The 530,968-nt window shown below is 44.2% G+C and overlaps 26 protein-coding genes, 2 long non-coding RNA genes and 8 other non-coding genes across 85 annotated transcripts; 18 read left to right on the plus strand and 18 right to left on the minus strand.

Annotated features, from left to right (window-relative positions):
• Positions 1-23,516: 23,516 nt before the first annotated feature.
• LOC120904320 (arginase, hepatic) lies at positions 23,517-24,919 on the minus strand. Its single transcript, XM_040314233.1, has one exon. It carries the CDS (start codon positions 24,702-24,704, stop codon positions 23,616-23,618), a length of 1,089 nt encoding a protein of 362 aa, XP_040170167.1. The 5' UTR covers positions 24,705-24,919; the 3' UTR covers positions 23,517-23,615.
• Positions 24,920-52,995: 28,076 nt separating this feature from the next.
• Positions 52,996-53,164, plus strand: Trnal-caa. Its single transcript has 2 exons — positions 52,996-53,033; positions 53,120-53,164. It is a non-coding gene; the product is annotated as a tRNA-Leu (tRNA).
• Positions 53,165-72,499: 19,335 nt separating this feature from the next.
• Positions 72,500-75,794, minus strand: LOC120903533 (ras suppressor protein 1). The gene is made up of 6 exons (XM_040313014.1): positions 75,458-75,794; positions 75,159-75,209; positions 73,562-73,801; positions 73,395-73,477; positions 73,077-73,324; positions 72,500-73,001 (listed from the first exon to the last, which is right to left on the minus strand). Exons 1-6 carry the CDS (start codon positions 75,609-75,611, stop codon positions 72,905-72,907), a joined length of 873 nt encoding a protein of 290 aa, XP_040168948.1. The 5' UTR covers positions 75,612-75,794; the 3' UTR covers positions 72,500-72,904.
• Positions 75,795-76,061: 267 nt separating this feature from the next.
• On the minus strand, positions 76,062-76,134 carry Trnak-cuu. Its single transcript has one exon. It is a non-coding gene; the product is annotated as a tRNA-Lys (tRNA).
• Positions 76,135-76,472: 338 nt separating this feature from the next.
• On the plus strand, positions 76,473-76,545 carry Trnaa-agc. Its single transcript has one exon. It is a non-coding gene; the product is annotated as a tRNA-Ala (tRNA).
• A 783-nt stretch (positions 76,546-77,328) lies between these two features.
• Positions 77,329-77,401, minus strand: Trnaa-agc. Its single transcript has one exon. It is a non-coding gene; the product is annotated as a tRNA-Ala (tRNA).
• Positions 77,402-77,739: 338 nt separating this feature from the next.
• Trnak-cuu lies at positions 77,740-77,812 on the plus strand. The gene has a single exon. It is a non-coding gene; the product is annotated as a tRNA-Lys (tRNA).
• A 150-nt stretch (positions 77,813-77,962) lies between these two features.
• On the minus strand, positions 77,963-143,802 carry LOC120899748 (disintegrin and metalloproteinase domain-containing protein 10). 9 transcript variants are annotated; one of them, XR_005739093.1, is made up of 15 exons: positions 143,649-143,798; positions 126,579-127,344; positions 106,437-106,460; positions 91,405-91,598; positions 91,036-91,327; positions 88,146-88,690; positions 86,179-86,328; positions 85,922-86,082; positions 85,571-85,805; positions 84,910-85,432; positions 84,558-84,799; positions 84,201-84,482; positions 83,816-84,122; positions 83,385-83,603; positions 82,743-82,853 (listed from the first exon to the last, which is right to left on the minus strand). XR_005739093.1 is itself a non-coding variant. In XM_040305924.1 (14 exons), the coding sequence occupies exons 2-14, from the start codon at positions 126,640-126,642 to the stop codon at positions 82,738-82,740; spliced, it is 3,135 nt and encodes a 1,044-aa protein (XP_040161858.1). In that variant the 5' UTR covers positions 126,643-127,344; positions 143,700-143,802; the 3' UTR covers positions 77,963-82,737. The 9 variants fall into 9 exon arrangements, 8 of the variants coding, with proteins under 8 accessions (XP_040161858.1, XP_040161859.1, XP_040161865.1 ...); XM_040305924.1 differs by lacking the exon at positions 83,385-83,603 and having other exon boundaries at positions 77,963-82,853; positions 143,700-143,802; XM_040305925.1 differs by lacking the exon at positions 83,385-83,603 and having other exon boundaries at positions 77,963-82,853; positions 126,579-127,303.
• Positions 110,981-111,054, minus strand: Trnan-guu. The gene has a single exon. It is a non-coding gene; the product is annotated as a tRNA-Asn (tRNA).
• Positions 111,201-113,325, plus strand: LOC120899749. The gene is made up of 3 exons (XR_005739094.1): positions 111,201-112,428; positions 112,520-112,703; positions 113,036-113,325. It is a non-coding gene; the product is annotated as an uncharacterized LOC120899749 (long non-coding RNA).
• On the minus strand, positions 115,585-115,657 carry Trnaa-agc. Its single transcript has one exon. It is a non-coding gene; the product is annotated as a tRNA-Ala (tRNA).
• Trnak-cuu lies at positions 117,258-117,330 on the plus strand. The gene has a single exon. It is a non-coding gene; the product is annotated as a tRNA-Lys (tRNA).
• Positions 143,803-144,534: 732 nt separating the features above from the next.
• Positions 144,535-155,130, minus strand: LOC120900229 (serine-rich adhesin for platelets). 3 transcript variants are annotated; one of them, XM_040306944.1, is made up of 6 exons: positions 155,091-155,130; positions 153,475-153,753; positions 153,297-153,394; positions 152,932-153,206; positions 151,127-152,779; positions 144,535-147,435 (listed from the first exon to the last, which is right to left on the minus strand). In XM_040306944.1, the coding sequence occupies exons 2-6, from the start codon at positions 153,475-153,477 to the stop codon at positions 145,367-145,369; spliced, it is 4,098 nt and encodes a 1,365-aa protein (XP_040162878.1). In that variant the 5' UTR covers positions 153,478-153,753; positions 155,091-155,130; the 3' UTR covers positions 144,535-145,366. The 3 variants fall into 3 exon arrangements, with proteins under 3 accessions (XP_040162878.1, XP_040162876.1, XP_040162877.1); XM_040306942.1 differs by having other exon boundaries at positions 154,391-155,125; XM_040306943.1 differs by lacking the exon at positions 155,091-155,130 and adding an exon at positions 153,877-154,365.
• Positions 155,131-155,885: 755 nt separating this feature from the next.
• LOC120905187 lies at positions 155,886-165,008 on the plus strand. Its single transcript, XM_040316050.1, has 6 exons — positions 155,886-156,014; positions 156,086-156,234; positions 156,311-158,125; positions 159,791-159,866; positions 159,947-162,007; positions 162,570-165,008. Exons 1-6 carry the CDS (start codon positions 155,996-155,998, stop codon positions 164,681-164,683), a joined length of 6,234 nt encoding a protein of 2,077 aa, XP_040171984.1. The 5' UTR covers positions 155,886-155,995; the 3' UTR covers positions 164,684-165,008.
• LOC120900676 (immunoglobulin-binding protein 1) lies at positions 158,137-159,768 on the minus strand. The gene is made up of 3 exons (XM_040307996.1): positions 159,480-159,768; positions 159,150-159,358; positions 158,137-159,090 (listed from the first exon to the last, which is right to left on the minus strand). Exons 1-3 carry the CDS (start codon positions 159,603-159,605, stop codon positions 158,331-158,333), a joined length of 1,095 nt encoding a protein of 364 aa, XP_040163930.1. The 5' UTR covers positions 159,606-159,768; the 3' UTR covers positions 158,137-158,330.
• Positions 165,009-165,134: 126 nt separating the features above from the next.
• Positions 165,135-165,906, minus strand: LOC120900677 (guanine nucleotide exchange factor MSS4 homolog). Of its 3 annotated transcripts, none has more exons than XM_040307999.1 (3): positions 165,803-165,906; positions 165,565-165,730; positions 165,135-165,495 (listed from the first exon to the last, which is right to left on the minus strand). In XM_040307999.1, exons 2-3 carry the CDS (start codon positions 165,700-165,702, stop codon positions 165,247-165,249), a joined length of 387 nt encoding a protein of 128 aa, XP_040163933.1. In that variant the 5' UTR covers positions 165,703-165,730; positions 165,803-165,906; the 3' UTR covers positions 165,135-165,246. The 3 variants fall into 3 exon arrangements, with proteins under 3 accessions (XP_040163933.1, XP_040163934.1, XP_040163932.1); XM_040308000.1 differs by having other exon boundaries at positions 165,565-165,733; positions 165,803-165,898; XM_040307998.1 differs by having other exon boundaries at positions 165,565-165,902.
• Positions 165,907-166,610: 704 nt separating this feature from the next.
• On the plus strand, positions 166,611-255,665 carry LOC120903018 (trafficking kinesin-binding protein milt). Of its 11 annotated transcripts, none has more exons than XM_040312195.1 (9): positions 166,611-166,736; positions 167,484-168,440; positions 169,782-169,966; positions 183,320-183,488; positions 185,588-185,797; positions 249,449-249,727; positions 251,958-252,158; positions 252,304-253,875; positions 253,943-255,665. In XM_040312195.1, exons 4-9 carry the CDS (start codon positions 183,437-183,439, stop codon positions 254,926-254,928), a joined length of 3,300 nt encoding a protein of 1,099 aa, XP_040168129.1. In that variant the 5' UTR covers positions 166,611-166,736; positions 167,484-168,440; positions 169,782-169,966; positions 183,320-183,436; the 3' UTR covers positions 254,929-255,665. The 11 variants fall into 11 exon arrangements, with proteins under 11 accessions (XP_040168129.1, XP_040168130.1, XP_040168128.1 ...); XM_040312196.1 differs by lacking the exon at positions 166,611-166,736 and adding an exon at positions 166,774-167,235; XM_040312194.1 differs by lacking the exons at positions 166,611-166,736; positions 167,484-168,440; positions 169,782-169,966 and adding an exon at positions 174,828-174,943.
• A 4,799-nt stretch (positions 255,666-260,464) lies between these two features.
• Positions 260,465-261,080, plus strand: LOC120903021. The gene is made up of 2 exons (XR_005739525.1): positions 260,465-260,612; positions 260,687-261,080. It is a non-coding gene; the product is annotated as an uncharacterized LOC120903021 (long non-coding RNA).
• Positions 261,081-261,084: 4 nt separating this feature from the next.
• On the minus strand, positions 261,085-263,106 carry LOC120903020 (phosphoglycerate kinase). Its single transcript, XM_040312201.1, has 3 exons — positions 262,882-263,106; positions 262,416-262,764; positions 261,085-262,204 (listed from the first exon to the last, which is right to left on the minus strand). Exons 1-3 carry the CDS (start codon positions 262,941-262,943, stop codon positions 261,368-261,370), a joined length of 1,248 nt encoding a protein of 415 aa, XP_040168135.1. The 5' UTR covers positions 262,944-263,106; the 3' UTR covers positions 261,085-261,367.
• A 501-nt stretch (positions 263,107-263,607) lies between these two features.
• LOC120901595 (protein transport protein Sec24D) lies at positions 263,608-269,105 on the minus strand. Of its 2 annotated transcripts, none has more exons than XM_040309660.1 (8): positions 268,872-269,105; positions 268,536-268,716; positions 267,732-268,445; positions 266,271-267,668; positions 266,033-266,201; positions 265,355-265,951; positions 265,082-265,275; positions 263,608-265,013 (listed from the first exon to the last, which is right to left on the minus strand). In XM_040309660.1, the coding sequence occupies exons 2-8, from the start codon at positions 268,662-268,664 to the stop codon at positions 264,870-264,872; spliced, it is 3,345 nt and encodes a 1,114-aa protein (XP_040165594.1). In that variant the 5' UTR covers positions 268,665-268,716; positions 268,872-269,105; the 3' UTR covers positions 263,608-264,869. The 2 variants fall into 2 exon arrangements, with proteins under 2 accessions (XP_040165594.1, XP_040165595.1); XM_040309661.1 differs by having other exon boundaries at positions 268,536-268,719.
• Positions 269,106-269,341: 236 nt separating this feature from the next.
• On the plus strand, positions 269,342-271,216 carry LOC120900510 (peroxisomal biogenesis factor 19). Of its 3 annotated transcripts, none has more exons than XM_040307596.1 (4): positions 269,342-269,498; positions 269,579-269,782; positions 269,920-270,064; positions 270,157-271,216. In XM_040307596.1, exons 2-4 carry the CDS (start codon positions 269,716-269,718, stop codon positions 270,857-270,859), a joined length of 915 nt encoding a protein of 304 aa, XP_040163530.1. In that variant the 5' UTR covers positions 269,342-269,498; positions 269,579-269,715; the 3' UTR covers positions 270,860-271,216. The 3 variants fall into 3 exon arrangements, with proteins under 3 accessions (XP_040163530.1, XP_040163531.1, XP_040163529.1); XM_040307597.1 differs by having other exon boundaries at positions 269,342-269,487; XM_040307595.1 differs by having other exon boundaries at positions 269,342-269,782.
• A 752-nt stretch (positions 271,217-271,968) lies between these two features.
• On the minus strand, positions 271,969-280,053 carry LOC120900509 (ubiquitin carboxyl-terminal hydrolase 3-like). Its single transcript, XM_040307594.1, has 7 exons — positions 278,388-280,053; positions 275,875-276,022; positions 275,224-275,785; positions 274,631-275,125; positions 274,397-274,539; positions 274,186-274,332; positions 271,969-273,854 (listed from the first exon to the last, which is right to left on the minus strand). The coding sequence occupies exons 1-7, from the start codon at positions 278,638-278,640 to the stop codon at positions 273,620-273,622; spliced, it is 1,983 nt and encodes a 660-aa protein (XP_040163528.1). The 5' UTR covers positions 278,641-280,053; the 3' UTR covers positions 271,969-273,619.
• Positions 280,054-281,795: 1,742 nt separating this feature from the next.
• LOC120901802 (galactosylgalactosylxylosylprotein 3-beta-glucuronosyltransferase S) lies at positions 281,796-291,376 on the plus strand. Of its 4 annotated transcripts, none has more exons than XM_040310065.1 (6): positions 281,796-283,420; positions 285,008-285,091; positions 287,561-287,917; positions 288,096-288,358; positions 288,468-288,822; positions 289,196-291,376. In XM_040310065.1, the coding sequence occupies exons 1-6, from the start codon at positions 283,309-283,311 to the stop codon at positions 289,255-289,257; spliced, it is 1,233 nt and encodes a 410-aa protein (XP_040165999.1). In that variant the 5' UTR covers positions 281,796-283,308; the 3' UTR covers positions 289,258-291,376. The 4 variants fall into 4 exon arrangements, with proteins under 4 accessions (XP_040165999.1, XP_040165998.1, XP_040166001.1 ...); XM_040310064.1 differs by having other exon boundaries at positions 281,798-283,420; positions 287,558-287,917; XM_040310067.1 differs by lacking the exon at positions 285,008-285,091 and having other exon boundaries at positions 281,800-283,420.
• A 556-nt stretch (positions 291,377-291,932) lies between these two features.
• Positions 291,933-308,697, plus strand: LOC120899782. The gene is made up of 21 exons (XM_040305998.1): positions 291,933-292,065; positions 293,075-293,246; positions 294,245-294,912; positions 294,986-295,030; positions 295,136-298,021; positions 298,111-298,505; positions 298,581-298,791; positions 298,863-299,227; positions 299,291-301,274; positions 301,363-301,521; positions 301,600-302,552; positions 302,647-303,063; positions 303,146-303,556; positions 303,634-303,745; positions 303,817-304,671; positions 304,744-305,628; positions 305,703-305,844; positions 305,924-306,723; positions 306,792-306,872; positions 306,948-307,507; positions 307,573-308,697. The coding sequence occupies exons 2-21, from the start codon at positions 293,168-293,170 to the stop codon at positions 308,552-308,554; spliced, it is 12,990 nt and encodes a 4,329-aa protein (XP_040161932.1). The 5' UTR covers positions 291,933-292,065; positions 293,075-293,167; the 3' UTR covers positions 308,555-308,697.
• A 2,071-nt stretch (positions 308,698-310,768) lies between these two features.
• On the minus strand, positions 310,769-314,768 carry LOC120905188. Its single transcript, XM_040316051.1, has 5 exons — positions 314,649-314,768; positions 313,726-314,606; positions 312,757-313,656; positions 311,867-312,691; positions 310,769-311,796 (listed from the first exon to the last, which is right to left on the minus strand). Exons 1-5 carry the CDS (start codon positions 314,766-314,768, stop codon positions 311,133-311,135), a joined length of 3,390 nt encoding a protein of 1,129 aa, XP_040171985.1. The 3' UTR covers positions 310,769-311,132.
• A 1,786-nt stretch (positions 314,769-316,554) lies between these two features.
• LOC120899870 lies at positions 316,555-332,351 on the plus strand. Its single transcript, XM_040306159.1, has 21 exons — positions 316,555-316,658; positions 317,566-317,753; positions 318,027-318,694; positions 318,762-318,806; positions 318,879-321,764; positions 321,840-322,210; positions 322,280-322,490; positions 322,573-322,937; positions 323,002-324,985; positions 325,074-325,232; positions 325,312-326,264; positions 326,359-326,775; positions 326,858-327,268; positions 327,346-327,457; positions 327,528-328,382; positions 328,455-329,339; positions 329,416-329,557; positions 329,629-330,428; positions 330,497-330,577; positions 330,653-331,212; positions 331,278-332,351. The coding sequence occupies exons 2-21, from the start codon at positions 317,675-317,677 to the stop codon at positions 332,242-332,244; spliced, it is 12,951 nt and encodes a 4,316-aa protein (XP_040162093.1). The 5' UTR covers positions 316,555-316,658; positions 317,566-317,674; the 3' UTR covers positions 332,245-332,351.
• A 3,719-nt stretch (positions 332,352-336,070) lies between these two features.
• On the minus strand, positions 336,071-344,273 carry LOC120899871 (FERM domain-containing protein 5). 2 transcript variants are annotated; one of them, XM_040306161.1, is made up of 8 exons: positions 343,233-344,273; positions 341,870-341,974; positions 341,376-341,418; positions 340,419-340,592; positions 337,666-338,045; positions 337,507-337,595; positions 337,220-337,437; positions 336,071-336,989 (listed from the first exon to the last, which is right to left on the minus strand). In XM_040306161.1, the coding sequence occupies exons 1-8, from the start codon at positions 343,320-343,322 to the stop codon at positions 336,364-336,366; spliced, it is 1,725 nt and encodes a 574-aa protein (XP_040162095.1). In that variant the 5' UTR covers positions 343,323-344,273; the 3' UTR covers positions 336,071-336,363. The 2 variants fall into 2 exon arrangements, with proteins under 2 accessions (XP_040162095.1, XP_040162094.1); XM_040306160.1 differs by having other exon boundaries at positions 337,211-337,437.
• LOC120899873 lies at positions 338,111-339,170 on the plus strand. Its single transcript, XM_040306162.1, has 2 exons — positions 338,111-338,455; positions 338,527-339,170. The coding sequence occupies exons 1-2, from the start codon at positions 338,216-338,218 to the stop codon at positions 338,869-338,871; spliced, it is 585 nt and encodes a 194-aa protein (XP_040162096.1). The 5' UTR covers positions 338,111-338,215; the 3' UTR covers positions 338,872-339,170.
• On the plus strand, positions 339,539-340,425 carry LOC120899874. Its single transcript, XM_040306163.1, has 3 exons — positions 339,539-339,802; positions 339,869-340,174; positions 340,235-340,425. Exons 1-3 carry the CDS (start codon positions 339,719-339,721, stop codon positions 340,391-340,393), a joined length of 549 nt encoding a protein of 182 aa, XP_040162097.1. The 5' UTR covers positions 339,539-339,718; the 3' UTR covers positions 340,394-340,425.
• A 4,088-nt stretch (positions 344,274-348,361) lies between the features above and the next one.
• On the plus strand, positions 348,362-384,131 carry LOC120905099. Of its 10 annotated transcripts, none has more exons than XM_040315806.1 (14): positions 348,362-349,312; positions 366,175-366,418; positions 366,483-366,975; positions 367,125-368,302; positions 369,540-369,708; positions 369,793-370,114; positions 370,600-370,671; positions 372,144-372,427; positions 372,597-372,725; positions 373,069-373,122; positions 373,195-373,326; positions 374,385-379,063; positions 381,701-382,064; positions 382,754-384,131. In XM_040315806.1, the coding sequence occupies exons 1-12, from the start codon at positions 349,299-349,301 to the stop codon at positions 378,254-378,256; spliced, it is 6,963 nt and encodes a 2,320-aa protein (XP_040171740.1). In that variant the 5' UTR covers positions 348,362-349,298; the 3' UTR covers positions 378,257-379,063; positions 381,701-382,064; positions 382,754-384,131. The 10 variants fall into 10 exon arrangements, with proteins under 10 accessions (XP_040171740.1, XP_040171741.1, XP_040171742.1 ...); XM_040315807.1 differs by lacking the exon at positions 348,362-349,312 and adding an exon at positions 351,065-351,221; XM_040315808.1 differs by lacking the exon at positions 348,362-349,312 and adding an exon at positions 351,238-351,403.
• A 1,108-nt stretch (positions 384,132-385,239) lies between these two features.
• Positions 385,240-414,459, minus strand: LOC120900592 (vascular endothelial growth factor receptor 1). 6 transcript variants are annotated; one of them, XM_040307814.1, is made up of 17 exons: positions 414,310-414,459; positions 399,560-399,818; positions 397,058-397,230; positions 396,623-396,958; positions 395,305-395,449; positions 393,932-393,946; positions 391,571-391,731; positions 390,987-391,494; positions 390,751-390,923; positions 390,271-390,312; positions 389,361-390,093; positions 388,817-389,293; positions 388,579-388,747; positions 387,060-387,190; positions 386,378-386,973; positions 386,141-386,294; positions 385,240-386,080 (listed from the first exon to the last, which is right to left on the minus strand). In XM_040307814.1, exons 2-17 carry the CDS (start codon positions 399,645-399,647, stop codon positions 385,641-385,643), a joined length of 4,341 nt encoding a protein of 1,446 aa, XP_040163748.1. In that variant the 5' UTR covers positions 399,648-399,818; positions 414,310-414,459; the 3' UTR covers positions 385,240-385,640. The 6 variants fall into 6 exon arrangements, with proteins under 6 accessions (XP_040163748.1, XP_040163742.1, XP_040163744.1 ...); XM_040307808.1 differs by having other exon boundaries at positions 387,060-387,292; XM_040307810.1 differs by having other exon boundaries at positions 387,060-387,292; positions 414,109-414,459.
• Positions 414,460-416,357: 1,898 nt separating this feature from the next.
• LOC120902172 lies at positions 416,358-418,101 on the minus strand. The gene is made up of 2 exons (XM_040310714.1): positions 417,889-418,101; positions 416,358-417,815 (listed from the first exon to the last, which is right to left on the minus strand). The coding sequence occupies exons 1-2, from the start codon at positions 417,934-417,936 to the stop codon at positions 416,385-416,387; spliced, it is 1,479 nt and encodes a 492-aa protein (XP_040166648.1). The 5' UTR covers positions 417,937-418,101; the 3' UTR covers positions 416,358-416,384.
• Positions 418,102-420,388: 2,287 nt separating this feature from the next.
• On the plus strand, positions 420,389-489,203 carry LOC120900571 (protein daughterless). Of its 7 annotated transcripts, none has more exons than XM_040307713.1 (12): positions 420,389-421,583; positions 455,409-455,455; positions 479,469-479,795; positions 479,997-480,185; positions 480,617-481,000; positions 482,008-482,079; positions 482,878-483,136; positions 483,238-483,343; positions 483,692-483,811; positions 483,892-484,037; positions 484,127-484,242; positions 484,506-489,203. In XM_040307713.1, exons 1-12 carry the CDS (start codon positions 421,499-421,501, stop codon positions 484,545-484,547), a joined length of 1,893 nt encoding a protein of 630 aa, XP_040163647.1. In that variant the 5' UTR covers positions 420,389-421,498; the 3' UTR covers positions 484,548-489,203. The 7 variants fall into 7 exon arrangements, with proteins under 7 accessions (XP_040163647.1, XP_040163649.1, XP_040163651.1 ...); XM_040307715.1 differs by having other exon boundaries at positions 483,695-483,811; XM_040307717.1 differs by having other exon boundaries at positions 483,710-483,811.
• A 479-nt stretch (positions 489,204-489,682) lies between these two features.
• On the minus strand, positions 489,683-492,245 carry LOC120904241 (protein phosphatase 1 regulatory subunit 42-like). The gene is made up of 4 exons (XM_040314085.1): positions 491,634-492,245; positions 490,790-491,095; positions 490,481-490,718; positions 489,683-490,402 (listed from the first exon to the last, which is right to left on the minus strand). Exons 1-4 carry the CDS (start codon positions 491,715-491,717, stop codon positions 489,882-489,884), a joined length of 1,149 nt encoding a protein of 382 aa, XP_040170019.1. The 5' UTR covers positions 491,718-492,245; the 3' UTR covers positions 489,683-489,881.
• A 664-nt stretch (positions 492,246-492,909) lies between these two features.
• Positions 492,910-494,420, plus strand: LOC120903655 (proteasome subunit alpha type-5). The gene is made up of 4 exons (XM_040313216.1): positions 492,910-493,047; positions 493,208-493,340; positions 493,423-493,835; positions 493,914-494,420. Exons 2-4 carry the CDS (start codon positions 493,208-493,210, stop codon positions 494,094-494,096), a joined length of 729 nt encoding a protein of 242 aa, XP_040169150.1. The 5' UTR covers positions 492,910-493,047; the 3' UTR covers positions 494,097-494,420.
• Positions 494,421-514,594: 20,174 nt separating this feature from the next.
• Positions 514,595-517,262, plus strand: LOC120904039 (skin secretory protein xP2). Its single transcript, XM_040313756.1, has 2 exons — positions 514,595-514,698; positions 515,220-517,262. The coding sequence occupies exons 1-2, from the start codon at positions 514,690-514,692 to the stop codon at positions 516,249-516,251; spliced, it is 1,041 nt and encodes a 346-aa protein (XP_040169690.1). The 5' UTR covers positions 514,595-514,689; the 3' UTR covers positions 516,252-517,262.
• The last annotated feature ends 13,706 nt before the right edge of the window (positions 517,263-530,968 follow it).

The following is a 530,968-nucleotide window of genomic DNA, read 5'->3' on the forward strand; positions in this document are numbered from 1 at the left end:
CGCGTGTGTGCGTGCACATGCACAGATGCATTTCGCACGTACAGTGCGGCTCGTCCTCGCAGGCCATAGCGAAACATTTTACGGATAACCTCGTTATGACTCCCTGTCGACTAATGATCATAAATATTTATGACGCCATCGCTCAAAAACCGACCAGCAGTGACGGGTCGTCCTTATCATACGGCTGTCCTTCCACTTTCCGGCTGAACATTCCCTTGGGAGTTCGGGCGCTTTTAGGCTCATCGCCTTCATTATGTTAGGCGTCGTTTAGGACGTTTTGAAAAACGAAACGAATGGCACGCACGACCCCCATGCTCAGTATAGCAAAGGTGAGAAGTATAACGATTGAAACTATGTACTAACGGGCTACAAAATCAAGCGGTACGCTTTCGACAAGTCCATTGAAACACACACACAGTCACACGCGCAAATGCTCTGCCAAAAACCTCAAATCAGATGCTAACTCAGCAACGGCAACTGATTCCAGCGTTCCGATATCAACTCGGATGAATTAATGCGAAAATCAATTATACGCTTTGCTACATCCCTTTGCCCGAGACCTTTCCGTGCATTGCACGCAGGGCGTAGTTGCAACCAATGGGAAACATTCCCATACCGTCACAGTCAAACACACGCGAAATGCATGCCAGCACATGGGCTGGAGGAGTTATTAAATCATCTGCAATACAATTATCCTACCGACGGTGAACTCACTCGAAACTTTCGAACGGGCGTTTTGCTCTTTGCTTGCAGCTCAGATTAATCGGGCCAGCTTGAACTGATGCTGCCGTACGAATGTGTATCGTTGCAGTATAGTAGCGAGTGCACTGCTGGCGGAAATTAGCACGCAGCATTCGAACGTTTGCTATTTTGGTCGATGCTGGTGAGCAGCTTTTTCGCTGGAAAAACGCTGTAACGCACGGTGAAGCACCATCCGCCTCCATTGTAAGGGGGCGTGCTATGTTAAGGCCACTACTGCTGTGAACCATTTGAAGCCCTAAAATTGTTGTGGGTTTCATATGGTTTTAGTACACATGAAAGCTGTTAGAGACTGTCTACGATTCCATAATAATATTTTCATTTTATTTTATCTTTTTCATATTCTTTCTGATAAAAATCTAACTTTCAGCAACAATAATAGGGTGCATTAAATTTTCTATTATTCTAAACAACATAAATGATTGATAACAAAATAAACGACATTAATAAATTCAATTTTAGTTTGATGTTTATTTTGTTTTATTTTTTATTTTTTGTGAAACTAGGCCTATATACAATAGCCACAAAAATCAGGCCCTGGTTTTACTATAGTCATATGCTAAAAACAATCAATTTTTAAGAGTTTTTCGATATTTACATGATTACATCGTTATATATGAGTTGTAACTTTTCGTTTACACCTGAGACATAACATTCGATTACCAACAGAGATGGTCTGCATAGCATTGGTATCTACAAAGATAATACTAGAAAAAGCAAAGATTGATGCAAAAGATATGCGTACGGACAGACAGAGCGGTTTGAAAATTGAGGAAACAATTGACCCCACTGGTTCTTTAAATTAATGAATTAAGTTCATAAAAAGAAGCCAATTCATTATGAGGTCAAAAACAACAGCTCGGCAAATTGTTAAAGCATCTGAAGGAACACTGATAGCCTCCCATTCGCTTATACTCTTATACTTATTAATCTAAAAAATTGTATAATTTATCAACGAGGTCGATACTCTTGAGAGAGTTCCCGTTATACACGCTAAACAACGGTAATTTTTTTTTATTTAATTTAAAATTTATGTTAATAAAAATTACACAAAATTTTAGTTATATTTTGCCAGGACACCTAAAAATTTGACTTACCCGGAAAAAGAATCATAATCATTAATAATCATTTACACAAAACCTGGCTCAAATAATCATTCCAACATGGGTGTAATTGCAGCTCAGCTTTGAAGCATAACATTGCATTTCATCATTCAAACTTAATTCCACGATCGATCACAATATTGCACCGTTTCCAAGAAAATGGAAAGGTAATAGCTTCGTCTTGTTTACAATACACCGATTTGATAGGGGAGGAAATGCGACATACAACTGTACAGCAGCCTTTTTGCATTTTTTACCAGTCTCCAACTAATGGAGAGATCTTTCAATTGGTTAACCTTGTATCATGGAAGGGGTTGATGTAATGTAAGCCTTCGAAGAGAGTTGATTTTATTCCAGCACCGCATCTCCTCATACTACTTGATAAGCTCTTGGTTCTCCGGCCCGATCTAGAGTGTACCCGTACGAGAGATGGAACGATTGATTAGATTTTCCTTCATAACGACGAGCAACCAACCCGGCCCAGCATCAGGCAGATGGAATCCTTATGCTTGCTGTACCAAATATGCCATGCTTTATAACGTACAAATCTAGAAAAAAAAAGTCCAAGCACTAGAACGGGTCGCAGAGCAAAACCGAGCCGGCAGTAGTACACAGGGCTTGCCGAATATGTTGTTGTTGTTGCCCCTGTTTGCAACAATGAACTAATCAAATATTGAACCCAAGATGGATCGAAGTGAAATGAGAGAAAAATCACCTGCTTCTCACGAGAAACGAGGAAGGGCGTAGATCGGCAGGATGTGTTACCATTGAATGGTGTTTGGATGCCCTTTTCCCTCCAACGACGGCTACCCACGGTACAAAAGACGTTTTCGGGAGGAAAAAAATTCCCCCAAAAAAATGCCGATACTTCTTAAGGCACTCGTTCCACCCTAGAAGGGGTGAGCAATCATCGTTTGCCGAAGCAGGTGAGCAGAAAATAAATCACACGTGCTAGTGAAAAGGAAAAATGTACCTTTCCTTACCAGCCGGCTCTAATGGAGGGCTGGCTGACGAAATGCCCGAGCTGAAAGCACGGGCACGACGGACAGCCAAGGTACGTGCATTAGCCGAGATTGATGATTTTACCACTCAAGAAGATCCATCTGCCCCGGGCAGAGAGCTTTGGCATGTTTTTCCTATTGGCCATGACGCCCTTTGCAGGTCCTATCATCTTCGAATGAATCCTTCCAAACCACCACACAGCGAGACTACGCTTTCTTCGAAGGGTGGATCAATGTTTCCCCTACCACCTCCCCCGCCCAACGTGCAACACACTCACTGTGATGCAAAACAGTATTCCATCAATTCGACACATCCATTCCGAACGGACCCGGGGACGACCAAATCCTTTACGGGCTTTTGTAACACTTGCCCGATGCGAGGAAGGATTCACACCACATTACCATAACAATCCACCGTGTGACTATCGGAGCAACCCGACCGACCGACCGGCCAGGGGGTCGGGGTTTTCGATTGGACACTGTTCGCGTGATCGCTGCGACCACAATTTTTCATCAACTCATTCGATTCATTTTCACCCGCCGAACCGGCCACGGATGGATGATGGATACGGTACGGGGTTTAGTCCGGATGAGATCGATCATTCGAGCGCAAGGTACGGCGTAGGCAGCATTTATTCTACTCTGCCCCCCTGTCGTTCCGTAAACGTATTCGTGTAGTTAATTCATATTCATCGTGGCAGTGCGGTGGATCAAATGTAGCTCATCGTGAGTATGACACCGCATCAATCGTAATCTATCGGTGGGTTAATAAATGGCATTTATTAGCCTGTTGTATTGAAGGTTGCATTGGTTAGGCCGGGTCGTTAGCGTGTGGAAAACATTTTTGAAGCAAAAGCTCACCATCAGTTGGAAATTATGTATTGTAAATGTAGAAGGAATATGAGAATTTATTTTATCTTAAAAACATACTTCCAGGACCTTAATTGCTGACTATCAGGTATGATTTTACTACTTGAAATACTGAGTTCGTCATTGGGCTACATTTAATGCACAATTTAGATGTGTGTCGCCTTAAAGAAGGACTGTCCTAATCACGTTAATTACTTCATGGAGGCATGAAGGTATTTCAAGAACCAATAAAATGAAATAAAATATATTTAAAAACACACAAATATGAAGGGATTTAAAACGATATTTGATATTACAACAACTAGCAGCAAAAAATAAAATAGTAACTATTCGTTGTACCAAAACTGTGATTCTTAATTCATTGAAAGTAAAGTCATTAATTAGTTTAAAAAGGGCATTCGAAAATGGTAAGGCTGCTGAAACTCAACCTGAAAGTATTCATGTAGTCCTCTGATATAACCAAACCCCTTCCAAACAGCTTTCTTCACACTTACCCTTCGCGTGTATGCTACCCCCGGGACGATTCACCGAACATTTTGGCAATAAATAATTCCCTGGGACACACATCAAACGTTCCACTCATCCAAACCTCTATCTTACAGCTTTTAAAACTGCACTCAGATCTGCATCACGCGCTAACAATATTTACGACAGTTTATTAGTATCTCTATTTGAAAGCTTTCATAGCGACGCTCAGCAGAGTCGATGAAGCGAATTAACTTCCAACAAACTCCAAGATGCAAAAATTACGCTCTCCTTACGTCCCAGGAAACAGGGAACAAATGCAACCAGATATTCTGGGCTGGTAGAAATTGCACACGAATGTAGACCTTTTGACCATTTGGCCACAGTATACACGCATATACCATGCTTACCCATACAAAAAAGAAACATTTTTAAATGAATCGATTGCACTTCCGACTTAAAAGTTCAATTTTCATATGCATGCTCTTTTTTTTTTAAAGCATTCAAATAATCCGTTTTGTGTGCCTGAAACACAGCAGCTCTTCACGATGCAGCGGAAGGGACACGATTTCGATCACACATCCTGTACTTTTACGTTAACGCTTCGCATCGCTCAAGAAGACTACGTGCTGAAACAATCGCTGAACAGTAATGCTGCCAGCCCGTACCATGGCAAAAAGCGATCAGCCCCAAAGAAGAATCCCCACCGAAAATGGAAGCTTCTGCCAGGAAAAGTGCACACTGGCACACGGTGTGAAATATAAATTTAAATATTTTCCGCTTCCCTATCAATCATCGTTGATGGCATCGCACTCGAGCGCGGCAGCAATCGTTCCTGTCTTTGTCCCGCTCGTACTCCGATCGTAGCTCGGCTATTTTCCTCCAGCAACTCTGAGTGTGCTTGCATCCGACCGGGATTGTTCTATGGCAAAAGCACAGAGAAATCCTTACCTTACCGGTATCGAGTATGTGTGAGTTTGTGTGTGCGCGTTTTTTTGATATTTTTTCGTAATTTTTTTACACTCTGCATATTAAATGTCCCCTACATTTTCAACACTTTCCCACTGTATTTAGTTCCATCACCGACTCACGGTCGCGCTGCACAAAAGCAGCCGTAAACGTGCAGTTTGCAGCGTTGCTACACAATGCACATTTTCGGGCGATGTTACAACTTCACCGAATAATGCGAGACTTTCGGTCCGTTTGGATCCGTATGTCTTTTTTGTTCTCTCCATCCGCACGGGTTTTGACTGTATTTTGAGTACTATTTTTTACACCTACCTCGCAAAGAGCCACGCGGTTAGATCATGATGGTGCAACGCCAAAGTAACTGTGATTTATGGCGCGAAGGGATTTTTATCACAATAGCAATTTCAAGCCATGATCGGTGGCCATTTTTTGAAAACCCCGGCGCACGGTGCTACTGTTTTCATTCCAACGAAGAGGTGAAACAACGGTAACTTTTGGAAAATTTAGATGAACATGTATGAAGATACTTAACAATGCCTGATAAAAAAAAACTATGTCAGATGCATTTTGCATCAGTGCGATTATTTATCTATGCTTTTTATTATGTATAGTAACCACTTTTTTAAACTTTGTGTATAAGACAATTTGGTATAAAAGTAAACTAAAATACTGTTTAAATAAAGGGTATAAACCTGATATAATTTGTAAGCAACTAAAATTATTCCAAAGGTAACAATGACCTAACTGTCATAGTTTTTTCTGTATTGAATTCAAACATACGATTAACATAATAATTATGAATTCACAATAATGTGATCGAAAAATAATATTAAATTTATCAACTTTATGGAAGATGCAAGAGAAAGAATGTATCAATTATCATTAAGCACGAAATCCGATCCCCTTGGTGATAGGAGTGCAATGGATAATTTGAGTAATCTTTTTCTTTCCCTTCATTTTTTTTTTCTCTGTTTGTGTGCTGATGGAATAAACATGTAGCTTTTTTCAAAGATGATTTTCGAAATATTAAATTAAATTTTAACAAAATTCCCTTTACGCTTTTACTCAAGTTACGCAGCCTTGTGTTTGTATCAAAACCGCTAACGTCAAGTGCACGATCTCCCTCGGTCGAGCCACCGTAATCGAACTTGTAATCATCACCTCCACACCATCCACGCCCCACATTCCATTACAAATCAGGTAAAATCTTCCCATTAGGCCCGACCGACAACGATGTCTCAATTACCAGCAAAGCTTCTCGTTCACTGTCAACCACACAGCAACGCTGGTTCATGATTACCCATAATTTAGCCTCAAAAACCCCCACTGATAAGAACCCGCGAACGTAGAGAACATGGGGGTCAAACACGGCCCCGGCTACAGTGGTCCCGGGCCGTTCCCACCTCTACGCCAACAGATCCTATCGAGCGTTTCGTTCAAATGACAGCCGCTTTTTCTTAAATAATCGCCAACCTCACACGGTCCAAAACGGGCAAGGCAATCAGGAGGCAACGTACAACAAAGGTAACGTTTCACACCAACAACACCGACGAAAATCTTACTTCCCAGTGCAAAGGCCATGTAAAAACGATTACAGCAACGACACACACACAAACACACACACACACTAATGCTGGCCGCTCGGCCGATCGCGAACGATTTGTTTTGTTGCTGCGGCAAAAGCGCCCACCGACCTACTGTGACTCTAAATTTACCCACCAAAACGCAGCCTAACAGCACACGAAGCAAACAACTCCACCGAAAGCTTTCGTCTAATCGTCTCAAACATCTTGCTCGCCACGTTTCTGAGCATTTTCAAATGACATTTAAGGGAACCAGCAGCTTTTCTTTTTTGTTCTGCCCCGTTTCCCCGTTCCATCGCTGGCTCACAGAAAAACGGGACGCCCAAGGGGGGGCGTCAGATTTGGTTGGCGACATGAAAGCATGGCACCACCCGTAGGCTGCTGAACGTTCCGCGGAACGGCCGTGGTTTGAGTGCTGTTTCCTAATTATTTCCTACCTGGGAGGTATGTTTCCATTTCCGCTTAGCCTCTTTCTACCACGTGCTCATTTGTCGTCTTCTCGTATGAGGGGGGCTAGAGGATAGAGGGAAGCTGGAAACTCATCCAACCAACTCGGTACGCGACCGAAAGCGAGGGAAGAAAAGAAAATTGTCCTACCCATCTTGGGCAACTGACAGCATCTTGTTCAGGTTAACAACAGTCCGCGGAAAGCCATCAGGCTCTTGGTGATACGGCCTCAAACGAAACTTTTTTGTGTGTAATGTTGCTGCTGTTGTTGCTTCCCTATTTCGCGATCTGTTGAAGAGTCGTCGGGTGGAAGTCATTCCCTGGGTCGTTGTCGGTGCTTGTCATTAGCAGAAAACTGCCACTTGCACACTCTTGCCAAGGCTTGATACGGTGCGAGGTATTTTATCCTTTTTTCCAGTTTTTGTTAAATGCTACAATTTTGTAACAGTTAACCGCATACAGCACAACCGATAACGATCCGGGGTACACGAATAGAAGACATGTTTGTAAGGATAAAAAAGACTTACAAAATGCCTGTTAATCACGCATATAGAAGAGCTAAGATATTCTTTTTACAAAATAAATATTTTAAAAATTGTATACAATACATACATGGCAATTGTTTTTTAGAGATAAATAATTCTGTATTTCAAATATAATCGTAGTTATTCCATTAGACTGTAATTATTTCAGCTTATTGCATTTACATCCCGATTCTCGTGCAGAAATGATCAGAATCATTCTGTTTCTGATGCAGAAATATTAATAAATAATACAAATGTCAAACATAATAACACGTTGTAGCTGAATGAAGAACTGTGAGACTGTTCAGTTTGTTTCAAATTTTTAAAGTGTTTTCATATGTTTGTAATGGTTCTACTTATTTCTAAATATTTTAAAAATTCATCAGTTCCATTTACATTAAATTGCAATGAGTCAATAAATGAATGAACTAATGCCAGAGCTTTTACGAAAAAGTCATCCATTATTGACAACTTACTTTAAAGTTTTGAACGATCGTTTTACTTTATTTTCGAGTTTTGACTGCCTCATATTCTTATAATATGCTATTCTTAATTTGTAATTTAGCATATTGTGTGTATCAGTTCGTCATTATTCTGTATTGATTGTGCCTTATCAATGAGAGTGATGATTTGTTCGCTATTAATGTTTCCCTCCAAAAATTTCCCTCTTTTTTATAAATTTCTTTGTTTAATTCTCATGCCAACCTTTGTTGTTTTTTAAATAATTTTATGATAATGAGAACATCTCTTTCAATTTCAATTCAACCTTTTGTTTAAACGTTTCAACCTTATTGCATAAAAAAATGAAATATTTTTTATTGTTCTTTCATGTATCGTCAACCGCTTTTGCTCTGTAATGTTTCTCTCTTTTAATTTAACTATTTGCTTCACACAAGCACAGCACTATTCTCTCTTTCTACACACACAAACTACCAGAAACGTAACACGCTCAATTTCATTCGCAATACAACACGCTGGACGTGATAGTTACCATCATCCGTTGTCGGACGGGCGGCCCCGGAAGGGCGGCCCAGATCGCATTTGTACAAATGGACCGGGGTATCACCCGCCCGGCCTCGAGTATCTGATCCGTTTAACTTGATTATGGGGAGGTTATTTTCTGATAAAACAACTAATCGAGCATCATTTAGTGTCGACGCCGCAGAGAAGGGCCCCAAGCACCGCAGTCCGCCACCCGCCGGTACAAAAATATCCTAACGTGACTAAATGGATCGAACTAAATTAAAAATATGTAAATTGAAACCTTCGTGCCAACCTTCGTGACGCCAGCGCTCTCCGTTCTGGATAGACCCACGAGCTTACCTTTCCACACTGAAACTATCAACTTCTAGCACCCCCGATGGGGGCGGTATGGGCAGCAGGAAGCGTAGACCAGACGGATACCATTCTGCCGCCGGCAGGACCATCATCATTCCCATCAGCATGGCGATGATCACCATCGTCATCGCGTAATGTACACAAGTTCACATAAAAAAATCCAATATCGACCAATGCTGGCATCCTCTCCACGGCTTTTCAACCACATCGTTCAGTGTGGCCCATTAAAAAAGTATATGTGCGTGTATGTGGGTGACAAAAAGGATAACGGCACAGGAAACGGCACGAACGCTCGCCATCCTCCGCCCAGTGATAAACCATATTTTCATTATCTCGCCAAGTGTTATCAATCTACTTTTCACCTCACTCAAAGCCGGCAACTAGAAATAACAGTTAGACCATCCGCCACCCGATGCCGGGATGCCCGATAAAGGGTACCCCATCCTAACCGGTCCTGGCTTACCGACTCCAAACAGCCACGCGCACTCAAATGGCTCTCGTTTTAATGCGACCACCCAACACTTCGACCCCGATCAAGCATCCTTCATCGTGCCGGAACACCCCAAGCCCCGGCCCGTGGTTCCGTTGATTATCCCTTCCGGAAACCGGAGTCTTTAACCCGAACCCCTCCCATCCCCATTCACTGGTAGCGCCATCATCCGGAAATGAATATTTCATAAATCGTTCAACCCGCACCGAACACTCGGGTCGTAACCAATCGCATGGCTCTATTCAAAACCCCGTCCTCCCATCCCACAAGCAGTTCCGACCACATCCGGTACCCACGCACACACGCACGTACACTCTACTACAACGCACATAGAGGCGTGCATAGTTCTCAGCAAACCTCCTCTCTCTCTCTCGCTTTCTCGCTTTCAACCCCAAAAGGGGACTTCCCATTCACCTCGACATGGTTAACCGCAGCAACACCCGCAGCGGCGCTCGAGGATCCTTTCGGCCAACCCCCTCCAGGAGTGTCGCCCGCCCTGGTAAGATTTTGGGGCCTCGATTGAATCGCTGCTGCTCGCAGTAGTACGGCGTGTGCCGGGTTTCTTATCGCAAGTACCGACCAAACGCTTTACGGTAAGTGACGGAGCATGGGGACGGAGCGTTTGCTTTATCAAATAATTAATCTGTGTGTTTTTCGGGGATTTTTATTGCCCCTTTCCGATTGTTTGTGGCAGATAGTGTGCTTTTTGCTTGCTGGTGCTTCTCGCACCACTGCTGAATGGAGAATGGTCTCGAGTACGAAAACAAACACTTGTGAACATGGTTCTTTGGTGATTCTTTTTTTTTTTTTTTTTTGAGAGTTCTTTGCAACACGATTCTATGGTAATGTTATACTCTCCTCGTGTAGTTTCATTTAATTAAGAATGGTTTGCTTTATTTTGACAATTTTAAATATAATTCTCATTTTGTGTTATTTTAATTTTAAGTATTTTCTCTATTTTGTCATGTTGATCATCTTTTGATAACACTATGGTGACATTTTCGTTATTTTTATGTTCATTTACTTGTTCCATATTGAAGTACTTGTCGTTGTATTCAAATGCCAATTAATATCAACATCTTCCGTATACATAAATTCACTTTCAACCCTTCTTGCTCTCGTTCAAGCAATGCTCCAAAGGACCCTTCAAACCTGACTTTGCCGTCCCCGACAACCTAACTTTTCCTGTTTGTTCAACCTACGGTGAACAAAGATTAACGTGCAACTAAGTCGATAAACGGTTTTATTAGCACCGGCTGCCGGATATTGTTGAGCATTAGTTGCAACGCTCTGGTTTCATGTTTTTTGGAATGCAGGCCAACGGCAGATCAAGGCGCAGACCAGCGGCTGGATGGCAAGTGAGCTAGACCGATGTTTATTTCGGTGAATGGCAAGATTAATTGTGGTTTTAATTTTCTATGCAAATGTCCCGAAAATACGCACCCCGGGGGCTGAAGGTGCGTATCGACCGGCCGGCGAGACCGCCACTGGTGCTGATCTGTGCTTTATTGTGGGTTTTAGTGCGAGGGACGGATCATTAGCAGCCAAACGGACCACTATTGCTACCGAATAGTGCTAAGAAAGGTTTGCTGTCGTTCGGTAAATAAGCTTTGTGCGACCGATTAAGCTATTAATGGGGTGGAAAATAAGTGACTGCTGTCGGAAGTTGTTTCTCGCCGAGATTGCTTCAATTGAAGAGAAAGGGCAGATAAATACATTAAAAAGATTAAACAATGGTTATTTTATTAATTTCAATTACGATAATATTGAAATTTGATTAAATTGAATTAATACTTTGTCAAAACTATTATTCAAAAGCTTAGTTTAACATAAGTAGCAAAATATCTATCTAGATTGAAAAAGCGTCTTCAAATCTTTAAACCAGCAACTACTGCGGGAAGCAAACCGATACATTAATTACCGAAATATATTAAAGCCCATTGCCCATGTAACGCCATGCACGCTTCACCGGCTTAAACGATCGTCCCCCACGGGCACGGCAAACATCAAAATGTCGTAAATTATATTTTAAATATGCTCGTCCTATTTTCTCACTCGATTTTTTCGCACTTTATTTCCCGCCGACACCTGTACCTTCCGCACGGTTTTTGCTGGCATCGGACCAACAGTTAAATACTCTCGCCAACTCAACAGATTATTTTCCACCACAATACACCCGAGCCGATCGATGCATCGACACGCGGGACCCGGAATGCAATAAATCATACCAATTGCAATTGCAGGGAGGCTTTTTCGGGCAGGTAAATAGGAACGGTGCGCTGTTGGCAGGATGCTCCGAAGCTGAAACAGAAGGGTGTGAGATAAAAATAAAATCCACCCATGCAAGTGCTTTAAGCGTGCGCCAAGCAAAGCCACGCTGGGACACGCCGAATCGAAATAGTGCGATTTTCGTGCACCCATTCCAGCCCAAACAAGGAGAGCAGGGAAGCAAGGGAACGTAGATGACGGTATGGCACGGATGGCATTCCGAAAACTACGGAACATTCAGCGACGCGTTTCGCGTGTAGAACATAAATTCAATTAAGTACATGTGTAATTAATTGCTAATTGAAATAAAATTTAATTTTCAGGTTCATTGCGGTTTTGCATAAATCAAGACCGCATGCAGAAATGACAGTGAGCGGAAAGAGAAAGAAAGTGGAGGAGCAGCAAGCAAAAAAAGCCTGACTCGAAAATAAAAACATTCGCCCAATTGTTGTTCATTGCCAGTGCATCCACAGTCACACATGCCCCAGTGTTTGGAATGATGGGCTTTTTAAGTATCCTTTATGCGCTTCGTTTTCTAACGGTTCACGGTTTTTGGAGTGTCCTGCTTTTCGCGCATGAAATGCGTGGCAGTGAACGTTTTGGCAAGCAGAAACTATATGCCCGAGTGTGGCAAAGATACGGCGCTTCTTTAGGTAAATGGTGCATAAGTGTATGGTATCCCAACGCGGTAGCATCCTTCGCATTTACACAACTCAACCTATCCCAGCCCCGTGTGTGTGTGTTAGCACCGATAAAGGAAGCTTATTTAAAAGCGAAGCAACCACATTAGTCCCATGGGTCGCAACCGTTGGAATGCAACCGAAATGCTAAAATGGAGATCGCATGTATGCTAATGAGAACGTCGGATTCGTTCCAATCCGAGGGCGTCGTTTCGGTGCGGTACGGCGTTTATTCCGCTCAATGGAGCGATAGTTCGTTATCAGGCAGTGTCCCGGCCTCCGTAGGCACCATTAGCACAGGCTCACTAATTTCGGCTGCATCCCTTCTGATGGCTCAACCGGTTTTTGGTGTTGGTTAGGCTGGGACTGAGCCTGTTTAAAGAACGGTTTGACCTAATTTGGCACGACAATAGTTGAATGTTGTGTAGTGGTAAATGATCTTTTACGATACTAGATAATACAAAGGCAATCTGCGATAGTATGTAGGGTTGTACTGCAACATTTCAATTTACCTCTGCCTTTATTGCAACATTCAATTTAGCAAGCCAGTTACATCAACAGGTTTGCGAGAGCAAATGTCCCATTTACAAACGGGAATGTAATTCTTAGAAAGCTTGCGAAATCGAAACTAATGGCATTGTGGAGGTTGTAACTGAGTGCAAATAGATCGGTCAAATACAGCGCATACAATGAGTTAAAATGTGTTCTTAGCTATTCAGTGTAGCAATCAATTAAATCGACGATTTCCAGTTAACATGGTATGACTTGCACCACAGAAATTTAGAACAGTGTAATTAAAACTTCAGTGCAATTGTAAATCAGCAATTGTTTCTACGCTGGGTCCGAATCATTCAGCTAATCCATACACTTGAAATTTCTACGATTTGGAAATCAGTTTTCCACCTCTCACGGGTGCAGAGATACATGATAATAGGACTTCGTTCCATTAGTATAACATCTGCTATGACATCTACAGGATCCAATAGTAGAATATACCGCATCCCAACAGGTCCTGGCGTGCTTAATGCTCGAACAACTTGTGGTTGTAGCCGGCATTTCCATACAAATGGGGCCCAAAATCTTGAGATTTTCCCAGAATCGATGTCTCAGCGGCGTATGTGAGTACTTGTACCATAACAGTACAGTACAGTCCAAGCTTCGTCCACCGCTGCAGATTCTTTTAGATTAACAACAGAGGCAAGTTGTTTTACCGCATTTTCACTATTATATTACCCACAAACTTATGGAATAATGAAAACTCTATGTTTTCGAACTCGAAACAATTTCAATTAATCTCCTGTTAAAACACCAAGGATATATTTAATGTTCTTTTTTATTATACACATCCAGGATTGAACGAAATGTCTAAGAGAACATTGATTTGGAAGTGAGTGGTGGGAGAATAACATATAAGGCTAGGATTCCATTCCTTAGCTATGTATGTAACAGCAGCAAACATTTCGATTCTGCTAGAAAATATTTGTTGAGGTTTTTGTGTCACTTTTGTTTGATCGAATCAGTTTTGAGCCGTTATACACTAAGTTGATAAGGCCATGGCCATGGCTCTTGAAAAACAATGAATTTTTATTTTTTTTATTTTTGAATGATTTCTAAATGCATTCATTAGCACAAAGATCCTGTTTTTCGAAGTGTCCTTATAGTTATGATAGGACCATGATTCTTTTTCGTAATAATTCGTGTAAAAATGTTTTTAAAAATTTGATAAAATAAATACAAGGATGTGACTTAGTATTCTGCACAACTCACACATTCACTGTTTTTATCCATCTCTTAAAGATTTTCCGCAAATCGCGAATTACGACTGTCCATATAGTTGTGGTAGGCACTGTATATAAATGTTAATAAACAAAATTTCAAAAGCTAAATAAAAAATAATTGAAAAAAAATTATTGGTGAAATACTGAAAGTTTGATAAGCTCCTAGTTTTGCTTCATAATTACTTAAATGTTATACAGCAAAAAGTTTGCAAATTTGAAATGTTGGCTAAACAAGTATACCTCAAAATAATGCATGCCAGTCTTGTGCTAAACAGTCTAACAAAATAACAACCATACATTGCAACATTTTTAAAGTTTGAATAAATCACTGCAGTAAGCAGAGCATTACATCACATTTTCACGTCCAAATCTGCACCCAACATCGAGCTTAACGTAATAAATTGTTTATTACTTTCCTTCACTTATCACCTTCAACTTGACTCCTCACAGCCAGGCAGAGTAACTTGTAACCCTAACCTTCTCTCTCTCTCTTTCTCTGCACACAAACACGCCGATCCACACGGATATCATGACCTCCTACAAACGACCCACCCACATCCTGATGTGCTGCTGCCATCCTGCCCGGATGGGTTTTTGAGTAAACATTAAATTTTAAGCGAACTCTCCGGGGTAAATATTTGCACAACTTCTGCTGCAAAACTCCGTCTGCAATCGAACCTTCCGCGCACGTTGGTACGGATCCTTGCAGCGACCTGAATCAGCTCCACCATCACCTTTCAACCCCATTTACAGCGCGAGACCCGTAACCGCACCGTACAGCGGCACTAGGAAGTGGGTTCGTGCTGAACACCTCCTTCGAGAAACATCAATCATCTTTCATCATAAAAATTTCACACCAAAAACACATATTCATCCCCACACACACACACACCCACACACCCTTGTACATAGATCTCGGAAGTCACTCATCGAGTGTTCGTGCTCGGAACCGGCGAGTGTTTCATCGAAAGTGTCAACGATAGCGTCAGTAACGGGACCGGGAAGTGCACCGACATCTTCCGTGTCTGCACCCCCGCGTGTAAAGAGGAAACACCCATTCCCGATTCATGGCCTGCACACGGTCCAACGCGACAGTGCGCTTATAACCGCACAGGAGAATAGCTTCATTTTCTTAACGGCACGGAAGCACATCAATACCACGTGACTGGCACACGCCGGAAGAGTCAAGCGTGACGACGGAGCGCCAAACATTTAACAACGATAAATTACCCTTTTTATTGAGCTTGAAATTTAGTTGTCAAAATTCAGCACATACACCCAAACACACACACCCAGGGTGATACACGTACATCTAATAGGGTGGGCATACTGAAAATGCGGGGAAAAGTGTGCAAGCAAGAAGGGTTAAAGAATTGTTCACTAGTCCACAATATAAGAAGAGCTTCCAGCCACGTTTCCATGGTGATGCGCAACCAGCGGCGAGTGTACGAAACTTTGGCACCGACTCTGTTTCCGCTGCATTTGCAGAATGCATGCCTGAACTGATTGTGGAGTGGCCGGAAACGAGCGACAGAAGTAGTGAGAAAAATGTGCAAAAAAGTAAGAAAATAAAGAAGGAGCAGGAAAGAAAACGAAACAGTTCTAACAAAGCGACCTACAGCAGCAACAGCACACACAAAAAAAAACATTTCCTCTATCCACGGGAATGCGAATGGGATGCATATTTTTCCAATTAGGACAAACTTTTCAGCTTTCCGCTTGCTCTACCTACCCCATCCACGCCACACCATTTCCAGCTACACCACTCATTTAACTTTAACCCTCAACTTTCGCTGGACGGTCGGGAGCGGCGAAAACGATGAAGCCCGCCCGGTTTGAAGTGGGCCGTAATTTATGAACAGATTTTTTCAATTTGTTCCACATCAATGACGACCGACAAGCATCATGTGGCTGGCCATCGCAAACACACCGCAGGAGAACCAGATAGACGCGATTGTAAAAAAAACACAAGCTTTTTCCACCAGATTTAGCATTTTCATACGATTTTTCCCCCTTTTTTTTGTAATGAGAAGACCTCATCAACTCACTTCCCATTATCCGCACCGTCCACCTTGCGGCAATTCATTAGGAAGTCTTCCACCGGCGTACCATTGCCAGTGGGGATGTCCAGCTTCCGGGCTTGGGTTATTAAACATAGCCTCGGATCATGCATTACCAACGGGGATGAGGTAGAGAGATGGAACACAAAAAAAATACCACTCATCGATTCCAGTGGAGTGAAGGACTGTGGAACAAAAACTTCCATTCTTGCCAGGATTTTGTCGTAAATCTTCTTCAGCAAACTTCACCAGAATGGAACGGAATAGGAGCTTTTGCAGTGGCATACGGTGATGGAAATGCGGGAGTAGCCATTCTAAACCAGCGGGGTGTTCCATTGTTTGATTGTTCTGTACGCGAATTCGGTAGTGGCATCCATCTTTTCATTTGTTTTTTTGCAGCTTCTTTAGGCACAGTTTTCAACTGCAACTGTTCATCTCATTAAGTGGAACCGATCGGTCAGTGAAAAGCCGAACGTGTTCATTTTGGCGCAGAAAGAGAAGAAGAAAACCTTGCTATTAAATCGCGAAAAATCTTCAATTTCAATTAATTTTGGCCAAATTGCTGAATAGCTGAGCTTTAAAACGAGTTCAATGGAGAATAGAGTACAATTTGATGAGACTTTTACGTTTAAAAATACATAAAAACACAAAACTATTTTCAAATAATAAAATTTGTGTCGGACAATCAACCAATTCAGTTAAATATATTATTGATGTTGTTTGTCTTTTGGTATGGAAAAGACAAACAACATCAATAATATTTTTAACTGAATTGGTTGATTGTCATTAATAATACTATAATACTAATTTTGGGTTATCAAGGAAAAAGAAAAAAAATAGTAAATTATTGATTGAAAAAATATGCTTTCATCATTATAGCTTTCAGTTCTCTTATTTTATTTACTTATTTTTTATTTGGTTTGGTTTTATTGGTTTATTTTTTATACCAAATAATAGTTAAAATGCAGTGTAGTTCTAAAAACAATCGATTTGCCATTGCAATCAATTATCAAACGCTCTTTAATTTATAACAATTCAATGTTTCATAAAAATTACTGCTAACTGATTATCTTTTACGTCCATTATTATCCAAAAACATATAACTGGATGCTATTGTTATTCACTACTTTTGACCGTTATTCTTTAGTTTATTTTACTAGTAGGAAATAAAAAATCCCTAATGGTTCGCCTAGGGCTTTGGGACCCAATCTATCCAATTTGTTTCAGTAATCCTATTTATATCAGCAGTCAAATTCAAAAGAATGGTATATTAAACCTACGCATTGATAATATTTTTACAATTTCAACATATCTCTGTATCCTCCCACAAAACCGATGATAAATGTTCCGTCAATACAATCGAAAGCACTTATTCGTTCATTTGACACGGTTCAGTTTTTGTGCGGATTTTTGTCAAAGTTTTTCTTTCTCTTTCTCTCTCTCTTTTATTCTTTGGAAAACATTTCAAAATCAAACTTAAAAGCCCCCCACTGACACTGATGGAGGATACCACCAGCTACCTACACACATCTTTTCATTACGAGTGTCACTTTTTTTGAAAACTTTCGTCCAGCTTTTGCTGCAGCGTCCAGTACTCTTCGCTTGGACTTCAAGCACAATCCCTAACAATTTACTGAAGCAACCAGAAGCAAAAGCGCACACACATACATCCATACATGTGGACACACACCAAACCGAATTCGAAGCTCGAATACACTGTTTATCCATATTGAAAGCAAACACGGCTATTCCATTAATCTCCAACAGACCGCTATCAATTATATGATAAATTATTCATAAACAATGAAATGGTGCCTGACATCGGTGGGCAGCTCGGGCAGCTCGAAGCTTTCATCCACCGGTCCAGCTCACACCGAACCACACACGAAGAAAACCACCACCGGTGGGGCAGGAAGGAACAAAAAAAAGCCTTGGGCATGTCTTTTCCAGTTACGGCTACGGTGCACGATTACCAAGAGATTGCCAAAAATACGGACGATAACCGAAGCAACTTCAAGATAATGAGCTCGATTTGTAAACTTGCCCCTAAGCCTCTCGCCCCGGTTATGGTGGCTGTCGGTACGGAAAGACCGCTGCATGGCCGGAAAGGTGCAGAGCCTTGGAAACTGAAATCGAGGACTTTTCCAGGGAAATGTGGGTGAGTGAAAAATAAGAAAGAAAAAGTATATTAGCCATCCACTCCGTCCCGAATGACATTCGATCGTCCTGGCAAGCGATTTCATTTTATTTCGATTTACCTCCAACACGAAACGATATTGGAGAGAGAGAGAGAGAGAGAGAGAGAGAGAAGGAAAAAAGCAACTCGCCTTCCCTTGAGAAGTAGGCATATAATTTCATTCCATCAAATGAAATTCGTTTGCGAAGCACGAGGGAAAACTTTTACCCACCAAGCAGCGGGGGCAAAACCGTGCAACCAGGAATAACCGCATCGAGTTGTGATTGACGAAGAAAAGCACTCGATGAAAGTGAGTTCCACCGAAAGTGGTATGAAAAATTAAACGACCGAAAAACCCCGGTATCGTGCCTTTGTGCTTACGGACTGCTTCGAAACCGTTTTCCTTGGCGTTTTCCCGGAGTGCAGAGAGCACGGAAAAGGTCATTTAGGTCCAACCGCTTAATGGAAGGCATGGCACACGTACGACATCAAATATGCAACGTGCACATTGCAAAATGAAAAGCCGCATTCAAATTTGGTGGATATGCACATCGGGCGTTATTGTTATTGACATTGCCTTATGAAAATCATGCGCTTCAATAATCTTTACTAATATCATCGTGTAATGGCAGCAGCGGAGCGATGTGTATGGTTTAATTGTGCTTTTAAAGAAATGCAATCATAAGATGTTTTGGACCATTGCGTGAAGCTATTGTTTATTCCAAAGTTTGACTTTTCCATAATTTTAGCTAACGACAAAATATCTTTCGAGTGACGACTGGAGCATAACCTTCCGTGATGAACGGCATATTATTTTCAAAAAAGACAAAATAAACATTTTGTTAAAATTAAATTAATTGTTTTGTCTAATTGGTGGATAAACTGGGGTTATAACAATGCGTTAGTTAAATCAGGGTGATCTCGTGGTACAGTCATCAATTCGAACGACTCAATAACATGCCCGTCATGGATTCAAGCCTATAATGTACCGTCCCCCGTAGCAAGGATTGGCTATCCGGCTTGCGTGGTAATGAATTAATCCTCTAAAGTCTGTGTAGGGCAGCATGTCCGCGTCGGACGTTACGCCAAATAGAAGAATAGAAAAATAGAAATTGTCAATAATGTCGATTCAATAAATAACGAATCGAACAAACCAAAAAAAAAACTACAGAAGCTCAATCAATTTATGGTACCGCTGTATAGAAATTTCACATTTCAATACCTTAAGCTGTCTGTAAAATTTATATTGTTTGACCAGACTTATCCTTTTGGCATCAATTATGCTGTCATTGCCTTTGTTAATTGATTTAATGATTCTCTCAATTCGTACAAGGTGTTTAGGCATAAATTTGGCAAAATTTCAGTTTAAACAAAACATGAAAGCAAAATAATGCCGAATTGAAAGCATTAAATGTTGCGTTAAAAAAGGTTACACATTGTGAAAGCGTTACCAAGTCGTTTGTTGAGCGCGAATTTAAAGTATATTATTCGACTAATTTTTCACACTTTTTTACAAATTGTCGCCTGGCACGCAAACTCTGACAGCTTCGAAATTATACAAACTAGGACAAATTACCATAAGATCCTTTTGCCTGAGAAGGCCAGTAATTATCGCTGCTCAATATAACTTAATTATAGCCTCAAATCCGTTTGTTCGTTGACTTCGAATTATGGAGTTTTTGAACCTTTTGACAATAATATCATAAGACAGGCTTATTATGATCATCTTTCACATTAAACACTACGTTGATGCTCTGAATATCCATCGAATGGTATCACAATTTTAAGTCTAGTTGGTAAATTGGCCAAGATGTTGGAAAATGATTGCCAAAATAGTTGGGTGTACTATAAAGCTACTGTATATTGGAACAGTTTCGAAATTCTAGTTAAAAAACTTGACATTGTAAAGCATTCCCTATAACATGCATTATATCAATTTGAGTGCAATGTAATAACTGTTCTCTTCCAAAATTCTACGTGGTCCTTATTGAGAAGTGCTGCTACGACACGCGCTATTATAGACTATGCTGTGAAATAAAAGGAGGACTGTTACTTTTATTACATTTCTTGTACGAAGACTGTCGTCTGTCAAGAATAACATCTACCTCTTCCGATCTAACAGTACGTAGAAACCCAATTCAAACATCAACCAGTACCATGCGTACACTCCGTTGATAAATGGTACACTATAAACAAGTAAATGATATCGCTTGGCGAGATGACATTTCGTTCCCTGTCCCTGCAAACGCAGCCCTTTCATCCCACACAGCACTTCAGCGCTTCCTGTCCATCCCCTTAAAGTGGTCCTTAAATCGAATAAAAACCATGTCCTTCCAGACCAGCAAGATAGCAAACGGTATCATACCTTGACAGCTACCCACAAGAATGCTTCCCAAAATTGACTTCCAAGCATCGTACATTTCCGCCCACGGCCTTCATGCTACCCTTGGCCTTCCCTGAGCGACAGTAGCTTCGTATGTTCTTGGTACCGAGTCTTTTGCTGGTTGCTTCACCTCCTTCTGCGACACTGGTGATACCTCCCGCGTGACTCGAGCACTCCGTTTGCGTGAAGATAATTAATTATTATGACGAGAGATTACACTTGTAATGAGTTTTGTCCTTTTTTTGTGTGTGTTTTGGTTGGTTGGTTGGTTGGAACCTCAACCTCTGCCGGGCGAAAGTTTCTTCCTTCCCACCCCAAACATTGATGACGATAATGTGCTTGTTTTGTGGTCGTCAGTGTCCCTACCGTCACTGCCGAGTACTTGAGCAGTGAGCTCGTTGTAACGGCACACTCAAACCACAACCTTCGTCAGCAGCTGGTACCGTACTGATGGAGGCTTCCTTCGTTGCCATCACCTGTCTAACCTGCGGAAGGTCACACTCATCAACCTTAACCCATCGGTTTGGGCCCTTCCTCCGTTAGTGCCATTGTTCTAGCACTTCCTAATGAAGAGCTATTTGAAGGCATTGAACAAGATGAAAAGCGACCTCCTTCCTTCTCGCCCGTACATTGTGCTCTGCTCAATCCCAACCGGAAACGGCGCCCATTGTTGTGTAAAAGGGCAGCGATTCCAGAAAGCTCTCCTCAGCTGGCCAATGATTGAAAGAAAAAGCCAAGAAAGTGATCACATTAAATTCGTTTCCCTTCGATGTAAAGCTACACTCCTGATGGGCTGCTAAGTATAAGTTATGGTTTCAAAAATTTTGAAACATAAACGGACGGTTCACAAACGCATACCCGAGTGTAGCAGGGCAATGTGAACCTTTATGATACAAAGCAAACTCATCTTAGCAAAAGCAAGAACGAAAACACAAGGAGGATGGAGCGAAACGCGTGCGGTGCAATAATAAATCTTGTACGACCTCTTTCAAATGGTGCAAAATGCTGGCCTGCCCCACCGCTGCTGCCCCGTAAAATTTCACAAAAGAAGTCATCATAAACACATACCGCCATTTTCGTTTCGTTTTCCCAAAAGCTTCCCATTTAACGATTAGTGCGCAAACAAGAAAAACATCTCAGCATGGCAACGGCATCGTGGTCGTCGTTGTACAGCGCTGGTGGTGCAGCCGTAAAACTGCACACACTCAATCTTGCCCACACGCATTAGCATCGGGTCGGTGAAACATTGTCCCCCGCACCAATATGGAGCTTGCATTCAGTCGGAGCATATATTCATTGTGAGCACCGAAAAAAAAAGAAACAACAGCTTTCAATGGAAGCTTTCAAATTGGATTTCATCCATTCCATCCTTACCTCTGTATTGCTCCAAAAATCTGACAAGGAAGTAGTAGGAAAAAAACAAACAAACAAACAAAACATATCATACATCCACTCCGGAGCGTAGCAATAAAAGTCTAAATTCTAATTTGGCAACAACACATATCGTACACTACTTTGCAAAAACCACTGCAAACCAAACGCCACAACCACGGAACGGCAATGGGAGACGGCACCACAGGCATGCATCACCTTCGAAATGGCCATGGCGGGCCTCCCGGGGTGGAAGATCTCCTTCGGAACCCTCACCACAGGAAGGTGGTCCATGTCCGGCGGAGGAAGCACGGGGGAGCGTCCGTTAGGTTTGAGGAAACATTAAATAATGCTCTCAATGTTTTCCGGCCCTTCTTCCTCTGCCGGTAGCGTTGGAGAAGGAAATCATAAATTACCTTTTATCAAGTGCGTCCAGACGAGTGCTGTGGCCCGACACGTACGTGTGTATGAATCGGTTAGGTTACGCTTTGTTTCGCTTTTGGTTTGGGAGGGCCAGGGCAGGGGCGCAAAACAAAACCACAACCGAAGTACTTTAGGTTAGGGCAAGCCCTGCTCGAGAATGGGCCACCCGTACGCCCGAATGTTCCAGTGTGTGTGTGTGTCTTTTTGTTGCTAACCAAACAAGCATTCCCTCTGCAATCTGCAGCTTCTTTGGAGTGTGGAGTCATGCAAAACGCACTCCCTTTTTGCCCCCACCATCTCCGGCAGGTACGCTTTTGAAGTCGAACCCCATATATCGACTGCCAAACCGATTGGAAAAATGGGAAGTACTTCAACGGCAAACCAACGCAAACCAACGTCCCTAACAGTGTGGAATGTTCGATTAATAACACTTTCGTACGGAACGCACTCGTTCCTCTAACCCCCCAAAAACACGATGTTGCTGGCGGTAGTTGAAATTTACGTTCAACAACTCTTACGCCCGAGTCTCGGCCGACCCCAAAGCCAGACTTTTGCGTTACTCTTTTCTGTTTCCCTTTTGAAAACTTTGCCCCGAAAACTCTGCTGCCTTTGAACGATAGACCCAATCACACACACACACGTACAGGAACAAAACCGCACAAATTAATACCCCATGGTAAAGTTTTACGAAACCGCTTGCCTAGTGTGACTCCTGTGCGGGTAGGTGCTTCCGTTGTTTGACGATCCGAACCGCACCAATTAGTTATTTCCAGCCGTGCGTACATGGTCCAGGCGTGCTGTTTCCTCATCCAACGTGGCCGAAGAAAGTACGTGTATACAAGAAGGAAAATTTATTGAGTCACTCGCATTCGGGTAAATACAAACAAGAGCACACGGGGCACCAGCCGATCGATCGGACCTCACTCTTCACTTCTGTATCAAATCCAACGTGTCGGCAATGTCACCCTTGCGGCTGTGACCACAGGCTGCCACCAGTAGATGTATGGCCGCTTCCACCGTACGCCGCACGTCCTCCGGTGTGCCGATGGCCGGGTTCACCTCCACCAGATCGACCGCCGCCAGCCGGCCCGTCCCGTACGCTTCCTCCATAATGTAGATGCCTTCGCGCAGCGTCAGTCCGCCCCGGACGCTTGTGCCCGTGCTCGGTGCTTCCAGCACGTCCAGCGAATCGATGTCGTAGCTCACGTGCAAACTCCGCTCACCGTTGGGATCGATCCGTTCCAGCGCCATGCGCATCACCTCCCGGATGCCGTACTTTTCCACCTCCCGCATGCCGAACGCGTTGATGCCAAACTTCTCGATGATTGCCCGCTCGTACGGATCGACCGACCGCAGCCCGATGTAGGCAAGGTTCTTGATCGAAATGATCGGCTCCTGCCAGTCCATGCCGGGGATGTACGGCCAGTAGTCGCACAGCTCGCGGGCAAGCAACGCCACCGGCATACCGTGAATGTTCCCGGACGGGGAGGTCGAGTTGGTGTTCAGGTCCGCATGTGCATCGACCCAAATCACGGCCACATCCTTGCTGTGGTGCAGATGACCATCGATCGATCCGATCGCGATCGCATGATCTCCGCCGAGCGTTATGCACAACCGATCGTCATCCAGCACCTCCGTCACCTGGTGCGATAAGTTCCTGCTACAGCTGGCCACGTGCTCCAGCTTCTTCATGTTGCCCACCTTACGGCCCTGGAAGTTGAGCGCTTCATACTGGATGTCACCGTAATCTTTAATGTTCAGCTTGGGCGATATCTCCTGGATGTGGTCGATCAGGCCAGCTTCACGGATCGCTTTGGGTCCCAAACCGACACCCTTCTTGCGCTGACCCTTGTCGAACGGTACACCGACGATTCCAATGCGTTCGTAATTGATCTTTTTCGGTTTGATCGTCGCAAACGAGTGATCGGACGTCGAGGTGCAGTAGCTGCTGGTTGACGCTCCAAACGTGACACCGGTGCGGCCTACCAGCCTCGCCAAAGCTATCCGTGGCAACATTGTATTGTAACTGCACTGCGCGACTGAGCGGTTCGAATGTTTTGCACAGAGAGAGTACAACTGCCAGCGATGAGTTTGAGTACTGTGACTGAAGACGGTATTGATGTTTGGCTACGGACAATCGTTCAACCGTCGTAGATCTTGCCTAATCGCTTAAACGGGAGATAACCTTGCCCTTGAACAACAAATCTGGACAGCGCTTATCTCCCGCCCGAAGCGTTGCTGCTCAGTGGGCTTGGTCGTCGTTCGTTTTGTGACTGTCACTTTCATTCCATGTGTACGAGGAAGTGTGATCCAGCAAAAGATCGTCTTGGAAGTTAGGACTCCGTGTGCAATCATTTTTACCCGATCACTGGCGAAACCGCCAGTTTGTTTGGTAGAGCTTGTGCGAATATACGGTCTTTTACAATTGCGTTTCAGAATTCAAGTTCATTGACCACAGTGGGAATAGAATTAGAAGATGTTCTTGGTTATAACCATAACAAATAAATAACAGATCAACTCTAATCATCACAATTCACATATTTCCCTTTAAACACTCTCAGTTACTGTCAATCCTTTGCACCAAACGTCGTCTTTAAAGCGCTTCTCGACTATCCAGACCACCGACTGCCTTACAACAGATGTACCAGTGTCTGAGCTAATGAATCCGCAACCGAGGCGCTTGTTCATTTTGCGCTTTGTTTTATAATTCAACGTACACTGCCATTGCCATGGCAAAACATATCATCGGCTAGAAATATTCCCACCGGTGCTCACAACCACTCACTACGGAATGCTGACGCCTTGTAGATCATTTATATTTCAGCAGAACACGGCCCTGCTCACCGTTCGCTTACTTCCGTTCCGAGACTCACCGTGTGCTAATGCGCTCGGTGTGGATTAATCAGTCGAGCACTCACAACCACATTCAGGTTAGTTGTGAACTGTAGTACAACAGACAACTGCAAAGGATTTGGCGTTGTTGTTCTTCCGGGGAAGGAAGTTTTTGTACCGTCACACAAAACCGCCCAACCGCTCCAGCATACAGTCAATCGCTGACTGTGCCAAATAAGATGCTACCATTAAGCGTCTAATTAAAATTGATTTCCATTATAATTAGTTCTAATTAAGTGGCAAGCGACAGTACAGCACAGCTAACATTTCCTTTGGGGTGAAAAGTCCCAGCAGTGTTTTTTCGGGATGATTTTTCGTACCCACCCACAGGACTGATTGGCGTATTTACGCTTAGAAACTGGTGTACGACAACGGCCCCGGGGGTATTCGGAACGCCTAAAGACTGCAGCCACCATTGACTAAGATACGGTTCGAGCAGTACGTTGACGTGCGCTTCATTGGAATCACTAGAAGAGGGACCAAAAACGCAAGAAAACACACCACCCACAGCTGTCTGAGTTTCGATAGACGATCTGCAAGAAACAAGATATCGATTTAGATCGATTTATTGACAGAGCTCTAAGCGATCGCTTTTCCCACTATTGGCTGTGAATGGCAGTATGTGATGGAAGCAATTCCATGGAATCTCCTCTCCGAAAGGGAAGTGTGCGTCTCAAGCGTTAATGATTGCAATCAGTTCAAGACAACTGGCTGGCAATCCTGGCTGGCGTTGTTACAAATGAGGTGTTAATTCGATCAACTAACCCATCTCAACCAATATCAAGGTGTTTTGAAATCTTTTCAAACATCCACCCGTTTGAATGACTTTCAGAAGCAATTACTAACGTTGAAGTGTATTTTTCATTAGACTTTTAACCACCTTCTTGTTGGGTGGTTGATTCAAAATACCACAAAAGGTTTAACCATTAATTAAAACACTCGATTAGAATACAATTTAATCTCAATGGCTCGCAAAAACACACATCACACTCATGTTATTTTTTTCAACAACATTTGTCCACGGCTGGTTTCAATCGTATTCCAAAAATTGTATTCCCCAAACCCGGTCTCAAGTGTGTTTCCCATTGTCCACGCACGTGATTCTGCCCACAGACATCATGTGCGGTGCAAAATTGTTGATTTTCCCACAGTTTTCGACCTACACGAAGTGGACCGACTTGATGGCGCAACATTACGCGAATGACGAAAATATGATTATCATTTTAATTTAATCTTCCCATTCATATGCACACATACCCGCGCGCCACAAATACAAACGTAAACGCACACGCAGCGCTGAAACGTATTAACCAGATGGGGGCAGGATCAGGGATTCCACAAGCGAGGAATGAAGCGACCAGAAATGTCATATTGTTTTGCTTTTCTTTCGCTGTTATCGTTTTAATTTCAACGATAAAAACCCCCGTTTCGCTCCGTCCCGGCCAGGCATGGTACAAAAATGAGAAAACGCAAAGTTAAATACTCATTTCGTACCGTACCGTTTTGCGCGAAAAACGCGCACGTGGACCGGTGGAACACTCACCTTGCCGCTTACACACGTCGTCGACTCCAACTCGCTTTACCTGCTTTCGAAAGTGATGTGAACTTGATTAAAATTTGTGCTTGCTTCCCAAACCGCTGATTTCAACCGCCCATTGCGCTCGTTCCCTCGATCATTTGGGAAGAAAATCAGGAAAACTCAAACCCGTTGACACATACGCACACACACACACACAAACATACGCGCCCGCCTGCGCGGTACTATTACGCTTTGCCACAGCGAAAGCGAATGCAAATATTTGATTTCACTCACATGTTCGGCAAACAATTCGGTAGGCAGTTAAAATTCACGTACTACGCCCAAATCACGATGTGATTATATTACACATGGCATGCACGCACGCACGCACGCCAGCCGCGGGTAGATCAGATCACACTTTTTGTTTTTAATGATTTGCCTCATAATTAATTAAGGTTTCATTTGACGGTAAGCTGCCTACTTGGGCGGAGCAGTTCGGTCGTTGTTTTCCTTGTAGAGCTCTTTTTTAATTGGTTAAATGACATTCCCGCTGCGAAACGAAACCAAAAGCACGTAGGGAATTTATTATGGACCGCTGGATACACCAAATGGTAATTGTTTCTTTTACTGTGGAGGTTTTTTTTAAAGCACAGGAGATAGATTGTATTTCATGATGAATTTCATTATGATGGTTTTTGTTTCAAACGATTTCATCGCTTAAATAGAGATTAATTAACCTTAATTGTTTAATTAGCTTCTGATTATGTGTATGTATACATTCATGTTGTTCATATCTTTACAAAAAGAAGATAAGACAAGGTCTAAAACGTGAATATAAAAGTATCTCTTTTATTGCTTTGCAATAATTAGCATGTTTAAAAGTAAAACCAACCCAATTGGTGAGGCATGATTAAAGCCATATCTAACCATAACCGGAACATGCAAATTAAAAGTAGTGAATGCATGATTTAAACGAAATTTCAGTTTACGTCAATGCATTTTTTTTTTAATTTTTAATAGTTTAAACACTTTGACTACAAAAAATATAAGAGTTTTTTTTTCTAAAATCTAAACAATTGAGGCGATTGTACATGTAGTCTGTCTTCTGTAAACTGCCTTTTCTGTACGTAGCCCGGTAAACATAAAAAATTATAAAATGTAGGTATTTTTAACTTTTAAATAATTAAATAATTTAAACTCGTATTAAATAATTTATATTTGATAAATATTTAAAAATCATAATGATTGTATTATTTAAAAAATATGTAACATTAAAACTAACAAAAAAAAATAAAAATTAACTTTAAAAAAAATTGACTTCAAAAATAAATTGTCCATTTTGAAATGGCTTTTTTGTATAACTAAATCTGCAGGACATTTTAAATCGTCGACAACTAGCAGTAAATTAAACGAACCTTATCGTTTTTCTTTTCATCTTTTTTTACACCCTCCTATCTTTAATATTGACCTTTACGCCATCTTAAATCGCCAATCTCAAATCCAGCTTACCAAATACAGAAAAAAAGCGTACGCAATGTTTTTGTAGAGTGATATACTTTTTTCTGCATTTTGCATATTATCGGAAAAATATTCACAGCCGCTCGTCCCGAGACACGGGATCAGACTCGTCTAATCCGTCCGAGCAAATATCGATAAGCTTCAGCTTTCCAATATAACGCCCTGCGAGTAAATCCGCTTGCCTGTGTTCGCCCCAACTTCGTGTAACGTGTTTTGCATATTTTCCCCCTTACCCTCCTCACACCACATTCACATCGAACTCATTTCGTTTTTAATAACACAGTTCTTCATCACACTTTTTCCCTACCCGTTGGTGCATTGCGGTACTGACCCTTTCCAACCCCGTTGGCGAGGAAATCTATGATGCTGGTGATGGGAAGATTAGCCGCTGCTGCAGGCAATCAGTAAAAGAACAGACGCTTCCTCGACCATTTACGCCGGCCTGTATCGAACTACCGGGAAGTACACTGACTGACGCGAGAATCGTCCCGTCCACCCGGGAAGGTCACTTACGGTGCCAGCTTGTTGGAAAATGCAACAAGCGCATTCTAATCCCTGCACATAGCACACACACACACAGACATACACTGCTTAATAAAATGCTTGCCCTGTTCATGCCGTAAGGATGAAGGAAATGAAGAGTCCTTGCACCAAACGAGAAGAGTTAGGATTGAGTCTGCTGCGTTTATCCCTTTGGCGTACGATCGCACACGGTATGCACTAACGCCGCTGGTGTACATTAAGCATTGCATTGATTCCTTTGCCCATTAGGATGCACATTCCTCGATACCAGCGGCAAGTGCTTGGGAATGTTACGAACACGCTCCTCACTCGCTCCTCCCGATGGTTGCATGTGATACGAGCTAGTCCAGATTGCGTCGTAAGATGTTGTTCAATCTCGGTACGGGGTGGGTTCGGTTCCGTGCTGACGGTAGACTGCAGGGTAACACATTACCTCAATTAATTTGCACGAGCTCTACTCGCAAGAATGTGCCCCGCAGGTGCTGCCTGGGATTAGATGGGATTCCTAGGTAAAGTCTTCAGTGAGTTTGCACCGGTGGGCCGATAGCGATAGGAATGTCCGAAAGCCAATCAAACTTTTATCATGCAATTCACGCTATGAAACGCTATAAAACAGAGTCAGAGGCTGTGCTGTTTAAAGGAATGTTTCACCTGTTAAGATTGCATCACGAGGGTTAGGTAATGATTGTATTCGCAGACTTTCTTAATCCATAGGTATATCATATTATTTAATTACCTTTATGTTTGTGGTATTATACGGAATTCATCACAACCAAAATCTCCCATTCTTTTATTTCCAGCTTTACAATCCAATTATTGCCAAAAGAGAGCGCTCCAACGATTGTGTAAGGCTGGCAAGCGGCATACTAAGCGGCATACTAACTTGGACCTTCAGACTTAGACAATAAATATTGTAAATCGTTCAACCTCAACTCAGATTCATACGCAAACGATAAGATGAAGCCTTTCAATAATAGGTGGTAAAAAATCATCCTGCAGAAAGGCTGCCCAAAAAAAGGATGTTTGTGATTTTATCTCAAAATCAGTGAATCTACTCTAAAAAATAACTAGTAAAGATAACAAAGAATAATTTCTTACGTTAGTGTTTCATCTCAATATATTGAAAAAGATACATTGAATAGCGCCGTCTATTGGAAAGCTCGTTAAATAACAGTTATTAAGGTACAAGGTACAAACATTTGTAACAATTGAGTTATGAATAATTAAATTTAAACATAAAGAAGATAAAATACACGAGGACTTCAAATGAAAAACGGTAAAATCCGCTTTCAAATTGTTTTTTTTTCAAGAATACATAGAACAAGTTTTTAAAATTAAAATGGAATAATAATTGATAATAAATTTACTTTTATTCCTCACATCATGTCATAGCGTCATAGCGAAGTTAGTTAAGAAATGCGGGATCATCAGTGGGATGAACAAAGAGATACATTTCATTGCAAAAGGTTCTATTCTACAAATTCTATTCAAAAATCTCAGAAATCAAACTCAATTTTAAAGATTAAAGCGTAAAACAAAATAGAGTTTTAAGAAAATTTGGGCTTATATTTTGAAAAATCTACATAAATCTATAGCACGCGAGTGTAAAGTGGACCATGAACATGGGTCCATAGAAAATGATTGAACTTAGTGGCTCCTAATCGGATTCGCTGGTTAAAATTTTTAGATATTATATTATATTATACTCTTGAAAAAATAATTTAAAATAATGTATTATTTTGTATTTGTTTATTGCTTAAGAAAATTTCGTCCTTCTCGAACCTACCAATGGAAAAGGGTGGGACCATAATCATAAATCAGCTTTTCCAACAACATAATTTTAAATTTAAACACAAAAAGATTCTGTTACAAAAATTTATTCATTTTCTAATAGCACTGAGCTAACAACAACAAACCAAGATCACGTTCTTTTATACTAAACGTTCAAATCATAGTTATGCAAATCACACTCTGTCCAGAATACACTCAACAAACAAGCGCTTCGTACCATTGTCTACCATCATCAATCATCGTCGCGCTTTTCCCGCCTGCACGCCTCACAGCGTTTGTTCTCACTTCATCAATACGCTAGATGGTGCACAACTTCACGGAAACTATCCTGACCTTATTGGCTCAGAATTTCCACGGCACCACCTCGTCTCGCATGTACAGCACAGCTCCATTGTATCGCCGGCCGGGTAATCGAGTAAACAGATTTAACCATGATTAAAGGGTCCTGTTTCGCTCCGGATGCCAACGATCTGTACGATTCGACGCCTCTCACTGCAGCGGTTCCGGCCATACGTAGCGGGGCGTACGGCGTATCATTCCACAGCAGCATAAATAAGCTGGAACATCATTAAACTCATTGCACAACCGATGCGAACCGAGCGGAACCACGAACGCTGCTCGTTAGTTATGAGGCGGGTTTTAAAAGCGATTTAATCTTCCAATCTACCCAAAGCCTTGCCCGAAACGCGACTGCCCCAGTCAACCTAAATCGGAGCTCATCTCGTTTAGCGTTTTTCCACCAGCGATCGCAGGAAAGTACACGATACGGCGTAGGTTTGCGCGCGTGCTTTCATTCCACGCCGACCCCGGTGCTACTTAACTGGAAAAGCTCATTTCGACCTGCGCTTTTGAAATTGAGCGTATATTTAATCTCATCTCGAAATCGGTTGGCTGCCGGCTTCAAACAGGCTTCGGCTTTTTTCCCCCATTCACCATAACTCTAAACCGCTTTCGGTCGTGTTCAAGAGCATTTCTAGCAAAGCACTACCTACTACCAGTTTCGAAAGGTCCTTCATAAAAACACACAAACTGACCATTCGATAGCGCGCATAGGAGCACTATACATGGAATACCTTCATTACCTGTCGTGGTGGTGAAAAATGGACGCCCGCGGTATCGGCGGTTGCAAAAATCTGGTGCGTATGTAATACATTTTATTTTCATCCCCTCGCCACGATTAGGGATCGATCAGTGTGTGGTTTTCCGTACAGCCGAAAGGGTCATCATTCATTTACGGCAAATCTGAGCTGATTAGATTTGCTCGCACACACACCGCTTCGCAGTCGCTTTTAAGCGGATTTGCATTCTCTGCCCAGGTGGAAAGTGGTTTTTGGAAAGGGTTTAAATTGTATATTTTACAGAGTAGTGCTTCATTGGAAGGGAAAGGTTTTCCCATTAAAATTAAAGGATTTCGTATTGAAAGCAGATAATACCAAACGGCACCCATGTTAATAATTCTCTTTTGCATGGAAAACCCTGAAACCATGAAAAAATGTTGGAAAGAATTCATTTCGCGTTACCTTGGTGATGTGATAATGCTTAAAATACTTAAATCATTATCACATTATTGCGGCAGCTCGTTAGCTCGTTTGTTGCTATTGTTTTGCATTTATTAAATACCATAAATAATGGGGTTTTATCCTGAAAACACCATTAACCAATTATTGTTTCTCGCATGTACATTCTTTTCATCACCAACAATTTAATTGAAATGATAATTTTCACACAATAAAGCGAACCATGTTTCAATCAACAACAGAATGCCAACATATGAAAAAGGTAGGTTCAAAATCTGTAACTACTGATTGTTTTTCAGCGTTTTTCAGCAAAATAATTAAAGAACGAGCCGTCCTTCCATGCGTTTAATTGATACAACATGGGAAACCTAAACATAGAAAAGCTTATCGAAAGAGATCAACGATTATTGTGAGATGATTCTCAACACATACACAATTAAGCATAATCTCTAAAACAGTATTTATTACACATAACATACTAAAACACATTTATCATTATGACGATACACACCATACTGAATAAGAAAATCATGTAAAATCCAAAACTATTTTGAAACAGTCAAACTTACCTAAATACCATGAAGGTGAAACAGCTCATTTTCCAATCAAAACGATTAAGAAAGTCCCACTCAAAAATAGAACCCTGAATCGATCTCCACCCTCCCAAAGTCCACCCTTTCTGGTATTGCATGCATCCATTCAACTCGTAACCGCACTCGGGCGTACAGAATCGATTCGGAATCAAAATCGCATTATTGTCAATTTACGATTATTATCCCGGAATCTGGCCCATACGTTCGATCTTCCCTTTTCCGGTCCAAAACTACGCCAGCCAACATACGCACGTTTATGGCCGTCGGTTAGCTATATTTTTTCCGACCTTTCTTGCATACCGCATTTTTCACTACCCGGTTGTGTCAATTTTTCACCAGCTCGCAACAACCTTGTCCTGGAACCTTCCCATCTACCTGCGTTAGCGAGACCGGACATAACAACAATCCGGTGGGGGTCTGTTCGAGAAAACGCCTTTGCAAGAAAACCGAGCAAGCGTGGCCCACATACACGCATACACAAACAATTCACCTCATTGCGTTCAGCACCATTCAATCCGATTTCCGACCGTAAATGTAAAAATCCTCCCGTAAGCTTATTACGGTTCCGTCTGATGAAAACGTACGCCGAAACTGGAACGCATCCGTTCATTGCCATATCTTTCGACCCACGCAATACACACACACACACACAAACAGGAAACCCAGTTTCACCTTCGTATAATAGTGCATACAATATGTTTTCCTCCATTTTTTCTGCTCACATGAAAGCTGCGGGTCAAACATTCACCTAAAGTAGTCGTTTCCAAGTGTCACGTTTGGCCAGCCAGTCAGCGCATTCGAACATTTTCATCTTAAATGTTTCATGGCTACAGCTTCCAAAGAACAGCTCCTTCCTACCTTCCACACACCTCCCCGAAGAAAAAAACCCAATACCCACGAAGACATTGAGCACGGTTCAATCACCCATCAGGAAATGGTGGCCGTTTCACGTTTGATCGTTATCCTTTTGCCGGTGTTGAATTATTTAAATCCCGCCAACCTTTTCCAAACGATCCTTGCCGGATCGGAAGAGGAATGGCAAGGTTGCTACCGACGGTAACATGTCCATTCATTCTTCCGGGACCGGGTAGCAAGGGTCACTAGCAGACGGTGAAAACACTTTGCACGAAAGGTGTCGATTTTATGGACACTATTAAATTGGCATTGTTGAATTATTAAGCAAACAAGTAGCCAGCAGACCCGGGAAATCGATCGTTGAAAGTTTCCACCGAACTGATGGGTTGATGTTTTTTTCTCGGACGGATCAGCAGGCGGAATGAGGTGAAGATTATTCGATTAACTGACTTGGCAGGAATTCGTTTTCGCAGGCAAAATGGAGATATAAAGAAATGGCATGAATGAAACTTGTAAGTCAACCTTCCAGAATCAGTAGATTGGATGGTATGATAAATTTAGATGTTTTAGCAAAAATATGGTATTTTAAATGTATGCATTTCATAACTAAATAAAGTATAAATGTTAAATGTAAGTAAGTAATTAAGCACGCAAGACTTTGTACAATATGGTTCTTTTTTCAGATTTTCAGATCAATAAGTTTCATGAATATAAACGCCTTATATCAGTTTGACGCTAAGCAAACCAGACATGAATTCAAGATCTTTCCGCAATTCCGAATTAGAAAGCAGAGCACGTATATTCCTCCGATTAAACTATGTATTGCTTGTATTGATCTATTTATCAACTTACCTATTTTACTGGGTATAAATATTTCAATATATAACTATTTCATGATTTCAGATATTTGATTGTTAACGTATCTTTATTATTAATTTTTAATGTATTTTTGCATTACCATCCTTTAATTTCAGTTTGGTTTTTATCATACAATCGACACGGGTAACATAAACATTTATTCAGCCACAACCATCCAATGGAAATTCCTAAACCCAACGCATCGATCCTTAAAGTTGCACAAAAGCACCATGGAAACGTCCGAACAGCATGGCTGCATTGAACGTAATAATAATAATTCTAACATGGAAGCCCTTCCAAACCACAAGCTATCAGAAATTGCCACACCATCCAGCACACGAGCACTTTATGCGTGCAGTTTGACTAGCATATGAATCTATCAGCTCACCTACCGTCAAACCAAGCCCGACTTACACCCCAACCCGACACCCGTCCTCCACGAACGAAATCCAATTATTTCCTCAACCGAATGATTGGACGGGAGAAGGAATTTTGAGTGATTTATTCGACGAGTACGATTCGCCGAATTTATTACGCGCACACGTGGCGCACCGGATGTCGTACATTATAGTGCATTCAATTCGCTCCTCCTGCTTCAAGCGGGATGTGGAGAGAATTACATCAATACTTCGATTTATTTTTTTGTTTCCAACCTCTAGGTAGCAGAGCTTTTCCATTATTTTTCCAACAGATTACAATAGGGTGGTTCGAGACGGGGTTTGGATTGTGGAGATAGGTCGGCTTTTTTATCTAGCACCTTACCAGCAAAGCTACAGACCGCATACCTCGCGTACGTTCGATCGACCGTAAGTAGCAGGATGCAGATGCATCCCAGCTATCAAACGACCCGCTCGTCATGTGGCATATTTGTGCATGTTTGTGTGTATGTTTGTGATAGCGTTTGTGTTTGGGAGGGTGAAATACTTGACTCGGGGACGCACTCTTTTTGGAAACGACCGAAAACATATGCTCACAACCGGTGAGGTAGAGCTAAATCCCTTTCAAAACCGAACCGACTGTAGTACGCGCTTGATAGGAAGAGGCAGGGATACGACTACAACGGCCACAGAGAGAGTGAGAGAGAGACAGGCTAACAAATTGAGTTATTGTAATGCGGAATTGATATTACACCGATTTGAGGTGCATTTGGCTGGTCGCACAGTTGGATAGGGTTTGGGACTGCCGAAACTCGATCGATTTTGCCATTGGGCTGCACTAACGCAGCTAGCGAATATGCTGCTTCAGGACACTCGCGGTTGAGATATGAAGCAATTTTACAGTTCAGTTAGCTGCGCTAGACACGCTGGATGCACTTGGCGCTGGTAGCTGCTGGCGAACAGTTGTAGAAGCTGAAGGAAAGCTTAGTGTACTATCTTCGGTACGCCAAGACAAAGATTCTAAGAAAAAGACCGTACGATGCTCATTAGATGCAAGCATTGCAATTGATTTACGATCTCGAAATTAAGTTGTCTCATTGCGCACTACTTTTGGGTTGCCACGCGTTGCCATTGCATCCGTTGCGGAAAGCTAAGCTCCCTGCAGGAAGGATCTTACCAACCAACGCAACCAACCAACCAATCGAATGAGATTTTGATGTCGAAAAGCCCGAGCCTGATGTCGAAAACCGTACGCTACCACTGGCAATATAGCAAGCGAACCACAAAATGATATTGACAACAGTGAATGCAATAGAAATTTTCCGTTCGGTTTCGTCTAAATTGAAGCGCCCTGCTTCCTGAGAATGGGATGCCACCGCATTAGAGAGCTTTTATTACGAACAATACAGGAACTAAAGAGAAGCCCGCACACAGTATCCGACAGTGTGACCCGATAGAGTCACATCGGTACCGACAGCAGGACTCAATTACAGCAATTGCATTACGCTGTGTGCGCTGGTACCATCTGCAGGATTCGCCGAGGATGGAAAAGGGGGGCTTAGATCTGATGGGAAAATAATCAAAGAACAAACCACTCATCATTAGTACTGAGCAACTAAGCTAATGATGGGCTTTTTCTTGTTATTTTACAACTTGTTTCTACTAAAGTTTCATAGTTTGAATGTTTGGTTGTCGCTTAGGTTTCCATTCTCTACTTTAACGTTTTTATCCTTAAAAATGCAGCAGAGCCGGAGCAAAGGCTCTGTAAATAAAAGTTCAGCGATCAATTCCCCTGTAATTCGAAACACAAACAAATATTGCTTTCTCAAACCGATTGCTCACCCTCACAGCGTCGTAACACAACTTAAAGTGAAACCTAAAGCTCCATGCCTAAGCTGCCGAATTCATCTTTCAAATAAAACTTTCAAAAGCTGCATCTTCCTTCCCTTCACGATTATGCATTCATTCCATGCTGAAGCACTGCACCAGCTGGTCGAGTTCGATGCTAAAAGAGAAGAAAAAAAAACCTCTCACACCGCCCCTTTGCCCTATAATGCCCCTGGACGCAAGCCCGACACCCGAACGGTTGTTCCTGATGCCCAGTTTGTGCGGTTTGCGATCGAATTGTGGCGAAGGGAATGCCACGCAACGACAGCGGGTATTTACATTTTTGTGGGGAACTTTATTAATATTTGGTCTAGGAATCGCACAACACAAGCAGCACCGGCAAAGCGAGCAGCCAAGCGAATAAACATCAAACAGAACTTTCCCAAAGATTGAAACTTTCCGAATGCGAAAAGACAGGAAGAGGAAAGCGCGGTACGATGCTGAAACTACTGAGGACCGTTTTGCGAGGCGACATAGGCCACCAGGGGAGACACGAGCGCAGGGCCACTTGCGGAGCAGTGCCATTTTTATTCGGATAAGTTACTTCAAACAAATACGTCTCGCTGCAAGCATTTTGACGATGGCCGATTTTCTGCCCGTTGGCCTTTTGCGCTCTTACGCAATCGAAATATGTTTGCATGTACCGAGTCTAATCGTACTTATCGATCAAAGGCAGGCATCTTTGCGGGCAATGAATAACTCAATTGGGGAAAGTTTTGCAACACAGAGGGTGTACCGGAACGGTCGACAAACCGAACTGACATTTCCGCCACAGTGATGCACTGGAGCGTAAAAGCTTTTTTGCATGCTGCTGGGAAAAACTTCAGTGCCATCCTGGCGGAACAGATTGAATTGAGTAATGTTATTAATATCAATTAGAAGGCAGATGTGTTAGAATATTTTACGGAAAACATCAAACGCACATTGCAAGAATTGGTTCATTTTAAATATATTTAGGAATAATACAGTTTTTATACTATAAGCATGTATGTATGCTTTTGATGACATTGATGATATCATTTAACACATACATATCATGCATGTCACGTGGTTCGGATATCATTCAACGAATTCCATTATATACTAATGAGAATAAAAAAATACCAAACCTGGATAAACATACTACCTTATTGTTTTGTAGATATCGAAAAACATCTATTCAGCAAATTTATTAAACTCAATCCAAGAGACGAAAAGTTTCCTCTAGCCTATTTTAAGAGTACTTCTAACAGAGCTCAACGATGCGTGCAATATCGCAAACACTTCGAAGAACATTTAAAAACTGCGATGAATGATTCTTGTTAAATGTTAAACTTTTTCTCGTTCTTTTCGCGAAGTATTATTAGCCTGTTATTCAGTCTGCAAGCCCAATAATGGGCATTGATGTAAAGTAAACTCTATGCAAAAAAAAACATGATTACTTACCATTGACTCAGCTCTCTCCCCCTAAACATGAGCAAATAGTTCATTTGAATAAATTGGCAGATGCTAGAGCCACTCTTGAAATACACTCAGGTCAGTTTTACCCTACAGAACCATAAACAGAATAATGATGTATAATGTTTTGCAGCATTACAAAGAATTCTCAATTACGCACCAATTTGTAAATTTTCAAACTTATTATAAAAAAAATATAATATGCATTATACAAACATTTCAAGCATTTTTTAACCATTACAAACTTGATCTTACGGAAAACGAATTCCACTTCACCCAAACTCAATTAACTGATAAAGCCGCCGACGGCGCGTGTATTTTTCGCAAAACAATGAGCATGTGATAAGAGACGTTCCACACGAAGTCCTCCTGCCAGTGCCGGGCTTCATTCACAACGGGCCACATTTCACTTGACTTATGAACTAACTTACAAATTGCAGCACGAGACATTTACGTAACCCCACAGCGCCCACACGGTAGAAGATGTGCCTTTTCCCTTTCTTTACATCGAGTTTTTCTTTTCTTATTTCTTGGTTTTGTCAAAGACCGAAACATGCGATCTTATTACGTGTAATCGTGCTCCATAAAGAAACTGCGCGCGGTACAAAGCGACCGGCTTCGCAGCAGATTCCGAAATCTGCTCCTCCCGGTCATTATCAAGCTACTTTAGCTCGTTGCCATAAGGGTAAGCCCGTGGTAGAGCGAGCTTTCGAGCGTGCCGGCACACCGTATTCCGATTTCAGGCGGCGGTAAGATGAGCTTGCAAGCAGAAATTCACTTCGACACACACACGCGCACGTACACAAAAAGGCGCAAGAATACATCCTTGCAACCTCTCTCTTTTGTGCCATTCACAGGCAAGGGGTTTGGCCCTTTCTTTTCAGCCTCTGTCTTGCTTGCACGGTACATTCCTTGCCCGCACTTCCTTAAAGAGCAAACCGAGCAAAGCGCAAGCACCCGTGAACGTAAGACCCGCCGGGCCTGTCCTCAAATTAAGGAAGTTTAATTTATAAAGCTTATTTAGAGGGTTTATACTTTTATCTTGTTTATCAAGTTAAGCAACCGTGCGCGGCACAGCCATCCAAGCGTACGGAACGACACACACACACACACAGGGCCAATCGGCAAATGCTACCTTCCTCCAGCATCCTAGGACTTGCCGACCATCAGAGGATCAGAGAGCTTTTTCGCCGGTTTGTGGAAGTGGTTTTAGAAGCGGGATTTGCTGCACGAAGTACCAAGCGTAGCAGCAACGACAAAAATAAGGAACACAACGATCAACAGCGCGAATACACTAACGAAGTAATCCTTCGATTGTCCCTCTTGCCGGGTGAAATGGTCGGTCGTTTGGAAAATACCTTCCTGCAATTGCACAAACTATTTCTCATCGTTTCAAAGTGTAATAAAAAATCACACTGCACAACTCTGTGCTGCAGCAGATGCAGCGCGAACTGCAGCACCATAAAACTCTTGTAGTGGCATCGCATTTGGTCGCTCCAGCGACACGTTCCGCTTTCAATTATAAGTTTCGCCTCGTTGTAACGGTCGAGTACGCTCGCCCAACAAGGGCAGGTGTGCGGTGTGGTAATCCGTGTCGTTTTAGTTTACGTCCCGTGAGATGCAGCTGGTCAGCCTGTACAACGGCACGTAAGCCTCAGCTCCCAGGACAATGATTGATTGATTTCAAGTCAAGTTTAACTCCAAGGGGCCAACTACAATCTTGGCAAAAGGTGTCTGTGTTACGGTAAGAACGATGTTGTTAGGAAGCTTCTAATTTATTTTATAGCTATTGTATAGCTATCACTCCAAAAGTTTTGTTATAATTTCAGCACAATAAGCTGAATAGCTGATCCAGGCTCTCTGTGAAATCATATGCATACTGTTATGCAAAAATTTATTTATATTTTTACGAGTGTTTAAGCTTTCCTATTCATTAAAATCTGTTGCTTTTATTCATTTCAATCATATTTTTTACTTAAGTACTTGTTCATTTTTCCATTAATCAAGCACGGGATTCTATAAAAAATAGCAAAATTTGATATCTATTCTCTAGCTCAATTCAATTGAATACCCTGAGCGTGTCTATCAGCCTATTTAAAAAATACTAGATCATCTGGCACGAGTTCTGCACGATACATGTTAATCATTGAATGTACTTGCTATATAGCAGATATTTGTTGTTTTTCATGCTGAATCGTTTGAAATTATCCACCATCGAATGGATGGTTCTTTGTAATGTAATCACGACTGTCTTCAAACACAATCAGGGGGAGGTCATTGTTTTGCCAATGTGGGCTGAATTGAAAACTTGTAGAAACGGACTGGTCAGGAAGGGCGATTGATTGTCAAGGTGATCTTAGACATCTATTAAAGACTACTCCTTACTGGAAGTGTTGAAGCAAAGAGGCCTTACTATGGGTAGGAGAACACTTCATGACCATGAATGAAGAAGACGAATATATTTGTAGGAAGGATATAATCCTATCCGAACAGTCCGATCGAATTTGATCTGCACAGATCGATTTCGTGGATTAGGTGTTGGGTTATGTGTTTGATCTTAGTGAATTTTATTGCTTTCATTTATTAAGTTCCGTTCATCTTTTGGTGACAAGAATAATAGTTCTTTTATAAGCTGCTGTTTTGGGTTATAATGTATATACTGATCCAAATGGTTGAGTGTTTGTCTATATTTGTCTACGCTGCCCTTTTGGTATTTTTGTAAAAGTGGGATTTCTGTATTGATTGTATGTTCCATTTCTAGGTTCTGTTTCGAAGATATGCTTCTCTACATAACAGCCTTCTTTTAATGCTATGAGTTTAAACACATTCAAGGCACAATGCTATATGAACATAATATTTTACTAAGTTTTGCCCTGTTCTTAAACCATGTTAGATACACCATATCCCTTAACAAAGCTTGTAAAACAAATCGAGCATTACCTCATTAATATTAACAAATTAAAGATACTACTTTTTCATGCAGCTTCTCATAAGAAAACTCGCCACTTACGTTTACATTTGTTTGCTGCAAATAATTTAACAACTCAAACACAGTTCGAAACAGTTTTGTAAACCCTGTAGTCTATCTACGCTATGCCAAACATACAGACAAATTAAAACCTTTTTTCCCTTACATTTAACGCTCTCTATCTACTTAACACTTCCCTAAGTCACTTATCGTAAGTATGGGAGTGACATAAATACCCATCGCACTTGAACGATTTGTTTTCTCCCTGCCTTCCTGTATCGTTCCATCCGCACAGTGTATCGCTCGCATGGTTTCGCATGGAATAAAATCCCTTCAAACACGCAAATAGGCTCCATTCCAAAGCCTAGCAGTCGTGACGGGAATTGCAATCAGATACCGGTTCCACTGTCGCAAGAAATGTCCTCGATGGAAATGCGAAAACACAGCAGGCAAACAAGCAACAACGCTTCATAGATATTCTTGCGATCCAGGTCCCTCTTTTTCCCCTTTAGCGTCACCCGACCCGACCGTCACACATGCAATCGATACAAGTTGCAGGAAACTTTCGACCGGAAGCATTCTCCACAAACGAATTTCCGCAAAAGCTTTTCAACCCCTTACACGGGCAAAACTACAGCCATACTCACTAGGGGGAGCCTCCCGTTTTCGCAGACATAGAACGACTATATACACACACCCTCATACACACTCACAGTGCACAAGACAAATAAACATACTGTTTGGAGGAATTTTCGCACTCAATTACCGACAACTTTCTCCTCGATATTTGTTTGCCACTTCGTCGGTGGAGAACACACAACATGCAAGCGCTGCTAAGGCAAAGGAAGCAAAGGCACGGCGGGAACGGAAAGGGGGGATAGACAGGGGAATGGGGGTGGATATTCTACCGAAAAATGGCGCTACCAGATTTGGCCACAGAATGAACGGTATGATTTTTCACTCCGCACGCAAGTGTGCTGTGGCACGTTTGGCAAATGTTTATGCTTTCTCTTCACTCCCACCCTCTTGGTGTTGTGTGTTTGGTCTCGGAAAAGCGCTGAGAAGGGGGGGTGAGATCGTTGCTGTGCTTTCGTTTCGTTTTAAAAGGCTCGCCGAGATGCAACCGTCGTGGTACGGTGGTGTGAGATGGTACGAAAAACTTTGGCGTCTAATATGCATTAAGCTTCCATTTCCAAGTGAAAGGATACGGTTCCTTCGTGCGATCGTCTGTGGGATGAGGTGGCGGTGCTTTCGCAAAAGAGCAACAAGGGGCAAACCTAGTCTGGGGTGCGTCGGCGGTGTTGAAGCTGAAACGACTGCACCGGCTCCGTATTTCCCACACGATCGGCGTTCGGTTTGGTTTTTGTTTGGCCAGACACGCAAACTCCCAGTGCTTCGCAGTTCGATCGCGCAAAGCCCTGGGTGCTTGGCATGAAGTTGTGTGGTGTGTGTGTTGCTGCAGGTCCCATATAGGCAACAACATATCAATGTTCCGTTAACTAATAGGATTTTGTTCCAAGAAACTTGACAGAATTATAGGTGTTTGTGGTAAGGGCAATGATACCATATCTCCGTAGCGCATCAGGCTATTACTTCGATTGCAACTGCACTGTCTCATTTCATCTAGCAACTTAAAAAAACCCCTTCTCAGTTGTTTTAGCAAGGATGTTTAATTACTACTCGTAGTACAGTCGTCAACTCGTACGACTTAACAACATGCCCGTCATGGGTTCAATCCCCAAATAGACCGCGCCGCCATACGTAGGACTGACTATCCTGCTATGGGGGGGAATCAATTAGTCACTGAAAGCTAAGCCCGCAAGTGGGTACAGGCAGGCCTTGACCGACATCGGTTGTTGAGCCAAAGAAGAAGAAGTTTAATTACTACAATTGCTCATACAATTATTCAACAGCCTAATTAAAATAACCAAACTACTTATTTATACAATTATTTCAATAAATAGGGCAACTATAAAGGAAACTTTGCTGGAAAACTCAATGTTAGTTCGAACAATACACAACAGCAGAATTGCTTGGTAAAATTCCAATAACAGTTATTGTTTTTTTTTCTAATTCACGTTTACATTTTAAACTACGAAAAGCTTTAAAAAAACCAATTTTATTCTTTATTTATTTATTTTTAATTATTTATTTATCGATATCTTTATTTATGTATTCAATTATGTTTGTTTTATTTTATTTTATTTATTCCTTTCGAAAGGAACGTCCAGATCAAATTGACAATAAAATCTTTTTTATTATTTTTATGTTGGAGGAACAGTCCAAAAAGGAGTCATATTAATTTATTGATTTACTTATTAAATCTTATTGATTTTATGTACTTCCACGTTCAGTGCTGTATCAATTCTATGAAAACTTATGTTAAGTTTATTTGATACCATTTTAAAAATATATTACTATTCTGTTTTCACCGATCACCTCTTCCATTTCTACAATCGAATAGAAAACCTGTCACAAACTAATTAAGCGTCATGCGGTGTAGGAAAAAAACCAAAGCCACACCAACTGAATTTATTCTCACCCTTCAGCCAACCACACCACACCGACTACACATCACTCGTCCCGATGGTGTTGTTAAATTTTTATGAGAAAACTTATCCCTTTTCATTATCGAGCCCAAATCGCAGTCGCAGAAAGAAAGTCGTAGGAGCTGGTAAATTTGCATTCCGTGAGAAAACTCGCAAACTCACACCCTTCGAGCACATACCGACCGATCAGGCAGTGGAAACATAATATACTGCAAAGAAATATTTAATTATCGAAAGAATCGAGTGTCGGCTCAGCACTCTCAGCAGGGTGTTACTCAATAATGCTGTACCATTTGCTTGGCAGGTGCGTGTGCTTGCTCAGATCGCTCAGTAGTCTAGCGAGGTATCTTATTAAGGTGCCGTGGAACGGCAATGCATTGCCCCAAACTGACTCGAGCCGGTGAAAAGCTACGGCATCCTGCTGAGCAGCTTTTCCGTCTACAGATTGAAAACTGGCATTCGGGTGTTGAGAAGGGGGTGAACAAAAACACACGAACCACACCAAAAGGGCAAAAGCAAAATCGTGTATAATGTGCTGGCAGCCCTGTCTGCCACCTGTCTGCTACCGTCGAACGTCCTGAATGCAACCAAACCACCGGAACTGGGGTAGAGGGCAAAATGCACATTCGCGGGTGGTAATTCTATCTTTTTCGCGTTGGGTTTTGGTCGTCTCTCCGTCGACGAGGGCAATGTGCAATGATCTTCCTCTTTTTCTTTTACTTGTACATATCCCACAAACACCTTCTTATGCAGTGTGGTGCTTGCACTCCCGTTACTCCCGTGTCTCAAATATTTTTAAGAGAAAAGTTTAAATTGAATTACTTAGAAAATTGACGCTGAAAACTTTCCACCTTCCTTTTCGCTCCTACCGTTCCATCCCCATTGTGGGAAGGGTTTTCCGGATTCGGTTGTAGTTTCACCCCACAAGCAGCCAGCATGAAGGCAGGCAAGCAGTTGCTACCAGCGCGGGCAAGCGAAGAAAGCTACATAATCAAGCGCTACCGCCAGTGTACCGAGTTGAGCTAAATGGGGTTGAGCGAGATGCAAAGAAAAAAGGTAGCAGCTTCATTTTTTTTGCCAATTTTTATAGCTCTTGTGCAACGATCCTCACGAGCAGTGTGAGCAGCGCAGCGTGCGGTAAGAAGCGAGCCAGAAACTTTCGAAATAATCTATTACCGCGCAGAATGTGCTCGATTGCACATCTTCAGCTATTTCGGGCCGGGAGTTGCAGTTTCGATGTGTACCACTTGGTGGCTAAATAAATACCGCCACAAAACTATTGCAACTATCCGCCGATAAGGTCGGAGACCGGTTCCGGAGCAATGGAGTTGGAGTTGGAAAATATATATTTATTTCTATAAAATCCAACTGAAGCCATGAATCTGGCTGATATAATTACACACAAACACCTCACCCACCCCTCGGTAGCATCTTGCACGAGTCTGCTTGGGATACGGGTCCCGGACAACAGTTCCGGAACCAAATTACTGGCTGGGTTTTTTTTTTTTTCTTCTCTGAACCTCTGAATCTGAACCTTAGCTTCCCGTTTAATTTATCACGTCTTAATCCCGGATTGTGTGGCTGTCCTGAGCTTTCCCGCACCCGAAAACCACATACACACACAGCTACAAAAGCTCCATTCCAAATACCGAATTGACCTCCGTACCGACATACCAGAGCGTTCGGCATTAATCATCTCGTTGAACAGTGCTCGAGGGTTAAGCTTGAATCGGGGCGGGAAAAAGGAATGAAAAGAATTGTTTCTCAAATGTGCATCGTCCACTGCCCGATACCAATACCAAAGCCGTACTCGATAAAAATTCTTTTTGGTACGGATCACCACCACCAACGTAAAAAGCGAATTTGTCCCTCGCAATCGTACTACTCGATGCCTCGAATTTCCGTTTCCGTCACTCGCCCAAAGTACAGTGTCTCTTTTATTTGTGTTTACCCTTATAAGACACATCGGACAGAAAGGAAAACATAAAACGAAACCACCAAACCATCCCTTTTATCCTTTGCCTTCGAAGGTGTACTGCTGGGGCTCACTAACTCCGAACGGATTTGTTCCGTACGGATCGCCAGTACACAAATCGTTTCAATTTTGCAGCCCGTACAAAGAAACGAGGCCTTCTTTCTTGCTTGCCAGCAGCTTCAAACGGCAAGCGGGAAGAACGTGTAGAATGTGGGACAGCAACTACACGGCAAACAAATCCCCGGGTTAAATTCTAAAAGCTTTGGAAACGGTTTGGCGAGTGGAGAAAATCTGGAACAATAAAAACAAAACCTAAACGGTGAACCGTACATCCTTTACGGAGTTAGGAACGCAACGGATGCATTGGTGAAGCATAGTCGCTCTTTCAAGGTAACATATTAAGGAAGATAAAATGGATAAAATGAAGCGACATGCAAGCGTAACATAAAAATAAATAAAGTAAGTTAAAAATTAATATAAAAAAACCTAAAACCATCCCACAGTTGACTTGACTGATCAGTTTTTTCAGTTATTTTAAAGTTGATGTGTCCATTACTTTTACATGAAAGGTTTTATTTGTTTTTATTTTATAGTTCTGCTTTGAATATTTTTTTTAAACTATTTTATTATTTAAAAAATTATCATTTGCATATTATTTTAACATCTTATGCCTATGTCATATTATTTGTCTTTGCGAGTCATGTAGTCTTAAACATATTTATTGAATAGTTTTGTCATTTTTTCCATCTTTTGTTCAATTTTATTGCAACATCTAGGACGCCAGACTACTGTTTTCATAACTGTTTAGAACAAAAGTAGTTTATGCATTATTTTGCTTAAAACAAAAAGAAACTTATAAAAGATTCCCCATCTGCAGCTCATTTCATGGAAGAATAAGCTTCATTAAATGCAGTTTTGATATTTCTATTTCTCGTAGTTTCTTCATTGTTCAATATTTTCTATTGCTTAAAATTCATCGGCATTAATCCTTCTCTCCACACGTACACATGCTTTAAAACTATCAGACCACATTCGGCTACAGTCACGTAACAAACGTCGCCCAAAATAAAGCTCCCAACACAATGCACAATCCGTGAGCAACGGGAAAATGGTGCCAAAGCTCGCCTCATCCTAAACACGCTAGAGTATGTGTGTGTGTGTGTGTGTGTTGTTTCATTTGTCCTAAGATTGGTTAGATTTCGACTTACGATTAGCGGGAACAAACAAGAGAAAACCCAACGAGCCACAAGCATGCAGGCACGTCGAGATTTCGACCCCGCTCTTCAATGCCGATGCATCCACAAACAACGCCAAGCCGTTCCATAAATTGTCCTGCAGATCAACCTTCAGACCTTTGGGGACAAAATGCCAAGAACAGGGATGGAAAGAACGGGTTGCAAAGAAAGTTCAATCCTTGGTCTAAAGAAGAGCCCCATTCTTATCCTCTGCACCTGCAATACCTTTACCATTTGCCCCCACTCCTACAAGTTGAACCATTTTTGGGGGCCAAATTTGACCCATGATGTTGGTCAGGATCGGTAAGGCTTAAGCTGTGTTGGTATGATACCCGGTGCTGCTACCACCCCATTCGTCCGTAACCGAAACACCAACGAGCAAACGAGGAACACTGCAATCTCTCCCAAAAGTGGCCATCCTAGTGTACCGGCCTCGGTGTACAGGAACAATGAAAGATTAAGGTATTAGGCAGGAATTGGGTCCGCATTTCGTGCCACGCCGTATCAGTACGACAATGAGTGGAAAGTTCAGGATTACATCCCGAACATTACAGTTTATCGATTCCGTTCGTAGCTCGTTCCTTACTAATGCGATGGGTTTGTGTAGTTGTCTGTTCCGTAGTGTTCTAAACCAACGGATAGTACAAGGAAACGACCATCTGACGGAGCTTCTTATTCCTCCAGCCACACGTGATTCCTCGTGACAAGCGTCCTTCTTCGGTGTGCAGAACACGTGTGCAAAACTTGTAAAATGCTACTGTGTACTAAAGTGTCATCTGTGCGCCCAGTCTTTACCGCGTAAGTGAGAGGGAAAGATGAATACAAAACTTGACAACAAGCTCTCACTCGTAAACAGTGTAAGTTTGCAAATTCCTGAATTGCACAACTAATTGGCACTAACACGGGCACCCGATACTTGGAGCGTGAAAACGTCTTCTCATCTACCACTTCTACTTGCAAGTCGCGGTTGAATAGGGTCGACGCTGCACGTACGACGTTGCAGTGTAATTGTAAAAGGTTTTGAGCTAAGGTTAAATTTAAGTTCTTTGAGCAAACGCATATCTGATATTGAAAAACATTGAGTTCATTTCATTGTTGAACCCCCAATGCATAAGTCCTGTGCGGAAGATGTCTGTGATAGGTTTTTTAAAGCGTTGATTTTATAAGTATTGCGAACAGCACAAGTCAAATGATAAATATGCGAATAAGTATATGTTATCGTATTAATTGTACAAAAGATATACGAATAACCATTTATGAATTAAAGTATAAGAAATAACACGAATAACTACAATTGTTATAATATGTATAATAACAATCTTATAACAGTAGCAATAACAATCTTATTACCATAACAAAAAAAGAAATTACATTCATAAAGCAGCTCTATCATTGAAAAATTTGTATCATAAAACTACAGAAGTTAAAATTTGTTTTAGAGACATTAAAATCAATTTACATAAACGTAAGCAGTAAAATTAATTAACAAGATATGTTTCAAATCAAAGAAGATAATTATTTACTAATCCCAATTACTTTTGTAAATTTCTATGAGCCAATATTTGCGCTAACCACTCGATTATAGTATGGGATATTTTTTTCCACATTTTTCTTTTTTTAGAACGTTAATCAAATTGCAAACTATAATTCACTTTCATCAGTCAACATTTCCCATCAAATAACACTGCTAAAGTTACACACTAAACGTCAATTTCGGTCACAGGAATACCGCAAATGAAAGGGAAAAAGATTTAAAAAATGACCAGCAAAGCAGAACAAATAGTACAGAACACTCGAAAGCATGAGGAAAGGGGAAAAAATACCTTCACATTCACCCTGGACTGGATGGATGATGGTGCTAAAATTCGATAAAATCACACAAAACCCGGAGCTTCCGGTCGTGTGGATGTATGTCTCCTTTTTTTACCAACGAACGCAACAGATTTTCTGCGACCTGCCAGCGCCAAAATGCCGCCGGAGTTTGGAACCAAACTCAATTAACACACTTCACATCATGTCGCGACCATTTGTCGTTGTCTGGCTGGATTGTGTCTTTCGTTGTCGTTTGTTTTTTTTTTCGTCCCAAGTTGGTGAGAGAACCGATCTGTGGACAAATACCAAGGTTCAATCGAAAAACACACATACACACACACACATGGTCATTGATTGTTTCCTCCCAGTGATACTAGTCAGACTGCTGAGTAATGGTTACACACACACAAACAGATACACTGAATCACGGGCCCCTTCAGCCATTGCAAAACATTAGAAACGATGGATTTGCAAACGAACAAATCCGGGATCGGGGATCCATAACAACAGTATTTCAGTGAATTCCGTTCTTGTGTTGTGGAAAAAAAACCGCACTCCCATCGTGGTCCCCACTCAATGCACCAGTATGAAGGTTCCGACAACGGTTCAATATGTTACGAAGGACCAGCTACCAACATTCTCAGCTGCTCGTCCCGACTCGTATCTACCTGAGAGTGGAATCCTTGCCCGAGGCGCTGGGTTTAGAATGCCGGAACATGCCATATGTAGCACTAAACTACTATCGTGCGTTTGCATTGCAGATAGGGGGAACCAATTTGCCGTACTAGTGACCCCATGATATCCATTCATGCAAACGCAACCCAACGGACCAACCGGTGCCGCACCGTTGGATAACATCCAACCCGAAGATGTACAAATTGTCAATAAGTAAATAGAAATATCGGATGGGTTTTGGATTACTCTGCACGTTACGGGTGAGTAGGTTTTTTTCGCTAGTTATTGGCTTCCAGGTATTTAATTTGCCTAACAATTTGTTTTCGTATTTTGAATTTTTAATGACTTCTCCATCATTTTGCATTGAAAATGAAATTGAGATGCTTTTTTGTATTTTTTTTTATTTACGAAAAATCTACTCTCTGTCTTCGTTTTGTGTTTTATATAAATGAAGTTATACATTCTGAATAGGTAAGTTCGTATTAGATTGGTTTTTTAATTAGTATTAAATTTACAAATTATCTTTACTGCTTTCAGTATTCTTCCACTTTTCACTGGTTACAGTAAATTTAAAACACGGCTGTGTATTTTACAACAAAACATTGCATTACGCATTTTCTTATCTTTATTACTCTAATTCGATTCAAATGAATCTATATATTTCTAACTCCGCACTGGTTAGTTATTTAACTGCACTATTATATATACTATTGTTCATTTTCGTAGTTCTATCGAAAGTCTTGCATTTACAAATATAGCGTTGATGTGCGCTGTAAATTTACTTGCAAAGGATGAGTATATTCGGGTTTCGAGATATATGATGGAATTTCATATTTATCTTTATTTTCTCTATTTATTTTTTATTTGAATTGATACTACAGTGGAACCCCTCATAACGAGTTTAATCCGTTCCAATGACTCTCTCGTCATGCGAAAAACTCGTTATGCGGGAGGCTCTTTTGCATACAATTTGTATGAAAAGTGAAATAATTGGTTCCAGCTCAAGAAAAGTGCCGATATTTAGGGACTATATGCATCACAACCATACGGAACACCTCCAAGTGGCCACAGTAATGCATTGATCAATACTTAGAATCGAAATTCTCGCCTTCATGAAAATTAGATCAAGAATGCATGCAAGAACATACCTATCAATTCACCTCAAACTTGTGAAACACACACTTCTTAGGGAGGTACACTATACACTAAAATCCACGTCCTGCCGTCTTCCAAGGCCGAAGCCGAAGAGAGTATCCAATATTGTCAAATAAGAAGGAATGCAAGATTTTACTCGTTAAGAGGGGTATTCGTAGAGCATTTAGATTTGCTCGTTATGCGAAAAATTCATTATAAGGGGTATTCGTTATGAAGAGTTCCACTGTATTACGGTGTCGGTGTTTTATTTTCATTTTTTTCCAATTCATGATATAAAGTATCTATTAGACGATGGAAATTTAAATAATACCAGCAGCTCATTTGTTCATTCTGGTTAAGTATACTAGTCGTTAAATTTGAGTAGTTTCTATCTCAATTCATCGATGGCCAGAGTTCATTGCGTTTGTATGTCCATTCGTACGATGTTTTCACTCTCTAGTTCGCAAAGGTGTAAATTGTACAATAGTTTGCCTTTCGTATCGGTTGCCCAACTCATATGTGATTTTTGTTTTTGCATACCGATTATCTGAACACAAATTACGGGCAATTGTAATTTGAAATCATATTAATTTCATTTATTGTCACTTAAGACGATTACATTCCGTTTCCAACGATACAAAATTCTTTATTTTAATCGGGAAAAGGAAAAACATTCTTTTAATGCAATAATGAGTAATGAAGTATCAAATAGAGCAAAGCAACAAAGCAACTAAGACCAAAGTATCACCAAAGCAACTAAAAAACTCATACTTTTAAATGTACAACAAAACCTAACGCAAACGATTGATGTTCTTCCAGCGTACTAAACTGTCATGTTTACTCATTTTTCACATTCACATATGTAATCCATCTGAACGGTGTTTTGATTAACCAAAACCACAAAATAATGATCCCCATTCAAACCCCTGCTACAATCTATACCAACATGCTCCACCGACAAACGCCGTCAAGTACGATAAATCCAACCAAAATAAAATATAAAAAACACACACCGATCATTTACACTTCCGTCACATCATAAACGCCGGTGTGCCGCACAACTTCAACAACAAGCCACTGCAACAACAACATCAGCACAGCGACAACAACAAAAAGTTCATTACCTTAATCGACATTCCTTTCAGGATTTTTGTACTCGTACACGCCCGGTGAACCTTCCCACAATTTCAACCAAAACCCCACACGGTCACGATTAGGCGCCAGCTGGCTGCGAACATGTCGCCCGACACAAAATCCAGGAACAATCGACTTTAATTTGTCCCCGAGAAAATAAGAAACTTTCGCACCGCGCACCGGGTGGCAAACGTACGGGGCAAAGTCAACCTCCCACCTAATAAAAGCAACAACAAAGGCAGTCAGTGGAATAAAAAATACACTTCAACCATGTGGTGAACCATCTTTTTTTTTCTCCCTTTTCATCCAGTGAAAAATAAAGCACAACAGCAAAAAAAACGCTAAACACTAACAGCTACAACTCCAACACCAACCAGAACCTGCGTCAACATATGTTGCAAATTATGTTAAAATATACACATCCCATTAAGATTGTTATCGTTGATAAACTCTTCCCTTCGGGCAAGGTTGTGTCAGCGGGACGCACCGAAAAAGCGAAAACCACTGAAAATCTTTCTTCCTCCAAAAGGCTTTCCTCTCTGGCATACAGCCATGGATGCTTACGGCAATAGCCGGCCAGACGGGGCGAGACAAACTGTTTTAAACAAAGTTAAGCCGGGAAAAATTGTCTACTTGCAGCATAACTTTGCTCTGCCCTTTTTACCAGTCTCGGCGGATTTTATTTGCGCGATTTTTCTCCCCCAAACGTACTCTCTGCGTAACCTTTAAACAACAGTAGGAAAAAGAACACGTACACCGTGTGACAACGGCGAGTAGAAAAAATCTAAACTTTATCACCAAACAACACACGAACGCACATGATGCTGCCCCGGTTAACCACCTTATCACACAGCTAACCTCCTTACACTGTCACCGAAAGATAGAGGCTAACGTACAACGTGCCATTTTGTTTTCACCCACGCTCGATGGCAATGATTCGACTTGTATTCGCAGCTGTACACACGCACCCCCACAACCGACGATGATGGGAAAAGCAACGATCAGTTTTTGAGCGTGAGCGCGTACCCGGTGTGTTTTAGTCGCCCCGTCTACACAAGTGTCAGGATGGCCGAGCGGTCTAAGGCGCCAGACTCAAGAGATAATCTTGCTCACAAAAGCGGCGCTTCGTCGTTTGGGTGTGAGTTCGCGCGCCTTCACAGACGCGAGAGAAAGAGAGAGAGCGTTCTGGTCCTCTCTGAGGGCGTGGGTTCGAATCCCACTTCTGACAAAGAGACTTATTTTGAACAAAATATTTTTTTCTTTCTTGCATAATTTAGCAACATTGAAGCACAGTTCTGTTACAAGATTAACAGTTTTACAGGTTTTAAAATAATATGCTCCGTTACAACCATTACTTATGATTAGACTTGTTTTATCGATGGATGTATTATTTATTGATAACAAACAATGAAAAATATGGAAAAAATTAAAATTCTTTATGCACTATGTAGCGTAAAAGTGTTTACTTCATATTTATATTTGCTTATTAAAACATTAAACTAAAAATATTGTGTATGTTTTTTGTCTAACGTCTAACAAAGACGATTTGGTTGGGAAAACATGTGATCAATTTTAGGGGGTTGACTGGTTTCAATTTAAACAGTTAACGTCTCATGAACAGTCAATTTTGCTATTCACAGTGCAAAGTGGGTCTATAAATTTGCTAAGTATTTAAATAAATCATTCCCAACAAATGTAGTAGCCCTACTTTGTACCTCTCACCATAACAATATGTTTTTTAGTTTTTATTCCATACTTTCAACAGCAAAACATGTAATAAACAACTAAAAAATAGTTGAAACAAGATTGTTGTTTAAATCTATACCCGAGTTTTATTTACTAATTCACTTTGACACTCCGAAAAAAACATCTTAACTAAAATGTTTGACATCCGAAAAATAACGCTTCTTATTGTAAAGAAACAAAAAATGAATTTTGTTTTTTGTTTTTTTTTTCATTTTTGATGAGAATAACAGGAATACTGATGTTTAAGTTGTATTACTTTATTGTTTTGCACTACCAAAATCGGTCGACCAAAAATGGGGCGTTACAATGCGTTATATTGAATTAGTCAATTGTTCCATTACGGTGATTTTTCGATGTGTTTGCAGTGGCCTAATAGTTACTTTGTGCCTAATGGCATCATTCAACTCTTTAAACATATCGTATTCTCAGTCATATGTTACTTCACCGTTTATTTAATTTCAACACCACATTATTTTCATTTTATACCATTTATTTTGTAAATTTGTAACAACAATAAACTGTTAATAAAGTTTGCTTCTTGAACTTATGGTTGTCATATGGATCAGTGGTCTCCAACCTGTTAACAATCGTGGACCAATTAGCATTGCATATATGCTTTTTGTAGACTTTGTTCAAAGCTTCTTGATGGTGGGCATGTTAGTTAATAATGTAATGTTGATTGTGATTAAAATGGTAAGATATGTATTGGAGAGCATTTATAGAGCATTTATTAGAGAACGGAACATGTTAGTTTAAACCGCAGACCACACATTCGAAACCACTGATATAAATCATCAGCATTAGCCAATCCGTTTGACCTTTATAAAAAGACATTAACAACTAGCTCCCGTTCTACAATTATTGTAGAAGAAAAATCTTAAATATAGCTTTTTTACAACGGAAAAGAATTTTACAAAAAATAGTGTGTTTACCTTGCTTCTCTTTCAATTTTGTAAATTTCGGTATGATCTTCAGCGGATCATAATTGATACGTTACACATCCTATTATCTATTTGTTTTAATTTATTTATTTGGATACCCTTATTTATATATATATATATATATATAAATCTCGTGTCACGGTGTTTGTTGCGAGCAACCTCCGAAACGGCTGGATCATTTTCAACGTAATTTTGCACACATCTTATGGTGGTATAAGAATAGGTTTTAAGACTTAAAAACCGTTCAGATGTTTCACTAAACTTAATTTAATAATGATTTACTAACTCCCATACAAACAACAGGATGGTTGTTGTGTTGTATACAGCACTTTGACACTTGGTGTGAGGTGCCTGGCGGTTTACACTCGATGATCGGATCCTGTGGGGATGCGGGCACAATACAACTATCCCAAGTAACAAAGCAATAAGGGAATATTATAGTTTTTTTCAATAACTCACTTTGTCGGGCCAGCTAGTATTTTATAAAGTTAAAAAATGCATCTTGTAAACTGTCACTAGTAACATACCCCTAAGCCTTCGCGCTTCACTTTAAGCGTAGCGCTTTAATATTTCATCACACAGCAAAAAAACCCAGCCGCGCACACGTTCAACAGTTTCCGTTTATCTTATCTTCACCCTTCTATCTGTTCTCACCGCAACACATCCTGCTACTACTGCTGCTCCATCCTGCTCGTGAGTCCGTTCCGACAGCAACGGGTTATCGTTCAGTCACAGTTTACCAGTTTCCACCAAAACGAACGCCGTACCGTTTCCCGTACCGTTGGCCACCATTGCCCGTACTTTTCGATGAAATGTTTCATCCAGCTCTCTCTCACACATACTCTCAAATCCTTCTGTCTACACATTGCAAACCAGCATGCACAAATTCGGAAGAAAGTTGTCAGCAGATTATGACAAGATTTTCCGTCTCCTCACACCTATAACTGCGACGGTTCACTTTCCCCGTCCGCTTCCCTGATTCTGACGATTGCTCGGTAACATCGTCGTAACCGATGCTTCGCAGTGTAAGCAAGATAGAGCAAAAGGGGGCATACGGTATGAACGAGAGTAAGCGAAAGTCATGCTGCAAAGCGAACGGCAAAATTATAACCCAGTCCGGACCGGTTGCCACCGAAAAAAGACGTTCGGCAATGGCTTCAGAGCGCTTAAAGAAAGCCATTCTCCGCTCCAGCACCCCAACTCAGTGTGCGCACCCGAAGCGTTTCATCACGCTGGCAAAGCGATGAGCAATTTGTCATGTAAAACGATCTAAATAAATATTGTGAAAACCGGCTAAATTAAGTTTTGTCAAAATATTTTCAAATATCCATCCAGCTTGTTTCCGCGCTGCTCGGTACCGTGGCACTGAGTTCGGGAGGGGTGAGAAAATCTGTTTGAGAAAATCTTGTGCGAGCAACGAGTCGCCCGATTCGGGTTACCACCTTGAACGAAAGCAAAAACGGTCTTACATGTGCAGAGCCTGCGGGCTCCAGCGTGTTGGTTTGGGAGGATGTTACTGTTTTTACTTTCCAGCTATCCCGTACTGTGATTCTCGTTTTTTTGTTTACTATAGAATGTATTGCCCTCCCCCGTCGACTAAATCCACACGTTTGGCCCAATGACGTACCAGGTGAAAGTCGACTGGCAAGTAGTACGTATTCGGTTTAGTACGTTTCGTGTTATTCCGCTTCCCTACCGATGTTGCTGAGATAAATCATTTCCAACTTCTTGGTGCCCGTCGGTTGGATTTACGCCTCTGGAAGCCTCAAGTTCTACCGTCTGCTCGCCGGTGAGGTGATGCCTTCAAAATAATTTATTTGTTCTAGCCATTCTTGCTACCTTCTACAGGCACACATGCCATGTAACCATGGTTATGGAATGAAATTTCTCATACATAGAGCGTTCTGCCGCTATCGAGGCGGGCAAGCGAATCCTTGGTTTTGATCATATCCGTGTGCGATTGGTATGGGGTTCTAGGAAGTGATAACAACACCGTAACAAGCTGATAAATACGTATAATCCAGGTTCTTCTTACTTTTAAGAACTGGCACGTTCTTTGATAATGCATTTTGTCTTTTTATGTACGTTTTTATACATTCACCAATGTGCGGTATTCTGTGTAATTAGTGTTGTAACTATATTTATACGATATTGCAAGACAAATTAATGCTCTGACTTGGTAAACACTTTTTACAGAAACTCGTAAACTCGTTTATTAGATACAGGAATGGTCTACTATTGTGTTGTGTGGATTTGAATGCTCGTTTTCCACAAAATACACATTTTTGGTTTTTCTTGTATGAGTATGTTTTTATAACACACGTTGCGAACACATTTATGAAGAAAAAGTAGGACAAAACACAAATATTATTATAATTTTCAGAATTAAAGTAGCAAATCACTTAAAATTACAGATGTCCGAAATTGACTTGCCTGTACTGGATTAACTTGTTTATTTTACAATTTGTCTTGTTGTATTTTCATCATTATAATGCAATATTTCAGTTATAAGAGTAGTTAACTTTTTTATTCTATGTTAAAGCTACCTTTTCAATATTCGATCATGAATCAACCAGAATCATGAATTTTGTAGAATCACATGTTAAACCATATTAAAACTCTTAAATTTCTTAGATACTTTGTAACGTTTGCTGAACTCATAAAATACGTATCAAATGCTCAAAGTCTATTTAATTAAACCAAACAACAACGTACTCATCACACTGATTAAATATAACCTATAAAATACATTTCAAGCTATTAAGCGTTTTCAAAACACAGATTGCGCTCAAATGATCTTCAGAGAGCCGATTCATTATATTTTTGCATCAAATAGATTGCCTAGTTCGGTTCGGGTAATGGGAGAGTTACATATTACCTCGTAGCCACGATATCTACAAACGATATCTCAAATTCCCATAATTGTATTTATTGGAATGGAGTTTCCTTACTCAAATTTAACGAATTGTCCTTTTACCTGTCATTGCTAATAGAAATTCAATCGATTAGTTCAATCAGATCATTCACTAAAATTAAAAACAAGCTTCTATGCTCTTTAATGGTCAATTTTTCAAATCTATATAAAAGCATTTATAAACACTCAAAACCTTTTCAATTAAAACCTATCAGTAAACGAGATCATTAAGGTAATTTTACAGTTGCCCATCAAACATATTATTCCATTGTAATGCAAAGCATTTTTACCATCGCAACATGTTTTCATGTGTCAAAACCGGACGACACCTCAAACCTCATCATAGTCCCGGTCAACACATCCACTTGGATTATGTTAACCCATAGCACATCTCCCACCTACCTATCCCAATTTATATGGCTCATTAGAAGATTGATTACCAACGTCGAGCCTATTACCAGCCCTCCCAAACAAATGCCTCCCCATTGCGTTCAATTGCCACCTCCATTTTCCCGTGCCATTCAGTGTGCTTCAATTGTCACTCACGCCACCTGCCACAAAGGAAGAAAAGGTTTAGGCCTAGCCCCACATTTCCCCACCATACCACCCGTACCGAATGCCCAGATGGAAACCATTTTATGACACCAAATTACGGCGCTCCCGAGAGGCAACAATGAACGACCTACCCTTTTTTTTTTGTTGTTGCCCTCCTCCCAGTAAGGTAGGTTTCGCCTTTGTCGTGCGGGAGAAAAAATCACTACCAGCTGCGCCACGGTGAATCTCTTCCAATGCTAACGATATTGCTGTACGCACATATACGAGGAGATAAATTTTATTTCCAGCCAAAATAGATAACAACCGAGCAAGAAGGAAGCTCTGTAAGACGGAACCAAGCCTTGGAGAGGGGAGAACACACTTCCAATGCTCCCTCCAGAAGCTCAGCCTGAACCTAGGGACGGCAAAACGTTGCTACACCCGCAGAACAAGGGTAGCTACTTCACCCCTCAGCTTGCGAAGCTTTACTAGCAAGCCGTAGATTGTAGCAGAGAGTGTCCAGATTCGCTGTCATAAATTGGCAAAACTACGTGCCAGGAATTGAAATCAACGACCGAAACGTTCGACGCCTAGCCGAATGCTTGGTTTGCCCCTGGCCAAACACTCACACACAAAGACACACGGCAAAACGAAACAAATGGACAACCCATAAGTCAGGACCGAAGAACCGTTTCGGCTTTCGGCTCTCCTCCATATATCCATATCCTCGAGAATCGAACGCAAAAACCGGTGGTTTGTGCCTCACCAACAGCGCTTTACTTACTTTTGTAGCGTTTGTCATTCGCAATTGCCTTCGCTTCGGCTGTCGAACATTTGTAAGCCCAATTATTAGCGCTCTTCAGTGCGATTGCGGACCAACAAAACGGTGTGTTGGTGTGTTTGGTGAGACGCGAAAACGGACCGTTCGATTGCCTTTAGGTGAATGAATTTATTGAATCTCATCGTCAAATGTCGCTGCCTGTGACAGGGTTTTCGAAGATAAACGATGCCTTCCTAGCAATTGCCTGAAGCTTGATGGTTTATGGTAATCATTGTAAATGATTTGAGAAGCTAGGTGATGATCACTAGGCGTTGATAGGGAAATTATTTGTTTTTCACAACCGTTGTCGTTCAAGGCCTGCCTGTACCATTAGTGGGCTTGGCTTTCAGTGACTTATTGATTACCAATAGCTAGATAGTCACAGTCCTACGCATGGAGATACGGTTAATTCGGGGCTTGAACCCATGTCGGACATGTTGTTAAGTCGTACGTGTTGACGACTATACCTCCGGACCTTCCATTTTATTAGCAAAAATAATAAACAATTCAGTATTTCTGGGTTCTATTTTAAGTCAATTTATTGTTATGTGATTGCACATTTTTTAAAGTTTGTAAAATAAATTTTCGATTTCACTGGACTACGAAGTACAATTCCTAGGCGAATCTTAAATTGAAGTTGGAAAACAAGAGCTACTACTGAAGTAATATTGATCCTAATACTAATACTGAACCCTTACTGAATACTGAAAACTATTCCGGAACTTCTCTAGGCAGGGGCGGATAAAGCACTACGAAAATTAAGAATTCCTCATACAACGTCTCGCTCAATACTTCAGAAAGGCCTACAGCCGTGCGACTGCTTAGGGCCTCCACTCATTTTAATCCGTCACAGTATGTAGGGTCTATCTACCTATGTTTTGGAACTAATACTAAACTTGTAACGATGCTGGAATTGATCACGAATCTGTACCGATCATAGTACTGACAATGAACTTGTACGAACCAACCAACTTGGAACCAATCACGTACCTAAGCCAGTACTGGACTTAATCTCAAAACCCATGCCGATCCTATATCTGTCAGTCAAACTACATCGGTCGTGGATTGACAGCGTAGTTTTACTTACTTACTTATCCGGCGCTACAACCGCTTTGCGGTCTTGGCCTGCCTCAGGAGTGTCCGAAACCGCTCACGGTCTCGCGCCTTCGTCTGCCAGTCCGTTATCCCGGCCTTAATGGCGGACGCCTCCACGCCATCTTGCCACCTCAGTTTGGGCCACGCCTCCTCTGTCCTTGTGGACGGCCTCAGAAGACTTTACGGGCTGGGTCGTCCATTTCCATGCGTACCACATGGCCAGCCCACCGGAGCCTGCCGAGCTTGATACGCTGCACGACAGTGAGGTCGCCGTACATCTCGTATAGCTTGTCATTAAAGCGGCTCCTTCCACATTGTCCTTCCACCCATACGGAGCCAAGTATCTTTCTGAGCATCTTCCTCTCTAACGCGGCTAAGAGGGTTTCGTCAGATTTGAACAGTGTCCATATCTCAAATGCGTATGTGAGTACCGGTACTATATAGGTATTATATAGTCCCAGCTTCGTCCGTCGCGACAGGTTCTTTGAGGTGAACTGATTTTTCAATCAGCATCCTTGCGCGCAACTCTGCTTCCATGCTATTGTCGTTGCTGACCTTTGACCTAAGATAGGTGAATTGTGGGACGGCTTCAAAAGCGCCGCTATTGTGGCTATTGTAATTTTATTTTACTTCTTATCAGGATGCAATATAGAGCTACAACGTTCTCATTTTTTATACCACGAAGACGGTATGTAGAAGATGCTTTATTCCCTAATTGCTCCAAGAAGGCAACGGAAAGAAGAAAAAAAATATTTGTGGTTTTTTATGAGTTATTAATTGTGCATGTACTTTTTTGAGACATTTACAACCAAACCCATACTAGTGCGGGGACTGAAGCTAATCCCATATGAGTACTGGAAGTAATCATGTATCCATATCGATCCTGGAGCTGCTTAAAATCGATACCATTGCAAGAACTTCTCTCGAACACATACCAGGAACTGATACTGAACACTTACCTGTACTGGAACTATTAATAAAACCACACAGGTCTTAGTACTGTTCTCTCTCAGTCCTGTAACTCTACCTGATAATGTTGCAAAAACGGAACGAAGGCCATGCCTATAACAAAAAAAAATTAAATTGATATCCACTTTCCAAATCATCTGTGCATATGGGTTGCTTTACTGTTTAATCACACTGCAATCATCGGCAACAACCGAAAGTCACTACAAACATTAAAAAAGGCCATTCATAATAACACTAACATATCGTGGCAAAAGTGGCGCTACTTTATTGAAATTATGTTACGTCTCTTCCGCCCGACTATTCCATCGATTGTATTTTTATTCAAACACCGGACAGACGCACCCGAAAATGTTAAATCTTAAGCCTTCCACCGTCTGACGGGTGTAAATGTTTGTCTCCCCAAACCTCCGCGTGCGTCGGGTCGGAATCGAAGTCGGTACAACACAACACGCACTACACGAGCACGAGCAGACATCGCGGCATCGGAATGGCCCGAAGCCACCGCGCAGCATTTCGCATGTTTATGTCGCTTTGCATTAAACGCGACGCGAAACCTGGTTAGGACGCTCTGGTTGGGAATTCGATTGTGTTTAACGTGATAGCAAAGTGCTGGAAGGGAAATACACGCAATGCCAAATATACAAACCAAAAGAGGAAACACAACCACCGGTGGGTAGGTTCCACCCGGTGTAGTGTGTGTAGAATGTGATCAGCATATATGAACCGAAAGGAAACATTGGCCGATGTTCCTCACACTCTCCTGCAGAGATAATGAGACAGGGAGAGAGAGAGAAAGAGAGAGAGAGAGTGTGAGAAAAGGAACATGAACAAAACTGGAAAAGCAAAAGTAGCAATATTAAATAAATAATAGCATCGGGACGGCATGATTAAAAACAACAAAATCGCTCGCGCACACACCGACAGCGGGTGAACGTGCGTGTATTTCCAATTTTTCCACATCGTCGCCTTCGGCACAAATGGAGTATAAGGGGTATTAAAAACATCCCCTCACACACCTGAAATGGGACAATTTCTAACGAAATAAAAACAGACCCCAGACTGGGAATGGGAATGGAGAGGAGCGTTTTTTTATTTTTATTTTTCGTGGTACATCGGTGGGATGGTTGTTGATATCACCTAGCGCCAGATTAATCGATGATTGAACATACTCTTTCTTTTTTTTATCGCACTTTTTATCTTCACTTCCCTTTACACACTTGACTATGATGTTCCAAATGTAGCAAAAGCCAACCCAACTAGAATAAGAACATCATCAGGTGAAGTAGGGGGAAAAAAGGGGACACAATTGATCACCGGGGAAAGGCTCATTTAAATTAACGTCCCCGTCGGCACATTGCCCTTTGCCATGGCTGCCACCAGATGCCAGGCCAGGCCGGGAAATTGGAAATAAAATATATTAAAATTCATCTGCGACGCAGAACATACAACGACGACGAGTATCGAAACTGGTTCGCCCCAAACAAAAAAACGCATAACAACAGGGTAACACAACTGCATACTCCACTATGCGCAACATTATGCCTGCCGCACATCAAACGGATGCATCCCCTGCAGGCACGATACAAAACAGATTTATGAACACACACACACGCCCACAGGAACAAGCAAAACCAGCAACAACAAAAAAGAAGAAACAAGCGCACCATATACGCCACTTTATTTTCCCTCTGTTTTTGTGCGTCTCCTTTTTTTACTCTTTCCGGATTTTGCCACTCCGTTCCCCTTTTTGTGGGTTGTAGTTTTCATCAAGTTCATGGTGCACATGGTAGAGGTAAAAATCAGATCAGATTTTTAGCACGCACGCACACCCACACACACACACGAACCAACAGTTTGATTCATTGCGTTTCGCGTGCGCCAACTCCATCATCCGGATTGCGCACCACGCAGCGCGTGTGGGCGAGGTGGAGGCGCCCAGCTTCTCATTCCCGGATTGTCCGGCTGCACAGGGTTTAGAGCGGCCAACCCCACCCGTGGTCGTGATAAAAGTTAATTTTCCCGTTTGGTGACCGTGTTAATTCGATTTATGAGCCGGCTGGATTCGGTGAAGCGGCAAAACAGGCACTGTGGACTATATACGGAGAAACAAAAAAAATCACATCCCACTGTCACCTCGATTGGCCCGCTGATACGTCAGTGCAGTGCAGGTTGCAGGCTGGAACGAGGAACAAAAAATGAGACTCAGATCAGATATAATGCTTTTATGTTTCTTTTTAGAGAGAGAGAGAGAGAGTATGTGTGTGCGTGTTTATCCGGAAGTGGCATCAGAAGGTAAAAATCATTATCAGCTTTGGCTAGGATGAAAAGTAGGTGAAAGATGTGATGATACCTCTTTTAACGTTTCGCTTTGAGTTACCTTTGAAGCACATAGCAAAGCTCATTTTAATGTTGTTTCAATTTATTTGCATAGCTTAAGCACCACAGTCTCATCATCCCATGTGTGTTCGGTAAGATTTTTGGAATACTATCAAATTAATTTTTAAAAGTATTCTGTTAGACCACACGTGAGGTCCAGAACAGCCAAAATCATACAAAATCATGAAAAAAAACTGTTCCCTTGCGTTCTGGCGTCCACCCGACGTTTACCGAGCCGAACCGAATAGTTGTGTTCATTAAACATGTGTGCGTAACAGGTAGCAGCAGTTGTACTGCTTACCTGTCGTATGATACCGAGCAAGACGCATAGACAACGCATCTAGAGGAGATGTGTAGCCGTGAGGAAACTTGCCTTGTCCTTGCCTCGTGGTATAAGCCTATCCCTTTTACGTTAATGGTGAAGATATGATCGTATGCTATCGGCTGTACATTCGGGCATAGGCAAACACGTGGGCGTTGTGTGTACACGGGCAATATGATAGGGATAAAGTTTGTACCTATTAGCATATTTTAATGGTCGATGGAACATAATTGACATATTTTCCTTTAATAAGACATTTTTGGAAGTATTTTTTTCTGCTGCACGTATTTTTTTCCGCTGCAAATTTTCCCAGATATTTTTAAACTACCCTTTGGTAATTAATTTACTTTTTGTTTTAAAACTAAGCTTTTTTGCCCAATATTTGGTCCAATTTAACAATTAACATTATAAATTGCAATCAAAGTGACATTTTCAACGACGAATATCAAGCTTTCCCAATTGACATGTTCGAGCTCGAATATCGGGGTTTCAAGCTATTTCCCTTAAACTGGCGCCTTAAACTTCCCTTAAACTCCATCAGTTTAAGGGACTTTTAGAACAAGCTCTTTAAAATCGACTGTGATGTGGCTTTTTCCTTGCTTTCTTCTCTGTACTATGAGAAATAACGTTTCCAATCCTTATCTCTGGTCGTTTAGTCATTTGGGTTGTAAACTATTTCCCTTAATGTGGAGCCTTAAACTTCCCTTAAACTGCACCACTTCCCAAGTGACATTTGCTCGAGATTGTTTTCCCATATCTGCTGGATTAGTACTCAATACGCTTAAAATTGTGTTGCGTTGTGCGCTTAAAGCGTGTTGAAAGCGCCAAGATTTGTTGTGTTCGTAAATTAGACGACTCTATTGATGGACGACGCCGTCGAGCTCGTTTTTCATTCATAGCTATGGTTTTTAGATGAAAAACAAAAGCTAATTTTGTGTGACGTTATTCTATAAAAAATGGGTATTATTTAAATATAAAATGGGATATAAACCAACTATAACGATAGGAAGCATCATTTCCGATGCGAATCTAGAAGAAATTAGCGAAGAAATTAGCGAAAAAGCCGCATCATAGTTGATTTTAAAGGATTTTTTCTGAATTCCCTTAAACTGGTGCAGTTTAAGGGAAGTTTAAGGCTCCAGTTTAAGGGAAATTGCTCGAATTTCCGATTATTCGTGCTCGAAAATGTCAATTGGGCGGTCAAATGTCAAAAAGCGAGTTTTAGAACAAGCTCTTTAAAATCAACTGTGATGTAGCTTCTCTTTCTTCTTGTTTCGTCAGGGAATAACCTTTACCGTAACGTTCCCTTCGAATTTATAGACATAAAAAAGCAAATTTTCAATTAAAAAAAAATGCTCAAAAACACTTCTCTCCACGTCAAATCTTAGAAATAAATGAGTTCAATGTACACATCAATGAAATGTTAACACTTTAAAAATAATTAATCACACACAAATCCACACATTGCTGGTATTTTGAGCACCATTCGATCAGATTATGGATACAAATTTAGAACAAATGTCACTTGGAAACTAGATGGTCAAAATTAGAGCCAATTAGAGAAAAGATCCTTCATGATCTTGGGTCGAGTAAGGTCCAAGTACCACAGTTAATCCCGAATTGGGAAAAAAAGTTTACCAATGCAATCTTTTAAAATAATATCCAAAATAAACATAATTGTAGCCTCAGCTTCCGAAAACAGGTATAAACTTTTTATAAACTTTATGCATCCTGTGATTATATTATTAAAGAATGCATTCATTTGAACGATTATAAATTATTCGGCAATAAGGAACAAAAAGACAGCATTTGACTCATGCAGCCCAAAAGCTCCAATGCACAACTTTTACAGCATCAACCCATTACCTGACTTCCTGGAACTGAAATACACACAAGCGAGTATCTATTATACCACAAGCAATCAACTCAAATGTGATCCACTTCCAGAGAAGAGTCTCCCTGCTCCCCCCCCCCTCCTCTCCTGATTATCTCTTTTGAATTCCCCGAAAGAGGATAAATTGAGCCACTAACCGGTTCAGCTCTATCTCGCAATTCGTCACCCACGATATCCAACGCACGATCAAAGAGCACGATAATCCAATTAACTTCCGCTCCAATTTATTGGCCCTACCCCACGAGTTTTTTTGCGTTATGTCAAATTCCATCGAACACATCAAAATTCACAGTTCAAACCGCACGTACAACAACAAAAAAGAACGTTAATCAGCCCCATAGAACACCAAGCATGAATGGGTTGGGCTGCAGCTTTTTAATTGATATTGTGCATCATTCACTAGTATGCAGCAAGAACAGATCGGATTCATTTTCTGCTTTAGCGCAAACAGAGACCTTTGATTATAGTTCTGTTTCAGCTGTACTATGCGCCCATTCCTCCAAAATTGTATTGCCCCCACCATCATCATCATCGCCCTCCGATACTACTCAGTGGACAACGCCAAAAGTGAAGTGCCATTGAAATGGGACAATTTTCAACGCCGTAACCATACCCTCACGCTTAATGCCCGCTTGCACCACACACACACATATCATTGGCATGGATTTGCAGAAAAAAGCTGCTCGCCAGAAGAAAGGAAAATCCCATACACTGACAGGTGATTGATAAATTTGTACGAATTTTCCACCTCACCCACCGTGCCGCCGTGCCGCCGCGAGCAAAAAAACGAGAACGGAGGAAAACGTAATAAAAATGTTGTTAAATATTTTATGAACCACCAACGAGCGTATCTCACACCCGCGCGTGGTGCTGCGACGGGAGTAAGTAGTGTGTGAGCGAAACATGCAAAATTTGGTCGTACATGCCCGGACGCTTCGATGCACATGCACACGGAAAACACGAGAGATGCACACACGCTCTGGCTCATTCGGTCGGTGGTTATTTTACTTTTAAGGCGATTTATTAAATTTTTCTCACCTACTCAATTGATCCTGTTTCTCTTGTGCAGTGGATACTTTTACATTTTTCTCTGTCCTCATGATGCCTTTTTTTTGGTAAATTATTCGTTTTTTTACTCACTTTTTTATCACTGTAAAAGGCTTTAAATTGAAAAATAAATAAATATTGAACTAGTGGTGACCAGGGCCAAAGTACGGAGACAGCAAAACGCCACTCAATCATTCAAAAATATACACCAGCAAGCAGAGGTGCAAAGTTGCATCGGGGTGCAAACCGTTGATAATGATTAATATTTTATCATTATCACAGTTGGCTGATTTTTGCACGATCGGTTCGCTTGGTTGCTACAGCTATCACCCTCATCATGTTATGCTCGCTTGCTTATCGTACCGTTCGCTGTTGACACCGCCTCTAACTACGGGGAAGTAACTGGTCCATGGTTGTTGTTTGATTGCACGTGCGTAAAGAGCCTTTCAACGCTTTGTGCGAGTAACGGTTATAGTATTAAAAAATGGTATTTTAATGCTACCATTTTATACCATTAAAACTTATCTCTGACCGGTATGTTCTCGGATTGCGCAGTTAATTAGCGTAGACTAGACTATCTGCGAAAGTTGAATAGCGGAAAAACTTTCTTTACATTATTTGTAATATTGTTTAAGGTTGCGTGAAGTTAAGTTAAGGATGATAGCTTAAAATGTTTAGAATTAGTTTAAGTTTAAGATTATAGGGTGCGGGAGTTTAAGGGAAAAAACCGGCCGCTAATGTACTATGCTTGTTAGAGGAAAGAAAATACCAAACTCTATATGATATAGAGGTCGATTTAGGTACAGTCTGTTCCGGGGATACGCGATTTACCCGTTCCAGAGCAATCCACGTAACTCTGCTCAAGTCAAATTTCATGATTTTCTAACAATGCACACAACTAAACTGTTTTTGATGTACAAATGCTAGTTTAAATAAACGATTCCATCTGCTACTGACGTACAAGTAGTCTCCGAGATATGCGGTGAAAAATCGCGAAATCCTTGGGTAGCAAAATTGTTGATCGCAAAATACATTGGGCTTACAAAATGGAAATCGATGCAATCGATGCAAACTTGAGATCGCTGTCGAACACCTTTTCTTGGTGAGGCGGCATGAGTTCGGCATCCTCATGACATACCCCAACCATCGTATCCTGCCAGCCTCGTGGTTCATCCTTCTCGTCCAGGCTCCATATTCGAACACACCGCCAAAGATGGTCCGAAGGATGCGTCGCTCAAACACGCCCGAAGCGTTTGCATCCTCCGCTCGAATGGTCCCGAGTCCCGGTGTCTGTGGAGGACCACCGGGCGAATCAATGTGCGATATATCTCACATTTCGTGCGGACTTGAAGTTTTCTCTAACTCTGCAGTTGGTGAAGCTCATAGTATGCACGATACCCTTGTACAATGCGTCTCCGGATTTCGCTGCTGATTGTCCGAAGTAACGACTGTCCCGAGAGAGCAAAACTGCTTTACTACCTCGAGATTATCGCCGTCAACTAATACACTGCTTTCCAGATGGTCTGAGTCTCCGGCAAGCATCGATGTCATACGCGAAACCAAGAAATTGGAGAGACCAATAGGAGATCGTGCCACGGATATCGTTGTCTAACCCGCGCTTCGAATGACACTTTCCAGGGCGATGTTGAAGAGCAGACAGGAGAGTCCATCACCTTGCCTCATACCCCTGTGAGATTCAAACGATTCCGACATCAAGTTCAATCGTTTAATAAGTCACGTATTACGGTTGAAACGAAGAATGCAACGATAGCAGTTCATCAAAATTTAAATGTCATGAAAAGTACTATGAGAAAATTTCAAGCAATAAATGTTTACTGCGTGAAGATAAAAGAAAAGACCCTCTTATCGTCTTTGAACACGGATGTCCTGTTTTTTTTATTATAAGTACCGTTTTTTCATCTACTCTGATCGACCTTCATATGCTACAAAACCCCTTTTTTATTATTTTATTTATTTTTGTTAAGCGCCTGAAGGTATGCTAGATAGTGTTTTTGTTTGTTTGTTTTTTGTCCTTTCTTATTTCATGTTCACTATTCTTACATTTGTTGTAAGACCAGCAAAGCAATGGGGCATTGATTTTGTTATTCGGTTGTATTTTATCATCTTTTTTTATTTATTTGCTCTAATTATAATTATCCTTTCCCAATTTTGTTGTTGTCTGTTCTTTTTCTAAATTTTACATGTTTTTCTGTTTCTTTGCTCTGTCTTGATTTTTACTTTTACTTTTTTTCATTTCATATTAGTACCTTCTTATTTCTTTCCTGTGTGTGTTAAAAACCGTCTATTCCGGTTTAAAGCTTTTTCAAAATGTTATCATCGATTGTTTTTTAAATAAGTATTTTAAATGGTTCTAATTGAGTGAATATCCGATTTTTGCTCACAAAGTTTGATAATACGTTAAACAAACTTTCATTCACCCAGCTCCATAAGTAAGTCCTTAAGTAAATGCAAGAGAACATTTTAAAATATTTAGAGAAGGATAATTCTTGCACAGCAAAGCAGGAATGTAGCAATCCCCAATAATCAACAGCTTTGTTTTACAACGGACCCAAGTTTAGTGCATATAACCTCACTTAAACACAGCTACAACATTTTAAAGTGATTAACGCTTATAACTTGTGCCTCAATTTACATAACAACATTGCAATTACTCATTCTTGCATTTCCATTCGATTGCATTCACTTCCAACGCCATTCAGTGATGCGTTTACAAAATGAAAGACATTCAGCAACAAGACCATGGACTAAGATGCACGCTTTCGAACCCGCCGTGGGTGCAGCATTTGACGAAATCCGGGCAAAGTTTTTAACGACTTTTACTAATCTCTCTTCTGCTTCTTCTTTTTTTTTGGTTTTCTTACTTTCAAAACCATCTGGCAAGGGTGGTTCGGTTTAAAATGTGCTTCCCACCCCCTGTAACTCATCATCACCGTCAGCGTATCGACAGACACTCATCATCTTGAACCAATGCAAGCGGGGAGGGAAGGCAAGATGCAGCACCATCCACCACCATTGGCGCAAGAATGGCACGTTCTGCCCGATGGAGCAGCGACGCTTTCGATCTGCTTCCATTTTATCTGCGAGCTCGGCTCACCTTTTGCGTAATTAATTTCAATAATCATTTGCTCATTATTTTATTTCCACTTTCCATCACATCACGTCCGGCTTGACTGGCAGGTTTTGCAGAAGGCTTGGCTGTACTATCTCCCCTCATCCTTCGCCCTCCCATTGAATGGTGCAAATTTATTCAAGCTATTATCTTTTCTGCTCGGTGAGAAATGTAAATGTTGTTCATAAAAAGGAGCATTTTGTGCATGAGAAAACAAGGCTGGGTCGTAAAGTATAGGCTTGGTAAGATCGGGCAATCATTCCCGGCCGGCTCTTTAAACGATATATTGTTTGGTTTAAAATTTCCTTTAAACCTGGCGTACAGAAATGAGGTAAGGTTGATTGAATAGATCAGGGGTCTCCAAACTTTTCAATTCGCGGGCCGCATTGCTTCTTAAATAACGTTGTTGAGTGCCATTTGGACGTTACTTTTGGTAATGAGAACGTTTAAATCTCGTTTTGGTCTGAAAATACTTAATGAATATTTTAAAATTCTGCAGTTTTTTTTATAGTAACTTGATTTTTGTCTTGGTTTAGTAAAAATTTAAAAAAAATGATGAAAATTTTCAAACTAATAGGATATTTATATTATCCTTTGCAACATCATCGCGGGCCGCATTATAAGCTCTCAAGGGCCGCATGCGGCCCGCGGGCCGTAGTTTGGAGACCCCTGGAATAGATCATTGAAATTGCAAAAGGAATTATTTTATAAGGATTATCATTCAAACAGCTTTCCACTTTCATTCAAAGTTGTTGAATAAGGATATTTATTTGTTGAGGATATTGCAGAGTTAATCAAACACGAACAACCAAACACAAACACCTTAAAAAACTCATTCAAGACTGAAAAATTGCTTTATACAAGTAAATCCATTTGTAGAAGTAACGAAGGCAGGATACGATGACTGAGCCATATCATGAGGATGCCGGACTCATGCCTCACCAAGAAGGTGTTCGACGGCGATCCCCAGTTCGGCATAAGGCGCAGGGGAGCACAACGAACTCAATGGCTAGACCAGGTTAAGCGAAACCTGTCCAAGATCGGGTGTCTACATGGATGGGAGACTGCAGCCAAGGACCGAGCATCCTGGAGAATGATTGTTGACCGGGCCATGTCACAGCGACGTGCTCTATCGTGAGTAGGCCACCAAGAAAGAGATAGAGAGAGAGAAAGAGAGAGAAAGAAAGAGAGAGAGAGAGAGAGAAAGAGAGAAGGGTTTAGGATCAGTTCCCGGACCGGTATGGATTTCGTTTCAGCACCAAGGCCTGTATGAATTCGGAATTAGTTCAAAAGCTGTCCCAAGACCGGTAAGGATCCATTCAAAGACTGTTGCGATTTTGATAGTAGCTCCAACCTTTTTAGGATCACGGACCACTTGGGTTTGGAAATAGATTAGAGATAGTTGATTTTGTGGTCTTCAACTGGGTTGCAGTACCGATATGAGTCCAGGATCAGTTCTTGCGTTGTGTTAAAGGACTAGTCTCTTGCTAGGACTAGACTCTTGCGTTAAAGGAAGTCAACCGAAGTTATAGGACCAATAAACATCAGCAAACATGAATAAGTTCCAAAAATAATAATAAATAAATAAATATGAGATTGGAATCAATTCCAGGAAAGGATCAGTGTTTTCTTAACATGTCCCTTTGTTTTATTAAATTTTAACCAACAGCAGCAAAACAAAAGTGATTTAACAGCACGACATTTTGGTGCACGACAAAAAAAATTAAACAAGTAAAAAGCATGTTTAAACATTAAAAAACAAAGATGAAAAGAATAAACCATGACTTTCTTAACATTCTTGCAACGAAATGCGATTTTTTGCATTTTTTGTACAAAACATGTATTTAGAACACACATGGACACAATGTAATAAGATTCCAACTAGAATCTTAACTATCCAACTAGATAAGACACAAGACAATTCTAACATTTTTTAAACATCCAAGAAATCGTGGGACCATTTCCAATGCATGTGATCGTAATAAATCGTGAGTGGAATGTGGAATTAAAAAAAAACAGAGAAAACATCCAAACAAACGTTAAAAATAAAACCCTGTAATTTTATCATGCTGTCTGAATGCTTAATGTAATCTGTGGTCAATAGCCTTCTATCAAGAACATTCGAGTGTACTGCAACCGTTCGCCGCTCTTCTCAATAGCTGTTTTCCCCCCTTGGTTCGCCCTAAGCCCTTGTTCCGGAAATTAAACGAACGGTACAAAACCAGCAGCAGTGAACCAATTGAAATTAATAGTGAGCATACCCACCGTGAGGTACAAAACATTCAAATTGCATTACTTACACTAATTAGGTTAGGTGAAAGTTTTTAAAATCCCCTCTCTCTCTCCCTCTCTCCAGCTCCGCTGCATACGGCACGACGCCAAACCAAACCTCAATGCCATACGACAAGCGAGAGTTGGGCACAATTTTTCTTCCCGAAATGTTGTTTTCCCCTCCTAGTTTCGTACGATCGTATTAAGGCATAGCAGACGCACAGATTCGCAACACTCGCAGAGAAATAATTTAAAGTTGCAGCTGCATGAAATTGATTGCACTTGTTTGTCAACACTTCACAATCAATTAAAATCGGTCTTTTCCTTTTTTCTTCTCAAAAGTATTTTACAACCGTTCCCGTTAACACAACATGAAAGAATACACTATACAGGTCTTTTGGAGTTGGTTTAATGGTTGAAAGAATGCAAAACTTTGTCCTTTGCGTATCCCAGAATGAGCATGTGCAATACACAGCACGAGCCAGAAAATAACACAGTGGTGGATATCGTAAATTAGTTTGTGAGAACACATCAATTTTATTACCATTTTTATTGCCATTTTTTTTCTTCTTAGTTATTACACTTTTGTTCACTTTTTGTGAGTGTGTCTGTGTGTTAGCATTGTAAAGGCACTTGCACAAAGAATGGGTGCATTTGTGCTGTCGGTAGTTTAAGTTAATTAAATTAGTTTAACAAACTATCTGCTCCATGTGTTATTACATAGTTAAACAATTAAAAACCCCTTCCAACGAAGGCATCGAACCGGGGGCAGGCACTACGACACAAGGCTTAGTAGCGGGTTAGTTTTGGAACGCTCGAATGAACCCGAATGTTCACTTCCACAACGTCCATACATCCATCAGCCAACTGGCACTGGGATAAAGTTACAAAATCCTTCAACGATTCCGATTACGACCGTGCCCGGGATGCTTTTTTACTTTTGTCCGCTTTCGGTGGTAGATCGCCGGCCGTTTTACCACCCGCCTGCATATGTCGATTGTAGAGGCTGTGTGAAGAAAGTGTGCAAAAAGACCAATAAATACAAAACCCACCAGCAACCACCAGCAGCCGGCAAACTTACATTCTGTACGCCTCCGTCTTGATGTACTCGAGCACATGGCTAATGCCCACGAGGTACTGTTCGGCAATCGCCGTCACCCACGGGTTCTCCTCCATCTTCAGCACCGACTTCGGTCCGGGCATGTCCAGATTAGCGATCTCGGGCGGCAGCACACTTAACCGATTGTTCTGAATGTGCAGCTCGCGGATACGCGTCAGCTCGCCAATCTCGCGTGGCAGCTCCAGCAAATCGTTGTCCCGCAAACCGAGCTGAAAAGGGTCCAAAGAACTCATGAGCAATATTTACACCAAACGCACCATCATCAGTGTGGAATCTTACAATTTGTAGATTTTTCAAGTTTTTAACCTCCTTGGGTAAATACTCAAATTCATTATCGCCAAGGTAGAGCGCGCGAAGGGAGTCTGCAAAACCGAACAAAAGCAGCAAAAAATATTGCAATTTTTAAACATATGCTTGAACACACCGCTCCACACCAAAAAGCGTACCCATCATGAAGAAATTGCCCGGCAGCACATGCTCGTTCAGATTGTTGTAGGAAAGGTCGAGTACCTCCAGCACGGGAAAGGCGCCAAATCCGCGCGGCAGCGTGTTGAGCCGGTTGATTGAGCAGTTCAAAATTCTCAGCTTCGGCATGGACGAAAGCGACAGTGGCAGCTCCTCGAGGTGGTTGTTGGAAAGGTTCAAGATTTCCAAGTTGTTCAAGTTGGCAATACCGGGTGGAACGGCTGTAATACAAAAGGGTTATAAAAAAAATGCAACAGATTGATAATTTTTTACAACGCGCACTGCAATAACGACATTTTTAAATCAAATGTCAAACACACAGCTGATTTTTTGTTTTAACGAATGCGCATTATTCGGGGGGTTTTTAACGAAACGAAGCGCCCGGTTAAGGCGGTGCTCTGGCACCAATCGAACACGACGTCCGACTCGAATAAACCCAAATACAGTCAGAATTCAATAGTTGAACGCTTGTTAGTTGGCATACTTTTAAGTTGAACGCTCGATAGTTGGCTGACAGTTCAATTAAAAGCATTCGTTTGGATGCAAAAACCGGTTTTTGAAAATTTCACAAAAATCTAATGGCCTGTCGAGAAAATTTTCATTTTTTTTTGTATGGAAAAACATGCCAACTAAAAAGCACATCTTCAACAGTTGACAGGGAATCGAAATTCAACCAATGAGTTCAGACTGTAAATCATATGGAGGTCCACTGTCAGACACAAACAAACAAACAAACAAACAAGACAAATATCGAATCACAAATGTCAGTTGATTCTGTCTGTGATGTTCGATATCCACCTGTGGTGTGAGTAACTTGACTGTCGAACACTTCAGAGCTACAGTAGATATAATTCAATTCGGGACATTTTCCAGTATGTATACGTAGTTATTCTCTTTTTTTCTTAAAATTGCGTGTAAAATATTTGAAATAGCTATCAATAATATTTGCAATGCTTCACAATCAATAATAACATCAAATATACAGGTTTGAAGCGTATAAAATTATTACGTGTACATGATGCATGTGTATGCACTGTATGTGTTTTGGCATGGACGTTTGTTTACATTTTTTCAATATTAAATTTGAATTATTTTTATATTATTATTGATGTGAATAGCTAGTAAATTATTTTCTTAATTTTTCCCCTGTTGGTGGATATTCATTTAAACTATGAAAATGCTTCGTTTTCAAAATGAAAAGATAGGCGCATTGCAGTGCATCATGACAGGTCTATAAGACATCGAACAGCTGACAGAGCACCTACCGAACAGAGTCGTGTTTGTTTGTCTCGTTCGATTGGTGCCAGAGCGCCGCCTAATACGGTTCACCGGACAAACGAGGATTCACGGTTTTCTTTATAAACAAACATTACACTTTTGCAAAACACCTACACAAAACTAATTTTGCTATTAACAAAACGAAACACTTATTTACAACACTTTTCGGAAGGTTCTACGTTCTCCACACATTTCTGCCGTAAGTTTAACGTCGCCTTTTGCTCATTAATACACTTCTGGCGATCTGAACGAACAGATGCCATCCGCAGATCCTCCTCCCACCCAGCTGGAATTACTCACTCTTTAGTTTGTTGTGGCTCAGCGTTATTCTGGTCACAAACAGCATATTCACTGTAAAGAAACAGATAAAAAACCAATCAGTTTTAATAGCTCACGGAAATGTTCCTTCTCTCGCACGCATTTCCACAAAGATTCAAAACAAACCACGCGCACACACACACTCACACATCCACCAATATCGCACACTGCCCCGCCCGTACGGGGGACCGACCCATCCCCAGCGAAAAGTAGTTTTTACCAAAAAAGGGCAACTCTGGTTTGGCCGCACGAAATGTGACCCACGTCGACGGAATACTCACGCAGCCCGGGCAGCTCCTCGAAGATGGAAATGTTGCGATCCACCAGGTCAATTTCGCGATTTTTGGTCTCGCGCGCTTCGTCCAGCACCTTCTTCGCTTTCGACATTTTGTTCGCACTGACAGGCAAACAACTGACGACGGGTTGGTTTGACATTTTTGCTTCCTCCGGCGCGCTCGGTCGCTCCTTGCTGTTGCTGTAAATTGATCAAAATGCGCCCACGAAAACGCGCGGCGGGAACCAGTTTCTAAAATGCACCGTTGCGTTGGCTCACGCGAACTAAACTGCCACAGCACGCACCTACGTCGGTGCGCGGTGCGGAGATCGCGAGAAGATCGCGAGTGTGGATAAATCGGTTAGGAAAAAAGAAGAGAAAAAAGGTAATAAACCTGATCTCAGATCTCCTTCTGTGCGTACGTACACACACGGAGATGATGGTGTTTAGTGCTGCGCGCGCGTGCGCCTGCACATATCGAAAGCAACAACAAAATACTGTATGTGTGTGTATCGTAGAATGAGTCATGTGTAAACAGGTGCGGTGGCCAGCAAGATGAGAAAATCTCAGCAAGTACAGTGAAATGAAGCAAAATAGCAAAAGAATCGTTGCGCCCAACGTGGGGCTCGAACCCACGACCCTGAGATTAAGAGTCTCATGCTCTACCGACTGAGCTAGCCGGGCTGTTGGACTGCTCGGGTCCAAGGACACATTAGACCCACACGCCCTTACTCAAAGATCGCCCTTCGCATGAACATCATCCATCACACGGTCGCATCTTCTTTCGCAGTTCATCTTCATTGCCCGAGTGAATCTTCATCCTTGCCGTACCGCATACCCATACACAGGCTCACGCTTGCCTGTGCCTGTTTGCATTTATTTCGTCCTTTCTGAGGGGGATTTCGATGGAATTGAGACCCTCAAAGGTCCTTGGGAGGGGTTGTCAAGTCGATGGGTTGTGTAACCTAGATTTGAAACGCTACAGGTATGAAAACAGTGTGTGAGAGCATGAGTATTCATCAGGGGATGTAGCTCAGATGGTAGAGCGCTCGCTTAGCATGTGAGAGGTACGGGGATCGATACCCCGCATCTCCAGAGAACACTTTTGCTTTTCTTTGAACGATTGTGGACTGGTACTGGAACTATATGGTATGTGATATTTTAGAAAGTATATTTATAGTTGATGAAGTTTTAGTCCGTATTGTTGATAGCCGGTCGCAAGTTGCTGCAAAAAATAGTTTCATTGAAAGTTTTTATTAACTTCTGGCGATGCAGATGATCGTTTGCAGAGTACAGCTGTACTTTGGGTTCTTTTATTAGATATCAATTCTTACCAAAAATTGGACTAGTGGTATAAATTTTATTTTACACATATAATTCACAATTGAAAATGTGAATATTTTACGACGTTAATGGTTTTTAACTTTAAGTATACATGAAAAATAAAAATAAAAAGGATTTATCTTGCTTTAATCCTTAGATATTCAAAGAAAGTATAAACCACTGTTGACACCACAGCACTTACGATATTACGATATCGTACTGTTCAAATCGTCAAAAACTCGTCAACTTGTATTAGATAATTTGATACGGAAATATTTTACCTGTGATGATGAGGAAAACCATTCTTTACGGAATGGATTTTTACTTTTTCCTTTTCAATATGTTTCTGCAGTCAGTCAATTCGATGGTGTAGTTCAAGGACTTCAGGCTGCAGGATCTTCATTAGCAAAATCGATACAAAGCAACAAGTAAATGCTGCCAAGAGCAACATATGGCATACATAAATATTGCAAATCTAAATGAAAATACAATAATTATGTTAAACATAAATCAGTTAGTCTCCGTCGCATACGCTCAAAAAGCAAAAGTGTTCTCTGGAGATGCGGGGCATCGATCCCCGTACCTCTCACATGCTAAGCGAGCGCTCTACCATCTGAGCTACATCCCCTGGTGCTTACTCATGCTCTCACACACTATTTTCATACCTGCAGCATTCCAAATCTAGGTTACACAACCCATCAACTCGACAACCCCTCCCAAGGACCTTTGAGGGTCTCAATTCCATCGAAATCCCCCTCAGAAAGGACGAAATAAATGCAAACAGGCACAGGCAAGCGTGAGCCTGTGTATGGGTATGCGATACTGCAAGGATGAAGATTCACTCGGGCAATGAAGATGAACTGCGCAAGAAGATGCGACCGTGTGATGGATGATGTTCATGCGAAGGGCGATCTTTGAGTAAGGGCGTGTGGGTCTAATGTGTCCTTGGACCCGAGCAGTCCAACAGCCCGGCTAGCTCAGTCGGTAGAGCATGAGACTCTTAATCTCAGGGTCGTGGGTTCGAGCCCCACGTTGGGCGCAACGATTCTTTTTTGGTTTTTGTGATCTCATCATAATCCTACCAAGGATCACACTTTTTTCGTCTAACAAACTATTTCTCTAATACCGTAACGTTAGCATGCACAAGTTCTCAAATAAACAGTATTGATTCAACCACAACAAGTACATATTTTAATTTTTCACCAGGATGTTTTGTTTTGCTTTATTCTCCTTTTATTGTATTATCACTAATCCCATCGTTTCAGACTTTCTGCTCAGATCATCCGGTGTCACAGATCTCCGTTTTAAACTGCCCAATCTTGAAAGATCCATTTACATTTGTCCTAAACTGTGAACGTGAGCTCTCTATCCTCTTTCCTTTTTTTCTCTCGCCAGAGTGTTCCGTAATGCTGCTCTGTATGGTCTTTCGGCTTTATCCACTTTCAAGGGTTTCCTCTTATTATTTGCTTACTTTCATTTTTTCCAGTTTTGCTTACTTCGAACGCTATTTACAAACATTTACAAATAGTTACAATTATAGAAACATGCTATCCATCCTCACCCTTGCGACAACCTTGCGGACTCCTTCTTTCAATAATCATTCATTTCCTTCCGTTTCCTTTTTTCTTGTTCGTTTTCGTCTTTGATTCTCTCAAACTCTAACCCAGTGGGCGTTTTCATATTTTGCGCTTACATTTTGGGAGTTTGGGAGCGCTCTAAGCACACAAAAACACACACACTGCCAAGACTATATGTTTTTGTTGTTGCACATCGCAGCGCTTAGCGTTTGTTGTTTCATTTAATTTGCTACATCCCCCACTTGACACTTTATTCCACATCCATTTTATATTCTCTGTGTTGGGTGTGTATGCTTTGTTTGTTTGGCTTTAATTCTTTTGTTGTTTCGCATTGAAATATGTCCCGCTTTCATTTATGCATAATCTTTTATCCACTTTCTCTCTTTCTCGTTCAATTGGAAGAATTAATTTTAGTGTAAAATGCCGTCAATAAAAACAAGTCACTCTTGCTCTAAACTTTGCTTTCAGGCTTGTTTGTTGTCTCCCTTCTAAAGAACATAACCGCTGCAACATGTCTTCTCTTTGCTTCAATTTAGTAACTACACTTGAGGGAAAGATTACGAACGTAAACAAGCCAACAAAATGTGACGAACGTATTCACTACTTACAGATTGAATCGTTCATAACACTTCTTGCCATCGTTACGTTACAATTTAGATAAACTAATGGAATCGAAACTAAAAGGCTAAAGGAAGTTTTTGTAGCTTTCACTGCACACTTTCACCTTCGCAACAACATAACATTACTGCATTGTATAGTATTTCAATCGCACCCGTATATCGTTCAGCCCTTCCGCAACCGAGAAACGAAAATATGTCGAGATTTGATTTTCAGTACACGCACACACGAGTTTGGAATTGCGATAGTTCTGCTCGTCTTCTTAGTATTTTTTTATTTATTTTGTAATGTTTATAGAAAAGAAAATGCAGGCTAAAATACGATAGAAGAAGAATGATGTAAGAAGATTCATGTTTGTAATACTAATAGAAGATCAAATCGTTTTTAAAGGAGTTTAAGAGGCAGTAGAGAACTTCATACAGATATACTGACGAGTTTAACCAAAAATTGGGTTTGTTTTGCGGGCTTTCAAATTTCAAAGATCTTAATCCCATAATTATATAGTATCCTACATGAGACAAACCAAACGATTCAAGCGTGTGAATTTGATGGTTGTGTTTTGTGTATGTAATTGCACATAAACCTAAAACATTGAACACAAATAATGGCTACAAAGAAGATTACATCTGCACTACGATCGTTAAAACTGAATAATTGGAATAGTGAAAAAATAGTAAATCTATTGCATAGGAGTATAACATTGCTTTCCACTCACAGTTATTGCTAATACAGATGGAGATGGAATTTGAACAATAATGAACAGCATTGAAATGAAGCCCGCCGTCACGTAGTTATAACCAAAACAGCAAGGAGATTTGAGCATATTTTCATTCAGAACATCTTCCTTTTATCAACTAATTTCTATGCTTTGTTCGGAAGGAGGTTTCTTAACGATGGAATCATTTCTTGTGAGTGCGTGAGAGAGTCTAGAAGGTGGAGGGGTGAACTACCAGTTTGGTTTGATTCGACCGACTTTCACGTACAGTTGCACAATTCAAATATGGATAGACTTGTGGTTTTGTGGGTATGTTTTCGCTTTTTTTCTTTCTTCTGTGTTTGTTTGTTTCGCAAACAACAATGTATGTTGTCTAACATTTCTATGTGTGTGTATCATTGTGGGTTTCGTTATAATGAACTCTTCTCGATTGGTGCGCGTTCTATTAGTATTGAGCGTTTTGTTTGCATTCTCCGACAAAGAGAATACTTTCCAGTTGTTTGTTGTGTTTGTTTAAATTTCATTTGCATCTATTGTGCATCATTATTTTGATCTATATTTGCTGCTTGTTATTATTGTTTTACTTTCCCACTCCTTTTCGAGTGCGTTCCGAGTGAAGGGCATTCGTTCACTCGAGCGCTTATCCGTGTGTCTGCTATATATATGGTTGCTTGTTTTCCTTTCCTTTTTGTGTTATTTCTGTTGTCCCCCTCGTTTCAGTGTTTAGTAGGTTGGTTTCATTTTATTAGTTTTAGAAAAATATATATCACATGTATCCGCTTTTAAATATTGTTTTTTCTTCTTTCTTCTCTCTACTGTTTTTACCACACGTTTTCCCCCATTTTGCTCATATCGTTTTACATTATTAAGAGAACCGACATACACTTTCGCGGTTTTAGTTGTTTTTTTTTCTCACACTTTTTAACAACTCAATATTCTTTACTAAACTATCCCACGGCAGTCTCGAGAGTAAAAGTTTCATTGATTTTGATTGTTATGAATGAAAGAGTAAACAATTAAAACAAAGAAAAAGAAGGGGTTTGTTTACACACGTTCATGAAAAAAACAAAAGAAAAAACAACCAGTTATCATTCTTTAAAAAAAATCATATGTGCTGCTTAGTCATAGCAAAACAACGGAAACAGCTTCATTGCCACATAGATAAACAACCTTAACCTTTTTGTGCGATTGCAACATTGTTACCGTTTTGATGGGAAGTACCAAAGATAAAAAAGGAACTTCATAGTAGTTTCCGTTATGCAGGCAGAATGAAACACTATTTAAAAAAAAAACAATACTAATAAACACACGAACTCTCCCGCCTTTCCAGCATCTTTGCAAGTGGAGATAGGGAGACGTAAAGTGATGGCTCATGCAAAGTAAATAAATCTTCCTAAACCTACATATATATGCACACACACGCTTGCACGCACACACACACTCCTTTTTTGTTGCAAACTCTCTTCTTTTTCCACTCAACAAATCACCAAAATTTTGCTAACTTTCACTCCTTCGCACTTCCCTTCCAAAGCTGAGACTCTAACTCAATCAATCCCTCAACGTTTCGCAAGTTACACGGCGGAGGCGAACTTTCGCTTGGCATCGGCTAGATAAATACTCTGTATTTCTTTATATCTGTGCAGAGGGATGTTTCAAGAACATTGCTCTCTATCTCTCTCTCTGCTTAAGCTACAAACGATTCCTAAAAGGTTACTTACAATTTTCCTTCAATTTGCTTCCATATCTTCGACTTTCGGTGAGAGTGTGTGTGTTTATGTGTTTTTTTTCCTCTTTAATACACTGTTTCGCTTTGCTCAACTATCTTAACCATCTTTGTTTCACTGATGTTGTTTTTTTTTACAAACTTTTCCCGTTTTCCATTATTGTATGTTGCGTTTACCCTTTTGTTTTATAACTTTTGTTTTCTGCTATATTGCTGGACCCAGAGATGAATGTGTGTGTATGTGTGTTCTATAGCTGATTTTCTTTGTAAATGTGTGTGTGTTCCACGGATGTACATCATACTATAATGCCAATCTAAGGTCCCATCCGCACATTTATTTGATCCCTTGTACGGCGGGGGACATTGGCGGCATGGAGAGTACAGACGGATCGTGGTTTTGTGTTATTGCAGACTGCAGATGGGAATCATACATTAAACAACAAACAAGTCACTTTCCTCTTTATAATTAAACATAGATAAAAATGCCAAAAAGGTAGAATGTTTAATGTAGCAACAAATACATCAGAGTTTGCAGTTCGCTCTCTCCCTGTCGTGCGTTTTGAAACGAGTATGACGACCGTACAGGGTGGAGGCGTTCCCACTGCTATCAACTGCACTTTTTGTATCACGGTAGCGTATAGTATTCGGTTTTTAAAAATATATGTATGTAAAGAATTCCATCACATAGTGAAAAAGATAAAGTGTCACGAGCACCCGTGTACATCATTAAATTAACTAATACAATCTTGCGACCGCATAAAATCATATTGGGGAGAGTAGTATATTACAGCAAGTATTCTGTTGCGTCCTAAGGTTTTATCTAACGGCCTCTACCTACTATTCGCTTGCAGTACACAACTTTCTCTCTTCTCTTCTTGTTGTTTGAAATCTATTCAACATCCTTGATGCGGCATTCGTGTTCTAGCTTTCAATTTATAAGTAAACGATTCTACTGTTACTCTATCTCGTACAAAAATAAGCAAACAGAAAGTGGATGTGAACCAATGGCCGCTGGAGCAATACGTGCGGTCCCATATACCTTCATTCGTTGGCGCATCCGTGTTCAACTCGCATACCCTCACCATCCCCCTGCAAAGTGATTCTATTGGGAGAGGTGAACTATGAAATCGTCAACGAAATCAATAGCACAGCTGTCGTTTGTTTAAAAAAATGGATGAAGAAGACAGAGTATGGTAACTGGGAACAAAGTGGGACAATTATTTCCAACAGCAGTAGCGAAACTGCGGACTGTACCGACGGTATCGGCGTACGGTGGCGGCTGTTGGTTGCAATTGGTTGCGGTGGTGATCTCGTGTTTGGCGTCGATCTTGTCAAACCTTATTGTTAGCATACGGGCGTCTCGGTGGTTCGTACATGCCCCGATCCGGATAGGCTTCGGCGTATAGCTCCGCATTGCTCATACGGCTATAGTTCTGGGATGGTGGTGCTGCAAGACAAGACGAAACAGGACACAATTATTACACATTCAACACACCTTTCATCCTGAGAGTCATTATTCGTTTTGTTAGAGTAAATGGATTTAGATCGTTTATGAGTATTAGGATTAGAAATGTTATGTAGTTGAATTGCTACGAAATATGTATGACACTGAAAGATATGTTCTGTCTCTATGCGGTTCCAAATGGGCATGGAGGATGGAATGTATAAAAGAGTACACATACAACAAAGTATGTGTTAAAAATGAAGGATAACGAAAAAAAAAATATATGCTTACTCTTCTCCTAAAAGTGGACGAACCTTTCCCGTGAGATTATGGAAAAATATAATAAACTGAGAAATACACGGTGTGTCACTTCATCAAAGTCTCGAAAGCAAACGATAAGAAGCGTTGAGAAAGTGGATCCAATATTGAAGATGGATTCCTTTTTTTTGTGGAAACTCGATAAAGTTGCTACGGATTTGGTTTCAAACTGCGAATTTGCGAATTGTACTTTAGGAAGGACACACAGGAACACACCCGTTTTGCTGCTATGGGACCCTTTTAGCTAGGATGTTTGTATGTGTGTGTGTGTACGTGTTAAGGATGTCCTGAGCATTCGCTTTAAAAATAAAAAGCACGCGACCATTTTCTTCTACTTCTTGTACACCACTGTGGCACTCGTCTGATTGGCTCGAACCCCTTCGCGGGGGTTGGAATTTGCTTTGCGGGAATGTTGCTGCTTACTGCTGTGATGGCCTACGAAACGCAACGAAATGAAAATAAAAACAAACAAAAAGTACGCAAATTAATAAAAATAAATCAAATAAAAAGAAAGGAATCGTCGCGAAATGGGTACATCACACATAAAGTAGTGATAGAAGCAAAACCGACGCAATGTTCCTCAGTTTTGTGGGGGATATGAAAAGGAGCACTGTAACATTATTTGGGATCAGACAGAGCGAACACACCTTTCGGTGGGTAGTATTGTTGGCCACGGCCTTCGCCATACCCATGTGCTGGCGGACGCGAACTGTTTGACGGGCGGCTGTTGCCGGACGAGGAAGAATTATGCGCCGCTGGTGGTCCACCATTTCGCATATCTACATCGCTGCGCGTGCGGCTTCCGACACCACGGCCACCATTCCGTTCGCCGCCACCGCGACCTCCTCCTCCACCACCACCACCACCTCCTCCTCTTTCGCCCGCACTACGGGAACGTTCGCCCCGCGGCACAGGGACACTACGCGGCCCGGCTCCGTTATGATGGTGTCGTCGCTAAAATAGAAAAAAAAAAATAGTTCCAATCAGACATACAATTCATTCCGCGATAATGAGTAACGATCGAATACGTACCATCATTCGAAGCGTGTTCATTGGGCGACGCAGCGTGTCCGAAATTCGATAGGCGGCCGCCTTCTTCGGATTAGAGCTGGGCGTGTGCACCGCACAGCACTTGATGAAGATGCCCATCGTGATGATAAAGGCGATGCCGAACATGCACACCAGATACCAGTGCTCCGTCGCCCATTCCGCCAGCGTTTGGAGCGTCTGCTTGTTGAACAGCAGGTTCTTCAACCGCACCAGGGCACCCTCGGCGTCCACGGCACGGCATTTCAGAAACACATCACAGTAACCCTGCAACACCGGAGACCGGATTAGAATTGCGTCACAATACATGCCACAGAGCGAGAGAGGGGCAACAGCACTTACTTGGAAGTTATCGCACGGTGAACCGGGTCGCAAGCTGTAACCACCGTCCGGCAGCCCGTACTCGCGCGCGAACTCGCTCGTGCTCCGGCACGAATTGGTGTCGTTGCCGTTCTGGCAGGCCAGCTCGCACAGTTTGCGCTTGTCAATGTTCGGAATGATATTGGACGTCAGGAAACACTCCGTCATGTTCCACAGCAGGCAAATCGAGCCGGAACATTCGCCCTTGATGCAGAGTTGTGTACCTACAGGGTGGAAGAGAGAGAGTGGAATCACACACCGAAACCGGGTCATATTAGACAGCCACCTACATCATCCCAGCAAATATGACGTATGACGAGACGAGGACACTTACCGTTGTTACACTTCGTCTTATCGTCCCGTGGCTTCGGTTCCGGACACTCGGGCGTCGTACCGTTGCAGGTGGAGCCCCACGAACACTCCGTCTCCTCCTTGCACGTTATCCGCGCGTCGGCCGGTATGAAGCGGCAGGTATTGCTATCGCAGCACGGTCCCTGCGACGGGCTGCACTGTGTCCGTGCCCGCCGGCCACAGCTCTGCGCCGTCACGTTCTCAATGCGCATCGTTTCGGACATTTCCCGCGGATAGCAGCACTTGTCCATGCACTCCTCCTCGTTGAAGCCACAGTCGCACTCCTCGCCGATCTCGACGATCTTGTTGCCGCAGAATGCGCCCTCCGACGCCTGGAAGCAGTTGCGCTTCTTGTTCTCGTCGATCGCGTCCAGCACGTTCGAAATGTTGCGCACCGAGCACGGCGAAAACTTGCCATTGTTTAGCCGGATGCCGCTCGTTGCACTGGCGAACATGATGTAATTGCCATTGTTACCGCCCGGGCGACACTCGGCCGGATAATCATGCTGTGCAGACGACACGCAGCAAGCGGGGGAAAAGGGAAGACAAGGGAAACACAACATATGTGAGTTTTCTTTTTCTTTTGTTGGCAATGTTTTGCCACACACTGCCGCCTCGCAGCACAACGATCTCATGTTACATACCGGTGAGCCGAAGTTGTGTCCGATTTCGTGAGCAAGCGTCAGTTGAGACACCTTCGGCGGGACGCGCGTGTTGTAGTTCACGAACGTAATGATGCCCGTATTGAGCGAGCGCTTGGTGCTCTGGTACAGACCGCCGACCGTTTCGGTGTACGTCTTGTACTTTTCGCAAATGCCGCCGGAAGCACCGGAAGCCGATGCAACCCAGGCCAGCCCAAGCGTACCGCCGGTAAAATCTCTGTGTTAGATATGAGAAGAAGAAAAAACAACATCCAACCACAAGAACATTAGAATCATTTTGCCGATCAAACTCAGCTCCCTCTCTCTCTCTCTCTCCGACTTCATCCGACTCACCTGTAGGTAAACACATACGCCAGGCAGAACGCCTCATGATTGCCAAGCGAGTGTAGATTGAGAAAATTCGATACGTCGATATTTTCCAGACAGAGTGGATTTGTTTCTTCGTGATGGTTTTCCCCGCACGACGAGTCGTCGTCTATCTTCAAGCGTTGGACCTGTAGTGGCACGGAGTAAGCAGACGAAGAAATTGACCATTAGGAACGATACGCCCAGGGCATGTCGCAAATCAACACCGGCAACAGTGCACTCACCTCAAACCGAATGTTTCGATGCTCTATTCGTCCATCAAACTTTGTATTGCGATAAATGTAGTTGACGGCAGTGATGTGATGTATGATCAGCGACAGTATCTCTTCGCGCGTTTTCTCCTCCAGCTCGTTGCGACGGGCCCGATGGAGATGCTGTGAAACGGTTGGCACCGAGGAGGTTCAACTAATTAATTACAGTTCGCTCTTGCTAAATTATCCATATAGTTCAACGTATATATATGCGCTGCTTGCTCCAATCAAACTGGAAAACCAACGCGAGAAGAAATGCTGCACGCTCGTACATGGTTGACTTTGACTTCAAAAGCAGAAAGCTCGGGCCATGTTGGTGAGCAGCAGCTGGATGATTGACACCCCTCCAACAAAACTTGGCTAATTAGTCTTCCAGTGTGTGTGTGTTTGTATGTATGCATGCGTGTGGGTGACTGTGTGTATGTGTGTGGTCCATTTTAGACTTGGTCCCTAGTGTCACCGCAAGTGAATCGTTTGAAATATACCACGACGTGATTTACGGTTCATCTACAATAGAGTTGTCAAACTCCATGCCCAACAATTAATTGTTGTGTTGTTTCTTAATTTTCTGTATATTTTAATCTATATACCTAAACACTTGCAAATGTGTCTTTGAAATGTTCAAATTGTATTGGTAATATGACACGTAATAAAGATACACTTTAACACATATTTATAACAAAATAAAAAAGTAATCTATTAATATATCTGAATTTTAATCAATTTTATCGAATCTTTGAGATCTTTTTGATTGAAATTTCAAAGTAGTTTTAGTCTATTCTGTCTGTAATTGAGAAACCATTTTCAATATAAAACGTCTGTTTGACATCCCTGGCTTAACACGTTCTAAACCGAGCCTTTCTCATCTGGATCATCAAGTTGCAGTTTGTCATTGCAGAAAACGCTACCGCTTCGTCGTCTATCGGGCGTGTGCGTTGTGGTTTTACTGATAATGAACAGACTTTCTTCGTAGGCGCTGATAAACAAGAGGATGATAGAGATGTCGAAAGAGCGTAGAGCGTTCTGAGACCGTGCACCATACACATCATCATCAGACTGGACGCAGGCAACAAACATACCCTGGTGAACCAGTCTGCTATGGCCCTATACCGTCGTTGCAACTACTGTGGAACGAAAGCTCCGAGAAGAAGCCACCACCCTTACTACAAGTCAACGAACACAGAAGTAAGTTATGGTGGCAATCAGTTTTGTGTTGCTGGCGGCAGAGCACCCAGCCACACACGCACACACCAAGCACACAGAAGGGCTGGAGGGAAAAACCCTACCTATTGTGTACCGCGGTCAGCACATGCGGTAAACAAGCTGCATACAGCAGCGGCCGAGAGTAGCAGACGTTGCTCATTGCTCCAAGATATAGCGTCTGCCAGCCAACAATTGGCGGGCGGCTCTCTCTTCGCCCTTGTGTTGCCAAAGATTCCTTCCGCTTGCGGTTTGTAAACGACAATGAGAAGTGACACGTTCATCGGAGTGTGCAGCCGCTCGGGCCAAGTTGTGTGTACCGTACTGCACACAGCCGTTCGGAGACGATGGGCGGCGCGTTACATCCAATGCCCTCCCAGGGGAGGTATGTGCGGTACCCGTCTCGTTGTGGCTTTTTCCACATTACTAGCCACCAGCCGGACGATGAAAAGGTGTGGCCTTTATTTTCTGTTTTCCAAAAGCTATCCCGCCCCTCCTGGGAAGCGACTCAGGCAACATCGGCCCTTTGATGATGTGGTTTCCGGAAGAGGCCAAACAATAATGAAACTGTTGATTACGGAGATCTATGGTTCTCAATGTCAGCTCGGAATGCTTTTTGCGAGTACGGCCAGCAAAGGCCTTATCCACGTATAATTTGAAATTTCGCTTTGAATGAAATCCAAAAAACCTAAGAAATTAAAGTTTCTACAACCATCTGCCGAATTCTAATGAATACTCACCCCGACGATACTATCCCGGATGTGACTCCACAGCAGTGGATCGGACTGAATGTACAGCGAGCACGTGTTCCGATAGTCTTCCTTCGGCCGGGCCGCTCGCCGGACCCGCTCGTGCGCCTTCCAGTGCCATTCGGAGTCGGTCACGCTTTCGCCCGACGCTCGCCAGTTGGCCGCCTTGGAGTATTTTTCGTACGGATACTTAAACTCGTATCCAGTTTCGATGGGAATGTCGTTAGCGCCGATGTCGGGCCGCGTATCCTTCTCCAGCGTAGCCGAACGGCGCTTCGCTTTGGCATTTGATTTATGCTTGGTCGGTGCTGTTAAAGGTTGTTGCTGCTGCTGCTGCTGCTGGCCGCCGGCACTACTTTCATTATGGGACTGTCGCTTCTGATTATCTTCTTGGACTGCTTCTTCTTCTCCTTCTTTTTCTTCTTCCTCTTCATCTTGACGTTCGTCCTCTTCCTCCGTTTCTTCTACGGCAGAATTCTGTATCCGATCCATCCACGCCGAAACTTCATCATGCACACCACATCCGGACGGGTGTCCTACAAAAAACAGAGAACGTTCGTATATATCAATCAATATTAGCTCGTAGTTGGGAGAAAAATTGAAGTTAAATAGGTTACAAAACTGTCCATCTATAAGACACATGATATAAAGCAATGGATGAACACGATGCACCGTTTTCCTTTCAAGGAATTTCCTTTTTTGTATGTCCTTCTCTTACAATAGTTACACTGACGTACGTCTCAATTTGCCTGCGCTTCCGACCATATCGATCCAGCTAGTTAATGTACGTTTAATTGGATTTATGTTTCAACCGATTACATGCGTTGACGTAACACTGCCCCGTAACATGATGGAAGTGACCCAGACGGTGGCCACATGATGATACTAAAGTTTTCGTCACCCTCCCCCGAAGTAGTTGATTATCGGGGTGGTTGGAATCTGAAGTTGCCGCAACTCGTTTGCTTTCTGACACTACCCGCATTAAAATTTCCTAATTAGTTATGGGTCTAACCGGCGTGTATACCGGTGGTGCCGGCTTTGAACTCTTTCATCCCTTTGCTATCGCGTTTGGGGCTAGGATACCGATGCAGGAAGTTCTCCTGGTTGGAAAATTAGTTTTCTTTATCCCTAATCTTCAATCCCCCCCCCCCTTAAAATGATGGATGTCGTATCCTTAATTGGTACTATGATGGGACGCACCCGTCATTATCGTAAGTGAATGGATACTTTGGGACCATCATATTTGCTGTTGAACAAGGGATCACACTCATAATCTCAGAAGACGAATGTCGGACCAAGGCTAACACTATAACATAGCGCAGTATGGCTAGGATGACTTCCGGATGTTTTGGCACCGGCAGAAAAGGTTGGAAGCACATTTTTTTTACGACCCAAGCAAGTAAACATCAGTTATTGGACTATATTCGGCGCAATACACTCCTCCGCGTACGCTCAATTCTAAATGATTCATTGCTCGGACGCGATTGTTCGCAGGGCTTTTGTGCGTAATCACCATAGTTAATTGCCCAGAGAGCCAAGGCACGGCACGAAGGGCTATATAGCATGCCAGACCTGCCAAACCATCGCATCAAACGATCTCCCATCCCCATCCAATAACGACAGTTGATTGATTTTGTGAAGCACTTCTTCACCGTTTGCTCGATTCTGCTCGCACGGCGCTGAGAAGTGCGGCCTTCTTTCCGTTCACCGTTCGATATTGCGCTCCAGAAGCTTGGGCACTGGACGTCTACGAGTTGTTGGTGGGTTGTTGTTGGCTTATTTCCCAGCGCGCATGGCCCCATTCGCTTTCGCTTCTGCACGGTGCTGCTAGCTGCTGGCTTTGCCACTTTCATCCGGCAGGGAAAACTTTCTCCGTTCATGCGCGGCAAAAAAAGGATTGCGTGCTTTGGAGGTCACCCCGACCGCTCGATGAGATCCGAAATTGAGTCGATTGATTGACGGAGTTCGACCGGTGTTTATCGTGTGGCCGCTGACAGCTGTTGACCCTGTTTTTGGGGAGTGAGGCGATGCTTTGGGGTTTAAGTTGCGATTTTTTTAAGAACACCCGCCTTCCCAAAAGGGTATCCTATTTCAAGATCCATTGAACCGTTTTAAATGTTATTGCCAAGTACACCAAAGCGGAACTTTGAAAACTTTTCGCTTAAGTGACGTTGCCATAGGTCCACCTCTTTAACGGAAGCAGAAACAGCACAGAGTATTTCAATCTCTAAATCTCATTGTTTTATTTTGATTTCAACAACTGCAGCAAATGTAGTAGATTAATGCAAAATGAATGCAATAGATAAAAACCACTGAAACTTTACATGTTGCCAAACATGTCAAAAAATTGGAATAAAAACTCTGATTTTTAAAGAAAATTATGTAATGACCGGGTATGCGTTGGTTTCAGCATCTCCTACCCGTCATCTAACATCATCCGACTATATTAGATTTTCGACACGACATAAGAAACATTACCTTACATTTACGTAAGGTGTTGCTCAAGCTTGATAAAGGCACCTAACCTGCTCTGCTGCTTCTCTTTGAAACATTTATCAACCAAGCTATATACGGCGTACAGCGAGATTAGCAAACGAATCTCCCACGAAATTGCAAGGCACATCAACGTTACAGATTTTGTGTCTTTCAAAGGGCAATGAGAAATAAGTAGATAATAAGTATATCGTTTGAGACATTAATGCAATCTTCCCATGAAAACTACATTAACGGGTGTCGGCAGACATTTTTCACAAGGCAGCAAAAGGCCAATCTGCAAAACTTGTGCTCCGAAGGGCGAATTCACCCATCAATAACCATCCTCATTTTCCTCTTTCTCCTGTTCAGTTTAGTTTCACTTTCCAAAAGTAACAAAATCCCTTACCTTTCCTCCGGTGCCGGTAAGGATCGTCCACGTGCTGGTCCTTGTAGATCACCGAATGGAACGGTGGCTCACCGTCACCGGTGTGATGCAGCGGGTGCGTTTCCGGATTGGACGATTCGCGAAAGTAGTGCTTCGCCCGCTCCACATAGTACTCGTCCTCGGAGGTGATCACTTTGCCCTCGAACACACCGTCAAAAATCGAACCGAACACGTAACTGTTCGGATCGTCAATCACCTCGCCATGATAGATGTGGGACGAATCGACCTGCACCGGTCCCTTGTCGGTATGTATCTGTAATACGTAAAAGAAAGCAACATCGTTAGCCATCGATATTAATAGAACAGCGCTAGTCTAGTGCTGACACTCACCTCTAACTTATCACTTATTGTGCTGAGATCGCGTTTAAGTCTAATGTTAAAATCTCGATCGTGTGCGCTAAAGCTAAGATGTACGTAATGATCTTTGGTGACCGATCGTTTCGCCCGGCTGTGACTAGCATGCAGATGCTCATGATCGTAGCTCAACTTCTCGTAATGCGATATGTACTCGTTGAGGGGACGTGCTGTAAAGAAACAAAAGAAAACAGAAACGTAAACTCATTAATATTTAGTAAACCCGTCTGCCGCGCTGTGTACGCCTGTGTCTACAAGATAAGGGTCAATATTGATTGAAGTACGATCTGGCCACGCTTCGCATGAACTAACTCAAGTCGGGGGAGGCAAAAAGTCAAATTAATTTGAAATTCTTATTTCAATCCTAACGATCCGCACTCCTCTCAGCCGGTTGTGTTCGGTATGCAATGTTCAGTAGAAAATTCAACCAGAGCTGGTCATTCGTAAAGCAGCAGCATCGAAGCGTATAATTTGATTGTGCTTCCATGAAAATGAAACGATAATGTGCCATACATTTTGTTCCACAGCTTGCGAAAAGAAAAGCGATTGGGGCAATCTGAACCGCTACATTTGTTTTGCAACGATCTTGTTTGGCAGTCATTTCAATTTAGAGCCTAGAAGTGGAGACTCCTGCTTATTCATACCAGAAGAATAGTGTTTATTTTCGCGAAATGTTGTAAGATTAAGATACTGTACAATGAACATAAATGGTATAGAGTAAATAAGCTCGAATAAAGGTTATAAAAGTAAATAAATTAAATAAGATCAAGATAATGCTATCCGCTCAAAAGGTCACGTAAACATTCTTGAATTGCAAACCAATAAAAGAAAATGAGGGAAACCCACCGACGCATTGCGTATTAATTTTTCCCGTTCCAAAAGTATCTGATTGCATTACGACGGGGCCAAGCATTCCGAAGTCGGCAACGGAAAGTGGTGCAATGATCCATTCAATCTAATGATCTTCCCCGGAGAGCTTGATTCGCGTGGGAAATGTCACCAGCCGTAATAATCTGCGCTAGCAATCCTCATGCCCTTTCTTCGCCCATATCCTTCGTCTGTGCTAATGCAACGTTACTCGACCAAAGCAATGGCGTACTGACCAGCGAACTGATACCGGAAACTGGTGTTATTTTCCACCAGATTGCTTGACATTTTCAAGCGCACCAGTGGAGGCGGAACGGAAACATTGGAATATGGGACGGAAAAGTAGCAAGAACAAGGTAAAAAAGCACCAAACCAACAAAATAGAGCCACGACGAATCATGACTACACTCCGGGTCGCACTCTGGCAATAGAAGAAGCAGCACGAAAGAACAAAACGAACCAAACCACCATCCGCACAAGGCAACGCGCTCAAGAGTGAGTGCATGTTTGCGTCACGGGTGTCAATCGCAACAGAAAAATGGCGCCGGATGTTGATAGTGGAGCGGTGGTGAGTGCAGCTACTGCACCATGGTGAGGGCGTCTCCAAGGCAAGGGCTTCAGCAAATCGGGCCACAGTCGGCCACGGGGGAAGGCGAGTTGTAGTAAATGTCAACGCAAAAAGGATTGAGAGCCAACTCCGAATGGCAAGTGGTAATAATATTGCTGTTGCTGCTGGAGCTGCTACTGCTGTTACACCCTTCGCTACACTCCGGAAACATGTGCCATGGAAACGGTAGAAGCGTACGTAATGTTCCCTGTTAGAATCGAATCGAGCTGTAGCAACGCCACCCGGGGAGCTGTCTGCGAAAAAGCGTGCAACGATGCGCCCTATTACACGAAAAGGTGTAAAGGATGCACCTTCGGGAGAACGCGGTCCTGGGAATGATGGACCGATGGAGCAAAAAAACCTTCTCTTTTAAGGACGTAAAGTACACTGAACCGACTTATACCGAGCGCACGCAAACAGGAAAACGGAACTCGACCCACACACCGACCGGACGTTTGCATATCAATGGTGTCGTCGGGTGGTAGGAGCTTTTTTCATTCGTCCTTTTTCCACTGGGCTATGAATCTTCCCTCCATGAGCGCCATTCCAGCGCTCCTATCAATTGGACTGCTTTCCGACCGCTACATTGCCGGATAGAACCGTCGGAGTATTACACACAAAAAAGCAAAAAGGCAGCACAGCGTTGAATTGAAAAGGATTCAACTACACATCGACACACCAACACAAAAAATACAATTATATGACGAATGGATATGAAAATGCAATTTACCCAACCAATCACGACCTTTCCAATCACTTTTCCCTTTGGCGACGGGGGGTGAAAGCGTCAAATCAAGGGACAAGTCTTTAGTTACAGCAACAGCAAAACAGAGCGCAAAGGGAGTGACTTGACAGCGCTGTTTGCAGAGGGCTAATGTGAATTGATTGCACTGAGGGTACGCGTCGTCCACCGGGTCGTTTACCATTGCTTGCTCATCCATGAAATCAATCCTTTTCCGGGGTGCATGAAAAAAGCGGCGGAAAGCACAGGAAAAGCATTGCAGACGGAAGGTGCATTTCGAAAATTAATAAAAAAAACGCACCCTCAGAATGAGACTTTCATTTATCCCCGTCCGCCCAGGAGCAGTAGTGTATAGAGCAGTTGCATATGAAGGGAACTGGGACTCTTACTGTAAGTAAAAAGGTTACTTTGTAGTGTCGTCGATGAGCGCAATAACGTTACGGAGTGAGTCTCGTGCAGCTAACTCGTCGTCTTGTTTTTCTTTTTTACTGCAACATTGTAGCAAGATTTCCCCCTAACTCCCAGGGGAGTGCGACCCAGTTTTTGCTGCATTTGCTGTTGCACATAGACACCCAACACTGCAGTTGCAGCTAGAGTAGCGCACGCAAATTCTATTTGCCATGTTTATTACTATTTGATGGACACTAATGCCAAGTCCGGCTTAGAGCAAAAGCTTTGATATAGTAGCTCAGCGCGTGTACGGCGAGCAAGCGATGGGGTAACGAAACAAAAAAGACCTTTCTGTTTCAGAGAACGATGGTGATGTGTGTGTTAAACCTTCTGAACTATTTTTTGTAAAGCCTCAGACAAGGCTAATAACATATATAGACAATGTCGGATATCGCATTGAAGTCGAGGTCAACTTCTACACTTCTGTTGGCCGTAAATGACAGAGCATGTGTGCCATATTCGGTCATGAGCTAGACGCATTTGTGCTATGCCGTGTTCTAGCAGTAGCAATATATATTTTGTTTCATTTTGCTGGATGATGATTGATTTGGCATGGAATAGTATATAGTTTGTTGCACTTGTTTGGGAATCGTTGGAAATTCATCACAATACAGTCTTCTCATTGCTGCTGAGAGTTGCGTACGAGCTGTCGAACAGATCGGACGTGTTTTTCGGTTGCTGCGCGCGTACGACAAACACCTACAATAGCAACTTCGAGATAGTATGTGTGTGTGCCATTTGGCCTGGCGCAATGAAGAGAAGAGACAGAGGAAAAGAGAATGAGCAAAACCGATCGCGATCGAACAGCGAGAGTTCGAGAGATTCAAAACGCTCCAAAATAAATGTGGTAAACAGTGTGGAAGAAAGAGAGGCTCTTACCACTACTAGTATGGATACTGGTGAATTCTTCGAAGTTCATCGCAAAGGACAAAAGCGCGTCCAAAACGCTCAACCCATCGTCAACGATGGTGCCTCAACATCTGCTTCCCCGAAGCAAACCACACAAACCAATACAAGATTACCACCTATTGTGGTTAAATCTCTGTCTCTTGCCTCCCTACGCCCGGAGCTGCAAGCTAGAAATCTATACGCTGAATTTCAACTCAGTGGTATAGGAACCAAGATTTTCGCAAAAAATCTTGCTGATCATCGTACAATAATCAACATGCTCGAAAGCAAAAAAGCTGAGTTCTTCACGCATGATTTGAAAGAGGATCGACCGTTCAAAGCTGTCATTCGAGGTCTCCCACTAATGGAAATAGATGATATCATAGATGAACTTAAAATCAGCTATAAGCTAGAGGTAACGGAAGTTCATCGCATCAAGAGAAGAGATGAAACAAACCAAAATTACCATCAACAGCTCTATCTTGCCCACTTCAAACGAGGCTCGTGTTCAATGAACAAGCTTCAAGCTGTACGAACGATCCAATCGGTAATCATCAAGTGGGAATCCTACCGAGGCGGCCACAAAGGTCCAACCCAATGTCTGCGATGCCAAGGTTTCGGACATGGCACCCGTAACTGCCGCATCCTTCCCCGTTGTGCGATCTGCGCGGAACCCCACCTTACTGACACTTGTAACGCAAACAATCCTCAAAGTACAGTTGCAAAATGTGCCAACTGCGGAGCCAATCATCGAGCGCGCGATGTGGAATGCCCCCAGCGTGCCAAATATCAACAAATACGCAAACTGGCGAATGAACGCGGCCACAGACACCATACTGCTGCCGAAAAACCAAGAGCTCCTCCTCCGGATCTCTCCTCACAAGTGCATTTTCCCTCCGCAGGCATGCCGTCTTCTGCTCCGTCCAGTTCCGCATTGCCTCAAAAAAACCACGCCATGCAAGTGCCGCCGGGTTTCCAGTACAACCTGGCTCAACGCTTGATTGACGCACAGAAAGTGGCTCCTGAACCGATACCCACTGTAAACGAAAACTTACACGACACAACTACACTCTTGCAAATTTTTAAAGAAATGAGTTCAAAGCTCCGTGCCTGCAAAACAAAGGCCGATCAAATCGCCGTTCTAGGTGAACTTATCATCACCTATGGATAAGCTAAGAATTATAATATGGAACGCCCAATCGGTAAAAGCCAAAGCTATACCACTGAATGACTTTCTTCACCAACAGAACATCGACATTGCACTTCTGGTGGAAACGTTTCTTAAACCGGATCTGAACCTTTTCATCGGAAACTTTATCATACACAGACTCGATCGGCCGGGGGAAACAAGAGGAGGTGGAGTAGCGATTGCAATCAGGAAATCGATTCAACATAGTTTACTCCCACATTTCAATACCAGCGTCATCGAGGCAATAGGTATTAAAATTGAAGGGCTAACTGGAAAATTTAATCTAATATCTGCCTACTGTCCTAAACAATGTTCGCCTTCCAGCGGTACGGCATCTTTGTTCAAAAAAGATCTCCTAACATTGCTTAATACCAATACCCGTACGATAATTGGAGCTGATCTGAACGCTCGAAACACACTTTGGGGTAATGTCAAAAACAACACAAATGGAGCAATACTTTCAGAATTATCACTACTCGGGAGTTTTACATTTGAATACCCAGACAGCTACACCCATATCCCACACCGAGGAAACCCCAGTATAATTGATTTTTTCATAACTAATACCACTATCAGCAAACCGATAACAATTGATGACTTAAATTCGGATCACTTTCCGGTACTGACCGAAATCGATAGCAGCGCAGTTATACATCCACCAACAAAGCGTTTCAACTATCATCAAGCTGACTGGGCTCGATTCGGTCAAGTTATTGACCTACACATCGCTAGCACGGAAGTACAAACAACTTCCGACATCGATGAGGCTATCGAAACTCTAGAAAGGGCCATAAAGACTGCTGAAAAAGAGTGTATACCTGAAGTTATAATCAGGAACAAGATAATCCAACTCGATACAGAGACTAAACAACTCATCGGTAAGAGAAATATGTTGAGACGGCAACATCAGCGAACCGGAAATATCATTTTTAAGCAGCAAGCGTCATTTCTAAGTAGATTAATTTCCTTCAAAGTTGATGAGATTCGCAACCGTAACTTTGCAAACCATTTAGAAAAGCTTAAACCATATTCTAATGCTTTCTGGAAAATAGCCAAAGTTTGTGCAAAAAAACCAAAACCGATTCCACCGCTTACCGTCAATGGTCAAACGCTGATAGAGGCTACAGGAAAAACCGACACACTTGCTAAACAATTCGTTAGTGCTCATGAAATTGGAAATAACATTAACAGTCACCGTGAAGTTTCTGTTCTTTCTACTGTTCGTAGTCTTGATGAACCAACGATAAATATCCCATCATATACCAGAATAACGGTTAACGAGGTTAAAGCTACGCTGAGAACATTGTCAAATATGAAGGCACCAGGCTTTGATTCCATCTTCAACCTACTCCTCAAAAAGCTAAACACACGTGCTTTAGAACTATTGGCAAATTTATTTTCGAGGTGCATGGAGCTTGGCTATTTCCCAGAATGTTGGAAATGCGCCAAAGTCATTCCTATTCTAAAACCGGGGAAAGACCCGACAAAACCAGCGAGCTACAGACCCATCAGTTTGCTAGCGGCTTTAGGCAAACTTTTCGAGAAACTCATTCATTGGCGATTGAGAGAGATAATTGATGAACTGCGTATCCTTCCTCCCGAACAGTTCGGTTTTCGACCGGGTCACTCGACTATACACCAACTAGTTCGATTGCGCAACACTATCGAGCACAACAAACAACATGCAAGGTCCACAGCTGTCATTATGCTAGACTTTGAAAAAGCTTTTGACAACGTGTGGCATGATGGGCTGCTCTCAAAAATGATCAACAAGGGAATTCCAACCTTCATCATTAAAGTGATTCGGAGTTATCTTTGCCAGAGATCCTTTCGAGTCTCGTTAGGTAAACAGTTCTCTGGAAACACCATCATTCCGGCTGGAGTTCCACAAGGAAGTATTCTGGCCCCCACACTCTTCATGATATACCTATCAGACATACCACCTCTTCCTCATTATTGTGAACTATTTCTCTTCGCCGACGATACGGCCATAGCAGTTAAGGGAAGAACTGTAAACGAACTCAAAAACAGGGCCCAGAAATGTGTTAATATTATAACCAAATACATCCAGGAGTGGAAACTGAAACTTAATGAAGACAAAACACAAGCAATAATATTTCCCTATAGAATGAAAACAGCACTTCTTAGACCGACAGGTAACAATATTAAAATAGGCAACACTACCATCGAATGGTCTAACACAATTAAATATCTAGGAATAATATTCGACCAAAAACTACTCTTTCGAGATCATATAAACAACCTTATAACTAAATGTATAATATTTACCAAAAAATTATACCCACTCATTAATAGAAGATCTAAACTTTCCCTGATTAACAAACTAGCGATCTATAAAAACATAATATTACCTGCCATAACATACGCAATTACTATTTGGAATGACTGCGCAAATTCCCATCGTAAGCGTCTACAAGCAAGTCTCAACAAAATTTTAAGGATGGTACTCAACGAACCCTACGGCATTCGATCAATTGAATTATATAACAAAGGAAATACGCTAAGCCTAGATGAAATAGCTTATCACAATACGATAAATATTCGAACCACTAGCCAAGCATCGCATTTTGATATGATTAGAAACCTCTTTGATTAACATGAATTTCCCTACATTAAAAATAGATTTGAATTAGATATTAGTTTTAAGATTTAGATTTAGAGTAGATTAGATAAAATTAGATTTATATAAAATGATACCATTACAAACCCCCTCATATACAAAACTATACAACTGCCTAGGCATCAACTTAAACTGCGCTGAAAAACTAACACGTTGTATCTCGCATAAACCCTCACAAAATGCAAATGAAAAATGTGAAATAAAATTACAATGAACAACATCTCCACCTCTCATTGCTGCTGAGAAGTGGCTCAGTTCAACAAACACACTACAGAATCAAGATGAACATGAACGTAAACGCAATGCTACAGTTCAATTAATTTTTGTGCAAACTGCATAGAAATACCATACTGTTATTATTATTCTTATTACTTTGTTTGTTTGTTTAAACAATGCTGGATTGTGGCGTACAATGAAATGAAATTCTTATTGCAGCACAATTGTCACCCAGTTATGAGGCGTCCGAGAGAACGTAATGAAGCCCGGGCAATTAAAAACATCTCCCGTCTTGCTTGTTGTCCTCTTAAATGAACCCACTGTAATACGATAACATAGTTTTTATAATGATCCATTTTGTCTTTCTTCTTGTCCATTGTACTCCTCTCCAGATTTCTAGATAATATTGCGAATTATTCCTCGTACTACCACCCATTTCGCATCTCCAGGGTACGAACGGCGCTTTACATTTGCTGCTGCTACTGCTACTGCTACCGGACAGAACGGGTGTCATCCAGTTTTCCAGACCGCTTCACAGCGAACACGTGAAAGCTAAACAGACTACACAAACGTCAGCCTGCAGAGACGGTGACGGAGAGAATACTACGAATCCGGTGTAAAATGATTGTCGTCGACAGGTTCTTGTAAGCAATTTTTCACTTTCTTATCGTAGCCGATAGGCGATGGGACGACACTGAGAGACAAAGGATCTTCCCATCACCCAACACAGCAATAAGGACCGAGAAGAAGAGCACAGAAGAGTGAATGGTAGTGCAGGCCCGGTGGTATGGGGCTGATTATGTTGCGGCAGGTTTTGGATGGGAAGAAGATGTCCGAGACACCCCTGGAAGTGGCTGGATTGATGGGACCGGTAGCAGCAGACAGTCTGATGGGAATGCGTCAAACAGCGTTGAAACGATCCCAAGTGTCTCATTCGGCCGATGGCGGAAGGAAATTAAATGGACCTAAAGTTAGCACCACTGCCGCACGCCACTGTCTGCTTTACTCCCCTTCTTGAGTTGTCTTCGGAGCCGTGGCCAACGATTGCGGAAGCAGTTTGTGCGAGCGGTCAATTGGAGTGAAGAGTGTTACTGTGTTCTTTTGGTTGTAATATAGAGCAAGAGACCACTGTCGTTTATGCAATAGCATTATCAACAAATGAGAACGTGCAAATAACACCATGTTTAACAGCATAACTTTACGAACTACAGGTAGTCCCTGAGATTCGTGATACCTAATTATCGCGGATTCGGTGATACGTAGTATTCTAAATTTTTACAGTTCTGAGAGCAAATTGTACAGATTTGACAAATCAACAGTAGAATTCCTTGCTCCTGTAAATAACATTCCAAAAATAACATGTACAATGTTAAGTAACTTTCAAACGACCATAACGTACGTACGAAAATCATGAAACTCTCCCATGCTTTATGAATCATAACTACGAGCCACATCATAACTATCTCATAATTATCTTGCGCCTAACAGTCAACAATGGGTGCAGTAAGAAAGTAATGCATCATACGTTAATATCCAAAAGCACGCAAAATCCAGAACACGAACTTCCCAACCAATCATGTGCATTGCAGTCAGCTTGAAACGTATTCATTTTCGCACTCGTGACTAAACGCCCATCTTTTTGTGCACGGGTATTTTGCTAATGATATTAAGAAACCAGCTTCATCTTAACCTTACACCATAGGCAAAGATGACGTGTGTGTGTATGTGAGTAGTATGCAGCACACGCGATACACACAGCGAGGGAAGCTTTATTGCTCTCGCGAAACGATTGCACAATACGCGCCACACCACCACTTTGGCATCTTCATTGCCAAACGTTCATCTCGCACACCGGCCGACCGACCCCAACACAGACAGCCGTGTGGCCGTGGAGAGCACACGCATGGTTCTTTTTTTTATTGCCCCAGAACATGCCAATTTCGTAAACAAGACGCAACAGCTTGTAAGCTCCGTCGTCGTTTACCGTCTCCGTTTGGCAACGATGCTTAATCGGCTTGTGGAACCGACAAAGCGGGCACGTTGGGACAGGAAAAAAATGGTTTAAATTTGCTTGAGATAGAAAAAAAAATCTCTTCAGATTGTACACATTGCAAGGATTTTACGATTAACATTAAATAATTTTTCGAATGAGTAAAGCTTCACTATAAAAGAGCAGAGCTTTTTTCACACGACTGTACGAAGGTAATGTGCATTGGTGGAGTGATATGAGACATACATCGTTATAAATCGTGAATGTACTCATCTTGTAAATCATGTGCAGTCATTAAAGGCTAACACTGCAGTCTTTTAGATCATGATGTCACTCTACGTTGTCGAATAAAGATTGTAAAGAACAAAACCGAATGCAACTAACTCAAAGTAAATGCACCTCGTTCCTCGTACAATGTGTCCTCAGCGTTCTAAGCGGAGCTGTGCGCTGCTGCTATGCAGGAAGTTCACTCTGCTGTAATTCATTTTCACATTTCACTGAATGGATTCATGTCCCTTTTTCAAGTGCTGCTGGGGCTGCCAGTGCCAGCTTCTCTGCTGCAGTCAAGCTCTGTAATGTCGTGTAAAGTGGAATTGCGCTTTTTTGCTTCCATTCCGAGCAAAGGGTTGCTTTTCCATTCACAACTTCGACAGGTAAGGGGTGGTTCTTCCGTCCGTTTGCAGAGCGCTGTTCAGTTCCATTTTAATGCTTTTACTTCGCGCTGCAGTTCGGTTACACCATCTTGCGTAACATGAAGACGGTTTTGTTTTACGACTCTCCGGGTATGCACATCTCATGCTTCCATGCGCCCCAACGAAGCAAACGTGCACCCATCAGGTGGTGAGACTGTGTGTGTGTGTGTGTGTGTGTGTGTGTGTGTGTGTGTGTGTGTGTGTGTGTGTGTGTGTGTACCAAAAGCTCGTGAAGAGATGCACTTTTTCCTTCTAACGTTGATGAGTTTTGTTTTTGTTTTGTTTTGTTTTTTTTTACTGTCGAGCTGGTGCTTCTCATCAGTACATTTCCTGTCAAAGGAACACTGCAGATAGCGACGGAAATAGAGAAGTGAAAAGCGAGTTTCAGCAGCAAACTAGAAGCTTGGTTTGCAAATATCAGGGTCAATGTGTCACATAATAGTGCAGGTGCAACCCATTTTGCAAAACAAACAAAAAGCAACCCCACTACTAGAGAAGGTACCAGGTGTTAGACTACTCGCCCTATGACCTTACACAATTTCCTTTCATTCGAATGTGCATCGGACTGCAAACATTTCCCGTGACACATTTTCCGACGACCCACTTCACCACCATCGTCGATGAATGGCAAAATAGAAATGGCCTAACTGTAGAACGGTACCCAAAAGCAACACGGAACCGGTGGAGAAAGAACCATAATCATTCAAACTATTTATTTGGAAAATTGTTTTCCAAACACCATCAGAAGCCAGAACACGTTATCCGCCACTGGACAGGGCCCAACCGTGACGTGTTGGGCTTTCTACTGTCAGCACCACCACCTGGGGTAGTAGTACCGACCATTATTCTCATCGGGCGGAAATTTTCCACAGCATATGGCAATGATAAAATAGTTGCGAAAGTTTTCTTTGCTGTGTTTACAATTTTTATCGGCTAATCCCAACGAACACCACCAACCCCGCTGTAAAGGAATCTGTACGGCCGACATGCAACTGATACTGCTGCCCACTGCGTCGAGATAGAGAGTGGGTGAGTGTGTGTTTGTTTGTTGCAGGCTGGCATCACTGCTAATGCTGGCAAGTTCGGGTCAAAGCGCACACCGCAGTTCGTTCCCGGAAGGCATGGAAAAGTTTTAATGAAATTATACAAATTTAAAAATTCACACACTCTGCCGCGTCCAGCTCTTTTGTGATGCAACCACCACATGGCTTCTCTGAGCATTATTTTCTCTGCTACACTGGTGAAAAGGCTGCAGAGGCGAAGCAGCACAACAATTATGGTTATAGTTTTCGGACTTGTTGAGAACTGCACAACAAAATGGTATGATAAAACTAACACCGTCTATTTTCCCCCAGTTTAATTCCACAATAATGGAATGGAATAATGAGAAATAATAAGAGAATATTGTATTTTTACAATTATCTATAAACAAATAGCATAGCATCGATTCTCAGTGCTAATTTTGAAACACAAAAAAATTAAAATAGAACAGAAAAGGGAAAATCATATTAATAGGGAAACAAAAGTTAAAGTCTTGAACAATTTAAGCTGAATTTACCACGCTGAAAACTGTGTTTGCTTCATGTTATTGCGCTGAAAACTGTGTAAAGCATGTTATTCGGTGAGTACATACAACACGTTTCTGTAACACTAGAGTAATACGTGTGTAGTGTGGAAAGCTAGGAAAGAAAATTACAAGCGCCAATGGATTAATACAAGCTCCACTGTTAGGTTTCTTCCGATCGATACAGCAATAGCGCGAAGTCAAATCCTTCCGTAACACATTGAGCTACAGAAGGAGGATTAAAATAGACGTGTTTCAATCTGCAGTTCTACTACATACCCACACATCTACCTAGCAAAGTTTGAAATCCATTTTTATGTGAAAATTATAGTGGAACTATCTAACGCCTTTACATTACTTGTAATGTGCGGTCCCATGGTACAGTCGTGAACTGACTGACTCAATGACTCAAAAACATGCCCGTAATGAGTTTAAGCCTAGAATGGACTGTCCTCCCGTAGCAAGGTTTTGACTTATCCGACTGCTACGTGGTAATGAATTAAGTCTCGAAATCCTGTATAGACCGGCATTTCCGCGTACGTTACGCCACATAGTAGAAGAAGAAGAAATTACTTGTAGAAAAAGTAAACGCTCTCCTGTTCAAAGTTAGCAATGGCTAGAAATGCCAATGGTAGAATTGTAAGCACTAAAAATGATAATGTTCCTCATGAGCATTACAGTAAGAAATAGCCGAAAGTGTTTCTTACCTTCAAAAGGCCATCGTTTTTCGCTTACTGTGCGCAAACGGCCATTTTCTCCATTTTCATTTTGCAACACGCGCTGACACACCGTTGGTCAAGTGCAAGAGCTTGATGAAACTTTCAACACACATGCCTCCCTTACCTTGGGACGCCGCCCCAACCGCATGCCAGCAGAGGGGCAATGTTGCCTTGGACCATTATAAAAGGTCACGGTTCGTAAGTGAATTTAATTACTAAACGCAATAAGTCGCGCGTCGGCGGTGCACCGTTACTGCAGCTACAGGCTCTTGTTCAATGCACTTTGTGCAATTGTGTAAGCGACGACGCCCGCACGAACGAATGTCATTAGCGTTAGCATTAGAATAATTGTTCCCCACCGGGCCGCCGGAATACCGGGGCAAATCGCTACACAACTCACACTCCCCTCTCTTATCGTAAGGAAGCACGCTCGGTATGCACTGACTGGGTCGGGTCTTCCTAGCCGGTCAAGCGTAGCAATGCCGGCATCTTAGCAGGGCACAGCATTATGAAAAGCGAGTGCATCGAGCGCAATCGGGTGGTAGAGTTTTAGCCCTGAATGACATCTCTCTGATAACAATCCAATTGCAATCGTTGATGAGTGCGCATCATATTCTCCCGCGTTTAGTGATGTAAGCCACGTTTGGCACGTTTTGATACGTTGGAGTGTTTTCCACAACACACACACACAGGCAGCTCTTTTGCACATCTCAAATGTTTGCGGTGGAGTTTAAGATGCAAACATTCCTCGCGAAGCGAAGTTTACTTCTCTCCAGAGACAAGTCGTTATGCAAAGTAAGTCAAAATACAAGCGTTCTTCGACATCTTGGAATGGTTGGAATGTACCACCGGGCATGATTCCTTTGCCAGTAACAAGTTATTTAATTAGAGCAAATAAATTCCAAACGGTTACAGGATTTCCACCGGTCCACTTTGATACTATCATTCTTCTGTAATTCATTTTTAACGACCGAAATCGCAATGATGTTTCATTCTTGGTTGAATAAGATGTTATTTCATCTTCACACAGCAAGATACTTTGCTAATAGTGAGATATTTCGTTATCAAATTTCTTTATACTTATATTGATTATATTATTGATCGAGCAGTAGACAGGAATGCAGTTGCAACATGTTACCTTTTTTCACGCTTCAAGTAAATCGAATGCATTTTTTAAGTAAAGTAACAACCACATATGCCCGGAAGCACTTTTAAAGACCGTTAGAAAACAACAGGGAACCAGGGAACTTCCCAGCCAAACGTACGTTTTTTGACAATAAAAGGTTGAACAAATATTGTTCAAACACAAAATAATGCTGCATTGTTGAGCCGAGTGTTATGCGATAAAAAGGACAATACCGGCCAACCTTCAAAACCTTCCCGAACTTGAAGCTATTATCATTGGATGCTTATCAAGGATTGCGCGCGCTGGTGCCTAAAATGGTCCCAAGTAAGTCCAGGAATAAACAGTACACTAAAATCAACAGTCCCAAGATCTGGAACATAAAGTAGAGCCCATCGAAAAATGCTGTCTACTCACTGCCGTCAACCGAACGGAGATCCCATTTCATTTTGCCTTTTGGCGACGATCGATAGAGAATAGATCCATCTTTTGCCTTTTTTTATTCCTGGAACACCAGCAGAGTCGCAAAACGGATCCACGGGGTAGTAGGTACCGCAGGGCAAACGGGTACAGGAAAAAAGGCAATTTAAATATTCATATCAAAGCATCAACCGAACCCACACGAAAGGGAGTATGGGAAAATTTGAATAAAATTATTTTATCGATACGGCAACAAACCAGCTATTCTAAGGATTCGTGCCGCTCGTTGGCGGCCCCCTCCTTGTTTCCATTGCCGAAGGGGGCGAGATCCACGTCCCCAAAAGCTCCCATTTTAAAATCACAATCTAAAAAGCATTAAGCACGTATCTATGCTGGGAAGCAATTCAATTTTAAAAACCTTTTTTGTCTCATTAGCCTCCATGTACTTAACTCGATCGGCGCCGCACACCACGCTGGGGCGTGTATTTTATCGTGCGTGCGCTTGGTGTGCCCTCTAACGAGCTTCAACTCAATTGACACACCCCCATCCACCAAGCGATCGATTTTCGATTCTGACATCAAACATATTTAGAAGCTTTTGATATAATGAAAGCGAACCGCTTCGAAGCTTGTGCCGGGGGGGGGGGGGGGGGGGGTGCCGTGCAACATCAGCCGTTACCGTCAAGTGATTATTTTTGTCACAGTACGAATTTCCCGACACTTTCCAAGCAAAAAGCGTATTGTTCGCTTTTTCATGCATGTAATATTAACAATAACAAAAACTCTTCTATCTTTGAAGTAATATTTCACATCGTTTTGTTAATCGGAATCGGTTTCATATCTTTCTAACATTACATTTAAATTCACTACATTCTATAATTTCGAACATACAATACATACCTTTTTTTGATTCTCTTACGTAACCTGTAAAAATAAGAGAAAATAAGAGATTAGTAGAGAGAACATGGAGCTGAAGCGTAAAAAAATAAGCTGTGCGATTAAAAGTTTGATTTGTGTAACCGCACCCCGATTATCTTCATTATTTTATGCCGATTTTGCTTCTGGTGACTGTGTTTTGGTACATCGTTTAATATGCATTAGGGCCGGCCAGACGCCGACACCGCAAATCTCCGGCATACAATTTGTTTTCCGCTCGTGCTAGTTGGTCGCATAGCTTCGTGCTGCCTACCATATATACTTGCTTAAGTATGATACTTAATGCATGGAAAAAGTACGCAAGGGTGCGGCAGAGAAGAGCCCACACCTCGGCTTGTCTGATGAAATTTTACATTTCTAGTACAGACTACGGGGAATGAAATTCTTGTCTTCTTCAGCGGGAGTACGGGACACTGCACACAATTTGTCCTGCCTTTTACTTTGCTGGATTTTATTTACAATGGTAACAGAGAGTGGAGGAGCATTGGATGTAATAACTGCTAAATGTTGAAGTCAATTGTACTTGACACTCAGTTATAGAGTTGGTAAGTTGAGAATAAACATTTTCCACATCGAGCACTTCCAAAAATGAGAAGCATTTATTATCACTCTATCAATTAGGCATCATTATTTACTCAAAAGAATATAAATTACATTTGGCTGCTAGTACATACTAAAAAAACTTCTAATTAAATAAAAGAACTACCCCCGCCAACAACTCTTGTGTCAACTTCAAAAATCTCAGTTTTGCCAACTCCGGAGTCTGGGAATATATCTGCCAACTCTCTTGGTCTCGTAGTGCTGTTTTGATTTATGATTTCCTCCCTCCCGTAGTCTCGTAATAATCTACACCAACACATGCCCCTTCCATGATGCCTCTCCCTTCCTGTAATGCAATATGCACCCGTAAAGGACGGACTAACAATAGCATAAAGTAACACTAACGACACTATATACACGCCGCATCAGCATCCCTGACAGCAGCAGAAACAAAAGCCGAATCTTTCGCGCATGCATATAAAGTAGCGCTAGCGGTCGTACTATTCCTTATCCACCCCGTCTCTACATTTGATGAAGTTTTCTTTTGCGACTTTGGCACGAGCACCACACCACCACTAGCAGCAGCAGCTAGTAGAGGAGGAAAAATAGGTTCACGTCCTTGGAGCGGACCGAGCATGATGAAGACGATGAAGATGAAGTGCGCACCAGCGCGTCGCACACAACAAGCAGCAGTAGTAGTTATGACGACGATGAGCAATGCTGACGAAGACACCCAGGGAGCAGCGTAGCACAACACCGGCCAGCCAAGAACTTGACAGAAGTTTGTGAGTTTAAGCTACAAAAAATAATAATAAAGTTCCACCAACAATGGGGGAGTAACAAAACCGATTCCTACGGCCACCACCCACTCCCCAAAAGGCACCACCAGAGTATCATAATATTTCACCATGAAGTTACGCGAAAAGTGAGATTGCATTGTATTTTTTTTTTTTCAAAGTTTTAACTTTAGCGACATAAAGCATAGTGCCAAAAGTTGCACCGCTAAGTTTTTAGCACCAGTCGTAATGCACGGAAGAGATTCGAAGTTTATGGGAAAAATTCGTTTTGTGTAAGATAGCGCTCATTTTGCATTGCTTTTTCGTCCTATTGCAACTTACAGCATTATTGTTTCTAATATAGGTTAAAATATGCATTTAGTAGGGCTGTAAAAAAAAACAAGATCAAACACACCGTAAACTTCAAAGCCCTGCCTGAAACATTAAAAAGGTAGTAACAGATATCGCGTTGCAAAAAAATACACACATTACATTAGTGGCAACAATTTGAAATGTGTTCTGGTTAGAAGGGCTAACCCACAAAAACGCTGTAATAAACGAAATGCTGCAATTTTAGCAGCAGCCAACGCACCACGGCGTGGCATTATCATGAAAAATGCAAAACAATTGCACGGACATCAAACCCTTTGATGTACTTTTGTTGTTTTAGCTTTTTTTGCATTTCATCACTGAAAAGCGAATAGCAAAAGGTTAGTTAAGTTAAAATTTCCCTTCCACTTTTTTTTCAGTGCTACACATTGGTTGTTTGTAGAAAAAATTAAATAAAGTAAATAAAGCAACCAACACACTGTAATTTTGCGTAGGGAAATATTTGAAAAACAATGGTCGGCAGTGTTTATTTTTTACTCAACATTAGAGAGTTTATGACCTTTTTGATCGCTTGTTTTGAACGATATTTCTACTGAAAAAATTAAAAATTTTAGGTTGGAATTCAACTGGCAGTGTTTTTCATTCAATTACCCTTATAATTACATTCAAATAAATTGTAAAGGGTTTTACTGACATCATATCCTTTGTATTACAAGAACGGTTCCACAAATTAGAAATTGTGTTAGATTTTTTATAGATTATTTAATATCGTTTTGTAACTTTGTAAAAAACTGTGTATTTAAATATGTAGGCTGTTAAACATAAAACATGCTTGACGATTTTATTTCATTTATAAAGTTTATATATATACAGAATGGCGCTACTCTTACTTAATTCCTTAATTATTACATAATTAAAATTCGTTACAGCCAGAAATCAACCATTTTCAATGTTTCACGCTTTAGCAACCTTGGCCAAAAAAGAAGAAGCCCATAGCAGTGCCGAAACAAAATCGAAACGAACGAAAAATAACAACCTTCGGCAACTTTACCACCCACCCAAACTTGCTAACTTCACACCACACGGGCACTTTTATGTGTGCGCCATAATCGAACGTGAATCAAAGCGCCGGAAAAACGCACCTCCAAACACACAAACGCCGGCCGTTTGCCAAAGACCTTGACATGGAAAAACACCGCCCATGGTTCCGCCGCCCGACCTCCACCCGTGAAGACTCTGAGACTCTGGGGTATGCTTTTTTTCGCTCGCATTCATTACTTTTTCCCCCTTTTTCAGTAGGCCAATGGCGGCAAAACTTATTATGCTTTGGCCTCGTCGTGCGAGCGCCACCCGGAGATTCACCGCGGGTCCGCGCCCAAGCTAGTAGTACTACCATTGGTTGCCTGTCCCTGTGTCTGTCAAAACACCGCCCTGATGGTGCTGCACAGCTTGGCCCCCCTGTGAACGTTGTGCATCATATCCAACATCGTTTCTCAAGCTTTCGGACAAGCTGAAGCTTCCAGAAAAGAAACGTGTAATGCCTTAACACACGTACTCTTTAGGGGAAGAAAAACGCAAACACACCAACAAGTACGGACGAACAAAAAATGGTTTAGGATTTTCTTTCCACAAAATGAAAATACCGACGTCAACAAAGCGCACAACATGCACGCACAGCAGCAGTAATGAAATGGAACAAATGAAAACGGAGGCCGCCCTTCGCAACAAAGCGATAATAATGTTCCGTGCGGCAAACGATGAGCGCGATATGCGAAAGGGAGAAGAAAGTTCAATCATCGAATTTCCCTGCGCGAACATCAAGCTCCAGGCTCCAGCTGTTTGCATAACACAATCACTGGCAGTCAGTTTTGATTTGTTCTCTCATTGTATCCAGTTTTAATGAGATCAACATTAATCAATCATTGCTGCAACGTTGTTTAACAGCCTTCAGAATGTAAGAACGTCACGCTTAAAAGTGGATCTGTTATATACGACATACCATTCTATCGTTCATTTTTGACATCAATGTGTAATTCCTCAAACTTTTAGTTTTAATCAAATACCCACTTTTGTTTATTTTGTTAGTCTTTCAGCGTTCAAACTTATGGTACACAAATTCAAATGTTTAAACAAACAAACGAATGTTTTACTGCGTCCTTTTTTATTTGTAATTTCCCAATTAGTTTCATTGCCAATTAGTAACGCACGGTAATTGAAATTAAATTGATTTCGTTGAACTTCAACAGTTAACCAGCCTCCTTCTACTACATACATAAAGGGAAAATAATACCAGGATTACGCTTCGTGAAAACAGTGGTTAACGTTTTGCAAAAGCGTAATTGCAGATCAAATGAGAAAAGCCTTTGGAGCGAGAGAGGCTCAGCTTACAGTTTAGTTAGCGCTGTTAGTGTGCGGCCATTGGGTGAGCGCTATTCAAACGGTAACGATTTAATGAAAAGCTACGAACAATATGGGCTTGTGGGGGTAAGCCTCACATGAACATGTATCCCCTGCATCAACGATGTATCATGTGTACAATACAATACTGATTGTTTTTTGGTTTGTTTCGTTTCGATCTCCCAACGAAATGTATTCTCGCTCTTTTTTTCGGGATCGGAATCGATAAAATGGGTGTAATTAAATCTTTTTCACATGAAGCAGCTTAAACAGTAATGAAAAAAATAGAAATACATACAATAACGTAAGCTTCTTTGAGACACAACATGCATACTTTAAAATAATATTAAAATATAAGGTACAACAAGTACATTACTTACTGTTGATTTATGATAAGCATAAAAACAAAAGCAAATATGTAGCAACAAACTAATGACGAAGCAAAAATGTAACAAAAAAGTTCTGCGCCCCCGGGTGGACTCGAACCACCAACCTTTCGGTTAACAGCCGAACGCGCTAACCGATTGCGCCACGAAGGCACTTACGCTCCGCCACCGCTAACACCGCTTTTTAAGCGACAGTCGCTGCTGCCACAAGTCGTACGTTCACAGCCACGTTCGAAAAGAACGAAGTGAACGGCAATGGGAAATCGTGATGTCGCTTCGCACTTTCCAATCTTATCGTTTTACTTGAAAATTTAATAATGATTTAAGCTTTATTTGCTGAAATAATTCTACAATCCGAAGTAAATACACTAGCCTGTTATATTTTCCAACAAATTAAACGCTGCATTACTTGCATATACATATACAAAGGCAAACATATGGACCTCGGCTCGCTTCAAAGTACGTCCAAAATCGAAAAGCGTTTGCTTGTAATTGGACATTTGATGTAAAATTAACGTTGTAGCTGCCAGTGGTTTGTTTCGGACGTATCATGCATGAGCGAAATGAAAAGCAGCCACTCAATTCAAGTACCCGGATAAAGTAAAACAAGCCCGGGGATGGTGCTGCTGGGTGGGAAATGGGCCGCGGGGCCATGCTGTGGTTGTATCGTTGTTGATGATAACATAAACTTGCGGCTCGGCACGAGAACATTCATCCTCAGCCGCGTATCCCCAAACACGAACAACCACACCGGAGCAGGAGGAGGGGAGAATGGTGTGGTGTGGTGGGAATCAGGAAAAAATGTGAAGTAAAAGCCTTAAAAAAGTAAAGCAAATAAAAGTTTGAGGGTTTTAATTAGCGATTTCCTTCGCTCGGCAGTGGGGCACATACACACACACACAGGGAGTCCGCATTTTGACGGGCGGGCAGAAGATGAAAGGGAGACGTTGCTGCTGTTCACGTTCTTTCGCTTAGGAACCACGCGTTACATTACACGGCCAGCATTTGCATATCAACTTGTTTGCCGCTATCTTGCCCGAGGAACTTTTCGAGCTCGTCTACAAAAACATAACTTCGTGAGATAGCGCAAATGTAACGGACATGTGTGTGTGTGTGTGTGTGTGTGTGTGCTTGTTGGAGTTTTTAAGATGCGTTGAAAGTCATAGAAATTTGGTTCTTTTTTTGTGTGTGCAAACAGCAATAGGCACATTCGAGGTACGATGTCGTCTTACTTTAATATATCAATGATAAAATACGAGGTTAGCTCTTCTTTAGTACTACTTGTAATTGCTACTATAACAAGGTTAGTTACACACTCAACACAACACAAATATGAACGTGTACCTCACTAATTCCTTCATCCTACAGCTAGACCGTCTGTACAACCTCATTACATCATAATCCTAGCAGCACGATCAAAATATGTTTTGTTCTTATAACAAAGGAACACTCAACCCAAAACGAACGGCACACACATTAAGATCCTTCGTAGTCAGCTCAATTAACAACATCAACAACAACAAAAAGGTGAACCTTTGCACATGTACAGCGAAGTAAACGCTCTCCTGCTTCGAAAAATGAGCCTTCTCTCTTTGTTTCTGCTGAATCGTATGAACAGGACACGCGTGGGCTTTAGCCGTGCCCGTGTGCCAAGATGAACGTCCTAATCTGCAGATAAGACAAATGATGCTAGGGACAGCTTAAGGCCGAAAAAAGAATCAATTTTTCCGACTGAATAGAAATGCGATGTTCGCACAGATTCCGAGAACAGGAGATTATGCAGGTCACAATTGTATGCGCTGGTAAGTTAATACACCAAAACTCAACAAACATCAGATATGTGTCCAGTCACAAAATGCAAGAGTTTGTTTAATGGTACTCAAGTTGTGGTACATTTTATATTGAAATTTGTAGTATTTTCATTTATCTTAAATTAATTACTGGACAAATCAACTGTTGTCACTCAAAATCAAATTATATTTATGGATAATATTCAGTTTTCCTAATATCTAAAGCATGGTTTAACAAAACAAAAAAAGGCCACATTCACACCCTTACCTTGAACTTTACAATGTGTTAAGTTATTCTATTTTATTTGTCCGTATTTTTTTTTTTTTTTGGCATTCCGTTTCAGACACGTGTGCAGCTTCCGGTGAGTGTTTACGCGCTTTCAGTCAAAAGTCGAAGAAAAACGGTCCACTCATTCTCATCACTTTTACCGGGGGGTTCCCCGCCGGAAGCTACTCTATTTGGAGCTTAGATTTATGCATCACACTTTTACTGCAGCCAAAAGTGGAACACCTTCACCTCCAGCTGTTGATATATAAGCAACCAACGTCGGCAGGCAAAAGGAAAACAGCTCTCACAATGTCCCGGATGCATATTTCACGGCACTGAATGTCACATAAAATATAGAAATCTTTATTACCCCCAAAAAAAAAAAAAAAAAAACTCAACAACAGCGTTTATCATTAACATCGGCGAACTGGCACAAGAGCGACGGAAAATGTAGCTCCACACAGCACAAAAGGAAAGTTTTATAAAATATTTAAACTACAACGATCCTCCAACACACACTGTGACCACACAGTTTAGATTAAAAGTATTCTTTAACAATACAAAAAAATGCACTCACGCGATGTGGCCGGGCTTTGAGCGCACACAGAAATAATGCTACACCACCACAAGCACGATTCTGTTTTATTTCTGCAACGTGCATATTTTATGATCGCCCGCTTGTGTTGTCCGCTAAACGATGCGCGCCCGCCAGTTTTTCCATACGCTTCTGCTCATAATTTTCCCGCCCACAAAAACCGATGCAAAAATAAAGGGAGGGTGGTGGGTGTGCAGGAGAGGTGCAACATAATTCATCGATTTTGTAATGGATGCATCCGGAACGCAGGGATGGAAGGAACAGGCGAACGCTGTAAAGAGTGGACGGAGCGCGCAATAAAAGGACGCCGCTGTTGGTAAATTTGCATATTCCCAGTGACCTCTGCCGGTGCGCATTTGTTCCACAAGTTTTGTGACGTTTTTTTTTTCCTTCTTTTTTTTGTCCTTCCAATCCTTTTCATAAATGGACCACCACCACCACACACCCACCGTGGCAAGGTGGCCAGCGGAAACGTATTGGCTGCTCTCCCCGCACTAAACGTCCGCTCGACCGTACACAATCGATCGTTAGAGGTGGTGATTTGTGTGCGGAAGGCGGCCAAACGTAGCGCTCCCCCGTGCGCCAGCCGTGGTTCTTAAGGGGTTAAAATGAGGGCAAAATTTATGGCTGGTCAGTTCCGGGCGGCTGTCGAGAAGTTTTGTGCAAATGGGAAGAAAATACACGACCACAGCACGCGCGCTCGGGGGTGTCTGTGTGCAAAACGGCTCCAGAGAGCGCGCTGCAAATGACCTACATAAAAGCAGGATGGCACACACATGCAAGACTGTACACCACACTGTAGATGGCGGAAAGCGTTGGAAAAACATATGGAACAGCAATGCATCAAAAACTCATCGTTATACACAACCCCACCTGCTACTGCTACCCACCCTAGGGAGGGGGGGTTGTGTGCAATTTATTTGATAGTGGGAAAGGCTACGAAAACTGTACATACAAAAAAAAACAACGCCAAGCAAAGATGAATGAAGTGTTTCAGCTCACCATGTGTGCTGGCAAGGGGGGAAAGTAAGTAGCTGGGGCGCATCGGAACGAAGGAATAATATTTCCACTGATCAATGGAGCAAAAGTTACTCCTGCTCCTGCTACTGGTCAAAACGGTGGATTTCTCGCCCGGCACCCGCACCTGCCCCTCTCTTTCCCGTACTAGCCAGTGTCGCTGACAGACGTAACGATATGGTGACACGCAAGGCTAATAAATTCGTTATCCTTCATAACAAGCAAGGTGAAAACTACCGGCATGGGAAAACGGACCATCGGACCGGACCCCGCGCGCAGCATGGAGAGTGGGTTATTCTCGCCCGGCAAAATTTTCCTTTTTCCTTTTATCCTGTATTATTCCTGTGCCACACTATGTCATCCCTTGGCGCGCACAAACACACCTTTTTCCCCGAGTGGCGCGACCGTAGTGAACCGCTTGCGTGAATTAAGTGCGTGTTGGAATATGTTGCCGCTCTGCCTTGGCGGTGTTGTGTTTTCGGTTCCACTTTCGCGCAAAATATCACTCCCACACATACCCATTATCTATAATACGGCGGACGGTTGCTGATTAACGACAAAACAAGTGACCACTAAACACATCAGTGTAATACACACCCGCTGTTTATTGGTTTTGTTTTCTCCCACGCAAGGAATTAATGAGCCACCACCGACCGTTCGCTTTGTTGGCAGCGCAGGACCTTCGCGAACCTACTTTAGATCAACGTATCACGCGTCGTGATAGCGTAGGGAGGGGGAGGGGTGACGTTTGAGCTAATGATTTCGCATAAAGTTATGATAGCAATTTCTTCCTGCGTTATCTTAATCGGTATCATAAAAGAGCCCCATTTGAGAATCGATGGCTAATGTTTTTTTTTTTTTTGCGGCGAGAAGACAACCAATTTATTACGCTACCTGAGACGTGAATAATGCTTATCTGCTTTCACAACGGTAAGTATGTAAAAAAAACAGAGCCATCATCACATATAGAAACCAATAAACAAATGCAGAACCATAACCAAAAAAGACTTCGTTGGAGATGCCGGGTATCGATCCCGGTACCTCTCACATGCTAAGCGAGCGCTCTACCATCTGAGCTACACCCCCCCTTGTACATCTAACACAACTCTAACGCTCCTGGATTTCAACTTCATCCACACAACCCGCAGAAGAAAGAAACACAAACTAATCGTACATAAATCTCTTTCGGCGAAAATATCGAGCTTTTTGTGCAACTGCTTCTTTAGAATATAATTACCTCCCCCCCGAAATCGTCCTTGCGTATTTTTACGATGTGCTACCTTATTATGCAACTTTTTTTGTCTGCCTTCCTCATCACACAATCGCTCCTATTTCCATTCATGGCATCTTAGCACGCAACAAATAGCAGCCAACGTACGAAAAAAAAAACATATTTATGTAAAAACAGTCTTTCAACAGACGTGTAGTTAATTATGATTTATTCCATAGAAGCCCAGAAAAAGCCACCACACACACAATTCGTTCCCGTTGACCGGGCCACTTTTTTCCAACCCAATGAAGCCTCCTGTGTATGGGTGGGATTGTGTGTTTAAGAGCAAGTGTGTCAGAGGAGAAACATAATCAACATTGTTTGCATTGGAAACGGCAACACATTAACCCGTGGACCTCCGTCGGTAGAGTTCATACGTCCCGACAAGGGCCGATAACGGCGGCTTCTTCTGCCCCCGTACCACAGAAGAGTGTAACGTGTTGATTGGTAAGTGTGGTTCGATAGAACTCAACCCCGGTTCGTCGCTCAATTGAGCAATTTCCCTTACAAGGCCACACACCATTCCGAACACACGCCCTTCGGTATATGGATGGCTTTGATGACTGCATGTAAAACCACACGGGCGAACGGACATACCCATTGGACACACAACGGTGTATATGTGGGTGTGTGTGTGTTGTTTACCCATCAAAACAACTGAACCGAAAGGGAGCTTTTATCATTGATCAGAACACTGTCCACAGTGGATGGGACTTCAAACAAAACAGTGTGTTCACCTTCGCCTAGAGAGAACGCTAGAGAAAGAAGACTCTGGCCGGGGTTTTTTTCTGGTCCAGATTAAATCTTTTTCACAATCGGACCGCTTCGCGATTAAATTAATACGCCTCGGCGAATGCGATGTGGTCGGTCGAGCAGTGGCTATTTCTCGTTTTCCCAGCTACTGCTACGAATAGCAAACGCGCAGGCATGCAAACAAGTATGCAGAAAGGGGGATGGGTTGGAACGTTTCATATGAAACATAATACCATTGCTGATGCATTCCGAAACGGAAACCGAATGCAACTTAGCGGGAAAGTGTCTAACCCTGATCTTTCTGCCACAGCAGCGTAAGGGTCATTCAAAGGCCACACAGGCGTTCTATTGAGAAGACAAAGAAACAGTCCAGTGAACTCTCTCTCTCTTTCCTGCTTAAGTTAAGATGAGACTAAACATTCACTTGATCGGACTCATATATTCGCACTTGAATTTAATGCACACGTTTCTGCTCATCGCTATCGTATCAAGGATTGTATTTTCACCCGCTTCAAGGGGAGCATTAATGAAACATCGTTGTTACAAACCGATGACCGTAAGCAAGGTATCAAAAGTGGCACACCACCATCACGATCGATGAATCATAGCTCGGACACGACGATCAAGAGGTGTATTTCGGTCATAACTCTCCCCCTGCAACATGCCCGGCTAGCTCAGTCGGTAGAGCATGAGACTCTTAATCTCAGGGTCGTGGGTTCGAGCCCCACGTTGGGCGCAGGAAACTTGCTTTTTTGCTCTGGCAGTGTAATTGGAAAAATGATCAATGACATCTCAAAATCGTAATTTAAAACACCATCGATAACAAACTGGTTTAGCTTACTTTACTGGTGCATTTACCATATATTTTTGTATTATTATTAGCTGCCAAGATTCATCTGTCATTGGGAGATGTAAAGACAACGACGAATTCATCTTACAAGCATAATACCCTGCTTTAGGTGCTACTTGGAGTCAGTAGGAGATGCAAAACCCTGACAAAACTAACTAAATGTACATTAACGTCACCAAAACTTTTATCTGCAACAATCTATCCCAACAACAACCAAAGCCACATTGTGTGATACCCATAATGATAATCTAACTTTACACCACCCAAAACTAATGGCGAGCAGGTTTCACTGTCTCTCCGGCGGAATCGATAAACACAGTGCAAACGATCCTGCTTTTGACGTACCAGTTGCCAACTTCCACACATTATGATCATTATAATGTTGTCTGGTTTGTGCTGTGCGCAAATGTGGTCGTAACTACTACGGATGATATAAACATCACGATTGAAGCGTGCACACACGCGCGCGCACACGGTAAAGCACACGCAAACCGGTGACGGTTAGTCTATTTCCTGTCCTGAGGGTAGCCAACACTTATGCTTGGGCTAAAAAAAGGAGAGGTGGTGGTAATTTGACCGTGATTTTGTGCATCATGCCGGCGGGGATTGAGCGATGGAGACACACAGTTGTGACACATGTGGCAAAAAGCCATTGGTTCGCGGTTGGCTGATAATCCCCATCTGTAATTGTATCGTGACAATCCAATCCAATGCTCACCGAGCGAACTATTATTCGAGCTAATGCTTGTGTAAATTTGCATAGAAATTATGTTTACTTCGAAAAAAAAAGCTGTGAGCAATGCGAATTTTGTTGTACAGCCAGTGTGGGTGAATTGATGGTACTGCCGAATGGAACTGGGGGGTAAGCTGACACACAGCAGCGCGCGAGACAACTTATCACTGTCCCGATGCAGTTCCACCTCACCACCCCATCGGACTGCCCACTCCCACTAGCGAAATGCAGAGTTCACGCCTGCCTGATTTAGGTCAATTAGTTTAGTTTCTAGTTTATTTATTTTTCCTTCTTTTTTTTTTGTTTCGCAAAACGGCACAGACCACACTCTCCCTTCACATTCACATGTTGACAAGGGTTTGACATCATTCGGTCGAGTTTTCGATGACCTTTAGTCGGAAAGTAAACGCAAAAATAAAACAAATCATAGCCAAGTGTTTGAGCACAAAGGTACAGGGCATACCGTCAGAATATGGAATCAAATGAAAAAGAAGTATAGTCAATCCGATGTACAATTTTAAATACATTTATGTTTATATGAATTTCACCTCCGTGTACGGAGTTGTCGCTATTTTTTTCAAACACAGCTTTACTTTCCACGCATGAAATATTAAGTAAAATGTGTGTATGTAAACCTCTTGTACAAGTTCAGCATTATTTTCGAACACATCTCTATCAAGTGGTAGAGTGGCATGCCGAAGTATCAATCATACCAACGCATTGTTGTTCGTTTTTTCAGGAGAGAGTCTTGTTATGAATTAATTACTGCATGCCCGTAGCGACTTACTACATTACGCAGCCCTCAAATGGGTATGCTTGTTAGACACATTCATTCACAAGATTCATTGACTGCAACTGCACTACAACAAAGTATGTGTAATATTTCAGAAGGTACTTCTAAATAGAAAGTTAAAATAATGGTTTCAATTTTGCGATTAACTCGATTCTATCAATGGGATTAATATCAATTTGTTCCATATATTTAAAGATACTAAGATATATACGTCCAGCAAATTTCAGGATACTTAAAAATCTATAACAGTAAAAATGTTTAGTCTCCTCGTCTATACATACAGGGCTGCACATATAAATACACTCATTAGGAAAAGAAGAAAATAAAACAATTTCTCTAGATATAGCTTTACATGTTTCCCAACCATAACCGCATACAACGACATTCGATCCACCGACTATTACGTATATGCCAGGTGACAAGCTAGCGTAGTGCGCTTTTTTCCTCTTCGTAAGATTGTGAAGGTAGCACAGCCAGTCGGGCAGATATTTCATATTCGGCAGCATCGAAAAACAGAACAAAGGATCGTAAAATATTATTACGATTTTTACGAGTAGCGAAAACCCACGCTATGTTGAAGCAACACATTTTGTTTTCGTTCACCTTCTGATTGTGCGCTTCACCTTTCCATCAGTTCTGTTTTCCATCATGTTTGTCCCTGCAATTGCCCTCTTTTGCTTTATATCTTCCGACACACGATGCCCGTACGAATCACTAATGTAATGAACAAATACCCATTGACATGAGAGGTTTCATATCGTGCACATTATGAGCATACACGAGGCAATAAACGTTCTAGGAATAACGGGTAGTGACTACTAATTATTGTGTTAGTATTGATCAGTACAAAGAAATTATTGAATAGAATTGTATATGTACCATTCCCATCCTAGGTAATATAAGCGTATTTCATCTTGGGTTTTGCAATACGAACGGTACGGGCGAAAAATAAAAAGCCCTCCAACAGCGTGTGGGTTGAGAGAGTGTTGCAACAACACTGGAATGCAAAAACTTTCTTCCAAACACTCTCAACAGTTCTTAACTTTCAATTGCGAAATGGCCCTTAGGATAAAATAAAACCAAATGTTTCTGCTGCTCATTAAAAGTTTTCTACCGGATGATTTAAACAAAGCTTTCCAGACCTTTACACATTGCAGGAAGGGCCTGGACAGTAGCAACATTTCTAAGGACGCTGCAAAAATGTGTACCATTTTTTCGAAGAACTTCTTGAGTTCTTAGTGAAATTCGATGATTGATTCAGATGGATTATAATATTAAAATGCCAAAATAATCCTTAGAAACCTAAGTCGGAGATGTTTGTGGGGATGGTTTTCCAGGAAAAAAACACTCATTTTTATTTCTATTTTGGGCATTCTGGCTTATCATGGTTATAATTTGACTTTTATCCAGATATTCAAAACATTCGGGATGAAACATACGCGTATGCTATTCAACTGTTAGTTAAAATAAACCAATTTTGTGCTAAATTACAACTTAAAGCAAAGCACTTAAAATTCAATCTTTTTGAGACCACAATTTTGCGCCAAGTGGGTGAACTACAAAAATCGATAAATATATTGATTAATTCCAGTCTTTTAGACTGAAGGTTTTTGAAACTCACTGAAAAAAGACGAAACCATAAAAATGTCGTTGAACAAAAAGCATTAAAACGGAATGACGGATAAAATTGTGTGTTGGGTTTTAAAACTAATAGAAAGCCATTGCCCCGAACAGAACACGGGGGCCCAGAATCTGCCATAGAACAGAGCGTAGATAGAAATCAGTAAAGCGAGCGACATCGCTAGAATACAAACGAGATTCAAATGATGATTAATGGCGAATGCTTTGCGCGCCCAGATTATTCGCTGGTGCTATTCTCCAGTTTCCAGCGAGTGCCGCAGCCACGCTCGAAAGTCCCCAGAACTGACGGTGAGTTTGTCCCGTGTCTTTGACGGCGTGATGCCCTCGAAAACCGTTCCGCCGCGTTCCGACTCTGCCCAGATAAGAGACCGCGGGGTGAATGAGGCAAAGCAAAAGAGACCCTCCGCCTGCCCCTCCACGTACCCCGTCGTGTCTCCTCGGGCGGGAGACGGAAGGGAAAATTCAAAAACCGGAACATGAATCATTGCCCTCAGTCCGAACGTGTCGGTTCGCGCTTGGAACAGTCCGGAATAATTCGCATCAGTTGGTTCGTGTCTCGTCACCATACGTCCCCACCGGCAAAAGGCCATCATCATCTCCACGCAAAGTGCACCACCGCGGTAGCGAGAGATAAAGCGAGAAGGAGAGAGACAGCCGACCAAATAGGCGCGCACTGTTTCGCGGATGTTACTGACCTCTAATCGTTTGGGTGTGCGCGTCGTCGATCGAGAACTCGCGAGTTCCACGCTACCTCCTATGCATTTGTCAGCACAGACACACACGCGGTTGATGTTTAGTTTACATTACAGAAAGTTTACACTAGTCATTAGCAGTGCTTGGCGCTCGGGAAAGAATCGAGTTGGAATGGTGTACAAGTAGAGACATTAATATATTGTAGTTTGCATTATTACTTTTAACATTCTATGGAAATGGAATGTTTCTTTTTTTAATATAATTCCGTACAAACATTTTAGAATACAAAAAAAAAAAACTAGGAACATGCCATAAATTATGATCAGTGTGTGTAGTCATCACGCGTCAACTATATGTTCCCAGTAAGTAATTGGACAAACATAACAATGATAACCCTACATTTCCAAGGAGACACGAAAGTTAAACAAATGTTTAACATGCTCTGTTTTCGGAAGAGACAATCATGATGCTCCGGCACAGCGATGAGTCATTGGCTTTTAGAAACTCTGTTATGTCCTACTCGCACAAAAAAAAATCTTTTCCAAATCCACAGAGCACCCCATAAACCCGCTTACGAATAAGCATCGCTTGGTTGGTCGGTTGAAGGAAGCAACTCATCAACAAGCATGTCTGCTGCGTAATGCACTCGCGGGCGCGCGCGCGCACACACCCGAGACTGACTAGACACTTGTGGGTGCTGTGTATTGGTGTTAGCAATAGAAAACATAGCGGGAAATCACGGCAAGAGAAAACAAAAAAAGCGCATACGGATTAGGTAGGGGAGTGTGCTCAAATTTGTGCAAAATATTATCAACACTGTGCGCACACCCCGCCGGGTATTTTGCTTGACTCATTCACCGTCCAGTTGCTCACTTTTTTATCTGTCCACGGGTGTTCGGTGGTGTTGGCAGTAATGATGTTCGCTGCAGTATCTTGAACAGCTTTCAACCATTGTCAACGATCTGCACTCAACGACTGACCGTAATGGAGGTTACGAATCATGGGTACGATGTGTGGTTGAAAGTACAATGCATTAACTATTAGAAAGACACCAGAAGATATAAATTAAAAGGTGTGGAAGCTTATTTTCTAAAGTGTAGATGTACGTTAATCTAGTTGAATCAATGTTCAAAGATAGATGAAGCAAAAGAAGTGGATGACATATGTGTAGCAAAATATAATAAATGTGTGCTTGTTACTTACACTTCCCTTGTTATATTTAATTTCAATGTGTTCAATAAATAATAGAAAACATCTCATGGAAATGAACCGTATTGGTTATTTAAGAAACAGTACAAAGCTAACTGGCATTATAACAGTAGCTGGCAGCTACACTGCTTTTCAATCTGCCAGCTTCCTTCTAGAAATACAAAATACCAATAATATTACTAGCAACGAGACTCAAAGATGATTCATGTGAGTTGAAGTTCTGATTACATGCCCTCCAAGAACCCAAATAAAACAAAACCATTCAATAATGTTCATTCCTATCAATCCTATGTTTTGCTTCACAGTGTCAGTGAACCAATAATTCCTAATGCGCACTTCGTACCTCTGATGACCTGAAGGCAACTGTACCATTCCTATTGCATTTCCATTTATGTACCATTCCTATTGCATTTCCATTTATGTAATAATTCTACCATTTACTTGAATGTTACACTATCCAATTCAATTCAATTCACCGTCCACTACAGCAAACATCCCCGAGCACTTCCCAATCAGCACTCTGCGTTCTCGCACACTGCGAAGGACGTTCTCCATTCACGCTGAGACGGACACGTACAGACGCTTCCTCTTCAAGAATGCAACCTTTTTATAGCCCATATTTATGTGACGTTTCATTCGACCTTACCGAACGCGGGGTAGTGCGCCGATCGACATCGTTCGTAACGCTTCAATTAATTTTTGGGACATTTTAAACGCACGGAGTGTTAACTGGTTTATGTATTATCCGACTTCGTGTTGGACGAAGGACACCCATCCCCACGCTTCCGAAAGGTGGAGACGCTGAAACACACAACAATCCCACCAGTCACGTACCGTGCGGAATCGTAAGATACAAATTTTCGCCCAAAAGCGTCCACTTTGTTTCGGACGAAAGCACACCGAGCGCTAAAATGCTTCCAAATTACTACATTACAACATGCTCCGGACACCAAAAAGCTAGTGCGAGAGGCTTCCGACGGTTTCGCATTGGGTTTTAAGTGTCCTTCAAGCGCGTGTTGGAGGTTAATGTCGGTACGATTCTACGTACATTGGAAAACGGAGCAATTGCAGTGAATCTTCTAGGCATATTTGTTGAGAAATGAAAACATTCAAACGGTTGCACAAACTCTATCCAATTCCATCGAGTTCAGTATGTGAGTTTTGGGTTTAATAAAGTATTGGAAAACTGTAAATACACATTGAACAGGTAATGCTAGAATATGTGAGAATAAAACTTCACTATCTCCGAAACATTTATTTTATCTTTGACGCAGATTTGCAACACTTTCTCAAAACATTCATTAGACTGGTTTACTCAAACATTTTTCAGACACCAATCTCAGAATACCTTTTTTTAGGTGAATCATTAATATCATATTGAAAGTAATTTTAAAAACTCATATCCGGCCCTACTAATCCTGGGTATGCAACAGGCACTGGGAGGCATTTAGACAAAAAAGTACACATCATCCTCAATGCCCATAACAGCTTTGTAATAAAAAATAAATAAATCCTAATCCTTAACGAGATCCTACCTTTACACTGCGGCAAGCTGTTGGAACGGCAAAAATATGAAACATTTCTTATGCTCCCCTTCATCCTAGAATTACATTTAGCTCATCCAGACACACCAAAAAGTTACAAACCCATGCAAACACCATACTACCAAATCCGCAATTGACTTTGCCCAGATCTTGTGTTTCTTTATTTCTTAAAATCTTGGGTAACGTGTGTAATGTTGAAGAACCCTTACCTTTCCAATGGAGTGAAAAAAAATAATCCCTCGTATAATATATTCACGAAGATAAGAGATAATATTTCTTAAGAAATATGAAAAACGTGCATACCTTGTCAATCTATACAGGCTGCCAGTTGGTTTCTTCAAATGTCTGTTCATTTGTTCAAGAGAACTTCACAAGAGACCGTTCTACTGGGAAACGAAAAGTTCGTGACATAGACGCCTTAAACGTATCGCATGGTTACTCTACTTTAGCACTCCAAATATTATGCAACCATATCCAGCGTCTAATCCCACGCTACAATCCCGCGTGAGATCATCACTTCTGTTTCTACACACGTAAAGATATCTTGTGTGGAAGAGCATGCAAAAGTTATGCCCCGTACGATGTTTTCCAACCCACCCGCATTGTCGACTACAGTTGACAAAACTCAAACAGAAACCAAACTGGAGCGCAACATTAATAATCCGAATGACATGTAAACGCAAACAAACGAAGTAATAAAAAACGAACGAAAAAAAAACAAAACCAATGATGGTGACGCATGAGAGTACGGGAGGGAATGGTTCAAAAAGTTTGAGATTGTTGGTTTGGATAATTAAAAGAACCACACACTCGTTAGTATCATTCACACGAGTGAAAGGCAAATGATAAACAAGAGTGTAAACCACAACCCAGACACCAGCAAAGTGTTCACCAGCATCACATCTTGGTAAACATAATATTCTGATAACTTTAGTGTTCTGATAGCGCACTCTTTTCACTCAGCACTCTTTTCACAATAATAGTAATTAAATAAGGAGCAAAATTAGGGAAAAGCAGCTCTATAACGAGATTTGTCACGTAGTATTTAATCTATAAATTTGAGGCATGGATATTATCTCGATCTATCAATTGAATTTCAGCATTAATGCTAGAATCGACAGGACCGGCTAGTCACTTACGTTAAGAACAAGCCTCAATATTAGGTATCCATACCCAGTATGCAGACCCACACGAAAATAAAACGAAAATGTGGAATAAAACGTTTACTCCGAATAGAAAAAAGCACAACCGCCACTCTGATTTAACAATTCGATACAAAAATTAGCCAATCTTGGTCTCATCTCAGCTCAATGTCACACAGCCAAACAATTTAGCAGAGTACCTCAGACCACACCGAGCACCGGAGGAGAGGAACCACTTCGATCTGCCAACAATCACAGTCACGTTCCGTATTTGTTTGACATAGAGCAAAAAAACACACACTTTTGTAACTTTTAATTGCTCTTGCGTTGCTGGACAGCCATCACTCGCCGCCATGTGCTGTCAACATCAGTAGAACGTCAACTATCTTTTCTTTAAAAAAAAACCTCCAACGCTTTTAAATGGAGATACGTGACCAGATGACGTGCTGCAGGCGTTCTAATGAAAATAGCTCCAATCAACAAGGCATTTAATTTGATCCTATACGTAACAGGACAAGTTTGTATCAGCACTGTTTTTACTATCTATTTGTCAAGAACAAGCTGGAAAACGTTCGAGGGCACACGGCACCATTATGCATATTTATGAATCCTTTTCCCAAATGCTGAAATTACTTAGCTCAGTAATAGCTCAATCCATCGAAACTAAAAATTCGACTTTTTAAGTTTTAAAATGTCTTCGAAGATCGCCACATTCATACAAGATAGTAGGCATAATAATCTGTTCAGAAGAAACATTTTTATCTTTCTGGTTGCTACCTTTTTAGAAGCACGTGTACTATTTCTAAAAAAAACTTCGCCATTCGGTCTGTTATATTAAAATTACATGGAAAGCCGTTTGGAGCTGACAGGCTTATCTACAAGTTGCCTCTGTAAATAGAGAAAAGAAATCCCGTCTAATGATAATTTAGCATGATTTGCATTCAACATGTTCTCGGGAGTTGGGAAACGATTGCAAATATCATTCAATTCCCGGAACGTTCGCCCTAATCCTTCTACCTGTCTCGATGCTCCTAAACCCTCGATTTCACCCTGAGCTCTTGCACGACGAAGCGTCACGTGCCATTCGAGCGAAGGACGAAAATACTATCTCCACACCATCGCAACGCATGGCCAAAGGATTAGAGGCGAAGTCAAACATCACCACAGGATTAGGAGGAAGTTGAGAAATCAAGAGCCAAAAGCGGAAACCAATTTCAAGCTGTTTGCCCTTTTGTATTTCCATCGCTTATTTCTACTCTCTCTTGGTCTAGGTTTAAAGTCCTAAAATACAACTAAGCAATGCCAATGATGTCTAAAACACGCGACTTGAGACTGTTAATAATAAATTCATTAAGTTTTGCTTGTGTGTGTCCACTTACCACTTTCGATGTCGTTGAGGAGCAGCAGCATAAAAAGTAGCAGTAATCCACATTTCAGATGCATTTTTTCGCCCGATCAGCCGGAACCGGATGGCCGCCACCGATCGTGCTGTGGTCTGAATGGGTGCGAAAGTGCCGTCGTCTTGCCCCACGTCTTCGACCGCGTCGTGCCGGATTAAGTGAACAAAACAAACAAACAAAACGGACAGCTAGAAACTACACTACGGATCGACGATTGCTGTGTAGCACTTTTCTCGCACACGTTTTGCAGACACTCGCGCGTTTGATTTCACCCGTTTATTCTTGATTATTTTCTTCTACGATGCGCGCACAATATAGCTGCTACTACTGGCCGAATTGATGCGCACTCATCGAGCGGCGAGAACTTCGTAAAAATGATCCGAACAAGTGAATCAATTCGCTATCATGATCCTTTGCCTTCAGATATTGCCTACACACGCACACATACTACAGGCATTATTGTGATACAAGGGAGTCGCCTCTTTGTACATCCGCCGCCACAGCACACACACACACACTCACTCCACCCACACCCCACACGTACAAACCACACACACACACACCGGGGGCGATTTTTAGCTTTTGCCCTTCATATGTGCACTCTGGTTTTGGCCTTTCCTTTCTACATTCAAAAATAATTTACTTCAATTTAGCATACACACACACGCGCGCGCACACAATTAACTTTCTTCGCTTGATGTTCACTTAAAAATACGGAATTTTGTTGTTAAATCGAGAAACGACCCTAAAATGTGTAAAACAAAAACATAATACTAATTAATACTACATTTAAACTAAGAAACAAACACATTAAATGCTATTAACATAGAAGAACAGCACCGAAGAACAGCGTATGAAAAAATACACACACGCACATGAAATCAATAATGTAAAAGGGCTCAATCAAACATGTTTAACACTTTAGTGAATATTTCACAAAAAAAATTAAAACAAATTGCTTTCACACGAAACGAAGCAGATCGAACCACAATATTAGCAGAAATGTGCCTAAAAGAGAAGAGAAAGAAAAATATTAATTAGTACATATGACATATGATGGGATTCTAATGGTGATTCAGTTATTAAACAGATTGATAATCTCAATAAGAGCATGTAAAAAAACACATTGTGAGTTTTCGATTGGGAAAATGCTGGGGAAAGTACGACTATACCCCCTGGTTGTGGTGTATAATGCTCCCAAGCGTTTTGGTATTGCCTGGTTCATTTGCGCTATCGAATATATGTTTGCCACCCTTGCGCTAGTTGTCGCCCTATCCTTGCAATCGGTACGCACACACTGCATGAGTACAGCTCCTCCACGGCATCTCCACACTCTCACCCCCTTTTTCCCCTAAAGATTGTTTGTCCAAGTTTCTAGGTAGGAATTGTTGCTAGCTTCAAGCAAACATTATGGATCTTTGTTTCTGTGCAAAGCTACAAATGCTTCGGAACACACGAGAACTTCAGGTGTTGAAAAACGCCACCAGAGCCCGAGAGCAAGGACTGGTGAACAGGTTTTCCTAACAGAACACACACCAGAGCTTCATATGTTTTGTTGTTTCCCTCTGTCCATTTTCTACAAACCAAGCGCTATTTTAACAGCAGCCCGTCCTTTTTCGCGCTGCAGCATTGCAGAACCACTTTGCCCGAACAATGAGAACGCCGCGAATGCGTATGGTCCAAATATATTTTCAGCTCCCACCCACCCGCCTCCAGGCCAAGGGAAGCTGAACAACCAAACATACAAAAAGTCCTTCGGAAACGGAAGCAACAACCAGTGCACGCAGAGCTGTTGGGGATGCTTTCCCAAGTCGCCCTTTATTAGCCGGACGGAGCTGGCAGAGCTGTACTACGGATGAATATGTTTTTGAGGGAAGTGCACCAACTCCAACACGACTTCGCACATAAACACACTCTTCGCACACACAGTCCCCATACAGACTCTGGCACACGGAAAGTTCACGACAAAACAAAAGGTCAGCTGTTTTTTTTTGCCTTTTCTTTTTCCTACCTCTCCCTCTCTCTTTCATGCGCGCGCGCGCTCGTGCGCTTTTCCATTTCCCTCTAAGCGTTTGCACACAAACACACATACAAAAGCGAACACAGCATGCCGTTTGCTCGTGAGATGTGTGTGTGTGCCTCTAATTCAGGAATAAAATTTGCTCCATCAGTGTGTTTCACTTGCACGCCCGTAGCGGAGCATTGTGCATCTCCGTCTCTTTCAATGTACTCTCTCTCCAAAGAGATTCTATTCGGAAAATTCATCTTCCTGGTGGCGTTCAGTGGCAGTGTGTTTCATTTTCTTCTGTTTCATTTTTTTTTTCCTTTTGGTTCTTGCTGTGTTGATATTTCTTCGTCCCCAAAACACCAAACACGCAGTCTCGCAGCAGTGAAAAACAACTCCCGATCGACAGCGCGAAAAATCCCCTCATAACAACACACCAAAAATGCGTTTAAAGTCGTTGGTCCACCGCCACCAATCTCTGTAGCTTTTTTTTTGGGTACTCTGCTGTGTGATAAGTTTTTCGTACACTCATCGTGTATCACACACAACAAAGAGAGCTTTTCCTTCGGATCGTAAATGTTGATGCTGCTGCCACAGCACGGAGATGCGTATGTGTTGTTGCTGTTGATGCTTTGCTTTATCGAGGCTACGCTACACTGCGAGGAAAATTCAATGTACAGCATGTTTGGTGTGGTTACTAGGAATCTAATCAATGCTCTTTCGCTACATTGCTAGACGTTGCTAGAGTTATATAAAAATCGATTCCTATACACTTATGAAAAATATAACCTTAACAAACAAAGTCTCTTAAAAAACACACACAATGTATACGCACATTAAACTACTACAACTGTTGTTTCACAGAATTTCTGTAAAAAAAACGCAGTCAAATAAACAACCAAATGTTTCATATTGTTTATTTTCGCTCCCTGATTTTCGCACTCATAAACAGAGTATGGCTACAAATACACAGCGCACAAACATAACGATAGGCGAGACACATACTGTAGGCAAGAATTTACCCTTTTTCGGAACGGTAATATTGATAAGAGCTTGAAAGCAATCAACATTAACTCATCAGCACGATAAAGCACGCTCGGGTAATAAAAAAACACGACCATCAACATTTTTCAAGTAACCCAGCACAACTACAGCGGAACAAATATAATTTGAAAAAAAAAACGGTGCTATATACATAAAAGTTTTGCTTCTTTTCATTCTCGAACGTGTCTAAGTCGAGCGAAAATTTCACCAAAACACTGTACCACATGCTAAACACAACACAAAGAACCCTTCGCCAGACGGTATGCCTCGGTGAGAAGCAACAACCGACCGAGGCAACGCAATAATACTCACTAACGTTCGTACAAAACACTCGCACATCTAGCATCAACCCACCGTTTAAATTTTATCAACCATCTTCCTGATACAAAAAAAGCACTGTAAAATGGTTGCAAACTCGTCTAAACACTGTACAAAAATTACTCGAAATTAACGAAACACCATCGCTGTTGTGCCTTCTACTGCGATGACAGATTTTGGGCAGCTACGCGTTCGTTCGCCGTCGTGCGTCGAGCAATCTCGTCGAGTCGTCGAGTCTTTGTTATCCCACGGCACACGGACGGTGGCACTCACGCATCAAATGAATCCTGCCCGCCCGCAGCAGCACCGGAACAGGACGACCAAAAGGGGGTGGTCGATACACACAGGGCAGCGACACTGGAATGTGCTGACTGAAAACACACCACACACACACACACAGCCGGAGAGAGAGAGAGAGGAAGAAAATTGTGCAAACTGAAGAGCATAAGGGCACTCAGTGCCGCCATCGTTTTAAGGCCAGTGCCAGTGCGCAGGTTCGCAGTTGTTTGGAGTTGGGTCCTTATCCGAGTGTTCATTCCAGTGGATGGTAGAGGGAATTGAGTGCTTTCCCTCTAGTTGCGAGTGTCCTTATTGTACAGAGATACAACAACCAGCAGCAACCAGCAAAAGTGGATGCAGCATGCCAAAGACTCCCTCCTCCCTTTCCTTAATCTCCGCCTCTCAATCGAATTGAAAACTCCCAAATGTCACAAAGATTCTCTCTTTCGTCCTTTTGACTCGCTTCTTATCATGGAGCTCTCACGGCAGAGGAAAAATGACACTCTTTTGGTCACTCCCGTCGATGCAATCACTCCCACGCACGTTTTTACTTTCACCTCTTCCTCCACTTGTCACTCATTTTCCGACACAAACTTTGCTTGAACAGAATCGTCCAATTGCTGTGTTTACTGTTTCAGACACTGTTCATGTTTTTGTTTGGGTTGTGGGATGAGAACTCCCTCCACCAACAAAAAAAAAAGTATACAAATAGCCTCAAGGCAATGGTGGTTTGGTATTCAAAAGCAAGCGCAGCATAAAAGTTAATGGGTTCGATTAATCGAACAAACGTTTGAGAGAGCACGAGGGGATAATAAAAAAAAAATAACTCAAACACACACATACACACAAAGCACACGCAACAGTGACAATGGAGACACAGTGCACAAAAGTGCATTAGCGGAGAGTGCACTCACTCACACACCGCACAATTCGTATTCGGGTGGCACTATAAATAAATCCTTTTAGCAGTGGAAAGAGTGGACTGCGTGTGTGCCAGCGTTTACTTCCAGCGCTCGTGCCTTCAAATTCGCTCCGCCGCCTTGGTAGTGGTCTTTTTGTAGATTGGTAACGTTTTACACACAATTGGTCGGTTAAGCGTTGCACTTACGGGGTAGGCATTTTGTTAACCGAGCCAAAAGCTGCTTAACGGGGAGAAGACGTGTATGGAACATTTTTGCAAACATAAGCAAGTTTTTTTTAAATATAATTTAATAAATGGATGATTATTGATATAGTAGGAATAAACATGACATTATTTAAAACAAGAGTTAAGAAAATTTAGTTTTTTGTGTCTACATTTTTATGTTTGTAAAACCTCCAGAGGGTTCAAATTAATTTGAAATAGAGTCAATAGAGTTGAAATAGAAAAACATCAATAACAACCCAAGTTTTGGGTAAGAGTCATAAAAAATTAAAATACTTTAAAATTATTTTTAAAAAGTTTGACTGAAACGCTCAAGCTATTTCCGAAATTCAGCGCTATAATAGGAAAAAATACAAAAAAAAAAAACCGGTAATCCGTACTTTTGAATTTTTGTATTAAAAGCAAGTTTCTTGTCTCCACTCATAATGTACTATGGTATAAAACAATTAAAAAATAGACACAATTCAACACGAAACATTAAATCCACCAAGCAGCAGTCTGAATAGAACATTCATGCAGTCTCCAATTTCAATGGAAATACCTTAATAACAGCGTCAAACACAGGAAGTCTGCGAAGCTGAATGCATGTATAAGTGCGTGTGTGTGTGTGTGTGTGTGTATGTGCGGTTAGTGGTGCTCGGAACCACCACGCGTTAATTAAATTGTCGCAACTTGGAGTTGGCAAAGACCGTGCAGAGACTTACACACGTACAAACTGTGCGACGCACAATTTTCAATTTAATTTCTAAATTTGAAATCGCGAACACAACACCAGATGGTAGGCAGGGGAGTCGTTTATTTGCTACGGCATGTTGCCATGGAAAGCAGTAGTAGTATTTCCGGTGCTGCAATGAAATGCAACCTGCATTTGACAGTTTTCCCACTAATCGACAAGTTGTAAAGTTACGATGACTTAGGTCATACATGTTCTGCAACGTATTTTAAGCTATCAAAATCAGACATGCATGGGAAGCATAACATTGGTATGAAGTATAACACAAAAAAACAAAGACCTTGAAAGAGTCCTTCTTATACTGACTTAAAAAGGTTTTTTGGGAATTTTAAACAAGCTCACAAATCACAATTAAGTCGTAGCGACATCTTGCACCAATTTGAAGCGATAAACGCAGTTTGTTCTCTACTTGGTACACCATATGGCTCTTGATTGAGCATTCAAACAATACGAATTTTCCATCTTGAAAACAATAAGAGAAGAAAGAGAGATACATAAACGCTAGCACTATGATTTTATATTATATTATTTTATATTTATTTAGATTTCATATTAACTCAACCAAAGCATTCCTTTTCGTTCGTTACATCCCTGCCCACAGCCTTTGCTAGAGTTCATAGCAATAGCATGCAGCGACAAAGCGCACCCATTATCAAACGGGAAAAAAGGGAGCAATAAAAGGAAAATGTATTCATTCAGAGAGAAAGAGAGAAGGCGAGCAAAAAAGAGTGTGGAAGTAAAAGAGAGAGAGAGATGCACACATACACACATACACCCACATTGATCGACAGGGTCGACGAACACACAGAAAGCACGTCAAAACCAGCGGGCAAAGTCAGCGAACTTTCGTTCTCATCTGGTCCTTCGTTTATCCTTGTGCAACCCGTGCAGCAGTGTTGGGTGGGAACGGGACGGTGAAACACGCGCATTCGTCGCACATACATACACACACATACAGCTGCTGCATGTTGATGCGTGGCATGAGCCAACCTGAGAAATTTTAAACACTCACACTAAGACCCCACAAACACACTTCTTCCACACGTGTCCTTGCTTGTACGGTTTCCCTGTCGATGGGGGATGATGATGATGCTGGCGCGTTCTTTGTTTGGGGCCAGCAGCGATACTGCGATGCTACCGAATATCTTCCCAAGCTAGCTGACGCTCTCTACTGCGTACTGCGTTGGCAAAAGGGTTTTATAATTTTATTTTTCTTCCTCGCACCAACTGAGCACAAGAGTTTGGCTTAGATCGAGCGGGTTTTTTTGCAGTTCGTTTACCGTTTAGCTCGTCCTTACTGTATCGCCCCACATAAAGCCAATGAGGCACTCAACACATAAATAAGCAGTTTAGCTCTCCTCCAAAACACACGACGAACTGATCGAACACGATGCCGAAAACAATCTTCGCTAATGATTTTTCGATCAAAATTCCAGCGAAATCTTCTGTGTTTTTTTAAGCTTATCAACATTTTGTCTAGCAAAAAACACTTCACGAGAGAGGTTTATATTCCGTTTCTCAAGCTCCTTCTCTTGCTATAACTAAACAAACAAAGAAAAAAGACACGAAAGACGATGAACTACGACCGGCGGACACGATGGATGAAACAACCTTCCGAAGGGCACCGGATCGCTATTATCGGATTCGGTCGTTCGCTTCTCACTTTCGATTAGAAGCACTGACTTCTGCTCCTTCCTCTCTCTGCCTCACTCTGGGGCTCCACACCCTACGAACCCTACTTCGTGAAATTGGACAAAGTGCTGGTGCGTTTTGCTTCCGAAGAAAAAGTGCGCTAAGAGTGAAGAAAATTATGACAAACAGCCATGCTCCCCAGACACGACAAGGATATGCCGGCTATAAATGGAATAGGATCAACCGCAAAAAAAGCATCCCTTTTTGCGTAGTTATCGGTTTATCGTCGCCGAATGGGACAAAATACCTTTAACTGCGAGTGGAACGGAATTGGCGATACTTCTAGTGCCCGGGCCGGAATTAATGGTCGGACTGCTTCCAATGGCAAATATGCCAATAATTTTTATCTGCCTTCGGTAGCAAGCAACCTGTGTATGGCATCTGGTGGGGAGTGAACAAACGGGAATAATCGAGTAATTTGACCTTTCGACTCTTTTGTCGGTCAAACATTATTTTGCAATCAGCATACGGTTACGTTTTTGCTGTCATATGTCGCTAACGTTGTTACGGTGCAATCGTTAAGTGTTGGAATTACAACAAGGCCGCCCTACGATCACGTCCTCGACATAACCCCGGGGATCAATACGGAACAATTATGTACAAACACACAGAAGACTTTTAAAGTAAGAAATTCAAGTGTGTTCAATTCTTACAATTAAAATACTTGAAAGTGTGTGTCGTAAAGGAAAAATGGTGTACCATAAAGTTTATTTTAATAATATAAGCATGATGTTAACAACATTGAGATGTAGTTTTATGGATTAGTGATGGGTAAAGTTGGCAAAAATCCGGAGTCGACTCCGATCCGATTCCGATAAATTCGGAATCAACTCCGGAAGGTAGGTCCGCGCTTCAATAACCGGACTCGTTCGGAATCGTCCGGAGTCGCCCGGAGTCGCCCGGAGTCGCCCGGAGTCGGAGTCGTCCGGAGTCGCCCGGAGTCGGAGTCGTCCGGAGTCATTCGGAGTCATTCGGAGTCGTTCGGAGTGGTTCGGAGTCGTCGGAGTCGTCCGGTGTCGTCCGGAGTCGTTCGGAGACGTTCGGAGTCGTCCGGAGTCGTAGTCGTTCGGAGTCGTTCGGAGTCGATCGGAGTCGATCGGAGTCGTTCGGAGTCGTTCGGAGTCGTCGACTCCGGACAACTCCGGTAGACTCCGGACGACTCCAAACGACTACGTCTCCGGGCGGATTTAGTGGTTCCATTTTGCCGGAGTCGGAATCGGATTAACAATAGTCGGAGTCGGGTCGGAGTCGTGGGAGCGCTCCATACAGCACATCACTATTATGGATGTACGCGATAATATTTTAACTAAAGATTAAGACAGATAGGTAAATTCAACACCACAGATGTCGTAATATTTCAGAACGTTGTGGGCAAGTATTAAAACACAGCACCACAGCAAAACCTTATCTGTCTAGTAGTGGTGGGAGCTCGGAATCGAACCTACCCGATTCCGATTCCGTATTCGGAATCAATTCCGGAGCCGATTCCGATGCTGGAATCGATTCCGATTCCGAAGCCGATTCTGGAGTCGATTCCGGTCCCGATTCCGGAGCCGATTCCGGAGCCGATTTCGCAGCCGATACCGGAGCCGATTCCGGAGCCGATTCCGGAGCCGATTCCGGAGCCGATTCCGGAGCCGATTCCGGAGTTGGCTCCGGAGCCGATTCCGGTGTTGACTCCGGAGCAAAATCAGTCCGGGAATCTCCATGAGAATGGATCTTTTACAAGTAAATTTGGATTTTTGTGGTTAGCAATACGTAGTATGATTGGACCCAAACGCCTTTTTTTATGGCGATGCCGAAACTGACTCCGTTTAGTAGCCGATTCTAATTTATGAGCCATTTCCGATTCGAAAGCCGACTTCGATTCCGGAGCCGATTCCGGAGTCGATTCCGGAACCGATTCCCGATTCCGGAGCCGATTCCGGAGTCGATTCCGGAACCGATTCCTATTCCGGAGCCGATTCCGGAATCAATTCTGGTGTCGATTCCGGAGTCGATTCCGATTCCGGAGCCGATTCCGGAATCGATTCCGGAAACTGATTCCGGACCTACTATCCGGAATCGATTCCAGAAAACTGCGGAGCTGGCCGGAATCGATTCCGATAAAAACTTCATTTTTCCCATCACTACTGTCTAGGGTTGGGAGTCGTGTTATGTTCTCTAATTGAGTAAAGAACAAAAACACCACAACTCCCAGACCTAGACAGATTTCGACAAAACCCGAGACACATTTCGACCTTCATTTTTCCTAAAATCATCGCCAAAACAACATTCACTGGGCAGGAGTAGATCAACTTTCGCAGGGCACACCGGAGGCAATGTAATGGGCCGCATTTAATTTCAACAACATCTATAATTGATCCACACTTACAAAATGCTCGATAACTTTATGAATGCCCGGGAAAAAAAGAAGAAGAAGAAAATAAACCACTAACTCACGGGCGGAGGCAAAATGGCGGCAGCGGAAAGTGCATCTCAGGCACCCCGAGCACGACCTTAAATTACACCGCACAACAATACCGACTCGACCTGCCGGTTACGAAACCATTGAAGCTGGAACCGGCAACAGGCCACACGAAGAAAGGGAGTCGCCACCTCCACTACCTGCCATGATTGTGGTCGGGAATAAATAATTAAATAACACCAGAAGCCAAAACACCACAGACCAGTCGAGCAGCGGCAGCAGCAACTAGCAGCCTCCTTCAATAGTCAGCCGCGGCGAATCACCATCATTCCATGGTTCCAACCGATTGTTCACTACCCACCAGCACATCAAACTGGATTATGTGCCTGCTGGCACGAGAACTTGCCAGCTATCCAGCAAAGCTAGCGGCCCCAGCACCCGGGGGCTTTGTGTTTCCATGGTGACGCTTAAGCAAGATATCGCATTGGGAGGGCGCGGCGCTTTTTGGCGGTCGCACAGACACACACACACACACACAGATTTGGATATCTGCCACCAAAAATCATTGCTTACTGCGGTCTTTGCTAAGGGTTGGCTGGGTTTTGCTCCACACAAACGAAGCAGAAGCTCAATCGACAATAAAATTTGGAATAAAAAAGGGAAGAATAAAAAAAGGCAGCAGCAGCAGCAGCAAAATTCATCAAACCCATAAAGCATAACGCACCCGAACACACAGACACTGGTGATGAAAGAAAATATTCAACAAGTTCAACGCTTTTTAAAAAAAAAAGCCAATAATCACTACACCCCCCCCGGAGGGTCACATGTGGGATGAATTGTGTGCGTTTTTTGGCAACGGAAAATGACAGCGAATGCCAGCAATGGCTTCACAAGCTTTCCACTGTCAAGTCATGCAATTCTATACCGCTTTGATCACTTATTCAGGTCAGTCTTATGCGCAAACGAACCACTCTTGCCTGTTTTGTGCACAATTTCGCAAACCCCCACATTGGTGGTGCTGGTGTGTTAAATAACTTTCCCATGGAAAGAAAAAAAAGCTTGAAAAAAAAAGTGAAAACACTCTTCTCGGTCGAGAATTCGTTACATTGAAATGAAATCTTTGCCCCGAACGCGTCTCAATTCGTTCTTTCGAATTTTCCACGGTCACACACAGTGAAGGAGTACGGTGAGCGTAAATTTTTATTTCGCCACGAATGGTTGCACACTGCGAACGAAGCAATTTTTTTTTTGAGCTACAAAAATGTAAAGTAAATAAGTAGGAGAAAAAATGTAGTGAACAACAAAAAACGCCACTCATAAATACAATTTCCCAACCCGACTCAATGACCAAAAACGCTACAACCCACCAACAACAACAAAAAAGAAGAACGAAACGTTACGTGACGCGTTACGCCCGGTGGACACTTTTCCGGCAACTATAATGTGCCCCCCTTCTCTCAAACGATAATTGCTCGCCGTGCCGGTTGTTTGGAGCCCTTGGCTGGTTCATAAAATTGTAGTGATTATTGGTTCCGCCGTGGCCGTGTTGTTCCTTCCACCCCGTGCGACGGGTAGGTGCGAGGTGGTTCTAGCAATTATAACGGAAACTCCGGCGTAAAGGGTAGTTCATCATTTCCGACTCGTCGATCTGTCATCGGGTCCGTGTAATGTCCACCAAAGCGTAAGGGGTCGAAAAAAAATGCCCTCCCTTTCCCAGCGGTTAAAAACGAATCCAATAAGAAGCAAGAGGAAAATAACAAAAACCAAAAAAAAAACTCCAATGCGATTCACTTCAACTTCCAATTTGGTGGCATTGAAAAGCTGGCTGACTTAATTAATGAAAACAAAACCCAGGTTCTCCCCCCCCCCCCCCCAGATGTAGGATGCATCATCATCATCCCGCGTCATCGGGTTCGCGGCATTCGAAGGTTTTTGTTTTTACAAGCAGGGCTGGCTGGCTAGTTGGCTGGTTGGTTCGCCAAAGGTTCTACTCTATTGGGACACGGTGGCCAAAACGCTGGAAACAATTTGCTGCCCAAACAAAGGCGAGGGATCGCATACAGAAACAAGCCAAACACGAACGAACCTCGGTTGTGGTGGAGTGTGGCTTTTAGTAGAAACAATAAGAAAACAAATCGAGCACCAGTGAAAGCAACGTTTGCCGAAACGGTTGGATTGATCGGATGGATAAAGTTGCGGGCGCTAGGGGGCATTGATCGAATGGAGAAACCAAAACCCTCCAATTAGCAATTCCTGCAATTCTTTACAAAAAATCATCTACAAAACACAAAAAAAAACTCGTTTTTTAATCATTCTATTCTAAGCTAGCATTACATAAGAGATAGCTATTAGCCAGTCATTTGAACTAAACTAGTTATTCCTTTAGTTTGTGTGTGATTAAAAGTATCTGTTAAAATAAAATTCAGAATAAATAAAGTAAAGAAACTAAAACCATAATAACTTACTATCTACGGCCTCGTCCATTCGAAAATATCAATGGGGCCCTTTCCGTTTGAAGCTCATAGGCTGAAATTTCAGCCTGTCAGCTGTTGGCATTGTATAGCAGTTTTCGAGCAGCTATCTAAGTGAGTATAATATACAGGTGGGCTTACCCCAAGGTGTATGAATTTAGAAGACTGATTTTTATCGCTTTTGCTTCTTAATGGAGATTTTTAGAGTGTTATGAGTATTCGTCAAGCCTCCAGAAAGCTCGTTTGAGCAAAAGTTTTCACTCGTTCTGCCAAAAAGTGATATTCAAATTTGGTTATAAAAAAAATGCTATCAGACCAACTGGACTACATACACTTTGATTCCAGATTCCATCACCTGATTTCTTTAATGCACCTTGGGATAAATGTAAACAAAAACGTGTTTTCGAGCAGGTACTCGAATCTAATTCTAGCTTTGTGGCTAGAATAATCTAGACTGAAAATTGCAGGCTAGTTTTTTGTGTGGTTTTGTATGGAGTATTTACATGATTTCAGCCTCCAACTGTCAAACTCCATACAAAAAACTAACTAGAATCGTGAAGGCCCTCAATATAAAACATTATTATCTAGAATAAAATACTGACTTCAACAAGTATCTTAATTTGTGGAACTTGTACTTCTTAACAAATGAAAACTAATATAACATAAAACTCTACTACACAAATCAATTCTAATGCAATGCAACGGGTAAGGCTAGCTGCCGAACGAACCAAAACCACACACTCGTGCGCGGTGGTCTACTACGTTCAATCCCGTGCACCAGGAAAATCTCGTGCAAGTTTGAGGGTCTTTTGCCTCCCACTGTGAAAAAACCAAACCACGACTGCAACCAAACAAGCAGCGAGGAAGAAGAACACTTGCTGCACTTCGTTCTCAATGCATTTTTATCTCCGGCTGTCATTATTTTCTACTCTCTATCGCTCTACCGCTCCATCTCACCCTTCCTCTGGGCGTTTCTCTTGCTTACCCCCTTACCCTCGAGGCAAACGGAAATCAATGGTTTCGGCGCCACGTCCAACAAGACACGATAGTTTTTGTTTCTTTTCTTCTTCTGGTTAAACCATAAACAACCGATCATTCGACCGGAAACGGATCGTGAAAGTCTGTCTTGCTATTTCTGCTTTCGAAACTGTTCTTTGCCCACCCCAGCCAATTACGGGTACGGGTGAGATTAAAACAATAAATACATTTAAAACGTAGAGCACGAAATCTCACGCTGGGTGTTTTAAGGCAGACTCCGAGTAGGTGCCTCAATATATCGAAGGTTCAAAATTTAATTCAATTTCATCAAGCATCATAATCAATGACATAATTTCAGTCCACATTTGTACCATAACTTTAGCTTCAATTTGTACCAGTACCAGATTAATAACCCACTAAAGCAACACTTTGTTTCAATGATTCATTCTAGATTGCTTCAATAGCTCTTGTTGCCATTGTGGCTGCACAAAAACTGCATTGGTGTTTGTTAGTTCTTCTACAAAACAGGCGAGATAAATAAATACGTTAGTCTGAAAACAAACACTGGCCAGAGAGAGCCAAGCAGAGTCAAGGGTACAGGGAACAGACGCTTTGGCGCTGTGCCCTCCTGTTTGTTTGTTAACTGCACGGTACAATTTTAATCTTACTTTGGCCATTCACGATTTGATTTCAGCTAAGCAACTTTGGTCTGAGAAAGGACAACATGTTTACATAAGCACCTTCTTGGGCAGCTGTAGGTCCCGACAGAGGCCACCCTGTTAAGTAACTATCCAGTTAAGATGTAATTGAATTTTCTGATTGTAATAACATGTGAAATGATTATTAGACGCGTAAGAAGTGCTCATTATGCTCACCTAGATGTTACACTACACAATGGTGCACAAATTATGTTATAAATGAGGTAATGTTAGTCGCAATTGAATGACAATTAAATAACTGAATGCAATTTTACTTTACCAAATGACGGTTGATAAAAAAATGAAAGTTCTGATATGGATGTAGAATATAAATTTAATTTACAGAAGTATTATTGAAATAGTGAGCTTACACAGAGTTCCAGAATGTTTTTTTGGTATACTCAGTTTTTTATGCACGATCTTGGAAACCGTCTATTATTACTTTTTTCAAGCTCTTACTGACAACCAATGTCAAGAAAGTATCAAAACTGTACAAATTCGGCATACCATTTTTAATGAAATTTTTCATTTATACCTGAATTAAATTAGACTGTAATAAAAAAAAGTAAACTGTAGATAAAATTGATGTTAAATGTTGAAGCAGGAAGTTTCATATTATTTGAATTCTTAACAATTCTTCATTTCAAGGTAAACATTTCTACTTTGCTAAATATTTTAATATGCTGTAGGTGAAATGTGCTTGGCTACCAGACTATCCAGTTGGACATTCGTGCAGTTTTTCCAAACATATGGTTCTGCAGCCAAATGTATCATTTTTAAGTGGCGCACGCCCCAGACTTCAACCCTATGGTTTAACGTATGTGAAGTCTCAGAAAGATACATCAAGTCATAGTTCTATGTACTGAAAGACAACTTTCATCGGTCGAAATATTCATCCAACAAGCTGATCACATTCAACCGACTCTTTTATGATTTGTAAACAAAATGTAAAATACAAAATCATCATCGTAAGGCAGATGAATCACGCCTCAATAGGAAGATGCGATTACGTTTGCCATTAATTAAACAATTTTAACGGAATTTTTGGATATTCTTAGACATTTTCAATCACAAATCATCACAATCGATCAAACAACGCTCATATCCAAACGGGGTTTTATTTCTCCAAATTTCAAGCTTTTTTTCTGTAAACCAATCCCCCGCCATTAAGGATCAATCATCTCAGCACAAAGGAATTTTTGGACCAAAATGAAGAGCATAAGAACATACCAACACCCCGCCGCACGGATCGATGGGATGTGTCTTGCTGATGTTGATGGCTGGCTTACGATCCACGCACTTCTCTTCAAACGCAAAGAGCCCAAAGGGTTCGCTTCGGAGACACATCATCCAAACAAACTGACACTGGCACACAAACACACAGAAACATAGTTAAACGCAAAAAAAGCATCTCCCGCCGAGCGGAAACGGGTTAAACCGCGACCAACCAGAGACAAATATGTTGGTGCCTACAAATACAGACACAAATGCACACATTCAAAGGGGAATATGTGAAAGAATAGCCGACAAGAGCCGTCCACCAGACACGATCGCGCAAGTTGGCCCTCCGTGTGTATCGTTACGGCGTACTGGCGGACCCAAAGGCACATCGAAGAGGAGAACAGAGCCACCACAAAGTGTGGTAGTGTGTGTGTGTGTGTGTCGCGGTCATTTGTACTGTGAATCATGCACGTTCGCCGATTTAGTCTTGAACACAGCACTCCACACACCATAAACTTTAGAATGGAGTGCAAAGTAGGCAACGAAGATCAGCTGGGCTACGGGAGGGGGGAGGGGGGAGGGTTGGAAGGGGACTGTGGTAAAGCGATCTCGTCAAAGCAACCAGCAGCAGACGCAAACTTGATTCAAACGAACCGTTTTTTTGTTTCTGCCTCACGTTTTCTCCCATTTTCTCGCGTCACCAACGTCCCCCGCGCGCTTTGGTCGGCTCGGTCTGTTCTTTGCCCTTTCTCTGCGTACCTTTTACTACCATTCACTGACACACACACATACACAGCCACAAGCATAAATTCACCCGTATGCACACATACCCGCACACAGACACACATTTGTTTCGGGTGTAGTGCGAGAGGGAGACGGTGCCCACTGCTCACACGCACAATGGAGTTATTATTCCTGGACATGGACACTTCAAGCGAACTCCCCCCTTAAAATAAAATCGGGGTGACAACGAACCCATCAGAAGAAAGAACAGAGAACAGGTATGAGTGTATGTGTGTGTGTGTTTGTGTGTCGTTGTGCATAAACACAAATTACACCTTCACCGGAACAGAACGCCACACACGGACCTTAACTTGAATGTTGGGCTTTCGATCCGTCACACACTGCTCTCGTCGTCCGTTCCGTTTCGGTGTCGGTGATTATGGAAAAACCAGTTTCCTTCGCTTGTGCCCGATTAGCTGCTGCTTCTCGCCAGCGCACACCGAGCGGCGGGAGAGTAGACGAAAGGGATTTTTCCACTTTCCATCAGCATCGAAGCAGCCCTCGAAGACGCCTCGGACAAGACAACGAGATTCGTTCCTTTCTTGCCAGGCCTGCTTTGTGCCCCAGCGGACCCCAATGGAACCCGATTTGAGGGCTTTGCGAATGCACACACGCACACACGCACACAAGCATAAACGCACAGATGGAAACCACATACAGCGCGCAACACCCTTTTTCCATACCAGTTTCCCTTCCCAGGGCGCTTTGTATTACTTTCTTTCTGTGTCACTCGACCGAGGGAAACAGATATTTTCCGGACCTTCTGGGGAAGCGCAGGGCGGGCGATTCTCGTTCGTTGATCGAGCTGCATCGAGTTGCAACCTGCAGCGCCGCGCTCACCTACGAAATGCAACGCAACAACACAACACACACAACGGAAAACGAATTTCACTCACCTTTTCTTTTTGTTTTCGTTAATAGCGCGATTTTCTACAATACACATACACACACACTTTCCAGGTAACGTAAAACGGATGCAAATTCAACACATTTGATCGCCTTTAACATACAGTTCAGCAATAAATAACCAAAACGGTAGCTTTACGGTCAGCAAACTCAATGTATCAGCTGTTAAATTTCTCATTCACAATCAGAACTTTTCAGATACACAAGCAGTTGAGGGACCCACACACATTCACTCACTTACACATACACACAGGTCTCACTAAACAATGAACGAATGGCACAGCATCATTCGTTTCAAACGCAATCACCAAACTCTCCATCAGCTCGAAGCTAATTTTGGGGTTTCGGTTTTTGCTATTCCCACACTCACCGTTTTTTCACTTCCAAAACAGCAGCAAACTACACTCGATTAATGCTGTACCGTGTAAGTAGGAGACCCGCACTGTAAAATTATTCTTGCGAGCAGCGGCGGCAAGCAGCACCAGCCATTACGACGGCAAACAACGAATTAACTGACAGCGATGAAACGGGGGCACTGTTTGCTTTGACATTCAGTTCAGGCTGTCACTGTGCGGTTCGCAAATTTTGACCAAAATTTTAATCCCACTGTGCAGGTCGGTCCAGTTTTATCCGGCTGTTGTGTGTGTGTGTTGGTTGTTTTGGTGTGCGCCGCAAACGGAAGCAAAGAAGAATGAAAATAGGGCGTCGATTCGAGCTACGAACAGACATACGTACGAGGGCTATCGCCGGACGTGTATCTTTTCTCATGCCCGTTTCAATAAGCCGTTACGAATTGAATCGAAAAATGCTGCAAGCAAACGTTAAATCAATTTGAAAATTTATTTGAATAAATGTATTCGAATATTTTCGGATTTTGTTCATTATTTGAAGGCTAATTTATACCCTTTTCTTTTGAGATTATCTGTAAATTGTTTCGGATCCATGATATTTGTTATTTACAAACAGAGATGCGCACGAATGACATACATTTTGTTAATTTTATTGATTCCTTATAATTTCGTATATTTACACAGACTACAATATTTTAAGCTGCAACTGCAATGTATAGCGGTGACGATAGTAGATATAGTGAATAAACAAGCGACAAATAATTACGATCCCTGCTCCAATACGTGTTTCCTTCAATCGACTCTGCTAGCACTCAACCGATTATGCGGTGTAAAAGGCATTGCACATTTCATATTTTTTTCTTATCTGTATAAAGTTGCAACAAAAACACGCAAAAACTCAAAGCATTCATTCAACCGGATACGTTTTTTCCTCTCTTTATCTTTCAAATCGACAGCAACATTGTGGGTTTACATACTTTCTATCTTAAGTATCGTAAATTAGAGATTTGTACAATATTTTCACGAGCAAACCCCTTATTTTTTAAATCTTGCTATCTTCTCTATCGAGTGCGATTTTGATTCGCTTCTAATGCGCTTCTTCCGCGGACAAACATGTTTTATTTGTTCATGTTCGTTATCTTTTTAATGCTTCGAAAATAAAAAGGATGCTTTCTTTGTTGATCCGTTTATCACCTATGCAACAACACGAGATATGCGCCAAACCGCTAGAAAGGCAAATAAAATTCCCCAGCTACATAATTACAGGCTAAGTGTAAATGCGTTGCTTTCTGAAGCACTGCAATCTTTCTTTATCGACTTAGATATGTGGCGTGCCCACCCTCATAACTTCGCTATTGCTATTATATGTACACAAAAGGGCGGTTCCCTAAATTGCTATATTCCAACGGTTCCCATTTAACAATGTTCGCCGATCCTATTTGCAATCAACCCTGCCACTGTTCTATTACAACTAAGCTCCTAACGCTATACGGCACACTAAAGGTAGTTCCATAAAACAAGTTAACCAAAGCAGCGTGAAATCTTTCTACAAAGCATCTACCACAAAGAAAAACAAATAGGCGCACGAGAGAGAGATCGAGATTTTCACAGTGGGACGACGACGGTCGGAATGATGGGACGGAAACTACACACACACACACCCACCGCTCACGTCTCAGGACAGATCCATCCGCTCGTCCGAACTGCTATCACCATCCTGATCCGTCTCCATCCGCTGCTACCATTTCCGGCCACCGCCGCCGCCACGATTGTTGTTGTGGCCACGGTTGCCTCCCTGCAGCCAGTGGCCCCTAAAATTGCCTCGCCCATCGTCGCCTATCCGGCTGCGATCGCCATTGCGGTTGCCGTTTCCGTTGTTGTTGTTATTGCCCTGGTTGCGATTGTTCCAGTTACCGCCTCCACCACGGTTTCCGAAACCTCCGCCGCCACCGCCCCGGTTTGGATTATTGTTACCGCCACCTCCGAACGGCCGATTGCCGCCTGCCGTCCACTGCTGATGGGGCGGCGGACCGTTGCGAAAGCTATCGCCCCTCCTGCCGCCCATATCGGGGACACCACCCGCCGCCAACAGGCCAAGTTCGGGCGGCGGTGCGTTAAAGTTGTTCGCACCCGGGAACATTCCCGGCGGTGGCACGTTCGGCGACATGCTGAGCGGGAGATTCAGCATATTTGGACTGCCGCCGGCCGCCGGTTGCCCCACCAGCCCGGGCGGTGGTTGGCTGAGCGGAAACATGCCCGGCGGCAGCACGCCCGCCCGGGGTCCGCCGGCGCCAACACCCGGTGCACCGACCGGCACACCCAAATTCCACGGTCCCGGCCCGATCGTGGCGGCCGCACCGGGAGCGAACGGGGGCGGGAATCCGCCCGCCCCGAAGCCGGCCCCCGGCGGCAGATCGGAGGGAAAGAAGGGCGAGCTGAAGGCGCCCGACTCGTGCGGCGGCGTCGAGCGCGGATCCGGCCACGGCATGCTGGTGAAATCGTTCACCGAGTCCGGATTGCCGGTGACGTCCTCCAGCGGTATGTGCACCGGATCGGCCGTCTGGTAGGTGTCTGCCGGGTCCGGTTCGGCCGGCGAGTCCGGTATCATGTGCTTGTTGAAGTAGAGCGCCTGCAGGCAGCCCCGCTCGCGCTGCCGCTGCACGTTGCGCTCCAGGCTCTGGTTGCCGTCCGGCGACGGGGGTACGTTGTCCACCTGCAGCAGCGGCCGCCACGCCGTCCGCTCAACCATGATGTCTTCCGAGCCGACCTTGCGCGACAGCATAAACTTTTGCCGCTCGTCCACCCGCTCCATCTGCTTCATGTCGGTGAACGACTTGGTCACGTTGCAGCGCTCCGTTACGTCCAGCTCGAAGTAACGGACCTCCTCGAGCTCCTCGGCCGCCCGCCAGCGCAGCTGCTTCTTCGGGCCCTTGCGCCGGTGTATCACCAGCACGCCCGGGGGTCCGTCGGGGCCACAGCCCGGACCGGGCGGCTTCTTGCCATCCTCGTCTTCCTTTTCCGTGCCACCTTCTTCCTTCTTTACGCCGCTTTCCGCCTCTTGGGCAATCTTCTTCTCCACGTCGCTCATCACCACGTCCATCAGCTCAGTCTTGTCGTCGGCCACGGTTTCTCCTTCCTTCTTCACCTTCTTCTCCTCCCCTTCCGCACCCTTTTCCTCATCATCATCTTCATTCAGCTCACACTTGACCCGTTTGGACTTCTTCAAGACCGGTCCCTCGTCATCATCGTCATCATCATCGTCAGCATGATCACCTCCATCTTCGTCTCCCGGCGTGTCATCATTCTTCCTTGTGCTGGGTTTCTTCTCTTCCGCACCATCACCATTGCTAGTAGGTGTGTTATCGCTTTCCGCCTGATCCTTCTTCTTTTCACCATCCTCTCCGGCCGTTGGCTCGGTTCCAGTTTCCTCCTCCTGCTCCGCAAGCGTGTCCCGATAGAAGGACATCGGTGCGATCGTAGGAACCTTCGGTGAGGTAGGAGTGGTCGGGGTGGGCGCCGTTGCTTCCGCTGCATGCTCTTCCGTCCTGGTAGGACTGCTACCGGGAGCGTTCGCCTTTGCTGTGGTGCTTGCGTCCGATCCAGCTGGTTTGCTTCCGGCTGCTGCAGTGGTGGCGGTGGTGATAGTGGTGGTGGTCGTCGTTTCGCCCGTCGGTTTGCTGCTGGGAGCGGTGGCGATACCAGCAGTGGCCCCTTCCGAGCCACTCGTGCGCCTTTTCCGTTTCTTCACGTCCTTGCGCAGCGTGGCAGACAGTGCGTCCATGAACATGTCCGATTCGACCAAGGCATCTAAAAGTAAAAACGTTGGGAGAGCAATAGAAAACAAAACATCAGTATACTAAAGTCATTCTAGCGTTCTGCTGCGATAACTCCTTTATTGCTTCTAATATACGTTTGTATTGTGTACATAGAAACATATAAGGAATGAAATATAAAAAAATGAGCCATTTTAGGTGGTGGGGTTGGGAGCGGCGCTGTCGGCAGTTGGTAGGTTGATGGACTGGATGGCGATACCTGTAAGAAAAGACACTTGACGCACGTTGGACGTATCTAAAACTAAATAATTTTAACTCCTTAAAATCCCTTATGCGCCCAAGGGTCGCCTATATGCTCTTTTTACCCTTACACGTGCTTATGCTATCGTGCGGAATACCATTGAACAGCGGATGGGTTTGAAAAGCTGAAACGCAACGCTGAAGAGCACAAAATGAAGTAATTTTTCTGCTTTGATGGTAATCAAAATAATTGAGTAAAAGCATCGCCTGTTGTTGGTTAACCCACATTAGATTAATTTCACAGTATGGTGAAATACACAATAGAAACGCGGAGCAGTGCATTTAACACCAACGCGTACAGTAGACTACGCGTGTTCGCTGCGCACGCTCTCCGCACGGCGTATGAGAATGGCGGAACATCTTTTGAACGGGGCGCGCCCCGTGTTGGTGTGTGTTCTGGCGCAACGGTTAACGGTTTTCTTGTGGAATCAGTCACGTGCTTCGTTGGGAAAAGAATAATATGTCTTTGCATCGTACGCATTTGAGAATGTTTTCGTCAACCCTAACCGTAAGGTTAGTCTGTGATTATCTGGTTTTGTAAAGTCGTTTGTAATATGTAAAAAGGTAAACGTTGTAGTAAAATTCAGCAATTCCAAAAGTTCAAGAACGATTGAATGGACAGATCGGCGTACAAGTTTAAACTACACCCTTGTGCCCCACATCTGGCCTTTCTGTTTAAAACTACTTTGCTAGGCAGACGTACTAATAGCAGCCAACTTCAGGCTATCTCGTATAATTAATCATGTCTAGCCTTTGTTTTGCTACTTATTATGGTTGGTGTTCATCCACCGTGTAAAACGGCAGACAAAATTCTAGCTCTCTCTCTCTCCCCCTCTCTCTCTCTCTCTCTCTCTCTCTTGTTGACCTGTCTGACAATTCTTAAATAATTATCTATGCAAAAGTATACAATTTGGAATGATATTCTCAGGAATCAGTACACAGTTCCATATTACTTTCGCGCCGTTCAATTCCAGGCATGCGCCCTGGCCGTGGCGCACATCCATGGCCTTGGGAAAGGTAATGGACAGCTGGAACAACTCCGAAACACTTTCGGTCGTGAACTGTACGATAAAGCGATCGCAATTCAAAAACACTAACCGAACAGAGCTTATTCGCATCGCGAAAGGCGTAAAAGCGCTGATCACTTCCTACGAATCTATTTTAAAACTTCATCCTTCATCTCGCTCCCCCGAAGCGGTTGCGAAAGCTTTTGAAGATTTGTTTAGTTAAATAAAACACGTATCAAATATGAGCTTAAATGGAACCGATTCAATGCTGTCATTTATCATCTGCCCCGAAGGTACGTACATACATACAATGGGGTACACAAATAGCAATGCTATTAATAAAGCAAAACACTGCACACAAGGCATTCCTTTCAAATAGCCGTTTTACATGCAGTGCTAATCAAATATGCAACCTGTCTTGAGTTCAAAACCCAAGACCATCATTTCAAATTATGATAGTTTAGTTTTGGTACGGCTACGCTATATCCTGATCTAGAGAGCTCGGCCAATTCATCGAGCTTCGCATACAATAACGGACGAGATCTGTGATTCCAAGAACCACAGCGTCGTCGGACGGTTCTAATCTATGCTACACCGAGGGCTACACTATCAATGGAAAGCATCAAGGGCACATCGTTTAAACCTTGTTCTATGATCTATACACAGACAACTCCATCTGATGGGAGTAATCTACATTTAAGCGTGTACATAAAATCACGTTGTTGCGACACTGCGCGTCAAGGGGGAAATGTGGAGCGTTATATTTTACAGAAAATAAGCTTTACGAAGCCAAAGGGTAGTTAAATGTCAAATATATATGATTGATTTTATGTATATAGGGAAGCGTCCAACGGATGTCAAGGAATTCATCATCTCGCAAGTTTGACTATTCGGGTTTCAAATTTATTGTGCTTGTGTGCTTGGCCTCGCTTTACATATATTTTCTTTTTCGAGTTTTTTTTTATACCGTCACATACAACAATACAACAGAGAAAATAGCATCGATCCTACACGCCAGGGGGTGTAAGAGATTGCTGTACATTATTTGAGCGATATTCTTTTTTTACATGTAGACGGTTTTGAGTAGCACGGATACGGGGGGATAAGGCAAAATGAAATGATAAATTTAAACAAAAATATATACAAAGACGTTAATTGAGCGTTCGTTTAGGATAACAAAAACACACTAAATCGTAACTTACGACCTTTTCAAGACCCTTACTTGTAACTAAAACGTACAAGATGGTTGAATTGTTTGTAGTATATAAAAGACAACAAAATAGGATAAACAAACAGTCCTTTGTCTATAAAAAAAGCACTAGGGACATATAAATAAGCAGTCATTTGTCTATTAAATATAGTTAATACAGACGAAACATGTGCAAATATTGTTTTTTTTCGTAATGATCTGCTTTGCACCAATGCCTTGGGCCAAATACTCGCAAAACGAACGGAACGACGTGATGCGTGCAACTTAATTGGCTTCCTCATTCGCCAAGTAAAATTAACCTAGACAAAAGCAAATTGTCTAGTAATAAAAGTTCTATCAACAGTCTGTTAGACTCTGTTTAGCTCTTTAAGTATTTAATATATCTGACACACGCAATGGAGGATCCTTTGAAGGTTTAATATATTATTTTCGGGTAGATCATGTTTTTTCAGGCTCTCACGCAACCGCTTCCCCAACGCAAGGGACCATACAAACGACTCGTTCAATTTTCCAGTCATTATAGGTCCTCTCGCAAGGAAAGAGCGGACGCGAAACGTTGTTTTAGATCCTCTTTTTTTCTGCGTACGTAAAATAAGTATATGCGTAGATGAAAAAATATAAAAACACACACACACAAACAGATAACCGAACCTGTAAATAAATTTCACTTGTGGTCAAAGAAAGTGTTTTTTTAAATTACGTCCACTCGCGCGCCCCTTGCGAACTAGCGAGTTTTTTGTTGTAGAAAGGGAACAAGTGCTAAGAGACTAATCACCCCCCATTACCAAACATTTTTCCGCACGACGGTTTCTATTATTGATCGTGATAGTCGGGAACCGCAATAAGGGAAGCCGCCATCCTTCCAGCGCCGGAGGGGGTCATCCTTCTAGCATTCAGCCAACCCGCCACAGCAGCACTGCCGCCGCCGAGACTCTCGCATGCAACTCACACTCAACCGTGTGTGCGCAGAATAGAGAGAAATGGCGCACAAACGATGTGTCCCGCTGAGTAAACCACCACACGGTCAATCAGCCCGTAGTTGTACGGCCACCACCTACCAGAGCGGCAGAGCAATACACACCCGCCTCTCGGCCGCAGCCATCAACCGATCCCAACCACCGACGGCACACACATAATGAGCTGAAATGAGGCAAAAGACAAAGAGAAAGACGCCCAATTAAACAGGGTCAGTCTGGAACTGCACTTACGTTGACGCTTTGGTGGAATGAGCTTGATGGAGCCCGGCCGCTCCATGGGATCTTCCTTGGCCCTCTTCTCTGCCGTCACGCCAGCCAGCACGGCGTCCCGGCCCGACGATGAGGTCGGCGAGCTTCGCTTCAGCGTCCCGGTGGCGGTCGACCCGATTACGGCGGAGGAGCTGCCGGAAGAGTTGTTGGACGCAGCGGTCGCAGCAGGCGAAGCAGTCGACGGCGAGGACGCGGACGACGGTTTCTTCAACCCCTTGCGCGACGGTGGCGGTGGTGCTTCCTCAATCAGACCGTGTGAACGGAACTGTGAATTGTACGTTTTTACCGTCTTGACCCGGTTCTCCGGATTGCGCACCTCGATCGAGATCGAAGCCTTCTTGCTGGGAATGGTGGTCGACTTGGCCACTTTAGAATCGTTCGCGCTAGTGTTGGTGACGCTGCTCGTCTCCGAACCGCTATCGTTCGAGCCGCCGACACTGTCGTCCCGCGAGCGAGCCCGGGCGAGCTTGGGCGAGGCGGACTGGGCCTTGGACTCTTTACCATCCCTGCTTCCACCGCTCGACGATTTGTCCTTATCGCGATGCTTATCGCTGCTGGTGCTGCTGCTGCTCTTGGAGCTGCTGCTGCCTGACTTAGAGGACGAAGAGGAGGAGGAGCTTTTGTGCTTGCTCCCGCTGCTACTACTACTACTACCGTGACGGTCTTTATCCTTACTGCGACTAGAACTCGAGCTGCTGCTCTTGCTACTACTGCTACTAGACGATTTATGCTTGCTGCTGCTGCTGCTGCTACTGCTGGACGTTTTGGAAGAGGACGAACGGCTGCTACTGCTGCCCTTTCGGTCCTTTTCCCGCTCCCGATCGCGATGATGCGAGTGATTGTGGCGATCCTTGTCCTTCGAGGAAGAAGAATTTCTTTCCTTGCTACCCTCTGTCCCTCCATTCGGTACCACATCCACCTTCTTCGTCTCCGCCGCGTTCAGCTGATCGTCCTTCTTCGCGACTGGTGCGGCGACCGTCGCTTCCTCGCCGCTGGGCTTGCTGGACTCGATGTTAACCACCACCTCTTCCTGGTCCTCTTCGTCGTCGTCGTCATCTTCTTCCTCGTCACCATCGTCCGGGTGTGCGCCTTCCCCATCGATTATCGCACGCCCGTCCGCGGAGTCGCGCTGACCTTTCCTGCTCGTCGACGATTTGATCACCTTCGCCACGACCTGCTTGCCGTTCTTGGTGGTGATCTTTAGCACCAGTGATGTCTTCTTTGCCGGCACCACTGTTGCTGCCGCCTCCCCCGTCGGTTGGAATGTTGTTTTGTCACCGTCCACCATACCATCGTGGCTTGCCGTCTCGGTCTGACCGTCCACTTCGCCCGAATCGGCGGCATGGGACCCATAACCGTTGCGCTGATAATGCTGTTGCTCTTTCCCCGCGGCAATGTCTGCTACCCCCTGCTTTCCCACAACAGCAGCCCCAACCGTTGGGGCTTGACCAATGGCCGCCTCGGAACCCGTTTGCTTCCCGTCAGCTGTCCCCGCCAGGCCAGTGATTGCTGGCAGTTCGGATTGATTTATTGGAACCATCGGTGACAGCTGTTTCGGGGCTTTCACAATATAGAGCCACTGTTCGACCAGCTTCGAGGCAAGAACCTTTACACCTGTTTAAATAAAGCACACACACGCAAAAAAAAAAGAATCGATATTACACACATACCAATCAGCACGAAAACACATGACTCCTATGATCGTTTTAAAACTGCACACTACTAAGCACGCGCTGGTGCGAACAAACATAGCTTGCAACACTTACTTTCATTGGCACTGTCGGTGGACAGGGATTTGACCAGCCGGGGGGTGCTGTTTATCTTCAGCCGCTCCACATCAACCGGACAGCACAGCAGCAACTCCATCAGCTCCTGGATGAGGGGCCAATTTTTCGAGCCGATCCCATCGACCAGCCACATGTGCACCAACGACCAACCGCCGGTTTGCATGAACTGTCCCAACAGCTCCGTCTCCGTGCACTTCAGTATCTGTATGTAGATGGCTTTCGAAACTAATTTCTTCGAAAACTTTGCCATTAAGCTGTGATGAAATAGAAGAAAAAAAATAGAAAAAATGTTAGAAATCTGATTTTCTGGTCGAGGGGTCTTTTAACGCCAAACCAATACTTACTTTGCTAACCGCCTCACTTCCCCCGCGTTGCGAATGCCACCGTTCGGTGCCAGCAGCACGCTGAGGCACACGAGCAGTTTCATTGGATCGATACGTGGCTGTTTAAAATAAATAAAAAATATTTTAGTGATAATCTTCCCACTTATCTCACCTTATAACAACGCAAATTCGTACTCACCATCTTGGAGCCGTCAATTTACACACTAAAAACCGGTGTAACTTTCTGTGCTCGTGATATCAATGTTTACAATCCAGTTTGCTATTTCGATAACAATTAAAACTAAAAACTAATTCCTTTTCTTACTCATAGGCCACCCCTACGGAGGATGGTTACATCTCGCGCTTTCCAGGCCTTATCATATGGCATTAAAGCCACAACGCATATATCATATGATCACTTCTGTGTGGTGGTGGGGTGTGTGGGTATTGTGTCTCTAGCACAATGTATGTTTTTTAGCTGCAAAACAGAGGTAAATCAAGCTTTAGTACACACTTTGTCTAACTTTTAATGGGGCATCATCAACACATTCGGTGTGTTCTGGTTCTTCACGCCGCTCGCTTGCTTCACTTTCGTCCTTACACTAGTTTTCAATTAGCAGCATGTGCGTTACTACAATTACAACAAGGTCGAAGGCACGGGGAAAGGTCGCACACACAGCTTTGCCACACCGACACACCGTGGTGGTGGCCGTGTTGATACGGCAAACCAGCTTTGCTTTGGTAGCAGGCACAGCGCCACCTAGCGGCGTCTGCCGAAAACTTGTCGCGTCCGTTCCCGAAGGGATCGTTGATGGCGTGCACCATGACATTTGCTGTTCACGAATGACGAGGCAGCAAATGAAAGGGCGTTTCCGCTAGCGCTACCGCTTGGGGCAATGCGTATGCATGCATGTGCGTGTGTGAGTGTGTGGGTTGGCTAATAATGAGCCTCACAGCAAATTATGCGCAGTTAGGTAGCACCGTCGAAATGCGTCCAAATTTGGTTCACTTGATTGACGTGAACGCGCTCTCTAGCCCGGACGGCTAACTTTCACTTTTTTTTACGACAAATATTGCTATTTTAACTTTCCGCTCGGGATGAACCTCTACTTCACTTTTGATATGCGGAAGCGCTGCAGGAACATTCCTGTCTGGCCAAAATCGTACGTATCTCGATTTACGGTAAAATAACTGGGTACATCGGCCTCCTTAAACACTACTACATTCGTTCAACGAGCGTACACGTAACAATGGCAAATTCCCTCCGCCCCTTCTCCACACGCACATGACGGCCTTCGCGCGGAGGGCAACAAAGGGAAACCACACTGTATGGCAACGTAATTATATTTGCAATCATGATTTTCTCTCCAAAATAATGTCTCTCTCTCTCGCTCTATCTCGGTAGTTAGTGCACGGAAATTAACTTTATCAAATGCAATCTGTTACAGGCTCTTTTTTATCGGTACTCAATATCGGTAGCGCCCCCACGGCAACAGTGCCTTCGACGTTCGCTTTATTCTTTTACCCCGCGGATTGACAAGATGGCGGCGGACCTTCTTTTTAGCGAAGTGCTGCGCTGCCCGTCGTGTGCTACTGCTGAAAAAATTTACCCAGGATTTCAGCGCCTATTGAATGGAACCAACGGTTGGGTGCGCTCCCCTCCTGGCCAGGACGATTATGTAAAACGCACTGTTCGCGTAAGGATGAAGCGTTTATCCTTTCTTTTTTTGTCTTTTCTTTCTATCTCCAATTTCCAGCCAAGGGCGTTGAAGAACCAGAGATCACCGAAGCTACGAAATACACGTCATGACTCACCGAGAATTTTATACCCAATGAAAGCCTGGGACGTTTTCACCCTTCTCGGTCGATGCAGTGTTGGGTCAAGGTATATAGGTATACAGGTGCATAAGCACAACAAAGGTTGATAGAGTGCTGAATTTCAAAACAATTGGCAGTTGGGCTGTGTTGACAAAATGGGAATAATTTATCTTTAAAACGGGGAAATGTATGTTTTTCTTAAATAAATAGGTTTATTTACTCTTAATTTATGCAGGAAAAAATCTATGTTTAGTTATGGTCTGCTAAGAAGTTATCAGCAAATGAAAAACACCCTTCTTTTAAACAATTGATTACAATTTAACTTAAATATTTTGAAACAATATTTTTTGAATTATTTGATCGCAATTTATCTAATTTTTTTTCATATTTTAATATTTTTTGCCTATTTTTACCAGTGAATAACATGGAGCTCCGTTTACCCGGGTACCTTTTATCCGGCTGTCCGTTTATGCGTGCTATTGAGAAATGACGGTTCAATACAAATGTGACATTTCGTGCTGAGGAGGATATTAAAAAAAAGGTTTCAGAGCAAAGTTTCATTGCAAAAAACATTATAATGCATGGCACATTTTAAAAATTGACTCATTATCCCCGGAGCCCGGATAAACGGTGCACCACTGTAATTAAATCGAAAAGCATATTTTACTGTAGCTTCAAAAACTGAAATAATACTTACACAGACCACCGCCTAAGCATCACCATACGAACAGGGTACGTACATTTCCAAAGAAAAAAATGAGGCGCGTTCTATCGTAACCTTGATAAAGCTGCTGCACCCGCACGGCCGTCTGTCAGTGATGTAATGGCGCAGGAAAGTCAAAAAGCGTACAAGTGACGCCTGGCATCAAAATAAAATTAGCCATCAGCAATCGATTCTCAACATGTCTGCGGAATGCTCTGGTGAGTGTTGCCTGCTGGCGCGAGGTAAGATCATTTGATGAGTGCATTTTACCGTTTATCGCCATCTGCAGACGCGTCCACCGACCCGAGGCTGCTGCAGTATCGGGACCTGTTTTGTCGAATATGCCTCCAGTACAGCAAAGGGGCGCTGATCCCGATTGGGGCGGAGATAAAGAAAACCACCCTGCTGGACATGTTTATACAGCTCACCACATTTGAGGTAGGTCGTAAGTGGTACCAACCTTAGTATTCTGTTAGCAGCAAATGCACTCCATCGCCTTTCTTTGGCTTTTCAGCTGGATCACAATGACGCGTTTCCAAGGTTCATGTGCGAGCAGTGCGTCAGCAAGCTGACGCTGGCGTACAGCATCCGGGAGGAGTTCATCTCGCAGACCGATCTGCTGCTGAAGCTGGTGGTGCAGAAGCAAATCATTAAGTACTACGAGCAATTTCCGCTGGAACCGAAGGTTCAGGCACCGCCCAAGGTAATACAGCCGAGCGTCCATGCACCGTTCCGGGAGCTAAAGCCCACCCGGGTGGCGAAGCCAACCGGCGGAGTGCCGGTGGTGAAACCGCAGCAGATGTTAATTCAGGAAAGCATCAAAGATGAAACGGTAGAGGAATTGGATGTGGATGAGGAGGTAATTCAGGAGGAAATCCTTAACGACACCACCACCAACACCGTGCCGCTGGACGAGTCCAGTCTCGCGGTTGATTTCAAAGACGACTGGGATTCGTCCAGCACGGCCACCTCGCTCGATGAGGATGACTGGAGCTACACGCTCAACCCGATCACGCCCCAGAAGCTGGAGGAGCTGAATGCGGCCCGGCCCGTGCGGATGAAGAACCCGAGCGGCTCGCGCAAGCGCCCGAAACCGGCGGAGGAGAAACAGGACAAGAAGGAGCGGAAAAACCAATACTCCACCACCACCTGCTACATCTGTGATACGCACCACGAGTCGATCGCGCAGCGGGACGACCACTTCCGCAACCACATCCACATGCTGCCGTACGAGTGCACGGAGTGTTTGGCCGATCCGCCCCCGGAGGACGCCGATTCGCCGCGGAAGGACCAGCCAGCGGCGGAACATCCCACCCACATCGTGCTGCGCAGCGTCATCCAGCTGAACAGCCACATGATGATGCACGGTTTTCCGCACAAGTGTGAGCACTGCTACCGGCGCTTCACGACCGTGTATCTGCTGAATCACCACCTGTGGAACTACCACCAGCACTCGAAGGAGGGGCTGACGTGCGAGTGGTGCGGCAAGCGGTACTACTCCCGTCGCCCGTTCCAGGAGCACGTGCGGCGCCACAAGCACTCCGTCACGGAGCGGTTCAAGTGCACGACGTGCGGGCGTGCGTTCGGCTCGAACGCGCTGCTGCGCCGCCACGAGATGGTGCACACGGGCGAGCGCAGCCACAAGTGCACCTACTGTCCGCGCCTGTTCAGCCGCCGGTGCAATCTGCTCGACCATCTGCGGCTGCACACGGGCGAACGGTGCCACAAGTGCAGCGAGTGTCCGCAATCGTTCAACACGAAATCGTCGCTCGAGAAGCACCAGCGCAACTACCACAGCGATCTGGCGGTGGTGCCGCCTCGGGGCGACCGCAACATCTACACGCTCCAGTCGGACGGGTCGCGGCTGTACCGGTGCAAGCACGAGGGCTGCACGTTCACCAGCACCTCGAGCACGACGATGACGCAGCACCGGTTGCGCCACAACAAGCCGTGCGTTTGCGAGGAGTGCGGCCAGCGCTTCGTCTCGCCCAAGTACGTGCGCAAGCACATGAACCTGATGCATTCCGGCAAGCCGCGCAAACCGCAGGGTAAGGGAGGCGCCGGCGGTGGTACGAAGAAGGTGAAGGAGGAAATTTCCGACGCGAGCAGCGCCACCATCCTGCCCGCGGACAACACGACGGAGCTGATCAGTGCGGACGAATCGCTGCTGGAAACGAAGCTGGAGGAGGAGGAGGAGATACAGCCGGACGATGAGGCGTGGGTCAAGATGAAGGACGGCATCATACGCACCGAGTGGAACGCGGGTGATCTGAACGTGGTGCGCGAGTACGTCGTCGAGTTTGTGGAGGATTCGAAGGAGATTGAAATATAATACATACGTACGTTGTGTAAGCTTAACAATTTATCCAAAATTACGAAATACATTCATATTGCCGTAGCGCATTCCGCCACTTCTCTATTTTTTTTAAGCTACCGCAACATGCCGAGTGAGTTGTTGTGATCGTGTGTGGTAAAAGAGAAAAGGAAAAATACAAACTAATTTCGCGAACCGCACAGTAGGCGTCAAAGCCCCCTTAGCTACGGTTGTACCGGTTGCCCTCGCCACGGCGATGCTCATCCTTAAACTCGTCCTTTGCCCGCTGCCGGGCCAGGTACTCCTCGTCGTCTCGCTCGATCAGCTGCTCCTGCTGCTCGTCCTCGCGATCCTGCTCGGCCGCATTGTCCATGTGCACCCGGTTCATGAGCGAGTTTTTGTTCACCTCCTTCATCCGTTCCGGGTCGGGGAAGATGCCCTCCGCTACCCGCTGCTCGTAAAACTCGGCCACCGTCATGGTGGGCAGGCTGGGGTAGCCCCGCCCGTACACGGCCTTCTGTACCGCGTCCCGCGTAATGATGATCGGCTTCAGCGGTTGCACCGGCGGTCGCTTGTTGGTGCCGCCCCCGAACGCACCGTGGCTTGCTTCCTCCAGCTCGTCCTCGCCCCGCAGTTTGGCGGCCGCCCGGTACTGCAGCATCTGTTTTTCGTGCGCCACACTTTCCAGCTCCTCCTGCGCCTCCAGGACGGCCGATTTGAGCAGGGAGAGGAAAAACTCGCGCTTCGTCTCGTCGTCGATTTTTGCCTCCGGCTGCTCGACCACGTACCGCAGCTGCTTGACCTTTTCGTCCAGCTCCTTCTTCTCCTGAAATTTGCGGATCTTTTCGTTGCGCTGTGCGCCCATCCGCTGCAGCTCGCGTATCTTGTCGCTCTGCCCACCGGGCACAATAGCAAGCTCGCCCGTGTCCCGGTCGGGCGTTTCGTACAGCTTGTAGTTTTCACAGCGCGCTAGGAAATCCCTACAAAAAAGGAAATGAGTATTGTTTACCTTTCAGCGATGTTTCTGCATCGAACTCACTTAAAGTAAACCTCGGCCACCTCCACCACCTCCTCGCGGTTTGTGTTGCACAGCCGGAGCGTCATTTTGCCGAGGAAAAAGGGCAGCAGAAAGTAGCGCAGGTTTTCCGTTGGCACCTCCTCGTACGATTCGTTCGTGCTGAACATCCCGACCAGGCTGACGAGCCGGGTAGCATCCTCGAAATGGCCGATCGTTTTCTTTACCGCTACCTGCGGCAGTGGTTTCCATGGACGTGGTTTCCAACACGTTTTCATGAACGTACAGGGTCGGAGACAAAAAATGGGGGAAAACGTGAAGAAACACGTTAAAGCCACTAATCATTCAACTCACCTGAAATTCGGGTGCATTCGAAGGCAGTGCCGCATTTTCATCCAAGCGGTTCATGGCGCTGTACCCTTCGTCGAAAATTTCGTTCAGCTTGCGGTCAAGCGGTATTTCGTTCGTCGCCTCCGACATTTCGCTCGATCGCACACTGGTTTTCTTTGCAAGCTAGAAACTATTTCACACGTCGTTTGCTGATTTTACCAATTTAACTACGGAGAGAGAACGTAATGAGCTGCGGATTGTGTTTTGCTAGCTGCTACCAAAACGTTCCCAGGGTTGTTACGTGCGTTCAGGTGCTCTGACCTTGTTCTCCACACACCTTGCACACCTTTGACAGCTGCACTGTTTCGGCAATGTTTGTTTACAAAACAATGGAGCAGCTGCAGCGCGAAGGTAATTAGGCAAATTAGCACGCATTTATTACATAGTTTATCATTCTTTATTGTTTAATTACACTTTTGTCACATTTTCAGATGCTGCTACCACGTCCTGTCCAATGGAGTCGTACTCGACCGCACCGCAGACGGCCGTCCTGCAACGCTTCTGCCGACTGTGCATGCGAGAGTTCCCCTTTCTGCTGCCGTTCAATGCTACGCTCAAAGAAATCGCGCTAGCCGACATGCTGGAACGACTGCTGGGTTCGTTCAAGCTAAAGCAAGCGCCCAATCTGCCGAACGGCGTCTGCTCGCACTGTGTCGCGAAGCTGGACTACGCGTACCACGTACAGAAGGAGTTGGTGCGGAACGAGCAGCGCTTGCGGCATTTCCAGCAGGAGGGAAATTTGTTGCAGAAATTGTTTGAATATCAAGCTAACATTACAGTGACCAAAGAGGATGGGGGCGGCGATCGAATGGTGGCGGGGTATGGCAGTGGACTGCTGCCGGAGACGATCCAGCTAGATCCGAAGCAGGACGTACCGGATATGGCCGATGCGGAGCAGCGCGCGGCAGCTGCGTACAAAACGCTGATACCCCCGGGCGGCTGGGTTGTAATGGAGTGCGATTGTCCGGAGAAATCGATGGCCGCATCCACCCGGCGAGCTCCGCGGTCCATGAAACCCGCGCGTCCGCAGCAGCGAACTTTGCGCAATCGCCACGTGCTCCGGCAAGCAATTGATGCAGAAAATCCAACCGCTTTAAATGCAACTGCTATTGATCCCTGCAAATGCTACATATGTAATACCGTGCTGGAGTCGGAAGAAGACTGTCGGGCTCATTTGGCCGTGCATGTGGACATGTTGCCGCACGTTTGCCCCGAGTGTAGCACGCCGAATGCGTCGGAGGAGGATGACGACGCGCCGAGTACCCCAATCACCTCGCTGGCAATGTTACAGCGCCACTACCGCATGCACTCCTACCCACTGAAATGTCCGCACTGTCCGCAACGGTTCCGGAAGCACACATCCGTGTACACGCATGTGCGCTATCGGCACGAAATGTTCGACAATCCAGAGGGTTTCACGTGTGATGTGTGCGGCGTTACGATGCAGTACCGTCCCTCCTTCATGTACCACATGCGCATCCACTACCACGAACAGATGGGCACGTTCCGGTGCCAGTACTGTGATCGTGTGTTTGGAACACGGGCCCGCCTAGAGCGTCACGAACGGGCACACACGGGCGAGCGACCGTTCGCTTGCCATCTGTGCCCGAAAACGTTTGTGCACGCGGGCCAGCTGGCAACGCACATCGCGCGGCACAATAACGAGCGCGGCCACCGGTGCTCGCAGTGCGGCAAAGCGTTCTACAGCAAAGCGATGCTGCGGCAGCACCTGGAAACGCACGAAACGCACGAAACGCGCAAAGCGAGCAACGCGGCGAAAGTGCGCCAACGGCCCTGCGCGTATGCGGGCTGTACGCACGTGGCGCGCACGTATCAGGCGTACTACATGCACCGGCTGCGGCACGAGATGGCGCACCGGTGTGAGGAGTGTGGCCGGCGGTTTGCTCGAGCGTGCGAGCTGAGACGGCACCGGCGCATCTATCACTCCTCGGAACATCCGTTTCGGTGTGAGCCGTGCGGCAAAACGTTCCTTAGCTCGCAGAGCTACCGCGAGCACATGGACTCGCACGCCAATGTGCGCCGGTTCGAGTGCGAAGTGTGCGACAAAAAGTTTGTGCGCCGGCGCAACCTGGTCAACCATCGGATGTCGCACACGAACCAGCGGCCGTATCGGTGCGAGTATTGTGACAGTACCACGTTCAAGTATAAGAGCGACTTGAACCGGCACCGGAAGGACAAGCATGGCCAGGCGGAGCACGGCGAGCAGACGTCGGCGTTGGCGCAAGAGGACGAAGACGGAGCGGACGGGGAAAAGATTGTGCTGATGAATGCGGACGATCCCATCATGGATGTGATACTGGAGGAAAGTGCTCCGCAGGGCATACTGATCAACGAGAACATTGAGCTGGACGGGACATACGGGGAGGAAATTGAGACGGTCGAAGAGTCGATCGTCGTTGAGCAGCCGATCGTTAGCATCGGTATCGATGAGGTGACCAAGGAGGAGTACATAATAGAGTACATAAACCATGGTTAATGTGTGGAAGATTAAATAATTAATTTATTTTAAATAAAACAACCAGAAATGTGTAAACATGGAAGAAACATCGTTTCAAACGGCCGTTGGCTGTGTTTGAACTTGAATCCGAAAGCAATCCCTCTCGCTGGCAGCACTGCCGCTGGATGACGTTTAAGCTGTCAAAGTGCGACGCGACTTGCGTCGACGTCAAGATTGCTACAAGCTGCATCTTTTTCCTCGGAAGCCAGATCAAATTTATTTTGAATCGAGTTTTCATCCAGCTCTGCACCGTTTTTCCAGCCCTAAGTGACTGTTCCGTTCGCTAGGCACCGAATCTGCCTCTTCCACAGGCCGTCATGAGCAAAACCGCTGCGACAAAACCGGGCGTATCGTCGCCCGCGGAAGGTAAGTCAACAACAACAGCAGAGCGGCCCCGATGCTTGATGCCAAAGATACATCGATGCTACCCTCAGCCAAGATATTAAAACCGCGGGCAGCGCGTAATTCTAACCACCTTAGCCCAATTCACCTTTGTAATTCACGTGCGGCATTTACCTTTTTCTCCCTCACCGCAGTCACGTCCGACGCGTTTTGTCGAATATGTTTGCTGAAGCGGCCCCACCTGAAGTCGCTGATGGAGCGGGTCGATGGCGTGATGATACCGGAAATGCTGTACAAAGTGTGCGGCCGCCAGATCGAGGTGCAGGAGGGCTACCCGCGCAGCATCTGCCAACGGTGTCTGTGCCAGTTGGACTGTGCGTTTAAATTTTTGAACGAGTTCCACCAGCAGGACGAACGTTTGCGCAGCTTCTACTGGAGCGGTTCCGTGGTGAAACGGCTGCAGGAATACCAGAAGGAAGGGAGTGAAACGGTAGAAAAACGGTTTGCCGAACTGGTCACCCGTAATGCGAAAATGCTGAGCCCGCCAACTAAGCACATGTGCCACCGGGAGACGAACACCAGCCAACGCCCCAAACTGGTCGATGCTAGTACGCTGACAGACAAGGAGGCGGTGGCGGATCTAGCGCTGGTCAAAACGGAGGACGGAAGCGTAGTGTCCGACGATTTGGTGGTGGAGGACGAGGAAGGAGTGTATCTCGAGTATGCAGACGATTTCGATGCATCCATCAAGGACGAGCAGCTGGTGTCGATGAAAATCGATGTGCTGCAATCGGGCGACGAGGCGGAATCGGACGCCGAACCCAAGGAGCGCAGGAAGCGAGCTCCACATACGGCCACCAAAAGCACCCCGTCGTCGCGTTGGTCGACTCGGACAAGCCAACCTTTGCCGACGAAGCAGCAGGAAGACAGCGATACGGATGATCCGGCTACGGAGGAAGATTTCAAGGAGCTGTTCGAGGAAAGCGAACCAGACACTGTGTTAGAGATCGACGAGGATGAGGAGGACGATGATTTTGACGAAGAGGATGAGGAGGAGGATGAAGAGGAAGATGACGAGACTGAGGAGGGGAAGCACATGGTAGAGGAGCAGACGCCGCCGGTGCAGCTCGATCCGCTGCGCTGCTACATCTGCGACCGAAACGAGGAATCGAAAGCGATGCTGGAGCAACATCTCGATATGCACAGCCTGATGCTGCCGTACGAATGTAGAATTTGCCAGGTGGAGGGTGGACCCGCCCGCACGCTCAAAACCATCTCCTCCCTACAGAACCACTTCCGCTCGCACCACTACCCGTTCGGGTGCGGCACTTGCGGCAAGCGGTTCCTGCGCAAAGCGCACCTGATGACGCACATGGACAGCCACAACGAGGAGCACCTGGAGTGTGGCGAGTGCGGGCGACAGTTTACGCACCGCAAAACGTGGCAGAACCACCTGAAGCGCCACGTGGCCTTGCGGACTGGCGCGTTCAAGTGCGGCACCTGCGACCGGGCGTTCGGCAACCGGGCCCGGTTGGATCGGCACGTGCGCTCGCACACCGGCGAGCGGCCGTTCGGGTGCAAGTACTGCGACAAGCGGTTCTACGACCGCCACCAGCAGCAGCGCCACACCGAGCGGCACTTCCGCGACCAGGAGTGCAGCTGCGAGATTTGTGGCGAAACGTTCCCGGGCGCCAAGAAGCGCGACCAGCACAAGGTCGAGCAGCATCTGCACGGCCCGGAGCTGGAGGCGTTTTTGGCGCGCAAATCCAGACAGCGGTCGTACAAGAAGCCGGCCGTACTGAAGGATAAGAAGTGCCCGTTCGCGGGGTGCGATTACGTCGCCAACACGTACGGCGCGATGTACGTGCACAAGCGCTCCAAGCATCAGCCGGTGCACAAGTGCGAGCTGTGCAACAAATCGTACGCCTTCCTCAACCAGCTGCGGGTGCACATGGCGCTGCACACGGGCGAGAAACCGTACCAGTGTGAGATTTGCGGGCGCAGCTTCCGCCGCGTATTCAGCTACAAGGAGCACATGGAGATGCACAACCCGGAGGCGAGCTACAACTGTCCGACGTGCAACAAAAGCTTCAAGCGGCCCCGGTACCTGCAGGCGCACGTGCTGACCCACACCGCGGCGCGCAAGTTTTCGTGCGAAATCTGTGGCAGCTGCTACAAGACGAACGGGGAGCTGAAGAAGCACACCAAGAACAAGCACGGGCTGGACATTGTGGAGGAGGAGGTGCGCGAGATAGTCATCGATGCGGAGGATACGGATATATCGTCGTTCGTTGTGGAGTACGTTTGAACGCGCTCGTGAGTGAAGCTATACATTAGGTCCTTGTGCGCTCTTTTATTTGGAATGGAATCCAAAATAATCCCAAAAAAAATGCTTATACTAGTTACTCTTGTACGCGATATACATATTATGCTTGTATTCAGTCGGTTTTGGACTTTGCCGGCCAGATTATAGGCATACTAAACGGAGGTAGTTCCGGATGCGAACCAAATCGCGTCCGATCCTCACAAACACATAACCATGTACGAATGCTATATAATTAGGTGACATATACTGAAATGATTTAAAATAGGACTCGATACAAATGAATAAAAAATATACTAAAATAAACGTATGAATATATGTATGAATATGGTTAGAACGCTGTTTGCCTATTAAAAGAAAATCTTCAACAGGCTGACTTTTGAAATCGAGCTACACTCCTACTGTAACCCAAAAATTTAATTCTAACAAGAGAATGTTTTCAATTTTTAACACCAGAAACTTACCACGTCGAGTGCTTTTCACCTTTATTTTATTTTTAACGGCAAATCATGTAGCAAATGCCATATTGAGTGAATCGAATTCGCCCCTCACTCATGCTTGACGCGTGCCAGTGCGATGTAGGACTTTTTCGTCTCCAAATCGTGATACCCTATCGGACCGACCTCACAATCGGCACAGGTAAGATACTTCCGATTGTCCACCGTGTTGCTGAAGCCAATGTTCTCGAACGTGTACATATCCTTCACCATCCAGAAATCTTTCAACGTTTCCGTGGTAAATTCTTCCGCCTCCTGCTCCACCGGTTGACGCTTTTGCTTGGCCAACGGTAGCACGAACTGTGAACACGGCAAAGACGCGTGGTTAGCGGGGGTGGTAAATGAGGGTACGTAGGGCCAACTCCCTACCTCTGTCGTGTCGTAATCACTGTTTGTCGATTTTAAAATCAACGATCCGCAGCGATCGCACTTTACGTTCGTTTTGTTCTTTCCATCCTCGTTGACTAGGGCCGAAAAGTCAGCCGGTGCGGTATCTTCGCTGGCCATTGTAAGGTGCTGGTGTGCAGGGGAAAAACTACTAGTGGAAAGTATTACTTCGCATAATCCAGGGTTAATGTGTTAATATAGTTAAATAGTTAATATTCACTTTGCAGTTCGCTTTGGACGAGAAAATGGGAATGAAACGTGCGAATATTGCTTGTGAACTAAAATAAGATGTAAACAGAGCGTTGTTTTGTTTTTATTCGCTTTTTCCTCGCTGTCAAACTTAAAACTCATCAACTATCGTAAAATGTTCTTTGGGTAAATTAAAGTGTCTGTGGGTTTTCGAGGGGTACGAATGACGGGCGTCATTTGTACAACAAATTCTAAACACATTTGCCCAACAGCATTGACCAATTTATTACAGCAGTTAAACAAATCTAGTTCTAGTTGATGGTTTGAAACCAGGTTTTGAGGAGTTTTAAACAAAAAACTACGGTGTTTTTTTAACACTAAACGTGCATCCCAAGTGCCACAAATCCACTAAAATACCACGAAACGAGTTTTAAACGGCTCAATTAGCTCAAGGAATCTAAAAAGACTTCCTTTAGCAAACGGTGAACGGCTGATGCAGTTTAAAAATATCAAAAAAGCTGGTGGCGCCATCTGTTGGTGGGTTTGCCACGCAGTGGAGCTTTCTTCGCTTTGAGTGCTGATTGCGTATATCGGGGAATACCAGTACCGTTTGTTCTAAAAACTTTACAATTTAGAAAACCGCTTATCTCCGAATCCTTGCCGAAGATGTGCCAGTGTATTCGACGGTGGAGCGTCATGTCATAACGATTTTTTGTGCATTTGAAATCTTTAGCAGCGCTGTCATCGGCGTACACCTGGTGTAAATGCACCCTACGCTACCGTTCAGCCTCGGCCAAACACACGCACACACACACTCCGCCCCAGCTGACATCACCGCCACTGACAGCTGAACGGCCAGCACTGACAGACCGCAGGCTAGATTTTCCCTGCCCCGTACAAAAAAAGATAACATGCAATGCAATGCTCCTCTGGTGTGCGCGATGTCCCCCTGAAGTTCCCGAAAAGTGAGTTAAAAATACTTGTTTTCCAGCGGTAGTGCGTGCGCTTTCCCGTGTACCAGGAGAACGCGAAGAAACGGCCGACTGTGCGTGGTGGAAAGCAAAAACATCCAGCCCGCCGTGTGGTAATGGTGGTGGCGATCCAGCACCAGCAGTTGGCCCAGCTAGTTTGCTTCACCGAGAGAGCATTTCGCGGCGCGTCCCCTGCAAACGGAGCGATAACTGCTGCACGCAGCTTCCCGTGCCAGCTCCCAGGGTCCATGTTTTGTTATGATATGTCGTGTAGGAACACATAAGCAGCAGCAGCAGCAGCAAGGGCAAGGAACGCTGACCGAGTATTGGCGTAGTTTTGTGAGGTAGCGATCGTGGTATATCGTCCCATTCGTCATCAGCGTTCGGTGTGCGTGTGTGTGCGCGCGTGTGCCCATGAATTACGTGAGTGGTTCTGTCGGTGTCCTCGACTACTACGTTCGAAGCATGGCAACTGACGGCTAACAGTGACGAGGTGTGTGAGAAAGTTACCAAATCGTTCTATCGGTTTTAGCTCTTTAGCCGGAGGAGTGTTTTGTATTGTTCTATTTGCTAGAAATTAAAAGGGAAAAAGTAAAGGCTTTTGAGAAAGAGGGAAGTGTGTGTGTGTGTGTGCCGCATCATACATCGATCGTGAAAAACGAGCGATTGTTTTTTGTTGCAGCTGTGACGCTAGAAGCTGGTGAATAATTTCAATTCTGTTCTGTTTTCTTCGCAATGTAGCAGCAAGTTTTTGGATGGATAAATGATCAATCTCCGAGCAGCAGTTCCGTTCGTGATTCGTGTTTGGTAAAAAAAAATACAGCCTCAACCACAAGAAAAGAAAAGCAAAACAAAGTTCGAGTGCGCGAGTGTAACCTGTGTGTGTGTACAGTGTTTCTCTCTCTCTCTCTCTCTCTTGCTCTCGCTGTGTTTCGGTGTGTTGTATGGTTGTAAAAATTGGCCATAAATGCTCTCACGGGGAGTGAAAATTTTCTTCACGAAAACGACGTAAACCCGTTCATCCCCCCCCCCCGTTTCTCCCATCCACACACACACACACCGACGACGGGAGGGAAAACCTCGTCGGAAAGGAAGCAAAGCCAAAAAAAGGTTCGAAATAATACTAAAAAAAGTGAAGGGGCACATACAACACACACACAGCAACCCGTGTGTGTGTGTGAGAGTGTGTGTGGGGCTACACCGGAATCAGACGGTGGAACGAATCGACGTCAGAAACGGAGAGTAAGCAGGCTAGTCGAAAAAAAAAACTCGTAGTCACATTGCTTGGTTTTTCTTTCGCGAAAGAAAATATAAGCAAACCCCCGCTTTGGGCCTCAACATCCCCCCCCCTTTCTACCCGGTTCTGCTCTGGTTGATTGCCATTTTCCACGTGTGCGGGAACGCGCGCGAGTGTGTGTATGTGAAGAGTGATTTAGCTGGGAGGTGAGGAAGCGTGGGAAAAACGAGCAATAGAATAGAACGCCCCGCGTATCCAGTGCGTGCAAGGATAACAGTGTCCATCCTTATCGTGACAGCTTAACGAGAGTGCGAGAGAGAGAGCGAGTGTGAAAGAGCGAGTGAGAGTAGCAGACGCTGTGTGGTCCTTCATCATCGATGCCAACGAAGGGAATTGCAATCGAAGGAAGCCATCACTAGTCGCGAAAGCTGGCCGCTGCTGCACATCATAATTGCACAAAAGTAGGTACAATTCTTCAAGCAAAAAACAAATGCCGAATTTGGCCTTTCGGTGCAACAATGAAGAAGATGGGAGTGTTTAGCTGTGTTGGTTCGGTCTCAGCAAACACCACCACGGGTTATGTCATCTGCGCTTTTTTACCGATGTGTAGTAGCTGGGGCAGCAGCAGCTCGATCTTCGGCAGTACCAAAAACATACGCGGCGTGCACAACTCACGCACGATCGTGTGCTGCTACCGAAGTGTTTACAGCTGTGTGCGTGAGTGAACTGTTGTATCCACGCAGCTGATTTCATTGGCAGAACAACAATTCACTTTTTTTGTTTGCACATTTATTTTAGCATCTTGAAATGGTCACATCAAAAATAGGCGAAAAGCTGGATGCTTTGCGGGAATGATTGGACTACTTGGATTGTAAAATTGTAACTCCGAGCACCTAGATGTCGTTGATGGAGCCCATCTTTTAATTAGTCCACTGTTGGACCGGATGACGGAAACGACCGCCCGTGCCAGAAGCTCACGGGAACCAGGTCTCCGTTTTACAGTTTGCTCGTACTGCGTACCAAAACGTCGATTGACCCTAACCTTGACGGCATTTACTGGAAGCGTTCTCTCCCCTCGACGGCTTTTTGGAGCCACAATTTTGTGAGGCAGGTGTAAAAAAGATGCCCCCCGCCGCCGAATAAAAAACGGTAGCAAAACGTGGAAATCATCACGATGTGGTTTTTTTTACCATCACCGGCGCTTTTGTTTAATTCATGAGAAGGCATGGTATGAAACTAAACCGTTGGACCCCAGTCGGCATGGCCCAACTACCGCAAGAAAGAACCAGAAACGCACGAATATCAAGTTCAAAGTGTGTGCGAAATGTGTGGCTGTTTCATTTTTGGATTGTACCACCTAGTGTGTCATGCCAAGATGTGCCGGGCCAAGAGCTTACGGCTGGTGGGTGCTGATTCAGAACGCCTACGGGTGCTCACACATGCACACAGTGCCACGACACACCGTTTTTCCTGTCCGGGGTGCAATAATTGCACCTGTAGTGAGGGCGAAGCTTGCCACCCGTAGGTGACCGAGTTTGCGTATCAAATTGCATAATTTTATCGACCGGCAAAGTGGAAACAATTTCACCGATAAACGGGGTGCCAAAACTGTGGTTTTTTCGTTTTCTTACGATATGCTTTCGTACATATTTATTGGAGAGTTAAATTTTAATTTTGTTATCACTTAAATGGCGAATTTTATGCTCTCGTTTAAGCACGCGATCATAAGGGAATGCTTAAATTGAAGTCATAATGTATGGACAATCGAAATAATACATGATTTTTCGTTTCTTTTTTTTTAGGAAAAACAGAACAACGAAGCGCACAACAGTGAGCGAAGAAAACAGTATCGGAAAATGCACAAATCAGCCGGCTGGAATGATTTAACCCTACCGCGGCTGTAACCCACAACCTCTCTGTCGCACAATCATTGCGTTCGTACAATCATCGCACACCCAACCGGTACACATCATTTCATCAGACAAGGGTAAGTAAGCACTTTGGAGTGTGCTGCTGTATGATGCCCCTTTCGCGCGTTAATCTGCCCCCTTTTGCCCATCATCATCATCAGTGAAATCATCCCCTACGCATTCCGCATTCGTGGTACGAGATAACGCGTCTAGTGTCTGGTGGAAACTTATCATCCCCAGCAGCTTATCATGGTTTGAGGGGTTTGATGTTATCGTGCCAGGCCTAAAGCAAGCTTGCCAAAGGTTGTGCTGCGTGGGTGCAATGACGAGTACTGATAAGCTGTCCGCAAAAAAAAAATCGTTTCGTACTCATTATTAGAACTTGATGTGTTGTAATTACAGTGCAAAAAAGGGTTCATAAAATTGCGTGTTAATTACCATTTAAGGCGTTAGGTGTACATCCAATCGGTATGGCCGATAGCTTGATAAAACATTCCTTCGTATGATCGTAATTTCGTTGAAATTTTGCTTCAAATCTATTTTCATAGCCACTGATGGTAAACATCCTTTTACAAGGAATACACGACAAACATGTGGTGAGCTTATGTAGGCATCTTAGCATAAAAAAAACACCAAAAAAGCTAATCCTACCGCTGCTCGAAAGTGAAAGATTTATGCCTCGGAATCTATAAATTGTTCGCCGTAGGGTGTACCGCCGTTCGATAAATCCGGCTTAATGTTACGAACATCACTTTTAAATCCATCACAGTCCATCTTCCTCCGAATCATGCACTTTTCGTGCGTGTTGCATCTTGTTCCACTTTCACGGTTTGAACAAACCGAAACAAACGACCCAAAACGTGCAACAACACGTGCCGGTTTACAAATTCTTTCGTCGCCGGAAAACTGATCCGCTCTTTTGGGTTTCAATTTTCCTCGTTTGCCACTTAATTAGAGGGTTACCGTTGTTCCCTCTAGGCTACCGCTCTCGATCTCTGCAACACAATCCGTTCATCGTACGGTGTTTGGCGTGGTGGCTGGGCAGGGCATGTGGAACTGTTGCTGTTATATTGCCCTGTCTCAGGCTTCCGGTTGCGCTTATTCATGTGTTTTCTTGGTGCTTGATGAATAACGGCTTGGTTTACACTCTACTCGGTGAATGTGATAAGGTCATTTCACTTTCAACGACGCTGTCGGAATGGACGCTAAAATTGGATGATTTAATGGGAGCTTTTTTAATGTTTCATAAAATATTAAGGTGGTGATTAAATGCTGTAACAATTTCTGAATGAATTTAACTTATAAATATGCTAGCTGAGGCGTCTACTGACTTATTATGCTTAAAATTGTGGTGGAAGTAAAGCAAAAACAGATATAACATCTACTCTAGCATAAATGCATGCATGAAACTGGGTCTGTTCCCTGTCATACTAAATTATCATTCCTTGCGTTTGCAAACATGCATTTACCGACCGGATGGCCCACGAAACCCACGTAGTCGTTAAGTTGACAGTTTACACCGGTGCAGTTTCGCAGTTTGTTTTCAAAAATAACTCCGTACTTTTGGAGTCAGCACAGACCCACGACTGGCTAGAGGTGTCGGAGCTCCAATTAAATCCCACACAAACATTAGCGAGAGATGAATGTTAATGTCCACCATTTATGTAGCTTGGTATGTTGTTCTGAAGTGTTGCGAGCCTTAACTTTTGTAAAAACAAAATCTAGGCCAAAAAAAAACATAAAAAGTATATTTTCACAGCAGCTCTAAAATCCCGGAAGCACTCCCGCATATGGCCCTTAAACTGCAAAAAACGAGAGAAAAAAGAAATAGAAGCTCCTTATTTTTTACCTCCTACCCAGCCGATGCATTCCGGAGACGGACTCCGGGAATAGAACCAAGCCAACGTGATTCACCGCATCATTCAAGACTGAAACTCTGTCTCTCTCTCTCTCTCTCTCTCTCTCTCTCTCTCTCTCTCTCTCCCACAGAGCCCTAACGAAGGTTTTAGGAAAGATGGTCTATTAATAGAACGTGAATCCAATGCTTTGAATGTGGCTTCTTCGATCCCTGCTACAGTTTTACCCCACCGGAGATCTTTGAGTGGTTTGTAGCGTTGAAGTGTCTACCAATGGAGAAGCCAATAATGCCTTGGGAGGGCTAACGTTTCGATCACTTCTGCCAGTTATAGACTCGTATCTGCAAACCGCAAAGATTGCACCATGAACTCTTTGTATTTGTATAGGCTTCATATTCTAGATCCCTTTTTTATCTTGTAGAGATTGCCACAGAGCCGGGCATACCATGCTTACCTGTTTCCTCTCTTGGCCGATGGTTGGTAACGGCCTTCGACTTTGTGAGCGTGCATTTTGACGTCACACGCCTGATAAGAACTGCACAAACGCTCAGAAAAGAAAGAGCGAGGGGCTTGTCTCGTGATCACGGAAAGTCGTGTCGGCGGGGGGCTTGACAAATCTCAACTTTATTATCGCTTAATCATATGACAGCTCAAACAGGGATGATTCCGTTCGTGTGGCGGTTGTGTAATTCCTTGCTGTCCAGAAGGGATTTCCCCGTTTGAAAAAGGTTCTTTGGACTGCGGGTTTGTTTGGCCAATCGATTATTTGTATAGCATATGTTATTGTTTTAAGAAATTAGTACATTTTTGTGAAGAATAGGTAGTACTGGAAGCAAATGCTGAAGATGACGCACATGCCCTAGATCAAAAGCCAAGAGAGCTTTTTATTGGATTGCTGAATCCTCTAGCCATGATTGCGCTAATGTAGGCAAGGATGGTTCCATTCTGTCTGGCTAGTCTGGCTAGCTTGTCTGCTGTCACATCTTTTGTCCTTTTTGTTTCTTGGCGAGGAATAAGAGACGGAACATGCGATAGGACTGAGCTATTTTTTCTAAAAAAGAAACTGAAGGAAAGATCAATGGCATATTACTCTTTTATATTACGTTTTTGGTGATGCGGCTAAAAATGACGAATAAAGAAATAGCTTCACTTGTCCTTCAATATGATGTCACCATGTTATCACGTATGATGTTTCCGTTATCTTACGAGATGTAGTTTGTAGTATCACTAGGTGTATAGGTTTTAGTACATCGGTTTTGGAAACTAGGTCATATCGGACAGCAGTAAAATGGATAAAAAATTATGATAGATGGCTAGTACATACAAATCTGTATTTTTTCATCAGTCTTGCTATTTTAAAATCTTACAACTTGTTAATTTGTTGTTTTTGTTTTTTTCATGATTTTTTTGAAATATTGAAATAAGAATGCTGAACGATACATTGATTGTTCGTTACTTCTTTTCAATTTACCGATGATTTTCTGTGTTGTAATATGATTTCATGTCATTATTATGCTACATTTTAATGATGGAAAGATATGAGTTAAAAAATATATTAATTTTGATAGCAAAATACTTCGATAGACGCTCTGGCTCATCCTGTAAGCTCGAAGAGGATCGATTCATCCAACTCATACTACCAAGGATTGACGATTGCGTGGTATAATTAGTCTAGAAAGGCTTTATAATCGGCATGATTGACCTAACCGCAATGCTCTTTACTTCAAAGAAGAAAATACTTTGATGAACTCAAAATGACAGAGGAGGTGAATCAATTCTACTAATCTGCTTCTTCATCTGGACATAACTTATGACATACAGGGATCATATGTTGGATTTATATTGCATGCATATTGCTATAGCTAATGCCTAATTTGGTCCAGTTAAATCGCATTTGCTGTCGTTACTTTAAAGCGACGGACACCAATGGGAATCGAACCTCGGCTGCCCTTGAAAGGATCCGATACATCTACTAAAGCTTATCATGTCTTTTATATACACAAATCAGAATTGATCCAGTTACAGCTCTTCCTCTTGATGTATTTGTGGATTTTGCGATTTATTGTCCTTTTTTGTAGACATTGAATTGTGTTTTTAAATAAATGTAGGGAAAAAATACATTTATAAAAGAAATATTTTGAAACAAAATAATTTCTACAACTGTTTTTGTTCTCCTTTTCCGCATTTTTTACATTCCCTCAAAACACACGTACTCTCATAATGACCTCCCTTTGTCTAAACTCGCTAAAGGGAAGACTGTCTGCAATGATGCGGCGGCGGTTGCGGTTTTTTTGGCTCTCCCTGCACCTGGCCGAATATTTCGCAAATTTACCGTGACCTCGCAACACCGGGCCAACCGGCGGACGGCAAGCGCCTCGGTACGTTCGGAAAAGTGCATACGTGATTTGGCGCACACGTTTATCTTGCACCCCGGTGGGTGACGAGGTGGCCGGATCGGAACGCTGGAGCATAGCGGAGCGGAGCGGGAACACATTGCTCCGTATGTGGTGGTGCTGGCCGCGTATAGATTGCTGGAAGTGGGACAGATACCGCAAACGCAGCTGGGGAAGTGTTCGTCGCACACGTCGCGTACCTGTGTCTATGTAAGCGCGCACATTTGTTGTTTGGCAAAGCCATTTTTTTTTGCTACTCGTCGGATTGCTGTTACCAGCAGCGGGCCGCCATGCCCGGTGAGGGGCATTTGATTCACATGTTTCTTGACAATGAGCCTCGGTGTGTAGTGTATGTTTTGGTAGCCATCAAATTGTAGGATTGATTCGTTTTTTTTGCATTGAGAGGGTTCACTGGATTGAAACGGAAGCAGGAACTGTGTGTAACTTCTTTTCTGCAGGTGCTCCTCATGGTGGTGGTGGTGGGAAATCGCCAAATTGCAGGCATCGTTGTTACCGGCGACTGAAGTTCCAGTACGATACGTACGACAAGATTCGGTACGATATCGCATGGTTGTCGCGAAACAGCGTCAGTACACTTGTGTCGTTGTGTGGGAAGTCGTTTCATGCGTCGATTTATTGCAGCAGTGGAAGTTGCCTGCAGCAGACGGATTCAATTATTTGTGCAGTGAGTGTGAAAGTGACCTGTGAACGGTGGAAGCGTCATTTCCAAGAGATTACGAATATTTTTGGAGATTGTTCAGCGCTGCGTGTCGATATGTGTATTATAAAGAATAATTTTGATATCGTGAGTAATGTTCCCTAAACATTGTTGTAAAATAGAGTTAATTCGGGCGCGTGGGAAAGAAACAGCTTGCTCCGAACGCTGATAAAATCCTTTTTCTAGATGCATCCACACAAGAGCCAAGCCACGTGAAGTGCTGATAACAAAGAGCTGCCCCGTGGATTTAAAGCATTTGGTTTTGTGCACCTCAAAAAAAGGAAAGGAATATGGCGCCAGTGACACTTGTATTTAAAGCCTCCGTGTGTAGCGTTTACATAGTACAGGAAAGGTTTATTTTGCTTGTTTTTACGCAAACAATATTCCGCACACTCTTACGGCCGGGATGACAGGTCAGGCGAGTGACATTGAAACGTCGCTTGGAAAATCGATGCAAAGCGTCGTCGGCCAATTTGCGACAGCGCTTCTCTCTTCGTCCGTCAATATTTTTTTGGGGAAGAAAATGAGTCCTTGCCGATTGTGGCGCGTTGTTTTGGCGTTTTAAAATGTACTAATTTTAAGAGAGAGAGAGAGAGATGTGGTTCAACGGACCAGCACCACTAAAGACAACGTGGGGAACGTCCTTGTGTGCCAAAAATTTCGCCCATTTGTAAAATCATTTAAACGTTGACGGCTTGAACGCGTTTGTTGAAGAACTAATTTTAGCATCATGCCAACAAGAGGGTTTTGTTCTGTCAATTTCCCGAAAAATTGCCAAATTTATTGAAATGATTTCACTGATTCTGTGCATAAAACAATAAAGATTGATCGGTTATTCTACTTATTTGCATAAGACATGATAATTACACATGTTCATGTCCAATACTGCTGTGAGCTGGGGCTCAAACGACCTTTTCGATCTGAAATCAGCAAAAACAAACATGACCACCGTAAAGAGACCGTTTATCGTCAGAGGGTGGATTTATGCAACCTCACGCTTGAGTGTCATATGATGTCGTGCATCATCGACAAATTTATATTTCTCTTAAGCCAACCCTCCCGCACATCTAGCGCTGGCATTTCTGTTCGCCGTGTAGACACTGCGGGGAAGGATTAAGAAGCGAGACAGAGAGCTTGGTGGCTAAACTTTGGCACACAGCGTAAATGACGTAGGTGGTCCTCACGAGATCATTCTTAACGCCAGGCACGAGAGACAATTTGTCAGGTTGGTTGGTTGGTTGCCTTTTTGCTTTACTTTGAGCGTCCAAATCGCTAGACATCGGAGACCGACGGTATAATGCAGTTATTTTTAACGATTCATTAACAAAATTTTCCCGCAATTTCGCATCGATTTTTTTGTCTTCTTCTCGCACACACTAAACAGCTGAAATATCCCAATCGCTGTGATGTAATGAGTATGCTATGTTGCTGCTGCTGCTGCTCGTCCTAAGTTGCTCTGTAAAAGGGTTTTCCTGCTATGCAGCATAGTCGATTGGAGGAGTACCTTTCTACACGTGTTATGCATGTATCTATGCTGCAGTTTTGTTGGGCGGTGCATTGTTTTGCTGGGGAATATAATTAATTCAGCTTGAAGCTTCTCCATCGAACACCAGTCATCCATTCTTTCCTGTGCTTTTGTTTTGGTTCGCGCTTAGAAATCGTATGTTGCCAGCTAGTGTGTTGATGAGGTAATGAAATGCCACATAGTTTTTCTTGTGGAGATTTCCGTTTCCTGTTCGGGGTGTGCATACTGGCGTCACTTTTATGGTAATATAATATGTTGGCTAAATGTTGGCAAAATATCTAACAAAATCTAGCAAGTTGTTCGTTCAAAGCAATGGTTTAACACAGCATAAGACATGGGCACAAATATGATATTAATCTTATCTGAGTGTATCTCATCTAATCCATTAGAACATATTTTCAACGTTTTGCAAGTTCTCCAATATTTTTTTTAAAGCCTGTCATAGGATATTGATGAGTGATCGCACAAGACATCCAACCAGCAATCAAAGGGAAATAACTTTCTTTCAAACACGTTGTTGATTCCTCCTTCATAGAAGCTTCTATCACACTGCTTTGAGAGTGTGCCTGGGAGTTGTCAAACGATTTTCGTACCGTGCTGCTGACGTCCATTGTACCGTTTGATCGTCTTTTTCTCTGCCCGCGTGTTGAGTCTTTGCTTCGTCGGCGATCGACAGAAAAATTCGCTTGACGATGTTGTTTACACATTCTTGAACATGGCTCGTTGAGGTAAGAGCTGGTGTTAATTATGAACTCTCGACTCGATTTTCCTTACCGGCCACGGTGTCTGATAACAACCACACGTTCTTTAAACTATACACGACTGTGTATAGTCTCACAACGAACGAACAAGGTACAACAGTCGAGCGGGGTGTAAGTTACAGAAAAGGTAACATCGTGTGAAACTAGTTATCTAACGAACGGACAGAATGGCACTGAAACCAGATGGTTTCAAGTTCATTTCCTTAGCGAGCGTATGAAAATTGTGGCGAATGGCAATACATTGTCAGACAAGGTTGATACGATCATCGCTACGGGTTCTTTTTATGTCGGAAATAAAATAAGGATTAGGAGGCGTGTTTTATGCTAACTTCTGATAGTTGGTAAAAGGGCTTTAAAGGCACTCTATTTTAGTAATGTTAAGCATGTCCGTAGTCATAAGCTTGAATAATTTTATAGTAAAGTAATTATAACAAACTAGTGATGTGCTCTCTTTAGCGTACCCACGACTCCGATCCGTAGTCGTTCGGAGTCGTACGGAGTCGGCTGGAGACGTTCGGAGAAATTCGAAGTCGTCCGGAATCAGCCGGATTCAGTCGGTGTCGTCCAGAGTCGATCGGAGTCAACGACTACGATTCCAGCGAGATGCCGGAAGACTCCGAACGACTCCGGACGACTCCGGACGACTCCGGACGACTTCGGACAGCTCCGGATGGATCCAGACGATTCCAAAATTAGTCGGTTCCGAAATTATCGGAGTCGGATCGATGTCGACTCCAGATTTTTGCCAACTTTACCCATCACTACAACAAACCCTTTTAAAACAAACATATAAAACCAATCTTACTCTTTTGTGTCGCGTGCCACTACTGTGACTCATTCCTACTCCAACGTCGATCGAAACATCTTTCTCAAAGATTGATTGCATTGTTAAGGGTGCTCGCTTTTAAGCACTGTGTACCCTTTGCTCTCTTGCATCCTTGCCCGTTTTAGCAGTTACTTCCGGCGCGAGCGTGAACGAACCATGATGGTTGCGTCCGCCGTCGGTGTTGGGTGCTGCTACCACCCCGGTGCGGAATCTATTTTGATTCATCGAAGCGAAGTAAACGAAGTGCATCTCGCTAACGAAACTTCGCGACCAATTGGCGTCGAAGCATTGCCGACATGCTGATGGTGGTGCGTGATCCTCATGACGAATCGCTCAGACAGGCGAAGAGTGCGCGATCGTCTTTCTTGGCGTAGAGCGTTGTGCGGTCGCGCAATTGCGGTAATTTCCCGACTCACACGAACAAAGGGTGTCGGTCGGGCTAGTGACGCGGATGCGATGGATGCTGTGGGGTTCATGGTTAGTGGTAGTAAAAAAAAGCGGACGCATAAAGATCCCTAGAGGGATGTATTGAAGAGCATACAAACATATTTGAGGTCAAATTCAAAAATACTTCAATATGTTTCAAGAATACTTATGATTTCCTTATTTAACATTTATTTCAAGCATACATATTTCTATTGTAGACTATTTATTTATTTAAAATTCGGTTTTCCCAACTATTATTACTCCATTATATTGTGGTGTTGTAATTTACATCCCGTTGCGAAAATATTTACTCACCTGTAAGCTTATTTTTCCAAATCCCATAAACCTCACGCATCGTTCGGGTACTGTAAGAAAACCCAACCGAGAGCACAAACAAAACAAATCCGTTCAACCTGTGTGTGCGCGCCCGGGCCCCCGACGGTTTGAAGTTGATCGTGGCAGTTGCTCTAGTTTTGGTACGCTTCGATTAGTGTTCGATTTTCGCTGGTTAACACCACTGTACTACGCGGCTGAGTGTCGTGTAGCCGTTTCTTCTGTTATTGCAGCCAACACAAAAGCGGCACATATTGTGTAACTAAAAACGGTGTAGGGACCGTTTGCACGGTCATCAGGGAGCTGCAAGATTTCTTTGTGTGTGTGCGTATTGTGTATTTTGTATGCAGATGGTCATTTCTTTCTAAATTCTTCAAGTATTTATGAAAAAAGATGGCCTGTGGTGATTATGTGATGGAGAGAATGCGTACACACGCCGGTGTGGTGCAGTGCGTTTAAGCTGCAGCTCAGTGGAAGGCCATGATGACAAAGCAAAACTGCATCATTGCAGTAGGAGCAGTGTCCAATGAACTGAGTTGAGTGATATGAAACGTGAACCAACATCATATCTGCATCTTCCGGCATGCTGCTTCAGTCAGTTAATGTAATTGCATACGTCAAGGCCACACTGAGCATAGGATGTTTGCGGGAACGGTACATTCTCAACACGGGCAGCATACCGCTATGCGTAAGTCAGCTGAAAATAGGGTACTTAATGGATCGTTTCAGTGCACAAGATCATTAACAAAATACAAAAAACACCAAACGAAAGTCGAATGTAATGTTCAGTTATAATTGTACTGATTGCGTGTTGTATTTTCGCGGCTCAGAAGCGATCTTGGTATGTGAAAACGCCTCCCCCTGTGTGTAGAGTATGTAGGGGTAAAAGTGTATCATGTGTAGTGTAGTGTAATATTTGTATTAGATTTTAATTTTGAAATTTGGTTCATAGTGTCGGCAATTATTAGATACAAAGGCATCATTGTCGTGTTAACTGCTTCTTGTTTTAGTTTTTATTATTTTAGTTTTTTTATTTTGTATATACCTTACTAATGGGAAATCCTTATTGAATCATGATCGCTGTGAGACTTAAGAGAGCATCAATTTCACTCAATCAAACATCGTGGAATTATGTTGATGAAATTTATTACTTAATTAAGAATATTTTCCGTGTACAAATGTTGCAAGTTTATGTCTTTTTAAGGCTAATGCTTTAAACCTTAAATTAAACCATCAGACCAAAATATGTTTTATATCTAGTTAGTTTTTACCGACTGCAGAGCTACGCAACGAAATTTCAAGGATCCTCTTTACTCGTACGCCAAATTAATCAAATCCCAAATCCAATTCATATCAAGATCTAAAAACGAAACCAAACCCATACCGGTCCTGGAACCGATAATGAACTCATACCGGTCCTGGAACCTATACTGAACTCATAGCGGTCTTGGAATTGATGATGAACCCATAGCGGTCCTGGATCCGATACTGGTTGTGGAACTGATCATGAACCCATATAGATCTTGGACCTGATACTAAACCTATACCAATTCTGAATCATTCCTGGAACTTTGGGCCGATCTGGTGGTACAGTCGTCAACTCGTACGACTTAATAACGTGCCCATTATAGTGTAGGAATAGTGTAGGAATCAGAATATATGTTTATTGACTTATTGATTTATTGATATTATTCTTATAAAGTTCATGAACACTTGATTTGCTAGATTTAGCGTAAAGCTCGCTTTTCACCAATGTGAAGAATTTTGCCAAGAGGCAGTTTGATTTTTGTTCGAATTGCGTAGGATTTAGTTTAAGAAATATCGTAGGAATTCATTATGGGAATTAGCTTATGAAATAGCGTATCGTATTTCAGCTCAACTTGTACATAGATAATAAAATGTATTGAGACAAGCTATTCGATGAATAGTGCTGAAGTTTTTTTTTTTACCATTTTTGTATCAAATTCAAAACATAAAGTATTTTAACCAACGAAATAACTACGAAACTGAAAGGAGTTTCACAAATCAAACGAAATCTTAGAATCATTATGGGGGTCCCGTTTTGCCCTGACTTTCTCTATTCTTTAACGGAAACCAGCAATTTCTCTCTGTGCGTTATTGTTCTTCACACCCGGCTCGATTGCTAATTGCTTGCTTGTTTTGCGTTCCGACGTAAAGATACAGTTAATTTTTCCTTATTCCTATTGCAAAACGTGATGTGCTACTGTGTGTTGCAAATCTTGAAACAAACAGTTCTTTGCAAACAAACCACTTGATTTTTAATTCGAGTAACAAACAATTCTCAAACCGATATCGTTTCATTTTGATTTTAATATTCCAACTAAACGTATGAAAATTTCCTATTCTATATGCTGATATTGACAGCCAACCAAATATAGATCGATTTTCATTAGCAAAACCCCTGACATAAATAGTGAACGGGTTTGCTCTGTATCTTATCACAGCTGCAGCCCGGTTTGGCCTGTCTGTCGGGACAGAATTAGAGATACAAAATGTTGCCGTTTGTCGGCGACCGACAGATAATTATTTGCGTATCATTCATTTTGACCCATCCGTATCGTTAATCTTTGAGGGGTTCTGTTTTTATCCCCGGCTTATGCAGTTTTTCGAAAGATATATCGAACCGTGAGGATTTTTGTGCCTGATATTTGTTGTTGTGTATCCGACTATTTGTTTTATTTTTTTGCATTTAAAAGAAATGTAATAAATTGATTTCACTTGTCCGTATGTCTACATTCGCTTCTTTGAAGTGTGCAGCAAATTATTCACAAAAAACACCGTGAAGCATCACGTGTTTCTGTAGTGCAATAGGGAAGAGTCGTCCCGAGTTCGTTAAACCCCTGACCTGACCCAATGTGGTGGACGGTGTATGAAAAAATCGATACACGCCGGTCGCCGCCGCCGCCGTCTGCAAAGGGTCAATCCTGAAGTCTTCGGTACGGTCGAATCAGCCACAGTTGCATAACCATCGCTGGCAGGCATGAACTATTTTAAGGTTTATATGATTTATGATTTTGCATTAGAGTTTTATTTTAGCCTCCACATCCATTTTGCCCTTCGATTTGGTTAGACGAGATGGATGGATGGGTAGTGGTATGTTTAGTGAATGATAAAAAAGATTCGGAAACACACAATTCGGCAACGGTTTATTCGGCGGTGGTGAGCGTAGTAGGACAGCGTATAATGTGTTTGACACCGAGAGTGCAATGGGTTGTTAACATCAGTTTTGGCACCTTTTTCACATTGACACTATGCCAAAACCAATGCAGAGTTTGTTGTACTCTAGTGCAGGGGGAAAAACAGGGTAATGAATAATGAGAATGCTCATTACAGTTCTACATAATGTTTAGTGTGTTGGGTGATCTTGAAAGATGTGTTCTAGATTTAAGGTGCATAAATATGTCGCCAAATTGAATGTCTATTGGAGCTCTGCGGGGAGACTCTTCTCAACTAGTCTTCGTTAATTTTAAAACTTTTATAGAAACCGATATAAATAATAGTGGCGTAATTAATGACTTTTGTTTGTGATTTAGCATGAATTAAGATACGTTTCGATAATTTTAGTTCACGTTTTGTGGTGTATTTCGGCGAACGATTGAAGCTAATCCTTTTCATAGCTACACATCGTCTTAATTTTCCATACCTCTGATGATTTCATACCTCATTATTATACAACCATGCGATCAGCTCAATTTATTTTAATCAACGCCATACATTTTCGGCCACCGTCTGCGTTTGTTTGTTTGTTTAGGTTGCGTTGATTATGATGCCTACGATCAGATTCAGCCACTCACCGTCCGTCAGCCGCGATGTAAATGTTGTGCGATATTTTTAATTCGCATTTCTCTAAAACCACCCCTTACGATGGTAAAATAAAAAAAAGAGTTGGCGTTCAGCATCGGCGGCAGAGCATGATGCCGCCGGGGGTGGTGGTTGGTTGGACTTTGCGCTTGAAATGAAGCAATGCACAAATTTAGTAGTTCAATGGCTGCTGCTAGTTACATAAACCAGCAGCAGCCCTGCCCCTTTCCGTGGTTCCGTGGCATCTGCTCTGCGCGCTGCGGTGGACGCGTTTAATTATGTCACCAGCGGCGAAGAGAGAGAGAGAGAGATTCGCACACACCACATTTCACTATCATCATTTCCCGGGTACTGAGAGAAAGGAAAACGAAGGGAGGGTGTGTGTGGAGTTGTGGGATAACCCTGCCCTTTCATTGTGAATCGGTTGGGACCTCTTCTGTCTGTTTGGCCTTTTTCGCACGCTCTACCGACGGTCCAACTGCTAACAATGTTTAACGAGATGGACATAATCTTACAAGATAATGCAAGGTGCACTTCTCGGTGGCCGGATTAAAGGTTAAAGTGCATTTTGGGACGTCAACATAACCTTGACCATGAAACACGGCTTTAATGGGAAACATTGGGGAAATGGGGGACGTTTTATTAATGTTTTGTTTTTCATTTCATTTCATTTTATTGCCTCATTTTTAAGATGTGTTTGTTTCTAATGTCTAAGATTGCCGCTAGCTGTTTCTAATAATTACCCATTTTCCCACTTTTATCTCCCCCAGGAACAGTATCAATCCAAACTGGCTGCCTCACAATGTGGGGCCAGGATTCCCCTGAGCCCCAACACTCAGGCGACAATCGAGAAGCATTTGCCGGGGCTGCCGAGCAAGCGATTGCTTATGCAGCAGGCCTCTAAAATCACAGAAAAGCGAGACGTTGGATGCATAACTGGTAAGTGTCTGTGTGTTTGGGGGACAATTAACGACAACGGTTTCGAGTTTGAAAATTCACAAATTATTGTTTATTGTCAAACGCGGACGTTTCTTAAAGACGTTGTATTTCATCCAGGTTGAAGCTATCCTAGGACATGTTTACAAAACATCCAAAATTACCATCATCAGCTTTGTTTGGTCAATTTCGTGCCACAGCACCGTGCGGGTGTGTGCTATTCGTCACTCTCGTTTGTTCGAGTGAGCATGAATCGTGACGCCGGTACGACTTTCCAGCTCATTCTCAAACAGCTTCAAACTGTATGCGTGTGTGTGTGTGTGTGTGTGTGTGTGTGAAAATGTGTGAATGAATTTGGTGCGCCTCGATGAAATGCAATGGCCAACAAAACAAAAAAACATCAATCCCGCCCGGCATATTGTTTCGCCACAACTCGACCGCAAAGCGCTAAATGGAGAGTGATTGAGTTGACGAGCTGGTTGGTTGGGCCCGATGGCGGGAGGACCTTGGCGCTCAGTTTGCATGATGTGCCGCAATAAATGTACCGATGCTCACTTCGCACCACACACACATATTCTCCAATCGTGGCCCGGGGGGATATGGATGGAAAATAAAAACGCAACCGTTGGAAAATTTATCGTTCTCCAATCTCTCTCGTGGGTTCGCTTATTATGCGTGCTTACCGTTCGTAGTAATAGGAGAGAAATTTTGGGACGATCGCGCAATCGATTGTCCTTGTATGGAAATTACACCTTTGATTCCATGCTTTCGATTGTACCCGATGCCACGCACGTGTCTGCTGTACGATCATGTTTTAGTACTGTTTTAGCACAAATCTGGAGTTGGAAATCGATCACCTAAGGTACGAAGTTGTTACACGGTGTAAATTCGCAAGAAAGCCACGATGAACAAGCAACCAATTCGAGCGTGTTGTGACGAGTTTGGCAAGTTTGGTGCCTTGTATTCCGTTCCGATGACCTGCGGCAAATGTGTTCAATTTCACCCAATGTTATGCTCCAATTCCGTTCGCTAGTACGGCTGATGGTGGAAAGAGATGCTGCTTCAGCCGTGGTGCTGTCAGCAGTGGAGATTTGTTTTCACTGTATCCGCTTTTGAAGTTGGTAGGGTTTTAATGAAGGAACGAGAGAGAGAGCGTGTGACTAGTACAATTCAGCAAGAATTGCCGGCACGTTTTGCGCTAACACAAAAGAGAAGAAGAAGGTTTATGGTCACTGTGTGTTATGGTCGGTCGATTTGTCCCGATATGAAGCGACAGGAAGGAAGCAGGCAACTATTTGCAATTGTGTTGAGCTGTTAGTATACGGTACAGTTTTATAGACATGACTTGTGCAAAGATAACCATCATATAGGAGAATGATATTGATAAGAAACTACTAAGCAAGAACTATCATTAGGCAATCAACTGGGAATAGTTGCATCATGAATTTAATCGTGAACAGGAAGTTGTTGCAATAATATGTTTAGTTAGAAATCACTTTAACCGTTGAAGAGACTGGTTCACATTTAAGATAAATTGTGAACTTTCATGTACATTTTCATATTGAACGTGGTGACACTCTTAACCTGTGTGTTGGTTTTGTACGCTAGGGCAAAATGCATTCTTTCTCGTCTGTATTGCTGCACCATTTAAGCCGCATGACATCAACATGTGTTTAACATTACTGACGGCACAGCAGACCCCCAACAGCTTTTGGACCACGTGATACACTAGTGACTATTGTAGGATTATGCCGTTCCGACCTGTGGGCATGTGTGTTTGCTTGAGAACCGTAAGCATATTCTAAAAACAGCTGCTGTCCATCAACGAGTTTTCATCACCTTTTCTTACCCAGCTAGCTCTAGGCAGCGACATCCTGTCCGCGTGTTCCGGAACCTCCCCTCAAATAGATCGTTAAATGCGTGAGCAAACCAACATGCATGAACTCACGTCCACAATATTCTGTACGATTTAGTTGGTCATCTGGTTGTCAATCATTTTTTTAAGATTTATTGTTTAATGCTAAGCAGCGTGTGTCAAACTCCAATTATTAACTATCACCGTATTAATGTTGCTCTATTTTTATTTCCTTCAATTTTAACAGAAGTATGCAGCGCCGAAGACCTACCCGAGGTGGAGATTTTCTCCTTGCTCGAGGAGCAAATCCCACGGTACAAGATCCGGGCGGACACTACTACCACCTTCGGTGGGTACGAAAATCAGGACTGGTTCGTGCAGTATCCAGCGCTACCGATACCGACGGAAGGGCTCGGCCTGACGACGGAACAGACGCGGGAAGCACTTAACTATTTCCGTAAGTAGCGTTGGTTTTATTTTATTTTTAAAATACACCTTTATTTTTGGGGGATCGTTCTTTTTTTGGCTACACACTCTATTTTCGTTGGTTTGCGACCTTCTGTGGCGTAAGCTTGCGCTGGGCGAAGACACAAACCATAGCGAAACGAGTGCAGTGCCTCAAAGAGCCCTCTGTTAGCTGTCAATGGAACTATAGGCCGAAGAGCTTGCTATACTTTCCGCGCGATGGCGCTGCTGCCTGTTTTCAAATGAGCCTCGTGAAAAGAGAAAACGTGGTTTTTGGGAAACAAAATTTTTCTAAGAGGAGTTATTAATGCGTAGAAATGTTTGTTAAAATGAAATATCTGCTTATAACATTTATTACAAGACTTATTGTAATGTGTTCTACTTATAACTACTATATAACATCCAATTAAATCATATAAAAATGCAATCATCGGTGCAAAAGGGCAACTTTAATTTTAAGTAAAAATCATATTCACAAAATTGTTTGCAAACTTCCAATTTGCGCTATAAAAGCGGGTGCGCACGTCATCGGGCACGAGTTTTGCAAGGTAAGTGGACACGTTGTTTATCTTATCAGTTTGCACCGTACTGGTAGAACACGATTGCACAGAGACTATGAATGTAAGAGATGTGAGCTTGTGCCGATAACAAGATGGTATTCCATTATCAATTTTGATTCCGCTCAAAGTGCTGGAACACAACAATGGAAAAATCGATACGACGAAGCAGTTTCTCTCTGTGTATTTCATCTTCGCTTTGATTTTTTAATTGTTTGATTTTGTGAAGTATTTGATATTATGCAAGCAATTCCATGCCCTGCGCCCTTGTACACTGAGTCGGTTTAAATTCCATTACTCCTATTCTGAAGCAATCCAGTTCATAAATGATACATCACCGTTCTTTCAATAACTGTCAGTACAGCATCACTATCAGCTACCCACGGCAGAGCCTTCCCACAGTTGTGATGAAAATTTAATATAGAAAAATAAACGCATCCATTTGCGACGCACACCTCGGCCACCATCTCTGTCGCCATCGCCAAATTGACAGATGCTTCACGCTAATGCGTGACACTTCGCACGTTGTTACTTAAATCGATTAAGAAATGACCAACACCCGTGCGATGGTTTTGCGCATTTTACACGAGCTCGGGCAGGCAGGAGTGCCATTTCGTTAGAGGTCGCAGTTGTTGATAGAAAACTCACCCTCTGATGGGTGCTTTTGGGATTGAAAAATTTGGAGAAAATTAAGTTCACATCAGGACGTGGGAAAGTGCACGGAAATGGGCTTGTACTTGCAACAGAGCAGTACGCAATTGTGCTACCACTTGCGAAGGGGTTAAGAAATAACGCTCCCGATGGAAAAAAAGGTAATTCGGCCGATTATGACAATTCCTGCTTAATGTGAGCTCTAATGGCAATGTCGTTATGTTGCGCAAAAGGGTCACACACAACGGGGAGTAAGTAGTCAGTCAAATGACCTTCACCCATTGTTGTGGTACATTAACTCATTATCGGGCAACAAAGTACACTGGCCAGCGTTTCATGTCCGACGAAAATGGAACCGATTGAAGTAATCAGGTGTACACCACACCGAAACCCACCCACCCAACCACCATGAGCAAGTGAAGAAAGTGCACACGCAAGACAATAAATTTTCCCAGTCGAAAATTCCACTGACCCAGTGGCTTGTTGCGGGAAATGTTTTAATTCAATTTTCACTTGTAAGGGCTGGGTTGGATGGTGTTGTTCGCATCAGTTAGTGTAATTTTCTGCCAGCACCACTTTCATGGTCAGGTTTTGAGTTTGCTTTTGAGTTATGTTTTCCCCTGTGATGCAGCATGGGGGTTGAACATAAAGTAACACATTATTTATGTTTACGTTAGCGTGAACGGTTTACAAGAAATGCAATGATTATTTGGGACATGTTTGTCTGTGTGTGTGAAAAATGATGCACATTTTTGTGATTGTGATTTGAATGATCAAATGCAATAACAATAAAGATGAAGTAAAGATATATCCGTTTAATACCATTGTTATCTTTATGTATTTTTTTAATATGTTGCTCTTTGAATTCTTTGAATTGTCTCCAACATTACATTATCTCGAAATGGCCAGCATAGCAAGTTAGTTTTCTTTCAAATTAACCAATATTTCAAAATTTTACCCTTCATCGAACGAAACGTTAGTCGCTCCTTTCTATTTAAGTGCTGGCACGAATTACTTATGCTCAAAACGGCCTTGCGTTTAGAGTTGAAACGATTTGACAGTGTGATATTTGGCGATCAATCATCACTACACTTTTAAGCTCCAGCACGTGTGGGTGCGAAGAACATCCGGAACTCGTTCGCTATTTTATGCCCTCCCATTTCCTGAAAGCAATTTCAACTTTTTCAAACATAAGATTTGACTACATTTAGACAGAGTGGGAAAAATACGGCATACAGGAAAAATCCACTCATCGATAGGCTAATTTCCTTATCGATTACATTCCTAATCGGTTACATGCTAAGTAATCGAACGTACGGCGAAAGGAAACGTCACGTTTCGTTCCTTTCCAGTGTTGCGTCTTTTGCACTTTGCGACCAAGAAGCAACGTTGGTTAATTTCGCATGAAAGAAGGAAATTAAGGTGTAGTTAGTGTGGTAACATTTGCGAAGGGTTTTACTGTTTTTTGTTGTTGTTGTTACCTTTAAGTCTATTGAATGGCTCAGTGACAGCTAATTGAAGGTATCCAAGCGTGAACGGAAAGGGACACCTTACCTGGCGGTTCGATCGATGCAAACGTGGCGCGCTTGGCTAATTGGCGTGTAAAAGCCTTTTTCTCTTATTCTGACGTTTATGTGCGCATTAAAATAGTGTTTTATTTATGTTACCATACAGTAGCTCTTCGTGGGTAGTAAATTTGCTTATAAAGCCATTTATTTAAACATAAATTATTGCATTTTTTCTCTATCCGCTGTCCATTGTTTTTGTGTCATGGCTAGATACTCGAACGGAATTAAAATTTTAATAACAATAGATCGTGCTTTCTGTGATCGTGAGTTCTAGAGCGTAGCCTCACGAGTTTCATATTAATATGCTCATTTGAAAAGCTCGTTATAATTAAACTTTGAATATTATATTTCATAAAATTATTACAATTGAACACTTCACGACCGAATCGTGCAATGGGGATACGACAATCACGCTAGCAAGCTGAAACTGGAAGCGAGAGGAATAATTACAGTGTTTGTCTGTTTTTTCGGCCATCGAAAATGTCCATAACGGATCATAATAAACTTCCATACGTGAAGTGTATGATTTTCTCGTAACGGTTTTGTGCTACATGGACGAGAATGGTTCATTTACTTCTAGACGTTTGATTATTCGTTGTTCTTTCATTTGCCGAATATTTGTTAATCTGTGTAATAAAGCCCTCCATTATGTTCGGAGATTATTTTGGCACGACATTGTTCCATGCATCCAAGAAATTGCTTAATCCGGCCACTGACTAATGGCACATTAATGAGAGTTGCCTGTGAGGAAGGTCCCATATATTCCATATATCCAATCAGCGGACGAAATGGTTGATCGATTACGATGAAGATGGCGCAATTTATTGCCTGATGGTTTTAAGTACTAACGAATTGTGGTCTTTCCGTCTCAAGCCCCTTGTTCCGGTTCATTATGTAGGGTCTCCGATTACTTTGTAGCTTTCCGTGTACATTGTTATCATCAATGTGCTACGATTGCAAACCACCATTTTCAACCCATGGACAACTGGATCGATACATATAATGCAATTTTAAACACTTTTTTCTCCTCCCAAAAGTGCACTGTATTGTCTTGCTTTGGGAACTAGTATCGCAATAATGTTGCAAATACTAAATAGAAAATAATTAGTCCATTTTTCTTTCAAAATCATTAAAGTATGAAACACACCATCACTAGTGAGCAGCCCGTAATGAAGCGGTTAAACGGATGATTAACTTTAGAGAAATAAATCCTTCCATCCACCACCCTCTCTCGAATCGGTGTAAACGGCGTAAGTGGAAGAATATGGTGCTGCTGGAAACCCGGTGCAAGAAGTACCGCTAAAGCCGGATCTTATACCTAACGATGCTGAAACATTCAATCAGGTTGCAGAAACAATTGGCCCAAGTAATATCATGCCGAACGGGCGCATACCGGCCCGATTGCCTAATTATGTTCGAGAAGGTACTACTGTTGTCGTCCCCTCATTCATTGCATATGATCTTGAGTGATGGACGTCCGAGTCCGTCATGGTACAAATCCTGTCAGTATTAACCCTCTTTTTGGGGGAGAGCCCAACGGAAACGTGCAAGATGGATGATGATGAAAGTTCTGACCACAAGAAACCGTTCGCCTAGTGATCGTTATGATCACTTCATTACATTTTCCACCCGAGCCAGTCGATCACACGAGATTTGATGGCTTTATATTGTTGGTCATAAAAATTGAATCGTGAAGGAGAACGTGAATGATGGCTAACATCCTGAACGGGGATTAGGCCCGTAATCGATCATTGTGTAACAAATCCTGTTACAGCGTGATACCTGAGCATTTTCTTCTTTTGTAGGTCAGCTGGAAGAAACGACGCAAAAATGGGATCACAGTGTGCATGATCGGACTTAATCCATTTTCTTCTTTGCGTGGTTGTGAGGGGGTTGTCTGTTTGTTGCAGTTGATAATTTGCAAAGGGGATTGAAACGTGCGATAAGAAGCGTGTCTCAATTCATCACGTACGCTCAATCGAAATGCACACACAAAAACTGGAATGAAACATTCCTCAATACCTGTGGGTTTTTTTTTTTCAAATCACTCAAAATTCAACCACCCTCTACCAAACATGCGCTCTCTTGATTGTGATAACGAAATGCATTCTAGAAAGGCCCGGAAATTGTTTTGTTTATCTTGCAAAATTTTGCGAATTTCTTTGTTTCTCTCTTTGCAAATAATTGATATTTGCAGCAAAAAAGAACTGTTATCAATCTTGATAGCAAAAATGGCCTATTGTCACTGGCTGGCGGTGAGATTACCGCCGTTAGCCGGTCAAAGAAGATAAACGTCGGTGGATTGATTTTATGTCACCCGTTCGCTTCGATATCTTTACTGTATTCCCGAGTTTAAAGGTTCTGGGGCAATCTCGGCGCGACACTTGTATGGGGTTTTCTTTGGACACAAACCTCACGTTACGTAACGCCGGTAAGAATAAGCTGGTTCTGGGCCGCCGTTGTTCAAAGAACGATTGAGCAATTGGCATTACGCAGGATTTGGTCAAACGGTGTCAAAGTGTGTCTGCTTCGTCAATCGGTTTGACAAGTGCAGCATGAAGAGGGCTTCCCTTAGGACGCCCTATTTAGACGCCCACGGTGATGAGTTTTTCCTGCGTCACCTGGCGAAGCTCTCGAAGTTATTGGCTTACGCTTTGTTTTAACACTTTTGGTCTTCTTTCTACATGGTTTGGATACAATCTTCTCCTCAGTGATGTCATTCCGGATGACCTATACCTTCACCGATTCGTATTGCGAAAATGGCCGTTGTTTGATAATGTAAACCATCATCATCGACACGGGAGGGGTAGATTGGCTATTTTTGAAAACAACAACAAAAAAACGCAATGAAAAAAACAAAACGCGAAGTAAAGAAGATAAACAAACACAATGTTGTTCTCTCTTGCAATGAGGCATCATGGTAATTCGGCATTGTAAGCGCGCACAACGCGCTCGTCTGTAACCGACATTAATCTCGCGAAACTTATCTCTGCGTTGAAAAGATAGGTTCGAAAAAGTACACCACCAGCCAATTGCCTCCCTTTTTGGCTCACACTGTTTGACGATTATTGCACAATGTTTCTCCACGCTTAGCTTTTTTTTGGGGGGATTTTTTTCAGTTTCGATATCGACGCAGTATCTAATTGGATACCATTTTTCGATGCCAATTATGATTGTCGTTGGTACTGGGCACTGAATGTTTGTAAAACGGCGCATACCTTGGTAAAGCAATGCTATTGTGAGTGCGTTTCTGTTGGACACCTGCATTAAACATGAGGCTAAAATGGGTTAAAAGATGTGATTAACGGTTGTGTATTGACAGCAGTCTGGGAAGGTTAACTAAAGAAAGATTTACGTTTAAGTGTTGACTTTTTTTAGGGCAAACAATGTAGTATAAAAGGGCGATTTGAAGGGATTAATTAAATATTTGAATTTGTTATTGTTTCATTTTACAACCATAAATCACCTTCAAATTAATTTATCATAAATTGATTCTATTTTTTTACCCAATACCTTTAACCTCATTGTGGTTTCATGGGTAGTTGCTCACAAAGAAGTGATTTCTTTGTGTGTCATCTCTTTGCTGCGCGATCACAAGATGCGATCATCGTCTCTATCCTCTCCATGACACATAACGCACAACACAGCTGCCAAATCGGCACATGACTTTGCGTTCGGGCGTTGGCCAAAAAAAAAAATGGCAAAAAGTGCGACGTGTCTTTGAATATTTGAGCATTAGTGCTGCCTCCATTCCACCAGCCTGCCAGCTCTCAACAACTCTACACGATCGATGTTATTTAACATTCGCAACAAACGCTACCCACTGTGAAGGTTTGCAACAGCAAACTCGCAAACAAATTGAAGCAAATGCGAAGCCTTAAATATAGCGAAAAATCAACACCATTGAGTTCGGAGCTCGGAACGACGCTGGTAGGGCAGTTCTGGTGCGTTGTCCATGGGGCCCGCCATGCAATTTTTCTACGCTGACTGACTGACAGACCGACAGGCGGACGCACGATCGAGCACGGTGAGCTATTGGTTTGTGTGGTTCGGGGTGCTGGTTTGTTTTGTTGGACTCGTTGTCTATTTTTGCCAATTTTTGCGTTTCAAGCACGATCGCACTTGAGGTATGCATTTCGACCTTAAAAGCGTTCCTTTGCTAAAAAACCGAATATGGACGCAGTGATACGAAAACAGCTGGGTGTCGCTCGGAGCGCATTGAGGTCTTGAATCAGTGGTAAAACGAGGAAATTTGTATTTTATTGTGCATATTAAATAATTTGCATTTATTTTATTGAATCTTGAGATCCACTCTTAACAATTTGATTGAATTCTCTCCTGGTTTAGAAGATTTGTTCCAATGTTTGGAAGGTTTCTTTCAGCCAGCAGCACATATCCGTCATAATATCACTCCTTGCTAGCCAATAATTCATGTTAATGGCAAAAGTTCCTAGTGCCAATTACGAAGCCGCGGTAATTTTTGCGTTATCATTAGCGAAGAAAAAACCGTTTTTTAAGAGATTGTTTGCTGCTGCAAATTGTTTTTCTCACCTCCGTTAGATGTTCTACATCGAGGTGTGGATATGATATTCCCTCCTCTCGCTCTCTCTTCTTCGATACATACTATCAGTTGCAGAAAAACGAATAACGAACTCCTATATTCCTATCATCACCATCATCATCATGCGCAGACCGAAGAGAACGATCTTCTCAGCCTTTTGCTGCTGCACGAAACCTGTTGATCGATCGGTCTACACTTGCCCCCGGTGTCTGCAGCAACTGCCTGCCGCACACCACCTCCGTACCTGTTCGTGTTTTCATGCTGCACTTGATTTTCCACTTTTTGTGCCGTGGCCAAACCACTTGCGCGCACACCTGGAAAGCCGTAGCCCGAAGCCCTTGACCATTGCACACCGTTATGGATTGCATTTTTGCGTTCCTGGTGCAATTTTGTGCCTCCCCCTAATACTGCACGAAACCGGGACACGTGGAGCAGGCGAAATTAGGAGTGGACCATGAAGTGTGGCAAAGAACGGTGGTGTTGTTTTTTATATCTTCACGCCACATCGTGCACTAGCAGCCCATAAAGTGGAATGTGTTTACACGTATACTTTTAGGCTGTGTCCATAAAAGAGAATGTTTGTAAAGGTAATGGGAGTGAAATGCTAGAAGAGTGGGCAGAACTGTTCTACATTTTTTTAAACGATTTCGTTCCACCTCGTTCCAAATGGCATTCCAGTCCATCAGGTTGGCAGAGAGATAAATGGCGCGAAACAGATCCCATAGATGTTGTGATCTCTTTTTTGTCAAAACAGCTTAAGAACGCACCCATTTTTGCAAGCAACATCAAGATCGGTATGTGCATATCATAACAAACCCACAATATACCTCCGCACCATAATGCATAATGGGAACGTTTTCAAGCAATGCTCTTTAGACGATCTGTTGAAAATGGCATTTTGTTCACGCGTTCCATCGAGCACTTACTGCAACTCTCCGTTAGAATTAGAATGGATAGGGTGGAAGAACAACCTCCACAAGTTGTAGCAGGAACATAACTTAAGGGCGTAAGCTATGCTGCAAAACAATGCATGTTTAATGAGATATGCAATGTGTGTTCTCCTTCCCCGGAGGAATTATTATTCCGCATTCGTGCCGGGGAAAAAAACAGACGCAAAGAATGAGTTGGAAAAGAAGCCGGCCTGCAGTAGACTGCAGGTTCTTGCAGGCTTCGGGCGCGATACTACTGATGCATTGCGCGAAACTCCAGCAAAACAAACAAAAAAGCCGACAAACCAATCCGTCCGCAACGGACTTTTGCCGGCGGGTATGAATCACCGCTGTTTCACCGGTGATCCGATTAAGTTGTTGTTCGATGCACATTTATGAATCTCTGAACCATTGCGCCGCCACCGAGAATTCCACCGAGATCTGGCCCGAGGACCGGTTATTTCAGAAAGGGATTTTTGTCTGTTTGTGTGTTGTCGCTGCTTAACTTCCCCCTCGCGCACACTTTCTGTGTAAATGACTAATGGTTCGCCTGATACTGGTCGAAGGTCTCTCGTCAGTGCAGCAAGCAAGCGAGCAAAGAGTAAGAGTTTCGAGTGAGTTGAAAGAAATTTAAATGCTGAACACATCATCGCCTGGCGAGCTCTCCTCCACACGAAGCACACACACACACGCCCGGTGGGTACGTTGGAACGATGACACAGTGTCTATTGAAGTTACATTCCCTGTCCTCCTCTTCGTTCCGGTGTCGTTTAACCCTCCGTGTGTCCAATACCTGCCCATCATTCACCTGGTGGCGGTTTAGTGGCGTGAGGAAACATTAAATCATAAATTCACCGTTTTCTGGCCTCTCCACCTCGGTATTGGTTCCGGCAATGAGGTTACGGTAGTGTGTGTTTGTCTGTGTCAAGCTAGCTTGACATTAAACGGCGACAGATCGAGAACCCGTTTTGTAGGAGGTGAAGAATGGAGTCTTTGAAGAACTTTAGTCAGGAGCAGAAACTGACCAGTCTGACCAAGAAGTGCATTACCAAAAAGTCCAAACCTGGCTTTCAATAAAGTCTGCCTTTCCAACATTATGGAAAACGCTCAAAACCACCATCTCCTTGAACTATTTCCATTGTTTCTAAGGTGGAGTGAGTCTGTGCTGCAGATCAGTAAACAAACCTATTCGAATGCAATTGTGCCGATGCCAAATTCTTTCCAAGCAATGTTCAAGGTTTTCTTTACTGCTTCCAGTCCAAATTTGGCTTTGGCACGTATTGGGGGTTATTTTTTCGAATAGCACACTGCAGGAGGTTTTCCTGTGTGTTTCCAAATACCTTGAAGCCCCAGCCCGTGGGCATGCACCTCTCCATGGTCTACAGAAAAATCCACACTTCACCCAATGCTGGGATTTGGTGGTACCGTCATTCTGTGGCGTTCTTGGGACCGGTTTTCTATTAGTTTTATTCAAAAGCTTACCCACAACAGTAATCGACCGGAGAGTTACCGCATGGAATCACGTGCTGGTGCGTTCATTCCACCTAGTGGATTGCCCACGAGTTAATCAATCTACAGAAAATGCGATCGAAGTTGTCTAGACACTAGGGCTAGCAATTCCCTAGTAACAGGGATGCAAACAGAGACCGAAACAGTCCACTTGGGAGTGATTCGAAAAGGAGCGTTAGCGTTTCTATAATCTTTTTGTTCTCCCGAAAGAAGTGACGGAATGTAACGCGCAAAGCTGTGTCAGTGAGATCATCAACCCCTCCTTATTGATAAGGGGTGAGTTAATGTTGGTGGAATATGTATGGGGAGGTGCTTAACATTTTCGAGAGCTGGTATTCTCTCTTTCATTCTAAATGGCTCTCTCGATATCTCTCTGTTTACAGTAGCCGATAGAACCGTTTAGTTTGAACTAGAATTTAAAACACACACACACACACACACGCACGAATTGTGACCCTTTTTCCCACGTGGTGTTTGCATTGTCGTTGCGCAAAATTGTTCGCAGCACTACGCGAACAAAATTGTCACAGTTAATTTGCATTCTCTCCTTCACGATTCATTCCGCGCTGAAGCCGGTGACGGTTGAATCACATGTTCACCGTTCACGTACGGTGACATTCTCGCTCGATATGCTGTATCAAATCAACCCATTCTCGCTTTTGCTCTATGTTGAGTCAGCTGGTTTTGGTACTTTGCTCTCGGTTCTGGAAGTGGAAAAAAGCAAACGGCGAGAAAAAACACGTTTCTCGAGAGAGAGCCACAAACGGGGCATGTGTTTGCGTTGGTATCAGTGCCTAACCGATCGGCCTTTCTATCGGTTCCTATCGGGTTTGTGCGACCGTTTAACACTTTGGCTACCAAGGGGGAGTATGCCTCGTCATGTGTACCATAGAGCTAGCAGGATGTGCGTGAACACGGAGCGATCGAGAGAAGCGAACACGCTGTGTGTTGGTGGAGCTGAACCACGCCGTATGAGTGGTGGAATGTAAAAGACGGAGAATTTGAGAGAAACACTCCATGGCAGGGGTGAGCAACTCGATGTGACTTCAACGTACGTGTGAATTGAACCTGGATTTGAATAGGATATTTTTTTTATATGTTCGTTACAATACTTTATTAACAGGCAGCGCATCAAGTTGAATTTTTCAAATTTCTTATATTTTTTGAGAATATTTTTATGTTTTGAAGTATGTTATGTTCTTATTGAATTTCTCAAACTTCGGAAAGGTATATTTCATAAAATTTGCGCCAAAGCTACCTAGTTTCTTTAAAATTATTAAATTTAACAATGTTTCGATATTGTTTAATCGTTTAATCGATAACACAAACACTTTTCCTTTAAGAATTCACTAAACGCGAAAACTTGAGATATGCTGCTATGCTCGGTTCCGTACAATAGCGTATATTGGAAAATAGCTAAATATATATCAGTTTCTATCTTCAATTTTTACACAAATTGATATTTTAAATAACGTATTCATTTGTTAAAAAGCTTTAACAATTTAAAATAATTTAAAAATAAATTTTGTTGTTTCGTATCCAAGTTTCGTTCTTTATTTGAATATCGTTCTGATATATGTTGCACAAAATAAACTCATTTAATAGCAATGAACAAAATAATACGACTTTTTTTTAATATTTGAAAATTCCATAAACCTCACATGTCAAATTGATTAACATCCCATAATAAACTTTTCATATACATTTTACAAGCCAAAATTAAGTACAAGTTTACAAGTACAAGTTGCTTAAATTTTAGCTACCAATTAGAGTAAACAAATAGCTTTACTTACTTACTTATCCGGCGCTACAACCGCTTTGCGGTCTTGGCCTGCCTCAGGAGTGTCCGAAACCGCTCACGGTCTCGCGCCTACGTCTGCCAGTCCGTTATCCCGGCCTTAATGGCGGACGCCTCCACGCCATCTTGAAATGGGATGGGATCCGAAGCCCTCCGAGGGATAACATAGGCTCTCCCATCCAACTCCTATTCCGACACGTCCTCGTCGTGCAGAGTGGTAACATGTGCCTCCATATATCCTAGCTTGGGTACACGGGCTAGATCCAACCCCTTGGGCGGATGGTGGCATATGGCGAACCAGGAGGGGGGTGGGTATCCCGGGAAACTGGGTGCCTGAACGCCGGGGGGCAACCCGACGCAAAATAAAACGGCCACGTGGGCGCAGGGCCAGTCACCCAGTCTCACGTAACAACTGACTACAGAAAGCATCAGAAGGATACGAAACGGACTTGAAGATACCGACCCAACGCAAATAGCTTATTACGAAGGTACAAAAAAAAATGGTTTAAAATTTGATTGTACAGTTCACGCTGGATAATCTGCGCTTTTGCAAACCAATTTCATGAGATGAAACAGTGTTCGGTCAAAAGTAGTGAAATATTATTTCACATTTGTTCCCAACTCTTTTTATATATCAGTTTGTTTTTTATATTTTTTATTCAGTAGGGACGGCTTTGCCGTATTGCTTAGTTTTTTTTTTTATATATTAGGCAACAAATAATAATTTTCAATAGAAACGTTCACTAAAATGTCGATTGCATCAAAACATGTTGCATGTTGTTCAAAATCAAAGCAGGACTTTGCTGAATCGCTCATGCTCATGCTCCACAAAAACCGTTTGCTCAGCCCTGCCCTACTGCGATGGCGCGAGAGAGGGAGCGCGTTTGGAATGCGTCTCGAGCCGGGCGCCTTTTTGTTCGCAGTGTTAGTTTGTTTTCACGTACACGGTGTGTCGGTCGGAATGGTGCGGATTGTTTAAGGTTAGGTTTGAGCCGCGGTGCAGGAAAGGACTTTGCTTTTTTTTCGTTTCGGAGCGATCGTGTTGTTTTCTTTTCCCTCTCGCAAACGAACCTCGTGGTGTGTGTGTGTGGTGTGCGTTTGAATTACGATTTGGCGTGCCTGTAGTAAGTGCATCCTCCGTGGTACAAATGCTTCGTTCTAATACAACATCCGGGCGCGGGTTGCTGCCGAGTGCCATGCAGATTAATCCATTTTCTGACCTAGCCTGTCGGTGGTCAAATTCTCTCCGCTAGAAGAATGCTGACAGAGCGAGTTAGTTACAAGAAGCGGAGTGGCGCTGGTCCCCTCCCTGGTGTAGCGTGTTTGTGTATGAATATGTGTTAGTACTTCACTTTTCTCGTCCGGCGTGCGCGTACACTGCGCTGCTCCACTGAGGTCAGTCAGCCGTCGCTGACGTCCATTTCGCGGTTAGTGAGAGCGTGAGTCAAAATCGAATCCGTCGTTCGCGCGACGGCGAAGAGCGCGTGGTGGCGTTGTCGCACCGTCCGCCGTCAGCTGTCCCAAAACCACGGGGCTCGCCGTCTCGCCGGCGGTCTTACAACCCCAACGCAACGGGGTCCATGTGTGGCCTGGTCGTACATGATGTAGTGTATTTATAGAAATTCTCGGCAAACCCGACGCGCGGCAACGACGGCCTGTTCCTTTACAGCCGTGCGCATTACGAATACACACGGTTCCGTAAGGGTGTTTTGTGCTTACTTGCGCGTTTTTCTCGGCGGCTTGACACGCTCTTCCTGTCCCCTGGTTTGGGGCACTGATGAGGGTAGAAAAAGCCGGTTTAGCGACGCATAATCTGTGTGTGTTTGTGCATTTATGCCATTACTGATATGATTGATGGAAAATCATTACTAAAAGAGCCTTAAATGTGCACCGATCGATGCAGTGTTGTGTCGTCGCTCCCCCGGTGCATCCATTTAGTTTCCGTGCGGTTCGTGTGGCGGTGTGTATTTCCGGTGCGTGAAAAATCTGCTTACCGCGACACCGGCACCGACGTAATCGCAAACAGAGTTTCAAAAGTGCACGCTAGAATTAAAATTAGAATGGTAAAATTGGTTTTACACCGGTGAAAAGTGAGTGCAAAGCGAGCGTGAAAAACAAAAGATAGTGAAAATCACCGATACCGAAAGCAAGAACAACAAAAACGAGGCATACTTCGATGGGTTTTCGTTTTATCCGTTGGTTTGTCGAAAAAAAAAGAGGTAGCGCTTTTCACCGCGTACAGTCGGGACGACGCACGCGAAAGGTCGGTAAAGGAGTGTAGTGTACGCGATTGCGTCTCCCTAGCAACAACACGGCGCAATTCTGCAGAGAGCACGGAAAAAGCTTTACTGTTACGTGTCCCTTTGGGTTGGATGTGTCTCTGTCGGAAAAGTGTTACCAAACTGTGAAGTGAAATAGAAGGAGCGACACAATTGCTATTAAACAATCGCATGGAGTCATCAAGATGCTGTATTTCTATCTGGATTTTCGTATTAACAGCAGCAGCAACAGCAACAATGGCAGCAGCATTACAATCTAATAACGAAAATGACACTGCAGAAGCTCTTCTCATTTCGCATCACAAAATCGCATCCATTACAAACTGCATCGTTGCATCGTCTCCTAAAAAGGAGAGAGAGAGAGCGAGCCTCTAATTTACGGAGATGCAATAGTTTTTCAAGGACAAAATCTCACAATGACGTCGCGAACGCATCGCTGTTAGTTATCCATTTCCTGACCGAACGACCTTTTTACGGTCGCAATCGGATGCCGGAGAACATTCGCGGGCTTTGCGGACACCACCCACCACCTTCAGGTATCAGTGGTCGCGTATGTCAGCCTGTGTCCATTTTCGGCCGTGTAGAAAGCGCATTGAAACTGAAGCACCCTCCCCAAAACGTCATTGTGGAGCTCCACCCGCCTCCTCGGCTTGTTGTTGTTTCTGTCGGATTTTCAGTTTCATTACGCGTGGACGGAGCAAATCTCTCTCTCTCTTTCTCTCTTTCGGTGGCGGTGACTATTGGTTTTGGTTGTAACCGGCCAACATCACCACCTCGCCTATTGAGGAGCGTGCGCGGGGAAATTGTGTGTGTGTGGAGCACACACCGTTTTCGGACGCCGTGAGGACGAAAAACCAATGGAGAGAAATTTGGAGCCTCCATCGGCGGGAGTCGGTTGAACGCATCCGACCGATGAGAGGGAAAAAATTGAAGCACCACCACTCATGCGTTGGGGGGTAGTGACGACGGCCTTGGCTTTTCTTGAGAGGTGGAGTGATTTTCCAACCCGACAAACTCACCTCGCCAAGCGTCCTTCTCCCAACGGTGTAGCGTTGGGGTCGATGCAATCGAGCAAAAACAAAAACTACTAACGTACGGGTATGGCATGTGATGTTAGCTTGCGGAAAAAGGAGTCAAACGCATTCGATTGCTGCTGCCTGCCGCCGGTGTTAATGGTCTTGATGAAAAAAAAAACTGTAACATGCAGTATAACACACGATCATCTTTTTGCGTGTTCCGTGTGTATCTTTTCACTGAAGGGGGGTTGGCCACTGGCCCAACAGTATCGATATTGTGGGTGTTGATGAGGCGTTGTGGTGGATGAGGGGAAAAAAGGGAAAATCTCGGTTCCTCAAACAAATTTCCTTTTCACCCTCCGCCCTCCACAATTTTTATCGGTGGTCGCACTCGTACTACTTTTTCCTCGTTTTTCTCTGTGATGTTGATACGGTTTGAAGGCGAAACCTTGTTTTCTTTTTATCTCCAGACACAAGGTACCGGCATTATCATCAAAACCCGCGTGTGTGTGTGTGTGGTGGCGATAAGATTAGGTGTATCACGGGTTTAAAACGACTCTATCTCTTCATCACTCTGGGGAGAGGCTACAGAGGTGGGAAAGGGGCAGCAGGGAAGACTTTGTAATGCCACCGGTTAAGATAATAGGCACCCTTGAACGTGGAGCGACTGATCTGCCGGGTGGCATGGTTAAGTTAATTGGTGACGCTTGTTACTTGCCTACACTCGTGGAAGAAGAGGTGGAAAAAGAAACAGCAAAAGTGCACACTTAAAAACGATCAGCTGTGATGTGTTGGGAATGATGAGGGGTTGGATGAGTAAACAAATTCCGAGTACAAACAGTCCCACACCCTGTGACACGACATCTTTCTAATCCCTGGATTTTGCACACTGTTTGAGTGTGTGAAATAACACATTGATAAAAACAAGTACCCGTGTAGTTTACCTGTTATAACTTTTTTTTCTTTACGTGTAAATAAAAAGGGTGATTTTCAAGCAGTGTATGATGTCACGTTTTTGCTAGGAAAAAAAATATTTGTTTTCAACTAGTCGCACGTAACGGCACAATAATTTGGTAGTTATTGACATCAATGTAAAGAAGATTTTGATTCATTTTATTTAAGAAGATTTTGAATACTTTGAGCAATGAGGTTAAAATTAGAAATAAGCTCCAAAATCAGATTTACATCAATTTTTTTTATTAAACTAGTTGACTCATTGAACACACAGCATCATCTTACGAACATCGCATAAGATTGCACATAAGCATGGTTTCTCTTTATAGCTTTATTTCATTTAAAATTCATACCATGGTATGAATATTGCTTCATCTTCACCTACCTGATAGAGCCTATATAAATGGTAATGTTGAGTACAAAGCAAGACATACATTTTAATAGACAGCCTGACTAAAAATTAAAAAAAGGTGTCAACTAATTCATCGACACTTCTTTGATGTGACTTTGAAGGTGACTTTAATAGAAGGTTAAGCGAAGTTCCACCTTAGACCTTTAATCTCGAACCAGCATGGGTACTGGAGAGAATGTAAAACTGCACAGAAATGATGTCAATTACATGTTTGACAAGACCCATTATCATAACCGTTAGCCATTGTCGGCACATTGCTTGATAGCTTTTTTACTACACCCTTTTTTTTGGAGTCCGCTGGTGTGTTCTCCCTTGCCTTAGGTATTAGTAAAATCATCATTGTTTTTTTCATTACAAGTTGACCCTTTCCTTCCGTGCCTTGAAAAGGGCTTTCGAATCGCCATGCACATCTTGCGAGAGATGTCAAACCAAACCATCATCCAGGCCACCGGGTGTTAATGAATTTTCGTGATTTTATAATTTGCACCTTCTCCAGGCGGAAGAAAAATGTGGCCCGGATCATTAGTCGCCGGCATTATTATTCTATTGACTTGGGTCGCTTTCGAAGTGTTTACGAGGCGTTTACATTTTCGTTTCTCTCCCATTGCCATGGTCGTCTTCGTCGGTTGAATTGCATGTATATGGTCATGTTCCTGACGTCAGTGAAACATCAAGCATAACCGTTAAAGTTGTCCAGGCTTCTGCTTTATGTCAAAAAGACATGATGTTCCAGCATTTGTGACCTATAAATTGAAATTATAGGGGCGTCATGGGTGGCGCTATTGGAATTGGTAAGATGAACATCTTGAACAATTTTACCTGACGACAGAGTTATGACCTCGTGCCCTGAAACTATGGAACTGGGTGTTGAGAAGGAACATGAAACCATGATCCCCCAAAAGCGAACCAAAATGGTTCCAAAAGCGGAAGTTAGGCTTCCTGGAGGTAAATGTTTGCACTGAATGTTTGGACATTTTTAGCTATGGTTTTGGAGATATGAGCTCGGGGACGCTCTTTTCCTTCCATTTGTTTGTTCTCGTTTGCTGTGTACAAATAGACAACGTCTCGGAAGATGCTGAGTCCTAAACAAAGTACTCTTCATGAAGATCTTGAGGGTTCTGACGTAACGCAAAGGGAAACGCTTTAGAAGGTGAGAATATTTTACTCATGCCAAGACCAAGTGAAGAATTCAGAGAGTCGGTACTCATATGCTTGTGATTATCTCCAGATAATGTTTACACAAAACCTTCAATGGGAGAGGATAGCATCCCTTGGGATTGGATGAAATGGAAGCTGTGATGCTATTTTAGGAAATACCACCGAACGTATGTCTGGAATTCGATAGAGAGCTTCCGTTGGTACTGATCGTCCGAGAATAGACGGAGTCAGTTTGAACGATGTTTACGTAGATCAGGGTTGCAGATGAATTGTTATTTAATGCTTATCAAATGCGTCGAACATCGTCATAGCAGCAATGAAGTTGGCTTCAATATTACCAATATCATCGGAAGGCTGCTATGAAAAAACTCTTCTATCTCTGCATCTATATAGTATGCATTAAAACCCATATCAGCTTACCAAACCATAAAGCCTATAACAAAAACTGCACCCCCAATAAAGTCCACGGTGCGAGCTAATGAGCTCGTGGTGGTGCTGTGTGTAGGTGGCGCAACAAGTGACCACATAATCCGTGACCGTGTGATCGCAACGATCATCTCGGACGAACTGCACAGCCGTGCATTCATCGTAAATCACGCTGCGGTTTAACGTCAGACATACACACAAAGGCAGAAAGAAATGATCCAGATTAAATGGTAACCTGTCAGCTTACTGTACTGTCGTTTTAAAATTAGTTCAACATACGACAGTGACAGTTGCATGAAACATAAACTACAGCACGCTCATCCCGGGTAAATGGTCAATCGGCATTTTGTGGTGCATTCCGTCACATATGCGATCAATTTACCTACCGGGAGCTGTCCCCGCAGAATGTTGAATGTTCCAAAAAAGTCTCTACTCCTGACTAACTGCTGCCCACACACGCTTGCATACGGATGATCATCACATGCAGTTTCATGTTGCGCGTGCATCTTCGGTTGTGGTTTCTTTTTGTGGTAGGTGTTGTAGATTGCATTTATGCTTCCGTAAAGTAGGTAAGAAAGAGTACGAAACGAAGGTACGAAACACAGAAACACCTCAATCGAAAGACTCTCTCAAACGTTTAGAGTGTGTTAAATGATTGCCACCATGATAGCGTTGCGTGTGTGTATTCAGCCTCCACTGGAGCAGGAATAGTTTCAAAAGCGCGTCCACTGATAATAACGCGGCTAATTGTAGCTTCCTCGTACGACGCTGCTCGAGATGATCGTGGACGCGTATCGTTGGCTATCAATATCGTTGGCCGGCGGCACGGCCCCGCATGTTGCGCGGGGTGCGTTTTCTATGCGCAACTACGCCAAATCTATCAAGCCTTTTATGTACATTCATCATTCCGTGATCGTATTTCGATGTGTTTCCTTCTTTTTTTCTACACAACGATTGCAGTGAGTGATTGCGGAACGGATCGGTTCGATCGTTGCATTACCGGATCATAAAAATCTCCACCCGAAATGCGCATTAAATTTGCCTAAAAATGCGCCTGTTTCTCGTGTTGCGTATTCAGCGTCGCTGCGCTGTCGGAGCTCCGTCAGCTCTCTGGCAATTAAGTCTTAATTAGGGAAGAAAAGCTATTGGAATTGTTGTGTGGCATCCCGTGATGACTGGGGTCCTCTCTAAACTGACCCAGATTCTTTGCATAGTCATGCACATGCCCGGACGATCGATCACACCATCACGATGCAATTTGCACGATGAAAAGCGCATCGATCGGGGAAGTTATGGGGATTTTTTAGTGGCCACAATAATACGCTCATGCTCGCATTTTACCACTCCGGCGAAAACTGGGCGTAGGAAGGCAGGCAACTTTTATTGGTACGATGACAGATATTGGATGGATTAATGATAGGGCAGGCCAGTGATAAGATAATGCTAAAGTGTGCTTTAAGCACGGTATTAGCGGAATAGTAAATGTCGTTGCATCCACGGCAGTATTTGCTATACCTCTTCTTCCTGCAACAAAACGTCCATTTAGCCACGAATCAGGGGTTGGATTCTTGTGGTAAAAAACTCTCATTTAATTGATACCATAAATATGTGCTTCGTCTCATTTGGAGAGTGGTCAGGTTGTAAGAGAAAATCAAACTATTTTCCATTTTAGCTTGAACGTTTTCGTTTTTGTCGCCACAGCCAACCACCCAACGCGAGTGTCATGTTAACCAACAGGGCCTGATTGAAATGCATTTTGAAAGCGTATCGTGGTGATGCAGTAGAAAATAGTAGCGTTAAACGCTTTCCTAAGGAGAGGGAGTGCGTTACATTCGCTGATCTAGTTAAGCCATCGAGGGGAAAAGACACGTGATTGTTAATGGTTTATGTTGGGCAAACATTTTACGAACCTTCCAAAATGTTCTAACAGTTTCCTTTCGCGTAGCAATCGATCTCCAATAAATAGAAAGGGAAATGCGGGTTTGTTTTGTGAAAGAAATAACAAATGATTCCATGATGAGTTAGGACAAATTGGTCTGTTACTTTTATCCCCCAAACCTTTCGCTATTAACCTAAAATGATATCGACTTTGTTGGTGGTTCCTGTTATGATTACATCCCCTCACAAAATGGTGCCACGCGGTGCATATATCCTTCCATCGTGAGTATCCCAACACGCCAAGGACGTGATAAATTGGATCGAAAGGACGCGCCAGGATCAATGACACTTTCTGAGGTGTGTCCCAACTTCTATATGAGTGAGCGAGCTTTACTTTGAGATTGTTTAGCTAACCCAAATCCCTCAGGCATGTTTCTTGCCTCTACTCGCTGTGCTAAAAGCTTCACCGTCCCGAACGCTGAAATGTCAACAAACGCACGATAAAAAAGAGTGTACCATATACACTTCCAGCCTGAATGTGGTATATCACGCAGTGTTGAAGTGAGCCCAAGGAAAAAAATATGGAAAACCCAGTCCGTCCAGTATCGATTTTCTTCGCTTAGCAAAGATTTGCGAACAAGCGGCCGGTAACACGATCTAAAGGTGAACACACTTGCTTGAGTCGTCGGTCAGTTGGGGGGATGTAATTACAAGCTCACCGGTGGGTGTAACTTCTCACAACTTCTTTGCCAATGCTCCTGCCGGATGACTTTGATACTGCCGAGCGTTGAGTTCGAATGATCTACTAGTACAAGCCAATTCACGCCAAAGCATGCAAATTAGAGCTGAGTAGAAGGAGCAAAACCGCCCGTCAATCGGCACACAATTGGTCACAGTTTAATCGCCTTTTATTGCTGACGATTAATTTCGCTACCTAATCTCCTCCTAGGCTTCGTCGTTGTGTTGTTTTCCGAGCCGTATCGAATGGAAGAAATACAACTTTATTGGAGTAAATGCTGCTCACAATGTAATCGATAGCCCTTCCGTTGCTGTGCACCGTTTCTTGCTGTGGTTATCTCAAAGGAGAATATTGGAACTGTTTTCCACTATCAATGAACTTATTTTACTGTCAACGTACAAGTGAAAATGTAAAGAAACTTTTAACTTATTATTCATTTGAAATCAATATTGTTGGGTCAGACAGTGTTCCTTTTAATCGACCTTCTTTTGTAACCTACTTGCAAGACAATCACAGCCGGGGTGGCCCTACCGTAAGCGGCACACATCTTACGAGGGTGGATACACACGAGAGGGATACACGCTTACAACAAAAAAGAAACCTTCCCATGTATTTCGAAGCAGTTTGGTGGAAACTTTTCATTTCATGCTCACTGCGTCGTCGCTAATGACATCGATTAAAGCACGACGGATACCCCCATTAACGGGACCATTCGGGTGATGGCAGGTGGTCAAGTTTCTACCGAAAAAAAACTGTATCGAACCACATAGCATCAGATATGGATGACAGCAGTGTTTTCCTCCCAACAACACAGACGGGGTCGATTTGTATTAAACCACCCAGCTTTTCTCCCCCAAAAATAAGTGGGGGACGACAGATGATCGGTTCTGCTCAGTTGCTATCTGTGACGCGATTATGTTAGGGCTCTCGATGGAAAAAATTGATATACGATGGATCAGGTTATCAATATGCAAACACAATTTAGGTGTGTGACCGAGTAACTATAATTAAGTGTCGTTTTTGATAGAAGCCGACATGACATATGGTCACTAATGGAAATCATAAAAGATGGTGTTTTATCTGAATGGAAAAGGATCATATACTTATTGGAAAGTTGTCTAATAAACAGTTAGTCAAGCCGAAACAGAAAATAGTGTTAGCACTCCCTAAATTTAGAAATTACCACTCTTTTGAATTAAAAATATGTTAAAAGAACCTTTTTTTCATCTGGACTCACTGGACTTTAAGTCCCCAGAATACATCGGTTATTTGCAACAACAAAACCAAAAGGTAATTTCAGACAAACAACCGAGACTATAATTTCCTTGATAACGAGGTAATCAATCGCAAAAAATGCACTTTACTGGTTCACCTTGTTGCTTCATTCTTGTTTCGCCTGATAAACCAAATGTCCGGCAATTTTCCCTCCAAAAGAGTGTAGTGTAGTACCTGCTGCTGCGCCATGCCGTTCGGCACGTACGCACCAACATTCGCATTCTTGCACCGTAGTATTTCACGTTGTAATGCTCCACCATGTTCTTGTTTTGTCGATTCGGACCAATAATGGTGAAAACCCCCGTCTGCAGCTGCATTATTCATTTCGATGGCGATATTTCGTCGATGCGTCCGCATGTCAGTTGTGCCGGGCTTGTAACAGATCAGGCGGCACGTGACATTTAACCTGGGATTAAATTTCATTCGATTCCCTTTTTGTAAAACTCCTCAAGTGTGCTTCAAGACTAGGAAACCATACTGAAACAACCACAGAAAGGTTTCCGATTTCCATTGAGCCCTTTTTACAGCTCATCGGATATGGTATTGTGCGTTTATTATTATGCGAAAAGGCAGAGTTGCTTTTTCCACTTCTGGAGATGTTATTTCATGCAACGAAAGTGAACAACGTAAACAAGTGATCCAATGCAGGGATCATTCCAGCTCCTGTCTATGTATGCTTTTTTGTGGTGCAAAAGATTGTAGTTCTTCATGTTCGAACCTGCTGCTGCTGCTGTTGCTACTGCTGCTGTTGTCTTCTGTGTCCGAATGCCATCTGTGAATCGCACAGCACGACCGGGCACTGTTCCTAACAAAAGAGTGTTTTTTTTTTATTTCCTCCCCACCAACGAAAAAAGGGAAATTACATCCACACGCCACAGCAGAAGGGAACCAGTTTCGATCGCCAATAGTGTGTGACTCCACAGAGAATGTGCAGTGGATGGTCGGAAAAGCGGCTTGAAGAGTGATTGTGTGCGTGTGTGTGTGTGTGCGTCCATGGAGGGAAGTGACCCGGCGGCAGCTATAATTATTATTGTGCACAAGTGATCAAAAGTGCAAGACGTGTCCTGGTCCTGGTGCGCGCGCACACAGTTAGTTGGTCACGAGATTCGACCTAGAGTGGTTGGCTGTTGGTTGGTAACGACGTGCTTCGCTCTGGAAGAATGTGATCCGTCAAGCGTTCGGAAGTGTGTCCCAGTCCTGCAGCAATAATGTCTACAGTGCCTCCGGTAGTCGACACTACCGATTCGAGTGTGATTCGCGAAAGTGTATCCGCCGCAGCCTTTGCCGTCCGAAATGCAACAGCCGATGAGGATGAAGTTTACCGGAAGCTGTTCAGCAGTGAACCGCTGGCAGACGTTGGCGGACAGAGTGGTAATGGGTTTGTAAACAGTACGCCACTGCGGCCCGGAGATGCTAGATCGCGAGCGTCTGGGGTCGGACGGGCCAGCTCGCTCTCTTCGCTGATCGGTGCCGCTAGTGCCGATGAATACCAGGGTGGCCTGCTGGCAGACGAGGCGACGGAACCGGCGTCCATCTCCAGCCGGCCGAGCGATTCGAGCCGAGGGTTCCAGAACACGTTCACCGTGCTCGAGCGGCACCTGCAGAGCAAGCATTTCCAGTTCCGCCAGCTGCGGCGCTTCCTACAGTACAACGAGTCGAACCAGACGCCAGTATTTTGCAACGTGCCGCCATCCTTAAACGATAGTTCAAACTACTTAAGAAGTATTAGCGAGGAAAGTGGTAGCAATGCCACCGTCATCACCAGCGGTGCCTCGGAAGGTGAGGCGGTACCGCCGTCGGCAGATGCTACGAGAAGAAGATCCTCCTTGGGTCGAGCAAGGGCGCTCTTTCACAGCAGCAGCGGCAGCGTGGAGGAGAGCGAACAAGAGCCACCGAGCTTTTTGGAACTGGAGCTGGAAGCATCCGATCGGATGCGAAGAATGCGCGAACGGCTGGGTGGCAGCGTGCCCGATCTTCAGCGATCGTGCGAATCAATAGAAACGCCCCTGGTGAAGGCGCTGTACGGTGTTAGCTTGGAATCGTTGGCGAAAAGCAACACCGACCGGATCCATCCCGATCCGTCCGTTTTTATCGACGAAGAGGACAAGCGCAGCCTGTCGGGAGAGTATCCCGACTATCCGTACTATGTGGCGCGAGGAACCAACGGGCTGCCCTACCTGAAAGTGGTACACAGCAACTCGCCCGGTGCAACGGGAGGTGAGAAAGGTAGGTCAATCGCAGCGAAGACGACGACGGCAGTGTCACATCAGAGGCTTAAACGGTGCTAATTATGTTCGCAAGACCCTGGCCGACACGTAATGATACTTGATCTTGCTTAACCACTGTCATGCGTCGTGTTCTTTTTTATGCAATTGTTGCAAACGTGTCGGAGGAGAAGAGGGTCGGGAACTGCAGTGTCAACCTCGATGCATTGAAAGTGTTGTGGTTGTGTGGTGTCATTTCTTCCTGTTTTTTTGTCTTTTCGACTTCTTGTAACCTAGATTGTTTGGCATTTTAGGAGAAGAGCCGTAGCAAACGTGAGGTCTAGGTTACTATTAATCAGATCGTGTTTGTTTGGCCCAGTGCCATAGATTGTACTTGCCTGATTGCATTATTTATGTTGGATTAAATGTGTCATGTTGTCTAGTGAGTGGTTTAATTAGGCTTGCGATGAAAAGCTTCAGATAATTAATTCTAAATTCATGATTAAAGCTCTCAAGTGCTCTCAAGTCTATAGTTCCAAATGCTGTATGAATTCTACACTGTTAATCAATATTTGCACGTTATAAAATGTATTTAACCCTACATTCTTTTCTCTCTTTCAGGTGAGTAATCCTATGATGTGGTGACCTATTTACAGGACTTATTACAAAGGCCTTATAGCAGTAAGTAAGATCTGAAATTAGAGTATTATTCGGTTCTGAAGTTCCAATCATAGATTTTGGTAAATTAATGTAGATGATGTTGTCCAACGTTTGTGGAATTTGTTTGCATAAACGACATTTTCGGAAGGTTTATCTGCACGAAAACTTGGTAGTTTGTATTTCAGCCCTGGTGATCGTATCGTTAGAGCATGCGATCTACATTTTTGTTGCGATCAAATTTTGCAACATGCCATTAAAAATGCAAACAGAAAACAGAGTACCATAGCATGTACAATGGAATTACGTGCGGTGTCAAAAAATCGAAAGTGCTTCTGGGCTGATATCTGCAGCTTTGCAAAAATAGAAACGCCCATTTTGCTGCTACTGCTCTTGCTCTAGCACCAACGTCGATGAAGCTGTGTCCATCAGGCCTTCTGGGAAGGCTATCATTAGTTAGCGACTTTTCAGCCTCGTCGCACAGCTTCACATCGTGTCATCGATAGCGTTAGTATATTGACATAATTTCTGCAGCCCTCCCTGTGGCTATAGAAGGAAAACCGACACAATCCACCGCACGGCTCTATATCAATATTTTTATCTAGTGTCGGCGAAAGTTGTCCAGCCGCACCTTCCCGCTTTTGTGGGAAATGGTGAGAAAACTAAATAATTGGTCACTGTAAATGGATGTGCTGTGGACTAGTATGGTTAAAATGGCTAGATCACAGCTTGCAATATTAGAGTAGCGTCTTTCCATCCTAGAATTAGCTGCAACACCTGCAATCAAATCTCACTAGACCATTGATAACATCTCATCTACCCTTCATCTCTAACCTTTTTCTGTTATCACGGCCGGCAGGAGGACGTACAACGAAATCTGGTTGATTGACATCCATCAAAATGCATCATCCAGCAATCATTTCACTTTCAGGCAGCAAAGAGAAAGGTGTTTCTTGGTAGCTGGGGACCTTTTCATTTGGTAATGACGACGAAGACGACGTTCCTTTTTGTCTTCCCGCTTGAAGAAGTGTCCAGTGGCCACTCCTTTCGGGTGATTATTCGCAATGCGAAAGAACAGACGGGGCTTGCCTCGGAAGGGAGCATGAACACACAACAGGGGATTGGGATTAAAACCGGTCCCGTTTGCGTAATATCTTTCTTCTGCGAAGCTGTCAAAACATGACGAATGTCGTGCGTTGCAAGCAGGGGGGCTAGCATTTTTATCGGCGCTGTGCCAAATGTGGGAATGCTTCCGTGTGTACCATGCATCACACCTATCCATCCGTCCCCGCACGGTGGCTACTTCAAACGAAAGCTACAGCCAGACTTACGGTCGATACGTTCCTGCACGTACGCTTTCGTGCAGCACGCAGCTCAAACACTTTGTGTGCAAACAAGACCCTCTAGCCGTCTTATCGGTCGTGTGACCGTGTGTGTTTGTGTGTGCAAATCGTTAAAAGTGTGGACAAGATTTGGCAAACCATTGACCAGTCGGATCCCGTAAACATCTATCTTCTACGATGGTTGGTTAGTTTATACGGTGGCAAAGGTTTTGTGTCCTTTCACTTGCACGATCTTTTGCTCGTATGACTAGCTGCCGATAATGTTTCATGGGTTTCAGGGTAAATCAATTTGAATATCTTCGATGCAAAGTAATTCCTATCCATGATGCCTATTAGATAAAGGAGTAGCGATATGGTCGTAGAGTGCGCGATACCTGTTGCGGTGTCTTCCGATTACGATCGTCATTAGCGTCTTATTGCAAAGGACCAAAGAGCTTCTAATTTGTCAAATGATCAACACACTCCACGTACCGGTTTGTGTACTTTCTTCTTCCTTGATCATGTTTTGAGAAAGAGTGCTCACTATGATGTGATGCTGTGTGTGTTGCCCTATGTTAATAAGTGATGATCATTCCATCCCTCGGCTCCCGGTAAAGGTGAAGAGGATTAGATAATGTTATCTAGAAAATCGTGACTTCCCCCATGGAGATCTAATCATGTCCGGAGGCCCTATACCTCTCCCGCGATTCAGCCGCCCTTTTACGATGAACGAATGCACGTTTTTGCTAATGAATTTGTTTCTCTTAATTAAACGGATGTGTGTTTTGTGTTGACTTTTGAATGGGCGTAGAAATAGTGAACCCATACATTGCTTTGGCTCATTTCGTCTACTATTTTTCAAACCCTGGCTCGCCGTACAAGCTTTAAATTATTCGTATTTACCCAATTTCCAATTCTCTCACCAATGCGCTTGGCCTTGTGGCCTTGTGGCGGAAGCAAACTGTAACAAGAAAGTGGAAGTGTAATAGACACATAAAGAAAAACTACCGTTCAATTCCAAAACCCTTTTCACTTTCTGCCGCCGGTTAAAGGTTTTTTTTTCTATCCTTTCCGTTAAATCAAATTCCAACTTCACTCTTCTATCACCATCCGGGCCTGGCATGAAATAATGAATTCATTTTCTAAAAGTAAACTTACTTCAGAGCTCTCAGCTCTGTCGTTGGCACCAATATTGAGGGAGAAGTAAGAAATTTTGGCTTTTGGTTTTGGTGCAGTTAGCTACTCGCTGAGCTTTTCCCATATGATTCCATTAAGTCGGCTTTTTTTCCGCTGTGGCAATTTTTCATTTCTTTTTTTTCCTGTCTCGTTTGAAATGTGCATATTTCCTGCCATCTTTTAAACAACACAAACAGATACACACACATAAAGCGAAACCAACGAACCTCGCTGCGATACTGTGCGATTTTATGGATCGCAAAATTGCATTGCTTTTTTATGGCTTTCACGTGATGTTTTTTGTTGTTGTTTTTATTCGCAAATGCAAAATTGTACGCGTCAAGTGTGCCGGAACAGCGCAGCAGCAGTGTAAATGGGAACCGATAATGCGTTTTACTGTTTATTGGATTTTCATTTGCCTTTTGTAATTAATTGGTGTAGAGCACAGCAGCACGGAACTATCAGTCTAGGGTTAGTGGAGCTTCTTCAAGCGAATTAAGCTCTTGAGATACATTTTAAGCCCTGGGTTGAAGAGCCGTACAAATTATCTGCGATAGGAACAGGAACCCAGTTAAATTATCGTCTAGCAATTAGAACTCTTGCTTTATGTCTTTCTTTTGAGCAGCAAAAATTAATTTCCGCTGTGATAAGGCCCCACCGCCACCCCCGGGAATTGCTTCTCTTGCTTTATCCAAGCGATTGATACCGTGTTAAGGAGGCATTAAAAATAGGAACCCCCTGTCATCGATCGGACATATTTCCGAGCTGGGAACCTTTGTCCCAAGGTAATCCTAGCCTTGGATAGCGTAGTTTGTGTGCCGCTTATGTAAATCGCTTCGAATGTCCTTTTGCATTTTGTCCGGGTGGCGGCCAATTTTGGCTTTGTGTTGGTTAAGCATGCAGCATAGAACAAACTGAACCGGTAGCAGTTTAGTGGTGTTAGTTTGTCACCGCCCATGTCAATATTAGAATAAGTTTCTTCTGCTTCGTGCCACATCTTAGTTTGAGTTCTGATTCAGTTTGTTGGTTTTCAACGTCCTCCCGTATGAATTGCGTGACCAAACCGAGCGTGTTACGGCATGATGTCAGCCTCGACGAAAATTTAATTTGCGTTCGTCTGTGACAGGATTAAATTAAACACTTTCAATGTATAATGCACAAACGAATAGTCCCTTTCGCCGTCGGTAGAAATAAACAAACAGGAAAAATAGCAAGCAAAACTCTTTAAATCAACTAATACATGGAGCGTTTCCTTATGTAGCGCGGATTGCATAAGCAGCCGGGCGCTTTTTGCCGGTATTTATGCTTCACGAACCAATTTCGAAACACCACTGATTTTGCTAACGCTCGCTAGGTGGCGCTGTAGACAAAAAGTAATCAAAGCAAGAAGAGCATTTTTCCAATGTTGTTAATTGTGGATTTTTTTTATAAATTTGTTTTATTCCATTATTATTTAATTTATGTAAATTTAACTACTTCTTTACAATTGTTTGCACTAAAACAGTTTGAAAACAGGCCCGTCTCTAGTTCGAACTGTTCGTGCCATGTTCGAAAGCGCTGTCGGCAACTGTCAGACTTCGGCTGGTGGCGTTTACAATCGCGTTCAGTTCTCGGTAAACATTCACAACACCCGACGTGCACACAAAGCTGCGTTCCGTGATTTCGTGAAATTTTCCCTGTAGTTTTCCACCAATTCCGTGTGTTTTGTGCCGCTCAAAAGAATCGCGAACGATTCGCACTATATGGTATAGTTATTGTTTCTCGTTTTACACCACCAATATGCTTTATTTTCCATCGAAAACGTGACGCCATTCAACAGCGAGTGACGCATCGACGGGGCTGATGAAGTGTGTAAAAAGTGCTGCTGCAATATTGTGCCTATTGCCTCTGTTCAATGCTACTGCCCCTTCCGCCGTGAATAGAATCCCCCGTTAGATTTCACAGCACCGCAGGGGTACGACCAATGTGCGTGTGCGATTGTGTGCGGCCGCGCGTGTTTGCATGTGAAGTCTGTATTGATGATATTAATCATCTCTCAGCTCAATTGAGCGAATGAAACAGTGTGTGTGTGTGTGCGCGAACCGTCTGGAAGTAGGAACCAAATGTTTCAATGTCGAATTACGTATACGGCTGCCTTAGGTTGAGTGTTGTGTGGCCGTGTTTTTGCACTCGATCAAGCTCGGATATTTCAGGCGTCAAGCTGCCGTACTTGTGACTGGGCACACAACAGTGCAAGGATACGGTTCCATTTCCTGTGCGATAGGAATCTCCTGTGGTCCATGTTGGCGGTTTTCCTAGCGCAACAGTCCCCAGCCAACGGCAGCGAACCGAGTGTCCTTCGGTGGCTGGCGTTTTGGTCGTAACTTTTCATCTAAAGCCATCGGAGACGGTGTGCGGGGTGTTTCTGTTGCACCGAACACGAACGACGACGCGTGTGTGCGTTATAACCATTCCACTGCCGCCGCCGTACGATTTCGCAAGAAGGTAGCGTTTTTCTTACGTTGTTTTTCCCTCGATAAGTTTGTTTCATCATGTTTTCCCCCTCCTTGTGTTCGTTTTTATCCATTATCATTTGTTGTTTCTCTTTTAGTTTCATCCATCACAGCAGTGCATGATAACGCACAGGCCCAGAGCCAGATGCGAGTAACAACTCCCATTATGTGCTGTGCCTACCTCCCAAACGTGTTCAGAGGCACGGAACAAGGGGCTTTTTATTTCAAGGGAAGGGAGAGATGGTTGTAGAGGAGACCCACTGTGAGTGAACTGTGCGTTCCACTTCCTGCCGGCAGGAAGTTGAAGGTCGCCCAGAATGTGGAATCGATTCCGTACAACTGTGTGTGTGTGTTGCTGCAGTAACCGGTACTGCTGCTACCTGGTGTGTGGGGTCTTACGGGAAAAGTGAAAAGGTATAGCAAGCTTATCGATTTCCCGTACATTTTCTCCCCGTTAGGTTACGGTGGCGGCAAACGGCGGGCTGTAGTTGATGAAAATTTAATGCAAATGATGGTTCGAACTGCCGGCGTCGAGGAATAGGTCAAGCTAAGAAAAGGTACATAATACTGCCATCTTACCAAAAGAAGAGGGAAAAACACAGCGAAAAAACGAGCGTAATAGCGCCTAGCCAGGCAAAAACAACGCCTCGTTACAGTACCGTGCGCCAGCGGGCCAACCGAATGGAGGTTTTTAGCGTAGGAGCATTGAAACTTTGAACCAAACGAAGAAGAAAAAAAACCCGTCCGTGAATTTCACGCTGATTGCGTACTGGCGTGGCGAATGGTCTGCTTATGTGTTTTTGGCTTGTGTTACAGTACCGTGGCCACCAAATCACCCGGCCGTGCTCTATTGGTCAGGTGAGCATGTAGTGATGGTGGTGGTAGCGGAGGGAGTAACATGGTGATTACCACTACACCCATAAATAAGACTTTTTTGAGCGGACTTCAACAACCCCTTACCCGGGCCGATTTTGAGAGGAACATGTCCATTATTGCTCGTTGCCCGGATTGTTATGTCACACCTTTCGGGAACGGGACATACTATTCTAACCGGACCAGAACGGTCATTGAATTCTAATGATGACAATTTCACAATAACGCGTGATAATGTTCACGGTTGACTTTTTGAGCCCATTCGTGCGACGCTCTGGGTTTGGATATAATTAACCACCGATGTTAGATGGTTATCAAGACTTAAGCCCAAACTTTCTCAACTCCGTCCCAACTGGGCGCTACTGGTCCAGAGGTGCATGAACGCGAATATGGCGCTTGAGTTTGATTTACTAACGATGCCCCTCCTGCAGTAGGGTTGTAAAAATCTTTGCACTATTAATCACTGCTGCTGCTCCCTATCCGCAAACCCGTACAGCAGCATGATTTCTTTTATTTATTAATATGCGATTCGGCGCCAAATTTCTCTCCAATAGGATTGGGCCAATCGAAAGTACTAGTAGCATTTGTTGCTGCCGCCGCCACTGCTCCACATAAAGGAGTTTTGGAAGGCCACACGAGAGAGAAGATGCTGTTGGAAGGCGATGTGAATGGCAACAGCAGTACACAAACCACACAGCTTTTTCATGGTGCGGTGCACAAATTTCGTGAACGGAAAATCAATTCCTACACCACTCATCATCGACCTACAGTAACACACACACAACGCCAGACAAAGTATCACTACCACTAAAGCGTGTGTTTCGTGAAGGAGGGCTGAAATAGAAACACACGCGGCAGTAGCTTTATTCACTTCCATGGATGAGTAAACTTTGAAATAACGTCATCAGACGAAACACACGTTACAAACGATGGCTGCCTATTGCTTACGGCCGATACAGACGAACAATTATGTCATCGACAGTTTAGCACAACTCGGTTGAAACATAGAATTAAGCTATATTAATGCTTCTTTGTTTGTAGCAATTTATAAAACATTACTATAAATCGAATATGTTTGAAGCATAAACTAATGAAACAAACTCAACTATATACATGTGTGTTCAAGGCCGTGCAGTCATTGCGATAGTCATGTGATTTCGATCATCACGTCATGTGCCACCCTGCCCGCGTGACCGGAGCTCATGATGAGCTGAAAACGGTTGCTGTTAAACACACAGTTTTGCACCAGCACGATATGAACCGATTTTATCTCCGCCGGCTTTTATCTCTCAGCACGGTTTGTCTATCCTACAAAAGAGTAATTTCCTTCCAGCTATTTATTTGAAATCGTGATCAAACACGAGAGTGTTTTAAGCAAATCTTGCAAACGAATTGCCCTTGGTGAAGGAGTGAAGTTCGCTTTGGACAGAATCACACACAGAAGGAATGGCACCTGCAAATGCAATCTCCTTACCGGGCTGGATAAACGTTCCGGTTACGGTTCACAAACCCGGCTTCGGTGGTTGTTGCACCGAGAATAAATGGCTCTGACGCTTAGCTCTCCTAATGTGAAACGAGATCCGTATCGGTTGGTGTCGAGTTTTATTGGAACAATTTACAGTGCGATACGTTTACTGACTCGTGTTGCACTGCTTGATGGTCGCTATTTAAGCACTCTTATTGAGGTGTATTTGAATGTGTTACTTATGATGCCAACCAAACGGACGCCATACACTTGATAGTGGCACATTTAAATGTCACTCATACGAAACTAGAAGACGTTTATCTCAATGCAACCAACCTGCAAAATGTATTCAATTACAGTGCCATGCTCTGGGTGCTACTCTTGCGAATCTGTTGACATTCAAGTACGTCCTACGGTTTCCTTTCTTTTGTAATATCAGCTAAAAAAAAGGATATGAAAGTTTGGTGCTGAAACTCGTTGCCAGCGAAAGGTTTACTCTCCATTTCCGATAGATAACAGACCCCAACATGGTATGACTGGTCGTATGGGGCTCTGCACAATCTGTATGCATTGAATGCAGTGGATGGAAATGTATTGTATGTTTCCATTTTTCATGTATCCGGATTTTTTTTTGTGCAAATCTTGTTTCACATTCTCTTCCACTTTTTTAAAGGTACGGATCCGTGCTCGGAAACAGGAAAAAAACGGAGCAGCTTCAGTCTCATGATAAATCAAACTCAATGCGTAGTAACTCGTATTGAAAATCCCTATGAAATGTGGAATGGAGAAAAACGAAACTGAAGCTTGTTTTGCACTTCTCTCACTCTCATCCCCCACCGATGTGGAGGTCCTCCCGCAGCAAACCTCCGATATCTCGGAGACAGCATATCAACGACATAACTGGTGCGCATAATGCATAATACCAAATGCCCGGACCCTGGAAAGCTTAAAAGATGACGTCCATTGTGCAATGGGACGGTAACGTGGAGTAGCGATGGCGCTGGTGATCACTTTGCAATTCGTGCGATCGTGAAAAAGCAATAAAAGGAACACAACACACACACACAGCAGCCTCTGTCCCGCCAAACAGATTGGTTGAGTTCAAATGTTTGTATGTCCTTTTTTGTTGCTGTTGAGCTGTACCAGAAACTTACTCACGCGTCACGCGTATGTCCCCAACGACTGATATTATTAGCCCGCTACATGTCATCGAAAGTGAAGCATTGGGAGAGATAGGGCGGCAACAAAAAATGAAATCTTTGGGGCACTCTCTTTCAGTGAAAGTGGCGGACTGTTGTGTGGTGGCGGTGCTGGCTGGTTGATGGTTGGTGCAAGAAATCAGAGAACGTTTGCTTAATTCCCTTCATACTGTGGTGTGGGGTGGCTGCTTATGCTGCTGTGGCGTGTCCGAAACGAAATGGGAACCCGATCTTTCGATCGATTCATTTCACTTTCGATGTTTTTTAATTTCTTCCGCGCACGTTTCTGTCCGTTTTTTTTGCTTTTTGCAAAACTTGTCTCACCAGTACATGTAGGCTATAAGGGGATGGGAGGGTGGTTTGTTGATGTCTGTTGATTAATGCATTGGGAATCAAAATGCAATCCGGGCGGGGAGGGCGCTTGGTTGATGATTTGAATTAAGTCATTCGATGCGAAATGAAGGCAAAAACATAAAAACGATTTTCGTTTAACGATTTGAGATTGACAATCGTTTATGCGATTGCAAAAAAAGGGTGTAATTTTTATGTAAAACCTATTATATCATTGCGCTTGTGGTCGAATTGAAATGAAAACACGAATCTGGGTCTACTGAAGGATTTTACTGGTTTTGTAGAACCACTTTGGGAGTCGTACTAGGACAAAATGTTTCAAAACACTTGCACGTTTTGCAACTTTGACAGTGTTTTCCCGAGATTTTGTTATCTCCTATTACGCGAAACTAAATATGAACAATTGTGAGAAGCACTTTTTTTTCGATTGACCAATTCGTCTGTGATAAACAAAGTATTGCACAATGTGTAACTTCAATTGTGTACACCCTCTGCTGGTACTAAGTGTTGCTCCCCACGGAATTGAAGCATTGACATCTGTACTTAAAAATTGCTTTGCACCATTGTTCATGAAAACGCACAATATTCGGTTGCAACGCACAGGACGGAAAGCACCAGTTGGTCAACTGAAGGAAAATAACGCACAAGTTATCTGCCAAAACTCTCACAGATAGCAATGGACAGTTGAGCTCGACTGATCGTTGCAGGGATAAGATATAAATATAAGATCGCGCACATCCAAATCAAACTTTCTTCGGAGGTATTTCTCAACCATAAACCCAAAGAAAAGGGCTAACGTGAAGAGGGGAGGCACGTTTAAATCGCTCGCAGAAGGCGAAAGTGGGCTCACAGCATGCCATTGGGCGACCTTTTTCGGAGGTTAATTGAAACTCACACTGCATCGTCCCTCCTCCCTCTCACCTTAACCCCCCCACAGTGTCCATCCGCAATCAAAACAGCGCCGGTTCAAAATAGTCTCATTATATGGAAATTGTTCCGAAATGCGTTCAGCAACGTCCGAGCGGCGACGACAAGGGTGAAGAATTAATTGGACGGGGTCACAATTTTCGCACCCACGGACCAACGATCGTCTGCGTCAAGCTGTGACACTTGGCGAGCGCGCGCGCGCGCGCAATTAATCGACGGTTTCATTAGCAAGGAAACAAAGGTAGCCAAGGGGACCGAAGAAAAACAAATACCACAGAGGTAGCTACTGTTATGGACCCATCTGTCCTCGGAATGTTGGTTGGTTTGTTTGGGTGGCGGGAAAAATCGCTCATTTATGCGAAAACCCTCGACCTGTGTCACGACGACGGACCTTATCACACCTTGAAACTGTTTGGGAAGAAAGAAACTAGCCACAGTTCCCCATTGTTCGTTCGTCCGCAGCTGAGCTCTTAACGTTGTGACAGTTGTGATTGTTGACCCTTGATGAGCGGTAGGTTTCTTCTGTGTGAGTATAAGATGAAGTTTGATGATAAATCGGGGCGGTCGGTAGACAAAGGCTATTTCCCTTTTATGGGAGAAGAAAGAGCGTATGGAAACTCTGATACATACACGCCGTTCTGAGGGGAGCTGGAAGCCACCCTAAATCATCGCAGGAAGAACAAATTAATGAATATAATTTCTCCATTTTAGTTTCCACGATCGAGCGGACCAAAAGAGAGGAGGCAGCTTCGAAACAAAGCTCCGTTTAGTTACTATCATCTTGACATGAAGCTTGACATAAAGTTTCTAGGGCTCTGCGTGAGTCGCATGTTGCAATTCTACACCGACAAGCCCACGTTTCGATGTCAAGCGCAATTTGGTTAATTAATGCCTTCTTGTTTGTTTTCAATCCAAGTTACGGTGTAAATGCTGGAACATTTTAGAGGTGTTTTTTGGGCTAGCCTTTGAAGAATGTCTTGATGTGGTTATTCAGGTTGCAGCTACTGAGCGCCTTAAATAGTTTGGAAATGCTCAACCAGTACAAGTAGACGAGATGAACGATCAAAAGATAAGCGGCAATCAACTGGCTCAAAATCAACGCTCGCTGCTGAGATAGAGAGGGAGATAGAGAAAGAAAAGCCCTGAAAAAAAGTACATTTGTCTTGAATGGGCAAAACGTGTCAAGACGGCGGTGCTTTGAAATTGGCGAGAAAACGGCCCCAAATTAATTGTTATGACAATTTTGACACCTTAAAAATGTGTTTGCGATCTCCGTAAAATTGCCCAACGATGGCGTGTAAAAGCACGCACTTGCTCTCGGTGCAGAGAAGCGTTGTGTGTGCGAAAAGTTTCCGCCATTATTTGCAAAGCAATTCTAATTGCTTCAAATGGGTCGTTAGCAAACGGCCGAGAAAAGAGTTCATTGCGATAAGATTGGAAAAGGTAGTTTTGGACAAGATAAAAATGTTGATTATTTAATCTCTTTTTTTTTTTTTAGGATGAGAAAATTCACCACTTGTGTCGTTTGAACTTGCTTGGCCAAGCATCAGAAAAGTTAAAATAAGGAAAGAAAAAAACGAAACAAGCTTAAATAAAGTGTTGCGGCCTACGTGATCTCGATCACGATGGAGTCGCTCCGAGCCGGTCAGCTTCACCTTCACCTGCCCGGAGAGTTTCATCTGAAAGTCGAAAGACCTCTAATCTTTGCTGGACAGACGTGTGTGAGACATTGAGAAACACGCTCCAATAAATTATGCTGATTCGGTTTCTCACCTACGACCGTATCTCGGAAGCTTGTCCGCCCGTGAGCTTTAACAACGAAGATCGTGTATGTTTACTCGATAATGAATATCAATATTTACTTTGCGATAAGAGGTGGATCTGATCAACAAACTATTCCAAACATTAGAAAGATTTTGTTGAAAATACCGTGGCCATCATAGCATGGAACAAATGTGCCTATCGGGCGTTGCCCATTAGTTTAACGAAATTCAATGTCTTTCCCTAGCATTTGCTTCACATCCTCTCTAGTCTCTCTGTCTGACTTTTGGAACGTCATAGGACTCAGATATGGCAGGAAACTGTAAATTAATTTCACCTTTTTGGAGAGAAGAAAAAGAAAAGATTGATGCAAAGCTGTGCCATTGACGCTCCTTCGCTCCACCGTCATCAGAAACGGTGTTAGGTCAAACCGGAAAGTAAACTAGGTCACGCCGGGTGCCATTTTGTTTCCTTCCCTTCCGTTTGGAAGGGAGTTCAAGCTATCAGTATCGGCTAGAGCGTGAATCGATGAGGGGGTATGCAATCGAATCGAATTGATACTTCTTCGATTAGGCCGAGCACCCCGCTTGTTGGTTCACCCCGTTTCCGGGCTGATATTGATTTCCTAATTTCTATGACACACCGAAAGGAAACAGTGGCAGTGAGGAACACTTGCTCTGAATGTTTTGGGTGTTTATTAGAACAATTATTTTACATAGGAAAATTAGGTCAAAGGAAAAACATTTTCATTGCTCTCTCGTTATTGGCGCCCTTTTATTCGCTCGCTGAAGAACAAAGAGCAATAAATGGCAAATGTCGGGCAATGCAGAAACACCTGTCCGATTGATGATGACGATGATGCAATAGGGGGGCACTTTCACTTTCAATTTTGAATGTTGTTCACCTCTCACCCTTTAGTGCAGTTCTGCTTTGACGGGGTCGATTAATTTGCAACGACCATAAAACTCATCCGAGCACGCTCTCGCCGACTTACAAATCGGTTATGCCGAAACAGGACAGCGGACAAGAGTGTGGGCCATAAAGAGATCATCCATTAGGCGATGAAATAATCTTGCTCGCGCTTATGTCCTCCCGGAGCATATCATCCACACACATGCCACCACCCCTTCGGCGGAGGATAACAAATGGCGCCTGATTGATTCGTTGCTAAAGCTCCGAACGCACTCTTGTCCGTCGTCGCCCTGCAGCATTAAAGTAGCAAGCGTGGAAGATGGATTAAGAGGACGGTGTCGGACACGCCGGCCTGCTGGATAGTAATGTTTGCTAATTAGTGGTGGGATGCCTACTGTGTGTGTGTGTGTGTGTGGCTGCGCTTCCGTTGGCCGGCGGGCACCGTTTTGCAAGCGCGGAAACAAAACGGGGTTAGCTAGTAGTGTGTTATTATTAGCAGAAGCATCGATCGGCAACGCTGCGGGGCGTAGCGGTGGCCGCGTGTATTCAAAATATATGGCCTTTTTAAAGGTTTGAAATGTGCCACAAGCGGAAAGAATATTGCAACAGCCCCTTGCCGCGCTTTTGTAAGGCTTTCAGTTTTTGCTGCAAATTTTAAATTTGGCCCATGCCAGGTAATTGTGCAACATTTAGCGGTCAAACATTTAGTACATTCCAGCACTGAACGCGTAGTCACGACGCCGGAACTCGAGCAGAGAGAGAGAGAGAGATGCACGACAGAGGGAGAGGCCAAATTATTGCAAACCGACATCTAGTAAAACTGATCTTGCGTTCAAAATATCGTTTGATTTCGTTCGACTCCTACCCTTCGCTTTCCTGGCCAATACTCAGCGTTTACCTAATCACGATTTTCCGATTAGTGGTGAAATATATTCAAATCGCCAATTCGCGCAACTCTCGACTCTGTAGCTGATTAATAAGACAACAAGAGAAGGAAAGTGAACGCGATTGGCATTGTTGCAACGGAACGATTTCATTGCAACCATTTCGAATGGCCCGGTTGTAATTGAGCATTTTCGCTTGCACGAAGCAAATGCAAATAAAATTAATAATCACTCGATCGATTGATATAAAACGACAGTAGTAAACTTGCATTTTCTACCGCCGAAGCAAACGACACACCGACATCGATTGTGCAGCTGAGTTTTGCCATCTCGATCGCAACCGTTGGCGATCAGAAGTGTCAATTAGAGGAACACTTCCGAAACATGGGTGAAATTTTCGACTTTTCCTACTTTTCCCGGCGGCAAGTAGTGCTGATGTGGATTTGGGAATGTATGATTGATTGTTGAAAATTGACCATTTAACTGATGTTGTTGAATCGACGGCGCTTTGGACTGACTCTTTGCCACAACCACCACAGACATCTTTTGGTCACGTGCTTTCGAATTTTCCGAACGACAAAGGAAAGGAACAGCAAATATTGAATGTTGTGGTGCTGAAACTGCTACTGTGTGTCAACTATTTTCTATTACGATTTTTGAACAAGATTTAATTGCTAGTCTCCAATGTTGGAATTGATAGGTCTTGAATGATTAACGGCTTCTGCCAAAATCGGAACTAAAAACATCAAAGCGCGGCGCTCAACCTTAGGCTCCCGGCTATTTATTATTTCTCAAACTACGTGTGTGTGTCACACATTATTTATTGCCTTTTCCTTTCGATTTCTGCCGAAGCGCAATTTGTACACCCAAAGTGAGAGGATGCTGCAAGAAAGGCTGCGTCTGTCTGTCTGCACTTGTCACTTGTAAGCCAGCTCACTTTAAAATGATGACCTTCTCGCCCGCACGCGTATGATGGTTTTCCAGCAGCACCACACGCCGGAGGTAGTTGTGAGGAAAATTTTTGACAAACAGCACAATGGCTCGTGTGGTGGCCGCTGCTGCTGCTGCTGCTTGAGCTTTGCTCGCTGATTGAGATGGGAAACAAAAATAATTACTTTCCCCGTCTGCTCCCGGCGTCGAGGCAATTTCGCGCACGGTGTTCGGTTTCATTTTCAGCCGCAAGTTGTCGCTTTGTTTGCGCTGTATTAGATTTGAAGGTTTTTTTTCTTCTTCTTCGCTTTCCTTTGGGTGTTGGGGAAGAAAAACGTTGTTGCTTCCGACATTCAAGTGGCATGGCTTTTGGTGTTGCTCCTCCGTTGTTCTGCCTCGGCTGCAACCATAGTTGCTGTACAGTTTTTGGAAGATAAATATTAATAAGTAGTATCAGCAGGCGCATAACACGCGTAGAGTGCCTATGGTTTGATAAGGTGGAAAATTGGCAATGGCCGGTTTTACGATGTATACAAACGCTTGGCACTGCTCTGCGTCCCCGAGGCTGAAGAAAGTGCTCTAAACGGGTGTAGCGCCAAATTTAATGTGATTTGTTAAAAGACGGCTTCATGCTTTAATCTTATCAGCAGGCTTTTTCTTTTCGCTGTCTGAGAAGATGGGAAGGCTGCAGAAAGGTGAATAAAATCTTATCTTTGAAACACAGTTGAGCTGAGGTGGCCGACTGAGGAATGTTCTGTGCAGTTTTTCCCTCACATTAATTATTTATTTGGGCCAACGCATAACTTAACCTGTGTAGGTGGGCACTGAGTGCAGAGAAAGGTATTGAAGTGGTCTACAATTTAGTTTTATTCACAACTGAGGTATAATTAGCTACTACTACAAAGTATTATTTTTAAAATAAAAAGTATGACAATTTTAAGGAAAAAATAACTTAAAATTGATCTTTTTAGTCTGAATTGAAATAAGGATAACCCTTATCTTCTAAAAACCTCGTTATGATAATGAAAAAGGTTTTTTTAAAAAGACCATCGCATAACTTTTCAATCTGGCAACACTGCAATGCACTTTGTTGCAATGATGCATTTTCGCCGGCAAAACCTCCTTCTCTCGCTCACACTCTTTCTCTCTTTCTCTTGGTGGTTTCGTACAACTTTTTTGCCTACCAATGGAAAGTGCATCCGCCGATGTTGGTTTGCTTTCTCTCGATTAACTTGTGCGCTCCCAACAATGGACCGCCGCGCTCGCGTTCACATCATCTCTCGATCGTTCTCTCTCCAGCAGGCGCCTGCCTATGCACCGCATTTCTATTTGTTTTGATTTCCAGCGGGAAATGCTCTCCCCCCAAAAACCCAGTCGCGCGCTCTCTCGCTGGTAACGGGAGATGGGCAATGTTTTCATCACAACCAACACCAACCGCCGTACACCAACGCCGGGGCCTGTGCTTTTCTTTGGCTTCGCCGGGACCAAAGTGAGTTGGTGGTGTGGCTTGTAGCGTGGTTGGTGTCGAAGCCCAAGATGCGAAGGTGCCGCTTGCTCTGTGGAGCGAAAAAGCCCAGACCTTTGGCCACATTAACGGCGCCACCGGCTTCTCAGTTCGCTTGCATCAGTCTAGCGCGGCGCAACCAAACTGTGGGTGTTGGTGAAAAAGCGAATGTTTTTTTAAAAGTTTGCATCTTTTCGACGCGAGAACACGGTTTTAAAGGGCTCTCTTTCGTGAAGCGTTGCAAAGTGTTTTGCCACTTCAAGTGGTTTTTTTGTGAATTATGTTTAAAGAAAATGAATATTTAGTGACCATCTGTGAATGGTGAATGGTGACAAAATATTGGTGACCGAATTGATAGTATTTTTCGGAAGATTGCTTATTGCAAGCAGTTTGCGAATTTGTGACTGGAAGTCAATAAAAAAGAGTGTGCATAACATCATTGTGACTTGATGTTTGAATGCATTTTGTGTCGTGAGTTTTTGTGTTTCCTCAATATTTAGTGGAAGTGTCATGTTTAGCTAAACTAATAATACGCCAGTGTGTGTGTGTATTTTCACTGTTCACTTGGGAACCTTATCGGCCTAATGCAACAATGAGTTTGAGCAAAATGGAGGAAGTGGGCCTCGCCCTGGGGCACGCCAAAGTGTTCCAAACCATCAGCAATATGGATTACTTCATAACCAGTTGAGTACTTACGGCGATGGATGAGTATATCTTCACCTTTGCATTAATTAATCGCGACTTTAATGAGTCTTAGCAGAAGGTATCACAAGAAGATTCGTGCAGTTTTGTGGATTAAAGGAAATGGTTAAACTGCGAACTGACAATGTGTATTTCATTTCTGCTTAAGCAGTTAGTATGGTGTATCAAGAGGAATTGAGTTCTTTCGTTTACATCAATTCTTTTAAAAACAAATTGACAGTCTCCTACTAAATTGCTTTACTTAAATATTATGGTAGCCTATCATCAGTACGATGGCAATCAATAGGATCTAATCTAAAGATAATTAAACTTCTCTCATTGCACAATGCAGACGAATTTCGTTTGATAATCCCTAATTAATTATGCATCTGCAGGTGCCAATTGTATTGATGGCACTACTGTAATGCAAAAATGGATCATTATTTTACAGCTCCCAATTCTTGAAATTAGTCTTAGTCCGTCCACCCTAGCGATTTATTTACTTATCGCTACCTCTTTCGCTGCTGCTAATGATGATGATGATGTTAAAACGACCGCAATGAAGACGTTTATCGTGTTTCATTGTTGCTTTTATTTTATCTCCTTTATTGCGTTAACTTCGCTCGTATAATTTCTTTATTTTCTCCCAACTTGACCATAATTGTTTGATTACGATTTTGATTTACCTTTTACCGAGTCGCGCGCAACCCTTCTGTTTTTGTGTACGGCGGCACGGTGCTTATTTGCATAATGTTTCCCAGCCCGAAAACAGGAAGGTTTCGAAGAGTGAAAAACGAGGAGCCTTCAGCAAAGCTGGTTTCTGGTTTAATTGTTCTGTTGAATTGGCGTGTGATGCTGTTGCTCTCGGGACATGGAAACTCAATCGAGAAAATGTAAGCACTAGAGATCATCATACGCATAGCTCTACTACGCACGTGCGTATGCGCCACACAAAACCAAAGCAATTTCCATCGCGCGCTTTTCATCATCGAAGAATATGTGTAAATGTGTGTCTGTGAAAATTAAATACCTTGTTTTCCCCTTTGTTGTACCATGCATGCTCTGCCGGTCGTATCCCAGGCGGTCTGCTGCAATGCGTTGCTCCAAAGAAGGTAATAAGTAATACCCAATCTGCGTCCCACAACAATGCGATGCCGATGATTTGATATGTGAACGAGGTAAACTGATATTGAGTAATTACCGACAACACGCCACCACCTCCTGGGTGAAATAATTGTAAGCGGATTCCGCCTCAACACACCACCGGCCGTACCCGAGAGGGGTTCAATTCGATGGCGCGCTAGTGTATGTGCAAATGTCTGATAAAATCGACAACGCTGAATAACGTTGAAATGATTATGGCAAAGCATGTAATCGGATTTTGAGGCAACAACAGCGTTTGATTTCAAATTGAACTCAATATCCGTTCTTTCCTCTTTGAAAGATAGCATCAACAGCGTGTGGCTTTTCCGGAGGATGCATCTCAGGTAAACGATTTCAAACAGTGCCTTTAAATGGAAGGAAAGTGTTGTTCGTTAGCGTCCAAGGATGAGACGAGTGAGGCTGTTTTGGGTTAATTTGACGTGTACACATGGTAAACGCCACCATGTGCCATAATGAAGTGGAGAAAAAAAAGATGTAATCATCGCGTGTGAATTGCTCGCAATGAAACAAAACATACTGAACCTCCTCAGGAAAGAAAGTGATAATAGGTAAGGGTGAAAATGTGTTCATCATTGAAACCGTCTCAATCTGCGTAAAGAGCAAAGCATATACAGCTCAATCCAACTCCAATATGGACAGTTACGACGTGTCACCAAAAAGTGCTGTCAGTGGGCTGGAAGAGGAAGTAGACAAGTCTTCTTCCACTCCGTCGGATTTTGAAGTGTTTGACTACGAGGACATACGTGAGGAGGCTGCTGGCAGTAGAAATGGACAGCTTCCGAAAGCTGACGCTAGCCGCGCCTATCACCGACGACTCGGCACTTTGAGCAGCGACGATGAGGATGAAGCGTGCGGGACACCTTTAAACCTCGAACTTGCACAGCTTCTGACGCAGGGCATCGTCACGAAAGCGAAGGCCAACTTTGGCATTTCGAAAAACATCGAAACACTCGAACGAAGTACACACGAGCTCGAGTTGGAACAATCGTTCTACGAGCAGCAGCAGCAGCAGGACCATGATGTGCCAACCGAATCCAACCCCAAAGGACATCGGTCAATTTCGCGAACTGCAAGTACGGGTTCCTACTCCGCTTCCTACAAGCGTGATCCCGATCTGTACCTGCGTCGTTCGGATGACGTGGAGCGGGCCTATGACGACGACGCACAACTGCAGCAGGATGCAGATGAAGAGATTGATTTTGTGCAACTTAAAAATGAACAACTGCAGCAGCGACAGCAGGCGGCAGACAGCGAGCAAGTGGGACATTTTTTCGAGGAAGATGAAATGGTGTTTGAAACACACACGCCCGGTTCGGTCGGTGGGAGCGGATTCTTTCGCTACGCCGAACCGACCACCTCCTACCATTCGGCCTGCGGTGGCTACGACAGCGAGCGGATGATGTACGAAGGTATTGTTCTTCTGGCGCGGCTGTGTTTTGTCGCTCAGTAGTAGTGTCTTCGTTGACCGTTGTTTGCGCAAATTTCATCAGGCTTCTTTCTCGGTCTTAAAGCTTTGTTTTTGGGTTTGATTTTCAGTTGCGAATTATTACTAGAAGCGTGTGTGCGTGTGTATACAAATCATAAACATTTTGCATCGCTTAGTTCCGTATGGCTGAATTACATATAACAATAGCTTTATATTCTTATTTGCTCAGTTTTTTGGTTCCTTAAATCTGCTTCTAGTACATGAAAACTAGACTTCAAATGCTTTTTGTACGGTGTACCTAGAAATATTCGTTAGTTTCACGTACTTATCACCTGCCGTCGGATCTTCCGTTCAGATCCGATCCAGCATTGCACAAAACCAACGAGCCCCGAGCAAGGTGTGACGACCTACTGTACATTTAATAAGAGAGAAAATCGATTCGAGTGTAGGACAAACGTCCTCATCTTGATATGTTCACCCCGGTTCAGTCCCAGGTACTGTGTCCCCCCCCCCCGGTACGAAGCGCATCGAATCGATCATTTCCAGCCGTCACCCGATTGTCATGATCACTCCATCGCCACCACCACACATACAATCCACCCCAAGGGTAAGGGCAATCGATCGATCAAGGATGATTCATGAAAAATTAGCTCGGATGGTGGGGCCGGTGTGATGCCGTTGTGTAGCCGTCGCTGTTCCATATAGTTGATGGGAAGCCAGACGGATTAACCCAAAAGAGGATAGATAAATTGCAGCCTGAACTTTGCAGTTATGACTGGGTTGTTGGGCTAACTTCAAACCACCCATTCTCGATGCTGTCCCATGGGAAACTCGTCCCAATCTAGGCTATAGAGGGTGGGAGAGTACGTGTATCAGATCGATTCGACGGATCATCGGGGGAGGAAACGGTTGCTTAATAGGGAAGAAAACTTCATTGATCGGAGGGGAAAAGGGGAATGCTCAAACGCCCCCCCCCTTTGGTATGTTTGATTGGAAGTGAACAACCTGTGTGCCACCAGAAAACATCTTCTGAGGGAACGGTGAATTGTGGCTGTTTTTTGATAGATTGCGTACATTATCGTCAACATGTATCTTTATTGAAACATTCAAGTACAAGAATGAAAGAGGAGAGTGGGCTTTAAGCTGGCTCAGGAAAGCCAGCGTTTGTGTGTGTGTGTATTAAAATTCCCTTCCTGACCGGTTTTTTGTTTTGTCCGAATCGACATGTTACTACTCGGAAGGATGGCCGGTGGAAAGTAGTTTGTGGATAAATTTATAGGACAACTATAGACATGTCTTCATGGACAGAGAAGATGTATTGGATGGGTTAGCGATTGGTTGAGATTGGCTAAGAAAGGTTTGCCAGTGTGTAGAATGGATTGAGCAACCTGTTTTCACCAGAGGAAAGTCTTTTCTATTTCCTGGATTTTAAATAGTGTCACGCGATTTTTTACAAGTATCTTATAAGTTGCATTTATTTGCATTTTATTTTAACGTGCTAAATGCTCTCATGCCTTTATCTGTTTCAAGTTGCTTATTTTAAATGCCTTAAACCCATGCGTAAACAGATTTGATACATTAGACTTCAACAGGCGATAAAGCGATGAACCTGCTATTGAACTTTTTTTTTTTTGCAATTTGCACCGTATCACTATGTATCACGATTTCCACCCCTCCGATTACACAGGTCATCTTTGCGCGGAACTCTCCACTCTGCATCCGTGTGCATTATAAGCGATAGGGGGAAAACGGTGGACGACACATGCAGGTAGCAGCAGCAACAACCCAGAAACCTTCATTTGCAAAAAACCAGGTCAAAAGTTGCTCCGGGGGCAGGTGGGCAAAGATTATTAAGAACCGACCGAACCTACTTTGCAACACACACACACACCCTCTTCTCATGAGGGTGAATGCATCACGCTAAACCGCATTTTCCCGTTAAACATGGGGCGTGTCGCTTTTCCTTCGAGTGGCGATAGGGATGCTAGATAAATTAGTTTATTCGATTAGTGTTAAAAAGAAGAAAAAAAGAAAACAAAGAGAGCATATTGTAGGGTTTAATAATTTTGTTGCAAATTGTATTCCTTGCCTTGCCACTATTGCTATGGATGCGTTGTATGTGTGATTGTACACTTTGTATTTCATTGTAAGACGAAATTTTCATACAAACGCACGAAAGTGTGCGCATCCAGTGTCAGTTGGGTAGTAATTTAAAATTACATCGGAAAATGAATTATCATTCATTCAAGAAGAATTGGCAGCCATTAACAAACACTCGCCGCACCTCGGACGGTGAAGAAGGTGCAGAACAAATTGCTACCTTTTTGGCCAATCGTCCAACCGTGAGTGAAAATGAAAGAAAAACGCACGCGTTCCCTGCCCCTATGTTCGTAAACAAAACACACCACAACATCATAATGATATGTTTAGAATGAATGAAAGGTGTATTGATTGTAGCGTGTAGCAGTGGGAGGAAATAATTGTGCAGAAAATATGTTTTCCTTCGGCGCCCTTTTTGGTCCCCCGGTTGCGAAGATGGCAGGAAGGGGGGCTACTGAGGGTAGTGCTTTCTTTCCTTCTGTACGTTTGTTTTTCCACCAATCCCACCAATACATACGTAAGAAATGGCAACCGGATTTGAAATCAAAAGCCTCTCGCGATCGATTGCACGCGCGTGTGCGTTGGCGTAAAGTTATGCGCACAAGTTGCGCGGGAGGAAATTAAATTAATGGCAGCGTGCTGCCGGTTGCAATGGTGACATTTTCTTTACCTTTTCCGCACCCCCGTACAGGGCAGGTAAAAGGGGAGAAAATAATCATATTCGATAACGATTCAATTAACGTGCTCCTGTGGGAAGAGAAAAGAAGCCGGTTCCCCGTCATGCTTCTCGTCTTCTTGCGGAATCTCTTGCGCGCGCATAATAAATTGTGGCTGCGTTTTTAGCATCAGCCGCATGTAGTGACATTTGAAAGGTGGAACAAGCCCTCCCACCTTCCCTCCCATTGTCAAGCAGGGGAATAATCGTGATTAGCCATTTCGGCTGAATTAATGTTTCACGCAGTGTAAGCAATTACGGGTTAGGCCCGGTGAAATGCAAAGAAACACACTTCAGTACAGAGGTTGACAACATTGTTGGCGTCCCTTCGCCATAACGTAAATCGCGTGTAGCGATTTGTTGGAAAACTATTAAGTCGTTTCCTGGCCAGAAGTCGCTCTCGTCGCGTTGTTGTGATCGATACGATCACTTTCCTTTAACAAGCTGTTGCTGCTACTGCTGCTGCTGTCCCCGTCTTTGGTGGACGCATGCAAACGGGTGTAAAAACAACAAGATCACACGGAAGTGCGTAGGCGTCAATGCTTGGTAGCGTCGTTTGGCGATGAACTTTTCCCATAAATTTCTTTACACCCCGTCAGTTCCCCTCGATATTTGATCTTGTTTTTTTGTGTGTTGTGTTTCATGGGAAGCTAGTTTAGCCCTTTAAAGAGTGAACATTGTTTTGTTGTTGCTCTTAAATAATTCCTCCAAGCGAGATGCCTACGAGATCTGCATAGTCGAGCCTGTGCAGCAGAAGATGGCTGAGAAGAGAGAGAAAAAACCATCGAAATTCCCCTTTCCTCGTATGTGTAATGGATGAAGCTTAGCACAATGGTCAGTTTGATTTGCATTCAGTTGTTTTGCTGCGCTGCCTTTACATCCAAGGCCTCTCGTTTCTTTTCCTCTCGATCGTTTGAAAGTGCCTGCTCGTTTGCTCACTAGTTTGAGATCACCACCCACAAGGCGGCGTACGCGTGTAGAGTGTGTGTTTTTTCCAAAGCGTGAAATAAATTGCTGAACAATGTTGTTGTACAATATATTACGCCAAAGGAAAGGTGACGGCACACCAAAACACCACTATATTGGCAGCGTGTGAACGGAATGGGAAAAGCTACTAGCCGGCAGCCAGCATAGACAGAAGAAAGGAAAAAAAACGAAGCATCAAGAGCAAAATATAATAACGGACACCTTCCCGTGATCGCGAAATTTACACTGTGCACACCTTTTTCCCGATTTGCATCTGATTCTTGCGATGTGTGAGGGAAAGGGAGCAGTAAAATGCGTTCGGGCGCGTTGTTGTAATGTCGCTATGCTGTTGCTTTAGAGCGAGAAAAAGGCACAGCTACAACATGGAAAACAAGCTGTGTTGGTGCCCCAATGTGTTTTAGCCTGGGAAAAGTGATTCAATTTCCTTTCGAACCCACATTAAACAATGTGTATGTGGTGCTGCTGCAGGCGGTGGTGGTATGTCTCAATCGGAATCGATTGGAGAAATGGCTTAATTTTTACCTCACAAAGTGTATGCGTTGCAAGAAAAAAAAATGGGGAAATTGCGTACGGTTTTGCAAAACGATCGTAGTTTATCACTTAATTAAAATAGATAGTGTGTTTTGCGATGTGTTCAATAGTTTTAGATGAACAGTTGGGAAATATTGGACATTTTACAGCTCTCTGCAAAACTTGTTTCAATTTCATTCACTTCCTACAAAAAAAACAACCTCTTTTCACTATCACTTTCTGTGCATTAATCGTTATCACAGGTTTTCCAATTTCCTTCCCGGAATTTTCATCCATTTCCGCCATTTACTGTGTGTTTAGCCCGCACTCCCTCATCACACTTGTCCGCTGTACCGATGCAACGTTCTGAAAACTATGGCCCAACCTCCAAAAGCAAGTACTTTCCCATTCGATTCACAGCACCGCAGCGTGTCGCTGGAAATAAAGTGGAAAATAGAAGGGCGCCGGCCGAGCACACCTTTGGGAAACGCCCCAGAAAAATTAGGAAAAGTACAAGCGTTGCGCCTTATCGTGTGCCCCTTTGTGTATGTGTTTTTTGTCCCCGCAATGCTATATCCTCCCATTTTGGTCATCGTCATCATATCTCCGCCGTGACAATAACAAACGCGGGGTTACGGTGGGTCGTCGCGCCAGCGATTAGTTCACTTTCGCTGAGCGCGCAGCGGCGCCATGCGCTTCGTTCACAAGACGGTGTAGTAAAATATGTTTATCACTATGCTTTGGCCCGTTAATCTTTTAGCTCAGGGAAGTATTTAAAGGGAGGACGGAACACCGGATCGACAAAAGAAGGAAGAGGAAGACGCGAACGATCGCACGATCACGAGCTTGGTTTGGTGTTGTCGTCGAGATTGGGACACACTGAGCGCGCGAGCGCACTTGGTGACGATAAAGTGACGATCCAGCTCCGTCTGGGCGACTACCTTTTCCCCTCTAGTGGCTTGTTGCAGTATTGCAGCAAGGGGGTGGAAAACCACAACCTTCAACATTGGATGATGGCGTTGCAAAAATATAAACTCCTTTGGACGTGACTCTATGATTAAGCTTGTTGCACGTTTTGCGGAATTTCATGCTGTTGCTGCTGCTGCTCTTCTGATGGTTTCTTGCAAATCGCATTCTCATTGCGTAAAAAGTCCCTCCCTCCTGCTTGTTCGGTGCACCACATTCTCACGGGAAGATGTGTGTGTTGTTTTTTTTGCCATCGGAAGTCCGTACACCGAAACTAAATCGAATCGGGCGTCCATAGTGTTTGCTCAGCTCACCGTGATCGTCCAATCGGCTGAAAACGTGCGACGATAGGAAGGCCCGGCGCTTTTCCTTTCTTTCTGTTTAATTTTCACATACGTTATTATTTTCGTTTCACTTTTCACTTGTCCCTGTCCCCTGTCGCAAGAGGGCGTTAAAGCCTAGCATTTCACAGCTCGTTTTCGCATTACACTGCCTTGCGGTTTTAGTTTCAGGTTTTCATTTGCTCCAATTTTCTTCCTTTTTACCCCCACACACACACACAACTCTGTCTTGTCGCTTCGGGCCCCAGCGGGGCACACGATGTTTCGATTCGTGTGAACAGGAAATTGAACACTTATTTTTAATGATTCCAAGCGGACCTGGCACGTCAGTGTGGTCAGGTATGGCCAGGGCCAAATGTATCGGAGAAAGGGAAAACATAAGAGTTGGAAATTAAGGTGAACGCTTTTGTTTTTCAGGCTCATGTTTGATTTACAAGCTACAGAATTGGAATCAGAATTTTCGTTCCACAATTAGAATAAATCTACTAGCTCATTTTTAGGTAATTCTGGAATATATTCCCGTTAGACATTTTTCACATCAAAATATAGATCTGGCTGTGAACGCAGCAACAAAAAACCAACATTTAAATCCGTTCCGCTTGGATGAAACCATAAACAAAGATTCTCATCTCCATCTTCTCCGACATGATGCTCACAACGGTGAACACTAGCATGGGTTAACTCCCATGACGAATTTGCTACACCTGATGGACAGTGTAACAACATTTGGGGCATAGTTTATTTGCACAATTCTTCAACCTTTCAACCATTCTCCTTTCAAGTCACGGGGTTCATTCAGCACAAATTACGATGAGAATCTTGTGTGCGAATTGTGCTTTCATCTTGCATCCCAAGCAGAGTCCTAAAATAACCTGAAATGTTCTTATATGTGCTTGCAAGAGGTGGTCGTGAGGAATAAAAAGGAAAAACGTATCGTCTCATTCAGCAAAGAAAACACCAGCCACCATCGGGCCATCGTTCTGAAAATCTTGACTTTTCATTTCGGTTCATGAATTTCCTGATCCCTCAACCTCTCTGGGGTGTCTTGGTTGTCTGGGACAGAGTCTGAAGGGCTGATTTTATGTTGGTGCGTTTGTTCAAGCTTGCTCACCTCTTTCTGACTTTGTTTTATGATTGCAGCTGTGCGTTTAATTTACAACTTTTTCTTCCCCATTCAAAGAAGCTATAAAACAAACAATCTCACGAACAGCATTTTGATTGTGTGATAATGATGCCATAAACCAATCTCGTCGTTCTGTGCCCATTGGAGTCATTGACACTTTTACTTACGGCGTGATAATCTCTCTGAAGCGTGTGCTGTCTTTGCAATTTTAAAATTTTCTGATTGGGACTTGGGAGTTTTTCTGAATGGGACTCTAGTTTTTTTTAGCAACTTTTTATGTTTAAAGATGTTGCACGGGGCTTTACGGATGTCTTGCATTGTGCTGTGCATAACCAATCCCATTTGCTAGTCGCCGTGCCGTGCGCGTCGCCGTTATGCATCACTAAATCTGTATTCATGTTACGAATTGGAAATCAATTTTACGTAAACGTTCATCCCGGAACGGCACGAAAAAAAGGCAACAATTAATACGATTTTTGTCCATCCGCTCGATTAATCGTCGTCTCAAGCACACTTCAATCCATCTCCCCCCTTCTACTACCGCATTACGTTACGGTTCTCCATCCTCACATGGTGGTGTGTCACAAAAGTGCAATGCGTGCTGTGAGGGGCGGCCTAGTACGCAAACAAAGTCTAGTGCAGCCGGCGTTTCCGATTCACTAATTTCAAAGCTGGATTTGTGTGCTGGTTTGTCGCACTCTTTCCGCGGCTATTCCTAAAAGAAAGTAACCTTCTTCAGATTATTCTCATTCCAAAGTGCCCACGTACACGCCTGTACAATTCGTAAAGCTGGATTCAATTTTCCTTTTTAGTTTGTCCTCCTTGCCTGTTAGGGTCGATCAGTCAGTCAATCCCGCTGTGTCGCGGACATTATTAATGCCTTCTCGCGCGTTTAATACCGCGTTGGAGTGAAAATAATTTTAAGCACTGTATGTGGGCATGTAAAAGGAAAACAATTATTGCTGCTTGTCTGTCTTCTTGTGCTGTGTTTATGTGGTAAAAAGCCAGAAAAAAAGTATTAGAAAACTTTTAAAATAAACAAACGCATCGAATCCATAGAAACGACTGTGACAATCTTCCGTCTCGCATGCGAGCAAACTGACAATAGGGAAAGAAAATAGGAAAATCGTATAAGAGGATGGCAATGGCTTATTGAAAAGTCACACTAATCCTCTGAAGCGTGTCATGTTGTACCATCTTTGAGTGTATGCTTGTTTAAAAGGTTTGAAATGGCACGAGTTTTTCCCGAAGGAAGAAAACGCTTTTAGAAAAATAAGACAAAACATCACCCAACACATTTTAATACCAAGAACTCAAGTGTCAAGGTTTCAACATCATTCGCCAACCAATAGGAGAACTACTTAACAACCACTTGCCTACCACTACACTGAGCGCGAGAACTTGTGCTAGTGCTTTCTCTTGGCACGCCATAATGGCCTCCGCAAGCAATCGATAGTAACACGCACCGTCGCCGAGGAGTCAGCTGCGAGCAGTTTGTACGTAGAGTGAGCAGCACGATAGAAGTGTATGTGTGTTTTATCCGTCCAGGATATTTGCGAAGGAGGAAGCAACACTACCAAGCTTGCCAAGAGTCAGTCAATGTTTGACGTTTCGTGCGCGTAGACGGATGTTGCGTTGAGTGTGAACGAAAAAGGAGCGTTGTGTGAAGAATATTGTGTGCATTAATTGTGCAGAGATCGTAAATTAAGATATAGCAGTGTCTTCAAAATGGGCTACAATAAGAAGTGTATAAAAACTATCGTTTGAAAAGGTGTATATTTTGTGTCGGTCTTGTGTTGTGAGCTCATCAAGAGCACTTCAGATTTTCAAAAAATCTGTTTTATCAGAAAAAAGCATCTTCCTCCAATTTGTCCAATAAGAGATAATTTCATAAAACACAAACACAATTCAAGGACACCTTTGTGTTCATTAGGTTTATGCACTGCGTACGTGCATTCGGTAGCGTTCCATCCACATTTCATCAGCGGGAGGAAAATATCGATCCTTTGTCGCAGAGCACGACGCGGAAGTTATAGATTGGCTGCGTATCGCAAAAGGGTGGAAAAGCGCAGAAAAAACGAGGTGCATTTTCATGTTGTGAAATTTGATCGCTATGTACATTCACGCCCTTCGCCCTGTTCCGTGTGCACACCATCAACCTTCCTGACTGAAGCTTTCATTCGTCTTGTAGCAAGATCATTTTGCATTTTACGCATCCTGCTGCTGCTTCTGAATTCATTGTTTGGTTTTGTAAAGCAAAAATGTATTTATTTTTGTTCGCACAAACACATCATCACTATCATCATCATCATGAGGTGTGCCCTGCTCCTTGTTAGGCGTCATGGCTTGTCATTGGTGTGGCTCATCTATTGCGCATGTGCGCCAATGTCACGTAGTATTTGTGCGTTGCTGCTGCTCCGTGTTGCTGTGCTTGCTTTTGCATTAGATTTGCTTTCATTCATCGTTCATCTTCTTCTCCCCAGCCCTGTTTGTCGTAGTGCTTGTTGCGGAAAGATTTCGCAATTTGTTGGTTTGTTGTGAAGTTTGTGAATGTATTGTATAGATGCGGATAATAGTTCCTGTTTTTGACATTCACCAATATTAAAATGATTAGTAAAAGTCACAACAACAATCTACGCTTCCATCTCAATAACAGTTATTATATTTGTTACTTAATGGAAGTGTTATTGAATAAATCTAAATATTGGTTTCAACAGTTAAAGTTACTTTTTGTATAATTTGTCTTATATTACGGGTTACGAAAATTACTCCTTAAAATCATCTTAATTTAATAAAATTGGTTCAAAACTTTTAATATCGATTACATCACCAAAACAATGTCCAGGACTTTGAACGAGAGAAAAAGTACAATTTCGAACTGATAGGTTCTGCGTTCTGCGCAGCATCCAGTGCTCTCCATGAATTTTTGACAATTCTCTCTTCTCACAGCTTCTCTCCTCCTTAAAGGTAGATAGCCTTTGGTTGAGCTCGTTAGATACTTCAGAAGAATTTCAGTGCTTATCGGGGTATCCATCGCCTAGCGTGTTTTGTTGTGTGCTTTCGTACTGTTGCAAGCTTACCAGCAATAAATTATTATAAAACAGAAAACAAACCATAAAACAGATTGTGTGCGTGTGAAGACGACATAATCATTCCCCTAGCCAGCGCGCATGGTGGTGGTGTGTGTTTCTTAAATGAATGGTGATGCAAAAAGGCGAAGATTGCAGTTGCTTCTCTCGCGCCGAGGCGTGAAGAAAATATGCGGCGAAAATTCCCTCCGGCCCGCCTGATGATGGCGGTGGTGGCTGTGAATAGTGAAGATTATTAAACGGTTAACACCACTTCTCTGATGCTGTGTGGTGTTTTTGTTGCGTTCAAATACACAACCGGCCGCACCGGGTGAATAGTTTGAGCTGCTGTTTGTCTGTGTTTTTTTTTTTTCGACGATGTTATTTCCGTTTTTCCTCCATCGATAGTGAGAGCGGGCAGCGATTATTTGGCTAATTGATCGTTTCTGTAAGCTTAGTTTTACCGCATTTCCGCTGGCAGCTCTGTCTGTGACGGCACAGCACACAGGGAAGGGCAAATTCAATTGGACCGGAGCTGGATATGATGGTGGCTGTGTAGACGCGCTGACGACAACTACGTCACACCGCAGGGGCGAATGTCTCCCGTGTACCCTTTTTTTATTATGCGTACGTGCTTTGCAAAACGTGTCTGGCGAGGAAAAGTTTTTAGGCAAAACACATTCAAACACACACACACTTACACACTTCGGTAACGAAAGTGAAAAATCATTTTCTGGTGCGTGTGTGTGTGATCTATGGACGATGGATGTTGTATTTTGCTACGGATGAAAAGTGAAGTGAAAACTATCAATTTTCCTCTGTCTCGCGACCACACGAAACCAATTTTTTTTGGAAGAGGTGGCAAACATAGACGTCGTTCATGTTTGTCCGAAACGAGGGGGCAAATTGAAAATAAGGCAGTACCGCATTTGCCAGCTTCCACCATCCATTCGCGTGCGCATGAGCTTCTCGCTGTCTCGAGTTGTATGTGGTAGTAGTGTTTGTGTGTGGGATGCAAACATGTTTTGCACGAATAATCTAAACATCTCTTTTATTTTATGTTGTAAAAATGTATTTGAAATGTATACAAATTTGTAAATTGTATACAAAGCTCAAAATAAAGCCACGTGTATGTAATGTATTGTGTCATAGAAGCGTTTCGCAGCAAAGCATCCATGCATAAGACAAAATTGCCGTCAGAGCGACAAAACATCCTACTGCTGCATACCCATTTACCGGCCCTTGAATTGCAGCATCAAAGCTTGAGCACGTTGAAATGCTTCGGAAGACTTCAATTTGGCCCGAAATAATTGGCCACTAATATGTGAGGTGCACGACCGGCCAGGGGACCACTTTCCAGCGAGCTGCTCATTCATTTACTCTAGTAACTTCAAAAGATGATGAGGTTAAAGGGGTCTCCTTCTGTTGGCCGCAGAGGACCAATCTTGAGGTAACCGGGTGACGGCACCAAACAACCATTCGGTCCAGTGTGGTCATTTACCGTCTTACCGCACACTAAGAGGTCTCTCTCTTTGTGTTTCCACGCATACTTGGAGGAACATTTTTTCCGATGCATGAAGCAAAAATGCACTGTGCGATGCATTTTCTGTGGCAAACGCACGAAACGTCATCATCATCATCATCATCTGTATCTGTGCACGTGAGTTTCTGGGACGAAGATTCGTTGACCCGTGGAATCGTTCCAGCGAGCGAGAGACAGCGGGACTGATGAAATGCTTAACGGAAATTTCTCACATTGCACCGGTACTGAGGCGCTTGCATTTGTCTGCAAATTGCATGTTGCGTACGCGAGATGCACACAAAAATGCACCAAAGCATCTTTTCCACCTTAGAGAGAGTGGAGTTTTTTAAACCTTTATGGATTAGTATTTTTCATCTTTGTCGCAGGGTTACTGCTGCAGCATAACTGTGTATCCATCAATTGTAGTAAAATTTAATCTATTTTTCCTGTAGGACTTAGAGGAACTATAAATGTTTCCAAGCGTGCTACTTCATTTGTTCCATTATGCAGTATGCACCCGTCTGAAGAAAAATCTGCAAACATAAACGGCAAACAGTGGCAACTTCGTAGGTGGAGGACAGAAAAAATCCACCTCCTCTCTTGTTTAACAACAACTCAATGTATGCACCATGCCACACCAAAGATCTTATTGTTACGGTGACTTCTGCTCCCACCGTAGAGAACACATGTTTGGTTGCTTGTTGGCGTACCTGCCCCGATTATGTGGTAAATATGACTTGACAAAGGTCACCAGAGTGCACAAGAAAACGGTCTCTACTCCGCGGTGAATGGTACAAATGCAGTTGTGAATGTAGGTTGCATTTGTTTTGCATCCATTCATCTTGAAGGGTGTGCAACATGGTGTATTACAGTTAGTAGGCATTCGTCTCTCCTTCTTCTCCTCTTTCTCCGGGCAAGATGACAACAACCTGCAGCTTCTCCACCGCCTTTACTGCAGGTGTCAATCGAATGCGGGAGACGAAAGACCTGCAGGAATAACAAACACTGCGTTTGTTCTCGTTACAATGTAAAGTTCCCCTTACGCCGGGAGCCTCCTACGCATCTTACTCATTATGCAGAGAGCGGTAGAGGGAGCGTAGTGTGATTTATTCCGCCAATTTTCTCATCCATCTGCTCTCGGAGTTTGCATTAATTGGCCTGCAAGAGAACAAAACAAAAAAGACAACATTTCATATCAGCACTTATCGCTCCTGCCCATGACCGTGAGCTTGAGAGGAGGTTTTCCTTCTCTTCACTCATTAGAAGCAACATTCTCTATTAGGTTATTAGCTTGAGTAGCAGGCAAAAAATGCCGCAAATCATAATCCCGTGTGTCATTGCGTGGAAAACTGTGCATTAAGTAATGGTTTCATTATGTTTTGTCTCTCCATTTATCTACGCTGTGTAGAGGCATCCCTTCGCATCATTCCATCCGGTTTTGAGACATTAGTCATCCACTTCGTGCCTATCCGCTAAGAACTAAATCTCGAGTTGGCGTTCCAGTTCGAAACGAAACTTTAAATTGCGTTCACTTTATCATTCAGCTCTGCACACGTGCGGCGGGTCATCAGCGTGTGTGCGATGCATTACTACGATGCACCCCGATGTACGGCGTGGACGCACTGCACTTTGTTTCGTTGCATTCTTCTTTTAAGTGCTTCAGCCGTCTCGGAGTAGAGCAACATTTCTCTGTTCCGGTCGTTGGGTTGAGATTTACCCTTTTGCTTTTTAGGTTAATGCATAATTTCTCTTCCGGGTGGGTTTGCTTCTGCTATCAACTCACCCTTGAAAAACTGGTTGAAAAGGCATAATAATTTTACTCCTTTTTTCGCTTTTGTTGTTGTGTCGTACTCTGCAATTCTAGATGATTTGCAATGTTGTTTTTTTGCGAATGCAATCAGCCTTTGTTAGGTAACGTTTTGTGTTTTATTCCGCTACGGCAACAAACTGCCTGCGGAACGGATTGGTAACAGTTTTAAAAATAATGTGCCGCTACTTGCACGGACGCAGCAGCATCGGTAGCAGCAAAGATGTTCGTCCCCGTTTCCGAGTGCAAATCCGTTGGTCCGTTATGCAAATTGCGAAGAAAAATCGATTGTTTCTGAACCGAATGGGTGCAACGATGGACGCAGAGATGGGTGTGTGCTCTTGTGAGGCATGCAAATTTAACATGCACAGCACGCGATATTGATCGCAGTGAAAAGTGGGTTAATTATAATTTGATTATTCTTTCTCCGTTCTGTTCCCTGTTGTTTGTTTTGAACGTTTGCAAGAGCCAATCAACCTCCTGGGAACTGTAAAAACAATATCATTATTGATGCTTCTGTCTGATTAATTTAATCCAAACCCCCCGATGCTGTTGCTTAAATAATCAATTATCGTACATTTGTTGGAGCTGGTTGATGGTGTGATCAACAAACGGAGGAGTGAACAGCAGTGCCGGACAGAGATCAAGTCTCTAATTCCCTGCTTAATGGACACAAGGGTTAATTATACACATTGGGTCATTCTAATACTCAGAATAAGGCTTACGGATTAAGATAATTTGTAGACTACGTTCTCCCAATTCTATGCCATACTCTCTTCCGTAACAAAAATATTTATTTGAACCAATGTCTCTACAGTATATTGCATGGAAATGTGATTAAAATGTGTGTGTGCAAATGAAAGTATTTTAACAATGATCTGTTCAGACGAATCCTATTCTGTGTTCTGAACCTCTCAATACCCCTCTCTGGTTGGCAAAGACATTTATCATCGTTCTCTAAACAAACAATCAGACTTTGTGACTGTGATTTTAAAGAATTAAAAGCATCAAATATCTCCAAAAATGCTTTCCCGTGCGGTGAACGTGTTTCGTAAGAAGAAGTCTCGCAAATCCGCACACCACGACGGCGAAGATGACCGTCACGGTACGGACACGAACGCAAGCGAAACGGAAACCGAACCGGACGACTGCAGCTGCCACTCGGAGCCGGTGCTGCCGGCCGGCCTCTCGCCAGCATTCGCCAGCAACGGCCGTCTGCTGCAGGACAGTTCACCCGCCTCCTCCACCGAATACTTCCAAGATGGTCCCGAACAGTACCAGGAAACGGGCGGCCGTAGAAAGAAACACTCAAGCAAAGAGGAGCAAACAGCGAGCGATGAGGTGCGTGAAGAGTGTCGCTCTTCTTCAAGCATTGCATCGTCCCTGCTGTCGACGATCCGGCGGGCTCGGTCGCGGTCTCGGTCTCGGTCAATCGCGTCATCATCGCCGGCCGCCACCGGTCGAAGTACATCGAAGCTGCTACCCACCTCGAAAAGTACGCTAAGTAGTAGAAGCCATCGTGGTGGTGACCATGGTGGTGGTTGTGTTGATCGTGGTTACGGTGGTACCGGTTCCTCTGCTTCTTCTGCACTGCTGCACGGCGACGAGGAACGCAATGCACTGGTCAGTTCTGACAGCTTCGCCCGTGACACGAAGCGTGGGGTGAGGGATCCGTCCGAGGATCACCTTCGATCGTCGCCTACCCAATCTACCGAGCTTGCCGGTGCTGCCAGTGACAGCGGTAGTGGTGGTAGTGTGAGGCAAGGTGATGGAAAACGGCAAGGTTTGACGATTTCTTATACAAATTTTGATTGGATTGCGCCCCAAAAAGGGTGAAAGAAGATGTGTTAATTGGTTGGGGGTTCTTAATTTATGTTTTGTTTTGGTTTTCTTCCTTCCCTAGTGTTCTTTGCTGTGCTGTGTGTGTGTGTGTGTGTGTGTGTGTGTGTGTGTGTGTGTGTGTGTGTGTGTGTTTGTTTTTATGTTGGTATGCTAGATATGGTATTCAATGTTTTCCCACAGTTTGGCTTGTGTGTGTCTTTATTTTCTTGGATTTGCTGTACAATAATTATAATGCACTCTAGTTAATTACGAATTGATTATGGAACTTATTTGACTTCAAATTAAAAGTTTACCTAAAAGCAAATTTGCCTCAAATGGTCATCAAACACTCAAGCAAATGCAACTGCCACTACATAGAGAGTTGCCCTTTACGGATGTAATGAGGGAAAAAATCCTTTCCTGCTGTGCCACTGTTTGCTAGCCTTGTTTTGGCCCTTCAAAAAACCACTTCTGGTCAGCGTTATGTAAATAAATTCAATGTAATAATTTCCGCTCTCAAATGCCCTGCGGAAAAAAAACAAATACATTACTCGATAACGAGCTTTCCAACTCACCTTTCGCCCACCTGCTTGTTTTTATCCTTTGCAAAGATCTTGTTCCCAAGTTCGATCTTCAAACCTAGGTGCCACTAATTGCAATTCGTTCGTTCGAATGCAAACAAGAGAATGAAATTAAATGCAACAGCAGGTTTCCTTCCTTCTGCGCTGCGGAGGGCGAGCGTCTTATGGTTTAAGTTGGAGAGCGCAACTATACTGGATTTAATATGTAGGCCCGTCCCCTTCGGCACCTTGTTAATGCCGAGCTTATCGGTGATCGCGAATACTCTGTACCACCACCGTCGTCGTCATCGTCGTCGTCGGTGGCGGCAAACCTGTTGCCCGGATCTCCGCTCACCGCGCTATTTTGAACTTTTACTTCGACGAGCAACAATATAAATGCTTTTAATAGTCCGTTCCTTTCCAACCACCCTCCACCGTAGTAGTATCGTCTCACTGTCTGCAAAGGTGCAAGGGTTAGGGCAAAGGATTGGCGCAGTTCGAGCTTCATTCATGCTGTGGTCTAGCCTAGAAGGTGCGGTTCGTGCGAAAAGTGTTCACCCCGTTTCGATTTCATCGAACCGGCAAAAGGGTCTGGGAAAATATTTGATCTTTCCTCCCGCGTCTCGACGCTCTAATGTCAGCGAAGGTATCAAAAAGAGCCCTTTTTGAGTGGGTGTGCGGTGGCTTTCCTGGAAGAAGGCCGTCAGGCTTTCAGCGAACCAGTACGATTTATTTAGATGCGAGTTGGAAAAGTAAATACCAAAACACACTGGTTGGTATTTTACGAGGGCAAGCATCGACGATGGAATGTTTGCAGGTTTATTATTAACCAGCGGTAATATTACTTCGCCTTCCAAACCAAACCCCACCCCATTGGGCGGGATGCTCACTGCATTTTGCTAGAAAAACGTTTTTACGTGTTTGCAGGCCGATCGCTTATCGGATAGGAATCGTTTTTCTTTCTGCCTTTCTGCTATGTGTTTAGCAAAGCGGATGGAATTATGGTCCTCCGTGTTCTTGGTACACAGTTGCCTTTTCTCTTTCAGCGGGGCTACATCTAGCTACAACTCGAAAGAAAGTGAACGTTTTGCGCTGTACTGCGAGTTTGGAGTACTGCTAGCAAAAACATAACACCCCCTTTTGAAAGGATTCCCCTGGCCAAAGGTCTAATTAAAGCCGGGCCTCGGAACCGTTCCAGGACGCTGGTTCATTTTCCCTATCCACGCGAAGAAAAGCGAATCGAGTTAGCCTTCTACACGACTCCCTTTCCACCAGGAGAGAACTCTTGTACGCAGGCAGGAAATGGTTGCAATCGAATTAGCGAACCCGCGGATGGACGATGGATCGCACCAGCGGAGAGAAGCAAACGGCGGCTGCCAAGTGAAGTGAAAGGTCGAAACAGTTTCACCGAAAACCTGGCGGGTGACCAACCAAGAGGTTAATAAGAGAAGCTGTCTGTTTCGTAATGTGTATAATGTACGATCGATCGCGCTGGATGATCGTACATCAACAAACAGGCGCAAACGCTTTATTAGCCCTCCAGCTTTGTATTTTCCTGGCAAACGATAAGTGGTTTTTCTGTGGCCGAGAGCTGGCGGGCTAAGTAATTGGATCGTTTGATTGTTGGTAGTTTTGGGGGGTGATTGGAAAATGGGTGTAGGAAGCTGAACCTCTATTAACAGTACGAAGCAAATGCGGACGCGTAGTGTAGTACCAAACGGACGGTCTTACATGTCAAAGGTCATGAGTTCAAATCTTAATGCAGGGGGGAAAATAGCTCATTCGGAAAAGCGCCTTTTATAAGCAACAGGTTGTTATTAGATACACTTTTACGGCTGATCATGACTAAGACAAAGGAACGATAGGTAATTCTTTCATGGTAATATGAAAAGAGAATAATGTTTAAAAAACATGTTAACTTTGATCGTGTGAACAATCAAAATCACAAAGATCACAATTTTGGCACACTTCTCACGCTGCTCAACCAACTATAGATTGCAGCCAGATTTCTTTCTAACATTTCCACAATTGAACAATATGCCTGAGTAATCGAAGGCATTACTGGATAGAGAAAAAAATCCCAGAAACCCTCAATTCGAAAGCTCCTTGGCGTTGCATTTCGATAACGATCTTCGATTTGTTTTGTTTGGCCCACCGGGAGGCCAACACTTCTCCCCACTGGCACGAATTTAGAGACTTGCTGCCCTCCCTGAGGAGACTGTTTGACGCAAAATAAATGAAGACATTTTAACAACAGTACCAGCAGAGTAGCAAAGGCGCAACAACAGTAAAAGAAGGAGTGCTCGTCCCAATCACAGGGCCTGATGAATGGAAACTTTGTTACGGAACAATTGTTATTGCCAGTACATTCGTGACATTTACCATTTGGCTTTTCGAGCTCTTCTCGGTGGTAAGTAAGAGCACCCCCGTGGTGGTACCCCCGTTTGCTGTTAACAGGCTTGTTTAATTTGAGCCATTTCTCGTTCAGATCGTGTTTTTGTGCTTTTAAAGGTATTAACTTTCCACCAAAAAAACACAACGTGTACGTGTCATTCCCCGTGGAGAGAACGACGGATTGATCATACCCCAGTCATCTCTTTAGGCTGAGCGTGAAATTTGCACCTCACCACCAGCTCCCCCTATTATTTCCTAAACAATGCGACACAACAATTTTGCCATCTCGTAGAGGAATCTTTAAGCAAATAATAATAGCAAATGGAATGAATCGGGCTTGGCGCCCATAATGGTTGGTTGCATAATGACTTCATTAAAAGGGTGGCGGCGCACGATCGGACGTACAGAGGACGGGCGCCAGCGCTTTTCTTTCGCGACCGTTCTTATCCCCTTTGGGTCACGAAGTCATCAATGTCAAATGTACTTTTTGTTCGCTTGATTGAGCGTCTTTTGGGTTGGTTTGGTGTGTGGGGGGGGGGCGCTGTTTTCCATTTTCTTTTAACCGTATTGGGTGAAATGAAACGCGAGGGGCAACTGAGGCTCCTCGGGTTGTGTACGATTGTGTCAGGTGGTGTAGCTGTTTAACATCTTATTTGTTTAGCTTTTTATGGCATTGAAAATGGGCACGATTTTCTACGGGGGTGAAGAGTGGCGCAATTAATCCAATGTGATACAATTAAATGTATCGTATTGTTATGGCTGGAACACGTGTGTGTTGGGTTGAGTGTGATTTTTATTTCATTAGCGTACGTAATAGTTAGTTTGGCTTGGTTCAATTCCTAAAAGCGCCGTTCTATTTATGCAATCTTTTGCTGTGGTACCGCTGGTAGCTTTCTACAAGATAGCGCTTCGTCAATGATGATACTCCTTGCTTGGCAAACAAAAATGTTTTTGTTTTGATGACGATCCGTCACGAGTCAGCATATTGTTGGGCTGCTGCTGCTGCCTTCCGATTGCTGACGCAAAACTGGATCATCCGTCATCGGCGAGAAAGAAAAAAAACCGGCAGCACCCAGACGCTCCACCGTGAACGACTTTTGGACGCGCAAAGTTGCATAATACGAAAATCTTCAAATTGCATCTTGTTCGTTTCGCCCTTACGTTGTTGTTTAACTTTTGAGCGTTTTAAGCGTCAGCATCTCTTCTCCCATTGAGAAAGAAAGACCAGCGAACAAAAAAAAGAGCCATTTCTTTTCCGCAACATAATGACCGTTGTGTGTGTGTGTGTGTGTGTTGTGTTGTGTTGGGTAAAAATTAAAACAAAACAAAAAGAAGGCTGTTTAAAAACAAAACCAAAAAACACTGGAAACGGGTGCGAAGCATTCGATGGTGGTGTTTATAATTGGGCGAAGGAAAGGATACACTCCATTGCGCGTTCCAATACTTTGCTACCGTAACCACCGCCGTACCCTTTTGGAGCTATTTAAAAGGGAGTGGAAATTGTCCTGTGCTGGGAATTGGATTACGTACAGAAGGGGGGAAATTATTGTTGTTTGGCGGTCTTGCTTTGGACATTCGTCTGCTACAGCATACACTTTTCATGAACGTTTTTCAATTATTGTTTGAATGGTCTCTTTCTGTGTGTGACGGAAGTGTACTTGAGGCTCTTTCGTGACTGTGTGAACAAAGCTTCACTGCTGTTTGTTCGAACAAAAGATTAAATGGTACAGCTAGCAAATGTGTTTGCGTGTTCCACGATCGTGTTTATCGATTGACAATCATTCATATGTAGCCTATTCTATGTGTATAATCCTGGTTATTATTTATCTTTTCCGATCAGCTCCATCCTGCACGCCATACATGAATGGACTTGGTAGTATAGCAATGGAAGATATGTTTAGCTTTGTGTTATGTTTATTTTTAGCTCGGTTTATTGTATTTATCTCCTTCAGATCTTACTTACTGTGGCCTGTGAAAGCTCAACTACTGGAGCTATACTTACGAACGGAGTCCCTCCTATCCGCCGCACATACAGCTTTGACTAATGACAACTCTGTTTCTCTCTTTTGCACCCTCCACTCCCTTTCACAGTCCTATGCGGTAACCGAGTGAGCCAAATGACCCGCGCGTACGATGACATAGATGCCGTAACGCGCCTGCTGGAAGAGAAGGAAAAGGACCTCGAGCTAACGGTGCAGATTGGCAAGGAGCTGCTAGCGCAGAACACGCACCTCGAGAACCGGGTCGCCGAGCTGGTGCAGGAGCTCAAGACGACGAACGAAAACCGGGCGCAGCTCTCGCACGAGCTGCATCAGAAGATCGAGCTGATCGGAATACTGACGAACGATGCCGACGACACCAGTGAGAATGGTAAGCTATCACGAGGGGCACTGATGCCATTAAGCTTTATGATATTTAACAAATGTTAGTATGAAAGATATAAGTGCTCAAAATGCTGAGTAAATATCTCCAAATCTACTCGAAAATAACTTCAATTTTTCGGTGAATTCTACATGAATCGCACACGTGCGGGAGAATCAAATATTACTTTCCCCTTATGAGCCTTTTGAAAGTGATAAGCGATTAAGTGTTGCCCTTTGGCCCTATCCGTGACAGAAGAATAGGGTACCTAAATTAATAGTTTCCATAACACTTTCACTCACCAGCACCTAGCTTAAGCGCCTCTAGAGGTGTGTGTGTTCAATGCGGAACAATGTAGCATTGCATATGCTTCCATCCCACCGCCAACCATTGCCGTTCGGTTCTACTCACGTTAGCCACTATCAAAATAAGCCCCCTTTTGTTTTGTAACCACTATTTTCTATCGGCGAATCAGCATTGCGTTGTTTGGTACACTCTCGAGCACGGTTCGATCGAGCGACGTGAGTGAAAGCTCTTGGAAACGGTTGATTAACTATCTGCCTGGGTGTCCCTCCAGCGACAGCCATAGAACGTCGACAACGGTTAATAGGGAAGAGTTATGTTTGCTTCCCTGCCGACGAGTCGCAGCCATTTCAATACCGCATGTTGTAAGATTGCCACCTTAGACAAGGCAAATAGTGTGTGGTGGTGCTGTTGCATCATAGGAGAAGACCGGTGACGTCCACTGGAAGCGATAAGTTGGCAAAGAACTTGACATCCTCAAACACTTCACCTGCCTGAGAGTGCGCGCCTTATCGCGCGAGGCAAATGAAAAATAACATCCCTGCTGGACGCGGTTCTTCGCAGGTTACCGGCTTTTTAATTAGCGAACGAACAGAATCAACGACTCGGCGCTGTGCTCTTGGTGTTATCGCTAAAGCAATCGCGAGCGATCGCCCACACACACACACACACAGAGTTGCTTATCAAGAGCACCACTCATCTTCATCTTCATCCCCGGTTCGAGCCGTTGCGGCGCAATTGTAGCGACATTTGCACGTAGCTTTGCAGTACGAATGCATCGCGAGGAGAAGGTAGTGCAGTGTTGTTGTGGTGCATATGTTCAGTGGCAAGTGTTCTAATTTTAATTTTTACACACAAACACACACACGAACACACAATAGTGCCGGAAGGTGATATACGGGTTGCAGCGAAAGGTAAATTGTTTGCTTTTGGAACTCCAGCCACTCCTCTGCATCGTTATTCTGTGCGGTAATGGAATTATATCGAGCTGAAAATCGATGACAGAGAACTGTGTGGGTTCGCCTGGTTTCTCGTCGTGTCTGCTCGTGTTTTTGGGCGCGCACACCTACCACCCATCGGCCGGGGGTGGTGGTGGCTCGTCGTGTGTTGTAATCGTCCTTTTCGGGTCGTCAGAAAATGGACAAAACAACAAATGCGCGAAAAAAAGTCGGCTGAAATAGAAAATCAATAACGAAAGCAAAACTGGAGCTTATTTGTTTGTTCCGTTCCCAACTGTGTTACGAAATGCTCCATCGCGTGCCTGTGGTGTGCCTGGCACCTCCCAAAACGAAGCTGATCCTCTGCACTGGGCACTGGGAAAGGTGTTCCGTTCGCAGTCGGAAACGGTTATCGGTGGCGGCATGTCCGATGGCATGCAAAACTAAGCTCACTCTCGCGCTATTGGCGTGGATGGATTGATTATTGACCTCATCCTTGTCGTCCCCCATCGCCCCTCAGTTCGGTCCGGTGTTGATGGTTCAATCGTGCTAAAGGGCAACCAGTGAAAAGCAAAACAAACACCCGGGAGACTGCCTCAGTCCGTTTGGTCAAGCCTCCGTGGGCCTGTCTCTAAATGAAGTGAAGTGTGTAGGTTTGGGCAGCCACAGTAGTGCTTTCTGGCTGCAGCGTGAATAAAAGGAGATAAGAGAACACCTCCTTCGTACCTTCTTTCCTCTTCTTTTGCGCTGCCCCTTTCGATGGCGTTGATTCGTGCAGTGGCGATGCCGTGTTACCAGCGCCCGCGCTCGAACGGCTTATCATCGGCGGTAGTAGCAACTACGACGAAGTGCTTTTGCTTGCGAATACTCTGTACGGAATCTCTCAACTTTCTCGCGCTCTTAAACCCCATATGAAGTCTCTCTCTCCCTATCCCTCTCTTGTGGCAATTCGTATTCTAATGCAAATTTGTGGCTGGTTCTACTATCATTTCCCGCAGTCACACCGACGGCATCGAAGTCGATCAACCTGGAGCTGCTGCAGCGGAAGGTTAAGCAGCTGGAGGACGAAAACAAATCCCTGCGCACCGAAACCGCCCAGCTAGTGAAGGAGACGGACGAGTGCGAGGAGCAGGAGCGCAGGCTGATGGCGGACATCGCGAACCAGCTTACCACGGCCAACAGCGAGTTTGACGGTTTAAGTAAGTATTGCTTGTAGCTCTTATCTACTGTGTATGGATGTGAATTGTGTCTAGTTACGTTACGCTCAAGATCCAGCTCTCTCTTACCACACTTCATCTCTAATCTCCTTATCGAATCCACTCTTATCACTCTATCACGCTGCAGATTTGGAACTCGAACGACTGAAGGAGGAAAACCGGCTACAGCATGAGCAGATCATCAGCCTTACCGGGCGGCTCGCGGACGCCGAGATACGGCTCCATCAGCTGACCTCCGAAAACGAGGAAGCATCGTCGCTGCTCAGCATCACCAAAGAAAACCAAAACCTGCTGGCGGGCGAGCTGGCCGAGTTCAAGCTGCGCTACCAGGAGGTGCTGAACCTGCTGCAGGAGGCCCAGGAGCAGCTGCGCCGGCAGCGGAAACGCTCCCAGCCGCTCGCGCGCAGCTCGCTCATTCCCGGCATTACGGGAATGCCGGCCGCGCCCGATTCGCTCCAGTCGGAGCTGATGGAAACGTCCCTCTACTCGGAGCACAGCCTTGACTCGGGCATCGATTCGGTGCGGGGCGGTATCGGTGGTGGCGGCTCCATGATGGGTGGTATGATGACCGGCTCCCAGCAGCAGGTTCCCGCCTATCGGAAGGTGTTCGAGACGGTCCGCTCGGCCAGCCGGGCAAATCCGAACGGGTTCAGCGATAGTTTCTCGCAGCTCGGTTCGATGACGATGAGTTCCTCCTCGCAGCCGCGCATGGCACCATACGTTTACCCCGGACTGGGCGGTACGACCGGCAACGGCAGCGGCGGCAGCAATGCGGGCATCACGACGATGACACACTCCTACAAGAGCGGTTCGTCCGTGTACAGCACGATGTACGGCGGTGGTGGCGGCAGTTCGCTCGGTGGACGTACGTACTCGCGCGAAAGTCTAACCGCCGACTCGGAGGATGGCTATCCGGGTCCAGCCCAAACAGGCATCCCGGGTGCACCGGGCGCGAAGGATCTGGAAGCGGCCCTGAAGCGTCTTACCCCGGCGGAGGTGCTAGCGAGACGGGCGATGCTGCAGCACGCTCCGCTCGGCACGTACAGCTACGACGAGCAGCCTGCGGGCATTCCGCTCGGCTGCCGCACACCGGACAGTATTATGTCGACCGGTTCGTCGGGCCTGTCGTCGTCGTCGGCCGCCGGCAACGGCCAGTGGCGCCTTCCGGAGAAGCTGCAGATCGTGAAACCGATCGAGGGCTCGCAAACGCTGCACCACTGGTCGCGGCTTGCCACGCCCACCCTGAGCGGGCTGCTCGAGGAGCGGCCGGGCGTGACGATACGCGGTGGCCGCGGGCTGGACGAGCTGGGCCTGCAAACTTACTCGCTGTCCGACGTGGAGGAGGACGAAGACACGGAAGACCATCCGGGCAAGCGGTTCCAATCGTTCGGCTGCACCTACACGTACACCAACAGCACGGTGCTGCATCCGGACGACGGTACGACGGCGGTTACGTTCAGTTTGCCACCCTCGCAAATGTCCTCCCAGATGACGTCCGAGTGTCCGACGCGACAGCCGACCGCACCGTCAACGCCCCGCTCCAGCCTGTCGCGGCGCAACTCCTGCTCAACGTTCAGCGTGAACATGGGGCTGGCGTCGATGCTGAACGAGCGTGGCATTAAAGCCGTTACACCGAGTGCCCTTAATACGCCCGCCGGGCCCAACTACTCACCCACGGTGACACCCTGCAATAGTCCTGGTAAGTGCGAGCCATTTTTAATCCCTTCAAATTGGATGTTTAAATTAATTTTCTCTTATTCTACCAGATGGTTCACCCACTCGTTCAATGTCTCCGGAACCACCGCTCCTATCCGGGCTGCTCGCCTCGACGGCCGACATCCTGCGCAAGCGGTTCGTCGCCTCGACCGGCGGCCAGCACAGTTCCGCCGATCCGGCCGATCGTCCATCGAGAATAATGACCCGCAACAAGGTCGCGCTGTCGCGGCTGGAAAAGAAAGCGCTTCGCTCGATCAAGATCATGGAAAAGGTGGAAAGCATCGGGCTGGAGAACATTATGCTACCGCCGCAGCATCCACCGGGTATCAGTCCGCTTGCCCTGCACGGCACCTCGGCCCTCTACACGGCAGCCGCCTCCGGTCGCGGCCGTAGCCCGATGGCACAGCTTACCAGCCTCAAACACATGCAGGACCAGCGACGCAAAGCTCAGCAGCAGCAGGCGGACGATCTTGTAACGATCGACAAGGAAACGATCAAAGCGGTCCTAACGAAGGGTCTGTCGCACGACAGCCTGAAGAGCATGGCTTCCTCGTCCGGCGCGAGCAGTGGCATCAGTACAGCGATGTCCTCCGACTCGGACAGCTCATCCGTGGCGAGCTTTGACTCGGAACCCCGCACCAAGGACACGACCAGCGGTGCCAGCTCGGCTGCTACCAACACCAATACCGCCTCCCCAACGACAGCGGCCCGGCTGAAGCAGATGCAGCGGCAGAAATCGCGACGCAATCTACTGAACGGTGCGAACGGTGGCTCCCAGCGGCCGGATCTCGGCACGGTGAACGGTTCCAGCCGTCCCGGGGTACGACCGGACCTTGGCACAGTGGGCAGCAAAGCAACGGGCAAAACTGGTGGCAACAGCAGCACCGGTGGAAGTGGCAAGGACAGCCGCAGCAAACAGCAATCGACGGCAACTGCTGCAGCACCGGCGGTTAAGGAAGAAAGCCGTTCACTCGGTCAGAGTGTGTACGGTACGATCAGCTCGTTGCTGTTTGGCCGCAAGGGTGGTTTGCTGTAAGAACACTAGCGAGAGCAGTGAAGGACACAAAGACGACCGCGGCAGCCACAGCAGTACATGCGCGGGTCCGGCTGAAAAAAAACCCATTATGTTGGTAGCCGTCACAGTTTACATCCACCTTTGTTCGTATAATTTTAACCCACAAACAGATTATTTCCTATATTCATTTAGTGTGCCCATCATATCCTCGTTCTGTAAAGTTTTAGTACATCCCCTAGTGCGCAAGCAAGACAAAAAACACACACGCACATATTCTACACAATAATACCTCCAAAATGGCAACAATTACCCCGCGAGGAAAAGTTATTTTGCATACCTTCAGGGGACGAAATCCAATAAGAATCCTTCTATTTGCCGTGCGCGCTCGCTGAGAGTAAAACAGATACACCTTTTCTCGCTTCCCTCGTTTTTGGAGGGAAAAGAGGAATGCGGGCTCTCCCTACACCACCTGAAACCATTCAAGCAAGCAAGGAATTACGGAAAATCAGGCTTACTCTCTCGTATGCACAACACTGCCGGGTGCTGGTTTTTTTGTTTGTCCAGTTAGAAACTTCAGTATTTGTTCGACATTAGTCCTTTCTTGGTGCTTTTCCACTCTATATACGGTGGCAGCTCAGTGTTACTAGCAGGCATAAAGTGTAGTCAAATTACGAACATTCCGGTGCTCATTCAGTGCCAGACCACTGAGAACTGATATAAAAACCATCGTTAAATAAAGATGGTGTTTAGAAACTGTAGGCAACATTTCTTTACGAAGCTTCCATTTCCCAACTATCCCGAGAGACGTTTTTTCCTATTTCTTTCACAAATCACTGTCCATGTTTTCCCTTGCAAATTTTTCCTTGCAAATTTTCCCTCCATGCTTTTTAGGATAACATTTTTCGAATTAAATTATCTCTAACTAGTCTTGCTATTGCCTCAAACAAACGTGATGATGAGAGAGGAATGCTGATTTCAGGAAGCTTTTTCGCTGCCTACTTGATCGCTGCAACGTTGGCAAGCTTACGGTTTGGGTGGCGTTTAGGGATGTTTAGGAGCCGCATGGTAGATTGAAGCTTCAGTTCCTGCCCTTTCTGGTGTAGTCGACACGGATTTTACGTACACGTCACAAGCATAATGTGAAATGATTTAGGGGAAGGTAGGTAAAGACGGACACGCTAAGGGAAATGGTAAAAATCTAGGGATATATAAGTGCAACGACCTAGAAAATGTGCATATATTATCTTACACTAATGTTTCATCAGAAAATGTGTTGAAACTTTTAAGTTTCCATTGATTTTTGTGTTTTTTCATGAATGAAAAACATGATTTTTTTCGGGCGGTTTTGAAATGTTCGGGTAAGACGGACACCTGATATGGGAAAGATGGACACCATGAAGGGTAAGATGGACACCTGTAGAAAACGTTGGAAAGTGAAGAGTTTTACAGTATTTTAACAAATTCTATCGCTTTCCTCGTCCTGGTACGTTTATAAACCAATTCTTGGCCTATTGCAACGGCGATTCATTCAGCCGTGGTTTTAGAAATTGTAAGCTTCGCTTCTAATATATCGTAGAATGCAGCATCTAAAGCATTATTGAATAACGCACACTTTTAGCTGACGTTGCTCCAGCTTACAGAACAACAGTCTAGAACTGCCTTTAAGGAAATTACTACGCGAAAAGACCACGACCCCAGTATTTTTTGAGGGACTTGTTAATAGTTTAATCCATTTTCCACCATGTCAAAATTCAACATTTGATGTTTGTAATCCCATAGAATTTCTCATCTATTCCTGAACAATGTCGTATCAATGCCTAATCTTTTTATTGTTTAAAGTTGTCCAAGTCGTGACAAGATATTGGATTTCGTGAAGCACCTCATCAGCGTCGAGCGTGTAATAGCATAACGAATGGCTACTATTTTGACCGGTGTTTCATTTCTCGCTTATTTCAATACTTTCTCTACTTACTGATTGATTTATAGTATCGGAATACCCTTATTTAAGGTATTTGAAGAAATATATTCATCACAAATTGATATAAGAAGTAAAAAAATGAATAAATTCGGTGTCCATCTTTCCCTACAACAAGGTGTCCGTCTTTCCCGCTTTGGTGTCAGAATGTTTAAACCACCAAAAAACAATATTTTGTATTGCTTTTATCCTCGTTCTTTCGCCAGTTTTTTCATTAATGATCACGACAACCCATTCATGAAATAAAACTTCCGGAAATATAAACAATACAAGTTGTAGAGCTTAAGATCCGTAGTAGTCAAATTAGATCCACAAGGATGCTCATGATTCAAAGTTTATTTTGTTCGTGGATTTAACCAATTTTGCATATATATTGCCAAAAATGTTCTCAAATGTGTTGTTCAACTTTAAGTTAGGATGCTGCATTGTTGATTTTTTCGAAAATTTCCATTTTGATGCATTTATGAGAAGTGTCCATCTTACCCGCAGTGTCCGTCTTTACCTACCTTCCCCTACTCCTTTTTTTTAATCAGACTCCAAAAGTATCTTATTTTTTCTAGTCCAATGAACAACGAATACACATTTCATTTTCTATTTCCCTGTTCTAGAAGCTGTTTAAACGCCCTCTAATGCAGTACTGTATAAATCTTGCTTACTGATCGTACATACAATACAAACTCTCTCACACACAATTGATTCAAGTCCGGTTCCGACCCTTTCCGCAAAACAAAACAAAACAAAAAACACTCTTAAGGAAAAGCTCGTGTAAACCCATCGATGGACGAATCAATGAGAGGTAACAGGCAAAGCTGTAAATTAGAAGACAATCCCCATTTCATGTGCGGTAATGAGATGAACTCGCTCGGCTCTTATCGTACTTCCACAGTCTTTGTTTAGCATCCTTTAGCATCTCTCAAGCTTTGGAGAAAGAATCAGCACAATCTTTACGCACTGTTTTGCTACCTGTACACTGTTCAAAGCACCACTTTCTTATACATATATCGGCAAAATACGATATAGCTTTATGTAAGACAACACCACTCCCTGTAGAACTGTAACAACATCTACATCTTTCTGCCTATTTTTAAAACAATGCAGTAACATAGGGTACATTCTTGAATAGCAAATCGATCAGTGAAGGGATAATACAGTGCTGCAATTATAGGGTGAACTAACTCTAACTTTATTTTAAAAAAAACTTTCTTTCTATACTCTATTTAATTTGATAACATTTGAGACAGAGGGGTACATGAGAGATTTTGTGAGTTAAACGAGATAAATCTGGCGATTAATTTAGCTATTTTTTCACCTCCAGATTTTCCTTTACTTCTGTTCAGCTGAGAGCTTTTTGTAGCCTCGTAGTGTAGATAGAGAAAAAGTGGTACTAAAAAAATGCTTGTCAAAAAAGGATATGATTAGAGAGCTCGTTAGTAGCTGCACAACAAGTAGCTGGTTTCGCATTGAAGCAAAAAAAAACATAAGAACCGCGGAGAAATGGCATAGTTTAGTTACGATTGGTTATCACTCTTGTCCCTCTCGATAACGAATTGGCTTTCGTAGACTGTGTGATTTGGATAAGTTTTTTTTTTCGGAAAAAAAACCTTTTTTTGGTTAGTATGTACGCTCACTACAACACACAATAGAAAACGAATTGAGCTGGTTTCTTTCGCGCGAAAGGAAAGGAAAATGACTATGTGAGAGAACGGCGCGTGAAGCAGCAGGGATTGTTGAATCAACTGTATCTGTTTTTTTGTGTGTATTGCTCTATAAAGGAGTAAAAGAGAGAGGCCTTTCCAAAAATGGGTTAAGTTTCGTCGTTGTGACTTTTTTGTGAAGCGTACGTAGGGATCGTTGTACATAGATTGAAGTGTTAATAACACACCACACCCCATTTCTTACCCCGAAGCCTAAGAGGAAGAAAAAACGTGCTACTTTTAAATCCAATGGTGGATAAGTTGGAAACGAAACACAGACAGACGAGAAGACTATTAAACAGATTAAAGAAAGCTTATATCAACCTTTCCCCCTCTCCCGCAGAATGCTACTGGCTGTTGTAGATAATTATTAAAATAGTGCGCAAAAACAACACACAAAACACAATACAAACAAAGTGAAACTAAATTACAAAAAATAATATAACGACGACAAGGGGATAAAAGTGGGAGGGAAAAGGAAAGGTTGTGTTAATTGTGTGTGTTTCAACCAAGAAGCATCACAAGGAATGGATAAGCAAAGAATGGATGCGTGTGTGTGTGAAATGAAAACAGATTGTTGTTACACATTGCAAAATAGTTGTAACGAAAGTAAGAAAGAGAATGTTAAGTATTTATTTTTATATAGAACAAAGAAGGTAATAAAATAAAGATATGAAATCAATAAACGATGAAAACGAAAACAAAACACAGTTTAATTGAAAACAAAAAGAAATGATTAAGTTATTTAAGATGGAAATAAAACCGTATGTAAAATGGGTAACAACGCGGGAACATTTAACACATATAATATGCTACTAACATTACCAATTGTTGCTTTGAAAAGCAGAACATAGAACGAGAAAAAGAGGGAAAAAACAGAAAAAGTGTCACAAATACCACAGCCAGAAAGGATAGTGGATCTGGGATTTCTTTTCTCTTTATAAAACCATTCATTATACGAAGCACTGTAACAAATTTCAATTACACAGCAATATACTACATAACGAGTACACAGCAGATTAAAAAGTGGGCAAAATGAAACCATTGAAGTGGAATTAAATTCACACTGACAGAGGTTTAATATACGGCAGCGGCAGCAGAAAGTTCATGACTGGTGTGGATGAAATGTGTTACTTACATGGATAGAGATTGTTACAACAACGGAACGGAACGGCAAGCTGGTTTGCTTGTGACCGGCAATTATGATGATGGTGAAAAATTAAACACCCGTTTTCAAGTTCTTCCTCTCGTAGAAAGGAAAGGCAAGTGAGTTACGATAAATAAAAAAAATAAATGATACAAGAATTGTTGTTTTTATTTTTGATCACGACACGAATTTAATATTTTATTTTACTGATACAAGTATGAAAATATTGTTTATTTTACTGATTTAAAACTTATCGTAATGAAAGTTTGTGCAGAGATTCAGCAGAACAACCTATTTGAAAACGGTATAAAACATGTCAGGCTATTTAAAGAACTGCTGGTAAACCTTATTAAGGGCTGTTTTAATTGACAAGACATGCTAGTTAATCCTAGATCGTGTAGCTATTGGGGTTAACTATGGCTTCGTTTAATTGTTTTTCAAAGATTTTTGTATGATTCTTGATTATTTTTAACTCATCTCATGCTATATATTAACATATTAATTTATTGCTCCCACATAACATTTAAACAGTTAATAGATTGTGACAGATGAATTCAAAACCAAGGAGCAATAATAAAACATAATTGGAGACCTATTTTATTAACAAAACAAAATCTTGATACAAATTAACAAGCTGTTTCAGACCCAATAAACACCATTCGAAAATTGTCCCCTGGGTATTCGTTTTTCACTCGCCGGTAGAAACATAAACGTCAACATCGCCTGTCAAAATTGATACCGCCGAAAGATCCCCATTCATTTGTGTTGAAGCCGCAAATGAGACCGGAACGTAGAAATGGAACCAAAAATTGATAAAAATCGTGGAAGTATTCGGCGACGCCAATTCGCACATACTTCCGTAGCGATTATATCACATCTTTTACCTCATGTAAGTAAATTAGACAATGGTGCAAGGAAAAAGTGAAGATTAGCCCGATTATTTCTCCCTTTTCAACTTCAAAGGACCCGCTCCAGACACTTCCTACCGACCAAACTACCCTGGAATGATTCATGATGGTGGTTGACGCCATAACGTTTCTGGAAACAATGGCCACAACGCGCCATCAATAGAGATGTAGATAATTCATAATTTGTGTCCATAATTCAGTCGAAAATGTAGCTGCCAAGAGCGTTCTTGTTCAAAACCAATAATTGCAGACAACTTACAGCATAAATCCTTGTTTTGGAAAATGTTTCTACCAACCATTCCGAAAGGTGATCCGATAACTGTGTTTAACTGTGTTCAGTCCACTTGGACGAATTTGGTTGTCATTTTCATGGTTTGCTTCTAAACATATAATGATGCGATTTTAAATTAATAAAATAAAGTCTTACTTCTCCACAATTTCACAAACAACACATCGTTTTTGGGTGTTTATTTTCACGCTAAACTTTTTATTCCTCTATGCAACGAGATAAACGACCATCCTCGAGATCCAAAACATACATTTCCGGACCCTTTTTCGAAGGAGCGACTGATCGGTCTTCCGGTACACGATGGACTGCTTAATGCCATGACTTTGGGGGGGACGAGCACACTTGCCTACACAATAGCACGCGAACAATACGATAACGAGAGTAGTAGTGACTGTAGTAATGCTTCTTAGTGAGTAATAATGAGAGTGGTTGCGCCTCGCGTCATATTTACGCACTGCTGAGCGCATCCACACCCGGCAGCACCTTGCCCTCGAGCAGCTCCAGCGACGCACCGCCACCGGTCGACACGTGCGACACCTGCGACTCGGTGCCCCACTTGGCGCAGCACGACGCCGTATCGCCGCCGCCAATGATCGAGACCGTGCCGGCCTTGGTCGCCGCCACCACCCCATCCATCAGCGACTTGGTGCCATTGGCAAAGTTGGGGAACTCGAACACACCGGGCGGTCCGTTCCAGACGATGATCTTGGAGCGGGCGATCGGGGCCGCGAACGCTTCGCGCGACTTCGGCCCAATGTCCAGGCCCATGTGGCCGGCCGGGATGCCGCTGGCCACCGTGGCCTCGCCGGTCGCCGCATCCTCCGCGAACTTGTCGCCCGTCACAAAGTCAACCGGGAGGTGCAGCTGCACATTGTTCTTCTTCGCCTTGTCCACGAGGTTCTGCACGATCTTGGCACCCTCGGCATCGAACAGCGAGCCGCCGATCTCCATGTTGTTCAGCACCTTCAGGAAGGTGAACGCCATACCGCCGCCGATGATCATTTCGTTCACCTTGTCCAGCAGGTTCTCGATCAGCTGGATCTTGTCCGCCACCTTCGCGCCGCCCAGGATGGCCAGGAACGGGCGGGGCGGGTTGTCGAGCGCCTGCGAGAAGTAGCGCAGCTCCTTGTTCAGCAGCAGACCGGCCGCCCGCTGGCTGTAGCCCTCGCCCATCATCGAGCTGTGGGCACGGTGGGCCGTACCGAACGCATCGTTCACGTACACGTCGCCCAGCTTGGCCAAGCTTTCGCGGAATGTTTTCACCTTATCTTTGTCGGCCTTAACCTGTGCATTCCCGAGCCATCGAGGGAAGAAAGAAAGAAAGGAGAAAAACGAAAGTGAGTTCATTATGCAATGCATGAGGGATTGTTCGGGTGATAATCGCAGTGTGCCCGCCAGCGGCAGTAAACAAAGCAGCCACTATTTTTAGCCCTCTGTCCATTGTCTCCGCATCGCCGTTGCTATGGTGATAAGCTGCACCCAGCTGCTCCCTTACCTTATTGCCGCTCGCATCGACACCCTTGCCTTCCTCCTCCACGTAGAAGCGGACGTTTTCCAGCAGGATGACCGAACCCGGAGCCGGATCCTTGCAGGCCGCCTCCACCTCCGCCCCGACGCAATCGTTCAGGAAGGTTACATCACGCCCGAGCAGTTTCTTCAGCTCGTCCGCTACCGGGGCAAGCGTGTACTTGGCGTTTTTGTTACCGTCCGGGCGGCCCAGATGGGACGCCAGCACCACCGACTTGGCACCCTTCTCGAGCGCAAACTTGATGCTGTCGAGCGCGGCCACAATGCGCTGATTGCTGGTAATTTTGCCCTCCTTGATGGGGACGTTGAAATCGACACTGTGGGAAAAAACGGGACGGGGAGCATTGATGATTAAACGAAACGATTCGGGCCATGATAAGGGAACGTGGATCGAACGGATCCAAGAAGGCGGTGATAAAGTGCTTGTAGCTTACCGCATAAACACCCGCTTGCCCTTCAGATCGACGTTTTCGATGCTAAGCTTGTTGAGAGCCATTTTCACAGTCGACAGTAATGCACGGGATAGCTTGCTGATGGTGGAATGGGAACAGATGTACACCGCAATTTTCCAAGTGGATCCAAGGAAAATCAACTCTCGCGCACCGACTCGGCTATTGTTGCTATAACGTCTGTTTGGTAAAATTTTCACCGATCTTGAAATGTGTGAATGTCACATCAAGGGCATCACAGTGGGACCACGGTGCGGTCGATGCGACGTGACATTTGGTGTGAAAAGTTGGGTTATTTTTGCTGATTTTTTTAGTTTTATTAACCAAATAAAACTATTGCTTTAATAAAGTAGGACTTCAAATTGGTGTGTATTTTATGAATATAAATTAAATTGATTTTATTGGTCAATCAAAAAAAACTCAACAATTCATGTAGCGCACCTTTCCGAACGATGCTGCTTAAATGCTCTACGGTACCTCAATGCAGCGTGGAAGCTGTTTAATGGAGGACGAAGAGATTATCGATCGAAAGAGGGATTCCGTTATTTAGTAAAACAATTTATTTCATATGACCCTACGACAAGTGCCTTACTGGCAGCGTTTCGATTAAATGTTATCGTAAATCTGCTAATATGTTAAATAATACCAATGAAATTTTAACAATCCTTGTCATCAGTCAACAATAACTGCCCAGAAACGCCCAATTGCACATAATAAAGGTACAGTATATATATATTTCGCTATTTATAATATTCCATTGGATTCATAAATTGATATCAACATACAATCTTACGAGCGTTCCGTGCAAACATCACCCTCCGTATGTGAATTCCGTTCCCGTGAGCGTGACCGTCGTATGCCGCTAGAGTAGCGTTCCGAATGAATGCTGACACGTGTAGCTCCTCAACTAATTCCGGAATCGCAACCACCAAACAACAAAACGGATACATTTTTTAATACAATTCGTTTTGCTGAACCATTGAATAGTGTTGATTAAATCAATTCGATTCCCTCCCTTAAGATACCTGGGGGCTGGTGAAAGCATACAGTTTGCTCTCTTTTTCTTAATTAAATATAACAAAATACAAAAAAAAGGCGCAATGGAAGAGATAAAGTAAAATGGAGACGATCCTACCGAGCCAAAGAGTTTAAATTGTTCTAAAACACCGACACGTATAACAAAACGAAAAACGAAAAAGAAAGGAAAGAACGAATAACTAATGTATATCATGGTCGTAAACTGTTTGCGTTTGCTGAGCAATCGGGAAAGGAAAGATGGGAATAGCACACTTACAAAGAAAACCCGACCACTGTGTAGTACCAAGTTCGGTTGCGGAGTGGTTTCTTTACCATCTGGCACCGAACGCGCGTCGGTAACGGTTTGCGCGGGTGCGACTCTGCGACACGCTAACGCCACCAACCGCTTCGCGCAAGCAATGAATTTGTTGCTGAGTGCGCGTCGAGTAATGCGCCACATTGTTTACCCGCTTCTCATCCTCCTCCTCCTGTTCTTCATCTTCCTCCAAAATGGTACCATCGGGGAGGGCTGCCACGTCACCATCAACGCCGCCGCCTTCGTCATCCTCCTCGTCCTCGTCGTAACGGGACGCGATGCGGCTCCCGACGTACCCTTCGCAGCGCGTTGTACTCATGAATTTGGAACGATTGTTGTTCGGTGGCACTGCACAACACGTGGCCGCTGCCATCGTATGGCTGAGCTCCCTTTGATACAGCGTGCGCACATTTCCGTTCGCGTCCTGCGCACTGCCAGGAGGGATGTAATTGGCCGGCGCAACGGCGGCAACAGTGTTGTTGTTCCTTGTAGTATTGTAAGTAGTGTTAGTAGTAGGTGCAGCAGCAGGGACGGTAACCGTGTTGCCGCTACCGGTATTGCTGTTATTAAATCTAAACCTTCCGCCCGAGAAAAAACTGCTCGCTAGTAGTGCGTTGCCATGGCTGCCGGTGTTGGCCAGCTAGCTCAGCATCTGTCGGATCTCTTTGTGCACGTGACAGAGGAAGTCAACGTAGCTGACGGAACCGTCGGTCGTGCCACGATCCTCGACCAGGAAGTGGCGCAGCACGCTCTCCAGCTTGTCGCGTTGCTTCACGAGCGTTAGCTGAAGAATCCGAAAAGAATTATATAAAAAAAGCCCCGAAGGTGAGAAGCTTTAGTTCACACACTTACCCGCATGCAGCGACGCTTCTGCTCCTGTATTTTGTCGACGATGCCGCGAATGCGCTTCGACAGAGGATTATCAAATACTGGCAAACCCGTACGATCGGTATCGACCTGCTGGGTGCACTGGGCCCCGAATACCGACTGCGTGAACTCGGGCGACAGTGACAATCCCAGCCACAAAAACATGTGAACACCGTTTTCTGTAAAAGCAAACAGACAGCCCCAACCGGAGTTAGTAAATGGGTTCATTTAACGCTCCATTCGCTCATTTCAACTCACCCAAAATATAGGCACCGTCCTCGTGCATCTTGTCGCCCGTGCAGCGGATGGCCGCCGGGATAGCGTCACCCTCGACGTTGACGTCGTGCAGCGGGATCAGGCGCGGATAGAAGTACTGCACCGAGGTGGGCAAATCCATGCTCATCACGTAGTAGATCACGTACGAACGGTCGTCGATCGAGATGTCCGACCCGCCGGAGAATGCATCGTTCTTTAGCAGGCAGTTCACGTACAGCGGGAGCAGCTTCATGCCCTCGGGCAGGATCAGCTGCCCGGACGAGGTCGGCGAGGCACAGTGCTTCCGGTAGCAGGCCAACAGCTGCACGGCCCGGTGCACGATCGCGTCCTTCACCGCCTTCGGGTTGTTGTCCATCAGCTTGGTCAGGCCCTGCTTGGCGAAGTAGAGCAGCGTCGTGTCCAGGTCGCAGCAGCGGAACAGATCCAGCAGCGAGGTGCACATCTTCAGGCTGAGGTTGTGGACGCGCAGCCGCCGCTGGCCGGAGCAGGACGTGTACAGCAGTGCCACCTGTATCAGCACCAGCTCGTCCGTCAGCTTGTCGTCGTGCTTAATTTCCACCGAGACGGACTTGTCGCAATCTGGAGGAGGGAAGGGTGGGTTTAGAAGGAAATCTCTTTGGTAAGCGGAAAACAAAATGTGGCTTCAAGAGGTAACCATACCAATGCTGGCAATTTCCATATCTTTCGTGTTCGACATGAAGAAGTGGCCGTAAAAGTCGGTTGGACGCACGCCGGTTGACGTACGGACGCGCATCACCGCATCGAACGCGATCGGGCGGGAAATGTTTTTCATCAAATCGTTCACCAACCGGGCACCATCAATATCCGCCTGGGAATTGAGAAGAAAATTTGAATTAACACACATTTTCCACTGTTACGGTGCCACTCATTTGCTCACCTGGAAGTAAGTGTACTTGTACACCTCGCCACCGGTCAAGCGTGCGACCTGCCCGATCGTGGCCAGATCGATGTACGCATTGTTGAACGCGAACAGATCGACCGAAACGCCCGCCCCGACACAGTCCTGCGCCAGCATGTTGTAAACGGTCGACTGCGGCGACAGCACCGTCTTCTCCTTGTCCGTGCCGAGCAGCTTCCGGTCGTCGCGTATCTTCAACTTGCCCGGCGCCTCCGCATTCGGCAGCGACGAGTGGAACACGTACAGCTTGCCCACGCACTCCGAAGCCTTCAGCGCTTCCAGTCCCGCCTGCAGCGCCGGCAGCAGAATCGTTTCCGTCTCGCGCGTATCGCCAAACATCTTCGGAATCTGCTCCATCAGCGCATCGATCACGGTGGCCGACTCTTCCGCATCGACCAGGAACCCATCGAGCAGGGGCATAAACATCTCCTGCAGATCGCCCACCACCATCATCTGCGGCTGGGCCAGCGAGCTCTTCAGGTTGTAGAAGTGGACCGAGCTGTTGTACGTGATGAAGCCCACCTTCATCGACGTGCGCTGCTGGTCCTGGTCGACCGGCAGCTGGCGGATGATGTTCCTCATCTGCGAGCACAGCAGCTGCACCAGCCCCGACTTGACGTTGTTGTACGACACGTCGATGAGGAACACCATCGCGGGCGGCTTCGGCGGCGTGTTGTTGCGGCAGTACTCCTTCGTCGCCATAAACTCGTACGTGCCGAGCACCAGCTCCGGCCGCTCGTACTTGTCCATCCGCTGGCCGGTGTGGTCCAGATGCTGGAAGTAGCCCTGCGGCACGTCCGTCGTCGCCTTGCAGAACTGGCACTGGAACCGGCGGCCCCCGTCGAGGAACTGCATCGTCGGGCAGATGTACGCCTTGCAGCGGATGCACCGGATCGGGCCCATCTCGCCAAAGTTCACGATCGGTATCGGCAGCTCGCCCTCGACCGTGCGCGCGAACGGCGAAATGATGAGCGAGAACGGCACCGCGCTCTGCTTCATCATGTCGGCCGTCTGCGGAATGTTGTACATCGTCGAGCGGACGAAGCGCGGGCTCGCATTGCCCTGGTCCTGCGTCACGAACTTGGTCGTCACGAGCGGGGGCAGCTGGCCGGGCTGGTTGGTGCAGAACACACCGCCACAGTTCTCCTGATTCTCCGCCATCACCTGGATCGGGTTGGGCATGCTTTCCGGATCGAGGCGCTTCTGCTGCGGCACCGGGGGCGGCGCGGGATAGTGACCGCCCATCATGCCAGGCCCTCCCTGATGGTAGGGTGGTTGTTGATGCATTTGCTGCTGCTGCTGCGGCTGCTGCAGCTGCTGCGGAGGTTGTCCGGGCATCGGAGGCATTTGGTTGTAGCCTGCTCCAGGCGGCATTTGCTGTTTTAGAAAAAAAAAATATTATAGAACTCTATAGACTTGTGGAAAGGTAGCTGAGCTTACATTATACCCTCTTGGTGGCATTTGGCCGCCCATTGGCGGCATTTGACCGGGCTGTGGTGGATATCCCTGTGGTTGCTGCGGCTGCTGCTGCGGTGGCTGCATCGGTTGCCCGGGCATCGGTGGTCCGGGATACTGTTGCTGTGGCTGAGCAGGCGCAGGGCCTCCAGGTGGTGCTCCATACGGCATGCCTTGCGTCTGGGGCGGTGCACCACCACCGGGAGGAAAGCCAGCCGGTGGCTGCTGCTGGAACGCAGCCGCCTGTGGTGGAAATTGTTGTCCGGGACGTGGTGGACCGCCGCCGGGTGCCGTCATAGGTGGCATGGGACCACCGAACTGCTGCCCTGTCGGTCCCGCAGGAGGCGGAGCAGCCATTGGATGGCCATTGGTTTGACCGTACCCACCGGCCGTGGGCATCGGCGGTCTGACAGCACCGGGCCCGGGTGGTCCCGACGGTCCATTGCTCATCATACCCGGTCCTGGTTGCTGCTGCTGCTGCTGCTGAGGTGCGGGAGGGTATGCACCCGGCATGGGGCCACCGGTCGACGGTGGACGTACCATAGGAGGCTGTTGGGTCGGAAAGGCCGCCGGTGGCGCACCCACACCCGGGCCATTCATGTTCGGTGGTCCCCCCATTTTTGGTGGACCCTGCGGCAGCTGTTGCTGAGGTGGCTGACCCGCCAAAGACATGTTCTGCATCTGATTAGCAAGCTGTTGCTGGTGGGTGGTGAAAACAAAAGAACAAAATCATACTGTGAGCGAATTTGCACAACGACAGAACCGTTTTCTTTTTCTTGCCATACATACATTGGGCTGTGCTCCGTTCATGCTTGGCATCGGACCTGGCGGAGGTGGTCCCGCCTGTGGTGCCACTTGCTGCTGCGGCTGTGGCCAACTTTGTGGCGGATACTGCCCGTACGCCAGTTGCGGATTCATACTGCTATGTTAATTGCTGGTTTAGTGTAGAACTTTACTCCTGAATTACAATCTGCTGCAAAGAATCACACGCACATTAATTTTTCCCACAAAGCATTGCACACCAATTGTGGATGGAAGCAGCGTCGCTCCAGCCACCCTTCCTAGCGGGGGCAACACATTTGCTGAGTTGGATCTTTTGGTCCCGCGGCATCTCCCCGAACTGACCTTTTGCTTTTCCTGCTGTTCAATTCCAGCGGCTGACCGCACCGACGCACACGAAACGAAAGCCCCACTAGAAGCAGACAAATAGCATAATTTTGTGTACACACAGTACGCGCCTATCCGACGACAAACTCCACGAGAGACAATAGAAAACCCTTTTTTTCCAAGCCGAACCGAGGAATTTTGTCGTTTTGCTGATATCCACGTACGTAAATGAAAGTGTCTATTTTGATTGTGTCACCGAGAACTGTCAACGGTGCCACGTAATTTAACGAAAGATTTCGCCCGCGCGTTTACCAGGGGTGGTGGAGTTCAGTTCTTGACACTTCGGCAACCCGATTATCCGGGGGTTTGTTTTTGATTTTCTCGCTCCCACGCTTTCTCGCTTGAACGACTGTTTGACAGCATGTGCCCTCTCGCTCGGGACAGTTGCGTGTGCGTATGCGTGTTCTCGCTCTTTCGCATTTGCACACAATGCCAAGTTGCACAATGCCCCCACATTGCCGGGTGTAAAGTCCAAAAGTTTACAATTAGCTAGAGATTGAATTACTTTTTGCCTGTTTTAGTTACAGCATAAACCGGCCACAATAAACAATCGCTATTTCATCATCACATTTTGGTGAGTCGCTGGTGAGTAAGTGGTGCAAAATTAGAGCAATAAAACGGTATTATTGAATGTTCTCCGAATCGCCATTCCCCCATCATCCCAGTGTGCAGTTCGTGGTCATAATAATATGAAGTGAAAATTGACGACAGCGAAAATATACATATGATTGCCGCATAATCTGTTTTCGGATCCCAGTAGCCGTACGTACTAAGTCGCTTTTAAAAAAAACACAAATAGGAAATGGCCGAATCAAAGAAACCAACCGAGGATGGCTCCCGGGACAAGGAGCTGGACGACCTGCTCGACAGTAAGTAATACAGCCGTATACTTCGCCAGCACTCGATACATCAGCCGATACCGGAAGTGCATGCAGGAGTGTGTGGGTTTGTGTGTAGATTATATAATATTTTCCCCCTTATTTCCGGCAACTCCCGAACGTCGCAGGCGCGCTCGAGGATTTCTCCAAACACAAAGCAGACCCCAAAAAGCCGGCCAAGAGCGAGGGCGGTGGTGCTAGCAGCTCGGGCGAACAGACCGTTCAGCACGAAGATCCGCCAACGGAGCAGCTTTGGAATGAAGAGTTTATGGAGTACCGTTATGGTTCCTATGACGCACACAAACAGAATGATGCCACATTGACTAACGCACTTTTCCCTCCCGTTTTTCAACCCCCTACTTTAGTCAGCAGGCGAAAATGTTCGAGCAGCACATGGCCGCCCTGTTCGGGGGTGGCGAAAAGGTGGACAGCGAACAGATCATGCTCGGCTTCCAGCGGATCGCCGAGGCGGCCGGTATGGCGGTGCGGGCGGAAGGACCGGCGGCGCCCGATGCGGAACCGTCGCCCGCCAACACGCTCGACCCCACGATCAGCCAAAGCATTAGCGACGCCCTGAAGGCGATGAGCGAGGGGCGGGAAAACCTGCAAACCCCGTTCAGCCCGGAGGACGTGGCCAACATGTTCGGCAACATTGACCTGAACGCGTCGGGCGAAAACAATGCCTTCCTGCCGTTCATGCAGAACATGATGCAGAGCCTGCTGTCGGCCGATGTGCTGCTGCCGAGCATGCGGGACCTCGTCGGCAAGTACCCGCAGTGGCTGGCGGAGCACTCGGCCACCCTGCCCAAGGAGGAGAAGGAGCGGTACGAGAAACAGCTGGCGCTGATGCAGGAAGTTTGCACCGAGCTCGAGAAGGAAACGCCCGACGACAGTGCGGAGGTGAAGAAGGAGCGGTTTCAGATCGTGCTGGAGAAGATGCAATCGATGCAGGACCTGGGCCAACCCCCGGCTGACCTGGTCGGTGATCTCGGTGGACCGGGCAATCTCAACCTGCCAACGCTAGATCCGTCGTCGTTTAGTGAGCAAAATCCCTGTCCGATCAGTTAACTTCGCGCGCATAAACAGTGGCCTGCTCGGATGTGACGCTGGGGTCGGTCGCTTCGTGGGGGGAATGAATGTGATGCTCCCCCTTACGGACACCTTTTTTGGTCGGTGTGATGGTGGTGTTGGCTTAACATTGCAGTCGTATTACCGGTATGCTGTGTGTTTTGGGTAGTGCGTAGGCTTTTGTTTGTTAGTTTTAATACCTTTTTTTTGTTTCTTTGGAGCCGATGAGGCCGAACAATATTCACGGTGTGCGTGCACCGTTGGACCGGGTTGCTTAAGCATTGTGTTACACTACACATACAAAAATAAAACAAAAAAACGCTGCAAGCGTTCGACGTAGCGCTGAACTGTAAAAAATCATTTCCATGGATTTAATTAATGTGAAAATTAATATCAAACATATTAGCTGTATTAGCTGTTTTTGCTCACATAATATTAAGTTTTTATTTTATCAGGTGTCGTTTCGTTTTGTTCGCTTTTCTTCCCTTAGTTTTGTGTTGCTTTGATATTTTGAAGAGAAAGACCTCAACACTAGCATTTTAAGGAGTTTTACTTCATTTATAATATAAATCCCGGGCTTAGGAGATGCGTGTTATTTTTTTTATTCTTCTCCTTCTTCCATACCGTCCCTAACAAGTGTACACGGGGGTGTTGGGTGGATTTATTGAGTATGCATCTAATAGCTAAGTTTACCTTTTTTTTTAGGTAAAAAATTACGTTTTACCATTTCCTATTGTACCGTGTGTCCTCTCAGTCTCCGGCAAAGATTATAGATTATAAAACATTTGACTTTTGCATAGCTCTTTCTCCCAACTTTTCCGCTTTGAACATTTGTGTGTAACACAGCTGTGAGAGCTGTGATTTTTCGTACTAACACTGCTCCTATCGTTTGGGTATGTGTAACTAACTTGTTCTCTCTCTCTATACCAAGATTCGTTGCAACATTTACACGTTGTTCTAACACGCCTAGAGTGTTGCTAACTGCTGCTATCTTCTGTTTGCTTTCACATTTGTGAGCAGTTTAATGAAGTGTGAGTGATTTTTGTTTTAATTTCTGATTTGGTGAGAAATTATCATTATTAGTTGATAGTTTTACGTAGTTTCTTTCGTTTTTTTTTGTTTTTACTGTTTGATAGTGTTTTTTTATTTGGAGTTTTTTTTTCTCTTGAATTTTCATTGCACACAGAAGGATTTGGAAAAAAGTAAATTCCTCTTTAGTGGTATATCTTACGGAAAATAAGGGCGAAAGGTTAGTGCCGGGTTAATGATTGATGGATTTTAGTTATTGCCGTAAAAGATTACCATTATGAGAAGCAGAAGAAACAAACAGAGCTAATCGAACTGATCTTTTTTTAAACATCACAATAATTCGGCGGCCTCTTTGAGAATCTTAAATATAAATTATTATATGTTTAAAATATATGCATGCTTAGAACTAACGCCATACTGCCTTTATATCATGTATAATTATGTGTGTGTGTGCTGTGTGTAGTGTGCACAAAACTGCACATTACAAGTTTTTTGTTGTTGCAAATATTGTTCTTGCTTTGCCTGTTGATTCATTTCCCATTCAGTTTTGTATGCAACTACCACACCGCACTACGGCTGTAAGCTCTTTTCAGCACGAAAAGATTAGCATTTGTTTCCTGTTCAAACTTACACAAAACTAAAATGCAGCTGTTTATCACATATCAAATCCATTATCTTAAAACAAAAGAGAAAAGACTTAACGTAGAACGAACGTGTTTGCATGCAAAGGAGGTCCCCTTATATGTTTTGTTCATTACACAAGAATGCAATCGTAAAATGAACGTGAGTTGAGTGGGAGAAATACTAATAAATGGAAAAAGATAGAGGAAAGAAAAGCAACAACTGGCGGCAGCAAGGCCTAAATTAGTTGTTTAAATCTAAAAAAGAAATAGTATAGGAAATACCACGCAATTTGAAGCAGGGCTAGTACATAGAAGAAAACAAATACCACTGGGCATAAGGTAGTGGTGTTTGAGTCGAACGGATTGGAGGGGGGGAGGGGTTGGGGGTTTGAACGATTAGATTCATCGCAATTTGCTTGAAAGATGGAAAAAACAGGAGATGTAGCACAACACAACGTTGTTTCAGTAAAATGAAAGGATCTCTCCGTTTTACTCCCACCGTACGATTTGCAACTGTATCCTAAACTATTATTAAATTTTACAATTATACATATCTATTATTTTATACATTTTTTCTCCCTCTCTCTCTCTCTCTCTCTCTGTCTCTCTTTCATTCTTCCCATTCTCACCGCAATAGTTTGCTCAGTTAATGCTTTCGCCGTTTGTGCGCGCCTTTATATCTGTTCTTTTTGTTTTAACTATTTTTGTTTCTTTTAACCTCTCAGTAGCAAAACATAAGTTTTGAAAATTTATTGCATTTTAAGATCCATTTCCCCTTGTGCGGGGAACAGAACCAAAGATGGAACTAATAGCACGACTAATAGTGTCCATCACACACATCCCCAAAAAAACACACACACAGGTGAGACACATTCCGGTTGAAAGCTCCTACACAAACTTAAACCAATTCGTCACCACATCACATTCAAACTAAACTTTATCCTTATCGATCGGTCGCTGTCGTTTTGCCAAAGCAAGCACAGCACTTGCGCAAAAGCAAACCCACGTGCGCAACCCCGCGCACGCGCGTAGCGCACAGCGGATCGTGTCATCAGTCAGCTTAAACGGTTACGGAGTTGTAATCAGTCTTGAACGAAATAACTTAATCTCAGGACAACGACGACGACGACGACGACTGGTGGTTGGCTGGTGCGGCACCTGGCGCCGCGCCGCCGATCGTGGACAATCGGTTGGCATTCGTCGGATCGCGCTTGATGTAGAACAGGATGTACGGTTTGCATTCGGCCACCGCCGTGCTGCTTACCTCCTTCACCGTGTGATCGTTGAAGTGCATCCACACACCGTTGTTGATGGCAAAGGACGTGTAATGGCCGCAGCTCGAGCTGAAGAGAAAGGTGAGCAATTATGTTTTTGTTATTTTTTTTTTGTTACAGGATTTTCCAGGGGTTCTCATCGTTGTGGGACACTTCCTTGACTATTTCTTAGGGGAAGCAAACGTCAAATAATGGGAATTGGACTCTATGGCCCTTTATGGACAGGCTTCTTGGAAATTCCAGTTGGATTTGTCCAACAAGGGAGCTATAGCGTCCAATTCCCATTACATTCAGTTCATTTCAAATACGAAAAAGTCAATAAAGAGTCCCACAGCTATGAGAACTGCTGGAAAATTCTGTAAATAAATGCACACATCCACACACACACATAGCAACGTACCCATTGCCGTGGTGCACGATAACGGCGGCTAGGTCGTAGATGTTGCAGCTGGAATTCGATCGCCTCGTTTCGGGGCCGTTGTTAAGCACAAACTGCGACATATCGAGCGCGTTGATGGGGAATGCTATTCTCAGGTCAATCTTTGTTCTACAAGTGGCAAAAACAAAAAGTAATTTGCATGTTTTTTTTGCAATTAAAATGCCCATTTTACCTGTAAAAGTTGTTCCACCGGAACCGTTTTATGTGCAAGCACAACACATTCGGCAGCCGACGTATCCAGAAGCGTTTCGTCGACTTCTGCTTGCACTTGCACGAGTTGCAGTAGTATAGCTCGGTTTCCGCCAATTCTTCCACCTGAAAGTGGGATATTAAACGTGAGATTGCTGCCATTTTCACACAAACAAAAAAAAAACGCATTCCAGCGCAGTGACCCCCTTAAACGCACCTCGGTGAAGCTGGAAAGACAGTCGGAAATGTGACACACTGGTGCCGCACCACCACCACCATCCGCCCCATTTGTACCGTCCGCACCGTGCTCTTTGCTGTAGTACTTCTCCGGAATGTCTAGCGATAGGTCGAGGAATGGGTCGTGCTTTTTGCTCTCCATGCCGCAGATCAGACAGCGCACCTCGCTCTGCAGCACGCCGCCGAACACGTTCGTCACGATCGAGTTGCGGCCCTTCGCCTGCAGGTGGCTCAGCCCCGACACGTTGTAGGGGTTTTTGTGCTCGCCCGACTTCGGCCCGCCCAGCTCGACCGGGAACGACACCTGCTGCAGCTCCGTGTGCAGCCGGTCGAGCATGTAGCGCAGAAACTCGTGCGCATCGTGCTGCCGGTGGCCGCGGAACTGCGGCACCACCTTCCAGATGACCAGAAACAAGCACTCCGGCGAGATGGCGCTCTTCGACCCGTCCCCGCCCTGGCTTAGGTTGAGTAGGACCTGTGACAGAGAAAAAAAAATAAGGAGGGAACCACGAAAAGGCATTAATATTTGTTCTTCAACGCCCGCAATCTCTTCATCAGCAGCCGTTTGCAGACCTTGCGCAGCTCCTCGACCACAAACACGTCGTCCATCGTTTCCTTCATGCTGCGCGAATGGTACGCCTTCTGCTTGTGCTTCATCTCCAGCGCGGGCATCGTGTTGAAGTAGCAGCTAAACTCCTGTATGTTGCTGAGCGACTGTAATACTGAGTTCATGAAGCAGGTGTTGCCAAGGTTGCGCAATCCGACGACCCGCCGCTGCGACTTCCGCTTCGCCGTGGTCGCACCGTTTTCGCTGTTGCTGTCGTTCGATATCGTGCGCTTGCGGGGCCGCAACTTGCGCGAGCTGACGGCGGCGGTGCTGCTCGCGGTGGCCGCTGAAGGGGCGGGCACCAGCGCGGCCGGCGACGGTTCCTCCCAGCCGGAATCGCTCGACGAGGACGTGCTGCTGGCCGTTTCCTGCGTCGATTTGGACGAGCTGATCTCCTCCAGCGTGGAGGACGTCTCGGAGATTGTGTCCAGCTGGTCAGCGACGCCGGTGGCATCCTTCAGCTCTTGCCGCAGCTCCTCCAGCGCATTGTCGTCGGTGTCGTTTATCACAAACTCGTCACACTTGTAGCTACAATGCGCGGCGGAGAATGGGAAAAAAGCCGTTAGATAGGGTTTTTTTTGTTGCTTTGTTTCGGTTTTCTGTCAAGTCAAACTTACCAAAACACGGACTGGTTCGATGTGTTCATGCAAATGTTGTGATTTTGGTGCGCGTTCGAATGCTTCAGCGCGTGGCCGTTGTCGTAGCGACCGCACAGTACCGCACCGCACTGTAAGCACATCCAGCTGTCTTTGCTGATGGAGCATTCTATGGAGGGAAAAATGAAAAAAAAACGACAAAAATAAAGCCAGTGTCAATAAAATAGCATATTTTATATTGTTATTTAAGCAAAAAAATTTATGGAAACACTCCCAGAACAAAAAATTCCCCGCTTTTTGGGTTGAAAGATCAAATGGTTTTAGATACTTCTACGGCCAAATTTAAAAAAAATGTATTACACCACTTTAAAAATAGTGCTCCAATTTCAATACTTATCCGCGGGCCTCTATCGCGCCCAGACCACACGAAAGTAACCCACACACACACGCACACACACATAATCCAACGTAGCCGTAGTAAGCATTGCTTTGGGCTGGCTCGGCTTGCGTTACGCGCTATAGGGCATACGCACACAGCCACACACTCGCCGGCACACGCAAGCAGAATATATGCTCAGGTAGAGTAAACCTGTATAACGCGTTTTTGGCTGGATACAGACAAACAGGGGATGATGCTTCCAAGGGGTCGAAGAGAGCAAGAGGGAAAGAGCGAGAAGGCACGGAAGGGCGATGCGGTGGTGTACGCCTTTACAAAAGATTCACCACCACCACCAGCACCGCCACCGACCATCGGCCAACCAAGTTCATCATTTCTTTCGCTTCTCATTATCAATTCGTTCTGGCTGGCGCGTGAAGAAGAGCAAAGAGAGCAGAGCATGGCCGATGGCCTTCTGCACCCAGCACCCCTCTCCCGTGCGCCTGTGGCCCGGCAGACCGCAGGCTACACCGCACTGCGAGGTAATTATGGATACACAGCCACAGCCCGCCGCAGTGACTGATTTGGCCATGAATGTTTTGCTATTGCATGCTATGAATGGGATGCAGCGCGCATGATGATGATGATGATGGTGAAGAAGATGGTGATGCAGTGCATTGAGCAGCATAGACGCAACATGGGGGATGGTTGCCGGGGTGCTGTGCGGTGGACTTTATATTTCCTTGGCAGCTCCACATGCGGCCACAGAAGTTGAATCCGACAGGAGCAGCCAAACACTGCTGCACCATTGCGCGCGTTTCGTGCTGATGCACATCGAGCAAGCACAGATAATGGCTAAAAATATGCATTTCATATCCTCGGATGTAGTGCTTCCCCCTCCTTGCACTGGGACAAGAAAGTCCCGTGCGGTGTTGCTCGGAGGGAGGTGAAACCCTCAAATACGCTAACATGTCCGCCTACGCGAGGGACTGAAAAAAGCCCTTTTTGCAAACACGCGCTTGCCAAGAGGCAAGAAGATAATTGGATCGCCAATCGAACCGCCAGAGGGAGAACGAAAAAGAGAGAGAGAGAGAGCGAGAGGGTCAGGCTAAAGCGCATTATTTTGCACCTCCAATTATCTACGTTGTTTTGCCCGGGGTAGCAAAAGGGCTCCTCTACAACAACGCAGCCAAGGGTTTGGGCGCGTGCCTTTCTCTCTTTCTCTCTCCCTCTCTCTAGCTCTAGAAGATAGGTAAGAGCAGAGTGACAGGAGGAGAAAAAAGGGACACACACACAAGAAGGAGTAATAAATTTGACGTGTGATGTAATATCGATTTTTTGTTTACCCCTTAGCTAGTATGCGGCGGCTCCAACCTTCACCCCCCTTTCTATTGCAGGGTTTCTCTCTAGACGGGTGAAAACCTTACCCGAAAATAGGACAATTCTGTGAAATACATTTCCAATGGTAGCTCGAATGACATAGGCCCGCTGTGCAACAAACAACAACGACACAAAATTGAAATAGAATTTTACGAAAACTGCACGGTAAGCGAATTAGATTGAGCTCGCTTCACAAACCCTGCAATGGGTAAAGTGCGATGAACGAGGTGGTGAGGGGAGTGAAGGTTGTGGATGATAAGACCAACCAGACGGGTTGATGTGTAGGAAGTGTGTGTTAGCCAAAAAAAAAAACATTAATATTCCAAAAAGCTCCACAAATTTCGTGAACGTGCCGCTGATATGGTGAAGGACATCATTTGCTCGACCCGTTTTTCGTTTTTTTTCGCTTCTTTTACATCGCGACTGACATGTCTACACAAACACACGCGCACACACACACACATACACACATACACTTCACCCTGATATAGAGGGGGTTGGTTGCGCTTCTTAACCCCGCTCTCCCTTGTTGTTCGCCTTTTTGTTTCGCTTTTGCACACACACACACTTCCTCGCGAACGTGCCACTCTCTCTACCCTTCCGCCGTCCCTTGGGCTGCGACGATTATTACTACGTTTTATCCACCTGGCAGACCCCATCCTCCATCCTCATCCTCATCATCGGGGAGCTCGAGGTGGGCAGTTTAGATAACACACAACTAATCGCGTGGATACGTGCGTCGTGCGGTGTGTCACCATCTCACTGCGGATAGCATTACCTGTACATTTCCACTGCTTTGACGATGCTGCTGCGGCCGATGACGCAGTAGAGGCGACCGTGAGAACAGTGGCCGGACTAGCAGCAGCGGTTACTACGTCGGACAGTGCTACCGCATCGGATACGTTCGATGCTCTCGTCGTTGTGAGGGTGACGGCGGCGGAAGCACTGATGCTGCTGCTGCCACTGCTCTTCACAGACCGGATCGATTCCCTGCCGAGACCAACGTTATTGACGATGTGGGGACAATCCATTGCCACCGACGGACACCGGGCAAGCACCGCAGTGCTCGGGCCGTTCGGATGCGGTTGCTCTGTAGCCTGCCTTCCTGCGGGGTGTACGACGGAGACCCACACACACACACACACACACACACACACACAGGGAGCGTACCTGTGTGTGTGTGTTGCTAAGGGTTTCGCGACAAAGTTAGCCGTGCCGTCGTTCTGGGCCGCAGAACACACCACGATGACACGGGGGGGGGCTGCTTCGCTGTTGGGTGAATCCGCGCTTATGAAACTGCCGCCTGTGACGGTGACGGCGTGCAAGTGCTCCTCCGCTGCACACTCTTCGCTTTTCAGCCGTTCCGTTTCACCGTTTGTTTTTTGCACACAACACCTTTGGGATGATTTTCGAGTTGGGGGGGGGGGGGATTTCTTTTTTGGTTTGCCCTTTCAGTAGCACCGAACGGTGGCAGCTGCGGAAGCGTATTGCGTGCGCGTACGATGCCTCGGTCACTCGCCCGACATGTGGAAACCTTCTTACTCTAGCACTGTTTGCATCCGTATGGCCGCCCCCAGAATGGTGCACAGGGGTGGAGGAAGAAGGTCACGGGAGTGAAGGGATTTTTATTTCTGGTGAGCGAAAAGGGAAAATGGTGTACGGGGCCCGCCCGTACCTTTTCCGCCGTTCTGCTACTGTACCCTTCGGATGCGCTTCTTCCGGATACGGGAAGGATCGGGATGAAGGGAGAGGTTCGGGGTGGAAGGAGCTACTGTTTGGCGAAAAACAGGGATTCGCTGCAGCGCCTACACCTTGCTAGACACTTCTACTTTTTCCTGCTGTTTCATCACTTTCGTCCCCGTCGCACTCGCACTCGGGCCAACTCGGCCTGTCACCTTCTTCTTCGCTTGGCGACGACGTCGAATCAATCTCGCTTCAATTAGATCTCCGTGTATTAGCACACACAGCACCAGCACAGCGCACGGACAAGCCTAGCATCAGCCAAAGCAGCGCTTTTTTTTGTTGGCCTATGCCCGAGAAACTCCGCACACACACGCACACACGGTAGTAGCGAGCTGATTTGGTGGTGCGTGCGTATAAATTTCCAGCGCCGTCGTTCGTAACGTTCGAAAACTCGCGCTGGTAGCAATAAAAAAAGAACAGCCGAGTCGAGCAGGCCTCTCCACTCGGTAGCAAAGTACGGTTTGAAAGCACACACACACACACACACACACACACACACACACACACACGCACACGCACACACTCGCGGACGCTTCTAGAGAAGGGGGCCAAAGTTGTGCGTCGTGTGCGTACCTTTGATGGTGTGTTGTTTTTGCTCATATGGTACGTTCTGACTGGCCTTAAGCGCTGTCTACACGGAGAAGCCTCGACTGGACGAGATAGAAATCACCAAATGCTAATGCACCGTTGATCGGAGTTTGATTGAACTGGTACGACGGTAACATACACTTAAGTTAGATGAAACGGTAGAAAAATATGGGAATGTTTCACATTTTGATAAGCAGAGATATGGTTGAAAAGTAGATCGGTCGCAACTTGTGCGGTGGATACAGTGCTTAATAGGGGGAATGACTTTAAATGTCAAAGGAGGCAAGAAAATTGTACACAACTATCATCTGTCAAGATAATTAATGCGCAGGGCTGATTCACGCCTTCAAATTAACCGGCAATAAATAATGAAGCAAACATTACTAATTTTGCTTTCTCTGAACACTAAAACATGTAGTCCATTGTATTTTCTTAACATTATTTCGTTTCAAAGATCGAAAATGCACCATATTTTTAAGCTTGTTTTAAGCCCGTGTCTGTGCTCCATCGCATGCGATTTTATCGCACGTGCTGTCAAACGCTTTTTCGTATAATATTGCAATTATTTGGATGATTTTAATAATATAATGATTATGAAAAATTAAGTTGAGATTGTTCCTACAAAACACCTCACATTTAGTTTGACAGATACAATCGGATGCGGCGTCCGACGAATTCAAATTTTTTTGATTCCGTCGTACGACGAAATCGCACGTCCGACGTTATCTGTCAAATTCCATATAAAATTTTGACAGGCCTTCCGATAAAATCGTATCCGATGGAGCACAGACACGGGCCTTAAGTAAATATACAATGTCAAGACATTTTTGTACAGACTGTTCTCGAATTATGCGGTTCTCGACTTAAGCTCGAGATTAAGCTTAAATGACTGGAAAATCAAATATCCATTGAAAAAAAAAAACGAAAGCTCCATAGCTTCATTGGTTTGCTCAATGGATGGCGTATTATAAATCATCATTATATTGCTGTCCTTTTCTTGCAATGTGTTTCGACAAATTTCATCTAATCATGACCTATATAGCCTTCTACCTATCCGAGCAAAAATCTATATGAATGGTCGTGTGGTCAGATGCTTGGGTATCAACACCAACGACCATTATTCTAATCTCACTTGATTCAGTGCTGGTGGTTTTCATTGAAGTTTAGTATTTTAACAATCGTATTGCCGTTCTAGTTCTAGCGATGAATAACTTCAATGCGAAACCATTCATCAGTGGAAAAGGAATGAGAAAGCTCTCCAAGCGAGGAAGCTCCCACTGGTTGGGTATCCCACAAACAGCTGGCGCCACCAACATTTTGCTATTTTTAGAACGCATGAGTCGTTTGCCATCTGCTAAACGAAGTTTTTCTATTTAGGTTGAGAGCTTGAGTCTTTTAGAACCCGTTTAGTGGTCGTTTAGTGGATTTGTGTCACTTGGGGTATGTTGTTAATTAGTAGGAGTTGACGTCAGTACCACGAGACTGGCGGCCAAATTTTGTAAAACTTTCAAAAAGATAAGCAAAATCTTTAGTCAGGATTATATGAAAAACAATTGAAGCTTGAACCAACCATTTCATGCCAAATTATTTGAATATCTTGGCTGAAAATTGAGAAATTGAACCTATGCGGAAATCCGAGATACGCGATATATCCGCATTAATAGCGTATGTAGAGAACAGTCTGTATAATTAATAGCCGCCTTTACAAGCCGCTTGCACAATCAGCCGCCGTTCACGCTTGACAGCACACGAGCAAACCAACACAACTACGCACCGCTGCTGTCAACTACAGGTTGATACAGCATAAACATACTCGTTATGCATACTTTATAACGAAAATTCCTTTTCAAAAACAGATAATTTTATCGCGAATGACCTTCGAAGATGTTTGTAATGTTCTTCTTTTGTGTATTGTCACACAATAATGAATGTAGTCACCAACGTGTATAATAAAAAACGATGTGCAGCGTTCAATTCAAATGCTGACTTCTGCACCTCTGTGTGCGCGCGTGTGTGTGTATGCGTGACATTCGCCCTAAAATAGCGAGCTCGTTATGTGATCCCTGCTGCTGCCTCACACTGGCGCACAGTCGAACAACAGCAGTGTGCGAAACCGTACACAAAAGCGTAAAGGGCACAGTCGAAAAAAAAAACGCAGGGTGTCCGCAGTACGGCGAAAACAGTAAGGTGTGTGCGGTTGTTGCGCGCAGTGCTCTTGTTTCTCTCGCGTTTGTGCGCTTCTGTTCCACCAAGGTGTGTGTGTGTGTGAGCGTGTTTATGTGTGCCGAAATAGAAGCTAAAACAATAGAGCAGTACGAGTGCGCGAAACGAAAATCACGCACAACCCCATTGCGCTGTGTTTCTGCAGGATTCTGCTAGCCTTTTTGCTTGTGGCCGTCACGACGGGGAAAGGTTTTGCAGTTTCGCTTATGTTGGTACGAAAGTGAAAAAAGTGGTTTACACCCTGCCCTGCCTCTGCGCTATTGGTTCGCGGAAAACAACCACCAGGAAGGAGGGGGGTTACACAACACGAAAACAGTGAAAGCGAACCAGCGAGTGAGTGAGAGGTGCGATAGAAAATGGTAGCAGCAGCAGCAGATACGCCAAGATTTGCCAGAGTTTTGTGTGTGTTTTTGATAGTCCTTGTTAAGTCGACCAGCAATAAAAGCGACAATTAAGCGGCGGTGGCTTGTATGTTGCTAAGAGAGCTTGTTCTAGTGCTACCCTTCAGCGTCCTACAGTGTGTGTCCCAGCACTTCCATCCAAGTACACACCGAACTGAAAGTGCAAACGAGGCTGTCGAGAAGAAAGAAACCGCGCGCGTCCGGCCCTATCTGTTGGAGCAAACGAAAGAGTTTTTGCAGAAAGCTTTAATTAACGAAACGAGGTAAATTAGAACGAGCAAACTCTCTTGCGTTACTGGCCCCCGCACACACACACACACACCCACGTGAAAGGACGACACGCGGAATGACGATAAGCATCTTCGTATGGGAGTGAAATGGAACGATATTAGTTACACATTGAGCGAGAACGAGTACTTCTAACAGCAGCAGCAGCAGCACTTGAACTGATAAATGAAGCGGTGAAGCGGTTTGATTGATTAAAGATATTTTTATCAGCAATCACATCGTGAGAGACATTGCGAGCATCGCTCTGTGCCGTCGCCCGCGTGTGTGTGTGTGTCATCAGTGGGCGCGAACATCAATGTAAAGGAGAAAAGTACGAAGAACGATATCTGGGCCGGGTGTGTGTGTCGTCCGTTGTCATCGGGTCGGTGCTAAATCCGTGAGGAACCGGGAAACCCCAATCGCCGGCAAAAAACTACAGCAGCTCTGAAAATAACCGCACCCAGGGGGGGAGACACAATGGGTGGCCCTAGAACGTCCATCTTCCTGCGGCAGAAAAAGTTCCAGTTCGTGTTGGTTGCCGCCGTTGTCGTCTTCTTGATAGTGCTGTTTCCCAACCTTTACGATTCGGGTAAGTGTACCACCAGGACATATTGTTTAACCGGTTTGTTTGTTTCTAGCTCCCACTTTCCTAACCCAAAACGTGTATGTGTGTGTTTATAAAGATGATTGACCCGTATCGAACTTGACCTTGCCACTTACTCCAACCAGCGTGTGGGAAAGTTTGGTTTATTTTAGATTGAAATATTAATGCATCCGCCCCCTTTCAAGACGCGTGTGATGGTGATAACCCTAACATATCCCACACGCGCCTTCACCTTCAGGAGCGAGCCGTTGTGCCAACGTACGCCTACTACATACGTCGCTTTCTGATTGGAAATGTAACTAACCTTAATGAAGACTATCATCGCGATGGGGCGGCTAGTTTGTTGTCACGATGATAGCTTTCACCAAGTTGGACCCACTCAATTACTTTCGGGGGGGTAGTGGGTGGCGAGGACAGAACGAACGCGCGACGAACGAGGCGCAGCAATTGTGTGTATCTAAATATCTATAACTATCACGACGAATTACCTGACAATTCGTAATTGGTGGTGGATGGTTGGGTGGGCGGGCTGGGGGTATGGGGAATGTACAGTAATGTACGAGTGCCGGCGAAGAAATTATGCTGATTGCTGGATTATTTTAACCATTGTTCAATCGAACCCGCTGCGTGCCTTCGCTTCCACCTGCATCCGGGAACTGTTGCCGATAGATAGAGCGAGAAAAAAGGCAACACAAATCGTACTCAGGCCACGTGATAAAACGAGTCGTTGGATTGAGGTTTGGGAGGGTGGGTGGTGGTGGTGCTTCCGCTTGCATTGAGCTTCGAACGGTTCCGGAAGCTTTTGTCTCGGGTACGAATGCACCCTGGTTGCTTTGCTGTGCTGTTCGCCCTTCGCGTTCCAATTCGGCTATGACTAATTGTGTTTTATGTCACCAGTGCGCGCGGTGATAGGTAGTTGTGGCCGGGGGAATATGTAGTTAAACACTGTATCGCTAGGTTGCGTAGGGGTAAGCGAAGGACGGGAACGTTATCTTGCATCGGGGTTTTTTTTACGGAACCGGCACAGGAGTCGGATTATTTGTGGATGTGGACTTAAGGCTAAGCAAATAATGGCGGCAAATATTGGATTATTGAACCGCAGGTCGTGGTTTGAAACAGGTTTTGTGGATGTAATTTGTGTTTTTTGGCTTACAATTATTAGATCATACACATAATTAAGTATTTTTAATATAATCTGTAAAGCTGGTATGAATCAGTATATGTTATGTGTGGTCAAAGTAACAGAACACAATAACAAAATGTATAACGAAACTTTAAATTAATATACTTAAACCATGTTAATAAAAATGGTCAAACCATTGTTCCATTTGTGTCCCCGGTTTAGTGGAATATGTATTTTTTTAATGTTTTGGTTTCGGAACTAAACGCAAAGTAATTTAAAATGCTCTAATAATGTTTTTTTCTGATGATCCTTTTACGATGGACTTGACATTACACTAATATCCACACAAAAAACTGACTTTCCCCGTCGTTGCGTGGCCGTGTTAGTAATTTGACGCTCCCTTAACATAAACATACGTACTTATTTTCCCTCAAAATTTTCTTTCGCAGACAAAAAGCACGAAACCGAGGAAACGAATGTCCTTACGCGGTTAGATCTGCCACGGAGGAGCAAAAAAGGGTTTCCACACAAAGGTACCAAAAAAAACCAACTACCAACTTGAGTCACTGTTGACCGTAAAACCCCGGTGGTGGGATGGGTGTCTTAATAGTTCAATCGAACCGTTTTTGCTTTAAATCATTCACCATCGTGTGCGTGCGATTAGGAGTGAAAAGCACTCGAGCTTGCGGAGCTTTCCCAGTTTTACAGCGCCTTTCGACTGATTGCTGCCGCCGGTGTTGCTGTGCTGCTTGTGTGGGTGAATGGAATTTCGTTGCATTGTTGCTATATTGTGCCGTTGCATTACAAAGTATCGGGACAATACGGTGCTTGATCGTAAGCTGGTTGATTGCTGGATGGAAAATCAATTGAACAATCACCATCTGTGCGTACAAAAAATCAATGTTTTAAGAGCTTATTGTTGCTACCTTGCCGCTTGCAAACATGCTAATGCCACAATTTACCCATGAGTGAAGAGGGAAACGTGTCATGAGTAAACAGATAGATGTTACAGTAAAGAAAATATGCTTATAGTGTTAAGGCCAAACTAAGACAATAGACGAGGCATCCAAAATGGCTTGTAGTCAGTGCGGCAAAATGTCATGAGCATCATATATATTCATCAACGAAAACAAATGCTAATAATGCTGACGCAAACACAATCATGTTGTTTTTCTGGCTGCCAAATGTCACTGTTACTGTTAGTCACCAACACTCATGACCGAAGCGATGCTCAAATCAGCTCACGTACACAACTGAGATGATCAGAGGTGAGACACAAACAATGTTGGTGGACCAATCACATGCTTGATGACATTTTGTTTTGCACCCAACTCTTGATCACTCACATGGTCACGATATTTTCTGTCGATGAGAACCACGACATTCTTGGAATATATGTGACGTGTGGTCCCAAGCAAAACGAGCGTGCTTTCTCACCCTGTCTAGTTTGATGGTCTGTCGGGTCAAGCAGAGCGATAAACCATGCTCATTTCGTTTCTTGGAATCACTTAGAATCTGCCATGAATATCGTGATGATCACCGACTAAAAATATCCCAGCACCCACCAAGCATGTGATGGTCGCAACAACTGTTTGAGTTTCACCTCTGATCATCACAGTAGAGCTCGTGACGCTGACATTATTTTGTTTCAGCTGGAATTTGTCATGACTATGTCAGTGCCATTTTGCAGAACTGAAAAAAAACACAGTAAAAAAAGTCATGACATAGTGACTGAGCATATAGCGTTGATCGCAAAAATGTCACGAAGCCAATACATATTGGTCACACCAATCGTTTTGAGTATCACCTCTGATTATCACAATTGAGTACGTGACGCTGACATAGATTTTGTTACAGTCAGATTTTTTATGACGTTGACAGTGATATTTTGCAGCACTGCTTGTAGAGCACGTTGGAAGAATCGAAATAATCCAAATTCTAATAATAAAATCCAAATCCTGATAATAACCAATTTTTTGTTTCATTAAAAAATCTATAGAATTCTTCTATACTGGGCTGTGCAAACATTCCCCATCCCCACACCCCGCTCTGATGTTGTGAGTGGGGATTAGAATCCTGCAGAAACCCACATGCGAGAGGGGGGGGTGGGGGGGGGGGAAGCTGCAAAAAGTGAAGAGAAAGCTGCAACCAAAATACATGCTTTATGATAAATTCGTTTTAAAAAGAACCAAATTTACTGTTTAAGATTCTTATTTGCTTGCACTGGGTACCCTTCATGATGAGTTATTACAGTCCTAGCCTGACAGAAAGATCTTACGATTTGATTGAACTCCACAAGTAATAACCAGACGCAAACTGGACGCAATTAAGTCATAGCTGAGCCAGTAAAAAGAAGCACCAGATTCGAGGCTGTGCACACACACGCTAACGAAGTCAACGTTTACATGTAATTAAAATGATAAAAAGGTGATAAGGCATTTTATGACACAACGGCTCGCCATTTCCTCTGAGAAGGTTTTTTTTTATTGTGGGCATTCTTTTCCGGCACTCCGGTTGTACATTTTAAGATCACAGATATGCGATGGGAGTATTCACGTCACGTAGAATCACGTGGCGGAAAAGAAATGTGTGTTATGGGGGTATTTGTTTGCGTGTGGGCGAATGTGAGCGAATGGAAGGAAATACTGTTCGTATAGTAATAAAGATAAGAAAATACCTCCTATTGGACTATATGATATATTAGGGATATATTTATCCGTAACAAAATGGTTCTTACTCACGCTGGACACTGCACTATGTATTTTATTACAAATGGTATGAATTGTTTCTCGCAGCTATAAACAAGCATTGCCGAGTGTTTCATCTCGATCATCACCAACCACCAGCTTTTAAATAGATTCTATGCGAATACAACCACACTAAACATATCATTGTCTCAATGTGCACACCTTCACGTCTATTAATAAGCGGTTAAAGTGTTGTGCAATTATAAATTGTTGCTTCTATCTGCTCTATTCCTCCTTTTCTATTTACCACAGAAGACTACGAAAAGGAGTATCCCTTGCTGTTGGAAAACGAGCAGCTAGTAATTTGCTACGAAAGCAATGTGGACTCGCGAAAAGCGCTGTACGCTGCCACCACCCTACCCGATGTCACGGACGAACCGAGCACTACGCAACGGAACCATCACCAGCAAGCTCCTCAACAGCAGCTACAGCAGGTCAATGGTACGGAGCCGGTGATATATTTTGTGACGCCGACCTACCCCAGGCGCGAGCAGATCGCGGAAATAATTCGCCTCGGCCAGACGCTGATGCACGTGCCGCGGTTGCACTGGATCGTGGCGGACGACACGAATAGTTGCAGCGAAGTGCTAAACAGTCACATTAGGAAATTCGGTAAGAATAGCAGCAAGCAACGTTGAAGAAGTTTTTGTTTATATTCGAAATACGAGCAAAAGAGCATGCAATCTTTACACGCCAATAATCATGAGCCAGTACCAAACAATTACGCAAACGAAGTACATTTACGGGAGCATGTTTGCTTTTTTATCTTTACTGTTTCCGCAACGATTAGGCATACCCTACACGCAGCTCGCCAGCCCCATGCCGACGATGTACCGGGGACGGAAGAATGCACCCCGCGGTGTCGCCAATCGCCGGGCGGCCCTAAATTGGATCCGGCAAAATCAGAAGAAAACGGGCGTCCTGTACTTTGGCGACGACGACAACACGTTCGATCTGAAGCTGTTCAGCGAGATTCGGTACACGAAGAAAGTGTCCATGTTTCCGGTCGGTCTGATTGGGGACTACGGTATCAGTTCACCCATCGTGCGAAACGTAAGTTTACCTCCCACAGGGTGTAACCCTCGCTGCACGGGCCAATAAAGCAGTGTGAAGCTAATAACATAACCACTTGCTTCCTCTCCTGTGTGCCTGCGTGGTCTAGGGTCGCGTGGAGGGTTTCTTCGACTCGTGGCCCGCCAAGCGCAAGTGGCCGGTTGATATGGCCGGTTTCGCGGTCAGTCTCGAGTACCTGGCACTCAGCCCGAACGCAACGATGCCGTTCAAGGCCGGCTACGAGGAGGACGAGTTTCTGAAGAGCATCGGGCTGAAGCTGGAAGACATCGAACCGAAGGCACGGAACTGTACGGAAATACTCGTGTGGCACACGCAGACGAAGAGCAGCAAATCGCCAACCGTACGAATCTCAATGGATAGGCAGAAGCTAGATAAGCTGAATCTTGGCGCACTGCTGCGGCGGTTGGAAAGCATGGGAGTGAATCATATCAGCGAATCGGAAGGTAAGTGTTGAATGTTTACAGACTCTTATCGTACCGCCTAAGTGTGTGTGTGTGTGTGCTTATATGCGTATGATTTGTGATGGTATCGTAGCGTGGCAATGTTGAGCTGCGCTTTAAACGTGTTGCACATTGCTCGAGTGTTTGATCGGTTTATATCTGTTTGCTTCTTCAATATTTGTTTTTAAATAATATATTCAATTAAATTAGATTGTTTGATAGTTCAACAATAGGGATTTAAAAGCAAACGCTCAACAGGTTATATGCAAAGCACGGGATATAATAATGTAGCTTTATGTTGGTTTTAAATGAAGTACATTAAAAAAGTGAGTGATTTAAAAAAAAGCTAATATATTTCTTCCTTCCTTCCCCTTAGGCACCACGGCGCAGGCCATCGTGAATGGCAGTGTGAAGCCGTTTTCGTTCTGGTTTAGCTAATAAGTGAAATCCTGTTGATGGCTGCTAGATCTACAATAGTACGTAAAGTAGTTTAACATAACTCACCAGCAACTGAACAAAGCCGCGTCAACAACGCGACATACATCTCCACTATTTGATTAGTTGCCAACAATGTTTAGAATTATAATTTTAAAATGCTATATGCAATCGACTCCGGTGCAAAACAAAAGCACTACCGCTTACAATCGTACGATTTGCGGGTATTTCCTTGCCGTTCCTCAATACCAATTAATATCGAACAAAATCGAACGCAGATCGCGCGTAAGCCAAGATGAATTTCAGTTGTTGAAGCATTGTGACCCGTTTCATCTTGTGTATAATGTACGCTTCTTTTGAGGGTCCCCCTTCCCTGCAGTCGGTTTGTAGCTTTAAAAGCTAACGAATGATTTAAGCCAAATATTGCGAATAAGTTGTCCAAACAGCATGACCGGACGCAAATAAGGAGTGTCGCGATTCTACTTCGCAACATTGCATCAAAGACAAACTCAAAAATACATCGCAAAGCGAAATTGCACCAATTGCAAACAAACGGTAACACTCATTTTATCCCTGTAGCATTTGGGTGACAGGCCGAAAGTATCACAACTGCGACTATAACCCCTACTACCCTTGTTTTATAAAGTTGATTTAACGTACAGTCCCATGTAAGCACACGATATTGAGTTAAAAGAAGGAAACGGTTTACTTGTCCCGTCCATGCAATACTAAATGTATGGTAATGTTATTACGGTGAATTAGAAAATCTTACGTCCAATCTTTTTTTTACTGTTTTAGTTGTTGTTAAAACGAACAAATCAATACTGCTAGGAGTCTTACCACGTTTACCAAGTGCACAAATTGTGTTTACCATTTACTTAAAATTGAAACGTTCGTTGTGTAAACGGCAATGCTTTTAAACGAACCAATTTAATATGTAAAATTCAAGGATCCGGTTGTACGAATTACTGTTTGATATTCGTGTGTAAAACATACAAACAACATCATTAGGTTGTGTAGGTAGAAATATTTGAAACTTTCGCTCTATTTTTTCCTTGCCGCTGTGTGTTTTTCATGCATGAAACGAATCTTTCTCCCAAACTTTGCACCTTCTACCGGATACATTCCTTTGCTGAGGAACTTATTTAAAACGCAAAGTAAAACAGTTAAAGCATACTCTCAATGATAAATAGCACTAGTCTCGCTCTAGTAGCCTTCCAGCATTCGCTCCGGACACAGCACGATTGCACAAAGGGAAGAACAAAACTACGTGTGTATGGGAGGGATAGAATAGCTTTAGCTTTAGCCTATAGGTTCCTTGTGATATTAGTTAAGCTTTTGGTGAGTACCGCAGAATATGTTAGATTGGGTTTTTCTACGCATTGGCACAAATACGAAGTGAAAAAGACAGATTTAATTAGCGCTTGACAAGGTGTACACAATCACGTGGTGAAGGATAACACAGCAAGAGATTAGGAATCTGTACTGCAAAATGTGCCACTGGAACTATAGCGGTAGTGTTGCATAAAGACAGGCTTATCCCATCGGGAAAATATTATTGCATTATTTCTTCCAATGTAAACGAAAAAGTAGAGTTCGGTTAAAAAATTGCTTCGCTTGGAATTGTTGTTTGGATCGAGTGTTTTTTTCACCTTACAAATAATTAGTATAACCATTGCCGCAAGATCAACGAGACAGGCACACTTTAAACTTATCTGCCCAAAAATCGATTTTTTTAAAATTAGAAAACAAAATGCATGTGTACAAATGATATTCCTCGTTTGATATCAATTCCAATAGCTTAACCATTTTTAACAATGCTCCTCATGGTTCAAGCTGTCCTTAATGTAGATACAATTGATTACCAGTTCTATCAAACGACGTACCATTGCCATTGCCCCTGCTGCACGGATACAAAAAAAGAACAAAGCAAAAAATCGAATCGATTGAAAGTACAAGAAATACAAGAAAAAACATGGCAGTAAAGGACAACATTGTATAAAACGCTGCTAGCTAGATCGTAAACTTTTGATAATTTGGATATTTAATATCAAGTGATGTTGATGGAAATTAGACGAAAATAAAACATTGGTACTGTAAAGGAAAAGAAACATTAAAATAATATTGCGTATTGCGTTTGATTTCGTGAGAATGGGTTCAATTATATTAACAATTATTGTTCAATTGGGTTCGCAAAAGATCGATAGCCGTAAAGAAGCTCTGTTGCCGTAAAGAAGCCAAACTGTTGCCGGCGTTGCTTTTGATTCGAGCAAATAGATTGACATTCCCTGGCTGAGAGGCTATTTATGTACCACGCGTCTGATAAAGAACGAACAACTTCACAACCGCTCATCGATTGCGGCCAGAACCGCCAAAGGATGATCGCAACCATACGTCTCGTGAGAACATCATCTTAATCTCCACGCCACGAGAGACAAAGTGAGCTATAGAGCGATAGAGAAGGAGAGAAAGAGCGACAGAGCGGCCGCTCTTGCCAAACTCAATCAGGGAACATCTTACCCGATCGTCTCTTGACTTTCTTCCATCCCTGCTGAACGATCGCACAAGACCTTTGACACGAGACTGTTGATAAAGGGAGCGCCCGTCTCCATCAAGTCGCATCACTATCAGTGGATAATGCCTGGCCCGCTGGGATTTGTAGCAGAGACACTCTCCGGCACCGTCAGTCTGTTCCTGCGTTCGGTTCGGTTCGGTTCGTGATCTTGCTCCAGCGTCCAGTTGCAGTAGTGGTGTCCAGTGTCCAGTGGTGTGGTGCATCCCCTACAAGTGATATTGAGAGTGACGTGGATGGTAAGTTGGAGTTGGAGGATTCCACTCGCCACCAGAGGCCACAATCGTTTCGATATTATGTTAGCAAATCTATGCTGTCTGTGTGTATTTGTTATACTGCATTAGTACGGGAATAAAAAGTTAGCATAAGTGCAGTGATTGATTACGCAACATTACACGTCGTCGGAACGTGTGTGTTTCAACGCTTCCGGAAGGATGTTATGTTAGCATTCCAGGATCAGTTATTATACCAGTGTATACGTGTCAAGTTGGCACGCGTTTGTAAAGCGCAATTCGTTAAAAAAGTGTTGAAATGCAGCATTTACGCAGGAGTCAACATTGTCAGAGCAGTGATCGTCAGATCCGTGTTCCACGTTGACGCGGTGAATGACATCCCAACGAGTGGTCGACGATGGAAGATGATCGTTCTCGTTATCACCAAAGTTAATGATTCTGTGTGAAGCGCAGAAGAAAAGCGTGCGCTCGGTGCGGTGGGCAGCAGCTGAGATTAAGAAGGGAGGGCACGAAAACAAGCCAACAATCTGCCGTGCTTATTGACGTACGCAGCCAAAGTTCAAGTTTACGTTGTTGTCGACTGATAATCGCCTCAAGTGATTCAACTGCCGCTGCACACACACATTGGCTTTCGCGACGGATTTGGTCTGGATGAATTGGGATGAATTATCAGGAGGGGCCAGTGTGAGTGGGGAAGGGCACGTCCTGCCAGCAGGCGGCACAAATTCCAAATTTGGGCCGTGATCGTGATGTGTTGGTTTGGTAGTGATAAGAGTAATGACAACCGAACTCTTCCTAGTTACTCGTGTTTTGAATTTATATTTATACATTTCGGTGCTGTATGTGTGTCAATAGTGTATTGGAGCGGAGTTTTAGGAAGTGAAAAGAGTGATTAACAAATGCCGGTTGGCGATAGTGACAGAATAGAGAGCATATACGCGCGGAACGTGTGACTAGGAAATTATGCATCGTGCAGTTTGATCGTCAATTTGTTTTTGTTGTGCTATCTTTTCAGAATTCAGCATCAAGTGTAAAGCTTGTGAAAAATGATAGATTAGTGTAGTGGTGCCTATTTAGTTGTACATCGAAGACTGAAGCGCAAGCAAACATGGAGAGGCGAAAAGGTGTAGTTCATGGATTGATAGTCTTTCTCGTCCTGATGCTTACAGTCGAAGCTTACAAAAGAAGTAAGTACTCATGTTTAGAAGTAGTCCATTTACCTATGTTTTAACAATTGATTTACCCAATGCAGAATAGTCAGTCCCCTGCGTAACGACGGTTCAGTTCATGGGGACTTGAGCCCGTGACGAGCAGGTTGTAGGACAAAATATTTCACTTTTTTCAGTATTGTTGATATAAACTATAGTTATTTGCGTGATAGCATTAAGCAGAGCTCTCGAGAAGCCTATAATGCGGTCCGCGATGATTTTTTAAAGAATAAAACAAAAAGTTTATTATGTTGATTATTTCAATCCTAATTTTAATATTTTTTCTTTTCATGTTTTAAATAGAGCTACAATAATAGAATCGAGCTGTACAATTTTGATACATTCAGTTGGTATTTTCTCATTACAAGGATATTCAAACGTTCGTTCATTAGCTAAAGATAACGTCAAATTTGCCCTCATCAACGATATTTACCAACGAACCTCCAGTTAAAACAGATCTAGTTAGACGTCACCTTCTGTAAGGCGTCATTGAACAAGGTGCAATTGGAATTTTTCTGTCCAATCCTATAGGAATTTGTTTAAAGAAAAAAACAAATAAACGAAGCCAAACTATCCAATAAGAATAGTTGGATCAGTTTCATCGGTTGATTCCAATAACAAAAATGCCAATAGGAAATAATCCTATTGCAAATTAATTCTCATGGAATGTTATCAAATTTTCTTCTTACAGGGTTTTCTCTTTATCTCAAGGCCCTCAAACCATTTCCGGAATGGTGTTATCCTTTTTTTTTTTGTAAAAACGGGTCGGGAAATGGTTTGAGGTTCTTGAGTTAAGTGAGAAAGCCTATATTTGCAAAAAAACTTTCGCTAATGGTTAGGAGTATTTGGACTATGAGAATTAGTTTAAAATGTAGCTTTTAAAATTTGCTGTTCATATTCAAAATGACGCTTGAAGTGCTTCATAAAGTGTTAGACCATTTCATTTTCAACATTTAATTCCCACTTGCTTGTCCTAGATCCCCTGAAAGATCCTCAAATTTGTGGACGCCCTGTGTGTTCGAAAACATCGAAGTTTCGATACAATGTCGGCCACTTGTACAAGTACGACCATTCCATGTACGTAAAGACCGCTCTCGTAGGGAGCGGGGATAACACATCCGAGCTGCACATATCGTCCGTCGTCGAGATTGATTTCTATGCACCCTGTCAGGGTATTCTGCGGCTTTACTCGATCGAGGTGCGGGAACGAGCTGCACAGGCAGCCGAGGAAGAATTTTTCGAGTATGGAGAGGAGCCAGAACACACAGAAACATCGGACGTGGATGAAACGGGTGGCGTGCATCCGAAGAGTGATGTCATCGCAGAGGAGCTGATGCGTTTTGAACTTCGCTTTGCCTTTCATGATGGAGCGATCGGTGAGATCTGCCATGAGGATAGTGAGTCGGTGTGGACGTTGAACCTGAAGCGTGGCATCCTATCAGCGCTGCAGAATACCATGCCACGGTTCGACATCGACTACGATACGACGGAAACAGATGTGTCCGGTATATGCGATGTGCAGTACAAGACAAACGGTCGTAACGGAACCAGTCTTCTGTTCCGCAAGACGAAGGATCTAGTTTCATGCAAACGGCGGTACAAGACCACATCGTTCATCCAAACAGTTCCGTATGATTTCCGGACGGTAAGCATGATTGAGTACATTAGTCAGGTAGTCTGGTATTGATGATATTATCTGTTTTGTTTTGTTTTAAAAGAATTACGTTGCCTGGCCAATACTCAATTCTAACAGCTATTGCGATGTAAGTATCTATAGTAAGTAAAGTTCAAGCACATTATGAAGAGCATTGAGGTATTTTAAATAATTTGTATGTATGTTACAAATGATACTATCTCTATTGCTTTAGTTTTCTATCGATAATTCGATCTACAAAAGCGTTGCCTGCTATGAACGCCATCAGCTTGTGCCGTTTTCAAATGGACTAGCCGGTGCCGTGACTGAAACATACAATAGGCTGGAGCTCGCCGATGAAGAAACTTACGTCCATGAAGGCAATAATGAGATTGATATCCAGCGCCGTTCCTCGTTGCTGTATGATCATACGCCTTCTGTGCACGAAAGTCACGATGAGATCAAAGCATCCCGAGAATTGCTAATGGAACTATGCGTTCATGGCTTTCCAAACATTAGACGTGACTTCCCGGATGTGTTTCTTAAATTTTTGACTGCGGCCCGGGCACTATCATCCAATGCACTGTACCAGCTATTAACACGTTCTAGAGCTATTTGCGACAATGGGCATAAGCACATACTGGAAAGCTTACCCTATATTGGCTCGGCCGCATCAGTTACGCTCATGAAGGATCAAATTGTCGAAAACAATGTAGGACCAGCGCTGGCAAACAAATGGATGGAATCGTTTGCTTTTCTGACTCGCCCGAACGAAGAGGTGCTGGAGGCAATGCTGGAGCTGATGAAGCATGGCAAGGAATCCGGTGATCAAACGTACCTTTTGTCAGGATCTACGGTAGTGAACACGTTCTGTAAAATACACTCGAACTGTGCGGAAAGTGAGGCAGTACAGGCGATCGTACAATATCTAGAAGAGGAGTTGCTCGATACGATCCAGAGTGCTGAGTCAAAGCTCCAACATGACCGTCGAAAACGGGAACGCGTGATTGTGCTTTTAATGTCCCTGGGTAACATGGGTGTAGTAAACAAGCGCTTAAATTTTGAGCTACGTACCATCATTGAGAGTGAGCGATACCCGACCGAAGTACGAGTAGAGGCGGTGAACGTGTTTCGCCGTAGTGATTGTACCCGCACGAAGGATTACTTCTTGAAGCTATACTCCACGTTCCTACTGGACGTGGAGGTACGTATTGCCGCATACTTGCAAGCAATGCGATGTCCGGATCATTTGTCGGTAAGACTGATCAAGAATGTGCTGAAAACGGAAGAAGTAAAACAGGTCGGATCTTTTGTTTGGTCTCATCTGACGAATCTCGCCAAAAGTGCATCTCCCGTGCGAGTTCAGGCACAGGGTCTACTCGCAGAGAACGATCTGGATAGCAAGTTCAATCTTGACCTGCGCAAGTTTTCTCGCAACTACGAACAGACGCTGTTTTTCGATGAGTACAACTTCGGTATGACGGTAGATAGCAATGTGATCTTCAGCACTGAGTCGTATGTACCGCGATCGTTACGACTGAACTTGACGACGGATTTGTTCGGAGAGTCAATAAACTTCCTGGAGCTAAATGTACGTCTGGAGGGCTTGGAGCAGTCGGTACATCATTTGTTCGGTCCAAATGGTACATACAGCGCCAAGAAGGTTGGAGAGCGAGTCGACACTTACATGAAGTTCCTTCGTCAGTACGTTCCTACGAAGGTGTTGGAGTTGTTTGATGGTGAGTCCTCATGGCGTGATGAGTTGCAAGATGCTGAAGAAAATGGGCGAGGAAAACGAGCTGCTGTACAACGATTGCCAGTGCTCATTGCGCGTCAAATACAGGAGGACGTGGATCGTCTCGGATTCCAGCTGAAGGGTAACTTCGACAAACCTCAGGTCACGATCGGTGTTAAGATTTTTGGTAACGATCTCAACTACTACACTGACGGACTGGAAATATTCAGCAAGGTAAACCAGCGCAAAAAACTGGCGAGTTTGTTCGATGGAAAAGAGTCGTCATACACGAAATCGTCCGTATTTTTGGACACCTCATACGATGTTCCTCTCAGTTCTGGGATGCCCTTGGCCTTGGGTCTTGTTGGTGCATCGTCAGTTGATCTACGGTTAACGGGTAAGATTAGAGCGTTTGATTATACCCGATGGTTGATTGATATAGAGGGAAAACTGAAGCCGAGTATCACGATGGACATAACGGCGTCGATGAGGAGTGATCTAATGCACGCCAGCACGGCTATCAAGGCAAAAACAAACCTATACTCCAACTCTGCTTGGGCGGCTCATCTCAAGCTGCGTGGAACCGATCAAGCAGTATTGCAGGTCAGCTTGCCCCAGGAGCGGAACGATATCTTCAGCATTCGTTCGGAGATGTTTGTACTGACGGAAAGACGCGAATTACAGCAAGCCGGCATCGAGCGTCGCTACTCTAACTCGACCTGCACTTGGCCATTCATCGATCAGGCGATCGGGTTGAAAATGTGTACCAACTATAGCCTACCGGATGTGAGCAACACCGGCAAAGATGTGGAGGTACCGAGCCTTATCCTCAGCGGACCGGTTAACTTCGATGTCAGCCTGGAGAAAGCAGATCCAACGGCCAAGATGTTTGTGCTGAAGTACAGCTGGGCTGAACGGCAGAATCAAACGATCGTGGGTGTAGTGTTTGAAACGCCAAACTCGCAAATCCCACGTATATTCCGTGCGAATATTACGAACGAAGTGCAGCGTAAAACGGCAAGCATGTCGTTCGTCAACGGCAACATATCCCATAAGGCGATCGGGATGTATATCAACAATCCAAACCAACAGCGGGTGGAAATGTCGCTGAACGTGAATGATCGTAAATATCTGGCACTGGAAATGGGCTACAATAAGACCGACACACGGAATGGGCGCATGTACTATCCGTCCTTTTACCTTTCTGTAAACAACGAACGGATAGCTGGGTTAGGTGGTCAAGTTAATCAAACGGCAAAAAATAACATCTCGCAGTGGGACTACATGATCATGTTCGAGACGAAGCGGGTTCGCACGAAAACCATCGGCTATGTATCTGTTTCGCACAACATGACGTACATGATTCATAACTCAATGGAATACCGGGTGAGCATCTCTTCGAGCGCGAGAGGATCGGTGATATTCGTAAAGGCTAATCATTTAAAACTACTTACCATTTCATAAAACAAATATAGTTTATAGGCAGCACGACCGAACGCTTAGTAATCAATGCCCTTGCAGAAATGGCACTGAAGGAGGTGCTGATGTACCGTGCTAACTTTGACCTGCGATCAAGCGCCTATCCCCATTTTGACGTCGCACTGAATGGTACGTTGCTGGATGGAATGGGTCATCTTGATTTTACACTGCTGCACAACAACGCACCGGATTTGAGGGACGAAAAGTACCGGACTACGCTGAAGATGATATTCGCTAGGGATAATCCGTACCGCAGTCAACTGATCTTGACGCCCAACAGTCAGCAGCTAATCGGGGGATCGGCGGAACAAACCGACCCAACCGAACGGACCACCTTGTCGGTCGAGATGACCAGACCTCGCTCAAAAATTGATGTGAAGGGTATGATTGTGTAAGTTATATGAATAGATTCTTATTGGGGTTTGTTCAATATCTTCATTGAGGATCTTTTTACCGATCGTTTTAGTCATGAAAATATGCTGCAAAAAGGAGTGGATCATACAGTACGGCTCCTCGTCCGTTATGCCCCCAAGCGGGAGGTAATAGGTGTGGGATCGTTTTCTATGCCACGCTCCCAACGGTTTTGGTTAGAGAGTAGATTTAATCTAACGGTTCCGGGCTTTCATCCATGCACAGCGACTTTAAGGTTAACAGAAAACTCTACTAAAGATCATCAGGTAAGTTTTTTTTGTGTTGTGTGGTGAACAATAAAGATGCTAAATATTTATCTTGTGTGTACCGTCAATAGTTTGATTTCAAAGGCGTTTGGTTTACGGAACATGCCGCCAATGTAAGCGGTTGGTACAAGGATCGCAGCTCCAACGTAAAGTACTACCACTACGCGAAGTTGGCTGCCCAAATTGGGCTCACCAATTCGACCCGGGAGCTATTTGGCGTGATGAAGTACATTCAGGATGAGCATGATAATCGGTTGAGCATCAACGCGATGTTCGAGAAGAAACCGTACGGCATTATCCTACAACATACGCAGCAGATAGCGAACGGTACCAAGAGCTACGCAATGGTGCAATGGAAAGATGAACGGTACTGGTTTTCGGCACTCATGAAATCCGCTCCGATTAAGCAGCTGGATCTGGAGCTACACATTGATAAGTGAGTGTAAATAATAGGGGTTTAGAACGGTTGGAACCGCATTAACCATTCCATGTTTTATAGGATTCGTGATATCAGCGCCACACTGCGAGGCTATAAGACACCGTTGAAACGTGAAGTCGGTGTAGAGTTCAAGTGGGATGCGAATCGTGACCCGACGCAACGAATTGCGTTGACGGGAGAATTAAACACTCCTACGGATCGTATCTACGATGGACTGTTCTTACTGTCGTATCCCAATCGTACGTTCAGCGGGACGTTCGATTTGAAGGCAATCCATCCAAGATACTTGGCGAACGCGCGCATTTCATGGAACACTACGGAAGCGATCGTGATACATTTTGATGCCGGTACGCACGAGGAGATGTTAAGCAAGATGTGGTTACTACTTCACTTGAACACAACTTTCCACGGCTGGCGTCGAAATGCGCTGAGCGGAGCGTTTTCCTTCAAGGATAACGTGCTGTATACAGACCTTATTGCAAATTGGGCCGAGGATCAGCGTCTGGGAGTTGAGTTGAATGGGACGTACCGGTCCAATAAGGAGATATTCAACTGTGAGCTAGGCACACAGTTGAAAAGCTCCCTCCGTAATATACCTGCAGTAACGATGTACTTTAACCAGACATTAGTAACCGATCGGGTCGAGACGACTGTCCTCCTAAACTACGAAACTACCGATCAGCCTGTGCAAGAGTTTTCGGTTCGCTCCAACTGGCAGCACAAAGCGGATAAGCGGCACAGCAATATAACAGGATCACTTCGATTGATAAGCCCATATGAGAACTATCGAATGGGGGCGCTTGTCGCGAAGGTTTCCGTGAGCGAAAATCGTACCATCACAGGAGCCGCCGATCTGCAGCTGGATGATAATACGTACGATTTACTGCTCGAGGGACACATACGCAATCTGGTGGACTGTATGTTGACGGCAAACATAACCTCGTCGAACATCAACTATCGCAGCATAAATGGACGGTTCGGAATCAGTGAGAAGAATCGTCACCTGGTGGCGGAGATAATTACACCGAAGACGGAACTCGGTATAGAGCTACTGTATGCGGTCGTGTCTCCACAAAACTTTGACGTAAAGTTCCACCTCGCTACACCATTGAAAGAGCTGGAGAAAGTGATACTGCGTGCAAAGCTGCAAAAGGACAACGTGGATTTCCGAGCCGGCATGAACAATATGGTGTTGGGTTGTACTGGCGTGTGGAGGAAGGCTCACCTGAAGGACTTTGAGTATTCTTATCGCATCTACACTCCACTGCAAAAGTTTGAAGAGAGTGCACTGATAGTGAAGGTGGTGATCAACAGTGAGCGTGCGCAATATGTTGATGTGGAGCTTTCGGGTAAGTTCTCAGAATACAAACTGGGAGTGAAAGCGATGTCGAAGCCGAAACCGGACATCAAGCGTGTGATGCTGCCGCAAACAGCGTCCTCGTTGGTTGAGGAAAACCTGTGGAATAACGAAGTTGACGATGAGCAAGAGGATGAGGACTACGATGAAGAAGAGGATGAGGAGAACTTATTGAATTTTATTGGGGAAATTGAGCTGTACACGATCGTTATGCCTACGATCGAGGGCACGCTCGAGTTGACGGAACAAAACTCCCAATATCGAGCGATCGGTAAGCTGAAAGTACCACAAGGTGACATCGATTTCCGCGATCGATTCTATTTGAGAGATTTGCTGAACATGCACAACAGCTTGCAGTTGAAGACTCCGTTCCCAGTAGCACAGCAAATCACATCGGAGTTTGTGATGAAATTCTCTCACGAAACCACGGATATCACCGTTGGCATGAATGTAAAATTCAACAACCGTACGGAGTGGGTCAATACCGGATTTCATGTGAACTATAAGAAGAGCGTGGATGAGGCTGAAGTGCACAAACATCAGGCTCTGGTTGATCTGATGACTCCGATGAAGAATTTGCAGAAAGTATTCCTGAACGGAACATTAGAGCTGGAAGATCATAGCTACAAGGGTAACTTGACGGCAAAAACGATGACCACGGATGCATCTTTGGCATTGTCATTTGAGGTAAGAAGATCGCATGTAAATGTGTTGGTATGAGTGTTTGAGAAAACAATATGAGTGTTTGTTATCGTAATTCCTTCTGTGCATACAGGCTGAGGATCAATTCATCGATACGTTTATGAGTGTTTGGGTACGGGCGCCCCTGATGCCCTACTATGCGTGTCGTGTGTTCTACAAGCAGGACTTCTCCAGAACGGAAAACTCGATGGACTTGGGTTTCACAGTAAACGATGGTGATTTGTATAGCAATGTAAGTTGGAAGCTGTTCTTGTGTGTTGGTGTTGGTTGCGTTCTTTTATCTAACTCGATGTTCCTGTTCATGTTACAGTTCCGCATGGATGGAGCCTGGTCATTCGCTAAGCCTCACTACATTAAGGGCGCCGGGAAATACCAATCAAACTTCCTACCGATCAATTTAATCAACACCGACTTTTTGATCACTCGATCGCCCCTACCCAGAGCTCACTGCAATGTGAAATTCCATGACAAGAACGGTGTGGTTGAGGAGATCAAGGCCAGGGCGGAGCGGAACCGCGAATTGTTCATGATAGATCTGAGCGTGCCGATGGAGGATTACAGAAACTTTTCCATCCACGGTCGTCTGCAGCATCGTCAGGACAGTGAGTACGCCGTGTCTGGACAGCTGTATCGCAACGAACACATATTCCAGGTGGAGGGTAGCGCAACGATAGCGGAGGACATTCCATACCGAGCCGAGCTGGCATTCCAACCGCTTACGCCGGAAGGGTCGATAGGATCGATTCGATATGATTGTAGGAACTCATCCACATCGACTGAGTTTAACTTGGAGGTGGAAAGTGGTAACAAGGTAGCTAAGCTGGACGGTAGCTTCAAGTTGTTGGCAATGTCCGATTGGTTCTTGAAGCTGGGACTGGAGTCATCCGAGCCCGGTCTGAAAAGCGTTGACTTTTACATGGGTATAAACCCAGAAGCGAATGGAAAAGCTCTTGGCAAGTTTAATCTCCATTCACCGTGGGTCCAGTATGGTATTGATCAGGCGGATGTTGAGATGATGTTCGATGTGCAGCCAATTTCGGGATCTGTAGTGGCTCGGTACGGCATCAGAGATGTGTCGGGCAATGCCAGCTGTCTGTGGAACTGGGCGTTGAAGTCGAATACGCAGTTTGCGCTGGAGAATCGGGTGCTAAGAAACTCGGTTGAACGTTACTTCCGTACGGGTGTGCGGTATGTGAGTCCGGATTTGGAAAACAACCACAATCTTACTTTTGGTGGTGACTTGAACCTGAATAACATTTGGATGTAAGTATGATGATCGATGTGCTGGGATGTTTGTCTCGTAGAAGCCATGGGGAGGTAGAGTGAATGATTCTGATCCTGTTTCTTGTACGTATAGATTCAGTGCGAATTCGTCGGTAGACTTTATTTCCATACGTGATATGTCGGCCGTGCTGAAGGTACTGCTACCGAAGCCAGTCGGAGATGTGCACACCTTAGCTCTTGCTATGAACGGAAATCTTCCGTTCCTGGAACCAGTAAAATCGTTCAACATGGAAACATCGTACGAAACAGACGAAAGTCGTAAAAGATACGCCTATCATTCGGAGTACAGCGGCATCGGAGATATTCGTGCATTGGTACGGTTCGATTGGGGCCCCGATGTACGCAAGGAAAGGATTCAGTCGATCCTGAACGTGTTCCGAATCGGTGATCGCCAAGAGTTGATGGTGACGCTGCGGGGACCATGGTATTTGGAAGATGCTTTTGTAACCCACGGAACGTACGATACAATAGAAAATTTGTATCTCGTGAGGTAAGTGCAAAGTATAGTTAAATTGATACAAAGAGGAGAGAACAGTAGTTTTCATCATATTTTCTTCTCACCCTTTGTGAAGTGGAAACATTTCCATGCCGGCCTCAACTAAAGTGATGAGCGCTAACGTAATATTCAACGATCTCTCGAACATGAAGGCCGACGTCAACTGTACGACACCATTCCTAAACGTATCTTGGATCCATGGACAGCTTGAGTTTATTGAGTCTCCAATCGAATCTATTCGATATGTGAAGGGATCATGGCCTGAGTCGAGTGCGATATTCGACGCAAAGGCAACCTATCGCAATAACAATCAGGATCGAGAACAGCAAGGAACGGTAAAGATGGAAGTTCCACTGCAAACGAGACACTTTGCGGAGATCAAGTATGGCTTATCGGAGAGACCAGCGATTACGACCGGCTATGCAGAGGTAGAGTACAATAGTAAGAACGTGCTTAGCGGACAGTATACCTCCAAGGAGGAATCAAGGTAAGATACGAAGGCATTGTCTTGCCCAGCGGTGAGCACTGCAATAGTTACTGATTATCTGGAGTTGTCGTTTACAGACCTGGCTTTGACAAGGAAACGATAGAGGTGATGTTGAAGAATGAATACAAACCGATTGGAGTACATTACGTACACTCAGTGAACAAGCAAGATCCTACAGTGGAATCGTTGGTAAGTTATCGCTAGGAAGTCAATTAAAATTGGACAAAATGGGTGGTAATTGATATCCATCTATCCTATAGGATTTCAAGCGGGCAGAGATATTTGAATTGGACAACAAGGAGGACAACAAGTTCAACGTTACCGGAGAGCTGCATGTGCTGAGCAAGGAAAAGGGGCGTGAATATATTGTGCGGGCTATTCAAACGAACCGAACGGTGGAGCTAACGGCCAACATTGAGGAGGATAATATTGTAAGCAAGAAGCAATCTAGACTGCAGCTAGCACCCACCGTGTGGATTGCATATGACTTTGAGCGAACCAATCGTTCGCGGGACGATGTAGAGGCACAGAACTTTACGCTAAAGATATCATACCCGAATCGTAACATATCGGCCGATGGATGGTACTCGTACACATCGAGTGCATTTGATTCGGACATCACACTCTCGTACAGTCCAAACCGTACCAACGCAGAGGACGAAAGCGAAATGCCAAAGCAACGCACTGTTCGTGGTGGTGTTGAATGGCGCGATCTTGCCAACAGCAGCACTGATGGACAGCAGATTCGCGTGTTCTTAGGACATCCAAGTTTCCAAAGAGATGTGACGGTAGACGCACGATACTTTACGGATCCGAAGCATTGGTTCAGCTCGAAGGCGGAACTGCGGTACAATGACGACAATGAGCATCTGTTGGCGATGGGTCTCGACCTAAACGACATGCAACCGATCGTTGGGTTCTGGAACTATTCGTACCATCTGTTTAGCACGCACGAGGCATCCGATCTGGATCTGGATTCGATTGGATCGATCGGGTTGAGACAAGGACTGTGGGGTGTGAGCTCAAATTCGCATTACAAACGAGCTTATTTGTCGCAGATGCATGGACATGTGTTGGGATGGATGAACCTACACCAGAAGGAGATGCACTATGAGGTTAGTTGTAAAAATTATCATTTGTATAAGAAAGCATGATCATTGATCGTTGTACTATTAACTTTCTTGCAGCGAATAACTTCCCAGAGCAAGTACCGGATTTGGACAAAAGCAACCGGAGCGTATCCAGTGTATCTTATCAACGGAACCCTTTTGGATGGTCCAGAGCTGGATGCTACTGGATTCTTTTATCTGAACATCGACGACAAAATGGTGCAAATGAAGATCAACATGACACCAGATGGTTCGGAGAATGTGTACATGTACGGTATCATCCCAGACACGCGCAGTGCTTATTTCGATTTATGGCGAGATTATGATAAGGCACGTGAAGTGGATGTAACGTACTATTTGAAGATGAACCATTCTCGGCTGATTACGGGTCATCTGCTATGGCGCCCGGAAATTAAATCGGATGTACAGAAGTTGGTACGCGATTACGTGAATCAAATGCATCAAGCTTTGTTGGAGTATACTGAATTTTGGATCAAGCACGTATACCTAGAGACGAAAGACTCCACGATGGGCATTTACGAGGCAGCAGTACCGTACATAGAAGGATTTCTGAATGATGCTGCGGGACTGAGTGTACTGCAGCATGATTTTGAAGAATTGCAACATTTCCTAAATGCGTCGTATGCGGCGGACGATTTTTACATTCGTTCCATTACCAACATTACCATGACGGTGCTGGACGAGCTGGCATTAAAGAATAAGATAACATCATTGCCAAAAATTCTGACCGAGCTATGGCAGGTGATGGGTGAATCAGGACAAGCGTTGGGAAAATCGATAGCCTGGTTGCTGGAGCGTGTGAAGCAATCGTATCAGAAGTTTATCGATATTGTTGGCAGTATATTCCACGGTGACGCTATGCGGTACCTATCCTTGACGCTGGAAGATTCTCTAGAACGGTACGATAAAGTCGTGAAGGAGGTGCATCTACAGTTTATTAAGGTATTATTATTCCAACACCATAACTTCGTGATTATGAAGATTACTAAGTATGGTATTAATTCTCGGGGTTACAGCACATACAGGAGTTATGGGACAAGGCCATTATGATGACGACTACATTCTGGCACAAGATGCTTCAAAACATAGAACCAACAATAATTCGACTTGCACATTATGGTGAATCGTTGGGCTGGTTTGTTGGAAATGAAATATTTAGTAAGTAGATCATTTATGGTATCTTGTGATTCATCGTACGTAAATATTATAATTCATAAATAATTTTATCTCTCGATAGCATTTTTGTACAACAAAACACAAGAGATAGCTGACTCGCCGTACTTCAACACCGTCACCAACTTCACCCAAGACCTGGACCTACTGTACAAAGATCTTATAACGAACGATGTGTTCACAAACTTGAAGAAGTACTCATCGGTATGGTGGGAATTCATGCGTAAGAAGTACTTCCAGGTTGTACCATTCGCCAGAGAGCTATACCAGGTTGGAAATGAGCTGCTAGAAGAGATCAAACAACTGCGCAAGATCGAGTTCGTACACTTCCTCATACAACGCTACGAAGAGGTTAAAGCGAAGGCAGAATGGCTCGCTGAAGAGTTCCAGGTCGTTAGCCGTTTATCGCAAATGTGGAAAGTAGTGAGTAAAAAGTTTATGCATCTAGCACAAACAGCACTACAAGCGGAGGATCATTATCGTGAGGCAAAGACAAAGTTCATATTCGATCCCGAACGTGGCGTGATGGAGTTAGAGCAGAAGCTTCCCATGTCGTGGCATGCGTTCAACGAAACGCCCAAGTTTGAGGAGATACCGGAGTTTAAGTACATCAGCAAAATACAGGACCTCTTTGCCGGTAGCAATACAACGATCTGGACAGTGTACAACGATATCTGTCCGTACGTGGATCTGGAGGTGTGGCTTCCGCCCTTTAAGAGTACCGCACTACTGATCGGCTCGAGGCACTATATGTCGTTTGATAAACGATTTGTTTCGTTGGATCTGAGTGATTCGAACCGCTGCCAGTATCTGTTGGCGCATGATTACTACAATCGAACGATAACGCTGTTGTTGGAATCATCGGTAAGATTAGAAGATCTTTGGAGGTACTGGAACTCATCAAATTATAGTCTATTTTCGAACCTTTTCAGGATTTGAAGTACGGCCAAACTTCCAGACAAATTACACTCATTATCGATGACAATACGCTTGCGATCGACGTGTTCAACATTGTACGTATATAACTAGATACATGGTCGTGTCAACTTGAGAATAATTTGAATTTTGTTGCTCCTCCTCCTGCTTAGTCGGTGAAAATCAACAACAAGGCGACTGCACTGCCCGCAATGATCGGTACGCAGACGGTGGTTTTCCAGCAATCGGATCAACTGTGGATACAATCGCAACGTGGCTTCCTGGTTGGTTGCAGCTTGCGCTACCATATCTGCTGGCTGGAACTGAGTGGATGGTACTTTGGCAAGATGGCGGGACTGCTTGGAACGATGAACAACGAAATGTTTGACGATCGAATCACTTCCACCAATCGATATAACGAAACAGAAGAACAGTTCCTCAACAGTTGGGCGTTGCCGGGCTGTAGCTCGACGGTTACTGCGACGAACCATACCAGCAACTTTTACAGTGCCTCGAACGAGCTAAGTCAGTTGTGTGACAGTTTCTTCCACCAGAAGCTGTCGTATCTGGCAACATGCTTCTCCGTGGTGGACGTAACTCCGTTCTACGAGATGTGTATGGACCTGGGACATAATCTAATGCCGGATCGGGGCGCATGTACTGCTGCGATTGCATACATTCAGGCATGTAGCCTGGAGCGAACACCTTTGCGAGTTCCGAATAATTGCATCAGGTTGGTACTGAATATGAGCCAAAAAGTGTCATTATCTGATCGGGGTTTCGCTTTTCGACTTTCAGCTGTTTGTTAATGAACGGAAGCTACGTTCCGGAGGGTAGTTTTGTGCCGCTGCGTAACGAAGAAGTTCCGAAGGCGGCCGATGTGGTGTTTATCATTGAAGCAAAGCCCTGCAACGAACGGTTTGTGGAGACAAAGAGCATCAACCTGCTAGTGAGCGGAATCGCCCGGGAGCTGCAAGACTTGGGCATCGATGACACGCTGTTCGGTGTGGTGACATTCGGTGGCTCGGCTCCGTTTGATCGTGCTCACAGTGTGGTGGTTGGAAACTCGGTATTCGAGATGCACAATGGAACGCAACCGTTCTTCGATCATGTCAAGATCGGCAATGGTACGAACGAAGACATCTTCGACGCCATCACAATGGCCTCAAACCTGGTGTTCCGACCGGGTGCATCGAAAACGTTCGTACTGCTGCCGTGTTCACGGTGTGTCGCGTCCAAGATGAAGCTTGACTTTTCGTCGATCGTACAGCTGCTTGTCGAGAACGACATCAAGCTGCACATTCTGGCGGACCAGGAGCTATCATTCCAGAAGTCACGCGTGTCCCGGCTGTTCTACGGAATGGATAGCCAGATGGTTTACACGAAGAAGGACGTGAAGGAGCTAATCGGCGATGCTGAACTGCGGCGACAAATTCAACTGCCGAAGGCAACGCTCGGCGAGTGTATTGCACTGGCGATGGAAACGAACGGATCGATATTTGGTGGACACAAGCTGCGCCAGGATCGTTCGAATACAGCAAATACGAAGAAGTTTATCAAGGTGTTTGCAAAGCGTATCGCAGCGTCAGCGCTTCCGAACAGCTGCCAAACGTGCGAGTGCACCGGACACAATACCGGAGTGGCGTATATGCAATGTACGCCGTGCAACTATCCTTCACCATTCTCGATGGAAGACGGCAGCATGACGGACGATATGTTCCTATCCGTCATGCAGCCGGATGGTGAATTCGATTACTACGACTTTGAGGGCGGAATTTAAAGAATGAGGGAACTTCAAAGAATGCAAGAAATTTTTCGTTAAGATTAGTATGTAAAATGATTATGTTACGTTCTACTGTGACAGAATGTAAGGAGAATAACCACAAGAAAAAGATAAAAATGTGTAGCTTTTCTTATCCGTGATCGGGTTCTATTTTATATGAGAAATCATCATCTTTGTGAATATGAAAAACTCAATTTGCCAGCGGTCCGCTAATTTATTTGTTCAAGCAGTACTGTTTGTCCAACTCATACTGCGCAATCATGAATGAAACGACAAATAAAATGTGGATGAATAGAGGAACTAAAATCACAGAAGCAACAACTAGTTTTTTTTTTTTTTTGCTCAACAACCGATGTCGGTCAAGGCCTGCCTGTACCACTTATGGGCTTGGCTTTCAGTGACTAATTGATTTCCCCCCATAGCAGGATAGTCAGTCCTACGTATGGCGGCGCGGTCTATTTGGGAATTGAACCCATGACGGGCATGTTGTTAAGTCGTACGAGTTGACGACTGTACTACGAGACCGGCTCGACAACAACTAGTCAACTAGTTTACGGCAAGGTAATTAAAACTATCGTGCTGCTAGCGGTTAAACATATTTTTGTAGATTTCGTTCATGTGACGAAACATGTGTCAGGAATGAATCCCGCTAAATTGGTTTAAGGTAATATTCAGATACTGCAATATTGGCTATCGAAGTTTTAAATATGCTTTTTATTTAACAAGCCTCTTACCTGAATGTTTTTCATAAACCTGAATTTGTTGAAATCGGTTCAAGTGTATCTATCCAAATTCTTTACAGCTACAGTGAACCCTCTCTTATTTGACACCTCTCCAATATGAAAAACCTCTCTTATTTGAACATTTTGCACAGTCCCTTGATTTCCAGTACATTTTTGTTCCTTTAATTTGGAAAACCTCTGAAACCGTTATCCCTCTTATTTGTGTATGGTGTTGCCATGGTTATTGAAAGATGTGTGCTCAAATTGGCGATTCTGTTCGCAGTTTCCTATAGCAACAGTTAAAGGCCGGGCTACATTGATCGTACTCTCTGGTGTAATTTTGATTTTCATTAGCGCACCTGGCGGCGGCTGACCAAAGCATTTTTCCAAACAATTTGGAGCCGCTTCAGAAAATATGTATTTTTTCCATGTTTTGAACTTAATTTGGACGAGAAAAGTTTTGTAAAAGGTAGACGCACATGTCTTGCATGCATTGCATCCATTTTCATGGCAAAAAACGATGGAAAAACTACTTAATTTTGAGATCCGGCATGACCATTCCCTGGATGACCAAAAATAGCTTCCACCAGTCGCCGCCAGATGCGCTAGTGAAAATCAAAATTACGCTTGCGAGTACGATCAATGTAGCCCGGCCTTAAGGCTGCATACTAAATGTTCTGTCTCTTTCTTGTTTGGATGGACCTTTCATTCACTTTTCACCTCTGTAATTTGATAACCCCTCTTATTCGACAGTCCCATCGCCTCTCAAATAAGAAAGGGTTCACTGTATATCCCTTCTCATCTCCATAATCACACAACATCCGTAGTCTTTGGTACTGGAATAGATTCATCTATGGTATGTCCGGATACTTCGGACTGTAACACAGCGCAAGTTCTGATAGTAATGTTCATTTATTGATAGTCAACTTAAGAGCAAAGCGGAAGGTGTCAGTCGAGCTGGTTTTACACTGCAGCAAAGTTTGCTATGATTGAAAATAATCAGCCGTACCGGTGAACTCGCTCGTCGTAAAACGTTCAGCCGTACCGGTGAACTAGTTCGTTCACGGGAACGTTCGCCGCGACGCTCATTTTCACTCATTTCATAGCCCTCTAGTTCAAAAATTTGAAAACCGTCTAGGTTTTGTACAGCCCAACCAACTGGCACAACACTGTCCACTCATGAGCGACGAATGTTTTTCGACGGATGAGTTCACCGGTACGGTTGATTCATCGGTCATGAGTGAACTGGGTTGCACCGCTAGTTTGGTCAGTACAAGTTTGGTGGTTCTTTAAAACAAAAGATGTACTATACATTAACAAAACAACTGCTAAGTAAAAAAACTGTGCATCATGTATGCGTTTGAAATGGGTTGTACTGTGTGTTGATATGAGGAATAACTGGAATACAATCCCACAGTTTGAGAAAGAATAAAGAAAAATAGTCGATTTCGTTCGATGATCAAATTGCAATACTCCTTGGAGTCTTTTCTGTTGAGCTCGATTTTATTATTCATTGCATTATTACAGACTGTTACAGGCAACTGTTATAGCGCTACAAATCGCAATTCCTGCAACAATGTTTGTGCAGTTACAGAGTGTCTCTATACAATTATCAGATAGCATTCAAATCCATGGGACTTTACAAAATAATCTGTAGTCTATACAAATCGGACAGGTTTGGAATGTTGGTTCCAGTTGGGATGAAGTATATAACGTGTTAATTTAAAAGAACAAATTTCAAAGCTGAAAGGGATAAGCTTTTCATTAGTCTCTACCACAATAGATCGTTAGCAACGAATTAAATCCCGTTTTAATTGTTCGTTTTCCTAGCAGAAAACGATGAACTTCGTTTTTTATTTATCACTAAAAGTTAGTTCCTTTCGCAAATCAAACGGTAAGCTTGCTGGCTGCTCCATTGTTTCCAAAATCCAATCCAAATTAGCATCAGTATTTGTATAAACTACAGGATAATAAGTACCAGAAGCCCCCGGGTTAATTATAACAAATCCACGCAGAAAGTGTTTTTCACTCGATTCATGCGTCTGCAGTGAGTGAAGCGAGAAACCGGGCTGTACATCAAACAATTGATCTTCCTCCATTCGTTTTGGAATCACGCAATGTTTCATGCTATCGATAGTAAATTTCACCTTCAAGCCTTCCCACCGTTCACGACATTCGAGCGGGTTGATGTATCTGTCCTTCACGTCCAGCGTTTTGATGTCATCAAACGAGGTGCCTATAACATCCATAACCAAGCTTGATGTATAATAACTTCGAACCGTATCGATGAACGGCAAACAGATGGGCTTTACATTCGGTAATGATGTAACCACAGGAGTTGCAAGCTGAATCAGAGCAATGTCGTTAGCATGGGTAGTTCTATTGTACATCGGATGAACGAAAAACTTCTGAACTCGTCTTTTCTGCGGAGGAAGTGAGCATAATGCAAAATCATTAAGCGTAGAACACTCTTTCCAAAGAGCTTCAAAGTTAGGGTATCCAAGCGTCATTTCGTATCTGAAATTAAAATTTTATTTTGTTAAGTTCGATCACATCATATCTAGACGAATCACGCAGCCATACTTACTCTGCACTAACATCATCCACATAATGAGCTGGACCAACAGCGAAACGGTCGCTTATTAGTATTGCGAAACTTTTGGTTACATTGTTAGATGAGACAAGTCCCATCCATGGCATTGGAAAGCTGCTGGATGATTCCCCACAGGTGCCAAAATTAAACAAAGCCCCCTTGGAAGCATGCTGCACTGGCCTCAAAATAATGCGTTCATTCTTCGTTGTGCTGATGGATGAAGTTTGTCGCTCGTTTTCCCGCATACTCTCCACAATCCAGTCAAGATCTCCCCTTTCAATCGTTCCAAACATGTATGGTCCATGGATCAAGTCTTTGAAAATATACGGCTGGTTACCATCAATCCCGTACAGAAAGTAGCGCTTGCGCCCTCCGTACCACACCGCTGACTGTAACGGACTGCCCAGGTGAGAGGATAACGGTATTTGTCTAAAGTTTTCCGCCTCGATTGCACATGGAAAGTTCTCGGTGAAAGTGACAAAGTGACCTTCGAGTAGTAAATTTTGCTGACAATTCAAGACGTCGATCATTTTTAACTTTTTGCTTTCGATGGCAAACGAATTTTCGCGGGTAGAGGAAATTATCACTTCGGTGGGTTTGTACTGGTGCAGCTGGTCCATGAAGGGCAAACAAATTGGTCTGATGTAGGGAATCTTTAGATTAGCGGGCTCGAGCAGCTCTATCAGTGCAAACATCTGCTGGTTGGCCGGAGGAAGGATAACGTTTTTGATTTCTACCAGCTGGTGTGTTACTTCGCATGTGCCATTGTAGCAGTTGGTATTATTATCTGGATTATACCGACCCAGGAGTAAAAATCGCCTGCAACGATAAACAGAATCATCATTGAATGTGGAACACTCAAACTGCGCAACAAAGGAACTCACCAAGTTACATCGTTATTTATAGTACGATTCGGGATCAATGCATACCATTCACTAATAAGAACAGCTAAACTCTTTATTGAAGACACCTTGTCTGTAACATTTTGTACCGCTCCAAAGAGCCCAACCCATGGCATGCTAAACTCTTCTAAAGACTGATCTTGCGTGCTGGGTAAGCCACAGGTATCCATATCGAAAAGATGCAAATTTTCTTTTCCAGGCTGCCGCTGCAACATGCTCCACTCCGTCTCGAGTGTTTGTTGAGTTGTGTTAACAGTTGAATTATCATCCGCTACTTCCAGACTACTGTATCTCATGTTGTACAGTATCCAATCGATATATGTTTCAATATTGTTGTAAATTGGCGTCGCAAATGCACCACATGCTTGCCCAAGAAGCTCGAATCCACGCAGAAAATATTGTTCCTGACCATGATATATTCTCATCTCTTGGAGCGGCGATCCCGCTATTAGTGTCTGGCAGTTTTGTTTGTCCTTGTTTGCTATTTCTGCACAGAGTCGTTTACCTCCCAGGTTCAACGTAATGTTCTTTTCGGTGTACTCTTTCATACACTCGGCGGGCTCTAGATAGCGGACAGGAGTATTTTTGTAGGAATTATTTTCCTTTGAAACCGTTGCTACGTGTAAGTTTGTCATTGCTTTCGTTCTAAGCTCGGGCGTTACCGACAGGCAGATAGGCTTCACGTGCGGCTGGCTGGTGTCTGCTGGGCGCTGCAGCTCTATCAGTGCAATGTTGTCTGCCGAATTGTTCGGGCCAAACTTTGGATGCATAATTATTTTTTGAATGTTTCGCTCTTGTGCAGGATGAGTGCATACTGTAGATTCATAAGATCGTAAGCATTGCGATTTCTGATCAACAAGGAAGCCTAGCAAAACGTATGCACTTTAGATGAAAAAAAAAAACAAAAAATGGTCAATAACGTGTCCATTCGTAATCATACAAAAAACTTACTCAGAACTGTCTCTCTGGAAACAATGAGCTGGTCCTACCGCATACCATTCACTTATGAGAGTAACAACGCATCTAGATTTATTTTCATTTGGTGACCTGACAAACCCAATCCAGGGTATCGACGATCTTGATACACCGTCAGTGTCAACAATCATTTGTTTTACGCCACAAGTTTTAAAGTTGAACAGCCGTAGCTTTGCCTCGTAATCTATGTCCAGCACATCGCTTTCGTAGGATAGCACTCGATGATCAATGTACTGTTTAATCCATTCTAGGTACTTGGCCACATCGGTATAGGCAGTATACTTAAGCGGATCACATAGACCGGTATTTCCACGCAGGGAAGTGAACGATACCAAGCCTCGCACGAACCATTTGCCACCGACTTCGAAGAACATGCCACCACCGCTATCTCCATTGCATGCTCCCACACCGGTCCGTCCTTTCCCACAGAACATTTCCGACGTCAGCACTGGTCCAAATGCAGCACGATCACTTTTAATGCACGTCAATGCATCCACCACACCCACCAAGGCTTGTTTGAGCTGATCCGACACAACATCATGCTCGTTCAAACCGAATCCAACTATCGTTCCGTTTTTACCCACGATCATCTCTTGGTTGCTGTCCATGGTCCACAGACAGACTGGTTGGACGTACTTAGTCATTGTGATGTTGGTGCTCAGCTTGAGCAGGGCAATATCATTGTTGAAGCTGTTACTGTTAAACTCTGGATGAAGTATTATATCCTGGACACCGTGTGTCTGCGTGTATTCGCTTGTCTCCTTCAGATGAATTTGTCCCACGTGTACTGACACGCGAGCGGCAGAGATCACACTTTTATGTGTATACACGCAATGGGATGCTTGTACAAAAATACACAATATCAATTATCAAGTAGAGTTCGTTACATTACGTCATACCTGTGAGAATGGTATTCTGATCCAGGATTGATCCACCGCATTGATATTCTTCTTGCCGGCCATTTCCATGAAAGATTGCTGCATGCCACGGCCAGTGACCGGCCTTGGCGTCCACACCATTGTGGATAAGGAAAACTGACTGCATCTTACGTCTACCGCACGTTAAATAATTCTCTTCTTGTCCACATGCACGCGACATGAAATACAGAAATCCAAATAATAAGAGAACCCGTTTCAATGAACAACACATAATTACACAGCAAACCACATAAATTTCACACAAAAACTGGAGCGTAACTTAAGAAAAGACAGACACTAGAACCGCACTGTACCGTGGCAAGGAAGTTAGTGATCGGCTTTTGCCACGGTTGCCGGAGATGATTGGAGAATAAAGCATTTGCTCATTCTAATGAACTGCGGATGTTGAATTTTGGATAAACCCAAAACTAGTTTCAACTCGAAACATAAAATTTAGGTTTGTGAATCTTCATCGCGCACAGTAAAATCAATGTTCGGTTATGCAAATATAGAACCTTCCGAATGATTAGCGAACAAAACCGGTTTGGTTGCAAGTGGTTGATAGCGCGTAAGCAACATCTGTGGCTAGACAACATATTAAACCCTTCACACCGTTTCTTCGCTATAAAAAATGGAACAAAAGTTTGTCACCCATTATGATTTCTGTTTTTTAGTTTAAATTAACACTTTCACTGCCAACCTGTATCTCAGGGTTTCGAGTGGGCATGTAGCACAATGTCAAGAGGGGGATGAGCGATGACAATTTCTCGAGCGATTGTTATCATACTTTAGTTTTAGTACAATAAGCGGCGTAGCGCATATCATTCTCGTTCTTAAATTCTTCGTTCATTCGTTTTGAAGAGAATTATTAAATTACCAGATTCAAATTCCCTAAACAAATTTCGAAATTTTGATCTAATTTTCGATTCAGTCTCGGTGCCGAAATTTGTTCTAGTGTGAGTCCTAAACCGGCCGGTCTCGTGGTACAGTTGTCAACTGGTACGACTTAATAAATCATGCCCATTATGGGTGCAAGCTTCCAATGGACCGTGCTCCCATTCGACTATTCTGGTAAACTTAATAAGCCACTAAAAGCTAGGCCCATTAGTGGTAGTACAGAGTCGCACGCCTTTGCCCGACAACGGCTGTAGTATCAAAGAAAAAGGAGCGCCAACCAGATTGGTATATTGATCAGTAGATTTATTCCCGTCCTAAATTCAAATGTCCGCTTGCAAAAAAAAAGTTCTCTCTACAGAAGTTATAGAAAGTCACCTTTGGTTTTTGGGAAATAATTGTAACCGTAACAATACCAACCATTCATTAACAAAAGCTCAAAGAGACTCATGAGTTCCCGAACGAGTAGAATAAAAAAAATGGAACGTAACTCGGCTTAGAATTGATGTATGTGTCTTAAGGCGGGAATAAAACTCAATCTTCATTATGAAATTGTGTTTGTCGTTCCTTATCGCTGACGTATCAACAGGCGTCATCCAAACAAAACAGGCAGACATTACATAATTTCGATCCTCCTATCGATTTCACACGGGATTGCATTCCGTCACCCAAGGTAGCGTCATTCTCCAACACACATAGCCATGTGTCGTACTATTAGTCTTCATCGCTCGTAAAAACGTTGACTAAGAACAGCAGAAAACAGACTGTATGTGAGCTCACAACTGGAATACTCTTTCGGGCAGAAATTGTAATGATTATGCGTACGACAGCATTAGCTTATCATCACACCATTCATGCTGAACGATCGTAGAAAACCTTTGACACGAGACTGGTGATAAGAGGCTCGGGCGTCTCCACCAAGTCGCATCATTATCGCGGATGATTCCTGGATCGTAGGGATTTCTAGCTAGATCATTCTTCTCAGCCAGCCAGTCTGCCAGTCTGTTCTTGCGTTCGGTTCGGTTCGGTTCGTGATCTTGCTCCAGCAGTGACCGGTGTCTGTGGTACTTTCCCTACTAGTGATATTAAGTGTTAATGGTGAGTTGAATAGTTACATTTATTGTTAGTGAAGTAGTGCCAATAGCCTTAATGTTCCTTTAACAACCTTTGATGGTGATTAATTGGGGAAGTAATGGAAAATCAGCTCGTGAGTTATACGAAGGCTTTCGAGGAGCTACTGATTGCGTAACAACCCCGTGAAACACGTCTTTAATTGGTTCCTTTTAAGATTGGTTGAATGTCAGATTGTGGAGAAACATGTTAGAAAGTGCTTTTCCGGCACATTGGTGTAGTGCAAAATAGTGAACATGGTAATTAGTGATCAAGCAAAAATGCTTGAAATGTTCGGTGATCATTGGATCCGGCTTCCACGTTGGCACAGTCAATGAAACTTCAACATCCTCTTCCGTTATCAGAAAAGCCAGTGAATCAATGGAGTGTTGAGTTTTAAAAATACGAGTTGTGTAGGAAGAAGAATGAGATTAAGCGACGCAGTGAAAATAACCCAGCAATCGTTGTGATGTGTGATTTTCGCAGTTCGCCACCATAGTTCAAGTATACATTGATTGTGGCAATCGCTGTCAGTGATTTAGCTGCATTTATTTTGGCCGGATGGGCAGTGAAGGTCCTGCCATCAGGCGGCAGTGTATTCGAATTCGGGATGTGATCGTGGTGTGTTTGTTTTGTATACAAGTGATAAGATTATAGCAAACAAATACATACTTGCCAGCTCTCGGGTATTATGTTTGTTCACATACTATTTTGGTGCCGCATCTGAATCGACAGTATTCTTAGGGAGATATAGGAAGTGAAAAGGGTGATTGATAACGCTAGAAGGCATAACTGAAAATCATTCACGTGCAAATGGGGGCAGCTGATGTGAAATTTGGTGTTTTGTGAATTACCGTAGTGTGGTATTAATTTGAATTTATAATGTGTTTTTCAGATAATCTGTTCAGAGTAAAAGTTTAATACAGTGCCCGTTGGAAATGATTATTTTGTGAGTGGCCAGATATGTAATTGCAAATCATAGACCGAAATGCGCGAGTCTTAACATGGAGAAACATAAAAGTGTAGCTAATGGATTAGTATTCATTCTCATGGTGGTTCTCACCGTCGAAGGATATAAGAGAAGTAAGTACATCAATTCTTATATGGAATAATGTTTTTGTTCAATGACGGTAGTGATAGTTTCGATCAAATCTTGTCGCAAGGCCTATTCGTTGTTAAGTATTCTAAGTTGTTAAAGTGCTCTTTAATGCTTTAACAAAGTTATCCAAGAAGTATTAGCTTTACAAGCATGGAATAGATATTTTACAGCAATTGATAAAATAACGAATCATAGCTCTAGTATTCCCCTAGCTTTAGTATTCAATTGAACTTTATGTTGCTTTCCGATCATCACAGATCCATTGCGAGATCCTCAAATTTGTGGACGGCCTGTTTGTTACAATTCAACTAAGTTCAACTACAATGTCGGCCACTTGTACAAGTACGACCATTCCATGTACGTAAAAACCGCTGTGGTTGGGAGCAGCGATAACACATCCGAGCTGCACATATCGTCCATCGTGGAGGTAGATTTCCATGCGCCCTGCCAAGGTATCTTACGATTGCACTCGATCGAGGTACGGGAACGAGCAGAGCGTCCGGTTGAGGAAGTAGAATTCGAGTATGGAGAGGAACCGGAAGACACTCAGCCTCAAGCTGTGGATGAGCAGAATGGTATGCATCCGAAGAGTGATGTCATCGCAGAGGAGCTGATGCGTTTTGAACTTCGCTTTGACTTTCACGATGGAATGATCGGCGAGCTCTGCCATGAGCACGATGAGCCAGTGTGGACGTTGAACCTGAAGCGTGGAATCTTGTCAGCGCTGCAGAATACTATGCCCCGATTAGACATCGATTACGATACGACGGAAACAGATGTGTCCGGTATATGCGATGTGCAGTACAAGACAAATGGTCGTAACGGTACCGGGCTGTTGTTCCGCAAGACGAAGGATCTAGCTTCGTGTAGACGACGGCATAAAACCAAATCGTTCATTCAAACAGTTCCGTATGATTTCCGAACGGTAAGCATGTTGTGTTAATGCTACGATAATTACAGAAATTTTTATTGATAGAGTACTTCATTTTTAGAATAACGTGGTCTGGCCAATACTCAAATCTGAAAGCTATTGTGATGTAAGTATTTAAAACATCCTTTGACATATTTTTAATGCAACAAGTATGTATGTTCTTTTTTTATTATTCCAGATAATGATCGATAATTCGATCTACAAAAGTGTTGCCTGCTATGAACGCCATCAGCTTGTGCCGTTTTCAAATGGGCTAGCCGGTGCTGTAACTGAAACTTACAATAGGCTGGAGCTCACAGATGAAGAAACGTACAGTCAGGAAAGCAATAACGAGATTGATATCCAGCGCCGTTCCTCGTTACTGTACGATCACACGCCTTCTGTGCACGAAACTCATGATGAGATCAAAGCATCCCGAGAATTGCTGATAGAGCTTTGCGTTCATGGATTCCCAAACATAAAGCGTGAATTTCCGACTGTATTTCTTAAATTTCTGACCACGGCACGAGCACTATCTTCTAATGCACTGAAACAATTGCTAATGCGCTCTAGATCCATTTGTGATAATGGACAAAAACATATTCTAGAAAGCTTACCCTATATTGGCTCGGCCGCCTCAGTTACGCTCATGAAGGATAAAATTGTCGAAAACAATGTAGAACCAGCGCTTGCAAACAAATGGATGGAATCATTTGCTTTCCTAACCCGCCCGAACGAAGAGGTGTTGGAGGCAATGCTGGAGCTGATGAAGCATGGCAAGGAATCCGGTGATCAAACGTACCTTTTGTCAGGATCTACGGTAGTGAACACGTTCTGTAAAATACACTCGAACTGTGCGGAAAGTGAGGCAGTACAGGCGATCGTACAATATCTAGAAGAGGAGCTGCTCGATACGATCCAGAGTGCTGAGTCAAAGCTCCAACATGACCGTCGAAAACGGGAACGCGTGATTGTGCTATTAATGTCCTTAGGCAACATGGGTGTGATAAACAAACGCTTAAATTTTGATCTGCGGACCATCATTGAGAGTGAGCGATACCCGATCGAAGTGCGAGTAGAGGCGGTTAACGTGTTTCGCCGTAGTGATTGTACCCGCACGAAGGATTATTTCTTGAAGCTGTACTCTACGTTCCTACTGGACGTGGAGGTACGTATTGCCGCATACTTGCAAGCAATGCGATGTCCGGATCATTTGTCGGTAAGACTGATCAAGAATGTGCTGAAAACGGAAGAAGTAAAACAGGTCGGATCTTTTGTTTGGTCTCATCTGACGAATCTCGCCAAAAGTGCATCTCCCGTGCGAGTTCAGGCACAGGGTCTACTCGCAGAGAACGATCTGGACAGCAAGTTCAATCTTGACATACGCAAGTTTTCTCGCAACTACGAACAGACGCTGTTTTTCGATGAGTACAACTTCGGTATGACGGTAGATAGCAATGTGATCTTCAGCACTGAGTCGTATGTACCGCGATCGTTACGACTGAACTTGACGACGGATTTGTTCGGAGAGTCAATAAACTTCCTGGAGCTAAATGTACGTCTGGAGGGCTTGGAGCAGTCGGTACATCATTTGTTCGGTCCAAATGGTACGTACAGCGCCAAGAAGGTTGGAGAGCGAGTCGACACTTACATGAAGTTCCTTCGTCAGTACGTTCCTACGAAGGTGTTGGAGTTGTTTGATGGTGAGTCCTCATGGCGTGATTACTTGCAAGATCCCGAGGAAAGCAGTCGACAAAAACGAGCTGCTGTAGAACGATTGCCACAGGTAATTACACGTCAAATACAAGAGGACGTGGATCGTCTCGGATTCCAGCTGAAGGGTAACTTCGACAAACCTCAGGTCACGATTGGTGTTAAGATTTTTGGCAACGATCTGCACTACTACTCAAACGGATTGGAGCTGTTCAAAATATCGGATGAGCGCAAAAAACTGGCGAATTTATTCAGTGGAAAAGAGTCGTCGTACACGAAATCGTCCGTATTTTTGGACACATCATACGATGTTCCTCTTAGTTCTGGGATGCCCTTGGCTTTGGGTCTTGTAGGTGCATCGTCTCTTGATCTTCACTCAATGGGTAATATTAAAGCATTCGATTTTGCCCGCTGGTTGATTGATATTGAGGGAAAACTGAAGCCAAGTATCACGATGGATATAACGGCGTCAATGAGGAGTGATCTAATGCATGCCAGCACGGCTATAATAGTAAAGACCAACCTTTACTCTAGCTCAACCTTGGCGGCTCATCTCAAGCTGCGTGGAACCGATCAAGCAGTATTGCAGGTCAGCTTGCCCCAGGAACGGAACGATATCTTCAGCATTCGTTCGGAGATGTTTGTACTGACGGAAAGACGCGAACTACAGCAAGCTGGCATCGAGCGTCGCTACTCTAACTCGACCTGCACTTGGCCATACATTAATCAGGCGATCGGGTTGAAAATGTGTACCAACTATAGCCTACCGGATGTGAGTAACACCGGCAAAGATGTGGAAGTACCGAGCCTTATCCTCAGCGGACCAGTTAACTTCGATGTCAGCCTGGAGAAAGCAGATCCAACGGCCAAGATGTTTGTGCTGAAGTACAGCTGGGCTGAACGGCAGAATCAAACGATCGTGGGTGTATTGTTTGAAACGCCAAACTCTCAAATCCCGCGTATATTCCGTGCGAATATTACGAACGAAATGCAACGTAAAACAGCAAGCATGTCGTTCGTCAACGGCAATATATCCCATAAGGCGATCGGGCTGTACATCAACAATCCAAACCAACTGCAGGTGGAAATGTCGCTGAACGTGAATGATCGTAAATATCTGGCATTGGAACTGCATCTTAACAAGACCGACACACGGAATGGGCGCATGTACTATCCGTCCTTTTATCTTTCGGTAAATCACGAACGGATCGCGGGTTTGGGTGGTCAAATAAAGTACACAGAAAGGAAAAACATCTCGCTGTGGGAGTACATCGTCATGATTGAAACGCGGCGAGTTCGTGCAACGGCTACCGGATATGTATCTGTTTCGCACAACATGACGTATATGATTCATAACACAGTGGAGTATCGGGTACGTTGATGGGTATAGATTTAGCAGGTATCTCATATATTTGCCAAAATTTAAATTTTCAAATGTTGTACCCAGTTTTCAGGAAGTAATCCAGAACAATTAGTAATCAATGCATTAGCAGAAATAGTGCAGCAGGAGGGTCTTACATATAGGGCTAACTTTGACCTGCGATCAAGTGCCTATCCACACTTTGACGTCGCACTGAATGCATCTTTGTTGGATAGAATGGGTCTCGTAGACTTCACACTGCTGCACAACAATGCACCAGATTTAAGAGACGAGAAGTTCCGGACAACATTGAATGTGATATTCGCTCGAGAAGGCCCCTACCAAGGTCAGCAGTTAATCGGTGGATCGACGGTACAGACCGACCCAACAGAGCGGGCTACCGTGTCGGTCGAGCTTACTAGACCTCGCGCAAATATCGATGTGAAGGCAATGGTTGTGTGAGTTAAAAGGATGCATACGTCGATAATCCTGTAGAACAACTTACAACGACTATTTTATTATTTTAGTTACGACAATATGCCCCGAAAGGGAGTGTATCGCACAGTACGCATGCTCCTACGTTATGCGGCTGCAAAAGAGATAGTTGGAATTTTTTCAATTGTCATGCCCCGATCACAACGGTTTTGGCTGGAGAGCGTGTTTAATATGACCGTACCAGGCGTTCATCCATGTATGGCAACTATAAGATTAATAGAAACATCTACTAAAGAGCATCGTGTAAGTTGTAGTTTTAATTGGTGGTATAAAAAATGCTATGCTAAAATTGTTCGTTCTGTTTTTATGTGTGCATTTTGAATAGTTTGATTTCCAAGGCATATGGTTTACGGAGCATGCGGCAAATATTACCGGTTTGTACAAGGATCATAGCTCCAGTGCTAAATTCCACCATCATGCGAAATTGGCGGCACAATTTGGACGCACCAACAGCATCCGAGAGTTTTTTGGTGATATGAAGTACGTCCAAGATGAGTTTGATCATCGTTTAAGCATCAACGCGATGTTCGAGAAGAAACCGTACGGCATTATCCTACAACATACGCAGCAGATAGCGAACGGTACTAAGAGCTACGCAATGGTGCAATGGAAAGATGAACGGTACTGGTTTTCGGCACTCATGAAATCCGCTCCGATTAAGCAACTGGATCTGGAGCTACACATTGATAAGTGAGTGTAAATAAAAGAGGTTTAAAATGGTTTGGAGCTGCATTAATCATTCAATGTTTTATAGGATTCGTGATATCAGCGCCACACTGCGAGGCTATAAGACACCGTTGAAACGTGAAGTCGGTGTAGAGTTCAAGTGGGATGCGAATCGTGACCCGACGCAACGAATTGCGTTGACGGGAGAATTAAACACTCCTACGGATCGTATCTACGATGGACTGTTCTTACTGTCGTATCCCAATCGTACGTTCAGCGGGACGTTCGATTTGAAGGCAATCCATCCAAGATACTTGGCGAACGCGCGCATTTCATGGAACACAACGGAAGCGATCGTGATACATTTCGATGCCGGTACGTACGAGGAGATGTTAAGCAAGATGTGGTTACTACTTCACTTGAACACAACTTTCCACGGCTGGCGTCGAAATGCGCTGAGCGGAGCGTTTTCCTTCAAGGATAACGTGCTGTATACAGACCTTATTGCAAATTGGGCCGAGGATCAGCGTCTGGGAGTTGAGTTGAATGGGACGTACCGGTCAAATAAGGAGATATTCAACTGTGAGCTAGGCACACAGTTGAAAAGCTCCCTCCGTAATATACCTGCAGTAACGATGTACTTTAACCAGACATTAGTAACCGATCGGGTCGAGACGACTGTCCTCCTAAACTACGAAACTACCGATCAGCCTGTGCAAGAGTTTTCGGTTCGCTCTAACTGGCAGCACAAAGCGGATAAGCGGCACAGCAATATAACAGGATCACTTCGATTGATAAGCCCATATGAGAACTATCGAATGGGGGCGCTTGTCGCGAAGGTATCCGTGAGCGAAAATCGCACTATCACAGGAGCCGCCGATCTGCAGCTGGATGATAATACGTACGATTTACTGCTCGAGGGACACATACGCAATCTGGTGGACTGTATGTTGACGGCAAACATAACCTCGTCGAACATCAACTATCGCAGCATAAATGGACGGTTCGGAATCAGTGAGAAGAATCGTCACCTGGTGGCGGAGATAATTACACCGAAGACGGAACTCGGTATAGAGCTACTGTATGCGGTCGTGTCTCCACAAAACTTTGACGTAAAGTTCCACCTCGCCACACCATTGAAAGAGCTAGAGAAAGTGATTCTGCATGCTAAACTGCAAAAGGACAACGTAGATTTCCGAGCCGGTATGAACAATATGGTGTTGGGTTGTACTGGCGTGTGGAGGAAGGCTCACCTGAAGGACTTTGAGTATTCTTATCGCATATACACTCCACTGCAAAAGTTTGAAGAGAGTGCACTGATAGTGAAGGTGGTGATCAACAGTGAGCGAGCGCAATATGTTGATGTGGAGCTTTCGGGTAAGTTCTCAGAATACAAACTGGGAGTGAAAGCGATGTCGAAGCCGAAACCGGACATCAAGCGTGTGATGCTGCCACAAACAGCGTCCACATTGGTTGAGGAAAACCTGTGGAATAACGAAGTTGACGATGAGCAAGATGATGAGGACTACGATGAAGAAGAGGATGAGGAGAACTTGTTGAATTTTATTGGGGAAATTGAGCTGTACACGATCGTTATGCCTACGATCGAGGGCACGCTCGAGTTGACGGAACAAAACTCTCAATATCGAGCGATCGGTAAGCTGAAAGTACCACAAGGTGACATTGATTTCCGCGATCGATTTTATTTGAGACATTTGCTGAACATGCACAACAGCTTGCAGTTGAAGACTCCGTTCCCCGTAGCACAGCAAATCACATCGGAGTTTGTGATGAAATTCTCTGATGAAACCACAGATATCACTGTTGGCATGAATGTAAAATTCAACAACCGTTCGGAGTGGGTCAATACCGGATTTCATGTGAACTATAAGAAGAGCGTGGATGAGGCTGAAGTGCACAAACATCAGGCTCTGGTTGATCTGATGACTCCGATGAAGAATTTGCAGAAAGTATTCCTGAACGGAACATTAGAGCTGGAAGATCATAGCTACAAGGGTAACTTGACGGCTAAAACGATGACCACGGATGCATCTTTGGCATTGTCTTTTGAGGTAAGAAGATCGCATGTAAATGTGTTGGTATGAGTGTTTGAGAAAAAAATATGAGTGTTTGTTATCGTAATTCCTTCTGTGCATACAGGCTGAGGATCAATTCATTGATTCGTTTATGAGTGTTTGGGTACGGGCGCCCCTGATGCCCTACTATGCGTGTCGTGTGTTCTACAAGCAGGACTTCTCCAGCACGGAAAACTCGATGGACTTGGGTTTCACAGTAAACGATGGTGATTTGTATAGCAATGTAAGTTGGAAGCTGTTCTTGTGTGTTGGTGTTGGTTGCGTTCTTTTATCTAAATCGATGTTTCCTGTTCATGTTACAGTTCCGCATGGATGGTGTCTGGTCATTCGCAAAGCCTCACTACATTAAGGGCGCTGGGAAATACCAATCAAACTTCCTGCCGATCAATTTAATCAACACCGACTTCTTGATCACTCGATCGCCCCTACCCAGAGCTCACTGCAATGTGAAATTCCACGACAAGAACGGTGTGGTGGAGGAGATCAAGGCCAGGGCGGAGCGGAACCGCGAATTGTTCATGGTAGATCTGAGCGTACCGATGGAGGATTACAGAAACTTTTCCATCCACGGACGTCTGCAGCATCGTCAGGGTAGTGAGTACGCCGTGTCTGGACAGCTGTATCGCAACGAACACATATTCCAGGTGGAGGGTAGCGCAACGATAGCGGAAGACATACCATACCGAGCCGAGCTGGCATTTCAACCGCTTACGCCGGAAGGGTCGATAGGATCGATTCGATATGATTGTAGGAACTCATCCACATCGACTGAGTTTAACCTGGAGGTGGAAAGTGGTAACAAGGTAGCTAAGCTGGACGGTAGCTTCAAGTTGTTGGCAATGTCCGATTGGTTCTTGAAGCTGGGACTGGAGTCATCCGAGCCCGGTCTGAAAAGCGTTGACTTTTACATGGGTATAAACCCAGAAGCGAATGGAAAAGCTCTTGGCAAGTTTAATCTCCATTCACCGTGGGTCCAGTATGGTATTGATCAGGCGGATGTTGAGATGATGTTCGATGTGCAGCCAATTTCGGGATCTGTAGTGGCTCGGTACGGCATCAGAGATGTGTCGGGCAATGCTAGCTGTCTGTGGAACTGGGCGTTGAAGTCGAATACGCAGTTTGCGCTGGAGAATCGGGTGCTAAGAAACTCGGTTGAACGTTACTTCCGTACGGGTGTGCGGTACGTGAGTCCAGATTTGGAAAACAACCACAATCTTACTTTTGGTGGTGATTTGAACTTGAATAACATTTGGATGTAAGTATGATGATCGATGTGCTGGGATGTTTGTCTCGTAGAAGCCATGGGGAGGTAGAGTGAATGATTCTGATCCTGTTTTTTGTACGTGTAGATTCAGTGCGAATTCGTCGGTAGACTTTATTTCCATACGTGATATGTCGGCCGTGCTGAAGGTACTGCTACCGAAGCCGGTCGGAGATGTGCACACCTTAGCTCTTGCTATGAACGGAAATCTTCCGTTTCTGGAACCAGTAAAATCGTTCAACATGGAAACATCGTACGAAACAGACGAAAGTCGTAAAAGATACGCCTATCATTCGGAGTACAGCGGCATCGGAGATATTCGTGCATTGGTACGGTTCGATTGGGGCCCCGATGTACGTAAGGAAAGGATTCAGTCGATCCTGAACGTGTTCCGAATCGGTGATCGCCAAGAGTTGATGGTGACGTTGCGGGGACCATGGTATTTGGAAGATGCTTTTGTGACCCATGGAACGTACGATACAATAGAAAATTTGTATCTCGTGAGGTAAGTGCAAAGTATAGTTAAATTGATAGAAAGAGTAGAGAACAGTAGTTTTCATCATATTTTCTTCTCACCCTTTGTGAAGTGGAAACATTTCCATGCCGGCCTCAACTAAAGTGATGAGCGCTAACGTTATATTCAACGATCTCTCGAACATGAAGGCCGACGTCAACTGTACGACACCATTCCTAAACGTATCTTGGATCCATGGACAGCTTGAGTTTATTGAGTCTCCGATCGAATCTATTCGATATGTGAAGGGATCATGGCCTGAGTCGAGTGCGATATTCGACGCAAAGGCAACCTATCGCAATAACAATCAGGATCGAGAACAGCAAGGAACGGTAAAGATGGAAGTTCCACTGCAAACGAGACACTTTGCGGAGATCAAGTATGGCTTATCGGAGAGACCAGCGATTACGACGGGCTATGCAGAGGTAGAGTACAATAGTAAGAACGTGCTTAGCGGACAGTATACCTCCAAGGAGGAATCAAGGTAAGATACGAAGGCATTGTCTTGCCCAACTGTGAGAACTGCAATAGTGACTGATTATCTGGAGTTGTGGTTTACAGACCTGGCTTTGACAAGGAAACGATAGAGGTGATGTTGAAGAATGAATACAAGCCGATTGGAGTACATTACGTACACTCAGTGAACAAGCAAGATCCTACAGTGGAATCGATGGTAAGTTATCGCTAGGAAGTCAATTACAATTGGACAAATAGTTCACAAATGATATCTATTTATCTTATAGGATTTCAAGCGGGCAGAGATATTCGAATTGGACAACAAGGAGGACAACAAGTTTAACGTTACCGGAGAGCTGCATGTGCTGAGCAAGGAAAAGGGGCGTGAATATATTGTGCGGGCTATTCAAACGAACAGAACGGTGGAGCTAACGGCCAACATTGAGGAGGATAATATTGTAAGCAAGAAGCAATCTAGACTGCAGCTAGCACCCACCGTGTGGATTGCATATGACTTTGAGCGAACCAATCGTTCGCGGGACGATGTAGAGGCACAGAACTTTACGCTAAAGATATCGTACCCGAATCGTAACATATCGGCCGATGGATGGTACTCGTACACATCGAGTGCATTTGATTCGGACATCACACTCTCGTACAGTCCAAACCGTACCAACGCAGAGGACGAAAGTGAAATGCCAAAGCAACGCACTGTTCGAGGTGGTGTTGTATGGCGCGATCTTGCCAACAGCAGCACTGATGGACAGCAGATTCGCGTGTTCTTAGGACATCCAAGTTTCCAAAGAGACGTGACGGTAGACGCACGATACTTTACGGATCCGAAGCATTGGTTCAGCTCGAAGGCGGAACTGCGGTACAATGACGACAATGAGCATCTGTTGGCGATGGGTCTCGACCTGAACGACATGCAACCGATCGTTGGGTTCTGGAACTATTCGTACCATCTGTTTAGCACACACGAGGCATCCGATCTGGATCTAGATTCGATTGGATCGATCGGGTTGAGACCAGGACTGTGGGGTGTGAGCTCAAATTCGCATTACAAACGAGCTTATTTGTCGCAGATGCATGGACATGTGTTGGGATGGATGAACCTACACCAGAAGGAGATGCACTATGAGGTTAGTTGTAAAAATTATCATTTGTGTAAGAAAGCATGATCATTGATCGTTGTACCATTAACTGTCTTGCAGCGAATAACTTCCCAGAGCAAGTACCGGGTATGGACAAAAGCAACCGGAGCGTATCCAGTGTACCTTATCAACGGAACCCTTTTGGATGGTCCAGAGCTGGATGCTACTGGATTCTTTTATCTGAACATCGACGACAAAATGATGCAAATGAAGGTCAACATGACACCAGATGGTTCGGAGAATGTGTACATGTACGGTATCATCCCAGACACGCGCAGTGCTTATTTCGATTTATGGCGAGATTATGATAAGGCACGTGAAGTGGATGTAACGTACTATTTGAAGATGAACCATTCTCGGCTGATTACGGGTCATCTGCTATGGCGCCCGGAAATCAAATCGGATGTACAGAAGTTGGTACGCGATTACGTGAATCAAATGCATCAATCGTTTATGGAGTCCATCGAGTTTTGGATAAAACAAGTGTATCTGGAGACAAAGGACTCCACAATGAGTATTTACGAGGCAGCAGTACCGTACATAGAAGAATTTTTAGAAGATGCTAACGGATTGAATATATTGCAGCATGATTTGGAAGAATTGCATCAATTCTTTAACGCGTCGTATTACGTAGATGATTTTTACATTCGTTCCATTGCTAACATTACCATGACGATGTTGAACGAGCTGGCATTAAAAAATAAGGAAACATCATATCCAAAGATACTGGCGGAGCTTTTACAGGTGATGGGAGAATCTGGAAAATCATTGGGAAAATCGGTCATATCGGCGCTGGAGCAGGTGAAGCAATCGTATCAGAAGTTTATGCATATGATTTTTAGTACTTTTGACGGTAGCGTCGTGCAGTACTTGTCATATTTAGTAGAAGACTCGATCAAACAGTTTGATAAATTCGTGAAGGAAGTACATGTTGAGTTTGTAAAGGTAAATTTTAGGCAACAAACCTATCGTTATCTGTTTGAGTTGATTTGTTAACGTTATTATCATCCCTCGTCTATAGCAAACAGATAGTCTTTGGGAAAAGACCGTAATAATGACGAAAACATTGTGGAAAGGTTTGCTAAAGAACATAGAACCCACAATTGTTCAGCTCTTAAACTATGGTGAATCACTAGACTGGTTTGCTGGAAATGAACTATTGAGTAAGTAGCTATTTGACTATTGTATTATGAGCAAGGACTATCGATTCTAATTATTTTACTCTACTCGGTAGCATTTTTGCATAACACAACACAGGAAATAGCCGAATCACCACACTTCAACACCATAATTAACTTCACCAATGACGTCGAGCTACTGTACAGGGATCTGACAACGAACGATTTGTGGACGAATTTGCAGAAATACTCTTCGGTGTTGTGGGAATTCCTGCACCAGAAGTACTTCCAATTGATACCATTCGCAGAGGATCTACAGCTGACATGGATCAAGCTGCTGGAAGAGGTGAAACAACTGCGCAAGATTGACTTTGTACACTACTTCATACAACGCTACGAAGAGGTGCAAGCGTATGCTATACGATTAGCCGAGGAGTTCGAGCACAGGTATCATTTGACGCAAGTTTTTAGATTGATAGGTCGAAAGCTACTACACCTCGAACAGACAGCATTGGAGGCAGAAGATCACTACCGCAAGGCAAAGACAAAGTTCATATTCGATCCCGATCGTGGCGTGATCGAGTTGGAACAGAAGCTTCCCATGTCGTGGCATGCGTTCAACGAAACGCCCAAGTTTGAGGAGATACCGGAGTTTAAGTATATCAGCAAAATACAGGACCTCTTTGCCGGTAGCAATACAACGATCTGGACAGTGTACAACGATATCTGTCCGTACGTGGATCTGGAGGTGTGGCTTCCGCCCTTTAAGAGTACCGCACTACTGATCGGCTCGAGGCACTATATGTCGTTTGATAAACGATTTGTTTCGTTGGATCTGAATGATTCGAACCGCTGCCAGTATCTGTTGGCGCATGATTACTACAATCGAACGATAACGCTGTTGTTGGAATCATCGGTAAGATTAGAAGATCTTTGGAGTTAATAGAATTCGTCAAATTATCGTCTATTTTCGAAACCTTTCAGGATCTGAGGTACGGCCAAACTTCCAGACAAATTACACTCATTATCGATGACAATACGCTTGCGATCGACGTGTTCAACATTGTACGTATATAACTAGATACATGATCGTGTCAACTTGATATTAATTTGCATTTCGTTGCTCCTCCTCCTGCATAGTCTGTGAAAATCAACAACAAGGCGACTGCACTGCCCGCAATGATCGGTACGCAGACGGTGGTTTTCCAGCAATCGGATCAGCTGTGGATACAATCGCAACGTGGCTTCCTGGTTGGTTGCAGCTTGCGCTACCATATTTGCTGGCTGGAACTGAGTGGATGGTACTTTGGCAAGATGGCGGGACTGCTTGGAACGATGAACAACGAAATGTTTGACGATCGAATCACTTCCACCAATCGATACAACGAAACAGAAGAACAGTTCCTCAACAGTTGGGCGTTGCCGGGCTGTAGCTCGACGGTTACTGCGACGAACCATACCAGCAACTTTTACAGTGCCTCGAACGAGCTAAGTCAGTTGTGTGACAGTTTCTTCCACCAGAAGCTGTCGTATCTGGCAACTTGCTTCTCCGTGGTGGACGTAACTCCGTTCTACGAGATGTGTATGGACTTGGGACATAATCTAATGCCGGATCGGGGCGCATGTACTGCTGCGATTGCATACATTCAGGCATGTAGCCTGGAGCGAACACCTTTGCGAGTTCCAAATAATTGCATCAGGTTGGTACTGAATATGAGCCAAAAAGTGTCATTATCTGATCGGGCTTTCGCTTTTCGACTTTCAGCTGTTTGTTAATGAACGGAAGCTACGTTCCGGAGGGTAGCTTTGTGCCGCTGCGTAACGAAGAAGTTCCGAAGGCGGCCGATGTGGTGTTTATCATTGAAGCAAAGCCCTGCAACGAACGGTTTGTGGAGACAAAGAGTATCAACCTGCTAGTGAGCGGAATCGCCCGGGAGCTGCAAGACTTGGGCATCGATGACACGCTGTTCGGTGTGGTGACATTCGGTGGCTCGGCTCCGTTTGATCGTGCTCACAGTGTGGTGGTTGGAAACTCCGTATTCGAAATGCACAATGGAACGCAACCGTTCTTCGATCACGTCAAGATCGGCAACGGTACGAACGAAGACATCTTCGACGCCATCACAATGGCCTCAAACCTGGTGTTCCGACCGGGTGCATCGAAAACGTTCGTACTGCTGCCGTGTTCACGGTGTGTCGCGTCCAAGATGAAGCTTGACTTTTCGTCGATCGTACAGCTGCTCGTCGAGAACGACATCAAGCTGCACATTCTGGCGGACCAGGAGCTATCATTCCAGAAGTCACGCGTGTCCCGCCTGTTCTACGGAATGGATAGCCAGATGGTTTACACGAAGAAGGACGTGAAGGAGCTAATCGGCGATGCTGAACTGCGGCGACAAATTCAACTGCCGAAGGCAACGCTCGGCGAGTGTATTGCACTGGCGATGGAAACGAACGGATCGTTATTTGGTGGGCACAAGCTGCGCCAGGATCGTTCGAACACGGCGAATACGAAGAAGTTTATCAAGGTGTTTGCAAAGCGTATCGCAGCGTCAGCGCTCCCGAACAGCTGCCAAACGTGCGAGTGCACCGGGCACAATACCGCAGTGGCGTACATGCAATGTACGCCGTGCAACTATCCTTCACCATTCTCGATGGAAGACAGCAGCATGACGGACGATATGCTCCTATCCGTCATGCAGCCGGATGGTGAATGGGACGACGGATTTTGATGACAAATACGACAAAAAATTATTATTAGTTTGTACGATTTGCCCGGAACATTGACCGAAGTTGTTGTTTAGCTTAGGACAAATAAAAACACTTTGCACGTAGGAAAGATTATCTCATTTTTATTACTATCAGTTTTGGTTACATGTAATTGGTTTCATCCACTTGCACCTTACCTTACCTTTTTCTTTTGCTTCGTTTTGTATGTTATGTTTGTTTGTCTCATCTTAAAACCTATTAGAATCAAATTTTAAAGTTTTGTTTTCTAGTTTTGCATTCATTTTCTTTTTTTGCTTCTTCTACTGCTGCTGCTGCTGTCACTACGGCCTTCTCAACCATCTTCACCAACCAATAGCCCAGGAACACGCCCAAGGATACTAATGTACTATACGTCTGTTTCCAGAGCACTTTGTTTATGCGTTCATATTAAAGTTTGTTTTCTCCAAATTGTGAAAAGTTTTATTTCCCTTCCGCACGTAACGTTCCTATCTTTCTCTCTCTAGCACAGTGAACGGTTCTATTCATTTCTATCCTCGCTTATCGCTATAGGGAACATGAGAATCGTTGGAAAGTGTGATACTATACTTTCACCAAAGCCTGTGTACTTAGTGTTGGATGTGCTTGGCCGTATGCTTTGCAGCACGTTGCACGTTACAGTGACCCATCAATTGGGCCTGATGGATGTATACAGGAAATGATCTCTATGTGAAGTGTTGCAAGAAATTATTCTACCATAGAAATGCTTATGGTAGGGAAAATATTACTAAATTATCATGATTTAGAAATAAGAAATGACTATGAATGGTTTTATTTGGGAGTATTATCGGCAAGTTACACGCAAGATGGAATAAGACTAGCGTGTGCACTAAATTAATGCTATAAGAAAAGAACTGGATACCAACAATAAAGCGTGATACTCAAAAAAGCGACAGCTTACTATGCCCGGGCTAGCGTACAGAGCCTGACTAATGTTGTGGTTGCATAACACATTCCTTTCTATAAAGCATCAAACCGGGAGAGTTTAGGAACTCGGTGATCACTTCATCCAGATCGCAATGTTGCTAGCTGTATCAGTATGTGTTTAGTTTTCCTTTTTGTAGCTTTTAAATATTTTCTAAGTCTATTTTCTCCATTCTGATATGTTCTACTGCTGCTGCTGCTGCTAGTACTACTACGGTTTGCATAAATCCAGCTAGTCGGTGGCATCTTGTGGGGTGTGTTTTCAAAGCAACTCAAAAGCAAAAATGTTCAAAACGAAACGATAATGATTGTCACTAGTTGGGGGTTGGGTTTTAAGTTTTGTTCGTGATCGTGTTTCCGTGTTCAAAAATCGATCTTCTAAGCAACAAATACTGTAATTTATCATAAAATAACAAGCGAATCGCTATGTAAACAAGATAACTATAACCATTTTTTTCAATATAAAACGTAAACTAATGATCATACAGGTGAGTTTCAAAAGTCGTTGGAGCCGTACCGTTTCTGACATCCTTCCACGCATCGTTCAATTGGAAAATGTAATGGACGTATCGCTGATAAATTGCGCTTTCTTGTTACTTGTTCAGTTTGCCACACTGCAGTGCATTCTTTCTGTTACCATTTTCGGTAGTGAGGCTTTGTCTCGCTAATTACGCGCACAAATTACCCTAGCTAAAGAGTTTACTGAAATTGCTTTTAAAACTGCAGCTATTCGAGTTGCGAGGCACCTCGCTCGACAATGCATCGCACCCTTTTGTTTGTGTGTGTGAGTGTGCGATGTAGCAAATAAGGCAAGCAATTTGTTGTTTTCGTGTTTCTGTGGTGTGTCCTTTTTGTGAGCTTGTGTGTATTATTAAAATGCAGTTCGCTACAAGATCCCGACACTCGATCATGCTATCCTTCAACAAATTGTACCTCTCTCTCTCTTCCTTACTCTACCAATTTTAAACCGTATTTTGTCCCTTTTTAAGTAAGGGTTTTTTATTGCTCTTGCTTGTGTCCCCTTGTTTGTGTTACGCCCTTTTCCGGAAAGCATTTGGCTTGCCTATAAAGGCGAAAAACAAACCAAACCACAAAAAATGGAGACATACAGCGTTAAAGCAGGAGCTCGTTCCGATGGAAACATTTCGTTTCATCCGTTCTAATAATTAATTTCCATTGCAAGATCGTTCGCCATTCTGCCAAGCAATAGCAATTGTTAGATTTAAACAGATCTTATCTTATCGCCTCTTGGCCTCTTGTGTTTTCGCGTTCCTTATCTCTCGCACATGCTGCCTGCTGTACCATTTAGAATCGCTGCAGAAGCATCATTATCTGAACTATCCTACATTTCTACACAACTTGTTGTGTGGCTAATACTTGTTTGTTTAATCCCAATTTACCAGAAGCATTAATTGTTCTTCAATGCTATTTTCATTTCTAGAAGCATCATATCGCAAAGTTGAATTTATCAATCTTATATTCTTCTCTTTTATATTTCTACAATCATAAGCGAACCTTATCTCTGTCTCATTTTCTTTCGATCGCTAGTAATTCACTTCACTAAGGAGAAGGTAACTTTCAGCCCACTGCGATCAGTTGATCGAAGTGATGGTTTATAGATCATATATAATCTTGTCTTTTAATCCATTTCACGCTTAGGTATTAGTTGATCAGTTTTGTTTTCTTTTTTTTACCATTATCGTTTTGTATTTTTATCTTTTTAAGTGTAATGGCTACTCTTTTGTTTCGTGTTTAAGTATTTGGCGATTTTCTTGCTCGTCTTCCTGTTATTTGGTTTCTTCAACTACAATCTCTTTGCTTTCTTCAACTACAATTTGCCTTTCCTAATGAATCTATCATCTTTTGTTTGTCGTACAGCTTTGCAAAAGCTAGATAAAATTGTTACTTCGTTTCGCAATACCATTTCGAGTCCTTTCCTTGTTCGCAAAAATCAGCTTGTCCCACACAAATCGTAAGTTAGATTTGTTAGTTTATATCGTTCTGGCGTTCCCATTCTTTCTACGCTAATCGCTTACAGGGATGAACTCATTTATCAGCCATGCTTGCCGTCACAAATCAAAAGCGGTCCTTCTTTACACGCGCGTCAAACAACAGGAATGGTGGTCCCAGAAACATAGAGGTACGATTGATCAAAGGTAGAGAGTGCGTCGCTTGTTTAACGCAGTACTAAGCTGAAGAAAAACAACTACAGAAAACGCTAAAGCTGCAACTGTGTTTGACCGTGCTGCATTGCTAAATACTTTCAGTTTGTTTTTCTTTCTTCTTTTGGCATAAAGCGTGTGTTGTAGCACAAAAATTAACATAGTTTCTATACACAAAAAAGAATGTGTCATGCGGTACGTTAAAAATGAAAACTTCTGCCCTAAGGCAAACAAATACTGCTGCTGTATACTATTGTGGTATAAGATAACAAGGTACAATACAATTGCACATTAGTTATAGCTGTGCGGTTGGTTAAAACTGAGGCTGCACTCTCCTCCCTTACTAAAGTCTAATACTGCAGCTGTAGTAACAGAAGTTACGCGACAAAGAGAGTAATACGAGACGGACTGGAGTCGGTTGGTTCGTTGTTGACAAGTTTCAATTGTTTTTTGTTGTTGTTTTAGAATTGTTTTTTTTTTTTGTTAATACCGTCCTTTGTTTTTGGTGGAATACTTTGACGATTTGCTAATAATACAAAGCAGCTAAAAAGCTCCCCTTATCCCCTTAAAAAGCTTCTACCCCGTTAACGGAATACTGTGGCTGTGCCTTTTGCGCAATAGAAAAGCGGCAAAGCGGTGCACGACAACTAAAACATTGACGATCGATTGATCTTGTCGTTTTTTTAGAGGTAACGAATACTGTTAATATGGTACAAAGTACTAAACAGTTTTAACATATTTAAGCTAATTTTGCATTTCTTCCTCTCTCTCCCTCTCCTCCAAATGTTACAATCCAGCACCTTACATGGCCCTTGCCGTGGGCAGGGTAAGCGTGAGTGAGATGGGCGTCTCATTGCTGCTACCCCCGGTATCGCGCTCCCGAAAGTACTCCGGCGGCTGGTAGTAGCTGGACCAGCCGTCCACGGTCCGGCCACAACCAGTCCGCCCGCCATCGCCGGCACACGAAGTGGAAGCGTCCGTGCGTCCGGTCAGAATGAATCAAAATATGGCACCGAACTTTTTCGCCAGAAACTCCTTCAGCGGCTGGTAGTACTGGTAGCGCAGGCAGATCATCTCCGGCCAGTTGCGCAGCGGGGCGAACAGCTCGGTGTCCGTCTCGAGGATGTAGATCGCGGACACGATCAGCACGACCACCACGAACAGGAACGACGGGACGAACGCTTGCAGTAGCGAGAACTTTTTCGCATTCTTCGCACTGTTGCTGGCGTTCTGCTGCTGGATGATGCTGGCCGCATGGTTGGTGACGCTGTGGTGCATCGCCAGCGCCGGGATGTTGTCCGTCGTGTACGCCTGCCGGTGGTGATGGTGCAGATGGTGCGGATGGTGCGTGCGATGGTGCGGATGGTGATGGTGGTCGCCGAGCGGGTTCGCCGCACTGTTCGCCGCCGCCGTGAAGCCGGACTCGGACGACGAGTGGTCGAACGAGTCGCGGAAGTAGTAGTCGGACAGGTGGTCGTTGCTTTCACCGTTCGTTTTGCGCGCCTCCTCCGAGACCGTCTCGAGCGTGGGCAGTGGATTGTCGGTGCAGTACACGGACGAGGCCAGATGGTCGCCGCAGCCACCGAGCGGCTCCGACATGGTCGATCGTGGAAGGCTACTGTATCCTGCCGGTGGAAAAGTAAATGGGGCACAGGGGCAAGTGGAAAGCCGGGTTGTGATACACGGTAAGCGACAATTGAGATGTAAGCATGCAAACACACACACAAACACAAACGCATATGATAGTGGAAACGCAAAGGAAGGGAAGCATGGAAGTAACCGGGAGAGGGAGCGAATAAAACGGGGAAACACATTAGTGAACTAGCCGGAGGCGGCCGTAACTTACGGGACTTACGGATTTCTGCCAGATCGCCCTGCGGGCTCGACGGTGTCGCCGGAACGCTCTGCGCTTTCCTCTTGCTCGGGCTGGTGTTGTTGAGCTTCTGCTGGCGCAGCGCCTGCAGCGCCTCGGACATCAGCTCGCGCTCGGTCCGGCCCGAGTAGCGGAATTTGGTACCCCAGGAGAAAAATCCACCCCCGGAAACAACGGAAGCGTGTTGGCTGGTTGGAAGACTGCGAAAGAGCTTACATTATTTGCCATTACCTTCCGAGAGTGTCACATCGCTCACACACAACACTTACGTAAAGAACAGCATCTGCTCGATGGAACATCGCCACACGTACCGGCAGGCCGCACCCGACGGACACTTGAATCCTACGGTGTGCTTTTTCTGCAAGACAGAGACATCCATTAGACGGTTGCAGATATGATCTTCCGCAACGCAATGCAACGCAACGTACCACTTCCCTCCGATCCTCCGAGTACGCCAGATGGATGATGAACATCTTGCCCTCGAAGTTGATCTTGTGCACCTCGGGCCAGCGGAAGTGTTGCGTACGGCGGCCCGCCGCAAACGTGCTGATGCCGGAGAAGTTAATGCCCAGGTAAAGCTGTGTACCGCGGTGATCCTTCACCGGATGCGGGTCGATCCCGTACGTTTCGAGGCTGCGCGCGATCCCGACGAACTCGTCGTACACTGCGACCGCTTCCTGGCCCGGGTCGCGCTTCTGGTGCAGCTCCATCGCCTTCTTCTCCAGCTGGTCCGACTGGCGCAGGGCGATCTTGAGCGACGACACGTACTCGCCGGTGTGTGCTTCCGCATCGTAATCGCCGAGCTCGTCTGGGCCAGTGACAGATAAGGATCGCATTCATTAGTCGTGTAATTTAATTAAGCGCGAGTTTAATGTTTTGGTAAATTTATATTTTTGCAGCGAAGTTTTTGTGACCGAAACGCTTAAAACCCGCCAGCGGAGTAAGGGAATTTTCCAGTAAAGAGAAACGATTTGGAACATGCAGAACAAACTGTTCTCCGTTTCGGTGATCGCACTGGGCTTGTTGGGTTGGTATGTGACCGTATCCAGCCAGGCGCAGACGTTCAAGTACTTCAAGATGGATCGCATCGCAAACTGTGAGCCGATGGATCAATTCCCCGTCGTAATGCTGCCGAACTTCACGGTCAGTGTTAATCCCAATGAGAACTATTTCAACTGCACGCTTCACATCAAGGAAGAAATCGAGGGTCCTCTGCAGGTAAGCCTTTCCACACAATTTAAGGAAATATTTTTTACATAACTTGCTTCTAAATTTCCACACACACACAGTACAAGGCTAGCATTAAGCGCTGTGAGATGGACCTGTCCAAGTGTGAATACTTCAACACGATCGAGACGAACGAACTGTGCGATCAGTTTGAGGATGAAGGATTTAAGGACCGATTTCTGAACAGCATCTCGCAGCCCCTGTCATGCCCGACCAAGCCGGGATATTATCAGTTCACCAACACAAAGTGGGACCTCTCGCCGGTCGTGAATCTGCCGGGCACTGCGTACCGCTGGAATATTGCCACGCACGTGACGCAGCTAGCGACGGGACGCCTTATTTACTGCCAGGAAATTATGGCACGCATTGTGGTGATTCGTAAGAAGAGCAACAGAGTTAAGCAGTAGAGTGTTTTGATTTGTATCATTTTTGTATCGGTAGTTATTATGCACACAAATAAACAAAAAACGGGAATTACTAATCGCAATCATTTGAAAAGATCCTATACTAATTTACATTTCTCCTTAAAGTTTGAATTTTGAAAAACAAGATCACTACAAAATATGGTGAAGATTGTGTGATCTATTAGGATTTATACACCCAAGTATGTTTTATAAGGCTGAATTGAGCACGAGAAAACCTGTAAACAGTGGGATTCTATGTGTGTTGGGGAAGTCTCCAATCAAGGTCATATTGAGTGACTCGAACGTACGACGTAATGATGCACCAGGTACTGAGCTTCTACACGACACCACAGGATTGCTGTTGAACATCACTGCCATAGATCAATTTAAAGAATTACGTGCCTGAGGCTTGATATCATTGCTACATGTTTGTATCTCTTTCTGAAATTCGCTCCATATTCCCTTTTTCCAAATATGTTTGTGATTGCAACTCTCACGCCATCAATGTTAAAAAGTACCATACCTCAAAAATATTCGTTTTGACCTCGGATTCCATAACATCGCAGCAGATTTGCTTGTTTACTGGCTATCACACAACGAATGTTCCTGTTCTAGAAATTTGGCTTATCAGAATCGTTCTATCATACCCGAATTTGCGTGCAATTAATTACGCACTGAATCGTGATGCAGCACGATAGTTTGTTTATTTTACCGACACAGCTCACTGGAGCATGTAATTGAATATCAGTGCCATGGCAATATAAATAGCATGATACAGATATCAATTCGCTCATTGTGCTACCACAGTGCGGTTTGGATATTGTTTTGAACGCTTCTTCCAGGTGTCGCAATGGGTCATCTATACGGTTTCGGTTCGGTAGTAACTGTGGTGCTTGTACAGATGCTAGTCTTTCCCTCGGCAACGATGGCTAAGGTAATGGATTGGCTAAAATTGTGCAGAACGTGGCAGTTTTATTAGTTTGCAAATTTTCACAACCAGTACTACAATGTCGTCACGTACGACAATTGCAAACACATGGACAATCCGGCCGCCACGCTAAGCAACGTGAAAGTGGCCGGCAAGCCGAACGCGATCGAGCTGAGCGCTACCCTGGACGTGACGCGGGAAATCGAGCCACCCGTTCACATGCAGCTGTCCGTGAAGCGGTGCAATCTGCAGAAGGAGGGCTGCGAAACGTACGAACACATCTCGATGGAGGACATCTGCTCGAAGATCGAGAGCAATCCGATACTGCACAAGTACATGGATGTGTTTAATCCACCGCTTAGCTGTCCGTTGAAAAAGGTACGTTCTGTAGTGTCCTTTACATTATGACACATTGTTTAAAAAAATCCGTCACCGTAGGGTCGTTACGTGGCGGAAAAGTCCGAGCTGAAGCTGCACATGCTGGAGATGTTCCCGATCGAGAACGCGTTCTGGCAGATGGAGTTCCGCTTCATGAACAAACACAACCAAACGATGCAGTGCGATTTCGTTGAAATTGCTGTGACGGATAAGGAATGATCGCCCGGGTGGCGAGTCCACTTACCTTGCACTATTAGCGCTCCCAGGGCTGCTGCCTCACCGGCGGAACAGTACAGCCGACCATGCCGAAGATCGCGTTTTAATTGCTGGTATAGCATCAGCTTTCCATTGTTCGTTAGCCGTAGGGGATCGGCTGGGTAAAATTTGACACGAAACGAAAGCACGAGTGGATCCACATCTTGTTGGAATGAGACAAAAAAATGCAATTAAGTACAACCAAGTATTTGTTGATGTAATTTGAAAATAATGTAACATGCTACATTACTAAATATTGTACAAAAAATTAAGCAAAACAGAATAAAATGCACTCGAACAATTGTAACAGAACAATAGCAAACAATTGTAAAAAAATGTAATAATATTGGAAATGGTATTAACTGAGCTATAATTAAGTTGCATTTAATTTATATTAAAACGTCGAAATGTTCCAGACCATATCAATGATATGGGTTCCTTTTTGAGTTTAAAACGTTTGTAATCAATTGATCTGAAAGCATGTTAACAAGGATTCATTATTCTCTCATTATAGGGTTGCTCAACTCAACTCAATCTTGGTAAGGCTAATCCATAAATATAAACTCATTTAAACTTAGTAAAAGGTGAGCATTTTAACTGAGTGTAATCCAAAAAATCTTGGTTAGATCATGTTGTTTCCTTTGAAAAAATTAAAATGTTTTGACTGGTTTAAGATTGTGAACTCGAGAATGAGCTGGCTTGAGAAACACTGAACGAATTTCATATCATTCTAGTCCCAAAACCAATTTTTTTTTTTAAATTAATTGCAATTATGTATGATCGTATGAATGTTTACGAATATATACAATGTAACCCAAATAAATAAAGCAGTGGTACATCATAATACAAAAATATCATCGAATAATATAAACCGTAAACAAACAAATAAAGAATGTCTAAAAAGAACTCAAATAATCAATTATTAAAAACAGATATCACACGCTACCTTTGACTTGCTTGATTATAGTTTTTGCCAGATCCAGCCAGTGCTGTTTGGATTCGGAGTATGCATTGGGAATAATTTACAAAACAGTTATTATAAGTGTGCTAAAAATGCGATCTGTACGAGGATCTGCTGCTCTTTTTTCACAATTCTTGTTAATGTCTCCTACCAAAAATTATTACAGACTTATTGGAATATTTAATCTAAACTATTAAATTGAATGTAGTGATTGGTGTAGAGATTGGAATTAAGCAGTTGCGATTTATAAACTCCAAATTACTAGCAACGAGTTTTAAAACAAATTACTATTTAGTTTTAAAAATGACAAATTCCTCTGTACGATACAGCTGCGGCGATGTGATCGTTCTTGTACCACATTTGTTATTCGTGTACTGCATTGCCTAACACTAGCAAATAGATTAGCCAAGTACCCCAAACATAGTTGATCAAATAGGTCCCCCCTCCTCGCCACTCTCCCCGTTTTCCAGGTTGCTTACCCTCTGCTTGGCGGAGTCGACAAATCGGAGCCCAAAATAATCCTTTTCGGTGATTTCCAGCTGCTCGCAGACGTAGTCCAGGAGAAAACAACCCTTATGGTGTGGCTAAAAATAGAGGACATTCAACATTAAAAAAACAGAGCGGTTATGTCCGTACGTTGTTGCGGGAGTGTGGAAAGGAAGCGTAAAGGAACCGGTACGTTTGCTGACCGAACGTGTGTGTGTGTGTATGTACGTATTTTGGAACATGCCGGCTAAATCGTACGATAGAATAGAAGAGGCTAGGCAGGAAGGCGACATGAGTGCGTCAGATCGTGTTTGTGTGGGTTGTGGTTAGAAATCAGTGGGTGATGCCGGGGGAATGGAATTAATATAACTAATGTATAATTAATGTAAAGTTTACGATAGCCGCCCGACGTAGGGCGTATTTTTAGACATCCCAGTCACTTTTATCGACACCGGGTGGACCGGGTCGTTCTGTGCGTCTATCGTTCATCGACCAGCACACCGCGGAAGTAATACGGCGTACGGGAAAAGGTAAGGATCGGCGGCATCCACGAATGACACCCATGTATGTGTGTGTGTATGTGTGTGTGTGTGTAAAAGAAGGGGCTTCTTGCTTGCTTGGTATATAAAACCTCCAACCATCACTCAGGGGAATAGTGCCGTATCCTCAAAAGTCATAAGTCGTGCCACTGCCGCTTACTTTGCCATGCCATGACTTCTTCATCCTCGAGACCACACACCGCAGGTGCAAGACACACACACATGCGGAACACGCCAGGACGAGTAGCGACAACAAAAAAGGCAACCATCCAACACATGCAATCAGATACACAGCGACACTGTACGGGAATGTTGCCGGCATACAAAATTGGCACACTTGACTAGATGCGCTTCGTGACCGACACTGTATGTGACGTCCCGCGGGGTTGGGAGCGGATTTTTCTAAACGCCTGGAGACGGTATACCGAGGGGAGGGGGAAGAGGGAGAGCTCAGATTGCACACGATGATACACACACACACCACAGCTTTTGTTGCATTGGCTATATCCTAGCTGTTAGGCACGAACTCCCCGCGTCTATGCAAAACCATTAGCCCCACCGAGTGAGTGAGTGTGCTACTGTATACTGCAGGGGATTGGGTGGACCTGGTGTTGGTGGTCAAGAAGCGACCGTTTAGTCCTTGAACCAGTTGAAATAGATGTGAATAGTAGTCCTTGACATTTTTGGCTCAGCTCAGAGGGGAAAGAGATTAAGAGAGGGAGAGAGTGCTTGAAGGCAAGATAAAAGGGAAGTAGATTCAGGGGCTTTTGTTTGTTCCGTGTGCAACCGAGCAAAGCCTTGCCTTCCGGAATCTTACCTGAAATTCGCACTCCAGGACATCGAGATCTTCCAGCAGCCGTACGGTACACTTGTAAACAACATTGCCCTCGCTTCGGCTCTTGAACATAGTAGCCCGCTCTTGCCCGGAACCGGAATCAAGCGCTGAGTGTGGTGCTGCTGGATGGATTTGCCCCTGCTGATGCTGTTGTTGGGAGTCGCCCTTCCTTCGCTACACGCAATCAGCCGGTATGGGCCCGCGGGCATACGCCAAGCACTGTGTCTACCGTCGAACGCACGCACACACCATCCGTGGGGAGGTGGATGGATTTCTTCTTTCTCTTACGAGCTTCTCATTCACCTTTTTTTAATCGTGCCCAACGCACACGGAAGTGGCTCTCGGAATCCCGTTGGCTGGGAAACGAAGCTAATTGACACAATAGGAGGAATGGTGGGGTTTGTGGGGGAAAGGTATATTCTATTACAGGAACAGCTCCGTACGTAGAACTGTGCCAGCAATCCTTCCAGCGGCAATTGAATGACTCTTTTCTAACCTATCCGGACACTCTGTGACACTGTGACACTGGCTTCTGCGAGGTTGTTGATTCAGTGAACGGGACCGCTGTGGCACAGAATTTGTTGAGGTCGTCGTTTGCTGGTTGATAATACATTCACGGTATACGAACAGACAGGATCTTCAGGAACACTAGTGCAACACACTTTGGAGCAAACTCCTTTTTTTGCACGAACAAAGTTACCACAATTTCTGCTCCGTGCCAAGTTGCTCGGTTGGAGAAGTAAAGGGGGAAGAATTCTGCTTACACTTGCATTAGGGCGTTTGCAACACACGCAGCAATCGCAGCAATCCACAACATCCCTTGGCCAAACCTTCGTGGAACTTTTGCACGACGGCACAATTCTGTAATCCCTCTCAGCTCGGGGGACGTATTTTTCGCTGCTCGCCTGTGTACGGAGCTTGTGTGTGTGTGCGCGCGTTCACGTCCGTGGTGTGCGTACGGGGTTCCGTTCTAGGTGCGTTTGTGAGCCAGTGCAAGCGACTGCTCGAGAGCGAAGCTGTCAAATGTCCAACGGCACGTGGATGTGTGCGTGCAAGAACGAGGCGCGTGTTGATATCCTGACGTAAGGATTCGCTGTCCCTATCGGGGAGGTAGCGCCATGCTGGACGTTTGTTGGTGAAGTTTTCTCGCGAATATCCTTGTAGTTGTAATGTATTTGATAGCTTTCAAAACTAATGTCGATTTACTTCTTACTTCAGCAGCCTCTTTTTCATTCTCGTTTACAACATATATTGTTTGTAAATAGAACTAGCTATCCTCATAACAATGGTAAACAAAACGTCTGAAACGTTAATGTAATATCTTTTGTACACCCTGTGGTTTTGTGTACCCGTGTCCTTCGTCCTGTTAAACATTTCAGTTTGCCGTGAAATATTTCATCCTGTTGCACATAGGTGAGCTACAAATTGAGCTACTGTTTAAACAATTCAACGCAACGTTTTCAATAAACGTATTTCCTGCATTTTGAAATTAATATATTGCCTTGTAATACATATTATGTTACGTTTTCCCTTTTAATTAATATTAATTGATTATTGGTTGTTTAACTTAAACAAAATAGAATAATATTATAAAATACCTTACAGCGTTTAGGGTTAGCTTAGCCCCCGAACGTTTAGGGAGTTATGTGGGCAAATAATATTCTTTTCCATATGTCGAACTTCTCGCTGAGTATTAGTATAATTTATTATTTTTCATCATCCACCTCACGTTTCACCCATTCTAAAATTAATTTTAACACATGACTCACCCTCGTGATACTTTTTCATTTGAATTTACTTCCTTTTTTTGCTACTAAGTTACCGCAAATTTACACCGCTTTTGCCATTCCTGCCGAACGGTTGAGAAATATGATTATGGTTTCGACAGTAAAAATACTTTCACTTTGATTACTGTGCTAATCCGATCTTGACATAAATTATACCATCCGATTGCAACAAACAAAAAGGCTGAAGAATGTATCCTTCTAGCTTGAGAGCGCACATGAAATCTGATAATCTGGTCCCATGACACACACACACGCATACAGACACACAGAAGGTCGTTATCAAATGCCTCTAATCTTGACTCTTTCAATGGTGGTGCGTAAAAAGAACTAGGCGCATGGTAGGAGATGCATTGAAAATAGCGAAAAATCACCCCGGCGGTAGAAGACGCAACGCAAAGCAAGCAAAGCGCTTAGTTTATCAACAACAGTCGCTACAGTTTATATCTGCAGTTGGGTCGCAAAGCAAACGCTCAAGAGAGTACGAAGAAATGAGAAAAAAAAAAAAATGGAAAAAAAACAAACGATAGCATCTAAAAGCAAGGACGTTGACCTGCGGGTGCGTGAATTTAGAAACATTCACAAGACTTGGCGTACGTATTTTGTTTTGTGTTCGTCCCAAAAGGGGATTGTGTTGTGCATTTTTCACATCACTTTTGCATTTTGTTGGTCGGTTTTGTTCAAGTCACTAGCAAAATAATGTTTACCATTGATAAATGGGTCAAAATTCAAACCGTCAATTTTATTCATATGTTAACAAATGTATTTGAGTTTGTTTTGTTAGTTTGTAGCCTGATCATTTGTAGAAAAAAAAATCTTTGGTCTTCGATTGTGTTATTATTTTTATATTGATGGTAATATTTTTAAAACAAAAAAATATATTACAAAAAGTAAAGCACCCCCCGGCAAGAAACACGATTGGACAAGTGGCAGTGCCAAAGACAAAAAAAAACAAGTAGGAAGAACATTGTAATGAAGTGTGCTGCGGGAAAGTTCGCACTCGCATCGAATAAATTGCACGATCGTTCTAAAACACCCACCAAGCAACCCCACCCGAAAAACGGGTGCGGGTGTTTCGATTCTTTCCTACAACACATAAATCTTCTACCCTTGCAAACACACTCATACACTCACAGACACACATATACAAAAAAACATATGAGTACGCATGCATTCAGTTTAGTTTGAGGATCGCTTCCGATCTTCAACCATCAGGGGTTTATTCATAAATTACGTAACGCAGCATCCTTCCTCATTTGAATAAAAAAAGATTGAAAATTCCTTTTGCTCTTGATCTAATAAGCTCTGGATTTCATAGGTTTCATGGGTTATTTTTGTTTTTCAATTAGAAATTAGTTTTGAGATTAAAATTAAACTAAATTCCATCTATCATTTCATTATACGGACCCCAAAATGCCAAGTAACAGTCAGGATTTTTTAAAGCATATATCCATATCTTCTTTTTGTTCTTCCTCTTCATCCGCTTCTTTATTGCAATAATGATCTCAGCCTTCTTGCCAGCCAACACAGGCTTTAGAGACTTATTAAGTACCACGTGACCCGACGGTCAGTCATGTAATGTAATCAATAACGGTCGATATGAGGCTTGAACCCACGACGTAGGTAATTTATTTTAAATTCCTGTTGTATATGAAAAATGTCACCATCATCACGTGTTTCACACGAGATTGATAAAATGGTATACGCTATATGTAATTTTAAAAGGTTTTCGTTTTACTTTAATGTAATGTAACGTAATCTAACGATACTACCCTCTCCGAGTGGTTGGTTTTTCCTAGTCTTCTTTTGCGCGATTTAGTTACATTTCGGTGGCGGTCTAGAAGCGAGAATCATCAATTAATTGCACGCGGTACGCGCTCGCGCAAAAAAAAAACGCTTTTTCTGTTTTACGGTGCTAGAGGTGGGGGTAAGAAAAAAAGAAGGAAGAGTAAAATAGATTGGCTAGCGTATGTTTTTTTCTCGTTTTTTGTGAGTTTTTTTTCAGTTCAGTTGAAACGGAAGATAATTTTCATCCACCGAAGGTCATCAAATAGCTCCATCTCTAGTCAGCCGGACGGTGGCGTGCGTTCGTGCGGCCCGTTGAACGACCTGCTTGGATAATAAATATATGTTTCACCCGAGTGAAGGAGAGGCAAACCCATCCACAACCGCCAACCACAAGCGGGGCGGGAAGTGGTGTAAAGAAGGCGGAAGATAGAGGAAGGATGCACGCACGCAGAATGCGCGACAGCATCCATTTCGCGCATCGTGTTGCGCACCGTCGATTGCAAAGGTGTCCAACACATGGCACAACTAAACGTGGGCAGACAGTCTAACTGGTGTACACCAGCGATCATCGCGAGCAGGTGGTCGGGCATGGCGAGGGGAGTTTTGGGTGGTAACGGCGCAGACTTGGATGCGCAAACGCAAAACACGGTGCGCCAGTTTGACTGCTTAGACGCACGATGCGCGTAGGAGCAGAAGGGCAGTAGGCAATAAAAGAAAGAAAAAAAAACGAATCCTGCACCTTTTCATTAGCGAGGGTTGTAGTGGTGGTGTACGTTCGAGTAAACTGAAAACAGTGGACCGAAGTTTTCACTTTCGCAACTAATACACCAAACAGCGGCACCGAACTGCGTTCGTTTGCGTGTGGCGGCGATTTCGGTAGCAAAGTTTTCCAACTGGCCAAAAATATCACACTCGTCACACCCCGCCGTAGTCGGAGAAGACACACGAAGCACCAACAAAAAAAAAAAAAGGTTTGCCTTTATACTCCTTACACCCTTCCGCTTCACACACTCGGGAGGGCTGCCACAAAACCGTTCTCCGTGAGCGTATCTGAATCTGGTTCTAAAATAGGATCAATGCCAAAAAACTGAACCATACCACCGTACCCAGCCGTGTGCGATCGTGTGCGGCGTCCGCGGATCGTCATGGTGAGCTTTTCCTCTAGGCGCTTCCTTCCCCGATCCTATCCGCCCAAACTACGCACTACGCGAAGGGTGTTGGGCCTGTGTCAATGTACGGCTGTAGCAAAGGGACAAACACGATGCTACACGGTGCCAAGCAAAGGTCGGTCGAATGGGACGGTTTTGAGGGGAAAACCTTCACCCGATGTACCGGGGAAGGGGTGGGATGTAGGGGCTGGGAGGAGTGGACATGTTAACCGTTGACAAGGGGCCCATCCTTTGCGGCAGTCGGAGCATTGCGAGCGCCGCAAGGTGATGTGTAAAATTGGGAAAACACCCAAACCCATGTAACGCAGAATCGTAGTGTTAGTGTAGCAGCAGAGCAGTTAGTAGTAGTAGTATACTGTGGCCAAGAACGAGCCGAACGCGGAGGAGACCGGAGCAGCACGGACCGAAAAGGGAAAACCCACGATTTCCGAGCGCCGATCGACGGTCGCGCACTCGGGAAAACTGGCCAGTGTGAGTTGGACGATGGAACGCGTAACGTCTAAGCTCTGTGACTGATAGAACGACCCCTTTGGTACTTAGTAGCTCACTCTCTAGAAGCTCCGTCGCTCTTCTAAGTAGGCGCTTAAGTACTCCGAATAAAGTTCCCAGAAAAAGTGAGCAGGAACTGCTAACGGGAAGCAAGTTATTTTCAGATAGTTTCGTGATTGTGTGTGTGCGTCGGTGGGGGCACGGTGTATTATAATTTATTCTCATTTAAACTAAGTGTTTGCTACCGCTTAGGTTTGACGGCTCTCTTAGAGTAGCGTTGTAAATTAATTGTGCAATAGTAGTGAGGCTTTTAGAGTGATCGATGACATCACAAGGAAGGAGATAGAGGGAAGGAAGCTACCCTAAGATCAGAAGAGCATCAGGATCCATCTCATCCGAACGGCAAGAGTAAGCAACATCTATTAGCTTAAGTAACAGTTACTAAGTCGAAAAGTCGAAATCGAAACGTAATTAGCTACCTGTGTGGAAATCGAAGTTGACGCCGGCACCGAAGTAAGAAAAAGAGTGATTACACTGTGAACGTGCGCGGGTTGGTTGAAGAATACCCGGCTACTTTGATCAGATCGTTAGTAACTACGGTTAGTTAAATTGGATGGTGCAACTGGATGATCACTGACAGTGCTGTGTGTTTGTGTGTGCCTGTGTCTATGAGTGTATATAAGTGAGAAGGTGCGTGAGTGTTTGTGTGTGTAAGTCAACGGCTAGTACGTGTGTCCTTTGAGAAGGATCTCAACTAGAGGTAGCTGTAGAAGCGAACTCCTGTCAGCAGCAGCAGATACATCGACGACAACAGCACCATGGACAGATCAAGGTTTGTAGGAATACTATTGAGATTGAATGGCTAGGTTAGATAAGTGAGAGCGTTTAAACGCATGCACGGCCTCAAATGTCGCAACATCATCCTTCGTGTCCAACTTCCTCCCAACGGGTACGCCTTTGGCACGAAGCCTTTTAATGCCAAGGTTGACACAGCCGGTACTGCACTGCACCGGTGTTCGCTTGCACGGTTCTACCTACCTTCATGCTGTTTTGGCCCAAGATATCGAACCTTTCAATCCACATCGGTGTTGTGCGTACCGGTAAAGATTGACCATCATTTTTGGGTTTGGTTTTCGGCGAAAAGATCTGCGTCGTCTTCTATAATGTGTGGTGTAGAACACTTACATCGCACCTTAGCATGCACGATATAACGGTGGTTGATTTTCTTGCATTTCGGACAAAAAAGCCAAAATGTCAGGCCTGAAAAAAAGCCGAGCACGGGTGTTGGAGATGGCAAAACATGCGATTATCATGAACACACTATACCCACACACAGGCAAACGCCCCATCAGTGGTGTTCTAGTGAGGGGAATAGTAGTCAAGCAGACAAGTGTCGAAGTGTTTGTCGGGGTGCGCTATATTTAGCACTTTCCGTCGTGGATCACAAGATGTCTTCTACACCGAGCGGATTCGAAGCGCGCGTACGAATCTTGCCATGTCTCTTTTTTTATTTGTCAACCGGGCCGCGATCGCTTGGGATTTTTTTGTGCGCCCCGGTTGATTTAGTTGGGCGTAAAAAATATACGAAAGGTAGAGGAAACCATGAGAAAATAATAAAATTAATAATTTGTAAAGGAAAATCCATTAATCCTTTAGCTAAGCAAACGCGAGATAGGTCGGTATTCTTGTTGAGAAGGAATGGAAAAGTTAACTTCCGGACATGATGGATGTAGGTAAAATCTCATGAATAGCAAAACAAATGACTCAATATTTGTGTATTCTGGAGACTTCTCGAACGATGTGTTTATTTTGAAACAGTCGAGACAGCCTTGCCAAAGAAAGCAAAGAAAAGTTTTGTCTTGATGTAGTATAATCAATATTTACCTAGAGTTCAAGAGTATGTAGGAAGTTTAACGACAAAACGGACGGTACTTTTTGTGTGTATGTAGGTTGTTCTAAACAGTTTATACCGTGTCTGAAATCGATAGAATCAAAGATTTTGAAGTGATCAAATCTTCTTCAAAGATCAAAACTTCATGAAGTGACAAAACCCTAGTAAGATCATAATTGTGTTCCTCCTAACGATCTTACACTGGATTACAGAATTTATGTGTAACCAATACTAGGGATAGTATAGTCCAATACTTGCTCTAGGTGAGAACTGATCGAGATCTAGAAGTTTAATATTCAATAGATTGGTCCAACATTAAACAAGTTTTTAGACAATCGCAGTTATAAAATGATCTTCAAATGAAATGATCTCCACATGAAACAACCCACATGAAATAATCAAATGATTCAAAATTAGTTTGCATATAACTAACCATAAAATTTTACAACTTCAGTGCTCTTACCTAAGCTACAGAAATCACCTTTCACGATAAGAACTCACTATTATCTTACCTCCAACACCTCATCAACAGCCTCTCCCTATTTAGCAGAGATGCCTCAGTATGCATAAGGCGATAGTTTCGTTTGTTCCTTTCCTTAGATAAGTGTGATCTTGTTTGTTATGAAAGGTGATCTGGCATATGTGTAACGTGTGGGACAGGCAGATAGTACACACAAGAAACGGACAGACAGCTGGTATTTACTGTTCTTCCTGGGCCCCAACAGACCATGCATTCTGCGTCGCAACTGCGAGCTGACTTGCGCGGAATGTTTTCGATAGTTTCAGGTGGTCTGCTGTCCGACTCGATTGTCACGCGTAGCTAACAAGGGAGACGAAAGGAAAAAAGACGGTCAGTGGCCCTTTCATTGTTAGATTCTGCCCGGTCCCGTGTGTATTATGGCGTAGTGCATTCCACCAGATAATTCATTCTGACCTCGCGCACCGTGTGTTTACTCTATTTGTCATCTTCAAACAACAAGCACCGAAAAGGAGCAGCACACGTTCCAAAGCAGTTGATTCAGCCAGTTGACAGTAAAATTTATTCCTCGCATGTAAAATGTTTCTTTGTGCGCTATAAATGCATCGATGAATCAGTGCGCTTTTAATAACCGAATCCGACCGAATCCGATCCAATTTTATCCACCAGAGAACAAAGTGCAAAATGCGTTGGTGACGATGATGTGTGTTGCCTTTTGGACATATGTTCGTTAATAGGCACAAACGTGTGCTGGTGCCGTCACCGCAGCAGCGGCTTACTAGATTTCGCCTTAAGTAGTCTTTCGCCCACCTGTGCGTGTTGCGAGATGGAACGCACGTGGTAGGAAACGGTGCGATCACCATGTGACATATGCAATTAGGTGCACAAATTGAACGGTTACAGGGCGCTTGCTGGCAACGGATAGATGTTATTAGGCGCAATGTAGCTGGTGCACGCATACGGATATGATTTATTTCCGAGTGCAAATGAGTGGGCAGGAAGTGTTGGAATTACAGTAAAGGCTGTGTCTAATCTGCCGTCTTTCCAAAATAAATTGCTCACTTTAAACATTTCTCTCTCAGATAAGGTGAATTTTTGTAAATAGCTTATGAGATGTGGGCTTTAGATGCTTTAGAGCTTAATCATTAAATATCAGTTGGCGGAAATATTCACAATTGCGATCAAAGGTTGTGGATTGATAAACATAAGAATTATTGGATACTCCATGGCCGCACGTTCATTTGGTTTTCTTCCCCTGGATAGATATTTCTTGAAGGTGTACATAGATCCTTTCAACCTTCACCGTGAAGAGACTTCACTGTATTTAAATTGTGCAAAAGTTTCGTAGTTCAGTACAACTCAACCTAAACACACAACAACAAACGCTCATTCAAACAAGGTCCAACGCTGTAAACATCAAGAAATCACGAGATCAGTGACATCTTCCTAACGCACTTCCTTCCCTAACTTCTTCCCTGCCGTACATCGACTGTAGGGCCTCGACCATGGCAAGGTGGCGTTTTTGATGTGGCAACGCACTCGGTAGGGATTAAAAATAAGCACCATCTTTCTTTCTACACCCCTTTAAAAAAACACGCACTGTCCACACACATACAGAACGCCAGCTAACTTGCGTTCGGCTAGGCGTTCGATGTCCAATTCGGAAGATTGATGGTACCAACAGGTTTTGGCAGATTTTCTCAGGCCATGCTTTTTTTTGTTAAGCGTGCTCCCTCACCGTGCGTCTGGTTTGACTATCATCTACGCGGCTGTGCGACCGCGAGTTCGGAAAATTTTGGTTAGATCTGACTTTTAATACTACCGCGCCACGATCCGGCAAGATTTACCGCACGGACAGCCGCGCAGATCATTCTGATGATGTGTGTGAGTGTGTGCAATGCTCAAAGGCAGCTCTTTCTTTTTGCTCAATCCGTAACATCTGCGAGGGGTTGTCTTTTTGTTGATAACTTTCATCACTCCTCAAAAGTGTGGATGATCGAAAATAGCCATGATTCAATCGCGTCATCTTCCGCCTTCCATCTGTGCCGGGTGCTAGCGTACTCGGCGCTAACATGCTGGCCGCACGGCCCTGCCAAAACCAGCTGACACTTTCGATTTTCCCGGAAGTTGTTGGGACAACTGTGGCGAAGACTGTGACCGTTTCGGCACGGTAAAGCTTGAGCTTGAGCAATAAACAATATTCGCCCGTCCCGTCCGTGACCGCCAAGCCCAAGGGTGAGCGCTGTTACGCGCACGTAACCGTTCTCCGCTAGCTTACAAACCGGTGTCACCGTCGGTGTGCCGAAGGTGTCGAAGATCTTGGGAAGATGTCGTTAAGCAGTGCTTACACCATCCGTCTATCCACCACTAGCAACCTTTTCCGCTTGGGGTGGGTTTGTGCGCGCTTAGGCGAAGGTGTGGTCACGAGTCGTTCCGAAGAGGTGGTGGGAAGGGTTACGAAGAAGAGTTTTCCTCACCCATGTTGTTTTCTTTCGCACATATAAAAAAAAAAACCTTTCGAATTCATGCGCAAAACAGCACGGACGTACGCACGCACGCACGGACGGACGGACGGGACAGATAGGCACTGAAAGCTGACTTGTGGATAGATTTTCCATACGCACGCAGGTGCTGCGCCTGTTGTTGAGTGCCCGGTTGGGCAGGTTTTATGATGTTTTAGTCGTCTGGTCGGTCGTGATCGTGCTTTTTGCTATGTGCATTACGGTCAGTTCCGGTGTACGACTGGGTATTGCTGAATCAGGAAGTTCCACATCAACCTGATCCTCTCGCAAAACGCCTTATGGGAAACAACAGGAACGGTTCCCTGCGGGCGTTTCGTAGATAGAGAGCTTTCTTTTCAGGGTGGAAATTAATGGATTTCAAATTATATGATTACTTCAATTTATGATTGTTGATTAATCGGCGTAACGTCGTAGGTCTTGGGATGATAGACTCTCTCATTGCGATTTGCTCTAAACATTGCCTTATCAGATTGTGGAGATGAATGCTATTATATGCATTTTTGAACGACGAAAACATGCTATAAGCTGTCAATTGAATATGAAAGAGTCTAAAATGGAAAGTCTGTCTATGTTGTATGAACATTGGTCCCGATGGAAATCAAAATCTAGTGTTGAGCGACTCTTGCTCTAACAAAAGTTGGCAAATCTGAATAAGATATTTTAAATATTTATCTTTTAAGACGTTGTATAGTAAGTTAATTTTACTATTTTAAGTAACATGACCATTATCTATAGAATTAAAAATGCTTCTCATATATTATTGCATTTTTTATGTTATATATGAATTGAAGGCAATTCAATTACCATTACACTTGTCACTAAAATCAATGAGAACACTGAAACGTTGTATTGCATACTAAAAAAAAGAATTTTGAATTCGTCAATTATTTAAACGTATGTAGTATGAGTATTAATAGTACCAACATTAAAATTATCTTTTCATTCGATCCACCGCATTTTGCAATATAAGATTTAAGCAATTTTAAATGGAAATAGGTTAGGCCGGTCTCGTAGTACAGTCGTCAACTCGTACGAATTAACAACATGCCCATCATGGGTTCAAGCCCCAAATAGACCCTGCCGCCATACGTAGGATTGACTATCCTGCTATGGGGGGAATCAATCAGTCACTGAAAGCCAAACCCACAAGAGGTAAAGGCAGGCCTTGACCGACAACGGTTGTTGAGCCAAAAAAGAAGAAGAAGAAGAAGGTAATGACGACAAACTAAAATTTATCATTTATTGTATTTTATTTTGTAGAAAAGCGTTGGAAACGAGTTGGAGGGTAGAATATCCTTTAATTTCGTATCAAAGCTTAATATTTTAATAAGTATATCGTATAAAAAAATCAAGCGTAATCGAAAAGCTATACATAAGCCTCCAATCGATCAACAAATGGATCAATGGATCATTTGATTCTTATCTGGAGATTTTAAGCTTTATATTAAGATTTTTTTCTAAGACAAGTAACTGTTTTGTCCAAAAGTCATTTTAATATGTATGAATTCTAATATATTCTTTTAACATCACGTGCTATATTGACTTCTACAGCACCGGATATGGCTCAATTTCCATCCGAACTGAGTTGCAGGATTGAGTGGTCTTCCACAACTAAATATTACTCACATAAAGTCGTCAGCCCTTTCTAAAGGGTTTGGTTAACTTTCGAACCAATTACGGTTGATGTACGAAAAGCAGAAGAAGTAGTGTAACTCAATTGTTTATGTTTCTTAAGCAATATAATTTACGATCAGTTCTTTATTGCTGTTACCTTTCTTGATTTCCTTTCGCTTGCGCGTACAAAACACTACTCCCGCTTGCTACAAGTGAACGTTACTGCGTCGTGTGTTAGATAAGTAGAAGATCGGCGTTTTAAATAACATTTATTTCTAACGATGCCTAATCAAACGACAGCAGCAAGCAGCGACGAGCTGCTCTTTCGTAACGTGTCGACTCTATGGGCCAGTGTTATACTCACCTTACGAGACACACTTTATGGTGGACGAGCATCCCATCTTTAGCGTTTTGTAACACGCACTGCACTTGGCTTGCAGGTACCGGTATACCATTTTGCCTGGCCCATCTGCCACCCCGGGTTTCCGTATCGGCGGTGGAGCCTAACATGACCCGAGCGATCTCCTTTTACTTGACCACTCCACCCCACGCATGCAGCTTCAATTGCATCTCGGCCGCCAGACCCCCGGGTCCGGTTTATGACTCTCGGGCGCACTTAACGTTTATCACTTTCTTCGGTATTTCGGTGTTTGTGGCTGCATTTCCCCGCCAGCCCCAGTCAGCGAGCTCCGTAAGAGGGCAGGGAAAGAGGGTTTGCTGGTGAAACAACCGTTTACGAGGGCTACAGTGGAGATGGTAGAAATTAATCGATCTCGCCCAGTTCTCCCTTGCGTGCCCAGTGGGTGCAGAAGGCTTCGGTAGCCCGCTGCCTTGCGTTACATCTTAAGGTCAGGCACCAGCGAGAGAGCGAGCCTTTATAAACCAGTTCTCAAGAGAGAGATAGAGAGAGAGAGAGAGTGGGAGCTTGACTTCGGAAGAAGCCGGCAAAACGGAGCTCAACTAACAACGGGCAGCAGCAACAGCAGCGAAAACAAAAATGCATCTCAGCAAATGTCTTCCCTTCCAGTGTGCAGCACAACGACGCACAGCCCTAGTCGGTGTCTCAGGACAGATCGCAACTCACAGTCGTCCGGAACGAGTCGTCCCAGGCAGACGTCAAGCACTGAGAGGTTTTTTTTTACTTCGTATCGCACGCAAAGCTTAGGTCCTGCAGTCAGTTGAAGTTGTCAAACGGCAGAGATTGTGTTCTCCCTAATTTGTTTGCTAACGACAGTGTGACGCAAATTATCAGCGTGTTATGCGTTAAAGTGCTGCCAGACATTCGGAGCGTTCCTGGTGTGTTCTGCAACGCGTTTCTTACACGAGGGTGGGTTCGGGATCATTAGTTGCCGTGTGCATGTTCCTATATGTGTGCTTGTGTGCGTGTTCTTCTGTGTCCTGATGTCATTCACCACGATTCGATCCCTTTCGCCGCACGATATCAATCGACAAACGTGTTGACGCAACCACGAACGCCTGAGATCTGCTGAGACTCTGGGACGTTTTGTTGCCCACGCGAAGCTCGGTGCTGTGTGCTGTTTTGTTTGTGTTTGTAAAGGTGTCTGCGCAGAACTTGCCCGTGCGTGCAGTGCTCTGCAGCCAGCCGTAATGGCAACGATTACAACAATTACGAAAAGTGGTCCCGGTCCGGCACCGGCCGTTCCCACGACGCCACAGTTCAAGAGCCATGTGTACTCGAAGTACCGCGAGCTGCTCGGCTCGTACAATGGCAAGGCGAACGAAATACTGCAGACGTATCCGGCGTACCGCGTCCGGGAGGATACGGGATTTGGCCTCGGTGGGGAAAAGTGAGTAATTCGATTTCAGCCTCCCTGGGTCCGGGCTCGGTGAGATGACCCTCGGGTGTGGTGTTGTATTTTTATTGTACACTTAAGAAACCATTAAGATCGAAGACTGGCTGACGTTTACCGACGATCACGATCGAGCGTTGTGAATGGGAGTTTCTAGTAGTGAGGTGGTGGAGAGTAAAGTGTGATCATTCAACGTTAAATGTTAAATATTTCAAGATTCTTTGTGGTCAAAAAACTATTAGCATGGTAGCCAATGTATCAAGAAGACAATAATTGTGTATAAAAGACAGTTGACCTCTTGCCAATCCAGATGTGTTATGATTCAGTGTCTGTGGAATTTCCTGCATTGCGTCGTCGGGCCCAAAACCAAACCTTGCAAACCATGTTTACATAACGAATTTCGAAGCGAAAAAAAAGGAAGAGCTTTAAATCAACAATCTCCCCGAAGGCTACCGGCTGCTACAATTTGTGCGATCGTTCCAGCAGCAAATCATCAACAACAACGATCGTTCATTGTATACACTCCAACACGAATCGAGACGAGACACGATCGAGATAAAACTAACCTCCATAAAACCCATATTTCTCACCTCGCCTCAATCTGCCGGGCAAATGTTTTGAAGCTTTAGATACCATTAGAAGCATCATTTTTTGGAGTCACATTTGAATTTATGTGTTGTTCCGGGTCCCCCGGTTAGGTGTGCGCGCGCGCGCCCGCTATCGTACGCACGCACGCAGTTTCCACCATATGTTTTTGAAGGTTCACGCGGGAACCAGTACGAGAATAATCAACTAAAGGGTGACCACAAATTGCGGCCACGTTTCATTGACAGTTCCATTTACGGCGTCGAGAGCCGTCGAGTGACAGCGGCGATCAAAGGGTACAGGCAGGCGTCTAGGCCTCCGCTGACGCCGTTTGCTAAAAACAGCGTCGGAGCGTCATCGATAGTGGCGCCAGCCGATCTCCGGCACCGACGTGAGCTATATGAGCGTTTTGCCTAAGTGTCGCGCGCGCTCTGATGTGCTCGTTCCAAGCGTGATGGCGTCAGGGCCACGAGTTTGCTTATGGATTTACTTCCTCCAATGCTGGTCATTGCCAGAGTCGGCTCGGAAGATCGGCAGAGTAGGTGCTGCAGCTGAGGAAGTGGCCGGAGGGGGAGATTATGATGATGAATTACACAAATCACAGGCTGGCAGTAACATTTAGCACAACAGCTGGTGGTGTAAATGAGTGCGCCCGAGAGGTTAGTGGTTATTGGTGCAGTTTTGCAAAACGTTGCGTGCAACCATACTGCAACAAAGTCATCTTCACACTTGCTCGCTTTGAGGCACGAGATTGCGGCCCCAGTCTTGGCTTACTTTCACAGCACACACAGCTGGAAGTGGGACGGAAATGTCGTCGCTTCTCCTCGCGAGAGATCGCGCAGTAAGCAGCTTACTTTTCGCTGGATAGGCTTAGGCTGAGAACTTGTTTGAGGTTGGGCCCGGTTTTGGGACCGGTTGAAATTGGCCGCGCTGACTGAGCATACTGGCCATTTCTTTATCCTGATTTGTGTGAGTCGGTGTGTGTGTGTCTGTGTTTATGTTTGCCGTATCAAACGGCACGCAAGGAGACGATCACGCGCCTTTAAGCCTACCTCCGTGTTGATCGTGTCTTTCGCGTTCAAAGCGGTCAGAAAACGGCCGGAAGCGTAGGTAGGTAGGTAGGTGTACAACGCTGGTGGACATTGAATTGAAACCTCTGCTCTGGCTTGTAAGGGAACGGTCTAGAGAAAAGTGTGGTTAGAGGAACCACTTTCGGTGATGTATTTTTAAAAATCATGAGTTTTTCCCCCAAACTTTTCCTTAAGGTTGTACATGTACAGCGAGGGCGACACACGCTTCTTGGGGACACCGGACACCGGTCGTCCTGTGAGGGTGTGGAGATGGCGACCCGGTAAATGGCGAGCCGCGAATGCTTAGATTTCAAGGTTAATCGCAGATTGTTTATACTACTTTGCGAGAGATTGTCATGTCACTTGCCCTGCTGCTGCTAATGGTACGCGGAAGCCCTGGGGCGGATGGTAGAATAAAGGGAGATGCTATGGGTGCGGATTGTGTTACGGGGCCCAGCGGGGACGAACGTGTTGAACTTGAACGGTACGGGGCCAGGAATTTGCCATCGGATAGCCGGGATCGGGGCGACCCGCTAACAGGGCAACATAAATAGTGTCACACGGATCTAAACGAGTGTAAACATTGATGATGGACGATGGTTTTGTGCCGTTGTCTTTGAGTAGGGATGGTTAGGGGTGTTTTTTATCTCTTGTTTAAACGATCGCGTAAAGTTTTGTGTGTATGTGTCATATGAATAATTGGTCACAAATGCATTGCTCTCGCTGTTTATTTACAGACAAGTGTGCAGCCGATATGAGTTGAAGGAGTCAATTTAAATGTTTATTTAAAATTTTAGTGTGTTTTTAGGACACTGTTACAGAAGACTTACTTTTCCTCTTATAAGCTACCTCGCGATCGTGATCGCGACTTTCCCTTAGGACCTGTTTAAGTTGCAATTTAAGGCTTGTTCATCTTTGAGCTTGATTTGATCAATCCATTGAAACGTAGTTGATGTAGCGTATTAATGTGTAAGAGCGTTTTAAATTTTTCTCGTCATATTATGCGATTAATCAGTGAAATGACATGACAGTTACGGTTAAAATTTATTTGTCTCCTTGTTTTGGTGTTAAAATACTGCAATTAATTATATCAACTGCGCTTTTCCATGTCCATGAATTATTTCTTCTATTTATGATTTTCCTTTTGCTTTTTCTCATTGTTATTGTTGTTGTTTTGTCTTTTTTCTATTACAAGTGTTTTCTTTTTGTGTTATCTTTCTTTTTTCAATGTTATTTGTGATGTTTTCATTTTATCATTTTTAATTTAATACATTTTTAATTTTCTCTATGATTCCTTCATTTTCTGGGTTTTCGCAATTTGGCTTAAAACCCAAGAACTTGTTTGGCTATTTAATCCGGTTAAATATAATAGAAAATTTTTCATTGTTCTAGGAGAACGGTTCAGAATGGAATCGAACCTTGCGCGGCATACGCTGTTGTTTGTTTCAAAAATTATTTAATTTAATTCCTTCTCGCTAAAAAGAAAACATAATTTATGGCCACATTTTTAACGCTCCGCTGTTTCGCCACTGAAACGCATCAACTTCCGAACACCTTTTTCCGAACAATGGGTCCCTTGTTGCAGGCGCTATTCTCACACCTTAAAATTCTTTCACTCGCCACCGCCAGTCTCCCATGCTGCTGCTCCCCGGAACAGCAGCAACGCCAACAGCCCCACTCGCCACTTGGAACCGATCTTTTGGCGAAGAAGAGGAAAGGCATTTAAATCGTCCCAAATTAGTTACACCGGGTCCGTCCGCCGTGACGCTCTTTGCCATACAAACACACACACACACTGGGAAACCGACAAGAACGATTGCATCGTATAAGGGAATTAAATGCATTCCCATACTGGGCCCCGCGGCATGAGTCATGGTTTAAATATTGAACCTGTTTTTCTTCGGCCCCGCTAGGGTTTATGTGCTGCCGCCCCCAACCCGGGGTTCGTTCGCGGTCCGGTTTTACACCGTAGCGGTGTGCCGTTGCCCGTTGCAGCTAAACTAATTTGGCCGTTGGACTTTTTTTTTCGGACCAGACAACAGTCGAGGAATGGTGGCCAAGGGCGGAAGTATATTTACACGTATTTGTATATTGCATCCGTGACTAGAATCGTTTGCTTCGTTACCGGACCGACTAGCTTGCTTTAGGCAGCCGCTCATTTTACTGCCCATTAGTCATCCCACGCCGGTTCAAAAGGTCACGGGGCGTATGAAAGCGTTGCTTGCGCTGGCTTGGAGCAGTTTCGCTACTTTCTCTAGTGCACACCGGGACGTCAATCATCACCCGGCCAGATAATGATATCCTTAGGCCGGTCTAACGAGGAAGTAAAAGGGAAGCTTCAAAAGCCGGCAGGTCACTCTGTGTTGGTAGCAATTGATGGGTTTAGAGAAAATTTCACTTTTTCTTAACACTACAACTCCATTGAAAGCAATGGCAAAACGATAGAAGAAAAACAACTCCTAAACCGTACCACTCGATCGCGCCACAAAGTAGTGCAGCCGACGCGCGGACCACACACTCTAAAACGGCCCCCTTATAACGTTTGGCGGCTCCGTACGCAGGCGCACAAAGGCGCCTTGTGCACCCCTTTTCCGAAGCACGAGTGAAATGAATTAACGATCGACAGGGCCGCTATTTGACACCGTTTTGGTATGCACCGTCTTCTCCCCGGTTCCCGGTTTTTTGCTCGATCATTTATTTGTTATTTTGCAGTCAGCCAAACCAATCGGGGTGGAATGCAATCGGAGCAATGGCGGGTACAGGAATGAAAAAGGGATCGGTCTATTTATAAACCGGTGGCCCTCACCGTCCTGGCGCGTTACTCATGGTCTAAACATTTCGCACGCCGTTAAGGATCGGGGGGCCGCCACAGTGCGCGGGGGTAGAAAAGGGAAACCCAGTGGCGTGCTGGTTCGTTCAATCGGGAAAAGGGTGCCCGCCGTTCGATTTGCGTGGGGACTCGGGGGTTTGGGAAGGATGGTATGGGAATGGAAAGTTTTCCATGGAAAATGAACTTGAACTCGTGGAAAGTTCGAAGCGCGCGTTGGGGTGTGTGTTAGTTTTGGTTTGTTTGGTGGACGTTGTTGTTTTGCCCAGCTCGCGGTTACTTAAATAGAACTGTTTTCCTGCTGGCACCTGATGATGATGTTGATGATGATGGTCGACCCACGATCGTTAGAATGCTTGCGCTGTGTTATTTACGCTCCAGTAAATGTGTGGTGAACATGTGTATGTGTGTATGTAGGTGTATATTTTGAATGTCTGTACCAGTCTGTAGAAAGAGGAAATGATTTGTTTGATGATTTTTTTTTATATAAATAAATTTCTTCAGTTAAGATAGCACGTTGAATATATATTTTTTTCAAAAATTCCATATAATCTTGCAATAATTTGCGGAGAGGATGATTTAGTTATGGTTGTAGTTAGTTACACATTGATTGGTTTCATTGAAATCAACAGAACTACGGCTTCAGTCTTATTTCATTAAACATCTTTTAGTGAGGCCTAATAATTGAAGGTTTAGCATACACAACATGCTTTTGCTTTGGGTCTAACGTATACTTTCCATTTTATTGACCAAATATTGAAAAGACAGTTAATGATGCATTTCCTATTGGTATTGGACGGTAATAAATTTCTTTATTTTATCTTTTTATCTGCAATTGATGGAAGCCGTATGAAGCCTGAGCTGTTGTTAAATAATAAAATGAATGAATGATCACGACTTACTAAGTGGCATTCCATTTGAATGCAGCCTAGCCGTTCCTTTTGAATAAAAAGAAGGCAAGATTTATTTTTAACATTGGTAGAGAGTTTGTACATCTACATCCATCTTAGAATACTCCTCAGTAGTTTGGTGCCCATCGTCGTCGTTATGGTCGAATAAGATTGAGTCAGTGCAGAAAAAATTCACCCGTTTGGTCTTACGGTTCACACCCTGGCGTAACGTAGCAGCGAGACCTAGTTATCATGCCCGGTGTTTAATTTTTGGACTCGAGTCTCTCGCTACTCGTCGCGAAACGGCGCAAATCTTGTTTATGAAAAAATCATCCTAGGAGAGATAGATTCACCGGACCTTTTAGCTAGAGTTAATTTCCACGTACCTGCTCGTATTTTAAGAAACTTTAGGCTACTAAGAGTTGACCAAACTAGACGTGCATATAGCGATAATGAACCTTTGACTGCGATGGCTATTAGATTTAATGCACATTATGACTCTTTTGACTGGAATTCCCTAAGTTAACCTGTTTTTCTTGCTGTGATACTCTGTGTTATTTATTTTGTGCTGATGTTACATTGTACCTTGCTTTATGTTTACATGCTTTACATGCTTTATGTTATTATAAGTTTAGTTTATAAGATCAGTGATAAGGCCAATGATGGCCAATCACTTAACATTTACAAATAAACAAATAAACAAATAACGACTATCGTAATCCAGCTTGGAGTTGTTATAAATATTTATTTTCTTTTTATACGTTTCGTTCAAATTTCATATCATATTTTACGAGGATTTAAGAATTAAATAGTATTTAGATGTGAATAAGTAGCCTAGGATGTGTTGGTAGTACGATAAACACTCCAAAGAAGAAGTCGATACCAAGAAAAGCCACATGATGGCTAGTCCAATAGATCAATATTTAGAGATGACTTAGGACCTAGATGGCGCTAAAATAGCGTTTTTTGCAAAGTTTTCAGTGGCATATGATGTATAAAACATCAACCGATATGTAATGTTACAACAAGCAACAAGTCAAATGAAATTTTTAGAATGAACGATATAGTTATTTTCAAATTATTGTACAGTAGTGATTGAAGAAATGATGTGATTGGAATGTAAATTTACTGAAAAAGCTTCAGTTTGCTATACATTACGGTACACCATTGGGTATTACTTAAAATTTATTCTTTTTACACCTTACAATACATAACAAACACGCTTAAAAGTTCAGCTTTACGTGACCTATAATAATTGAATTACTTGCATATCAGGATCAACAACAACAAGCACAACGAATTGTTTTAAAATTAAATCGTAGTTCCTTCGGTGGCGTTTTCTAATCATGTCATTTTACATTTCTTATTTTTACACTATTAAACTTAACATTAAAATCGCAAAGTGCATTTTTATGAGATCATTTAACACTCCATGCAAATTACTGTCCTAATAAAAAGGCTAAATGACAAATGGCGCTCACTTTTTATCTCGCCAACGCTCCATCGGTACTTGTGGTTTCAATAAAGCTAAGTAATTTCGCTGTTTCAAGAGCGAAAGCCAATTAACCCAATTATACTCGATCCCGCTGGGACATGCCAACTTGATTCTCCCAAGTCTCCAATGCAATTTCATTCAACAAAGTGAAATGCATTAACGTATAATACGTAGAGTACGCAAAAAATACATAAAAAGACTACTCGGAACGATACAATCGTTAGCTTAATTTTAGCATGATGCGATAAATTCTCCCCTCCCCCCGCTCCACGACAACGGGACATTCCCCGTCGACGGGGCAGGGATGCAATCAGGAAGATCTTCCCCACGGTAAGCGAATACTTTTCGCCACGTTTTAGTGCATCATAAATTACGAACCAGTTCAAACGGGGCATGTGATCCGCGCTGCATTACCCTTGTCGCGTTCACAAGGTGCCGAGACATACCGTCGCGAAGCTACCAACGATAAAAGCCTATCCTACTTTTGTTACGCTTCTTCCGACTTTTTCTAACATTTCCTGACGTCGGGAGGTGGTGTGACGTGCTAAAGTGACAAGAAACAAAAACAAAAAATGCATAAATAGAAATCAAAATTATCGCACCATACGCAGATGCACTCGAGCGGTCCGACCCACTCGGCTCCTGAAGCAACTCGGAAATGGTTGTTCGGGTCAGGCGCAAAATTGCACTACAAGAAAATGGCTATTTTTGTGTTGCTTTCATCCCGAGCGGCAGACTAATGGCGCCCCGGTGTGAATGTCGGTTCAGTAATTTGAGTAGGAAGGGCGCCCTCTTCTAGCACGTGTTGAGTGGTGTTCCGCTAGTGTCAGGCAGGTTCCGCTCAGAAGGAAGATCCGGCGGCAAGTTGACAGCGATGCAGTGTCATACAGTGTCAGAATGACCTACCAACATTCTGGTCGGGAGGACATTTGAGTAGGTTTGTGTTCCTTTGCGTAAAACACAAAAACGTAAACCATCCTCGCCCGCCCGACACCCAAAATCCCAGATGGACGTGCAAATGTCGGATTTTTTTTTTGTTCGTTTTCGCACCGACGCAACACCGATGACCGATATTTCTGTTCGGTCACGCACCGCACGCGCATCGCGGAACCACTTAACCTAATTGTTGCGATCGAGTCGATGATAGCTACAAGGTAACGCCGATCCGCACCCGGGCGAAAGACGGGTCGTGGGTGCTTTGCAACTGGCTATGATGGATGATCGTGGCGGAGGGTTTTTTTTGTTGGTTTTTTGTCCCAAACGGAGGTCTGTACAAAACCTGGGTGACAAAAATTAATGCAATCTTTTACGGTGTATGTGTCCGCCCGGCTACAGTACACAAAGTGTCGGCATGAAGTTCAACAACACCAGAATAAACATGTCAGCGGGTCGATTTGAGGGAGCGACTAAACTTTACGCCTACCACAAAACAGCAGCAGGGCCGTACGAAAACGGGCGGTAGAACACTGTTAATGTGTGGTCTGAAAGCGTGAAAATTGGGTCAAATTTTAATGTACACCAGATGGTTTGGGGTCCAGATTTGAATGAACATAAATTAGGGTAATTTTAAATTGATTTTGTATGTGTTGTTAGATTTTAACGTTAATTATTCAACACAGTGAAGGCTCTCTAAGGAGAGTCTCGAATGAATCTGTAGCTTGGAGAGATATTCTTAGATATTGAGGTTCGATATCGAGTCGATTTGATACGAAGATCTCTCTAGGGACTCTAAACGAAATAGCGTTTGTTTTGGCGCTTCAAATATTATTTGCTTAAGATTACATCAAAATAAGTACCCTCATTTTAGTTATTGATTCATTTCCGAATAGTTCCTGTAGTCATCATGCGATTTCTGTGTTTTCTTCTACTATTTGGCGTAACGTCCTACGCGGACACGCTGGCCTATACAGGTTTTCGAAAAATGTGTGATTAGTAATTGAATTAATCAACAAAAGCGACAAAACTGTATGTAGAATGATGCAATACTTGTTGAAGATACTGTACAAAACAGAGACTTCACTGTGTATTAATCAACAGAGCTCTATTTCTAATGACAAGTGACTCCAAAACTGCTCAAACACACACCGCAATTTCCACACAACTCATTGCTCGTCTTTGTTAGATTTATAAATAGCGCCCTGTTCCACCAGCGCTGACCAACACGAATGGCTGATGTTCCATTTTTCATCCTTAAATTTCTGTCCAAAAGAAAACCCTCCTGGCCGTGCAAAATGGGTCAATGCAAAGTATCTGTTTTTCCATTCATTTTCTGAGAATTTTCAAAAATCCACACTGCCCGAAAACAGATCGAACGCCGCGATGCCAGGAGGCGTTTTCGCGTTGCTGTGTTGGTTTATGCGTTTGTGGCACAGCGCGCACATGCGGCGTATAAATAAACGAACCGCTGTTTATGTTGATCTCATCTTCCCTTTTTTTCAAATGCGTGTGCTTGCCATTTTTTAAAACATTATTTTCTACTGTTTTCTTTTTATTTTTTTTTCATTGAAACAGCTACGGTGGACCCCCGCAGTCGACGATCGGCAACTCGGCCCGCCGGATACAGGCACAGCTGCCGGCGGAACCGCCGGCCTGCGTACAGAATGCGATGATGCGGCGGGACAAGCAACCGTTCACCTACACACCGGGCGGCATCGATCTGTCCCAGATCAAATCGCCCCGCATGGCGAAGCGGATATCGCGCAACGCCAACTCGGAAGGTGTCACCGGCCAGGCCAAAGTGTCGCCATTGGCACAGGTAATGGATGGTCGTCTGCGGAATGTCTGCAGAATAATCATGTAATGCGTCCGCCTTCCCACAGAACAATGGCTCCAGCTACAGCAGCAATGGCACTAGCAGCAGCAACGGCAACACCAGCTCCGTCTCACCGGCGGCAACGCTCGGTGCGGCGGCCATGGGTATGCCGTTCCAGGTATTTCCTACAGGACCACCGGCACCACCGCCACCGCCACCGCCAACCGCGGGCCGCGTACTGCCATCGAACGGTGGCAATCGATCGATCCCGCCACCACCACCGCCGCCCGGTCCGGCCCAGCCCACCGCCAGCAGCTCGGACGCTCGCAAATCCCCCCGACCACAGAGCTTCGAGCCGCCGCCGATGGGCATGCGGCCGGAAATAAAGATCCCCCCGAACCCGATGGCCGCGTTGCGCAAAGCGCCCCGACCGCAGCCGAAGAATGACTTCTGGATCGAGGAGTACCGGCGGGAGAAGCAGCATGACGAGCGGCCGCAACAGATTCCACGGCCCGTTCCACCCAGCTACAGCTACACCAACCGAGATCTGGACGACGAAGGTAAACGGCACGCGATCCTCGCTCATGATCTTCAACTTTTCCTTCTCCAAGTAGAAAGCATCACTTTGAGTGTTTTTGTTACTAACCGGTTTGTTTTTTGTTGCACCATTCTTTGGTTGCGCCATTTTGTACAATCGCTATCATTCCAGTTGCTAAAAACACATTCAATCGCACCGACGAGCTCACGGTCCGCGGGGACCACCCATTGGCACAGCACCACCACCGCTCACCCAGCCCATCCAATCTAACTGTACCGCACGAGAGCGGGTCGCGCGGCTCATCGTCGATCAAAACGCCGCCCGTGTACGGGCAGAGTCCGGTGCCGGCCAACCTTCCACCACCGATCACCCCGACCAAAGTGTCCGCCCATCCGCCCGCCACCAAAGACTCGCCACCACCACCACCCGTTCGCCCCAAACCATCCCTTTCGCCTGTGTCCACGAGCAATCAGTACAGTGGCAGTACCACACCAACACCACTACACCAGCCGGGGGGCGGCAGCGCTGGCAAGGAACAGACGGCAGGCGTCAAAGCCGCAGCTGCGCCTCCACCGCCGCCACCACCACCACATGCATCATCCTCATCATCGTCACACAAAGACACAGCTCAGTCGTCCGGTGTGTCCCCATCCGTGTCATCCGCCTCATCCCCCGGCACCCCCAATCAGTCCCCATCATCGGCCAAACCGACTAGCACGCAGCGGCCGGCGGCACAGGCCCTCGGCTCGCTCTACATACCGCCCATACACGAGGTGTTTGCCAATAGTAAGCAAAGTCTCTTAACCCAAGCGAGTCCGCCATGGATGTCGTCCCGGCACAATAGCCTCAAGGAGCAGCCCGAATGGGTGCACAAGGACGAGCAGGACTCGACCACCAACACGAACGCCACACAGTCACCGGAACAGTCGGTCGAACAGGAGCAGTCATCGAAACCACCGGCCTCATCTACATCCGGGTCGCCGCGGGCGCCCAGTGTCGCGAAGGAGAGTGTCGCCGCCATTAGTAAACCGGTTGATTCTATCGTCACAGCACCGACCGCGGTGTCGGCTAGGCAGGCCGTACCGTCGCAACCGCTCACACCGAACAGCAACCGCTCGGCAGCACCGGCGGCCGATGTGTCCAACCCGGTCCAGCACCAGCAGACTGGTACGGCGTCGGCGCAGCAGCAGCAGCAGCAAGCGGGTCGGGCCACCGGGGGCCTCCCAGCAGCGGGTACCGTGTCCAGCACGGTTACCATGCCCGTGAACCGTGGCTATCCACAGCAAGCACCAGTGTACGCGCAGGCACAACCCGTGTACTCCACTCAGTCGCCGGCAGGAACGCAAAAGGTAGGTGAAGATCTTCGATTTAGGGAAAATTGCAATAAAGCTGTTAGGGAAAGAGTGACAATATGCACAAGAGCGGTCCTTGAATTACGAAACATGCGATTTGATCATATTGGACCCCTTTCAAGGATTTTGGATAAATTTTAGTCTTGTCCATCCTTGCATACTGCATGGGAATATCCACCCAAATACCAGTTTCATGGAGTCAATGAAAGAGTGGGCAATACCACTTGCAAAAGGAACTGGCTAAGACTTCAACCTGATTCATGGTTGTGAGACGCTTCCTTGACTCTTTCTTATGGGAAGTGAACTTATGAAATGTCATATATCATATGACATATGATGGAAATTGAACTCAATGGCACCCTTCATGGACAGGCTCCTGGGAAATTCCTATTGCATTTGTCCAACAAGGGTGCTACATAGAACAATTCCCATCACAAAAAGTTCTTTTCACGTAAGAAGGAGTCAATAAAGTGTCCCACAGCTATGAGAACTCCTGTAAACCACTGTATTCCTGTTTTGAACAAGAATATTACACAAATGGGAAACCTGGAGAGATAGACGCAATAAGGGTAGTGATGGGTACAATTGGCAAACATCCGTAGTCAATTCCGATCTGAAACCAACGATTTCGGAACTTACTCCGGAATGTAGGACCGACCTCCATTACCCGGAGCTGCCCAGAGTTGTCGGAGGTCGAAGTTAGAATCGGAGTTGGAGTCATTCGGAGTCAGCGTCGGTCGGAATCGGGAACTCCGACTCCAGACAGCTCCAACTCCGTCCTTCATAGCTAAATTTGTTCGGTTCCATTGTACAGTCGTCAACCCGCACGACTTAATAACATGGCCATCATGGGCTCAAATCTCTTATGAACCGTAGCAAGAATCGACTCTTCGGCTTTTTGGTAATGAATACAGGCTCGAAAGCCTGTATACACTTACATGACCCCCTAGTACGTTTATGCCAAATAGAAGAAGAAGTTAAATTTCGACCGGATGAATATATAACTATGTGTGTGTCTGTATTACGTTAAATTGAGTAAAACTGTATAGCTCTCAGTGGCAGCATCTTCTATTAGATGTAAGTCAGCATCTGAAGGATGATCTAGATATGATTCGAATTACATTTGGTCTTCAAGAAGTCTACCAAATTACCATTACATCACTTAAACTCTCATACAAAGTACTTCTAGAACACGATTTATTCTATGAACCTTCTTTGTTCTTCTTCCCCGCAGGAACGTATCATACCGATACAGATCGAAAAGTCTCCGGTACAGGCGCCCGTCACTGCTCCGACGTTTGCACCGCCGCCCTACTACAGCCCCAGCGCTCAGTACGGTCCGGCCAGCGCGCAGAGCAGCATGCAGTCCCCGATCGCGGTCGGATTTGCGACCCCGCACAGTGGTAACGACAGTGACGATTGATTCGCCTTCTCGCTCTCCTACTCGTACGCTAACTCTGCCCCTTTTGATTCCGATTTTCACGCAGGATTCACAACACCAACCGCCATGTTTACCAATCCGAACCATTTCGTGAACCAAGGCTACAACAACATCAGCTACCCGCCGACGCCGACCGGGCAGCCCCATCCGCACTACCAGCACCACCAGCACTATGCGCCACCACAAACGCCACCGATGCATCATCCGATGCATCCGCAGGCCCAGCAGCAGCGCATGCAGCAGTCCACACCGACCCAGCAGGGCCAGCAGGTGACAAATGTGCGCATCGTACCGATCAAGGTGGAGAGCGGTAGCGACCACACCACTGTCCGCGGACCACTGTCCAATACGCCGGCCATCATTCAAAGGTAATTAGCCGGCACACTTCCTCCTAGTAGCGGTCGTGTTGCAGGGAACATACTGGCAAATTCTAAATAACCAACGGCAAGCGTGTTTTATGCAAATTGCGCTCTATCTCTCTCTTTCTCGCTCTCTTCTACTACTAAAATAAGTCTTTTGATTCCTCTTCTTTCTTGTCTTTCTTTTCCTTTTGTTTTTTTTCTACGGCGTGTGCAAATTTCTATTCCCCAAAATGTGAATATTTCTTGCGTGTGTATTTGCGTATGATTTTGTATCCTGCCGTATGCCGTACGCATAAACTTCTGCTCACTGCACCGGCAAATGCGCAACAACAACGGCCACAACAACCACCACCACCACCACCAAAAACCTCTCAATAAAACGACCCCTAATCCGAGTGCTGCCCTTCGTCTACCAAAAACCGCCCTCCGCTCCTCCCCTCCCCCCCTCCGCGTGCTGTTCGGGCGTGATGCTGCTCAATGGTGCGATGCAGTGGCGATCGTAGCTACGTCATTCACGATATCCCGCTAGAGGCTAAGCTTCGCTTTCTTAAAAATAGACTCAGGTACAGGAGCACGGCACGCACCAGCGTGATTCGAATGCATGGCAAAGAAGCGCGCCCGCCAATGTTGGCCGTCATAAAGCGTGTGTGTTTGCAATTTTCGCAATTTTACGTGACGGTGGCAGCGGCTGCGGCACCGGCTGCATACGCGGTGCAAACGTTTTGCAAAGCGCGTGTGAAACATCGTTACTTGTTTCTAAATCCGTTTTGCAGAAAAAAACACACCTTTTTCACAGTTCTGCAAAACTGTTTCCCCCTTCATCTTTGCTATGCTGGTTTGGTTTATTGTTTTCGTTTTAAACATTGTTCCATTTTTGTTTTCGCTCGATTGTGTTTCCTGTTGTGTGTTTTGTAATATTTCGGATTTACTTGTTGCATGCGCTAAGAAGCATGGCTCAAACAGTTCCAGTTGGCATGGAGGAATTGTTACATTGAATGTGTTACGTTTGGCCTTAGTCCTTGGGCTAATACAAAGTTTTTTACTGTTTATCACAAAACCAGAGCTCAAAAACGGTGTAATCACATTGAGTCTTTATTTATTTGACCAATTTCATTCGTCTGACCCTCATCGTAATAACATCTCACAGTCAATGTTGTCTCCCAGCTGCTCAAACATTATATAATTGGAGGCAGCGCTAAAACCACTGGGAAATACAGATGAAAAACGACGGAAAAACCCGCCAACCATATCAAATGACGGCACATGGTGGTCACTCAGAAAGGATGGGAAATAGACGCCATTAAACCTGTTACCTAACCTCTCACCCGTGGGGAAGTGTTTTATTTATATGCAAATGTGCATTGTGTGTTTTGTTTTTACTGTTTCGTCGGTTATTTAATGATTTTAATTTGACCAGACACTTCGTCTCCGTACTGAGCTGTTTACAATCGACGATTGTTTCGATGTAGATCTTTGTGATTATTTTGAGAAGATTCTTTATGTGTCATCGGAGAATCATTACAAATGATAAGTCCAATAATGCTCATTTTTCAGTTTTTTGAAATATTTGTGGTTCTTTGAACAGTTTTGAATCACAATAGATAAAATATTAAACAATGTTGAAGAGTCATGATCATCGTATTCTAGTATCAGAAGACTCATTGTAAGGATACGTTCCATAAGTGATACAACTAGGTCCATTAATTGTGACGTGATGTCTTAATTTGTAGATCATAAAGTTCAAGACAGAAAATTAAAATAGTATGTCAATCGTATCCATAGTCAAGGAGATAATCTCTGAAGGCTTTAAGAACACATTAAACGTCGTTAAACGTTCTTAATTGTTTGTTTCGCTCTCGTTTTTTCTAAATCAATGTTGAAAAGGTTTTCGTTAATTATATTTTTGTTTGTTGCGTTATACTATCGCTCGTTTGCGCCTGGATAATTACTTCAATTACGTTACTGATCGTTCATTTTACAAACTATTCTTAAATGTGTTCGTCTCTAACACCGTCACTCTTTGCTCTCCTTCCAGCGATCCTCGAAGCAGCAGCAACGCTCAGTCATGGAATGGCAACAATGCACCGAACCAGTCGCGTTCGTTCCGGGTGCTGCAGCAAATCACGGACACGCTGGACGAAGCCGAGGCCGAAAAGAATGCCAAGGAACAGTCTAATAATCAGAGCGATCAAGCCGACGGTGCCAAGCAGCAGTACAGTCGCTCGACCGCTCAACAGCAAGATGCAGCCGAAGGGCAGCTGCGTCGATTACAGCTTAGCAACGAAGATAAAGCGTTGATGAATAGAGTAAAAAATCAAGGTAAGTACAACTGCGGGAGCACACGCGTCCCGAGGTGCCGTCGATGCTAACCACCACGTTGTGGCGATGTTATAACATTTCGTGTACTTTCATTTATGATTTCGTCGTGTCGTGTATGGCTGTGTGTTGCACTTTCCTGTGTCTTGCTCGCTCTCCCTCTCTCCACCAGTCGACGGAGAGGTGTATCTCCATAACGAAGAAGATCCACGCTATCGCGGTGCCGCCATACCGTCCAAAGCGTTCAGGTATCTGCAGAACATGACCGACAGTGGTCAGGCTGCGAACCAAAGCAACAACGGTACGGATGAGACATGTCCTCCTTGTTTTTGTTTGTTTGTTTGTACATTGTAGTTTATTTGTTGCGCATTGGCGAATGTTTTGTTTAGCTTTTGTGCAAGTGCGCTTAAGTAGAGCTGGTTTATGTTGTTTGGTTTTCTGTGTTTCCTTTTTGTTTTGTTTACCGTTTATTGTAGGTTTATGTTTGTAGATATTTTATTGTTATTCCTTTTTATTTTGATTTTGTAAATATGTTTTTGGTTATTGGAGTTTTAAATTTAAATTATTCTGTTTTGTTTACTCTTATTTACTCATCTGCTCGTGTTATTTGGTATCAATGCTAATTGAAGTCCGTTTGTCTGCAGGCTCTGGAAATCGTGCGCAACAGATGTTCAACAAAGCAAACTACAACGATTCAGGTAAGATTACTTGAAACAACAGTATATGTGTCTCTCCTGTAACACTATCTCACTTGCAATGAATTGCTACAGATGGAGATACGCAACAATCGCAGCAGTACGTGCCGCCGAGCGAACAGAAGGTGGAGGAACCAAAGAAGTACACCGGCGGTTCCATCCCGAGCCGCTCGTTCAAGATGCTCCAGGCAATGACGGACGCACCAGGTAAGTGATACTAGTTCTTGCAATACATTTACTACTTTTTCATATACTGAGTAAAATATGAGGCTTTGGAACGCAAGTGTGTGTGTGTGTGTCCCTGCCAAACTCCAATATGGTCCAATCTCGTGCCCGGTTCCGGTCCACATCAAGGGATCACACGCGCACGACACACACTGCATAGCCATCTTCAATAGGAATAATCCCATCTCCACGGAACTTTAATCTGACATAACTGATTTTTTTTTCTTTAATTCAACTTCATTAACTTGGTGTGGCCTCTTTTTTTCTCTATAAACAAAACAAACACCTCCCAGACCCATCTTTCTATTCGGTGTTGTTTGATCATTAAATTGCAAAGAACCCCGCCATGCTCTTCTCAACCAATTCTCAAAACTTACACACAGTAACCAAGCGCACGTCCTTCCGGGAGTGTGCATTTTCGTTCTTCATCTTGCTCGTGGTTAGGTCTTGACTGAGACATTTCGGCATGTTGCAAGAGACGATTCCTTTGCCCCCTTTTTTTTCTTTATTTCGATCTCTGAACTTCCGTACCCAGCTCGATCCTCTTCCACCCTCCCCTGATCCACCCCATCGATGATGATTGATCAATTTAGCATTTAGGCTTGTGTTGAAACTAGTGACGATTGCGACTGTTGTTGTGCTTGGCGGCAGTCCCAGATGCCGAAGATCTCGAAATTTCCATTGGAGATCAACCGCATTTTGTATGATCTACTCAAAACTGTACCCATGAACGAGATCGTATGGGCTTGATGGAATGTCGAGTCTCCGCAGGCACCAACTAGTCGTCCTGCTCGGGGAAGTAGTCTGATGTGATGTGTTTGAATTTCTGAAGAAGAGATCTACAGTGAAGTTGTGTGTTGGGTCGTGATCACAGTGCAAGGTATAGACTATTCTATTCCTGGATTGGATTCAGACCGAAAAAAGTCCCGAAGCGCATTGCTCAATGCATTCACAATTCATTCATCATAATGTTCTGTCTCTCTTTCTCTCTCTCTTCTCTCTCTCTTTTCTTTCTTTCATTTTGCCAATTTTTCCAACAGCCGATCCAAATTCCTCCGACAGTGAGGGCTGCCCTAGTGTAAAGCTGCCGCACGGCAGTGGCACAGACATTCGATACTCTCCCTATCCCTATCCTCCGCAACCCTACTACTGCTGTCCTAATCCCAATTGGCATTACTACGATCCCACCACTAACCCCCAGTACTATCCCCCGCATCATCCACCACCACATCCACCCCCGCATGCCCCCGGGTACTACTACCCCCCTTTACCACCGCCCCCACCCGGTCATTACGATCGGGGCGGCGGCTTTTACGGTGGATACATGTCACCGCACCACTTTTACTACGCACCGGAGCCCTGCTCTCCGTGCACACCGCCCCCGTACTATCAGCTTGGCCAGCCGCAGACCGCGTACTGTGAGCCACTACCAAGCGAGGCGATCCACACGTACGTGATCACAACGCCACCGCCGCGTATCGTGGTCACGCCAACGCCGGACGACTCCTGTTCGGACAGCGAGCTCCAGGCGATCAAGGAGCAGCTGGGCGAGCTGCGCGATGTGCCGAGCGAGTTCGGCGGAGTCGAACCGGCCGATTACGGTGGCCCCATTCCGTTGGTGCGCTCGCAGTCCAGCCTGAAGCGGCTGTCGGAGCGGTTGAACAATTTTAACAACGGCGACGGCCAGGACGGTGGCTCCGCGAAGTCTTCTGTGCGCTGTTCGCCCTGTAGCCCGCTGAACGAGCGGTACCGTACGTACGAGGAGAGCACCTCCTCGGTGCCTTCGTCTCAGTCTGAGGCTTCAGACTCGGAGGACGAAGGTGCGCCGCGGTCGAAGACGATGGGCTCAAGGACGCCAGTGCACGGTAGTGGCCGTGTGAAGGACGGGAAGGAGTCAGTTCGCGGGGAGAAAACACCCGAAAAAAAGGGACAGGAAGAGAAGGAAGAAGAGGAAGAGGAGGATGATGAAGAAGAGGAAGATGATGAGGAGGATCAAGAAGAAAGTGAAGACGAAGAAACGGTTGGGTACGAGCGGCAGAACGGCGATCCACAACCGGTCGAGGAACACTTGCCACATCAGCTGAGCGTGATCTTCGAGGAGGAAAGTGTATACGGTCAGTCAACGGTAGCGAGCCGCCGAACGAGCGTTTGTAGCAACAGCTCCACACTCAGTGATTGTTCCTCCACACTGGCTAACGAGTTGGATGATGATAGGGACGAAAACGGACAGCCGAGTGGTAATCGTACGGACGACGATATTGATCGGCTCGACGATACGGACATGGTGGACAAGTCGCTAGTTTCAGTACGTCTACCGCTGAAGCTGTCATTTAGCAAGTCACCCAACAATGAGGATATTGCAACGCTAGTCGTTGGGGAAAGCGAAATTACCGACACGAAGGAGAAACTTGGCGGAAGTAAACGATCGGAACAAGCGCAGGAGGAAGATAGTGGCGAAGAGAGCGATACGGAGGAGGAGGAAGACTCCGAGGAAGAGAGTGAAGAAAGCTCGGAAGAAGAAACGGAAACGGATGGCGAAGAGAAGGCAAACGATGAGAAGAAGGAAATTCAGGTTAGTGCATCAACTGAGGAGCAGTCAAATGAAGCAGATACCGATGTGACCGTTACCATAACGATACCGTCACTTTCGAGCAAGGGGAAATTAAACGAGCGAGACAGCTCGAGTCGTCCAGATGCGGCAAAGGATCAGGTGCCCGTGAAAACGCCATTTAAAATTGATTATGAAGAAGATTCTGAGGTGTCAGTGTCAGTCTCGTTACCACTAAAACCTAAGGGTAGCTCATCGAGCGATATTGCGAAACAATCTGAACAGGAATCGTCAGTGAAAGAGGAGACGGAAACAGCTGACGCTGCTGAAGAAGAGGAAGAAGTAGACTTTTGGAGTCAGATTGGAGATGAAGATGACTATCAGCGACCGGTACGATCGTACTCGAGAGATATGTGGAGTAGTCGTGAGTTTAGTGTCGATCGACAGAGTGTCTGGAGCCAAGATGCAGAAGAGGACGGTGAAGGGGCAAGCACTGACTTCTGGAGTGCTGAGAACGGCCCGACTGAGGCATCGGATATGTGGAACTTTGGAAAACGTGAACTGTCACTGCCGTTAGCAGTGAAAGAGAGCAGCGGTGATGTTGGTAAGGTAGAGAAGGAGGAAGATAATAGTAAGGACTCGCTGGACTACTGGCAGAAGGAGAACGAACGACTGGTTAAAGATCTGTACAAACGTCGAGCGAGTGAGGTAGTGGTAGGTAGTGAACGAGGAGCTGCATCCAGCGGCGGTATTGCAAAGGATGAGAATAATAATAAGGCGTGCGTGGCACAACAGAACAACAAAACGGCGCAAAGCGATCGTAAGACTGAAGATCACAGTGCGGAAGAAGAGGACGGTTCCGATTCCGAGAGTGATAATGATAGTGAAGAGTACGAAACGTCCAACACATCGAAGGAAGACTCGGAAGCGGAGCAAGATGTTGGGGAAGCTGTGCCAAAACAGGGCGAAGCTACAAAGCAGCTCAAAGAGGAAGTGGCACAGGGCATGGGCGGTAGCACTGCTACCGTCAGCAATGATGCCACAAAGGATGATACGTCGGCAGGTATGATCGACAAGATGGAACGGGACAAGAAGCTGTCTGTGAAGGAGCGGATATCACTGTTCGAGACGCAGGCAGTGCCCTCGCTGGAGGTCGTAACGCCGAACGGGCGCGGTACAGCTAGCACCCCGACGATCGGTAACCGACTGCGGCCACTGTCCCGACAGCGGCAGTTCTGCGAAGAGTCCGAAGCGGAGGACGACTCCGGCGTAACGTCGGACATGAGCAAACACATCTCGGAGGTGGAGACAGACTCCGAGTGCTTCCCGGAGATGCGCAAGATGACACGGTATCAACGTGCGGCCACACATTCCAGGTTATTTAAGCTTTTGCAGGACGAAAGTAACAACGGTGATAGCGACGAAGAGGAGGAGGAGAAAGAGCAGGAGCAGGAGAAGGAAACTTGTAAAGATAAGGGCAATAAGCGGGAGCAGAAGCATGGCAAGCACGCAACGGACGTGGCGCCTATGCACGAACCCACCGGTCCTAAGCCGGTCCAATCCGTCACGAATGGTCGTAAGGCAGCGTCGGAAGAGAACGGCAGCATTCAGAACGGCATCGCAGTGGAAGGAAGGCGCGATCGTCTAACGCTCCCGATCAGCCACCAATCCTCGTCCGGCAACGATAGCCTGTCCTCGTCTACCTCGTCGGCGTCTCCTGTATCAGGAACGCTGCACAACGAAAAGCTTGCCGAAGAGCTAGTACAAAGTTTGCTGATGAAGAAGAAGGGACGCCTGTTCCGCAATCTGCCGCTGGAGAAGCTGCACGCCGCCGCCCTGAAGATACTGCAGGAGGATCTGGAATCGAACGGTACGATCAGCTCGACCGAGGACAACATGGTGACGGTCGACTCGACGCCCGCATTAACGCCGCAGGAGTTCAAGAGCGAGTACCCGACCTCGTACGCCGACTACTACGACACGTGGTGCAGTGATTCGATGCAGCCGAACGGGTGCCACTCGGACACTGGGTCCGACTGCGGGATGGTGAAGATGTTCCGCACCGTGCCGGAGCATCAGCTCGCACTTGGCAAGAAGGATTCGCGCATGGGCAGCAATGGGCATTGGTCGCCGCGTTGTCCACGGGTATTTAGCAACAAGAGCGTACCACGCCTGATGGGTGTGCGGGAGGGTGCGGAGCTGGTGGAACAGTCGCGCGGCTCTCGGCCACCGTCCCGCGCGTCCAGCAATCGCTCGCCGTTCACCGTAATGATGCCGGGCGCTGGCCAACCGTATGGAACCGCCAGTCCGATGGACGAGTGTCCTAGTCGAAGTGCTGCCAACAGACAGTTTAAACTGCAATAGTTATTGTAGAGTGTATTGTGGAGTCGCCGCTAACACTGCCAACTACTGACAATAATTGCCGCCCACTGCCCCACACAAACGGTGCCTACTGCGATCGAAACGATGGTGTGTGATGAGCGAAACGAAACGAAATGTGAACTGAATTGGAATCCGAGCTGAACCGGGCACTTAGTGTACTGTTTCGACGTCTAGTGTCTGCTGACGGACCGTACTGGAGGACGCATTTAGTAGCGGCCACGCACTTGGTGTACATATGTTTCTATGTGTATATATATAGGAGTACATCTATGAGATGAAATGCTACTCTCGCGCAGGGGTTGCCTCGTAGAAACAGGCACACAAAACACACGCACACACCACTCACCAGAATTAGGACGTGGTAGCTGACATTGGTCGCCTACTGCAGCTCTCACAGTCTCATATCCCGTCACTCTCCTGCCATCATAATTAGACGATCCCTCGAACCTTCCTTCCCTATTTAACGTCACTCTCCCAATCCAGGCATGTGTACCCTGTTGCTCTATGTTTGTGCTAGTAGGTCTCATGTTTGCCCCATTTCTGGACGCGTTCGCCACGACCATTGGCTTCATTGGCTACGACCGCGCGGAAGCAGAACGCCCATTTGAAAAGAAAAAAAACATACAAACCAATCTGTTGTTCATCCCGCTCAGTACCAAGTACCATCTGCTGCTCCACATCGCCCCAAAAAAAACAAGAAACGAAAAGCCCAAAAGCACTGCAAAATTGTTCGAAAATGCGAAAATCAAACACCCCAAAATCTATCCCATCAAGATTTGCGAGAAACAGGTATCTGAAATGTTTTGCAAAATCAAATTTTGTCATGCATCGCGACCGCATCCCTCATTTAACTCACCCTTTTTTCGTTTTGTTTTTGTTTGTCCTCTTCTTCTCTTGCTCCTCTTTTCTTTAGTTTTTTTTGCATTTTCAATAATTTGATTTGATTAATGTTTGTTTCCTTTCATTCCCTTCCGATTGCATTGCCTTTTCGATTGGTTGAATTGATTTGGTTTTCATCTGACCGAGCGAAATACGTTTTTTTCTTGTGTGTTTGCGTGTTGTCGTTATGTACCTGTACCGGATAGTTCTGTCCTCCCTCGCTGAAACTGTGCAGCATAGCTTCAGTGTACAATGGTTAGTATTTAATGTAATATTGCCAAGTATGTCGACCGATAAGGGTGTGCAATTTGACACATCGATTGTTTTTAGATGTTGTTGTTTTTCATGTTGATCTTGATTCTTCGTTCCCTTGTTTTGTTTCATCTTCATCTTCTTCTGGTTCGTCTTCTTATGTCTTTGTAGAAACTTATTGTCTATTTCATCTTCATTTTGCTCTATTGTTCTTTCATTCTTAATGGTCTGTTCTTTGCAGACAGTTTTCCTTTATACATTCCTTAAAAAAATTAGATCGGTTAAGAAGAGAATTTGTTGTATATCGGTCGTGCTGATAATTATTACATTAAATACTACTTCCTTTTGTCATTGTACAACGCTTCCGACGCACTTCGATATGATTTGCAAATTAAAAGCAAAAACATGTGCGACTTGTGAAAAGATAACTTTAGACCAAATCATTCCATCGACGAAACAATCGTCTAAAATTATCTTCTGTCAATGTAACGATCATAAGCTCATACGGGTATCGTTCATCTATGTATTTATGTATACATAGTTGTTTTATAGCTGTAGTTATGTTTATCTTCGTACTGTATTACAATTTACGCGTTAAGATCTTATTTATTATTCAGTTTTGAAAAACTGTTATATACTTAGAATAGTATAGTCAGTCTGTTATATTTCAATCTAAAAGTAAAATTAATCGATTGGAGTGCAGTGCCTATGCCTCTTTGTCTATTTATCGTTATCAATGACACTTTTGTATTACATTAGCAGTTGTATATTGTAAGTCCTTGCTGAAGTGTTATCGTGTCTAAATTAGTAATTAAAAATTAGTACCTTGTCACTGTTACTCCTTGTTCAATCCATTCTGTTTTGTGTTAGTACTGCAATAATTAGCATCTTTGGCACAATGCAATCCTTTAAATGATTGTTTCCATTCTGAGTACAAACATTACATCCCGCCAGCAAACGCTAGTGATGTGCACCCAAGAGCTTTGAGTATTGTGTCCCGTTTTGATTTTTGTTTATGTTTCTTTTTGTTTTGTTTTTGTTTGCAATTTTTGCCGTCCGCACAGTGAATGCCCCAAGCTCTATTCAGCTTACAAAAATACATAAATACAGTACAAAATCACCACAACAGAGGAAAAACAAAAAACAAAACGGCACAAAACGCTATCACTACACGCCATCGTGTCACGCGTTCTGGTGCGCGTCGTACACAGTCGCCCTGTTCTTCTAAAACACCTTACCTGTTTGGCTGCATCGAAAATAGAATTGAAAAAAAGAGGAGTGAGAAGAAGAAATGATGAAACATCAGAACGTAGAGCGTGGAGTGTGACCGTGAAAAACTGAGGCATTAGTTTCCACCACCGCACCGTTTAACAGAGACAACATTTTCTGCCGTGCAACGTACAGAGTGGTAAACGGGTTCTGAATGTATGTTTCGCATTGCATTAAAAAAGGGAAAGCAAGCGCTACTTTTCAACACAAGTATGGTACGAACCGTAAAAGCAGGATGTTAAATTGATTAAATCACATTTCCCCACCACCACCATCACCACCACCACTGCCCTGATCCGACAGTTTCGGCCTTTCTACGTCTCAATCTATTTGTTCCTATAACAGTTCGTTCCGACTTTGAATCTACGCTTATATATTTTAATTTAATTTACATTAAATAATATATATTTTACGGTCACTTAAAATGACTCACTGACCCATCCTCTCATTTACTGATCGGTTTGATAACGTTTTTTTACTTTACCTCTACTAAAGACTTGTTTTCTATTCAAAACTACATAAACTGTTATATTTTCAAAACTGTTATACTATAGTGTTGTTGATAGTTTAAACATGTTTAAAAAATAAGAAAAAAATCAATAACGCTTCAATTAAACACTGGAACAAACCCAATGCAGATCGGTTCAATTCTATTTTCCTTGTAGTCAAAACGATAAAGGTGAAGTGTTATACTCGCTCAGCCATGGCAGCCTTGCTGCTCATTCCAAAATCCACATTTTCAAATGCTAATTTGAAACTAACAGAAACATCTAATACAAACACGCTAACAGATAACATTGCTTTTGAAAAAATACAGTTCATCAAAGCAAAAGTTCACCCAAACAAGGAAAGCAATCCCACTTTTCAGCTTGAACACTTCCCTTCTCCAATGACAACTACGCCCTTACGGTTGTGCTCGTTTTAGTACTCTTTCGCTAGTGCAAAATTGTTGGCATTCTTTGACCTGTGTGTGTGTGTCTGTACGTTTTTTCTACTGGTTTTTCTTCTTCAATTTTCCACTTGCAGACCAGCGTAGCGACGCGAAGAGAAAACAATAATCAATCTGTGTGTGTTTGTGTGTATGTGTGTATATCTTTCGAAATTTACACAAAACTTCAGCAGCGCTAACGTTTCCTTTTGATCATCGAGGAAAAAGTCCTTTTGATCGGAGGCAAAGCGTTCTGTGCGTTGTACATACGGTGTCTTAGTGATGCTTGTTTGTTAATTTCATTTTCTTCGTCCTGTACAAAAATCCATCCCAAACAATTTCGCAATGTTTCTTTCCACAAACACACACGCGCACATAATCCCGAGCCAAGATCGTTTCGACACTGAATGTGTGTAGTAGCGACCAAATGTAAAGGCGAATCTGCGTGTCTGAAAAGTAATAGTGAGTAGTGAAGTAAGAATTACAAGATGTGTGAGCTTTGCAAACTTTGTATGCAGTTTTCGAAGCTTAAACAAAATAAATAGACAAAAAAACGCATTGGTAGCAACTTTTAGCAACTTTAAACGCTATTTAATCAAACAATTCGATGAGCAAAGTAAACTGTTAAAGCTAATGTGATTAACCGAACGTAATACAAATAATTCAATTATTGCAACCATATAATGCTTAGCCTAAAGAATCAAAAGAAAAAAATATTTTAGCACTCTAAATTAGTGTGATTTCACTGACAATGCCTAGTTTTGCAAAATAAATGCATACAAAAAAATTCAAAATGAATGCACTCGGTAACATCAACGTAATAGCTTAAGGTGTATAGATGCACCGATGGAGCAAGCGAGAAACAATTATAAACTCATCTACTGCTGTCTATTCACCTTGACACGTAGGAAACACTGCGAAAAAAGACGCATTATCTATTTCGTTGAACTTTTTATCCATTTCATTTCCATCTTTAATTGCATTTCTGTGTTGTTTCTGTTGTGAGATGTGTGTTTGTTTGATTGTTTTTTATCTACCATTGTGTGTTTGTACGTGTTTTGTTTTCAACCTTTTTTACGTGATAAATAACGTTACTTAAACATGTTTATAAACCGTTTATATTAATTCACTCTTTTTCACTCTCATTACAGGTCCCGGTGAAACTGATTTCTGATCCACCTTAACGCAACGCACAGGACAGCTTACAACAAAAGCAAAAGTGTTTAGAATGTTTTAGTTAGAATAGTATGATAGCCATTGTCTCTCCTTTTTAGTTGAGTGAGCTTTCGTTTTTAGTGTTTGTTTGTTTCGGCAATTGTAAAGCAATGATAATGGTTTTTTTTCTTCGTTTTGCATGCACTATTACAGTTTTCGTACATTCGTAGCCCTTTTTGCGCTGGTTTTGAGTTGCAATTATCCTAGAGAATGTGTGCTAGCTTCTCGCCTCATTCTATTCTCAGTTCTCGATGAAAAACTGTCAAAGTTTTTGATATCCTATATTACTGTTCTTTCTTTTTTTACCAAAAAAAAAAAAACGGCAGCAAAAGCTCGAATGTACTCATAGCATTTTCTTATTGTATGTCTTACCAACATGATGATATATACATGATGGTAGGCATACATGATGTAGTTAAACAAAATGAATGTTCGAAGTCAATGAAAGTTTATACAAGAATAGTAACAAAAGTATAAGGAAGGAAAATAAGGGAGAGCTTCCACACTTTTTAAATTTTTGTTTGCGCAACTTGAAGGCTACATTTAAAGCTTGTTTAGCTACATTAAAAAAGTTTTTCTTAAATAACATTTTACTGGTGCCAACCGTGCCAAGTTAGTGTAGGAGAAAGTACTAACAACGCAGCAGTGGAAGGTGAAGAATCATACTAATAATCCCGTTTTGTTGTGAATTAGTTTGTAACCGTAATCCTGTTTCTCGCGTTATCTTGAATTTTGATATGGTTTGTGATTGATCTTTTGTGGAGTGATTGAACTGCTCCTTCTGTGGAGCGACTGAGTCAGGCGTGTTGAGGTGTGCTTTTATATGTTTTCGTTTACTTGTGGTGCAGCTATGTAAGAAAGTGTTAATTGAAACAACAGTTGAAGCCATACGGAGTGTCTCTACAGGCTATCGAACAGACAGGATGTGACGAAGGTGAACGAGGATTGGTAGAGATCAAGCGTATAACACTTCCAAGCTCCAGAACTTCATCCGCCTTAAAATAGGCAATCAATGGGCACGAATGGGCAAACAGGATCGAACCACACAGCTTACTGTGCTAATTATTTTCAAAACGAATGAACAAAAAAAGAGAAAAAAGTAGCAGAGTATAAGAAATGAAATCAATAACGATATTTGTTGCATCGAGATATTAGCATCCGCTTGAAGAATGAGGAACTCTTAACGAGCTATGGTTTTGTTTCTTAACGCGTGCACACTATAAGTAAGATTGTATTGCCTATGATCTGTAAACAAGCACTTATAATATTGTTTTATTTTCGCTATTGAACAATAAAGAAGAAATATGTTGCGAACGATGTGTGTTTCATTCGGTGGGCTTTCAATTTATCCGAAAACGTGAGACTATTCATCGTAATTGAACAAATTCGATAGATTTTTTGACTATTATCAGATTGAAATACTTCGAACAATAAAAGCAAATCACAAAAGAAAAAAGTCAAGTCGGGTTTGAAACGATTTAGAACGTATAAGGCCCCAAATATACGACGCACGTATAACAACCCAACCATAGAAATTAAATATCATTCGAATGCGCTACCGCAGAAACGTGGAGATACTAATGCTGGATATCTTTGCGGAACTGTTATACGCGTTTGGACGCGTCCACGGAAACGCGCGTCGTGTATTTTTGGCCTAAGTGCCTCACCGGGTCGTCGGTGCGTATAATATCTGTAAATTGCTAAGTAAGTAATGGTCAGAAAATCGCGGTATACGATTTTGCTGAGTTTTCTCAATTTTCTACCTCGTTGAGGTATTATTGAGAGATATTGTTGGTTCTCTTTAAGGATAATAATTATTTTATGTGATTTTTAATATTTGACATTTTATATGAAATTGCATGCGGCGATGCGGTAAAATTACAGCGGCTCTCATTAATCCCATTAAATTCCATACCAAAGCGTGCGGCAAAATCGCATACGACGAGGTTCTGACCATTCCCTAAAGCGTTACTATACTCACCACTGTAATGCTTCCCAAGAACGGTCACCAAACGATGGTGAAAACTTGCGCCAAAATGTATGCAATTCTCTTGCAATCAGCGATGGTTAAATATTCCGTTCTCTTCGACGAACCATTTAGCATAGAAATAGGTCAAATGTTGTTGCGCTTAGCATTGTTGCTGACAAAATATATGGATTTGAGAGCTAGCGCATCTTTGCGCCGACCTAATAAAAATCTTTTTGATTTTTAGTACGCAACGTTTTCTATTTACCTTGGTCTTAGGTTATGATCTAAGGCCAGACTGATTCGGTGACTGATTGTCGACTGACCAAGGTAAATAGAAAATGTTTGCTGGACATAAATCGCGCAGAAACATTAGAACACTACCTTATGCAGAGTAAAAAAGCAATTCCCACCTTACCAATACATTCGTTACACTTTTTTTTGTTAAACGATGACTAAATACTTGGATGGGAGTTTTATTTTTCGGTAGCTTAACAGTAAATTACATTGGACGTGATTGAATTAACTGATTCGATGGCGTAACACTACACTTCTTTCGTCAACTATGTACACTTACCCTTTACTGACTTACTGACAATGTAGCGCACAGCGGTATAAAGTTTGTATAAAAATAAACACGCATCTTTTTTCATGTAAGCTATGCTCCTTTCTTTCGTATGAGGGTTGGAGTTTTCTGTTCATAGTCTAATTCCTTAAGTATTACGTTCTTCAACGGTAAAGTGTGGCCAGGTTTCACTGCCCGGAGAGCGCAAATCGAATGCAAGACCAAAAGTGGACCATCGCCGGGAAGGATGATTTGCCTTACAAAATGGCTAACCGTACTTGCAGTACTATCACTAACACCGCTTCTCATCCACCATACTGAGCGCTATGTAGCCCGGATTGCTGATCGCTTCCTGGCTCAGCTCGTCGTCACACAGCGGTGCTCGTCCAACACCGCCAACCTTACTTCCTTTCACGTTTATATACTCCGGCTCCGGGTTGTGCTTGCTTGTGCGTTCGCGCGGTTTAGGACTGACCGGTTCCGTTTCGGAATCGGAGTTAAACCCGTTCGCCGTGGACGATAACCGGTTCCCATCGAGCATGGGGATTTCCTCCGGCAGGCCCCGCTTCTTGTGCCGTTTGCTGCCGTTGGGCGGACTAGTGTCGAGATTGTTGCGTATCGTGGGCGAATGGCGATCGCTGTTGAACGAGGCAAAGTCAAAGTTGCTCTCCTCCGACTCGGACTTTGTGCGGGACATCTTCAGGTAGTCCTTGTCGTTACGAATCTCCGAAACTGAAGAGAGGCGCATATTAGTTATGTTATTGAAGATACGTTCAATTTCCAAATACTTACTCGGTGGAAGAGGTAAAATGATGCCATTGACATAGTTTGGTGCCGCTGGTGCTGGTTCTTCTGGAGGGCCGAGATTAGCCAGGTAATCGGTATCACCTCGTTCCATCTTTTCGGCATTCATTTGTAGGTATGGCTCATTCAGTTCGAGATAGTGCTGCAAAAATGAGATGCAATACAGTAACGTTAAGAAGAAGAGTTTCCTCCCTAAAGCATTCACTAAAGACATTCGTCGCTTACATCTCGCATATCATCCGGAAGCATTGCATTGAACCTGCTCTTCAGATCCTTAAACGATGGTCGCGAATCAGGCTTCACGTTCCAGCAGTTCAGCATAATATCGTAAATGTCTTGGTTCGAGTACTGTGGCTTATCCATCCGGTAGCCATCGCGCAGCTTATTGTACAGCTCCTGGTTCGCCTCCATCCCTGGGTAAGGCACTTTGCCGAGTGAAAACAGCTCCCACAGCACTATACCGTAAGCCCACACGTCCGAGTACGTGCTGAACACATTGTCGCCAATGCATTCCAGTGCAAGCCACTTGAATGGTAGCGGCGCTTCACCCTTCTTCTTGTAATTATCGCTCTTGTACATCGACCGAGCCAACCCAAAGTCACAGATCTTCACCACATTGTCGTCGCACAGCAGTATGTTACGGGCGGCCAGATCACCGTGCAGTACCTTGCGCGATGCCAGATACTCCATGCCGCAGGCAATCTGTGACGCCCAGCAGACCAGATCGGTCGTGTTAACGGTGCGTGCCGGCCCCTTGTAGTCCATGCCGTAGTTGGAGCGCCATAGCGGCTCATTCGAATTGACCGAGTTCAAGTCTTCCACTGCAGCGGAACAGAACGAAGGCAATTAAACACGTGTTTACAGAGGATCTTTACAAACAATCACCAACACGGTGACCAACACTCACCTTCAACCGATGTCATGGCGGTCACTTCCGTGTTGCAACTATCGACCATGCCCATGTTTTGCAGCCCGGAGTGGCGCACATAGCCCTTTGAGTTTAGGTGCTTCTTCGGATCAACGTACTGCGTCGAGCCGCTGTCGATGTGATTATTATGGTAGAAAGCAGTCGGATGTTGAAGTGGATGATGGTTGACGTTGTTGGTGGAAAAGGAAAGATTGACATATTTCAAGCCCTGGCTACGTTACGGTACCGCGCAAAACCACACAAAATCAAACCAAGCCGGGTTAACACCATTCACCAGAAGTAGCATGTTATACCGAGAGATACACACAAACACACATACACACAGTTACACAGAAAGATGCAGATCCAACCATTTCCATCACCCCGCGAGGATCATGTTAGATAATACAGTTTGCGGTGCGGTAGCATTAAAGGTATGAGGCAGAGCACACACATGATGAGATAAGAAAGAAATGGATAACAGAGTAAGAAAGAGAGAAAGAGAGTAGAGAAATAGAATGAATACTGCCGTGTTATTTACTCTATGATGTACCCCCGTGTAATTTGAAGAGAATTTGGATTAAATCTTTCAATTGAAACGTCTTTCATTAGGAACTCTTTTCGATAGGCCAGTGGGTTATTTTTTGTTAGTAGGCTCCAAATAAGGGATGCTTCCATGATTAGTACTCCCAGTTTAAGTCTCATAGATCATGGTACTGACTAAACTGTCGCTATTCTTGATATCACTTAGGAGTTCTAATAGTTCTATTTGAAAGTGATCTAATCGTACGTAATCCAATCTAATGCAGAAAGAATGTGTATGTTATCTGGATGATCGTTAAGATTAATCATTTTCCGTAATCGATCCTCTCAACAAAATTAGAAGTGTTATGAAAGTCAGGCAAATGAAAGAAACATTATCCAAACAGTATTTTGATTTCTACGGGTAGCTGTCTATAATTCTCGGAAAGCTAAGGTTGAAAGCTGAAGAATTATTATCAGATCATATTATGAATTCTAAGTATATTTAATTTTCCAATTAGATCACTAGCTTCGGCAACTATTGTCATAAGTACTACTTTATAATACTATGAGATGCTCCGAAGGAAGATTACAAAATAAAAGTACCAATACATTGAGCTAAACTACGACGCTTTGTAACGATCGACAATTACTAACTTTGTCAAGAATAGGATTAATATGTTGTTAAGTTAGGAATATTTAGATTAAAAAATTGAATACTAGGCATCTATTTAGCATTAAGTGGCATTTTTAGCCATTTTTCTAACAAAAAAAACTAAATTTGTGTTAAATATAGCTTTTCAAAGCCCTGCATCTAATTATCTGAAAAGAACTAATAATTAGTAGTAGTTTTAGTACACACGTTAGTACTACATTCTAGAATGCAACCCACACTAATACAAAACCAACTAAAGTTCCAAAATAAAAACAATATGGACGTTTGTTAGTTAGTTATTCCACCTTTGGTTAGCGTTCAGTGCTAGACATGCGTACATACCTATTATACTGGTATCCACACTTGGACCACCGTAGCTGATTCTTGTCGATCGACGAATCGATCTCACCCGTCTCCTGGTTAATCTGGTCGATAAAGTGTGGCCGATGTTTGAGCAGGAAGTTTTGCACATTGCCAAACCTGCAGTACTCAACGATCACCATCAATTCACCTTAACATTGCCAAAAAAAGAAGTACATTATAGCATTGTGCTCCCTCGAGTGTGTCGCTTGTTACATACGTTTGGCAATGTTTTTCGTAACCGCGCCAAGCAGATTCACCACATTCAAGTGCTGCCCGAGATGGACCATGATCTTTAGCTCCGAAACGAGCGCCCGCATCACCTCATTGTCCGTTTGCTTTTTCACCATCTTCACGGCGACCGTCGTCTCGTCCTCGTTCACCATGATGCGTTGGGCGGTGGCCTTCATCACCACACCGAACGCACCAGTGCCGAGCTGCTTGCCCAGCTTGAGCCGCTCCTTGGGGAATTCGTACTCGGAATTGTACGGCAGCAGGTCGGCCTGTTCGTCCAGCGCCAGTTCGGGATTGTAGACGCCCAGATTACCTTCCTCAAAGTTGACAATGCCCGCTTCCTTCATCGCTTTCACTTCCTTCTTCTTCCGGCAGTAGAACAGCGACACTAGCACGATACCGACGATTAGCACCAGCAGGAGGGACAAAATGATGTAGATGACCGATTTCCTCACAACGGCAGCTACGGAAAAGGTGAATTAAAAGGTGCAATTAAAATCAAAGACAAAAATAAATTACTTTCTACGTACTTCGCACATCCACCTTCCAGTACTTCTCGATCGTGCCCATCTTGTTCTCCGCCCGGCACTCGAACATTCCCAGATCGTCCGTCTTCAGGTACTCGAAGATGAGTGTCGTTTTGGTGAGCTGCACCCGATTGCTGTTCTCGTCCGGCCGCACCGGTTCGCCGTCCTTTAGCCAAACGATCTTGGGATCGGGCGTACCGACGATGTCACACTCCAGCTTCAGCGGATCGTGCAAATCAACCGACAGGCTCTCATTACTCTTGCCCGAAACAAGCATCGGTGCGACCGGTTCCAGCACCTCCACGTGGAAGGCACGACTTTCCACTGCACCGGTCATGGTTTTCGCTCGACAGTATATTGGGCCTTCGTGTTCGGTCGCCACGTGTGCGATGTCAAGCCGTGCCTGCCAGGCGTACAGCTCCGGTGAGTAGTCATGCCGCACACCGTCCGACTCTTGCAGCTCTTTATCGTTGTGCACGAACGTTATGTCTTTGGTGTAGTTGTACACTAGCGCTGAGCAGACGATCGTGACATGATCGCCGACGGTGATCGCTTCCTTCGGTTGCTCCTTTTCCAGCGTTACCGAGTCGGACAGATCGCTGACGAGCAGATCGGCTTCCGTTATTTCGCTGCCCTCCAGGTTGGTAGCGCGACAGTACACCACACCCGGCTGTTTGGGCGTAAGAGTGTAGACCCGTGACTTTGCGATTGGGGTTTCGCCTTTACCTCCGGGGGTCTGTAATGCAGGTGAAAACAGTATTAAAATAACGCTTATTGTACTTATCATCTACTGGTATTCAATAAAAATATGATGGAAAAGCTGGTAAGTTCTACTAATATTAGGACGCATAGTAGCACACAGACATACAGAGAGGGACAGAGAGAGATGATCTCATTTGAGGTTTTGCCTTACCAGTCTTGCGGACGACTCCGAACTGATAGCCGGGCTCGAGGACTAGAGCGAAACGAGTGGAAAGGGGTTGTGTTTGTTAGCGACCAAGCACGACACAAGCATAATTGTAGCATTATTTAGAACACAGAAACACACATATAAAAACGTTTGACACTTTGACAAGATCTTCCAAATCGGGTTGTATTTAAACGTGCAGTTAAATGGACTGGTTTTGTGACGGTCAATATCTTACCTTGCCTTCAGGATGTTCGGAAATCAGTCAGAATACAGATCTAACTATTTGTTAATACATTTCCACTTTGTAAGAGTTGTTGTTAATCACGTGATGCAAATTAGTGTTTTAAGTAACGGAAGAAACAACTTCTCTTATAAGCATCGGCATATGCGCTCACTGAGACACACAAGACATTTACAGTATCCCAGGTGCACGATTTGGAAGTCTTGCAAATGAAAAGCAACAAAACCGGCGATGCTACTTACGTCCCATTTGTCCTTATTGGTCCTTGATGCGGAACAATTCCTCCAGGGCACCTCCAGACAGGGAAGAAACATAAACGAAATTTCCGGCCTTGGATAGCCGATGCTTCGGCACGTGAACGAGACCTCTTCGTTCGGTTTTACAAACTTGCTCTCCATGTGAACGATCGGTTTGGCTGCAATATTAAATTATGATTAGAACTTGTTCGTAGCCCTCAGACGCTCCCGGCCGATCTTACCGTAAACGTACACCCCTATGCGGTGTGACTTTTCCGCATTGCCAGCCAGCACGAACAGTGTGTAGTTGCCGGTATCGGTCACCGACGGATCGTTGATGCGCAGCTTCACGACCGTCTCAGTGTGCGTCAGCTCGTACTTGCCGTGATGGCCAGCCATCACCTCGATATCGTCATCCTTCAACCAGTAGTAGGTAATGTTAGCCGGGTACGATCGGTACTCGATCACGATGTCGATCGGTGCCGTTTTGCCGTTCGCATTGCGCCGCACGTTAATGTCGTCAAGATTGTTCTCCTCGCGCAGCATCACATAGTCGTCGCCGGAATCGTGCACGTGCAGCTTGAAGCTGTGATAGTTCCGGTGACCGTTCACATCCATCACCTCGCACCGGTACGTGCCATCGTCGGCCATCGTTGCCCGCTCGATGATGAGCTCCCGGGAGGCGATCTCCCGGTGAGCGGCGTCTTTCACCGGATTCAGCTTCAACGATCCTAACCTTACTCTTGCGTCCTGTAGAAAGCAGATAAAGCACAGCTCATGGGTAATGTCGTGGACACTCCACACTCCAAGAAGCGATCCTACTTACCCTGACGGCTGGATTGAGATTCGGCGGAACCTTCCAAATCATGTCCAGGTTAACGCCGGCCCGGATGTTCACCTTGCAGACGAGCCGGATTCGCTGACCGAGCGGTACGTGATCTTTCGTATCGCTATGGATCGACGGTTTCGTTAAGTACTCGGTTAATGCTGAAGTGTGGATGGGTTGAGTAGGGAAGGTGACATATATTAGCGAAAATGGAAAATCATCATACAAAACGTTGTAATAAGAAGCAAAAAACAAACACACACACACACATACGCGTGTTAGAAAAAAATGGCACAAGGGATAAAATAATTTAAGTCAAAAAGTGGGCGGGAAACCGTAATGGATGTGAAAATGTCAAGAAGGAACAAAAGCAGTTAAGAGTAAATAATTAACAATAAGAAGCGTGCTACTGTACAAGCGTTAGTGTAAATATAGACGGTCATTACTATTAACATTACTAATCGTCATGCCTTTTTTTCACGGACGTGCAGCTATAAAACTAATCATGCAAAAATAAAACCATGCAATAAAAGACTGTTGGACTTGGTCAGCGATATACAATGGGGAAACGCGTTTCAATGATCCTCCATAGCTTTGGGAGCGAGAACAGCAAATCCTTCAAACGCACCAGGTCACACCAATTCAAACTACACAGATCCGCCGAGCCACAACTAAGAAAATGTCTACACAATCGGAAAACAGAAGGTGGTATCGGAAGCACCTAAAGTGATGGGAAATAATTGGATCGTAATTACGCACAAACATAAACCGTGTGCCGGTTTTACGATGCTACCGTAACGATTACACACAAACAGATATAAAAGGACATAAAGACGATAATAAAGAAACGATGTAGCGAAGAAAATTACGGTTCACTATCGCCTGTTGAGTTTTCTGCGAGCATTGGAATCGATTGGTGTGCATCGGACATGGTCCCGCTCTAGAAACAGGGCAGAAAACGATATGAAAGAATCCATAGAGTGTAAATGATGGGTTAATACTCATCATTTTTGGTTATTATCCAGATAAGCTTCATATCGTCTTTATTACTAATTTTGGACAGCTAGAGACTAGATTTTCACTAGTATAAAATACTTCATAGTGGTAGCTTAAGGTAGAATATGTCAAGGGAGAATCTTTCCCTTAGTTCTTTTTAGTCGATGGAAACTCATGTACGTTATCAATCAATCATAAAAACAAATGAAAAGCTTAAGGATAGGGGTTATTTTTGCACAACCATCGACGATATGTAAACCTGTCAAATTTCAAAGGCACATCATTTGAATAACTTGCAACTACAAAACCTTTAAATGTTCACTCATATAGATTATGTTACATGTGATCGATCAAAATGTATGACATCTTTCTCACTCCAATTGCCTTGACAGTAAAGTCAATTATCTATCTCTAATATACCCATGGAAAGAAGACTAAAGCATTTAACAATATGATTTAAGGACTCACTTGAAAAATCCCAAAAGTTGTACTTTTTGTAATGAAAATATGCATTGGATGTTCTACTGTGATATGCTCTAGCGTACTACACCTTAATGTAAACGTATGTCAGACATTATCCTCGCATGCTTTTATGTTAAAATACCATAAAAAAATATTGAAAGCCTGACACAAATGTTGATCTTATACCTTTTGCTGATCTCCTAAAACAAACTGAATACAAAATATGTTGCTAGACGTTATAGGATTTCGATGTGAGCGATACTAAACAGATCCACGCCATCTAGAGCAAATATTGAGTACTAACATCGAAAATACCTAGGAAATAAACTCGAAATGCTTTCTCCCTCTATCAAATATGAGGTTTTGTTGGACAGAACGAAATAACATATTGATTTTGTTAAGTAGCTATAAATACAATAAATTTCACACTTGTTACTTGTTTTTTCAGTAGCAGTATCGTGATTCAGAACTGAAGTGATAACAATTAGTTTAAATTAATTGTGTGTTAAAAATTGTGTAAAAAAAACTCATTCAAAAAAAAAACCTAGAGGTGAAATTAATTTCCACCGGTTGTATGCACTCTGTTACAGAAATACATTCCTGCTAAATCAATAGAACCACTCGGTGTGCGTGTGTATTAATAATAAAGTATGCGAATTATTGGAAAGATAAAAAAAAAACAGTTAAGAGATTTAGTTCAAACGGGTTTCGAACTGTTCACACCACACTCCAATCACCAAAGCGAAACACCACCACACAAACCCCGAAGATGGATAGAAGCGATCGAGCCGATCGGTTAGCAGCTACGTGGTATGACAGTTCTACCAAGTGTGATATGGGATGCTTATTTGCGTGGAATGGAAAGGGGGGAGGAGTCGTCATAATTTAGCAAAACCCTCATACCTTCTTCTGAATCGTCTGGACACCCGCGTACGGTAGAAAGCACATTTTAGAGCGATTTGGTTGGGTTTTGTGGCGTGAAGGGTAGAGCAAGGCCAGTTGTAGTAGGTACACGTTATTTTGGTTTTTTGTTTGGTTGTATGAGTTGATGATGAAGTTGGGGATAGAAGTAGAACAAAATATTTTAATATAATGTATTTTTGTTGTCGTGAGAAAACATATCAAATAAACTTCGACCCAGCACCAGTTGAGTGTGGTGTATATGGAAAGGTGAGAAAATGAAATGGTGATTTGGTGTGCTGAAGGGGCTTTTTTGGAAAAGGGTTGTCTTGAAAGAACGACGTGAATTACATAAAAAGGCTGTCCTTCGGTGTAGATAGACCATGTTGCTTGGTTGAAAAAAATAGCGCAATGTTTTTCATTGAAACTTGTTTTCGTTTATGTACACGGATTACATAGGTTTTATCGGATCATGCAATTAATATTGAAAGAAATAGTGCTCTTGAAAGGGAAAGAGGAAGAAATATTTATAAGACAATTCATAGGGTGCATTTAAGAAAGAACGTGTGAGAAAAGAAAAGAGATACACAACAAGCAATCATATATATTGTGCAACGTTTGCATATCAACACGACAGAGACAGAACAGAAGTGAGAGAGATATGTAATTACGTTTACTGGTAGAAGGCAATGTAAAATGTGTTGAATTTTCACCATAGGAAGGTTCATGAGAGTAACGAGGTGTGGTAGTAGTAGTAGTAGTTGCTGTAGTAGTCGAACGATCTTCAGTAGCATTGTCGTAGCCAAAGGAAATTCCGACTACCGTGCCGTTGCCAGCGTCCTCATCGAGATAATCGAAGGTAACGTCGTCGTCAAATGAGGTGCCATTGCTTTCCGTAGTGTTGCCGGTTTGTATTAGATCTTCAAACGTACCATCTTCCAGTGTAGTGTTTGCGGTACCGTTTACAAATTGGTCTAGAATGGATCGTTTAAATTTCTCCAACACTGAGCTATCATTCGCATCGGAAGACATCGACTGTCGCCGTTCGGCAAACAACAGTTCGGAATGCATAGCACCCACTTGACCGAGCGTCGGCCAGCTGCCGGTTTTATCACTCGACAATGGTTCATTATGATATGAAGAAGTAGAAGTAGAAGTAGTAGAAGAAGAGGGAGAAGACGAAATAGAAGCAGTAACACCATCACCACCAATGTTGTGTACGTTGGAACGTTTCGCTTGCAGATGGTCCCGAGCGGGGAAGATCCTGCTACTTGGGCTACTACTAGTGCCGATAGTGATGATAGATGTGGTGATGGTAGTAGTAGTAGCAGTAGTAGTGGTAGGACGTAGTAGTAATTCGGTAGTAGAAAACTCACAGTGTTCGATGATCGTTACTTCAAAGTCTATGCGTTGGTCGGGTTTATCTTTCACCTGGCAGTAGTAGAAACCACCTTCCTCCAGCCTGTTAAAGCTTAGTTTGTATCCTTGGGTATTACTGTACTCATAGGTTTCAACCAAATTCTGAAGGTATAAAAAGGTAATATTAAGGGAAAAGGGTTTAAATACACTGTAAATCAAAGGTGAACGAGTTCCTTTAAGCGAAAGCACACAGACAGATAGAAGTGGAAGAAACGTGAAGTTGGAAAAGAAACTGCTCGATCGGGCCAAGGTTATATTGGGGATACAAGGGGTATTTACACTTACTAGAAAGGATTTATATACAACTTCATAACAATTGAGTAGTTAATCAAATATGGGGGGTTTGTACATCTTTTACATCTTTTTATACATTACTAGACACCTCACTCTGAGTTACGATCAATCTCTTCAGTCGTTCTGAGCGTAAATCATGGAGTAAAACATTTTCCCATCATCACACAGCATCGACATTATATGTTCTGGTGGAGTAATATTTCAACCTGAACCAAAGAAATAACATGCCGGGGCTGCTGCACAATGCATCACGATCATGTCCGCATGTCTGCATTACCGATTAACGCTGAATCAAACGACTGAGTACGCTCGCGGTAGAACGCAAAACGACATCCAGATGGAGACATTGCACTTTATTTTAAGACTTTCGTTTGCGTGCAGCCAAACCTCCACCCAACATGTGTGTCTGGCTGTTCTACTCTACTCAAATATGTCTGTATTTATTTCGGTATGTACATCAGCTCGTTAGTAAGATCAAGAAGAATGGGGATATTGGGAGAGAGCGAGGTGGTTTAGTTTCTCCTTCTCAATTATTGTAGGCTATTCGGGCGTATAGACATTGGAAGAGGGACTTTACAAGATTGTTAAAGATTTCCATGATCGTTTAGTATTGATTGGAGAAGGGAGTTTTAAAATAAGAAGATATAACATAAGAACTCAACGTACGATCGATGGTAACGTACAGCGTCTGATTGAAGGTAGAGTTCATGACGCAGCAATCGAATTTTGTAAGACCGGTGTTGAGCCGTTGCGACCGTAAGGTAAAACCATTGGCCGAATCGTACGTAGTGTTATAGGACTCAGGCTAGAAGAAGGTAGAAGAAGCAATGAATGTGTTTTCTTTTTGATAAAGAGACATTCCAAAACGAATACATAGAAAGATAGCGAGATGGAAAGACACAGATTGCACAGATGAAATATAGAGCTTTGCTATCACAAGAACCAAGTTTTGCAGAACTCGCCCAGAACGTATCAACTCACCCCTTCGAGATCGTTGTACAGCTCCACCTCCACTTCCGGGTGCGTTGGTTTGCACGGGATGACAAAGTCATCGTACTGCTGGACGCGAAACACTGGCGACGATACCGGCACGAGCGGATGCTCCGGATCGTTCACATACACGTACACGGTGGAGGCCAGATATTCGGCCACCATATCGTCCAGCTCATCCTCGCGCTCCTCGTCGTACGAAGCAACGTTGATGCAGTAGTACCGGCCGACCTGTTTGGCTGACGCGTCCGTTAGCATCAGCACGCTACCGTACGGTTTGTCGGGATCGTCCGTTTCAAAGTCCACAGGGTACACGTTAGGTGGTTCCTAAAAAAAAACAATGATAGCGACGGCAGCGGCGGCGACAACACAATGGATTAATAAAAGAAATCGATCATCTTCGAATGGGGATTGTTTCCGGCTTACCCAGTGGAACGATGCGGCATAGCTTTTCCACAAGATCGGCTGGGCGGATTTACAGGTAAAGTTCCAGCTAGCACCCTTCGGTAGTACGATCTCCTCCTCGACGGTGTCGATTTCCGGTGCACCGTGTGCATTGGCGGCGTCCTGCTCACGCACAACATGACCCTCGTCGAGCGCTGTGGAAAGAAGAAAGTCAGTTAGTTTTTGGGGGGAAATAAAGAGTGATAGTTCCATTCAGTGCGTGACACAAGTACGCAGGAAGGTAAGTGAAATAATCGCTGCGCCGTGTGTGTCGTTCAGAACCGAATTCCTCGTTGCTCAGGAATGTGTGCCCGTCGCTTTACCCTACCCACGATAAGACTCTTTTTTGTTTGTAAACATTCTTGCAATGACCTCCCGAGACTCTTTTCGGTGTGCGGAGTGTACGCAGCGGAATGTTATCGTTCATTCGTTTGTTCCTTTTTTTATCAATCTGTTCTGTTTCCGTTTTCCTTCGCAATTGTACGCATGGGTGTTTTTCTTTCAGCGCTGCAGTTTGGTTGCTTTCCTCACTGGGACAACACAAGAGAATGAAATGCAGATAGAGACGGATGGATGGATGGCTGGTGGTTTGATTGTTGGATCGCACCAAATTACAGTAACTGAAGCTGATCAGCCATCCAGCGTGGTGTGCCGTTGCAGGATGGCACCAGAGACAGTTTCGCAAGCAACCGTACACTAGAGAGCATTGCTTGAGCTTCACGTGCTCGTTTGCCACAAAACCCCAAACCACGAACGGCAAACACTAAATCTTGGGTGGATTGCGGCGGCGGCGTCCGTTCACGGGCCACGGCTCTCATGGGCCACGGGTTGTTTATGGCCGGCCGGATAGTTCAGGTGATGTAATTAGGGCAGCTAGTGATGCCTTACTTGCCGGTAATAGGAGATTAATGAATGTGGTGTGTGTGGCGTCTGGCGTTTGATGCCCCTTTTGGCGGGACTGGCATGGTTGGATGCGTGAAATTTAAGAACGTTCTCTGTTGCGTTTTTCCATCTTTATTATGGTGCGGTCCATGGCAAACCAACCGTGCCCATGAGTTGGGTTTTGCAGGGAAAACCACGATCGTATACGCGTGAGAGAGAAAAATAAATGATCGGTCTTTGCGAAAGGAGTAAAATCAATATTTACTCAAGCATATAACAATATGTTGTGTAATTAGCAATTGTATGTTTTGCAATAAATGGAGTAATATAAATGAATAGTTATAAATGAAACGGTCACCTTAAAATCCTTGCTTGACCATACTTATATTAGTCGAATTAATTAAGAGTGGTAAAATTAATGGTCATTGAGAACTTACATATATTCGCCCCCATTTAAAATTATAAAAAATTCAATGTTTTCCCCGTGTGTTTCTTTGTGTTTGATGACTCTAATTTATAAGTGTACTTGGACATTTGATATGATGAAAAGAGAAGTTAGATCCACAACTATACTCCTAAGACATCGTTATACGATTACGCACAAATAATGCTTAAAATAATGCTTTTGGAAGTTTAAAATTTCCTTTCCAAGATCATTTCACTGGTTCACTGTGTAAAAGAGTTGTTGTTTTACGTATTAAAAATGCCATGTAGCAATGGTTCATTGGCCAAAAGCGCGTCGCGCGTGGAGTCAACCTAACAAAGGATTTTTTTAATCATTTCCGCACGTTGATTTGATATAAAGCGGCTGGTAGTTGAAGTAATACACAACAAACGCTGCCAAAACAGAAACAACACACATGACAAACACATGGTTGCCTGGTTGTTACATTAAAAAAAACACACACACACACACCATCCAGTTTAAACAAGGTTTAAATATATTTTGGAAAACATTGAGCTTGATTTGAAGGTTGTTAAAACCGTTGTAACATGCAACACGTTTTGCTTCAGTGAAGTTATGCAGCTTTAGTGACCTTTAACTAGATGAAGTATTCGAGGTACAGAGTTGAGATATATTTTAAAATATTACAAAGATACGTTTTTATGTTCATGTTCATAGTTTAAACAAAACATTAAACATAATGCATAAACATAATGCCGCAGTCTTGCGATACAAATCCGCAGATCCCGGAATCGTCAACGTTTTCAAGTATCGTTCCGCAGTTTGGCGATCGACTCCCGCAGATTCATCACAGTGTCCCGCGGTCTTGAGTTCTATAGGAAAACCCTGTATTCTAAATGGTTTGAGAGATCGCAGGATCACCAAGAGGTCTTGTTAACATCAAAAGCCATTCTTATGGTTAAATTTTACAACAAGAAAGTTCTCTTAATGATGAATTCCACATTATCTTCTTGGTGGAATTATTATTTTACTACAATAAACGTCATAAACTATAACTTCGTTTCTAAACGATTTAAACATGCGAAATACAACATTTGTGTGAAGATGATACAGAAGTGTTGTTTCACCTTCGAAATAATAACAAATAACGCCCAACAACAAATTGTCACCCTGATCCTCCCTCCACTAATACTCACCACTAACGAATGTCGCCGAATGCTGGAACACACTGCAGACAGCGAGGAGCGTAACGCTTAATATCACAGTCGCTGGTTGGCCAACCATCTTGGTGCTAATGAAATTCGCTAATTCGCTGCTAAACACTGCTAGACACCGTGCGTGTCCTTCCACTCGGCACTGGAGAATTCTAGCTTGCACACTGTTTCCACTACAAACGCACAACACTTCATAGTTTCGTCACTCGGCAGAGGACGCAGCGCGTCAAACACTTCATTCCTGTGGCACCAATAAACCAATAAAGAGAGAAACAGAACGAGTGTGAAAATTCTATTTTATAAATGTAAAAGAAGCACTGCAACACATCTTTCGGAAGATGAGTAGAAGATGAGTTCTTCAAGCGCACAGAACACTTCGAGAGGTATCAATAAGAGTTTCATAAAGTGATTTTTTACGTTTACTGCAGAATGAATCACTTTCCCGTTTTCACTGTTGTTATTACCGCACTAACTATTTCCAATGGAATGTAACTAAAATTAGAATAAGCAAACGATTAATGATCCGTAAACACTAACACGCCGTGGGTTCAATGAACGGCATGCACTAGAGGTTTGCGATCTTCAATTCCGTCGCGACTGCAAACATCGGCAAATACGTCGGACCAGCTGGCACCATAACGCAAACACGCATACACAAACACTTTTGCCCTTTCGGTGTTTCTAGTCCAGGACCGAGCACTACAAACGCTGCTTGGCAATCACAGCACGGCCAAATGATGGGTTGCACTTTTCTCACCGATCGACACCGATATCACGCACGCAAAACGGCACCCAAAGCCGTCCCCACGTTGTCCTTGTACGTTGTACTTATTTGTCGCCGTTTTGCGTCTCGCAGGCCGTGACACCGTTGAGCGCCACTGAATGGAGGAACGAACGGATGAACGAACGGGTGGGAAATAGGAAGCGCCAGGAACGCTCTCCAAAAAGGGATGTCGTCTCACAGATGTCGCCAGACCCGCTTGCGTGTCGATAAATTAAATCCAATGTATACGCAGAACGTGCAGTGTCCGGTTTTGTCACTGCAGTCAATATTTGTTTCCAATTGGCCAGGAATTGGTTACATTGTTCTTGCCGGGATTACTTGTACGGTAAAAGAAAATTAAATCACTCCATCACGTATATAGGTAAAGATATAATTGTTCAACAACCCAACACCCGAGCCGAAGCGTTAATGGTTGGCAACACTAACCGGAAGCCGGCCAGCAATTAATTACAGTACCGGTACCGTAAAGAGTGCCACACACACGCACACACCTTTGGTCACAACGGAGCTTAGTGACATCAGGAACTTCGGGTTGGTCTTCACCTAGTACGATACCTGCCACTGCAGTGTACCATTTAATCAACTGGTATGAAAGTCTTCCCATGGGAGAATGATTGTACCAACCGCAAATCATCCGCATGGATGTCACCCCTTCGGAGAAAGCAAACGCACTAGGAGCGGCTAGGAGTGGCTAGCCACTTCCGCAAGGTAATTAAACACATTGGAAATAGGAGGATCGAGAGATAGTAGTTGTTTTACAGCTGGAAGGTGATGGAAATTATGGTGCAGTTTAGTCGGGGCTATTAGAAGAAGCATTTAAAACTGTGCATTAAGGAGGATACAAAACTAAAGTTTTCCGAAATTCAAGATCCATTTTTCTAGAAGCTCAAGATCACAACAACAGCAGGTATCACTTTCTTGAAGCTCACGCTCACAATACTTCTGGCCAGATGGTAATCCCATTTTAAAATGTGTCTAGAAGTTTTTCATGGACACGAGACTGATGTTTTGCATTTTATTCACGTGGTTTAATATCCATTTATTTATCAATCACCCATCGATGCTAGGAACGAAGCAACGATCAAACGAACCGCATGAACCGCAACAAATAAGCGGACGAACCATAGAAGGGTCTAATGAAATAAAGATGAACTGATTAGGCTTAGGGAACTATAGATACCAACTTGAACAAGAATACGACTTACGAGTCTTAAAGTTACAGACTTTGTTGAAGTCTGTGAAAAACTACAACTTTATTCGTTACAGTGCTATGAAGAAATGGTAGAGGAAGTGTAATCTTTCAATTTAAGAGGCGAATGATGCCAATCGGCTCAAAGTCTTTATAAAAATAAAGAAAAAAAATTTTAAATCTAATTTTAAAATATGTTTAAACTTTTTGTAATACATTAGCATAAATTCTTGCCAAATTATCAGTCAAATATTGGCAGCAGGTTTTGTCGTTGAAACATAAAAAAAAACTGGAAGTATTGTTTTAATATAAATTGACTCTATCTAATCCTTAATAAGCTATATTAAACTTATCAAACATAATAAAATTGCCTTTTCTTTATGTTTTTTTTACGGATATCTGAACATTATTTCTAAACCTTTGAAGTAATCATTAAATCATGGCACGAATTTCACAAAACACTGGAAAACAGTCCAACAATCTTGTCAAATTCTGCATTCACACATCTAATGGGACTTTAATTTTGTTAATGAAATTCTTTCCCAACCCTTTCCAGTTGAGTCACGCACGGTGACTCGCGAGTGTTGCAAACGTTTAGCCCGCTCGTGTGTCCAAACAAAAGCGTTAGCGTTTCATCTCGCGGGACAGCTGCTCATCATCAATGGTAATAAAAATAAATGAGACAATTAGCACTGGTTTAGCCATGGTCCCGGACCCGGCTTCTCGTGTGGGGAATTTCGTAAGGAAATTCGCTACCAACCTAGGAGCTTCTAAAATAATACAGTTCTCTACTCATAGAGTAGAGCAAGTAGTCTATTCGCTCTGCAAACGCAGTGTACCGTGCCACTTGGAACCCATCTCACAACATTGTTTGTTTTTGTCTTTTTCGGCAACACTTTTTCGGCAACATCCCCAGCATCTGCCAGAATGACCCCAAAGCAACATCCATTCGGCGCCAACGGTAAATTCGCGTCCGGGTGAAATGTTTTACCGGCCCGCTTTATTTGCATGCTCCGTTGCATGTCCCGTTCGTGGCCGCTGGCCGAGAAGCTCGCTTTTTGCGTACAAAGTAACGCGAAACGAAACAACTGCCTGGAACGGCGGGATTGCGACTTTCGTAAAAGTTTACTCAGAACCGTATGGGGTGTGGGCAACAAATAAGTCAAGGCCCCACAAATCATTGTGCGTGTGCGTGTACAGTGACTGTCCTTCAGGGAGGGTAAAGAGATTGGCTCCAACCCTTGTTCTTGCTCTGCTTGGCGAACGTGACGAGATGGCACACATTTGCATGTGCGTTTCACCGATCAATAAGGAGAGCCGTTCCTGCGAATTTCTGCAGTTATTGTGGCTAATTGAATTTATATCACGGTTTCACAGCATTATGTGAAGAAATTGGGTATTTTAATAATTTACTGCTAATTTAATTGCAAAGCCTAATTATAAAAACATCAATTTTAATGAAGACAAATCCTTTTTGCCTCCAATCAAGCACTGATTGGATCAGCGGCCGTTGCTTTGCATTACAGAGCTATTGCCCGTTTGACAACCGGAACTGCATTCCTGTGCTGATCGGCTTTTGGTCCCGTTTTTCCATGTTCGCATTCCGCATCCAGGCTTTCCCATACCGAGCCAACCAATCGTTTGACCTTTTTTTGCCTTTACAGACCTTGGTATGCACGCGGCTCGGCAAATGACTTGCTGACCTGGACGAAAGGCACACACAGAAGGAGGCACAGAAGGGATTTATCGATTTTTAGTTTATCCGCATGTGTCGAATAGTTGTTCCGATGTGGGGAGTAAGTGCAGGCAAACGTCGCGAAGGTAAAAGGTTGGCAAAATTAAGTAACATAAAAAACACACACACACTCAACCACTCAATAAAGTGGAACAGAAAATGGACTTCCCGTGTACAATGCAGAACGGCATGACGGTACGATGACGATTGGCGGCCGTAATTAGAAATGCGAGGAAATTTCCATTTCTGTTGACCGTTTTCCTAAGCGTTGATGGTGCCGTTTTGCTACTGAACTGAGCTGAGAGAAGCACCGCGAAAAACAGAGAACGAGATTGAGAAAGTGCGAAAAACACACTTGAACTGTGTTTGATCAACACAACGCGACGAAGCTCAACTGTTGCATGTTGACCGCACAATCGGTCTAATTTCATCATGCGCGTTATTAATCCATTTATCCTTTTGAGAGAGGATGGGTGTTTGATTAATGGATTTAGGGTGTCACGCTGAGAACGCATTTGCGAGGGTGCATTCAGGATAGCATCTACTGATGTAATTTTTAATATAATAATTTTGTATTATCTGAATCATTGAAAAGATGTACAAATTATTGAGATTAATTTAATTAAAAAGTCACACAAAGCAGTATGATTTTTTTACAAGTAATTAGGAACAAGAGAAATCATGTAAAAGGTTAAAAGTATACTTGATATAAGAAGTAAAAATGAACCGATTGCATCGATTGCAAAGAACTAACGAATAACCTTTTTTGTTGAGAAGGATATAGTTAAAGTACCTAAAAAGTCTTCTTCTTCTTCTTTGACTCAACAACCGATGTCGGTCAAGGCCTGCCTGTACCCACTTATGGGCTTTGGCTTTCAGTGACTAATTGATTCCCCCCCATAGCAGGATAGTCAGTCCTACGTATGGCGGCGCGGTCTATTTGGGGATTGAACCCATGACGGGCATGTTGTTAAGTCGTACGAGTTGACGACTGTACTACGAGACCGGCTGACCTAAACCGAGACCGAGACCTAAAAAGTACCTTATGAAATTATCTTCACAGCAAACTTTAAACAAACGTAGCTTTGTACTTAAGGGATCATCCTTAAATTACGAAACGCACACAGGGGGTCCCCGAGATACACGGTACCTTTTATACGCGCATTCGGAGATTCGCGGTTTTCTAAATCTGACAATTTATTGAGCATATTGTACTGATTTGACGCATCAATTGTAAAATGATAGAAATGATGCTAAATGGAAAAATAATTTCCGCTTTGATCGAATGTTAAAAACTATTTAAAAAGGATTCAAACTGTTGTATTCAATCAAATTTATGTCAAATAATTAATAAAGTGACTTATAAAATTAAACTAAAATTAGTGATATTTTGGCTGGAAATCACGAGAATCGGAGGAGGAAATTTGTCAGAGGAAATTTGAAATACGCGGTATTTTGCACCGTGTTCGATGCTTATCAACCATGTATCGCGAGGACCACCTGTATTACATGTCTAGATTCAAACTCTATTCAACAAAAAGGCCATTTTTTAAAAGGTTAAATCGAAAGAATGCCTGCTAGTTCTGCGTTTTATGTTGTATAGTAGAATAAGCATCCACATTATTCACCATTAAATATATGTTTCTGTTCAAGGTGTACAGTATATTACAAAATAAAAAAAGGGAAAAAACTAGGTGAGAAAGGAGAAAATTTTCATTTTCTATGTAACGTAATTTATGGATGATCTTTAAACATACAAGGTGACTGACAACCATACAAAATCCTATGAAATGCCCATTTTAATATTTCTCTTTCGTTTAAAATACATTTTAAAACCCACGACAGTAGAAGCGCCCCTTATCCGCGGTGGTCAACACATCTCCTCCCTCCACTGCCGACAGCTGGCAGAACCAATTTCAAGTGATTTAACAACACACGCGCATTCGTACCGGGCTTCGGAGCTGAAGCACCATCTCCCAAGTGGTCTATATCAGTGGTTTGCCTTCCCACCTCCCTCCCAGTGGCGTTAAACTAGTGTGTCGTGACCTCTCTTGTCTACCATTCTCCCCTAGCGACTGTGCCGGACCTGACCAGATCGCTACCAATCCTTGTTTTCCTTTCCTTTCTCGTGTGGCGAGACGTCCTTAAGATGACCGCATCCCGCCGTAGGGTTTGGTTGAATGGGCGCTTAAAATGGGAAGCAAAATGCCCCTTTGGCCACTTGGGCAGTGATGATAATGATGACATCATCATCACCACCATCGCACTTGTGTGTTTGTGTGCTACGGGAGTAAATTAACGCCACAAACTCGCAACATATGGGTGTCCATGGGGAAGGCAAGAGCAGGAGCGCCACCTCGGAGCGCCAGAGACCACGCCGAAGTAAAAGTATGCGCGCGAATCATCGTTTGGCGGCAGTGGTTGTTGTTTGCATGATCGTTAACAACCGGGCACATGTGGTGCAAATATGCGGTCAGAATCGTGCTCGTTTCCGAATGTGTGTTTTGTCAACACACACTCACATACACACACAGTTGTGCGTGTTTTCTTGTCACCTTCCGGAATTTTTCATGTGTGATGGGTTTTTAGTACCGCGAAACCCCCCACTAGTCACCCCCCACGAACACTTCTCACTAGATAGCAATGGTGGGGAGAGGGTCTGTAGCCCTGTAACCTAGTTCTAACGAAGCGTTAATGAAACAAATTGTTGTAGCGCACCCATTCCGAGCGTCTAGGGGTGGTTTCTAAGAATATTTGATCCATTGAGCGGGAAGGTGAAAGTTCAACTGAGGCGCATTAAGGCACGTTACACTTGCAGCTTGCTTTCACACCAACGCGTACAAAAAGCCGTCAACCGGTGCCGGTGCGTCCGCTGAACTGAACTCATCCGTTGCTGGACTCGACCGGGAGAATTTGGAGTCAGTAAGTCAAACCACCGAACGGAAGCTTCATGAATCACCCAATTGTCTCGTTCGGAAGAAGCACGGTGAAATGTTTTTAAAAGTTTTAGCACGTCTCACTGATTACAGTCCTAGTCGCGAGCTTGCTGAATGGGTATAGTCCGAAATGCCAACTAGTGAGATTAATACTTCAACGGGGGGTCTGAGTTACAGCCCGAAGGATGCCAGCAATAAATGGGAGCTGAAATAAAACCGTAAAAGAAAGCAATAAGACACGAATGGCGAATGAAGCCATAGCGCAGGTTTTTCTGTGCGGTGTTACATTTGTGGAATATATTAGTGGAATTCCATGCAGATTTTTTCGATGCATTCAATTGAATTCCAGAGCCGTTGTTGCGGAGGTTTGCTGGAGAAGTGTGTGACACATGCAAATTGGGAGTTGCTTTTGAGGGAATATTTTTCATTTGATTGTGCATTTTTGTTAGTTCTGTTTCACTTTCTTTATAGGATAAGTGAATTTTGCGATGTTTATGGATACATACATATTATTTTAGTAACAAACAACCTAATATAACATGATTTGCCCGTTTTTATTGCACTATTTTGAATCCATATTTGCATCAACAGTGCACTCATGAACGTGCACTTCCAGTGTTGGAAATGGCAAAACTGTTTGGATGGAAATGTTCACACATTAATAATGCATTACAGTTGGGGATTTATTTTTAGATCTTCCAGCTCCATCTGCCAACCCGACTAACCAGAGCGAATCAATGGCAACGGCCATTGTTTTGAAAGCAACCCGTCAGACCGGGTTCGATTTCTATCAATGAACGTTATCGCCAACGGTTATCACTTGTCCCACATTGCAATCCTAATGTGCAAAACGAAAAGGCACAATAGTTCATCGTTATGTAAACATAAAACTTATTTAATAGCAATTTTATTGTTAATTTCATTACCATTGAATTGTTTATGTAACTCTTTATAAGTGTTAAAAAAAAATATAAATAATAAAAACAATGAGAAGCATCGCATTATTTTTCTTGCTCAACCTTGTGCAGAAATGAGTACAGTTTGATTAAGAATATAATCCTCCCTTGTAGAAGAATTAATTATAATGTTTTTATAAAATAAAACCTCATGTCACGACAGTGGATGCTTAGACGAAAATATCACACTACATAGCGGAATGCTCCTAAATTTAGACAATTCTATACCTATTGATCATTTTTAACTATCTTAATATCAGAAATATTAGACACCCAGTGTATCTTAAAAGCCAACATTTATAATTTTCTTAATTTAATTTATATAAAAAGAAGCATACGATAAAGGTGACAATTCAGCACCAAATACTAATGTAAAATTAATTACTGCGCCTAAAGTTATGCAAATTTATAGCAATTGATCTTTAATAAATAAACAGTAGTTTATTCTTCCAGTTGAACCATGTTGACGTCTCGATAAATATGTTTGTGGTAAGTGGTAGTAAGTGGAAAATTAAACTGTGAAATGAGTTTTATGGGTTCGAATTGAAATTGAAATAGAACTAAGTTTAGTATCTTGTTACAATATTATCTGATTTTTTTGCTTCCATCTCCCCTAAAACCGCAAAATTCCATTAGCACAATATTAATAACGCAACACGTTTGTCGCCAGCCAGATATGGTTCGCGTATTAACGCAACCGTAGTGTTTGCCTATTTCTTATCAGTTTGGGCAACACATGTAAACCGTCTAAGGTAACATTGCCCAATAAAGTTCCCCAGACAGACACATACACACACATCATCGCCGGCTAGTGTACTGAATAAGCAACAGAAAGTGTTATTCACTGCACGGAAAAGGTAAATAGAAAAAACCATCCTCTTTCGAGATACTTCCTTCCTGATCCACTTTTGAGTAAAAAAACACACACCTTCAATTGTGAGTATTTGTCCAGTAAAGTAAATAAAAATAGCCTGCTTCGTAGTAGTAGAGAGCTTTTGCACTGCAAGCACTTTTGCACTTAAACCAACTACACTGCCTTAAGCGCAGCACGTTGCACCTTTACGATGCGCGCGCACTCTGCATCCGCCCAACCGCCACCAGCCAAGTGGCTTAACAAAATAAACCACAGTTGTCGCAGAAAAGGGAAAGAGACGGGGGAGACGGAGAGATAAAGCGAACTTAAGAGCCGCTTTGCCGTTTGGGACAAATGGACAGGGCCGATACGATAAGCCTGCATGGCTCTGCCCATGGAACGTTTCGGTCCTTACGCACGTATCCACCGTCTAGCAAGTGTCGCTGTGTTTGGGCAGAGCGCGTCACTTGATGCACGAATACGACCCAACAAACCGTGATGACAGTAGCCCACCCTTGTCCATCCTCTGTATATCTCACACACACATCTGCGTGGATTGCATTTTTGCATGGCTTTTACATTTAAAGCCTGGGTGGGTTTTCTGGCTGGAGTAGCCTACGCGCTCGCAAGAAAAGGGCAGAGTCACCTGTTTCGCTGACGATGGCACCCGAAACGAGGGCCCGAAACGGAAACCTAAACCCACCCGGTAACTTTGCTATTGTCGCTTTCGTGTTTGTGGTTTCCGGTTCTGCAAGCATGGCCACCATTGAAACACAATACTTGGGTGAAGTGATCGTGCCTGTTTGCCAGTGCTGCTGCTGATGCACTTTCCATGCCGCGATTCTACCTGCCAACCTTTGCTAACTGGAATGTGGAACTGTCTGGGCACTGTATCTGTGGTGCGTCAGCCGTGCGCTAGTGTGCATCGAGTCAGAGTGTCTTATGACACATAGGGCCACAATTCGTGCCAATGGAGAGAGAAAAGATGACGAAGATGGTGATGATGATCATGCAGTGAGTTGTTGATTCTTTGAGTTGGCTTGACTTCACTTACGCGCATGATCTCGCTCGAGAAACGTTCCAAAATCCCAAATTTCCAATTTCGGGCCAGTGGGTTCTGGTTAATGTCATCCCGAACCACACCCAACTCAACAATGTCTTTCAATGCGTTCATTCCTTCACACATTCGGTTGTACAAGCAATGTGCGCTGCCTGCATTCCGACCAAGAGGTAATAAGAACAAAAACCAAACATTTATAAACAAAAACACAAATGGCGCTCGTTGTGCTCGGTTTTGGTAAACAACACTCACAAGCTCGTTTGGTGAAATGGAGTTCTTATTCGCTTTTCCGAAGTTATACGCAACTGCAACGCTTGTGTGCAGCTCTCACACCCTTGTTGGAGCAGCAGCGGACTGTTGCGCCGGAAATTAATCGATGGGATCGACGGGAAGATCAATTGAACGCTATTGAACTCTCCCGCCAAAACGAGGGCACCATCCGTGCAATGGTGCACTATTGACGTCACGGTTCAATGAGTGTGCTCCGGGCGGAATGTGTGGTGGGACATTACCAGAGCACCGGGAAACTAACGATCAGTTTCGATTCTTGGAACCCACACGGCTCTAATGTCAAACAATATTTGTGGGGCTTTCCCACTTTGGTGACAGTTTTTTATTCCAATTTTTCGTCAATTTACTCTCAACATACTGAAACATTGGCTGCTGGAGATTACATGGGAGCTGGAGAAGTCGCAGTTGCGTCGTCGCAGTCCGGTGGCGCTGTAAAGGTGCGCCCCACTCCCCCATCGTAATTCCAGCAAGCGAGAGAGGGGGTCGTTGTTACACTCATTCTGATTGAGCTTGCTGTGTATGTGTGTTCGTGAACACTTTTACAACGCATTACAATGCATGAAGTTTGAATGTTTGTACAACTCGCAGACCCAGGTGTGTAGTACCGCCTATCCCTGCGCCCAAAGCACGATCGAAGCTGCGCGAGAGCTTGGTCTGGACAGTTGTCTGAGTTGACGACGTGCGAGAGTAGTTGTGATCGCAGACCAGTTGCGGGCTCACCTTTTTTATTTTGCCTGGCTGTTGCCCGTTGTGGTTCGATGATTCATCCGCACGCTGCACGCATGACGTGTGTGTGATTTCCGAAACCGCGACCAGTGGACTTTGCGACGTGCAAAGCGGATCTCTTCCGGCCAAGGGTATGGGATGTGATCAGACAAAAAAAACCCTGTGGCAAGGTGGAGTGAGCTGGCGCGTTTGGAAGTTTGACAATAGTAAAGACGTACTATGCTAAAAGCTTGTTTGGATGTCTTGGTGGCATTGAGCATTCAAGGTATGAGTCGTGCTGACCATGCAGACCATATGGTTCTACCAAACATGGAGCAATTGCATTTTCGCCAAAAGTTTGCTTTCGAAATTAACCGAATATTCGACATGAATTGTATTAAATAAGTAATCAATTGCAAAAGAAAACAATTCTTAATCAGAAATCACTATTTATCTACTATATTTTGACAGAAAAACGTGATATTCGACTTACTTGAAAATCTGAGTCTCCGGAATGCATTATTTGCGTAGCTCGGGGAGATACTGTACTCTGATCCAGAGAGCTCAAAATGAACTGTGCAAAAATAAGCACAAATGCAGGATGTCTTTGTCCAGCTCAGAATCGGATGTTTAAATTCTGATTCGTAAAATCTTATTTCAAGATTGTCAATTGTTTGTAAAACGTAGCTCCAAGTAGCCATCGACAAGGAACATTGAATTTAGCATTAGCGTGCTGTAATGTAGTTTACGAAATTGCAATATTTTCTTATGGTGTTGGAATCACTAGAGATACTTTGTAATATGTGGAATATCAGGAACTAATAAAATCAGACTACATTTATTGGTAAAAAGCTAAAATTGATGTACAATGAAGATCGCAGGACGGAGTAAATAAAATAAAGCATAACATAGTATGTAAAATAATAGTTTAATTCGCAAATGAAAAAAAAAAACAAATTCAAATACAAGTATGTTTGAACACGTAAGCATAAAAATCACGATTTACTCTAAATCGCTTTTTTAAATTCACAAAAATGTTACAAATTAATCAGCAAAAGATACAAATAATCAAACTTCACTGAAACATCAAGATCATATAAAAACAAGCAAACAAAACAAACACATGTAAAAAAGAAACCGTTCCAACAAGCATACAATTTCCGTGCTTTATCATATCTCAATTCGTTAGGGACCGTTAGTCCGCAGCGGCACAACACTTGGCTTGGTGCTTGGTTCATTTACTTTCCCTGCCCATAATATGCCATATGTGTTAAAACTTTTATATTGCTGTGTTATCGTTTACATTCTTTTCCCCCTGCTTTCGTTTGCTCTTCCAATCGCGCTGTGTACGATTTATCATCAAGTTCTACACACTCTGGCGAACGGTTTATCTCGCACGATACACAACCCGGCTACGTTACGTACGATAGGCACGAGTTTCCCGTTGTCCGAAAGGGTTGTCGCACTTCTGGCTAGAAGTTCACGGGTAAGATGCAAACGACACAGACAAACGTTGGAAGAAAGAAACAGAGAGAAAAGCGAAACTTCTTAGAACAGAACGGAGAACTGTAGAATTGATAATCTGTGCAACTGGCCATGGCTGGGTGTTGGGGACACATAGCGTGGGTCTATTCAAAAGTTAGAAAGCTAGAAAGTGGACAGTTGAGAAAGAGAAAAAAAGTATAAAACACACATAAGTTCCTTTCCTCTGCCAGCAGCAGGGTCCATGTGTCGATGGCTGAGCTTATAGCTTCACAAAACGACACGCGTAAAGTTCAATATATGTGCTGCATTTCGAGCTCGTATTCTTCAACTCGTCAACCGGACGTTTTTCTATCAGCCGGTACGTGGCTGGTTGGTTGTGCTTGTTTAAATATTGACCGTGCCGTGTTTTGTTGCATTTGCTCACACAGTCCCAGCGTGTCGACGGTGCGGTTTGTCTTCAATCGCATGTTTTTTCTTCCGCCAAAGTCCCGATAGGCCAATTGGGGAAGTTGGGTACGCTTTTTATTTATTGTTTGAAGAAGAAAAAATGAGGGTACTACAACAATAAACAGGGGTTTGGAGCACAATGAAAACTTACACACGTTGAAGTGACCGAACAAGCTCCGCGCCAAAGTGTCAAACAAAGTTACGCGCATGATTTACAAAACTAGCGCGAACAAAAACTTCAACACGTACACGTTCGCTCGGTTTTGCGTCGTTGAGAGCGTTTTGTTGTGCAAACTCGTTCGTTTTGGGAGTTTTGTGGATTGGAAAATTCCACCTCTCGCCAGCATAAAACCATCCAATGAATGTGTGAGTGTGTGTAAACATAAAAAATGTACTCCCACTGGGTGTGATAAACCACCTTCGCACCATTCTATAAATGGCCTCGCACCGAACTGATCGTTCACTCCACGGGCTACTGTTTCCGTTTCTTTCTCTAAGATTTTTTTTTTAAATAACAGAACTTCAAAGAAGATCATTTGAGTGTTTCAACAGCACAGGGAAGTTGTCGTAAAAACAAACATTCGCCCAAAAATAACTAAAGATCACGATGGAAGGCGATCAACACCTCCACACGATCAAGCGATCGCGAATTCCTGGCACACTCTCGTCTCTATGGAGTGGTGGCAGGAAACATTTTGCCCCATTTTTCTTCAGTTCTTTCTCGTTCTCTCTTTCATTTTTTTTTCGGGAATAATCTTTTTCGAACATTGCCCTTCCCGAAAAGAAAAATAATAATAAAAAAAACAGGAACTACCGGCAGCATCCACCAGAACGTGATTCAAAAACCGGTTCATCAAACCTGATGCTCTGGAAACGTTTTTTAATGTGTATGTGTGGTTGTGTGGGTTTTTTTTAGGGAGGGTAAGGATGGAAGATGAAGCATAGAGCATAACCATTGCGTCACTATTCCGAAACAATGATGATGGGGACGGTAGAGCCAGAGTTGTTGATCTTCTGGAAGATGATCGACAGCACGCAGCAAGATCCATTATCGGCTAGTTTTCTCCACCTCTTTACCAACTGATCTTTAGCTACTTTACCACTTTAGCACCGTTTGCTTCGCACTTCGATCTTTGCAAACTCTTTGCACCGATGTTCACAAACTTGATCGCAGCTCCACGATCACACTCACACACCGTTCTCGGGCGCGCACACTTACGGATCACACACGTTCGCCACAAAAACCGCACCAACGTACTAAACGTGGGGTTGCTTTTACTGCCATCTACCGGCAAACAGTAACGCAAAGAGCACACACACGCAATAAAAAAAAACAGAAGAAGCGGCACGACACGACGACGATAAATTTGGCGAAATAAACAATTTATCTTTCACTGTGCATCATATTCTGTGGCCCAAAAGGAAAAGGCGAAAACAGAAACCCCATCCCGATCAGCACATTCTTCCAACGCGCGCGCACACACACACACACTCTACACGCAAGGGTTGGCCGGTAAGGGTGGACGCATGGTCGTCCACGGTGGGTTTTGCGTTTCGTTTCGGCGCACAACTTCACCACGTTGCGTTTGTGCTGCTAACGCAGCAAACAAGCAACGGCAGCAGCAGCGGCACCAACAACAACCATGACAACAACCAAGAAGGCCGAGGCGGCGTCGTTGTAACGATGCGACTGAGGCGACGATCGAGTTTAAAGGCGGCCCCATCGCCGATCACACACATATTCACGATAGCGATATTCGCGCCAGCCCCGCACCCTTGTTGGTTGTTGTTGTGCATACACTCAAAACTCCCACTTGCGCCCGTCCGGCGTAGCACTGGCTTTCCGTGGCCGCTTCCCTGTCCCTGAGCTGATGATGCGTAGTTATCGCGCAAGGGAGGGGGTAAGGTTTCGGGCAGAGGGAAAACGTGGCTGTCAACCACCTCCATCCCCTTTGCCAGCGATCCAGCACAGTTGGAGATCCGCAACGCTCTAACATAGTACGCAAACCGTTTATTTCGGGGGGTGACATTTGTACTTAGAATACGCATTCACTATGCACTGGTTAGTGCGCGGTTAAGTAGTCGGGTACCTTCTCTTACGTCGCACCCGTTGTTAAGATGCTTCACTTATGGACACGTGAGCACAGTTAATCTGTGCTGCAAGCTGCGCCAAGCCGCGTAACGCAAGGCGCGCCCTGTGTGACTTGGCGCACAATCGAGGGAAGCAATATCGCTTCAAATCAAACACAAAACAAACACTTTGCCTCACACACACACACACATACACTTACAATCACAAATAATGCACTGTTGATAATGCAGCGCAAAGCGCAATACGAGGGAGTAGTAGTAGTTTCTTGTAGACACAGAAATAGCTAACGGCCCGGTATTAGTTCTGTTGGGACGGTGAAACGTGCGACTCACTGCTCCGGCGGTCGGTGCACAAATGAACTGGTCGACGGTCGGCGTGCTTCGGGCTGCCGAGGGCGAACGGTGGATGAACGAATGAACTTGCGCCGCATGATTGCAGGGTGCGTTGGATGGTTTGGAAGCATAGTTTCTGCATTGGATATATATTCTTACTACGCACAGAGATAACCGCTTTTATTTTATCCAATAATTGGTATCGTTTTTCTATTACCTTTCTTATGTCCTAAATGTCGCATATGATTTTAAAGTTGTTTTTTTGTAATTTTATGTTCAAACTTTTGTTCTAATCAATTGCGATACAGTGTTTCCAAATCAGTTTCGAATGTAAACATTGATACATCATCAACATTGTCTGACATTTAATTTCCATCACAATAATTTTTAATTTCTACCGCATGATTTTCAACACGATCCAAGCTGGATTGAGTTTTACAGTTCATTGTTATGTCTTGTGAAAATCTAGTGTTGAAAATGAAATTTCATTTTAAAACAAATAAACCATTTGACAGCTGTTGAAAAACATCTTGGATGCGGTGAAAAACAATGTCTGCATTAGAAACTGAATTGGCCTGTAATATACAGGGCTTTAATAGCAACTAACTAGACATATCCTAAGTGCCACAAATCCACTAAAAGACCACTAAATGGGTTCTAAACGGCTCAAGCTCTCAGCCTAAAAGGTATCTAAAAAGACTTCGTTTAGCAGACGCCAAACTTCTTATGCATTGTACAAATAGCAAAAAAGGTGGAGGGGCCCATCTGATACCCAGCCGGTTGGAGCTTTCTTCGCTTTGGTAGCTTTCTTCTTCCCTCTGTACTGCATCTCATTGACAAGTTATGCGTACATTAAACTCCAATGTGAACCTTCAGAACTCAAGCAAGTGAGATTTGAATAATGGTCGTTGGTGGTGATATCCACGTATCAGACCATACGACCATTCTTATTGATTTTCCAGTTGTTTAAGCTTAATCTTTGGCGCTTGGGGTAGAAAATTTCAATTACCACAGATTAAGCAAAACCAACTATATCTAAACGTACACAGTCTGTTATACGATTCTCAAGTTATACGGTTCTCGAGGTACGCGGATTCGGAGATACGCCATTTAGTATAGTGCGATAGTGCGTGACACACTGTCGTCCCCTGGACGTTGACCAGTGGTAGCGCAACTACCACGGCAAATCCAGGGGTCGGCACGGCTGCCTACAACAGTAACAAACTGTGGACACCTTGGGAAACTGAGTGCAGCACCGCTACTCAACCCTGTCACCACGTGACAAGGGCTTGACGTACACGTTCGGCTAAGCTCGACGTTGCTCGTGAACGAAGGGCCCGGGATCGGCCTTTTCATCTTTTATCCACCGACCAGGACGGACGCAGCGTGTGCTCGTCCCGTTTTGTTTCATACAGAGCGCGTCTTGTAATAGCGTATGTAGTATGTACTTTTAATTTATAAATAAATAAGTAAAATTAATAACTCTTAACATTAATGTTTGCAAATCATAAAACAAATACTAAACAGTAGTGTAGAAGTATGCGAAAAACGATTGATGGTCGAAAGCATATCATGTGTGGGCTCCACATGTCCGTCCGTTTTGCAACCTTCCAAACAACACTACCTTGCCAGGCGTATCGAGACAATATCGCGCTGTATTGCTCCATTTCCAACCTAATCACGAAACAGATACCACAGATAGTCAGATTTTTGCCGTTTTGGAAGCGTGTTCCAAAGCATTAGTTGAAGTAATATAAGTTTTTACAAGCATAAAGCATTCCAACTGAAATTTTATCTGTAATTGTTTTTCATTTGTGTTGCTTAACGCAAAAAAAAACAAAAATCCTACTTCCATCTTTGTTAAATCATATGATCTTGATTGCATGTATTTATTGATTTCATTTTATTTGTCTTTTCTCATTCATTGAGGCTTCAAACTAAACTAAGCTACGTAAATATTACTCCCAAAGTGATGTATCATTTCTTTGCTAAACTGTTCTGAGGAAGGAACATCGATTCTATCTACTTTGGGGACTCGTTTTGCAACATCGACCGGCAAAACCGGCTGTCCTCTCGGTAGAGTGTCGTATACAACGAGCCGGGTGAGCTTTTCTAATGGTACCATTTCTTGGAGGTAATCCAATTCTGCAACGGTTTGTAATGCAAGCATTTCCAGCTCAGGAAGCTTACTGAGCGCTGCGAATATTTCTCGGTACCACTGGCGGATGTTTAAACCAATTTCAAACTGCAACCATAAAAATCGTAGCTGACGCACATGTCGAACAAAAAGATCACATATTTGATTCACGTTAGAGGGTTCGAGTTTTATCATAAGCGACTTAATCGATTGAAGTCTCGCTAACGATGGCCAGTCAATGTTACAGTTGATAATAAGTCTATTCAGATAGGGCAAGCAAAAGCAATCGAATAATACACCGCAATTAGACCCTGATAATACCAACTGTCGCAGGTTAACTAGATTCGATAAAGACCGCAATAATTCCGGATTGGAACTGAGCAGGTGCGCGACCGACAGGTTCTCCAGTTGGACGCATGATTCGCCGATGGCCTGCAGCACCTCATCTGGTAGCGTGAAAAAGAAAATATGCAATTTCTTAAGCTGTGTTAAGTGCCGATAAAACATACTCCTATAGGCCACTGTTTGTTTCCGGGAGTTACCGGAAACAGTTTCATGTTCGACAAATTGTGAATGAATGACAAACTCTTTCAGATGCTTCAACTTCCAGTACGGTTCCTCGTTACCATGCAGTGCATACTGTTTGCCTAAAATGGTTTCTACATCTATTTTCGCCACTACTTCCAGGGATCGCAAATTGGGACAATTAATCGTGCCGGGCCAAATATAGACCAACGTCAGCTTATGTAGCGAACGGTTGACAACGTACAGCTGACAGACAGCGGATGGATTGTTACTTTTCCCTTCACGGATGACTAGCTCCTTCAGGCTGTCCATCTTAGTCACCGTGTGCGTCAACTGTACTGCCATATTCTCTGATACCGATGATAATTCAAGCTTCAGTTCGACCAGATCCTGCATCAAGCGCACTGCTAGAATCTTGTCGAGTACGGCTTGCATATGATCGATGCTACCAGTCTTAGGATCATACTGCACATCGAGATGAACTCGGCGATAGCGACGTTTTGTACTCTCTAGCAAAATGGTTGCCTCTTCCACCTTTTTAGCAATTACTCTCAAGGATGGATGGGCTATAAAGCATGTTCTTTTATCACGGATGCTCAGCACCAGCCGACGAGCACAGTAGTCAGAAAACATTTCCCCCAGTCTATGGCATGTTAGTGAAACTGCTTTCAACGACCAGAGATCAAGATATTCGAAAATGGAATAAATTAGCTGAAACAACACGTTTTATAAAATAAAGTTATGAAAACATGCAAGATTGATGTAAATGAAGAAAGTTACTCACCTCTGGGGGCAGCTCAGTTAAAGGAGAAACAGCATCAGATCGATCCATTTCACTTTTACTTTTTTCACGCTTGGATTGTAAATCGCGGCAAATCTGAACAGTTTCATCCAATAACAAGAGTTACGAATCTCTAGCGCTAGGTTCTGCTGGTGTTAATGCGCAATTTGCCGGTAGAGGCTCTTCCACAAATGATTCGGTGGAACACTTCTTGTTGTGAATGTGTTGCTCTGGAGAACTACAGGTGTGTTTACACGACAGCGCATTTGCGCGCGAAGTGGTAGCAAGATGTATTAATATTATAACCCGGCGCTCTAGCACCAATCGAACACGACATCGAACATGAAAAATGTATGGGATTTGACATGTTTGTCTTGTTTGTTTGTTTGTGTCTGACAGTGCACCTCCATATGATTATATGGGTTTGTTTGAGTCGGATGTCGTGTTCGATTGGTGCCAGAGCGCAGCCTGAACAACAAGATCTGTGTAGGATCAAGGTCCTGTAATTTAGAACGATCGTTACAGGCACTTTGACTCCTGAAAGCCCTTTTCGATTCCAATTTTAAATATGCTTATAATGATGAATCGGCCTGGTCATCGCAAGAAGGTTGTTATTTGGTTTACAGATTTTTTACAGAAAATGTATTATGTGCCTCTCGTTATAATGGTTGTATGACTGTTTGATGATTTTTCAAGGGCTTTCTGTTGCCAAATAACATTGGAAATGGCTATACCGATTTTAGATAATATTTAACCATGTTGCTGCACAGATCTAGACGTACCGCTTTTGCGCAATTTAGGTGGTGCTGTCCTCAACCTAAACGGAATATAATGAGACTTCGTTTAGCAGACGGCAAACAACTCATGCACTCTAAAAATAGCAGAAAGCTGGTGGCGCCATCTATTGGTAGGATTCCCAACCAGTGGAGCTTCCTCGCTTGGAAGAGAGAGCTTTCTCATTTCCTCTGTACTGTTGTATAGTTTCGCATTGAAGTTACGCATCGCTAGAACTAGAACGGCGATACGATTGTTTAAATGCTAAATTCCAATGGAAAATCACCAGCACTGAAGCAAGTGAGATTTGAGTAATGGTCGTTGGTGTCTATTCCCACGTATCTGACCACACGATCATTCATATAGATTTTTGCTCGGAAAGTTAGAAGGCTATATAGGTCATGATGAGATGAAACTTGTCGAAACACATTGCAATTGCGAAAGAAAAGGACAGCAATATAATGATGGGTTGTAATACGCCATCTATTGAGCAAACCAATGAAGCTATGGAGCTTTCGTTTTTTTTACGGATATTTGATTTTCCAGTCGTTAAATCTTAATCTGTGGCGCTTGGGATGTGTGGTGTTTAGTAGGAACAATCTCAACTTAATTCATAATTGTTGGTTGAAGCGAACTGTCATTGTAGGTTAGTTGGGTCGAACTGTCATTTGACAGATGTTGGGTATTGTCCAACCCGAAAGCAGGAACTATTTATTGTATACACTTGTAAATAAACTCTCACTCTATTATCTGAACTCGGACCATCCAGACGTGTGTTTCCAATAATAATTGTAAAAATATCAAAATCATCCAAACAGTATTTTTAACACTTTTTCATTTATTTGTTACGATTCGTGCAGATCTGCAATCGTGCAATTATGATATTTTTGACTTTTAAGTGAATTAAGTTTATGAGCAACAATGCAATTAATGGACAATCCTCGAAGCAAATAGTATTGTTTTGACGTTTAATGTGTCAAATTTAGAAAACCGCGTATGTCCGATTACATATGCGTAACCGTCCAAATAGACATACAGCGAAAACGTCGCGCGCGAAAAACAGTAGCTCAATTTTGCAAACAGAGTTACTCGTCGCGCGCGAAAATTTTGCTTCTTCCTAAATAATCGAATTATCTAGTTTTTTTTACAAGCCAGATTAATGCCAAACGCAAAAAAAATAGATTTGAACACATTTTAACCTATTTTCGTGTGTTTTCAAATAAAAAACAAGTTGGTTGACTGAGTCAAATTAGCTACTTTGATCTACACCGAATGAAATTTTGAGCTATTTTTCGTCGCGCGCGACGTTTTCGCTCTATATCTATTTGGACGGTAAGTCGAGAACCGCGTAATTCGGGCACAAACCGTGCGCTGAATGTTGGATTCGGAACGATGCGGCACCATCTCTGCAAGATATGCCCATCACTATTCTGCTGACAGCGTGCAAAGAAAATGTGTTTACGAAAACAAAGGAAAAACAAAACACACTGAAGCAAGTCGTGGATTAAAATGTTCCAAAAAATATGCAGAACCATCACGTTCGGAAAAGGTAAGTTGAGAAGCATCGTCGTGTATACATGAAATTAAAATTGATGCCAATAATAACCTACGCCACCGACACTCGCACAACGTGTTCTGAAACCTGCACCATGGGCTATAAACGCTTTCCGCCGCTGTCAAATGGAACAGACACATCGAACAAAACACACCATCTTTATAACCGAGCGTAGGGCGACGAAGCAAAACATTTCGTTCCAACTCGTCGATCGGTGCGCACGTGCGTGCGTGTTGGGTGCGTGCGTATGTGTGTGTTGTGAACCTTGCTGCTCAGACGACCCTTACCTTACCTTACCCGTGCGTGTCACGAACGGTGCGCTTTCCCCCGCTGGAGCGCTTGTGTGCGTTTAAGCGCGTGTGTGTGTAGGCGTGTATGCGGATTTGTTTGTAGGCAAAGTTGGCTTTCCATCGATACGTCCCAAACACCAGCAAGAGAGCGCGTCTTGGCACGCTGAAAACGCTGATCCGTGATCCCCGGAGCTGGTAGTGTGTGGTCGTCGTGTGTGCGTGTTTGTGTGTGCACGCTCGCTAGTGTGTGGCGTGCGCCTTCGATGGTTTTGGTGTGGTGCACTCTGTGCGTGCGCCAGCAGTGAGAGACGTCCGTAAAAGGGAGAAAACCCGCGCGCCCTCGCATACCCGTGCGCGCGCGTGTGTGCGTGTGTGTGTGGAACACACGGGGTCTCGCGGAGAAGAGTTTCCAAGTTTTCCACCGTACAATTTCCACCATACCCCCGGATTGGATACGCCGAGATAAAGAGTGAGATAGCGAGAGAGAAAGAGAGAGATTTCTAGTGCGAGAATAAGCCGTTGTGTGGTACTGCTGTGCGTGCGCGCCCGTGTGTGCGCAAGGTTTTACTTTTTGATATTATTTCCCCGCCTCCGTCCCGTCCCCTGCCCTGCCAGCGCGCATTCGTTCGCATCCCAGTCCCTGTGCGAAAGGGGCGGCGGGTGGTGTGTGCGTGTGTGAGTAGTGTGTGCGGCAGCAGGCAAGTGTGTAAGTGAGAGAGCGCGTGCAATTGCTTGTAGGTGCGTGTGTGTGCGTGCGTTTGCACTGTTGTTGCTGCTGGTGGTGCTGTATGGTGTTGTGTTTCTTCACGAGCGCTACTGCTCTGTTGCTGTTGCCATCATCATCATCATCGTCATCATCGCAGTTAGGAGGAAGCGCGGCTTTGAGACCATCTCTCCGTGTTTCGGTTGTGTGTGTCGCGCTGTGGTGTGTAGTGCACTAAAGCACCAGGGAAAACTCTCACATTAAACCCCCGCTACGCCCGGATTCGCTAAAATGGCCACGAGCGACGACGAACATTTCCATCTGTACGAGGTGTTTCAGAATTGTTTCAATAAAATCGCCAACAAGCAGCCGCCTGGTAAGTGTGCGAAATTTCTCTTCCCTTTTTACCATCATCATCATCAGCATCATCAACACAGCATCACTTCGTCATGTTGCTGCTTGGTGTCGTGAATTCGTGAATAATGACGGACCGGTGTGCAAGTGTGCGTGTGTGTTCTCGCGCCCGACCGACCGTGCGTGCGTGCGTGCGTGCGTGCAAGTGAAAGAAAGAGCGGTGTAAATACACGCACGTACAGAAACGGTTCTCGGAAAACACTCACACACACACACACACTCAATGTGTGTATGCGTGTTTTTAATGTCCGTTGAGCAGCAAAGGTTTTTTTTACCCTGTTCGCCTTCGCTCTTTCCGTCTCTGTTTTATCATTTCGCATCGCAACGGACGGGACACGCACACATACATTTACGCAGTTGTGAGCGGGAAGGGCAGACATCAAAAAAGGGTCGCCCTTTTCGCTTTCGCTCACTCTCTTTCGGCCTGCTGCGAATTATGTGTGCGGGAAGAAACGACGGCTCGCGCACACTGGGCAAGAAAGACGAAGAATCCCTCATCGCATACATCCACATACACACACACAAACATACATAATGCATGTTCCGTCCCGTTCTCGCTCGATCGAAATGCGTGCGTACTTGCTGGGCTATGTGTGTGTGTGTGTGGTGCGAGTGTATTAAACAAACGCTGCAAATAGAGGGGGTAGGAGTGTGCGTGCGTGTTTGTGTGTGTGTGTGTGCAATGTTACAGTCGATTAGGTTTTGACTGGCTTTTGGCTTCTTTTTTTTCTTCGTTGCTTTGCTTTGACTCGTTTTCTCGTGAATCGTGCGCACAGTGGGTGTGAGAGAAGGGTGGACGACGACGTCGGCCGAGGAGGGAAGCTGAAACGGTTTTTATTTTTCGTTCCTCTCATTTGGTGAGGAAGAAAATAATCATCCGGAAAAATGATGCTCGGTCGGTATGAAAAACCTTCATTTTTCACATCCCCGCTCGGCAATGAAGCGAACGGCAGAGAGAGAGGGCAAGAGTTTCTCGTTCATTCCGTCCTGTCAAACTGCTGCTGCTGCTGTCGTGGGCGACTTTGTGTTCGGGGCGCTGTTGCGTTTTGCGGTGGAAAAGTAACCCCCACCCCACCCTTTTCCTTCTCTAACATGCCCGCCCCATACTCACACAACCATGGTCGGTGGAACGTTTGCAAGAGAGAAGGGCCATGTGTGTGTGCTGTGTGTGGGGGTGCATTGTTGTTGTCTCATGTTGCAACACGCCACGAAGTTGATAGAGAAAAAAACACACAAGATGAACGGGCGGCACGGGAAAATTGTCATCCAAAGTATGGGTGCTGTTTTGATAAAGTGCGTCGCACAATGAAATCGAGTGAGAAAACACACAAACACACACACAGGGATACATTTTCATCTCAAGAGATTCGTCTTGAAGGATGAGTAAGATAGAGAGAGAGAGAGAGAGAGGGAGAGCGAGATGCTGTGAGCAGCGGTGGATGCTACTAATACTGTCGCTTGTGTACTACTGCGCGCGATTACTACTACAAACACTCGCTTGTGTCTCCTCCCTTCCCACTCTCAAGAAAACCTCACAAACGCGCCGTTTTTTGCGCAAAACGAGGAATTGCAACGAGTAAAAAAGGAACAACAACAAAAAACCAGCATTGCAACGAATCTTTTTATAAATATTTTGATTTGTGCTGAAAAAGAGGAAAAAGGTGACACGAAAAAACCGGAAAAATGATGAAGCTATCGCTCTGTCTGCCACTTTGTAAATAGCGATAAGGGGGCATCGAGATGAAGATTTGGGATTCCTTTAGAGCAGCTGTTGTTGGATTCCAACAAAACCATTCTAAGTCCCACCTTTTTCCACCGCTTTCCCGGCGACGGGTCACAAAAATCGAGCGCGCTTGAGCAAATATTGTTGCCGTTGTGTCATGCCTGCAGCACCAAGGACCTGTCAGATGCAAACGGAACTCTGTGCATGTGTGTGCTGTGTATTTGTCGCCCAATGTTGTGCCCACAACGCGCGCGTCACCATTCTGGCAGGAAAAGGCAATCTTTCACCCTCCCCCGTCCGGCCGGTTGACGTTTCCGTATATTTTCTTGCGTGAAAGGAGCTCTTGAAGAGGTGGAGAATGAGGAGGAGGAGTAGCGGAGAGCAGGCCATGTTGTGGGGAGCATGCAAAAGCCTACTTTGTTGTCGCACACTCTGTGGCAAGACGCAAAACTTTGTTTCTTAATGAGTTGTCCGGCCTTGTCAACTGGCGGCTGGCGGTGGCTTAAATAGAAGGAGATTGGGCCAACCATTGAAGTGGGAGAGGGGAAGAGATTGGTGGGAGTTCGAGTTTGGATGTGAAGTACATTTCCCCTTTCGCGTACGAAATAGTGTGGTTTTATATGACCCCACATTGAAAGGCAGCCTCATTGCCCATAAGGCTCTCTGTTTCTCTCTCTCTCCCTCTCTTTCGTCAACTCTCGGGAGAAATGTCTTCACCACCATCACCCCTTTGCCAAACGTCTCCGGTAAGGCTGTGGCGGCTTGTGTGCAGCATGTCCCATATTTATGTCTTATTCAATGTCGTCTCGTGCATAATGTGACGTTTTCCCTGAGCCTCTCCACACCGGACACGACGACGCGAATGCTCTCCAGCCCTTTAGGAAAACAGTGCCCGCAGCCTTTTTTTTAAATACCGCACCACCACCGCGTGCGTGTTCCGTTCGGTTGCCATGGTGCTTCATCCATTGCTCCGCATACGCCAGAGCATGTGAATGGCATTTACGTCTCGCCATCCTCTGTACGGGCGGCGTCGAATAAGGCATTCGAAGCTGTCAAAAAGTGAGAGTCAAGTCAACCGCAAAAGTCCCTCGTACAAGGGAAGGAAAACCCAGACACACACACACTCTGTCTTTGAAGCGCGCACACATCCACGGACGGACCACGAGTTTACCGAGCAGTATCCGAGGACCATTGGGAGCTCGGAAATGCCGCACATTGCCTTTATCATCATCATGCTGCGCTCTACCTTTTTGTCTCACGAGGCTGGAAAAATGAGCAAATAATAATACAATCTTCTACAAAAGGCGCACACAGTATGCAAAACGATGAAAAGCGGCGAGAGCGTGTTTTCTTCCTTTGCAAGCGGCATCAAGTCACTTCCAGCGCTCTGCCACCTCGCCCTGGAGCCTGGTTTGTGAGAGTCTCGCCCTCTGCTGACTGAAGATGCCAGCAGAGGGAGAGTTTTGTAGCGTCTTCCAGCAACAACAAAAAAGAGGCCGTCTTCTTCTGGCGAGAGCTTGTGAGCCACTCTGCTTATAGGCAAAGGTATCGTTTGAGTGTTGGTGTGTGTGTGTGTTTTTATGCTCTTTCTTGTGCTATTGTGTCGTTGTAAAAGTCGAAACGTACACTTCTTGGCAAGGTGAAGGAAACTAAGTTGTCAAACAATAGTGTCATTTCTATGTTTCACCTCCGAATGGAGCTTTTTACAATGGCTGCGCATACTGTCGTTTCGGATAAGGGCTCGCAAGGGAATGGTAATGTAGGCCAGACAGAGCTGTTTCTATCAACAACGAAACTGCATGGCCAGTGAACGAACGAACGAGCAGTGGGAAAGGGTTGTCATGGAAGGAAATAGAAGGACATAGAAAAACATAGTTTTATATCTTTCTTTTAATGCTTCAATTACAGAACCGTATTGAAGACAGCAAAAATACCTAGTTCATATCAATGTGACGTTTAAAGATCTAAACATTAGATATATTGAGAAACTGAACTATTTTTTGTTGTAGGCTCAATGCATTTCTCAATTATTTTTAGTGTTTTGTTTGATGGTGTCTTATACACATCATCTGATTATGTTAAATAGTAGACTTTATGGAAAACTCAACTTCCATGACTTTTAAGTAAATACTTTAACTTATTTCTCAAAGTGATTAGAAGTCTCACTGATATACGTAATTAAATGATTGATCAGTCGACTTAAATTGAAGAATTTTTCAAAACACAGTTTCACAAAGTAATTACTCCAAAAATAACTGTACAGGCGATTCCCGAGATAAGACTGTATTTGGGACCGAAAAAATGTCCCAAATCAAGTGTAAGTCGACAAAGTCGCAAGTCGAATATTTGTCAATATATATAGCTTATAACCCAAGTTGAAGACTCGAAATCTATGCAATCGTGTATTTTAACCAAAACAATGTCCAATAATGCATTAATTTTATTCCAAAAGTCGTTTACACGATATAAATTTTCAGGTTATCAGTAAGAACTTAAAAAAAGCTTCTAAATCACAGGCTTTAACTGTCCAAATCAAAAACGTTATATCCGCAAAACGCCGTAACTCGAGAGGGTCGTATCCCGCCTGTATATCTATTGGAGTCTGTGAACTGTCCAAAATGTGTGCCTAAGAAACACAAATTTATATTTTAGAGTTGAAAACTGGTGACTTTTAGACACAATTTAACAAAAACTACTGTAGTATCAATATCTTTCAATTTCCAATTTCTCCCCTCTATTGGAGTTCCAATTCCAAGAACTCCTCATTTTTTCTGGAACGTTCGGCGAAGAGTTGGTTGTTTCATCAAACTGCTTCAAAAGACCTCGAGGATGCAATTCTTGAAATTCCACTTTATCAACAACGGTTTTTACATTGTAGCCTCTAATCCTCTAGCCTCCCTAATGACACTGTACGCAATTATTTGAATACACATTTAGTTTTACTGTTTTTATCGAGCGACGGCGTCTTTGGAGGGTGCACATTTCAAGTCGACGCCTTATTTACGCACGTTTTCCGGTTGAAACAATTCCAAACTCGAAGAAGAGTGGGAGGGGAGAAGCGTATGAATCAGCCCAGCCGCCCAGCGATAGCAAGAAGACCAACACCAAGACCAACTCTTTACTATGATTATACAATCAAAGTGTCTCAGCTTTGAACAACAACAAAAAACAGCGCATTACAATAATGTTGCCATGCGTATGTCTGTGTGTGTGTGTGTGTGGCTTATGATAAGTTATGCTTTTGCATACAACATGCGGCGTGCATTCTACAGCGAAACGGCATACCGAACGTCCGATAATTCATCATTTACTACCGTAGTAACCGCCGTAGTTGGCTATGAGAAAATTGGTCAAGAAATGGTCATAAAACTGTCACATTTCGCGACGCATCCATTAGTTTGGTGCAAGCAGAGGGAGGCGCTGATAGAGGAGCATATCGTTTGCGGCGGGGGTGAAGGCAGCACAAATGCTGCACAAACGTGTTTTTCGGGTGGAAAAGATTTGTGCACACGACGCCGGTGTCTAAATGGCGTAATTTCTGCCGTTGTTTTTCGCGACCGATCGCGGCCGTTTTATATTTATGGGAGACAATTATAAATGGGTACTTGTCACATACGCACATACGACGACGCCCTGGGAGAGGGGGGGGGGGGGAGGGGCCTGAGAAACTGGTGTGAGAGGCACTTACGCACACACGGGTCACCGGGATTTCGCAACAGCTTTGGTTTTTCCCTTTGCGCGCAGTTTCTTGCGTCCAAAAATTCGCTCACAATCCCTGGCTTGTGGACCTCGTTAAGAAAGGGGTAGGATTAGGAAAGGAAGAGGAAGGTACACAGCATACATGCATTATGCTAACGGACCGTTAATCTTTTTCAAAACTTCCCAAAAGGTAACCTCGCGAGAGACACCAATGGGCATGGAGTGTGGAGCGCTTCTATTACTTTTCCTTTTATTTTTCCTCTCGCAAGACTCCTTAACCGCATGCGTGTGTGTGTGTGTGTTGCCTTCATTCCGAGCCGGTCTTATCTTTTGACGCTGGTTGTTTTTATTGGTCGTCGTCCCCCCCGGTCGATAGAGGGAGGGCAAGCGTGCTGTGCTCTCCCCCATTGCTAATCGAATTACGAAGGAAGTGTGTGTGTGTGTGTGCGTGGATTTGCAGCCTACATCCGAAGGGGGTAGTGGGTGTGGAGGGTCCCCTTTCCCCCTCCCCGAGGGGGGATATCGATGCAAAGGAATAGAAACATCAACCAATCAGCCTGTGGCCTATCTCGCGCCCTCTATCAGTATCAGCCAGTCGAACCACAGACGCTAAAGATAAACGTTCCAGCGATCCGGCGGGAGTAAAAAAAGGGCATTTTGAAGTGAGCACAACACTCGGCATGGACACAGACACACACACACACATATAATATGTGCAGATTAATGGTGTGACTCCGATTGCTAGCCGAGAGGACAGAGGAAGGTAGCGCTCCGTTGGTCGTCGTCGTCGTCGTCATTGAAGGCCCTTTTTCAAAGGCAACTTTGGCCGATTAATCGAAAGCGCGAGATTAGTCTGGTGGTGGGTCCCTTGCCCACTACTCCCCCTCTCTAACCCAGGGCATCTCCCTGAGTCGCTGTATTTTGTGTTCGATTGATAAAAAAAACAGACCATTGCACAAATAAACGTTCGCTTCTCTCACCCATCGCAACCTGGCTGGATAGACCTGGCTGTTGCCATTTGCTGCTGCTGTGGCCCGCTGCTGCTGCAGCATTGCTGATTTATAATCGAACCCTCTTGCTCCCCGCCTCTAGAGCTTGCAGCACCGTTTGTTGGAGCGAGATCTGGCTTCGAGCGAAAGACTGTGCAGAGGCGATAACAGTCGAGTTCTGATGGCGGCGATATCTGTGCAACATCTACTAATCAAGGAATCTATGAGATATGGCAGCATTCTTCTAACTATTGGGTATCGGAAAAAAATAGACAAATTGGCCTTGTTTTTGTTTTTGGGCACCGGGGGTACAAAAACACGAGTAGCGATCGTGCGAATGGTTAAAGAAGTGAGGGAACTGCTGGAATGGAATCTCGCTCTTCACGGATTTTATACCGATTTGTTGGTGCGGAGTAAAAGCATACTTTTCGGTTCTGCTTCATTTGTCTTCGGCCACACAGTGTGTGGGCACAGTGAATCACATTTCTCATTTACGTTGCCATGTGGGAGGGAAGGAATGAAATGAAGAGAGAAAAAAATAACACCTAAAAACCCGAAAGCTGTCCGGTGCTATTATGAATATTTGCATGGCCCGAAGTTGACAGCGGGGAGAACTAATTGTATGTCCCACTCTTTGGATGCAATAATCTGCACCCGCCAGTCCTCTCACCCGGTGGAGTTGGACGCATTTGCTCCATTTGTTTTATCCCTTTTGCTTCGCATTTTCGCCCCATTCGTTTCCATTCCGTGCAGCGCATTGGATTATTCGCGCAGGGCGGTGGTGAATGTGTTGGGCTGGATTTATGATAAATCTTAACGCCCCGTCGCAGCACTGTCCACTGAATTAAAGCCACATTTTTACCACATCTCTTCTGTGGCATTGCTTAAACCTTCGGCCCCAGCGTTATCGAACCTCCTCGCTGTCTTCAAGAGCTTCTTATTCAACGCACCATTCGGTTTCCCCTTTTCGGAGCCGCTTATCACGCGGTGAGTGAACGATTTTATATACACCCTCAGTGGTGGACCGCCGGGGAGGGTGGTGACTAAATCGAGTGGTGTTGTCGGGCTTTGGGTCGAAAAATTCACTACCTTCTAATACCACAATACACTGACGACAACGGCTGCTGCCGCGCGCGCCACCTTGACAGAACAACCCCTGCGTGGAAGGAATTGCATCAGCGCATGATGAGGAATGGTGTTGTTATTTTTGTGTGTTATCATTTGCTAATCGATAAGCGGAGAGACCTTCTTTTTTTCGTGGCGAATCGTCAAACAGATAGCAATGTGTGACTCGCAGCCCCCGCGGCGCGGGAATTCCACCAGTCCCGGCGCGTGTTGAGAGTACCCATCCGGGCTCAACAACTATTAGGTTAACGATAATAATCAACCGTTTCGACGATCGATTTTGATTCCGGGCTGGCTTCAGCTTTGCGTGGCTCGTGGTGGGTGGTGAAGGGTTAGACCCCCCGAGACACCCACGGTTGTATGTGCGTGTCTTTTGCCTCTGCTCGGTCGTGCGATTGTATTCGCGACCCAGAGAGAGAGGGCCTAGTGTTGTGTGTGTCGGGAGGCCTATCAATTATCATTCACCCTTCATGTCGCTGTGCTGTAGTGCGCCGTCGACGACGCCCGATGGCTTGCGGACATGCTTGTGGTGTGCTACTGTCGCGGGCAGAAGGAGAAGGAAACAACCCTTCATCCCCTACCCCTATAACTATGCCGAGAAGGATACTATGTGTCAGAGCACTGGCAGTAGCGAGGTCCTCCCATCGAACACAAAGCGTTGTTCGGTTGGTACCCTCGGTTTTGTTTGGCCCCTGATACAAAAATTATAACAAGAATGCGTCAACCCACCCACCACACTGCCAGACCCCAAACGTTAACCTTCGAAAGGATTTCGAAGCGGGTGAAGATATCAATGGGAGAGGGGGGCCAGGGAGACAGGGTGGTAATTATCGTTCGGATTAAAACGCACGATGGAAAGGAGGAGGTCGTGTGGGCCCGTGTGGGGGGTAGCATTAAGTAAAGTATTCCCTTTCGTCCGAACGCTGTCGGTTAAATGGCTGGCGATTATTATAATTGTATCGCGTATCGCTTTTAATTCGATCGATGATAAGGGAGGATCAGCGTGTGAACAGAATCGTTTACCCGTCTGGTGTGTATGTGTGTGTGTGCGTTGCTAGTTGGGAGGTTATTATAGGGGTTTGGAGTAAAAGGGGTAACTGCAACGTTAATGTGTTGTTTTACTGTTTTAAACTTACGTGCAGCTCCCGAGACATGTATTTTGAACCTTTTAATTATTGGCTAATATGAGTACGATTGAAACTTTTTAGATGGTATTTTGTGGCACTAAGCTAATATGAGTTTTATATTTTTGTAAAGTTGAAATTCAGACCGAAAAGACAATTTTTATTATTAATATTGATCGTCTGGTTGGCGTTGTTTTCGCTACCAATGATGCCCAAAATGGTCATCTATCAACAACACTTATTGCTCAGAATCTTGTACTTCTTATTGGCTAGTTAACTTCCCAAGCGTACGACTGCGCTCATGGTGTCGTGGTTAGTGTGTTGTGTTATTACACCATCGACACTGGATCGATTCTCAACACGACGTGGTCTACTAATGGTTGATTTTTCTTGTGGAGGTTTTATCTGATTGTTCTTAAACCTTTGTAATTCTATTTAAAACATGATCAGATAGTCTATTACGGTTAAACAAGAAGATGAAAAGAAACAAAAAGAGAAGACAACCCAACCAACAAAAATCTTTGAAAACGCCAATTGTGCTAAATGAATCTCAGCGTGCTCTTCTTCGTTTTATTATTTTTACATTTTCATACCCTGTCAATATACCGTTGTCGGCAGCCTTTTTAGCGACAATGCGAGTCTTTGATCGCTCGGCATCGCTCCCTCGTCTTTGAACTTTAACCACATGCTTTGGTGTTCGCTTTCGGTTTCATCCAGCTCCTCCGCCAAGTCACGTTCGTTCAGTGAGTCATTTCTAGTTCCGTCCACAGGTACACACATGGGACACAACCCGTCAGTGAAAAGGTACAGCTAGAGACAACACAATTAGATGCACAAAGCAGTAGAGCACGCAATTGTGTGTGGATGACGCTTGATCCGAGCAATTGTGTGTTAACGAACACAGCCCGGAGAACGCGTTTTCGAGAAGCTGTTGATGTGCTGTGGCTAACCATTTTGACTATTTATTCTGTGGTCCAACTTCCGCTTGGTTCGATCTTTCTACCTCTCTCTCTCTCTCTATATATCGTCGCGCTGCGTGTCCTCTGCACTGCCGTCTGAACGAATGTTTTTGTTAGCCGTGCGCGATCATTACACGCCGTAAGGGGTGCTTGATGCCGACAGACGATGCGGTGTGTACTGCCTCTCGCTTGCCTCTCCTCCCGAGTGTGCTCTCTAGTCTTCTCTTGGTCGTTCTTGTGTGTTGTGGCTCTGCGAAGGAAGAATCGAACCATCAACGCTCTCCGCGCCTCCCAGCCGAGTTTTTGAACGGTGGCAGTATTAATCGCGCTTCTCCTCCGATCCTCCTATGGGTCCGCTTGCTAATGTTTGTTGTTTTTGTCCAATCTCTTCTCCCACATCTCGCGCACGCATGCCACACAGCCCCCTGTCTGGCCTTCTCCTGGCCGAGCTAGATCACAAACAAAACAGTGTGTATATCGATCCAGCTTCAACAATCCACCGTTTTGGCCATGCTCCCGCGTGTGTCTCACTGTTTGTGTGTGTGTGTGTCGAAGAGATGAACACATGAAGTGGTAGAAGAGAAAGGGAGTGTTGTTTAGGGTTGCGTGTGCAGCGAATGATCATCATTATAATATTTCTCTACCCTTCCGCTCTCCGCTTAACGATCGCTGCCCTCCCACCCTTCAAATCATTCGAGATCATCTCATCGTTCCCTCTCCTCCCCAATTCTCCACCCCATGCTACTGGAAAGCGCGTTCTTAGGTTTCACTTTCTTCGTTTTGCGCGTTCGCCGCTTGCTCTGCTCTGTGCGGCGGAATCGTAGAATGTCGTTGAAATTAGCACCACGCGCAAGTATCGCTCTCGCGCGCGCATGCATAAACGGATCAGGCGGGATGAAGGGGTGAGTGAATGGATTATTTTTTTTAAGACCCTCCCTTGCACGCGTTACCCCCACGAACCGCTCACCAAGGGAGGAAGAATCGCGCGTCGTCGCTATGGCTGGGCCCTGGGCTGGGCGAGAGAGTTCGGCGCGCGCGCGCGGGCAATGCGCTGTCGTTCATGCGTTTAATTATTGATCCAATGGTTTTTAGCCTTCTTCTTGGAGCTGTGTGGAGGTTGTTCCATGCGGCAAGAGACCGTTTTGCCCCTTTCTATCGGGTTACTAAGTAAGCGGGAAAAAGCTAGTAAGATGTAGCCGATGAACAGAGATCATCATGTCCAAGTGGTGTGAGTAGGGAAGAGAGCGATACATATCGCAATGATCCAGTGGGGCGAGCAGTTTGGAAGTCACCCAGCATCAGCGCAGTTTGTCCGTGGAAGTATCATGCAATCTTTGGCCCTTTTTTCTCGAGCCGCGAACCGAGACTTCTACACCGACGTTTGTCTCTTTGTATCTCGTACCGTCATCGTCAGCATCATCATCGATCGTGAACGACCGCGGATCGGTCTCACACTGGATGCTTCTTTGTATGAGGCCCCAACCGTTTTGTGGCGTTGCGTTTTTTTCTCTCATTTAATTATGAGCACCCGATGGGTTGATCTTTTTTAGCTACATCACTGTTGGTAGAGACTTTAGCGGGAGGAGCAAGCATACGCACACACACACACACAGGACCGCGGGAGGCATGATGATGCGCGATCAAAAACATAAATAATGAAATTATGGCCTTTTTCTTGGACTGTATTTTTGGAAATCATGTTTCTCCTTTGTTTGTGTCTGCGCGCATTGCATGGCTCGATATTGTTGTTGCTCGTGGCGTGGCTGCTATTGCTTTCTGCTGCCACTGGGGTCTTCTAGCTCTAGGAGCAAGAAGAGATGATCTCGGCACTCTGTTGGACTCTGTGCTTCAACCATATTTATCCTCGTGGGGATGAGTTCTTTCGGTCGTGTTTTCATTCTTTGTGCGTTTCGTCTTTTTTTCTGAAACGCTCCTCAGGGCCGTCAACTTCACGGGTTGTGTGTCCGCAAAAAATAAAAAGAGTGTGTCGCACTTCCCCAGTCATTTGGTCCATTATTTATCGCTGTATGATTCCGTGTGCTCTCAACACTTTCGTCTTTTTGTGTGCTTTTTGGGTTTGGGTTGATACTGTGAAAGTGAGTGTGATACGCGGACTAGGGCAGGCTGAAGAGTAGTCACTGGTATTCAATGGTCACTGATGACCTACTGTTGCTAGGCTTATTGAAAAGAAAAAATAACAACTTTAATAATATTAGTTGTAGGTTAATTTGGTTTCTAATTCTCAGGAATTGAGAAGTGAGTTGCCACCACACTCATCTAAATTTTAATCGGAAGCTTTTTACACCGTTTATATCGCTAGGATTTGGATCGAATAGCAATTCATAGAATGCCACTTCTATTCCAGGCAATCCTAACATGTATTCACCAAAACCTGAAGAACCTTACTATGTCAACCTTGTGTCAAACTTCTTTTGGATGCCGTTGTGTTATCTTGATGTCTGAAAACCCTAAAAACACATTTTAAAACTGCTCGAAACCAATAGTGTGAAGTTAGTAGTAAACTGCTCGAAAATCTGAAACTTAGGCTACAATATCTTGAAGAATCTCAAAGTTTTTGCAAAAATATTTGAAAGACTTTGAAGTTTTTAAATAATGCTGCAAAATAGATTATCATTCAAAAACATAAAGTAAAGCTCTGTTTTTGATAGACATAAGAACATGAAATTAACTTAGAAAGGTTATAGATGCCTATATAACTGAAGTAATGCTTTATACCAGCTAACAAAGGGCCAATCTTGTTTGGCCAATGAAATCTAAAACATGTTCTTAATATCCGAATTGGATTTCTTGTGTGTTCCTAGTAGTAATTGCTGTAATGTGTTATCTTTGACCTCTTTGAAAAACGGAATCAACTTTGTATGAAAGCATTGCACCATCTTCGACTATCCCACAGTAGCAATGACGATCATTCTCGATGCTACAAAACTGAAGATCACTTGCAAAAAAAAGAAGGCCAAAATAAACACATGCAATAAATATACTTTTCTTTACGCGGGGTGTGTGAGTGTGCTATGTGTCCATGGAGCGGAAGAGATTGACATTTTTTTCCACCCCATTTCATATACTATTTCATAGCAGTAGTAGAGGGGGGTTGCCGGGGGACAACACACCATTATCTTCATCGTGGGTTACACGCTCAAACCAGCTAAAGGGTACATTAAAGACGGAGCGCGGTCCGCTCCACCGGGGATTATAGCCGCGATCCTGCCCTGGGTGGAGGAGAATAGAGCACTTGGAGGGTTTGGTGTGGTGACAGGTTTACGCAAACCCAATGGCGCGCGCGCACATTCTCGCTGTGTTGCGGGCCGTTTCGGTTGCGTCGCGTTTAGAAAATTTATGGTCCGCTGTCTAATACTGGCCTGGCCTGGCTATCATTCCCGGCTGGCGGGGAGTTTTTTTTTGTTTTGGGTGGCGATTCCGGAGTGTCTTTGGCGGATGGCGACAGTAGCACTACTTTACGATTGGTGCTGGCTTTAATGGAATCATCGCCAACTTCTCGGAAATCAACCCAAGCAACAACAGTGGCCAGGCAACTCTGTTAGCAAAAATCAAGTTTGCTTCCCCCCCCCCCCAATATTTGCGGACGTGTTGGGTGATCAATTTATGATTTCCTCCGGCACAGTCAGTAAACGGCCAGCTCAAGCTCCAACCGATGTGTGTACCACGGTGTGGCATGTCTTCCGAAAAGTGTTAAGAATAATTTAAACGAGGAAAAAAAGGCCAAATCTACGTCATAATAAAATAGTTTTGCGTTAAAATCAATTTTCCACGCTTTTACAGTGGAATCCCGGGTATAATACTGGGAGAGGGGGCGATCGTGTGTTATTTAATTTCCTGCGCTCGAAATGGTGTGTGAAAAGCAATTGGACGCACGATGATTATCCCATTTTACTATGGTGGGGGAGAGACCTCGTCCATCTCTCCTACCCATCGCTTGCAAAGACAAGGCATAAAATTGAATTAGACTAGCTCGTCTCTTTCGCGCGTATGTGTGTGTGTGTGTGTGTGTGTGTGTGTGGAGCGCACTTCGGGAGTAACAAATTGCGCTCAACATTTTCCTTTGATTTATGCCTCGTGCTTGCGTCCTCCACTGCGCCCCCAACGAGCGGGTTGAAGAAGGAGAAGGCAGTAGAGGGCGAGATCGTCGTCATTTGGGCGTTGATGTATGCTGTCGTCATTACGATCATGGCCAACGTCGCGCCGCCGTGAAGAGGATCCCTGCTCGAAGCCATCTTCGGCTCTCCTTTCTCTCTGTCTCACACACGGCTGTGTTGCAGAAAGGGAGAAAAAAGAACTAAAACAACGCGCCACCGCCACCCTTGGGACGCGCGAGACCATCGTTCGAAAGTGTGAAAAACTAATGCGTGCGTGTCTGTGTGTGTGTGTGAACGATGCCGCAGCATCACAGCGGCGCTCGTTTTACGGCGGAAAAAGGAGGAAAATTAGTAATAGTGTAGCACCACAGTAACGAGAGCACCGCAGTTGGTTGTGTTTGGTTGCCTGTGGGAAAACACAGTCCTGCGAGAGAGGAGGAGAGGTGTGTGTATGGTGAGACGGGCCAGTAGAAGGAAGGAAGATGATTTTGAATTACTATTTATGATTTTATATCGCAGCGTGTTGGCTTTTTTATCCCTGTTCGACCCGCTACAGCTTTCCTTGTTCTTGCTCTCGCCGTTTGCGAGCTCACTTTATGACGGGGCATAATTCTTGGGCGTAGTTTCTTCGAACGATCTTCTTGTTGTGAGGGTGATTGTTGAGGGAAGGAAAAGATGCCACCGTAAAAAAAAGTCGGTGGCGCACGGGAGAGAAGGACGGTTAGAAACGAATCTTCTTCCATGCTGCCTCATTGGCAAGCATGATCATAAACATTAGGGAGCGGCGTTCGGCCGGTTCGGAACGGTTGTTGACTGTGGGAAAAGGGCCTACACCGAGCGCCGTGCACCACCGATGCGCTGTGGAATGAAGAGGGGAATGATATGGAAATTGTGCATCAACAAAATCAAAAGAGAAAAATGCTAGAGGAAAGATGAACGAAAGGAGGGAGGTTCGTTGTGTATATGTTATTTCTTGCCGTGCACTTACACTCTTTCACTCTTCCACTGGAAGGCAAAAAAGGTGTTCGACGTTAAGAGGAGGCCGTAAGGAGGGAGTGGGTGCTTAATCCCAATGGATGGCTTTTGCCGTTTTTTCTTTCATGTGTAAGGGAATAATCACTTTAGACGAAAAAAAAATGACTTCAGTTTTGACGGTAGAAATTATGAAGCAATAATTTGAAAGTCTTGTTGTTTTTTTGGGCTCATCGTTTCCCGTCCTCGCTTCTGCCCGAGTAGAGTAGAGGGTGGGAATTCTGGGGCCACAGCAGCATGGACTTTCCCATACATCAATGACAAGCGTGAACCTCCTCCTCCGCAATGCACCATTCGGTGCGTTGGAGAATTCTTTCCGCTTAACCCTATCTTTATCCGAATGTTTTGCTTTCCAATACACAAACCGGGGAAAGAAAAACAAATCCACCGGTAGAAAAGGGCCTTCCTCCGAAATCATAATCACCTAACCCGAAGCAAAGGAAAAGCCTAACCTCTCTTCAATGCGTCGTGACTGTGAACACCGTAATGGGAAAAGTGTCTTGCCGAAGAACTCAGGAAACTAATTCAGGGAATTTTCCGGCATTTGCTTTTGTCGTTGGAAGTTTTTCCTCTTTGTTTTCTTGCACTCTTTTTCCACTCTTTTTCCACAACACATTGATGTCTCCGTTTAGTGTACCACAAGGTGTGTGGGGCAGGCAGTGCTAACTTTTCTCCATTCTCGATTAATGAGGCCCGGAGGAAGTTATTAGGTAGCATGGGTGGTGCGTGGAAGAAACAACCATTTAACTCATTTGCTCTCTCTCTATGGTGCTTCTAATGGTCGCTCGTTGGCACAGCAGGACTCTTTCCCCGGTGCCCTTTATCTAATACGATTGCTGCAACAAAACTCAGCCAATCCATACAGAGCAAAACATTAGAGGCAATGTCGTAGGTGGCACAATTGTTTTTTTTTTCTTCTCTTAACTGCAAGAAGGAGGTGGCGGTCCCCCAAGACACCCCTTTCCAATAACGTCCACTAATATCTCGTGGGGAGCGGGTGGGGTTTGTTGCGAAATTATTTCTCGAACGATTCCGACTACTAGGAGCAGGAATAAGCGAAAGGGGGAGCCGGGGCCCTTTTTCATCGTCTCTCGTACAAAAAAACCACACAGAAGTGGGTCGTTCGATCGGATTTAAACGATCGGGCGTCTTAATCAGCGGTTGGTGGCTTCTCGAGACCAGGCACACACACCGACTGCTTCTGGCATACTAGATAGTAATCGCGTACTTTAGGGGCACCCCGTCGGCCCAGTTGTCCTTGCGGAGGTCGGTTGGTCGCGGTTGGACGCTTGCTCTTGCTGTTGCTCTCCGTTGTTAAAAGAAACCATTTCCCGCTGCGAATTAGTGGTCCGGCGCAGTGTGGAGATTGTGGAAGCAAAAGGAAAAAAAAAAACAACAGCTTAAATCATAACACCACCAGAGGAATAAACAAGAGAGAGAGAGAGAGGGACTCCGTTTGTGCCCGTTCGTTCCTAAAAGGCATATTTTCTTTACTTGTGTGCCCTTCTGCCCGTTGCTGCCGCTGGTACCGTTGCCGAAGTTTATTAGATGCTGTGGTTTTTGTTAATTTGTAATTGTCCGGTCGGAGTACTTTTTTTTGTTTTGTTTTTGCTGTTGCACGCGCGCAGACCGGGGGTTTTCCCTGCACTACAGCCCTCCGTTTGTAAGCGCGACTTCAAACGCGCCAAGTTATGAACTTTACCTGCACGGTGGTGGTGGTGGTGGTTTGCTTGACTTGGCTTGACTGCCTGAGGTGTTTCTTGTGCGCTGGGCAGCTTGATAGAGAGGGGAAAAAAACACGGCGGCATGCGAGCATAACTGCCGTCAGCAGACCGATATCACCCACACACACACAGACCAGCACGCCTACAAGAGCTGTAGGTGATGTTGTAGAAGCTGCAGCAGCAGAGCCCGGGCAAGCGTTGCGAAGGGCCCCAATGTTGATGAAGGTCGAACAAGATGCGAGAAGAATTCCACTTCTCGGTGTGTTGCAGCCAATTTCGCCTGGTTTCTTTTGGCTTCGCTCCTTCTCGATCTTCTCTCGGTGTACGGGCTTGTGACGTGTGCGTGTGTGTGTGTGTCTGTGACGTGACGGACTTGGCCCGACGGCCTTGCCACGATTTTGTCTAACTTATTCTGCAACACGCGGCGGCCCTTCCCCTCGTTGAACGAAGGATGTTGAACGGCCCCCGCCGGCAGTTGTGTTTGGACAGGCTCGCCGATGATAAACTAACGCAAACGTCCAACATTTACCACCAGGGTGGAATTTGCAGATGCAGACGCTTAAGATAATCATCTCTTCCCTCCCTCACGCGCAAGCTTCTTTTCCGCTCCGGTGCAGAACCAAGCGCGGAATTTCCGCGGAATAGCAAAATCGATTAGCAGTGTGGCCCCCGTCCGTCTGGGTAATGCCTTGAAATGGATCACTTCATTAACCATCAATTGAGCCATTATGGGAGCAGTCTCAGATGAAATCACCCAACAATCCTCGTTGTACGCAAATATATACTACTGCACAGATGAATGGAGGCTAACGTTCGCATGCCCTAATTATAAAATTAGTGGTTTATGTTTGAGATTTTGAATTTGTGATTTCATGTGACACAATTGTGATATTGTCTGGTGAGGTTGTTTTTATTGGCAATTTGTGATACATTTTCATGTTCGTTGACTAATGGGATTATTCTATTCTGATTTCTACACGATATGTTTCACGAAAATCAACTCCAAAGTGAACTTTTCCTGAAGAATCAACAAACAATTCTGAGCATCTTTCTTCTATCTTTTTCAAACTTCTAATTTTAAATTGAAAACTCATCAGTTATATTAATATATTCCTAACTTACCACCTAATAGCAAATTTGAACAAAGACAGCCGATAATCCCTAGACACTAAATCACAACATTTTCCCCCATTGTGTTGTTGTGCTTGGGAGCAGTGGATTGAAATAAAATCATTCAAAATTCCAATTTCACTCTCCCGTTCCCCCATTTCCCGGGCCAACCATGCTCGCTTCGGTTTCTATCGGGCACATAATTAGCTTGCTTATGAATAAATTACTGATATGCACTAATTTCGGCAGTGCCTTTTTCCCGCGTTTAGTTCCCATTGGAGCCGGATCGATTCGTACCCCGAAAATGGTAATTGAGTCACAAAGCTCTCTCTCTATCTTGCCTACCTCTGGTCCGTCGAATCCTCGCACAAACGCTTCGAATGCAAATGCCAAATACTCCCGGTTCCCTGGTAGATAGCACGAGAAATGCATCCATAATTTTAAACACACGAGAAAATTAAACTATACCGACAGGGGGGTAGGTAGAATGCATTTGCGAAAGGCCTGAGGGGTTGTGGTATTGTGGGTGGCAAACATTTAGCGTTTTGGCAAAACAGCGAAATCAGTAGTGTGGAGCTCCATCTCTCTCTCTCTCTATCGCTTTGCGCATTGGAAATGGCTTTTAGCGTGTGTGTTGGCACCGTTTTAGTCGGCCTGCTGCCGGGAAGTGCCTCATTTTCTTGCCTTCCCACGGTTTTTGGCGGGTGTGTTTTGGTCCCGTTTGCAATGTTCGTAGAACACCTCATAGAGGATGTGCAGCTCCCGCGGGGTGCCTTTATTTTGCCTTCTGGGTTGCCTTGCAATTGCCTCATCGATGGTTTGATCGTTCGAATCTACGGAACGGTAAATTAATGGAAGGCAGAACAGCGGTGGCCGTTTCCGATTTGTGGTAACGGGGCAGGAAGAGCACCGACCTTCTCTGAATCCTCCCCCCGAATGTCGGAAAGTTGCGTCGGCAAAGTCAGTCAGTCAGTCAGTTGGGCATCCACTGGCCAACCGCGGAAGCAAATCACGCGCGCCTCACACACTGCGAACGACAGATTCCACGTTCGAAGCCAGCGGGAGAAACAGCTGCTATTATTTGTGCACCCCACACGGTGCATCTATATACCACCCCCTCTAGGGGTGTTGCATTCTATGCTACTCTCATCGGGGTGATGTGCGCGCGGTTGATGGAGTGTAGAAATTGGGGATGGCAAAAAGGATTCGTTCGCCACTCTACAACAGTAGTGTGTAGATGCGGGGGTTGATGGGATCTGTTTATCTTTCGGCTGTATTCGCCTGGGCTGTATGTGTGTGAGTGTGTTGGATGGGGCGCGCAGCAGTTCGTTTGAGGTCATTTGCATCGAACTTTGTTGTGTTCCGACGTCGCGCCCGGGCACGGTATTTCGCGAGCACCAAACCGCGTTTCTGTGTTCGTCCGCGTTCGTCGCTCGGCTTCCTGCCCATGCTGTGATGATAATTAACTTTGTTGTCACGCATTAGTCTTGCTGAAGTGTGCGTATATGGGGATGTGTTGTACCCCATTTGACTGACTACTGGAAGTGCATCAACGGCGGCCCAACGGCACTGCACTGGCACAAATGTTCGGCGGTGCTGTTGCCTTGGAGCGAGTACTTTTCCTATCCTTCGGGCGTGTGTTTCAGGTTTGATTGTTTTTCGAAGTTGCGGGTTGCACAATTATTATTTGCATGGGCTCTCTCTCTCTCTCTTTTGTTCGCGCGCTTGTGTGTCCCTGGTAGGAGCCACGGGCGGTAGATACTGGCAGACTTGCGGCCATAAACAATTCATTGACGAGGGAATTCTATCGCATGCTGGTGCAGCAGGAGCAGTTATTTGGACATTGTAGCAAGGTGGAAATGAGTTTTCGCGCCACAACGTGTACTGAATACTATGTTGCTTTGAATCGATAGTGTTCTGGATGAGTTGTTGGGTTCCATAAGACATAAGACGGATGTAAAATGAGTCTGGAAGTGAATATAGTACTCAGATTTTCTAATAAAATGGAAATAATTGAAGTTCTGATGTTTTATTTGAATTACAGAATATTGTTTGGTCATATGGTCATACGATATTCAAATTTTATAAACCAAATATTCTAGAGACATCGTTAAATAACATGTTTGTAATAACAATGGGTGCAATAGCTATGGGGTTTATGCCTACCGAAGATATCAACGTAGCTCTCATATTTGCGTATATTTGTGCATAGAACTGCTTAATTTGGTAGCAGACTGTACTTCATATACCTTTGTTGCACGCTGGCATTGAATTCGATCGATAGTACAGCTGTCAACGCATTGGTTCAATGACACGTCTGTCGTTGGTTCAAGTCCCGAGGTAGGTTCAAGCTCAAATGCTGGGTTGTTTTCTCCTTTCGGGTTAGTATGGCTGTTATTAATGAGATCTCACAGTAGATAAGTAAATCAGTAAAGAACAACGCATTTTAATAATAGGTTCATGAATATGACTCATAAAAATAATAAAAAAAAGATTTGTACACGATATTCGTTGCTCCAATTGCGGGTCAAAACAATCATTGATTTATTGGCAGTGGCACAAATTAACTGTGTCATTGCTGTTCCAATGTTACGTTGCCCTCACAACGTAGACTTTCACCCAGTTTTGACAGTGTGTAATCAACTACCGTCCGTCCGGAAATGTTGCATTCAGTGGCTCATTATCAGTCACATGCGGGAAAGGAAAGCCGTCAAAAAGGATTCTTTAACTTTTTTGAGTGCAGGCTTGTCTGAGTGTGTGTGTGTGTGTGTGTGTGTGTGTGTGTGTGTGTGTGTCTGTATGCGTATATTACTTAGTAATTATGCTTCCTACCGCCCCATGGATGCCGAGGGAGGAGTTGCTTTCTCATCGTCTCGCCTCGAGTGTCCTTTTTACACTCTTTTTTCGGGGAGCATTTCCTCATACACACACAGTAATGGAGTGTAGAACGGACCGCCCGAGAGCGGGCGATGTAATGATAAACGGATGTGAAAAAAACAAAATGCGAAACTTCCTTCCTTTGCCTCAATCGTTACTGGGCAGGGCGGCTGCCCTTTTGCTCCCAATTCTACTTCCTCTTTCTTTTCAACCAGGGATAGTATATAAAGCAATAAAAAAGGGGTTTTCTCGTTTTTTGTTCGATGCTCGTACACACACACACACACACACTCCAGAAATGGGTTTTGTTTTTTTTTTGTTTTCATTGCTGCATAATTATTACCACCGTTACTTTAGTGTCGAGGGGGGGCAATTTATCGCCACCCCTGTATGCACTTTCGCAAAAGTACCAAAAAGATAAAACAAAAAAACGCACTGAGTTAAGAAAAAGGGCATTATTTTTTCTGGGTGTGTGTGTGCAAAGCGAAAGAAACGGATGCATTTTCGAGGACGAACAACGGTATATCTGGCTTGCCTGTTGGTGCGCTGGGCCCGATCTTTGCCCGATCTTTTTGCATTCGTACAGCCTCCATTCACAAGCGGTCTCGCAGGAGAGATAGTAGGTGCGTCTGTTGATGCGTGCCTGATTCGAAAGGCATCGGTTTGGCAAGCTTTTCCCCCATACCACTTCGGCAGCGGCACTTTGCTTTGCTTCTGACGCGCAACGGAACTGTGTGTATGCGTTGGACAGGCCAGGAGTGAAAACTACTCTCCCCCTCTATACACGCACACCATGCTTGTGTGGTGGTGCATTTGCAATCGGTTCCAGATCGCTGCACACGCACCGTCCTTTCCACTGTGCGCAGTACTTGCCTGCACACAGGGAGTCGTCGTCCTTTTGCGTGAACCTGCGCTTTCCGGTGCGCGCACACAGCAGACCGGACCGGTAAAGGTTGGCCTGGCAGCAAGTTATTGTGACACGGGCGATGGGCTCGCGTTTTGTACGAAACCGAAAAGGGAGTGGAGGGACCCTATGCGAGCGCGTGACCCTATGTTGTGTATGGCGGCGAGCACCATCATTGCGACCGTTGGGTAAATCCGGATTGTTGCCGGAGTGCGGTATAGAGAGAGAGAGAGGTGCTTTTAGTTAAGGGATTTTTCCCCCGTTCATCCTGCGGTGTGCCACCAGGCAGGGTAATAGGTGTCCCTTCTTTTCCCTTCTCTTTCGGTGTGTTTGGGATGGAATGGATGCAGCTCCGTTATATAGTCAAGGGTGTGTGAGTGAGTGGTTTACCGCACATGAAGGTTCCGTTTTTGCTTTCCTCTCCGTGTTGGTGTTAGTGTCCTGATGCGTTTGGGACCCAATTCACACACCAGCAAAGAGTGCTCGGAATTTCTTCAGCCCTTCGACTTCGACCCTACACACCAGCACACATCTCGTACATCATTGGAACAGGAAGTGCAAGGACGACGGACAAGCCTTGCGCGTACATGTGTGTTTGTGTGGCATTATATCTCGTCTGTTAGTGACGATTCGTTCTGCTGATGCTGCTGCTGCTCGTTCTCCTACACACAATCCTACATGAATTGGGATTCTGCACCATCCGTGCTGGCGTGTTGATGCAGAATTCTTATCCCAAACCCATAAACCGTATGATGTAGCTTTTGGACATTAACCCCCCGTACCCGTACAGAAGCGTACCGCTGGGTTTATTAAATCTATACAGAGAGAGAGCGAGAGAGAAAGAAAGAGTAAGTGGAAAGTCAGTCAGTTGAAACGGGGGAGAAAGAAGAACGCAAACGCGCGGGGTTTTCATTTTTATTTCAGTTTTTTCCTCTATGCGCTCTCGCCGCACGATCCTTGCTGTTTGGGTCGCTCCTGATCGAATCGAACCACCACCATACACTGTGTGTGTCCGTGTGTGTGTGTTTGTGCGTTCGTGTGTGTGGGTTCAGAGTCCTTTCGACGACTCCGTTTTTGGCCGTGTGCGCACCGTTCCACAATTTTCGTTTCATTAATGTTTAACGTTTGTTATTGCTGCGCCACATAACGTCCACGGGGTTCCTTCTCCCGCTTCCTCTGCCACGTTGTGCTGCTGCAGCTTTTTCGAAGCCGGTCTTTGGTGGAAAATTCTTCAAATTATTTTAGGCATACAACCGGCCCGGGGGAAGAGTCGCGCGGCACACGGTGGGTCCGTTTTTTTTTATTGATAAGGGGATGGAGAAAAAGGGGTCTCGACCGAAGGCTTTTTGACCGTTTCGTGTGTAGTGCAACGAGCATTTCCTCCAGACCCGGTGCAGAGAGATATCCCGTACCGATGTTTTCTCGACCAGCCATTTTATGATTCCGTTTCCGTGCGCAAACAGCAGGACCAGACGAGAATCACTTTTAAGCCTGCGATGGTGGATGGGTGGTGGTTAGCAGCGTGTACGTTACGTTGTTTCCTGGAAGCTCGAAAACCGTACACACCGTCGTGTGTGTACTGCAGCGCTAGAAATTCGATTATAATGTGGTCAAACAACAACCCCCGTTTGGTTGGTTTCGATTCCAATTTCGGAGAGGTTAGCGGGAACATTTCCGGCCTACAGCGCACTGCTACTAGCTATGATTAATTTAATTTTCGATTCCATCTTCCAGGACCTTATGAACTTTTGGAAGGGGAAAAACTGGAATAAAAAACCTAGACGCTCATGAAGCGCAAAACATAAATTTTAAAACGCAAAATAGACACAGGAGAGGGTCACAGGACCCAACCCAAAAAAGCTCATTTAAAGCCAACGGTTTACCGCGTCGGGGTGTTGTGTGAGGTGGTGCATCGCAGGTTGAAAGTCCAAACCCCCACAGTCTAACCGCAACATTAATTCGTGCGGTATATGACGTCCACGAGGGAAGTCCCTTTCCCGGCTGTTCCGATTGCAGCAGCGCCCAGGTGGCAGTACCAAAACGATGAAGCGGGGTATATCACTGGCCGATATGATGAGGTGGTTTTATTGGACCACGCGATGACTTTTCTCGAACCACCGAAATCATGTGTGTGTAGTGGTGGTTGTTCAACCCCCGGGAGTAGCTAATAAAACTGTTGCAGTGCTAAAACAGTGCCAAAATAAAGACAAGGAAGACTCAAAAGCACATGGAACCATTGCCCCCTTTCCGAAATACACACGTCAATCACCAGATAATGGTGGTTTGTTCTTATTTCTATTATCATCATCGGTTTTTGTGCGGGTTTTTCGGGTTGTGGCACGCGGGCGGTGGTGGAAGAGAAGGATGTGCGTTAATTGATGGTTTACCTACACCCTCTGAAGGTTGGGCTGTGGGAGCAAAGGGGTGGTGGTTTCTTTTCTATTTTATTGCAAACCATCCCGCCGCAAGTGATATGGGTGACGCACTCACGGAAACACACACAGAGGCAGTCCTGGGCAACATATGTCACTCGCGGAAATTGACTGTTACGAAAAGAATCGAGCGGGGGGCAATGTGTATGATAAGCTGCCTTCCCCCCATCCCTTCTGGGTCCAAGAATATGGGGAATGAAGAGGATACGGGGGATGGAAGTGACTTTTTTGCGGTGTGTGTTGGTTTATGATGCTAATAATCAAATCACCGACTCACCCGTTTCCGACCAATGCCATGGTGGTGATATGGTGATTCTACCTTCCCCCCTCTGCAACTACCCATGCATGGTAGAGCTCTCCTCACAGGCAGCAGCAACGGGGGGTTGATAATTGATAGTAGTGAATGTTTGGCATGAAAACAGCTTGCTTGCTCTGCTGCTGCTGCCAGTTATCAAGCCACTGGAAGTGGAATTCGCCTGCTGGCTGCTGATAAACTACCTTTCTACAAATAATGTATGTTTAGTAACTCCATGTATTTGTTGCTGTTGTTGTTAAATACGATTATCAATGAACGAGGAAACGTCTGCGATTATTCGATACGGTTTAACCGAAGCTAAAGGTATCTCTTCGTCTATGCTACAGCAACAACCTTCTTCCACATTTTGCAGTCGTCATTCATACACGACCGGGGGAAGATTAATCATACGTAGTGTGTTGTGTTCCTTTTGCAGTGTCAACCCGCCGCTGCCAGCTCTTCTTCTCGTTTGCCGTTCCTTATCAAAACCCTACGATGAGCCTCTTTTCCGGTCCGATCGATAACAATCTGCAATCGTTCGTGTGGTGCCTCTTCGATTACGGTGGGGGCTATCGAGGGGATGGCGGTTACTGCTGGTGCTGCAGTTCGACTACCTTTTCCCAACCGTCGCCTATACATTCACGCCCTGGGGGCGATTTAATTTCTGCAGCGGGCTTGTGTTGCAGCTTGCGATGGTTACATAATCAGTGATTAATGCCGTTCTTTTCTTCGGCGGCGTGCTGCGGAAGAAGGAGCCAGGAGTAGGCACCTTGTCGTGGCACTGTTGTTTTATGAGAAGACATGCACAGCATGTGGCGTTCGGTTTTGGCCTTTGCTATTAAAAGCGCGATGTGTGAGGTGAATATGGTGAATATCCTATGCTGGTTGGTAAAGAGTTGCTAAGGGATATGATAATGAAGCGACTGGTTGAAGGCAAAGAATGAGGGATATGTAGGAGTTGCTATCTTGGAATCATTCTTTGTAGTTTTAACTGATATTTTCCTCTTGTTTCATATAATTCGAGCAGTTTTCGAGTACTTTCGAGTACTTTTAAGTACTTGTTTTCTATTTTCATTAGTTTATTTCGAGTACGTTTCATGCACTATTCAGGTTAATGCTCTGTTTAGTCTCTTTTCAGTGCATTTCGAGCACTTTCAATAAAATTTTCGAGTACTTTTATTTTCATGTTTTTAGTTCTATAGAACTCTTTAAGTAGCCTTCAGGTCTTTGTGATCACATTTTGACTTCTTTTGGATGTCTTTTCTAGTAAAGGGGGCCTGGACGTTTCGAGTATTTCTCGAAAAATTTTAGATCTAGGTTTCGCGTTTTATTCAAATAAAACATAACCAACCTGTGAGATCAATTCTTGAGATTGTTGCACTTGCTATTGAAGTACTCGACACAAGCGACTTCCAATTATGACAGTTGCTACTTAATATGAAACCCTCTGCCACGTTTACTGGTGGCTGTAAATTAATTCAAACTGCAATAAATTTGCACAATAAAGCAAACCAATCATTTACTGCACGACGCCGAACATTTTGCTGCCAGCTTTGCTTTTGCCGCGGTTATGCGATTGCCTTCTATGGACTGACACCCAAACATGACCTACCAACAGCGAGAACCAACCAACCCTACTACCAGCAGCTTGTATGTGTGTGCTGCAACAGAGTATGCTGGACGATTTAGTAGCCCATCATGATGGCGATCGAGCAAACCCCCCGACGCAGTGGTGTGGTGCGAGATCCCCACGATCAAGGAAACGAAACGCGAAACCGCGAAATGCGGGTTCAGTGCATCATTACCGATACACAGCACACTCACAAACGCAACTCTTATTACCGTTCGACCTCGTTTCAATGCAAAAGACGGCCGAAAAAAAATATAAAAAATAAACACCCGCAGAACGGGGAGGTGTCCGATCCTCCGCTTGGAGGAGGGATCGAGGCTGTACATATATTGGTGGGGTTGGAATGGGGAAGGACCCTCGGTGCAACGTGATGCACATGCTTCTTTGGAAGCGCAGCGACGAACGACCCGCCATCAACAGAGCGACAGATGTTGCGGCGTCGTGTGCGCCCCGGCGAGAAAGTTCACATGAAGATTTTTCGTTGCCGCTCGCAGTGCCAGAGAGAAGTGCGAAGCAAAGGAAGAAGATAAAAACATGTTTTGGTGCACCGAAATGTGGATGTGTGTTCGCTTTTAATGTGGTGGCATACGATTTAGCTCCCTTTACTTGCACTGCTGCGTTGCGATCGTTTCGGTGCGATCCTACAGGTTGCATTTTTCATTTTCGAGCGAGATGCACTGACTCATCGATGTGTGTTGAATTTGTTTGGAACACAGAAAAAGAGGATGTTGAACTTCCAAAATAGTTCGAAACAGTTAGTGAAAAACATCTCACTCACAGCTCAAGTGCTCCGGAAATAGCGCAAAGGAAAGGAAGTGATCGTGCAGTTATCCTAATTTGTTTGCATTGTACACACTAAACGCGCATTCCCTTCCCAGCAGGGTGCGATAGACCGACGCTGTAATGAGTCTGCGCCTGTTTGATCGAAGATTCCATCGGCCCAAATCTCCCCCATCGGATGCAATGCACTTCATCGCTACGCAAAGTGGTCTTCTTTAAAAAAAAAAAAAGGTTCGAGTGCGTCCCGCGCGAACCCCTAGAGTACGGCGCGCGAGCGCACTTCAACTCCACAAGGGGTCGTCGTCGGCTGCTAGGTTCAGTAGGGTATGCCGCCGCGTTTACCATAGAGAGCATTGCGCCACTACAACTACCAGGGATTAGGATAGGTCACGCGCATCACGAGACTTTCGTCGACCGGATCCGAACGGGAAGATAAAGCGGATCTTTGTTTGTGCTTCTCTTTTGCTCCTAAAATCTCCAAGATTACTCTTCTGTTTGGTTTCTTCGGTACTTCCAAATGCAATGCCAAGCCAGACGGTGTGGTTTCTCGTTCGCGTGTCGCCGACACAGCCACGCATCCTAGTAGGAGAGAAGAAAAATAAAGGAAAGAAAATCGAACCCAGCAGGAAACCTCATTTTCACCTTGTTTTATGTTGCGGGTCGAGCGTGTATGTAAAAAACGAATCGGTACAAGTGGGCCTAAACCGAACAGACCGAGCAGTAGGCACAGCTCAAGTTGATGAGTGGAGCGGAGGGACGATCGTGTTTCGATCATTCCAAAAACTTCAATCCTGATCTAAAACCACCGTCACACCGGATGGACGATGCGTGATTTGTGTTTCGTTCGTTGTTTTCGTTCGTTCGCTTCTTCTGCATGTCTCATCCTACATCCGGTCCCGCGGCAAAGGGCCACGCAACAGTGCTCGACTCGTCAGACATGATGTGTAGAATGAAGCAACAGTGCGGCATAATCATCGTCCTTGTTGTTTGAGGGTACACGGCGTCTTCTGAGTTTTGTCTTAGTTTGGGGGACTTCATTTGCCCTCAACGTGTGGCTCCGATGCGTTTTACAATTTTCGGTGCAACCGATACGCCGGGCCTACGTCCCGTGCAAAGCAGCAGAATCATAATTAGGACTGGTGCTGCTGCACCACAAGGAAAGTATTTTTGGACATCGCCGGTGGCGCAGTGTATGATGTATAGAGACGAGGATTCGCTTTTTGAGTGGCGATTTGGGTAATTGCTGTTGGCGTTGACGTATCGGTTGGGATGTGTGTAGTGCGCCTAGCCCCCTCTCCCGGTGCAAGTTAATAGGCCACACCTAATTGGTTGTAAAATTCGGTTGGGTTGTGAGCAGTGTCGTCTCCAATATCTTCAGGAATGAATTAGGAAGACGGTTGAAAAATGCTGATAAATGTGTATTTTAAATGAATAAATAACATTTTATGTTTCTATTAAAGGTTGCTGCTTTTCCATAGCATAATTTATAAGACATTTAGTTGTCTTAACAGGCACATGTCCCTGTGTCTCTTAAACGTACGCAAAAAGCTTGCAAAATTAACATCACAGCCAACAAGATGAACAGCACATAATTCGAGTGTGTTATCGAACACACCTTATACACACAGATGCAGCAGCTATCTTAACGGAAGTAATGAAGATGATAATTTCGTTAAAAACAGCACTAAATAACACTACAGTATATATAAAAAACGGAACATTGTCATATTTAGGACAATTTTCTCACTGCTTTAAGCCTGCCGTGGCGATACAGTACATAATGAGTAATATTTTTTGTGAGTATTGCTTTAACACAGGTAGAAGATGATGCCCTCCATAAGGCTGTATCACGTTACCGCTTCAATAGCGTCGCGCTAAGCGTTTGTTCTCGTACATCAAAAGATACTAGTTCAAACCTCGACTGTGCTATCGCGCACCTCAATTGACAACTACTGACAAGGCTTTTTCCCACTTATGGATTTGTACACGTATTACCTCTAGTACCATTGATAAACATAAATAACTTGTGTATGTGTATGTATTTGCCTATTTTATTATTGTAATGTGTACAATACCATCAATCAATTATATTTTTTTCAAATGGTTTGCCTATCCTAACAAGCCCGTGTGAGGTTGACTTTTCATGCCTAATTATCCACAGATTACTTTGACGCTTTGGTATTTTATTAAATTAACTCCTTAATAAAACAAAGTCCCCCCGGCCCCCTTTTTCACTTTAAAATCGCCCCTTATTCACAGAACTCGAATGTTCCCTACCGTCCTCGCAGAAACATCTGAAATAGGGCAGGAAGGAGATGTGTGCGAACCTTTTGTTTATCCTGTGACAACAAACCACTTGCCAGTTGGGCGGGGAGGCGGACACAGGCGTTTCAATTTTACAGCTCTAGGAGGTTAGACTGCCATGCCCGGTTTTTGCCTGATATGCGTAGCTCATTGTGTGAGGTATTAGGAAAAAAAAGGAACGAGTAAAGCACACTGTTTGTTGGCAAATTGGTCTACCCACCGGGGGCGTTTGTGTGTGTGTTGTGGGGAGACGGAACCCATCGGAGGGTGTACGCCATCATCTCTCCCCTAGAGAAGTCCCCCAGTTTTTCCGGGAGGGCTGGGCTAGTAGAATCGTTGACTTTTCTGACTTTTCATTTTTGGCGCTTACACCCGTCACATGACATTCTCTCTCTGTCTCTTCTGCACTCAATCTAATTAACAAATTTGTCCGTTAAAATTCTGCCATCAACGGACAAGTGTGTGTGTGTTTATGTGTTAAACACGGGTGTATGCGGGCCCCAGCGCGTTGTGATGCTAACGGCCTTTTCACCAACGAAAGCGAGGTTTTCGCGGCACTCTATGTGTATCCCTGTGCATATGTTCCCCAACCAACGTCACCACGGCACAAGCGGCGGTATCATTCTATGCTGGTTTTCCGTTCGCGCGAAGGCCAGAGCAGCATAAACCAAGCGGGGTGGGTATAGAAGCATCGGTGTAAAATGCTGGCCACGCTGGAGGTGTTTTTTTTTCTCTCTTCATTCTTCATATTTGAAACCGAAGCAACAGTTTTTGTTTATACTTCTCAATCGCTTCAACTCCTCCCCCCCCAACTTCCGAAATACGTCCGTCCCTCCCGGTGTGTGTGTGTGCGTATGTTGATCGAGGGATGGCGAACCCCTAGCGACGGGGAAAGAGGGAGAAGAAGGGATTTATCAATATTTGTTTTGAATGTTTTGAAGCCGCTTGCCGTTTCCTGACCTCGACACAATCCCTCGCTCGTGGAAGTGGCATGTCTGGCGAATGAGAGGAAAGGGGGAGGAGATGGGGGGGGGGGACAAAACATGCAAAGACACGGTGGAGTGATTGAGCGATAGAGGCAAGATTGACAGGCTGTGCAACTCCTGGCCGGGGCCTGGCGAGGTAATATCGGCCAGTGGGTTCCACCCGACCAACCAGTTTTTGAGGACGTCTGAAGCGGCGCGTGTGTGTATGTGTATGTATCCATGTTTGTTGTAGGTGTATAAATTGATCCATCTCCCCCGCAATGGCATTTATCGGAGCGCGCCGCGCCGTCGTTTCCTGCTGGCTGGTTCGCGCTGGGACTGTTCCGTGGTTGCCTGTCCGCCACAGTGGTGTGGTGGTGGTGGTGGTTGTGGAGTAGTAGTGCGTATATGCATCCTCCCCTCTCCTTCCTCGTCAATCGATGCATGCAACATACAAACATGGGGAGCGTTGTGTCGTTCTCTCGGTTTCGGTGCGCGATGGTGTAATAAAACGCCAGGAGGGCCGGCGAGAGTTGCTTTCGCTTCGGTCTGCCCGCGCGTGTTCGTTAGCGGTCTTTTTTTCCACCCGGTGCTTTTTCAGCTTGGGAGTTCAGCTCCCTGCAGTGACGGTAAAAAATAACACACACACACGCTGGGGGTAACATTCATCAGCATAGCGCCCGGGCCTGGCGCGGCAATGTTTCGGTTCCGCGTTTGTAGTGGCGCACAGCGCCGCGTTTTCGGTTTCGTCCGGCGGTGGGGCCTCTTCCGGTGGAATGTTTCTGTCAAGCGCAACTAGTGGCGGCCGACCCGATGAGAATGGCAGGGAGTGAGCAGCACATTGTTGCATTTTGAGAGTAATTACAAATTTAAATTTAAAGGAGAAAATTGAAAATGAAATCTCAACTTAATTTTGTTCATTTTGATGTTAAAACAACGACACTGGAAACCTCCCAAACGTACGCCATATGTCCTCGAAACGTTTCCTTGCATCACACCCGAAAAAAAAGTACGAGCAAATCTCGCCGCGGAGTTCAACATCCGAATCGTGGCAGCACCACACAGACGCACAATATATCCTTAAGATTGCGGCAAGAACCCCCATCCTTCGCGCGGTCAATAAACTTTTGACCATCTGCCGTCCGCCGTTTAAAATGTTCGACCTCGGGTGCGAAAACCCGTTCTTCTATAGCGTGTACACGCACATGTGACTGTGTGTGTGCTCATACTGGTCGAAAATTAGAGGAGTGCGTTAAATGAATGGTGCAGGAGGTCCTCCTCCTAAAAATCAGTCCATCAGGCCGCGGCTGGTTGCATTAAAATAATGTCCATTTGCAAGCGGAGATCTTAATCAACAGGTTGGTCGTTTGGTCCTTTTTTGTTGAAGAAGCTGCGACGCGTGTGCCGCAGATTTTTGGGCAAGTTGGGGGTAATTTTGAGCTTTCTTGGGGAGGCCAGGCCGCGCCAGGATGATGGCGCGGCTCAATTGTGGCACGCGCTTATGAGCAATTGTGTGCGCGCGGGTTGTTTTGGTTGATAAAATTATGTAAAAAAAGAAACACAACGTCGTCCTCTGGGTGTGTGTCTGCTCTGGTTTGCCCTCTTTTGACTCGTTTTCGCTCGCGAAGAGAAGGGATCCTACTGGCTTCACCACCGGGAAAAAAAAGGAGAACAACTGCGGGGATCTGCGTTCTTTTTCTTGTATCCCCTTCGCTTATCGCTACAGCTTGAAGCGAAAATGAAGCATAAAAAAGACGATCAGTAAAAAGACACAGGCAGCGCGCCCCCGGAGGCACAACAACCGGCGCGCGCGCCACTTTATGCTGGTGTCTGATCGCTCCCTCTTCCCGGTTTCTGTTTTGGGTTCCATTTTTTGGGTTCATCGGCACCATGGTGGGGTTGCATGTTTGGCTGTAAGGGTTGTTGCTTTGCCGTCAGGGCTTGTGTACAGTGCGTCTCCTGTGTGCTTAGTAGGAAGGATGCTCCTTTAGTTCTTTTCAGTTCAGTAAAGGGTTTCTGGGGGTGTTTGGTGCCCGCTTTTTATCCTTTGAATAGTCTCTAAACAAGATTATGGAGAGATGTCTTTAAAGATATGTCTACTGTGGCCCATTATCTACAAATAAAAGCAATCAGCGTTTCAGCGAGTTTTAAGCAGAAGAAGAACCCATGATATCTCCTTATTGGCTTATTTTTACACATTACAGATGCATTTTTAAAAGCATTTCTCCCCATTAAAACAATGCAAAAAATCGATCAAAATAGAATGTTTTAACGGAGAAGAAAATCCCCGAAGCAAAAGGTTAATGGTAGACCACAAAACCAGTCGCCTTCTGGCCCATGAGACTTATATATATCGATCGATGATCGTAAACTGACGAAGAAAGAGAGCGAGAGAGAAAGAGCAGCGACTCAAAAAGAGGGATAGAGCTGCACAGTTTCGGGTACAGGTGGTACCAGTTGCAATTATTAACATATTTATGGTTTCGGTGCAAAAATTGCAGCCCAAAAGAACACCAGAAGCTCCACCGGGGTGTGGTGGCAGCAAAGGAGCGACGGAGCGGCGATGCATTTCGAAGGATCTTCCTTTCCTTCGGCGTGTCCTCTTAAAGCGTGTCTTCTGTCTGTGTTGCTGGCTACGCTATCTTGTTCGCGTGTTTATAAAGAAGAAAAAAAAACCGTGCCGCGTTTGAGTGTGTGCGGGGCCAGATGTTTCGAGTTTTGGTTCCCCTTTTTTTCCGGGGTCTTCCTCCGCGGGGGGTGGGTGAAAAAAGGCTCCTTCCTTTCTCGTCCCCATGGCGAAGGATGGTGCCGATCGCGATCCTCTTCCCGTGGTTGTGTCCGTTTTCTTTCCTTATGTTTAATGTTTGCCGGAGAAGTCGAACGGACGCGCGCGATCCTCTGAAGACATTTGTGACGATCCGAGTCGCTTGATTGGGCATCTCTTCGGTGTGGTTGTTTCTCCCTCCTCTGCTAAAGCGAAATACAGGGGGACGGGCAAACAAATGAATTTGATTTTTTAAATCACCCTCCTTTCCCTCGGTTGTGTCCTGTGTGTGGCGCGTCCTATTGCCCGCTTCGTTATCGCTGCTGCTGATGATCCTTGATTGAAGAAAAAAAAGGTTTACTGCTCCCTAACCTCTGTGCTTGAAACAACGAAAAAACGCGCATAATTGTATGCTGTCCTCCCGTCGTGCTCCCGTCCTCCCGAAGCAGAAAGCCCCCCAGCTTTTTGGCGAATTTGACCGCTTGCGCGCCTTCCCCATTATCGCGCACCGTCGTTTTGTGGTTTAATGTTGTTGATCGTAATTTTTACGTTCCACGCGCGCGCGCGCGTTATCAACGTTACCGCGCGGGACCGCCAAGAAGGGATGGTAGCAGTAGCAGCAGCAGTTATGATTCTACCCGCTTGCGTTTTTAATGGTGGTTCGCTTGCCCCGTTTCGCGTGCGTACGCGTTCGTCGCCTAGCCGGTCAATCAAGTCTTCGGTTCGGTGGAGCCGGCGCGTGTGCCTTCTTCCTTTTTGGACTGTTTTCGTTTCACCAGCCGTGTGGTGGTGCTCTGGCGCTGGTGGGTCCCGTTCGGTGATGCGCGATGAAGGGCCCGTCTGCACCTTTTGGCACTGGTCGCGTGTGCACGTTCGTCGCTTGCGCGTGCGCGCGCGTGTCCATCCATTCACATTTATTCCTGTCCCGGTGGATTGTCGCCAAAGGGGGTTCGAAGGAGGAAGGCGAGTTGGGAATGGAGGGGAGACATGTTTATTTATCCTTTTCCTTCGTTCCACGGGCGCTCAAGGTGGAAACTCTGCCCTGATAAATGGTCACCGTTTTCGTCGAAAGGTGTGCTCTCCACACAGCAGTGCGCACAAGAGGAGGAGTGCGATAAAACAAAGCATCGAAGAAAAAATCCTCTCAAAACTTAAATTAAAAATCATTCTTCTCTTTCATCCTTTTTGAAACCTTTTTCACTAAAATATTTCTTTCTTTTCTTTCTCTCGTTGCAGAAAAAGCAGGCTACCAATCACCATATGGCGGCATGGACAATGGCGTGGTAAGTTCTGCTTCAAGGATTTGGAAACTCTCTACCTGATTGTGCGTGTGTGTGTGTGTGGATATATGCAAACAAAACGCACCAGCACCACCCCGTATCCTTGCTCTGCACTCAGTTTGTCTTTTCCTTCTCCGAGTGTGCTCCCGCGGCGGCAGGGTGATCGCCTATCGCAAAAAAGGAGAAGGGCTGGAAAGAGGACCCCGGGGGGAGGAGATGTCATCAACGAGGCGTAAAACGGGGAAACATGCCTCCGTTTTTTTAACCATCCCTCTACTGCCCTCCCCCCATGCGATGCTGGGGCGAGTGTGCTGCTTACTTTGTAGGTTAAGTGTGTAGGCTCTCTCTGTTCTGTGTTTTTTTTCTCCTCTTCTTCTTCTGCTGCCTCTGTGCACTGCAGAGGACGACACTCACGCTCCTTTCGCGGCACTCTGCATTCGACAGGTGATGCGGCTCTGGTTGCAGCCAAGCACGCACCGCCAGGCAAAAAAAACAACAGAGCAGGAAAAAAAGGCTGACAAGAAATGAAAATGATTACATATTCCCCAAAGTTGTCCTTTCCTGCTTTGGTGGGGGGAAAGGTGTGGAGCGGGAGTAGAGGCACAAGATGAGTGGGTTTCGCCGTTTTTTAAGGTGAATTGTGTGCACTAAGGGGAAAGGAGAGAGACAAGTTCGGAAAAATCATTTATTTCTGAAGGATGAATCTGTTCGTTCGATATGTTTTGTTTTCCAGCGTCTTTTTTTTCTACAACAGACTGTCTTTAAGAACGTGTGCTGCTGTTTATTCCCTTTTTACTTTTCTTTCTGTTGAAAATGTACTGGGAGAAAGAGGAAGAGACAGGTTACTTTCGGACGTTGAACCTTGCAGGTTTGGCTCAAAGTCAAATGTATTTTCTGATTTTGACAGTGTATTGATCCGGTTGTTGGTTTTTTGTATGTACATTTGTTTTTATTTTTTGTGTGTAATCATTTAGATTCAACAGGTTTGTTTTCGAATACGAAAGAATGGATGCAGATTTAAATACTTTTTTTTGTTTTAACTCCATCTTATCCAATTTTAACAAACGTTCTTTTCTTTTTTTAATTAAACAAAACCTTAAATCCTACCTTCCACCTTACGCAAAAAGCACACCTGTAGCTAAAACTTCGCTCTCAATTCCCCTCTCTCTCTCTGGTTACCTCTCCATCCCCTATCGTAGACTGAAATGGCCATGTTTGCGTACGCTTTATACAAAAAAAGTCTGCCACGAGCCACGCTGGACGGCTGCTGCTCGTGCTCGTGCCCAAGCCCAAGGTTTTAGTTGTTTAAATCTCTTACACCGGCCATCGGACGCCGGTGTCCTGCAATACGTCTCATCGGACTGTCTATATGTGTCTGTGTGCGGTGTATTAGATGATCCCCGAAGGTTTCAAACAAAGGATGAAAAAAATAATGCCAAAATTGTCCTTTTCTTCCGCTCATTCCCGACAGATTTCAAGAAAAGTGATTTCAATCGAAGGCTGTATGTTTGCATTTGATGGGCACACGTTTGGAATTATGCTTTTCGTGTGTGTGTATGTGTGTCTGCAAAATGCATGACAAGGAAAAGAATAAACCAAAAAACAAAACAAAAAATTGCACATAAAAGAGAGAACCGTCTTACTCTACGCACCCCGATCGTGTGGTGGTGGTGGTGCATAGGTGAAGCAAAAGCAAAAACTGTAAAAAAAGGTGAAATACAGATAGAAAAATAAGGAACGAAGCATAAATGAGCTCTCCTGCATGCTGTGGATGCATAATGAAGGGAAACTGTAGATGGATTTTTTGTCCTTGTAAAGCTAAAGAAAAAGGGACGCAACAGTGAAGAAAAAAAACCTATTCGAATAAAGGGAAACCCTTCGGCGTATGCATAAAGTGCAGCAAATTACGCTACACAATAGAGCGACGGGAAGGTGCAACAGGGGGTGTGTATGTGTGTGTGTGCTGTGTAGGAATTCAATCATCTGTGGAATTGTACAAAAATGATGAATTTCTTTTGAAATGTGCAATTTTTTTTTGTAAATCTCCCTTAGCCTTGGCAATTTGTTCATATTTGAGGGGAAAGGCCCTAAAAACTGGCTTTAAAAACGTTGAAAATAGTTCAATGGAGAGAATAATATGGTTACAAATTTCTCCAAGAATACACGTCGTAGTCTTGAATTTAATTATCAGTTTTAATTTAGTTACGATGAGTCAAGAAATTATTCTCGGAATAATCGCCCAGGAATTGTTAATTAGATCCCCCCAGCAAGATGACTTGATGATTTCTTTCCACTTTTCCACCATGATTTTTAAGTTCGGGCGTCTTTTGCCCGTTTTTGTCGTGCCTTTTCAATCATACTTTCCGGCACGCCACACCGACCGACCGACTGACGGTCCTCGTTTTCGTATAAATTTGCCGTCGAAACAAAACGAAACGGCCGGGGAAAAAATGAAGGAATAATTATAACCTCATCGAACGACCGACAGAGAGACCCCAGCAAAAGGACAAGCGTAAGGAGCAAACCACCACCACCATCATCGCCATCGTCGTCCCTGGAGCCGGCCGGTCCGATGTGTCCATCCTCTTACCTCGCCTGTCCGGCGAGGGCTTGAATTTTCGGTCGGTCGGAACCCGAAAACTATGGAACTTGATTAAGGCTCGAAAGGTTCGAGCGCGCGAGAGCGCACGCCGATGATCAAATCGTTGCTTTTTCCTCCCAAAAAGAAAAAAACCTGAACCTTTCGCAAACCGGAGAAGACGCCAGCTGTCGCTCGTAGCTCTGACACCATTCTGTGCCGCATAGACGACGCCTGTGGTTGGGGTTTTTTGTTGTTGTTGCTGCTGCTGCTCTGCTGTCGTCCTCCGCTTCTCGTCTTCGCTTTAACTTGGGTTGTCTGGCTTAACGTTTTTGAGCATTTTTTTTCTCTCTCTATGTGTGCTCTTCGTCTTGTGGTCCATCCATCTATCCACATCCATCTTCCATATCGGTTCATGCGGTTGTCCTGCTGTCTGTTTTGTGCGTGATGGTGATGCTGGTCCTTTCCCGAAAAGAACTGTACACTTTACGAGGCTATAGGTTTCTCTGGGTGTGTGCGTTTCGAGTGCCCTTCGAAATCCGTTTTCTTTCCTGAAGTCGTCGTCATTCAGGCTTTACGCGCAGGAAAACAAGCGAACGATTCATTTTCCTTTACGGCCGATAGAACACGATTCAGGTATTTAAATCGGATTGTGTTCAGTTCTGCCGGGCTTGGAGCTATTGCTGTCGTGTTGTGTCTGCCTGCCTGTGTTCCTGTTTTCTGTGGGCCGGGGTTTCCTGGTGTCTCGCAGCCAAGGGCAGCAAAATGAGACACAAAAGCGATACATTCGGAACTAACTCAATCACAACCGAATGGCGAAACGTGATGGGCAGTTGAGAAGGAAATCCGACACAAAGAAGAGAACCGACCGGAACACCAGAACCTGTTTGCTTTTTGACTACCGTTTTGTGTGTGTCTAACTAACTCGTACTTGTTTGCTGTGTCCTCTGGCAGGGGTTTTCCTTTCCCAAACAACCGCCACATATACTTTTTTTTTATTCACATATCCACTCGCCGCTCGCCCCGGTAATGGGCGGATAAACTCAAACTTCCGTCCCGATCCCGAAGATGACACATGATCCTTTCGTTGGATGATGATGATGATGATGATGATGTTGTCTAGTTTCCTTTCTTGCTTAGCCTTTTTATTACTTCCGGTGCTGCTGGATCGTCATTTTAATGCCGCTTATGTCGCTCGGAAGACGGGGATCAAATTTTCTCAGACTCTAATGCATCAGTTTTAAATCTGAAGCGGTTTTGCACAAGAGATGTTGACAAAAAAAGCGGAAAGGATGGAAGGGAATAGGATCCTGCGCTGAGAATGGCATAATTATTATTGTTATTAAAAATGCATATCTTAAATAGGTCGCCGTTTTAAAGGGCTCTGTCGTACGGGGCGAGACTGAATGACAGATAACGGAACGGAAGTGATGATGCTCTATTTCTCGATGTGACACGTCCTTTACCTTTTTTTAGTGTCACCAGTATAAGGAGCAACTAACATCCCATAAGTACCAGTGCGTCAGATTTTTACTTTGTAGCTAGCAATTTAAATACCTTTTGATGAAGGTCATCTAAGGCTCAGTCCCAGTAACTGATTTGTTGTTCGGAATTGCTCTCATAATCCTATTTCAACCAGACCGTTTTTACCAGACCACTCCAGTTGACAGGAACTGGTGAGAATATTCGATCAAAAGAGCGATAGAAATCCCCTCTCACCTCAGAGGTACTGCCAATATCATTACTTTAACCCGCCGAGACCCGAACTGAACACACTTTCACACAAAGCCGCGCGCCGAGGTGTGTAATGATTACGACGCCTTAATGTGGGACATTAATGTGGACCACTTTTCCGCGCTGTTGGTGTGGTGTGCTGCGTGGACCGGGGAGACCCAGGCTAAGCATTTTAATAAACCTATCAAGATCGAAGGACACCGTTCCGCAACCCGAGCGGCTTTGACTTCTGGCCATGCAATTTACGAAATATATTTATAGATGTGTTCGAGGTGCACGCCTGGCTGTGTGTGGAGTCTTTTGTGCCTGTGGTGCGCGATATTCTGCGCAAGTGAAGCTGTACAAATTGTGCATATCGAATCGTAACCGGGGCAGAGATTTACACAGCAGCCAAACTTTTGCTTTCGATATGCGCGGGGGGCAGCAACCCCCGACAATCGACATCTTGGCATTAATATTCGCTCCTGCCGGCGGGTGATACTGGCTAGGAACTGGCAAATGGGGAGCGCAAGAGCTGGGCCGATTGTGCAACCTCTTAAGCATGCCGAGCCAGTATCACTCTAATCCCGCTCGGTTCCTTTGCCCGGTTTGGCCCCGGAGGTGTCTTCGGATAAGGTGGTGGTCCACGAGACCGAGGGAAGCCAACAAAGTCAAAGTCTTTGAGTGCAAGATACAGAAAAGGGAACAAGTTGTAAGGGAATAGAGAAAGAGAGTTTTGGTTCCGAAATGCCTGGAACGAGATAATGCACTCGTACGTACATACGTGAGTCAACTCTGGCGTGCGCCAACGATCGTGTGGTCGTTGTTGTGTGCCGAGCCGAGCACACAGGTTTTTGTGTAGTCATTTTCTCCGGGGTTTGCATTTTCGTTGTAGGTTTTCTTTCCAATCAACCCGGTGGTACGACCACGTCGTCAGGCTAATAGGTTAGGGCCTACCATCTATCTTGCTGCTGGGGGAAATTCGCCTGTTTCCGGGAATGGATTGAGGCCGGTTGCAAACATTGCCTATATGCCCTGAGGAGTGTTTCGGTGCTTTGCTTTGAAAGTCCTGTTTTGAATGTCTGTCTAATAGTATGTTTGGACGTCTTACGGTACGAGGTAAGGGTCGCTTATGTATACACTTTAGCTCATGTGTGGATAGAACCATTCGTAAGACGAATAAAAACAGCATGACATTGTGGTTGAAATGAAGTCTTTATTGATAATGTCTAACATGACATGCTAACTTCCAACTCCAATATATTTTCTTTATCCCTTTTTACGAGTTTTAAATCATTATTTATAAAACACTTTTCTGTTTGATGTCATATCTCATTCAAACAGGTATTGTAGCAGTCATTCTGATATAGTATATGTAGTTGGCGAATCAAATTGGTAGTTTTAGAAATGAAAAACGTAATTCATTGTGTAGTCATGGGCAGATTTGAACTCACTCTCCTTCGCTCATTAGATCGCCGTGTTGCCCGCTGCGCCATGTAATCTTGCGGGTGAATCGAGTTTATTTGTCGTATAGGTTGTACCACAACCAATTCGTTTTATTTTTCTAAAGCACAATCTGTGTGTTTGGGTTAGTTCAACAAATGGTGGTTTACATTACTTATCACACCACGAACTTATCAATTCACGTTGAATTGATCCGTGTTCAATCTTCCAGAAGGAGGGGGTCGCGTGTAAAAGAGGAACCGATTTTAACCTTATCATATACTTGGTTCCTTACGCTTCTCTCGCTTGCTTTTGCGCTTATTTCATATTTGCGTATGTGGGGATGGTTAGAAAGGAGCTTCGATCTATACATGCTCCTCCCCATCCCTGCCTGGCTGCCGATTTCGGGCCCCACGCCACTTTACATCCGCTTTGTTGATCGACCTCTTGTATCCTCATTTTCCCCTTTCTGCTTCCTCTTTCTACCCTTTTCCATCTCACCCTGTTGTCTGTTGCTTCTTGCAAGGGGGGATCTTTACAAAGCCTTAAAGCGACGTTGAAGAAGAAAAAAAAATACAAGGAGATATATTTTTCCTTCCTGCCAATCACCCCCTTCATCCTGCGTGCGTGAAAAAAGAGGTTCCGCGCGTCTATCGTGTGTCCTGGTTTGCGATGGCTCCCTACTTTCTCGTGTGGCACACGCTCAGCAGCTCAACTTTTGGGCCCCGTTTCCTTCCCTTTTTCGAGCCATTTCCAACGATCACGTTCCCCTGCCCTCTCCTGCCTCTCCGGTAGGGGCCCCGCTAGCAGCGATCATGTAGGTGCCGTAAGCTTTTTTTCGTCCTCTTCTGCTTGTCTCCTCCCCATACGTCCTGAGCCGTTCGCTGGCTTTCGTTTTACGGAAAACATCTGTTGGCCTTAAAATGCGGGCCTTTTTTTCCACTTTGCCTCTTACCTTTCGTCGTTCGTAGCAGTTTTGTGCTCCTTCCATTCCGTTGCCATCTTCGCTCCTTTCGGGCTGTATTTTTTCCCCATTTCTTTCGTTCTTTCTGTTGTTGTTGTTGTTTAATTTCCATTTTTCGTCCTTTCCCGTGCATCATCATCCGCCGCCACCGCGCGGGGCCAGTACGATCGAGCGCTCCTTCCACACACAATCAACCGCACTGTAACACACATACACAGGGGAACTTTACACTCATACACAAGCACACGATAATCAATCTCCTTTTTGTGTGCCCCTTTGTGTGCCGTGTTTTCGATCTTCACCGTACGAAGGATCCCTGCAGCTACACTAACCTCGCTCGGGCAATGTTTCCCGTCTCGCTTTTTGAGTCTTTTTCTGCTGCTTCATTATACATGGTTCTCCTCTGCTGATGGTTGATGCTTCCTTTGCTTGTGGACCGCGCGCTGCACCCGCAAGCCAGCCACCCCAGTCCCCTGGAAAAGCAAAACATAGACCCTCAAGTTTTCGGTACTTGGGTAAAGTTTTCTACTTGCTTTTTGGAAAGTTTTTATTATTATTTTTTTGTAAATATATGTGTGTGTATTAATTTCATCCGAGAGTGTCTAGCACCCTCATTTCGCTTCCCGCTCTCCTCCGACCGACCGCCTGTTACTATTTATTGGCCTTTTTCCCCCGCTCACATCGTCCCAGAAATCCTTCGAAATCGGAGCAAGCGCGTTGTGAGCGTGTGTGTGTGTGCGTAGAGGTTCATATCCTTTTTTCGTATGAGGTTTTTTGCCTGTGTAGTTTGGTTATTACTGTGCGATGCTTTTTCATGTTGCGCTCTCGTATCCTTTGCATCTTCCTGCAAACTCCGCAAAGGGGTTGAGTGTGTGCGTGTGCTCTGTAATTTACTTCTTTAATTTCAGTCCATTTTTTGGCTGGTGGTGGTTTGCTGCGAGTCCGTTCACCGCGTTAGGCCTCCTTCTTCGGCGATCCCCCAACGCATTGCCACTGGAGTGAAAATGCTGGGGAGTGCATTTCAGAAGACTCTCGCTTGCCTTGTTTTCCAAAGCGACTGCACAGAGAACCGTTCTCTAGCAGTTTTGAGGAGGGTTTGTATGTTCCTGTTTTTTTGCCATCCACTTTAGGTGATTTTTGTACGGCTCATGCCGAAAGAGAGACTCTGTTTTGACTACGGGTACCACCGGGGTTTAGGTTTCTTTTCGTAAGTTTTCTCTGCCAGACGAGGTGGATTTAGAGTGTGTTTTTTGTTGCTTTTCAATTCTCAATTTGTTGTACATATAAGGAATCTGGGTGTAAAGTACCCGGGACCCCTTGCTCTTGCTCTCGTGCCTTGGCGGTTTATTTTCCAGCTCATTTGCTTCTGTTCGCTTGCTCTTTCTCTCTCATTCACTGATCTTTGCTTGCTCATGACCCCTTTTTCTTCAAACTACCGGCAATATAAATGCGTTAAATTTGTAGTTTTCGTTTCGTCTATGCCATTATTATTATACCATTAAAGTAGCAGCGAAGGGTTTTTTGTGTTGAAAACCCCGCACACTCACATGCTACACACGCTGGGTAAAGGGAAGGGAATGATTCAAGCACGCAAAAGCGACCCCCCATTTAACCATACGAAAGCCACACTGTGGAGCCAAACTGGGGGGATAAAGCCAAAAAAAAGGAAAAAATACTCATACACCAGCAACGAGATTGCAGTGCAGGATTGTGACGGAAATAAAATCTACCCTCCGAATGTGTAAGTGTGTGTGTGCATTGCGTTGCATGTACTGCAGTTGCAGACCATTGCTGCTGCTATTATTGCAATGACTCCGAGTACTTTATGTTTCGGGGTGCACTTTTTTCGCTCGCTCGCTCTCTCTCTGTGCACCTTCGCCTTGCTCCAAATTAATTAAAACAATTCCATTGCGCAGTGCAGGGGGACAGCGGGAGAGAAGTTCCCTCCGCCGTTCTTACCACCTAGTCCACTACACCTAGTCCGGCACAGGTATAAAAAGCGTTAGGATTGCAGGCGTTTTTCGCTTTTTACGGGCTTACACGGGGGGTTTCAGTTGTGTCGTTCACATGCGAAACGTTGCGTTATCGCGCCTAACTCGGTGCCTAAAAGCACTAATGTGCTCTGTGTGCTCTTTTGGAAGCAAATGTACATGAGTCCTTACCAGTAAAAAAATGCATGGTTTCAATCTAATACAAACGACAAGATGGTAGATGTTGAAATGGGCTCTAAATTTTGGGACGCCATCGTGTGTACACGATACAGGCTGCTGGGTGCTCGGAAGCAAGGGGGACAATAAAGTGATCTCGGGTCGAGAAACAACCTACATTCGAGTGTCCTTTCTAGATCGGCTAATGGCGCAGTCTTGGGTAAACCTTTCCGAAATCATCAAACACATCAAACCCATTCGCCAGTTAGGGTTAGTGTTAAATGCGCGGAGCCATTAGGGGAATGCAGGGCGGACAAAAAAGGGCCCATTCGATTTGTAGGTGTGCATTGGATCGCGTTTGATCGTGTGATCCTCTTTCTGCCACTGCTGGCAGCACGCAAGGGTCTGCTGTTCGTTGATTTCGATTTGAAAAGAGCATGTCTGCTTACGCGTGGACAGAAGCAAAATTGTTCTGGAATGATCGTTTAGCATGTATAACTGTCCTTAATTATCGTTTAATAGCGATCAATTGCTCTTTGCGTTGGTGTTTGGAGCAGAGGGATGGAATGTTACAACAGGCAGTGGATTAACTTGATGCCTTTATGTAGTAATATATTTCAAATGTGGAATTTAATACACGCACATGGGATTTGATATTTATATAGCGGAATTAACCAGTGATGATTGGAATGGATCTCGTAGTGGACATGGTAACATACGGGCCTTGCAAGGTAGTCGTCGCGCGTTCAAATCTCAAAGCGGAAAATCTTCTCGCACTTCGTATTTGATTAGTTACGTGTTTTAGACTGAATTACTATGCCAAAAATGTAAAAAGGAGGTAAATAATTAAGCAAAAAAAATCATAAAATAGAATATCATAGTATTAACAGTGACAGTGACTGTTAAAAGTCTCCAAAAAGGTAACATCGATCCATTTTATCAATTATCAGCTATCAATTTTGACACATAGCTTAAATGAAATTGCATGTCAACCAAAACCAGTGTGAGGAAAACCTCCTTGGTGGTGTACATAACCTGAAAAAGAACCATAAATTGCGCGACAATCGTTCTCAGGCACCAATAATAGAAAAAAGTATCCATTACACTTATTCCAACGATGCACGCTTTTATTTGCAGTGCCTCCGACCCTCTCATTGCTGCAATTCACACTTTCTTGTGCCTTGCGTTCGTTTCGCGCGCGCACCACCACTATGTGTTCCCTCTATATTGATTCAATTATTTGGCCCATTCGTTTTCGCTCCAAACGACCTTAAAATTGCTTCCACCCGTTTTGACAGCTTGATGGTAATGATTATGATGCGATTGGAGTTGCCCGGACCGGCACGGGGGGGGGGGAGAGTGGTGGTGTATGCAAAGCTAGCAAAACTACTCCCCTCAGCACCACAGAGCCCGGTCGTAATAGATAATATGTACATTTGACATGCCAGCGGCCAAATTAATGTCTTCAGTAGTAGCAGCACAACAACCAGCACCAGCACCATCCACCCCGTTAATGCTTCGCTGTGTTTCTCTTCCCCGCTGGTCGCACTGCAATCCAGAGGCCTGCTGCTGCTGCTGCTGCTGCTGCTGTGGCTCTTGTCGATTTTTGCCATTTATTATTATTATTTTTATGGCTTTGACTATTTACCGCCGGGGTTTCGGGGCCTCTGCCGGCCGCGCACCACAAGCGCAGCAGTAGTAAAACCCTCCTCCCTCAACACCGCCGTCGTCATCGTCGGGTGCGCTTTCGCGATTGAAATGCCGTCCTTCCTCTCCATTTCCCTGCCTTTGCGCGCGGTGTGCTGTTGTGTTCACAAGTCTCTCTCTCCCTATGGGACCGTCGTCGTGAAATTGTCACCGCCGTTGTCTAGCTGAAGTGGTGTGTCGTGTGTATGTGGCCCTTGCCCGATGGATTAAAAGAACGGGAAAGGGGAAGACAGCCGGTGGCGTAAAGGGCCGGCGAATCTCACCCTCCAGCCACCAGCAGCAGCCGCAACAAACAACAAGCCACCACCACCAAGGATTGCGTTTTTTTTGTTCACCATCCACCACACTACTACACACCACGCGTTCTCAGACCCCTTCACGCTGATTCCCCTTGCCATCGCTCCCTTTTATAGTGGAGAGGGGGGTTTTTTCGCGTTTTTATGCCGCCAGCATTCATTACATACGCGCGCGCGCGCGTTTCGGCATCGTGCTTTGGCTGTGTCGCGTTGCGCTCGCCGGTCAAAACGTTGCGCTTAAAAACTGCTATTGTTGATAGTGTTTCCCTTCCCTCTCCACTTCCTCCTCGCGGGAAAAGAAGAAGTACAAAAAAGGGAAAACCCAAAGGGAGAAACGACGACGACGCGTGGCAGCGACCACCGACCAGCCAGATCGAAGGAGCGAGCGCGTACGCGGGTCCCGTTTGCAAATGAAAGTGTTTTATCTTGTCCGTGTCGCGGCCGGTCGCGTGTACGTTGCTGGTAGCAGCTCCCCACCCCCTCTCCAATGTGCAAGAATGGTCCCGGGAACCTCCTCTCTCTTCTCCGCGCTCCCTCTTCTATGCTCTCAAGTGCGGAACGTTGGTAGTGTGTTTGTATTAGGCCGCCAGCAGCGTGGTAATAGTTGGACTTTTGCTGGTCTTTGCCAAACCGATCCAAAATGGTCCTCTTTTGCGTCTCCCCTATCGTCTAGCTGGTCGGTTTTGCGTTTTCGAATTAAGCTAGCATAGAAAGCATAACCGCCACCACTACCACACTCAGGTCAGGTCACGGGACGGCTCTCGGGGGAGATTCGGTGGTGATCGTAAAAGAAAAGGAGAACGATCGTCGCGCGCGCATACGTTAAGGTCTTGTTTGTTTTTTTCTGCTTCTCTTCGTGCTGCTAGCCCATATTAGAGCTCCTCCATGTTGCTCCATGTGGTATTTGGTTGCAGCATAACTTCTTCATACTGTTTATGCTCTAACGCGCGATCGCGCTTGTGTGTGTGCGAGTTAGTAACCCACTTACAATTATTGTGCAGACTTTGTCAAGCGCTGGTAGAAGAGAGTTCCGCGCATAGAGCCGCAAAAAAAACACCTCTTTCAACTCCAGACGTTTCCACCGAGGATCGCCCGGAGAGCTGAAGGCGAGAAACCTGTGTCCCCCCTCCCTGTCGATTTAGGGAGTTGGGAGAAATGGAAGTGGATAAAACAGGCACATTTACTCCGTTCGGAGGGCTGGGAGAAGAGGAAGAGCGTTGAGCGCGGTGGGGAATCCTACGAGAGTTATCCATTTTTGGTATGGAAATGTAACGTTTCAATAATTAGATTTAGCTCAAACAACAAAAGCCATAAGCTCAAGAGTAGTGGGCACATACAAAACCACCATCGCGTCAGCGATCAAGAGATCATTGGGTACAACCAACAGTAGGTGGAGCGGGGAGTTACCTTGTGCGACATAATCGTTTAGATATTCGCGCTCTCCCTTACGTCCTACGTGCAGTGTCCATCGATTTTAGGAGGAATGTCCGTCGTCTGAAATGTAAAATATTGCCATTTGCATAGCGTTACTTTGTGAGGAGTTCGTCGGGCCGTGGGCATGATGGTTAAAGAGAGGGTATACGGTAAGCTACTGGAGTCCGTTTCCCCGTGTCCAGTACATCAGACGACCTATCCAATAAACCTCAGACACTCCACGAACTCCCCAGAAGACATGTCGTTGCGGTTTTTTTTGCGCCGTCTCACCATTGCTCCCTCTCCTAACTGCAAAGACTTCTTTGGAGTTCACCAGCGGAGGCCGGAACAGACCTCCCCAAGAGATTGTGGAATCAGTGGTTCGTCGTTGGCTGCCGGTTTTTGTGCAGTTTTCAACTCCCGCGCGCGCACGGGTTGTTAATTGTAGTTGTACGACGTCGAAGTCGTTATCCTTCCCCCCCTCCGGCAGCCAGCCCCTTTGGACGTGTAGCGTAGACGTAGTGTCTGACAGCTCGGCAGCAAACCGTCGCGGGTCTTGAAAAAGTTCCCGTACTTGCGACCATAGCGGCCGCGTCGCTATGATAAGTTGTCTTGTTGGTAATCCACCCACTGGACACACTGCCGCTGTTCCGTGGTCTATGCACAGCCCGAACATGTCGTTACTCCTCCAGCGGCAAGTTCCTAACTCCCTGGAAGGAAACATTTTAGGCAGCAGCGGCAGCGGTGAACATTAAAAAGTACAGCAAGAATTTATGTTTTGCTTGAGATAAATTTAGCCCACTGAGAGGGGTTGTGGTGGGTGGTGAAGCTAAACAAAAAAACGGGTGGACTTTCTGGAAAATTCGGTCGCCTTCCTCTCGTGTTATTGGAGTTGGCATTCTTTTCCTCCACAAGAACCCACGGAAAAAAGGTTGATGTAAAGTTTTTCTGTGCGTGTGCTTGGCTTGTAAGGAGCTCGTTGGTTCCCAGCCATTGGTACCGCTTAGGCTCTCCCCAATGTCCCGGTGGAAAAGAATCTTGTGCAGAACAAATTCCAGTACACGGGGCTACCTCTTGCGGCGGACCAGGCCTGATCATGTTCTCGGGGTTGGTATGAAATGTTCAATTTTCTTTAACTCTTACCGCCCCGGTTGTGTGTAGAAATCGAATCAAGAATCGGCCTGTCTGGATGAAATGTTCCGATGATGATGGTAGTTATCTTATTATTGAATTCCCGTACCACCCCACAAGCACCACGGTCTCTGAGTGTCTTGAGCGCACAGTAGCAGACGGTGTTGACGACGTTTGGTTACACTTTCGTCGGGTTTCGGTACACGCGACAGCAAAGGGAACACAACTACGACTGGGAAACGTAGTCTGTTACGTACATTCTTCTCTAACTATCACATCTTTGGAAACACATTGCGGCTAAAGAGCTGATGGAAATTCCACATCCACTCTTGCGACTGCCGCTGCTCTGTACTTTGATGCCGATAATTTTTGGACAAGTTTGCCCAACGCACGGGCACGGCACACGACGACAACGACGGCGGCGGGGAGCGGCAATAAGATTGGCGTGAAAGAACCCGGCCCAAGGTTACCCCATGATGATGGCAGCCAGTGTCGAAGAAAGTACAGCAAACAACCATAGAAGCTGTAACAACAACAGTGGGATGAAAAAAAAGGCAAAACAGTTAAATGAAGTACACACCAGTGAGCGTGCTGCGTTTCGCTTCTTTTAACGCCCATTGGGATAACAACAACGTTTGGTTTTGGTGGCCACTAAATGGTGGGGAGGAGGACCCCAAAAAACGACGACCTCCGACGATCTTAACCAAGTCTTGGGTTTTATGCTGCGTTGAATGGTCTCCTCACTATTTTTTTGGGAGGGAATTTCATTTCAGTTTGTGCAACTGCAAAGGCGAAGAAAGCGAATGGGTGGGGACGGTTAGGTTTGTTTTTTAGCAAATTGCTTAATCGCTCATAATTGTGCAAGAGAAGGGGCGCTCCGTCAGTTCTCCTCCTGGTTTATCTTCATTGCCAATTTTTGGCAAAATTCGGGGCAGCAAGCTTTGAACGTTTGGCGAAGACGGTTTATTTTTTGTTGCTGCGCATAAGTCCGCAAGCTACCGGCTTGTTTCGACTTTGACGGAGAAATGGCGTTTTTATCGAACTTCTTCGGCTCCTTGGTGTGCTCTCTCTCTCAGTTCTTGGGACCTTGGGACCGCACGCTAATGGACGTGTCAGACACGTCTTCTTCACTCTGGCTGCTGCAAAGTGCTGCTGGGCATATCTTTTAGCTGAAGCGGTTTTTTTTGCTGATTGGTTTTCATTTTTGCAAAAGTAACAAGTCCCTAGAAGAGATTCAACTTTTTTTTTGTTGCTGTTGGTTATGCTGCTGGGTTATGGTAGGGCTTCATCGGACGGTATCAGACACACACACACGAAGGTCTAAAGTGCAGTCAAAGACAGCAACTTCGCTTCTTGCAAAACCAGAGGTTGGCGGCGATACATCCTGCAGCGTTGAACGACTATAAACCTTGTAACCTTGATAAATACAATGTATGCTGATGATTTTTTTAATTTTTAGTGAGTCAATTATGGAACACAACACACACAGATCCTAACAGAAAGAAGATTAGAAATTGGACCTTTCAAATCATCCCCAAGGAACTGCAACTGGATCATATGATCGATGGAAATCTTGCCCCGAAAGGAACGATGCATTCGCAAGAAGATCAGGGTCGTTCGCCCTCGTCTTGCAAGCGCCGAAGGTTATTGATCTTATCGGGGTTGGAAAAAAGGTGTACTGTCTGTCTGTAGCAAACGTAATTTAATCTTTTTTTTTACGTGATCGTACGTTTTTTGGGGAGCGCGCTGTTTTTTTCGTCTGCACATCCCCCGGTTCGCTCGTTCGATCTTCTATTGCTGCTTATGGGCTGCTTGGGAAGTTTTGTGCGTGTGGTGCTTAGCACCCTGCATAAGGTAACGAACTTTAATCGTTCTTATGTGTTCTCATTTGCACCACCACGTACATATTCAGTTTTTTTTAAATTCTATTTTTTTCCTTCGCACACCAAAAGCAGCAGCATTGCAACAACCAGCATTAGATGTTGTGTACCAACAACACATTTATTTCCCCCTTGGGCTTAGTCTTCTTCCCCCAGACGTGTAGGGGAGGAGAACAAGACACACGCAGGAAAAAGGCCCCAGCAGCAGCCGCAGCAGTGTGTGCTGCTGCCGATGGAAACAAGTTGGAAAATAATTTTGGATAATTATCTTAACGTTCGCATTATCATGCTCCCTTCGCTATCTCATTCCCGTAGGAGCGAAAAGGATGGGTTTTTGTTGGCGGTTTACGGATCGTTTCGGGAGTAAGTGCTTTTTTCTCGACCCCCCTTCTTCGTCGACTCGGCTTGTGATAGAGAATAACCTCTCTAAAACTACACAAACACAAACACACACACATGGGGAATTGGTTTAATGAAACGGTAAAAAATACGATGATGATGCGTTCGGGGTTTGCTTTTCTTTCCGGCGTCCGAGGAGGGTTGTTCAACCCTTCGTTTGGGTTGTAGTGCTTAATCTAGAGCAGTTTTGCTGTTTGGGTGTAGCACTTTTTTTTACTCTCTCTCTCTCTTTCTCTTGTCTTCTCTCACCCTCGTCGGCAGTATCAATGCGACCGGATACTTGTTTGCAGTTGACAAAACAGAATTAAACGGAATCCGGTTCGAAGGACCAAAACCAAGTTTTTAAGGGATACAAAAGAAGACATGCTGCCTGTGTGATTGTATGTGTGCATCAGTGGATTTGTGCACTGAATGTAAGATTCATTGCATGCCCGCAATCACGGAGAGAGAGAAGGGACAGGCTCTAAACAGCAGAGTCACAAAAAAGGAAGGGATCAAAACCCAGGTCTAGGAGTGAGGGGGAATCCTTCTCCCCGAGGTTTTTACGCGGGATGAGATTTAAAGAGCCATTCGAGAGATTATTATACAGCCCGAAAAAGCAAAAAAAGGGGTCATTTTGATGGGAATATGTGGTGGTTGCTTTTTCTTCCTCTTCCACCCATTTAAAGGCTCTGGGAGGAGAGATTTGATTGGGCCTGCGTCGCTTTAATCCGGTGGCAATATTCGTCACGTCACCTTTTCGCTCGATGATGCGTTATTTATTGGCGAAGCTGTCTGGTAATTGAATTTCCCAGGGGCTCGCGCGAAATTGATCCCGAAAGTAATGCCTCTTTCTTTGTGTGTGTGCGTTTATGTGTGTGAGTTATGCGGTATGGTAATCGTTTGGTGTTGAACACCGGAGGGAGATCTGGATTATGCGAAGCAATCTAATTACTCGATAGGGGAGGAGGGTGTCTTACTGCGGATCTTGTTTTTGTAGAATTTATTGGGATCGTTAAATTATGATCACTTTCTCTCCATTAAAATAACCTCTATTTTGTGTTTTATGTGTCCTTCAAAACAATTCCAAATCAATGATAAAGCAACAAAACCTGCAAGCATCTCGGTCCCAATCCTCCTCGCTGCTTCTTAAATGAGCGTGCGTACTACAAAGTGGTTTCAAATTCGAAGAAATCGAACTGTTTACCGAAACAACTTGCATCTCTTAGGAGGAGCCCCCGTCTCGTTGAGCTGGAAGACCACGAAACTGAACATCTATTTGAATCTTTCGTAGGCTCATCTTTTCTTCTTATTCTTGGTCGCAAGAAAAGGTAGATAACACACCGAAAAAAAAAGCATATCGAAGCGAGATGAATCTTTATTTACACAGACTGGCGAAAAATAAACTCTCTGTCGGTCGGCTTCGGTGGTGATGCGTGCTGGTGGTGGTGGTGGATATCCCGCATCTTCTTCGCAGTCATTCGGCCTGGGAGCCGGTCTGTGCTGCTCTTCTTCTGTAATCGGTCCGCGGGTCCACACGGAATCTAAGCCACCGTAACTAACCCGTCGGTGAGAGCCGCCGCCCCGGTGCTGCTGCTGCTGCTGCTAGATTTGTTGTCATTTCTGGGGGTGCTAAGACACATTGGGGCGTTGTGTATCCGTATTTCAGGGCAGTTTGTCCCGGATTGTTTTTTCTTCTTTCCTCTCGTAATGTAAAGAAGGCCCAATTCGTCGAACTAATATGTGAAGCCTTCTCGTTTGAAAATACGAAAAATAAGAAAGAATAAAACACCGCTCGGCTCCTCTGCTCCGCCGCCTGGTAGTGTCTTGCCAATGCGAACAGTCAATTTGTCACCCTATCTCTGGCCCCTGTGTGTTTGGGGTTGAGACTTCGTTCGTTTGTGTCTTCTTCTTTGGACTCATAGTGGGAAGGGAGGAAAGGTTTGAATGGCCTACAAGAGAACCGAAGCAAACATGTATAATATGCTCGATTAGTTCAGGGTCGTTTTTGGACTCGAAGGTAGAGAGCCTGAGGGGGGAAGATGCCGTGTGTCGTCGTCGCACCTTCCGATGTGTGTATGTGTGTGTCGGGGAGTGGTTTTTGTGTATATCAATGGAGAAGCATGGTGGTCCTTCCTCTCCACTCCTTGGGCAGCATTCTAAATCGTTGAAGATGTTTTAACGGTGTCGGGCTTTGTGCGGAAATGTATGCACTACCACTACTACTACTACGTCTACTACCAGACCAGCATCATCCGGGTGCTGCTGCGCCTGGGTTGTCGATCGATCGCACCACGCTCTTTTCAGTCTCTTGCAGCATGGCTGCTTCGGTGGTGGCGGGGTTTATTATGCTAATAAGCGCAATATAATACGCATTTTTTGTTTTCGTTTGTTGAATAATATTACCCTCATCCCCTATATTTTGGGTTGTGCGCTCTTGTGTGTGTGTGCGCAATAGAGTACAGAAGGAGGAGGAACAGCACTGTCGATTGAGAAGCACATTTTGAGCAGGCTGTTTGAGAGATTGCAGCTAATATACGCAGCAGGAAGGAAGGATTTTCTTTTCTTTACACCCGCCCGCACACACACACACACAAAGAGAGAAGCTACAGGTACAGATCTGTACAGCAGAAAATGTGGAAGCATTTCTTCGGAAGGTTACAGGGACGTACACACCTACCGCTTTATATCCCGTATACGCATATCTCTATTGCCCCGCGCTGCACATGGCACAAGCGAACAGCGAGCGTGAGCGAGCGAGAAGGAGCGCACGAGCCAGAACGGGACATAAATTATTAATATGTAAATGAATCATAAACCGCCAAAATTTATGGATTTTCTTTGGCACACACGGACATGGACGGCAGAGGGGGAAGCGAGAAGGTTTGTCGATTCATTGTGAGCGAACTGGTGATCCTCTCTGGTGGGAGGAATGGGGAGTGTATGTGTGTGTGTGGTGCACACCAATACCCTCGCAGGGCACAATATGGGGGGAAGTGTTTTTAAGGGTTTCTTTTTTCTTTTTTAACTGCCATCACATTGAGTGTGTTAGGTTATCCTAGCTGGGTGGCAGTGGATGTTTCTGCTGCTTCTGCTAACCTGGTTACGCGGGGTTCGTTGCTTCACTAAATCGGAGCGAGACAGAGTGAGATGGATGTTGTTTAGGTCTTCCCTTTTTTTTTCACGGCCCACAGTTGAACACAAAGTAAGGATCGAATGCTGCAAAAGAAGGGTATGTTTTATAAGGGGCTTTTTTTTTGCTTGTTTGGCTGCTGAAAAAATACAATTGCCTAACTCTGGGCGCGCATATTCGATTTTTGATGATGGTGTGGTGTGCCCTGTGCCCTGTGCACAGAGGAGGGTGGGGTTGAAGAGGGAGCAACCACTTTGTCATCGTGCCGGGCCCTAGGAGAAAGGAAAGATGAATGGACGCATGTGTGTGTGTCTGTGTGTGTGTGAGTGTGTATGGTGCAACAGCTAGTCGGGAAAATGCTAGCAGTGTGATCGCACGCGCAGGCAGCACTGTCTGTGGTGTCCTAGGAGCAACCAAACACGTACGCTTTCCACGCTCTCTCGGTCCCGGACGCAGTGTCGAAAGCAGTGGTGCGTTTTTCCCCGGGCACAAACATCAGCACGAAAACTACTGGGAAGGGAGGAAGGACCAGATCGAAACAACAAAAAATAGAAGATCTCCTTTTAAAAACGAAGGGACACCAGTGTGGTCCGGTCTCCGGTGTTGTGTGTTGCAGCACAGCTCATTCCCTGTTGTTGTTGGTTGCGCCAGAAGAAATGGGAATGGGTGACGTTTTTACACACCGACACACGGGGATATGGACACACGGGGCGGGGAGGACCCATGGTTGTTCCGTCCCATTAGGAGGGAAATTGCTAGAGATGATGTGGCAGGGAGAAAGAGAGCACAAGGCGAGAGTGAGGGTTGTACGATGCAGCCCAGAGCAAACGTATAATAATCGTCTCGAAACAGTCTCCTGCCGGTTGGTTGGTGTCCTTGTGGTGGTAGGAGGAGTAGCAACGAGTGGGAAAATTTCGGGGTCGTTCTGAGTTTTCCGAGGTGGGAAGGATGAAGGTCCTCGGTAGGGGCGCGGCGAGTGTTAGATATTCGCTATTGAATTATAAATGAACTAATACCATAACACCCTTTGAATGTTTGTCCGCCCGGCTGGTTGGTTGTCCCGTGCCATCGGTACCGGCAATCGTACCCTGCTTAAGGGCCGCGTGTGTCTGTGTATGTTCAAATCCGAATTCGAATCCGATGGATAGGAAACGACACAAAAAACCCCTCTGTAAGCGATAGTGGTAGAATTGGAAAGAAAGACTCAGATCTAGCAAATAAAAAGAAGAGCATACGAGGACATCGTTTGGTAAAAAACGGAACTTTTTCTGCGATCCTAAGCAACCGAGAGAGAGCAAGAAAGAGAGGGAAAGAGTGAAAAGTCCTAGTAACGGGGTGGTATCGCCGCCCGTCTGGGTTTTGCAAGCGAATAGCGATAGCGCGCTCGTCATGATTGGGAGTAATATTTGAATCTTTGATGGCTGCTGGTGCCGCCACGATGCTTCTATGAAAGAACCGGCTCTTGGTTGGCATCCTCACCGACTCCGAAGGTGCGGGGAGCGCGGGCTGGTGTTCGATCACGAAACCCCGCTCCGTTTATGGCAGTTCGTTCATTACTATTTGATCGGATTTTTATCTCAAATCCAACATCTCGCGTGTGTGTGTGTGTGTGAGGGATGAAAGCCGTCTGGAGTGGAGCAGAAGAAGGGCACGCAAAGGCACCGCGCGCGGGCATGGTAGTAAATCGCAAGCGAAGACCACTTCCCCGGCATTATGGTAATGTGTAGCGGTGTGTGTGGAGGTGTGGAGATAATAATCTTTTTTTTTTGTTGGGCAGTTATTTCGGGATTTTTTAACAGCCACCCCATCAGCACCAATATAAACGAAAATGCTTTCCGCACAAATTGGAAGATCCAAGTCGTAAGAAAATATTTTTCTAAAAGCACCTACAAACACACACATGTATGGTATGGTGGTGGTGCTACAGAAGAGCAGACGAGCTTTTGGAAATGTGTCTTCCCTTTCCCAAAGACGTTATTTTGCCATTGAAGCAACAAACATAAAACATTGGAGATCTGGCTGAACATAATTTGAAATCGATATGAGCGACTTCGGAGAGAGAGATTCACGTTGGGGGTGGTAGTGGTTGGGCGAGCTTGGTCAAGACACCACACCACACCCCTCTCGTGGCCAAGAAGACACACGGCAAGTCTTCTTGGGGGAGCTTTTAAATGTCAGAAGCGGTTCCAACTCCCGGGGCGGCCAGTTCCTTCTTAATAATTTACCACCCAATCCGTTTGGGCGATGAGCGCATCCATCGCATTCATAACAACAGACACTGTGCACGCAATCGGCCAATTTGGAGTTTCAGTTCTAAGGACAAACGCGTGTTTCATTGGGTGAGGATTGGAGGCGAAAACTATGTAAGCAGATTAATTATCCAAAACGAGAACGCCTCTCAGGAAAGTGCTTTGAAATCAATAAGCATTTGTGAACTCGTGCTGGCTGGAATTAGCTGTCGAGGGAGGAGATAAGTTCTCGATTCACTTCTGTAGTAAAAACATATACATCACACCATCACACTATGGGAAGTCGCTGGAGTAACTTTTGGAGCTGGAAGAGGAGGACGAAGGAAAGGGCCCAGAAAATTGCCTCCGTTTATAAGACGAGTGATTTAGTGCGCAACACTCTCACGCACACACACACATTCCGGGTGTGGGGAGTCGGTTGGCCATTGCCGCCATCGCCTAGAGTCCACCCCCGCTCCGGGGTGTGGGGGGCTAGGTGGAAGAGTTGGAGGTGGGGTACGCATGATAAACGGTCGTCGATTCCGGCTAGTAGCAGTAGTAGCTGCTTCTTTTGCGTTTCCTACCATTTGTCATCGTTTCAGTTCCACTCCACGCCATCGCTTCCAATCGCTCGCTACTGCTACTGTATGCTGGCCACCCTTTCCCTCTTTCTCTCTCTATCTCTCTCGCTCTCTCCTTCTCTATACTCTGGTTTATGTTGTTAGACGGATAGTTTTAGTCTTTCTCCGTTTGCTGTATCGCTCTGGGGCTGCCTCGGCTCTGGTCGGTTTGGGTGTCTCACTGTGTTGCCAACATGTCTGCCTTCCCCAAAAAGCTCCTCACACAGCCCTCCTTGTGTGTGTGTGTGTGTGTGTGTGTTTCTATTCAGAAAGCTGTGTGACTGTGCTCCGCTCCATTCACGACGGGATTTTGCTCTGTCTGTGTGTATGTTTGATGGAGAGCATACGAAGCGATGGCCTTTTAGCTTTTACTACTTTGGCATTCCCACCTTCCTCCCCAACTGCCTCGCAACTGCTCAGTCATTTCAGCCTCTCTCTCCTTCTATCTCTCTCTTATCGTCTCGCACCCAATGTATCTATCAACCCCTCCCTCCCCAAAGGCACACAGGAGGAGGAGGAGGGGCAGGTTGGGTTGATGTTTTTCGTGAAAAGTGATTCCGGTTGAGCTGTTGATGATCATGATTAATATCGAAAATTTGTCAAATATGATAATGAGCATCTCGTCTCGCCGCCCAGCTTCTCCACGCGCAAACACACAACACACACACAAACACGACAAAGTGTGTGTGAGGGGGAGCGAGGAGCGTGGTTGACGATTGTGCATGCAAACATTGTAGAGTATGCTAATCTCTGTAGCATGTTGCGAGCGAAAGAAGCAGAGTATCAAATCGCTGCAAAGGAGCTGGAGGGAGGGAGAAGGAAGAGAAGGGGGGAGGGGGGGGAGCTGTTGGTGATGGAGTAGAGATGTCGATGAGAGGCGGTTTTGGGTTGGTTAGATTGGTCGGCCGGTCGGTCGGTCGGATTCCTCAAAAGAGGCGCTGGACGGACAGAGTGTGGTGGGAGGAGCGTGCTACGTGACGGCGGGAAGGGGTCTAAGCATTTCGTAAAGTAGTGATAAAAACCTTTAATTCGGACACGGTCGATGGTGCGTGTGCGGGAGTGGTAGTGTGTGTGTGGGAGTTAGAGGGCAGTTCCCAGAATTCTAGTCGCCGTCGCCGTCGTGGAGTTCATCTGCGGAAGTGTGTATATTTAACCAAAAAAATAGAGAAAACACGCGCCCAAGAATCGCTGGCAGCGATGAGATGCCCTATTGCGGCTAGCAATATGTTGGCATTCCATGTTGCTGTGTGCCCACGAGAAGACGCGACTGACTGGCTGGTCTGGTCTCGGTGCTGGAAAGCAATACCGGTTTTCTCGGGTGGTGTGATATGCTGAATTTTTATCACCCCATGCTCTCTCGACTCCGTAGGTCCGCGATCGCGTCTTTCTTTTTTTTGCTGTGGACGACGATGTGTGTCGAGAGCTTCAAACCGAGGAGCAACCAATCGACCCTATCGGCTCCGTTACAAACGTATCTATTGCGCAGTTTTTCGGTCGCGCGCGCGTGTGTGTCATTCATTCAAGTATGCACGGTGTCAGGACTTTTTCATTCAAACGCACCAGCAGCAAAAGCAGCTTCGCCCGAAACTTAGCACATCGTGCGAATCGTTTCCCTTTACCAACAAGCCTCGGGTTTGCTTCCACGCCGGTTTTGTAGAATGACCTTTGCGGAGCTAAAGGGACAATCGCGACACGCCCGAAGACACGACACGAGGCGCGGGTTACAGCAGAAGAAGAATGCCCGAAAGCGAGATAGGGAGTGGCGATTTAAAACAATCTTGGCGATTACTTCTACCGAATGACGGAATGGATGTTCTTTTTTTTTGTTGCCTCCTAGAGCTGCTCTCTCGCGTTTTGTGCAGCAAGAACTTAAGAAGAATCGTCCGGATAGCGTGCGCGCGCGCTTACATTACGCCTGAGATTCGGGAAAGTGTGGGATCAAGCGAAAGCTATCCATTAATCAAGCATCATCTAGCCATCGGGAAGTCTAGCCCCCGGGGCGGAACACCGAAAGGGAGATTTGCACGAGGACGACGGACACTGGGAACAGCTCGCCGGAGGATGGCGACGGTGGTGTGAGGTCTTTAATCGGTCCCTTTAAAGCTCTCCCGCAAGACTAGCGGCGGGATTGGTGCATAAATCACCGCAGCTCCTAAAGTTTGATTTCTTGTGACCTCCGGGGGTGGAAATAAGGGTGTAAAATCCATTACTTAGCGCTTGGGATAAGGTTTTTTTTTGTTTTTCCGTTTCGTCTTCTACTGTGGCCTCCCATTCGGACAATGTCCTTTCCGCCCACGGAGCTTCATGAATCCATTAAGCATAATTAATTCTAATTCGCCTTTCAATCCTTTCTCATCTTGTCATTCGTTTCTTTTTTTGCTATAGTACGCCCCGGAGGAGTACACGCACGAGAGTCCGGTTACGGGCGGGCAGCGATACACGTCCCCGAAGGCGGGCGGCGCACTGTACCAGCCGGAACCGTACTACGACTCGCCCGGCGGCTCCTGGTACCCGTCCTCGTCGAGCGGAGCGTACGCACCACATTCCGGTACGGGCGGCGGCGGCGGCGGTGGTGGCGGCGGCTACCACAACGTAGGTCACGGGACCCATCTCGGTGGGGGCGGGGCCGGCGGTGGCCCCCAGCACAACCATGACCAGTACGCGATGTCACCGGTCGGTGTGCCGCACATGGACGGCGGCCATCTTTCACAGGTAATGTATTAATACCGCACCCGCGCTTACATGTTGACTTACGGTTAGAATTGTGGCGAAAAACGACTTCTAATTTGCATTCTTCTTCTTTTCTGTGTACCTCATCGGTTGTCACGTCAACACTCAACACCCGATCGCTGCTGGACGTTGTGTCCCGTTCCAATCAACACCTAAACGCTACTGGGGATGATGATGGTGCAGAATCAAACGCAAGCACTTCCACCGATGAGCACGTTCCGGGGCAATAACGCGCAGATACCGCCGATCGGTACGCAGGGCCAGAACTCACCCGCAATCTACAACGCGCTCGCGGGCGGTCACCACAACCAGCATGCGCAGCATAGTCCAATTGTACAAAACGACACCCTGGTCGGCAAGGCGCTACAGACGGTTAGTATACGATATGCGGTAGGAGATTAAGGTGATGCTGGTTACTGTGTGTGTGTGTGTGCCTCGCATGTTATGATCTCACTGGATCGCGATCGGTAGTTGCCGATTGTTCTTTATTGTGGTTGTCAACCAAAGCATATCAAACAACAGCAAAAAACATTAGCAAATATGAAACCATGTACAGACATTTCTAACAAGAGATATACTGCTTGTGGTATGTGGTAATGGTTTTGTATGAGCAAAAACAGGAAAATGAACAAACTAAAAAAAAAGCATTGGATGTTGTAATGGCTTACCGTCGTCTGCACATACACACACACCCTTGCGGACCAGTATAAAAACATAATCCTTTAACATGGTCTTGTATTAATTCGTTTCCTCTAACCCCCCGTCTGCCTTTGTGTCCCTTTTTTCTTCTTTCCCTCCACTAGATGTACCCAACCGATCAGAGCATTAGCAGTTACGGTTCCAACCCCAACACGCCAGTGAACTCACCTCCACCGCTCACGTCCCAGCAGCAGCAGGCACAGCAACAGCAGCAACAAGTACAGCAGTCCCAGCAAGCGTCGCAGCAAAGTATTCATGCCGCCGCCGTGCCGGCGAGCGGCGGCTCCACCGTCGTCGTGCCCGGCGGTGGCGTTCCCGCGTCCGTTGCGTCGGCGGCCACTGCAGCGGCCGTCGCGGCGGCGGGCGGTGCCTGGCAGCAGATCAACCCGGCGGTGATCAACGGCAACGGTGGCGGCCCGGCCGTACTCAACAGCCTATCGAACGGTTCCTACGCGCCCGAGCTAGTGCATCGAGGACTGCCCCATATGGTAAATTGGATTGGATCTTTTACATACACACATACCCGTAAACGAGGCGCGCTGCTTTTTTTGTTTTGTTTTGTTTTACACCTCTTACTTTGCCTTCTTTCTTTCGCTCCGTTTGTGTGGGTTTTTGTTGTTGTTTTTGTTTCTTGGTGCCCTTTTTCGCGATGAGTTTTATCGTGTATCAATTTGGAAAAGCTATTTGTTGTATTCGATACCTGACAAAGGACTTGTTGTCAGTTTACTAGTTGTACGAGTGGTTTTTGATCTATTTTTTCACAGTATTGTTGTTGTTTATTCTTTTGTTTGTATTGTTTAATCACGACCATGATATAATTATCATGTTTTTCAAGTTTTTTGTTATTCTTTTTGTGAAAATCTGACTATCACGCGTATCTTGGTTTTATATATACTTGACTTACTATGATATTTACATATTTTATATCAAGTATTTTATTAATCTTTTTTAAATTCGTTTTATCCATTTGTAAATTAGCATGTTTGCAAGATTCTTCGTAATGTTTTCAATTTATTCGTAATAATTGTAAATTGCTACTATTCTGATAAAGCTTACGCTTCGTTTTGTAACAATATCTTAAAGTAACAGTTTGATCGGATCTTTCCAAACATCACTTTGCGTAAAGATTAGTCACATTTGCACCTAAATGCTTTTTTTCCTTTGCTTTTGTATATTTAACTTTTTCAGTTTTTTTTATTCATCTTTCCAAACAAAATGACTTTCATGTTTCGATACAGTATTTCTCTTGTCAAATTTGTTTCTTTTTTTATGGCACAAAACACCAAAAGTACCATTGTGTGTGTGAGCGTGTTTGATGTGTGGTTTTCTTTCTTCTTCTTATACTCTTCTTTTTCTTTTTTACCTCTACTTGTTTTAATTTGATTCTCTTCATTTGATTTGAATGCGTGTTATTTCCAACAATTTTTCGTTGATGCATGTTTTTTTCTTTCTTTCTTTCTTTCTTGTGTTTATTTCGTATCTCGTTCCCGTATAGGCCAACTCTCCCGAGATACAGCCGCTAGATGAGGCGATCGTGTCGCTACTAAGAGAGCATGAAAACGTCACGGTAAGTATGGGACAAGGCTTCTGGGCCCAGATTGTGGATGGATGGAAAAAGAGAAGGAGCTGCTGAGTCTGTGATGATTGCACACTAAATGTTAAATGTCGAGAATTCCTGCACAACCAGCGAACCACATCTTCGCTTTTGTATGGCTCGCGTGGTGTCCTTCTGTTTTTTCGGGGGCAGAGGTCGAACGCGGCCCGCGAATTCGTTCCTTTTTTTCATCATTACCATTTTTTGTGTTTTTTTTTTTTGTTGGCTTAGCATGAACACTGTTGATAGCGGAGGCTGTGTGGTAATGAAATTGTAGCATAAGTGTGCTCACATCGCCAGTAAAACCGAATACTACGTCTCCGTGTGTGTGTGTGTGCTGTACAGTATCTTTCTCTGGCTCTGGCATTAATATATCATGCTACATTAATTTTTGTTGTATTTATACAGAGCTTTTTACTCCCTCGATCGTAGCTTGTACGAAATATTGTAACTTGTATGCATTGTTAACTATTGTCAAACTTGAAGGTTGTTAATTTGATTATGCCGTACGCTTCTTTTATTTGCGTTTGTTTTCATTTGCTTCCGATGATATGGCCTTTTCGGTCATATTGTTTGTCTTTTCCGCGCTCCTGCCCGCGTCGGGTTATCATTTTGCCCGTCACGGAGGGCAAAGAATTGTGCGACATTTATGTTTATTATTCCGAATTGACCCTCTAATCTGGTTTTTTCTCTCTCTCTCTCTCTCTCTCTCTCTCTCTCTCTCTCTCTCTCTCTCCCATCTTTCTCTCCCCCGCAACAATCTGCCCACAGTCCCTGCAAGGGTCACGCATGGAGGAACGGCTGGACGATGCCATCAACATACTGCGAAATCACTGCGAGCCGCAGGTCGGTGTGTCGCTCTCTTCAATCGACCCTGCCGCGACCGTCTCACCGTACTCGACCGGCAGCGGGCCGATCATTCCACCCTCCTCCCAGCTGCAGCAGCACCCGGACGCGCCGGCCGAACTTTCCACCGTCCCCGTGAAAACGGAACGACTCCCCGGCAGCGGCCCGGTCTCGGTGAACAACAGTAAGTTTCGCTTTCGCCCCATCGCGCCCCCGCCCGTTTATTTGCCACACAAACAATACTGATAGGTGATTTACTATAAACGTTATCATCTAAAAAAACAGTTTATCATTTATCCTCAGAGAAACGCAAAGAGCCTCCAGATTCCGACACCAAACCGAGCAGCTCCGTGCAGGGTTCGGCGAAGGGTGCCAAGCGGCAGCGCAAGTAGTAAGTGATTCTTTACAAGGTTTAGTCAGCTCGCAGTGGGGGGATGGGTCTTGTTGCCGCTAAGTGTGGGTGTTTTGTGGGATGGGATTAGCGGTTGCTGGGAAGTGTAGTTTTTATTTTTCCTGGATTAATTTATAAAATCTTGATTTGTATGAATTTATCCGGAAATTGGGTTTTTTTTGTATGCATTATTTCCTTTTTTAGTTGTTCAATTCATAACACAGTTGTGTTTCTGTTTCTTTTCTTTTTTCTTTTCATTTTAACCATTTCCTTTTCTTGCGTTTAACGTTTTACCTTACCGACGTATCTGTTTGCGATGTGATACTTTGACGTCAACATTCTAACTAGTAGTAAAACCTCGCGCAGTTGTTCCAGTGCTGACGACGACGATGACGACGACGATCTGGACCCGCTGGCAAAGGATCGAAAGGAGCGGGAGCGAAGGCAAGCCAACAACGCACGTGAAAGGTAGGTGTTGCTTGTACGATACATTGTGTGCCCAAGTGACAAGTGTATTAATTTTATCTTCTTTCTTTTTTGTTGCACAGAATACGTATTCGGGATATTAATGAGGCGCTGAAGGAGCTGGGACGCATGTGCATGTCGCACCTGAAATCAGACAAACCACAGACCAAGCTGGGCATACTGAACATGGCTGTAGAAGTGATAATGACTCTCGAGCAGCAAGTGCGAGGTATGCATCAATTTGTGACTATTTTTGTCCTTTTTTGTTAAGAAACTGTTTATAATATTAATAATTATTTTCGGTATCGTAATTTGCAGAGCGTAATCTAAACCCGAAGGCAGCTTGCCTGAAGCGGCGAGAGGAGGAGAAGGCCGAGGACGGTCCGAAGCTACCCCCGCATATCCTACATCAATCAGCCTACCCTACGCTACCTGTAAGTAGTGGTCTGAAACAGGAGCACATGGATCTGTAGCCGGGCACAACGATCAACTGCACACCACTGAATACTAAAGCTCTGATTTGTTTGTTCTAATCCATTCTCCTGCTGCCCGCCGGTACGCTGCTGCGCTGCGGATTGACACCAACAACAACCTACCAATGACACACCAAAACACAAACACACACACCGAACCACCCCAACCCCCAACACTCTAAACACCCCGATGGATGTTACGCGCGTGTGTGTGTGTAATGCAGGGTGCTCCGCCAAGTCTACCGCACAGTGGACCACCACAATAGCATACCAATTTTACCTGCTTTATTCGAAGATAACAAACCACAGCACAACTCTTACGGGCAGAATCCGCACAACCAGTCCAATACAAGTAATTAGATAAAAGAATGGAAGAGGAAGATACTTGGTGGTCTACATCCACGGCTGCCAGGAAGCAGTACATCACACACAAAAACCTTCAAGGGTTAAGAAAGGTGTTTAGTTTAGGTGTAGGTATGGGTGTGTGTGGGGCGACAAATCGAAGCGAGTGAAGCACAATAGGAAAAATGGAATTAAAAAAAATGCTGGCATGTTAGGACGAAGCACGGAAGCATAAAGTGTACATATGTGAAGCGCTGGAAGAAACGCAAGGAAGAAGTAAGATGCTGTACGTGTGTAAGTAGAACAAAACGTGTTGTATAAACAACGACAAGGAAACGGAAGGTAGCACTAGTAGTTGCGGTGTGTGAAATGTATCACACACGCGCACGTGTCAACATGTATTTCAGCCCGTTTTCAGTCGCGCGCAAAACATTACAAATCCCTCTCCTACGTCTCCCACTACTGTTCAAAAGCTCTCTCACTTTCTCTGGTAGCGGCCACTGTTGGACAGTGCGAATCAGTGGACAGTGCAGAAGGAGCTGTGTGCGTCTTTTATACAGCGATAGGCAGAACGCAGGAAATACTTAATGCATTAAGTAGTTGGTGCGATTGTGTAAAAAATACGTTCAAACTTTTTTGTTTTGTTTTTTAAGAAATCAATACAACACTCCGTGACAGCGATTGAACGCCCCGGTGTGCAAGAAGCGTGTGTGTTTTAGGTGAACCAGAACTAGGCTAGGGCGATTTTACTGCACACAATGCACGCATGGCACGCGCAACTCGGGGCAGAAAGTGTAACAATTTCTTTGCAAATAAAATTAGCGTAAAACATTACGCTAGCAGCAGATAGCAACAGCAGGGGGAGCTGATAGAGGACTATTTTTTTTGTTATTAATTCGGGGTGAAAAAAAAAGAAAAAAAAAAGAAATACACAAACATAATCGAACGATTACAGTACATCACCCCTGAACAGATTCCTAATAGGACAAGGACAGAGAGAGAGAGAGAGAGAGGGATCGAAGCGACATATGTGGAAACGTTATAGTGGAAAAGAAGAACAGTAATAATATCTTTTAGTATTCTCTATATATATATATACACACACAACATATATATAAACTATATCGATATAAAACCAACAGCAGAAAAAAGCAAGAAGGTCGCGGAAGGAATGTGTAGAGAGAAGAATGAATTTCCATGAAATCAAGCCATGAATCGATGAGAGCGCGAGCGCGCGCGTTTGTACCACAATAGCGAGATCATCATTTTCTTGACGTAGTAAAGGGAGCGTATTACCAGCAACGTTGTTAGCGAAGCGAGTGATTGAATCATTCGTCGGAAGGGTTTAGATCAGGGAAAGGAATTAAGCACCGCCACCATTAACTATTGGCCAGAAAAGGAAAGAGGACAAACAATGCGTTCATATAACCAGTGAAAGAAGTTTATGCTTCTGTCTGTGGGTGTGTGAGAGAGAGAAAGTGTTCGCAAGCGTGTCTGATGGTAGGAAAATGAGACATTTCATGGTTTTGGATCGAGAATCGATTCACCCGGTTTTTTGGGTCCAGGCCGCCGCCGGTTTGAATCATATCATTTTTGAGAGGATGTTCGAGACTTAAACCAGTACTTAGTAAGTTACCAGTTACCAGTGTACTTATATCGTAACTTGTGTCGACGAGGATTCGCTTTTTCGTTAAACTATTGTTCTTTTTTGAAACTGTGTTCATTAGTAGCGTGTAGTATGCAGCAGAGTCACTTCGAGCTGTTTGAGCTTTGGTTTGAAATGCACCCTTTCCCTACCATCAGACGCGCCAACAACTTTGCGTCTGGACAGTTCCTCAGGAACCGAATCAATGATAACCGTGAATGCCCGATAATCAACGACAGTATTTATATTATTCAACACATGTTTTGTTATAGTGTACAAGTTTTCGGTTTCGAGTGTATCAAACACGAAAGCTTAAACCCTCAAATGAAGTCGAAAACTTCAAATCAAAAGGCTTGATAGTTTAACATCACAAGACAATTTTCGTAAATGACCATCACACAAAGCAACACACAAACAATCAATTAATTATACCCTTTTTAATTGAAATATCGTATAAGAAAATTACATCACACATTATCGGAATGCCATAAGAATGATAGTATTTTGCTGCGTTTGATATAATCTGATTGTGTTTAGATCACAGAAAAACTAGAAGGTTTAGATTTTTTTTTAGCAGCATTAAGCAACTCTTTTCCGGTGGCGCTGAATGATTCTTTTTTTTCCTCAATTTTCCTCAACCTAATTTTGCTGCGTAGATTAAACGTAGCGAATGATCGCTAACTTCAAACTACTACGATCAGCTCGAGGAGCAGCGCTCTTATGAGAACTGTAAACTAACTAAACGCGCCAAAACAGTGTTTTTACAAAGATGTGATAAAAAAAAATGTTTCGTGAACAGCAAGTGTACGTGTGTGTGTGTGTTTCTGTAATGCTAGAGAGCAAAAGGAAAGGAATAGAATAAGGATCTCTTCAGGAAGCAAGAACGAGTGCAACGATTTCATACGGACAAATCAGTCAATCGTGAGAGGGGTAACACCTCTAACATGTTTTATATTTTCTATTTTATACTGCTACGTTCTTTACAATGATATGTCTATGAAAAGTGTCAATGATTATTTTCTGCAAATGTGTCGCGACACATCCGTGTACGTGTTGAACATTGATGCAAAGATTCACTGTAAAGCTCTTAAGTGCGATGATGGTGAAAATGTCTCGATAGTATTATTCATATTTCTAGCCAAACTTTCTAGAAAGCAAAAGTATCAAGACATTCTCAATCGTTTCATTAAGTGTGTCGCCACGTGTTAGCAGAATCCATATAATTGACAGAAACTACAATAGCATAAGCATTGTTTCAACTTCAATTTTACATTCATAATTTTCTCACTACTACTTTCTATTAGTAAAGCTAGGCTAAATGGTTCGTTAAAATGATTCTGAGTTTAATTTCTTTCATTTTGCTCTTACATTGTTTAAAGCACACATCGCCAATACCCGTTTGCTAATAACTGCTCCACGTATTTGTGTGGATTCAGTGGTACCACAGGAATGAGAGAATGAAAACGTGCTCGTGGTGTGTTTATTTTACGCGTTATAGTTTTCTTATGATTTTTTTAAAAAATGAAATGCATGTATAGAGAGAAACGTTCTTTATGTATACTTTTTATATAGTTTTTTTCTACCGATTCCGGTGCGGTGTTTTTATTATCTTCCATTTGATTTTGGTATTTTGTTTCCAAAGCAAAATAGAAAAAAAAACAAGGCTACAAATGTGTAACAGTGAACGAGGAGAGAGAGAGAGAGAAAAGAGCAAGAGTTAAACGTCACATGTGTTAGGGATTTATTTTTCGCCATTTGATAAATATTCTGGCCTTCCAATGTTCGTTTTATGTTAACTGCTATTTTAATTATTTTATTTTACCATAGTAATAACTTTTAAGGTGACTTATATTAGATGAGTGCGTGTGTGTGTGTGTGACGAGATATGCTGCATGCGGCAGAAGTCACAAAAGCGAAAAATAATCAATCAACATTAGGAAAAGAAAGGAGGCAAACACCCCGACACACATCACACAGCGCCCGTTATGCCGTTAAGCGGTGTTGCGGCGTTAGGTTAGGTTAAGCGAAAAGAGTATTTTACACACGCACACACAACTGGAGTACATATTATTTTCTAAACGATGCTTTAGTTTTAGTCTGTCCCTTATTTTTCAAGAATGTGTTATACATACACTTGCTTTTACTTTGTTCTTCTAGTGACAGAGACCGAACAATGCTAACCTGGAACTGTGTGTGGTGCTTTCGCAAAACACAGTTGATTGGGTTTCTGTTCGGTAAATGGTGTTACAAAATAAGGATAAAGCAAAGAAAAGTGTATGAAAATGATGGTGCAAATGAAAGCTAATATCAGTAAAGTGCAAATGAAACACTAAGTAGCGGGGGAAAAAGGATGCACAAAAGTTCTGTTCCTCATTTTTCATGGATTTTTTTGGTTTTTGTTTGCTCTGTTTTGGGACACACGCGAAATCTGTGCTCATGGTTTATACTGTTTCTTTCTTTTTTTTCTACAAGTATTTTTCCCTGTTTTACATTGCTTTACCAAAGGCGCCGTGCTGGTGGTTTCGATTGCACGATGGAACGTAACACAATCCTGCAACACACACAATACACAATCGTTCGTCATGCAAAAACGCTCGTCGTACAACGAACACAGTATATAGACAAATCAGAAAATGGGAAGAAAACACTAGCAAAATATCGAAATGCGTGTGCTCAAATCGATAACGCAGTTTTGTTGCTATTCAAAGTAATAATTAAAAATAAACAACCAAGCCAATGCATGAACATCCTCCAACAAACAACAAGAAGAACGAAATGAATAACGAAATAGATAAAGCAAGTGAGCAAACAAAAAAAGAAGCAACAGTATAAGACAACAAGTAGCAGTTCCATTATAAGCGTAATGTGTTGCAAGAGCAAATCAAAAAAACATTTATACACACACACACACAACAAAATCCATGGCAAATCGTAAGGAAAAGAAAAACAAAATGAGAAGGTAAAACCACACAGAAGTAAAAAAAAAATACACACACAACACAATCATTCGAGAGAAATGGCAGAAGGAAAGGGAACGTGACAGCAAAAGATGATAGTTGATAAAATGGAAAGAAAACACGAATGTGAGAGATGATAACGTACAGTGATGTAATGATAATACCAGATGGCTACGTTTTAATGGAAAATTAAAAAAAGGAAAAAACACAACAAAACAGAAAACATACAAAATGAATCAACAGCATGAAAGAAGAGGAAGAATAAGAAGAAGTAGGAGAAAGAAAAAAAATGAGGAAAAATCATTACAATGTATATTATGTTATTAAAATAAATGTGCCATTTTTCCATAATAATTTTCGTGCCTGTGTCGAGTGAAGTGAAGCAAGAAACATATCCGAACTAGTGAGGTAAACAACCCCCCCCCCCCCCCTCAACAAGACAATGTAAGAAGCGGAATCGTATTTATTCACACGCGATGGTTGCATTTTATTGAACTACCGTTTGAAAATCACTTAAATTTAAAACGCGATGATTTAAAAAAACGAATGAAATACATTATTTTCCCTGTTTTTTTCCAGAGCACTCGTCGGTTTCGGATTGAAACACGAAAAGAACCTCCGCCCAACCTCCAAATCCCGCACGCTACACAAGCTCGCTAGTGATCGATCGTGGGCAACGATTGTATCTTCCGATGGGCACGCAACTTATCCTTATAGACCGGCGGGGCGCCCGCCTTTATCTCCTTGCCCTGCAGCATGACCACCGTCGTCGCCGGATGTAGCTCGTTCGAGCGGAATGCCATCTCGTCACAAAAGTTAGCCGACATGGTTTTCGTGAGCAGTGGCGATTTGATCGGTTTGCGAAGGATTCGCGTGCAGGCCGGCGAACGGCGCGTCGACACCTGAAACAGCGAGTTGCCGGGGAACTGGTGCGGCAGCACGGCACTGAACGGATCAACGAACCCACCGGTACCGCCGCCACTGCCCACAGTACCACCACCACCACCGCTGCTACGTTCGCTGACACTTTCGAAGGACGATTTGGAGCCGCCACCACCGCCAGTGTCCGCCGTTTTGGGCTTCTCGTTCGCGCGCCGCTGCTTCTCGAGCTTGACGGTTTGGAAGTTTTTGATAAAGTTGCGCGTCGATTGGGAAATCATCTTACCGTCCAGGAGCACTGGAAAGCGGGAAAACGGAGAACGGAACACATCGTTTAGTGGAATTTGTAGCAAAAGCATGCATGACTGTTACTAACGAAGCTTGTGACCGGCCGCTGCCGTAACCTTCTCGCGATAGTGCACATCACGCTGGGCCGCACAGCCTTGCAGGTCGAGAACGCGCAGCGAGTAAAGTGCACTAATGACGGGCGTAATATCGTCGGTGGATTTAAAATTGTTCTCAGAGGCGAGCAGTATCTCCAGCTTCCACAGCGGCTCCAGCGCATCAATATTGGCCAGCTTCAGCTTTTTTATGTTCAACACCTTCAGATGGTTCTGTGGAAAGTGAATTTCAAAAACAAGTCTTATCATATGCCTCATAAAATATGCAAAAAAGGAAGCCTTACCGCGAGCGCACACAAACATTCCGGATCAAATTCGAACCGGGCCGCCCCGTCCAACTGCTGCCGCTCGATGTGCAGCTGTTCGAGCTTCTTCAGGCTGCCCAAATTTTCCAGCCGCGTTATTTTGTTGTAGCCCAGGTAGAGCTGTTTGAGATTTTTCAGCCCTTCGAGGTTTTCGATCTTGCGCAAATTGTTCCACTGCAGGTAGAGGTGCGTTAGGTGCGCGAAGGCGCCCAGCTTTTCGATCTTGCTCAGCTGGTTGTTGTGCAGGTAAAGGACGAGTATGTTTTTCGTCGGATAGATGTTGCTCTGGTGGAAGCAGATTGGTGAAATAGGGGGGAGGAAAAAGGTGTAAAATTCAACAGAAACTCTTCGTTAATGTCAAAGGTCACAGGAGAGGAAATAAGTTAGTTTAGAGGCAGCGGAGGACCTTCACAAATGGTTCGCGTGAAAGTTTCTTCCCACAAAGAAAATTTTGTGAAACGCGGGAAAGAAAGCACATGGCTTTTGTGCGCAATTATTCGCGCTTGATTTGGCGTGTGCGGCGATGACCTTTTCAATCCTGGCCGCCCGTGCTCGGGCCCGTGCTGTGCTCTGACAGCTGTGCCAAGGTGGGTCGGAACCTTGGCCAGGGGAGGGAAAGAGGGACGCGAACACATAAATTGGAGGCGCATGCCGGTGAAAATGCATACGCGAAACACATTTCTCTACATTATAATTGTGCCTTTAACCCCAATTCTTTTCAAGTATACGCGAGCGTTCGCACACATGGATCGATTGGAATGGATGAGATTAGGTGCGGGAAAACGGAGATTAATTTAAATTTGATTTATTAAAGAATACTCACAATTTTGGTCATATTTTTATCGTTCAGATAAAGATGCGTTAGGTTGGTTTTGGCCTTTTTGGAAAACACTTTGTGTTTCGTCATGGTTGGAACGGGCTTTTTCAACAGCTGTTTGTTGTTCCGTTCAACCACCACTAATTCAGTAAACTCTGTTTGTCCTTGCACAGTTCAAGATCGTCGCTTTTTTTGTTGCTACCTGCACTTGCACTAAAAGTTGCCCAAAGTCGCCTCTATACCAACACCACAATGCAATCCTTCGCCTTTAAAATTAAAACTGCCTGTCTGCCGCCTGCCTGCTTTCCCACTGAGCGGAAGGTGAAACTGAAACCCAACGCGGCGTACTGGTCGGTTTGCCTAGTTTTCGGCTAGCTTTTTTCTAGTTCAAGAGAACACCTTCACTGACGACGAACAAAAACGAACAAATTAACAAACCAGTCCGTCCTGAGGGAAAGGTTTCGTTCAGGGGTTTGGTGGTTGTCCGCGTTTTACGGGAAGCGGTATCGTACTGGCTAAAGGGCCAGCAGAAAACACTAATTTGAAGCGGCCGACGAAAAGTAAACAACTTGGTTAGCGAAACGGGCAACTGTTCGCTAGTAACGGTTGCTACGTCTGGCCATTCGACAGGCTTGTTTAATTGACGCCCGTCCTTTCTACTGCAGGGGATGATGTGAAAGGGGTGTCTTTGGGATGAGGACGCCTGGTTGTTTACGGTTTTTCCGTAGTGAGAAGGATAAATTGTAATGGAAGTGGCATTTTTACAGTAAATAAATTGTTTGCAAGCTTAACAGACTGTTTGAATTGTATATTAATGCTCCAATAATTTTGAATATTTTAAATTTTTATGTAAAAATTACACTCCTGAGCTGATAGTGAGAAAATAAGTGAAAAACATACTCTACTTTTGAATTCTCCAGCAAGTGAGAAAACTGCTCGATTGACCTGGTCGAAAGTGAAACAGCTCGAAAAAACTGGTCGCGCGTTGACAGTGGCTGTCAAAAAATTGTTTGTCATTTCTTGTGTACGAGAAAAAACGAAGAGGTTGTGCAACGGTCTGTGTTGATTTTTGTGTCGAATTTTCAACGTACATCATAGGTTAAATTTGAGTTATTTTTATGTTTTAGTTCATCCAAGGAGTAAAAAAGAAGCTTGATTTAACCTAAATGCAGTGAAAATTAAGCAAAAGAATTCAAAACAACATTTTACAGGCAAATCTACTTGACGTGCTGTTGCGCGCAACTGTCAACAGTTGTGTCTCTTTCCTTCACCTTTTGTCATCAATTGATTTGCTTAACCAACCTCCTCGTTTGCATACATTGAGTTTGTGTTGAGTTCGCCGCCGCCGTTTGATTACTCTGGCAAATATTGTAGAAAGTTGCTGCATTTCACAGAGAATTAGCCCAAATTTGTCTGCAAGGTAGGTGAATAGTCGGCATTCCGCTTTCCTTTCTTTGCAACACGTTCGAGAAAGGACCAATTCGTTTGTTTTGTTTGTTTCCCGGAGGTTTGCTTTGTCATGTCACACATAACCTCAATGGGCGCTTTGTTGACGGTAGTTTTCGCTATCCTTTCCACAGATGTTCCTGACCCGCTCCGAGTACGATCGTGGAGTGAACACCTTCTCGCCCGAGGGTCGTCTGTTCCAGGTTGAGTATGCCATCGAGGCGATCAAATTTGGCTCCACCGCCATCGGCATCAGCACTCCGGACGGTAAGACTTCGAATTTCCCACCTCCGGTCCCAGGGATGATGACGGGCAGAATTTTGATGTGTTCCCGTTCCCCTTCTTTCAGGTGTTGTGATGGCGGTCGAGAAACGAATCACCTCATCGCTCATTGAACCGTCGAAGATGGAAAAGATTGTGGAAGTGGACCGGCACATCGGTTGCGCCACCTCCGGACTGATGGCCGATTCGCGAACGCTGCTCGATCGGGCACGGATCGAGTGTCAGAACCATTGGTTCGTGTACAACGAGCGAATGTCGGTGGAATCGTGCGCCCAGGCAGTGTCGAACGTGGCCATCCAGTTCGGTGATGGGGACGATACGGACTCGGCCATGAGTCGACCGTTCGGTGTGGCGATACTGTTCGCCGGTATTGAGAATGGGGAGCCGCAGCTGTGGCATATGGATCCGTCCGGGACGTACATTCGGTTCGACGCGAAAGCGATCGGATCTGGTAGCGAAGGTGCACAGCAAAACTTGCAGGTTCGCATGAGGCAACGGAGCTAAATAGCGTTTCTAGTAAGCGACTTGATTTAACACTTTTATTGTGATTTGTTTCAGGAATATTATCTGCCCACAATGACCATAAAGGAAGCGATCAATCTGGCCCTTAGCACGCTGAAACAGGTGATGGAAGAGAAGCTGAACTCGACGAACGTGGAAGTCATGACGATGACTCCGAAGGAACTGTTCCGAATGTTCAGCAAGGAGGAAGTGGAGGAGTACATTAACAACATGAGCTAAATTAGGAGCGGGGCATCGTTTTGCAGCTCCCTTCTCTGCGGCTTCTCTTTTCACGCAACCACATTCTAAGTGATCATCATTTCGTGTTTTTAAAGCGTGAATGCCTGGGAGTTGTGGCGGAGATTGTGAGTTGCAGCCGGAGAGCATAGCTTGGGTGTATCGGTTAACGTACGTTTCACATCGCGGTTAAGGGGAAGGACGAGGACAGCCGTTCTCGTTATGGCTTTTTTTTTCTCTTTTCGGATTCGGCTTCCGCTCGGAGGCAATGTGAAGACTTGTGTGGTGAGGCAGAGAAGTGAATAAAATTTGTTTAAGAAGTGAAAAGGAATGGGCATTTTTTTAATGTAGGGTAAAATGTATTAGCTAATATTGGAGTGTGTTCAAAGCTGGAGTTGAGTGTACCAACAATTTGTTCAACAACTGTATGGTTCAGAGTAATCGTGTAATCTCGAGTAATCTGCTACAGGCTTCATAATTAGTGTTATGGAAAATGAAGTTTTCGTAAGAATTGATTCCGGCTAGCTCCAAAGTTTTCTGGAATCGTTTCCGGATAGTATGTCTAGAATCAGTTTCCGGAATCGGATTTGGCTTCGGAATCAGAATCGGTTCCGGAGTCGCAATTAGCTCCGAAATCAGAATCCGCTTCGAAATCGCAGTCGGTTTCGGCATCTTCATAGGCGTTTGGATCCATTTGATAGCCGCAAAGAATCCAGGTTTACTTTTAAATGATCCATTTTCATGGGAATTCTCGGACTGATTTCGCTTCTGAAACATCTTATTTAAATTCAAGAACTGATTTTCATTCCGGAGCTAATGCGAATTCTGAGGTCAATACTGATTCCGTTTCCGGAGCAAATTGCGATTCCCAAATCGATTCCGATTCTGGAGTAGGTTCCGATTCCTGAGCCAATTCCTATTCTGGATTCGAAGTCAACTCCAGAATCGGTTCTGGAATCGGTTTCGGAATTGGCTCCGGAATCGGAATCAATTCCAGCATCAGAATCGACTTTAACATCGGAATCGGCATAAAAATCGATACCGAACAGGGAGTCGGAATCGGATAGGTCCGATTCCGAGCTTCCACCACTGTTCATAACCTTCTTTGATCTGAAGGCCTTATTTTCTATTTTTATTTGTTGCAACGAACATGACCTATCTAATGCATCTATGTACTATGCATCTAGCTGTTGCAGCTTGGTATATCCCTAGCAAAATTTTCATAACTTTTTATGGTTAGCTCTCGGTCTCTCCACGAATTGAATTTGTAACGCATGCACTGTTATGTCGTACATTTGCTCTGACGTGCCGGATGATCCTGTTGTATGATGGAGAAGGATGAATGATCTTGCTAGCGGTTGACTATAAGTGGTTGACTGACCATTTAGAAAACCAGAAAAAAAAATGCAAATTGACCATGAGGATACCGGAATCTATGTTGACCAAAATCAGAGGAGAAGCGAGGTTGGTATTGGGTTTTGATCAATCATAACCTACCGGAGAACAGGTGAACGTTTACAATATTTTAAGACCATTAGAAATAAAGAAATGAAAAATTTATCAGTATCCCTCGATATTGATGAATTCGTAAAAACACGAAGTGTGATATGATGTACCGCAAATTATTACAATGGCTGTGCATCTACACAACGTCTGGATCAGATAGACCAGGCAAATGTTGTTAGTGGTACGATCTACAATTGTTTGCCAATTGCTGGACAAAATTTAAAACGAATTGGAATTAAAAGGAATTGATGATCTCTATGAAGAAGTTTGTCACACAGTTGCCAAAAAAAAAGAACGCTGGCGTTACAGTGAATCCGGAAAAACAAGAACTGTTTGAAGATCTCCGAAGGATCTCTGTGAGTGTCTCTAATTAGCGATACTAGACCAATACCTTTCAAACGAGCTTTTAACAGCAACCCTGTCCTCTGGATCATCTTGATCGATAATATCCAACAGATCCAGTTTGTGAAGATCTACTAGATCAACAGTGACCGGTTTCGGACACTCCTGAGCCAGGCCAAGACTTGAAGATCACATCCCACGAGTAATGTTGCTTTGCCTATGCGAACACGTGCATCACAGAAGAACCCCCAATGCGATACGAATTGGACCATTCAACCTAATTCGTCACTTTCTCAAGATGAAGGTTAACCCATGAAGGCCATCCTGAAACAAGATCAATCTCATCGAACTACAAAAGAGTAGACATTTTGGAGCTAGTTGATCTTTTTTTTTATAACCAATTTCAAATCCGTCACAACGTCAAACTTTCCATTACCGTTCGTCATGGTTCTTTACCGATCTCTGTATTGCACACACAAAAAACAACCCATGTACCACGTATGCGCCCCCTTTGTCCAGGGTATTTAGGGCTGTCTCGGCGTGACTCTAGTTACCAAAGCTTTTGACACGGTTCACGGGGGCGCCGGCTAGTGTTTCATCTTACGATCGCATTGCAAACTGGGGCTGCATCATGTACCGAAAGTGGAGCAAATGTCAACCCGTACGGAATCGGAAAAGTCCTATTGACACACAGTGCGACATGGGGACAGCTACACCACTACTGCCACTACCCGCGCCGGCAAGATGGGCACGCAAAAAAAGCACCACTAAACGAGACGGGCGCCCCAAAACTTACGTAAAAGCGGCACGACACGTCGGCCGGTCGGAATAATGTACCGTGAGAAATTACCCTTCCCCAACTCTGCAGGGGGGGCGATCGCAAGTACTCGCTTGTCTAGAAGTTAGTGGTGCATGGAAAATGTGTGTCTCGGGTGGCGCAGACAAACACACGCGCATAAATGAGTTATGTACGGGTGTAATGAAAGAAATGCTGTACGTTCGCTCGTTCCGTCAAAGAAGTTCGCCAGGTTTCGCTGCAGTCAACGACAATTGACCGGTATTGCAATAGAGACACACACACACACACCAGGGCACAGGACACAGCGTATTGAGGTTAAATGGTAGTAAAAGCATAAACGAGCAGTAATTTTACGTAATTATGACAATGAGAAGGGAGCACTGGGTGGAAGAATTGGTGCCACAAATGGGTCTTAACGATCATTGGACCCATTTCAATGCTGATCGAATGAGCTATTCGCTCCATCACAGTGAAAAATATTATATTTAAAACAACAAAGTTACAACACACCCAGCAAACGGCTCGCTTTAAACTGATCCTCTCTCGATCGTTATGCGATTAAGGCGTCGATGATCGCGCATACATATGTAATTTGTTTCCATAAATATTATCCCACCTTTGCCACCTTCCAACTCCCACCATCGTTACGATCATCGTCATCATCGTCATTGGGTGTTGCTGCAAATTATGCAGCCAGCCACTTACAGCGGTCTGGAACACTCGAGACGATCTTGGAGAAGCCACGGACCATTTCTTTTCCCGGGGCCGGTGTGCCGCAGTTAATGCATTGAATGCAACCGAACAGAACAATCACGGCCGTTGGTTGCGAGTGGGATGAATGCGAGTCTGTGTGGCGTGCGATCATTGTAGCGATCCCAACGCGTTGGTGCGATGTGGTGGTACAACACACGTCAATTAGTTGCACTTGCACAGGTGTTGTATGCTCCCGCTTGTACGTGGAATGACAATAATGGTGATTTATGCTGATCGTTCAACTATTTACCGACGCAGGGCCCGCTTTCTGCAAAATGATGCATTTGTGCAGCATTCCGCGCGCAATGCACCCCCCCCACCACCCTGTCGGCATTAAGTGAGTGAGCATGGTTTCTGTTATGAAACGAATGCGAAATTACCGGGGAAGGGTGTTTAACTGATTGCTGGTGCTTTTGTTTCGAACTCTATTAAATTATGCAAATGCAATGAATGATCTTTGATTTGTTGGGTGTCATTAAAAGGGAGTTTAAAGGTGCTGCTATTGCGTGATGGGTGTTGATTATTGATTATGTTCGACTTACTGGGTATAGCGATGTGACAATTAGGCCACATTCTTCTCTTGGGTTGATTTCTGAATTATTACGCTTCACATTGAGCTAATTAGAACCGTGTTTTTGTGGGAGAGCTTTATGATCTTTACTCCCTTTCGATGGTTAAAAGTGTATAAAGCGACAAATGTTGACTAATTATTAAAAGCTGTAGCCATAATTGGCACTGGGTGTACATTCTGGTGCATTAAATCGTTCATTTGCATAGATCTCACACTCTCTTCTTTCTTGCTCTCCCATGTACAAACAAATCTCATGGTATTGACCATCAGCCAACAACGGTAATCTCCTTATGGTTGTTGTGGTTTATGGATACTTGTTTTATTTTTCGGTTTTGCCATTCTGCCCGCATTCGCAGTGCTTTCGCTTGCAGCTTAACGAGCGGTAGTTAATTAACTTTATACATCTAGCTATTAATGGTTGGACAAGTGATAAAAGCTTGGGGATAGTACGATTTGCTTGGTCAACGCAATCGTAAAGGTTTATGGGAATTATTATGTTCTACTGTTATGAATTCTTCTATATCAGCGATTGTGGTCGATGTTGTTCGCTTTTGGTATGGTGGATAAGTGTCCGAAACTGCGCGCGGTTTAGTACCACTTTCCGTTAATCAGCAATGCCAGAGCTTCTGATGATTTTATCTACACCATCCATCTACCTCAACAGCCACCTGGATGTATGGTACCTTTCCCAGTCATATGGACGTTTTCCACGATTTTCAGTTATGTGAGCTTACCAGAGTTATTGAAATGTCGCGAGTCGGCCAACCCAATATCATTGTTTAAATAAATTTGATTTATTTGTTTCAAATAATTACACCGTATCTTTGACGTAGCATTTTAAAATGTATCATTTTTAACATTGCCTAATTGTAGGCGTTTTTTTGTTTAAAATACGTTTCACGATTTACAAACCATAGAAAATATCTAAAAATCCTAATGAAACACGTTTATCTACATGAGGTTATCTAGTGCAGCTTGAAATCCATAAAGCAGAGAAAAAAATTAAAAAAAATGAATAATTGAACTTGCACCACAGCCTTACGGTGCGCCTCAAGATATGCAATATAAATATTTTTGCATTTTATAACGTATTTAATAAGTTTTTGCAAGTGATTTAGTCAATTAAAATTGAATATCCCAGAAATCCTCACCTATAATATATAAAAATTGCAATACAAATAATATTTAATGTGTACTGCTTGTTTAGGATTTAGATGCGCCAAAATGTAGGCAATTTGTTGTACACGTGAATTAAGCCTTAAACCTATAGCAGCGCCATCTCGAGGCAATAACACAACTACTCCACACTTCATAGTAGCGCCATCTACGTGATTAGTTATGTAAATCATGGGTGATGTATTGGCTAATAATAAGAAACATTTGTATGTTCACGGAAAGAGGGGAAATTAAGCCAGCGTACAAACCCCAAAATGTAAACATCGCTAGCGGAACACAGCACTTTGGAATAAGTACCCCAAGAAATACATGCAGAATTCAGTTAACAGCACAGATTTTGGAGCTTGAATTTAATTCTACATCTTCATATCACCTTGCTAGCAAATCTTGCATAGAGTCCTTGGCGGGTAGCTCTTGCTTGACACTTGTTAGCGCTCTCCGGTGAATATGGTAACTGTGCTGATTTTTGCTCCCTTTGAAACTCGAATCGCGAGTTTAAGGTAAACTAGTGTAGGGCGCAATCCTACACACTGCTCTCTAAGCCCAATTTAGCAGAAACTGTATGAGACATTCAATTTTAAGTGTCATCTAGTAGACGGAACTGATTGCTACTAGTTTTTTCACAGTTTCCGTCAATCTGGATATTGTCATGAATGTGCTAACACTAACCTCTTCTCTAACGAAAGCATAATTGCAGCCATTTAGGCGTTGCCATTAGATTGGCTTTGCTTAGCGCCTAAATGTATACTATAAATGATGATTACGGTATTTTAGCGTTTGTAACGACCCATTTTAGGTTAAAAAAGACAATCCAATAAAATTTATTCAGATTGAAATGATGAAGATGACATAATACATGATTCGTTTGCATCTAGCTTAGATCTAATCTAGATTAGCACCATAAAACCCTTTAAATGCTGCAATAATATTCGATAAACAAATAATTTAAGACTCCAAATCAATCACCCCACATCCTGGTTAAGAGCTGATGACGATCCATAACCATTTACCTGCGCAATTACTGTAATAGAAAATGTTCACTTCCTCAACATTTACACATGCATCAAAAAATCAAACAAACACATCTATCCATCAACCACATATCCACACCATTTCCTATGTGGAGCAACGAAAATAGATTTTCCCACCCAACCCACCCACCTTCCTCTAAAACAGTCCCTCCTTTTCCGCTCCCGCTTCAACATACCGGCCAGTCGCGGTGCGTCGCGTCCATTCACCCGCAGAGGGAAATATAGCCGGTGTGATTAATTTACGCTTTCCATTTTCCGTTTAGTTTGGTAATTTTCTTCGATTATCCATGGCCACTTTTGCCGGCCCCGAGGCCCCGGGATTAACTTTCGGTCAAGCTCGGAACGCAGGAGAGAAAAAGAGAGAGAGAGAGAATGGAATGGAATCGACTCAGCCCCGGTTGGAGCTGTGGCTATGGTTTATGCTTCGGCTAGATTTATTGGAACACGGCAGATTATCGTACATTGTGCACCGGATTGCACTGGAGACGGTGCCAGTGTTTGGGAGGGCCGTTGGTGTACCAAACCTTCACATTTTAATGGCTATTAATTGTTATTGCTCTGAGCATGGTATGGTGCAGCACGCGAACGCTCGAAGATGTTTAATTATTTATTGAAACATTTCATTCCTTTTTTTCGGAATTGAAGGTTGATGCGCCACGAATCAATCATTCCGGTGCACTGAAGTATGGAGAACATTTACCTTTGGTGCATTTAAGAAGGCTAGAAAGGGCTTTTGAGAAGGCAGTTTCAAGCAAACTATACCATTAACCATCCTTTAATGCGTATTTATTTTTATAGCATAATTTAATAGTTGTACCTTTAGCTAATCCACCCTTTTATTGCATCCCTTTGCATTAACTACCAGCTCGAGAGCAGTTAAGAATATAAACATATCGAAGTAAAAAGCAATCAAGCCATGTTTCTTTCTTTCTGCAAACAGCTCCCCCCCCATATGGCACCTTCCAGAAGCTTGGCCGTGCCCATTGTGCACATAAGTTATGCTAACGGCATAACGCCTCCGAACGCGCATCAAGCCCCTGTACGCGTGTGTGTGTGTTTATGAGCTTTAGTGGGGAGAAGACAGAGGTTCGCTTCCTACGGTGTCGGTCCCGCGAATAGCATCGTTCAGCTTGCGCCACCTAATTGTGCCTCGGTGGGCCTCCTTCCCCCCCATATTTTGTTGTGTTCGCCATTGCGCAAGGTGGTCGTAGGCCACTACGTCCACGAATAAAATCATAAGCTCACCCACCCCACAAACGATCGCGTACAGCGTGCTTTATGATCGTAATTATTTTAATTAGATTATAAGTCGCTTCCTTCGGTCTCCCCGGGGGTTTTTGGTGCCAGCGCTGCTCCCGCAGTACGTACGTGACCCATTAAAATGAATCACCGGTTCGAACCCAACAGCAAACAAGAACAAAAACCTTGATGGATGCTTACGGACGTCGTTCAATATGCTTACCTTCCTTAGAAAAAAGCGAAAGTGGCTTCCTCATCTACGCTGCCAGGGTGGAAATGAACATTTTTGCCTGACGCCGGACACGAAGGTTAGGCCATCGCACAACAACGCGCTGCTTGGAGACCAATTAAACGCATTCGCAAGACGTTTGCATTTTGGGGCCGGTTCCGGCATGATTGACGATCGCGGGAAAGGGAAATGGGCTTTTTTTTGCGAAGGGCACAATGTGTGCGCGATGCAGCACCAGAAAGAAAGTGCATGTGTGCCAAAACCCGGCAATAGCAGTGCACAGAGTACGGGAGAATTTGCTTTAATGTTGGCTTTGCGTGCGGCGCGCGGAATGGAGCGGACTATTTTTCTGTTGGCGCACAAAGAAAGGAAAAGGATTGTATGTTTGTATGGATGAATTAAATCAAAGCGTAAGTTGATTGCAATAAATGGTGCATAATTAAACAAGTTTGTAATGAACAAGGTTATGTCAGAGACTGAAATGTTAAATTTGTAATTAAAAGTAACACAATGATAACTATGAATTGCAATATCGATTTTGAAGAAACTTCAACGAAGCAGATCACTTAACCAGTTAGTGTGAGCAGTTGACAGTTTAGAACAAGTGAAGTTTGATGTTATACTATTCCTTGGATTCTTCAATAAGAAGAGAGTATTCCGAATTTACTTACGTTATTATGTGTAGGTTCGGTTAGAATCATTCGATGAAGCCATCTCCAGCCTTCGCTACTCTTTCTTTTTCGATCCAGCATGGAATCGATGCCGTCCGGCCTTGTAGCAACAAGCGCATCTTTCCAATAGACCATCGAGCCGATGCGACTTAGGTCTCTATTCTCTCGTATTTAATAACACTAGCTACCAACACTCGTGCAGCAGGGATAATGACAAGGTTTTATAGATAAAAGTTTAAGAAAACATCACCAGCCAGTAATTTTGGAACCCAAAAACGATTTGGGTAATAAACTGGAATATAATTTAGAATGGTTAGCTAACTGTAACAGAATTTAAAGTTCCATTTATAAACCAAATTATGGAATTATAAACTATATTTAAAATGTATTTAAACACGGGATACCTCATATAAACCAAAACTACTCTCTTAAACCATTGCAGTAACTATATTTAAGGTTACATAAATCATACTAAAATGAACTAGCAAATCATCATAGGAAAAAACTCTAAAAACGACTAAAAGTCTTTTTTACAAGTAATATCAATTTTATGCCTTTTATCTGACAATCTATTTGTATTTGTCAATACAAACACAAAAACACTTCCAACCCCTGAAACTGGACTGGCTATTACAGTTTGGTTTAAGTGGATTGAGCTTTCAAAATCAAGAAGTAATTTTATTTAATGGACACTTCATTTAACAAACCTCTATTCTTGATGCAGAAAGCAAAATGCTTCAAAACCTTTTTTCCTCCCTTCAATATGTGTGTTGTTGTTGGTCGATTTTAATGACACCGTTTGAAATAAACTCCATTATGAGCATCAATGCCAACAACCTTGCCGACGACGCACGATCAAGCATCCAAAAATCCCAAAAACCAACGTGCCACCGACGATGGCCACTTTCTAACGCACCGTTTCCAAAACCAATCGTGTAAGATTAGATCGCCAACTAGTAGCGACTTGCAGCGGATGCCGTTAAAAGCCCACGACGTGTGCGGTTTTCCATCATGTCCACTGACATCGTGTCTTGCATCGATTTTCCTCGGCCGTCAAGGGAAACAAAGCACACGGACAGTGGAACTCCAAAACTGCGTCTTTTCAATTCTGCTACTGTACGTGAGCGTTTACACAGGCTTTATGTGCCTTAAACAGGGAGGACAAGCCCCTTATGAATGGAAGGGGTAGAGAGAGCGCACGATTTATCATCCGAAAAACCGATCAGTCGAGTGCGTTGAGGTTTTTTGTTTCAGTGCTCGGAGCATCGGACTGACCTTCACACGGTTGGACACATCGACGCATATAGAGCCGGCTTAGCCGAGGGCAGGAAAAAACAAAGCTTCAAAGTGCGACGTTACGACGGTTCAGATCGCCCCCAGGACGGATGGAGGACGAAGGAGAAGAAAGTTGTGCAACCGGTCGGTGTGTCGGAGTGTCGATCGCAAACGTCGTAAACCGGCGTTACGGCGTAACGGTGTGGCTTACTCCTCCCTCCCAGCGCTGTATTGTTACCTCTGTCGCAGCCAAGAAGAGGCTGATGGTCGACGGTCAGCATCGCAGATTACGCATCGTACCGTGAAAAGTTTGGCTACAATCTACAGCGACGGACGTCAGAGTCGGGCAAGCACGCACGATCATACGCCGATACGATAAGGATCGTTACGCAGGGGCACTCGAAAATATTAGCAATCACGAAAGAAGATAGGAGCTATTTTTGGGGAAGCGGAAAACATAATCTGCAACCCAGATTCGGATCGAAGATGATCGGAGCTACACCTTGTGATCACCATTGTGCGACCATTTTCCCTTTGCTTTCGAACGTGTGCGTGCCACACAAGTGCAAAAACTGATTTAAATGTGAAACAAACGACTCACGGTGGCAGTAGGCGACGAACCCGTTTTTTGTGTTATTATCGCTTTTCCTTAACTCCTATGTGCACACCATTCACGATCACGCTCTGGAGCCGCTTTGACGGGTGTCTGGCGTGGAAAGTAAAAATAGGGTTCACATCAATTAAGGAAAACTGGAGCGTAGCCGTAGCCTAACCTACAATCTCGTTAGGGGCAATCCCCCTTTCGGAGGGAGAGGGAGATTATTGCGAATATTGCTGCACTCTTGAACGCATTCTTTGGCCCCGTTAGCGTCAGTGTGTCAGTCAGTGGTTGTCAGAGGCTGTGCAGAAAAAGGGCTTACATTGTGTAGTGTGCTCAAAGACACAGAGAAACATACACAAACACACGTCGGGGACGGGAGATTGCAGATTTGAGCCAGTCACCGCATTAGGGCAATGTCCGAGATCTTCAGATCCACCGGTCCGGACCAGGTACGGTGCACGTAACAACTGGATTTGTTTACAGCTCACCTCGCAGACTAGTTGGGCGCCATTTTCGGATCCGCAAAACTAGTAGTAGTGGTCCGCGTCGATGGCACTGCTGCAGTGGCGTCGTGTTTGATTGTGTGTATGATTGAACTGCTCCTGCTGCTCAGCTGGTCATCGACAGTGTGTTTGGAACGAACGAGGGGAGGGAACGTAACCCGTTCGTTACGTCAGTTCCTTCAGGAGATCGCGTGAAGGGGGCTTTGGAGTCGCAATTCGTCATTCGGAGCGGGCTGATCGGCATTTGTGGATCAATGAACGTGGCAGTGGGCAAATGGGCTAGTGGTAATTATTAATACCACGTTGTTTAGGCTTGGTTTAAAGGGTCTACACATGTGTTTTTCAGTTTAATTTGATTAATTCTAATAATTACAATCATAATCGTGCTGGACCTGTATAAGAAATATTCCAATAGGGTTCCAATATTGGAAGATCGTTTAGATTGGAGAGATACGGGTTAGTATTTCATTTACCAACAATTTATTATTATATTAAAATAAGAACACCAGCTAATATGAACAATACTGTTGCTTACATTAAACTATATAAGAAGTTTAAATAAAAACCCTTTTTGTCGGTGCCCTTAGTTCTGGAAGACGCATCCCGTGATAGGCCTATCATGGAAAGAAGTTCCTCTACCTAAGGTCCGAGATATCTTCCAAAAACGATATTTTTAGGGAAATTCTGAGATGCACCATTTAATACGGTCTTCAAAAACTAATGGGATCTAAGGGAGTTCAAAAACGTACGAAATGAGAGGTACATTGTATACTGATAAGCTCGATAATTCTCTACTGCTGTGATATTTGAAGAATTCTTGAAGAGGTTACGAATCCTCTAAGAATGTTTCAGTGACACATTGCATGGCGAGCAAGATGTGTGGCCATCCAGAATTTGCTCAGCTGACATCCTGACGAGGCTTAACCACACAATGATTTTTACCGGACATCATCGTTGTCGTGCCTGCAGCTAGCCTTGGAACGAATGACTTGGAGAATATCTGGTAGTATGATCATGTCTAGAGTAAGATCTCATCAAGGAAAGACTTAACGAAGAATAAGAAAGTATACAGCATACGTTCAACAGTGCTCTTAGCTAAGGATCCTATGAGTCCATCCACGTCCAAATGATAGGTGTGATACGGAAAGCGACACATACATTCAGAGTGTACAGTTGTGATCATACATGACCATGTGTTATTTACTAGTTATAATCAGACGTTAGAGCATTACTAGGCCTATGTTGGGCATGCCCTTATAACCACTAAAATGAATTTTGGAATTACTTTTCAGAGATAACCTCAACCGCATAGAATCCATTGCTGTAACGATGCATAGTGGTGAAAGTATGGTAGCAAAGATCGAGAATCGTGTGCCATTTTGTTGCCCAACCAATGTTACAGAACAAGCCGATGATTGACGTACAATTTCTTCTTACATTTTCCGCACTGCCAACATCCAACATAACTCATTTCCCCCAGTGCACGATTGTGCAGTGCCGGTGCAGCTGACAGGCTGGTAGGCCCAATCCAATTGCAGCTGTGATAATCTGTTACCGAAGAAGCGATTCGATATTCGACAGCCGTGATCTCTGGCTGGCCTGTGCCTCGTGCCAGCCACACACTGTGTATGGTTTCTTCTTCCACCTGCTGCAGCCGTCGCTTTTTTCGCCAACTCGCCTCATGTTGCAACAGGCAAGTGACGCTATTATGCAACACTTTCTTTCTTTCTTTCGCTCTAAGTTTTCCTATTCCCTTCCGCAACCGTCCGTCTGGGGAGCTACTCACACGGTGCGCCGGCCTGATTTGCACTACTTTCCACTCTCCGTCCAATTTGCCGCAGCCTCCGTCGATCGAGCATCGTGTTGAAGCAAAGCAAAAAAAAAAACAAAACCGCAAACACAAGGATATATAGTTTTAATGTGTTGGCGAGCCCTGCGCGTTTGCGAATGTTTGAGCCCGTGTTTGAGCGGTTCGGGTCGATTTGTTCGCACACCTCATTTGCGGGTTTTGCGTGCCACATTGATGCGGCTGGTGGCTGGATCGCGCCGCTGTGACATTGTGTCTGTGTGTGTGTATGTTGTGTATGGGTTTGTGATTAGGGTTAGATCGCCGTAACCGATGCACTTGAGTAAGGCCGTTTGGTTCGCATCCTCGCGCTGCGCTGCGTGCTTGGGAGGATTTAATTAAAGCGCAGAAACCGTGAAGCAGTCGCTGGGTTGATTATTGTTTGACCCTACATATTTACACATAGACACACACATGCATGTAGATGTAATTATCTTATTGGTTTTAGTAACGGGGAGCAGGAGAGTGATTGCAAAAATGAAAAATACGTCACCTACGCAGGGGAAGTTAAGCTTGATAGGGGAAGATGAATGTTGATGTATCATTACGATCGTTTACAGAAATGAAAAACACTTGTAGATCGTTGGACGTTGCGCAAATGGTAACTTTTAAGGGCATAATAAAGATACTTGTGGTTGTATTAGATCTCATATTTCATATTGTATTAAATCGTAATACAAATACATAAGACTTCATTAAAAATTATATCACTCAGCAGAAAACGGAGGATGCACCAAAAAACTAAGAAATGTATAAATAAAAAAGTAAATAAATAAATAAATAAATAACGAAATAAATAAATAAATTAATTACTTAATTTACTAGAAGGAACTGAACATAAATTATATTACCGTTAGCTGCCCATCAGACGATCAGTGGGTTTTAAATAAGTGTTTAGTTAGATAAACATCCTTGAAAATATATTAATTTTTTGTTTATATAATCTGGTGGACATCTATTTTATTCATTTATATTTATTTTGAGTGTACTGGCTTATTTGCCCATATCCCCTAGACAAATACAAATAAGCTTTAAATAAGGAAAATGTCCAACTAGCTTCTAAAACGATAAGGAGGGTAAAGAGAAGTACAGAAGCAGGAAAGATAATTAAACAAATCAAGTAATTGAGAAAAAATGGGAAAATATGAATTTTATGAATCTGAACTGAAGAATTCTCTGAACGAACATTACTGCTCCTACCTTAACTCGTCTTTATAGTGTAATCATTAACATGGTAGATTAACAACAAACCGATTCTACGTTCAAATCTGGACTGAGAAGAAATCACATATCATGTCGCTATAAATTGATCTTGTCAGTATAAGGGAAAACATAGTAACTAAGCCAATCTGCTATGAAGATTTAGTCAGTCCAATTGACTCTGTGAAATGGCATAAAGTTTCAAATAAAAATCATTATATAAATAAATGCTTCAGGCTATATATTGTCTCCGTTGAGACACAAACACGTCTGCAGAAGAGAGAAGAGAGCACTGTTGTCAACACTTTTGATCTATCCGCCTGTTACGACCGGTCATCGAATCGATTGGCATCAACCAGCAGATGCTGCACAGCTTTGCCTGCACTTCTTGGTTGGCGAATATTGGTTCGCGATCCTCGTCACACCACGACAGGGGGACTGAGTGTGTGTTTTGATGATTGGGAGATGTTTTATTACCATCAAACGCGGGATGTATCATCAAATCATTACTCGCCCATGTTCACACCGTGCACAATAGGTGTTGTGTGGCCCATTGCTTCGATCTCTCTCTCTCTCTATCTGTCTTCTCGCTCTCTCTCTATCTCTTCTCGCTCTCTCTCTCTCTCTTCTCGCTCTCTTTCTTTTCATCTCTCTAAGCCTTTGCAATTACGGTGCAATTGCGCAGGGCTACGAAATTTAGCGTTTGGAAGGCGTCTGGCTGCGCGGGGTGCATCACCGTACCGATAAGGTTCATTAATCTAATTGCACTTTTTAAATGTGCTGTTTTTTTTTGCTTGCTTGGTCGTTTGCCTGCTTGCCTGCACTGCTCTTCGCCTTTCAGTTTTGTGCCTGCGGCACCTTTACCTTCCCTTGCTCCCTTGGGGCCCTTGGTTTATTGTGATCGAAAGCAATGTTTATGGCGTGTGCGCGTTCGCCTTACCCCCAAAATGCTGAAAGGCGAACGAAAGCTCCCAGGGCTTCAGCCAGTCAGTCCATCGGCACGGTGCCGATCGATGGGGCAAAACAGCGGATTGCTTAAGCGGGTCCGACCTGCTGGGTGCTTCTTTCGCCATGTTTCTAGCTGTACGAAAGAAATGGAAAAGAAAAACAACAACAGAGAAATAGCTGTAACCGTGCTAACGTAAAACCGAAATGCCTAGCGAAAGGTACGTCAATTTGTGCACAGACGGGCACAAATTTGGCATCGGATGCAATTGCGTTTTGGGCGTGAGTTTTAGCGTTCAGTTCGTTATTATTTGTTTGATTTTTTTAGGCAGCGTAAATTGTTGAGGTTGAGCCATCATGCCACTGATGGCATGTTTGTTGGTGAGAGCAGTGTTTAGAAAGAAGCAATTTATTGGAAAAAGTTTTTGTAAAATTGCATTAAAATAATGATTGTATGTATCCAATGGACTGATTACATGTAACACCTTCATATTATGCTCAAAAATGTACAAAATACAGTTGTGTAGAAAAAAAGTTCACTTATTTAGTTTTAGTTTTCTTAAGTGTTATTCAAGTTCCAAATAGCTTACACTTGCTTTTGGAAGTGATTAAAATGAGAAATTAAATAGAAATATAACAACGAAAATATAACAAGATAATTCGAGCAATACATAATTTAATCATGAGAGATGAAAGAAAGAAAGGAAGAAAGGAAGAAAGAAATAAAAAAAGAAAGAAAGAAAGAAAGGAAGGAAGAAAATAATACAAATAAATAAATGAAAGGAATCGCATGAAAGAGTGAAAAACTCGAAGTAATACAAAACTAGAAATTATTCTACATAAAATAGAATGAAACAAAAATATTTATTTCTTCATATAGAACAATTATTAGATTTTTTTTACTATTCTTCAGTACAATCTACAATCTTGGAAAAGAACAATGACTCTAGAAACGACGCCGGATTACTGAACCCAAAATAAAATTGGCTAGGATGAGCACTATGTTTCCCACATCTCTAACGAACCGTGTGGAGTTAAACTCTTCTTTTAATTTACAATAAGCACTCTGTTTTCCGAACAGGTGAAGGTAGTCGCTACGCTTCGCTCTTCGCCTAACTCGATCGATCTTCCCAATTTATCTACCGATACACGCCGATCACGATCAGAGAAGCGTTAGTGCCACGGTGCTCCCTCGGTGCTCGTTCGTGCCGGCCTGCGCTGTGTGCTAATCATTTTTCACCGGAAATTTACAGAGCGGAAATTCGCGCAACATTTGCCGGTTGAGATTTCGTCGATAGATTCGCTGTTTTTGCTGCGGCAGCAAGCGCTGATCGGTGTAAAGGAAAACCCAAAGCGACGTACCGGGCAGCTTGGAAGAAGTGAGACACACACACACACGCGGTCGCTAAACCGCAGCTTGAAATCGATGAAAGTCTTGGAACGAAATGAGATGAGGCTGGAAGGGTAATGAACGGTGTAGTGTTTAATGAGGTTTTGGAGGAAATGTAGAGCGCTCAAACGTGCCCGCCTAATCCATCATGTTCGGTGAGATGGCAGAACATTACACATGCACATTGCGGGAATGGAGCTTGATTATGTCACCCGTGATCAGCATTTCACCCCCGGGCAAAACGACGATCGGTCGCTCGAGCGTGTATTAGAGAGCCAACGGGCACAGCAGGAGCTCGAAAGTGGCTCGACGTCGTCTCGGTAGCTTGGGAGTTCCAACGGATGGACCGCCATGAGATCCATAGGCAGCTTAAATTGAAGGGAAAATTAGCTTTCGACTCGAGCTTCGCCTCAATTTCCAAACACCGGCTGCAGGGAATTGAATTTCGGAACAGCCCCAATGCGATTCGGGTCAAGGCTGAACATCTCGACGATCTCTGGCTGAACAGGGCACGGTTCGATCCACCGTTCCACGGAGGGGGAGCGAAAAACGGTCAAATCGAAACCACTTGCGAACGGGGTGGATCAGTGTGACCGCGTTGGGAAATCTGTTATTTGTACGTGCGCACCGAAGGCAGAGATTTGATCACAGGAAACGTGTGCTTTTCGTTTGTACACATCGTCTTCGTCGTCTGAGGGGGGCCAAGAAGAGAAATCTGATGGCGTTGGTGATGGTGTTGGTATTTTCTGTACTTTTCCTTTTTGCTGCAACTGCGGAAAACGGAAACTGCATACGAAATGACGACAGCCACGTATGAGTGGACATGGCTGTGTGTGTTGGTTAGCCTGTAGAAGATGTTGCCTTGTGTGGAAGACCGGTGTGACCTTGCAGGATTTTAATTGCTGTTGTGGTCGCTTCATGCGCCCAAGGATGGCGCGTGTAGGAGGATGTTGTTTATGTTTGCTACATTTTGTTGTGACAGCATTGCACTTGAGCGTTGTCCTTCTTTCAATGATATTGAGCTTGAGGCTCATGGTGTTTGCTGTTACATTTTCATCAGTAGATGAATTATTTTAGAGAAATTTCAATTCATCATTACTGTTACAAACCATATTAATGTTTCTTTTAGGGGGGGGGGAATAAGTCTGTACATGAAATGCTTGTGATTGCGATAGTCATATCTAGTTAGTTAAACGTATATTTGTACTTTGATTTCCTTTACAGTTGATTTTCCAAGTTTTACAAGATGCAGCACGTATGCTTTACAGGTTATTTTTCTTATACGTCCTATTTTGGGGCTTCACTTTCTTGCTCTATTTTGATACACTCTAGTAGCTTGTTCTATTAATAGAACTGAGTTTGTTCACATTTCAACGTACTGCCCTGTGTGTAGAATCTCTACATTTTTCAATTAGTTTTGTCGTTTGCTGTTGTATGTAGCTATCGAGTGGAGTTACGCGATATCAGTGGGTATCATTCTTAACTTACATTATGTAGATTTTGACAGCCACAAAGGAAAGTGTGGGTAAGATAAACTCATTAAGAGAGTTTGACCCTGTCGTAAGATACTCTCAACCTGTCCGTGGGAAAGCATCTTACTATCCAAAGTGAGGCCCAAATATTTTACCTTGTTAGTCCATTCGACCAGAACGCCGTTAACCTCAACCCTGCTGTGCATTGTTGGGATCAAAGACCGTTTGCGTCGATGTGGGACAATCATGACCTGACTCTTGGCCACGTTGACACGGGTTTTCCAGCTTGAAGCATATTGTATATAAGTATCAAGGCAGCGCTGAGCACGACGACTCACCTCTGTCAGAGATCTACCCTGCACCGCAATGGCAGTGTCATCTGCGAATAAGAAAATTTTACCATCACAAGGTAGTGCCGGAATATCCGCAGTGTACAGGATGTACAATAGTCCCAATAGACCCAGCAAACTACCCTGTGGCACCCCGGCCGGAAGTAAGTGTACATCTGAGAGCGTCGTACCCAGGGCTACCCTGAACATCCTTTGTTGTAGATAGTTTGAAATTATCTTTGTAAGGTACATTGGAATGCCAAACGTGAATGAAATTGCTCCTCAGGGATAAGATCAAGTGTCTCCACAGTTTCCTGAAGGGAGTCATATTTATATGTTTTCAATATCTATTTGACCAGGATAATCGATCGAACGTACGCTGATGCTTGTATAAATTGGAAAAGATCCTAGATCCTCATATCGTTCCTTTTAGCGATAGCAATCCCTATAAATCACGATTAAAATGTCTTGGGATCTCCGTAAGTAGGAAATATCATAGAAACACCTGACATCTGATTTCTTTGTGCTCTTGCTATATTTACCCTATATTTATTTGTATATTTATTTGTATTGCTATATTTACCCGTTCCGACTGTTCTTGAGCTAGTCTATAGCAAATGCATCCTTACCTTTGTCATTATTCCACAAAGTTGCTCTGGTCTCTAACACTGGTCTTGTTGTTGTCAATAAATTATTGTTTTAGGCTTGAATGTCCTCATTTTTCAATGTTTCCTTCGTGTCAGCTAAAGCAACTTCCCTTATTGTAGACTAGCTTATAGCCTCAATAATGTTATCACAAGTACTACAAACTGGTTGTTTTTGTACAAACAAATCACAACCTTTGCTCTCTATTAGGGTTTTTACGATGTTGATATCACTAATAGTAAGTCGGAAAGCGGCTCGTTTCCGTTATGAAGCAAACAAGATGGTGGTGGAAATCCGCAAAACTAAAATCATTTTTGATTTTTGTAAAAATGATAACAGAAAAAAATCGAAATTTCATGTTACAGTGTCATGTTTATATGAGTATTTTTTGTTCTCTTGTAAGGTACATTTAGAGCTCCCAAAATCTTCATTTTCGTAAGACTCAAATTATAATCAAAATGCCTAGAAAGCAATCAGGGCCTTGACGATCCATCTTCAAATTAAACTACGTTAAATGAGTTCTGTTTTTGCTTCAAATTGTCTACTCACTTAGCGCATAATGTCATTATTTATGAAATATTAAACAAGAAATAAATATTAATATTGCTGGTATCAGTGTATTATAGAAATTGCACCGTAATGTTATTGGATGTTTTCTTATAGGATATATTGAAAACAGAACTTAATTTCCATGTCCAAATCATAAAACCCATGCTAACAAGTGCAACGCCATCCGCTATTTGTTCTTTCCCGCTGTTCTATGTAACCCAACATTGTTTCGTTTGAATGTACCACCAACTCTTCAAGCAGAAAATCAATTCAAAACGCAACACATCTCACTGAATAAATAATAATAAAAAAATGAAAGTAGAAGAAAAAAAACGCCACACATAAAAAAAAACAGTTAAGCTTCGAAAATGGCAGACCAACTAGCGTTAGCTAACTTGAAAGCCAACGATGCTAGCGTCTATATTTCCGAAACCTAAATTCCTCGCATGGCTGCCGAGGAGCATCTAAGCTAATGTTGGCTGTGCTGAATATTGGCGCTATGTGTATTCGCCGCAAGAACGGTTTGTGCCGGCAACAGCAATAGGGCAATTCTATTGTTTCTAGCCGGCGTAGCAACGCGCCGCTTAAATCCGATTAGCGCAATCAGAATAATCGAAACGGCCAGCTCGTCGGTTAGTTCACAGATTTGTTTTATGCATTCTGAACGCACCCAACCGCGATACGTTCGTGATGTTTAATCGAAAAAAGCTCCTTCAATCTGGCGTACTTCCTCCCTTCTTCGTCGTTTTCTGTCCACCATCGACAAAAAAGGGCCGGTCTAGCGATTCCATTCCAGCGACTCATCAAAAGCATAAAATTTAGTGCAATAATAATTTGTGCTTCATCATCACCCCCGGAGGAGCCCCCGGGAGAGGGGTGAGGTTTGGGTTGGTTGGGTTTTGGGGGTGGTGAAGCGGTGGAGCATGGTATGGCACACACAAAACACACCGTACAAACGCCGTGAAGAAGGTGCACCGATCAGTACAGTCACCCTTTCTTTCTCGCTCGCTCTCTCGTCCATTTCTTACGATCGTTGAGATGCTTCAAAGACACGACATGAAGAGCCCCCCCCCTCCCCACCAATGCGTATGTATTGCATGTGTAAGAGCGAAAGTTGAGCGGCTTTACTGCTCAGCGTTATATGCCAATGTGGACAACCCTCCCCTTTCCTTTCCTTTTACCACCGGGGAGGCGATCGGATTATTGGTTCAGTGCACCGGGCGGATGGTGCAAACTTTTCTTCGCTCACAGCTGTTCGCTCCACATGAAACCTCCTTCCCTTTCCTCCCTCTCTCTCTATAGCTCACCGACCAACCAACACGAGGCCCGAAGTGGGGATTTCCCCGGCGCCCGAAAACGCTCCGCTTTTCCGACTCTCTAGGCGCGATCGGTTTCGTTGAGCGCCCCTCTTCTTCTTTGGTACCGAGAAGCCCCGGCCGAGCGTTGTATATATACCGGTGCGTGCGGGCTTTTCAAATCAGTACCTACTTCGGTCTCGCTTGTTCTATACACTTTTTGCTCACAATGCGAATGGTATGTGTGTTTTAGTTACATTTACTTGGGGCAGTGAAAAGCATGGTTTGAAGCATCAAACCAAGATCGGCAAAACCAGTTCAGTGACAATAACCAGAAATACAAAAAAATGGATACGAAAAGCAACAAACGCAAATGGATTAAGTGCACAGTGATCACAGAGATCCTCAGAGAAGGAAAGCTAGTACATCCTGAAGGCTATAGGAGCCTACGTGGAAGTTAAATTGAAGTGAACCTCATGGATTGTGTCGAAATTCACTAAAAAAAAAAGTTCTTTGTAAAAATCTAGAGCAGAAGAATTACCAAAAACATGTTTGCTTTTCGTACTCCAAACTGTGATCTTTCGAAGTGTCTTCCAAAAATATCCCAAGAACTCTTGAACTATCAGCTCCAAACGTGATGCTCACTGAAGTGGTTTTGTGATCTGTTGTTTTTTTTCGGGGAATCCTCCAACCAAACCATTCCAGGATGTCGTCTGACCGTCTGATCCTCACGCTCCTCTTCTCCGTCTTTACTTGCAGATCATAGTTCCTTGTTGTCTTGCCCTATTTGTGGCACTGGTCACATGCGAGGGTGACGTGAAAGCGGACTCGAAGGCGGAGGAAACCCAAGTAGAGGCGAAGGAATCGCAGAACCTGGAGAAGCGCGGCCTGCACTCCTCCTTTGGCGATTTCGGCCATGACTTCGGTGGACACGATGAGCATCACCATCACCACGAGCACATCAAGACGGTGACGATTGAGAAGAAGATCCCGGTGCCGTACACCGTCGAGAAGCACGTCCCGTACACGGTCGAGAAGAAGGTGCCGTACGAGGTGAAGGTCCCGATCCCGCAGCCCTACATCGTCGAGAAGAAGGTGCCGGTGCACTACAAGGAAGTGGTGAAATACCCAGTCCACGTCCCGGCTCCGTACACCGTCGAGAAGAAGGTGCCGTACGAGGTGAAGTACCCGGTCGACAAGCCGTACGAGGTGAAGGTACATGTTCCGCAGCCCTACACCGTCGAGAAGAAGGTCCCGTACGAGGTGAAGGTGCCGGTCCCGGTCCCGTACACCGTCGAGAAGAAGGTCCCGTACGAGGTGAAGGTTGAGGTGCCCGTCCCCAAGCCGTACACCGTCATCAAGAAGGTGCCGTACGAGGTGAAGGTCCCGGTCGACAAGCCGTACAAGGTGGAAGTCCCGAAACCGTACCCGGTGGAGGTCCCGAAACCCTACCCAGTTGTCGTGGAGAAGAAGGTCCCGTACGAGGTGAAGGTTCCGGTCGACAAGCCCTACAAGGTGGAGGTGCCCAAGCCGTACAAGGTGGAAGTTAAGGTGCCGTACCCAGCCCCGTACACCGTCGAGAAGAAGGTCCCGTACACCGTGGAGAAGCCGATCCCGTACGAGGTGAAGGTCCCGATCGACAAGCCGTACCCGGTGTACAAGGAAGTTAAGGTGCCGGTCGAGAAGGAGGTCCCGTACCCGGTGAAGGTCCCGTATCACGTACCAGTCCATGTTCACAAAGAAGAACACCATGATCATTCGTATGAACACCACGAACACGATCTGCACTAAACCCTGAGCTGTATCCTGTATCCCCCTTACAACAAATCCCCCCTCCCCAAACTTGTTATTCTAGTTAGTTGTTGATCATTTCAGTATGCAGCAGGTGGACGCGCTACAGCAACCAAAAGCGCTGAATGTTCCTGTCGTCCACCGGGGCTGTCATACGGGAAAGGAAAACCAACCGCCTCTGTGTGTGTGTGCGTTTCGCCTCATAATACCTAAGACCGAGCTGTACATGTAGATGTTTATTTCATAATGTTTTTCATCCATCCACCATACCATACCACAACTCACCTCAAAACACCTCAGACATCACACTCCGGTGGAGTTGTGCGATCCCCAAAAAAAACAAACACAACGAAGCCGCTCATTTTACATTTTACGATCGACCGTTTTGCGGGATCGAGAGTTTTGCAGCAAAGGGGTCAGCAAGAGCCACAGGGAAGTGATTGATGCCTTCTTGCCACCCTCCATTCGGATGTGTTCCATCAGCGCTGATGATCCCAGCTACTGTTCTGAGGATAAATCTCGCCGGCTCATCCGTGTGATACAGGGGGGAAGTTGGTTTGATCCTTCCCCTGTTCAAGCTTCTCGATGCTCCCCAAGGCACGCTCCCGGGAAGAGATTGTTTCCCCAAATGAGTTTTTGTTTTACCAAAGCGAATGAATTTAGTTTTGCGCTGTTTGTTTTTCGTTTTTGCTTGTTCGAGATCAACCGGTTGGATAATTGATTTCAAGTTTTTGTTTGTTTTATACTAGCTTTGAGCTTTTTTTTTTGTTTGTTAAATGATGTTTTATACCAAAAAAGAAATTAACCCCAAAACCAACAGTTTCACAGGAAAAAATAACCCTGATGCAAAAATACGGGAGGATAATGGAAAAAAACGCCAGCCAGATCCAAGTTGAGAGATAAAGATGCTATAGAGACCAGGAGCAAAAAAACCCGAACTCAAGCGAAACCGAGTGTTATCGATCGATGTGATATGTTTGAAATAAAAACAAAATGTTGAAAAAGAAATAACAAAACTGAGTTATTATTTATAAGTAAAAAAACGAACCAGCAAATGAAAGCGAGAAAAAGAAATGTGAAAGAAAACATAACAAATGAAAAAGAAAATCAACAACATATTAGCAATGCATAGCAATCAAAACACAAACAAAACAAAACAAAATCAAACAAAAAATACAACGAACTCAACGCAAACACTTCCTTCTTCTTCGACTGATTGTAATTGCATTTGATTGGCCTAATGCGGAAGACGATCGGTAGCGATCGATGACCGTGGTTGGGTGTGGTAATAATAATAATAATAATAATAGAGATGGCAAACCGAAGCAATCTGACACCGAAACAGCAATCTTTACAAATTTCAGCTGATTTGCAACACAATCAAAGCCCAAATGGAGCTTCACTTTCGTAAGAGATGAAAGAAAAACAGGCTTAACGCTTTTATTTTCTTTCTACCCCTTCCTGTACCCCTTTTGTGGTATGGAAATGGCACCAAATGGAGATCGAACCAGATCGAGCGATGTGTTTGAATGTGTATATAGACATTACAAAAATAAAGGCCCCCGTTCGTTATGTAATCCCTACCGTTAACATAATGTGGCGCATGGCGCGAAATGTCCGCCGCGATCGACCTACTGAACGACACACACTCTCTGCAGTGCGGTGAATGAACCCCCACAGTATGGATGCAGCAGGAAGCAGGTTTAGGCACCGACCATCGAGTGCACTTACACGGTGCAGCATCTTGCACGAGTGGCTTAAGCCTCTACGGCACAAGCACCAAAGGAAAGGGACGTTTAGCACTTCATGCACACGCTTTCGGTACTTGCTTGCTCTGTCGAGCGATGCAGTGGGGGCGGGTGCAGTGATTGGAATGATGACGATGGTGGCGATGATAATAATAAATAAAAGAAACAATAAAGGAAGGTAGCAACCGCCTCAGCTGCCGCGACTAACGGGCTAGCCCCAAGGGCGAAGGAGAAAGAGGGCAAAGAAAGCGCCTACTTATGCTGTAACCGTGTGTGCACACGCGACCAGTGTGCACACGCGATCACCACCTCCACGGATCGGTCGTGTCCACTATGCTCAAGTGAAATGAGGGGAAAACACAGCCAAAACAAAGCACGATCCGGTGGGCCTACGTACGCTACATTTGGAGCGGCTGCACGATTACGCGTTTTGCTGAGCTTTCCGTGCGCGTGGCGAGCTTTTGCTTGCGATGCTGGCAAGCGTACAGCGACGATGGTGGGCGGTTGTGGGTGTTGTAAGCCGTAGCAGGGGGCAGTGTGTGGATTATGGTATGTTTACTTTGTTCGTGAAGATGCTTGCTGCCCTGCCGTGCCTCACCGTGCACAACGTTCGTCGGCCGGTTGGAGCAACCGCTGTGGAGTGTAGCTAATTACGCATTTCTCACATAACAGAGCGTCTGTCGCTGTAATCCGCAAGCACGGCGATGCTTCGTGTTTGTGTCTGTGGATGGTTTTGTTCGGATCGTACCAAATTAGTTACTTTTCACCGAATGTTATGCATTTTTTAAGGGTTTCTTTTGTGCCGTCCTCTTCTGGGAGGGTGTATACGGTGAGTTGGTGGAATTGAATCAATTAGGCTGGTTTGCTTTTCACTTAATTATGATGTCTTTGTGTACGTTGGGTTGTTTATTTCCTCTATGTTTATTGGATTAAAAAGATTGTTGGGATCTTAGTACATTGTTAAATGTAAGATGAGTTTGTTCGGTACTGATTTTGACTAACAGTTTGTCTGTCAGCGTTATGACAAAAAAGATGATCAAAAAATTATGAAACCTCAAATGGCAAACAAATGGTTGTGGAGGAATGTATTTTGTTACTTTTTTGAATACTTTTTTATACAAATATGCTTTGAAAAATCGCTTCCAGATACATCAAATATTTTTAAGGACATATTTTAAGTACATGAGGGTCACATTTCAATAAATTAATTTTGATTAACAACTTAACTTACAGGGTTTCCCACGATTTATTGGTCAGTTCCCATGATTTTTTGGTGCGCTCCCACGATTTTTTGGTCGTATCCCATAGATTTTTGGTTCGTTCCCATAATTTATTGGTATTTTCCGATTGGATATCAATACAATTGCACCAACAAATTCTGGGAAACGACCAAAAAACCGTGGGAACGCACCAAACAAACATGGGAACCCACCAAAAATTGATGGGAACCAACCAATAAATCGTGGGAAACCCTGTAAGTAAGAATAGTAAATACAGGTGGTTTCAGCTGGACATAGAAACATGTGAACAAACCGGTTAAATGAAAGATTCAACGCAATGTATCCCAGCCAATATCTAGACAAAGCCTATCAAAGAAGATTTGCATGCATCATTCAAATAATCCACTTCAGATCCCCTCAGAGGATCTCTAACGTATTACAGTTCAGGCTTATGATTGTATTATATACCCGCAGAGACGTAAATATGCAACTGATGATGCTTGACAATCTTTAGAAAATGATAAATGCTGTTAAATGTATTAAGGCTAAATTTCCGACTGTGGCTTTAGCGTTTGGCTTTTTGACATTAAACGGCTGGAAGATTTCAAGGGTTTCTATCCATGGTGCTGTAACAATGAATATATCAGTTTTCAATGATTGAATCCCCTTATGTAGGAGGATAGAATATATTAATTTTTTGTTGCATTTCATCATGGTAGAATACCCCAATGTAGACCAAAGTATCATCTTGATCTATTACGATCAAAGCGTTGTTACGAGGAGCGTAAAAAACCATATCAAAATGAACCAATGAAGGAGGCTAACGGAACGTATTACAAACGTATTAAGGAACACATCTTCTAGTGGCTAATGTATTTTTTATAATGACTTTTAGCCTAGTGGGGCCGATGCCTTGACTTGGCGAAATATCTGAATTGGGCGATGTTAAAGGATTCTTCAAACAGTATCATTATCATATGCAAGGGGGTATGTAATTTTAGGGACGTTGCAATCAACGAGGATTGAACAATCTGTTCTAGCTTGTGGAAGCTTGTGCAATTCAGAGGAGGATATTGAGAGTTTAAAGTTTGATCATTGTTTTTTTTTATATTTTGAATGTTTAAATCATTTTGGACCAGTTTCCTTTCAAATATTATGAATATCGTAATGTTTAAGAATGGTAATCAACTTCTACTTTTAGCAGGAAAACATCTTATTTACTTATATGCCACTTTACCATTATAGTTAATATGGCCCAATTGCTGTTGCTGATCCAGCCATCTTAGTGCTCGTTACGAAACTAATAATGTAAATTTATCATAAAGCAATAATCAACACTAAAGCGAAGTGTTCAACATAAAAATAAACAGGTTATTACCAAACACGTATCAAAACACCCAAAACGGTTATGAAATTATGTGATTCCTAATGAATTTTATCGAGCTAATAAAAATAATTCCACACCTTACGATCCATTCCGGCCCGCTCAAGACCCTTCAAATCATCATTCATCAAGAGCGTTGTGTTATTTTTTTTTTCATCGTTAGGATGTAACATTTTTTACGCGCACTTAACTGACACACGAACATGAAAAAGGTGGAAACATGAGCGTTGACTTGCCGTAAAAACATGGAAAACTCTCGTGGCAACAAAAAATAGGACCGAACGTATGGTTTTGCAGTATGCACACGCGTGTGTGTGTGTTTGGTGCGTTTCCCAATGCAGCAGAAAAAGGCGAGCAGGGAAAACAAACGGTAGCCGCAATGTACTTTTCACGGATGGCTGAAAGGGGGACGGGTTTGTCACCAAGGCTGCAAGTTTCTGCAGACCCTGCCGGTTTCGGTTCCGCCCGAGAAGCTGGGCGCACCCGCCACGGCACACGCCCTTCGAGTGTAAGGCGTTTATCGCTGCTGTCAAGATCGGGCGAGCAGTTTGGGCCGATCGTGCGGCTCTTCAAAACTCCTCTACCTGCAACTGCATTCGGACACCATTAAACAAAATTATCCCTTGCGTCCCTCTGATTGCCAAAGAAGAAAAAAAAGGACATTCGTAGCTGAGCTGAAAACAAAAAAGGGACACGATAAGAACAAAAGTTACATCAAAGCGTGTCTCCGCATCCGCCCGGTGGCTCGTGGCTCGAATGGCAGGTGTGTCTGAAAAGCCGGTGGTCCAAGTCCCTTTCCTTCTCATCATCATCATCATCATCATCATCATATTCTTCATCAACAGCAACAGAACGAAAACCGTTCCGGGACAATTCTTACGGTTTATTCGGGCGTAATGAAGAGGTTGATGGTTGAGCTTACCCCGCAAAGTCAGAAGTCAAAAGTCTTTTTGCGGAAAAGGGCAAACGTGAGCGTGAGTGACGGCAGGCGCTTAAGTTTTCAGGACACAATTTTCCCACCCAAAAACCGCCTTTCCCTCCGACACCGACGACATGATGGCGATGATGAGTCTCTCTTCCTCTCTCTCTGTTAGTTTTAATTCACCATTATCTCGATCAGGTAAGGTGTCGATTGTGGGCAGAGTAGGCAGAAAAAGGCACAACATTTCCACAGGATTTGGCCACTCGTTCCGACACCGAAAATCTCATTATAATTGAGCGCAAATCCCATGTCAAGTCGAGTTTTCCACAATCGAAGCCCATCCATTACGCGTTCTACTACCCATCCACCAACCAACGGGAAATGATCGGTTTTTCTCCCATTATCAAATGGTACCATCGCCTATAAAAGCCATCCTCATCCATTCCAGGCTCTATTCCACTGCCATTAGTAATTTTCCCAAACGATTTTCCCATCTCCTGGATTGTCTGACTGTGTGTGTGTGAGTCTCTGTGTGTCTGTGGATTTCCAATTACGGCCGGAAAAGTCAACCATTTTCCCAGTTTTCGGTAACCATCTTCACTCGCATTGCGGAAAGCGACCGTGGGCCCGAAACCGAAGCGACTCGGCACACGCTTTGCGCGCCGTACCAAGTCAACCATTGCAGCAATTCAGGCGCTTTTCCATGGTGAATCGTGCGGGGGATCAGCAGGTGGCGGTGGTGCCGTTTCATCATGCGCAGGACACGGCCACTGCCAACCGCCACCCAATGCGGCTGCTGGCTGGCATAATGGAAATTCAATTATATTTCCAACATTTTCATTCATTTCGGTTTGCGTTATCTGTCTGTTGGCAGGATTTTCAATTAAACCGTGCTGAAACCGTTTTCTCACCCATGCTTTGCTGCGTTCGTTCATTGCGCTCGGTTGGAGGAGTTTCGTCTGTGTGTTTGGTCCGTTAGTGGAATTATTTTCCATCAGCCTCTGCTGCGGAGGGATGGTGGTAGATGCGCGCTTTGTGCCGCTTTCTGCTCGGCACAATGAAATGGTTTCATCTTCATGGGAGAACGGGTGTGCGCATCAGTGCTGGTGCTGCTAGCGGTGACACCGTGGTCGGATTATGTATTGAAGGGTGCCGGTAATCGGTTTCACACACACACACACACATACTCACAGTACTCTGATTGCGGTGGTATTTTAGTAGAATGGTGCTTTGTTTAGGTGGTGCGATTTATTTAAAATGCTTGCTATTAATGGGTGTTAGCGATAGAATTAAACTGAGTAATTTATGTACATCGAATTAGGTATGTTTTTAAATAAATATCAATGATCATAATACTTTCATGCACTCATGATCCTTTGAAACAATTCTGGGAGCTACTTAGCTAATATTCTTTAAGTTATTTTTAGTTATGTTTCTTGAGAATTCGTAAGGCTTTTGACTTCACAAAGAACTAATGTTGCATGCAAAAGTACAATAACGCATACAACCGTCTCAAGGTCTTTATAACAAAAAAAAAAAAATAATAAAAGTTGAAATTCAATATGGCGGAACTTTACTGTCAAAATTCATCTTCTTCTTTTGGCTCAATAACCGTTCTCGGTTAAGGCCTGAGACTATACCCACTTGTGAGGTGGTTTATGGCTTTCAATGACTTTTGGGATAACCCTTATAGCAGAATAGTCAGTCCTACGTATGGCGGCACGGTCCAATTGGGGTTTAAACCCATGACGGGCATGTTGTTAAATCGTGCGAGTTGACGACTGTACCATGAGACCGGCTTCATAAAACGTATTATTGGATCTTGTTTAAATCTCTATTTTGCTTTTCTGTTTGATATGTTTATGTAGATGCAAAATCAACGAAAGTATTTTGACCACATTAGCTTCTGAACTAAAGATAAGTGATATAAAATGAGACTATTGTCTATCTATTGATCGATGTCATTTTGTATAGTCTTCCTTGAGTGCTAACATTTTTGTTGATAATATTTTGGGACTGTAGACGGTCTACTCAGAGTTATCTCAGCTTAATAAAAAATGACGTTTAAAAATTATTGCTGAAGATCCTAGCCCCAGGTAGATCGAACAGATGAAGAGTTATAGAAACTTATAGGCCAAATGCATAGCTATGACTTCACGAAACACGGCAAAACAATGTAACATCATCAAAAAAGTTAGAAATTCATACTGTGTGTGCAGCATACTCTAAATTGTTTGTCATATATTATCAGACAAATCATAATTGACAGCTCATACTTTTTTTACTTCAATCGAAACGATTTAGATATTCTCTATATCTTCTTATCTTGCGCATCAATTGTGGTCTGTGATCTAAGTCTTACATACGCACTAAGGGGATTGAAAAACATCCAAAGCATTAAGGAAGCTCACTTCATTACAGATGTGAATGTATCTTGAGCATATTGATAGGTTGGACGCTTGAAAGCTGTGAACTTCATAGAAGGCTCGAACACCAGAATTGACGGTGGATCTAAAGGACTAGAGCTTTGATGAAGCATAGAATATCTGAGGCACCAATAAACCAATATGTTCTTTATTGGGATTGATTGAAAAGAATGAATTAAAGAGTTAGATCTCTCGATTATTTGCTTACGTTATATTCGTTAAACTCTACTTCTAAACAACTTCTGCACCTTGCTGCTCTTGGCCGATATCCCTTTCAACACCTTGTCAAGCTTAATGTGCTTGTAATTATTTATTTCCGTCCGTTCTACCAAAGCAGTTGTTGTGCAGCTCACACACTGAGGCTCATTGTTTAGTACCGTTCGGGCTTCCCCGTAACCGTCATTTATTTTGAAACGCCAAAATCATCACTATTACACTCTATTAAATCCGTGTCGTGTGTGTCCCTGCCGTGTTTGCAGGGTGCGCTACGGTACGGGGTCGACCCTGCATGTGCTGATGTGTTTTTCCCCTTCTCGAAGAGGGTTCCGCGCAGTCAAAAGGGACGACCTGAAATCTCGATCCACTTCACCTCCCGCTGTGGTGCGGCTCGAGGGTCTCTGCCGCTTACCGCAATTCATCAGGACACTTCAACGACAATTGCTCATTCGGACTGCCGGGTTTCCCTAGATTTATTTGTTTGGTTTGACTTTTCGATTGCACGGTCGAAGGGAGAGACTGTCGTTAAAAGGATATACATTTTGCAGTCCAATAAACACTCTTCTACGAGACGGATATCTGTTACAGATTGTACCAGGATGGGTTGAAAATAGGGCAAGCTGGAAGGGTCGATCCGTGGGTGATAAGCGCACATTGGATAATCCTTTGCCCAGTTGACGTTTTGTGCTGGTTACGCGTGTCGCTGGAACGTGCCGGAGCGATCCGAGCACAGCAATGGATGTCAGCGAGGCAAATTACATCGATAATCCGATCTGGAAACAGTGAGCGATGATGGGCTGGTTTCACTGACAACGCCTCGCGGAGCTGTCAAAACGCGACAACAAAACGGTTGAGTGACGTGAGAAAACGGCTCCGTTTGGGTGAACCAACTGGCCTGTAGATAGCATAACAAATCATCCCATTATAATGGCCATCGGGGCTGCTCATCGCGTTTTGCAGCTTGTTTGTTGTAGAATTTATGGACGAAGGAAGGAAGGTTTGGTTCGCAAACATTGCGTCTATAAATCTAGCCTGGAGCGTATTGCAATCGGTACAAACACGCTACGATCAACAAGCTGGTTCAAACCTGCCGTCAGGATGACCGTCAGCATAGCCATAAATCTTGCGATGACTTGTTGAGGCTGTTTCGATGCACCTTGCTCTTGACCGCGAGATGCAATAAAGCAATTTTTGGAGAAAACATAAAAAAGCCTGCAAAACAAACCGACAAGCCGAGACCGAGACCTTCGCGGATATAAATATCCCGAGCCGAGCGAATAGGGAACCGTTGAACAAATATTGAACAAACTAGCCAACATTGCTACTACACTTGACCCCTCGCCAGATCCCGGTGCGCTTGTCGAGTTGATTAGCTGACCGTCTGGACGGGGAAAAGGCCGCAACGATCCGGTGCTATCGGTTGGTAGATCTACAAAACATGAGCGCGATCATCAACGGTTGCGGTGCGCTGGGCACTTTAGGCACGAGCCACAAGCAACTCCCAAAACTGGACAGCGGTCGGTGTGACATAAATTTCGAGTTTATTGAATTGTTCTTAATTCGGTTTCTTCTCGGAACAGCAAGGACACGGTGTCGGCGTTTCTTTGGGTCTTTTTTCACTCTCTCTGTTTATCTTATCGTAGCCGGGAAATCAGTTTTCAACGCCTTAGGTTTCGGGCTATGGTACGGGTTTGTTTCTATCTTCATTTGTACGGTAGAAATGCAGTTCTTGAAATATCTTTTTGTTTTTAGTTGAAGCCATTTCGAGATGACTTTTACTTTTAGGATTATGGCAGGTGAGATTGGACACTGATGCAGAATCGTTTTGTTTTTTCATCCTCAGATGAGTTACTTTAAATTTGAGACATAATAGAGGACATTTCTTAAATAAATAGATCAGCCTTTGTTGGGTTAAAACTTCTAAAAGACTCGCAGTGTGTATTTACGAACTATCTAGTTTAGATAAATTAGTTAACAAATCAACTAACAACATCATACCATTGTGGTCTTCTTCTAACACTGCTTTTCAATATTTTAGTTTTTGCAGTTTGGAGTTCGTAAAGTCATACCAATAAGAGTGATTGATAGTGTTGACGTAGTTTTCAAATTGACCCTGCATCACACATGTAAGTATTAATATTTCTTGTAGACTTGATTTACCATTTTGAAGTGTGTTGTTGAATAATATCGTTCAAATAAAGACATAAAAGCAAAGGCTACATCAGATACGATATCTTAATGCAATGCCTAATACTCTGACTTAGATTGCAGATACTCGATGTCGTCAAAATGTGTTTGATCATACATGATGCTCAGAATAATTGGTAAAGAGCGAAATCGAGAATATTACTTCAATTTTTTTAAGCTTGAGTGAGTAAAAATCTTTTTTTGCATATTCATATTGTTCAAATTTTTGCAGATTTATCAATTTCCTATCCAAGTTTCTACTTGGTTCGGTCTTCGTCCGGAGTCTCGGTATATGAACGGTATCTGTATATGTATCTGTATCAAATCAAATCAAATAGATAAACCGTTTTCTATTTAAATCCTTTTCTCTTATGCACTTCTCATGGTAATATCACCTCTAGTTTCCTATCACAAACATGTCATGTCAGTTTCGCTATCATAATATGTGTATACGAACATGTAACTCTTCACATTCACAACAACAATCAGGACCATATCCACAAACAGAACGATGTCAACAAACCGTACAAGAAAGGGGGGAAATCAAATCAGTGCATAAAAATAAACGCATATGTTCAGCCAATTATCTCGTAATATATTATCGTCGGTGAGTGTGATTATTGCTTTCCACTGTGCTGCTCATGCTGCTGCTTCAAACTTGCCTTGAACCTTTTTCCACACCACAATTCTAACCATCAAACAGATGATATGATGTTGTGAACAAGGAAGAGGAATTATTTCCAAACAACACCCGTGATCTGGTTCGTCTTGCCTGCATCTGAAGTTGTGTCGTAAACAATTCAGCAATGCTATGTGCACCGCAACAGTTATCCACATTAATTGTTTGCGGTGCAAAAAACCACGGTGCCTGTGTGTCCCTGTTGGACCCTAGCGCATCGTTCGAAAGCCACCATTAATAAAGTCATCGTTTAATCCATCGTTTTGTACCGGTGCGACTGTGTGCGACTGCTCGTCCCAATACCCATACTGCTCGATTGCGTTGTCGTTCCCTGTTTATTTGAACCACCAGGACAATGCGCTTGGGTTAGCTGGGTCCACCACAGAAACAGGCACCTCGTAGCATGGCCAAAAGAGATTTAGCCGTATCGTTGTCAGCTATCATAAATTATTAGGAAGTTTGGCTTGGCACAGAGGCACAGAACTCGTCAAGGGGCAAAGGGACCATAGTAATACTGAGTGCAAAACAAAATGTGGAAAGAACATTAGACCTACGATCCACTGAATAATATAAACATTTATATTTAACTGCCCCATGCGGCTTGCCGTTCCTTCGGTGTGGAATGCTTTCCCTTTCAGGAAAGTGCCGTTCCCTCCAGTGTCGTTGCTGGAGTGAAGTTGTGTTTTGGTTTGACTTTTTGCACATAATTGAATGCGATCAAGCGTACCGGGGCAGGGTGCGGCACCGAAAAGGCGATCCTTTCTGGGACGACCTGCTGTGGGGAAGTTTATTATTTTCAGATTTGACATAGTGTGAACAGGAAAGATTAATGGGCAATTGAGGCCACAGCAGTCGGTTTCGTGATGCAGTATTAAGGGGATGCGTTAAGAGGGAATCCCCCAGCACGGGTGGACAAACAAATACACAGAAACCGCTCAATCTGTTCCAGAGTTGGTTAAAGGATCGCTGTTCTTGGTGCGTGCGTGAAGACTCTCCGTTTGGTTTGTGTTTGCGTTGTGGTGAATTATGAGCGAACCACTGTGGAATGTTTGATGGATGGATGGTCCAGTCTGGGAGTCCGTTCCGTTTTTTTACGAACTCGATGCATTAAGCAGGACATGGGGGTGACTTTTTTGCATAAATTCTACTTCCTACCTATCGCTCCGGGTGTCGCAGAAGCTTGCCACACGGATGGTCATAGATGGTCGAATGAATATTGATGATCCAGTTGTGAGCAGACGTGGGTCCATCTGGTGTAAGGGCTCAATTAGGAACCACTGACACAGTGGAATGGAAACATATAACACCAGCACGGCGAAACATAAATCCATCATGTGAATTATGCACATCGCTCGCTTATCTCGATTCTCTGAGCCCAGACAGAGTGAACGGACAAAATATTTTCCAACTGATATACAGTGCCGGCAGCAGGCAAAGGTGAGCAACTAAAATGGCAAATTCCACACCTTCTGCTTCGTCGGCAGGTTGTTGTGGGTAGGAATTGTTGAATATTTTATATTCTTATTTGCTAATTCTAGCGTTCGCCGGTGGGACTGATGATAATGAAGTGAGATATCACCAGAATGGTAAAAGAAATCTTTTTTGATGGATTAATTTAAATGTTATTTAATGAAGAGATTAGCTGGAGTTGAGCAGAATGGAGCAGCATGAGGTCATAACGAAAATGACATTTTGATTTGTTTTTTTACCCTGATGAAATATGCAACCTTTCAAGGTGAGTTTTTTGTAATATGTGTTAGTATAATAAATCAATCAATAGGAGTATATCAATAAGCGACGCGTTTTCAAACAAAAGAAGAAATGGTCGCTGATACTATCATTTTCTTGATGTTGTGACTTTGAGGCTGAACATACTGAATACTCATAAGTAAATTCATCAATTTTGAAAAACATATCATTTTCAAAGTACTCCACAGAATTTAAGGTCGTTATCATTTGTAAAACAGTAATGATAGAAAAGATCGATTTATTGAGTAAAGTCAATATTGGTTTTGAAATAAGTGAAAAAATAAAAAAAAAATATTACTGTAGAAACAAAAGCTTCCCAAAACTCGTTTGAAGTAGGGTAAAATCAATCGATTTTCCATTTAAGGATACGAATACATCACAAGAATCCACTGATCCAATGCTTCTAATGCTTATCCATCATTGCATTCTTTCCGTCACACAACATTTAAATCACTGGATTCCCGCCCGGCCGTGCTACTGGCAGACAGACAACCTCAAACCACAAACGCTTCTGTCTGCCATCGTTTGACTGGGATGGACCGCACAACCGAGCTTTGATCACATCCAAGCAAGATGATCCTCAAAAGCAGTGAGCACAACCATACATTCAAACCAAAACCCACCAGACGACCGTTTCAACGTAATTGTCAGTCAGAGCCGGTTGTTTGCCTGCCTACGAGCAATCAAATTCGTCCCCTCGGCCCGTACAGAACGGAAAGAATGCAAGGCGTCCCATCATTTGGCTGCTCCAAATCATAACCGGACCGGCAATATTATAGCATTAAAAACAAACGAACCCTTCGGGGCGTTTGTGGAGGAGGTTTTGGGCATTAGGCAACAATTTCCACCGACACTACCCGTGCGAGTGGACGCAGGGCGAAACGCAAAATTAAAAGAAAACCTCCGAGTGCAACTCTACCACACCGACCGCTTAACGGAAGCCTATCAAAATGTGTGCCACAGCCACAGTCTCGTCTTTAGTACCTCGCGGGCATAGTGCGGGGGACGATAATTAGCATATAAATGAACAAGCAAGCGGTCGCTTTTCGGTTCGTTTTCGGTTCCGACTTCGCTAGAACAGATCGCATTATGTTACTGCGCGATGCTTACAAGTTTGGTGCGTGCACGCGGATGCAATCGTTGCAGCGCTTCAGCGTTGGTTTGCATTTCGACTGTAATTTTATTCATTAGCATCCCCTTTCTGTCCTGACTCCACACCTTCCGAACGGCCCAGTAGTTGGTGGGTTTTTGCTGCTTGCTGGTGTCTTCGGTCACCGGCGCTGGAAACTCTAACTACTTTTTGATTAAGTACAAAACCAAACACGCACGCACTGCGCGACCGAAGCAGTGTGCCTGCTGGATTAGGAAGGATTCTTGTGGGCGACGGAACTGCCAGCCCCGCGGCGAAATGCGTCTCGAGCAAAGTTTAATTCGTGCCGCCTGCGAATGATTGAAGCAATTTTACTGGTTTAAAATTGGACAATTTTTTCACTCCCCTGCAAGTTTTGCACTTTTTGTTTGGGTCCCTCATGTGTGCGCACTGCATTCCATTGGGTGCCACATTACGGCCGGGCAGAAGTACGAGACGTACTGCAGCATCTTTAATTTAAATCCCTGCAAAACGGCGGTTAAATTAAATCGCTTGCTTCTAAAACCTCGCTTAATGACACCGTTTGTACGCTGCGATTATGATTCGTCAGAATCGTTTAGCATGATTTTGTTATGGAATCGGTCCAAAAAGGACCGGTTTTTAATGGCGCTGAGCATGATTAACTTCTGCAGGCGGTTTTTTACAGTCATGACTAATGACGGAGGATTGTTTGCTTAAACTGCAATTGCATGGTGATAAACAACTTATTGGCTAATTGTAGGTATGAAAAAAAAACTATTGTATAACATAGATAAATTAAATAAAAAACAACAACATTGAAATTTACTAAATCATTAATGCTCCGAATAATCTTCATTAATACTGTCATAAATTATGCATTGTAAATTTGAATGAAATTTGGTGACACTTATTAGTCACCTACATCAATTCAATGAAGGACCTGAAGAAGAAGTAACGATAGTAAAAAATAAATCTTCAATGAATATATATCTTCTATTAATTGTTCGTAAAAGAAATAACTTTAGGTAATAGCATCTAATAAGTTCTCAAAATGATCGGAATATTAATAATAATC

This window comes from Anopheles arabiensis, chromosome 3, assembly GCF_016920715.1.
Source record: "Anopheles arabiensis isolate DONGOLA chromosome 3, AaraD3, whole genome shotgun sequence".
In the NCBI taxonomy this organism is placed as follows: Eukaryota; Metazoa; Arthropoda; class Insecta; order Diptera; family Culicidae; genus Anopheles; species Anopheles arabiensis.

What these genes read in the sequence shown, in the direction of transcription:
- LOC120904320 (XM_040314233.1), bottom strand. Translation starts at nt 24,704, where the DNA reads ATGTTGCCACGGATAGCTTTGGCGAGGCTGGTAGGCCGCACCGGTGTC.
- LOC120903533 (XM_040313014.1), bottom strand. Translation starts at nt 75,611, where the DNA reads ATGTCAAACCAACCCGTCGTCAGTTGTTTGCCTGTCAGTGCGAACAAA. An exon ending in CGAGGAGCTGCCCGGGCTGC is followed by an intron (nt 75,210 to 75,457) that starts GTGAGTATTCCG and finishes GTTTCTTTACAG; the next exon opens with TGAATATGCTGTTTGTGACC. An exon ending in GGGCAATTTCTTCATGATGG is followed by an intron (nt 73,478 to 73,561) that starts GTACGCTTTTTG and finishes TCGGTTTTGCAG; the next exon opens with ACTCCCTTCGCGCGCTCTAC.
- LOC120899748 (XM_040305924.1), bottom strand. Translation starts at nt 126,642, where the DNA reads ATGCATCTGAAATGTGGATTACTGCTACTTTTTATGCTGCTGCTCCTC. An exon ending in TTACCGGCACCGGAGGAAAG is followed by an intron (nt 88,691 to 91,035) that starts GTAAGGGATTTT and finishes TGTTTTTTGTAG; the next exon opens with GACACCCGTCCGGATGTGGT. An exon ending in CACCGTGCGATAACTTCCAA is followed by an intron (nt 84,483 to 84,557) that starts GTAAGTGCTGTT and finishes CCGGTGTTGCAG; the next exon opens with GGTTACTGTGATGTGTTTCT.
- LOC120900229 (XM_040306944.1), bottom strand. An exon ending in GAAGTGAGGCGGTTAGCAAA is followed by an intron (nt 153,207 to 153,296) that starts GTAAGTATTGGT and finishes ATTTCATCACAG; the next exon opens with CTTAATGGCAAAGTTTTCGA. An exon ending in CACCGACAGTGCCAATGAAA is followed by an intron (nt 152,780 to 152,931) that starts GTAAGTGTTGCA and finishes TTATTTAAACAG; the next exon opens with GTGTAAAGGTTCTTGCCTCG.
- LOC120905187 (XM_040316050.1), top strand. An exon ending in GGAGCAGCTGCAGCGCGAAG is followed by an intron (nt 159,867 to 159,946) that starts GTAATTAGGCAA and finishes TCACATTTTCAG; the next exon opens with ATGCTGCTACCACGTCCTGT. An exon ending in AATAGAGTACATAAACCATG is followed by an intron (nt 162,008 to 162,569) that starts GTTAATGTGTGG and finishes CCCTCACCGCAG; the next exon opens with TCACGTCCGACGCGTTTTGT.
- LOC120900676 (XM_040307996.1), bottom strand. Translation starts at nt 159,605, where the DNA reads ATGTCGGAGGCGACGAACGAAATACCGCTTGACCGCAAGCTGAACGAA. An exon ending in CGAATGCACCCGAATTTCAG is followed by an intron (nt 159,359 to 159,479) that starts GTGAGTTGAATG and finishes CCACTGCCGCAG; the next exon opens with GTAGCGGTAAAGAAAACGAT. An exon ending in GTGGCCGAGGTTTACTTTAA is followed by an intron (nt 159,091 to 159,149) that starts GTGAGTTCGATG and finishes CCTTTTTTGTAG; the next exon opens with GGATTTCCTAGCGCGCTGTG.
- LOC120900677 (XM_040307999.1), bottom strand. Translation starts at nt 165,702, where the DNA reads ATGGCCAGCGAAGATACCGCACCGGCTGACTTTTCGGCCCTAGTCAAC. An exon ending in GTGATTACGACACGACAGAG is followed by an intron (nt 165,496 to 165,564) that starts GTAGGGAGTTGG and finishes CCGTGTTCACAG; the next exon opens with TTCGTGCTACCGTTGGCCAA.
- LOC120903018 (XM_040312189.1), top strand. Translation starts at nt 208,724, where the DNA reads ATGTCTACAGTGCCTCCGGTAGTCGACACTACCGATTCGAGTGTGATT. An exon ending in TGCAACGGGAGGTGAGAAAG is followed by an intron (nt 209,742 to 249,448) that starts GTAGGTCAATCG and finishes TCCCTTTCACAG; the next exon opens with TCCTATGCGGTAACCGAGTG. An exon ending in CAGCGAGTTTGACGGTTTAA is followed by an intron (nt 252,159 to 252,303) that starts GTAAGTATTGCT and finishes ATCACGCTGCAG; the next exon opens with ATTTGGAACTCGAACGACTG.
- LOC120903020 (XM_040312201.1), bottom strand. Translation starts at nt 262,943, where the DNA reads ATGGCTCTCAACAAGCTTAGCATCGAAAACGTCGATCTGAAGGGCAAG. An exon ending in GGCAAGCGGGTGTTTATGCG is followed by an intron (nt 262,765 to 262,881) that starts GTAAGCTACAAG and finishes TTTTTCCCACAG; the next exon opens with TGTCGATTTCAACGTCCCCA. An exon ending in TCGATGCGAGCGGCAATAAG is followed by an intron (nt 262,205 to 262,415) that starts GTAAGGGAGCAG and finishes GGGAATGCACAG; the next exon opens with GTTAAGGCCGACAAAGATAA.
- LOC120901595 (XM_040309660.1), bottom strand. Translation starts at nt 268,664, where the DNA reads ATGAATCCGCAACTGGCGTACGGGCAGTATCCGCCACAAAGTTGGCCA. An exon ending in ACAAGTACACTTACTTCCAG is followed by an intron (nt 266,202 to 266,270) that starts GTGAGCAAATGA and finishes CTCAATTCCCAG; the next exon opens with GCGGATATTGATGGTGCCCG. An exon ending in TATGGAAATTGCCAGCATTG is followed by an intron (nt 265,952 to 266,032) that starts GTATGGTTACCT and finishes TCCCTCCTCCAG; the next exon opens with ATTGCGACAAGTCCGTCTCG.
- LOC120900510 (XM_040307595.1), top strand. Translation starts at nt 269,716, where the DNA reads ATGGCCGAATCAAAGAAACCAACCGAGGATGGCTCCCGGGACAAGGAG. An exon ending in GCTGGACGACCTGCTCGACA is followed by an intron (nt 269,783 to 269,919) that starts GTAAGTAATACA and finishes CGAACGTCGCAG; the next exon opens with GCGCGCTCGAGGATTTCTCC. An exon ending in TGGAATGAAGAGTTTATGGA is followed by an intron (nt 270,065 to 270,156) that starts GTACCGTTATGG and finishes CCCCTACTTTAG; the next exon opens with TCAGCAGGCGAAAATGTTCG.
- LOC120900509 (XM_040307594.1), bottom strand. Translation starts at nt 278,640, where the DNA reads ATGGATTGTCCCCACATCGTCAATAACGTTGGTCTCGGCAGGGAATCG. An exon ending in GTCTTTCCAGCTTCACCGAG is followed by an intron (nt 274,540 to 274,630) that starts GTGCGTTTAAGG and finishes TCCCACTTTCAG; the next exon opens with GTGGAAGAATTGGCGGAAAC. An exon ending in CGGTGGAACAACTTTTACAG is followed by an intron (nt 274,333 to 274,396) that starts GTAAAATGGGCA and finishes TGCCACTTGTAG; the next exon opens with AACAAAGATTGACCTGAGAA.
- LOC120901802 (XM_040310064.1), top strand. Translation starts at nt 283,309, where the DNA reads ATGGGTGGCCCTAGAACGTCCATCTTCCTGCGGCAGAAAAAGTTCCAG. An exon ending in CAGTCACATTAGGAAATTCG is followed by an intron (nt 287,918 to 288,095) that starts GTAAGAATAGCA and finishes CGCAACGATTAG; the next exon opens with GCATACCCTACACGCAGCTC. An exon ending in TCATATCAGCGAATCGGAAG is followed by an intron (nt 288,823 to 289,195) that starts GTAAGTGTTGAA and finishes CCTTCCCCTTAG; the next exon opens with GCACCACGGCGCAGGCCATC.
- LOC120899782 (XM_040305998.1), top strand. Translation starts at nt 293,168, where the DNA reads ATGGAGAGGCGAAAAGGTGTAGTTCATGGATTGATAGTCTTTCTCGTC. An exon ending in GAAAATTTGTATCTCGTGAG is followed by an intron (nt 303,064 to 303,145) that starts GTAAGTGCAAAG and finishes CCCTTTGTGAAG; the next exon opens with TGGAAACATTTCCATGCCGG. An exon ending in ATCCTACAGTGGAATCGTTG is followed by an intron (nt 303,746 to 303,816) that starts GTAAGTTATCGC and finishes TCTATCCTATAG; the next exon opens with GATTTCAAGCGGGCAGAGAT.
- LOC120905188 (XM_040316051.1), bottom strand. Translation starts at nt 314,768, where the DNA reads ATGGTGTGGACGCCAAGGCCGGTCACTGGCCGTGGCATGCAGCAATCT. An exon ending in TTCCAGAGAGACAGTTCTGA is followed by an intron (nt 313,657 to 313,725) that starts GTAAGTTTTTTG and finishes TTTCATCTAAAG; the next exon opens with TGCATACGTTTTGCTAGGCT. An exon ending in GTGGATGATGTTAGTGCAGA is followed by an intron (nt 311,797 to 311,866) that starts GTAAGTATGGCT and finishes TTTTAATTTCAG; the next exon opens with ATACGAAATGACGCTTGGAT.
- LOC120899870 (XM_040306159.1), top strand. Translation starts at nt 317,675, where the DNA reads ATGGAGAAACATAAAAGTGTAGCTAATGGATTAGTATTCATTCTCATG. An exon ending in GATGTGAAGGCAATGGTTGT is followed by an intron (nt 322,211 to 322,279) that starts GTGAGTTAAAAG and finishes TTATTATTTTAG; the next exon opens with TTACGACAATATGCCCCGAA. An exon ending in ATCCTACAGTGGAATCGATG is followed by an intron (nt 327,458 to 327,527) that starts GTAAGTTATCGC and finishes TTTATCTTATAG; the next exon opens with GATTTCAAGCGGGCAGAGAT.
- LOC120899873 (XM_040306162.1), top strand. Translation starts at nt 338,216, where the DNA reads ATGCAGAACAAACTGTTCTCCGTTTCGGTGATCGCACTGGGCTTGTTG. An exon ending in AAATCGAGGGTCCTCTGCAG is followed by an intron (nt 338,456 to 338,526) that starts GTAAGCCTTTCC and finishes ACACACACACAG; the next exon opens with TACAAGGCTAGCATTAAGCG.
- LOC120899874 (XM_040306163.1), top strand. Translation starts at nt 339,719, where the DNA reads ATGGGTCATCTATACGGTTTCGGTTCGGTAGTAACTGTGGTGCTTGTA. An exon ending in CCTCGGCAACGATGGCTAAG is followed by an intron (nt 339,803 to 339,868) that starts GTAATGGATTGG and finishes TTTCACAACCAG; the next exon opens with TACTACAATGTCGTCACGTA. An exon ending in TTAGCTGTCCGTTGAAAAAG is followed by an intron (nt 340,175 to 340,234) that starts GTACGTTCTGTA and finishes CCGTCACCGTAG; the next exon opens with GGTCGTTACGTGGCGGAAAA.
- LOC120899871 (XM_040306160.1), bottom strand. Translation starts at nt 343,322, where the DNA reads ATGTTCAAGAGCCGAAGCGAGGGCAATGTTGTTTACAAGTGTACCGTA. An exon ending in GGGAGCGCTAATAGTGCAAG is followed by an intron (nt 338,046 to 340,418) that starts GTAAGTGGACTC and finishes TCACTGGCCCAG; the next exon opens with ACGAGCTCGGCGATTACGAT. An exon ending in CGGAGGATCGGAGGGAAGTG is followed by an intron (nt 337,596 to 337,665) that starts GTACGTTGCGTT and finishes TCTGTCTTGCAG; the next exon opens with AAAAAGCACACCGTAGGATT.
- LOC120905099 (XM_040315802.1), top strand. Translation starts at nt 356,594, where the DNA reads ATGGCAACGATTACAACAATTACGAAAAGTGGTCCCGGTCCGGCACCG. An exon ending in AGCAAACTACAACGATTCAG is followed by an intron (nt 373,123 to 373,194) that starts GTAAGATTACTT and finishes GAATTGCTACAG; the next exon opens with ATGGAGATACGCAACAATCG. An exon ending in GGCAATGACGGACGCACCAG is followed by an intron (nt 373,327 to 374,384) that starts GTAAGTGATACT and finishes TTTTTCCAACAG; the next exon opens with CCGATCCAAATTCCTCCGAC.
- LOC120900592 (XM_040307808.1), bottom strand. Translation starts at nt 399,647, where the DNA reads ATGGTTGGCCAACCAGCGACTGTGATATTAAGCGTTACGCTCCTCGCT. An exon ending in ATCTCAATCCAGCCGTCAGG is followed by an intron (nt 391,495 to 391,570) that starts GTAAGTAGGATC and finishes TGCTTTCTACAG; the next exon opens with GACGCAAGAGTAAGGTTAGG. An exon ending in CCAATAAGGACAAATGGGAC is followed by an intron (nt 390,313 to 390,750) that starts GTAAGTAGCATC and finishes GTTTCGCTCTAG; the next exon opens with TCCTCGAGCCCGGCTATCAG.
- LOC120902172 (XM_040310714.1), bottom strand. Translation starts at nt 417,936, where the DNA reads ATGGATCGATCTGATGCTGTTTCTCCTTTAACTGAGCTGCCCCCAGAG. An exon ending in TAACTGAGCTGCCCCCAGAG is followed by an intron (nt 417,816 to 417,888) that starts GTGAGTAACTTT and finishes GTGTTGTTTCAG; the next exon opens with CTAATTTATTCCATTTTCGA.
- LOC120900571 (XM_040307713.1), top strand. Translation starts at nt 421,499, where the DNA reads ATGGCCACGAGCGACGACGAACATTTCCATCTGTACGAGGTGTTTCAG. An exon ending in ACGGCGGCCATCTTTCACAG is followed by an intron (nt 479,796 to 479,996) that starts GTAATGTATTAA and finishes ATGATGGTGCAG; the next exon opens with AATCAAACGCAAGCACTTCC. An exon ending in CCCGGTCTCGGTGAACAACA is followed by an intron (nt 483,137 to 483,237) that starts GTAAGTTTCGCT and finishes CTAAAAAAACAG; the next exon opens with TTTATCATTTATCCTCAGAG.
- LOC120904241 (XM_040314085.1), bottom strand. Translation starts at nt 491,717, where the DNA reads ATGACGAAACACAAAGTGTTTTCCAAAAAGGCCAAAACCAACCTAACG. An exon ending in AATGTTTGTGTGCGCTCGCG is followed by an intron (nt 490,719 to 490,789) that starts GTAAGGCTTCCT and finishes CACTTTCCACAG; the next exon opens with AACCATCTGAAGGTGTTGAA. An exon ending in AGCGGCCGGTCACAAGCTTC is followed by an intron (nt 490,403 to 490,480) that starts GTTAGTAACAGT and finishes CCCGCTTTCCAG; the next exon opens with TGCTCCTGGACGGTAAGATG.
- LOC120903655 (XM_040313216.1), top strand. Translation starts at nt 493,208, where the DNA reads ATGTTCCTGACCCGCTCCGAGTACGATCGTGGAGTGAACACCTTCTCG. An exon ending in CGGCATCAGCACTCCGGACG is followed by an intron (nt 493,341 to 493,422) that starts GTAAGACTTCGA and finishes CCCTTCTTTCAG; the next exon opens with GTGTTGTGATGGCGGTCGAG. An exon ending in GTGCACAGCAAAACTTGCAG is followed by an intron (nt 493,836 to 493,913) that starts GTTCGCATGAGG and finishes GATTTGTTTCAG; the next exon opens with GAATATTATCTGCCCACAAT.